The sequence below is a fragment of the Homo sapiens genome, chromosome 13 (genome assembly GCF_000001405.40).
Source record: "Homo sapiens chromosome 13, GRCh38.p14 Primary Assembly".
In the NCBI taxonomy this organism is placed as follows: domain Eukaryota; kingdom Metazoa; phylum Chordata; class Mammalia; order Primates; family Hominidae; genus Homo; species Homo sapiens.
The window spans coordinates 75,487,198-76,063,913 of record NC_000013.11 but is presented as its reverse complement, the minus strand read 5'-3'; the positions used below and the strand labels follow the sequence as shown (position 1 = coordinate 76,063,913).

The window sequence follows — 576,716 nt, the reverse complement described above, 5'->3', positions numbered from 1 at the left end:
TAACTTAAAAAAAAGAGAGACAACCCAAATAAATAAAATCGGAGATGAAGAAGGAGACTTTACAAACACGACCACAGAAATTCAAAGGATCATTAGAGACTAATATGAGCAATTACATGCCAAAGAATTGGAAATTCTAGAAGAAATGAATAAATTTCTACGCACATACAACCTACCAAGATTGAACCACGAAGAAATGCAAAACCTGAACAGATCAATATCAAGTAATGAGATAAAGCCCTTAAAAAATGTATCCCAACAACAACAAAAGTGTGGCACATGTCAGCCTCACTGCTGAATTCAACCGAACATTTAAATAACTGAAACCAATCCTACTCACACTAGTCCACCAAATAGAGGAGGAGTAGATATGTCCAAAAACATTCTATAAAGCCAATGTTACACTGATGTCAAAACCAAACAATAACACAGCAAAACAAGAAAACTAAGGCCAGTATCTCTGATCAATATTGATGCAAAAATCCTAAACAAAATACTAGCAAACTATCTTCAACACAACATTCCAAAAACCATACATGATTACTAAGTTGGATTTATCTCAGGGATGCAAGGATGGTTCAACATATGCAAATCAATCAATGTGATACATCATATTAACATTATAAAAATGTGTCTATTCCTTGTTAGACATAGAAGTCAATATACGCACATTTGATTATACTATAAAAATGGTGTCGATATTCCTATAAGGCTGTATCATTATTTTTGAAATCTGGAGGTCTTCTGCTGGTACTTTGTTTTATATTTTATTTTTATTAAATCTATGATCATTTGTATTATTTTAAACACAGTTTATAATTATCTAATTATATCTAATAATACCCATTATTTGAAGTCCTTGATGTTCTAAATATGCTATCTGCAGTATATAATGACTATGGCTAATGGATCCCTGTTTTTTATTTTTAGACTGTAAATTCATGTTTGATGAAATTTTGTATATAAAACTTGTGGGGCCTGAGTTGAAGTGAGTTCTTCAGATTTCTTTTGCATTTGCTTCTGCTAGGTGTCTCATGAGTATGGCAATTCGAGAACCATTTTTAAATATTAATTTTTATCTTTTGTTAAGATCACAGGGATACAAAAGTTCCAAGTTCAAATTCACATGAAGATTGGACTAGGATGATAAATTGCCACAGATTTTTTTTAAATTTCTCTAAAATACAAGTCAAAACAGGCAAACTTGACTGTCATCTTCCTTAGCCAGTGTCAGAAGATGTTTTGTATAAAAGACGTTGTTTCCTAAGGATCCTAGCATTTTTGAAGATCTCAATTTGAACTCTCATTTTTGTAAGAATTCAAAACCTTATCTCCCTCCCACTCTGATATGGTTTGGCCATGTCCCCACCCAAATCTCATCTTGAATTCCCATGTGTTGTCAGAGGGACCTGGTGGGAGGTAATGGAATCATGGAGGGAGGTGTTTCACATGCTGTTCTCGTGATAGTAAATAAGTCTCTAAAAATCTGGTGGTTTTAAAAAGAGGAGTTCCCCTGCTCAAGTTGTCTCTTTGCCGCTGACATCCGCGTAAGACGTGATTTGTTCCTCCTTGCCTTCATTATTGTGAGGCTTCCCCAGCCATGTGGAACTGTAAGTCCAATTAAACCTCTTTCTTTTGTAAATTGCCCAGTCTCAGGTATGTCTTTATCAGCAGCATGAAAATGGACTAATAGACACTCCCATGTAGCCATTACTACACAAATACCTTGGTTGCTAAAATCTACCAATCCCCAAATCCCACAGAACAGTCTAGATTCAGTTTCTGTGTAGAGTAGCAAGTTGCTCTTTATCATATATACTAATAATCTCCCATATTTCTTCCTAGCCCAGTTATGTATTTAAAGAATACTGATTATATTTCATTCAACATTTCCATTTATTTTGTATCAAGGCTATTTTAGGATATTTAATCAATTTGATATTGCTGGAAACACAACCAAATCTTATTTTCCTGTACTCATTATTAATCTTGTTCACATTTTTTTGCTACCTGGAAGAACCTATAAGAACATCAAACCCTTTGAACCTGTATTGATCAGGACAGGTTGTTCTTACAGAGAACTCCTCTTCTCCTTCTGACTACAAGTACATACCTTCATTTGAGAGGCCAAGCAAATACAATCAGGAACAAAAAGAGAGCAGATGGAAAATAATTCCTTTTGTTTATTTTTGTAATCCTGCTGTCTTGGTGCAATTTATGTTGCTGTAACAGGATACCTCAAACTGGGTAATTTACAATGAACAGAAATTTATTTGCTCATGGTTATAGAGGCTGGGAAGTTCCAGAATATGGTACTGGCATCTGCCAAGGGCCTTTGTGCTGTGTCATCCCATGGTGGAAGGTAGAAGAGCAAAAAAAAGCAAGAATGAATGAAGAAGAGAAGGATAAATTCATTTTTATAAGAAAGCCTCTCTCATGATAACTAACCCAGAACTGCAATAACGACATTAATCCATTCACAAGGGCAGAGGCCTCATGACCTAATCACCTCTTATTGGTTCCCACTTCCCAACACTGTTGCATTAGTGATTAAGTTTCCAACACAGCAATGAGGGCACATTCAAACCATCTGCTATCACCATTTCCCTAATGTTACAAAGAATAAGACATTTCACCAGTTTGAGTCCCCTTAAGGCAAATCCAAAAATCCTCTAGGTTCTCTCTGACCATCTTCAGTTCAACTTCTTGTTCTACAGAGACTTTTTTTTTTTTTTTTTGAGACAGAGTTTCGCTCTTGCTGCCCAGGCTGGAGTGCAATGTCATGATCTCCACTCACCGCAAACTCTGCCCCCCAGTTCAAGTGATTCTCCAGCCTCAGCCTCCCAAGTAGCTGGGATTACAGGTATGTGCCACCACACCTGGCTAATTTTTTGTATTTTTTAGTAGAGAAGGGGTTTCTCCATGTTTGTCAGACTGGTCTTGAACCCCGACCTCAGGTGATTCACCTGCCTCAGCCTCCCAAAGTTCTAGGATTACAGGTGTGAGCCACCATGCCCAGCTGAGACCTCTTTTTTTCAGAAAACATTTTAGAAAAAATATTTGTCTTTGGCTACATTGCCTTACCACCTTTCTGTTTCCTACTGCTATCTCTAGTAGCCCATTTAGAAATTGAGAAAAAAAATACATGGAAGTCATTTTAACACAAGGTACTTTTTTTTGGCAGAAAACTGTTGTAATCTGATATTAGACTATCCCATGAGCATAGCAACAGCATGATATGACTTGATTAACACTTCCCCCATACCACCTGGGACATGCTGTGCACATAGTGAATGTCCAACAATAACTTGTTCATTGATTTATTAATTATTCAACTGGCATAAATTCTCAAACACCTTCCATATGTCAATGTCTTCACCTAACTAAAACACTGTTTTGTATTTTAGAAAAATGAAGTCAAGTATTCACTAAAACTGTACATTTGCAAGGTGGTGATGAACCGAATTTGTCATTTTAGTTTTCCCTTGGTGAATTTCTAGATTATGTTATCCTTTGGCTTTGCAATTTTATAAATTCTATAAACTTCTCTCCTTTGTTGTTGAATTATTCATCATTCCATTTAGGGGAAATGTTCGTGTGCTCTTAATGTTTTTTTAAAAAATGTAATAAGACCTTCCTTTTATGTCCTTTCAAATCAAAAAGAAAGAAAAAAAAACTTTCCAAAAGTCTTCCTTTATTTAATAAGCACTGAGAATGTCTTCTATTTGTACATTGTCCTGAAATACTATTTTTTGACTGATCTGAATAGATTTGCCAACATTATCTGAGTCTTCTAATGACAGTTATAGCTATCTGAAAACAGGTAACAGGATTTTTCATTATTAAAAGTAAAGTGGCCCCTTCATTTATTCAGGGATCATTATCTGTAAGTCTCAATTTACAGAATCAGCAAGTTAGCCAAAAAGACTAAAATGAGTATCAAAAATAGATAGTAGCAAGTTTATGTGATGCCTACAGAATAATGGCAAGAGAGAGAGGGCAAAGAAGAGAGAGAAGAAGGGGGAACTGAGAGATAGCTAAAAGCTAGCATACTGACAGCAGTTAAGAAGTGAAGTTGAGATTTTGAAAAAGAGGAAGAAGGTAGAAAATTATAAAAGTAAACACCTCAAAAACAGACCAGTGTGAAATTTAAAATGGAGATAAACTTATACATCTGAAGAGCAATAGAGATCAACGACCTATTACACAATAACTGATTCAGGTGGTCCCTGACTTATCATTTGACTTATCATTTCTTGACTTTACAACTATGCAAAAGTGATATGCCATTTAGTAAACTCTTCAACTTAGAACAGGTATGTCCAGTTAAACACATTGTAAGTAAAAAAAAAAAAAAATTAAGTCAAAAATATTTTCAATTTATGATGGATTATTGTGATATAGCCCCCATCATAAGTCAAGAGCATTAGTATTTACCATTATGTTCATGGCGAACCAAAACTCATGTATTCAAGTTCAAACTATTCCATATAATAAGGTTATTACGTATAATTAATTTTGGAAATGTATCCTTCAAACTTGGTAAGGAACTTCCCAAATATGTTTTAGTATCCATAGGGAGTTTTTACCTGAGTTCTAAATAAATTAATATGTCATTTCTTTAATTTATAATTTTTGTGGGTACATAGTAGTTATATATACTTATGGGTTACATGAGATATTTTAATGCAGGTATGCAATGTGTAATAATCACCTCAGTGTAACTGGGGTATCCATCACGTCAAGCATTTATCCTTTGTATTACAAACAATCTAATTATACTCTTTCAGTTTTTAAAATGTACAATTAAATTATTTTTAACTATAGTCACTCTGTTGTGCTAGCAAATACTAGGTCTTATTTGTTCTTTCTATTTTTTGTACACATTAACCATTATACTTCCCCCCAACTCCCCAATCCCTCCAACTACCTTTCCAAGCCTCTGGTAATCATCCTCTTACTCTCTATCTCCATGAGTTCAATTGTTTTAATTTTTAGCTCCACAAATAAGTGAGAACATGTGAAGTTTGTCTTTCTGTGCCTGGCTTATTTCACTTTACACTTAATAACCTACATTTCCATCCATGTTGTTGCAAATGGCAGAATCTCATTCTTTATTATGGCTGAATAGTATTCCATTGTGTATACGTACCACATTTTCTTTATCCACGCATCTGTTGATGGACATTTATATTGCTTCCAAATCTTGGCTATCATGAACAGTGTTGCAATAAACACAGGAGTACAGATATCTCTGTGATATACTGATTTCCTTTATTTTGGGTATGTACTTGGCAGTTTCATTGCTGGATAATATAGTAGCTCTATTTTTAGTTTTCTAAGGAAATTCCAAACTGTTCTTCATAGTGGTTTTACTACTATGGATGAGGATTCCCTTTTCTATACATCCTCACCAGCATTTGTTATTGCCTTTTAGATATAAGCCATTTTAACTGCAGTAAAATGATACCTCATTGTAGTTTTGAGGTGCATTTCTCTCATGATCAGTGATGCTGAGCACCTCTTCATATACATGTTTGACATTTACATGTCCTTTTTTGAGAAATGTCTATTCAGGTCTTTTGTCCATTTTTAATTGAATTATTAGATTTTTTCTATAGCGTTAAGATTCATATACATTATGGACATTAATCTCTTGTCAGATGAATAGCCTGCAAATATTTTCTTCCATTGTGTGGGTTGTCTCTTCATTTTGTTGTTTCTTTTGCTGTGCAGAGGTTTTTAACTTGATGTGATTCTATTTGTCCATTTTTACTTTGATTGCCTGTGTTTGTGGCTTTTTTTTTTTTGTCAGAGTCTCCCTCTGTCGCCCAGGCTGGAGTGCAGTGGCACGATCTTTGGCTTACTGCAAGCTCCGCCTCCCAGTTCACGCCATTCTCCTGCTTCAGCCAACCAAGTAGCTGGGACTATAGGCACCCACCACCACGCCCGACTAATTCTTTGTGTTTTTTAGTAGAGACGGGGTTTCACCATGTTAGCCAGGATGGTCTCGATCTCCTGACCTCATGATCCACCCGCCTCGGCCTCCCAAAGTGCTGGGATTACAGGCGTAAGCCACTGCCCCCAGCCACTTGTAGCATATTATTAAAGAAATCTTTGCCCAGATCAATGTCCTGGAAAGTTTTCCCAGCCCTTTCTTTTACTAGTTTTATAGTTTGAGGGCTAAGATTTAAGTCTTTAAGTCCATTTTAATTGATTTTTGTATACGCTGCAGATGGGGGTCTAGTGTCATTCTTCTGCACATGGATATCCAGTTTACCCAGTACCATTTATTGAAGAGACTGTCCTTTCCCCAGTGTATGTTCTTGGTACCTTGTCAAACATGAGTTCACTTGCAGATGTATAGATTTACTTCTGGGTTCTCCACTGTGTTGAGAATAGAGAATATTAATCTCTATTGGTCAGTGTGTCTCTTTGTATGCCAGTACCATACTATTTGGGGGACTGTAGCTCTGTAGTATAATCTGAAGTCAGGAAACGTGATTCCTCCAGTTTTTTTCCTTTTGCTTATGATGGCTTTGGCTATTCTGGGTGTTTTGTTGTTCCACACAAATTTTAGAATTGGATTTTCTATTTCTATGAAGAATATCATTGGTATTTTGATAGGGATTGCATTGAAACTGTGGGTAGTATGAACATTTTAACAATATTGATTCTTCTATTCCAGAATCATGGCATATATTTCCATATTTTTGATCCTCTTCAATTTTTTGCATCAGTATTTTATAGTTTTCAATGTAGAGATCTTCTCTCCTTTGGTTAACTCCTAGCTATTGCATTTTATGTGTAGCTATTGACAGTGGGGTTACTTTCTTGATTTCTTTCTCAGATTGTTTCTTGCTGGCATACAGAAATGCTACTGATTTTTTGTATGTTCATTTTGCATCCTGCAACTTTACTGAATTTATCAGTTCTGATAGGTTTTTTGCAGTGTCTTGGGGTTTTTTCAAATATAATATCATGTAATCTGCAAACAAGAATAATTTCACTTCTTCCTTTTCAATTTGAATGCCCTTTATTTCTTTCTCTTGTCTAATTGCTCTAGGTAGGACATCTGGTACTATTTTGAATAACAGTGGTGAATGTGAGCATCTTTGTCTTGTTCCAGATCTTAGAGAAAAGGCTTTCAGGTTTTCACATCCAGTATGATATAGCTGTGGGTCTATTGTTTACAGCTTTTTATTGTGTTGTGGTATGTTCCAGTTTTTGAGGGTTTTTATCATGAAGGGATGTTGAATTTTATCAAATGATTTTCAGCATCAATTGAAATGATTATACAGTTTTTGTTCTTCTTTCTGTTGATATGATGTATAACATTGATTGATTTGCATATGTTGAACCATCCTTGCATCCCTGGGATAAACATAATTTGATCATCATAAATGACCTTTGGAATGTTGTGTTGAAGTTAGTTGGCTAGTATTTTCTTTAGGATTTTTGCATCAGTATTCATCAGAGATATTGGCCTTAGTTTTCTTGTTTTCTGTGTCCTTGTTTGGTTTTGTTATCAGGGTAATACTGGCCTTGTAGAATGTGTTTCAAAGTATCTCCTCCTCCTCTATTTTTTGAAATAGTTTGAGTAGGATTTGCTATTTGTTATTTAAATGTTTGGTAGAATTCATCAGTGAAGCTATTGGGTCCTGGGCTTTTCTTTACTAGGAGAATTTTTGTTATGGTTTTGGTCTCATTACTTGTTATTGATCTGTTCAGGTTTCAGATTTCTTTATGGTTCAATCTTGGTAGGTTGTATGTTCTAGGAATTTATCCATTTCTTCTAGATTTTTCCAATTTATTGGCATATAGCTGCTCATAGTAGCCACTAATGATCCTTTGAATTTCTGCAGTATCAATTGTAATGTCTCCTTTTTCGCCTCTGATTTTATTTATTTGGGTCTTCTCTCTTTTTTTTTTCTTAACCTAACTAAAGGTTAGGCAATGTTTTTAACTTTTTTAAAAAAACCACTTTTTTTCATTCATCTTTTGTATTGTTTTCTTCCTTTCAATTTCACTTATTTCTATTCACTATCATTTCTTTCTTCTGCTAATTTTGGTTTTGGTTTCCTAGTTACTTGAGATGCATTGTTAGGTTGTTTATTTGAAGTTTTTCTTCTTTTTGATGTAGGTGCTTATAGTTATAAAATTCCCTCTTAGTACTGCTTTTGCTGTATCCTATAGGTTTTGGTCTTGTGTTTTCACTACCATTTGTTTCAAGAAAATTGTAAAATTTTTCCTCAGTTTTTTGTTTGGCTCACAGTTCATTCAGAAGCACATTGTTTAATTTGCACATCTGTACAGTTTCAAAAATTGTTATTATTATTGATCTGTAGTTTATTCCATTGTGGTTAACATAGGTGCTTTATATTATTTCAATTTTTAAAATGTTTTAAGACTCATTTTGTGATCTAACGTAAGTTCTATCCTTGAGAATGATCCATGTGCTGAGGAGAAGAATGCATATTCTGCAGCTATTCAACAAAATGCTTTGTAAATATATATTTGTTCAATTTGGTTTATACTGTAGAATAAGTCTAATATTTCTTTGTTGATTTCCTGTCTGGGAGATCTGTCCAATTCTGAAAGTGGGCTGTTGAAGTCTCCAGCTCTTATTGTATTAGGGGTCTCTCTCTATATATAACATGAATAATATTTGCTTTACATATCTGGGTTCTCCAGTATTGGATGCATATGTAAGTGTTGTATCATCTTGCTGAATTGGTCCCTTTATCATATAATAACTTTGTCTCTTTTTGTAGTTTTTTTCTAAAAATCTATTTTGTGTGATGTAAGTATGGTTACTTCTGCTCTTTTTTGGTTTCCATTTGTATGGAATATCTTCTTCCAACCTTTTATTTCCATCTATGTATGTCTTCATAGGTGAAGCGTGTTTCTTATAAATTATTGGGTCTTGTTTTTTATCCACTGTACCACTCTAAGTCTTCCAATTGGAGAGTTTAGTACATTTACATTCAGTGTTATTATTGATAAGTTAGGACTAACTCCTGCCATTTTATTAGTTTTCTGGTTGTTTTGTGGTCTTCTCTTCTTTCCTTCCTTTCTGTCTTCTTTTAGTGAAGGTGATTTTCTCTGGTGGTATGATTTTTTTTTTTACTTTTTGTGTATCAATTTTTTGATTTGAGGTTACCATAAAGCTTGCAAATATTATCTTGTAACCCATTATCTTAAGCTGATAACAACTAAACACTGCTTGCATAAACAAACAAGCAAAGTGATAGCTAATAAAAACCCTAAACTTTAATTTCATCCTCCTGGTTTTTAACTTTTTTGTTTCAATTTACATTTATTGTATTGTCTATGTCTTGAAATGTTGTCATTATTTTTATTGATTTATCATTTAACTTTCTACTTAAGATGAGAGTAGTTTACATAACACAGTGTTAGAATATTCTGGAGCTTTTTTCTGGGTACTATCACCAGTGAGTTTTTAAACTTCTGTTGATTTCTTATTGCTCAATGTTTTTTCTCTTTCTGATTGAACTACTCCCTTTAGCATTTCTTGTAGTACAGGTCTGGTGTTGATGAAATCCCTCAGCTTTTGTATGTCTGGGACCATCGTTATTTTCCCTTCATGTTTGAGAGATTTTTTTTTTTTTTTTTTTTTTTTTTGGCTGAATATACTATTCTAGAGTAAAAGTTTTTTTGTTTCTTTTTTTCTTCAGCACTTTATGTCACACCACCTTCTCCTAGCCAATAGGGTTTCCACTGAAAAGTCTGCTGCCAGATGTATTGGAACTCCATTGTATGTTCTTTCTTTTCTCTTGCTGCTTGTATGATGTTTACTTTATCCTTGACCTTTGGAAGTTTTATTATTAAATGCCTTGAGGTAGTCTTCTTTGGGCTAAATCTGCTTGGTGTTCTGTACTCTTCTTGTACTTGCATATTGATACCTTCCTCTAGGTTTGGGAAATTCTCTGTTATTATTTCTTTTAATAAACTTTCTATCCCTGTCCCTTTCGCTACCTCCTCATTAAAGCCAATAACTCTTAGATTTACTCTTTTGAGGCTATTTCCTAGATCATGTAGGCATGCTTCATTGTTTCTTAATCTTTTTTCTTATCTCCTCTGAGTACTGTCAATCATTAGCCTGTCTTCAAGCTCATTATTTCTTCTGCTTGATCAATTCTAGTATTAAGAGACTGATGCATTCTTATGTTCAACTGCATTTTTCAATTCCAGAATTTGTTTGATTCTTTTTAATTATTTCAATCTCTTTGTTAAATTTATCAGATAGAATTCTGAATTCCTGCTCTGTGTTATATCAAATTGCATTGAGCTTCTTCAAACAGCTATTTTCAATTCTCTATCTAAAAGATTACTTATCTGTTTCTCCAGGATTGTTCCCTGCTTCCTTAATGTGTTTGGTGTGGTCATGTTTTCTGGATTGTGTTGATGCTTGTGGATGTTCATCAGTGTCTGGGCATTGAAGATTTAGGTATTTATTGCAGTCTGCAGCTTGGGCATGTTTGTACCTGTCTTTCTTGGGAAAGCTTTCCAGATATTTGAAAGGACTTAGGTGTCGTGATTTCAGCCATGTCTGCATTAGGAGGCACTCCAAGCCCAGTTATGCTGTGGTTCTTGCAGACTCAATGGTATCACATTGGTGGTCTGGTTTTTCATTCTTATGAGGGTGATTTTTGTGTAGATAATTGTTAAATTTGGTGTTCCTGCAGGTTGCATGAGGAGGGGAGGATTATCTGTGGAGCCTTCTATTCATCCATCTTACTCCACCTCTAGCATGACATTTCTTGAACTTACCAAATAAATGAATAAATATTCTGTTTCATAGTTTCAGACAGTCGTTTCAGTCAAGATTGCATTTTCAAATGCCATGTATATAAGATCTTCTATGGGATATTAAAACATTCCACCTCAGAAGCAAAGAAAAGATAAGTTATTGAAATATATTAAAGTAGAATTCCAGTATTTCCAAATACTGAGAAAAAGTTCATGTGATGGTAAACTTTTCAACTGTACCAATATTTCTAAAGTAATTCAGCTTCTTTTGTCTTAAATTTTAATATATAATAGTGTACAAATAAGTAAACATTAATGTTTCAAAAATATTTATAATAATCCCTATTATGTGGTTTTTTTCAAATCATAAAACCCTCCTAACATAAAGTAATTCATTGTTTGATACCTAATTCTAAGGCATGCTGAAAGAATGTGTTTCTTAAGGTCCATTTTTATTCTGAATTCTCCATTAAAAGAAACAAGAAAAATAATTTTAAGATTATAGTTGTAAAGAATATACATCATATTTTATAAGCATCATATATTCTAAGTTAGTAGGATCATGATAAAATCCTAAAATCCAACTCTACATGAAGCTGTGTCAGAGCTGCTTCACATTTCATTAGCTTTTTCAATGTTGCACACATTCAAGGAGCCTCTCCATTTTGGGTATTTGCCATCCACTCTTATATTTGGGCTACTAAGTACTCTCTTAGTGCAAGTTACAAAAAGCCAACTAAAACCTGACATGACTAAAGAGTCAAGCCTAGATTCAGAGGTGAAATGACCAAAATGGTCTCTGTCTCTCTCCCTTGTGTCTCTCTCTCCTTGTGTGTGTCTATGTGTTTTAGGTTTTCTTTGTATCTTTATAACCTTTTTTCATAAATTTTTTATAAATTTGAAGTGTATAACATGATGTTTTGATATACACAGTCAATGATTACTACAGCCAAGCAAATTAACATGCCTATCTCCTCATATGGTGTTTGTATATGAGTTTTGGCATTTGTTCTCCATCTGTTGAGTTTTGATCACTTCCATAAGATGAATAGACCATAGACAATTTTACTTATCAGTCCCAGGACAAAGAAAGAGAAACTCACTGTTACCTCTCCCTGTTTCAGTGGGGTGTGTAGGGGGGAGGTGGGGAGGTGGGGAGGTGGGTGTAGAGGAGAAAAGAGGATGGATGGATGTATCTATAAAAGGAGTCTCTGGCTCAATTTTGGCCAGCCCTGAATTAGATGTCTATCCCTTTGACCATAAAGACAAGGTATCTTCATTGACCCCTTCTCTACAGTGGTGAGGGGATAGAAATGAGGGTGGGGCATGGCTAATACTATAATAAAAGAGAAAAGCATGTTAGATAGACAGTAAAAATATGTCAACTACATGTTTTCTCTTACAAAGGTGACTTTGGATATCCCCTTCTAGCCAGTAGATCTCTAAATAATAAGTTATCTCCAGCTTGTGGACATTTTAAATTAGCCTCAGTTACCTATAATTCTTATATAAGTGGGAACAGCATGTTGCTCTCCTTGAGGAGATTATTTCAACCATTCACCAGCAGGTACCATAGGTCCTCAACTAAACCCCCACAGTTCTCACTGGAGATGAGTTCAGAAGAACAGAGAAGGTGTCCTAGGCCATGGCCTGCAGGAGAAGATCACCTGCCTTAATTCCCAGGTGTGTTAAGGGGCTGGAGTTCAGTGTCCAAATAAGACAAGGTTATTACTAAGAAATGTCAAATTGATGAAGGGTCTGAGATCCCCAATTTCCACTTTTGTGTAGTTTTATGTATGACACCTGAATTCTGCAGAAAATGTCCAAGACACTTTCCAACTTAAGTGGCTGAGTTATACATCTTCCTTTAGGTTCCCGCCACTCTTACTTTTAATGGGGGGGAAAGAGGATTATAGGTTCAGAAGGAAGGGTTATTTGAGAGTCCTGGGAAATGAAGAATTGAGCAAGGGAGATAAACTGGCAGTTCATAGAAAGGTATCTTCATGTGTGGTTTACCAAGTTATCAACATGCATACAAAAGGTACTGAGAAGAGCAGTTCAAAAAACAAAGACCACCACCTAAATTAAGCAAGGGAAGTAAACTGATATGGCTTAAAAACATCCAGGCAGGTAACAGGAACTTGTGAAAGTAGCCAAGAAAGCATATATCCATACCATATTAAATGGTGGTGACTGCAGTAACTGGGGCTTACAATTATCTTAAAGTCCTTGTTCATTTTTATGAATGTCTGGATGTCCTGTAGATCTGTGTCTATTTTCCATTTATTTTCCCATAGATTTTATTTATGTAATGTCATTTCCTTCCATTCTTGGTAATTTGAAAGTCAGGATTTTATATGAAATATCATAGAGCTAATTTGAGTCTCTGGATGAGATATCTGGCAGGCTGTTATGGTCAAACATACTTAATCTATTACTGAGCTGCTTCAAAGCAAAGCTTTATGCTTTGTGAAGGTTGCTCTTTGTGAAAGGTGACTACTATGGTCAAAATTTTGTGTTCCCCAAATCTCAAATTTTGAAATCCTAATTGCCAAGGTGATAGCATTAGGAGGTGAGACCTCTGGGAGGTGATTATAGGATGAGGGCAGATCCCTCATGAGGCGAGTTAGTGCCCTTATAAAAGGAACCCCAAAGATATCTACCCCCTTCCACCATATGAGGACACAGCAAAATGGCTATGAACCAGGAAGCATGCCCTCGGGAGACACTGCATCTATCGGCACGCTTGATCCTGCACTTCCCAGCCTCCAGGACATAACAAATAAATTTTTGTTGTTTATAAGCTACCCAATCTATGGTATTTTGTTATAGCAGCCTGAACAGACCAAGACGGTCACTCTTACTCCACGGGTATAGTCCTCCAGGAATACCAATGGAAGCCTTGAGAGTATAATTAGGCCCTCTTTTTGGTAGTCTTTGGAATCTAGTTTCTGACCCTGTGACCTTCTAACAGTTTTGCTCAGCTTCTAATCATCTCAGTAACCTCCTTTAGAATGGGCAGGTGCTTTGATGAGAAAAAGTGGTACCAAATGTCAGTTTAATTTTACCCCTTTCTTCTTTTGAGCTCTTGGCTCCTCAAGCCTTCTTGGTAGCTCTCTAATCCTTTTTGACAGACATTTTTTCTTTAATTTTGTCTAGATTTTCTAGATAGTCTCTTGGAGACAGTTGGTCTATAACAAGCTAGCCCCACCTCTGAAAATTTAAAATTTTAGAGGAAATTTCTTTGATTTTAGAGCCTTTGACTTTTCACTCTTACATTTACAATTTCATAGTCAATGCCACCTAAAAAATACTTATTTTTTATCTAAAGTTTTTTAATGTAAAGTGTTTATCTTCCCCATTTAAATAATATCTTTGAAGGTAAGATTTAAATTGTACACTCCTATATATCCCCTGTAATGTTGGATGATTTCATTGGAATATTGTGGGTATGTTACATAGATATAATGAAGTGAGCATTGAAAAGATTACTTTCTATTTGAAGTTCCAATTTGCTAAGTCCTTCAACATCTCTTCCCCAGCATTTCCACTCTTAGAAGTCTGTGCTACACACATATCTACATGTGCACACACAGATATGTATGAATATATAATCCACTGGCCATGCCCACACAACACTTATTTTATCTCTGAAGAATTTTACTAATACATAATATATAAACACAGGCATATGACATGTGTGTATCACAATCCTTTACAACAAACAATATGTCTGTGTCAACAAACGTGCATTTGTATTTTCTCTGTGCCTTGAGTTCCTAGTCAATGAGAACTTGGCAAAGCACATTCTATTGAAAATCTCAGCCAAAGCTCTAAATGCCTCAGCTAGACTGCTCTACCATTTTATCCAACTTTCAGTATATTCTGCAACAAGTGTTGTTTACTCAGCTGTGGCCTCTCTTTCTGTCATTTACTTTGTGTCTGGCAAACAATATTGACACTAACAGATATGAAAAGCATGGAAGTAATAATGTTGGACCTCTTTCAAAGGGTGAAAAAAAAAGAAAATGCATCATGTTGAACGTTAAAATGCAAGGTTTATCATAGCTTGAGTTGCCTTCTGGGAAATGTTAAAGAATGTTAGAGGGTAAAGACTAACAGATGATTTGGGATTTGTGGAAGTCCTCTGACAAATGAGAAGCATCATAAAAATTACTGCAGCCTGCAGTAATTGACCAAATATTTCATGGAAGGTGTCTGGAAGAAACTAGGGCAGGAGACAGGTTATAATTTAACAGCATATGAAGAGAAAGGAATAACAGTTGCTAAAGTATGAAACGAAAGTGCATCTCTACAGAATCTATGCTTCACAGTCTCTTTAGTGCTCTGTAGCACTGATTCTGCTACAGCTTCCATTTTCATTTATGCTTCTCCACAGGATCTGTCAGAACAAAGAATTCTCCCAAATTCTGATAGGGTCTGTGCGTATGGAGATGTCCACCACAGAAAGGACGGCTTTAATTAACAATGTCAATCTATAAAAAGAAAAACTAGCACTTAAAATATATATGTATATTCTCAATTAAGACAATTTTTAAGTAATAATTTGCAGAAAAACAGTATGATCTTGTGTTTTTTAATGCAAGATCTATATAGCTATTAAACATATTTATATTTACATCTCTATATCTTTATACCATGAAAAAGTTCTAGAAAGGTACATGCTGTTATGGACCGAATATTTGTGTCATCCCCAAATTCATATGTTGCAATCCTAACCCCCAAGAGAATGGTATCATGGAGAAGAGCCTTGGTAGACTATGAGGTCATGAGGATACAGCTGCCATTAACCGGATTAGCGTCCTTATAAAAGAAATCCCACAGAGTTCCCTCACCCTCTTTCCTCCATGTGAGGATACAACAAGAAACCTGGAATAGTGCCTTCACCAGAACTTATCCATGCTGGCACCCTGACCTCAGGCTTTTGGCCTCCAAAACTGTGAGAAATAAATGTTTACTGTTTAAGACATCCAGTCTATTGGTATTCTTTTATAGTAGCCCTGCCAGGAAATGAGCAGATGAGGTGAGGGGGACAAGTAAAATAAAACTATATTTTTAGTTTATATGTATTGTTTGAATTTATTTAACAGTTTATATTTAAATATAGAAGTATATAGAATAAAAAGTTCAGTATCTATTTTGGTTGATGTATCTATTTTGGTCTTATGTGACTATTCAATATTAATTCACATTTTACTTTATTAGTCATCTATCACAATATTAACTTAATTGTAAAATTCAAAAGATACTAACAATAATTATTGTATCATTTTATTTGCTGCCATAGAATTGACAACATATGTCAAGTGGCATATTTATATTCAGAATATCAAGGATGTATTATTGCTAAGCTTGGTGGTAGGGGCTTAAGATCCTATTAACTGAAAACTGCTCTTCTGGCTCAATTTCTGAAGAACAAGCAAATCCTTGTTACCAAGAAAAAAAAAAGAAAGAAAGACGTAAAAAGAAAAATGAGGTTCCATTGAAGATAACTCTTGTTTTTTAAAAATCTAGTTTTATGCTAGAAAAGTAAGTAAAAGCCCCATTGTCAATATATTTCCAAGTCTTTTATAGAATATTGCCCTATGTAATATTAGCTAGCGAAGAAAATCTGTTTACCTCTAATAAGTAAAATTACTTCCCCTAAACTCGACCTTGATACACATTTTATATTTGTCTCTCCTTTTCTTTTTGGTCAAAATGTGGAGATGGGGGTAAATGCAATTTTCCTAAAATATCAGAAGGAGACAGAGAAAAGGATGATGTCTGAAATGCAGATACGAACCTTGGCAATGACCAAATGTCAATCGCTGAAGACATATATTGCCTCTTGAGCATCATTACAAAAACAGAGCATCATTATAAAAGACAGTGCAGCTGTTTCAGGTCCTAATGAAACAGCAATGTAAGATATTTCCTCAATCCCAAACTAAAATAAAAGAGATATTTAAAACACTGAATATCAATAGTTATTGTTTCATTAAACATATTAAAATTTACTTTTTCAGGCTTAATGATGGCCTACCTATTTACTGAGAGAATATTCACCTAGAAATATTGAGATCTCTAAGGTCTCCCACTGGTCATTTCCCCATATCCCACCCCCAAAATCAGTATTCACTAAGAATTACAACCAGAGACATAAAGTTGACTAATTGGAGTTCTTACAAATTTTTATTCAAAACCTATTTTCTCAATATAATTTGTTTCTTCTTTTACTGTTCATGTATTTTAATGGAAGGCTTCAGCTTTTGTTTAATCAAATAACACTGTCAGCTGCATTACCCTGGACAAGTTATGTAACTCTGTAAGCCTCTGTTTCTCATATGTTAGATGGAGATATTAATAGTATCTACTTCATAGAATAGTGATAAATATTAATTTTTATATATATACAGTTTAATTATAAACAGTTTATAACTATATATACATGTATATACCCACACATGCATAGTTAGTTAGAATGGTTCCTGGTACTTAACATTCAATGAATGTTGTTATTTACATAAGGAGTCCAAGAAACCAAACATCTTTGCTCTTAAGTTTCCTCTCTTTTCTTGTTCTTATGCCCAATAGAAAGCATTAGTTGGATCTAACTGAAATCTCAACCTTGACAAGAGGAAAATGTGATAATCCACAGATTCCAGAACTACCTTCTAAAATAGGTCAAATGGGATGAATTGCTTTAGTCAAATGTGCATTGGTTAAATGGTGCATATCTCTAAATTCAGCATTATTTGGGGGAAAATATCATAGGCAAAAAAAATCTCCATGTTATTTCTACCTACCAGTTTTTAAAGCTTTCCTTTATAAACCTTTCAGACTCCATAAAGATGAATAAACAATTAGAAAATTTTCATAGCGCTATTTTTTGTGTCATCTGGAATCACTGAGACACATTTTATTAAAGACAATGAAGAAAACTATTTCCCTATGACAAGAATACTGACCTAATCACCCTCAGGCTTTCTTCTCATTTATAGTTTTTCAATCTTTTGGCTTCAATTGCTTCCTAAAATGTTACTCTTTTCACCTCAAGCTATTCCTAATCAGTGATTTAATTTGACTTTTTCTGCTTTTCAGAGTTCTATGCAAAGAAAAACTATAGCTTGATAGACAATTGCTCCTTCACCTCTATTAAATTCTGAGTTCAAAAAGAAAAAAGCGGTTGCATGAAAATGGTCCAAAATAGCTTATTAATAAACAAAAAATATGTATTTTAAAAACAATATATATTGTGTCATTTTAAAAAAATCCTTGATTGTCATGCTATTTAAGGATGATGTTTTACTGGAAACACCATTTCTGATATACATCTAATCACAGAATAAGTTAAAATAAGGAATTCTTTCGAATCCATAAAGTCATCTCTAGAGCAATTCCTCAAATGTCTGGCTGGATTAACTGGATGCACACATAGTGAAGGCCTTTGCAAATGGCATTGATCAAATATATCACTTACAAAGACAAAAAGAATAAGGCTAAAAGTACACAACTGAGTGTTTTTATATCTGGGAGAAAAGAGACAACAATTAGAAATGATTTACATTAGGAGAATTTTGCTTTATCTCAATAAAAGTAAATATATTGAAGGTTTGTAAATTTAAAGTTACCTAAAAATTAGATTTGTTAATAAACACAGTAAGTAGCAGAAGAATAAACATAGGAAACGACAAAAGCAACCTATGTAGTGCAAACTTACATAGCTCTTTAAGTTACAGGATTGTTTCCTTCTATCTGGCATCAGGTTTCATCAAGATACCCAGAAATATTCACCTTATAGAAAAATGATTAAAGTTGTTCAAGAATTATTTAAAAGTTTTGAGTAAAAAACATAACATGGACTATTCAACAAAAGGTGTTAGGAATGTTAGGAAAATTTACTATTGAAAAAAATCAATATTCTACCCACATCATAAAACACATTAGAATAAATTACATATGTATTAAAGAGATAATCAAATATTAAAATCATGGAAAAGTGATATCTGAAGAGTTCAGAGCTTTCAAGTCACAATATTATTCTACAAAAGCAAACAAATGAAAAAAATAAGTAGATTTAACTACTAAAAAAAATTAATAACACATAAAAAGCTAACATAATATTACACGGCAAACCAAGGAAAAAAATGGTCACCGTAACTACGCTAATAGAATATAAACTCTTATAAATCAAAAAAATTGATTCAAAAAAATTAAGCAAAATTATCAATTAATAAATACTAGTAATAGTTTAATAGCATATAGAATTTTGGCATGGAAATGGTATGGTTGTCATTCTTAACATACTGTGATGATAGCGTTAAGTTTCCACAGCCTTTCCATAAACCCAGCAGTTGTATTAAAAGTTGAAATTTTCAGAACTTTTGACCCATAAATATTTCCTTTAGGAATTTAAAATAGAGAGAAACAAAGAACAATATAAGTACCAAAATTTTATTATTTAATAATTCCAAAAATAAATACAAAGAACCTACATATTTATTATTAGAGAAATGTCTAAATAAAATAAAGAACACACATACTATAAAATACTATGCAACACCAATGGTACTATCACAAAACTATTTAAAAGGCACGAAAATGCTCAGTATATATCGTGAGGCAGAAAAGCAGAAAGACATTAGGAATTTTTTCTTCTTTTAAGCTTCTTACAATAAACATTCATTACATAAAATATTAAAGAAACAATTACTCAATTACCAAGAGAAAAGATATATTTCATAGCCTATTTTAAAAATAGGAGAAATTTGAACAAGCTTTGCTTTCTTTTAAATATATATGAACTTCACATTGTTGATATAGTACAAATTGATTTTTTAAAAATATTTCAGCAGAGTAAGAGAGGTTGCATGTTCCCATTGTGTTTGAGTTGCACAAACAGACAGAATGAGTAGCTTTATGTTATAGTCCTTTATATCACAGCAAACAGAAACCTATTGAATAACTACAGATCCACAAAAGGAAGCAAACTAACAATCACTGGTAGAACAAATAATCCTCAGATGGAATCCAGGGCTGACTTACATCACTGCTGCTCACTCACAAAGAGGAACTTGAGATCTAGTTGAGGTAATCTGGTGTGTCTGAAAAAGAATTCAATCAGAAGGCAAAATTTCATGCCACTCCCTGTTTGAATTTTGCAAGAGGCTCAGCATGTAATCTTGTTTTATTCACTAGCAAACGGGGAAGAGAAAACTTCATTTGCTTAAAGAGAGCCCAAAAGTCTTGAAATATCCTCTAGCTACCTTATGGATTTATTGCAGCACCTGGGTTCCTTCATAAGTTTCTTATTAGGCTAGAACATTCACATCCAATATGCATCAACTGTTCAAAACACATTGTTATTAAAACGACAATGAGGTAAAATGATGTCTTCATAAGGCAATACATATTTCATGGATGGTATTGTGTATAGTTTTTATACTAATATTAATTTAATGAACCTTCTGTTTGTTACAGATTGGCTAATCCATTTTTAATTTCCTATGGTTTGGGTCAGGCCCCTTCGTAATTGGCCTTGAGTCAATTTTGCTGAAATGCAGGGGTTTTTTTGGAGATCTAGAAAATGCGTGTTATTAAACAATCTGCTTATGAAAGGAAATTTCTAATCTGATATCTGTGGCAGATAATGTACCCCTGGAGGGTTGCCATCTGGTTCATGTATTTTTAATAATTTCAAGATTGGGTTACTATAGTTTAGATCTACAGTGTTCTTTGTTTTATTTGGTCTGGAGTTAAAATTAGTCACTGTAAACCCAGAATAAGCAACTCCATACAATTGAAAATGGTATGGGGTGAAGACATCCAGTTGACTTGTAATGGGAGCATGTCGTTAAAGACATCTATGTTTCAAATGCAAGCTCAATTAGAAATCAATACAAAGTAACAAACATTTGCTTTTAAGAATTTAACTAGTTATGACATTTTCCAATATTAGGGTAGTTTTGACTGAAAAGTATTAATACTAAATATTTATATTAGAAATTAAGGGAAAGTCGACAAGCTTAAAGTAATATTTATGTTCCTCCAAAGAAACTATGTGAGAGAATATTAAACCTTCTAAATGATTATGCCAGGCACACTGTATGCTACTTTAACAACTAAAAGACATCCCAATTGACAGTTGAATGTTGCTGGCAAAATGATTCACTCCCAGAGAGAAAACCAGAGTGGAAAATACGAAGAGCATCTTTTTGTGATCTTTTCTCTTTTTTTGCCAGGCAGAAATATAAATTTTTATTTCCTTTTTAAATTTCCTCCCTTCTCTTAATATCTTCCTTAATTCATCACTGGTAGTAACAAACTGCACTTTGTGCTAGTATGGTTTGAAATTAGAAAAACATCTGACAAAATATGTTTACTGAAATTCTTTAGCACGTCATAATTTGATGTATTACCAATTTAAAAATAAAAATTGTACTTAGAAATTATAAATATTAATTTATAAACTATTTATAATATAAATATTATAGTTTTCAGGAGAGAACTTTTAATTCCTTAACAGTGATTGATGTTTATGTGTTGTCTTCCATGTACACATACATGCACATATGCATGCACACACACACACACACACACACACATACTCTTACATAACTGAAATGACGATATGCTTCTGGTAAATACTACATAATTATTTTGTAAGTTAATATTTATTATTCTTTAACAGCTCATGGTAAATGACCATATCATATGGCATTCCATTGATGTGCCATAATCTATTTAACTCTCTGTTGTTTCATCTTTATGTTGCTTCCAGTTTTCCACTTTTACTAATAACACATTTTTACAGAAATATTTATTCAACTTTCTAAATAGATTCTTTGAATAAATCCTAAAAGGGAAAACAATGGGTTCAAGGGGTTCTTGGTACATGTTGCTAAATTATTTTTCATAAAGATTCTAACAATTTTTACCCTGGAAGCAGTAAGTATTACTATCATTTTTAAAAATACATGTTACTTTGGTGTTTATCAATGATATTGGTGATAAATTGGTATTACCTTGATGGCTAGTGAGCTTTGACACAATCCCACATGTATGCTCACATATACTTATTCTTCTATAAATGTTTTGTTCATGTTCATTTCTCAGTTTTTGGAAATTTGCTCTTTCATGTTTGTCTTTTCTCTATTTATTGACATTTATCTTTCCCACGGCTTTAAGGTGGAAAAAGAAACATGACATGTCCGTTATGTTGTATGGAATAAGAAGGAAGGTCAGGGAAAGGCTTCACGTCATCCCTCAATTTCAGGCCTGGGGAGTTTTCTGCACTTCAGAGCTTAGGGACCATCCAAAAGAAAATAGTATAAAAAAAAAAAAGGCAAGAGGAACTCAGAAGTAGAATAACCTATTCTAGATAATAATTTATATAACTTTTATTTTATAGATAATGGAATTGAGGCATGTAAAAGCTTGTTAATGATAAGACCAAGACTAGAGCTGAAGCCCAGGTCATCTGACCACAGATTTACACTGATTCACATTTGGAAAGACAGAATCTCCTAGATCCCTTTGGCACTGTGCCTCAGGTCTGTCCCAGTCAAAGCCAGAGTCCATCCTTGGTTTGAAGTGGGGAAGAAAGAGTGTTGAGTCTATACAGTGGGGAACACCACCAAGTTACTATGTTTTCTTCCCTACTTTTCTTACAGTTTACTATTTTATTGATGTGCAAACTGTAATTAATGTACTGAGAAATTCTGGCTGATATTGTCCTGGGTTGAAGATATGGTCGTATTTAAGGCCAACTCATTGCACCAGAAGGCAGCATGACAAAAGCTGATGTGAATAGGACTCTTCCAAAAATGGCAATGATACAAAGTTGATTAACAAGATTTTTTCCAAAAACCCATTAAACTATCAATTCTAACGTGCTGATATTTAAAGAGGAATACTCGATAGCACAAAGATAAATTACAGTAATTGAATCAAAGTGCAATCAGCAAATGTTTGCACTGAGAACCCTCCGGTTTCCTCAACATTCCTGTCTTTGATGTCTAACTGGAAGTTTCCAAATCTACAGAGTAAAAATAGTCAATATTCCTACAGGTTTCTGTTTCTTCTTGCACAAGAGAGATATAGGTTATACTGTATATTTCAATTACAGTCATTTAGATCACTGTGTAGAGAATTCTGAATCCACAACAGGGACCATCAGAGTCCCAATGAGCATTTGACTATGTCTACCATATGTCCAGCAGAAGGAAGCAGCAGTCAAATATTTTTCACATCTCTGTGCCATCATCAATAGGCAGAAAGTGACATGACAGAGACCGTGATTATGGGCACAAAAAGAATAGAGATCAATTAGTTTCTCTGTATTGTGGGTTCAATAGTCTTAATTAAACCACATTCCTGGTCCTGTTCAGGGATGCCTTCCAGAAAAATAAAAGTCATCTTGAAACCTCCTTCCCATGAACATAGGACCTAATTGTTAATATCATTTAAAGAAGTAAAATTCCTAACTTCACTTTTCAGTTATCTCCCTTTGTGTACTGATATCAAAATTGCCCTCCAACATTTCAAACATATGGTACAGAAAAGACTTTACTGGTTCTCCACAGTTCATAGTGAGTGTAACTTACATGAACAATCAGCATAGATGTAACTACAGCCCTTAATTCATTCCTCTTACCAGAAACACTGATGGTTGCGGTTATAAAGTGTTAACTACTGCTATCTCTTAAATAAAATGAAAATGTAACCCAAAATAAGAATTATATCTTTCAAGGAAAATAGTTTATAAATGTAATACAAATATAACCTTAAAATAACTTTCACATTTCTCAACGAATAGAAATTTATATTTTTTAAAACATGCAATTTACTAAGAGTTCCTATAATCACAGCAATTCTCATATTAGCATAGAGCACATGCTCATAACTTTGTAGTCTGGCAGTTTATCGAACTAGTCTTTTTTGTTGTTGTTGCTATTTAGATCTTGATTTTAACATTCATATATCCTAAAAGAACATGAGTGAATAAATTGAGTTTGATTCTTTAGAGGTAACTTCATATTCAACCCATTATCCCTTTTTGAAGAAAACTGCATCCATATATTAGTATTCACAGCACACATACTACAATTTTCAAGGCACGTGTCAGACCCATGGAAGAAAATAATTCATTACGATGTCTGTGAAAATAGCTCCTGAATCCATTCACCCAGATTTTCTTTTCTGAGTTTCTGATGCACATTTCCAACCTTCTGGTAGGCACCTGCATCAATATCCAATGTCCCTATTTTTATTACAGTATCACTAACCACTTTTAACCAGAAAACTCTTCTGTTTTTTTATTCTTCCTTTTCCCATTTATCCTGTATGTAATAAGTCACCAAGTCTTCTTCATAATATTATACTCATCATTCCTTTCATTCCTGTGGCCCCACCCTAATCACCATAGTAACCACCAAATCAGGAGGTTGAATCCAATCATAAGTTCTATCCTTTCTGGGTTACAGAAAGCTCAAAATAAGTATTAGGTATATAAAATGCAGGCTCACTTAGCACCTCAATTTAAAGACTCCAAGTCTAAGTCGTCTCGTAAAGCAGCTCTCGCCACCTACTGTCACACCTGTGACCATGCTAAATGCTGAGGCCAGTGGTAGAAGCAGCTTGCAGAGAATTCAAGCTTACAGTCCTTCCTTTGTTTTTATTCATAAGCAGCTGTGAGAAATGTTCCATTGGCAAGGGCCCTGTCTCAACAATGATGGTGCCTCCTGAGAAACTCCTTAAAATTTGTGAATGCACACCTTCCTCCCACCACCCCAGGATCCTGAAGAAAGGTGTTGAAAAGACACTGCTCAACAGAAGATCTTAAAAGAGAGTCCACCTTCTTGTAATCTTACATGAAAAATGATATTTGTCACACCTTGCATCCAGAGCTTCTGAAATACAGCCACATTATCCAATGAAAGAAACCATTGATCTTTGTAGAAATGGTCACTTCTAGGATTGGGGCAGTAAATATAAAAGATGAGCCTGGAGCACTGTATAGTGGCAGAGTGAGGAAGTGCCCCCAAAAATGACAATGAAGGAGATTTCCCAATGGGACATAGGGAACATCAGACATGCATATTTAAAAGATAATGTATGATGTACAGATCCAACAGACAATGTTGGGAGTGCAGATCAAAGGCTGCACTGTTAGGTCATGCCATTGATGAAGAGCATCATGATCTTATGAGCTAACCTAATGATTGCCTGTCTGGAATAAGATCAGCATACATGTACCAGCTGCATGAACTATCCTACAAGTTATCTGAGCATCACCATGGTCCAGTTACACTCTGAACTTCAAAAAAACACAGGGAGGAATAAAAAGGACCTCATCCAAATTGACCCAGACTCTTCAGTTGTAATGACAGCAGAGGCAAAATGGGCTTTGTGATTCATTCTGCTGAAGGAGAGATCTTTTTAGGGGTAATTTTTTGTACAAAAGTCCCAATAACAGCTCATGTGGGAATGTAGGTAGAATATATGTGGAGGTGATATAGCTAACTCCATTCTCCCATCCTTCATTGAGCTCCTTTCAGGACTTTGTACCAATACATGCCTTTGAACTGAGCAGGAAACTGTTTCTGCATTATGCAGGATTCACTGAGAAACACAAAGCAAACATAGGCCCCTATGTGCCTTCTCTACTGTGAATAAACAACAGATCCAATAGTAAGAAGAATAATTGTATTATGTTTCTGAAAATTTCATAAGGAAATGAGTCTCTGGTTAGTAATTAGATGAGTTTGCATCTTATGATGATGCTATAATTCTTGCATTATAACTGACCATATTATAATATTTTGGACTTTACAAAGAGAGGGAAGAGGTAGGACCTCAGACCAAAAAAAAAGTTCAAGGTATCATCATCCTTAACCTCCCTCATCCGTCTGGAGGTTGAGAGAGGCAAGTGTCCAAAGGGGCATGCTCAGATGATGGAGTTAGTAAGGGAAGGAACTTGTCATGAATATATTTTGCCTGAGGGAATAGATTAGGTCTGGCAATCTAGAGCAGGGGTGGGCAAACTATTGGCCTGCAAGCCAAATTTGGCTCTGCCTGTCTTTCTAAAGCTTTACTGGAATTCAGCCCCTTATCTGAATATTGTCTATGGCTGCTTTCACACTACCACTACAAAGTTGAGCAGTTGCAAAAGAGACAATATGGTCCACAAGTCTGAAATACTTACTACCTGCCCCTTTATAGAAAAAGTTTGCCAATATGTGATGTGAAGAGCAAGATGCAAATCTTCTGGATTATCCACATTTCTTATATTTCCTATGATTTTTTTCCTTTTTATTCCTGATTTTTTGGAATCAATATAGAAAAGCACTCAACCTCAGTTAAACTACAGTAAAACAAGAATAAAACTTGGACCAGCAGGTTAAAGAACAAGCTGCACACCTGGAACCTGTAATGGGGATAGCAAACAACTCCCAAGGGGGTGGCGAGAGCTTTGTGTGAAGCTCACATCCCTACCACAGGCTTCACCTCTGGGGCCAACCTCAGAAGGCAGCGTTTCTTTACATATTCTGCCTTTACATCATGTAATTAATTATATTTCTCATCTGCTTGTGAAAAAAATAAGAGATGTTTACAATAATAAACAAAATAGAATCATTTTTAAAGAAAATTTTAAAGGAGATCCAAAGTCACAGACTAGCTTTTTACTGAGAATCATATTCCCAGTTGGCCACATGTTTAGAACAAGTTATTTCTCCAAACCACTGTGGCTGAGACCGTATTAACCTAATCAGGATACAGTCTGCCAGATGTTAATGATATTTACAGTCCTGGATTCTGTTATAAAATATGAATGGCCATCGTGTGTATTCAGCAGTGTTAGCTCTCGTTCCCTCATTATTTATTCATTTATTCAGCAAACATTCACTGAACACTTTCTCTGCACAAGCCCCCTGTCCTGGACTTACATTCTCTGTGAAGTTTTCCGTTTGCATCAGGTGGCCTCCTCATGCAGCACTGAAGCAGTTATTTTACTTTGTAGTTCACTTATCTGAAAATGGAGGTTTTCAGATGTATATGAGATAAAACTATCAACAAGGTGCTGGCACCCCTATTTTGTCAACATTGAAGAGCTCAGACAACATTTCACCCATGCTCCCTGCCTCTTAAAAATTAGCTTCCAAGTAGAGAAAACCAGCAATCAGCCAAAAGGAAAACAGTAGATACTTGATATAGGAAATTTCTTTCATTTTTGAGGGGACTGTCAGAAGAAAGAAGCCTCAGAGGAGAAAACAGAAGAAGCACACATTAGCTAAATATTAGACAAGTAAATAGGAAAACAGTAAAGTGTCTATTCACCGTACCTAGAGAAGCATTATACTGTACAGAAAGTTCTTTTATAGTCTCTCCTTGAAAACGAGGATAAAGTCAGTAAGTAAAGACTTGTGTCAGCCAGTATATCACCATTCCTTCAACAACTATTGATAAGAGCATCATTATTGGTATACCTAAGTAAATTGACCCCCAAATGATCATTTTTCTCTAGAGCCTTGCTTGTTCAGCCTGTAAGTAGATTGTCCTCAGATGCCCTATCTACTCACCCTGCAGGGTGAGTAGAACTTCAGATATCCTGGTGAAAGTTAACATGAAAGCCCTTTGCTGTGGAAACAGAGCCCATATGGATGTGCCATGTTGAGTTGGTCAAATGCATTCTACTTTGCCAGGAGTAAGAACGAGAAGGAGTTTATGAAAGTAAGAGTTAGTGTGTTTGCTTGAGTCTCCAAGGTGACCAAGGGAGAGATGAGGGAAAAGTCTGATTTAAGTAAATGCTTTTGAAAGGAAATAAGAAAAAGGAGTGAATGTGACTAAAACCATACAGGCTGATTATATGTTTAAATAAAAGGAAAGAACTCCAACTAGATTTCATTTTTTATTGTTATAACTCATACTTAGCTTTCCATTCAAAGCTTCCTAGACTATACTTAATCTGAAGAACCAAATACACTTCAAGTTAAGTATTTAGCTTTAATACAAAGTTAGTCACTGTGTAATTACTGAAAAGACATGTTTATAACTATAGAGCAAACTACAAAACCCTTTAAAACTCCTTCCATGCTGAGGAAAACATTTATTTCTTCTAGGGTATCATTTTTTCAAACTGCTTTTAGAATCTAACTGCTTGCTAGGTTTTTGTGGAGATTTTCATAAACAAAGCAAGGTTACAAATGGTTTTGTGAAATTCTGTAATTTACCAGAAGATATATTTATGACTCATTTCCTTTTATTTTTCTGCCTCCGAATACATTTTCATCCACATCATGCTACTCTGAAGTTTTCCTCCAAAGCAACTGATGAGTGAACCATTTGTTGAGTAGATATTTATTGAATAGCTTGCAGTGAACACAGTACCTGACAAATAGTCAATGCTCAATAAAAGGTCACTGAATGCATCTTGAGTATGTGTCCATTGCAAGGGCACCTCATATCTCTTTGGGAATACAAAGTATATGAAATATAAATTCTGTCTCTGCAAAGGATCCAGGAAATAGAAGATACTATGAAAGTCGTATAGAAAAATCGTCATGGAAATTCAAAATAGGAAGACTACTCTGTTGGGGATCTCAGAGAAGTATTTCTGATAAAGAAATCCTCTGCACTTGAGCTAGAAGGATGTTTAGCTTTAGGTCTTTGGAGATGTAGGACAAGGTCATCATGGGCTGATATATAAAGGCACAAGCACAGGGTTGTGAAATACATACAGAACCTCAGTTCCCAGAAACAGATACAGCATTATAATGTGTGCCACTGAGACTGAAAGGAAGAATAACATAAAAGACAAGAAAGAAAATTATCAATGCAATAATTTTAATATGTTTTATTATTTTAACTAAATTGTATTAAGCACCTATAAGATCCAAGAACAAGTTATGCAGAGACAAGTAAAACAAAATTTCTGCCCTCGAGTTTCTCACAATTTAATAGTGGAAACCAAATACATAATTCGATGTTTTCCATATAAGCACTATAATAAAAGGCACAAAGTAGGGACATCTAATTCTGATTGAGGTGGGATGTCAAGAAAAGCTTTCCAAGAAGATAAACAAAACTCAACCTTGAAAGATATAAAGCAGTTATGAGGCAAGTAAGGAGGAGTGGATCAGGGAGTTCCTTCAGACAGGCAAGGAGCTACAAGAGCAGGCAGTGATTTGAGATTCCTTCCATTGTATGCATGTATGTATGTATTTTAATTTTTTTTTTTTTGAGACCAAGTTTCGCTCTTGTTGCCCAGGCTAGAGTACAATTGCATGATCTCAGCTCACTGCAACCTCCGCCTCTCGGGTTCAAGTGATTGTCCTGCCTCAGCCTCCCAGTAGCTGTGATTACAGGCACCTACCACCACATCCAGCTAATTTTTTATTTTTAGTAGAGACAGGGTTTTATCATGTTGGCCAGGCTGGTCTTGAACTCCTGACCTCAGGTGATCGCCCGCCTTGGCCTCCTAAAGTGCTGGGATTACAGGAGTGAGCCATTGCTCCTGGCCCTCAATTGTATTTATTACAACACACTCCATCCGATGTTATTAACTACAGGAAGAAGAAACAGAAAGTGTGTGTGAAAGCAAGAGTTAGTATGTTAGCTTGAGTCTCCAAAGTGATCGAGAGAGATGAGGGAAAAGTCTGGTTTAAGTAAATGCCTTTGAAAGGAAAGAAGAAAGAGGAGTGAATGTCACTAAAATCATAGAGGCTGATTACTTGTTTAAGTAAAAGGAAAGAACTCCAAGTAGATTTCATTATTTGCTTACTGTTATAACTCATACTTAGCTTTCTATCCAAAGCTTCTTAGTCTATACTCAATCTGCAGAATCAAATACATTTCAAATGAAGTGTTTAGCTTTAAAATAAAATTAGTCACCATGTAATTACTGAAAAGACATGTTTCTAACCATAAAGCAAACTACCAAATTCCTTAAAACTTCCATGCTGAGGAACATGTTTATTTCTTCTAGGGTATTATTTTTTTCAAACTTCTTTCAGGCTTAACAGTTTAACTACAAATCCATTTAAAATATTTGCCTTATTAACACTTGCTTTATAAATAGTACATTAAAATTTTATTCACTTAACAAATATTTATTGAAGCAAGCTTCTCTACACAGTGTTATCTGTTTTTTTCTTCCTCTCTGGCTTTTCTCGTGTTGTTTTATCTGGCTGGCAAGTCAATCGCCTCCATCTTCACCCATCAAACTTTTATCCACCCATCATGGCCTAGCTGTATTCAAAAGCCATCGCTTTAATGAAATCCTTACCTATATCTCAAATTCTTCCTATATCTGCTGAGTACCCAATATACTTTATTTGTACTCCCTTTTTTATACCTACCACATTTTTTCCTGAATAATTATTTTATACAGAAAATTTTGTAAGGACTAATAATGTGTTTTTTTACTATTTTTATTCTTTACAACACTAAAACAATGCTTTGCACTGCTACCCTTTGCTAAAATGATTCGCAAGATTGTTCTAAAATAAATCAATTAAATGTATGGGTCAATATTGCCCCTATTTCCACATATGTGTGTGTGTATGTGTGTGTGTATAATTACTGAGAAGACGTTTTCATAACTGTAAAGAAAGCTAAAACTCTTTTTAAGACTTCTATGCTGTAAAATTATTGTTTCTTCTAGGGTATCATTTTTTCAAACTGTTTTCAGGCTTGTTAGATTTTTCCGAAATTTTTCATCAAGAATCAAGATTTCAATGTTAGATTGACAGATCTGAAAGCTTCTGTATTTTACCAGAAGAAAGTCAGTAGTAACTCGAAATAGTTCGTTATAGATAAATGTCATGATCCCTAGGGTAATTACTGAAAAATGCAAGAAAATATAGCTAAAAAGACAACAGAACTTTAAAATTATACACTAAAAGTATTTGTCTGAAGCAAAAAGAGGGCAAAAAATAGAAGTAGTAAAACAAAAAAGCAGTATCAGATACACTGGATATTGAATTAAAAAGCAATATCCAGTATATGCTGTCTACAACAAACAGCAGTAAGATATAACAACTTTAAATTCATAAGCATTTAACACATAAAGTAAAAACTGACAAAATTGAAAAAATAAATCAGCAATTATACTTAAAGACTTTAATACTTCTCAGTAAAAAATTTTTAAATATACCAAAGATCAACAGATATAATGTACACCATGGTGACTATAGTTAATAATTACTGTTAATAATCAACTGTATTGTTTATTTGAAATTTGTTAAAAGTGTCGACCTTAAGTATCCTCACCACAACACATACAAAAAAAGATATAAATATTTATGATGAATGTATTAATTTGATTGTGATAATTATTTCACAGTGTACACATGCTTCAAATCATCACATTGTACGCAGCTTGAATATATACAATTTCAATTTGTCAATTATACTTCAATAAAGTTGAGAGAAAAAGAAATATCAGTAAGGATATAGAAGACTTGAACAACACTGTCAACTAATTTGACATAATTGACACCTATAGATTGCTCCTCCTTACATGGGAGAAGACATAAATTATCAGTATCAAGAATGAAAGAGGGATCTTCATAGCAGATCTTACAGACATCAACAGAATGAAAAGGGAAAACTATGAACAAATTATACCAAAAAGTTTATTTTCTTAATTTCTTAAAAGGCACAAAATTACCAAAACTGTCTGGAGAAGAAATTTAAAAATAGACCTCTATAAGCAAGGCCAGTAAATGAAATTAGTTATATCTGTAAATCAATTAATGTAATAGACAATATTAACAAAATAAAATGAAAAACCAGTATGGTAATCTCAATAGACATTGAGAAAGAGACACATATGTAACAATTAAAACTGTGACACTTCTAAAGGCAGACATAAAAGATAGTTTTTATTATCCTGAGACAGGCAAACACATTTTGGATAAAATAAAAAAGCCTGAACAATAAAAGAAAAAAATATATCAAGTGGACTTCATCAAAACTTTTGTTCACCTAAAGGCACTGTTAAGAAAGATACAGATTGGTAGAAAATATTTACAAAACATATCTGACAAAATGTATCCAGAACATAGAAAGAACACTTAATAATAAGGAAGCAATTCAATAAAATGGGCAAATGATTTGAATGGATACCTCACAGACAGAGAGAGAGAGACTCAGAGAGAGAGAGAGAGACTGACTCAGAGAGAGAGAGAGAGAGATTCAGAGAGAGAGAGAGAGACTAAGACAGGGAGAGAGAGAAAAAGAGGGAGACATGAATGGCCAAAAAGCCAGTAAAAAGATGCTCAACATCACTGGTTATAAAGGAAATGCCACTTAAAATCACAATAAGCTACCATTGCACATATAGCTAAATAGCTAAAATTATGTCGACTGACAATATCAAGTGTTGACAAGGTGAAGCAACAGAAACTCTTATAAATTGCTGGTGGGAATGAATAATTTTATGGCCATTTTGGAAATCAGTTTGGCAGTTTCTTCAAAGTTAAATGTAAATCTACTGTATGAACCAGCAATTCCACCCATAGGTATTTGCCCAAGAAAAATTAAAGCATTTATCCACACAAAGACCTTTACACAAATATTTATAGCAGCCTTATTCCTAATAGGTAAAGAATGAAACAATCCAAATGTTCATCAACTGGTGAGTGGATAAACACAATGTGAAAAAGCCGAACAAGGAAATATAAATAAGCAATAAAGAGAAAAGTACTGCTATACACGATTAAGCCTGAAAAGTATTATGCTAACTGAAAGAAGCCAACGGGACACATACTGTATGATCCCAATTATATGATATTTTAGAAAAAAATAAAACTATGGCAAAAAGAGTTGACCAGAGGTTCAGAATATGATGTTTGACTGTGAAGGGATATGAGTCTGCTCTCTGGGGGTGATGAAGATGTTCTAAACTTTGACTATTTTGATAGTTGAATGGCTTTACATATATGCCAAAACTCATTGACTTTATTCTTAACACATGTGTCTTGCAGTATGTAACTTATACATCAATAAAGTTATAAAAAATACATATAATACTAAATAAATAGCCTCAGTTTTAAGCAATTGTCCCTAAAAACCAAGTAATTGTTGCATGTCATGTTGCTTTTGACAAACTGATGGTGAAATTTTAGCTTTGATAAGGATGACATCAGGTAACTTTATATTATATAAAAATAATCCACAGGCTCAGAAGTAAAGTAATAAATATTTAATTAAAGTTGAAAATCTTTTATAGTATTTGTCAATTTTGGTAACAGTTCATATTCTTAAGACATGACAAAAACTTGAGCATGACTTAAGGGAAGATCATAGAAAGAGAAGAAATCACTGCAACAGCTGCATACGGAGAATTAGGTAGAAGATAAAATGAGTGGAGCTGGGAATATTTATCTATGAAGAAAGTATTAGCTACTCCAGAAAACAAAGGGAAGACATAGAGGAAACCGAGAAAGTCTGGAGGTCAGGAAATCAGAAAACTGATCACTGGAATTTAAGCTACCCAGCAATTGACTTTGATTCTGGTTTGCTAAGTGATAATGAAAGAATACACATTTGAGGGAGTATATGGAGAAAACAGCTAAACAGTGGGGGAACTATGAAATACAAAGGAAATAGCTTCAGGATATTAGAAAAGGAAATCTGCACGAGAAAGAAGCTCTGGTGCTCCAAGCCACAAAGGTCAAATATTATGCAGGAATATTCTAATATTAATCCCCAGTTAAAATTCTATTTTTGAATCTCATTACCAAAAACTCCACAGTACGTTCACTTTTTATTTCCATTCAACAAATCCTGGAAATCAAAAGTCTTCCTAGTTTAATAAGGAGTTGATGTGACTTAAGAAATAGGAAGAATCATCAGAATCAGCTATCAACATTTAAGGAGCTATAAGTATGCACCTCACCCTTTTCTTATTCATGAAATCTTTGTGTCTATTTAGTATGTGTGTTGAAAGATTGGATAGGTTTTCCTAAGCAAGTGCTTGGGATAGCAGAAGCCTGGAGTTGGAAATCAATTGTTAGTATTGCTGCTAAAAGGTCCCACTCTTAACCAATTCTTGCATTCCATTCTGCAAGCCTCTCTAGAAGTCTCTAATACCAAAAGTTGAGCATTGTGAAGACCCAGCTCTTCTCTTCATTTGAAGTTGAATTTCTCACATACTAATTTTTGTTAACCAGCTTCCAACATGTGTAAGAAAAAATCAGAGATAAAAGAGAAAAAGGCTTGTTACAGTAGATAAAGCTCTGGACTTGAAACCATAAATTTGGTTCAAGTTCCACTGACTTCCATCAGTTTATAGAAATGTACATCCTATGTGTTTTCAAGGTACTCTGTTTATCCATTAAATATAGTTTTCATTATTGTAGTATAATCACTTTTTTACTTGTCCTTTCTGCCCCCCAAAATTATAAACTCCTTGAAGGCAATGATTTTCTCTGTTATTACTGAATCCTTCCCACCCAGGAGAGTGTCTGGCATGAATGGTGAAATAAATGACAGTAAACACATCACCTCACCTCTCTGAGTTTCATTTTCATATCTGAAACTTAATATGAAACCAGTTTCTTTTCAGATTATTTTGAGGTTTGATATGTAGAAATATAATGAAAAAATTCATCATAGGTGGAAAGTTACACAACTCTTTATCATATATATTCATCCAACAATTTAAGAAAAACTCACTCTATAGCACATAGTTCATGTTGCAGCAAGTACCACTGCAGTGGTATGTCCAAGAAAATAGCTTCAAGCTCTAGTTGACAACCTATCTATCTAAGCAATGAGTTAAGCAGATAAATCCAGAAAAATATGAACTTTGGAAGATCCTTTCAAATTGTAATAGAAATTGCCTGGCAGCCAGATACAAAAGAGGAAGTTAGCATTTATCTGTGGCTCCACACTTCCACAACCTGAGGATAAAAGAAGCCAGATATAAAGTACATGCCCCAAAGAAACTGTCAGGGTTGTTTTTCCCCGCCCTCCCATCCCCCGCCCTAAAGACACACAGTGAAGTGTTAGATATCTTACAGAGGGTTGTATATGAATACAGACATCAATTTATTCACCCATCTTCCTTCTAGTTAATCCATTCAACCAACGACATTAAATATCCATTCAAAAAAGTCTATACATATGTTTTGAGTATCAACCAGGTGCCAAGGTCCCAGTTTAAAAAAAAAAAAAAAGACAAGTAAGGCATACTCTGTACCTCAAAGGCACTCACAAGTAGATAGGGGAAAATTATGAATTTGTATGCACAGGAGCCATGCTATTTGTTTTAGTATTTGGGATGCATCATATACATACATATATGTATATATTATTTTAATATGTTTATATATAATTTATATATTTTATATATAATTTATGTATTTTATATATAATATATATTTACATTTATATATAATATATATTTATATATATTATATATGGCTATAGAGCATTTTGGATGCTGGTTGTAGCATCTTATTTGCAAGTGCAGAATTTTGTTCTGACAAGATTACAAAAATATTCTTAATAGAGACCTTCCATGTCACCTAAAAAGTTGTTTTCTGTTTTCTTGAAAATGATGTCCAGTGGAAAGTATATGCCTTAAAGGGTTTTTATCTGTTCACTAAGCCATTAGCCAATTATATATAAAATAGCAGGTAAATATATCCTGTAAATGGTCCAAGGATGAAAACATGTATACATTTTACTGCCAAATATAAAACATTGCACTCTTATTAGCCATGTTCAAAGGGAAGAATGATTGTCTTATTTACTGTAAATGACCATGTTTTAGTTGACCTTGTAGCCCCATGTCTAGTATAGTGCAGACACTCAGCACTATTCATTCATATGAATGAATGAATGAAAACATTGGAATGTTAACAGCCAAGATTTATAAGTGAGCACTAACTCAAATGGAAAATAAATTACTATCAGCCTAATTAGGGAACCTTTGTTGTAGAGCCCACTGCTTCTCATTCTCATCTATGAAAATACAATAAGATGAAATAAAGGGAAATCTGTAGGTCAAATCCAGACTACTCCAACTGAGAAAGTAACATAATTCTTTGAAATTCCCCTATAAAAGGAGGATAAAAATATATAACATTTGAAAACATCTACCACAAAGAGCTGCTGTTCCATGCATTTTAACTGATATTTTAGAAATAAAATTTTTAGGGATTAAAACCCTGCCACTGCTATTGTGCCACAGAAATAATGCACTGAAACTCAATCCAAAGTCATTTATCCTGAGGTCATTTTTATATCATTAAGAACATTTTCAAGGACATATATGAAAACACTAGTTGTAGAAGAAAATGTTACCTTGTTTCTCTCTCTCAAATCAGCCAAGTACTCTCAAGTGCTCTTGATGAGATTGGAGAGATGCTGTCTACATGCTATAAGAAGACATGTAAGCTTATTTCTGGCTCACAATACATTATCAGCCTACCTTAGGAACTGGAAACATCATCTTTGAAACTAATTGTTTAGATTAAAGCATTGTTGTCAAAGGACATTGCCAAAGGATCATCTTTGACTTTCAATCTAGACAGCTCTGAGTTCCTGACTTCACCCAACTTTTCTAGTTGAAACAAGCAACAAGAACAGATAAAATATAAACAGATAAAAAGAAGGAGACAAAATTGGCCATTTCAGCAGATCAGATACAGAACAAAAATAGTGGACCTCATGTCCAGGTTTCATGGCCTCCTGTCAATAGTAGTCATGGGGATTGCATTCCTAGGGATCAATGAGGACTAAAAGGGTTTTGCATAAGATAGGGGACAAGACTCATGCTCACTCATGCCTCAGGCGACAGGGTAACAAAGACACAGCCTCACAACCAGAAACTGAGACAAGCCAGCTGCTAGCTCTGTGACTGGATTCCCAATGTTTGCAGTATCATCACGTAACAAGAGCACTAAAATACCATTGAAAAACTGGTTATAGATGAGTGCCTTGGTGGCAGATTGAAGGCAACTGAAAACTTGCTAAATATAAAAGACAAAGGAAAAAAAATTAAAATTCAACCTCACACCATGTGCAAAAATAAATTTCAGAAGTATCAAAGACCTAAACTAAATGGAAAAGATGGAAAAAGAACAAAATATATGGGAAATTCCTATAGTTTCTGGTCAATTTTTCTGTTAATCTAAAACTGCTTTAAAAAATAAAATATTTTGGGAAAAAGAACAAATTATAGATAAATACCTGAATGACTTAGGTTAGTGTCATACAATAAATGACTGAAACAGGTTGGAGTCAGGATATATTTTGAAAATGGAGTCAACAGGTCTTGAAAATATTTGGGAAATGAGGAACAGTCAAGATGTCGCCAGTGTTTTTTGCCTGAGCAACAGAAAAATAAAATACTAAATTGTGAGTTGGGAAAGACTATAGGAGAAGCAGTCTGGAGAGGGAATATAAGGTCTTAGTTTCAGGCAAATTAAGATTGATGTTCCTGTTTGACCTCCAAATAGAGGTGAAGAATAGCAAGTCAAATATATAAATCTAAGCTCTGTGGAAAAATCAGATCTGTAAATAAAAATCTGGAAGCCAGAAACATATGGATATTATTTAAAGCCATGGAGTAGGTGAAATTGTCTAGGAAGTGAGAATAGTTTAAAAAAATGGTGAAGGACTAAACTCTGAGGCATTCCATCAATTAGAGATTGGGAATAGTAGAAAGGACCAGCATAGGAGACTGAGAGTGAGGAAAATAAAAGGAATTCAGGAGATCTTATCCTGGGAGAATTCAGGAGATCTTATTCTAGGATAATTCAGGGATCTTATCCTAGAAGCCAGCTGAATAATTTTTCAAGAAGAAAAAAATAATTATGTCAGAATCCTCTGAGAGAGGGTAGAATGGAACTTGCCAGGACCTTGGGGAGAGGGGAAATGGGGAGATATTGGTTGAAGGATACTAAGTTTTAGTTATGCTGGATAAATAAGTTCTGGAGATCTGAGATCTAATATAGAGCAAGGTGACTATACCTGGCAATAATCTATTGCACACTTGAAATTTACCAAAAGGGATGATTTTACGTGTTCTCGGGAAAGAAAGAAGTAAAGAAAGAGAAAAACAAAGGGAGAGAAAGAACATGGTAATTATGTAAGGTAATGGAAATGTTGTTTGCTTGATTTAGATGTCATTTCACTATGTATATGAATATCAAAACATCAAGTAGTACACTTTAAATATATATAATTTATTTATCAATTAGGTCTCAATACAGCTGGGAAAAAAGAATTTACATACTAATTAGGAGAAAGCAAAAAGTTTCTGAGAAATCAATTAAGAACTTGGAATTAACCATGGATGGCAATAACAAATGTGGTTAGAGTGATGAAGACACAAGTCTAAGTGGAATATGATAAAGAGAGACAAGAAAATAAGGGGGTCAAGGTGATAGGTTTACGTAGCTCCTTCAGGGAACTTTTCCACAAAGAACAGAGAAATTAATCAGTAGCTGAAGAGGAAGAACAGGAAGAACTTTCTTCAAAGATAGGAAATACGCCATTTTTAAGCTAATAGAAATGTTCATTAGAGAGGAAGAAGTTGATGATGCAAGACAGAGAAATTAAAATTATAGGAGTCAAGTCAGCAAACAGGGAATAAAATTCGGAGCACGGGAGGGTCATTTGGCTTTACATAGGAGTGGAATAGTTCTTCTGTTGTGGCGTATATGCTTTCGATTGATATTCCAACTTTGTATAAAGTTATTTTACTTTTGAGTGATTTTTAAGATAAGATGCCTAGTTGAATCTTATGTGTATCTACATAAGGTGCCCACATATTTGGAAATTACACAAACACACACACACACACACACACACACACACCAGAAGTCAGTGTCTGGCTCATATTTCTCAATTAAATCAGGTGATCGATCCTTGGGGAATCACTCAACTTTCAGAAAAAACGTCCTTCAAATTGGTTGTTTCTGTGCCTATAAAAAAAATACTCACGTGGAACTCATAGTTTTCTATGCACTGTTATCTGAGCTGAATTAAAATTCGATGCAGTGTTTGGAAGCTTAAGATTTCCCATTTTAAAAAATGGAGGGAAATGTCTTCGAGCATATGAAACTGAGTTTGGGGATCAATATTGACTTGAGAAATGTTTTAGTTTTTTTCTTGAAAATCTTGAATTTTTCAATTATGAATGCAATGTAAAGCTCCTAAAGAAAGTTGATTTAAAGGATATTTCTCAGTTTCCGATTCCATACATCTTTCCATCCATTCTTTATACATATGTAAAATACATTGCTATCATTTTATGTAAATACAACATTTCTAGAATGGCATTCTCCCCTTTCACTTTCAGTTGAAATAACATAAGAGTTTTTTAACAGTCTTAAGTAATTGGAAGTTATCTAATGCCATAAAAAATCTTATACAAAACTCTGAAGAAAAAAATTAAATTTGAAAATTAATTTATGCTACATTGCTTTGAGGTTTTAGACCCACCTCTGATATAGTATATGAAAGTTAAAAGCTTAACAGTTGTCCCCAATCATGTACAATTCAACATCTATCAATTATTTTTCTCTGAATTTTTAAGATTTCATTCAAGCAGCTTTAAAAGCTTACCATTTTCTTTCTTTATATATAACACTCCAATCAAGCCAGAAACTAACAAAGGTGTGGTGATTTTAAACATTTTTATTATATTTTCACTTTGTACTCACTGCAGTAGTCAGACCAGGTTGCCATAATAAATACCATAGACTGAGTGGCTTCAGCAACAGGAATTTGTATCTCACAGTTCTAGAGGTTAGGAAATTCAAGATCAAGGTGCAAGCAGATTCCATTCCTGGTAAGGGTTCTCTTCGTGGCTTGCAGATGGTCACTTTCTAGCTGCATCCTCACATGGCAGGAAGAGAGAAAGCTCTGATCTCTCAGTGTCTTATAAGGGCACTAATCCTATAATGGGGCCCCCACCCTTATGATCTCATCTGTCCCCAGTTACCTCCCAAAGGCCTCACCTCCAAATACCATCACACTGAGGTGCAGGGCTTCAACATATGAACTTGGGTGAAACAAAACATCCAACACTTGACACTCACTTTCTCATGCAATTAAGCAGAAATGAACATTGTATCATTTCTAAGAGATGTGGACTACTAGATACTACCTTGTCAGGAGCTTTCACATTATGTACATTTCTCCACTCTTCCATGGAAGTGCCAAACCAAGCATCTACACATTCCTAAGGAATCTACACATTCCTAAGGAACTACTCGTTCCTAAGCAAGGTATGAGGCTTGCTCATAAAAACCATAGTAATCACTGTGTCTGTAACTAGATTACTTAACCTGAGGCAACATACTTCAGGACACATTTGAGGAATATTTTTGGCCTGAGTGCTATAATTATACAGTGTTTCAAAAAGTCTGCTACCTAGCAATGAGCTATAATGGTTTTCTCTTCGACCCCCAATTTAGCTTTCAGATTGGTAAATGAACCAAGTGACTAAATATTACTTAGCAGTTCAAGTAGCTTCCCTTCCCCACCACTTTTCTCACTGTGCAGAAAGGAGAAGGCTTTTTCAAATGCAAATATGAAATTTGGCTTAAGATCTTAAGAAATAAATTTTCACCCATCAATGGCTGACTTTTCTGGCCACCCTTTAAAAAAGAAATGCTTCCTTATCCTTAGAGATCTAAAACAAAATTTTGTTTTAACCTCATTTTTCCATAGGTCCACTCTCTTCAGATTAAACTGAAGTGAGCAAGAGTAGGTTTTAAATATTAATCACTCCATGCAATGTCCAAGCAGAACAAATAACTTGACAGGCAATTTCCAGTTTTTACACATTGTTCTTGAAAAGGCTCACAAGCAGCAGTTCAACAGGGACTGCCTCTCTGTGATATGTACTGTTTTTTATGCTTACTTTTACACTGCACAACTAAAGAATATCATGCATGCTTTTGCCTTGATCATTAAAATAATCAGATACTGTATAAGCACAAGCACCTTCCCACATATACATAGATAGTAGATAATACTCCCCTCAAAGAAAAAGATGAAAGATGTTAAAATGAATAAGGACAAAGAAGAGAACAAAGCTGGGAGATAAGCTAGACTGCAACCAGTGCATAACTTGAAGCTAAAGTTATTTCCACATATGGTCACACCAAATCACATTTCTATTTGTTTCCCCATCACTCTCTTCATGTTGACAAGTCAGCTTCAACTGACATGATTAACCCTGGAATTGCTAAGCATTATTAAACTAGGAGAAGGAAAGAACCTGAAACTATACAGAGGTGTAAGTGTAGCTGAAAATTAAATGAGTTCAGTCTACCAATGGATTTCCCCAATAGTAGAAATGTAGTGTCCAGAGGACACATTTGTAATGAAACAGGAAAACACAAAATGCATTATGCACTCAGAAAAATTAGAGTAAGGATACCTCCAATGAACAGGCAAAGTTTCTAGAATGGAGTCTGTATCTGAAAGGACATTGAAGAAGCCTCCATATGTCCATGCGTTCTTTCTTTAAAAATGTTATTTCCCAGCTTTCTTTAAATTAAGTGCCACATTTATCAAGGCTGTAGCCTTGGAATAGTTAATCTAAAGTTTAGAAGCACATTCTGGACCTTTGCCCTGCTAGGTACTGAAAACAGGGTGAGGAAACTTTCTTTAAGAGAGTAAGTCACTGGAGCATTGCTACAAATATCTTCAAAGACAAGCCAAATCAACTTGGCCATCTAGACATTGAGAAAGAGCTGGAGCCATCTATCTGACAGTGCAGGGGGCAGGGGAAGGTCGACCATCAGAATGTTCTCTCTTCTTCAAAATGTTGGTTTCTCAATTACATTGGCACTCAAAATTTAGTGCCAATTTAGTATTGAAAGAAATACACGTCACTAAATGAGAATTTCCTTTACCAATAAATAAAACAGGTTTTATCCTCATTTACATAATTTCCTGACCATTAGGGTGGTTCAACACTGGATGGAAAGGGGAAAGAAGAATATGAAAACACCTCCCCTAGAGATTTCTAGGAAGAAAGAAGCCTGTGGCCCGGAAGGCTTGTGACGCTACCACCTAAAGGCAGAAATTTGGATCAGATCATTTCCCAATTTCTTCCTCCTTCTACAGTTTATAAATATATTTAAATTCATGTAAGGAGATCTGTTTCTGAGTAAGATGAAGTAAGCACACTCCATCTTGTCTTTCCCATTGAGTGTGGCTATAGCAACATAATTAGAACAAGGGTTTGAGGATTCTAAAAATAATAATAATAACAGGTGGATCAGGAAGGAAGATCAGAGTTCAAAGTACCATCAAATCTGTAGTGAGTAAGTCATCTTTTCTCTCTGGCATTCAGAACATTGAGGGGCTTCAGGGCAATTAGAAGCCCTAAACTGGGCAAGTAGGGAGCCTTCTGCCATACTCAAGGCTATTTTCAGATGTCGTCCATTAGACACTAGGAATGCACTCACTTTAGTCAGTGGGCTGAGCCCTGGCTTTGGAGATCAGGCAGATTTATTTTCAAATGGTGGCTCTGCCAGTTAGAAGTTCTGTAAGCTTGACAATTATTTAAACTCTCTGAGTCTTTTCCTTATCAGCACAATGATAATAACACCACATTATAAGATCGTATGCACAGCACAACCCCAGATTTGCTAAAAGTTCTCGCGCCAGGAAAACGCAATGATTCTAAATTTGTATATAACATAAAATGCAATCTCTCTTATAATTTCTTAATTTAATGTACCAATTATGCCAGTCCTTTAGTCAAATTTCACGGACTACAATTTTCCAGAAAATGTACAGATATAATTCACACTCATATTACTCTAAGATTAAGTCTCTAGTTTCCTCTCCTGTACACTCAACAAAACAAGGGCAAAGACTCAAGTTCCTCTGATTAAAATCTCTACCTGTACTTGCCATTCAGATTTGTTGCTTCAAAATGGCTCACATAAAATAAATTAATACCCTAGATAACTTGCTAATTTCCTTTTCAAAAAAATTGTAAAATTTTCCTTCATAATGTTTCAAAGAAATTATTGTCCTAATTGGCATTTCAAGGGATAGATTAGAATGATTCATAATGTCCCTTCCTGCTCTGACATTCTATAAGTTCATGATTTGTGAGATTTTTGGAATATGGAAACATAGTTCTTTCTTCCCCAGTGGACACTAACTAAATAATTAATTCCTGTTTCAAGGAACCCTCAAGGGCATGTATGCACAAAGATGAGACAAATTATCTCATGATCAAATCTTGAGATTCTTGAGAACAAGAAGCACACCTCATTTCTTTTCTATCTTCCACAGCATGTTCAGCACAACTGGACTCACATATCGCCACACCCAGTTCTAATTCTCAGCTAGCCAAAGCCTAGACAAGCTACAGGTTCAGTGGGAATAAGGTTAAAATTCAAAAGATACAACTGGGTTTTAGAGTTGTTTTCATAACAACTCTAAAACAAAATAGTGCACCATAAAGGGTACTGCATAAAAGTTCACTTCTTCCCTGAACTTATTCAGGAGGAATATGAGTAAAGTGTTATTCAATATAACAAAAGCCCTTTTGATAAGTAGACAGAGAATAACACTATTCAGAACCACATGTGATTGTCATATTCGTCTGTTTTCCTGTATTTTCCTTCTCACATAACTATTTTGAACTTTTAATTTCAGCCTATTATCGTTTTTATAATTTCCCAAGAAGATTGCGGATTTCCAAGAACATCACTTAAAACCTGGAAATCCCTTTACTAACAGAAGCATTCAGTGAGGAAAAAAATACATCAAGATGGGGTCAATTCTGTTACTGTGCAAAGGAATCTCTTTGAAAAATGAAATGTCTTTCATTTCTCCCTCACCTAGTTTTTATTATCTTTCATAGTATTTTTTAAGTATCATGAAGAAATTTGCATGCTGAATATTCATAGACAATATATAAAGATGTCCCTATGATATGAGAGAGGGCAGGGAAGTGCTGGGTAGAGAAAGGCAGGTCCCTGGCTAGGGATCCACCCCCCAGGCCTGTGCTCAGGGACCTAGGTGAGGACAGGTATTTCTGTTTTCCTGCCCAAAGGTTGCATTTTCCAAGACCACCCTGTCCCGCCACGCCCCCACCCTGTGCCTATAAAAATTCCAAGACCCTAGCAGGCAGAAACACAAGCAGCGGGTCGCCGAGAGGAACACACTGGCAAAAGAGCACACAGGCGGCTGGAGGTGGAGAAGACAGGAAGAACACATCGACAGGCACCAGCAGACGCCGGCAAGCCATTGACCTGTGAACAACAAGGACTGGAGCCTGGCCGAGGCGGTCAGAGGAGTGTCCAGCTACTGAGCGGCCAACTCCAGGGGAAAACCACCTTCCCGCTCCATGCCCCTTCTGGGTCCCCATCATCTGCTGAGAGTTTCCACTGTCAATAAAACTTTGCATTCATTCTCCAAGCCACACAGAGTCAAGAACCCGGGATACAGAAAGCCCTCTGTCCTTGCTATAAGGCAAAAGGTCTAATTGAGCTGACTAACACAAGCCGCGCGCAGACGGCAGAACTCAAAGAGCACACTGTAACACAGGCCCACTGGGGCTTCGGCTGTAAAACATTAGCCACTAGATAGTGCTGTGGAGTCGGAGCCCCGCAACCCTCCATCTGCATGCTCCCTCCAGGAGTATGAGCAGCATGGCACTGAAGAAGCGAGCCACACCCCGTTGCACACCCTGAGAGGGGCATAGGGAACTTTTCCCATTTCACCTAGATGACTAAGTGAAGACTATGCTGGTGCTATTTATACATATTGGCTTATTGCATTCTGCTCAATGAACAAAGAAAGCAAGCCTAACAAAGTCTATTGAAGATTTACATTCAGATTGTGTCATCATATGTGTAAGATGCCTGGACAGAAGTCAGTTACTAAGTATGTACGTATACATATACATACAGTTATCCCTCAGTATCTATTAGGGAGGGGATTGGTTCTAGGACCCACGAGATACCAAAATCCTCAGTGCTCAAGTCCTTGGTATAAAATGGCATGGTATTTGCATATAATTTAGACGCAGCCACTTGTATACTTTAAGTCACCTCTAGATTACTTTTGATACTTAATACAATGCAAATGCTATGTAAATAGTTGTTATACTGCATTTTAAAATTTATATTATTTTTTATTTTTGTATTATTTGTATTGTTTTTTCCCTAATATTTTTCATCGACAGCTGGCAGAATCATGGATGTGGAACCCACAGAAATGGAGGACTAATATTGTGTGTGTGTGTGTGTGTGCGCTCGCGCGTGTGTACACACATATATCCAAACCAATTTAAGGAGCTATAGCATATGAAAAATGATCATTTCGAAAATTTCACATGCATAGAAAAATAGACTAGAAACTTCTGTTTCACTCATAAATACCATTGAAAGAAGTTTTACTCATTTTGTTATGAACTTAACTTTCTTAGGTTTAACAGAACTTAAATCTTAGTAGTCGTATTTATCTTTCATGGTCACATAACTGTTTCTGAACGTGTTCATTTAACTGCTGCTGAAGCTAGTTTCTTTTTAACAGTAAACAATAGTGTCTTCTACTGTTCTTGACATTGTATGTTGTTTTCTTAACAAAGTCTACCCATTCACTTTGAAAGACTTTCAAACAAATCAAGAAACTTACCAGGAGCCTTATAGGAGTCATGGAGTCCATAATTCTGAAGAGACTTTAGCCTCAAATTTCCACTCCATCTATTGTATGCATGCAACCAAGATCAGTCAGCAATAATCTGGGGCATGCTGACAGGATAAATTATAATGTGCCACAAGAACAGAGAGGAAATGTCAAGGTTCAAAGACACCTAATGCCTCTCAGCTCTATGTACCAGGAAAATGAAAAGCAATTTTATGACACATATTTTAGCAAGCGCTTTCTCTACGACTAGGGTACCATTACTCTGGCAAGTGTACAACCTGGTACTTGTAACTACCTTTTAAACTTTTACTATATCTCAGATAACAGTTTTTAGATTTTTTTAAATATACTTTAATGTTTCACATGGGTTACAAAGTGACTGGAAGAGACAGCCCTACTCTTCTCCTTTGCCGCCTCCTACACCCTGCAGGTTGAGTTCTCTCAGTAATTAGCCGGAGGAACACACACTTCTCAGAAGTGAGGTGAGCACACAAAAGACAGTCCAGATCAGTAAGCTCTTCTCTAGCTGTAGATTCTCTAGTGGAGAACAAAGCTGCCGGAAATGCTGCACATATAGCCCAAAATGTAAAATGAGGATAATATTGCCTATGTCAAGGAATTATGAAGAATAAGTGAGAAAACACAGAAACAAGAGTCAGCCTTGATTTAGCACTCTTAGCCTCTCCCATCTCATCCCACAGGAACTCAGCTGTATTCCCTCAAACGTACCCACTTCCCTCCACTTGCAAGGACACGTGGACAGCCCAAGAAATTACCCAATTCTGCTATGCCACAGTCTTTTCTAATCACAGCTCATAACATTCTGGGGCACTCGTGAACCTTGAGCCAAAATCAGAATTAGCAAGACTACATCTCTACCTGAAGAAAAACCATCTGAGTCTGTGCAGCGGTCCCTTATCCACATCTATGCTTCCTGCTCTTCGTTTCCTTGCACATATCTTAGACCAATTCAATTGAACAAGTGTTTATGATGGACATAGTACATGCTTAATGCTGGGCACCAATAATTAGCAACAGAGATACGTCCCTGTTCAGAAGGTTGACAACAAAATAGTGACATAAATAATTATACAGCTATAAAGAGTGAAATGTCACATGAAGGAAAACCAAAAAACTAAGGATGGTGAAAAATCTCTCTAAGGAAATTTGAAAAAGATCAATTTAAGTAAGCCAAAGAAAGGGGAACAGTAAGAATATTCCAGGCAATATTTGGGAAGTCCCCGAAACAGAAAGGGCGGCTATGGAGGAAGTGAAGGGCCAGCGTGGCTGGGGCTATGGGTTCAGGGAGCACAGAGTTGTGCAAGCATGGACACCAGCAATGGCAGGCCAAGTCCATGCTGCTCACAGTTATTTGTCCTGAGGGCACTAAGAAAGGACTGAAGGTTTTTTAGCAGAGGAAGGAGAAGATCTTATTTATAAGATGTCAGTAAAGGGCACTATGGCTGCAATGTGGAAAACAGACTGTAGAGGGCACAAAAGTGGAGCCAAGTTAAGATGCTATTGGTCTAGTCCAGTAGGAGAGGTGGTAACAGCTTGGACTCAGGTGGCCACTGTGCTGATGGGGGGAATGGTGAGGTCTGAGGTATATCATGAAAGTGAAATTGATTACTGATAAGTGATAAGAAGAAAAAAATCAGGTGATTCTCAAATTTCTGGTGTTCTAACTTAATCTTTATAGCCATACGAAATAGCATGAAGCCTCATTTTACAGATTTATTTATCCATTTAACAAATATCTGTGGAACTCCAAGCATAGTGATTTAGAGCATCAATGCCCGAGTTTAAATACTGGTTTGGCCTCTTGGCAACTGTGTCACTTTGAGCCAGGTTCTTAACCATAAATGTGAGGAGGATCCTTAAATCCCTTCCTGGACCGCTACAGAGGTTTCTGAAATTTAGAGGTTGTGGGAAACAGATGGAATATGCATCTCTGAGGCAAACCTTGCTCTTTAGAGATGTGATCTTGCATCATTAACATATGGAGTGGCTGGGTGCTGTGGCTCACATCTGTAATCCTAGCACTTTGGGAGGCTGAGGCAGGTGGATCACTTGAGGTCAGGAGTTCGAGACCAGCCTGGCCGGCCAACATGGTTAAACATCATTTCTACTGAAAATACAATAACTAGTTGGGTGTGGTGGCATGCACCTGTAATCCCAGCTACTGGAGAGGCTAAGGTAGGAGAATCACTTGAACCCAGGAGGCAGAGGTTGCAGTGAGCTGAGATCGTACCATTGCACTCCAGCCTGGGTGACAGAGTGAGACTCCATCTCAAAAAACAAATATTCAGAAAAAAAATCTTTTGCTGAAAAATGACTTTTCTGTTAGTGAAGTTCACCAGGCAATATAGTTTGTATTTTTATCCCTCTGAATCTCAGGTTGAAATGTGATCTCCAATTCTAGAGGTGGGCCTAGTGGGAGGTGTTTTGGTCTTAGGCATGGTACTGTCCTTGCAATAAGAAGTATGTTCTGGCTGTATTAGTTCAGGTGATAATTGGTTGTTTAAAAAGAGGCTGGCACCTCCTCCTCTCTCTCTTGCTCCCTCTCTTACTATGTGGCACACAGGGTCCCCGGCCTCTGCTATGAGTAAAATCTTCTTGAGGCCTAACCAGAGGCCAGGCAGTTGACAGCACCATGCTTCTTGTAGAGTCTGCAGAATCATGAGACAAATAAACCTCTTTTCTTTATAAATTACCCAGCCCCGGGTATCTCTTTATAGCAATGCAAAAGAGACCAATACACCAAATTACTGTGTTACCTGAGAATAAAACAACATTTCAGAGGTTCTTCTTAGGCAAATATATGACAGCACCAATCAACTATTTTTTCACAGAGGTAGAGATTGTTATGGCAGAGTTTGCAGACTTTGATCTCGATAGGGTAACGGGCAGAGTGGAGCGGACCTAGTAGAAGAATTCTAATATTCCAGTGTCAACTTATTCACTTTCCATACTGCAAATAGATGCTTAGTCTCAGAGTCAGAAACAAAATATGGTAGAGACTATGGCCAATTGGAAAGAATGTGTCTGGAATAAAGAGGTCAGCAGATACTCATTTCCAGCTCTGTTACCAGTGTGCACAGTTTTTAAAAAAGAATCTAGAAATCAGGACTTCTATGGAAACTCTCTTAGTATTTAAGTACTGGATCAGAATTTTTAAGCAATGTGATATGTGGGCTAAATAAAACACATTTAAAATTCAGATGAACCCCGTGGCCTCCAGTGTGAAGCCTTTGGTTTCCACTAATTCAATAGGGCCTCTGTGGGATCACGTAACTGGGGGAGGATGAGTGAGCAGGAGAGAACTAGGAAGGTGATCCCAGGGCAATGTGATGCAGACACAGAAACCCTGCCTCACCGACCAGATGAGCTGGCACAGAGCATGAAGGGAGGAGGAGGAAACAAGATGTGAACTGACAGACCACTCAATCAATTTTCCTTGTAATTAATGGCAAGTTTCTGAAGAGAAAACATTTCTGCCTTTCATAAACATTCTGAACTTATCTAGCACAATTTAAGTAAGTCAGATTAAAAATCAATTACTTCCATTCCTTTGATCTGTGGAATAAAACTTTGTTAGAAACGAAAGCAATTTTCTCATATCTTTTTTTTAATGTTCTCAACAATGCCTCTTCTGTTTAGTCTAGGGGAGGAGTAAAGTCTGTTGGCTAAAAATAACTGAAGAGTCATGTAACATCTAAGGGATTGGGGGTTTAACCAGCAACCCTTCTCTGCCAGATTTCCTCAATAATTAATAAAGATCCTGATCTTGCAAGTTTTTGATATGAGGATGAAATTCATAATATTTCTCTGAAAGTCAGTGTTCAAGGAATTGAAATCACCATAATATAATTTCCACATGTGATAGTTAGTGCCAAAAGTTTTGCAGTCTATGGTGAGATAGAGAGATACAGAACATATGATATATACTGGGCAATGAGATCACGCTCTTGTTTCCTAGCCCTGGGAACTTGGAGCAGAAGAAAGGAAAGGGAGACATTAGGAGGGAAGCCCTGAGCCTCACAAGAGCAGAGAAGTAAGAAACTGTGGATGAAAAGGGAGAACATGCTGAGAGGTATGAGGGAGACACCAAGAATAAGCAGCAGAGGTGAGTTTCTCACCTAGGACATCTCCAGGTTTCCAGAGTGGGGTGGAATGTCGGTGACCCACAAAACAGATTAGATGTGGGGTATCTCAGTATTGTGCTCTCTATCCACCCATAGCATAGGCTCTCTGGCACAGGATCAAGAGGCACTGAGACTGGAGGAATATTCTTTTTTTTAATTTTTGTTTATTTATTTATTTATTTTTGAGACAGGGTCTCACTTTCGCCCAGGCTGGGGTGCACTGGCCCAATCTTGGCTCACTACAGCCTCCACCTCCTGGGTTCAAGTGATTCTAGTGCCTCAGCCTCCTGAGTAGCTGGGACTACAGACACACACCACTGCGCCTGGCTAAGTTTTTGTATTTTTAATACAGACAGGGTTTCACCGTGTTGGCCAGGCTGGTCTCGAATTCCTGACCGCAAGTGATCTGCCCGCCTCAGCCTCCCAAAGTGCTGGGATTACCGGCATGGAGGGACATTCACCAGCAGTCAGCACCCACTTGTGGCACAACAAATCGAAATTTAACTTACAATTTGTAGAATTGATTTCACTTTATCTAGTTGCAAAGTCATTTAAAATTGTCCACCTCAACTTTTCTGTTCTTCACTCCAATTCTGAAGGTGGCTAAACCAGATTACTGAGAGACAGGGATTCGATCTCTGAATAATCGTAAATTCAAGTCCACTCAGCAAGTGCTTTTGAGCACCAGCTACATGCAGAGCTCTGAGGCAGAGGGAGAACAAAACCTAAGAAATATCTCCCGCCTTAATGATGTTCACATCCCAAAGGTAGAACCAAGGTTTTGAGAAAGTTGCAAATACAAATGCCCTACAGAAAAAGAAATATATTAACTCTCACTCCTTCACATTAAATTGAAAATAACCGATTAGGAGCACATGTGTAAGGACACCTCTGGGTATTCTTACAGAAGATGAGTGAGCTTCCACAATGCAGAGAATGTTAGTTTTAAGCAAAATCCTCCGAATACATGAAGAGAAGTTTAAGATGCCTTTTTAAAAAATCTTACTTTCTGTGCTCTACAATTTTTGCCCAAGGACTGCCTGCCCTGTTTACCTTCCACTGTGGTGACAAATAGATGGTACTTCCCTGGGTACCAGGGTATTCTATACTGCATATGATTGAGTACAGATACAACTAAGAGAAAGCATTTCTGCTAACTCATTGTTTTCTTCCTATTTTTCAGGTATAATTTCAGAGAACCTGTAAGAAACCTCTTCAAGCTATTGCAAGAAACACTCACTTCTAAAAATAAAGAGAAATCTGTTTTCCCTACTTGTATTTCAAGTTATCTAAAAGTAAAACCAATTACACAGTGATTATCTATTGCTCTTTAAATCTGCTTTATACGAAACCTAATAGGGTACAGGGTTTTTAGAATTTCGCTTTTCCTTTTAGATATTTTACTCTCTATCCTTGAGCCATCATTTTAAGTCTATGAAATTTTATTTTTTCAACTCTCACAGGCAAAATGGCTGCATCTCCACTGAGTTATATTGATCTAGTAGGCATCTGAGGCCTAAAATGATGTAACTAGCAAAGGGTAAGTCTCCTGGAAGTTGATGTTTTGGTTCACACAAATTTCTACCACGGGGAGATGCTTGACTTATCCTAAATTACTTTTTCTTCTCCAAAGTTGGGGAAGCAATCTTTAGCAATCAAAATTTCTCAAGAAATATTCCAGCAAGCCAGGGCAGTGCTGGAGTGCCTTTATTATTTCTGTTTGATGTACTTCAGAAAGAATGAAAGCACAGGAAACATTCCAAACTCAAATACCATTAGGATTTGTGAACTCCAGCAATAATCTAAAGTGGAGAAAAATGTCTCATTTTATGAAGTGCACCTTGTCTCACTTCCTGAAAATCTTACAGCATCTTCAGGTGAAGCTTAAACCATCCATTAAGAGTGTAAGTCAAGTGTGTAATTCTTGGTAAACAATTTTTCTTGGCAAACCCAAGTGAAAGTTAATGGTGCTTGAAGATACTTTTGAATTTCTCCAAAGGGAGGTTATATGAAGGCTGAATAGTTTGGTTTAGAGATATTAAGCGGAAATTCACAAAACAAAATAAGAACAGAGAGCTGATCACTTAGGTCTAACCTGATAGGAGGACCTGGTATCTTGGTCTCTTGAGATTATCCAGACAGCACTAATTTTAGGAATTTGGCCCTGTTTGCTTTAGATCCTTTCTTCTGAGTCACTGGAATGCCCTATGGTGTAGGCAAACGATGTCTTTCCTTCCCTTTTCAGGCATTTTAGGTTTCAGGCATTACCGTAAAGAAATCTGCCAGCTTTTCTTAAAGTTAGATAGAAAAAAATAGCATTTTCCTGATTAAAATCTGTTCTGTAGTTTCCTCCTTCAGTAAGTAAATTAATGAAGACAAGTAGCCCCTGAATAAGTGGACATGATTAGCATTAAGTCAACCAGAAAGCTCTACATGGCACTTAACACCAAAAGTCAATGTTCCCCAAGCCACAGACAAACTTCTTGAGCGTCTTCACAGAAAAAAACAGCCAAAGTTCCTAACACGCCTTGAGGAGGACAGTGCACTCCCAGCTAAGAACCACTGATCTTACCCAAATCCCTTATTTTACAGATGAAAAAATAATGACCAAAGAATTGAACTCTCTGTCACTTAAAGAATGAGTTAAGATCAGAAACCAAACCTCCTGACTTCAAATTCACGCACTCTACTAAGATGAGCAGGTTCTTCCTATTGCTATAAGATACACATATTTTTATCATAAAGAATAAAGATAATCAGACTCTCTGAAATTTGTTTGAAAATCATCTTGAATTATTTTCTAGCTCTTCCTGATATGGACCCTTACTAACAGTCACTAGAATGTGTCTTCCCTATAGGCCTTGGGAATGACTGTGAACACACATTTCTATATCAAGACTCACAAATGCCCAGCCTGGGCAACATAGCAAGACCTGATCTCTACTAAGATTCAAAAAAAAAAAAAATTAGCTGAGCAAGGTGGCACGCACCTGTAGTCTCAGCTACTAGGGGAACTGAGGCAGGAGAATTGCTTGAGCCCAGGAAGTTGAGGCTGCAGTGAGCCACGATCATGCCACTGCACTCCAGCCTGAAAGACAGTGAGACCATGTCTCAGAAAAAACAAACAAACAAACAAAAAAGAATCACACATGCAATATTTAATGAGTTTTGCTTCATCCATCTTAAATTCTCATGTTTCTGTAGAATGATTAATTTGATAAGTAAATGAAATAATATATTAAAAATAAATTAGTAAATTATAAAAACACAAATATTATTCATTTGTATTTGTATTTGTTAGTACTGTACAGTTTTACGATTTAGTATTACCATCATTATCTTCTCTGTGACCTGAGGCCTTTATGGAGTTCAGCATTGAAGACGGCATTCTTCTAACTCTTCTCACTTATTTTCCTTCCAGGAATCTTCTGGATATAATTATCAAATTGGTATTTAAATGAAGAATCGCTCATAGCTTTATAATTATAGCCTGGCTTTTTTACCAAGGATAGATTAAAATATGAGACTTGGTTACATTTCCTTTTATGTTTTGGTTGTTTCATAGGCTTTCTAAGTATATTACTATTCCTTTTCTTATTTGTCAAGATATTTTTATAGTCCACTTTTTAGACATGTGAACTTGGGCAAATTTAGAAGCTTCTCTGAAAATTAGTTTCCTCATCTGTGAAATGGAAATAAAAATACCTACCTAACAAAGTTTCTTTTTGGGTTTTTTGTTTTGTTTTGTTTTGTTGTTTTGGAGACAGAGTCTTGCTCGTATACCCCAAGTTGGAGTTCAGTGGCACGATCTCGGCTCACTGCAACTTCTGCCTCCCGGGTTCAAGTGATTCCCATGCCTCAGCCTCCCGAGTAGTTGGGATTACAAGTACCTGCCACCATGCCCAGATAATTTTTGTACTTTCAGTAGCGACGGGGTTTCATCATGTTGGCCAGGCTGGTCTCGAACTCCTGACCTCAGGTGATCCACCCTGCCTCAGCCTCCCAAAGTGCTGAGATCACAGACGTGAGCCACCGCCCCTGACTCAAAGTTTTTTCAGAATTAAACTATAGTATTTTTCCCCAATCCTCCTTTTTCTATTTTTAGAATTCAAATAAATAATTGGAAAAAAATGGGGGCAAAAAAATGGACAATATGTTAATATTATGCTTATATTTGGATAAATACGACTTAGATTCAGAGACTAAATCTATCAGTAAACCAAAACTCTATTGACTAATTTAATTTCTTTACATACTACTGACAAGAATTGGAGTCCTTTGATCTAGAGTACAAACAGCAGAAGTAATAACTACTCATCTACTCATCTGTTTCAAGAAACTAAGAGGATAAAGAGCATGGAAACCCAAAGCTCATAAAAAGGATAAACCTAGGTTTAAACAAGGGCGACAGCTTATTCTATATTGATAAGTTAAACAATAACTTACATTCAAGGATCACTTTACAGTTTACAGAACACCTTGGCTTACATTATTTTATGAAAACTGAAAGTCAGTAGAACCAACAATATGTGAATATATGGGTATGAGTAATAGAATTCGATGATTATATAAAGCTAAGAATTTGACTAACAGACTCAGACCACAAAGCACAATGAGAATAAACAGGTGGCAGTGGAGGAAGGGCAGGTTAAAGTTCAAGCTTAGTCATATTTTTTAATTATTAATACTAAGTTTCCATTGAATGGACTGAGTATTTTTGTTACTGTGTAAAGCAGAAGTTGTCAGAGTTGTGATAGAGCCAAGGTTGCATTTTCTGGGAATCTGGATTATGTGACCTATATTCCCCCCAACTCTTAGATTCTATGAATTGATGGTGAAAAGTGACCAAAGAGTTTAAAGAGGCACAAAAGAGAAACAATGTTTGACCAAGATAACTTATTAAGCAGAGTATATGACTCTTGGAAAATAAAATCAACATGGCCACATTCTTGGAAGATGAAATCTTCAAGAATTTCAGCGGATGGTATCCAAGTTCAGATAGAGTGAATTTGTACAAGAATTGTACACAATTCTAACCACCTTACAACACATCAACACATCAAGAATTCAATTTTTAAGAATTGCTTAAGAAAATAAGAATTAATAATCATCCCTATTGGTCCAGTAACTTAATTCCAGCAGCAGCTATGTACCTGTCTAGTTACAGGTTTTTCTTCAAAAACTAAACCACATTTAACCATTTTTCCCCACACTGGGCATCATTTTTCTTCTCTTCTAAGAAGTAGTCTAAGAAATTATACTCTTTGTGCAGAAAGCGTGTTCTGAAAACACACAAAATAGGGACTTGGGAGGGGCACTTTGTTAACAGATTGTGTGCTTCGGTGTGTGTATGTGAAAATGAGAGGCAAAAATACAGAAAACTGACAGCAATTGAGTCAATGTTCTTCACAGAAAATTTCAAAGATCTTTCCACTGACACAAAACAAGAAAATAACAAGACTACGAACACCCCAGGAATTTCAAAAATGCTTCACAGGTCCCTAATAATTACACAAACAAAATTCTTTATTTCTGAGATATGATTAAACCTCCACAACTAATATTTCGTTCAGCTCTCAGTTCTCTCTCCACTGACCAAAACTTTTTAATGAGATAACGTAAATTTATGTTAAGAAAGTGTCTCAACATTCTTTTTTTCTGTATTTACTGAATTATTTATTTATACAACCCTGGTTGAATTTTAAAACTTTTTCTACTTCTCCCTAAGAACATTTCTATTCACTCATAGTTCAATTTGAGATTCGTTTTCTATTCATAATCAAAGCTACAGTGACTAAAGATACAAAAGGAGTAAGGTAATGATAGATAATTTTGTTGCTTAAGAAAAATGTCTTAGTGCTAATAAATTCCCTCCTTTTTAATCATAAGCTTTACTTTTGCAGAAAGTTTTTCTAACCAGATATTTCTTTGGCTTTTTATTTTACAAATAGTTATTGCATAACTATTGTATGCCAGGCACTGGATCAAGGAATACAAAGTGTATAAAGATATAAAGATGAATAAAATTTAGTTCATGCCCTCAGAGACTAATTCTTGTACACAATTACTTTAAGAATATACAAGATGTTCAGAAAATCACAATAGAGGAGAAAACAAATTCTGTCCTTTGTTAGATGCCTATCAATACATTATTGAAGCATATTTTTAAATATCAAATCAGAAGTATTATTTTTCATATAGCATTATTACAGAAAATCAGAGTCAAAATAATTATTCCCATTAAAATACTTTTCTAGGAATGTAATTTGCCATGACTAAAAGGTCTTTGTTGTTACCAATGAATAGGAAGTGTTCCTGTTCTGCACTACTAGCCTATGTCTTATAAAAGTAAAATAAAATAAACATTCAGCTTTCTTCTACTTTTAGAAGCTTCACTAACCTCAATGCCTTGATCGACGTTCCTCTGGTAATCACATATTTTCTGCTACCATTACCCAAAAAAATCAATGTGCATGAAGTGGGAAATAAGTAAAATATTTTGAGTTATTGCAGCCAGGAAAAATATCCTTAATAGTATCACAAATGAAATGTAATCATTGCTTTGTGTCTGCATGATCCAAGGCCTGATTGTGATACAGCGTGATGTCCATCGAGATACTAAAGGGCCCCTCCCACTGCACAATAATCATAGCTTTCACTAGGAATAACCCCACCACCACCACCAAAATAAAATAAAATAAAATAAAGTGAGCAAGGGTCTGAACTAAGGCAAAGTGGTGACCCTGTTGGAATTCAGAATCTTGGACAAGCAGAGAGATGAGGAACACAGCCTGGTTCTCACCTACTGAGAAAAAAATCCTCAAAGCAGACAAATGCAGTTACAAGTTGGTAGCCATCTGTAACAGCAGAAGCATATACAATTTAAACCAAAGCTAGCTTGAGTTAGAGCCCCAGAACCAATATGTTCACCAATAAATCTAAGGTCACAGTGCAAGCCACTACAAGTAACAGTTGGTAGGAACAATAGATTTGTAGAAGGGCCGTGTATGAAATATAAATAAATAAAGGTGTTTCCTTTGTTATCACAAAGATGAGCATACAAAAAGAGGCTATGTGAAGTAAGAAGCAGACTGAGAATGAAAAGAAGGACTTCTAGAAATAAGTAAAACAATATATTTTTGTCGAAATCATTTTTCTATTCCTTGTCTCAATTGTCAAGTTCATTTCACTTTACAGAGTGTGTTTGCAGGTATAGCCAATGTTCCTTAGTTTAAAAGCAAAAACCATCACCATTGAGTTATAGAGTGCAACAAAGAAGGAAAATGGTCTTTAGACATAAAGTGGAAGCCATGACTTTGCAAAGCACTCTGGATGTAGCAAAGGAACCCATTAGACTTGATGATTAAAGATGGTGTTTTGAGCAAATGCAGAAGTAAAGGCCATAACTGGGGAATGAAGACCAGGAACCAAGAATCTGACTTTCCAGCACTAACAGCTGAAAGGAAGAGCAGGGCAGGGCGGGGTAGCGGGGGAACTCAATTTAGGAAGTCAAAGACTGCTTCTCAGCTACCAAGATTACAGGTAAACACCAACTACTTAGTGATACAGAATTAGAACTAATACAGATATATACTGCATACCACTTGTAGAAAGTTGTGTGTGATTGCTTATTATGGATCCTGAGCTCAGTCGTATACAACAATGTTTTTATTGTCTTCTTAAAATCCCCTTCAGATATCAGGATATGCTAATACATGAACTTCAAAGGCCATGTAGTAACCAGTCTGTTACTTAAGGCTCCAATGGGTAGAATGAGGACCCTATACAAACTTCTGATCTATAGAACTGTGAGCTATTAAATATGCATTGTTTTACACTGCCAATTACACAGTAACTTACTGCATAGCACTAAAAACCCAATACACTTTCTTTCCAAATATTTCCAAAATTCAGATTTTATTGTTTCCTTGCATTAAGAGTTCACAGGCTCCCCTTACTCCTTACTGCGATACACCAGACACTTTATTAATAATTGGGCTTCTACCTACCTCTCCAGCTTTATCCATAGTGAAACATCCCTAGAGGGCATAGGCTCCAGCCACACTGGATCACTAGCCTGTCCTGAAACATAAGGGTGGAGGCACAACAGATAGGCTCTCTTAACAATTCTTCCAATTTGTGTATCGCAGAGCCTAAGCAACCAAAAACTGCATTTCCCACTGGGGTGAACACACCCCAGTGAGCCATGCCCTTGTATAATCTCCTCTCCTTGTGTTCAGGCAGAGCCTAAGACTTGCATCTAACCAACCCAATCTGTCAAAGGTGACAGGATGTCACTCTCATAATTATGTTATTTTTCTATAAGGCTGTCTTAGCAAACTAGAGGAAGATTCTGCAGCACTTGTCAAAACATAGTAAAGTTGGGGGTTTTCAAGTGTCTCTTTTTTCTACTCTACCAATTCAGCTTAGAGGAAGAAAAATGTGTTTTCTTTTTTTATTTCCATGCCCCTGGTTTCTAGCATATCTAATAACTCTTGTTGGGTGGAACTGCACCCAACTATCCCATGTTCCTCCAACTCTGGGCTAGTAGGTGCTGAGTATCTTCCCAAGGGCCAGCCTAGCTATAGAAATCATTTAATTTGGAAGAACACACATGCACACACACACACACACACACACACACACACACACACACAGTGGCAAAAGGAAATATCTCTGTTCAAGCTTGGCAGAACTATCCTATGAAGCTATTCTTTTCAGCTTTCCAAAAATATCCCTGGGCCTGTTTAGATAAAAATTATCTCTCCAGATTAGGCACTTCTCTGACTCTTTATCTTTTGGCTACTCCTACACTTCAGCATCTTGTTTGACATTAGAATGCTGTCAAAAATAAATTTTAAAATTAGAAAAAAAGTGAAAATAAAATCAGCCATTTTGCTTTTGTTTTAACCAAATCATAAAATTCAAAGCTTGATACTGTGAACTTCTTAGTAATGCAAATATAATCTGCCGTTTCTTTTACTATCAAAAAGCTAAAGTAGATGTTTTTTAATTAGGTAAAATAACTCTGAAAAACATTCAGGCAGGTCCAGAACTAGATGTAAATAAACCATTAATTAGAATTGGTGGTGGAAAGGACTTTAATAAGTAACTTTCAAGACTCTGAAGCCAATATTAAAAGCTTAAATACGTGTAAATCTTATTTAATGTTTTAATTGCAAATATACTTATACCTAGGTAGGCTGTAAACTACTAAGACACAGGGAGCTTGATATATTTATTTGGATTTATTCCTAATAATTCTTGTGTCTTGAACAAAAGGATGTGTCCAAAATACTAAATTCCCAAATCCTAAACCAACAACTATTACAGTTGTAAGGTACCACCTCTATGTTTCAAAAGAAAATTTAGATAAATTGAACTCAATCAAAATAAAAATTTTATGCATTAAAGGACATCATCAAGAAGGTGAAAAGAAAACCTCTAATAGGAAAATATGTTTGCAAACATTTATATGACAAGAAGCTTGTATTCAGAATATACAAAGAACTCTTGTGACTCAAAAATAAAAAGACAAATAGCTGAATTCTAAAATGAGTGAAGGATCTGAATAGACATTGTTCCAAAAACAATATACAAATGTCCAATAAGCATGTAAAAAGATGCCTAACATCATTAGTCATTGGAAAAATGCTAACCTAAAAAACAGTTTGGCAGTTCTCAACAAGTTAAATAATTACCATACGATTTGCAATTCTTCTCTTAGATATATATACATGAGAAATGAAGACATAAGTCCACACAAATACTAGTACATGACAGCACTATTCATAATAGCTAAAACGTAAACAACCCAAATGTCCAGCAACTGATGAGTGGAAAAACAGCACATAGCATAACCATACAATGGAACATTATTCAGTCATAAGATGTGATGAAATACTGATGGGTAAACCTTGTAAGTATTACACAAAATGAAAGAAGCCAGTCTTGAAAGAAGCCATATTGTATTCCATTTAAATGTCCAGAATAATCAAGTTTATATTAGTTGTGGCTTACTGCTGGTAGGGACAGAGTGACTACTAACTAAAATGGATGTAGGGTTCCTTTGGAGGTTGATGAAAATAGTGTAAATGTGATGGTTGCATAATTCCATGAGTATACTAAAAACCATCGTACGTTTTATAGAATGAACTGGATGATACATGAGTTATATCTCAATAGAGCTGTTTAAAATGCATGTTAAAGTTTTTAGAGTATCTATTTAAAGATTGGAAATAAAGTAATATCCATACTAGTTAGTGTTGGTGGAGCAAAGAGAGGAGAATAACAAAATAAATAAAACCACGATATTTGGGGAAAAAAAGTCAAAAGGAGTGCAATAAATAATAATTAATCTGATAATTACAACAATTATAAGTAATCTAAATCAATATAAATGGATTAAAATTTGAAGTTAAAATGTAGAGATTGTCAAGTCCAATATGTTATTTGCATGCCACCAACCTAAAACATAAATATACAGAAAGATTGAAAGCAAACTTAAAAAAAAATGCCTAACCAACACTAGTCATACAAAGGCTGCTAAAGCTGTATTAAGATGAGACAAAATAGACATTTAAAATGTGGATATTGCTAGTGATTAAAAGGATCATTACATATTGATACAAATTTATCTTCCAAAAAGATATAACAATTCTAAACTCATGAGTGTAAAAACCTAGCTTCAAAATGTATTAAGCACAAAGTGAGCAAACTACAAAGAAAACATAACAAATCTACTATAAAAATGGAATAATTTTACTTACCTCATTCAGTCACTAACAGATTAAGCAGGAAAAAAAGCAAAACTTTTACACAATTAAGCTTAATTCAAGGAACAAAGGCAGAATACTATATTGTAAAATTGGAAAAATCAACATACTTTTCATCATACATAGGACATTAGGACTCCATGTGCCATAAACCAATTCTCAAAGACTTTCTAAGAATTACTCATATAAAGAGCATATTTTCTGACCTCAATGTAGTTAAGTTAGAAAACAACAAGAAAAACACAACTTCAAAAAACTCCTACATTAAGGGTGGAAAAAGCACACTTCTTAATAGCTTGTGGCTTAAAAAAGAACTAATATAGGTATTAGAAAATACTTATAAGCAAAAAATACTGCATATATAAGTTTGAAGAATGGCATATAAAGGAAAATTAATAGCCTTGGTTTTTAAAATAGAAAACAAGAAATACTAGAAATTAATGAAATAAATATCAAACTTAAAAAATCAGAAAAAGAATATGAATTGAACCCAAATAGATGAAGGAATGAAATAAAAATTATAAAGGCTAACATTAAAAAAAGCAGAAGACAAAAACTTAAAGACAGGCTCAACAAAGTCATAAACTGGTTTAACTATGGTAAAAGATAAATATAATTTTAAATAAGTAGTATTAGAAATAAGAAAGTAATGAACTATAGATTAAGCAGGTTAAATATAAGAAAATATTAATGACCTTATGACAGTACATTTGAAAGCTTAGATAAAATAGACAAATTTCTAGAAAATATTATGAAAATATCTTTAGAAAAATTAGGTCCACCTGAGAAGGTCTATATTTATTATATCAATTGAAGCAGTAATTAAATATCTTCCACAAATAAAACATGGTTTTGCAGGGGAATTCAATCAAACCTCAATGAAAAGAAAATCCAATTTATACAAACAATTCTAGAGAAGAGAAAAAGTAGAAGCACTCTCTGTCTCCTTTGAAGAGGCCAATATACATCTTTGATTTTGAAAACAGACAAGAAATGTATAAGAAAGAAAATTTGAGTCAATATAAGCCATTAATATTAAAATAAAAATTCTAAACAAAATATGAGCAAATCAAACCCAACAATTCACATATAAGATAATATATCATGCATCAATTGCATTTATGTAAGTATCTGCAAGTTTGGATTAACATTAAAAAATCATTTAATGTAATTCATCAAATTAAGAGTTTAAAAAATTATCTCAACTATTTCAATGATTTCATTTATTTATTTTTAATCTTTTAGTGATAGGGTCTCACTATATTGCCCAGGCTGGTCTTGAACTCCTGGCCTCAAGCAATCCTCAGCCTCCCAAATCAAGAGGATTGCAGATGCAAGCCACCATGCCCAGCTAATGATTAAAAAAAAAATAAAAATTGCTAAAAGTCATTGCATATGGTTATTTTTTAAAAACTTGTATAAACTTACAAAAGTAAGCAGAATGTTGTTTATGGGTATATCAGTATATAGTAAACTATTTTTATAAAGGCACAATAATCATCCACCCAAAAATTAGAACCAAGGTAAGCTTGAAGAATGAGAGACTGAGGAATAATACAGGAAACTTCAGATACATTGTTACTGTTTTATATTTTTTAAGCTCCATGGTAGCTACATAAGTGGGTTTCATGATCATTCTTTATACTCTTGTTGGTAAGAGCCATTTCTCAAAGAATAAACACATAAATTATTAAAAAATGAAAAAGTAGAGCTTCATAATGACTAATATATAAAGAGATCACTTACAAAGATAGCAGCTAAAAATATTCAAATCTTTTTTGATGCTATAAACCAAACATTAAAGAATTTTACACTTACTAGAATGATGCCTATGAACTTGGTTTATGGTGCTTTAGTCCAGATTACTGTCTGAAAGTGTAGATATACTTCATCTAAGTAGAGAAATGACCCTGAGTAGGGAGAATACAATTATAGAATTGGCATCCATGACAAAAATGCAATAGGGAGATCATTCTGCCTCTCACTCAGCTCTGCAGGGCCCCCAAGACACATAGGGTCTGATTAACTTCAAATGATAAATCTAAGAATGGCTACTAAAAATTGGGTACCTATTTTGTGCCAGCTATTTTACATAAATTATCTTGACAGCAATCCTGTAAAGTATGTATTTTAATACCCTTTCTACAGAGATAGAAACTAAAACTATATAATAGTTTTACTATATACTGATATACCCATAAACAACATTCTGCTTACTTTTGTAAGTTTATAAAAGTTTTTAAAGAGTAATCATAAATATGCAATGACTTTTAGCAATTTTTATTTATTTTTTTAAATCATTAGCTGGGCACGGTGGCTTGCACCTGCAATCCTCTTGATTTGGGAGGCTGAGGCGGGAGGATTGTTTGAGGCCAGGAGTTCAAGACCAGCCTGGGCAAAATGGTGAGACTCTATCACTAAAAAATTAAATCATATACCCCAGTTCACACCGATGATGAATTACAGGGTCAAAACTTTAATCCAGATTTGACCCAAGAACCTGTTTCCTACTACCCGTGTTATCAATCATCTTAAAAAATTGCTCATAAAAATTGCAGACATAAAAAATCTTGACAACATTTAATAATTAGCATTTGTATAACAGACAACTAGTAATAAATCAAATGATAATAGGCTCAGACTAATGTTTTTTTAGGAATCATACTACTTGCTTTTACTTTTAATCAAATCTAGGTTAGATTTAAATTGGCTTTCAACAAGACTGACCTAGGTGGGTTTTCACCACTTTAAAGATTTATTTCCTTTTCTATTATCTGTGAAGAACTCAACTTGGGCCTGATATCATTTCAATGAGCTTCTGATCATTTACAGAATAAAATTTAATTTCAGAGATTTGTTAGCCATTCTTATAAACTTCTACTAGGAAAAAATCCACTACACCCCAGAGACACCAGAGCAAAAGAAAGTGGCAACTGGCTGTCACCCTCTGGTTGACACTAAAGGTGCTCCTACTATCTCATCTTTGAGTAAACTATTCAGTGGCATAAAAATATCAATTTGCACAGGGCATCTTCAGAAATTTTCAAGGCAAATCTAAACTTTAGCAGAACCTAGCAGAGCTTCCTTCTTTTCATTCTAAATACCACTGTATAAGCATGATTGGGTAAAACCAAGAGTCTGGAAGTGGAAATAAATTGCCTTCAACCAACAGACAATAACGCTGCATGATATAAAGGAAATGTCAGAGGTTAACTGGTGTCAATGATTGCTACATCTCCCAGCAGTCAGCCACAAAAAGGGCTGTCAGTATTGCTATCAGCTAAAAATCTCTCCAATTGATAGGCAGCTTAAAAGGTCAAGTGTATGCAAGAGCAAAATGTAATCCTTTTTGCATGCATTGCAGTATTTTCACCATATGATAAATATCACTTGTTAGCAGTCTTAATGTAATGGGGCAATACAAGATCAGAAAATTATGTGTCTTTTTAAAATTTATATGAAGGTAAAACAATGTATATACAGTTAATGTCAATTAGGAACAATAAACTTTTTTCTATTGAAACATGTTAAATAGTACAATGCTTTTAATCTTTAGACAAAGTCGAGTTATTCAAAAATCTTAACAGTTTTTCTTTCATTCAGTAAATAAAAGCAACTGTGACAGTTCCAACCATTAATGGTAATGATGGATCCCACTAGCAACCAGCATTTTGCAGCTATTCTTAGGATAAATTTAGCTAAGCTCAGCATGTCAACTTAGAGCAAACAATTTGCTATGTTTTCTTCCTCTCCTCACATAGTCACATTATAGTGACTTCTCCAATGTTTTTTGCCTTGCAGCAACTTCCAACTGTGGAGCCACAAAATATACACCGTGTGTATATATACAATATTATATATCATATTATAGATATGATACAGATATATGATACATATTATATAATATTGTATTGATATATTTATATCATATATCATATATAAGAGCAAATATATACAAATATAAAAATATATACACATAAGATGTATATCATATATGATATATGTGTATATATACATATATGTGTGTGTGTATATATATATACACACACACATATTATAATATATATCTTATCTCCTATTGATTGTATTTCTCTAGAGAGCCCTGACTACAACAAAAGGTGAAAAAGAGAAGAGGGACAAGCCTATACAAAGATGTGTTATTAAATTGCTAACCAATGTGGAAAACTGGTGCTCAATCAACTGTGGAGCCACGAAATGTACCTCAAAATTGTCCTCCAGCAGTTCTGAGTTGCCCATTGTGAGTGTTAGGTGAGTTATCATAGTCATCACATTCCCTAAGTCAGAGATGTTCCAGGGCAGGAAACAAATGACCAGCAATGGACATGTGGTCAACATGAAATTGGTCTAACTCTACGTAGGACCATTGGCTGGAATCAGAAATAAGGCAGAAGGCATATGCAGCAGTACACAGGAGGAATCCAGTACAATCTATACCTTGAGACACTCAGATCAATTTAATCCCTTCATTTAGTCCAACTGGTCACTAAGTCTTTTGGTAGTGTCCAGCTACAATATACACAAAAGATTCAATACAGAGGGGTTAGTGGAACACACAAAAACTAATTTTCTAAACACTTGTAATAATCAAATAGAAAATAACATTTAAAATTGAATACTAACTCTTGCAATAAAATCTACAATGTATTTAGGAATTTTAACAAGAATTTATAAAAATCTCTGCTGTGATCTGAATGTTTGTGTCCCTGCAAAATGCATGCATTAAAATCCTAATCCTCAAGGTAATAGCATTATTAGGTGGGATATTTGGGAGGTGATTAGGTCATGAGGGCAGAGCCCTCATAGATAGAATTCGTGCCCTTATAAAAGAAGTCCCAGAGAGATCCCTAGCTCCTGCTGTCAGTTGAGGTTACAGCACAAAGACACCATCTATAAACCAGAGGTCAGGCACTCCACAAATGCTGTATCTGCCACCATCTTGATCTTGGACTTCCTTGCCTCCAAAATTGTGAGAAATAAACTTCTATTATTTATAAGCTACCCAGCTTTTGGTATTTTGCTACAGCAGCCCAAATGGACTATGGCAATATGGAGAAAATGTTAAAATGCTACCAAAAGATATAGAAGATTAGCTGAATTAATGAAAAGACATCTCACACACTTGAATAGAATGAATGAAACTCACTTACACATTTAAAGCAACCCTAAGCAAAATTCTAATTAAATATTTTGAGAAACTTGATAAACTTACTATGAGATTTATTTGGAACAATAAAGGTACATGAATAATCTTTTTTTTTAAATAAAGCAACATAGTTTTGTTGCAGGAACAGATGGATAGACCAATGGAACAAAATGCAAGTTAGAGATAAGACAATTGATATGGAAGTAATATAGGTAGGACTACAAATAATAGTAAAAGAAAGTATTGTTCAATAGATGATATTGGGAAAACTGGCTCACTATTTGAAGAAAATAAAACTGGATGCCTGAGTAAAACCACATACAGCATTTGAAGGTAGACTGTAGATGAAATAAAGATCTAAATGAGTAATGTCAAACTATAAGGTATCTTTGTAAAATTGTCATAGACTTAGCTTTTGTTTCAGAACAGATGTTGGAGAATCTTTGTGACCTAAGAAAGAGAAAGGGCCTCTTAAAATTTCAAATCCACAATCACTAAGACCAAATGCACTGATTTATTTATTAAAACTTTCTGTGACCAGCCACAAAAATACATACACTATGTGATTTTGCTTATATGAGGCACCAAGATCAAAGACATAGAAAGTAAAATGGTGGTTGCCAGGAGCTAGAGGGAGGGGAGAAGAGAGAATTGCTGTTTCCTGGGTATAAAGTTTCAGTTTTGAAAGATGAAAAAAGTTCTGGAAATTGGTGCACAACAATGTGAATGTGTTTCACACTACTGAACTGTACACACAAAAATGGTTAAGATGGCCACATTTTTCTGTATATTTTACCACAGTTTATTTAAACCACATATTCTGTTGGTCACCGTGTTAATGATGTTATTGAAATAGGAGAAAATATTGGTGATACCTGGTGAGAGGTATGAGGAACTCCTGCAAATTTACTGAGAACTTTAGAAAAACATGCAAAGAAAAATAAACAGACAATACGTACATGACAGAAAATAAACATGTAAAGAGGTGCTCAAAAGTATTATTAATCAGAGAAGTGCAAATAAATCATAGAAATGCAATAGTGAAAAATCATTTTACGCCTATCGTGCTGGCATAATTATATTGGCTTAATGAAGCCAAATTTAGCCAAGGATGTGGGATATGGGAACCTTTATGAGTACATCAAAGCAGTGTAACCTATGGCCCTTCTAGAGAACAAAGTGACACCACTTAATCATATTAAGCATACTTTAACCAGTCTTTTCAGTTCTGAGTACATATATTCTAAAGAAATTATCACACAGCTCCATAAGGCCTCAGGATGTTCATTGTGGTACTATTTGTGGTAGCAAAGAATTGGAAGCAACCTGGTTCAAAAACATCTTAAGGGAGCTGTTAAAAGTAGTGAAGTAGGTTTCCATATGGCATCATAAAATAATCTTTTTTTATAAATAAAAAATACAATGTCAATCAAGTCCATTGAAAATACAATTACTCAAAACAATAGTACATAGTCTGCAAACCTTGATACACTTTCAACATCAAATGTTTATTATGGTGTCGGGGGAACGGGAGTAGACTTTGAGAAAAAAGGAGAGAAAGATACTGCCAATAAGTTCAGGTATTCTGTGAGGCTGCAGGTGTCTGGGAAAAACCCAGTCAGCCTAACAGGCTGCCCAAGTTTCCTAATTTGTGGTCACTGGTGTTAAAATTTGTGAGAAGTTTTGATCACAAGTTATAGTCATTTTTTCAAGGTAGCAGAGTTTCAGATTGTTTGCTTCCCTAAGAAAATGAAATAAATCAATAATAACTTTACTGTTCTATGTTTACTGTATTTGTATCAATGAAGTACTCTCTGGGAAGGAAAAAAAGGACCTTAGGTGAAAATACAGCCCATTACTTGAGTTTTCTGTGCCCTTGGTGACACAAAAAACAGCATTATTCACTGCTTTTAAAAATATCATTAAAAGAAAGAAAAGATTTTTTAAAATTTTTTGCTTAGGTCATTACAGTTTTCTTTGATGTTATTTTCATCCTGTTATTGAAGGCCAGAATTAGTAAAATAAAGAGGGTAATTTTAAATTGAATAAAAATGTAATAACTCTTTAATAAAAAAGTTTGAAATCTTTAAAAATATACATAGAAGACAAGATTTGGCAACTGCTCAGAGGCTCCTGGTTCTCAGCTTGCTTAACTCTTCTTCGCAGCGATGGAAAGGGGTGACTCTATATGGTGTTAACTCAAACCTGTTTGGCTACATGCTCATCCACAAAGTGGACATAATATACAACATGTCTCAAGAGTTGCACCTGCCAACTTGATTGGCAACACATCACTACAGTGCTGTGTAGGAATGGGGAGTGGCATGTTTACCATATTTATAACATACTCAACTCTTGCAGGTAAAAATTCTAAAATGCACTGAAACCTTTTGAAATAAATTCCAACTTCTGGCAAAACAAGACTTTCTAAGAATAAGTTATTGAAAATGCTAATGAATGTCTCAGAACTTTAGGAGTTATATATATAACAAATTTACCCTTTGAGTACATGTAAATTAAATTTAAATGTGTAAAGTTTAAATTTCCTCTCAATATAGCTATTTAAGGATGTAAGAAGAGAACAACTTAATTTTGTGGTTTGGATGTGACCTCAATTGGTAACAGAGTTGTTCCAACATCCCTAAACATCATGGACAGAAAAGAAAAAAGATTTTTTAAAAAGGAGAAGTATTTTCTCTTTTTCACCCAGCTTCATATTCCTGTTTGGCCAGAAGGTACAAAAGGATGAGTGATGGACTAAGTACAACTAGGGCATGGAATGGACTTTTCCTTGCCTGGATGACAGGCAGTTAATACTCCCCTGAGTGGCTCCTTCTGTTTATTTATAAAGAATACCTCATCTGCTTTCCCTATCTTTCCCTTTATTCTCTTTCTTTTCTAGCATTACTCCTTGAAATGAAAAAAAAAAAGAAAAAGATCAATATCGTTCATGAAGATACATTCTCTTAACAAAAGCTTAGTATTCTAAATACAATTATATATAAATGATTGTATGTTATGAACAAGTATGATTTGATTTAATCATTTAAAATCAATTAGTATAATTCACATTAATAAAATCGAGAGAAAAAATATCTTTATAGATGCTGAAAATAACACTGATAAAACTTCTCATTTAATGTAAATACTCAGCAAACTAACATAGATAGTTGTAAAATATTAAGCAAAGTGTGTATTCAATTGAACATTACTCCCCTGAGACTGAGAAAAAAATCTGTTACTACTTCTACTTAACACTGTTCTGGACATCCTAGTTCAGGAGTCCCCAACCCCTGGGCCACAGATTGGTAGCAGCCACTACCAGAACAAGGCCACATAGCAAGAGGTGAGCAGTGAGTGAGCAAGGGAAGTTTCATCTGTATGTATAGCCACTCCCCATTGATCACATTACCACCTGAGCTCTGACTCCTATCAGATCAGTGGTGGCATTAGATTCTCACAGGAGTGCAAAACCTATTGTGCACTATGCATGCGAGGAATCCAGGTTGTGTGCTCCTTATGAGAATCTAATGCCTGATGATCTGAGGTAGAGCTGAAGTGGTGGCAGGCTTTATAGTGGCAAGTGAGTTGACGTACTTCAATGGTACAGCTGCATCTGGTGGGAGGCTAAGTCAGAATCCAACACTTATTTTAGTCTGCATATGGCCCACCCATTATTTTATTTACCACTTCCATTCACACCTCTTTCCCACACTGTACAACACTTGTCTCAGTCACAGTTTTGGTAAGCCCACAAGCTAACCCTAGCCAAAATGAGGACAAAACGCCCTGGAGAGCTTCTTTGAAAAGGAGGAAAGACCCAGTGATGAGCCAGCAGAAGACTCTGAGACTGCCAATCCAAAAAAAGCTGCATTTAATAGAAAATACCAAGAGTCCTACTTGAATTACGTGTTCACTGCAACAAGTGTTCACATTCTCCAAGCTCATCCAACAAAGCCATGAATCTTTCAAAACTGCTTTGCCTCATGGAGACCAATCACCCTGCATTAAAAGACACGACTTTGGAGTTGTTTTTTTGTTTTGTTTTTTTGTTTTTTGTTTTTAAGTAAAGTGAACACAAAGAGCAGAAGCAATTATTGAAGGCCACCACTTCATCAAATGTGTCTACACTGAAACGATCATTTTTAGTGGCTAACCACACTGCTAAGCTAAGAAGCCATTTAGCATTAGTGAAGAGTTGATCCTGCCTGCTGCTAAGAACATTTGTCTTGAACTTCTAGGAGAGGATGCCCTTCAAAAGGTGACACGCCTTCCCCTTTTGGCTAGCACCATAACTAGACGAACTGATGAAGTAGTAGAGGACATTGAGGCACAGTTGGTAAAGAGGATTAATGAGTCACCATGTTACGCAATCCAGGTTGATGAGTCTACCGATGTTGACAAGGCAACAATGCTTGTTTTGCGCAATATATTTTTCAGGAGGATGTGCATGAGGATATGTTATGTGCGCTTTTGTTGCCAACCAACACCGCAACTGAATTATTCAAGTCTTGAATAACGACATTTCAGGAAAACTGAACTGATCAATTTGTGTGAGTATATGCATACATGGAGAGGCTGCCATAACTAGAGGACCTTCTGGTTTCACTACTCAGGCCAAAGAGATGGCTTCTGAATGTGACTCTACACACTGTGTCATCCAGAGAGAAAAGCTGGCTAGCCAAAAACATCACCTGAACTTAACATTTTGCAGGATGTGATTAAGTTATCAACCACATTAAAGTACATGGCCTTAACTCACATCCGTTCACTCATCTCTGTGAGGAGATGGACGCATAGCACATGTTTTCTCTTATACACAGAAGTGAGATTGCTTTCTAAAGGTAAACCACTGGCCAGAGTTTTTTAGTTACAAGAGCAAGTCCAGAGATTTCTTTTAGAAAAGCAGTCACTACTTGGCAGCAGATTTTAGTGGCAAAGAATGAGTCACAAAATTTGCTTACTTGTGTGACATATTCAACCTGCTCAAGAAACTCAATCTGTCACTTCAGGGGAGAATGACAACTGTGTTCAAGTCGGCAGATAAAGTGGCTGCATTCAAAATCAAACTGGGATTATGGGAGTGACAAGTGAATATTTGAATTTCTGACATGTTTCAAACATTAGCAGAGATTTTGAAAGAGATGGACCCAGGGCCTTCTTTCCCCCAGCTGGTGCATGATCACCTGTCTCAGTTTTCAAAAGGGCTTGAGCATTACTTGCCAACCACAAAAGACGCCTGAACTGAGAGGGAAGGGATCCACAATCAATTTGTGAATAATCCAGGTGAATCGACTTTGTCTGTGCTAGAAGAGGATTAACTGCTTGAGATTACAAATGATGGTAACCTTAACAGTATGTTTGAGACAACTTCAGATCTCCATACTTTCTGGATGAAAGTCAAGGCAGAATATTGTGAGACTGTCACAAAAGCACTGAAAACTCTGCTTCCATTTCCAATATCCTGTGTCTTTGATGCAGGGTTTCCTGCAGTGACAGCAACCAAAATGAGATTATGGAGTAGACTGGACATAAACAACACACTTCTGGTGTCACTATCTCCCATCACCCCAGATGGGACTGGCTAGTTACAGGAAAACAAGCTCAGAGCTCTCACTGATTCTACATTATGAGTTGTAAAAATATTTCATCACATATTACAATGTAATAACAGTAGAAATAAAGTGTACAATAAATGCAATGTGCTTGAATCATATCGAGACAATTCACCCGCCACCAGTCAGTGGAAAAATTGTCTTCCATGAAGCTCATCCCTGTTGCCAAGAAGGTTGGGAACCACTGCCCTAGTCAATACAGTAAAGCAGGAGAAAGGAATGAGAAGTACAAAGAATTAGAAAGAAAACATAAAGCTGTCATTGTTTACAGATAGTTTAAATAGAAAATTCAGAGCATCTACAGGTAACCTTCAGAAATAATCATTGAATTAAGCAAGATTAATAGATCCAATGACTGTACAGAATCCATTGCACTTCAGTGTACTATCAACAAAAATGGAAATGCAAATAGCATTTGGGAATTACTGTATATAGTTAAAACTGAAGTTTACATCAAAGTATCCCTGATATTACAGCAATAGGCACACCTCAGATTATCACTATATTATGGTACCTACAATTTACCAGCAGTTTTCTTCATAAGATTAAACAGGTATTCACATTGACTACCTTATTTATCCTTCTAAGATCACTTAAATAACATAGATAGTTGGTAAAATTAAACTTTGTTGATTAATTAAAACTCTAGAAGAGGAGGATAGGCCTGAAACCTTATGAAGAATGGATACTTCAAATCAGCATAGCAATTAACAATGGACATTTGAGGTTTTTGCTTGAATGGTCCAAACTCCCTATATTAATCAGGGATGCCTCATTACCACTGTCATTAGAGCTGAAATTTCTGGTCAATGTAACAAGATTTAAAGCAAACATAAGAGAAATAAGAAAATAAAATTTCAAAAGTATCATAAAGCACAAAGAAAAGTATGAGCATTAAATTAATTGTCAAATGGAATTGAATTTGTATCCCAGCTCTGCCATTTACTGTGTGCCTCTTACCAATTCACCACTGTAAGTTTCAATCTACTCATAATAAAATGTCAACAAAGATAGTATTTATCTCAAAAGATTGAGATATGTCAGATACAATTATAAATATAAATTTGTGTGTGTGTGTGTGTTTGCATACTCAGTTAATTTAGTAAGGATAATGGCCAGATTTGAATCCAGTTAGTTTGATTCCAAAATCTGTGCTCCTAACTACTAAATACACTATTCATTGATTTATTATCTATTCAATAATTTATTTATTCAACAAATATGTGTTGACTACTTACTAAATATGGGGCACTATTTTATGTACTGGGATACATGAGTAAACCAAAATAGACAAATAGTCTCCTACTTTATTGTAGTTATATAGTTAGAATGTAAGGAGTGTACATTCTAGCCAGTAGAAAGAGCCAGCAAATGTAGTACATGACAGCTAAAAGCAACAAATAAATTATATAGTGGTAATTAGATATTTAAAAATTAAACCTTAAAAAATATATTTAAATTTTTTAATTTTTAAATTAAATGTTAAAAACTGTTTACAATGGCATCCACCATGAGATTATCTTGGAATACATGGAAGAAAATAAGGCAAAACATACATTCAGAAAACCACGAAACATTAAAGACATACATAGGAAAAATTAAGACCTACATGAACAGAGGGATATCCCACATCCATAGACCTAGAGACTTGATTTTATAAAGCAGTTATTTCCAAGTTATTTTACAAATTCGATCATTCCGATAAAATTTCCAGAAATTTTGGTGGAAATTGATGAGATTATAAAATTTATGTAGAAATGCAATGAGTCAGGAATAGCCAAGATAATCTTGAAAGAGGAACATGAAGGAAAAAAGGCTAAGAAGAAAAGGAGAAAGGAGAAGGAGAAGGAAGAGAGGAAAAAAATGGGGAGAAGAATGAGAAGAAAATTAAACTTACATCACAAAATAGCAAGGCTTACATAAAACACTAATAACTAAGACAATATGGTATTAATACAAGGATAAACAAATAGGTCATTGGCATATAATAGAGTTCAGGAACAAATCCACATTGTTACCATCACCAGAATTAATTTTTAAAAAATAGTACAAAGAAAAGATGACAGTTTTTATTTATTTATTTAACTTTTATTTTAGGTCGAGGGGTACATGTTCAGGTTCTTATATAGTTAAAATGTGTCACAGGGTTTTGGTGTATAGATTTTATCACCCATGTAATAAGCATAATACCCAATAGGTAGTTTTTCAATCCTCACCCTCCTCCCACCCTCTGCCCTCAAGTAGGCCCAGTGTCTTTTGTTCCCTTCTTTGTGTCCATACATACTCAATGTTTAGCTCTCACTTATAAGTGAGAACATGTAGTATTTGGTTTTCTGTTCCTGTGTTAGTTTGCTTTGCATAATGGCCTCCAGGTCCATCCAAATTGCTGCAAAGGACATAATCTTGTTCTTTTTTATGGCTATGTAGTGTTCCATGATATATATGTACCACATTTTCTTTATCCAGTCTACTATTGATGGGCATCTAGGTTGACTCCATGTCTTTGCTATTGTACCGTGATGAACATATGCATGCATGTCTTTATGGTAGAATGATTTATATTCCTTCAGGTGAATACTCAATAATGGGATTGCTGGGTTGAATGGTAGCTCTAAGTCCTTTGAAAAATCACCAAACTTCTTTCCACAATGACTGAACTAATAATTTATATTCCCAATAGTAATTTATAAGCATTCCCTTTTCTCCACAATATCACCAGTATCTGTTTTTTTTGTTTTTGTTTTTACTTTTTAATAACAGCCATTCTGACTGGTGTGAGATGGTGTCTCATTGTGGTTTCAACTTGCATTTCTCTGATGATTAGTGATGTTGAACATTTTTTCATATGCTTGTTGGCTGTGTGTATGTCTCCTTTGAAAAGTGTCTCTTCATGTCCTTTGCCCACTTTTTAATGGGGTTATTTGTTTTTGGCTTGTTCAATTGTTTAAGTTCCTTATAGATTCCAGATATTAGACCTTTGTTAGATGTGTGATTCGTAACTACTTTGTCCCATTCTGTTGTCTGTTTACTCTGTTGATGGTTTCTTTTGCTGGACAGAAACTCTTTAGTTTAATTAGATCCCCGTTATCAATTTTTGTTTTTGTTGCAATTGTTTTTGGCATCTTTGTCATGAAAACTTTGCTAGGGCCTATGTCCAGAATGGTATTTCCTTGGTTATCTTCCAGAGTTTTTATAGCTTTAGGTTTCACATTTAAGTCTTTCATCTAACCATCTCGAGTTGATTTTTGTATACGGTGTCAGGAAAGGGTCCAGTTTCAATCTTCCACATGTGACCAGCCAGTTATCCCAGCACCATTTATTGAATAGGGAGTCCTTTTCCCATTGCTTGTTTTTGTCAGCTTTATCAAAGATCAGATGGTCATAGGTGTGCATCATTATTTCTGGGCTCTCTAGTCTCTTCCATTGGTCTATGTGTCTATTTTTGTACCAGTACCATGCTGTTTTGGTTACTATAGTCCTATAGTATAGTCTGGATAAAGTGATGCCTCCAGCTTAGCTCTTTTTGCTTAGGATTGCCTTGGCTACTCAGTCTTTTTGGTTCCATATGAATTTTCAGCTAGTTTTTTCTAAGTCTGTGAAGAATGTCATTGGTAGTTTGACAGGAATAGTATTGAATGTGCAAATTGTTTCAGGCAATAATATGGCCATTTTAACAATATTGAATCTTCCTGTCCATGAGAATGGAATGTTTTTCCATTTGTTTGTATAATCTCTGATTTCTTTAAGCAGTATTTTGTAAGTACTGTTGTAGAGATCTTTCACCTCCCTAGTTAGCTGTATTGCTATGTATTTTATTCTTTTTGTGGCTATTGTGAGAGGGATTAAGTTCCTGATTTGGTTTTCAGCTTGGACATTTTTGGTGTATAGAAATGCTACTAGTTTTGTGCGTTGATTTTGTATCCTGAAACTTTGCTGAAGCTGTTTATCAGATCTAGGAGCTTTTGGGCAGAGACTATGGGGTTTTCTGGCTATAGAATCATGTCATCTAGACACAGAAAGAGTTTGACTTTCTCTCTTCCTATTTGGATGCCTTTTTTATTTCTTTCCCTTGCCTGATTGCTCTGGATAGGACTTCCAGTACTATGTTAAATAGGAGTAGTGAGAGAGGGCATCTTTGTCTTGTGTTAGTTCTCAAGGAAGATGCTTTCATCTTTTGCCCATTCAGTATGATGTTGGCAGTGGGTTTGCCATAAATGGCTCCCATATTTTGAAGTGTGTTCCATCAATGCCTAGTTCTTTAAGGGTTTTTAACATGAAGAAATGTTGAATTTTATTGAAAGCCTTTTCTGCATCCATTGAGATGATCATGTGGGTTTTTGTCTTTAGTTCTATGTGATTAATCACATTTATTGATTATATATGTTGAACTAAACTTACATCCCAGTAATAAAGCCTATTTGATCATGATGGATTACCTTTTTAATGTGCTGCTGGATTCAGTTTGCTAGCTTTCTTTGAGGATTTTTGCATGTATGTTCATCAAGGGAATTGGCGTGAAGTTTTCCTTTTTTGTTGTATCTCCACCAGGTTTTGGTATCGGGATGGTGCTGGACTCATGGAATGCATTAGGGAGGAGACTCTTTTTCAGTTTTGTTGGAATAGTTTCAGTAGGAATGGTACCACCTTTTCTTTATACATCTAGTAGAATTCAGCAATGAATCCATTAGGTCCTAGGCTTTTTTGTTGGTAGGCATTTTTTTTTTTTTTTTTTACTGATTCAATTTTGGAACTGATTATTGGTTTGTTGAGGGATTGAATGTCTTCCTAGTTCAATCTTAGGAGATTGTGTTTCCAGGAATTTATCCATTTCTTCTAGGTCTTCTAGTTTACGTGCATAGAGGTGTTCATAGTAGTTTTGGCTTAAATTTCCCATTGTGTGTTAGAGATTTCTTTTTATTTTCATAGGGCTAGTAGAAGTCTAGCTAGCAATCTATCAATCTTATTTATTCTTTCAGAAAAAGACCCCAAACCCTGGATTTGTTGACCTTTTGTGTGGTTTTTTGAATCTCAGCGTTCATTTCAGAGGAACAAAATTTTGAAGTCTGTCAGAGGTGGAAACCAAGAAATGGCTTCCCTACTTCTTATCTCTAAAGTAGAGATGACATTAAGTTATTGTTTTAGAAGAGATAATATACATAAAGCATATTAATACAATTCCCAGCACGTATTAGAGTAACAATAACTTGCATCCAATTTCCCACTGTTAGTTGTTACCACTGTGTGCATGAGTACATTTGTGTTCATCAACATAACCATCTCATCTGAGAGTTAGCATCTCTTCATGCATTAAGATCAGAAATCTCATTCCCAGTAGAAGACTACTTTCTGAAGTGGCTTGGGCATTTACACATTCCATCATTTCTTGTATGCTTACACAACATTATTATTGCCATTTTCTTCAGGCTATGCTCTTACTACCTGAATATCAACGCATAAAAATAAAAAAGTTCTCTCAACAGATTGCTGTTTGCCCATTCTACCTCTAAAACATTTTTTCTTGACATACTATTTTCTCTATATTTTTTAACAAGATTCACAAATATTAACTGAGTGGCTATTTTTAGGCATCCATTGTGTGTGCTGATCAAAGGGTGAACAAGGCTCAGTCTCTCTGCTTTCTAGGAGTTTATTTCTTTGATGAACAACAGATAAGTAAAGAGGCAGTAATGATGATGTGCTAAGTACTGTTAAAGGTAATACAGAGAGTGCAGGAACCTAGGAACCACTTGACTCACCCTTAGAAAGTCAAGACAGATTCCACAGAGGAACAGAAACTTGAAAGCTGATTAGATGATTTGAGATCAAGGGGAAATCAGTCAGGCATATCAGAGACTATAATACTGTGTTGCAGACTCCAGGCAGAACATACGGCTTACTGAAGAAAACAGCAAGGTCAGTGCAGCTGGAGCCCATGAGGCCCAGGGATGAGAAGAGATCAGAGTAAGACACAAGAACCATCAATGCAGAAGAAATGTTCATTTTTCTAAACAACTTTCCCTTAATACTAGAGTCTTATTAACCAGTCATTTTAGCTAAATTTTTCCAATTGATTGCAGCCACTTAGGCATCAACAAATATTTACCTGGAGGCTATTTTGTTCCCCACACTACACTAGTCTCCAAGAACACAATAAAGAATAAACCAAAGAAGTCCCAGCCCTCATCAAGTTTACATTCTAATAGGGGAGATAGGCAATAATAAAGTAAATAAATGTATTTATGAAAATACTTATTATTGCCAGAAAGTAATAAACAAGACACTGTGATAGAGATTAAAAGAGGTCAGAGACTTTTTAGAGAGGGCATTCAGAGAAGGCCTTTGTTAGAAGATAACATTTAAACTAAATCTTATATAATGAGGAGCCAGTCATGTAAAGATCCAGGAAAAGAGCATGGAAAAGGCCCTGTTGTACTAAAGACACAGATATGCTCCTGGAACCAAGTAGAGGCAAGTCATGCAAGACATTGGGAACCAGCTTGGAATTTATTGTAAGGACAAAAGGAAGCATCTGAAGGGTTTTAAACAAAGCAGTGGCATGATCTGCTTTATGTCTTAATAAAATCAGTTTTTCTGTGAAATGATTGAATACCAGGCACAGTGCTGGTGCTAAAAAAAATTTGCTGAATCAATGAATGAAGAGATTATTCCATATCCTTTAAACCAAAACTTTCCATTAACTGTCTCACTTTTTGGAAGTTACAATAGGATGTGCTCCAGCAAAACAAGGACAAAAATCTAAGAAAAAAAAAAGACATAAGATCCAGGAAACAATAAACAGAAATACTAAGGTACTATCTGGGCAGTAGATCAAGAGACAAAGAGATTGGCTACCAAGATTGAGGCAGGAAGCTAGCAGGCTCTAGAGGGATTGTCAAGAAAAAAACACAACTGACAATTATATGTTTGGTTCTATCAAATTTTTTGAGTATTTAGGAAATAGATTAATACCAGAGAACACTGAAACATATACAAATGAAAAATTCAAATATTAACTCTCAGGAAAAGAAAACAAGATCACAGCAAACCAATTGGCTCAATAATAAACTGAACCATCCATAATATAAACACCAGCTACTAATTTAACCAAATATGTTTATGGGATGGGAGGAGAGAAGCTGGATAAAAAACCAAGTTTCTCACCTGCCAAAATAAAAACTATTAGCTATTATCTAAAACTGATAAATCAATAAATAGAAGTGAGTTTACTGTTAATAAGTATTGGCAGTAATGTCAGCAAAAACAGCTAAGCATTAAGAATAATTGCTTCTGGGAAGGAGTGGGAAGAGGTGAGGCAAGGACCTGGTGCTTCTCATTTCCACATGACATTTTGGAATGTGTCTTCTATTACTCTCTTTTGTCTCGCTCCTTTCCTTATCTCTTGTGACCACACTAGCTCCAGGCCTGCCCTCTTAGCTAACTCCTGTGTCTTTTTGTCAGATACTACAGAGAACTTGACAGAGAAATTTACCCATTTATACAACTGCTGATCCAAGCTATCCAAACTGTTTCTGAATTCAGTTTACCTAGTCACCATGACATCTCACATCTATGACATTTCTTGATTATTTATATATCTTATACAGCTATATTACTTTTTATTCATATTTCTCCTCTAAAGACTGAATAAACTATATAAGGATGTTGAAATAACTCTAGAGAATTTCCCCCTTTAACTGATTTGAAAAATTTTTCTTTAAACCTGAAGTTTCTGTAAACAGATAAAGAATATATCCATTATTCCTGCCCCATGTTCACTATTTTGTCCGACTATGCCCCCAGTAATAATTATTTCATATAATGTCTTTATTTCCAATCCATTTTAGACCTATTAAAGAAAACATTTATGTAAAATATTTATTACTTCCTTTTTAATTCGAAGGTTTTACAAGCAAAGTTAATTTGGCATTAATAGCTTGTCAAATAAAGTCAAAAAATTCCAACAGTCACATGTAGTTATAGTCCAGCTCACAAAAGCTATTCATAAATTACAATGGACTTTGGGGACTCAGGGGAAAGTGTGAGAGAGGGGTGAGGGATAAAAGACTACAAATCACTGAAGAACTTACTCATGTAACAAAATACCATTTGTTCCCCAAAAACCTATGGAAAATATAAAATAAAATGCTTCCTGAGCACTTAAAGATAAATACAATTGTAACAAAATGTCTAACTATATACTTATTCATTGAATGTCCATCTCCCATATTAAATGGAAAGCCTTGTAAGGACCATGTCTATTTTGTTGACTGTGAAATTTCTAGGATTCCATGTACCTAAGTCCTGGCATATAGTAGATAATAAATATGTGTTGAATGAAAAATAGATAAAATTATTGGTTGCAATTTTATTTATTTGTAAAATTGAAGTTATAGTATATTCAAGGATATTTCTGGAATTCTAATCAACACAAGCTAATAAATTGAGCACAGGAAACAAGAACACCATTAGAGAAAGCTAATGAAAGACCAGCACAATATAATTATCCTTCTAAACAGGAGCACTTGAAGGGACCAATGCTATTTTAAAGCATGTGACTGTGTGGTGAAGTATATAGAAATGATGACTCCATCCATTTAGAAAAGTGTATCAAATGAAAGGTCCTTTGAGGGCGGAGATTTTTGCTATATTTGTCAGTGCTCTCTCCTGTGCTTGGCATTCAGAATGCACTCACTAAATGTATTTTTGAATTAGTGAATAAAAAATTAATGTTATTGCATTCTATTAATTCACATTTTATACTGAGAGCAAGAGCACTTCTGTTCTATAACACAACCAAAATTGGTTATCATCAGTTTAACTCTGGAGCCTCACAAGACCCTAAAATGCCTTCTGAATCATCAAAGATAGAATGCCATTCACGTTATATCACAATTTTGTTATTAATCACATATCATTGCTTTCCAACCCTTTGATGAGTGGCCAGACCGACATAGACCCAGACAGAGAATATTAGTGAAGTTTCTTCATAGATATTTATTCTTCCAATTGATTAAAAGGGGTCACAAACTTGTGTTTCTCAAATTATATTCAGTTTACAGATACATTTTGTTAGGTCCTCTCAGCATGGGTATGCACAGTCTTTTTTAAAAATGAAATGGTTGTCCAAATTTACAAGCCAGTTCTTTTTATATAAAATTTTAGGTTTGTGGATTCTTTTGCAAAAAAATTATAATATCTGACAACACTGTGCCCATGTTCCCACAAGGAAACAATAAGCAGAAGCTGAAAATCCTGCTGCCTATAAACAGAGCACATGCTTCCTGGGTTACCGCACTTTCCATGACTCTCTTGTGTCCTCCCAGTCAGATGCTATTTATTATGGTGTTTATTATGGTTGTTTGTTCTCAGAGCATAATTAAGAAGAAAATGAAGTACTTTGTACACTTCACTCTTTAATACCATCTATAAGAACTCGAGTTCCTAAGTCCTGGCCTTAAAGACAACGTGCTCACTTTGGGAGGCCGAGGCAGGCAGATCACGAGATCAAGAGATTGAGACTATCCTGGCCGACATGGTGAAACCCATCGCTACTAAAAATACAAAAATTAGAGAGGCATGGTGGCGCACGCCTATAGTCCCAGCTACTCAGGAGTCTGAGGCAGGAGAATCGCTTGAACCCAGGAGGCAGAGGTTGCAGTGAGCCAAGATCGCGCCGCTGCACTCCGGCCTGGCAATAGAGCGAGACTCTGTCTCAAAAAATAAAAAATAAAATAAAAATAAAGTGCTATTGCTTTAGCATGGGAGACCCAGCCCTTCATACTCTGACCCAAATGAATGTTATATTCTTGTCTTCCCCCAACTCTCCAGATAGTTTATTCTAAACTCATTTTCTCATTGGACCATAAGTGTTCATTCCTGCATATCTTTACAAGATCCCTTTCTTCTATAGAATCCCATTTTGCTCCTAGCTAAATCCTGCTAACTTTTTCAAATGCCATCCCCTCTCCTCTCTGTGAAGCAATAAATATTTATTAAGTGTCTATGTGCCAAGCACTTTACTAGTTTCTACAGGATACTGAAATAAACAAGGAACATACACACAAGGTGAGGCATCAAAAGAATAATTGTATAAAATGGGTGAGTTTCATCATCGAGGATCTATAGGATACCACGGAAGATGTAACAGTCTGGGACGCAGGGAAGTCTTTCCAGAAGAAATAACAAGCTGATATATGAAAGATGAGAGAGTTTAACTGAGCAAAGAATAATGAGAAGGGAACTAAGTCTATCCTTTTCCCCTGAGGCAAAATGATGTAACTTCACTGTATTTGTTTCTTAGGGTTCCCACAACAAATTACCATGAACCTAGTGGTTTAAAATGATAGAAATGTATCCCCTCATAATTATGGAGGCCATAAGTCAGAAATCAAGGCGTCAGAAGTGTGGGTTCCTTCTAGAGGCTCCGAGGGAGAATTCATTCCATGCGTCTTGTAGCTTCTGGTGGCTGCTGGCAATCCCTGGAGTTCCTTTTCTTGCAGATGCTTCACTCCAGTTTCTACCTCCATCTTCACATCACCTTCTCCTCTTATGTTTTCTTCCCTCCCTTCCTTTCTCTTATAAGAACACTTCTCATTGGATTTACAGTCCATCCTCACCCAGGATGGTCTCCTCTTAAGATTCTTAATTACATCTGTAAAGACTTTTTTCCAAATAAGGTCAGGTGCACTTATTTTTTATTCTTTTTGGCAGCTGCAGGGCTACAGGGAGTGTCACTATTCAGCCCACTATGGGCACATTCAGGGAACCAAAAAAAAAAGAAAGAAAAACAGGCAATATGCTCGAGTACAGTCTGAGTGAGAAACAACAGGCAAGAGAGTTGCATGGAGAGGTTTATAGGGTGTAGAGATTACAGAGGGTCTTATTCAGTAGGAGGTCATTTTCAAGCTTTAATCAGAAACAGCTAAAATTTAAACAGAGGAGTTACATGAATATTTTGCAATTGTGAACGATCTTCCTCCCTGATTTGTAAAGGAAAATTGATGAGTTGCAAGCCAGGAGCATGCTGCACGGGTCATCTAGATGAAAGATGACCTAGATGAAAGACTCTCTCTGGTAACCCACCGCACCTCATACCTACTTCTATTATGTATTTACTGTATTTTCTGGTAATTACTATTTATACTTGTGTTCCTCCCCAAATGAAGCACACTAAAGAGAAAAGATCCATCTTATAGGCCTAGAACCTACCACAGGACTAGAAATATTTAGTACATATTTGTTGAAGGTTAAAATCATTGGGGAGTCACCCATGCCAATCTTTGAATTTAAAATCTAGTGTTACATCTTGAATATACAAATAGGACTACTTGCATCCAAGTTTTGATTGAATACTTGAATTTTTATAATTTTTACTCATATTCATCGTAGACATTTTAAAATGAAAATATACATAATGAAGAAATTTTGAAATCACCATACTAAGCTTCACTTCCCATTCCAGCAGGCATAACCACTAATATTTGCAATATTTCACTCCAGACTTCATAAAAATATTTTGTAAACCTGGGATCATCCTAGATGCATGCTTAATCTCCTACCTTTTACCTATGCTTGAAAATGACTTTTGTGTTTCCATAATATTAACTGCCAACCACATCTAACTTTATCTCTGCTGTAAATTACCCTATGAGATTATGAATAGCTCCAATTACTTCAAGATAAGGGGCTGGAATTTGAATTATTGACTCATTCGTTTTTAAGATTAGCTTTAAGTTTCCTTGAAATTGAAAAACATGTGCATATAATGCAACTTTTTTAGATCCAACTTTCTTCCCTTTGGAATGCTGTGGACATTCCCACATTATCTTTCACCATTGAGTGTTGCTATGTAGAAATTGAAACCAGTTCAATTCTTGCTCCCATTTTTGGGGATTTTTTTAATCCTAAAAAATTATTGCTTATTCTTGAAGTTCAATAGTTGAAACAAAAGTCTTTAAAGTTTTTCTAAATGAAGGTGTAACTGACATGTAGATCCAATTCTTCCTTCATTTCAGGGAATTTACATGTCTAGGAATGTGTTCTTTTTTCCAATTGTAAAGTTTTCTACTTTAGAAATAAGTCGTTTATTTTTACAATGGATATTTGTGTGTCCTCCATTGCCACCATCTTCTGTAATTAACATAATGGTTTTGGCATTTTTCTCTGCATTCACTGTGATTATCTTCAGACATTCCCTACATCAGCCAGTATCCAATTGTCTATTTATTCAACATATATTGTCATTAGTTCCTTGCTTTTTCTATTTTGTTTATGATACTAGTATCAGTTTGGTTCTCATTTTATTTCCTGGGCTCTTTAACATACATTTTCATCCCATTCAATGAACACTTTCATCCAATTTAATAATTTATTGCTTTGCCTTAATAGTCTCATTTTATTGAACTGATTCATGTTATTTTAATTTGGTTGTTTGTTGTTTGTTTAGAGGACTAAACACCTGTTGATAATTTGTTTGTATTTGTGGCCTACTTTTTTCCAAATTCAGTTATATCCTTGAAAATTCTTAAGATTTTGTCTATTTATTTCTTTTTATTTTCCCCCTCTGAAACTGTGTGCCTATTTGAGGGCAGGGTGTAAGAGTTTCCCCCATCTATGCTACAGTCATTTAGATTCACCTCTTTCAAAGCTTAGTATACAAAGCATTGTTTTATTTTTAAATGACAAATAATGAGTATTTTTGTCTGGAAGCACAAAAAAAGAGATGTTGTTATTCAGCCTTATTCCACTATCTTTAACCAGGATCTTTGAAGTAAATTATTTTAAGGCTCTTGATAAATGCTGATAATGTTCCTGAAAAAAAATTTACAGTTTTCACTAAGCAATCATATATGGAAGTTCTTATCTCACTACATTTGTTCTAGCATTAAGCAGTCTTGTCAATATTTTTCAACTTGAATGGTGAAAATAGTATTAATATTCATTATTTACAAGTGAGTTTCAAATTTTTCATACATGTCTTGTTAATACGTCTTCTCCTGGAAGTTACCTACTTGAGATCCCTGAACATTTTTCTGAAGGGATATTTATCCTTCATAATGATTTTTAAAATTATATAATAAGAAATATATTTACATAAATATGTTGTAAATACATTCTCGATTTTTGTCTTTTAAATTACTGTGTTTTTGTATAATTTTCTATAGTCAGGTTATATATCTGTCTTTTCATTATTTTGCTCAAAGTTTTATGTCTGAATGTTTCTCCTCATTGCAGGATCTATTTAATACTTATTTTCCTTTACATTGATAGTTATATATTTTACATTTAACTCAAATCTCACTGGAATTTACTTAATGCATTATATGACATTAGAATCAAAATGTGTTTATCATGCTCCCAACTCGAAATAACTCTATCCCTTTCTCACTTTAATTTTTAGTTTTATCAAAGTGATACAGGCACTTAACCAAACTTCAAATAATTTTTAACATAAAATCTTTACAGCCATCCCCTGCATGCCATCTACTCATTTTACCTTATCCCCATAGGGAATCACTTTCAACCTTTAACGGTTTCTTCTGATATTTGTCTCCATATTTCAAAAATAATGTGCTTATAACTGCTATTACTTGATGTACTCATTTTATTGGCCTCTTATTATAGTAAATGAGAATTTAGCATTTCTGTACTTCCCCAGCTTTGCCCCACCCACACTTCTGCTATCATATTATATGTGCTGGTTAAGCCAATAGTTAGTATGTACATTATTATGACAATGCAGGTGGAGTAGAAATTACTCATTCTCACTAATGAGCACTTGTTCTGCTCTTCTTTTCCACTCTTGTGCAATGTGGTGAGGGTGTATGACTGGTTGAAATGGAAGTGATACACATTACTTCTGAATAGAAGTGTTCAGGAGCTACAGTGGGACCCTCCTGTTCTTCTCTCCACTCTGTCAGTGACTGGGGATATTTCAGATCATACAGTCACAGATTGGTGGAACCTACATCAGGCTGGGATCCTGAGTGACTGTGTGGAGCAAAGCTCCCTGTTGTCCCTAAGGAAACATAGCTGAGCAAGTAATAAACCTTTTCATCTTAATCCATGGGGTTTCGGGGTTAATGTTAGTACTGCATAAACCAGCCACTGTGAATACAGTCTCCCTTATTTATATGCTATCATTTGTTTAAAGCTATAAAGTTTATTCCATTTATTAATTTTCTAATTCTCATACCAAACCACTATGTTAGAATTGTTATAAATGCAGAAAATGTTGACAGGGGTCAGAAACAAGTTTTTTCCCCCCAATTTTCCTAAGCTATGCTTTCATCATACTCTCTCCCACATGTGTACAATAATCATTTTACAAATTTTGAAACCCTTTTATAATTCTTATTAGAATCAATTACAACCATAAAGTATTTAAAAGAATAACATTTTTTCCTATGCAGAAAATCATGTTTCTCCATTTACTTAAATCTTTTTTATCTTTCCTAATAAAACTTTATAGTTTACTTCAATGGCTCCTGCACATTTCTCATCAGAGTTATTTTTAGCTAATTTAAGATTTTTCATTGCTATTGCCATAGAAATGTTTTCTATTTTACCTTTTAACTGAATATTATTTCTAAATGATGTATTGATATTTTATATTATTTTGTGTCTTTCTATTATCTTGCATTCCTTATTGCTGAGAATTTAGTTTATTCTCTTGAAATTTCCAATTACATAGTCATTTTGATTCAAATTCTAATTTGCTTTTTTATTTATAGTAGTTATAGCTCTTACATAAACTGCTTTGTTTTTAGTGGGGATAGTGATATTATGAATTATATTAATAGATGTCCTGATATAAAACTATCATTGCATTTGGGATAAATCTTTTGTAGTGAATGATTTTTAAATGTGCTGTTAAATTCAGTAAATATTATTTACACTATATTGGTTTAATCAGTTCTTTTGTGGATGTGCTATCTTAATCAAATATTTGTTTTATTTAATGAATCAGTCAAGTTTCTATCTTTTTCAATACTCAGCATTAGCTTGTATTTTTGAGGCTTGGTGTTGTTAAGAAACTTGAGTACTCAATTATTAGCAATTAGTATGAAATAGATTTTTTCAGGACCTCTTGTTCTAGAGACAGATAAGAAAATATAATTACATATCTCACAATCAATGTTATACTCATGGTATTAACAGAGCACTGTGGGAGCCAGCCCACCTGGAAAATGGAGGATATTCACCACAGCATCCACAGGTTAAAGTACCGAAGTTCAGCGAACTTCAGTCACAGAGGTAACATCATCCTGCCTGGTAAGAGGCAGTGCAATGACCCAAACTCCTCTGGGCTCATAGATGGGAAGAGGGCCCTCATTGCTGCTCTCCAAATGATATGTCAGCCACTTATTTCTTGATTTGTGATGTTTCCCACTGCTCCTTTCAACTCACACAATCTGCATATGTGACCCTTTCTCCATCAGGCTGTCAACTATGCACTATCCTCTGGTTTACTTCCTGTATTAGCTCTACCCACCCCAACTCCCTTTGCCACTCATGGAAAACTCAACACTCATACAAACAATCCATTAAACCTCTGTCCTGTCTGCTGCTTTTCCTCTTACTGCCGATGAGCTTTCTGCATAATCCACCAGTCACCTAGCTCCATGATGATAACAATGATGCTGATAGTCATTATTTCAGAATTTTCTTCATGGCATTCATTGTTTTCCATGTTATCTAACTTAATTTCACAGCAATATTATCAGGTAGGAACTACCCAACTAACATTAGCCCTATTTTCCATATAATAAATGTAACAGAGAAATTAAGCAGCCTACCCAAGGTTAAAGCAAGTATGTGATAAATCCAAGATATGATGAGACACACCTGTTCAACTCCCTGGGGGAAAAAACCAACACTAGGAGATGTTGAAAATTGCTTCTAAAATTTGACTGTCTATTCATATATTAATATGCAGATTCTGATTGAGAGCATATACTTCTAACAAGCTTCTAGGTGATATCAATACTCCTGGTCCACACATATACTTAAAATTGTTGGTCTAAACTATTTGACTTCAATACATGATATCTGAAAAGCAGAACATAGCTGGAGGAAAATTTTATTACTTAGTACACAGACTACCTTTTGAAATGGTGATCACAAACAACAAATTTCTCTAGTTAGCTTACTATCCCATTAGTTCAAGAATGTTTTGTGTATTCTTTACTAGCTTCAAATTGCCAGACTCTTCCCTGGGTATAATCTAGTTTTAAATTCTAGGAAATGCTCCTCACCCTATCAAATATCAGTGCCAGTGATCCCAATACTTCTAATCATCTCAAAAACTTCAGACCTTCCTTCTATTTTCTACCTCATCATTTTCACCATCCCCAATGGATTGTTCCTATCAATACACAAACCTGATATAATGCTCCCTACCTGTAACACACACATGCTTCTAATTCTATTCTTTTTCTCCCATTACTGCCAAACACCTAAAAATATTAGTCTGCACATGCTGTCTCCACTTTTTCACTTCCCATAGTATGCTTGACTTACAGCTAAATGAATTCTCTACACATTTCTTTATTCTTGCCAAGATCACCAGTGGCTTCCATTTGGCCAATAACATTTTAAATCTTCTCTTATTCAAATTATTCATAAATTTCAAAACAATTGAACATCTTCTTCTTGGCACACTCTCCTCTTTGGATTCACTAGCTATGTGAATGGCATCCCGTCTCTCTCTCCAATTTTTTTTGGTCTTTTTGCAGTCTCCTCCTCTTCTACTAGACCTCCCGCCAAATATAGGGATCTTCAAAGCCTTGGTTCTCTTTATCTCACCATTCTTCTATTTCAATGTCTTTAGATACCATCACCATTGCCATTGACTCCCTTGCCAACATTCTATTCTGAACTCCAAACTCACATAGCTCAGTGCTTATTTCTCCATTTGACTCTGTCATGGCATCTCATATTTAACATGCACAAAATCAAACTTCAGCTTTTCCACTCCCAGTCTGCCCCATTTCATAAAATGTCTCTATTCTCTACCATTGTTAAATCAGAAATCTTGAAGTTATTTTCTTTCCCCGTCACCAGTTCCCTAAACTGATTAATAAATTTCTCATAGTTCTATCCCCAAAATATATCTTGAATCCACTCAGTTTTCTTCATCTTCATTCCACATTTCTTTCCAAAATAATGCCTTCTATCTCCCAAACAGCTTTCTGCCAGTCTTCCTAGTACTATGTCTCCTCAAATCTATTATGTATAAAATAAAACGTTTCTTAAAATGGCAATTAGATGAGGACATTCCCCTGCTTCATCACCTTTATGTTGCACTTAAAATAAAATCCGAATTCCTTACTGAAGCCTACACAGTCCTTCATGACCTGCCCCTTGCCTCCCTCTGTGGCCTCCCTCAGTAATATTCATGTTTTTTGCTTTCTTGAGCCCACCAAGATCACTTTCTTATAAGATCTCTGCACATCGTCCTTGAACTCTCTTGTATTTGGCTAAATTGTTCAGTCTCCTGCTGAACTTGGCTTACATATCACCTCCTTAGACTTTTCCTGAGCATTCTGTATAAGTAGATTTTTCTCATGATCCCCCATCACTGTAACCTATTTGCCTCTTTTAGTCTAATACAATTAGTAATCATACATTTGTACATATGATTCTAAACGTTTCATTATTTCCTAAAAAAAGGACATTCTCTCAGATAAATCAGTACAACTTAACATCAGAAAATGAAAATTACAATAACATTATCTAATGAATAGTCTTTATTCTAAGGTTATCAACTTGGGCACTCAAATCAGTAGGTGAAAGTTCAATGACAAACAGGATATTTACATAGACAATGTATGCCCTACAAAATGCTGTAAAATTATACAGAGAAAAATAGTAACTTTACAGTGGAGAAACTTGGCAGAAATCATCTTAACAACATTATCATCCAAAGTGAAATGAAGCAATGTCATGTGCCCAATGCCTTGAGAAAGACAACATCACTTCTGTGTTATCCCTGTCCCCCACCCCCGACAAATTAAAATGCATAACCTAAGCCTAATCATGAAGAAATATCAGACAAACTCAGTTTCAGGTATATGCTACAAAGCAGATGTATTTGTTAAAAATGTCACAGTCATAAAAAAAAAAGACAAAGGAATTATTTCAATTGAAGGAGAATAAAGAGACATGATAATGAAATGCAATAACTGATCTTCAGTTAGATTCTGGGTCATGGTTGTTTTTATTTCTTAGGTTTATTCTTTTGCTGTCATCTGCCTTCTTGGTCATGATGGTTTTCTGGGGGAGGGGGTAAGGAGTGCATAAACAACCTAAAAGTTTTTAATCTAAAAGGAATTTCGTACACTGAGTATTTGAGAAGATCTCTCATAAATGCTTTCCCAAAAAATGGTGCACTAAAAACATGGAAACAAATTGAAATTTAGATGAGAGGGTGAATGGCAGGTGAATAAAATAATCTTGAAATAACAGCTTAAGCAGTGACAAAAGAAGATTAGAAGGTGTCACTGAAGCCACCTGCCAAAGTCTCATCATCTCTAGATTAGAATGTGAAAGTAATAAGAAAAAATGGAGGTGAATACTGTAGGATGCAATAAGAAAGAAAATCTCAGCCAGCAGGTTCCATAGAAAACAGCAATGCTTTTCATAATAACTCTGGACAGTCAGGAAAATGAAGGAGGCAGATGTCAAAAATCTAACCTGGCCTTGGCCAGTCATAAAACTTGGGTTTAATACCCTGTACTCCCAGTCCCACTCAGGAAATTCCTCAGTTGTGCCCTTTACTGACAATTCCACCATTTAATGCATTCTCTATCCAAGTTGTTGGAAACCAGGAGAGGAGCATGGATTTATGATCTAAATCTTCTGATGACACCTTCACATCAGTGCCTTATTCCTTTTGAGAGTCTTCTCAGTCCTAAAGTTTTCAACTTGTCATTTATAAGTCAAAAATGTACAGACACAGAATTTAAAATTCTGGAATGGAGAAAGGGAATATCAGCACATTTCCTGGAGCTTCCTAGGGTGTCTTTCTTTACATATATTCACAGATAAAGACACACAGGCTCACTCACCTAAATTACATTTAAAAACGCCAAATCTATGGTACTTTTTTTTTTTTTTTTTTTTTTTTTGAGATGGAGTCTTGCTCTGTCGCCCAGGCTGGAGTGCAGTGGTGCGATCTCGGCTCACTGCAAGCTCCACCTCCTGGGTTCACGCCATTCTCCTGCCTCAGCCTCCCGAGTAGCTAGGACTACAGGCGCCTGCCACCATGCCCGGCTAATTTTTTGTATTTTTAGTGGAGACGGAGTTTCACCATGTTAGCCAGGATGGTCTCGATTTCCTGACCTCGTGATCCGCCCACCTCGGCCTCCCAAAGTGCTGGGATTACAGGCGTGAGCCACCCCACCCGGCCTGGTACTTTGCTTACTAAAGGAAGGACAATAGAACAACATTTGCTGAGGTGAATTGAACTGTACATATTTAACATAGTTTGAAATTAAAGTTATTACAATAGCACTTGTTAAACAAGAAATTATCCATAATCAAATTAAGGCACTGGAAGATTCCACTGCTTAGAACTAGAATTTGAAAATAGAGTGAAAGTAGGGAGGAAACAAGACAAAGAAGTTCGATATTTGGAAGTAAGTAAAATTGTTGGATTATTAAGAAACCAATGAATAATTTTAAATTATGTTGACCATAATGTGCTCTCTTCAGAGTCTCTAATATATATATATGGTTATAAAAAATATATATATAGGGTTATATATATAGGGTTATAAAAAGAATTTCTAGAACACTGTCTTAATAAAGAAAATTCCACAAAAACTGAACATTTGTAAAGAAGAAGAAGGTCAATGGTTGCTTAAGTTAAACATAAATATATTATGAGGACAATTCATAAAATAAGAAACTGACAAAGAACTGAAGACAAATGCTGCTCACTGTAGACCATGGGAAGTTGAACTAAGTTAATCAGAACCACACTATACTCGCTGAATTGAACTGAAGTGATTTGATCTGAACACCACAGCAGTTAAGCCATGCTTTAAACTCTGAAGACATGTGAAAACAGTATGGGGGAAAAAGAAAAAAGTGAGCATGCTTACAACAACCAGTGAAAGAGAATACACATTGTGTTAGACTTCTACTGCAATTTCAGGTCACTGCTCTGGATGGCAATTTTCACAATGGAGTATGATAGATGGACATATGTAAGTGTCCAAAAAAGGGCAAAAGCTTTTGTGATGTTAGAACACACCTTAGAAACCAATTTTTAAATAAAGATCTTATTTCAATGAACCTACTTAAGATATCCATTTTTCTCCTAAATAGATTTTAGAAAATAAAACTGCATTATAATTATCAGTTCATCTATTGTACTTGCCAACTAAATGACAGTTTGGCAAAGGGAGAGTCAATGCCTTATTTATTTTGCATCTACAGTTTCCAACACAGTGCTTAGCACATATCAGGTAGGTAGGTATAAAATACATATTTACTGACTCACTTCTTATAAAATTATTATGTACAACATGCCCATAAGTGGGAGAATCTAAATATTTGAAGTTTTTTCCAGCTAGCTGATTTCTGACTAATGAAAAATTTACTACAGTCACAAACATCCCCAGAGCTATATGCAAGAACCGATAAATTAATGTGGCTTTTATACTATGAAGCATAGAGTTGGCAAATAAAATATGAAACCCTAGTCTATCCTATAAATATGCATTTATGAAATTTTTGAAAGGTAAATTATGCAAATATATGTTTAAAAAATTTAACAATTATGGATCATTGATCTGTTAGGTCTTAACAAATTCCTCAAAATCATTAGCATCTATAATGTAAATTCATATTTACAGAGCTAATAAAATGCATGTTAGTCACCCAATAGGAGAAAACTTACCTGTGGTGGTCTCACACATATATTTCCAGATTTATTTTCTTTTAAGAAAAGAAGCAAAAACATATTAGTTTGAAAGCTGAAGCTTCAATATAAGAAGGGTTTTTTTTGGTATCTTATTTTTAATACTTTAAGACTTTTCAATTTGGCTGAGACAATTCAGAGAAATTGGTAGGTTTTCTTAGAATGTAAACAACCAAAGCCAGAATACCTAATATAGCTGCATTGCTATTGAAAAATGCATGACTTTCCTTTTTTTATATATATGGAACTGATGTCTTTAAGATGAACTGGAAGTTATGCAACAGAGTTTGAAGAAACAAATGAAGTAAAAATGACCTTACTGTTACAAATCAACTATAAATTCAAAGTCAAATTTAATGAATATGATTAATTTTACCTCTAATAGTCTATATATGAATGATTTTACCTCTAGTAGTCTATTATTACAGATTAAATTTAGTGATGGTATAATGTTAAGAGACAATTGTCATTCTGTTATCTTATTGAGTTTTTGATAATTAATAATCAAGTAATTATATTGTTTCTTTTTTAAAATTAGATGATATAAAAAGTTTATAATCCATATCAGAACTGCCAAAGGTAGGAGAAGGTTTTGTTTACAGCTTCTTTAATTTGCAGATTATTGGACTCATAAATATAGCATATGAAGTCACTGTATTAAACAAAATGGGATACTTTGCCACATTTCCTTTGGGATATTAGATTTAGCTGTGTAATCTAAAAACTCCCTCTCTGGTTTTCTGTTATCCTCCTAACAACCATGGCAGAACCCCTACCTCCCTCTTGTTCTCAGATAAAAGTATTTACATCCTCTCATAAGGCATATGATCACTTTAAACACTCTCAAAATTCAACAATTTTCTTGGACCCTTAAGTAATTCCTGAGTACCCTGATGTCTACCACAGTGGCTGGTAAATAATTGGTGTCCAGTACGTATTTGTGAAATTAAACTGATAATGAGAAATAATCTGGTTTTAATAGTGGACTATGATTCTTGGTAAGACAGATATATACAAATACGTATCTGAAGAATTCCTCAATTTTCAAACATAGGCAATAGCTATTCCTAGGCTAGACTCACCTGAAAGGACTAATTTACAAAACTACATAAATGTTTTAGAGCATTGTTTAGTATTATTATTAGAATCTCACTGATACTTGACAAATTTTATATGAATTTCAAGCAAGTTTTGGTGATTAAATACTTCCCTAAGTTTCTGTTGATACTATTTCTAATTTTATCTGCAGTGTCCAGCAGTATTATGTACTTAGTTAATGTTCAAAACTACTTGTTTATACACAAATGTCAAGTTGCTAGAGGACTTTCACTGAAGTGAATAGTCAAAATATTTTTTTCATCAGTCAGAATGATTGAGCCAAGAGGTTGACACAGATTATTTTAGGCTTTTTTCCTTTCTTTTTGGAAGATATAATAATTCACTTTACAATGGAAATTCCAAATTACTAAACAAGTCAATCCAAATTATTAAATAAAAAAGAAATGTTTAGTTTTTATTATGTATTATATTCTAACTGTAACCTGGGTAGTAGATCCAATAGATAGAGATATGCTACTTAAGACTTCCAGAAGCAATGGATGAAATGAAAAGTTGATTTTATACAAATCTGTCAGCAATCCTAATTTGAGAGTGAACACATTGAATGTTGACTTTGTGCTTAGCTTCTAGCCAAGGCACATTGCATATGGTATGCCCCAACAAAAGTTCATTAGGTCAAATTTAATTAAAGATATTTGTGGCAAAGGAAGGAGGATTCTATAAAACTTTTTCTCAGGGTCTAATTAATTGTACTAATTTTTTCTGGGTTCATTCAGATTTTTATCTAGTTAGCATTTAAATTGAAAATAAAGAGAAATCCATTAACTCTTCATTTATGAAAAACCTCTCCCTCTCTCTCGTGCACGCGCACACACACACACACACGCACACACACAGTCACCCACAAATATGCTCCTCTTGGTGCTTTATTACTGAACAAAATGAAACATGTCAATTTTTTAAATATATTAAATTTGTTTGGAAATATCACTTAGCTTATATTGTAGAAGAGAGTTGGATTTACTCTATATGGTCTTCTAAATATGTACACCTATCAAAACATTATCTACATGTTTATGTTAAAATTCTTGTGCACTGGGGATTGTGTAACAAAGGATTAATTACTATTCCTCTGTTCCTTCTTTGGTAACCATCACAGATTTCAGAATTTGCTGTGATAGCAAAACAGCATCTAAGAGAAAAAATATATATAATCTATCTTTAATTGTTGATTATTGGTTAAAAAAAAACTCTCAATACTTTTGAAAAGAAATGGTCAATAAGCATCTTAAACATTGGTGTGAAAATGGAAGCAAGAAAATTCCTGTATCAAAATATAGAGGAAATTTGATCAGAATTTTCAGTGTTGATAACATTTTCAAAAATGTTAAATTTAATAGTCAAAATTGAACATTACCTCACTAGTATTTTCCTTTCTGCCATACCCCTCTTGAAGCTTCAATATAAGAAGGATATTTTCACACTTTTAGCAGAGAGAGAGACAGACAGACAGACAGAGAGAAAAATACAATTTTCTTCAAAACATCACATCTTTCCTTCTTCAGTCTCTTTGTCCTCCTCCTCACATGATCAAGCTCATTTCTCAGCTCTTGTAGATTTGATTTCAAAGTCCCCTTGCCTGGCACACTCTGCGCTTCTTCACTACTAACTACACTTGAGGGGCCAGCCGAGCTATAGTAGCATAAGGGAAAGTCATGGGAGCTAAAACAGGCCAATCCTCTGCTGCACATCCTGTTTTTATCTTTCCCAATCTACTCTTTCTATAAACTAGTGTGCAAAAAGGTGGCAATCCTTCTAAGAGAAATATGTTTTCTTTTATTGTTGATGCAATAAACAGCGAAGCAACCCATGTTGAAGCAAACTCCATAGTGTGTGAAATTTCATGAAAAGACAAAGCCATCCAGAGTTTGCAAGACCATACTCAAAGGAGTGCATTGGAGGAGAACCACAACATGAAGTTTTATGCTACCAGTGGAAGAATCAAAATGGAAACAGGCTGAAACATTATTTTGATGGTAATTGACATATAAACTGTTCAATTGCGGCACTAATTTAGTTCAGCATTTTGTTTTTCTGTCGAACTTGGATGTTCTCCAAAACATGGTAAAACAAAACTTGTTCTAAAATAAATTTTGCTGACGTCTGCATATACCCTAGATAACCCTCCAAACAGATTCATAGTGATGTCTGACTTACTCCTATCCTAAATTTGTCTGGATTCAAATGTATTAAATCCAATAGTGTTTTTTCATGATTTCTGTTAGAAATGAGATTTATGCTACTGCAACCAGTGCCAGACAATGCCTTGATCTTGCCCCCACAAAATCTCTACTCTCTCTCTTCATGCTTCCTAAGAGATGTAGAAACACACCACACACAGGCAGTGACCAATGTGAAAAAAATACCATTTTGTCATAACTTGAGTCACAGTCTAATTCCCTAATACAGGCATGTGTCACCTAACAACAGGGATAAATTTGGAGAAATGTGTTGTTGGGTGATTTCATCATTATGCAAACATCAGAATGCACTTACACAACCCTAGATGGTATAGTCTACCTCACCCCTAGGCTATATGGTATAACTTATTGCTCCTAGGCTACAAACCTATAAAGCACGTAACTGTACTGAATACTGTAGGCAATAACAACTTAATGGTAAGTATTCATGTATCTAAACATATCTAAGCATATTAAAGGTACAGTGAAACTACAGTCTTATAACCTTATGGGACCATCATCATATAAGGTGTCCATCATCGACTATAAGGTCATTTTTTGGTGCATGACTGTACAGAGCTTTCTGGTAAAAGATAGTTTAGTGCCGGCAGCCCAGGCCAGAATCTAATGCAGGACCTTTACTTTTTCCTAAGTCTAAATTCAAATCTTTTGGCCAGTCCCATAATAAATGAATTCATGGCGATGATTGTCTAACTCAGGCAAACATCAAGAGAGGAAATTTAAAGAAATAGCCCATCCCCTAAAGTTTTACCAGGCTCAACGTATCCACCTGGCTCCTAGAAGCAATCAAGTTGAAGAGAAGGGGCATAGGCTCATGGTCCTGATCACAGTAAACACAGTTGAACGAAGTCTTAAGCTAGGATCATTCATTCATTCAACAGGTTTTGAGCATCTATTATAGACCAGACACCAATAATAGAGATATAAATTGTCAATTACCTCTATGGAGAAGTGGAGCCAACCTCGGGAAAGTTGAAGCAATGGCCCTTATATCTACGACACACAAGCTACTTTTTCAGTGATGAAGATAACTCATCCACGAATAAGATTTGGACTTATCGTCAAGGAATATACAATCCAATTGGAAAGAAAATAAAAAATACTAAGTAAACATAAGGATGAAGCTGTCATTCCCTTTAATTCAGTCATCCCACTTTTAGATTCTCTCTTAAAGTAATCCAAAACACCAAAACATTTTTAGTGGAACTATTTATTACAGACTTATTGTAATAGTCTTTTACACTTTGATGTATACATTTCCAGTCTTTTGTCTAAACTATGTTTGTATGTATGCATGTATGTGTATAAAAACTGATATTGTATTGTATATTTCACAACCTAATTCCTTTTTCATTTAATAACATATTTAAAAGGTGTTCTCATGTTACCAGATATTCTGTTAAGTGTCCTTTTAATGGCTGCATAGTATTATATCATATAATAAAATATGTACCCTATCACCCAATGTTCTATGTTTAGATTGTTTTAAAATTTTCCTATGATAAATAGCACTAAAATACCTGTTTCTGAGGACAGTGAAATTATTCTGTATGATACTATCATGATGGATACACGTCATTATACATTTATCAAAGCCCATAAAATGCTCATTACCAAAAATGAACCCTAACATTGTTATAAACATTGTGTGACTTTGTGTGATAATGATGTGTCAATGTTGGTTCATTCATTCTAACAAATGTACCCCTCTGGTGTGCGATGTTAACTGTGAGGGAAGTTGTGCATGTCCGGGGGGAGGTGGTATGTGGGAACGCTCTGTACTTTCTGCTCAAATTTGCAGTAAATCTAAAATTTCTCTAAAATATGAAGTCTATTTTTTAAAAATATATAAATTATATGTAATGATGTGTGTGGAAAAAATTTTAGAGTAGAAATACAATATATATAAATATATATTTACATACATGTATATCTCTAGTATATATACATGGTACATTATGTATACATTATATTATGATTACATATAAATCTTCATACAAACCTCTGATAATGAAAGTTCTGGGTAAATAATCATGTTCATATAAAGGCCAATTGCCTTTTAGGAAACTTTTACTACATGATGCTGTGATCCAAATTGTAGGAAAGTATCTTTTTCCTCCCAATCTCACTCAGAATATGTGATGTGGAGACCTTACTTTTAATGTCCAATTCATGGAATAGCTTCCATGCTGTATTAGGAAAAAAACACTGTACTCTGAGTCCAAATCCTTATATTATGTCCCAGCTCTTGCCCAAGCTGCATGACCTTACATCAAGCATTTGACTGCCCTGAACTTCAGTGTTTCTGATTCCAAATCAAAACAAACAAAAAAAAAGAATTCCTGCTCTTCCTGGAGTTATTGTTGTAAGCTTAAAATAAAACTGGGAAATGAAAATGAGGCACAGATAAAACTTTGATGGCATTTATAGTAATAGTTGAAAGAACTGACACACTCCAGAGAGGTAAGACTTCCTTCACCAACTCCTACCTCACCCCAACCAAGAGTAAATTGCTGTGAATAACCTTGCAACATTAATCCCGGGATGATAAACATCCCTAACATTATTGATCCCTGAGATGTAAGCCCCTCCAGGCATTGATCTCTTTTGCCTATCTCTTCCCCATACTAATGCCTGCTTGCTCTTCCATAATCAATTTTCCAAAGTTCCCACTACCAAAACTTCTCCTATGCCACCTAGAATCTCTGTTCCCAAGTAGACAAACTCTCCTTCTCTCTACCATTTTGCCTCCAGTCTTCTCAACTACAATTTATTTTGCACATCTTACATTTTTCAAGGTCAGAGGGCACTCTCTCATTAATGGCACTCTTTCACTCTCCTGTAAAAATCTTGAATTCTTTGAGACTCATGTCATTGAATTGCAGTGCCTCATATAATGGCCTTCATACTGCCAAATCCTGAAGACATTTCTCAGTCCTATCTTACTGATCCTCTCAGTTGTATTCTACACTGGTTACCATGTTCTCATTGAAACTGTTGATTCTCTTGCCTTTGGTAGCATTGCTTCTTCCCCATGTCCTTCACAAGGCTCTGTCCATCTCTGGTTGTGAGCTACATTGTGCCATCCACGGCTTCAAGGCTGTACTTCCCAGAGCTCTATCTTTATTCCACCATGTCTTCTGCACATACTTATTTTGGATTATCTTGCTTACCATCATTGTCTCATCAATATCTAGATGAGGATTTCTCTATTACTAAATTTACGTCTGAACTTCAGGTTGGTAAAGTCATTGTTTGTAGACTCTGTTCAAGTGGATGACTCACAAGATTATCAAAATCAACTTTAAATACCCAAACCCTTTATGTTCCTTGACAAATCCTGCTTCTCTTACTACATTTTTCATTTTAGGAAATGGCAGCATCATCTATCAAAAAACCCAGAAACCTTGATGTCATTCAAGACTTTTCTCTCATTCCACATAATTTCTGCTAATTTTATTGAAATAAAAAATATTATATAGCACTAATTTCCAGGCACTGTACTACGTATTCTAAAAACATTAATTTAATCTTTATAACAGTAATATTATTGTGTCCTTTTTTTTTTTTTTTTTTTTTTTTGAGATGGAGTCTCCCTCTGTCCCCCAGGCTGGAGTGCAGTGGCACGATCTTGGCTCACTGCAAGCTCCACCTCCCGGGTACACACCATTCTCCTGCCTCAGCCTCCCGGGTGGCTGGGACTACAGGTGCCCGCCACCATGCCCAGCTAATTTTTTTTATTTTTAGTAGAGACGGGGTTTCACCGTGTTAGCCAGGATGGTCTCGATCTCCTGACCTCATGATCCGCCCACCTCGGCCTCCCAAAGTGCTGGGATTACAGGCGTGAGGCACCGCGCCCAGCCTATTGTGTCCTTTTTACAGATTAGTAAACTGAGGTACATTGAGGTCAAGGAATTTACTCAAAAGCACACAGAGCCAGGATCCAAACTCAGGCAAACTGGTTCCAGAACCTATGCTCCTGTTTACTACAGTACGCTCCCCTTAAATCCAAACAGCTAGATTAGGTATACTCAATTCTCCACTAAATGATCAATACCAACATATCAAATATAACCTTCCATTCCTTCCTGGTCTGTACTCAATATTTTGTGACCAGAAAATAACATGCCTCCGTATCTTTGCTTATGATGTTCCTGCTACTTAGAGGGCCTTTCTCATTTCTCCCATATCTGTGCACTGCCAACATTTAATTATTCATTAAGTCTTTGCTCAAGGGTTCTCTCAACCAAAATCATTCCTTAACCTCCATGTTGAGATCCAGGATTCTTTCCCACATTCTCATAGTCCCCATGCATACCTCTCTTGTGTTTATTTTACATATTATAATGATATCATCTAATTACTGATAGATCGTAAGATTTTTAAGGACAAAGAGCAAAGTTTTCAAAAAATTTTTATCTTAAATTGTCCAGCATCTCTTTAAGTGTCTAGTACATAAAAGTTTGTATATAGGTCTGGCACAGTGGTGCATGCCTACAATCCCAGGCCAATGTGAAAAGATTGCTTGAGACCAAGAGTTCAAGACTAGTATGGTCAACACAGTGAAACTCCATCTCTGCAAAACAGAAAAAATCAGCTTTACAAAAAAAGGTTGCCTATAGAGAGATCTTAAAATTTAGCTCTGAAATCTTGCAGATGAGTGAAAATTCATTTCTATCATTTACCTACTACATGACCTTGAGCAAGATATTTACTCTCAATAATGCCAGTATCCTGGGAAACTGTTGTTACATATATTTTCCTATGACCACTGTGTTATTGCCAAAAAGACAGGCAGAATGTGAGTGAGCTTCACTCTACTCAGGAGAAAGCAGCCCAAAAGAAGTTAAAAGCATCACCCCACTGTGAACTTCCAAGGCAGATAAGCAGTCGTGCCCACATTCTGCATCTCACTGTGCTATGCCCGTTCTTCTTCACAGGACAAGTCAAATCAGAGATTCATGAAATGCAAACAAGCCCATCTACAAATCAAGTAGACAATGCTGGAAACTGCTGATTCATCTAGGTTGAAAGGCACCGTCAGGCTTGTCAGATGGAAACAGGCTCTTGTGAAAGAGAGGCACATTTGCCTCAAATGGCCATTTCATCTTCCTAGAGTGCCAGTGACTATTTGCAGCAGCTTGTGTTTCTGGAGAACCTGGCTTATAACCAACTGAATGGTTATAGTGGCTGACGACATTTATCTAGGTGTAAGAAATCACTTCTTGGACTTTGAAAAGACTTATACTCCAGAGGATAAGGCCTTCAATCTAAACCATTAACATAAGAATTATTGAGAAAAAAATCTTCAAAACACCAAAGGATATTGAAGAGATATTGAAAATAACACAATAAATCTGCCTTCCCTGGGGTACTAATTAAGTGTCTTTTGGTTGTTGTTAGACAACAGACACTGACTCTGCCTAGAAGAAGTGTAGTGAGAATCTATTGAAAGAATGCCACCATTTCTCAAGATGTTGCAGAAGAAATTGAACAAAAAAGATTTAGGAAAAAAAGGAATTAAGGTACCTCCGGGAATCTCAGTGCAGGATTTCAAGGACAGGTTTATTGCTAGAAAGTTACCACTAAAGTGATTCAGCTCTAATGAATCAGAATCACAAAGCAAAAGCCTCGCTGTTTTTATATTTTCACCTTTTAAAAGAGAATATGTGGCCCAGTTTGTATCAAATCCCCAGTCCTAGCTCAATTAACTGAGGTCAAAGGTCAGGTCACGTATTATAAAAACCATTCCCAAAGAAAGGAGGAAGTGTCAGGAGCTGAAGATCTGAAGATCATCATCTATGACTAAGTTTTCCAGCATTAAAACAAATCACCTCATTTACAACTAATACAATAGGAGAAAAAAAAAGTTCTTATTGAGTTAGGCAACACAAATAATTTTTTTTAATAGGAAAGGCCAGGCGCTGTGGCTCAAGCCTGTAATCCCAGCACTTTGGGAAGCCAATACTGGCGGATCACGAGGTCAGGAGATGGAGACCATCCTGGCCAACATGACAAAACCCCGTCTCCACTAAAAATACAAAAATTAGCTGGGTGTGGTGGCGCATGCCTGTAATCCCAGCCTACTTGGGAGGCTGAGGCAGGAGAATCCCTTGAACCAGGGAGTCAGAGGTGGCAGTGTAGATAAGAAAACATCTTTCTTGGTGCCAGTAAAGTGTGAAGCCTTTCGAAGATAGAAAGAATTCTGAAACTGAAATTTTTTGATACTAGAACTGAAATCAAATGATAGAAAAATATCTCAATGTGGCAGACAATTTTTCTCTGCTTCTTCTCCATGAATGTGGTAGAGACAGCCAGCCACTTACCAAAAATCTTCCCTGCCCTTCCACATTATGGAGCTGCTACAGACAAGCAGGTGCAAAGTCATTTATCAGGAGCACTCACATCTATCTACATGGGGCCTCATCTCTGGTTCTTACCAACAGAGGGGAAGTGGAAATGTGTGTATTGCTCTCTCACAGACATTTATGAAGCAGACAAGCTTTTTCCACGTGCTCTTCCATGTCTGCTGGCTGACTCCAGAGAACGGGCTGAACCAATGGAAGGAGCCAGGGATTCTTAAACACCTCATGGAGAAAAGTCATCACCAGCCAGGAACACTTTCATAAACGAGAAATGAATTTCTACCTGTGTTAAGCCACTAAAATTTGGAGGTCCATTTATCACAGCAGATAGCTTAACCAGCACAGAATTTGCTTTCTTTTTTATTATTATTATTATTATACTTTAAGTTTTAGGGTACATGTGCACAATGTGCCGGTTAGTTACATATGTATACATGTGCCATGCTGGTGTGCTGCACCCATTAACTCATCATTTAGCATTAGGTATATCTCCTAATGCTATCCCTCCCCCTTCCCCCACCCCACAACAGTCCCCAGAGTGTGTTGTTCCCCTTCCTGTGTCCATGTGTTCTCATTGTTCAATTCCCATCTATGAGTGAGAACATGCGGTGTTTGGTTTTTTCATCATTCTCAGTAAACTATCGCAAGGACAAAAAAAACAGAATTTGCTTTCAAAAGAGGTTTGAAAAGCAGCAACACAGCAGATACTGTGCTGGATGACAATCCCTGGATTTAGCAAGGCGTTGGAAGAAAGAGATGAGTTCAGACAAGAATTAGCTGTTTTGGGAGGCAAGGGGCAGGGAAGTTTATAAAATCTGAGTACTGAGTACTTTCAAACCTCCAGTAGGCAGAAGATAACATTTAAAAGGACTTTGAAAAACAAAAACCTGTTAAGACTTTTCAGTTGAACAGAGTTTAGCCTTATGAAAAACAGTTAATTGAGGGTGTTGTCTTGTAATCCTTGCAAGACATTGTAATCATTGCAGACAGGTTCCAGATAGCCACCATTACAATGGGAAAAAGGCTTAAGTACTAAGAATCAAAGAAATAATGGGTATTACAGAATTATATTGAGGAAAGTATTTTGGGAGGTGGGGAGAATTCCTGGCAATGGAATTGTTTAGAAACAAACAAAAGCAGATGCTTGGTCAAAGAAACCACAAGCATATCATCAAACAGCCTTAGACTGTTAGGGCTTTCAAACAGCTTTTGGGAGTTCCCCACCACCACCATTACCCCCACTGCCCAACGAAACTTGAATGACTGGACACTGGCTGGTGCCTTGAGCAAATACAAAGTATAGTATGCTCATCAATATCAATTTTCAAGAGTGCCCATGGGAGATAATAGACAAGAGGATGGTGCTGGTGGTCATGGAGATGAATAAACAAGAGTTCCCCCCAAACTTAAGGGTGAGTACCTAAATCAGGAACTTCCTCTTTTGGCTGAATCCTACCCAACAGGATCCCACCATTGCTACAGAAATTACTGTGTTCACCAGTTCTCCCTTTTCTAAAGTAGGTGCCTGCACTCAGCCACTGTACATGGTATATGTGAGTGCATAGTGTGGTGTTAAGAGATAAGGTAACATCAGGTCTTGGGGAGCCACCTCTGGATCTGATGAAGGTGATTGATATTGTCAAAGCTACTGAATTTTAAGACAGATAAAGGAAGAAAATTGAGAATTGGGATGATCCTCCTGGAGAAGGGAGTAAATCTGCTATATGTAGAAAAAAGGGTACCAATAAGCGTTTGGTAGCCAGAGGGGAAGGCTCTGAAGCAGATGTTTAACTGGCAGGCAAAACATTGTGGTCCCGTGGCAGCCAACATTTCCCTTTTATGTGGCCATGTGACCAGTTTTTATTGATGGATGGGAAAAGAAACAATGCCTGTGATTGCAGGCTGAGGTTTTGAAGAAGCCAATATAGATTCCCAATGTTTACTTTTACTTCAGCCAGCTTGATACAAAAGACCAGCAGTCCCTAGGAGATAGATGAGCCATAAAGTGGAAGGTGCCTGTGTCCCTGGATTCTCACATAGAGGAAAGATGTACAAAAAGCAGGGACATCCACTTAGGCAATTACATAGAGAAAAATCTGCTTCTATTGAGCTAATTGCTGAGATCTAGGAGGTAGATTGTTTATTTACTTGTTTCATCATCTAGAATTTGTGTGATTTATGCTTCGACATAAAAGGAAAAACACACAGATTTACTCTGTTGCCCCAAAAAGCACTCTACAAAAATGACAGAAAAGAGAAAAATAAACACACAAAAAGAAGATGACAGAAGTGAAGAGATGCCAACAAGATTTGGAAAACACCTTAATTAAGAAAGCTGAAGAATTATCATGAAAATCCATGCCATTAAGCATTAAAACAATTCAGGAATTAGAGATGAAAGATGCTTTTGAAGACAGATATGGAAGAAAGATTGAAGACAGAGTTTATTGAAAATCTGTAGAAAGAGCATCGGACACTGTCCAGCTGCCTCTCTTACTTAGGCAGGGACTGTGGGTCAGTCCCAGGGACTCAGGACATACCAGGTGCAGCTGAGAGAGGGATGTCATTCTTCAAACAGATTTTAAAAATGAGATCCCTTCCTGCCACCCAGCCTCCTTCCCCTGACTCAGCTCCGAGGGCCAGCTGGCCAACAAGTCTGTCCCAGTGTACTCTGTCCCCATGCCCGTCAGAAGTTAGAGAGACCCCTCCTGAGGAAACCGCCAGCTGATCAAGTGAGGGTCCTCACACCAACTGGCCATTTTGAATCCCTCAGGGGAATAAATGGTTCCACACAGTCACAAAACAACCCTTAATAAATTCCACCAAATATACAAACAGCTTCCAGTCAGTTTTGAATGCCTCTATCTTAAATAGGAACAGATATCCAAGGTTCCCTGAACCCTTTAGGAAAGCCTCCAATATGAATGAGGAGGACCATGACAAATGAATAGTTATGAGAAGCTCAAAAGAAAAGAAAAAAAATCCAAAGAAAATATTCAGCATATAAAAATTAAATTAAGGTCTTTAGAGAAATGAAAAGATACAGTGCATTTGTGAAAAAAAATACAGGAGATTCTGAAAGAGAACGTTCAGAGAACAAAAAAGAGTTCTTGGATATGAACAAAGAGATGGCAGAAATAAAGAATTCAATGGCAGACTTAGAAAATAAAGTTGAGGGGAACATCCCAGAAAGTAAAACAAGGAAACAGAGGTGGGAAATGGAAGACAGAAGATCGGAAAATTAAAGAATCACTAGGAGACCTATCACGTAATCTACAGGTGTTCCAGAGAGACCAGAGAGAACCATGGGGAGAAAGTTGTAAGGTACATAATAAGTTTCTAAGAACTGAAGAGAATGAATGACCAGATTGAACAGGTACAATAAAAAAAACTAAATAAATAAACCTTTAAAAAGCACCCTGTAGCACTCTGGGGATAAAGAGATCTTGAAAGCTTTGAGAGAGGAAAAAAACAATGCTTGCAAACAAGAAGCAGATGACAATAGGACAGTGAAAAGACTGCAAAGAAATGCTTTCAAAATTCTGAGACAAATGCATTTCAGCCTAGACTTCTGAAATTAATCAATCAATTCAGAATGAGGGGTGAATACAGTCATTGTCAGATATGCGGAACTCAATGTTTTCCTCCACCCATTTTTTTTTTCCACCAGGGCCCTATTGAGGAATATTTCCTAGCAAAATGAGGGATTAGGCCAAGGAAAAGAAGATGTAGGCTAACGGGCATAAATGATCCAACACAAGAGATAATAAAGAAGAAAGTTAAAATATTAAAAGGCAATAAATAATCCTACAGAACTATCAACTTAACAGCCTCTAATAAAAATACTAGAAGTCAGACCTTCTAAAGTTGGTATATAAAGCTAGATGACAAGAGTGCTAGAAGTAAACAAAAATTTTTTAAGAGTTGGAAAGGATTTCTGATATCTTCTACTTTTTCATTTTATATGTAAGATTCAAAGAAGTCAAGTCACCTACTTTCTTGGCAGATATATTTCGTTTGCTCAGAAACCACTGCAGAGAAACTTAGATGCACATAATTAAGGAAGGAATAAGAGCTGCAGTCTGGAATGGAGAAAAACTTCTTTTTTATTATTATTATTATACTTTAAGTTTTAGGGTACATGTGCACAATATGCAGGTTAGTTACATATGTATACATGTGCCATGCTGGTGTGCTGCACCCATTAACTCGTCATTTAGCATTAGGTATATCTCCTAATGCTATCCCTCCCCCCTCCACCCACCCCACAACAGTCCCCAGAGTGTGATGTTTCCCTTCCTGTGTCCATGTGTTCTCATTGTTCAATTCCCATCTATGAGTGAGAACATGCGGTGTTTGGTTTTTTGTTCTTGTGATGGTTTACTGAGAATGATGATTTCCAATTTCATCCATGTCCCTACAAAGGATGTGAACTTATCATTTTTTATGGCTGCATAGTATTCTATGGTATATATGTGCAACATTTTCTTAATCCAGTCTATCATTGTTGGACATTTGGGTTGGTTCCAAGTCTTTGCTATTGTGAGTAGTGCCGCAATAAACATACGTGTGCATGTGTCTTTATAGCAGCATGATTTATAATCCTTTGGGTATATACCCAGTAATGGGATGGCTGGGTCAAATGGTATTTCTACTTCTAGATCCCTGAGGAATCACCACACTGACTTCCACAATGGTTGAACTAGTTTACAGTCCCACCACCAGTGTAAAAGTGTTCCTATTTCTCCACATCCTCTCCAGCACCTGTTGTTTCCTGACTTTTTAATGATAGCCATTCTAACTGGTGTGAGATGGTATCTCATTGTGGTTTTGATTTGCATTTCTCTGATGGCCAGTGATGATGAGCATTTTTTCATGTGTCTTTTGGCTGCATAAATGTCTTCTTTTGAGAAGTGTCTGTTCATGTCCTTTGCCCAATTTTTGATGGGGTTGTTTGTTTTTTTCTTGTAAATTTGTTTGAGTTCATTGTAGATTCTGGATATTAGCCCTTTGTCAGATGAGTAGGTGGCAAAAATTTTCTCCCATTTTGTAGGTTGCCTGTTCACTGTGATGGTAGTTTCTTTTGCTGTGCAGAAGCTCTTTAGTTTAATTAGATCCCATTTGTCAATTTTGGCTTTTGTTGCCATTGCTTTTGGTGTTTTAGACATGAAGTCCTTGCCCATGCCTATGTCCTGAATGGTAATGCCTAGGTTTTCTTCTAGGGTTTTTATGGTTTTAGGTCTAACGTTTAAGTCTTTAATCCATCTTGAATTAATTTTTGTATAAGGTGTAAGGAAGGGATCCAGTTTCAGCTTTCTACATATGGCTAGCCAGTTTTCCCAGCACCATTTATTAAATAGGCAATCCTTTCCCCATTGCTTGTTTTTGTCAGGTTTGTCAAAGATCAGATAGTTGTAGATATGCGGCATTATTTCTGAGGGCTCTGTTCTGTTCTATTGATCTATATCTCTGTTTTGGTAGCAGTACCATACTGTTTTGGTTACTGTAGCCTTGTAGTATAGTTTGAAGTCAGGTAGTGTGATGCCTCCAGCTTTGTTCTTTTGGCTTAGGATTGACTTGGTGATGCGGGCTCTTTTTTGGTTCCGTATGAACTTTAAAGTAGTTTTTTCCAATTCTGTGAAGAAAGTCATTGGTAGCTTGATGGGGATGGCATTGAATCTGTAAATTACCTTGGGCAGTATGGCCATTTTCACGATATTGATTCTTTCTACCCATGAGCATGGAATTTTCTTCCATTTGTTTGTATCCTCTTTTATTTCATTGAGCAATGGTTTGTATTTCTCCTTGAAGAGTTCCTTCACATCCCTTGTAAGTTGGATTCCTAAGCATTTTATTCTCTTTGAAGCAATTGTGAATGGGAGTTCACTCATGATTTGGCTCTCTGTCTGTTATTGGTGTATAAGAATGCTTGTGATTTTTGTACATTGATTTTGTATCCTGAGACTTTGCTGAAGTTGCTTATCAGCTTAAGGGGATTTTGGGCTGAGACAATGGGGTTTTCTAGATATACAATCATGTCTTCTGCAAACAGGGACAATTTGACTTCCTCTTTTCCTAATTGAATACACTTTATTTCTTTCTCCTGCCTAATTGCCCTGGCCAGAACTTCCAACACTATGTTGAATAGGAGTGGTGAGACAGGGCATCCCTGTCTTGTGCCAGTTTTCAAAGGGAATGCTTCCAGTTTTTGCCCATTCAGTATGATATTGGCTGTGGGTTTGTCATAGATAGCTCTTATTATTTTGATATATGTCCCATCAATACCTAATTTATTGAGAGTTTTTAGCATGAAGGGTTGTTGAATTTTGTCAAAGGCCTTTTCTGCATCTATTGAGATAATCCTGTGGTTTTTGTCTTTGGTTCTGTTTATATGCTGGATTACATTGATTGATTTGCATATATTGAACCAGCCTTGCATCCCAGGGATGAAGTCCACTCGATCATGGTGGATAAGCTTTTTGATGTGCTGCTGGATTCGGTTTGCCAGTATTTTATTGAGGATTTTTGCATCAATGTTCATCAAGGATATTGGTCTAAAATTCTCTTTTTTTGTTGTGTCTCTGCCCGGCTTTGGTATCAGGATGATGCTGGCCTCATAAAATGAGTTAGGGAGGATGCTCTCTTTTTCTATTGATTGGAATAGTTTCAGAAGGAATGGTACCAGTTCCTCCTTGTACCTCTGGTAGAATTCGGCTGTGAATCCATCTGGTCCTGGACTCTTTTTGGTTGGTAAGCTATTGATTATTGCCACAATTTCAGATCCTGTTATTGGTCTATTCAGAGATTCAACTTCTTCCTGGTTTAGTCTTGGGAGGGTGTATGTGTCGAGGAATTTATCCATTTCTTCTACATTTTCTAGTTTATTTGCATAGAGGATTTTGTAGTATTCTCTGATGGTAGTTTGTATTTCTGTGGGATCGGTGTTGATATGCCCTTTATCATTTTTTATTGCTTCTATTTGATTCTTCTCTCTTTTCTTCCTTATTAGTCTCGCTAGTGGTCTATCAATTTTGTTGATCCTTTCAAAAAACCAGCTCCTGGATTCATTAATTTTTTGAAGGGTTTTTTGTGTCTCTATTTCCTTCAGTTATGCTCTGATTTTAGTTATTTCTTGCCTTCTGCTAGCTTTTGAATGTGTTTGCTCTTGCTTTTCTAGTTCTTTTAATTGTGATGTTAGGGTGTCAATTTTGGATCTTTCCTGCTTTCTCTTGTGGGCATTTAGTGCTATAAATTTCCCTCTACACACTGATTTGAATGCAGAAGCCTCAGGACCCAATGCGATCAACTGGAAGAAAGGGTATCATTGATGGAAGATGAAATGAATGAAATGAAGCGAGAAGGGAAGTTTAGAGAAAAAGGAATAAAAAGAAATGAACAAAGCCTCCAAGAAATATGGGACTATGTGAAAAGACCAAATCTGTGTCTGATTGGTATACCTGAAAGTGATGGGGAGGAATGGAACCAAGTTGGGAAACATTCTGCAGGATATTATCCAGGAGAACTTCCCCAATCTAGCAAGGCAGGCCAACTTTCAGATTCAGGAAACACAGAGAACACCACAAAGATACTCCTCGAGAAGAACAACTCCAAGACACATAATTGTCAGATTCACCAAAGTTGAAATGAAGGAAAAAATGTTAAGGGCAGCCAGAGAGAAAGGTCGGGTTACCCACAAAGGGAAGCCCATCAGACTAACAGTGGATCTGTCAGCAGAAACTCTACAAGCCAGAAGAGTGTGGGGGCCAATATTCAACATTCTTAAAGAAAAGAATTTTCAACCCAGAATTTCATATCCAGCCAAACTACTAAGCTAAGTGAAGGAGAAATAAAATACTTTACAGACAAGCAAATGCTGAGAGATTTTGTCACCACCAGGCCTGCCCTAAAAGAGCTCCTGAAGGAAGCGCTAAACATGGAAAGGCACAACCGGTACCAGCCGCTGCAAAATCATGCCAAAATGTAAAGACCATCGAGACTAGGAAGAAACTGCATCAACTAATGAGCAAAATAACCAGCTAACATCATAATGACAGGATCAAATTCACACATAACAAGATTAACTTTAAATGTAAATGGACTAAATGCTCCAATTAAAAGACACAGACTGGCAAATTGGATAAAGTGTCAAGACCCACCAGTGTGCTGTATTCAGGAAACCCATCTCACGTGCAGAGACACACATAGGCTCAAAATAAAAGGATGGAGGAAGATCTACCAAGCAAATGGAAAACAAAAAAAGGCAGGGGTTGTAATCCTAGTCTCTGATAAAACAGACTTTAAACAAACAGAGAAAAACTTCTTAAAGCATGCCTTCCTCCCCTTTTTTCACAGAACAGTTTGGCTCTGGGCCAAATCCAATTCCCATTTGCAGTTTATTCCTGCCCGTTTACTCTGGCATCAGATGATTTGTTTTTAGCTAAACCACTGTATAATCACATTGCTTTTATTGTATAGCTTTTGCAGCAGTAGCTATAAATTTTGGGCAAATTTGTGTTGTCCTTTCAAAAATAGTAATTGGCTTCTCTCAATTTACAATGCATTCTATTTTTATCCTGATGAATTTTATCACCCATAACATAAATGCAGCTTTGGAGAGAATGCAAAGATTTCCTGCAGACCAATAAACCCTTTCATCTGGCTATTGTTTGTGATTGTTGAACATGTGCTGCATAAATCTACTTCTTAGGAGAGTCACAATCCCCACTATTTTAATTTTAAAACTGATATTTTACTCATTTTTTCCATCCTACCTGGATTACTGTTTTCATGAATCTTTCTCCTCACAAAAGTACTGGGGCTTAATGAGAAGATTCTATCCTGGACTCTGACATTATATGTATGGGACACTTTCTTATATACTGCTGGCCAGATGGATTATTTCATCTTTTATTAATAAATTTCATATTTCACCTGCTCAGAAAGACCTATTCAAAAAATAGGCAAGGTGACTCTGAATGTCTTGCTATGTCCTTCTTTGAAGCTCTTAAACTTTCATTTAACACTTTCACTAAATTTATCTTTTCAAGTTAAAAATGTGCTTTGAAAGGATATAAGAAGATTATGCCCCATATTATGATATTTTAGTAATCTTTATGAGACAAGCATATGATTTATTAACATCTTTTAATTTCACACTTATTTTTAAAAGATAGTTTTCTACTATTGCTTAGTTCTTTAAAGATAACTGACTGGTATTTAAAGGGAAGCATCACTTTTGGAATCAGAAGATGATGACAAAGACTTAAGGATATAATCCTCAAGCTGAAGCAGAAATAATGTCAAACTAAATTAACATAATCCCTCACATTTCTGTAGGGATGTATAGTTTTCAAAGCATTTTCAGATATATTATTGTATTTGATATTCACAACCACCTTGTCAAGTAGAAAGAAGTGAGATCAATATCTGCATTTTGCAAATGGAAAAAACAGAGACTTAAGTTACCTGCCTCAACCAAAACTACACAAGGAATAAGTGACAGAGCAGGGCTTTGAAGTCTAATCCCTTGATTTTACATTCATGTATGAGTGTGTTGAGGTGAAACAGAACTCTTAAGTAGAAGTCTGCAGGAGCTTATTTATAAAATGCCATTAAAAATCTTTGTAAATCTACATAAGATCGTTAAACTTTTCACCACTTGACAAAGGTAAAGATGTCTTATAAGAAACATGTCACTAAGGGATACATCTATTGTCTACAATAAAGGTGACACAATTATACTTCAAACAATTTCCTTATAAATATAAAAATCTTTCAAAACATGAGTATTTTTATTCAAAAATAGCTTTTTCATTGGTTTTGCATAATTAATTGGTTTTATTTTTGCAAATTCTGATTGACTTATTCACCTGTAAAATTGTAAACATTTTGCATTTTTCTAATCATAATGAAGATACCGTTACTTTGTTTTTACTTATTATATTGTACATATTTTTCAAGCTATTATTGTACTATTGTAAACATTATAATGACCATATTTGTAAACGAAGTCTTTTCCGTTTTTTGAAAACCATCTAAATAGGACCAGTGGTTAAAAAAGTATGAATATTTAAAGGCTCATGATACAGATTTTCATGATGCTTTTCAAAAATTATAAAATTTAAATATTCATTAGCAGTGTGGGATCCCACCTCTTTCACCACACTCCATGCTTTCAATTGCTCAGGCCAAAAACCTCAAAGGCACTCTTGACTTCTCTCATCCACAAATCCTATTGAACTGCCTTCAAAATATCAAAATGTTTCCAGAATCTGATTCTCACTCAACACCTTTATCTGACCTCTCTTCAGATTTCTCTGCTTCCACCTGTCCACCTCTTAGAGTCTATTCTCATTTCATCTGCTGTCCACTGAGCTGACAGAATGTGTAGGGAAATTGAATCAAAAAGACCAACTCTGAGGCTATGGTAATAATTCAGGTGGGAGATGATGATGGCTACAGATCAAGGCGATGGTACTAGGGGTGGTGATTAGTAGTTAGCAATGAATATGCTGAATATATTCTCAAAGTAGAGCCAAAATAATGTTCTAATGGATGAAGATGAGATGTGAGAGAAAGGTATGTGTTCAAAATGTACATTTGGGAGTCGTTGACATATAGAGAGTACTTAAGGCCATGAAATGGCTGAGATCAAGAAAGTAATTATTAATAAAGAAGAGAATCATGAACTAAGTCTCAGGGGTCTTTATTATTAGGGTGGAGGGAAAGAGAAGGAATCAGCAAAGGAGCCTGAGGAAGAGCCATCAAAAAGATAAGAAAACAACCAGGTGAGTACGGTGTCCTGGAAGTCAAGTGAAGAGGAGTAAATGATCAACTGTTAACAAATCCTGCTGAAAGGCCAAGTAATACGAAGCTGAGAATTCAGCAGTGAATTAAATAATATGACCTTAAGGCCTCGACAAGAGCAACTTTAATAGAGTGATTGAGAAAAATGCAAGGCCTGATTGAGATAAATCCAAGTCAGAAGGGAAGAGAGAATATGGAGTCAACGAGCAGAAACAAAGCTTTTTTGTTGTTTTGCTTTGTTTGTTTTTCAGACAGAGTTTCACTCTTGTTGCCCAGGCTGGAGTGCAATGGTGTGATCTCAGCTCACTGCAACCTCCACCTCCTGCAATCAAGCAATTCTCATGCCTCAGCCTCCGGAGTAGCTGGGATTAGAGGCATCTAATGCCACCATGCCCAGCTAATTTTGTATTTTTAGTAGTGACAGGGTTTCTCTATGTTGGTCAGGCTGGTCTTGAACTCCCGACCTCAGGTGATCCACCCGCCTTGGCCTCCCAAAGTGCTGATATTACAAGCATGAGCCGCCGTGCCTGGCTGGAACAGAGACAAAGTTTTTATAGAATTGTGCTGCAAAGCAGAGAACTAATGGACTGGGGAGGGAAGAGAAGTTGAAGGAAGGTGGTTTTATAAAATTTTTTAATGAAAGAAACACCAGCATATTAATGAGTATGACCCAGTTGTGTGAGTAAAAAGATTGATTTTTGTGGGATGGAAGGAGTGATGAAAAATGGGATCCAGTCAATAATGTAGACAGATTGGCTTTGGATTTAGATTGGAGCATTACAGTTTACCTCTGGTTACAGGCAAGAATGCAAGATGTGGCAGATACTGGTGGTGTATAGTTGGATGCAAAAGTCTATGGAGGGTCTCTTCTGATTTTCGAATCATTTTAGTAAAGTAGAAAGCAAGGAGGGAAAGATAGGGGAAATGTGTTTCAAGTTTAAGGCAAAACAAGAAGACAGTAAATCATCTAGGAGAGAAGGAGGGTGAATGATAACTCCTGGGAGTGTAAAGCCTCTTACAAATGCCTGGTAACACTGAGTGCATTTGAGGTTCATTATCACTGATTTAAAATCAGACTAGCCCAATAAACCCTCTTACAAATGCCTGGTGACATTGAGTGCATTTGAGATTCATTCTTACTAATTTAAAGTCAGACCAGTCCAGGAAGATGCGTTTTTCCCTCCAGCTACATTTAGTTGCACGAGTGCAGGTGTGGAATGCAAAAAGTTGAACTGAATCAAGGTTGTGATTTTGCCAAGCAACCACAGAGGAAAGTAAAAAAGAAGGGCAAGAGACTTTCAGCTGTAGTCAACTAAGTGATTATAATGACTGACCATAGGATTTCACCAAACTAACAAGTAGGGAGAGGGTATCAGGGGATAAGGAACAAGGAAAGATTGAGATCAATGAACTGGAGGTCCTGGCAGGATCAAAGGATCATTGAAGTTGGGGTTCTCGATGAAGTAAATTGGGAAAATAAGAGATCATAATCAGTGAGATGCATGCAATCGAGTTTGTGGGACAGTTGTAGTTATTTGGCAATAACAAGATCTTGATCACATCTAGCATCTGATCAAAACCCTCCAGTGGCTTGCCTTTGCAAATAAAGTAAAAGCTATGGCTGGGCAATGGCTTCAAGACATTCCCGTCATCCTGCTTCTCATTGTTTGCCCCTGCACCTCACCTCACTGCCTTTCCCACTTCATCTCTTAATACTCCCTATAATTCATTCCACTCCAGCCACTCTGACCTCTGTGATGCTCCTTGAGACACATTCCTACCTTGAGATCTTTATGATTGCCCAGATTCCCCATGGCTTCTTCCCTCCCATCTTTCAAATGCCCAAGTGTCACTGTTTCAGTAACTTCCCTGACCACCCTAATTAAGTTTATAACTCAACCCAGGCCCTAAATTTCCCTGTCCACCTTCCCTGCTTTCTTTGCTCTGTATCACTTACTGCCTTCCAATAATACTACACTATATACTTAGTTATTACCCATCTTTCTCCCACTGGAATATGAATTCCATGAAGACAGTTTTTTTGTTTATTTTAATTACAACTCTTTTCTCAGCACCTAGCATAGAGTAGGGACTCAATACATATTGAATAAATGAATTGCTTTTATTCATTCTTATTACCTAATCTTTGCCTTCTTAATAGGTATAAATGTCATTGTGTTCTTATAATTTTCAGCAGATTTTCAAGAATTGCCTGTATATTATTTGGATTTGAAAAAAAATGCCACTTAGGAAAAAACCCGTCTTAGGGCTTATAAATTGTAAAAATAACTCATAGGAAGATACCACATAATATAGATGCAGAGATATAGTATAGATTAATATCAATTATTATGAAACACTCCCAAGGAGATGAGTTCCATTCAAAAGGGTAGTTGCAGTGAATTTTGGAGTCATTTTGATATACTAATCTTATAACTGAAATCTAAAATGTGTGTTGATAGTATGGGCTTCCTGTAAAAATTTAGTATGTTGCTCTGAGACTTCAAAGAAATATTGATTTTTGAGCTGATACTGGACAAAAAAGCACAAAGTTATAACAAAGTATATACTTCCAATTAAGAATAAGCAAACATAGGTGAAACCTTTTTCCTTCATATTACAGATATCTTTGTTATCTGTAGCCAGTGTGCACATTTCTGTGTTCCAGTGATAACCTGTGCCACCAAAAGTCAATTTATGCGATAATTATCTCACTATAGCTGATACTGGAGAAGGTCATCTTGAAAACTAAATTTGAGAGGAAATAAATGTATTATCAAAATAAGTTTAGATCCAAAAGACAAAAATCCTATATACAAATACTGTAATCTAGTTAGTAAATGTGTTTCTCACAGAGGCATAAATCAGCAACTGAAACTACTTTATATGTATACTAGGTTTGAATAAATCAGTAAGTATATTATCAGCACTGCTAGTCAAATTTCTTACAGTGAAGGAAGTTACAAAGAAAAGGAAAAAGGACTCAATTTTGTTGGATTGCAATGAGAGGTAATGGTATAAACATGAATTTCAATACATGCACAGACAGATACAGAACTAAATACAGATGCATGTGTATGTATGACTTAGTATACATATATATATATATATATATATATATATATATATATATATATATTTCCTAGTTTCGCCCACTGAAAGGACAAAGAAGCAATAATATCTTAACAGCAACAAATGTACCTGGCCCTCAGATCTTGGTTTCCAAACTCCATTCTCTAATAAAGGAAATCAGGACCTTTTAGAGAAGTGGTTGATCCCAGGACTGACGCAGAGAAAATACAGTCGATTCTAGACACAGGGAGCAATCTCAAGGGGCTCCTAATAGTCAAAATAGAGAAATTGGAGCAGCAAAATAACGTTGTACTAAGACCCACAGAATAAAATACATATCCATAAATGCATATTTATTAAAAATTGAATACATAAATAAGTAGGAGAGAGTATACGTCTCTTCACTACTTCACATCCAGCCACTGTCACTTTCTCTCTCTTGAGGCAGCAAGCACTACCTTCAGGTACTCTCATCCCCCAGCACTTCCTAAAAGTCTTCCACAGTGTCTGGAGAATGAACAGAAAAATCCAATAGAGCCCTGCCCCCAGTAGGCTGCCTTCTCTCCTTAGGAAGGTTGCTAGCTCTGCATCCCCAGTCATATCAAGCCGTCCAGGGAACTACAGGCAGGTTTTATCAATTTCTTTTTATCCTATCCAAGCAGCATGCATAGCATTTAGGGAGCTCACCCATAATGTGGACTGGACAGATTAAGTTAGAGAAAAGGAAGAGAGGAAACTCACACTCTTACTGCTAACTATTCGCAAGTTACCACTCTCCTTTGTGCAATTATTTTTCTTCCAAGGCCAGAAAATTGCTCTAGCCTCCATTTGATTTTCTCTTATGCTTCCCTGTATTCTCATCTGATCCACTGGTCACTGAAGAATGATACTTTTCCATCGTCACAGTCATCCTATAGCAAAATCAAGGATTGCCCTTATTCAAACCCTCCCTCCATGCCCCTCCCAGCCAAGGACCAAACTTCCACAGCTTCAGATTCACACAGAGGTATTCTCCATCCAGATCTTTTCTGAAGGAGCTGTCATTAGAACAGCATGTACCTCAGAGTGCATAACAGCTGTGGCACATAATTTACCAGAACAGACACAGAAAACAACTGTGGAGTGTCCAATCGGTGGGTTAATGGTACAAAGACAGATGGCTGTGAACTGACTAATGAGCTTCAAGAAGTACAGGGAGTCTGAGCTGCAGGCCCAAAACTCCAAGAAGGCCGAAGGGTTGAAAATGAGGCTTTTTTGCTTGTGCTACAAAGAGTCACAAGCTGATCACTGGAAGCAGAAAATCACCATTCCACAAGAATACAGATTTTAGTGAGCATCTGAATGGCTGGCATTAACCCACCCCCAGAGCAACAGCCAGCAGTAACAGATTGTCCCCATAGCCAGCCAAGATTTCCAGCCAAACGTGAGAATCAGAGAGGCTCATTTCTCATATTTTCTCTAATTGGACAGGATATTAAAACACTTCAGCAATGTCTTTGAAGAACAGTCATTGTTATTTTTAATTTTCATTGCACCCAATGCCCTGTCAAGCATTGTAAAATTATTCTGTCTTGGAGGGAACTGCTTTAGAACACTTTTCCTTTTCCCTATGCGGGTTAAATATATTGCCCAAGGTTACAGAGCACACCATCTCTGGAAGCAGGATTAAAGTGGTTCACTCTTGAACTCTTGGTCCACTGCATTACATTTAACACCAAGTCCATGCTTTTCCAAGAAAAGAAGCATTGAACTTATTCCAAAATTCAATATAGCATTTTTAAAGAGTTAGCCATAGTTAGTGTAACATACCAAACAGCTACATTTTCTGACAGTCACATTTCTCTAAGGTTCTTCATAAAATCATTAGTCTAAAAAGTTTCAGCTTCCTGCTGAATTTGAATAAAATGCTACGCAGAAATTCTAAAATGCAATGGTGCTTTGGATTCTTGGCAGCTGGCTCTTTTGCCTATTACCTAGTGTCTACCCACCGGATGGGAACTGGGATGAATTTACCCCACCCATCAGTCATGTCATAAAGGCATCTGGTCTTCAAGAGTGTAAAGGGATTTGAGTCTTCACTTTATGCTTCTTCAACCATGTTGTACAGAGGTAGGCAGATGGTCTTTTACAGCAAAATGACCACATATCAATATAGTGTCTTCTATTATCAGACATTCTATTCCATGTTGCAGGATGAAAATCATAAAAACTGTCCCAGATGGATGTTCTCATGCCTTTAAAATATGGTCATATCAAAATTGTATTGCTTTTGGACAAAACTCCAAATCAGAAAACAGATGACATGCAAACTGTGAATTAGTATGAAGTTAGATTGTGTTTCCATGCATGAAAATGGCATTCCTCATCTGGTTATGTTTATGGCTTTATCAGATAAGTATAGCTCCACAGCAATGTCCTGTTGGGTGTGAAATGACTTACGTTCCCTACATGTTTCTTCAGAGCAGATGCTGTATCCTGCCGTGCAGTGAAAACCCTAGCCTCACCTCATGCAAATGTTTGTTGGTAAACACATTTTTTGCTCAGTTTTTACAAAATAAGAAACTATTTACATTTACAAATATGGTTGCATCAAGAAAAGAAAATATTCAAGAGCATTAATTCTTAGCACCTTTGGGGAAACCTTATTCTTTCATAATGCATTTTCAGATCATCTGCTTTTACCAGGGGTCATCTATTACATCTACCATTTTTTATTTGAAACAGTGGAATAATTTGGCACATCCCTAGGTGCTTCTTGGTCACCGCCTACATGTTATTTATCTTTATCACCATAATTTTTCTCCAGGATAGTAATTGTCTGTAAGAAGTGAACAGGTTCTTGTTCTGACTCAAAATTCCACCAAAATATTCTGATATTCTATTCCTTATAGATCATGTAATACACATCAACATATTGATCTTATCCAGAATGACTTCCCTCACACAATTTCTTTCTCCTTATTCCTTATCCTGAGATACTTATATAAGGATGATTGACATTTCTCTTTACTTCTTAGAAGATTAACATAAAGACTTCCCTAAAAATTAATCAAAGTAACTATTTGCTATTGTTATTATATAAATCATTCTATGTGGTAGATAAGCACTTTGGATATACTATTTAATAATAACACAAAAGTCCTAATACTATCCCAATGTTGCAAATCAGGGAACTAAGGCTTGCAGAATTGAAATGCTTTGCAATAAGCGTAAGAGTTCATAAGCAGCAGCAGTGGAGTCGTGACCCAGGTAACTCCAGAGCCTTGTGGGACACAACACTACCCCGTCTTTAGCATTTAGCCTGTCAGCTCTCCATACTGCTCTTCCTGGCCCCATGGGTGTTGTGCCCCAGAAGCTACTGGTCATCATCTTGGTGGTTTCACTCCTCAGCTTCACCCCTTAAATCTGTCATGAATATATCATTGTCTGACTTCTGTATCTAGGGCTGAAGCACTGTATGTTTCAGGCATATTCTTTATAATTAAAGAATAAAGTAAGTTAGTGATTTATCAGCACGCACTTTCTGAGGCATAAAAAGGGGAGTTCCAATTTTACCTGCAAAATGTGTGGTGTTCTATATAAATATCTGCTTGTGTCACTGATAATAACAACAAGATTTGAGAAGATCAAGATAGGTTACAGACAGCCAATAGGTAATAGGTTCCTTTCCACATCCCAGAAAGAATACTTCCTGCATAGACCTCAGTCCTTTGACCCTATGGATGAGCCATTCCAGTGGCCTTTGGTCACTTGCTATGACCTCACACCCACTGGAGAAAACAGAACAAACGTACACCCACATGTGCAATTTCTTACCAAAAGGGCTATATAAATTTCTCAACTCACAAAGGTTTACCAATATACATTTTACTCAGAAGAGAGAGCATCTAAGTAGTCAAACAAAAATCTGATCCTTGAGAAAACTCTAAATGTCAATAATCTCCTCCTCTAATGAACAACAGCTCATGGAAATTAAAGAAGCTACTTATAGAAGACAGATTGAAAGTCACAGTGAATTGTCTGTATTCGACACATTTGCAGGAGCTAAAACTGGCTGAAGTATCTTTCAAATTGATTATTTTCATTTTAATATTCTCCTGTACCATAAAGGGTTCGAGCTTCTTTGGCCAATATTCATAGATGTTTTGAATCACCACTTATTTGGTTTGCAAAAAACCCAGACTTCGCCCAGGATTACCCTCCCCTGTATCTGACCGTCCTCAGGGATGTTTACTTGTAACAATAATATTCCCCAGGCTCTGCCCAATATCAGGTCATAATTAAAGGCCTCAAATAATTAAAGCTGAACTAACGAACCTCATGCTTATTTAATTTTATTTTAAGTTATGGGAATATGTGCAGGGCATCCAGGTTTGTTACGTAGGTAAATGTGTGCCATGGTGGTTTGCTGTACCTATCAAACCCATCACCTAGGTATTAAGCCCAGCATGAATTAGTTATTTATCCTAATGCTCTCTCTCCCCCAACCTTCCCCCGGCAGGCCCCAGTGTATGTTGTTTCCCCTCCTTGTGTTTATGTTCTCATTGTTCAGCTCCCGCTTATAAGTGAGAACCTGCAGTGTTTGGTTTTCTGTTCCTGCATTAGTTTGCTGAGGATAATGGCTTTGAACTCCATCCATGTCCCTGCAAAGGACATGATCTTATTATTTTTATGGCTGCATAGTATTCCGTGATGTATATGTATTACATTTTCTTTATCCAGTTTATCATTGATGGGCATTTGGGTTGATTCTGTGTCCTTGCTATTGTGAACAGTGTTGCAATGAACATACACGTGCATATATCTTTATAACAGAATAATTCATATTCAAAAAACTACTAGAGAAAACAACCCAGTTAAAAAGTGGGCAAAGGATATGAACAGACACTTCTCAAAAGAAGACATTTATGTGGTCAACAAACATGAAAAAAGCTCGACATCATTGATCATTAGAGAAATACACATCAAAACCACAATGAGATACCATCTCATGCCAGTCAGGCTGGCAATTATTAAAAAGTCAAGAAACAACAGATGCTGGTGAGGCTATGGAGAAATAGGAATGCTTTCATCCTTTCTTTTTTATGTCAGTCTAAGAATCCCCAGTGGGTAAAGAGGGCTCTGCTTCACACAGAATGCAAGTCCGTGACTGTGGCTCTACCATCCTTCTCTTTTGGCTAAAACTCTGTGTTTCTGCACCATTGTTCAGCCATTGTTCTACTCATATTAAGTCACTGTGCAATGCCTCTCTGTGCCAAAGGGTATGGCCTACCTTGAACCACTAACGTCCCTTGAGAGTGCATTATTTTCTCTTTCTAATGCCAATTCCTTGGACTTTCCATCGTCTGCTGTCAGACCTTCAGTTTTCACATGGTTCTCCATCATAAAGAAACACTTTCTTCTCCAAATATTCAGCCTAGAAGAGGATTCCACAGTAGAGAGTCTTGGACGTCCATCCATCAGGATCTTCTTTATCATTTCTATAAGGAGGTAAGCAATCTGGGGTGCTGCATCAGAGGGTGGTCAAGTGCAGCCATGTACTACAGTTGGAATTATTGTTTATTCTGGCCCACTCTATTGCAATTCTCTGTATGTACATGTGATTTTTCTCTCAAGAATTGTATTGCACCGCCTTGAAACATGGCTTTTTGAGTGGGCCTATCTGAGTCCTTCAGCCATGGCTGGTATCTCTTACTCGGCCATGTTGGCAATGTCTTGTCTGCATATTTCTAAACTCTATATATAGGGCTGTAGCCAATCAGGGACAGTCTAGAGCTTTTCTTCCAAGAACACTTTGTCATTTAAATGGCTTGTCTCCCAGAGTAGAAAGAGGAGTTCTAAGAGAGTATAATAACTAACTTCATGGGTCTATTTAAATTTCAGCCAAATGCTCTCCCTGTACTTCTAATAATTGACGATAACTAATGAAGTCATCTTAATTCACAAATATTACTTTGAGACAGAAATGTCATCAATAAGTAATCAAAAACATTTTTGTAATTAGGACTGGAGATACAGTTTTGTCAAGAAAATCACATATAGCAAGAAAGAGCACCTAAGGGATGGATAAATACAATAATTCATATTCATGTATACACCTTCTCAGAATAATCAAAATTACTAGTAACCCCTCTATAACCCCTCTATTGGTAAATGGTTTGATTAGAAGTAGAGGTGGAAATATTCCAAAAATGTTTCTTAAAGTTTCCTCTTCACCAATAACAAGTTTGTGTTCTCCACTTTTTAGGATTTAATGTAATTTGCACCAATTTAATGTAATTTGTAATTAATTTATAATTAATTTTATTAATGATTAGATTAATCATTTATATATCTACTTCTGGCAATGATAGACTGAGTAGTGTAGACCAACTGTCTCGCTCAACCAGAAATACTGAATCAAAAAATTGCTTAAAAGCATCAAAATGTTAAGTTAGTGAGGGCTATCTGGATAAAGAAATAAACCCAGGTTGTTGAGCCTGGCATTTGAGGCCAGGTATCTACAAGCACATTAGCCAATTCGAGAAGAGGTGCTGAAAGTAAAGTTGCTGGCTGGGCGCAGTGGCTCACACCTGTAATCCCAGCACTTAGGGAGGCCAAGGTGGGCAGATCACCTAAGGTCAGGGGTTCAAGACCAGCCTGGCCAACATGGTGAAACCCCGTCTCTACTAAAAATACAAAAATTAGCCAGGCATGGTGGTGGGCACCTGTAATCCCAGCTGCTTGGTGGGGCTGAGGCAGGAGAATTGCTTGAATCTGAAGGGCGGAGCTTGCAGTGAGCCAAGATTGTGCCACCATACTCCAGCCTGGGCGACAGAGCAAGACTCCATCTCAAAAAAAGAAAAAGAGAAAGAAAGAAAGAAAGAAAGAAAGAAAGAAAGAAAGAAAGAAAGAAAGAAAGAAAGAGAGAGAGAGAGAGAGAGAGAGAAAGAAAGAAAGAAAGAGAAAGAAAAGAAAAAGAAAAGTTGCTAAAGCACTCTAGCATTCTTTTAGAAACAATATAAATGATTTCTGGAGGATGATACCATTATTTAAGATTTTAAAATTGATTACAAATTATAGATACAATAACCAGCATTCAATCAGAAATGGCCAGGTCCATGAGCAAACAAAGCAATGTGACTGCAAACTAAGAGAAACTCACACAAACAATATGAACAGACTCAAAGAAGACCCAAATAATGCAGCTATCAGACATATATTTTAAATATTGTTACCCTAGTCAAAGAATAAAAGACAAGACTGATGTTGCCTGGGCATGGTGGGAGGCACTTGTAATCCCAGCATTTTGAGAGGCCAAGGCTGGAAGATAGCTTGAGCCCAGGAGTTCGAGACCAGTTTAGGCACATTGGGAGATTGCCCCTACAAAAAAAAAAAAAAAAAAAAAAAACAATTAGCCAGGTGTGGTGGCACACACCTGTAGTTCCAGCTACTTGGGAGAGTGAGGTAAAAGGATAGCTAGTGCCCAGTTAAGTCAAGGCTACAGTGAGCCATGATTGCACCACTGCACTCCAGCCTGGGTGACAAAGTGAGACCCTGTTTTACAAAAAAAAAAAAAAAAAAAGACTGGCTGGGCACAGTGGCTCACGCCTGTAATCCCAGCACTTTGAGAGGCCAAGGCAGGTGGATCATGAGGTCAAGAGATCCAGACCATCCTGGCCAACATGGTGAAACCCCATCTCTACCAAAAATACAAAAATTAGCTGGGCATGGTGGTACACACCTGTAGTCCTGGCTACTTGGGAGGCTGAAGCAGGAGAATCGCTTGAACCCAGGAGGTGGAGATTGCAGTGAGCTGAGATCATGCCACTGCACTCCAACCTGGCAACAGAGCGAGACTCTGTCTCAAAAAAAAAAGAAACTGAGATTGGTTGTGGTAAACTAAAAGTAATAAATAAGAGCCAATTAAAAATGCTAGCATTTTTAAATTAATAACAATAGTGAATTGTTTCATAGCACATTAGACAGAGTTGAAAAGAGAACAAGTGAAGTGGAAAATAAGACATAAAAGCACACAGTTTGAAGCATTGAGAGACAAGAACAGAAAAATAATACAATAAATATCAAGCTTACAGGACAACAGTGTAACATGTATGTATTGAAGTCCAAGAAAAAAAGTAGGGGAGGGGAGAGGAAGAACTGGATACAAATGATTTTTAAAAAGTAAGCCACAGTTTCAAGAAACCCTACAAACTACAAACTATATCAATACAAAGAGAAGCATACCTAGGTATGTAACTGTAAAACTGTTGTAAACGAAAGACAAAGATGAATTCTTAAAAGCAGTCACAGGAAAAAAAATATTGACATATTATCTTAAAAGGAGAAGTAATTCATTCCCTAGGACTGATTTCTAAACAAAACAATAGAAAGCACTAGAAAGTGCTAAGAGAAAACTTCCAACATGGAATTCTATACATAAAAAATAAAGATGACATTTAAAAAAAATCAGACTAAAACTAAGATAATTTATCACCAGTGGACTGTTCCACAGAATATAACAAAGGAAGTTTTTCAGGCAGAGAAGTGAGGCTGGAACTAGAAATACATTAATTAGGAGACTATTATAAGATTCTCAGTGGGAGATGAGGAGGACCTATGGGGATTCTTTCAACACAGGAAATCCTGTATTAAAAGAGCTACACACACACACACATGCACACGAATACACCAGGACACCACAACACTAATAGAGGAAAGCAAGAGCTCCCAGGAGGTAAGGTGTCCACCACAGGGCCTTTAGCTATGCCTTCAGTAGAAACTCAGTTGGCCCATGAAAATTTCCTAATGTAATACACAGCTTAGTTCTGCAGGGACATCCAGAACTTGCAGTTTGCAGAACTCATAATTAGCTTGGCTCAAATCCCACTTTCAGGATGCTAATTACACATATTTCCCCTATTCCACAGCAACAAGGGCTTCCACTTCTAGCTCACTGCTGAGCCTCCCTTCCACCTTATTACCTGAAGACGCTGCTGGCCAGCCAAGACACACAGAACACCATCCAAAATCCAAGAAGCAGAGCCAAGAGGCACCATTTGGGAAACAATCCAAATTAGTGACACCATCTGCCTGTCCTTCTAATAATGTCATACCACCCACCTTGCTTTAAAAAAAAAATGGAAAAATATTTTAAAGGCCACTTAAAGATACAAACTGAATCCATCCTATTGTGTTTCTACTTCTCCCATCCAGGCAATTCCACCATTCAGTTTCCACTGATCCCACCAGCCCATAACAGAAAACCATGAACTTTGGCTAGAAATCAGTGATTTCCTAAGACACACCATCAACTTCCTTAGCTTTGCTAGTTTAACTCGCTTAGTCATTAATCCAATAAGACAAACTTTGGGTCAACTCCAACTTCAATTTCTTTCTCTGACTTCTCCAATTTTTTTGTTCATGGCTTTTGCCTCTGTTCAAATCACTGGGTCTTTGCTTTCTGACCTCCTGCTCCACCACTCTCATTATTACCTTAAGAAAAAAAGAAAAAATCACTCAACATAGCAGAGGCCTGGGAAGGGGCCCAGCCTACTCCTGTTCAGTTTTAGCAATTATAAATAAGAATGTTGAGAATTTGGGGGCAAAATATAATAATTTTTAAAAGATTAGCTTTTGGTGTTTTGCCCAAGGAAAATATTATGGAATAGTGAAATATCACTTTTGACTGCAGGTATCAGGTTTAATGGTGTTTGTTGATGCAATTTATCTGGAAGAATAAAGACTATAATAAAGAGACAGCCAAGGAGAAGACAACTGTGTGAGCCAAAGTTTTGAGTAAGAGAATGACTTCACAGCAATGTGCAGGACTTAGGACTTAGGAAGTAAAATGGGAAAAGCAGATAAGTAGAGCACTTGGACTAGAGTAATGGTGAAATCTACTCCAGTTGTTGGGCCACCGATCATTGTAATTGTGAGTTATAGCTGAATTCAAAATAAAAATACTATGAAATTCACCTAAATGTCCATCAACAATTATAAAAAGAAAATTCGGTGTATATATATATATATACACACACACACACACATATATACATATATATACACATATATATACATATATACACACATATATACACATATATATACATATATACACATATACACATATATACATATGTATACACATATATATACATATATACACACATATACACACACACATATGTGTGTGTGTATCAACAATTATAAAAAGAAAATTCGGTGTATATATATATACACACACATATGTGTGTGTGTGTGTGTGTGTGTGTATATATATATACACACACATATATATATATGTGTGTGTGTGTGTATATATATATACACACCATGGAATATAACTCAGCCATAGAAAAGAACTAACTCATGTCTTTTGCAGCAACATAGATGGAATTGGAGGCCATTATCTTAAATAACTCAGACACAGAAAATCAAATACTGCATGTTCTAAGTGGGAACTGAATTATTTGTACACATGGGGACATAGAAAGTAGAATAATAGACATTAGAGACTTGAAAGGTGAGAGACCAGGATGGAGATGAGAGATGAAAGTACCTAATTGGTACAATGTACACTATTCGGGTGATGGTTACACTAAAAGCCTAGACTTTACTACTATGCAATATATCCATGTGACAAAACTGCCCTTGTACCCCATAAATCCACAAAAAGATAACAAAATTTAAGTTAAAATAAAATTATTAAACAAAATTTAAATTTAATTTAAGTTAAATACTTGTAAAGACTTTGCCTATTTGTGAGCTTAGTTACTGCACACAGTTTCTTGCAGAGAGATTTTTGTCAGTGACTTTCACATTTTAAATAATATTTAAAATATAATTGAATATGTTTTAATAAATTACTGTTAAGAATAAGTCTATCGGCTGGGCATGATGGCTCATGCCTGTAATCCCAGCACTTTGGGAGGCCGAAGCAGTTGGATTGCTTGAGCTCAGGAGTTCAAGACCAGCCTGGGCAACATGACGAAAACTATCTCTACGAAAAATAAAAAAAAAAAAAAAAATTAGCCAGTTGAGGTGGCACACACCTGTGGTCCCCACTACACAGGAGGCTGAGGTGGGAGGATTGCTTGAACCCAGAAGATCAAGCTGCAGTGAGCTGAGAAAGCACCACTGCACTCCAGCCTTGGCGACAGAGCAAGACCCTGTATCCAAAAAAAGAAAAAGGATAAGACTGTTCAACAATGTAGCTAGCATATTTGAGCTATGTCATGAACACTATTGGGATAAAGATTTTTTTTTTAATTTTGAAAAGATCTTTGAAAAGAAAAGAGGAAGTGTGAGATCTGATATAAGTGTTGGGCTGAGTATTTTAATCTGGGAATCAGGCTGTTGCTGAAGAACATTCTGTTTCACAGGCTTATGTGTACATGAAAAAAAAGTAGAGAATAAACCTCCAGATTTGGTAAATATTATACAAGCAGAATAAACCTCCAGGTATGGTAAATATTATAGAAGATAATATAAGACTTGGGTACAAGATGCTTCCCTGCCAAAGAAGATGGTATAAAAGATCATCCCAGAAAAAGATTTTGAGAAATATGCCACATCAATAATGTGTACAGCATGGTTACTATGAGTCTATAATTTAGCATGGCCTATAAATTTGGGCACCTTAGTTTAAATGTAAATATAAACATGCCAAATATAAAATTTCAGTATAACTATAAAAATGATTGAGCTGAGAAGAGGGTGAATGGCAGGTTAATATTTACTAAACTATTCAATCAGTATATTGTGTTCAATGGCATTTGTTCTACTATCTCTCCCTTAGGTCAAACTAAACAAGATGATAATATTAAGGGAGCTACCCTTCATACAGCTCTTACCACCAGGCACTATACATATGATTTTTTTCATATGCATTATCTCATTTATTCCTGACAATAAATGTATGAAGTCTCCATTTAACAATGAGGAAACTAAGGCACAGAGAGGTAAAGTTACACATAGAGCAAAGACTGAAAAAAGAAATTACTCCAAAGCCTGTGCTGCTAAGGCTTCATCACATTGTCTGCATTCCATTGCTTTTCAATTTCCTGTGGCATTAATAACAATAGTGAGAATGGCAAGAATGGGAAAAAAGTATAAGGAAAGAGTATTAATTAGGACTAGATTTGATTCATGTAACAGAGAACCTAAAACTGATTTTTAAAGACAAATTTATTTATATCTCATATGAAATAAATGCAGAATTAAGCAGTTCAGGGCTGGTATGTCAGCTTTCCATTGGCCAGCAACCATTCTCCCACCTTGCTGTTCCACTATGCTTATTAGCATGTTGCCTCATGTCTCAAAATGGCTGCTTTTGCTCCAGGCAGGGAGCACATAGTAGAAAGAGACAAAAAAGACAATGACAAATGGCACCCACAATGCCTTCTAAGAAGCTTCCTGGAAGCTTCTGAATAGCATTTCTGCTTACATCTCATTGTTCAGAACTAAAACATATAAGCACATCTAGCTATACGGAAATACCGGGAGATGTAGTCTTTATTTGCAAAGCCATATAGATAATTTAAAACTGGATTTTCTTACTGATAAAATATAAAATAATGTATTTGAGGAAGGCAAATGGCAAGATATGATTTTAATAATGACCAGATAATAGAGGCAAAAGAAAGGGAAGAGCCAAAGGAAAAGGCTTCAAATGTTCAGATTCTTGCTGATTAGAGGGAGAGCAATTAGCAGCAGTAGGCTAGAAAACAGGAGGAGAAACAGACTGGAGGAAGAGTACACAGGGAAGATAAATACAACTGTAGAATTACAGTATGGTGGCTGAATTATGAATGGAAATTAAACAAATCATTATAACAATGGGGTTTTTTCATCACTGTTACTGTAGAAATATGATTAATTCTGAATCTTTTTGCAGCTTGTAAATATTAAGCATTCAAATTAAAAGTAGTTTTTCCATAGGAGCACATTTTGAAAATACAAGTCATTCAACACAACCATAAACACTCCAAACATTATTCTTCAGGCTTATTGATTACTGCACTTAAAATAACGTTTTAGTTCTTTAATAGATATTGAGATTTTGTTTTGAAAAGAAGGAAACTGAGCATTCTTAGAATCTAGACTAGCCAATCCCAGAGTGAGTCACTGAGGTCAGTAAAACAAACAGTCTTTAGCCCAAACCCAAGGAAAAGATCTTTCAAGGAGACCAAGTGGGGTAACATGAGCATGAAGTGATTAACCTGCTTGAATTATTTGTCAACTGAGATTCCATGTGTTTTGCTCATCTCACCAGCATACAGAAATTAGCCTACTAGAGATTGGCCTTTGGCCAGATGTACAGGACATTGTTGTCTGCAGTAGATGCAGAAAATATAAAAATGCTGTCAGCTCTTTCCCTACCTTCAAGTCAAGAAGCTTTTCCAGGACAGGGTCATGTCTTCCTCATCTTTGCTTCCCAGCTGCTTGGCATATCATCTGTCGCAGAGCAACTTCTCAGTATACGTTGAAAAATACTTCTGAAGTGTTCTGCTCCAATCAGAATTTTGCCTTACCTTAAGGATCTGAATAGCATCACATCAGCATTTGTATTCCTGGACCTGAAAGAGAAGAAGATGTAAAGTTCCTCAGATCCTACCTGTTCAGACACAGCCATCCTTCAGTGTCATCTCTGTACCGAAGACCTCTCCAGCTGCATCAACCTTTCCATATCCTAAATGCCTTAATCTTAATGCAACTTTGGACCACGTAAGGCATTCTCTGATTTAGTGGTTCTAACGCAAGGTCAATGACACAGTGGCTGTGAAATAAGTTGTGAGAAGAAAGGGCTTTTCAGCTAGCCCTGGGAGTCAAATGTAGTTCAAAGACTCTGTTACCTCTAATGTAGCCTGATGTCTCCAGGAATGTGGAAAAAAAACATGAAGAGCTACTCCTCTGACAGTTTCATGTTGATTGTTCTCCATTTGTTAGTTTTGTCTCATTGTCTAAATTGTAAACTAGAAAATTTGGATAATTCTCTACATAATGCTCCATTTCATTGATAAATAATTTACAAGTAAATTATTTAAATATGTTTTTAAAATGTATGACTTTTACATATAAGTAATACTTTTTACTTTCATGTACATTGAAGGCAATCTCTATACAGGAACATACAGAGCTGCCATGTTCTTATTAATAGCTGCACACTATTTTGAGGACATATGTACATATACAAGTATAGACACCTATATGCACAAATATATATATGTATACATGCCATAACTTAAACAATTTCCTATTGATACGCATTTATATTATTTTGATTTCACATGAGCTCAAAATGGAACTCAAATAATTCTGCAATTATCCTTTTACAAATATACTTTTGTGTGAAGTGGCATTGTAGGATCAACAAATAAGCACATTTTAAAATTTCTATACTCTTGCCCAATTTCTTACCAAACCTGTGGTACCCATTTCTGTCCCATTCAACAGTGTGGAGGGAGCCTTGTTCCATACTTTCTTCTATTCTTTCTTAATTTAGACAGTACAACAGGTAAAACATTATAGTATCTCAATGTTTTAATTTGCATTTCTTTGACTACAGAAATTGAGCGAACACTCAGGTGTGAAGTGTTTTAGTTCATTTGAGCTGCTATAACAATTTATGATAGACTAGATGGCTTATAAACAATCGAAATCTATTTCTTACAATTCTAGAGATTGGAAGTCTAAGATCACACAGCCAGCATGGTTGGGTTCTGGTGATGGCTGGCTCTGGTTCATACATGGTTCTCTGAAGTGGGATTTTGAGAGCTACAGACACTTAATACCACTAAGTAGTTTTCCACAGCAAGGGAGCCCTATGGTTTCAAAATACTGTAGGGAGAAGTCCATGTATCAAATTGGAAGCCTCCTGGGTGTCAATGCTCAACTTCAAAGAGTTGCTAGAACCTCTGCAGAAACCGAGCCACAATTTCTATGACCTACATTTTTTTTTTCTGCAGTGAACCAGGTCATGCAACCTAAGAGACTTCCCCAACAAAAGATCTTGAACTTCTGGAGTATTACCCCCAAGCATTTTCTACTGTAAGCTAGAATTTTTTCTAATAATTTATTTCTGATATAAGGGAATGCTATTGGTTTTTACACATTAATCTTGTATCTCCACTAAAATCTATTTCTAGTAGCTTTTTCATGTCATCTATAATGTTATTTTATCAACTTATTAAAAATAGTTAATTTTCATGTCATATGTGATAAAAATCTATTTCTTCCTTATACAGCTTATTGCTTTTTCTTCCCTTTTTATGTTGACTGAAAGTACCAGGAAGATACTGAATACTAATCATGGCATGTATATACAAAGAGAAAGGAAGGATTATTTTAAATTATCCAAATAAATAATTTGACATTTCAATCTGTTTGCTATTGTGAATGTACATATACTTTCCTTCTGGGAGCTCCAAAGGACAAACTTGGCCGACTCCATGCATAACAGCGCCAGAATGCAAAGCTCCACCAGCACGGAGTTTCAAATTCACTTCCCACTACTCCTTTGACCAGAGACTCCTGTGGGACTTTTCTAGCGGGACTATGCACAAAATAAACAGAGCTCCAGCCCAAGACTCTTTAGTCTACCACATAAAACCAGGAAGGAATGTTTTTACCTCTTCTATGGAAATTCACTACAGCCATCAGTTGCACCACTGCAATTGCACACTTCCTACTGGATGCAACACATAGTGAGTACTAATACGTGCCAAGCCATGTATGTTGGTTGGCATTGTGGAAAACATGCAGTCTGGTAAGACATGATTCTAACATATAAGTGTTAATCACCCTCTAGAAGTAATAACCCGTGTAATGGCAGGTATACTAACACTTTACATGTTTTTCTCATTTAATTCTCAAAACAATATTTTATGCCCACTTTACAATAAAAAGGGTAAACCTGACTTCATTGTGTTCTACCTGTGAGTGATATTATGCAGATATCCAATGGCTTTCAGTTACATCCTTTGAACACGATTTTTAACATTTTAAAGTGTTTATAATCTTCTCTTTAATCCATGTGCTCTGAAATTTCATGGTAAAGCTCATGTGTATTTTTCCCTTCTTTTCAGGGGGTGACATTCATTCTCTTGAATACTCAGGTAATTTTCTCAGGCTGGAAACTCATGTCTTTGGTTCTAGAAATAAAAGTTAATTATTTTCTTGACAATTTTCTACCTTATTTCCTCCTCAGTCTTTCTGAAATTCTCTTTATCTAGATATTTGACCTCTTCCACTAACCTTTTACATCTTCTCTTATCAATTTTCTACCTGTTTGTCTTATTCTTTTGGGAAAATTGTATCAACTTTATCATCCAAATTTTTTGAATTTTTTGTCATATTTTCAGTCTCCAAAAGCCCTTTTTCTGTTTCTTTTTATTGCACCCAGTTTTTACTCCATGGAGACATTTTTTCCCTATCTCAAGATATTTTTTGAAGTTTTGTTAAGTTTTATGTATTGTCTCTTTTACCTCTAAAATCTTTTTCTTTTGTACTTTTTTGTATTAAAAATTCTCCATAAAGACCTAAAAAGTAGATGCATAGTCCAAGCGTATCAGCCATCATCCTAATTTCAAAATTACTGGGCTGGAGTATTTCCCAGGGACACTGATCAGTACTTGTAAGTCTTCTTGAGCTAGTTTCCCCCAGAAGAAAATCCCAATGTCCTGCCTTAAGTATATAAACTTGGTGGTCTGGTTTCTCGGAGGCAAGTGGAATAACTTGAATGGGATATTTTCCGTGTGTACACTTTCAAAATATCCTTTACTTTTCGTATGAATACCTAAAGTTCAGGTACTCCTGGAGTCCCTAAGTCCCTGAGTTCCTCTTACTCAGCATCTCCAGAGAGCATTCAGTCTTCTTCTTGGGTAAGGCAGAAGCAGTCAGGCAGCTCTGAGAAATGAAATAGGAATCCTGTGGCTCTAAAATGCTTCTTCTGTGGACATTCAACCAATCTTACTGTATACAGCCTCTCTGTGGCCCCCATCACCCCCACTTTCAGTGTTGGCTCATACCTCCAATTCCTGGGAATTTCTGTGGCTCTGCCACAAGAATCTACTTGCATCTTAGTCCCTCGCTGGCAGCTTTCTCTGGTCTGCTGAATCCATTACCACTGCACCATGTGCTTTCTAACTTTCAGAGTCTTAATGCTGTACTTTCCTCTCTCTTTTGTCTTTATATTATTGCCTTTTGTATTCCTTTTTCTTTCATTTTAGTTGGATTTTGGTGCTTCAAGGCTTATATTTGAAAGGACAGCTGGGATACACACTTATCTCTGCTCCTTCCTGAAACTCCAATATATTCTTGGAGGGTAAGTTTCTTCCCTTTTCTGTCTTATTTTCTACCTTGTGTGGAATACAATGGAATAACCATGGAATAAACTTTTTCAAAATTTTACACGTATGTGTTTTAATTTTTTGTTTTGAAATAATTTCAAACTTACAAAAAAGTTCTAAGAGTAGTAAAGAGAATTTCTGTTTATCTCCTATCTATATCTACCAAACTTTAATATTTTGCCACACTTGCTTTATCATTCTTTCTGATAGCTAGACATAGGTATAAATATATATGTGTATAATTTACTTTTTCTAAACCATTTGAAAGTGATCCATACATCATGCCCCTTTTTAACCTCGATACTTAAATATGTATTTCCTAAAAATGAGAAAATTATCTTACATAATCAGATTATGATTATCAAATTCAGGAAATTTTATATTTATACAATACTTTAATATACATTCCTTTTCCAATTTTATTCATTGATCCAATAATGTATTTTGTAACACTTTTTTCCTGCAGCACAGAATCTAGTCTAAGACCACATATCAAATCTGTTGTCACGTCTTTCTAGCGTCTTTCAATCCAGAACATTTCCTTGGCCTTTGTCTTTCACAACATGGACATTATTGAAGAATATAGTATTTTATGGAGAGTTACTCAATTGGGGTTTGACTGTTATTTCCTCCTGAGTAAATTAAGCATCCTTAGTTTGAATACCCCATAGATTATGTTTTGTCCTTCTCAGAACAATGTATCTGGAGGCACAGGATGTCCACCTGCCACTAATTAGTGTTAATTTTGATTACCAAGTCAATTTGTTGTCCAGTTTCAGCACAGTATAGCTGCAACGTGAGCATTCTGTGAGGAGACAACTGAGACTAGGCAAATATCCTACTCTTTATTAAACTTTCCTCCCTAGTTTTAACACTCACTGAAAATTCTTATTTGAATCAGTTTTTAATATAATGTCTGCAAAATAGTTACTTCTTTCAAATTTACCTACCTTTTGACATAAAACTCATATGTGTTATGAGAAATTAATCTAAATTTATTCTTTATCAAGTGGTTATCCATTTGTCTTAACATCAGTTATTTTAAAAGCTCATTTTTGTTCCAGTGATTTGATATACATCTTTTTCAAATAATTTTCACCTGGGGTTGGTTTTATTTCCAGAGTTGTATTCCATTGGTCTATCTATGTGCCAATACCACATACTGATTTAATTATAGATCTTAATTTTCAGTGTCTTCCTATTCTTGCATATTAACTTTCACATGAACTGTATTAGGGTTTCCAAAGAAATAGAATAGGATATATACATATATACGTAAATAAGAGGGGATTTATTATGCACACTGGCTAACAAGATTATGGAGGCCAAGAAGTCCCACAATCTGCTGTCTGCAAGCTGGGGAAGCAGGAAAGCTGGTGGGGTCATTCAGCCTGAGTCCAAAGTCCTGAGAACCAGGGGAGCCAATGGTGTAACTCAGTTTGAGTCTGAAAGCCTGAGAAAGGAGAGCCTTTGGTGTAACTCCTGTAGTCAAAAGACCCAAGAACCATGAGCCCCAGTGTCTGAAAGCAGGAAAAGATGGATGTCCCAGCTCAAGAAGAGAAAGTGAATTCATCTTTCCTCTGCTTTTTTGTTCTATCTGGGTCCTCAACAGATTGGATGATGTTGGCCCACATTGTGGGTGGTGAAGAGGGCTCTTTACTCAGTTCACTGATTCTCTTCTGGAAACACCCACACTGACAAACCCAGAAATGTTTTACCAGCTGTCTGGGTATCCCTTAACCCAGTCAAGTTGGCACAAAATTAATCATCAGGTGAACTTTGGCACAAAATTTTGGCACAAAATTAATCATCAGGTGGTATCAACATGACTAGCTCCAGGAAAGAAAGAAAAACTTATTGGTATTTTTATTGGGATTACAATAAATGTATAAGTAATCTTTTGGAGAGAACTGACATCTTAATAATATTAAGGCATCCTAACCAAGAACATAGGATGTATTTCCATTTATTCAAGCCTACTTTTGAAACATTCAGGAGTATTTCATAGAGGTTATGAACACTTGTTAAATTTATTCTTACATGTATTATTTCTTCCTCACTATCATAAATGGGATTTTCTTTTTATAACTTCTGGTTGTTTGTGTACATGTATGTTATTGATTTTTGCATGTTAATTTTATATCTAGCTACTGTGCTGAGTTCTTTTATTGTTTGTGTTAGATCTATTTTGATTCTCTAGAGTTTTTCAGGTACACTATTTCATCTGCAAATAGAGATAATTTTGGTAGGGTTTTTTTTCCCCCCAATCCTGTTCCTCTAATCAGCAGTCCTCAACCTTTTTAACATGAGGGACCAGTTCTGTAGAAAACAATTTTTCCATAGATGGCTGGGGGGATGATTTCAGGATAAAACTGTTCTACCTCAGATCATCAAGCATTAAATTCTCATAAGGAGCATACAGCCTAGGTCCCTTGTACGTGCAGTTCACAATAGGGTTCACTTCCATAAGAATCTAATACCACTGCTGATCTGACAGGAAGCAGAGCTCAGGTGGTATATTAGTCCATTTTCATGCCGCTAATACATACATGAGACTGGGCAATTTACAAAAGAAAGAGGTTTAATGCACTTATAGTTCCACATGGCTAGGGAGGAGTTACAATCACGGCAGAAGGTTAAAGGCATGTCTTACATGGCAGCAGACAAGAAAAGAGAACTTGTGCAGGGAAACTCCCACTTATGAAACCATCAGATCTTGTGAGATTTATTCACTGTCATGAGAACAGCATGGGAAAGACCTACCCCCATGACTCAATTACCTCCTACCAGCTCCCTCCCAGAACACATGGGAATTCAAAATGAGATTTGGGTGGGGACACAGTCAAACTATATCAGGTGGTAATGCTCGCTTGCCCTCCACTTACCTCCTGCTATGCAGTCCAGTTCCCAACAGGCCATGGAATGGTAGCAGTCCATGGCCTAGGGTTGGGGACTCTTGCTCTAATCGATTTCTTTTGACTGACTGCATTAAGTACAACCTCCAATATGGTAAATAGTAGTGGGGACAGTGGATATTCTTTGCTTTTTGCCTGTTATTACTGGAAATGCCTCTCTTTTCCTGTTTCTAATTAAGATTCTAGCTTTAGGATTATGTATGTATTTCATTACATCAAGGGCTTTTTCAACAGCTATGGGGATAATCATATAATTTTTCTCCTTGGTGCTATTAAAGTAGATCGTGTCAGTGATGGTGGTGATTAAGGAAGAATAAAGGTTGGTGCATCTTTTTCCTTTCCTTCTACAGGATCCTTAATTTCCCCTTTAAGTTTGTTTCTTACCCTCTTCAACATCTTTAAGAGGCCGCCACCCCTTCTCCATTTATCTTTCCTTGTTCTCCAAAAACAGTGACTCTTCCAGGTTGTCACCTATGGTTTCACACTTTCAAGCCCTTTCCTTGTAGCTGGTGCTGTGAACTGCCAAATCCCAAACCTATGAGCTCAGTATTTAGGCATTAATGTTAGACTTTCTCTTCCTGGCAATGAATTTTGTACTTTATGTATGTGCTCTGTTTTTCCAATCAGTTTTATAGTCTCTTCAGACTCTGCTCTCTGCATACACTAGCTGAAGTCACCGCTGAAGCTCTATTGGTATGTCTGTTGGGATTTGATGTTTATTTTTTTACTTACAGGTCATTTAATTTTGTTGTATTTTCTTTCTCCTAGTAATACTGAAAGTGTGGGTTACATAGTTTTATTTGCACTCCCTTGTTGATCTTATGGTTTTTTAAAGAATATTTTGAAAAATTCAGATCCATGTGGCAACATTGTGTTCCATACCCAGAAGACACAGACATATGTGTTTTGGACAATTTGCTACAATTGGGTATTACTTAAAACAGACACAACATGCACACACACACACACTCCTTGGGAAAAAGTAGTTCTGAAAAGAAAGGCAAATGATGGTGTTAAAGGAAAATTTAAATAATAGAAAGTAAAAATGGTTCACAAGCTTAGTATAGGATTCTGAGGCAAAGAAAATGTCTAGTTCAGCACTGTTCATAGCTTCAACCTGAAAAAATCCATAATATATCCTATAAAGAAATAGGAAGAAAGCAATTTATGACAATACTTTGTCTAGCATTCCAGCCAGTGGAAAAATTACCATCACGTTAGAGATGAAACTATAGCAAAGATCATTTGAGTAGCTTCATCAATGCATTTACCACGAAGTTCTTCACAAAAAATGTTTGTATAGTTTTCTTGCTTCCCTTCCCTCAAATTTTATATCTATCCAACTGCTCATCCTCATACCACCAGTTAACCAACCTTCCACTTTCAGAGTTGGCTTCAGTAGAAACTCATTGAGAGTACAAAGAAAATGCATATATAGTTGGATATATTTTCTTGCATTTGATGTGGGAAATGTTATGCTTCATTGATATTTATAATTTTATAAATATTTCTATATATTTTTAATTTGAATTCTATGTATTCTTTAAAAATCTCAGGATAGATTCCTTAAATACCCATCGTTCCTTTTTTCATCTTAAATCTATTGTTTTTTAAGCTTTACTGGATAACAATATTCTTGGTATTTTGGAATGTGGGGGGTAACCTGCTTTATCTTAATTAATATCCACCCTGTGCATATGCTTCACATGTTTTGATTACAATGTTTTTAAGCCTTTATTTCTCTAAACTGAAAATTTCTCCTTTGTGAGTTATTCTCATGAAATAACAAGATGAAACTAGGAGATGGCAAAGCTACAGTTCTTGAAAAATTAAAGGATGTTCTGTCAGAGAAAAATGTAAACAAAGAAAACAAAAATGAGGAAGAGAATTGAAGTAAAAGAAAAAATAGTTTTTAGGGATGGGAAGGTTTTCCCAGTTTCTTAGTCATATTAATGATTTCCTTTATTTCTTCCACATTTTAAGAAATATTGTACATTTTCAGCTATGTGCTTCACTAACTGCCTCCCTGCAATATTGACTGAGACAGAGCGCAATCACTCACAGGTTGCTAAAGAAAATTCTGGAGAATTAGCCTCTAGTAGAAAGGTTTCTTTCCAACATGCCTTACACCATCTTTTCTGAATGTGGTCATATTAGATATTTCTAACCAGCATGCAAAAGGCCATTTTTTGACTATTTGACTATTGTATATGCTGGACTTCCATCACTCCAACCAGAAGTGCATTTGATAGTGTAACCCTCTCCGTTCATTACAACCTGTCACTGAAAATGGATTGCCCTACTGCTGCAAAACTCATGTTCAATGCATTTTCCTGCTGCAAAACTCATGTTCAATGCATTAGCATAAGAGTAACAGCAACAGCTGATATAAAACCATCTTACTAAATGAGAACAACAGAAAGGTGGGATGGATGGCTAAGGAATTACTTAGAATAAAGAAACTAGGCACTTTTATTATTTAAATTGACATAAAATTGCATGTATTTATTATGTACAACATGATGCTTTGAAGTATATATATATACATTATGGAATGACTAAAGCTAGCTAATTAACATATATATTGCCTCACATAGTTATCATTTTGGGTAACAAGCCAAATCCTTTTAGGAAATCTGATGAGTAGTATGTGATGGTTTCACATCTTTCTGAAATAGAAATGGCATCTTACTCTGGTTCAGCACTCACCCCCATGACCAATCTTTATACATTATCACCCATTCCAATCCATTTCTGATATCCAAAAGTGCAAATGGCCAGTCCCTTACCATAACTTAACATCTAACTGCTTTCCTATTTCTTACTACCAGTGTACCAATTCCTTGATGTCATGAAGTGCTATGGTCTCTTAAAACTTCTCCTCTCCCAAGCTATTATCTCTTTGGTATATAAATTGCTTCTAACTATTTTAGTATCTAGCTAAAATATAACAACATTGTTTTTGTTACATAATTTTATAATTACCCTTTGTTTATAATACATGATATTAAATTTATATTTAAAACAATATATAGTTTCTAAACAAATTGATTTAAATGAAAAAGCAATTAAATATAAAGAACAATCTTAAGTAAATAATACCAGGGTATTATATAAATACAGAAAAAAATGCAAGATCATACTCAATACCTGACATTTTGGAAACACCTGTTTAGTGGAAATACTACCTGGAAGATCTCAGAAAAGTTATGTAACTTTCATGTGCATCAGTTTCCTCACCAGTAAAAGAGGAATTTGACCTCAACAATCTTTCAGTTAATGCTAATAGCCACCAATACATGATCAATTTTATGGGTCAGACTTTTCATTAAATGCACTATACAGAAATGCTCCCTTAATCTAACCTCTCAACAACCATGCAAAGAATATACCATCACTCTTATATTACAGATCGGAAAACAGATCCAGAGAGATGAAGTAAAATTTCTAATATGCCACAGTTTGCTACTCATGTATTAAGTGATTGTGGTTTTTGCTTTACTTTTAATGGTAAAAACCACGATTGCTTTTGCACCAACCTAACAGCTTGGGCTCAAGCTCATGTTTGTCTGACTCCTAAACTATGTCCCCAACCTCCTGAAGGTAGCTCACACACCCTATTGCAGTACTAATGGGAACTATTATCCTGTCAAATCTTTCTAAGGGACTCAATTCCCTGAAGTTGTATTAACAGGTAATATAACAATATATTGTTATATATAAGTAATATAACAAAGGACAACATATTTTCACATTAAGAAAACTGTAAAATCGAAAAAACAATTTATGGCATAAAATGTAGAAAGTACAGAATTATATAAAGAAGAAAACTTCCCTGTTCTTGTCCCATGCATGTCTGTTCAACTGCCTAACCCAGTCCCTGGAGCAGTGGGTCCTCAGCAAAAGATGAATATTTTTAATTTATTTTTGATTAACAAATAATAATCATATATATTTATGGGATAAAATGTTTTGATACATGTATACATTGTAGAATGATCAAATTGAGCTAATTACCATATTTATCTCAAATTTTAATCATTTCTTTGTGGTGACATTTAAAATCTTTTTAGCTATTTTGAAATATACAATGCATTATTTTTAACTACAGTCGTCATGGTGTGAAATAGACCAGAACTTATTCATCCTGTCTAACTGAAATGTTGTACCTATTGACCAATGTCTCCCCCTTCATTCTCCCCCATCTTCAGACTTTGACAGCCACCATTCCACTCTACTTCTATGAATCCAACTTTTTCAGATTCCACATGTAATTGAGATTGTATGGTATTTAACTCTCTATACCTGGCTTATTTCATTTAACACAATGTCCTGTAGATTCATTCATGTTGTCACAAAACACAATTTCCTCAGTATTTTAAGGCTGAATGGTATTTCATTGTGTATATATACTACATTTTTAAAGTTTGTCATCAGTTGACAGACACTTAGATTTTTTTCAATATCTTGACTACTGCAAATAATGCTGCAATGAACATGGAAGTGCAGATATACCTTTTAAATATTGACTTCAATTCCTTTGGGTGTATATTGAGAAGTGGAATTGCTGGATCATCTGATAATTTTTAGTTTGATTATCTACATAATGTTTTTCAAAATGGCCATACTAATTTATAATACCACAAATAGTATTTAAGGGTCCCCTTCTCTCCACATCCTAAGACTTATCTTTCATCTTTTTCATAATAGCCAGTGTAACAAGTGTCAGGTGATATCTCATGTGATTTTAATTTTTTAAATAGGGTTATTTGTTTTCTTGTTGTTGAATACTTTGAGTTCCTTGTACGTTTTGGACATTAGTCCCTTATCCGATGTATGATTTGCAAATATTTTCTCTCAATCTGTGAGCTGTCTCCTCCCTATTACTTGTTTCTTTTGCTGTGCAGTTGTTTTTTAGTTTGATGCAATCCCATTTGCCTATTTTTGCTTTCATGGCCTGGGCTTTGAGATTTATATCCAAGAAATCACTGCATATACCAATGTCATGGAGCTTTTCCTCTATGTTTCCTATGAGTAGTTTTATAGGTTCAGGTCTTACTTTTTAGTCTTTAACCTATTTTTAGTATATTCTTCTATAATGGGTGAGATAAGAGTCCATTTTCTTTCTTCTGCATTTGGATATCCAGTTTTCCCAGAACCATTTATTAAAGAAACTGTTCATTCCCCTCGTGTGTTCTTGACAACTTTGTCAAAAACCAATTGACCATAGATGTGTGGGTTTATTTCTGGGCTTTCTGTCCTATTCCATTGGTTGATCAGTCTGTTTTTATGCCAGTACCATGCATTTTGATTACTGTACCTTTGTAATATATTTTAAAATCCAGTTGTATGAACAAAGTCTCCTGCTTTGTTCTTTTTGGTCAAGATTGCTTTGGCTACTCAGGATCTTTTGTGATTGCATACAAATTTCAGATTTGTTTTTTCTATTTCTGTGAAGAATGACATTGGAATTTTAACAGGGATTGCCTTGAATTTGCAGATTGCTTTATGAATTAAATATTTTCTGATAACTTTAACTCTTCCTACAACCCCTGCTGCCCGTTTAGCTGACATAAGAATAACAAGAATACTATTAAGCACCTACTATATCTAAACATGTTGCTTGATCATTTAATTCTCATAACATCTTTATGAGACAAATACTATTTTAATTATTACAATTATTCCCACTTTATAAAGATACTGAGGCTTAAAAGGCTAAGCAATCATCTTGCCCATGGACAAGCCATTAATACACAAACTTAGATTAACACTATGACAAAGCCTGCACCCTAAAATCACTAGTCGGTACTGCTTGAATGGTACTAAATTGGATGAGTTTTCACAGCCTCCAAAAAAGCATCCCAAGTATTGCAATATACCCCATATTAGTGCCCTAACCCAGGTCATCTTGGGCCTTGGCAATAGTTCCAAATTATTTTTCTTTTAAACCTTACCAGTGAATACTAAGGCATCCATATTAATTGAATCCTAAGAATAAACCTGGAAAACCAGAGATTCTCATGTTAGATATGGAGACTAAATGTAACCTTGGATCTGCTTTACTAAGAAAAGCCTGACAAAAATGTATATAACAGAAAGAAAAGTTATATATCAAAAGAGAAGCCCTAGGAAAGAAAATCAGAACATGACTCCAGTTTTGTTTTTCTAAACTAATCACACTTTAAATTTTGGGTTTTTTTTTTCAACTGCAGATTATCACTGATAACAATAAGGAGTTGTCCCTCTTCATTTAAATTGACCCTTCATCTATAACTAGACCCAATCAAAACATGGACACAGAAAACCCATCATTATGCAGTGATGACCAATAAATTCTTCAGTATAGAGAGATGTTATAACACTGCATCCAATTATATCAAAGTCTACTCTCAGGAACAATGAGTTAGACATGTCCAATCAATGCAGCAAATATGGAGAGCAGGTTGCTAGGACAACCAATAGAAATCACCAAATAGCCTAAAAGCTGAAGATTTTACTATAAAATTTTCAAGAAAAAAATTTTATAGATCTGTCTCAACATTAAGCTTTTTAACTACATATTTACATATAGTACAAATTAATGTAATCATTCAATGTTGAATTTAATAAAAGCTGTTTTAATATGTTGAGATTGAGAAGAAAAGATTTTGATCAATAAACCTGGAAAGTCATTTAATGTCTAAATGATTCTACAAATGAATAAATTATTTAAGTTATCTCTGGAAAATTCAAAGTTACCCTGAAAATTCAATCGATAGTACGTATGATAGTAAACACAATTCAAACACATTCAAATTTGGAGAAAACATTTCTCAGTGCATTGGTTGTCTTTCCTCATTCCAAACAAATCCCCTAAGTATTTCTAAGGATTAAATTCACTTTAAAGCCACTTGACAAATGATTTTAATGAAATATTCCAATATGTACTAAGAGTTATACCAAAAAGTCAACAAATTGTTGGTGAGTGTGCAAAGATTTTCTATGTCAAGCATCTCTTTTAAATAAGATGTTTATATTCAATTTTTAAATGAGTCCAAATAAACTTGCTCACTATGAAACATTCAGATAAAGTTTCTAAATCAGCCTTGCTTTCTGAAAATGAAAATGTTTATCTCTAAGATTTAACTGTGGGGAAAAAAAATGTAGTCAGTACAGATAATAATTTGAAAGAAAAAATAATTGGCAGGCTACTTTTTATTCCAAACTTCCCCATTATATTTCATTGTGATTTGAAGGTGATTTTAGCTTCTTAAGAGTCTGATCACTGTTACACCAATTGGATTGTCTGTCAGATCCTGAGAGCTGTCACCTAACAGGACAGAGCTGTCATCACTTAAAGATTTCAACTCTTCCAGGCCCATCAGGGTATCTGAGCAAATGCTGAGAAGGGAAGAAAGCTTATGCAAACAGGTTTTAATAAAAATTTAAGTAAATTCTTTAAGTGCTCAATCAAAATAGAGATTATTTAAAGGATGTGACTTCGGAACCAAAATAATATGAACCCAACTAAAGTTTCAATGTAAAATAAATATAACCCTTTTAATTCAAATAATACCAGTTTTCCACTCACCTGTCTCATTGAAAGTCTGGGTTTGATTCCATGCTAAGATTAACCTTCCTGGTGAATCATCACCGAGTAAACCATTTCAAGGTTTTACCTTCCCATAAGAAATGCTTATTTTGGGGAACATATGCACTAAAATAGCTAAGAGTGTGTGTTCTGTAGTAAATTCAAATGTTCGCCACCATTATCATCCATGGAACCTCAGGCTACCTACTCAACCCTCTTAAACTTTAAGTCTGTCTCTTTCCAGGGGTTTGTGAAACAATAATTTTAGAAATCTATAGTGTGGTTATGAGGATTATGAGATTCAGGGGTACATATGCAGGTTTGTTATATAAACTTGTATCACAGGTGTTTGTTGTACAGATTTTATTGCCCAGTTACTAAGCCTAGTACACAACATTTATTTCTTCTGAACCTCTCCCTCCTCCAATAGGCCCCAGTATGTATTGTCCTCTGTGTCCATGTGTTCTCATCCATGGGTCCATGTGTTAGCTCCAACTTACAAGTGAGAACATGCAGTACTTGGTTTTCTGTTTGAGTTACTTTGCTAAGGATAATGTCCTCCAGCCCCATCCATGTTACTGCAAAAGACATGATCTCCTTTTTTATGGCTGCATAATATTCCATGGTATATATGTACCACATTTTCCTCTATCCAGTGTGTCATTAATGGAAAATTTAGGCCGATTTCGTGTGTTTCCTATCATGAATAGTGCTGCAATGAACATTCACATGCATGTGTCTTTATGTTAGAATGATTTATATTTCTTGAGTATATACCCAGTCATGGGACTGCTGGATCAAATGAAAGTTTGTTTTTACCTATTTGAAGAATTGCCACACTGCTTTCCACAATGATTGTACTAATTTACATTTCCACCAACAGTGTCTAAGCATTCCCTTTTCTCTGCAACCTTGTCAGCATCTGTTATTTTTTGACTTTTTGAAAATAGCCACTCTGACTGGTATTAGATAGTACCTCATTGTGGTTTTGATTTGCATTACTCTAATGATCAGTGGTACTGAGGTTTTTTTCAAATATTTGTTTGGCCACATGTATGTCTTTTGAAAAGTGTTCATGTCCTTTGCACACTTTTTAGTGGAGTTGTTGGTTTTCTCCTGCAAGTTATTTTAGATGCTGATTACTGGACCTTTGTCAGATGCATAGTTTGAAAATGTTTTCTCCCATTGTGTAGGTTGCCTGTTTACTCAGTTGATTTCTTTTGCTGTACAGAAACTCTTGAGTTTAATTAGATCCAATTTGTCAATGTTTGCTTTTGTTGTGATTGCTTTTGGCATCTTCCTTATGAAATTTGCCCATTCTTATATACTGAATAGTATTGCCTAGGTTGTGTTCCAGGGCTTTTATAGTTTTGGGTTTTACATTTAAGTCTTTAATCCATTTTGAGTTAATTTTTGTACATGGTTTAGGGAAGGAATCAAGTTTCAATCTTCTGCATATGGCTAACCAGTTATCCCAGCACAATTTATTGAATAGAAGTCATTTTCTCATCACTTGTTTTTGGTCAGCTTTGTGGAAGTTTAGGTAGTTGTGGGCACATAGGCCTTATTTTGGGGATATCTATTCTGTTTCATCGGTCTATGTGCCTGTTTTTTTGTATCAGTACAGTGCTGTTTTAGTTACTGTAGCCCTGTGGTATAGTTTGAAGTCAGGTAACATGATGCCTCCAGCTTTGTTTTTTTTGCTTAGGATTGCCTTGGCTATTTGTGCTCTTTTTTGAATTCTAAAACAGTTTTTACTAGTTCTGTGAAGAATATCATTGGTGATTTGACAGAAATAGCATTTAATCAGTACATTGCTTTGGGCAATATGGTCATTTTAATGATACTGATTCTTCCTATCCATGAGCATGGGATGTTTTTCATTTGTGTCCTCTGATTTATTTCAGCAGTGTTTTGTAATCCTTATTTTAGAGATCTTTCACCTCCCTAGTTAGCTGTATTCCTAGGTATTTTATCCTTTTTGTGGCAATCATGAATGCGATTGCATTCCTGATTTGGCTCTTGGCTGTTGTTGGTGTATAATAACCCAAGAGATTTTTGTGCATTTTGTATCCTGAAACTTTGCTGAAGTTGTTTATCAGCTGAAAAAGCTTTTGGGCCAAGACTATGCAGTTTTCTACCTATAGAATCATGTCATCTGCAAATAGAGATAGTTTGACTTCCTCTCTATTTCAATGTCCTTTGTGTCTTTTTCTTTTTACTCCCTATTCTCAGCTTCTGCCCTAAAACTCCCCAATGGAATAATCAGTGAAATTGATGTTCCTCACTCTTTCTTTAGGGCATTAAGTACATTCTTTTGAGGAAATTTGAAGAGAGACTCTTCTGTGTTTGGGTCAAGGCTGGGCAAAAATGGGACTTCTAATACTATGTTGAATTGGATAATTTGTATTACTAAGTTGCAACGATTTATAAAATTTAACTGGACAAGTTAGAAACCACAGTATTCCAGTTCTAATCCCACTTATGTTTACTGTCTATGTGATCTTAAGGAAAACATACCTTCTCTTACACAAGTATTTTCTCATCTCTGAAATGAGAAAAATAATATCTGCCCGGCCTAGATATCCAAAGTGTGTGAGAATCCAATGAGACAATATGTATAAAAGTGATTTATAGATTATAAAATAAACTATGAGGTATTTTGTATTTACCTATGACATAAGAATTCGTGTTTCAACTATCAATCAAATAGCCAAAATGAAAGGGAAAGTAGTTCTAGGGCTTCTCCTTTTCCAGATTCAATCATGCCAAAAGGTTTAGGTCACCTTAGAAGCTTTTCAAAACTTTGTCTTACGGCCTGGAGCCAAGAAATTTGATTATTGCTTCTTGTTTCAGCCAAGAATAATTTTTGAACCAAATTATGACTTGAAGGAAAAGCAGACACAGCATATTTATGTCTTGCTAGACTCACCTCTCCCCGAAAAGCTTCAGGTAAGTTGTTCTAACCTGTACTCTTTCTCAAAGACACAAACATATAGTAACAAGATTTCTCCGAATCTGATTTTGTAGCTTTACTAGTGAACAAAATCTATCTAGAAAAGGGAAGTGAGAAGGGATAGTAAAAACAGAGGATGTTACCCATGTTAGAAATGGAATCGAGTATGGGGAAAGAATAATGATAACTTTCATCCTATTAAAAAAGAAGTCAGAATACTAGACAGAAACTATAATCTTCAAAATGTTACATCAGCCAGGAAGGAAAAGCAAGGAAGACAATCATACTCCTTTAGTAACAGGGAATATAGTGTAGTGGTTTGTAGCACTGGTTTTAGAATTTTTTTATCCATTTGGATTCATATCAAGGTCTACTTTTTACTAGGGCAGATTCAACCTCACCAATATTTAGTATCCTGATATGTACATCAGAGAAAATTATGCTAGAAGGTTGGAATGGCTGGTGAGGATTAAATTAGATATGACATTATGCTTATGCTTAGCATGGTGCCAGGAACATACCGGGTACACAGTACATTGATGCTATTACATTTAAGGTGAGGGTGATGATAAATCAGAAAACATCTCAGTCCTTGTATTGGTTTCCAAGAGCTGCCATAACAAATCACTGCAAACTCTGCGGCTTAAAATAACAAAAATGTATTCTCTCACAGTTCTAGGGACTAGGAGTCTAAGATGTTGATAGGGCCTTTCTCTTTCTGAAGGCTCTATGGGGAGATCTGTCTCATGCCTTCCTCTTAGTTGCTACAGTTGCTGGCAGTCCTTGGTGTTCCTTAGCCTATAGACTTTAAATTCTGTCTCCATTGTCACATAACCTCTCCCTATTTGCCTGCCTCTGTGTCTCTTATTCTCCTCTTCATATAAGAGCAGCAGTCATATTAGATTAAGGGCCCAACCTACTCCAGCATGACTTCATCTTAATGTGATTATATCTGCAAAGGCTGTATTGCCAAATATGATCACACCATCGGTATCATGGGTTAGGACTGCAACCTATCTTTTGGGGGAATATAATTCAACCTACAACAGTTCCTGAGGAACAAAATTAGATAGAAATAAGATGCACACTTTGGGCATTTCCCCAAGCCCAATTCTGTACAACACTAGAAAATACTGCATTTGTTTCTAGAACGTTTCTAACCACAACATTGGAAAGTTCCTAACATTGGAAATCATTCAGAATAATGCCCAAAACAACTTAGAAAGTGGAAGGATTGACTAATAAAGAAATCTAACAAGAGTAAAATAAGTGGCTGGGTGTGGTGGCTCACACCTGTAAGCCCACCACTTTGGGAGGCTGAGGTGGGTGGATCACGAGGTCAGGAGTTCAAGACCAGCCTGGCTAATGTGGTAAAACCCTGTCTCTACTAAAAAATACAAAAATTAGCCAGGTGTGGTGGCATGCTCCTGTAATCCCAGCTACTTGGGAGGCTGAGGCAGGAGAATCGCTTGAACCCGGGAGGTGGAGATTGCAGTGAGCTGTGCCAATGCATGCCAGCCTGAGCAACAGAGTTAGACTCCATCTCAAAAAAAAAAAAAAAAAAGTAACGTAAGTACAATTGGCCAAGAAAAATCTACAGGGAAAGAGTGAGAAGTTCATTTCAGCCCAGAAAGCATCAGAGTGAGATATCCATAAAGGATTAAGAGTAACAAAAGAGATGAAATTAAATGAAATGAGTCAAGAGATTGGTCACTCTAACAACAGTTGTAATGAATGATAGAGGAAGTGATCTCCATTTTTTAAGCATTAAAAATGGGGAACATGGTATAGGAATGAATTATGGCTCAGCATGCTGAAGACATTTATTAATTCCTTGAATTTATATAACATTTCTATAAATGAGAATCTAAATACTTCATAAGCTGAATCTTCTGCACACCTGGTGATACAGATATGGGGACCATTGGTACTCTCATCTTTAGGATAGAGAGCTGGACTGACATAGTAAAAAGTAGGGTGATGATCCTTTACCCCTCCTTCAATTCACTCTCTTCTAGGCCTCACCAGAGCATAATCTCCATAACTGATTCCATCACTAGCACTTCCTACTAAAAAGAGAGATGATGATGTCTACTCAACTGGTTGTCCTGAAATGTAAGTCAGTCATTCCACATAAAACCCTTAACACAATGACAGGCACATGGTGAATTCTCCATATGTGACAGCTACCTTCTTAGACTACAATCTTCATTTCCAAACTTTTGTGGTTTTCTTCATTGTGACCAAGTAAGCCAGCTCTCTATCAATGAAGCAACACATGTTTGTTGAGTACATGCTATGTCATCCAATAGAACTACTGTGTATCCAGCACAGAGCTAGGCTGAATAAGATATCTACAAATAAGCACAATGATTTTTTCCAGCTTTATTAAGGTAGATTCAACAACTAATTATATATTTAGGGTGTACAACTTGATAATTTGCAATATATACACCTTGTGATATTAGTCACCACAGTAAGGCTAATTAACAATGAACCTTCCTTGACTCAGAAAAGTTTACACTCTCACCCTATACCTGGCTGCAATTCCAGCCCTAAGAAGCTAACTTTATTATTTTTGCTTATGCTTCAACATAACCTTGAAGTATATTTTCTTTTTGTTGGCATATTAACTTTTCAGTAAACAAAGCAATGTTAGGAATCTTTTATAATCCATCTTTCTCACACAAAACGCTCAGGTAGATATACGCAAATAATCTGAAGTCATCAAGGCAAGGCTAGCTAACTACTATCCAGAATACCTCCAGTGGCTGGTCTCTCTGTGGTACATTGAAAAAACGCACGTGTGTATCGTATGTGGGAACATACACTCTGGAATGAAGTTTGAGGGAGGGCACACTCTCTTGGGAAAAAAAATTAAGTCAGGGATTACTAATCTTATCTTTGCATGTAGCCCTCCATTGAAGTATGGGGTAGAATAAATTTTGGGTTGGACTCTTAGTTTGCCATTATTCACGTTTTACTCTTAGGCAAATTACTCTTTTTTAACCACACTTCCTCATATAAAATTGGACCTAACAATATACTTCACAGTAAGTGTCTAAAAAAAATAGGTACCAGATAATTCATAGAAGAGGGGATTGTTTGCAAGTGAATCTCACCTATTTCTAGAAAGAAACAAATGTAGAGAAATTCGCACTGAAATGTTTTGGAGCTCATTTTCAAATTCTGCCTTCCGAAAAAATGAGAAAAATATGAATAAAGTCAGGAGCACATATCTCACTCGTAACATTTCCCAACAAGAAAACTAAAATTCTTTTTAAGAACTCATTCAAATAGCGTGAATACACTGACTTTACATTTTTTTCCCAAGGCTTTGAAAAATAACAAGAATTTGGTTGTGTAAAGGAACTGTGATAGATTTGAATGAAACTAGAAATAGAACAGTACAGTTAATCCCGTCCTTTGTTTATAATGGAAGTCTGCTAACTTCTGAAAGTTTTGTGCATAATGCCAACTAGAGAAAACTAAATATATTTTGGCAAAGCACACGATAATATTAGCATTTCCTTCAATTTTCTAAATCTTTCTAGATTTTTCTAAATGATTACAGTGGTTTTTCAACTTTTTAAAAATTTCTGCAATTTGAAAGCATAGTATAATATTTGTTAGACAAATGTTTCCTCCTTTTCTCTCCAAGTATTTCACTTCCCTTCCCAATTAATGAAACTATATAGAAAATAATATATATCTTTCCATATTTTTGTCAAAGATCATAAAACACATATATACACATATATACATATGCACCCATAAATATTTATATGCCCTCAATTAAATCATGTACTTTCAAACAATGATGAAACCCTCCTCTATGGAAGTCATGCAAACCTCTTTTTTTAATTTTATCACCCTTATTTATACACATAGTGAAAAAAGATTACATAACACTGAATTTATAATAAAAAATTATCTTTTCTGTCTCATCCTTTCCCAGTCCCCAAGAATGCTGGCTAAAAGTACTTTTTCTGTAAGTTACCTCTACAATTCTAAATATTGTTCTTATATTACTTTTTATATTTACCAGTTTTTGATATCAGTTATTGACTCTGGTTATGATTGATGGGGATTAGTTCTCTTATACCTACCTCTTACCTTCCTTTCCCACCCTACCGAATTGCTATGTAATTATTTTAAATGAATATGACCATTATAACTACATATTTTTCACTGTCAAGCAGTATAGTGTGAATATTTTGTGTATCTTGTAGAAACTTCTGTTTTTTGTTTTTCTGGAGTTTCTAACTGCCTTTTTTTCTAGCCTTTCTTCTTCTCTCTTCCCCTTCTCTTTTTAACATGTTTTTAATTCTGCCCAACCGCAGCAACACATCTGCTGCTATTCTATTGACTATCCCTTTTCCTTGGAAACCCATCTACTGATATTCTCTATCATTACAATCAAGACTTTGGCTCACTAGAGTTGATGCACAGTTGCTATCCTGGAACTTTCTTTTACCATCCTCTTGGGTTTGATCTGATATTTTCTAAATTATTTATCTCCCTTTGTCTTTCTTATTCTTTCAGGAGAACACCCCCAAATCATTTCTTAAGAATAGATAAAACTTAAATTTGAGTATTTGTCCCCTGTAAATATCTCTCACGCCTTATTGTTTGGCTGGTGGGAGAATTCTGAGTGGAATGTTATCTCCTGTGTAGTTGTGAATGCTTTGTTTCCTGTATTGTAGCATGTTGTAGCTGCTGCAGTGTCTGGTGCAAACAAATTTTCAGTCCTTTATAAGCAACCCATTTTAACTCCACGCAAATTTTAGTATTTTCTGTCACTGATGCTTTAGAATTCCAAGCTCTTTGTCAAGCTTGTATTTTAAATTAGTATAAATACTTGTTTAGGCCCTTTTGAGCCCACTCAGGGTTCAACATTTTTCTTTTGTTATTACTCTGAAATGTACATCACAGTCCCCTTTATTTTCTCTACTCTCCCTTTCTGAAGCTCTTTGCCTAGCATGTTCAAACTCTTGGATTCATTCTCATCGATATTTCAATCTTTCTCTCTTTTGTGCTCCACTGTTTAGAAGATTGGGTTAACCTACATTCTAACCCTTCTGAAATTTTCATATTAATTTCTAATATCCCTTTCTTTCAGCCATTCTGTTTATAATAGTCTCACATCTCTATTTGGAGGTTTTGGGGGGCTATTATTCCTGTTTTATTCTGTTCTTACATTTTCTCTTATTGATCTATTTGTTTTCTCTGCTTACTTAGATCTCTCCTCTGTATCTGAAGGATTCCCCAAATACAGCATGATTATAGGTTGTCTGTTCACATGATAGTAATCGGGGCCTGGCATGGTGGCTCACACCTGTAATCTCAGCACTTTGCAAGACCAAGGCAGAAGTTTTTTTTGAGGCTGGGAGTTCAATACCAAAACACCATCCTGGGCAACATGGTGAGAATGCAAAAACATAAACATGAAAGCGATTGAAAGCCTTGAGCATTTGAGCAGGACTTCATTTTAGGATGATTAGGTGGGGGTATTTTAATAACTGGTCCCTCCTAATGACATTTTGCCAAGATTTTGTTTTCTTTACACTCTAGAGCCATGCAGTTGTGGAGAAGAACTCTTCAGTCTTCTATGAGTGTAACGTGGTGTTAACAGTAGGGGGATATCACAGAAAATTGATGGCTGATAATTGTTACCAGCCCAACAAGTACATGTTTGTGATTTAGCAAAAGGCCTACCTTCCTGAAGACACTTTATATCCAACTGTTAGAAAATTGTCATAATGAACTCATTTGGCAAAATAAGGCCTTTTTCTGTCACTTGCCAAAAATTGTCATGAGGATACAACACTATAATGTCAACAGTGGCTTTTAGCATTGAACAGTGCACATCCAGGTCAGTATACGTGGTGGCCTCACTGCTGGTGTTCTGAATTTGGGGCTTCTAGGCAAGGGAGAAGCCAGTAGGTACAGATTGTTAATTTTCCCTATTTTCAGTGCCACATTAAATGTTTTTGTCTGATAAATCTCTAAGTCCTATACCTCCACAGTACAAATTTTCTAGGGAAGAAACTTATGCTCTCATAACTGGAGAGTAGAAACCCAGTGCTGTAGCTCTAATTGCCTACACAGCAGTAGAGGAGTGAGAGAGGACAGTTTTGCTTCCTGATTTTCAAGTGTTCATTCCCAAAATGTCCCTTCTCCTATTCTATTCGTGTCTTTATTCTTGCCAATTTTATTTTTTCCCTTCTTTTATTATCACATTAGTGAGGACAGAGAGAAAAAAGGAGATAAACATCTGTGATCAGTCTATCTTCTTAAACCTAAGGTCACTCATGACTTTTATAAGAGTAATTAATCACAAGATAAAACAGCAGATAATGGAACAAAGAACAGTAACAATCAGCCCGTGATCATTCACTGAGTACATATTGTGTCCAGGCCCATCATACGCCAGATCTCATTTGGTCATACCATGATTAAACAATACACGAGCTGGGTGTGGCAACTCATGCCTGTAATCCCAGCATTTTGGGAGGCTGAGGTGGCCACCTCACTTGAGGCCAGGAGTTCAAGACCAGCCTGCCCAACATGGTGAAATCCTGCCTCTACTAAAAATACAAAACTTAGTCGGGCATGGTTGCACATGCCTGTAAGCCCAGCTACTTGGTAGGCTGATGCACTGGAATTGCTTGAACCTGGGAGGCAGAGTGTTCCCAGACCAAACCCAGGGTCAGGCTGCTTATTCTTGTGTCCCAGTAATGAGAAGCAGATGACCTGAGAGAAAAGGGAGCTTATTTCTGTAACTGGTTACAGGGAGAAGGCCTGGAAATTATCACCAGACCAACTCAAAATTACAAAGTTTTTCAGCGCTTATATACCTTCTGAGCTATATGTCTATGTGTAAGTGTGCATTTGTCTGAAGACATAAGTGATTAATTTCCTTTAATCTACAACTAAGATCTGAGTCTTGAAGACCTTCCTCTGGAGCCTTAGTAAAATTTACTTCATCTAAGTGGATTTAGGTGCTGAGGTGATTACACTTATCTCGTCTCCTGCTAAGTCAGAGGTTTGGGGAGTTCCTTCAGACCCCCGATAAACTTGTTTGTGGAGGTCTGGGGAGTTTCTTCAGACCCCCAATAAAACTTGTTTAATCCTAAACAGGTTCTGTTAAGAATTCCTTCGTTATTTTGTCATGCTTTAAGGCTCAGGAAAGGCCTAGGCAAAACTCTTGGTGGGCTTTTATTACATTCCAGCCTTCGTATAAAGGCACTGGCTCTATCAGCTTTTAATATTTCATTTAACCACTCAGTCAATGCTGAAAGAGTTGTTATGGAGGCCTGCGTTAGTGGGACCTGGCCTGCTGTAAGAGGTTGCAGTGAGATGAGATCGCACCACTGCACTCCAGCCTGGGCAACAGAGCAAGACTCTTTCAAAAAAAAAAAAAAAAAAAAAAAAAAAGAAAGAAAGAAAGAAAGAAAGAAAGAAAGAAAGAATACACAAGGCATATATTCTTATTTATATTTTAGGATGAAGAAACTGAGGCTACTGAGGAACACTAAGTAAATTTCCCAGAAATAGACACATAGTAAATAATGAGCAGAAATGAGGTCTCTCTGGCTCCAAATCATATGTATAATCCACTAAATGGCATTGCCTCTTTTCTTCTCAGGTTTAACTTGAAGTCACTCTAAGTTTAATCCACATGTTGTCTCAATTTTCAGTGCTCTAAAATGGTAACTGAAATTTGAAGTCTCACTATGAGCTATTAAGCCACATTATTAAAAAATATAAAACTACCACAAAAAACCTATTTCAACTACTTTCCCTATAATAGGAAAGAAAAATAAGACTGATTTTCAGCCAAATGATTGAAACATGCATTTTCAGCTTAATCTTTCATAATAACAAGAATACCCAATTAACCAGAACACTTTAGTAACCAAGAGTTCTAGTCCAGGCACGGTGGCTCACGCCTGTAATCCCAGACTTTGGGAGGCTGAGGTGAGTAGATTGCCTGCGGTCAGGAGTTCAAGACCAGCCTGGCCAACATGGTGAAACCCCATCTCTACTGAAAAATATTTTTAAAAATTAGCCAGGCATGGCTGCATGCGCCTGTAGTCCCAGCTACTTGGGAGGCTGAGGCAGGGTGAATTGCTGGAACCCGGGAGGTGAATGTTGCAGTGAGCTGAGATCACTCCACTGCACTCCAGCCTGGGCAACAGAGTGAGACTCCATCTCAAAAAACAAACAAAAAGACTTCTGATAATAAAAGTGTAGCTGTAATTTGGATTCGTACCTCTTTAAAAGTATGACTGAACTATCTGTAGGCATTTAAAAAAAATTAAATGTCAGTTATATGACATAAAGCAGAAACATGTAATTTGAGTTTGTAAATCATCTCAGCAGGCTTTTTTCTTCAATGCAAACACGAAAAGCATCAAAACCATCAATGTGATGATTCCTATTGAGACTAGAAGTATCAAACAGTGATGCAATAATATGCTTCGCTGCTAATACCTTTCTCTATTTACCAGTGAATTATATAGTCTATTGAATTCATTCTTCTTTTTGAGTAGCTCATAAGGCAAAAAGTCTTAGGCTCCCATGCTACCAACTGGTTAGGACAATTTCTGACACATAGTAGGTACTCAATTGTTTTTTGGATGAATAGCTTTCAGAGCATATACTAGCAGAGAATTTATAGATATTTTTCAAAACCCCGTAGATACCCAGAATCTCAAATCAATGATTCTTTAATCTTAGCAGAATTGCTTGGTGGGAATAACAAGATTACAAGCTAATAACAACATTGAGAGAGAAGATTTGGGAGTGATGGGGTACATTTTAGAGCTCTTCAAACTGGGTATCTTCACCTTCTGCCCTTAGGAGATTAAATGTACCACCTATTATCTAAAATGGTACAACTTTCTTAGGGGCTCAGATAAGCTAATCTTAGGAAAGGGAAAGGTGACTACCAATTTGAACCTGTGCTGAATATTAGTATCTTATATATTCTGCTTTTGCAGATGAGGTTCTCAGAGGAATTGAAATAATGAGGCCGGGGAGCTTATAACAAACCTATGATGTAAGTATTATTACTTTCTTCACTTTACAAATGAGGAGGCTGAGCGGCAGAGAGGTTAAGTAGCCCCAGGTCACAGAGCTAATAAGTGGCACAGTCTGGATTCCATCGCAGGAAATCTGACTCCCCTCCCAGGCCTGCCAACTCATGTGGCTGAAGCCCAAGGTGGAGCAGAGCATATGGGAGATGTTGAGTAAAGTGTTTTGGGACCAAACTGAAGCGGCTTTGGCTTCAGGTTTGTGATTAATTCCACATGAAAAGGCTAGCTAAGGAGAAATTTTTGAACATGTGGCAAAGCATAGGACATAGTTATTAATGCATCATTAATAAAATAAATGAGCATATCCCTTTGTTTGGGTAAGATACTGCTTATTCCCGTAAATTTCTGGAACTCTTGCCTTTTTCCCATTTTCTGCCTGGATCATAGAAACATGAAAGATTACAGCACAATGAGGACTTAAGATTTAATCCTGGCTTCTGCTTAAAATTCATTCAGCTGCAAGAGAACAGAGAACATTGCTCTCACCCTAACAACTTGAAAAAAGTCAAATCTTCAAAATTATAACTTCCCTTGAGCCCATCAGAGGCCTCAGGTGAAATATAAAGGGTGACAACCTCCTCCAGGGATAAACAAGATGCATGACTGTTTCACTTTTGGCAGATCCTGGGAGGAAGAAAAACTACAATAAAAGCAAGTAAGACAAAAAAAAAGCTGCAATTGTAATGAGTTCTGAGAGGCTAAATGTGGGCTAGCAGAGGACCAGTTAGGAATCCCTGAGAGCCCCTGACACAGGGGAAACTGTTCTTATTCACAAGGTCTTTTCTGCAGGCCTCCACTGAGCACTAACAGCAAAAACAGAGGGCCTGCAGTGTTTGTTAACAAGAACCCCTCCTTCTTCTCGACAGCCATTATATTAGTCCATTCTCACATTGCTATAAGGAATTACCCAAGACTGGGTACTTTATAAAGAAAAAAGGTTTAATTGACTCACAGTTCCACATGGCTAGGGAAGACCTCAGGAAACTTACAATCATAGCAGAAGACACCTCTTCACAAGGCAGCAGGAACGAGAATGAGAGCCAGCAGGGTGAATGCCAGAGGCTTATAAAACCATTAGATCTCGTGAGAACTCACTCACTATCACGAAAACAGCATGGGGGAAACCACTCCCATAATTCAATTACCTCCCACCCGGTCCCTACTGACAGGTGGGGATTATAGGAATTACAATTCAAGATGAGATTTGGCTGGGGACACAGCCAAACCATATTAGCCATGAAGCCTCATCTACTTCACCAGATGGTTCTCTCAGAAGCAAAAGCTTTATATGGCAGTGGGAGGGAAAGGAAACATCCCCACCCCATCCTCACCCCAGTTCTCGGGCTAAATCCACTCTTTCTCTGAAAGGGGTTGAAGCAAATGTCACCTGTCACTGAGGAGGGGCAGGTCCTTCCTGTTCCCACCATAAGCTTGGCAGTGAGTAACAAGCCATAGGCGTCTCAGAGAAGTTTGGCTGAGGGAGAAGTAAAAGGAGAACAAACCTTTTGCCTTGCGGGGAGAGGAGGATCTCTTGGCTTCAGAATACTGCACTGATACAGAACAGAGATCAGTTACCACTGGGAGGTGAAGGGGGAACAATCTCCCAAACTGTGGGAAAGCAGGGGTCGGGATTGGGGGCTCATGCCAGTAATCCCAACAATTTGGGAGGCTGAGGCGGGCAGATCACTTGAGCCCAGGAGTTCAAGACCAGCCTGGGCAACACGAAGAAAAGAAACCCTGTTTCTACAAAAAATACAAACAATTAACTGGGCATGATGGTGTGCACCTGTGGTCCCAGCTACTCGGGAGGTGAGAGAATCACTTGAACCTGGGAGGCAGAGGTTGCAGTGAGCCAAGATCGCACCACCGCACTCCAGGCAACAGAGGGAGACTCCATCTCAAAAAAAAAAAAAAAAAAGTAGGAGGTGATTCAGAGACAATCTTGGTAAAAAAAAAAAAAAATCAGAACTGTATTAGCCAATGAAATTAAGATATAAGCAACTGTTTTTATAATGGATTCAAGGCTGAAATGTCAGTGGTGCACATTTTGGTTTCCTGACCTCATTTGTATGATTCTGCTAGTATCGTGGTATTTTCACTTCCAAAGAAGAATGTTCTAAATAGAATGCAATCTTCTAGAAATTTTCATAGCCTGTTATTTTCTAATTTTTGTTGTAGACAAAACTTGCTCTTTTAAAAGTTCGTTGTATAACTTGAAATGTTTTACTTAATGAAAATTACTGTTTGAGAACTTTTAGAATTTTTAAACATTCCTGGAACAAATCACTCCCCTCTTGTTCTTTTTCTGGCTGCTGACCTTTCCTCTATCTAGATCACACTGAAAGAGGGTGCGAGTGGAGCTTAAAAACCTCCTTAGAGTAAGGTTTTCCAAGACCTTCAAAGCTCCCTGCTTCAAACACACCTCTCAACAACCCTCAGCTGTGGATGGCTCATGAGCCACTAAACGGAGTCTAGCCCTTCAGTTTCTTGCTCTCTCAACAACAAATTCATAGCCAACACCAAATCTCTTGCCCAGCTCTCACACTCCTGGTACTTTCAAAGAAAGTTTTTGTAGTGCAAATTTCACTCATTTTTGTTCCTTAAAGTTTACTAGTAGCAATGTTTGTTTGTTTGCTTGTTTGCCAAATGAAAGAAATCTGAACGCTTTTGCAAAATATCATCTTAAAATGTGAATTTTAGAAAGACTTAGCAAACAATTAAAACACATAGAATACATTCTACATACAACTCAGCAAAGTATTTTAAATGTGAAATTTTAATAGGTTTGGCAGATACCTATGTAGTACTAAAAATATGCCTGATACTTTTCTAAGCACTGTACAAATACTAACTTAATCCTCTTAATAATTGAATAAATAAATATTGCCCGTTTTACAGATGAATAAACTGAGAGGCAGAGAAGCTAAGTAACTTGCCCAAATTCACACAGCTAGTAAGTTGCAGATTTAGATTTCAAACCCAGGTTGACTGGCTGCAGAGATTGTGCCTAGTTGTATGAAAGAGGGAAATGTGGAGGTTTTACTGGGAGAAATAGTCAGTTTCAAAGGCTTTGTAGGAAAATCAATAAGAATCGTAGTGCTCTTAATATATTCAAGCATCAAAGCCAAAGGAGCATCCATTAATATTTTTAAAATTCAACCCTAAATGTCTATGACTTCTCTCAGACCTCAATTACTTGTGACTATTTGTCAAAGAACAGCACATAGAAATACTAGAGGGAAACTAGCATTTCTTGATATTTAGACATAAACATGCCAAATAAATTGCAGTCTTATATGTATAATTTGTTTTCTGGTTAGACTAAAGATAAACTGAGTTATGATTCATAGAACTACCCAAATAGACAAGGCATTCTCTTGCAGTGAAATGGATATTTAATCCAGATTCCTTTAGAACCATTTGGTACATCCAAGTAAAAACCGATGTTAAAACCTAGAGAGGGAAGGAGACTCCCTTGTGTATTTCTACTGGCTACGGAATGCCAGCATGTTCCCATGTCGAGAGAGGGAGGGTGTTCTGTGACGGCTTTTTCTGTGACAGTTCTAACAACTTAGGTTTTCTTTTCATAGTCTTGTCTCCGTAAATGTGGTTGTAAATATCAAACTAATAAATTTTAAATTAGTATTCCATATAAATTGTGAATTTGTGCAATATTAAGTAGATCTTGGTGTTCATAATTAGAACTCACACATAGTAACTCGCAAGAAAGTAAGTTTTTGAGATGCATAGAATGAGTCATGTTTGTTTCTGATCTCCAGAATTATGCACAGCTCTCAACCTAAATCAACAGTTAATTCACTGAATGACCTGCAGCTAATATCTGATTAATGACCCTTAATTACCAGGAATCACTTTAAAAATATGAAGAGCTGCATAAATGTTAAGGATATTATCTTCAACATTGTCTCTAGTGCTTTCTTACATACAGGGCAAACAGCTCTTTATTCCCATCTATTTTTACGTTTATCCTCTCTTGCAATGAACAATTCTTTCTATCTTGTAATCTTATTTTCTTATTTTTGCAGCTCAGAACTACTTCCATCCAGTGCTGGAAGAGTGTGTAGTATCTCTGCATGCGGAGCTATAGGGGACTGTTTTGACAGCTTGCCAAGCCATGGATCGTGCTTAGAAAAATACATAAAGAATAAAATGCATTAGAGAGAACAGGAAATCACCCATAAATGGCATTATCTACCAACAAGTCATTAACCACCTCACCTCTCCTGGAGGGAACCAGATAAGATACCTCATAAAGAAGATAGGATTACAAGCAAGGGCAAATTAAGTTGAATTTAGCTACTCTGAATATAAAATACAGCATTCTAAATTACAAAGATATGACTGTTGTTAAGATAGGTTATTGTCACTCTTGCCACTCTGTAATGCAGATGTTAGCTGCTCCTATGTATCCCTACTTGCCACCTCTGTTTTGCCCAACCTTGACTCGAACACAGAAAAGCCTCTCCAAATTTCCTCAAAAGAATGCACTAAAATGCCCTAAAGAAAGAATGAGAAATGTCAGTTTCACTGATGATTACTCTGTTGGTTAGTTTTAGGGCAGAAGCTGAGAAAAGGGAGTTAACAGAGCACAGACAATGACCAACTTGATCATTAAGGGAGCACATCTCTTTCCTTAAGTCTTCTAACTGCCAAGCTGCCGTGGAGCTTCCTACTTTCGATCCTCTCTTCCCTTTGCATCCACCTTGTTAATGCCTTCCCTTTCCCTCTGTGACCCATACAAGTTTCCTTTCTTGTATTATACCTTGTGGTTAAGGGACTGTCTTTTACTACCTGGACATGACCATTGGGTCTCACTCTCCATCCCAAGACTTATTGAATTTTTTTCTAAAAAAAAGTGCTCTCCCCAAGAGAAATTCTGGCAAATAAACTTTTATTTATCTTATTAATCTCTTTTGGAGATGGAGTATATGCATTGATTTGTTGTAGCTAAGCTAAAAGAGAAATTTACGGTTTCTAAAAGAGAGTTTGGTTTCTGATTTGAACATCCCCACTAGTCCCCCTCCTTCTGCTTCCCCATCAGTGAAATTTCAGAATGGGATGGAAAAATAACCACTAAGCAAAGCCTGCTCAAGCTTCTTTTCACCAGGGAAGCTGGTGTCTGCTTGAGGATCTCTCCTCTTGAATAGACCAAGAACTCTGGGAAATCTAAGGCTAAGATGTCAGTCCGATTTCTGTACTCAGTTGTGGAGGGCCAGAAAATCAGTGGGCTATGGCCATAGCTTCTCCCGGATACAAAGGTAGTACTGGTCCCCTGATGATGCAGCAATCCATGAGGATTGCATGGATTGTTGAAGGAGAATAATCCATTATTATATATCTTCAGCAGAGAGCAATTCCATGGAGGCATTCCTTCAACACATATTTACTAACTGCCCATAGGTACGAGGGAATATTTGTTTTATCTCCCTTGGTGACTGGGCAGCATTGTCTCTACTCTCCTGGCACTGACTCTCTGATGACAAGCAGAGTGTGCCCAGGGAGTGTGCTTTTTGGGTCTCAGTCACCAAAAAGCAGCAGGGCCAGTGCTTCTAGGATAAAGTCACGTTTGATCTCATGTTGTCTCTCCTAATGTTCCTCTGGCATGTTTCCATTTTTTTTATGTTTGCTAAATTTAATTCATTTTTTTCTGTCTGGTTTTTTTAAAATAACTATTAAAAAACAACACACTTGTCTAGTTTGAGCTTGCAACATATTCAGTGTTATTTGACAAAGAGATATTGCCATCTGCAGAGAAACATTTGGACACTTCCAAGACGTGCAGGTACTCACTAGCCTCATCTTATAAAGGTTTTCAGTTTCACCCACATAGCATTATCCATTAGAGCTTGCTCTAACTTAGACTGCAGAAATAACACCGAGAGACTAACAGCATCTTTCTTGAGGGGCTTGAGGTACAGAGGTGGCAGGGACTATCTACAGTCCCATGACCCAGTTAAAACATCGTTTCATGCTCATGTGCCTTTAAATCCAGAATCTCATTTTATTCCAACTGCCAACTGGCCCTGCTGAACAGTGGTATGGAGGGTAATTACAGTTAAAGGCAGCAGCTCACCATGGGTCCTGGGAGCTCGGGACACTTTGTAACCACTTCTGTCACCTCCTGAAGTACACCAATTGTCCTGGGAAGAACAGGAGAGTAGGGCCAACGAGGGTCTTCAGTGCTAGGAAGCAGCTCTACTCCCGTCTGACCCTGCCATTTGGGAGGCCAGATGGCGAGGACCTAGAGCTTTCCCTCCAGCTGCTCTGGCCTTGTGCAACATCCAGGTTATCTCAGCAGAAGCCAAAGAGCCGCAGAGAGCCTACCTGGAAGAAAGCAGGCATTAAGAATGCACCTGTTCCGCCAGCTCAGCACAGCAGCGTGACTGGAGATAAATATATTTGGTAAATAGCATAACAACTGCTGTTACCACGTAGGGACACAACGGTGCTTGAGAAACATGAATAAATTACTTGGACTATGAAAATGAAGAGTCACAACTACAGAGAGACTGGTGGCTTGACAATGGATGGCAGCAGTGGGTGAGATGAGCTGAACAGCTCATCTTTGAGAGCATGGGATAAAGTTTTTTTCCTTCCTTGGAAGATTTGAAGAAGTGGAACAACAGGAAGGCCATGGTCTCTGTTCTCTGCCCATAGTTACACAAGCTATGCTGCCAGCAGGCGCCTGGGCTGAGGCAGAGTGAAGGGATTAAAGGCCTCTGTCTCCAGATCCAAAAATAGCCATTTGCACTGAATGTGCAATGGATTTAACAATGTTATTTCTTCTGAACATTCACTTTCCATTTCAAGTCAGATCCTGTGATCTCAGTAGAACTTTGCTATCTCTCTTTGAATGGCAGAATTCACACATAGAGTGAAAAGAATTTCAACACGGACAGATTGATAGAGCTTTCACTTAAGACAGAAGTCAATTCAAAAGTTGGTGGATGGATGTATTAGTCTGTTTTCATACTGCTATAAAGAAATACTTAAGACTGGGTAATTTATAAAGGAAAGAGGTTTAATTGACTCACAGTTCCACATGGCTGGGAAGGCCTCAGGAAATTTACAATTATGGTGGAAAGAGAAGCAGACACTTTCTTCACAAGGTGGCAGGAGAGAGAGTGTGTGAAGGAGGAACTGTCCAATACTTATAAAACCATCAGATCTCGTGAGAACTCACTCACTATCACAAGAACAGCATGGGGGAACCACCATCATGATCCAATCATCTCCCTCCCTCAACACATGGGGATTACAGGTCCCTCCCTCAACACGCTAGAATTACAATTCAAGATGAGATTTGAGTGGGGACATGGAGCCAAACCAGATCAGTGGAGGTTGGGACTTACAACCTAATGAATTTGGGGGATGTGTGTGTGTGTAAAAGTGAGAGCGTGTGTGTGTGTATGTATCCCTACTCTTTTTATTGGATCAAAGGAGATTCTTAGCTATTCAGATCACTGATGAAGTAGTAAAATTTCTAGTGGAAACAATGCCAGTTAACTCCATTCATCATACATGAAATTAATTGTGTATCCTTTGGTTTCAGGACAGAAAGTTCTAGAAGCTCTTCAGTCTGTTCACTGCCCACAAAAAGGCTGCACAGCCATTCCCTTATATATTCCAGCTCCCTCCCTGGAAGCCACTTTTTCAAGACTACTTCTCTTCTTTGGGACTGATTTTATTATTTGCCAGGGACATCTGCTCCAAACCCTCTGCTTATTATTTCTAATGCAAAAGGTGAACTACTTTTCTAGAATGTCCATTATCACTTGTTTCTTCGTTCTTTGTGAAATTTTACCTCCTTCTCCTAGTGGTTTGAAAATCATCAGTTTACCTGACCTCTCCATGCCCTGATGTGACACAGCAATGAGGCCAGCTCTCCTCAGGAACAGCTTCATTTCTTCGCACCTACTAGCTGTTGTGAGATGTGACGTGTATTATCTTTAATCCTCTAACTTAGGGAGACAATCTAGCAAAGAGGTTAAGAAAACAGGCCTTAGGATCAGTTTGCCTGGGTTCATAATCCCAGTTTCTACTTTAGCTGGCTGTGTGGCTTTGAATAAGTAACTTCATTTTTCTGTGCCTCTATTTCTTTATTTGGAAAATGGGGATAATAATAATGTACTACCTCATGAAGTGTTTGTGGAAATTCAGAGTTAACACAATGTAGGATACTTAGAAAGAGCCAGGCAGATAGTAAGTGCTCAAGAGATGTTACCTTATTATCCACATGACAACTTTGCAAGGTGTATGTTACTGCAATATTCCTGGAGAGGTTATGAGGCTATATGGAGAGTAAATGGGAAAGGCACATTTTTTTGAGACAAGGTCTGGTACTATTGCCCAGGCTGGAGTGCAGTGGTGCAACCTTGGCTCACTGCAACTTCCGCCTCCTGGGCTCAAGCCTTCCTCCCACCTCAGCCTCCTGAGTAACTGGGACTTCAGGCATGTGCCACCACACCTGGCTAGTTTTCGTATTTTTTGTAGAGATGGAGTTTTGCTATGTTGCCTACGCTGGTCTTGAACTTGTAAGCTTTAGTGATCCGCCCTCCTTAGCTTCTCACAGTGTTGGGATTACAGGCATGAGCCACCTCGCCCAGCAAAAAGGTCCATTTTAAACTTAGAAACATTATCCAGAGCCTGTGCTCTTGCCACACCTCACTGAGATAATTCAGTAACACAGCTAGATATTTGATCTAAGTCTTGATCAACCCCTGGACATAATTAAAAAGCAAGCAATGTAATAGCAACAATTGATGATAGTAGTTATGGGTATAAAATTTTGTGTTTCTCTGCTATAGAGCCAACTTCTCTACCCCAAGTCTTTCAAAAGAGAAATGAGTATTTTTTTTTCATGGCTTTTGCATTCAAGGCATGGAGGGAAAAGGAACAAAGTAAGAAAAGTGAGCCAGGAAGGGATGAGACTGTGACGGCTGTGGAGAAGAGAATTTCTCATTTTTCTTAAGGGAAAAGGTGTCTTAAACTTTAATTATTTTAAAAATAAATCTTTCACTGTGTGCTTTTGTTTCTTTTTCTTTTTGTTTTATATCTGGGTTTTGCTGAAGTCTTTTAAGATTTTTTTCCTAGTGATTACATTCATACCTACAGCTTTGCATAGTATATTTAATCCTTTGTTTCATTTAAGGAATAGAAGTGATTTTAATTGTCATAAGCTATGAATAATTCCTTTAGGGTTTGTGCTGCAGGGATCATTCTTTAATAAGTTTTGCCTATTCAAAGTCACAATGGCATATTTGTTGCAGTAGCAATTAATTCCAGACAATGACCAAAGATGAAATTAGCACATATATTTCACCTTTCCTTTTGCCTCCCTCTACTCTGCTTCCTCATTTAGCTGATAATATTGTCTTTTTAGTGTTTGCTTTGTAATGGTAAATATACCTGTACCTTAGCCAGTGGATTACCAAGGGTGAGGCTGTGGGAGCTGTCCATGCCAGATGCTTTTAATAAGAATGTGCACTGTTCTTTAGAAAATTTTAAAATGATAATAAAACCATATATAAATCAATCTGATGATTATTACTACCATGCACCAATAATACAATATCAGTGATAAAATATTCTTCCTTGTAAGGGCAGTCCACCCCGACTGTCAGCTTCCCCCTGTATATGCCTCGATCAGGCACTTCACTTGCTGTATCTACACTCTTTTCCACCGTACCAGATAAGAAACACAGAAAAATAGCAATAAGCCATTCTTCTCTTCCTTTATCCCTTTTCTGTATTTGTCAGAACTTATAACATTTGTGTTATAGTCTACAGCCATACTCCCCATGTTTGTTTTTGTGAAATTATATGGATTCAGTGCCTCCCACAAATAATTGTTTTTATATATTAACACTTATCTCCATCTCCATTTCAGGTGAAATTTTCCTGGGGATAGCATGCCCTTTCAAGTGATAGATTTTTTAATCCATAAAATATTCTAAATACATATATTTTTATGAGTGATTTTCTCCATTTTTCCTCTTTGGGACATTGATTATGTGTATCACCTTTGCCTACCTAGTATTTTTTTTCTCTAACCTTTTAACTCTCTGCTTCCATTTCAATGTGCTCATTTTTACCATGTCTCTTTCCGTGTTTCCATCAATGTCTAATCTCTGTTGTGCTGCTAATAGTTTTGCCTTTGGTTATGCAATGGCTTTATTTATTTATTTTTTGTTGTTTAGTTTTTGCTTTTACATTTTCCTGATCTCTGCCAACTCACATTTCATCTCCTTGTACTCTCTAACCACCTCTCCATTAGTCCTTATGTTTCTGCTTATACTGTTACTATATTAGAGTGGTTGCCTTGTTAATTTTTTAATGAATAGTGAAATATCTGCTTACAGTTTTCATCTGCAATGTATTTTCAGTATATATTCTTCATCAACAATTTGTTTCTCTTTCCTTTGTTTTTATAGTAATGACTTTATGTATGTCTGTGCTGATTTCTTTTCCTTTAATTTTTCATCTTTGATTATGGTAATTTAATTTTTTTCATAAACCAGTTATACATACGAGGGTCATGTGGGGGAAGGAACCAGGACAGGGTTAATTAAGGATAGAAATTTTCCTAATATCCCCTATTAACATCCATTAGCTCTTTGAGAATTTACTTTTCCCAGACATAAAGTTAGTCACCTGTAGGGATATTTATAATGTAAAGACCCCTGCCGTTCCAACATGATCTCCAGAAACATAGCCTGCTTCGTGCAGTTGTATTACCAACATAACTCTTCAGCTGGCCCCCTTCTCAATTCTCAGAACAAAACCAAGCCAAAGGAAAACGTCCATGACAGCCAGTGAGCCTGTTTCCAATTTCCAAACTGAAGCTTTAGTTTTGCTTTTCTAAGTGAGGCCCCTAACTTTAAAAAGCACATATATTTCTGAGATCTACTGACACAGACATCCTGTCTCTAATTTCCCACATCCCTCTGTTTGACTGCCATCATCATTATACTACTCTGCTTACTCTGTTGTTTAGAATGTATGCTATCTCCCACTTTTATTGGAGGCAGATATTATACTTTCATTCATCATTCTTTTTTGCTCCTTTTGGGTAAGTCAAAAGGAGAGGAGGGAAATGCCACTTTTATAGTACCATCTTCAAAATGGAAGTCACAGGATCTTCTTATGAAAGAACCAATTCTGCAACTAAAAATGACATTTGGAGAGCAATAAAAAGAAAAGGAGAAGAAAGATTCAACTTCCCAGTAGAAAATCTGTTCTTCTTAAAGAAAACCAAGTAGTCACTATACATTCTTGGGTCCTTATTTACTTTTCAAACTGGCTACTATTTCTTTCAGAAAATCCATGACTAAATCATCTTGTTTGGCAAAACGTGTTAATAAATAAAGAGGTCATTTTACTTCAGTCCCAGAGATCTGTCATTGCAACAGGTACCAGAGACCAATAACAAGTGCCATTTTTAAAGCTTTCTCTTAATAGCAATGAGACTATGACTTATCCCATCATAGTATTAAATATATTGTTTTTTATTTAAAAAGAAAGTTATAAAGTGGGAACACATTATTCACCAGAGAGAAAGAACCAGCTTACACACATTCACAGTCAGCTTTTTTTATTTGTGGGTGGCAGAAAGACGGTGAGACGAGAATTTTCACTGCTGAAAGCATCACGAAATCAGCTGTCACACTTGACATTAAAGTTAATTGTCGATAAACGAAATCTTCTGACAGATTTTCTGTAGCCAATAATTTAGTAAAAGTGCTCTGCTTTGAGAAGCCAAGAATGTCAGCTAAAGGTCAACAACCAGGGCATTAAAATGCCCCCTTTCTGTAAGAGAGTGTTAAAATTGGACTATTCCTGCCTCAGTCTAAAACTGAAAAAAGCAAACAATAGTTACTAAGTGCTCCTGCATTCCAAAGTAAAGGGCAAGACCACTTCTACAGAACTTGCAAAGTAAATAATAAGAAGTCAGTTTTGCCGTGATTCACTCATCAACCATCTTGAGGGTATAAAAGGATTAACGTTAAAAAGTGGAGAATTACTGCCAAAAGTTATGGGGTGCTATAATACTTTCTCTTTCCATCACAGAAGAGGGGAAGAGGGTAAGTAAAAGAAGCTTCTAGTGACCTGCTAAGGGAGTTTGATCTTGACCACCTGGTATATGTAGTGTCCAAGACTAATGTCAGACCATGCCTGACATTAGTGAGAAGCTGAAACCTATAGCCACGGAGCAGAAAACTTCACTAGGAACAAAGTACCCTTCTTTGTGAGACAAGGGCAGGTGACTGTTTTCTGTGTGAGATTTGGGTCACATGGAGAAAAAAACCTACCTGGAGCAATCTTAAAGAGGACTGATGGGAAGATTGTCTGCGACACACTGCTGGATATCCCAGAGGCTGAGGCTCAATTCATGAGAATTACAAATAGAGAGCTCCAGTGGGAGTACTTATATGGAAGCTACAATCATAGCACCTGAAATAAAGGTAATCACCCTTGGAGCCCTGCCATAGACAAAAGGTACCAGATTTCATTCCCTATTCAGAGGCAACTACTGTTTAACATTACCATAGATTCATTTTACCTGTTCTATAACTTCATGTAAATGAATTTATACAGTATGTACTCTTTGGTGTCTGCCATATTTTGCTAAGAATAATGTTTTCGAGATAACATCCATAATGTTGCATGTATCCGTAGGTTATTTTTTCTTATTATTACTGAATATATTCCATTGCATAAATATAGTTCAGTATGTTTATCTGGAAGTTCTACAGATTTTGTTTCTACATTTAAGTCTAATTTCCAATTTGAATGGTTTTATGTGTGGCACAAAGTATGGATTAAAGTTCATTATTTTTCATGCAGTTATCCAGTTGTTCCTGAAAAATTTCTTGGAAGGACTCTCATTTGCCCAGTGAATTATCCAACAACTTTTGTTGCACAACTAATTACCACAAAAATTAGTGGCTTAAAATAACTTTTATTTTGCTGACTATTTTGTGTGTTAGGAATTCAAAAAAAAGCTCTGCTGGGCAGTTCTTTTTGGGGTTTCTCATCTGGCTGCAGTTAGATGTTTCGTGGGACTGCAATAATCTGAAGCCTCAATTGGGCTGGATGTCAAACGTGCCTTCCTCTCGTGCCTGACATGCTGGCTGGTTGCTGGGAGCTCAGGTGAGGGTATCAACCAAAGTATCCATGGGTGACTTCTCCAGCATGGCAATCAGAGAGTAGTCAAACTTCTGACATAATCATTGGCTTTCCCCAAAAAAGACTGACCTAAGAGAATCTGGCAGAAGCTGTGTGGCCATTCATGACCTACTCTCTGAAATTACATCTTGTCACTTCCATATTCTTTTGGTCAGATAAATCACAACCCTATTTAGATTCGAGAGAACCCTACATACTGAGAGAAAGTATATCTAAGAATTTGTGGTCATCTTTAAAACCACAATACCATATATGTGTAGACCTATTTCTGGACTGTATTCTGTTTTATTGATCTACAGTATTTGTCTGCCCTAATGTCACTAGCAGTATCTTAATTACAGCAATTTAAAGTTTAAGTCTTGAAATCAGATAGTATAAGCTCCTCATTGGTAAAATTGTTTTGGCTATCCTAAGTTCTTTTCATTTCCATATAAATCAGCTTGTCAGTTTCTATTAAATGTTTAAAAACCTGCTTAGATTTCAACTGGCATTGTATTGAATCTATAGAACAATATGGAAATAATTGATTTCTTAACAATATTAAATGTTTCAATCCATAAATAGTATATTTCTCCATGCATTTAGGCCTTCTTTTATTCATTGCAGCAATGTTTTGTGGTGTTTTTTTTTCATGTAGAGGTTTATATGTCTTTCATTAAACTTATTCCTATGTATTTTATATTTTTGATGCTACTGATTGTTAGAATTGACTTTTAATTTCATTTTCCTATTTTTCCTTGTTTGTATATAGAAAAGCAATTGTCTTTGTATATTGACCTTGAACCCTGCAACCTGGCTAAATTCGCTAATTAATTCTAATACCTCCAGCATAATGTTGAAAAAAAGTCTTAAGAGTAAATATCTTTGCTTTGTTCCCACACTTAGGGATCAAACTTGAAATTTTGGTTAATTATTTCTCCATTGTTTTTCTGCTTCAATCCCACCCTTCATTCTTTCAGGGACTCTAGTCTCACATAAATTAGGCTGATTGTTGTTGCCTCACAAATCTCTTAAGCTGTTCCTTTTTTCAGGTTTTTTTCCTCTAATTCAATTTGGATACATCACTTTCTTCTACAGTTCTCAGTCTGCTGTTAAGCTCATCCAATGAATTTTTCTTCTTCTCAAGGATTACAGTCCATTGCTGCCTGGTGCCCATCATTTGAAAACAGTTGCTTCATATATATTTGTCTAGATTTACAGTTGATTAGGTTGGGAGAACTAGTCAAGTGCCAGTTACCTTCATGGCTGGAAGGCCCATTGACATTTCATTATCTAAGAGTGCCTGGAGACATATTAGAAGCTAGCTGAGATTTCATCCCAGTTGCAGAAATTAAATAACCACAAAGTTTGAAAGGAAAATAATGAGAAAAAATAATTTTTTCTACTTACACCCTATAGAGTTCAACTCATTCAATATACCAGTCACATTACCATTTCAGAAATGTGTGTGTGTGTGTTTTTATGTGTGTGTACATAGTATAATAAAGAGGGGCTGGGAGCTGAGACTCACACCTGTAATCCCAGCAATTTGGGAGGCCAAGGTGGGTAGATCACTTGAGGTCAGGAGTTCAAGGACTGCCTGGCCAATATGGCACTTGACAGAGCAAGCCTCTGTCTCAAAAAAAAAGAAAGAGGGTAAGTTTGGGGAGCAATAACAATGCCCATTAATTAAGAAATGGAGGAAATGGTGACCTGTGAAATCTTTGATTGTAAGGAATGAAGTTAGAGTGTGTTGGTGCTGGAGGAGCCCTGGGTTTTGGTTCGGTCCCCGCTTTGTTTCTCATTAGCATTATTGAGCAAATCATTTAACCTCTCAACGTCATTGTCTCCTACAAATACAGCTAGATTATAACACTGGCCCCTCCTTTTTGTCGTGAGTAGCAGATGTGAAAGTGCTCTCATTCTCATTTATAGAGGGTTTATTATAAAACTTGATTTAGGAAGTATATGATGTAGAAGAATAAAAACTGTATATCCTACAGCATGGATATTGCCAGCTCTGTCTTCTCTAAGTATATATAATAATAATAGCAGCTCCCATTTGCTCAGTGACTGCTACATGCCTGATACTGTTTTGGAGATTTTAGCTTATTTACTCTCTACAGCAAACTTGAGTGACAGGTATTAACATCTCAATTTTGCAAATCAGGGAACCAAGTCTAAAGAAAATTAAGAAACTAGCTCAATGTCAAATGGCAAATCAAAAAAATCAAACCTAGACTCTTGTGTCTATAAAACCTAGGTTTTTCCTATTAGACCACATTGACCATGGACAGTCATCATTTCTCTAGGCCTCAGAGCTCTCTTCCATGAAATGAGGATTTTAAACCACATGATAAGTATTATTATCCCTTCTCTTTCAACGTGCACAATCACTGCATGTTTTTCTAATCTTATTAAACCCGAGGCGTGAAGAAGCCCAATCTATTTCCAAGTCTATATAACTTGAAAATGTTGAATTTTAGGAGTATATTTGGAATGGTTTTCATATTCAGCTTCTAATCTGTTATCAATAAATATTTCAATCTGAACCATGATTTTTTTTTAACTTATTGGAATCAATTACACAGGCCTTGATGCTCAACATTTTTTCTCCTCTGTGCTGGTCATATACGCAGTGCATTGCTAGCTGTATCATCTGTCCTTACTTGTCATGGAGGTTGAGGAAATGTACCCTAGGTGTGAATATTTTAAGAAGAGACCCCCTGTTTATTCTAATAAGCTGCCTTTTCACTGAGATGGTCTGAAAAACCATATTGTGCATCTGTTTGTGCACAGTTCAGCTCACATTGCAGACGTATATTATTTTACCCTATGCTCACTAGTACTAATCATCACTTTTATCTCTTTACTTTTAATTCCATACAATCCAGGCCAGAAGCATTATCAGTTTCTGACCGTAACCGGGGAGTGGGCCTGAGAAGTGAAAAAAATGAAACCCTTCACCTCTACATTGTCATGGACAAGATGTAAAATGGGGGCGTGGTGGGAGGAAGAACACACTCTGCCTTCTAAGTAGAAGCAAGAGACCAGGCTTGGAAATAGAGATCACTCCACAAGCATTAGTGGAAAGAGGACATACTCAAACAAGCACATCAAATATACCAATCAAGGGACATTCCCTCCACCTCCCTGGCAATCACCACACTCAGATACTAATGGTATGGCTGGAATTGCACTGTGCATATGAAAGGCATAGAAGAAAAGAAAGCATTGAGCTCTAAGGCTAGTGAGGTTTGTGTATGGTGGGTTTGGAGAGAGGAGGGAGCTGCTCCTCCTACAAATGTTTCTATTTGTAGGGAAATGATGAAGTACTAACTGGCTCTTCAGGGCAGACATTCTCCTGGCACAACCTGGAGACCCAGTGGGGACCTACACCTCAGGCTTTTTTGGTCCAAAAAGTCTTTGATATTCTCTAACTTCAGGTCTCCAAGGGTGATGAGAAATTGATGAGTAGTAATGTGATAACTTGGCTGTCAACTCCAAATCATTAATTTCATTCCCTGATTATCAGCCACATGGTCTTAACAAACTTACCAAATTAATGTGTCACTACTGGTCAGTTACTCGTCACCCTTGGAGACCTAAAGTTAGAAAATATCAAGGGCATTTTGGACCAGAAAATCATCTGGCTAAAATGCAATCTTTTAAGACACTCTGCCTTCTACAGAAACTCACTCAATCTCTACCTCCCAGTTGACCTCTTTTTTAATCTCTTGAATTTAAAATTTATGCAGCATCACTTTTCACTGCATGATTGAAGATTCCAAACTCTGAAATGTAATCATATGCAAAATGTTACTAGGGCAAAAGATCAAGGACCTGTATAAGACAATTTGACACATACAGAGGCCAAGTCAGAAAGGCCAAGGCAGAAAATAAATTGCAGCTAGCAAGGGCATGCAGGAGCAGCTGGGCCATGCTTTATAAATACATTAGCAGTGTGAGCAAAGTGTAGACTCCTTAATTGTTGTGGTGGGAAGGGAAATAAAACAAGAGATAACAGCAAAATGGTGGAGATATTAAATATCTCCACCTTCATAAGATACATATTAAATGCCTAGATAGTTTTACTTAATTTTTGACAAAAACAAAAAAGACTTCAATAACTAGAGGCCTAATTCTTACTGTACTTGAATTAAAAAGGAAAGTTAGACTGATGAGAAAATACCTTATCAACAGCCCACTGGGCATTTCTGAATGCTTCAAAATCACTGCAAACTCAATCCATTCAAAACAAAATTCATCATATTTTCATTGAAAATTATCCCACTCCCAAAATACTTGCCATCACTGCCAATGGCACTACCATTCATTTTCCCAAATTGTCAAGTCTTAAAACTTTTGAGTTATCTTTGACTCATTTCCCTCCCATATTTAATGTTCATTGTCACCAGCTTCAGGTTTTTTTTTTTTTTTTTACTTCAAAACATCTCTTGATTGATTTCTTTCTCTGCATCAATTGCTTCCTTTAAATGTTTCATCACACAATTTAACTGTTAAACCATTTCTCGTTGCCTCTTGGGATCCACTCATTTTATACATCACATTTCTTGTTGCGGTTCTTTTTCCAAAACCAAGAAAGTTCTCTGTTTTCTGTGTCATCAACTCTTTGCCCACCAGCATAGTTCTACACAAGATATAAAATCTTATGAGATGTGATTGGCCACCTCAATCCTCTCATCTCTAGTCTAGTCACCAAACCTCTCAGAATTTCCAATTCTTGCCCCCATGAAAGGCACACTGTTTTTCTCAAACACCCAAAACAGACACAAACACTGAATATAAGCTCTGTTTAGACCCAGACTCAGGGGGCCTCAAGTGTCCGAGTTCTGATTCTCATTAGCCACATGGACACCTTTGAGTTTTGGGATTGAAAATAAAAGGCAAGAACATAGGAGAAAAGTAGCAGCACTGACACTTTAAGCAGAATTTAGCTTGGGCCATTGTGCATCCTTTTCTTACAAGATAAGTAACATTGGCTTATGTAGCCAAGAACCTGTGTTCTTGACAGCTTAATACAACAAAGGTTTGTTTCTCTCTCATGCCACAGTCCAATGTTAGTCTATGGTGGAGGGTGGGACAGTAAGAAGTGGTGAGCAGTGGATAACAGGAGAACTCAGGCATCCAGACACCTTGAATCTGGAAGTGCTGCTACTTTCAATGTGACTTTCAAGGCTGCTGAAAAACAAGAAGAGAGAAGAAATGAGGGTCATGCCCAGGAGCTTTACATGGGCCAGGCCTAGAAGTGGCTTATATCACTTTCACCCGTATTCTATCAGACAGATAGTCAAATGGCCCCAAACTAACTACCAGGGATCTGGAAAATATTGTTCAGCTATGCACCCAGGAAAAAGAATAACACAGATATTTTTGAGAACCAAAATTTTCTGCTCATCATCCAAGTTTCAACTCCTTTCTGGCTACTTAGAAACTGTGAAAGGAAAATAAAAATCCTAGGACCCCAAACTCACTATGCCAAAGGGAAAAGTTAAGCTTAAAAGCTGAGTCATGCAAAAAAAACTGCCTTTTCTTTTGTTCCTAAGTAAAATAGCTACAGATAGAAAGCCACAGATCTCCACAGTTAGCCTCCCTCACCCTGACAATGTAAATTAACAGCTTATCTTCATGGTAAAGGATAAGAGGAGACTAGAAATCATCCCCTCCCCCAGCCCATCCTGTAAAGTGCAGATTTACTGAGCACCAGATGAATACCTAATTGACTGTTCCCTTTAACCCCTCCTTTTCATGCAACATGTCAATTCAGTGAGCTCTAATCAAAGCCTCACAAGAATGTGACCATACCTTCTGTATTAGTTCGTTCTCACACTGCTATAAAGAAATACCTGAGACTGGGTAATTTATAAAGGAAAGAGGTTTAATCAGCTCACAGTTCCACATTGCTGGGGAGGCCTCAGGAAACTTACAATCATGCCAGGAGGGGAAGCAAGCAGCTCTTACATGGCAGCAGGTGAGAGAAAGAGACCATGTGCAAGCTCAAGAAAAACTACCATTTATAAAACCATCAGATCTCATGAGAATTCACTCACTATCATGAGAACAGCATAGGAGAAATTGCCCCCATAATCCAATCATCTCCCACCAGGTCACTCCCTCAACACCTGGGGATTACGATTCAAGATGAGATTTGGGTGGGAACACGAAGCCTAACCACATCACCCACCCTCTTTTTTCTTTCCCCTTTTCCCTCCTGTCTGTTTTTTTTCTTTAAATGTTGAAGCCCTCCAAATCCTCTTTAGAAAAACTTGTGGGCCACAGATCCTGCTGTGGCTCATGTCTCTTTTTCTTCGGCACATCCTCAACCTTGGCAAAATAAACCTCTAAATTGATTGAGACTCACCTCAGTCATTTTCTCTGGTTTTACAAATCTATTCTTAGATTTGCCCTCCAATCCATATTTATTTACCCCCAGTTTAAGTCACTAATTCCCACTAAGGAACCAAACCCTTGAGCAGTTTTTACTCATTTTTTTAAATCACATGTGTTACAGTAGTTCCTCTTCTGGATTTTGCCTCTTCTGTTTGGTTTTGACTAGTTTAGCTATGGATAAACCACTGCACCATGACTGGCAGGTTCTACCCTGTTCTCACGCAGCCTAACATTACAGGAGAGTAGACCCTAGACACTGGTGGCTGATTCCTGCGTTTCAAAGGAATAACAATTATCTCAATTATTCCAACATTCATACTCTAATTATCCACATATAGAGTTTAATAGAACAAACTCTGGAATCAGAGAGACCAGGGTTCAAATTCTATAGGGCCCTGTTATCTGGTATGCAACCCCACTGTGGTATCAACCTCCCTAAGCCTCAATTTCCATATCTGTAAAATGCAAATAATAACATTACTTTCAGAGTTGTGAGGGCAGAATAAAAGCTTTGTTAAAAGCTTAACACGAAAGCAGTCCCATTCATCAATTGAATGAAGAGGTCATTTGGCATTGTTAAATTAGCGACAAATTCTTAATACCAAGGAAAGATTCCATAAGGTTAGCATTTTACGCAACAGCAACAAGCTGATGGAGAAGGTGTTTGGAAATCAGGTAATGACCTAGGAAGGTTCTGCTGCAATATCTGAAACCAAAGTTAATCTCCCCCTCTTTATAATAGGCTAGTAAAATGGGATGCTTCTGACTCTGCATCTTTGCAGAGCTTCCATGAAAAATAAAGTAAGTGGCAAGTACCTGCACGTCCTGAGGCAGAGTGGTAAGATCGCACAGGAAGGCCAAAGGACGGGTGAAGGGATTTTCAAACCAATCAGACCAGCATTAATCCACCAGTCACCACCAGGCCATATGCAAACAAACAAACAAACAATTCATTAATGGAGGGGAGAAGAGGCCAGAAAAGAGGGCTTTTCTGGAGAGAGACGTGTGAGGGCTGTGTGCACAACTCTCCCTGCAAAGTTAAAGAGGGGGTTGCTTCCCCTCAACTTTCAGTCATAGAAGCACTCCACCTGGAGGGCCTGGCATGTCCTCTGGGGTGTGAGGGCTGTAGAGGTTTGGATCCGACTCACTTCCACAGTCTGAAGGCTAAGGAACTGATGGAACTGCAAAGGTGAGCAAAGAACATGTAACAGCAGGCAGAGTGTATATTCCCCAAAGCCACCAGCAAGAGAAGGCATTATTATCATAATTTTGCTTGGCAGTTCTATGCAGGAAAGACAGTCAGAAAACACTCAAAAGCTCTAATGAAAGAAAGAACCAGAAAATACATCACAGTCTTGCATCCAGAGGGCAAGAACTTCAGTTTACACTCACACCCGCTCAGAAGTCTACAGCCTTCTTCCCTAATCCCTTGTCCTGCATGACCCAGCACTGGAGGGACAAAGCCAGCCTCCAGTAAAAGGTGAGTGAGAGAGGAAAGGCTGAGAAGAGAAGCTGGCAATGCCCTCCTCCCTCACCACAGACTTCCATGCTCAAAGCAGGACCAACCTGGGGTGAATGGAAGCTTTATCCTGGTTAAAAGTTTAAAGACTTAATGTAGTCTCTCTTGAATGAGACTGCTCTTATGGCTGAAGAATATTAGAAATGCTATGAGACTTGCCTAAAGTTTTGTCTAGTGATGGGAAGATCTGGCCCCTGACAGTATGTTTGAAGGGGCAGCAGGAGAAAGAGGAAGTTGCTTCCTGCTCAGTCTCTAAATGGGGTCCAGCTCATTCCATAAACCAGCATTGCCAGTTGACTTAGCCTGCTCTCCCAACCTCTTGATTTGATCATGGCTCTTGTCCTCAGACCAGACATCTTTAGATATCATATTCATTCAATAAATATTTCTTGAATAGCAACTAAGTGCCAAGTACTATTCTGTTGCACACTAGTAAAAATATCTGTTTTCATGAAACAAATAAATATCCTCTTTGCAAAGCCAAAGGCAACAACAACACATGTTTCAGTCCATCCTCATGAGTTTCAGCTCATGCTTGTGGGTTCCAGTTAGCCCCTGATCACTCTACCATATACCCATTATTACATTCATTTTTCTCTCCTGACTGCTGCCCTGTGGACATTAAGCTCCAGCAACAGCTAGAGAGAGAGAGGGAAAAACAGTACAAATCAACAGACTTACCAAAAGACATACAGACAGACGACAGATCAAGTTTTTCTGCTTAAACCCTGACCATGAAAAAACGGTCCGGTGGAGGTGATAGGGAAGTTGTTTTAAAGAGTCAGGTAAAGCTAAGAAGGTAACATCTGAGTAGAGAGAGACCCAAATGAGGTAGAAAATGAAGCATGAGAGTATCTGGAGGAAAATGATTCTGGCAGAGAGAAGAGGAAGAACAAAGGCCCTGGGTTGGGAATAAGAGTGGGCATGTTGGAGAAACAAAAAATCCTACATGACTGGATCAGAGAGGGAAACGTTGAGGCTACTGGGTGGAGAATTGACTGGGGAGCATCAAAAAGAAACAAAGTCTTGGCAGAGGCTTAGGCTGTAGGGCAGTGGTAGAAGTGTGCAGACTCCATACAGTCATGCGCCACGTAACATTTCATTCAACAACAGATCACATAGACAATGGTGGTCTCATAATATTATTATGAAGCTGAAAAATTCCTATCACCTAGTGACATTGTAGCCATCATGACCTAGCCATGGTAATATCATAGTGCAACACATTGAGCACACATTTGTGATGAGGCTGATGTAAACAAACTTACCGAGCTGCCAGTTGTAGAAAGATCTAGCACATGCAATGATGTAAAGTACATAATACTTGAAAATGACAATAAATGGCTGTTACTGGTTTATGTATTTACTATGCTTTTTATCATTATAGAGTGTATTCCCTCTACTTATTATTTTTAAAAAAGGTTAACTGTAAAACCGTCTCAGGCAGGTCTTTCAGGAGGCATTCCAGAGGGCATTGTTTTCGTAGAGATGACGGCTTCATGTGTGTTATTGCCCCTGAAGACCTTCCAGTGGAATAAGGTATAGAAGTGGAAGATAGTGATATTGACGATCCTGATTTTGACCCTGTGTAGGCCTAGGCTAGCATGTGTGTTTGCGTCTTCGTTTTTAACAAAAAAGTTTAAAAAGTAAAAAAAAAATAAATGTAAAAAGAAAAAAGCTTATAGAATAAGGACATAGGCTGGGCACAGTGGCTCACATCTGTAATCCTATCACTTTCAGAGGCCAAGGAGGGTGGACGGCTTGAGCTCAGGAGTTCAAGACCAGCCTGGGCAACATAGTGAAACCCTGTCTCTACAAAAAGCATACAAAATTAGCCAGGTGTGGTGGTATGCACCTGTAGTCCCAGCTACTCAGGAGGCTGAAGTAGGAGGATCACCTGAGCTCGGGAAGTTGAGGCAGTGAGCAGAGATTGTGCTACCGCATTCCAACCTGGGCAATGGGAGTGAAACCTTGTCTCAAAAAAAAAAAAAAGAAGAAGAAGAAGAAGAAGGACATAAAGAAAGAAAATATTTTGTAAGACTGTACAATGTATTTGTGTTTTAAGCTAAATTTTATTACAAAAGAGTCAATAAATTTAAAATTTTAAGTTTATGAAGTAAAAAAAAGCTACAGTAAGCTAAGGTTAATTTATTATTAAAGAAAGAAAAACATTTTAAATAAATTTAGTATATCCTAATTGTACAGTGTTTAGAACGTCTACAGTAATGCAATGTCTGAGGTCTTCACATTCACTCACCACTCATTCACTGACTCACCCAGAGCAACTTCCAGTCCTGCAAGTTCCATTCATGGAAAGCACCCCATATCATTTTGTATCTTTTATACGGTATTTTTACTGTACCTTTCTTATGTTTAGATACACAGATACTTACCATTGTGTTACAATTGCCCATGGTATTCAGTACAGTAACATGCTGCATAGGTTTGTGACCTAGGAGCAACAGGCTGCACCATATAGCCTAGGTGCGTAGTAGACTACACCATCTAGGTTTGTGTTAAGTCCTCTCTGTAATGGGCACACAGCGACAGAATTGCCTAACCATGAATTTCTCAGAATTTATCCCCTTCATTAAGCGATACCTGACTGTATATACTTTGAAAGTAGAGGTGACAGGAATTATTGATGGAATGAATATTGTTGTGAGGGAAAAGAGAAAAATCAAGAAAAAACCTACAAGAATCCCTGTCCGCAAGGAAACAATCTGTTGCTTGATATTTCTAGAGTAAAACTTAAACCAGGCCCTACAAAGCGAAGGAGCATGGCTCTGTTTTAGAGCATTGGTGAGGACTAGTTCTATACACGCTCATACTCATACATTCTTGCAAACTCCCTTAATCATTCGAATAACTGTGTCTTCCATCCTCCTCACTCAGCCGTGAGCTCCGGAAGGGTGGGGATTATTCTTATTCATCATTTCTTGCCCCACTCCACTTAGTGCAGTGATTTGTGGAGAATAGGGTTTAATGAAATTTTTTGTGTTGATTTTGCTTCAAAAAAGATTTGAGGCCGGGCATGGTGGCTCACGTCTGTAATCCCAGCACTTTGCGAGGCCGAGGTGGGCGGATCACGAGGTCAGGAGATCGAGACCATCCTGGCTAACATGGTGAAACCCCGTCTCTACTAAAAATACAAAAAATTAGCCGGGCGTGGTGGCGGGCGCCTGTGGTCCCAGCTATTCAGGAGGCTGAGGCAGAAGAATGGCGTGAACCCGGGAGGCGGAGCTTGCAGTGAGCCGAGATAGCACCACTGCACTCCAGCTTGGGCGACGGTGTAAGACTCCATCGCAAAAAAAAAAAAAAAAAGTTGAAACATACAAACTGTTGTAAACTTCCCTAATTCCTTCAAATCACATTACAAAGTGGCTTATGGTTTTCTTTTTTAGAATGCTAATATACGCATTTGTTTATATATGCAAATTTTTTATCTTTGGTAAATTTCAAGGACTTGAGGGTACACCATGAATTAAAGATTATAAAGGAGATCCTTTTATTCTTGCCATTTACTTCACAAAAGAATTAGAATTTATTTTAACACAGTATATTCATATGTTAAACAGATTTTAGGCAACTAAATGCTAAGAGAGACAACCAAAGCCAATTCAATATCTTACACATATTGGATATTAATTAATACAGTTAATTAAAGCAATTTGAAATCTCCTTTTCCTGATTCCATTAGCATTGGCTTTTTCAACTAATAAAGAATTTTTCTTAAGTATTATGAATTGTTATGAAAATCAGAAATTGCAGGGGCATTTATGGAGGAGAAATAATTTATTCATTAATTACTAAAATTCACTGACCATAAATTTGTCACCGAAATAAAACTGTGGCACTTATGCCCAGATGCACTCATAAATAACTAAATAATTAAACTCACAGCCAAAGAACAAAAGCCGCTCAATGGGCACAATGAAATCCAAATTAGTATCTCACAGGACTAAAATAGAAAATGTAATAAAATTATGCTAATCTGCATGTGACCCTGTCAAAGCTTTTATGCTAGCAGTTTCCAGAAATTCCACTTTGTTTTCCAAAACTGAGTTCCTGTTCAGTGTCCCTTAATTGTGGCAAAGTATTTGAAACATTCCAAGGCATATGTTGTCCCTATCAACACTGTATCGGTTGTGACAATGAGGACTGTGATCTTCCAGCTCTCTGAGGACATCCTCCCCTAACTTCTCATTTTACCAGCTTCGGCCCAAGCCTCCTCCACCAGATACAAAGCTAGGGGAAAGAAAGATGAAGAGATGAGAACCAGCATTATTGAATACCTATGATTCACTAATAGTAATAACTGCACTCAACACCTGGCTTAACTATATTCACTTATTTAACCCCTATGATATATTTTTCTCCATTTTCAAACAACAAAATTGACATCAAAGGTTTAATCAGATTCCTCAAAGTCACCCAGGACCAGAGGTTTTGTATCTAGCTTTTCTTAATTCCAAAGTCCATATTTTTGTTTGGCCTAAAGATAAGACCTCAAGTCCCACACTCATTCTGGACATCCTGCTCAGAAATCCCTAGAAATCTATAGCTCTGTGTTGAGTCCACTCTGGATAGACCAGCCTGCTCAGAGGGTAGCTGCTCCCTTTTTTTCATGAAGCTGTTTTACTCAGCAACCTCATCCTGTCTTTGGAAAACAAATCAGTGAATATATTGGTTGTAACCTAGAGACCCCTGACATATTAGAAGCATGTTGATTATGAAGGGATCACCCGCATTTACTGTGTTCTTTAATGTTATATGAAAATATGGGGAAACTGGCAAGGTAAATTCACTGGAGGAGCCCTTGAATAATGAGTCAGATATCAGAAGAGTGAGTAAATGCAAAATAATTAGTTACCATTTCTGGCTTCTTCCTGCCTCTGCTAGTTTTTTAAAAAAAATATCCAGGCTTGGGTCCATAGAATTTCAACTTCTTATCTTTGCCCTCCTACTTAACTAAGTCACCTTGGCCAAGACCTTGACCTTGTAGAGCCTCTACCTTATTTGCAAAATTGTGTCAATTAAGTCAACTTTACATAGCTGCTAGACACTCGAACAAGAGTATGTGCACCCAAAAAGAGTCCAACAGAGTTAATGTAGCCCCCATGTATGTTTTTCCTTGACCAGCAGAGCAGTGTTTTTAAATATGAATTTGAACTTAAGAGGTTAATGAATGTCCCAGTCGGGCACAGTCCCCACCACTCCCTATTGTCATATAGCGGCAGCTCCACACATTGACACTCTCTGCCTGGACCCCTAGGCATTTAAGCTTGCATCTTATATGTTTGATAGTCTTCTGTAATCATATGGCTATTGTAAATATTGTGTATTGTTTTGAGGATAAGAATCATATCTTAATATCTTCAGATCACAAACATATATACAACAGAATGTCATGAAGATAGTGAGCTCTAAATGGAAGTTTCTAGAAATGAAATAATATGGATGGTGTCTTGATAGAAGTTGTGGCACTCTCTATAGAGAAATCATTCTTGCAAACCTGATCAAACTGCAAAACACTGATTTCCAGGGCCCAAGACACTAACTAGTCTTCCTTTGGCTTACCAGAGAACACTCAGATTCTTTTTAAAGAAATAATCTTAATGCCTGACTTGGATTGAAAACCTGCATTTGTATTCTACAGCAATGGTTCAGGTCATGAACGTTTCACAAGGAAATCAAATAAGTAAATCAATAGTACAGAAACTGTTTACCCCAGGGCCCATCTGCTACCCTGTGGTTCATTATAGTACTTCATATTGCCATGATTAGAGTTCCTCTCTTGTGAGTTAAATAAATGGTATTTTGAATTATGAAAAGTTATTATATATTCATCTAAGCAACTTCCAAAGAATTTTTACACACCACTGAGTACTGGGTATTACATGGCACTGGGGGAGGTTCAGCCGGAGTCTAAAGCATGATTTACAGGTCAGGCTAACCACAGGAGAGGGTAAACAACAAGCAGAGGTATTTCAGACCCGCTATTCAAAACTTTCTCCTGCAGGCTGGGTGCCTTTATTTACATCTGCTTGTGAAAGAATAACATATGTGCAAGAAAATTGCACACTCCAGACCCCTTGTCATTGATTTACATAAACAGAAAAACCCACAAGTTTATATCGGTTCCTCTTCTTTCTTCATAATAGGACAAGTTTTCTCCAGTGGTTTAAATCATTCTTTTCAGCCAAAGCTTTCTGATTGCTCCTTCCTATCAACTTTATTCCTCTCAGTATCCTACAATAGGATAATAACAAAAGCATTGGAGTCTTAATTTCGCAAATAAAAAGGGAGACAAAATGATCAGCCCCAAATCCTCATTCAGCACTAGCAACTGGCTCCCCTTCTCTGGCTCTCTTCCATATCATACTGTTCAGACACATGTGGCCAGGGATCCAGGTCAGCAAGATGGGCTCCATCAGATGTAAGTGGTGCTCAGTGCAGACCTCAGTGGGAGAGAATACATTTCAGCCTAAAGGCCTTTGACGACATATCTCTGGGAGAGGTTAACAAATCATTCATTATTCTTGCTTTTACTCTATAATTATCCCAAATATGTGGGCCATGAGTCCCCTGGAGATTTGGAGAATTAATACAAGAAGGGAGAGAAGAATCCATATTTTCAGAGCATATATACTCAAACAATGTCTGTAGATTGCATAAATATCTTGCACATATAGCTGCTACTGTTTTAAAATTTATACGATTCATATGCACTGCTCTGATTTATGAAATAGCAATTATTTGAAGTGCTATTAAATCATTATGATTTTCTAATTATGCATTGCCACAATCATTACATGATAACCAAGTACACATACTATTATGTAGGGGTTACTGGAAAATAAATGAAGTTTTGTGCCTTCAGAAAGTTGAGACCCACTATTCTAAATGATATGATAAAGTTTATGTTACAAAATAAAATTGGATACAAGGAATCCAGTTTCTTTTTGTGTAATGAACATCTTGAAGCACAGTTTTCAACACTTTTATTCTTTCAAAATTTTATTATTTCCATTTATACCTTTTTGTGTCTATTTTTTTAAAGTTTTGTTTCCCAAAAAATGCCTGTTAAAAAATTTCTTACTTAGGCTTTTCATAGTAAACATATACTTTTTAATAGGAGTTTTTATTTTTTTAATTAAAATCTCCTTTCCATTCCAATACTTACTTTAAAGACACCTAATTGGGAATTGCAGCTTTTATGTTTTTTCAATTTATTTTGAGTTTATTTTTAAAGCAATCACAGAATCTCCAACACTGGTTCCTCTGTATCAGAGCCTCTGATGCACACGTGGATATCTAGTCATTATACCTATTTTTTATCTCTTTCTGGCAATTAAGAACATTCTATATTACTTAGTTCAGAAATAGTGCTATAACTAGTGACATAGTCCTTTGTCTTACAACTGGCTCCATGCCAGAAAAATATGACTGATTTTTCTGAAGAAAGAAGTGTATGTCCCAGAGTTTATTGAGATGATCCCCAAGCAAACTTACAGGCACAATGCTGATTTCAGTGTAGACTTCCTACTGGCCCATCTATGGACTCAAAAATCACTGCCTTACGATAGAAAACCTGGGGAAATGGCAATCGTCATTATGCGAATTGTACTGGTCTTTTTCAATACTTGAAAAGTACAAGATACTACATTTAGAAGACAATAAATTGCAATTATCTTAACCTAGAAGGAAAGAAAGAAACTGAAGTGACCTACAATAGCCATGCACTTGGCAATGATGCATAATTGACACTGTTGAGATGGGTTCTGAGTATGATCATTTTTATTATATCATAATCATTATCATTTCACACATGAAATGTATCATAAAACGAAACCCTAAGATACTACATTTTCACTGGGCTTAATTATACACCTTAAGTCATATTTTAAATACATTACACACACACACACACACACACACACACACACACACACACACGGTATAAATCCTTCTGAGTGCTTGGTCCACTTATTCCTTTGCTTAACTAATTGACCTTTGTAACCAAGAAAATAGTCCTGGATCTCCACCAAGAAATGAACAGCGAAAGTTTCAAAAATAATAAGTAAAGACCAATTATGAAATGTGTCCTCAAATAAATTGTTCCTCAAAATGATTATCAAAATCACATGGGGAATTTTTACTTTTTAATGCAACTTCTCATCTCCCATGACTAAAGTTTCAATAGGTCATAGACAGAGCCTAGGATCTGTATTTATTTAACCCATGAGGTAATTCCAATAATCAGAGAGGTTTGGGTACCACTTACTTGACCTTCTGTTTTTGGAATGTCCCATATGCTCTAATCACCCTCTGATATTTTTCTGAAAACCTACCAGATTTGCCAATGTCAGCAGCCAACCCTAGTCTTCCATGCCACCTAAAGTCTAGCCCACAGCCCACCTCTTCTTTGTTTGCTAGCAATCAGAGAAATAGCACAGCACATGTTTGGACTAATCAAATCTAATAATGAATTGGCACTTACTGTCTACATGGGTTGTTTGTAATGATCATTTGTTCTGATTTCTGGCCATTGTGAGTGATAGGCTTGCTATTCTGCAGCAACTATAACAGATGCAAAGAAACAAGGGACAGGATAAAGAAGAGTACCAGCCTTTGTGCACTCTCAAGGCCACAAGCAGTTCTCACAGTGACCATGTAGCAGTGGACTTGGGAAGACCACAGAAGCCTAGTGATCCTCAGCTGGGAACTTACCTTTGTTTGACATCAACACGTTCTCTCACTGAGTCATTTTAGTTCAAAGTGATACATGTTTTCTGTTGTTTGTTGTTTGTTTTGGTTTGGTTTAGTTTTAGAGACTGGTGACCAAACTAGTAACTTTTGCTCACAGTAGCTGAGGCACGCAGTTCTTTAAGAAATCTAGATAAAATCAGAATTTCCACTAAGACTTTTGCACCTTCTTGAGCTACTTTGCATTTTCCTAGAGTTTCTGTAAGGACTTGACTCTGAAGCATTTCATGAAATTTAGTAGAATTTACTTCTTCAAGATGTTTGTGGTTACAGGGAGATTCACACTGTGGAACAAGAAGACTTCCACCCAGCCACCCAGTTCCACTCTCATGACTTTCCCCATTATTATTCCTGTACTTTCTCCTAGCCCCCAGTTCTGCAACCTCAAGGCAAAGCAGTGCCAAAGTCTGGATATAAGGTGGGATACAGGAGTGATTAAAGGCATGAGCTTTAGCTGGGGTCACACTGCCTGGATTTAAATCCCACCTTGATCAGCACTGTGACTTTGAATAAGACTCTTGGCCATTAGCTATCTCATTTGTCAATTGGGAATGATAATAATGGTGTTTTCTCCACTGAGTTTTTGGGAGAATTATATGAGACCATGTATTAAAGCACAAAGCATAGAATTTGGAACATTATAGGTTCCCACAATATCCCCCAGGAGGCACTTAATATTTGATGATTGACTGAGCTGTGAAATGATGCACCTGATCGGCTTCCTGCCTCATTAATTAGGATTAGAAATGGAATCCAGCTCAGTATTTTATTATTAATACCCAACTAAATACTTGGAGAAATCAAATACCAGTGATTTCAAGAAATTCACATCTAGTTAGGAATATACTGTAAACACATGAAACAAGAGATCTGAGAGGCAAAATACAAGGTGATTAAATTAATAAAATAGAAAATAAAAGTTAAGCAAAGTCATGTTCAGAGTTTGGTAGTGATATTCAATGAAAGTATTTTGAAGGATACATTTTGAATTTGATGTTAAAAATGCTAAGCAACTGAACGTGGCAAGTATGACAGAATAGTTCAAATGGTGGCTACTGTTAAGAAACATACATTGACTGACGTGATTGGAAATAGCAGGTCAATGCAAAACCTTAGCTAAGGTGAGATGGGGAGGGGCAAATGGCAAACAGTAGAGGCCGGATGGGAGAGTTTGTGTTGATTCCTACGGTCATTGGTAGCTGTAAGCTGCAGAGAGAGAAAATAGGAGAGGTACTGGTGGAGAACAGCCTCCTGGAAGAACAAAGGAGTGTGGAATGTGGGCCCCAGAGCTCTGTGGGATGAATGGAGACAGTACAAGTTAATCAAATACTATTCCAGAAATAATGTTCTGACAATATTTAACATAGTTATAATTTCTATCATTTCATGAAATCAGAATCACTCAAACACAGAGCAAAATGTTTTCATGGCATTATCCTTCATGACTGTAGTGATGGAGTGGACCATATGCACACATCCAGTGGGCTGTGAGAGAGGGGAACTATGGGAATCAGCAAAAAATAAAAGCAGAGTCTGGCTTAGAAGCAATCAGATCTGCATTACCTCCTAGCTTTGCCAGTTGCTAGCTGGGTAACCTTAGGCAGGCTACATAACCTCTGTGAGCTTCAGGATCCTTCTGGGTAAAACGTGGATAATGCCCGCCTTGCACAGTTTTCCTGGGGATTAAAGGTAACATGTTCCATACAGTGTCTTCCACACAGTAAACACTCAAAAAATGCTAGACATTCTTGTGGCATGCAATGCATGTAATTGAACCTAAACAACAAGAAGGGCTAGAGTTGAGAGTACTCAAAGGCCCTATCAGAAACCCCAAGTTTTATTTTACTTATTTTTGTTTTTTAATTTTTAAGTTTATATTAAAACTTTTCGTTATTTACCCTCGTGTGAGCTACAGAAGCACCCAAGAGTTGTATTTGCCTTCCCCCTAGTGGTGAGACAAGCCCACTTCAGGCATGCGTCCGAACATCGCATTTTATTGACCAGAAACCCAAGGGCTGAAGAGGTAAAGTGACTTCCCCAAGATAACGGTGTTTTAAAAGGCGGTACTGGAATCCAGGTCTTAGCACTCCTCTTCATGTTATTTTCTAACCACAGCAGGGCTTCAGAGATCCGAGGTAAGTTTAGGCTGGGTGTTTAATGGATACAAAGTACTGATCTCCCTCCCATCACCTCTCTTATGCAATAAGGCTCTTTTTCCTTTTGTAATGAAAGAGTTTAAACAGCCAGCCCTCCTGCCACCTGGAGCCAGGCATAAATGAAATGGTTGTTGAAAAATAAAGGGAAGCTTGCGGTGCTTATGATCAGAGAGGGCTGGGCTCCCATGGAGCAAAAGAAGCCAAGTTGATGCATATTTTTAAAATCCTGATTTAGGGGTCACCAAGCACACACTTTACCAGGAAAGTGGCTGAGGTTGGATACAAGAGGTAAAGGTTCTCACCCTGGGGTGTGGTGGGCTGGGAATGGTTTGCAGCCAGATGAACTGGTTTGAATCCCGGGTACGTCTCTTAAGTGGTCTTTGGTTTTTGACTGATTTTCACAGACTAGATTTTGTCATCTTTAGTTTGAGAACCAATAATTAGCTTTTTAAAAAAAAAAAAGGAAAAAAAAGAACTATATCTGAGTTCCAAATGGCAAGATTTTCAAAAGGAAAGGTTGTTTTATACATAACAGAGCTTTATATAAATGCAAGATGTTACCATTTTCACATTGCAATATACAGTGGATATAAAAATCTACAACTTTGGGTAAAAAAATGTCTGTAACTCATTTCAGTTCTGTTATGAACAAGGCTTTTAATGTCTGTGAGCCTCACTTTAGTCATCTTAAAATATAAATACTCACTTTACAGGTTAATAATGAGAGTTCATGGCATGGCGTCTAGATGTTCAATAAATGTTAGTTGAATCTAAAATGAAAGCAACCAACCCTCAATTTCCTTCCTTTATTGTCTTCCCCAAAACCATACAAATAAGCAAGGCAGAAACTAGAGATGAAACTCAAGTCAATCAATTTGAAATTTTGGTCAGAGGTTTGGTTGGTAGACAAGATTAAAGACAACCTCAAACACAGCTCTACAGATTTATAGGTGGGTAAATTGCCCTTAGTAAACCTAGCCTCATTAACATGACAGGATGGCCTGGCTATATTTAGACGAATACCTGCCTTTTCTTTTGAAATTTAGGAAAGAGAATTTGCCAAGTTTTAGGGTTTTTTGAACTGTGTTCTATGAAACAATAAGGTGTCGGAGGGTTCTCAGGACTCTGCAAGAGAGGGTTGGTGATACTAGGGTGGGCTTCTGGGGGCCCCTGATTCTCTGGTTCAACCTAAGCATCCACACTTTTTATGTTTTTATTTGGGGAAAAAAATTCTGCTTTAAGACAATTTTTAAAACTATGACCATGGCCCTTATGAGGTCTGGTGACACATCCCATCCTGATTAGTTGGGCCTTTTTACATGTTCCAGAAGTGGCACCACGAATTCCAGCTAATTCTCTTACCAGCACAGACTGAGGATCGCAGAGGGGAAAGGCTGAGAAGAAACACAGCGAGATCATTAAAGTAACTGACTGGTGGGTCCAGGGAGGCTGGGGGAGGGATAATGGGGAAAGGAAACATGTTGATCAAAGAGTACAAAGTTTCAGTTGGACAGGAGTAATAAGCTTTAGTGATCTATTGCACAGCATGGCGACTATAGTAAATAATAATGCATTGTATATTTCAAAACTGCCAAAACACTAGATTTTAAATGTTTTCCCCACAGACACAAAAAAGTAAATATGTGAGGCCATGGATTTTTTAATTAGCTTGATCTCATCATTCTACGAGGTAAACATACATCAAAACATCACATGGTATCCCATAAATATAATTACTACTTGTCAATTAAAAACTTAAAAAATAAAGTAGCTGCCAAAGACTGTATACTGACTTTGTGCCAAGTCACTGTCCTACATCCAAAATTACTTTAGTGAATGCTCATAACAACTGCATGATCTGTGTAGTACTATTATGATCCCCATTTTACAGGTGAAGAAAACTGAGACACAGAGAGATTACTTGCCCAGAGAGTGAGCAGTGGAGTCCGGTACAGGAAATTTGGTTCTAGAACCTGCACTTTTAGCCTCTCTCCTAGATTGTTTCTCATCCCACAAATAAATCATGCAAATAACTGTAACTAGGAAGAAAAATAGTCAGCTCCAGTGTTGTCAGGAGTGTCACCTTGCTAGACAAGGGGTCATAGGCTATTATAGGATGCAACTTCGCTACATTTTCTACTGAAGAAACCCTAACTGAAGAAGAGGTGATGTCCCTAAAGCAGGCCATTGCAAGGGACAAATTATCCTGGAAGTTTGTTTTAGCTTAAAAATAAGTCATATGCGGCTGTGCACAGTGGCTCACACCTGTAATCCCAGCACTTTGGGAGGCCAAGGTGGGAGGATTGCTTGAGTCAGGGGTTCAAGAACAGCCTGAGCAACATAGTAAGACCCCAGTCTGTAATAAAAGAAAAAAAAATTGCCAGGTTTGGTCATGCATACCTGTGGTCCCAACTACTTGGGAGACTGAGGCGGGAGGATAGCTTGAGCCCCCTGGGAGGCCGAGGATGCAGTGAGCTGAGAATGTTCCACTGCACTCCAGCCTAGGTGACAGAGCGTGACCCTATCTCGAAAAAAAAAAAAAAAAAAAAAAAAAAAAAGTCACATGCAATCTGCATACTTTACAAATGGGAATTATATTTTTAAAAATATTTCCATGTTGCGATGACTAGTAACTTACCAGTGAAATTACGTAACCCTGCTTCCCCTTTATCCACCACCGCACTTCCAGCGAAATCATCATTCCCGAAACTGCGGTCTTTTTATCCCGTGGTTTCATGACATACGTGTTGTTGAAGCACAAATGTAAAAGACAGGAAATCTGTTAGCTATGGTCTGTTCAGTATGTTTTGAACACTGGGTTATATTAAGTTAATCTCCCAAACAAATCCTATGCTCCAGACCTCCTTTTCCCTCAATGACCTAACAGTAGGGCAGGAGTATCTTCCTGTTCCCCCAGAGGTGGATTGCCATGGAGCTCATGAAGCTTAAGGTGTAGGCCCCTTACTTGGACAGTAATGCATTGACAAAGTCATAAGAGTTTGTAAAGTTTGCAAAAGAAAAATATCTTAACCACAATCAGTTGACATCCCTGTCTCTTTTCATTTCTACTTTCCCTCTGTTACATCTTTCTTCTTGTCAGAAGGCAATGGGGTGGCCGTGGGCATTTTTAAGACCTGGAGAAGGGGAAGTTAATTTAAAGATATGTCATTTGTGTGAGTGAGATACAGTCACGTGGCTTGCAGTCGCTTCCATGTATTACTAGCTGTCTAGGAACAGAAATGGTTTCAAGGAAATGCCTGTCTTCCTCTGTGATGACCCACCCCACAATATTGTGATATGAAGATGTAAGGCATAAGTCAAATGAGTTATGAACATGGCAGCCAGCTTTAGGAGTGTTCAGCAGCAGGAAAAAACAAGGTTTGAAATGAACAAAATCAGAAGCTAATCTATAAAAATTCTTCCAAATATTACAGCTCATATGCAAAGAAAATTTCTAAGATGGTTTTCCCAATGTTGAGAATCTTAGAAATGTACATGGCATAACCAAATAGAAGGGTAAAGCTGAAAGAAATGCGTAAACTGTCAATATCTGGCTCAACTATGCTAAGAGAAAGACTAAATTACCTATTATCCATCAGAAACCTATGAAGAAGCAGAGTGTGTAGACAAAACTGTAGGAAAAAGTGACACAGATGCGTCAGGCAGTTAATGAATAAAAATGCCTTACTGGACTATGCATACACAGTTTATCAACTTTTTTAATTTTGTAATTTCATGGGATTTTCTTATTCTAAATACTCACATTTGCCCCTAAGTTTGTATTCTCTCTTAAAGAGGGTGACAAATTTGCATAAGTTTCAGATTCCATCAATCTGCCTGCCCCCGAGCATTACCCACCAATGTCCTCAGAGCACCTATGTGCTCTTCCTTCTGGCTGGAATATTCTTCCCCTAGAAAGGTGCACATCTCACTCCTTCGCTTCATTCAGGTTTCTGCTAAGACATCAGCATACTCAATTTCCCAAGCAAATTCCTATCTAAAATAGAATCCCCTAGGACCCTCGTATGCTGTTGGAGGGAATGTAAATTAGCATAGCCACTATGGAGAACGGTATGCAGGTTACTCAAAAAACTAAAAACAGAACTACCATATGATCCAGCAATCTCACTGCTGGGTATATACCCAAAAGAAAGGAAATCAGTGTATCGAAGAGAGATGTGCACTCCCATGCTTACTGCAGCACTATTCGCAATAGCCAAGACGGGGAATCAGCCTAGTGTTTATTAATGGATGACTGGATAAAGAAAACGTGGCACATATACACAGTGGAATATTTTTCACCCATACAAGAGAATGAAATATTGTCATTTGCAACAGTTTGGATGGAACTAGATGACAATATGTTAAGTGAAATAAGCCAGGCAGAGAAAGACAAATTTTGCATATCCTCACTCATATTTGGGAGCTAAAAATTAAAACAATTGAACTCATGGAGATAGAGAGGAGAATAATGGTTACCAGAGGCTGGGAAGGGCTGTGGGGAAGATAAAATGGGGATGGTTAATGGGTACAAAATACAGTTAGATAGAAATACACAACAGGGTGAGTATAGTTAACAATAGCTTGTTGCCCATTTAAAAATAACTAAGAGAGTAGAATTGGAATTTTCCTAACACAAAGAAATAATAAATGCTTGAGGTGGTAGATACCCCAATTGCCCTGATTTGACATTACACATTGTATGCTCGTATCAAAACATCCCATGTACCCCATAAACATGTACAACTATTATGTATCCATACTAAATAAAAACAAAATAAATAGAATCCCCTGTATTCCTCACCACTCTCTATCCTTTTATATCACTTTACTTCACAGTATTTACCACCTGATGTGTCCCCCCACTATAATATAATATAAGCTCCGTAAGAGGAGCAACGTCATCTGTTTTGTTCACTGCTTCATCTGTGTTGTTGAGATCAGTAACTGGCACACAGCAGGCACTCAAATATTTATGGGTTGAATAAACAAAAATGTGTGTGTGTGTATATGCACATGTGTGCATGCAGATTTATGGAGGCATGATAGATTGATAGATCGATAGATATAAATATATAGAGAGAGAGAAAGAGAGAGAGAGAGAGAGAAAGAGAGAGAGAGAGAGATACCCAAATCGATGGAATGGAAGGGTTGATCTGGTCTCTACAGCCAGGAAAATCCGATTCAGAGAAGGAGCAGGAGTTCTCGTCTTCCTGAGTCCATACGCCTTTGTCCAGCCAGGTCATCCTCTTTCATTTTAACCCATGGTAATTCCAGCAATCTACTCCTACTTTTCTCAGAGGAGCCCCGGGATAATCATCTAAAAAGAATAAAACTTTTAGTTTAAAAACTGCCCGTTTTTAAAGTCAAGACCCCAGTGACCTGGCAAATACTTGCCTCGCCCACAGAGTCACAAAGAAATGACTTCAGCAAAATCCCACCCGCCAAAGGCCGTTGGCTTATTGTCTGGGGGACCATTGAGATTCCTAAAACGTGACAGCCTCTATCAAACCTGCCAGCTCTCTCCAGGAAAATCAAGGACTCTTCAGGCCTCTGCATAGTGAGCTAAAGCGTTCCTAAGTCAGCTTTTGTGCAGAAAAACAGCCTTGTGCAAGCCCCTGATAGAGAAATTAGGACGTAGTTTCCTCGCATCGCACCGGACCACATTTGCTCCTACGAGGCAACGATCATTGAAATGTCCTGTTAATCCGTCAGCCAGTGTCCTGTAGGACTCGGCACTGGGGTGTCCCCAGACTACTAATATGGACTGATCGGTGGTTCAAAAGCTGACTAAAAAGTTATAAAACTGGAAAGGGAAATGGGGGGAATGGGGAAACCCGCAGTGTTTTTTTTCCCCGTCTGTGCTAACACTGCCACCTAGTGTTATGAATACGAAGAACCTGCAAAATCAAAATTCTCACAAAGAAATGCAGATTTAGGAACATAGTCTCATTAAGTGCCATTTATTGTTGATTTTTCTAAAATGGTGTCAATCCTGTTTCATCTGGAAAGCTGAAATAAAGTTTTGTAGAAAACAGCACAGGCATTACTTCTTGCAAAAAGCTAAGAGTTAACATCTATTGTTTCTATTCACCAGCCACCTTTCCAAGAGCTTCACGTGAATTTACTCAGTTCTTGGTCACAAGAAGCTCATGAGAGGTGCTACTAGTGATTCCTGTTTCACTTTTGTTTTACACGTGAAAAAATTGAGGCACGGGGAGGAAAAGTAAGGTCATCAAGGTTACATGCGCAGGAAGCCACTAAGCCTCAGATAGTGTCAGTCTTAAACTGCTGTCTTCACATTTTATACCATCCTGTCCCTCTTTCTAAGTGCTAATTGCCAGAAAGACAATGCACAATAATTAGAAAACTTGAATTGAACCCTCAAGGAGTTGCGAGACAAACAGCTTTTTGTGGCAAAAAAAATTAAGAGGAGACAGTGTTTTATCTGATCACCAACAGCTTTTCAAATGGAGATTCGTGTATAAGGGTTTAAGATTCTCCTACAGGTATAACAAAACAAGTAAAAGAGTGCATCCTACGGCTAACACTCCAATTCTCCAAAGATGCAAATGTGTTTTAATGCAATCTCCTTCACATGGAGTCATAAAGATACATTACAAGGTTGTAAGATGGGAAGACCCGACAGGGAATTAAAAGGCATCTTCATCAGTTTACTTCATTCTCTTGGCTTTCCATTGCCAGGGCTTTAAACCTTTTAATCTCATCTTTTTAAGTAAGGCACTTCGGTTTAAAACAAATACAGATGCATATAGCCCCCAATATGCATATTTATGTATAAATCTCATACATAAATCTCATACATAAAGCACTACATTTTGTGTATATCATTAAACTATGCTAAAAAGGTAAAAAAGAGATAAAAGCAGTATTTTCACTATTTATAAGCTTTATAAAAAAACAAACATGCCTCCTTCAAAATTTTTTTTTTCAAATGTAGTATGATTAAATAGTCTCTATTTTTACAAAGTATCTTGGTTGACCAAGATTGGAGACTTGGTTGTGAGCTAGTGTGTGGGCATCCTTGGTCTGCATGGTTATCACAAACGGATGCAGATACAAAAATTAGGTGAAAGCAGTTGGTCTATGGCTGGTTTACTAAATCATGGAGCTCATTACTCAATGGTATGTACCAGTTAAGTGGAGGCTTTGTTAAAAATGAGCTAGTAAATTTCCATTCCACTGCAGTCACTGACTCTTCCTTTTGTGTATATTCGCATAAATTTGTTCAAACCCTGATAAAATATATCATCTGAAAATAGTTTTAAACATATTAATTTCTGATGAGAATTTTTATGCATGAAATATTTAGTTTGTTTGCAAAAAAATGTATAACAATGGGAACTTGTTTGTTTGTTTTTGAGATGGAATCTCGCTCTGTCACCAGGCTGGAGTGCAGTGGCGCGATCTTGGCTCACTGCAACCTCCGGCTCCCGGGTTCAAACGATTCTCCTGCCTCAGCCTCTCGAGTAGCTGGGACTACAGGCGCCCGCCACCATGCCTGGCTAATTTTTGTATTTTTAGTAGAGACGAGGTTCCACCATGTTGGCCAGGATGGTCTTGCTCTCCTGACCTCGTGATCTGCCCGCCTCCGCCTCCCACAGTGTTGGAATCACAGGCGTGAGCCATGGTGACCGGCCACAATGGGAACTTTTAAAATATTAATTTTGAAAACAGTCTATCACATTTCTTTCAAAATGTTTTCTTATTTATTTTTAAATGGTGACATTTATCTGACAAGAAAATATAATTCAGTTTGTATTTGTATTTTAAATATCTGTTAGGGAAACTATGACAACCATTTATCAAGGAAAAGTTCAACACATTTGGAAAGCTTTTTTTTGAAAAATAAAAAATGTAGAACATCTTTAACTATGGCCAAAGTAATGAAAACAAAGCCACCCAACAATTTTGTAACAAAACAAAATGTTCAAGGTCATTCTTCATCTCATTACAAAGTGTTATTCTACTCTAGTAAAGACCTTGTTTTTATAAAATTAACCACATTTATAAATTTCTGGCTTCCATTTCTTTGAGGCTAAAACTTGTAACAAATTATGCAGTAAAAATAGTATATTAATAATGATAAAATCTGAGGCTCTCTAAAACTTTGTTCTGGAATCCTTGTATTCCAAAATAGCTATTCCATCAATGTTACAGTCAGTAAGCTTACAATTTTATCATAAATTGTTTTTAATAAAGTAATTTATTGTTTAGTGTTTGTCTTCTGGAATGTTTTTCTTTGGATGGCTCATTAGTAGTAGCAGTTCTTGTATTTTGTCAACAGAATTTTGCAAATACCATAAGCTGAGATATGATGGGGACAAACACACTATGTAGCAAACCTCTCACACTGAATTATTTGTTCTCATACTCATTTCTTCTGGACTTCAATGTCTTCTGTGCATCTTCCAGCAAAATTTGCTGACAAAGGCATCTCCATGTTATTTTCAATATGTTATTTCCGTGATTTTAACCTCAGGAAGGTTAAAGGAAGGAAGAGCAAGAGTATTCACCTCTGTCATCTGCTACTACGTAATAAAATATCGGAAGCTTCTAAACATCTATGATTACAGATAGTACATTATATCCTATCAGGATAGGTTGAAATCTTGACGTTAAACATCGCTGAAAAAAACTGTAGGAGTTTTTCTTCATGTTTTTCTTGCTTAGTTTTTAAAAATCTTGCTTGCAAGGTGATGCCACAATACATCACAACATGCTGAAAGCAAATGATCAAGAGAGGGCACCCGTATTAACCTCTGCACGGTGTGGAACTCCCATTCGACTTCAGAATATGTCATGTTCTCTATACCACGTGTGACAAACTCAGCCAAAAAGACAGGCATATGTGTGTCAATCCTTCCATGAGTGATTAGAAAAACTTAAAATTTTTACTTTCAAACATATAAATACACATAAGTGTTCTAATACTTTCTTCTTACAAATACAAATAAATCATCTTGCACTTCATTTTGGACAGCACTAACCATAAGAAATGAGTTATGTGCTGACCAAATGAGCATTGTAGAGGTCATTGAAATAATCACTACTCCACTGAAAATTAGGTCTGACAGAGATTACAAGTGCCATTTCGTCACATCTTTGTGATGAGCACACATTTATAATAAAGACAATTTAAGAAAAACATTAATATTTGTAGTCAAAATCATATTAATGTACTCCCCTTAAAGAAGCAGATCCGCGAGGGGAAGATACTCATGTTTTTAGTTGGTAAATATCAAAGTGACTGTGGTATGCTGAATAATGTCTCTCCAAAGATGTTCTCCTCCTAGTCTCTGCTACCTATGAATATGTTACATCATATGGCAAAGGGACTTTGTAGGTGTGGTAAAGGATCTAAGGGTAGAGATGACCTTTTGCTGACAGAGCATGCCTGTTGACCCAAAGAAGTCACACACGGGGGGTGAAGGGATGGGTGTTGACACTGCATACTGGGTAGGCTGTGCTGCAGACACCTTCTAGCCATGGGCCAGATGGGAAAGTGGACACCCCAGAGGAGGGTGTCATGAAAGGCTAACTCATTAGAAAGACCACACAGATCAACAGGCACTGCAGTGAACATCGCTATAAAAAACAGGGAGAGGCCGGGCGCGGTGGCTCATTCCTCTAATCCCAGAACTTTGGGATGCCGAGGTAGGCGGATCACGAGGTCAGGAGATCAAGACCATCCTGGCTACGGTGAAACCCCGTCTCTACTAAAAATACAGAAAATTAGCCGGGCATGGTGGCCGGCGCCTGTAGTCTCAGCTGCTCGGGAGGCTGAGGCAGGAGAATGGCGTGAACCCAGGAGGCGGAGCTTGCAGTAAGCCGAGATCATGCCACTGCACTCCAGCCTGGGCGAGAGAGTGAGACTCCATCTCAAAAAAAAAAAAAAAAAAACAGGGAGAGCAAAGGGCTTCCACAGGCCCATGACACTGTCCATGCAAACATACCAGTGCTTAGATGCCACCGATGGGGGAAGGAGAGAGGGAGGCAAAATTCTGATTTGACCGGATTAAATCAGAAGCAGCTGTAGAAAAGAAATAGATAAAACTAGATTTTTGTGTCCTGCCTTCAGATGGAATGGAACTCCAAACAGATACTAAGTCCAAGTATAGAAAAATCAATGTTAATTTTCATAACTTTGTTAATGTTGATTTTCATAATTTTGGCAAGGTAGTATGAAAATATTGTATCCCTAAGCACTCAATAAACACAGAAAGCACTCAATAAACACTATTAAGGAGAACTCAGGAGGGCAGAGGGTCTTTCCTGTCTCCTCTGTAGCTGTGAGCTGTATTCCTGAGAGGAAAACTTTCACATATGCAGAATGAAGGCATCGTGGACATTCTAAACCTGATCATATATTTAAACTTGAGACGGCTTCAAAAGTAGCGTTCTATGGCTAAAAGATCCTAGATAGCTAGTCTGATTTGGATGTAGAACTGGATTCAAGCGCATACATGACTGGAGGGCTTGACCCAGGAGTTCTTCTGGCCGTCTTTGATGGATGTTCTCCTGCTGCTGTGAAACAGGTTGAAAGGGTAAATGAGCTTCTGACAAATGCAGGGGGAACTCTCTATTTTAGCCTGAAATGGCAACAGGCAGATCAATCCTTTGCATGCAGGTCTATGACACAGAATTCATTATAGATCTAAGAAAGCACTTTGGGGAGGAGGGGAAAAAGGTACAACAAATAGAACACAAAAATATCTTATGTTAAAATCCTGGATATAACATAGAAAAAAACTGCTGCATTGTTTTCCTGATTCTAATGGGCCTCTCCTAGGGAATTTTGAGTAAGTCCTATTTCTTCTCCAATCGAATTTTAATGGCAAAGAGTCACGATAATCTTCCACAGAAATAGTGTTGTGAAAAATACTTCTCTATAAAGAGGTTTGAGGATCTTTACAGTGAAAGTAGCAAAGAGCTTCACACAGAGTTGTCAAACAACATTCAAGTCACTTAATAGGTCACCTAAAACTGTGTTAAACAATACCATGGGATATTGGCATGTAAAATCCATAAAGTGTTTAAAATTTAATCACAAAAGGTTGACTATTAGTTTCACGATTTGCTTTCATGAACTTTTATATAAGAAATTTGAACAAGTATATTCCTCATGCTTTACAAGTATTCACTAATTACCAGGTTCCCAATGCTTCACCTGTTACCATAAGCTGATCTTTTATATTTTCTAGAACACATCAAATTTTCAATCAAGTAACTACTTGCACACATGATCCTTGTTGGGTACAATTGAAGGAAAGATCCTTGTCCGCTCTCCTGTTCTCCCTATATTGTTTAAGAAACTCACTGAAAATAAGACAAGGTCTTGCATAAAGCAAATACTCAGTACATATTTTTGAGGTAATTCATAAAGTCTAACAACGGTAAACATTGTGGTTGACTCCAACATTCATTTCATCACACTCCCTTCGGTTAGCAATAACATGACTGTAAGCTGGTCTTCACTGAAGGAGGTCATGTTTGCCATGAGAATGGGATTACCCTTTGTTCAGAAATGGACGAATAACTCAAGTCTGGCCGATGAGAACAAAAATATTTTGCTGAAAGCTTCTGGGAAGTTTTCCTACACACTTGAGAGCACTAAGCAGTCAGTCTCTCTTCCAGGAGATAATAACAAGGAAGCATGAAGCCCTTCACTTGTCTTGCAGCCATGGTCGTAACTAGCCTCAGGATCAGGACAACATTGAGAATGGCCAAAGAGCCTGAGATAAATAGGCTTTTTTTTTTTTTTTTTTTTTTTTTTGAGATGGAGTCTCACTCTGTCGCCCAGGCTGGAGTGCAGTGGCGCGGTCTCGGCTGACTGCAACCTCTGCCTCCCGAGTTCAAGCGATTCTCTTGCCTCAGACTTCCAAGTAGCTGTGACTACAGGCACAAGCCACCACGCCTGGCTAATTTTTTGTATTTTTAGTAGAGACAGGTTTCACTGTTAGCCAGGCTGGTCTTGAACTCCTGACCTCATGATCCGCCCACCTCGGCCTCCCAAAGTGCTGGGATTACAGGCATGAGCCACCGTGCCCAGCATGAATATGCTTCTTTAATTACGTTATTGAACTGCTGGATGAATCAGCCTTCTCAACTTCCTTTTAGGTAAAGAAATAAACTTCTTTATATTTAAGTCAATTTGAGCATGCAAATGAATACAATGGATATTTCTTTTACTGTTTAAACCCAATACCCTATTTCCAGCTACCTTTAGACATTTTTAAATGTATGTCCACCCTGCTGTATGCTCTATCCAAAACAGGAAATATCTCCACCTTCAACGAATATCTAAACCACCCAGGCTTCAGGTCCCAAAGTTATTCATTCGTTTGTCTTTTGGTCCAGTTCGCGGATACATTATCACCCAGAACAGCAGTCCCAGCCTTTTTGGGACCACAGACAGGTTCATGGAAGACAATTTTTCCACAGACGGGGTGGTCAGGATGGTTTCGGGATGAAACTGTTCCACCTCAGATCATCAGGCATTAGATTCTTATGAGACTGCAAGCTAGAACCTTTGGATGTGCAGTTCACAATAGGGTTCACACACCTATGAGAATTTAATGCCGCCACTGATCTTACAGGTGGCGGAGCTCAGGCAGCAACGCTGGCTTGCCCACCGCTCACCTCCTGCCATGCTGCCAGGTTCTTAATAGGCCACGGACCAGTACCAGTGCACAGCCCAGCCATTGGAGATCCCAACCCAGAGTATCTCGAGTGACCTGCTCATTCCTCTGCAAAACAGGCCAACTCTGTAAGGTTCAGCAGGAATACAAAACAAGGGAAGAATCACTGGGATGTTTATCTTAACTGAGAAATAATATTTTGTTCCTTCCACATGATTTGTTAAGATTGTATCTGCCCTTAAATGTGTGGTTTAAACAGCAATTCTGCTGTCAGGTCACTTCCTCCCTCCTCACACACTCTCTCATAGTCCTTGTCTCTTCTACCATGTACTAGGATACTTTGGGTATGTGCCTCTCTTCTCCCTGTGAGAATAACGATTGTTTTATATTCATCACATAAACTCCTAGTATCTACACGTTTCATGAAAAAGAATCTGGAAGTTGTTTTCCTGCCTCCTATGCATGGACTTTAAGCACAAATTAGTTTTGTTTTTTTTTTTAAATGTCATTTTTACTGACATGAACTGGGACTTGCATTAGCATGCCTTCTAATCCCTCCTCCAGATTGTGAGGATGGATGTTAAAGTGCAAAATAAAACAAGTAAAATCTCAACCCTGAGGCACCCCATTAGGCATGTCTCTCAACTCTAGCAATCAGGCAGTAGTTACCATTCTGTGCCTATGCATTGAAATTCAGAGAGTTTCACCCTTTTTTGGCTAGTTTTCACTCTTACATAAACATTTCAAGTAAAATGCTAAGATTAAATTCTTAAGCAGAACAAATTCAATTTTTCCGCTTTCCTTCCTAAATTGGGCACTGAAGATGTTCCATGCCTTCACACAGACAGTAAAATCACCTTCTCTCCTCCTCTACATTCATGCCAACCCAGAAACATTTGTTTTCTCAGGACTATTGGAAGAAGAAATCATTCTTCTCTCTACTCTGCTCCCTTGTTTCTCCCCATAGAGGGAGGAGTGACAAACACCACCCCCTTTGGGAAAGACTGAATGTTAGAAGTGGCCACTCATGTGGCCTGAACCCTGAACTATTCTTTGACCTTGTCTTTGAAGCTGCCTGTCCACAGGCCACATGCAGTCCTCTGTCCTCCATGTGGTTAGCCCATAAGTACAGAAGACAAAGGGCCCTTCTCTTCGATGCTTCGTCATTAAGCTCAATCCAAGTGGGAAGTTGTCCAGCAGAAAAGAAGCTGATATTTTCCATCCTTACCTCCTAAAAGGTTCCCTATTGGCTCAGCACTGAGGAAAGATGGGTTTAATTACCTAACCACGTGTAATTCTCAAATATATCAACTGAAGAAATGAATGCCTAAAGAATACACCTGTATCTACTGCCTGTAAGGCAAGGATATGAAGATGTAGATTTCAGGAACAGTTATGACATCCCAAAACAAAGAACTTGGCCAGATCCAGTAACTTATGTCTATAATCCCAGTGCTTTGGGAGGACGAGGCAGGAGAACTGCTTGAGCCCAGGAGATTGAGGCTGTGGTAAACTATGATCACCTGGGTGACAGAGCAAAATGCAATCTCTAAATCAATCACAAAACTAGCTTATGCCTTAATATGGCATGTAGACAGCAATTTTTTTATTCAGCTTCTCCCTGCTTCCCACAAAGCATAAACACATTGAAAATAAAAAATTCTTAATGTTAAGATTTAAAACTGGCAAACTAATGCTGGAATCTAGAGGGGATTTCCATCAACTACCACATAGCTGAACTATGTGTCAAAACTTAAGGACCAAAGCTTGTTTGTAGCTTGAAATCAGACAGACTGGCCTGCATCTTGGTTAAAAGACCTAGGGTTTGTATCAGAACATTGCAGAGCAGAAATGCCCCCCAGCTGACCAGCTCTGCACCTCTGAGGCAGATAGGGTAGCCTCAACCCCAAAACCTTTATTTCCACAATATTCTGTGATCCTCAGAAATTACAGGGCAGAGGGAGGAGGAGAAGGATCTCATGTGTGTTGAGGTGACATACAACACACTGGGAAGTGCAGCTCCAGTTGCTAGTACATTATAGGGAAGGGTGCAGACAGTAAGTAGCCTAGAAATGGCTTTCTATGTTACCCTTCAACTTATCTCCCTGGGAAAACTGGGCAAGAGCATCAGGTCCATTTAAATACAGCCAGGCACTGAAAACTGGGCCAGCTACCCTATACATGAGGAGCCCCCAACTGAACCTTTGAGAAGGACAATATCAAACACAAACATGTGTATGATCAGGGAAAAGGCACGTTGCAAACTGATTTCCAATGTCAACCCTCAGGCCTAATTTTATTGGATCTCTGGGAAGCATTTGACACAACAGGCCTCTCTCCTTAAAATATGGTCTTGACTTGGTTTCCAGGGCACCAGGGTCTTGGTTCTCTCTCGCTCACTTTTCTGTATCTCTGATCTCTAGTGCTGGAGGGCCTCAGGATTCAGTCCTTGTACATCACCTCCACTCTAGTTACAGTCAGATTCCAGGTGATGTCCCCGCAATTCTCAGCTGAAATTCCTTCTACATACTGATGACTCTGTATTTCCAGCCTGGGCCTCTCCCTTGCATAGCCAGCTGCCTACTCAACACTGCTATTGAGGTATCTGATAGATTGCTCAACCTCACTATGCTTAAAAACCAAATCTCTGATCACCCTACCCAAATGTGCTTTACTCGTAACCGTCTCCATTTCAGAAAAAGGCAATTCCATTTTTCCAGCTCCTCAGGCCAACATTTCAGATTCATTTTTTACTCCGCCCTCTTTTGCGTCATCCAATCTTGATCAAATTCTACCAGCTTCACCTTCAGAACACACACACACTACAATCTTCCCTCTCCTCACTACCTCCCCTACACCCATCCTGTTGAAGCATATGTCATCTTTTGCCTGGATAATTTCAATAGGCTCCAAACTGGTCTCCCTGCTTTTGCCTGTCCTTCTGCAGTCTTGTTCATACAGTAGTCTGTAGCAGTCCTTTTAACACAACAGTCAGTTTGTTTCATTCCTCTTCTCAGAACTCTCCGGAGTCTTTCTCTTCCATTCAGAATATAAGACCCCATGTCCTGCAACCACTGCTGCTCTGTGCCCTCCACTTCCCCATGGCTCCTAAACCCTCCACACTCACTCCACTCAACCACACTTGCTTCCTGGACACACCAAATACTCTCCTGCGCCAAGCCTTGTCACTTGCTGCTCCCTGTGTCTGGAATGCTTTTCCATCAAGTCTCTGTTCCTTCATTTCTTCAAGCTTTGGCCCAAATATCAAAAGGCTGTCCCTGACCACCTGTATAAAAAGCACTGTCAAACTTCCATTTCCAGCACTTGCATCTTTCTTACCCAGTATTTGTTCTTTGTTGCTCTCATCGCCACCTGCATGTTATTTTTTCATGTATTGTTTTATCACCTCCCTCAACCAGAAAAATAAGACCAATCAGAGCCAAGACTGTATTTCTTCACTGTTCTACCCATGGTGCCAAAAGCAGTGCCTGGAGCATAAAGTATGAATTAAAAAATTTGTTGAAGGGCTGGACTCTTCCCTTGTTCCTAGGTGAAGTAACAAATACCCAAGGGCTTATACAAATGTAGAGCCGGTATCCTAGAAGAAAATAGCTCTGAAAACTGTACTTATAATTTGTACTAACAGAAATGTTATCACTAAGTAAGATAATGTGAGAAATGGGGGAAAAAATCATAAGAAAACAAGAGCAGATGAAAAGACAAAAGGCTTAGATGAAAAGGAGCAATGGTCAGAAAGGATTTTGGATAAGGAAACGAAAATGATGGCAGAATTAAGGCATCCTCTGGGGACAGTGGAAAACAGAATTAACAAGGCAGAAATTGATAGTGGTTTCTTCATTCATTTATTCAACCACTGCATATTGAGGGCTGCCTCTGCATACACATCAGGCAGAGAACAAGGCAAAAGAACTGTATCTTCATAAACATGCAGTGAGATGAACAAGCCCACGTGCTGCTTATAGGAGTCGAAGCCAGCAGTGCCTTTCTGGAAACCACTTTGGCAATATATACTATGAGTGTCTTAAAATGCATAATCTCTGAGCAACTATTTCATGTCTATGAAAATAATATAAAGAAAGAGATGATCATAGAGTATCACAGAATTTACATATTTATATATAACATGCACATATTAAAATGTTTGATCTTAGAAACAAGTGAAAAATACACAGTAATGGAATTATCAACTAAATATTACCAAGGCCAAACAATGGAGCACTATGCAACCATGAAAAAAGATAAAAATAATTTTAAGAACATGGAAAAATTCACAATCTATACTTATAAATAATTATATGCAGAATGAATTCAAACACAGAGTTCTTGTCTTTGGAATTTGGGATTCAGAATTATATTCTTTATGCTTTGGGGCATTTGACAAGTTATCCTCAAGGAACACATTATTACTTTAATAATAATCAGAATAAGTACTAAATAAAATTTTTATCTCCCACATTAGCATTTCTTACATATTTTGAACCTATTCCAATACAGTTCTCAGTTCCTAGAATCCTCCATTCCACTTACATTATTATAAAAGATTCCAGTAAGTTTAAATTTTTGCTCAAAGCATGCTAAAGTTTTGTATCCTTGCATTCCCGCTCCAGATTTTTTAAACAAGAGACTACATTTTTTGCTTTATAGATATTCTAAGCTCACTGTTGTCTTCTCCTTTTATCATGGGGTTAGTAAAAGATTTTATTCAAATGATCCAACAATTCATCACTCTCACCATACAAATATATTGTATCCAAAAACATAACTTTATCAAAAATAAACTTCCTTATTAAAATGTTTCAGTAAACACATCCAGACTGTGGCATAGTTTCGAAGGTATACACCATGTCAAAATTTGTCAAAGTATACACTTTAAATATATGCAGTTTATTACATCAATTATACCTTAGTAAAGCTACTGGATAAAACATAACATCAAAAAAGGCCACATACTGAAATATGGCTAAAAGGCCTGAGGTCAGACACATACACCTAAGAAAAAGACGACCCACTCGTTAAATGCATCAGCAAGTTTATTTACAAATGCAATTGAACAGAAAGGCTCACCAGTTTCTGAAGAAGACTTCTAGTATACAAACCATGGTTATTTTTCATTAATGAAAATAAGCAGCTTTCTATTGGGAATTACTTAGCAACATTTCTGGTAAAGAAAATAGAGCTCCCTTCATCAAGCAAATAAATGGTACATTAACTGCATTTTTAAAAATCAGAATAATAGGTAGAAGGAAGGATACAGAAAGCACATTTGGGGATAGATTTTAATGAAATTTTCCATATGGTTCTGCATTAATTTAGAATACATTACAATAAACAGAGCAAATGCAATTATGTATTTATATTAACTATTTCAAATAATGTTTAAGAACCTTTTTTTAAAAAACAATAAAATACCCTCTTCAAAACACCACTAACTAGAAAGTCAAACTAGATCATTATCTGCCTCAAAAATATTCGTAGGTTCTTATTTTTTCCCTTGTGCTCTCAAGATGCTGAATTCAACAGGTAAATACTGCACTTTTCCCCACACACAATTACCTTATAAATAAACAACAAAAATACTGGTTCTACCAAGACTACAATGCTTCTATGTAATCTAAAGAGGCAAAAAAAGTTATTCTTTTTTTTAAAAAAAAAGCAAAAAAGACATACAACACATATTTATAGATCTACATGAGCAGCAACCACCTCTTCTTCTATCTGCAACAGTGCTTTCGTATGGAGGCTTACATCACATGGCGGTTGGCCGTCCAGCTGATCGGGCAAGGAGAAAAGAAAGAAAAGTGCTTAGATTCAGAAACGTGAATATTGCCATCTGGGATACATAGCAGTCATCACTCAGAAAGTGGCCCAATGAGGTAGAAAGAGTAACCTGTCACTCACTCTTAGGATAAAGCTAGGCAAGTCTCAGTGTCTCGTCTCTGGAATTCTTTATTTGTAAAAATGGAGTAAAAATGAACTGCTCACAATAGAAATAAATTACACTCAACTCTCTATTATTTGTTTTGGAGGAGAGAAAAGGCATGGGCAATTTTACAATGGTGATTCCAGAAATCATTTCTATTTGGCTTTGGAATTTGATGAGAGAGAGAAAAACACACACACATACACACACCCCCCACCAGTACATGCCCAGCCTTGACTTTCTCCAACCTCAGTGTCAGCATCCAGGAAAGGACTGGACAGCTGCAGCAGGAAGGCTCAGAACCCACCGACAGATAAAAGAGAGTTGACTGGGCTTAAACCATTTCCAAAGCACTCTTCACATAGGGGCCATATAAATACCTCAGAGTTCAAAAGCAAATGATTTTGCTGATACCACTTGTAACACCCTTTCACAATAAGGAAGAAACACATGTTACCAGCATCAAGGTTTAAAATATAAAACAGCAGTAATACTTGTCTTGCTGTAGCTATACACAACACACAACCTAGTTATGCTAGCCTACCTTTTATAACACACAAACACATGCTTAGATGCAAAGTAGCATTTGAAGTTTTTTGAAAAACTCATTTTTTCCAAAAATGACACTGAAACACCATAGTTAATACTTTCCTTTTAAAATTATATATTGACATATATTAACATAAAGCATAAACTGACTTATTTTGTATTACATGGAACAATATTTTTTAAAGTTGGTCATATTCTAAATCACATAATCAAAGCCCATTGTTAAATAATAGAAGTTGATGAGGGACCAATCTTTAGTCAAGAAACAAATCCTACATAGAAGATTCATTTAAGTGTTTTGGTTTGTTTGTATTCTTGAGTCATTAAAGGTCTCTGCGGACTCTGGGCAGATAACACAAGACACCATCCTGACTTTTGGACACTGTTCCTCTCCATTCCTTGGCCCCACAACCCACTCCTGTGTAGCTGGAACCCTGAGCAGTGACCCATTCACTATACACACTCTTTGAAGGGAACACACTACAATTCTTGAAACCTGGAATCCTATGGCAGTGAACTTGGAGGGGAGCTCGCTGCAGGTTCAGGGAAATGCATGGGAACCCGTGGCCTCCTTAAAAGGCAAGAAATTTTCTCTCTGATTTGCTCTCTTACATTTGAATCTGAGATAGCAGTCGTTGCAGTACAGTTGGTGGTTTCTGATCCTGACTTCAGCTCCTGAGGAAGAGCCTCCGAGGTCACACTCACAGGCAACACACTGGGGAACAAAAAAAAAAGAACATCTACAATCAGTCAGCTCAAGAAAGCTTGGGGCACTCCTGGGGGTGGGGGGGAAATGAGCAGAATGCTACTTCTAAGCTCTTAGATACATTTCAGCAAAGAAAAAAAAAGGCCGAAAGATGATTAGTAGATTCAAATCAAGACCGCCAGATAAGATGTTAAAGAATTCATAAAGCCAATATTAAGAGCCAAGATGACCAGTCTAAATATACTCCCCAAAAATAGAAATAATTTGCTGATTGACTTTAAGAAATTTAGTTTTTATCCCCCCAGAGGAATGGCAGGTAAGGCCCCCCATGAAAGAAGTGGCCAGAGTGAATGAAGGCTGGGCCCTGGCACTCCACCCTGGGGTGGGCCGCTCCCAGTGTCCCTGCTGCACTAGCTTAGCAAGTGTTCCCACACAGCGCCTCACTTCAAGGCTGGATATTTCGATTCCATGTGCCCAAACTCTAATTATCTTGACTCATTCTGCTGTGCCTAGGAACAGCCCAAGCCAGCAATGGACAGGCTTAAACAAGCTGTGGTCTGCGGGCCTCCAGGATCAACAACCAGAATCTTTCTCTGGCCCAATGCAAGTTCAAGAATCAAACAGATATGTCTTTAGAGACAGAGATTACAAAACCAAACAATTACAGCCTTAGTTCCTTCTTATGTGTGAAAACCTATCAGGTATAAACAGGCTGTGCAATTATAAAAATAGCTACAATGGTAATGGTTTTCCTTACATATTCTTCCTACTCAAAGCTAGGCTTTCAGACACTGTGATAACTGCATGTGTCCCTGCCCTTAACAACACTAGTAGGTTATTTGTAAATTATATTTCAAGTATGCCTCTGACAGCATCTTAGAGAAAGCAACTTATGTACTGTAAATGTATAGAATTCTAACAGATTAGAAATAGAAAATGCAAAATTTTTCCAGATTTAAGTTTTAAAACAAGGTTCAAGATTTGAGAACTAGGGAGGAGCAAGCAATTTGTGACTCAAATGCAGCACAGATGGACGAATACAGCACCTAGCTTGTTAGTGGCACATCTACACCCAGCGGCTCAAAGCAGCCATGCGCTCTCCAAGCAAAGCTTTGCAGGCCTGCAAGCTGTTTGTCTCAGTCTCACCTTAAAACAATGCAAATGATAACAAAGACCCAGGGACTCGATGATCATGGCGGCTCCTTTGCCCAGAATGTTATTGCAGTAGGAGCATATGCGCTTCCCACTGACTGACCTAGATGCAGAACAAGAATGGAATGGAGGCTTTCACCTGGGCAGCTCAAGATTCTTCTTTAAAAGTCACACTCTGCTATTAACACTGATAATAATTTAAGAAAAGCTCTATACATATATCTGTGGGAGAATAACTTTTACCAGCCAACTAAAGAGTGCCTTGATTATACTCTAACTTTGAACCATCTCCATGGCAGCTCTGAGACCCTTGACACCTATTCACATAAATGAGCAATTTCAGTGTAATTAGTCCATCCTGCAGTTTCTGATACTATCTTCCTTTGATCACATCTGTACTCAGCAATAGTCGCCCCTCATCTCATCCACCTACATCTTCTTGCCAGTTAAACCAAAGCACACAATGCTGATCATGTCCTCCTACCCCCTCAGAGCACCAAAAGGGTGGCCCCAGCTTTCTTCAAGAGGCTTTGCAAGTCCTCTACGACCTATTTTTCTCAGACTTATTTTTCGCCCTCTTTCTTGATCACCCAGTTTTCTAGTTACAGAGAAATGTCAGTGCTTTTCCTGACTGTGCCTCTGACTTACAGGATTGTCTCTGCAGGGAAGGAAATGAAAAGTACCTAACAGCTGCCATGGAGAGAGGGGAGGAGGATTTCTACTCTACTTTTGTATACAGGTCTTTTCTCCTCTCCCAGTTGGTAAGGCGGCACCCGTTCTTCCACATCTCTGCACCCCCACAGCATGAGCACGGCGCTTAAGAGGACCACCTCCTAGATCAGGACCTTCTTAGGTCAGAAAAGCCCTCAGCCCCTCCCTCTGCTCTCCCAGAGTGGGTCTCTCCGTCAGTAAATGGGTCCCCCCTCCTCTGTCTTCCTGTCATCCCATAGACTGCACCTCCCTACCGTACCCAAATTTACCCTAAATCTTCACCTCTGTTCTCTCAATTCAAACTCATTGATACACACTTTATATACTAGTACCTGTAAAATTATTTTGGATTTATATAAAACATGTTTTCTTATGAAAGTCTCTTATCTGATGGCTTTAAAAAGTCTTAATATTAATCAATGTGTTTCTACTTTGAAGTATTCCATTTGTGATGGAAAGGAGTACATGCCAACAGCACTTTCTTGGGGTGAGGAGAGCAGCACTGCCCCATATACTTACATGAGGCATGAAAGATCTGTGGAGAAGCCACCCAGACCTAAAAACCCAAGCAGGGCTGATATCTGAGCTTCACTCCACATAAAAACATAACACCCTATCATAACATATACACTTCCCACACCATATTCCCCACCGAATCCAGCTGATGTAGCCTCAACAAAATGTGGGCAAACAGAACGCCCAAGCAATTATTTTCGCAATCAAAAACCCCCAAAGCAAGATCTATCCGACTTTGCATTTCTTTAATCCAGCTAGTCAGAAGTCCCCCAGACGATGGAGCATGCCCGGAAAAGCATTGTAACGCTCTTCTTTTACACTCAGTTCCTGTGAGTTTGTATGACACTGTCATGAAAATAGTCAGCTATTTGACAATACTGATTTCACTCAGAAATTTGAGAAGCATTCGTGAGCTGCTATATGTTTTCATGATTCCACACTGAGAAGTATTCTGGTATGTCTTACATCCAAGACACTGACCACAAACACAGGCAAATGAGACGATGGCAACAAGTAGACACCTTCAAAGTCTCCAGTGGCTTCACAAGACATCTAGAAATGCTATTAGAGTTGCATGGAATGGTATTAAGCAAGCCTTCATTGATTTCATACTAGAATACCAAATTTGACACATTCAAAAGGGCTTCTTTTTCTTCTTCATTGGAAAACTTGGACAGGATTTGGGGGATATTTTAATGAAAAAATACCCAAGACTAAGAGAAGAAAGAGAAACAGCAAGGGCCTCACCTGTTACGCAGCTGAGAGCCTGACTGTGAAGCTGAAGGGGAATGGCTTCTCGGGGTGGGGGACTGTGTGGTGGCCACACCTGTGGTGGAGGTCTTCACGGAGCCAGCTGAAGGTGGGGGCACGCTGGAGGAGGGGTTCCGCATGTAGGCACGGTTTGATGTGGACACCAGCTGAGGTGGTGGGCGACTAAAGTCTTGCACAGAGGAAGAAGCATAGAATCCTGTGGGCTGATTGAGCCAAGGAGGCTGTCTCCAAGAATTGGATCGGGGGGAGTCCAGGTTATCTAAAGATTCGCCTCTGAAACACAAAAAAGACTCATCAAAATAATGTGACATGTTCAACTAGAAATCTATTTAATTCATCATTCCATTCATTAAAAATCCATTTTTATATTTTATATGTGGATATTAATCTAAGTATTCTAGTTACATATACAGATGTTCCTTGATGTATGATGATGGGGTTATGTCTCAATAAACCCATCATAAGTTGAAAATACTGTAAGTCAAAAATACTTTTACTTCACCTAAACTACCATACATTGTAACTAAGCCTAATCCACCTCAATCATGCTCAGAACACTTACCTTAGCCTACAGTTGGGCAAAATCAAGCAACACAAAGCCTATTTTACAACAAAGTGTCAAGTATACAATTTACTGAATACCGTACTGGAAGTCAACAACAGACTGGTCATACAGGTACTCAAAGTACAGTTTCCACAAAGGCTTATCACTTTCACATCACTGTAAAGTCAAAAATCTTAAGTCGAACCACTGAAAGTTGAGAACCACCTGTAAAATTACCTTTAACAAGTAAAGTTGATCTTCATCATCAGTGGCATCATGTTTCATAGTCAATCAACCTTCTTTTTTTTAATCTGTTTTCTTTCCAACTTTTATTTTAGGTTTAGGGGATACACGTGCAGGTTTGTTACATGGGTCAAGTGAATGTCATGGTGGTTTGGTGTACAGATTATTTCATCACCCAGGTAATATGTGGACTGCCAGAGAGGTAGTTTTTCGATCCTCAACCTCCCACACTCCACCCTCAAGTTGGCCATGGGTGTCTACTGTTTCCTTCGTTGTATCCATATGTACTCAATGTTTAGCTCCCGCTTACAAGTGAGAACACCTTTGTTTATTTTTATTTTTATTTACTCAGTGCTTAGGTAAAACAATAAATACCAACCACAGAAGAAATACACTAAGAAAAATATTTTTAAAATAAGAGCTAATACTCTACTAAGTCTAAGAAGATTGATACTTATCCTTTAAATCTTCAACAGTTTAGACATAGCAAATATAAAGCCTTTTAAAAATTCAAAGAAATACATTTTAAGAGCTTAAATATCACAAGCATTAGGTTAGATACCTTCACAAAAATATTAAACTTATTGAATCTTCATAACACTAAGATTTTTTTTTTAATCTTACAGAAGTGAGTTTGTCATAGGAAAAGCCAGTCAATGGTGGCACTGGCTTTCAAACCCAAGTCCTCTAAAACAACCCAGACCATGCCTCCTGTGAAGGTCTCATTTATGTAGCACCTGAATCCCTAAATTTAGCAACTGTTTAATGTCCACATTATAAAAGCATTTATCAGCCACTTCCCTTAAAGTACATATTCTTTTAAAATCAGATTTAGCTCCCAAATAGATTTAAATACAACTTTTGCAAAATCTCTCTTAAAATTCATGTACTAACATTAGTACTACCTACAAAAATGAACTCAAAATTATGAGAATTCATCTACCTAGTCACATTTATTTTTATTGCTTTCAAAACTTTATCTTATCCCAAGCTTGAAATTTTTCTTTTAAATTTTAACATTATAAAAGTGATACATTATCATAAGGAGAAAGACTGAAGCTGCAGAGAAAGGCATCTGAGGGAGAAGAAAAGTCCTTCCTGTCTCACGACTCACCTGCCCTAACCCGCAGAGGTATCCACCATTACTTGTGTGTCCTTCCAGACCTTTTCTCACATATGCAAGCACATATTTACACATACATACAAATTTACATATGTAAGTATAGATGTGTCTATATACATATGCAATGTGCTTGTGTTTAACAGTCTTAAACAAATGGATTATTCCACAACACAGTTTTCAATAACTTCTTTTCCATTTAATATGTATTATCTTAGAACTATCGTCATTCTGCTCATATGATAAGACTGTACTTCAGTGGCCTCCAGTGAACCATGCCTTTTGGTATCCACGCCCTTGTGTAGTCCCCTCCCACTGACTCTGGGGTGAGTCACATGACTAATTTGGCCAATGGGGCATCAGCAAACATGATGCACATGGCAGCTTGATAAGCACTTGCTTATTAGGCATTGCCATGGTGCGAGATTTTCCTCTTTGAACCCAGGTCCCATGCCATGGGGTAGCCCAAAAAACTATGTGGAGAGGCCCATATGCAGAACACAGGCCCCTCAACTAGTAGCTCTGGCCAAGCTCTCAGTGAAGCCTCTACAGCTACAGGGGACAGCAAATTACAGCCTACTGCCAAGATAGACACAGCTCACGAGCTGAGACTTTTTTCACATTTTCAAAGAGTCTTAAAAAAAAAAAAGAATGTGTGGCAGAAACCTATGTGGCCTGTAAACCCTAAATTATTTACTCTCTAGTCCTTATACATAAAAGCTTACCAATCCCTACTGTAAATGATTACAGCTGCTCAAGTGTCCCAGCCAACATCATGCAAATAACTGCCCAGTCAATCTTCAGGACTGTGAGAGATTGTGAGTTACTGTCTTAACTCACTAAATTTGGAGGTGGCATATTATGTAGCAACACTTTTCTTTCATTCTTCAATAGTCATATAGTGTTCTGTCTGATCAGTATGCCACTGTTTATTGAATAACTACTGAGTATCTCCTTACTAGCAGACATTGTGATTTTCTTTTCTTTTGCCATTAATGAATAATGTGTAAGTGTACATCCTTGAATGTACCTTTGCATATTTATCCAAATATATCCAGAAGATAGAGTGCTAGAAACTACATTGCTCAGAGGGTCAGATATATAAACTTTTGCTTAATACATACTGAAAAACTGTCCAACCAAGTGGAAAGAAGAACTCCTATTTCCATATACAATTGTCAATATTAAATTTAATCAATTTTAACTCTTTACAAATCCAGTGAGCAAAAGAGATACATTATTGTTTTAGGACTAGTATTGATGTTTTGTGTTTATTGGCTTTGTGTTTCTTTTTCCTACGAACTATCTGTTCATATCCCTTTGTCTTTTTTCTTTTTTTATACAGAGTCTCTTGCTCCGTCATCCAGGCTGGAGTGCAGTGGCAAGATCTCAGCTCACTGCAACCTCTGCCTCACGGGTTCCAGTGATTCTCCTGCCTCAGCCTCCTGGGTAGCTGGGATTACAGGCACACATCTATTTTTTATAGAGTTGGTAGGGATAATTTTCTGATTTTTACAAAGTTATTAATATATTGACATAATTAGCTCTTTCTCTGTGATATGTTACAAATAAATTCCCCAGTCTGTCAGATAAGAAAATACTGAATCAGAGTAGCTGCATTCATTTACCCAAGATACATCTTTTAAAATGTTCCTGCACTCATTTCCAATTAATATCTATACCTTTATCTCCTTAAAGTTATAAAAATTAGGTTTATCACTTTGTGAATCCAATTATCAAGATTCCAATCTAATCATTATCTCATTAGAAATATAAAAATATGAAACTTCTATTTGTTGAAGTTCAGCAGCCAAGAAAGTTCTAAGAGCACTGTGCATTATTTAAGCATCTGAACCTCACTTCAGAATGCCCCATCCAGATTTGCAATCTATTAACCATGTGATTTTGTCAGCGTCTTGCCTGCTTGAGTCAAAGTTCCCTCATAGTAAAAAAAAAAGAAAAAAAAAAAACAGCCAGAATTATTATCCCTACCTCAATATGTTTTCCTCAGATTAGATGTGGTCATGTAAACTGACACATAATAGTGCCCAGAGCGTTCGCTCTATGTTCCTTTCATCTCTTCTGTCCAAAGCACCAGGATGTCTACAAATTAAATATCTGCCTCACAGTAAAGACAAGAAACCAATTCCTAAGATGTCTCGCACCTTCTCATGATCCCAGGAAGACTAACAGGCTCTTTGTTGACACTGGCACTGCGCTGTCGGATCCAGCTGTTGTCATTGTGAAGGGGTGTTCTCTTCCTCATTTCCTGAAGGATTTGTTGCCTCTCCAATTCTGCTCCTGATGGTACTTGTTCTTTCTTGGATCTCCTCTGTGAAGAGGTCATGTTCCCAATTTGGTCTAAATATTTATTGTTTCCTAAATTAAAAACAAATCAAAAGCTTTGGGATTAGTACCTTTTAAAAGTGACAGTGATGATTGACATCACTAGTGATCAGGGAAATGCAAATCAAAACCATAATGTGATACCACCTTACTCCTGCAAGAATGGCCATAATCAACAACTCAAAAAATAATAGACGTTGGTGTGAATGCAGGGAAAAGGGAGCACTCCTACGCTGCTGGTGGGAATGTAAACTAGTACAACCACTATGGAAATCAGTGTGTAGCTTCCTGAAAGAACTATAAGTAGGTCTACCATTTGATCCAGCAATCCCACCACTGGGTATCCACCCAGGAGGAAAAGATGTCATTATATGAAAAAGATACTTGCTCACCCATGTTTATAGCAGCACAATTTGCAAGGCAAAAATGTGGAACCAACCCAAATGCCCATCAATCAATGAATGGATAGAGAACATGATATATATATATATACTGGGTATCCACCCAGGAGGAAAAGATGCCATTATATGAAAAAGATATTTGCTCACTCATGTTTATAGCAGCACAATTCGCAATGCAAAAATGTGGAACCAACCCAAATGCCCATCAATCAATGAGTGGATAAAGAGAATGTGAGATAGTTAGATAGATAGATAGATAGATAGATAGATAGATAGATAATCGCATGGAATACTACTCAGCCATAAAAAGGAATGAATTAATGGCATTTGCAGCAACCTGGATGAGATTGGAGACAATTATTCTAAGTGAAGTAACTCAGGAATGGAAAACCAAACATCGTATGTTCTCACTTGTAAGTGGGAACTAGGCTATGAGGATGCAAAAGCATAAAAATGACACAATGGACTTTGTGGACTCAGCAGGAAAGGGTGGGAAGGGGGTGAGGGACAAAAGACTACAAATTCAGCTCAGTGTATACTTCTCGAGAGATGGGTGCACCAAAATCTCACAAATCACCACTAAAGAACTTACTCATGTAACCAAATACCACCTGTTCCCCAAAAACCTATGGAAATAAAAAAATTTAAAAATAAAAAATACAAATACAAAATGACAGAGGAGAGATGGAGTTGATGTAACAAATAAATAAAGTGTATTTGAAATTGCAGCCTCAATAAATAAATAAATAGTGACTGGATAAATCGCCCATGGCAGTGCAGCTTAAAATGTGGCATTGTGCACGTGTGCTAACATTATCAATTCTCAGTGAGGGTGCTGCATGAGAACATAAAGTAACTGTCTCCTACTCCAGAAAGTCCAGTTCCACAGCCAGAGCCACACCACAGAACACACTTGGGAAAATGAAAAAGGCTGCCCAAAAAGGCAACAATCAGTACTGGTTTCAGTATTACTCAGTTACAAAGTGCTCATCTAGACATAGTTTTTCTTCCACTCTTCCTTTCCTAAATTAAATCAATCAAGAACATGCTCAAATGCTTGCTGTAACAACTCTAAAAGGAAACAGGGAGTTTTCTTCTCTCAAAAAATATATACTCTCCCTGGGGAGAGAGGACATAAACGCACATATCTCTGGCTGACATGACCCAAGTGTGCATGGTATAAGTGACAACCAAAATTGTAAGAGTAAGAGCACACTCAATCATGGAAATGGCTTTTGTGAACAGGAAAAATATTCAAGCAATCCAAATAATCATCCATAAATGTTACTAGACTTGCTTCTACTCTAAGAAGCTGACAGAACTATAATTTGAATGTTGAATTTATTCATGACAATTAAGTCAGGTTTTATCGTGAGGACTCTGTCTCTTGGATTTGGCGATTAGTTTCTGATTGGGGTAAAACACCCACAACTTTGACGTATCATTCCCACCTTAATCTGGATTAGGAAATTGCATCTAAGGATTTATTTTCTTTCTCTACATTTATTGCTACTGCCATTCTTTCAAAATTTATTGTTTGTCTATGCCTTGGTTCATCTTCCACTAAGCAATGAGCAAGACCAAAGGTTTCTTATACAACTATACTTACATTTGTGTACATACAAAGCTTATCAATTTGGTCAGACTTTAAAGAAATGTTGCCTTTTTTTTTTTTTTTTTTGAGACAGAGTCTGCTCCGTCACCCAGGCTGGAGTGCAGTGGAGCGATCTCGGCTCACTGCAACCTCTGCCTCCCGGGTTCAAGCAATTCTCCTGCCTCATCCTCCTGAGTAGCTGGGATTACAGGCACATGCCACCACGCCTGGCTAATTTTTGTATTTTTGGTAGAGATGGGGTTTCACTATGTTGGTCAGGCTGGTTGGATTACAGGCGTGAGCCACCGTGCCTGGCCTCTTTTTAAAGTGTCATTTTGGTATAACCAAGTTTTTAAATCAAATATTTAATAACTTCCACTGCCTGCTATCCAAGAGCTTGCAATGAGTTAATAAAGGGGGGAAAACATATATACAAAATAATCCGATTAATGACACAAGCCACAAATATTAACAAGATTATTCCGGAGATTCACAGTTGCAGTTACTGACAGGTCTTGTGTTTATGTTCAGGAGAGATAATATAATCGCTGCAGGTTAAAAATATTTCATGGAATACTGAAGTACTTAAAACTATAATTTTAATGGTGGCTAAAGGCAAGTTCAGGGGAGAAGAAATGGAAAATACAAATAGGGAAAGGTAAGACCAGAGGAACCAGATCAGAAAAGTACGTGATAAATTGGGAACTGAGAAAGATAATAATGTGGTTATAGTTACGGACCCATTAACAGAAAAATAGCAAGATCAGCTGGAAAGTTAAACTAGAACCAGATAACAAAGGTCCTAACTGCTCAAAGAAAGGGATAATCATAGAACTGTGAATCCCAATAAAAACTGTAAGTTCTATAAGCTTTAATGAGAGGTTAAACTAGCTGCCACCAGACTATCTGGCCTGTAGATAGGTTGTTTTGCTCACAGGGCATTTTAGTTTTTTAAAAAAATCTCTTGTCAGCACATGAAAGATAACACATGAAAACAGATTTTTTTTTTTTTTAACTTTTCTGTTACAACAGGAAGAGTAGGCAGAGGGTTGCCTTCTCCAGCATGGCAATGATAGGCTGGAGCTGGGCAGTGGCTATCCAACATGATGGGCATGTTGACCTCAGCCCTACCTGGACCTTCATTCATTCATGTAAATGACCAGCCGCCTGCTTATGCAAATCCTGATATGCAAACCCTGCTTAAAATGGTAATTACCGCTTAGGGTTTTTTTTCATAGTTACATAATTTCTGCTATATGCATTCTTCAGAAACATATTTTATACTGACAATGTCAAGTCCAAATTGTTTCTGCACAATTACTGAAGTCATAATTTTTGATTTTTTGACATTTTGGCATTTACATGTATAATTCGAATTAGTATGCAATTTTTAAGTCCTCCAGTATTTCGTAGACATCTTTTCTGTACTATTTCTTCAGCTGCAAGATAAAATCTACTATACATAGCTGCATCAGCATCGCTTTGCAAAATTCCCACATATTTCATTAGCAATTTAAAACCATTTTAATCTCCCAGTATTTTTCAATATAAAATAAAGCCAAAAGTAAACACAAGATAGTTGTTTTGCTGTTTTTATATACAGAGGTTAAAATACTAAGTATTTTAATTAAGTAATCTTAATGAATCTGAAATATCTTGACCTTAAAAATACTTCTCATAACATGATACCACAAATAAGCAACTCTGAAGGAGTTTGGGGGAAAATATCGCATTTACCATTTTTATTTGTGGAGTAATCATCCAGTTCAGTAGTAGATCTGGATTTATTCCTAAAACACAGAACACAATATATTAAATATGTCTCATTAAATAACCTCCTTTATATTTATGAAGTAAAAACACCGAAGAGATTGCTTTTTAAAGCAGTTGATTTATTTTCTGTGTCTGCTGAGAGCAATTATGTTTAAACCAAGAAATTTTTCATCTTTCACAAACTCACAGAAAACCTTGACATCCTTAAAAAAGAGAAGAGTGAAATGCTGGAAATAGATACAAACACGTGACAGTACTTCTCCAGTTTGTATGATGATGAAGACTATAAGTTATTGATCAATTGTTGTCGATGTTCACCCTGGTCCAGATCTCAGTCCTACCAGGCTTACAAACCATCTGCCATCAGATCACCTACAGTCAGACTGTCCCACTTCCCCCACACTCCCCAGGGTTATCATGTCAACTTCTTGGGCATTAGAGTGCCACTGACTACTGTGGAACATTAATTTACCAAATGCCATCTTAGTGTTCCAAAGAGGTACTAAAGCATACAGCACAGTCAACTTCTGGAAACGCCTTAAGTTTGTACCAATAAAATGTAGGTGTATAAATCAACACATGCTAATCTCATTCCCATTCTGCTAGACACACTGAACTTTGAAAATAATAGTGGTGGCTGGGCTTGGTGGCTCACTCCTGTAATCCCAGCACTTTGGGAGGCTGAGGCGGGAGGATCACTTGAGGTCAGGAGTTTGAAGCCACCCTGGCTAACATGGTGAAACCCCGTCTCTACAAAAATACAAAAACAAGCTAGATGTGGTGGCATGCGCCCGTAGTCTCAGTTACTTGGGAGACTGAAGTGGGAGAATCACTTGAACCCAGGAGGTGGAGGTTGCAGTGAGCTGAGATCACCCCACTGCACTCCAGCCTGGGCGACAGAGCGAGACTACGTCTCAAAAAAAAAAAAGAAAAAAACAAAAGAAAAAGAAAATAATAGTAGTAATGACAATATATAATATACATTATAATATGTAATATTATACTTATGTACATATATGTATATATTACATATGTGTAAATCCAATAATTTATAATACATAATGTATCATAAGTGGTAGACAGCTGCACTTGTGAATAATTTCACTTGTATCAACATAGAAGAAAACACTTATTACCAGATGTCTAGCCACACTCCTTGATGCCTCTAGGGCATGCTTTATCTGGACTGCCTGCAGGTATTCATATTTTCCAGGCTTCCTTAAGTTTCCTTTCTCTGCATTTTAATTATTTTCCCCAAGGTCATGAGCTATATAAATAAAGTTTTTGTAAATATGTAAGTAAATCCATAACTTTTAAAAGGAGATAAACATTTTAATGATTTACAGTTACCCAGAAAGATTATAAACAAGGTCATCTATCACTAGATTTTTCTTTAGCTTATTGTCAGCCCATTACTACCTGCTTGTCCCTTTCCTTTTCCCCTTTTATTCTGAGCCCTATTCAGTCATCCCGGCTGCTTGTAGATACAAGTCTTTCCTTATATCTAATAAGTAAGACAAAAGGAGAAATTTCAGCTCTGAAAACACAAGGTAATGGCCCTACCCTCAATATTTGTTTGACAGACTGTTTAGAAGTCCTTAGTGATTTCAAAACTGCAAAGCATTTTAAAAATTGCTTTAAAACATTAAAACAATGTTTTAGGAAATTTTAAGATACATGTAACTTTCCAGATATCTGAAATTTTATCTTTATTCCCCAAAACTGACCAGTAGTTCTAACCAAACTGCCTCAGAGAAATGTCACCATTCCCATTTCAGATGTCCATACATAACCCTTTGGGGAGTAATGTGAAGCCATTATTCATAACCTTTTTAAAATGAAGATTATGTTGGATTACAGAAAATTGACACAGTTCTTTCCCGGCCGTGTCCATTCCCCTTGCAATGTGATTCCTACCATAAAGAGGCAGTGTTCTTCTCTTCTCCACGACCTGTGACTGTGACTTTAGACAACTTAAACCTCAAGATGCCTTGCAGATTTCCTCTCTTTAATTCTCTTTCCCCTGCCTCACCACCACGTATACATAAGACCTTCCTGGCTCAGCGGATATCAAAAGGCACATGACCCAGTTGTTCTCACAGCCCCAGCTGACAGCCAGCCAACCCCCAAAAGCAGAGCTGCCTAGTTAATAGGTAGCAGATATATGAGCAAGCCCAGTCAACTAAAAGGCTGCCCAAGGGAGATCAGCCTAACATGCTGACCATAAAATCATAAGCTAATTCATTAAGTTCACGAATAGTTGTTACACAGCAAAAGCTAACTGATACAAAGATCAACCAGCAATTCCTCTTTATACCCCACAAATGACAAAGGGCTAAAGTAGTTCTACAAATCATCGATGCAAGCTCTGGAATATTGTCTGAAGCCATTATCATCAATTAAATTACAATAACATGCTCTACATACCTGTCACCAGGAAGAAAACCTGAAGATGCTTCTTCTGTCTTTGGTATATCATAGGAATCAACAGGCCTAAAAGATAGAAAAAGATTTTGTTGTCAAAATATTAGACTTTAAGCCCTTCCCTGAGTTTAAGAAAAGGGTATCAAAATAATGTCATTCTAGCCTCTTTATGCAAATGGTCTTTGGGTTAAAAACTAAACATACAAAGGTATTTCAATGAATAACCACAGAAAATAGACCCACTATTGCCAACAGACATTTGCAAGCCATTCATTCTACAAATACATACTGAGTCCCCACCATATTCCAGTACCACTCTAAGAATGGGCTATAGGAGTACACAAAACAAACTTACTGACTTTATAGCACTTACATCTTACTGCAGCAGGCAGGCTAACAGATAAACAAATAAATGCACAATATAAAATAAGAGTATACAGAGAGAAAGAGTGAGAAGGGGCCTGTATTTTAAATCAGGTATTCTAGAAAAGTCTAAGGAGGTGATGTTTGAGCAGAAACTAGAAGAAAATGAGAACACAAGACACACAAACATTTGATGACTTCTCCAAGCAGATGAACTAGAAAATACAAAAGTCCTTGGGTATTTTCAAGGAAGAAACAGGAGGCCAATGGGGCTGGAACAGAGTGAGTAAGGGGAAGAGTAGAGGTACTACAAGGTAATGTAGCTCATGGCAGCCTTCTAGGCCTTGGCAAGGATGCTGGATGGGGTTCTGATGTGACAGGAAGTGACTTGGAGTGTTATGGGTGGTGAAGCAAGATGACATGGCAGGGTTTATGATTTAAAGGTTCTCTTTGGTGGCTTGTATTCACTTGTGTGGAGAATGGGTGGTAGGAAACAGGAAGAGCAAGCGGGTGCCTTTGAAGTGGGGAATGGATACAGCTAAGCCTTTGTACCCTCTGGCTGTGGGGACATACCTCCTGTACTGGTATATTCTGACTGATGTTTCCCGCTCTATCTCTGCCTGGCGCTTCTGCTCCTCCGCAGGACGCTTCTGCTCCTCAGCCTCAGCCTGAAGCCGCTTTTGCTCTTGCTCTTCCTGAAGCTGTTGCTCCCATTTCCTCTCTCTCTCAATAACAAGCTGATCCTGCGGCTTCTTTCCTTGGTCCTCATGAACAACTTCCTCTTGTGGCTGTCTCCTCTCCTCTTCTCCTGCTCGGGTTCCTTCTCTGTCTGAAGACTTGGACCCTTCACTCCAGGTAGCTTCCCAGGTGGCAAGAGAGGGCTCCCGTGTGGTCAGAGACATGCTGTTTGAGCTTAGGACCATCAGTTCCTAGGTGACCAGTGAAAAAAGAAATCCATCTAAATCTGTTTATTTCCGTAATTTCATATAGACACATATATATTCAGTTTTAGATGCTACTAACTATAGTTGGCCCAGGACTCCACTCAAAAAACATGTTAAGAGTTTTTACCACTAAAGAAGCTACACATGAGTGACTGAGATGTAACTCAGAAGAGGAAGATGCACTGAAGTTCTATTAACATAATTTGTTAATGATGTACTATAAAAACTAGGAGAAAGGCTGCAACATCCAAGCAAAATTCTAACAAATCAGAGCTCATTGTATTTTTCAAAGAGCTACACAGGTGAACATATGGTCAAAGGTGGAGAAAAATGAAGTGTCTCCTGATTCTCAGCTAATCTCACCAACAAGGTAAAGAGAAGAAAAACTAAACAGGCATGTTCTAACACTACCTCATCCAAGTACTTGGAATTCTCTCTCTCTGCCTCCTGTTTGGCCCTTTGCCACTCTTCCCTCAGTTTCTCCTGCTCACGTTGATATTTTTCCTATAAGAAAATATGACATATATTAATCCAATAGATTAACTCTTCACATTAGGAATCTTCTTTATTAACACTTTTATGATCTCTAAACCTTCAACCTCAAACCTTTAAAGACCATGATTTATTTTCATAAGCCAATCAGATTTTAGTCCCTATAGTAGAAAAGAGCATATATTGAATTAAAACTGCAGGCACTGGGGTAAAAAGGTAGACACTGAGAATTAAACCCCCATCCACCCTTTACCATGGCTCTAATTCATTAAGGCCTCTAGCAAACTGTAAGCGGGGGCTGAATTACTCTGCAATGGACCCAGCAAACAGTTTATGGGAACCAAGTCATCACAAAGTCTGTGCACTTCACACCCCCTAAGTGAGTGCCCTTCATACTCTACAAAAACACACATGGGGGTTAATAAATAATGATTTTTAAAGGATGACTCTGGAAATCTTCAAAATGGAAAAGTAATTGTTTTATGGAAAATGTACTGTGTGCAAAAATATTTGTTAGTTGTGAGATTGTTGCGTTTAAAATTAGTTTCTCAATACTGGTTGACAGACTGGAGAAAAGCCGTGAAATCCAACCTAGTTTCTACCCGTCCACGTGAGCCAGAGCTACCTGCAGTAGGCGGTCCTGCTCCTTCTGCCACCTCTCCTGCCGCTTCCGCTCCTCCTCTTGATCCCACACCCAGCGACTCGGGGCACTGATGGTTGGAACTGGAAGCTAACCAGTTATCAGAGAAGAGATGCAAATAGAGAACAACATAACTTCATTAAGTCATCTACTGAACCACTTTTGCACACATAAATTATTCATATCACAGTTTGCTTAAACTGTACCAAGGGAGAGCTGGCTTTGAATTTTAAAATAAGTTTTTCAACTTGGAAGGATAACTCTCTGATAAATTCTTATGCAACCTAAAATCATGGTAAGCATGCTACGGTGTACTAATTCAGTCCCACCAAGTTCACCTTATTCCAAATGACAAATGAATGCTACTTACATCAGGAACCACCGAATCAGAGCTTCCTGTGTTGCAGCACATGGGCAAGGAAGAAAAATATACAATATAAGTCTTCATTTCTATGAAATAATTCCTTTCAGAAACTTCTATCATTAGCTGTCTCTATGCCAGTATACTAAGTGACAATGTTTTTTTAAACAATAGTCAGTAAATCCTTTTTTCTCCAGGTGTAACAGTTCCATCTGTTACTCATCTTTCAAATTCAAAGTTAGTAAAAGGAAGATACAGATGCCAAAATAAACCCTAGCTCTAGGTATTAGAGTAGGATCAATGGATATTTCTGAAGAAGCTTCAGGGTTCTTTTATTAATAAACTGGGCAGCATCTCATAGTTTGGCCTAACAGGAAAAAAAAAAAAAAAAAGAATTTCAAATGTTACAACATCTACCAAATCCCAATTTTTTACTTGCCACTACTCACAACATGACAGCTGCAAGTCACATTTTTCAAGCCTTCTTACTAATGAGCCACTTTCGTAAGCAAGTCACCACAACAAACATGTTCAAGAAACAATTTCCTTTTTCTACTCCTATTGCTTGAAACACACGTATTCAAACTTCATATGTAAACTTATGGGTACAGTCTTATTCTTTTTATTCTTAGGGGACCTATGTAAGTATACCTTTACATAGAACAATGATTATTTAAAAAGTAAAACTTCAGAAAATACACTATCATACAGTACTTTTAAATGTTCTTGAAACCTCAGCTGTCAAATAAATTCTTCACATACAATTTTTTAAATAAAATTGCTTTGAGACCTAGAAAAATACTCTTCCCTAGAATAGCCTGTTGAAGAAAAATGGGAGAAAATTAGAACAGAGAAGGAAGAGAAATTGCTTTATTTTAGCCAGTGTTAGGAAGGAGTATCATACTGTTTCAATTAAATAGCCATAGAAAAACAGGAATTTTATTTTAAAATATAAATCAAAAACACTAAGGATACTGACACAAATAGACTTGCATAGCTGGTAAGATACTTCTGTTTATGGTCCAAAAGAGACCTTAATCCAAAGGAATGATATTAGGTGATTAACACAAAATACACAAACCCAATAAGTACTGTGTTATAAGGCACGTTTGTAAACGTGTTAATAGTCTTAAAAGTAAGAAACAGTAACATTTTAGATGGCAACAGCACAATATCCTCTGACCATTGCATCTCAAATGTTGACTATTACTTTTAAGTTCTTAGTAGCAAAACAGAGCTTGAACGGCATTCATGTGACAGAGCATTAGGCAAACGTGACACGGGAGCAAATGTCACATGCACAGCACATTGTGAGGCAGCCCTGCCCAACTACACCAACACGGAGAATCTCAAAACGCACCTGTTCTCAGATGCAACCAAAATGTATTTACTTTGAATTTACTTCAAAGTCAACAGAGCAGTCAAATCAACACTCCAAAGCCACCATCCCATAGCAAAAATAACTCTTCTTTATTAACAGTGTTTTCCACAACCAAAAACAAGTCAGGTTTTTAAAAACTTGGCCAATTGCATGTTGGTGTAATCTAATATTATGCAATTTGTAGGAAGCAGTAAGGCTTAAATGAAATTCCTCATTTCTTACTGTTACCCAGTGGAAACAAGTGTGTGTTTAAGAGCATCTCCCTTTTTTTTTTTTTTTTTTTTTACAAAGTTAAAAAAAAAAAAGTAAAATGTTTAGAGGTATACAAAGGACACACAAAGACCCATTACCACAGAGGTAGACCCATGAACTGTAAGAAAAGCCTGATGACCCTAGGGAAAGAATGGAAATGGGTTATGTCGCTTGGTCATAATGACAGACAAATTGAAGAGGCTCAGTGCCCAGCACCACAGACCATGAGGAAGAGTGGAGAGGGAGAACAATTCCATGAAAGTGCATGAATTGTTAGCTTTGTGGTTTACCTTGTTCAAAAAATTGTGATCGCCTTTTTAAGTTTTTCAAAGAAATGGATTCAGATGCTAGTTGAAAAAAAAATAAACACTATGTCATTCATTTTTATTTCTCACCATTGGTAAATTAAACGATACTTGATATACCTTTCCAATCTGTAGCAATATTATTTTAAAAGATCACAAAACTGATAGCCATAGAAGATATAGATTATTTCAAGGCACAGGGACACACAATTTTAGTAGCCTACATTACATTCAAATTAGTAGAAGGAATGAATATTTTTATTAATAAACTTTAGCATATAGCATGATAGTTTCACAGCTATGAAAAGCCAAAGTATCATCTTCCATGCTAGATCACGCCGTTTTAGGGAAAAGGAAATCAATATTTTTTGCTTAGGTTAAACAATCCATAATCTTGTCTACTACCTGGAAAACTGTCTATAACAAACAGTTTTCACAACATTTATGAATAAGAAGTGAAAAGTAATGGGGAAGAAAACAAAACAAAATGATACCCAAAGAAAGATCAAAGAAAACAAAATACTAAAGTTACGACCACCTTCTAACTAGAATTTTTTGACCTAGTTTTCAAGATCTGGTAGCTACTACTATTAAGTAAAGCAAATGGAGTTCCACCAAGAAAACAAAAGAAAAACATTCTGACTTCTCCCATAGATCTGTCACAAGACTATGGCATAAAATGTACCTATGATTATTACTTGATACTAGTTAGTGCTTACTTATCTAAACAAAACCTTCCAATGACAGGGCCCACGTATAGTCCCCTAGTCGTCATAGAGCTAGATGTCTGATCACCTATCTCACCTGAGTCACTGCGGAATAGGACCCGGTGCTTTACATGTAACATCACAGAGAAAACTAAGCAAAGTTTGCTTTAAAAACTCCTTTGATAAAGAATGCAACTGAAAACAAAATATAGTCACTTCTGTCTATCAGAAATGAAATACAAAATTAAATAATCGATGAGGAAAGGGAAATTTATATATTTAGGTTGGCTTTAAGAAAATGTATTATAAACTATCGAATGTAGATTTAAAGCCACCAAAGCACTGTGAAAACCCAGTCCCATTCTTGGCAGTCTAGGTTCATGGCAGAAGAGGTCTCGTCTTCTTTGGGTTTCTTCCCCTGCCTACATGACCGGATCTATTCTTATTTTTCTGTGCCCAAGGAATAGCACACGATGTATGCTAGCTAAATTATTTCTGGATGGGCAGAAGAAGAAAGATGGAGATAACTCCAAAATTTCCCTAGATATTTTGCCTTCTTTGTCATTACAAATGGGTACATCTGCTAATGACTTTATTGCCACTGGCATTTCCCTCTTACAGCTAACTGCCTCCAAGCTTGTCCCTTTCACAATAAAGAAGAAAGGAAACTTCATTCATAGTTTCATGCTTAACTAAGATTCCCATTGCCAGCATACCCTAGCAAGAAAGCTGACGGCCTCAGGAAGAACCAGTCTTTCTTATTTGACTTAGGCACTCAGGCACTCAAAGCTCCGGAACATGCTGCCAAAGCTTTGTTTGCAGTGCCTGAACTATTCAGCACTGGAACTGAACGCCCTTCCACCTGGCTGCAATTGGATCTGCGTGTTAACCTTTTAGTTTCAACTTGCAGTGGATCACTTTTTCTTTCACTCACAGATATTAATTTTTATAACAGCAGAACTTGAGTGCTATGTCTTTTCCTGTATTATAAATGTAAGTTATAAAGGTGATATTTACCTTTTGATTCAAAAGCATTGCTTTCATCATGAATTCCATTGATTTCTTTGGATTCAATATTCTGGAAAGGGTAAAAATGCTAGTTAATATTCTCTCCAGTTGGACTTTGGCCTTAAATAATGCATTTCGCATTAGTGAAATATATATTTTAACAAGATGAGTTTCTCGGGATATTGATGCATTCCTTACAGCCTTTTACATGTAGTAGAAACTTAAGTTTTTTCATTATACTTCAATATTTGTGGCAGAATTAATGACCAGCTGCAGGCATGGATGAGTTTAAGTTTAATCGATCATTAATTTTCCAAGAAATAAAATCAGCTAGATAATCATTAGTCCATTTGGCTTATATTTATGAGTACACAAAACAGTCATATAGGATTCTCAAACACTTAAACATTTCTTATACAATATAGTAAGAGCTCCTTATTAAATAAAAGAGTTATACCTTGAGATGATAACACAATCTAAGGAGTGAGTATAAGTGCATAATATTTAGTTGAAATTTAAATTTAATTATTAATTTAAATGAACAATTTGTATCATAAATAGAAACCACATGACTTCAAAGTCTACAGGAAAAAGTATTGCTTTGATACTTAGAAAAATTTCTACATTATATTTTTGATCAAATTAATGAAACTGATTATCTCTTAACCACATATGTAAGTCTACCCATCAAATTCACCTACACAAAAACTAAAAATGCTTCATGAAGTTTTACATTACACCCAACTATTAACTTTATTTGCCAGTAAAGACTAAGGAACGCATAAAGAAGTTATAGTTTATAATTTTATGTAATTGCTACTTCATGCTCACAAAGATCTGAGAGGTGGGTCTAATGATGAAAGATTGGTGGAAAACACCTGCAAAACAACATTATGGGGTCTTTGGATTTTACCATTATATAACTCACAACTACTCTATGAGGAATGCCTATGATTTTCAAAAATATATTTTACTGTATCTCTTTACTATAATTTACATTATTCAATCATTTACATTTTAAAGTTAGCATCAAAATTGTACAAACAAAAGAAATTATTTTCTTCCATACACAATTCTAACAGCTGCTTTACTCCACACCAGTACTTCCTACTTCTCCAAATACTCACAGAACTCTGAAGGCTTTCGGAGAAATCAGTTGTTACAGATAGATTTGAAGATTTTTCTGAGTTGTAAATTCCAGAAGTTGCATCAATCCACTTTGTTTCAGGTGAACCTATAATTTTGGTAGCCATACTGGTGAGATTGAGGGTTTTATGCCGTATAAATGGCAGGGAAGGTTGGTCTTTGCCCCAGTCTGATTGGCACATGAAGATCAAATGAGTACACATAGATGTTGAAGTGGAAAGAATAAAGTCATTGAATGCACATATATATAAAAAAAAATCTACATATACAAGACAAACAAATCAGGCAGCGTGTGAAATAAATCAAGAGTTTAGGGCTTTTTACCAACAGACCACCTTCCCAAAACACAAGGGTTAAATCATGTTAGTAATGAAAAAACTAGCAAATTTGCTGAATCTTTCCCATAAACCAGGATAGATATTTTATTTTGATATCATAAGTTGGTAGGTCTGCAGAGGCTTAATGCCTTTTCCCATCTAGCCTCTATAATTAAGAAACACATTAATGGAATGCACATTGAAAGTTCTTTGAGAATAAATAGAAATATGACCTACCAAGCTCTCTCTCTTATACCAATATGGTTATGATGCTGCAGATAAAGTTAAATCATAGCATAATTCTTAATACTCAATATTATTATAAATAACTCCTGGATGCAGATACATTTGTCTTCAGTTGGTATTTGCATTCAGTCAAACCAGTACATGAATCAGTCAATAAATAATGTAGAATTCAGTAAATTTGCTAGTGAAAAATCCAGACAGAGTATTCAAAGGGGTAGGGTTCAAGATTTGTCATGACGTAACTACAAAAACCTTTAATGCCAAAACATAAGTGAAAAAATAAAAAGTTATTGAAGCAAATTGTTAGAACCACTTGCCAACGGCCAGGTCCCAGTTTCAAATGCCAGACATGGTGGTAACACAAACTCACCAGCCTTTCCATAGCGCCTCACATCCATCACTAGGTGTCCAGTTTCTTGAGCCTTAGCCATGGCTTCCTCCCACTCTTTTGAATCGTTATATGAAAACTTGGTGTTGTTAATAGCAATAATTTCATCATCTACTTGTAGCTGAGAAAATTCTGCTGGGCTACCTAAAAATGCAAAATAAATTAACCAATTGGGGAAAAAAATCCCACATGTTCTATTAGTTGCTGCTTTGAACTTAAGAAAAATGACTCTGAATTTCAATTAACCATTTCTCTCTTTTTCAGGTGGAGGTCACTATTTTTTTTAATACCAAATATCTGAGTACAACATACAAAGCATTAGAGGTGTTTTTTGAAGTTCTATAGAATGCATCTTCATTAAAGGAAAAATGATAAACTCATCTATTCAATAAGACTTCTTTATTAACCTCCCAAGGACAAAAAAATTTAAGTTACTCTTAAATTTGAAATATGAAACATACTGCATTTTAATTGAGCTTCCAATTCAGATACATTCTGGAATGAAGCAGAAGAAAACACAGCTATTTAAAACTGCTTAAAATTACTCCATAACTAAAATACCATTATCTAATTAAGGCAATCTTAAGATGTAAAAGAACTAACTGGTGTTAACATGCAATTTTATATAGCTAAAATATGTAAAAAAAACTAAAAAATAAAAGTAAAAATAAAGGAACTCCTGTTTTTAATTTTAGGCCTTGTAATGTTTTGCAAAGAGTTCCTGGGCTTGACATGGTATAGACCTGGACAGGGGAGGGGTAATCCTTTTGCAGAAGTCCTGAAGCACCCTGAAAACTTCATGGGCAATAGGTATATTAGAACACTCAAAAAAAATCAACTTATTAAATAGCACATATATATCTACTACAAAGCATGGCTGATCATGGAAAGCTCTTTCTGAATCTTTACTTAAGCGCCGTTTGTTAGCATTTCCAAATATAAAGTCCAAAATGGATAAAATCTGTAAAATCACAAAATTAAGACTCTTCAAAACTAAAAGTAATTAGTCAAGGAGAATAAACAATATGGAATTTGTAACCCCAACTAATAATCTCAGGAAAGAGGATGTATTTTCTGGCCTTATGGTTGCATTTTTCACGTTTTCTCCTCCTATATCAAATACACTAATTTCTGTGGTCCCCAACCCCACAATGAAGGATAGAAAAGGAGAAGAAAATTCAGTAGAGCTAAACACATAATTTACCTGCTTCAACTGATGCTACGAAGATCCCAGGAATATCCCATTTTATTGTAAACCCAAAGTCAAGACTCTTCCCAGGCGTCTGGTTTATGCTGATTCTCATATCACTGAACTGATCCTGAAAACAAAACATGAAACGCTGGTATCCGGTGTCCCTGGCACCCACATGGAGGAAAGTCTATCCATGAAAGGAGGGAGACTGCACGCTAGGTAGACTTGAATCATTTCATGATAAACTAGAAGCTTCATTCTTTCTTCCTTAGGTTGGTAAAACTTTCATTTATATAAATAGCACCAAGTTTATTATTTTTCTGCTAAACTAAGGGAAATCTTATTGTCATTACATGTTTTTCTTCATATTAATACTTTAATTCAGTTGGCCGTGGATAAGCTTAGGTTTCTGCCCACTGTACAATTGGGTCTAACTTATAGGCCAGGCCATTTATTCACTGCCCAGGAATAAAGTACAGTGATTTAAATCATTTATTTAAAAAGGACCACCATACTTTTAAACACCTACTCCCAATACTTGGCATATTGATCTGAATAACTTCAAGTGGTTCACAGACACATAATTTAGCCTCCAGTGGCATCCATCTAGGACTGGTACCACTCCCTAGTGGGCATGTGAAGTTTGGCAAGGCATTTTTGCTTGCCCAAATGCCACATGAAGATTTAGCGTTAAAGGCATAGCTGCTCTACATGCTGCAAAATGCAGAACTATGTCACCTGTAAGGAATTACTCCTTAAGATACCAAGAGGGTCCCTATTGACACATCCTGACCTACAGTCCATGACTTCTTCAAAATGACATCAGCTCATAAGCCCCAAAACAATAGCCTCTTGGACAAAAGGTATAATTATTCTCATAGCTATCACTGTACTACACAACAAATTCCAAATTTCATGGAACTTAAGTTATTTTCTAAACCAAATGTTTCGAGTTTTACAGTATACTACGTCTGTGCAAACCTTAATTTCTTTTGTAATTTACATATTTTGTTTTGAGTAAGCAACAGATAGATTTTAATATGAATTTATGAGACCAGTGTTTCAGCTCTGTTTCCTAATCACAAAAAACTTAGACTTACCTGTTAAAATTCTTCCTAAACCTGTTTTACTTTCCAGAAAAAGACCTACCAAATCTCCATTTTAACTTGGCAGTTAAACCTAACCCAGGAACTAATTGGGCACTTCATAAAGCTTTCTGCCTAAGTTTTTCTACCCATAAAACAGGTTTAAAACAAGTAGCAATATTCTGAGAAAAACTAGGATAGTACTTGCTATGGTGTGGATGTGATTTGTCGCCACCAAAACTCATGTTAAAATTTAATTGCCAATGTGGTAGTGCTGGGAAGTGTTACCTTTAACAGGTGTTTGGGTCATGAGGATCTGCCCTCATGAAGGGATTAATGCAGTCTCATGGGAGTAAGTTCTCACTCTAGCAGGACTGAATTAGTTACCACAAGAGCAGGTTGTTATAAAGTGAGGTTGCCTTGTTTTGGGTCTCTGCACACAACATTTGCCTATCTGCTTTTCCACCATGTTGTGACACAGCACATGGTGCTCACCTGAAGCCAAGCAGATGTTGGTGCCATGCTCTTGGACTTTCCAGCCACCAGAACCATGAGCCAAATAAACCTCCTCTTTTCTTTATAAATTATTCAGTTTCAGGTATTCTGTTATAGCAACATTAAATGGACTGAGTACACAAGAATTTGAAGGAAGGCACTAAATAAAGGATCAAGAATTTACTACTCTATATGGACAGGCAGAAGTATTATGACTTTCACTCATTCAATTGTTTGACATACATTTATTGTTTACTCTGTATAAAATAATACAATACTTAGCACTTTGGGAAACAAAGGTAAATTAGGGATGATTCTCGCTCTCAAAAAATAATTGTTTATATCTCAGTGGGTATGGGATTTTTAGCTTTCAGCAGAAAGCCCTTTGTAAAGCAGTTTAAATGTGGAAATGCAGATGTAGTCATAACACTCGTTAATAATCACCTGATGAATGCCAATCTGAAGAATATAATAAAACTCTGCTAAGAATAGCAAAAACTACTGGTAGGTTCTACTCCTTAGCCAAAACCACCATACACTTAAGTTAGAGATGACTCAGTGAAAATAAGTGGTCATCTTCACCACTCTTACAAAAAAAAAAAATCTGACTTAGAGCCAATTAAAGTGCAGAATCTATTTGCTATATAAGGAAGAGAGACAAACAGACAAATCATGGGTTACATATTCAAAACATTGTGTTTTATAGCTTGAAGAATAAAAGACAGGATGGAGTCTTAATAAATACTCTCAAACTACATAAAGCATATTTTGTGGGAGATGGCAAGTGAACATTATCCTTTTCTACCAAATATAGGATCAAAGAGAATGAGCTTAAGCCCTAGAGGGAAATGTCTCACTGTTCTATTAGATTGGACATACTATCTCATGAAGGACTGTACTTACCTCAGAAATAAAGAAATCACTATTTAAACATCTTAAATATTAATAAAAGGGCAGATAACCTCCTCCTCTTTGAAAGGCTTAACAGAAGGACAGTGTCCCTGTGGCTACAGCCAGGCAGAGTGTTGTGTTAGTCCTTGGGACAGAACACAGGCAAAGAGGAGAGGACCACATGGGCAATTACAGGTGTATATCTGTCATTAACCAGGTGACCACAGGCATGTCACTGGGCCTGGTAAAGCCTTCTCTTTCATAAAAATACTGATTTTTAATTTTGGTTTTAAGTAGCCTAGTTTCAAATCAAAGTCTTATGCAGACCACCTCTTTCCAAACCACTACACAGAAGGATTAAAGTGGGTGGTTGTGGTTTCAAAGTAAGAGTTCCAGAGCCCCACTTGTGGGGCCTTCCCCTTATGGCAGTCTTGAGGCATCTCTGTCCAATCCCAGGTTCTTACAGTAAATTATTCCTGAAACTTCTTGCAAGTGAACATATCTATAATTACATTCAAGTATAAATTGTTCATCAATGATTTCAGGAAGGATTTCAACTTCCTTATTTTTCTCTGCAAGACATATGCCAAGTGAGTATCCTACAAAGAATCCAAGCTTCAGAAGATAATAATGACAGAATCATCTTTGAACTGGATGGAACAGGAATATAAATTGTTGGGGGAAACCTAGATTCCTGAAGACTGATAATGAACTATCCAAGTGGTTTCAGTTGTTCATGCCAGAAAAAGACAAGGCAGTTGTCTATCATCATCTCAGCGTATAAGATAAAAAATTTCCCTCAAATTAGGTATAACTTGAGCAGACACATCCACTGAAAGTTCAGATTGCCCCAACAACTGTCAGACTGATGAAACAGAAGTACAAGACTCTACATTTTTAAGCAAAAACATGAGGAGGTTTGGAGTCCCAACAGTAACACTTATTTCTGCTAAATCTGTTGAATTAAGATTTTCATGTCAACATAGATAGAATTTAAAAAAAAAAACAGGGCCAATATTAAACACGAAATCGAAAAGCTACACTCCTCGAATTTTTTCTATTAGACAAATGTGTTAAGGAAAGCCTACTTAGTTGTTAAAGTTAACCCTAAAAGTAAATCTAGACTGTAAAATCAGGAATATCAGAGGAAATCTATAATCTTTGAATTTGTGTACATATAGTTCTTTAGTGTCTTTCTTTCTGGGTCTTACTGGAATGAGAAAATGAAGTGAGTAGCCCTCAAATCTTGGTCTTTCTCTCTAAATCCTGATCCATCTCTCCTTCCTTCATCCCACTGTGGCAGGTAGTGTTTCTATAATACACCCACCACTGTCCTCATCCCATTCCAAGATTATCTTCTACCTACCAAATACATCTTGAGTCTTCATCCCTCCAGGCACTGCCCACTATTCTTGCTTTCTGGGAAACAATCTTCTAAAGTCACCTATTATCTCACTTTCTCCAGCCTTTTTTCCCATGTCTCTTGCCACTTCTCAGTTTCATTAGCATGTTCCTCTTTTTTCTCTTCTCTTTTCATTGTGTTGTTTGTTCCTTAGTCTCCAGCCTCTCTGACTACATGCTTTTGTGAGCAACCTCATTCATTGCCATGTCTCCGATGCCTAAGTCCAACAATTCGAAAACTGAATTCATTATCTTCCGCCCAAACCTGTTCTTCCACCTCTTGTTTTTCATATTTTGGTTAATTGCATCAATAGTTCATCAGGTGCCCACGTTAGAAACACTGGATTCCTTCGAGGCCTCTTTCTCCTTCTTTCCCCTAACTGTTCCCCACTCGAATGCCACACAACAATCCCTGTACCCCTACTCTCCACCCTACACACTTGCATTTTACAAAGTTCTATCAAGTCCATAATCCATCTTGAATCACCCCATCTTTGCCACCCTCCCTTGGGTTATCATCTTGGTTCAGGCCATGATCTCCCCTAAACTCCTGTGGTTACCCCTCCTAAGTTACTCTCTTGCCTCCAGCCCTTATTTTGTTCATTGTCCACACAGTTGCCAGAACTTTAGTTATAGAACATGCTATTATATCACACTCCATTTTTAAATTGCTGGTAGCTCCTTACTGCCCTACTTGGAAGATTTCAAACTCTACATTTCAGTTCTGGTAAGTTTCAATAAACATATAATACCACCTTTCCTCAAAATGGTTTCAAGGATGATTTTATCTTTATGGACCAAAAGACATTTCTGTCCCCAGTGGCTCTAAAATTCTAAAGACACAGCAAAGTCCAAATAAGTCAACATGTGGTCTCTTAACTATACATAAGGCAGTCCTCAAACGTGAGCCTGTCATATTTCAAAAAACTTTAACATCAGATAAATTGCAGTTGTGGCGCAGGCATTTCACCAGCCTGGGGCAAGTTACATAACTTTCAAATCTCAAGTACTTCATTGGTAAAAACGGGGATAATACACCTACTTTGCAGAGTTATTGAGATAATTAAATGAAACATTTAAAAGGTGTCAAGGCACACATGACTGATGCCCAGTAATTGCCTTCTTTTTCCAATGGAAGCAAATGTTAAACATAATACAAGTGCCGGCTAAGCAGTTTCTGGATCAATTAAAGAAAATCCCATTTAATTCTCACATACTTAGCTCTAAAGTCAAGAAAATTTGGTCAGCATTCAGTGAACATGTACAGATGCAGACACTGCGCTGACAGTGAGAAATGTAGGATTGTGTTCCACCCTTACAGAGAGCAGGTCCTAGTGAAGGTGAGAAGCAAGCAAAATGCACAGTATGAAGCTATGATAAGGGAAGCTCTGACTACTATATCCCAAGGGGCAGTAATCATGGGGATGAGATCAGGAAATGGACATGCAGAAAGCTTCCTTCCTTCCTTCCACACGTGTCATCCCGTTTGGGGGTTACTGCTTTAAAAAATCTGGAGCAGAGGTTCTGGAAAGTGGATTTGTAGAGGGTTTAAAAACATAGAGCTCTGAAAGGGCAGAAAAAACAGAAACCTGTAGGCAAGACCAATTTTGGGGAAAATCATGAAAACCACATCTGCATGGCAGACGGAGGGGGGATGAAGGACTCCAGGAGTCACACTCCCTCTTCCTTGCCTTGGGTCACCTCTAGAATGAGCTTGGCAGCCTAGATTGTCCAGAAAGGTAGAGAAAAAAGCAAAACCACAAAAGAAAGGGTGCAAAAAGAATAGCAAGAGACAAAACCCCCAGCTCAGCTATGAGGATGAAAAGGAAATTCCTATCGGCAGATTTTAAATAAGACCATATTAAGTTCTTCCCTTCATTATGATTGTTCTACTTTATGGCACACACCACCTTATTAGTGCAATGCTGTGATAGGCTCCTAACCAGTCTCTGCTTCCAGACTTAGCTTTCGTAAAATAACTCTAGGGAACACCATAGTGCTTACATTCCTAAAACAGCCCTTAATCTTAAAATTCCCACACACTAAAGCACCAATAAGGACTTTAAATTACCTGCCAGATCAAGTTCATACTTCAGCCTAGTAATTAAGGCCTTGAATGCAGTTCAAGTCCGTAAAACTTAAGTGTCAATTATGTGTAAGAATGTACAAAGAATATCAGTGAAAGAGGAACACGTAACACTATGGGACAAGGAAGAGTTCAGTGAGTGAAACTTTTCAAGGGTAAGAAGTTTGATTCCAATGGGGGAGGGGTGACATCATGATTCATGAACGAAGGGGTCCTCCTGGGCTTTTGAGAAATAATTGGACCTCAAAAGGCAGAGATGTGGGAAATAAGCATCTTCAAATGGGGGAGCAGTGATGTGCTCCAAAAAGTACGTGATGTGTCCAAGAAAAAGCAAGCAGTGGTATGCAGGTGAATCGTGTCTCTTTCCCAGGACATAGCATGATAGCATAACATGATACTAAATCTTGAGTCAGACTGCCTGGGTTCAAATCCTGACTCCACTTGGTACCCTGCACGGCCTTGGACAAGTAACATGCCCATGCCATGCCTCAATTTTTATGTTTCTAAAACAGGTATAATCATGATAGTCCACATTCGGATTGTTGATTACCTCACAGGGCTGCTGTGAGGATTAACTAAGATACTGCCCTGAGAAGCCTGGTTGGCACATAGTAAGCACACTAACTTCAGCTGTGACTGCGCTACAAAGGGAGTGAGAGATATCACTGCTTCCCTGAGCGCCACGAACTCCATTCAGCAAACCACACAGTGCCACTAGAGGCTTTAGAGCAGAGAAATTATTGAGTCCAACCTGGCATCAGGCAAGTTAATCTGATGCCAGTCTTGTGTAGCATGCACTAACACCTGTGACTATTTGCACTGATAGGAAAAGGGCCTGAATTAGCATAGTGGAAGCCAGGATAGAAAAGAGTAACATCAGCTGGGTGTGGTGGCTCACACCTGTAATCCCAGCACTTTTGGAGGCCAAGATGGATGGATCGTTTGAGCCCAGGAGTTTGAGAGCAGTATGGGTAATGTGGCAAAAGCCCGTCTCTACAAAAAAATACGAAAATTAGCCAGGCGTGGTGGCATGTGCTTGCAGTCCCAGCTACTCAAGAGGCTAAGGTGGGAGGATTGCTTCAGTCCAGGAGGTTGAGGCTGCAATGAGCCATGATCATGCCACTGCACTACAGCCTGGGCAACAGAGCAAGACCCTATCTAAAAAAATCAATTAATTAATTAATTTTTAAAAAAAGAAAGAAAAAGAAAAGAATAACATCAAGGGGGAGTCTGGAGGAAGAGATGAAAGGACAGTGCCAGCAAAAGTCCAAGGTATGAAAGAGAAAAATGACCTGAAGAACATTCTTTCACAAAGCTACCGAAACATTTAGATGATCAGCCACATGCTACTCTTGATTTTGCTGTCCTCTGAACACCTAGAGTTATAACATCTGAATAGAGTTTCAGGGAGTGTTGCACAGGCCCTTTACATATTGCTCAGCAGCTGTCACACACATTCACATCCTTCTCTCAAGTCAGTAAGCTCCTTCTGAGACAAAGGCAAGGGGATGCTATAGAAGCTACTGCCCTAGTGGCACAGAAAAGGACACACCAAGCATCAGAGATACGTAAGTCACCACATGAATTATATCCACATTAAAGAATTCCAATGGCTTCACTTGTCAAATCAAGCCTAATTTTTCTTGGTGGAATACCCTCTCAAGTTTGGGAACAAAGAAGTATAAATCCATTAATGAGGAAATCTGAAACAGTGCCACATTAATTGAAGCTCCTCTGAGTTGCGATAACCTGAGACACAACCACGCACCACACTTAGCCTCTTTTCCTTAATCCACAGTTGCAGTTAGTCAGCTGCCACCCTGAGGGAGGTACCAACACCCAGCGTGCAGCACATGATTCAGGCTGCTTTGTTGAATTTGCTATTTGAAAAAGGTAAAGGCAAACATGCAAATCTGTGAAACAAAAGGCACTTCGCTTCTGCTTTTATTATTCATCTACTGGTACCTTATGTTGCCCAAGTATAACACAGGCTATTGTTCTTCTCCACTGAGACTTAGCATGTTAATTATATATTTCCAATTCCTTAAAAATGTAATGATAATTTACAACTAATTATTTCAGCAAGCTGAAGAAACTGTTTTTAGATATATGTAAATATGCATGGGAAAAAAAAACAAAAGAAATATACCTAGATGTTAACAGTGATTATCTCTAAATGATGGAATTATCAGCAATTTAAATTATTTATACTTTCCTGCATTTCCAAATTTTCTCAAGCACATAGTACCTTACAACCAGAAAAGAAAGTTTAAATTTTTTAAGTTTTCCCATACAAATAAAAACTCAATAATAATAAATATGCAATGCCAAATTATTTCACATATTTTATTAATATAACTTAGGACAAGTCATATATATAAATATATATACACACACACACTCTAATACTAATATAACTTAGGACAAGTCATATATATACACATACTTAATGTATATAATACACACTTAATGTTTTGCAGGGCAACAGGGAATACTAAACCAAGCCAAAGGACCACAAAAGCTCTTCCATGCTAAGGGGTTCATACAACTATCAAAATGCTTAGAAAGAATCTTTCTAAGAGAGAGACACTTTCTGTTCCCCAAATGCTTTCAGTATGTTTTACAGGTAGGCTACAAAAAACATTTATTACCTAATCATTCTCTTAGAAGTCATCTATTAGAAATTTAAGTAGGAAAAACTACACATGCCCCCAGTCATTCTTCATCTGATGGTATATTTTGTTTGGACTCCAAATGTTGTGGAATACAATTGTCATATTATAACCAAGCCTCAATAGTCCCATTTAGAGACAAGGGACCATCGAAAATTATAGACGTTCTAAAGTACAAAATAGTATTAAAAGTCACTAGAAGGTTAAAATTATCGAAAAAGAAATGCCATGTCCCTAGACTCCAGCACCTATCATGTTTTTCCTTGCGGCCAGTTGAGTTCCCTGGGAAAGGGCTTCTGTCACCCAAATATACACTAGATCTGCATGTAAAACCTTTAAAGTGACTGCTGTACCTGAAACCTGGGACTATAGCACTAGCAGTATAAGGCAACCACTACTGAAACATGGAATATAGAGAAAACACCAGCCAAATCCCAAGGAGACTGGTGCACAAAGTCTCCATACACTCATATCACAAGTGTTATCTGGATCTATGCACTCAGAGTGGAAAGAGACCTACTTCCTCCAAGATCTGTTCAAAGTAAACCAGAATATCATTTTGCACATTTTCAGCCCAGATTAACACCTAGAGGTTTGACATTTGAGACATGGTTTCCAGATTTAAATGTGTAAGTGTCTGAGCCACAGATGATAAAGAACTTTTCCAAACTCACCTGGGATCTTGAGACTTCTCTTTGTGGGGAGATTTCCCCTTCTCCAGATTCAGACATTAAATCAAGACCAGATGTGGAAGACAATGTGGCTTTAGAAGTGGCAGCCTGGTCTTGGGAAAGAGATGAGAAGGGGGATGTAGGAGAGGGCAGCCTTGTCACATCTTCTTCTGTTGCTGCTACCTCTTTCTGGCTAGATAAGCTTGAAGCCAGTTGGCTTGCGTCCGGGCTTGGTGCAGGGGTGCTGACCACATTGTTTGGAGTTCTCTTAATGTCTTCAACATCTCCATTATACTTCCAAGCATCATCCATCTAAATAAGAAAACATCATTTTAAACTTGATATTCTGTTACCTTTATTTCTGTTTTTAAAAGTTGTTTATTAAATTAATATTTTAAAACTAAAATAACATACCTCCCACAGTAACATAACTATTGCTAAAAGCTTGGGCTGAGTTCTTTCACACCAACAGATAAACACGTAGTGAGGGAAAATTGTTTTAGCAAAAGCATTCATATCACATACAAACTTCCGAAATTTGCTTTGCTTGTTTACTCCAAGCAAACATCTTAAGCATTAAATTTCCACTGAATCTAAACTGGCGTAAAATGAAATTGCCATATATACATGTGTTATGTACAGTTTACATATCAAGATGGTGTAACTCTAACCTCTAAACAAGTTCACCAACATTTTGCTTTTCAGAACAGACTAAATGAACTGAGAACATGTTTTACCATGTAAGATCTGGGGAGTGATGAGATTCCCCTTAACTGAGAGCCAAAAGGTCTTGGTGTTCTATCTATTGATCACTCCAGGTCAACAGATAGAACTCTAAACCAGTCCCTTTACTTGCTGAATGTTCCATAGTATGGACATCAACAATTTATTCATTTGATGTGCATTTAAAGTTGTTTGAAATGTTCTGTCACTTCCAAAACTACTGCAACAAATATCTATAACTCTTTATAATTGGAACTTTTATTTTTATAGCACAGATTTCCAAAAGTAGGCTTGCTGGAGCAAAAGTTTTATATATATATATATATATTTTATTATATATATATAATTTTTAGAAACTATATATATATATATATATATATATATATATATAGTTTCTAAAAATAATTGTAGCAACACACTGCCGAAGTAATGTATGAGGAACATCTGTTTCTCAGCATCCTTGCCAACACTAGATATTTTCGATGTTTTTAAGTCTATTTCACTCTGATGGGTAAAAAGTTATATGCCTCATTCTTGCTCCAGGGAAGCTGAACATACTTCTTTGTGCTTTGTTACCAGACATTTGAATCCCCTCTCCCTTGAATTGGCCACTACTTTTCTATATTCATTTTGCTAGTGTATTTGCTTACCAATTTGTAGAAACATTTTCTGTCTTAGAGATATTAACCCTAAAATGCATTTTGATAATATTTTTCTGAGTCTATATATTGTCTTTTGACTACATTAAGGGGGTCTGCCATGAAATTCTTATAATGTCAAATATGTCTACATTTTCCTTTATATAATGATCAGGAGTTTCCCAATTAGCTTAGGTAAGCTTCTCTCACCCCAAATATCCAATTTTTTATACCCTTTTAGAGTTTAGGATTGTACATTAGCAGAGCTAAAAAGAATTTGAACATTAATCTTAGGACTGTGTTGCTTCCTTTCACATAATTCAGATTAACACACTCATTGTCGGATATGGTACCACTTCATTCTCAGAAAAAATGCTGCAATATTCTAACCCCTTCAAAATCCTGACACTAGTAGAAACACATATATATAAACGTAAGATATATTCTAATAATTACATTCAAACTGATAAAGTGAGAAATCTGAAAAAAGCAGAAATGTGTACATAAGCACCTGAAAATCTCTAGGCTAAACCATATGAATTGCTGTTTTATAGGTCAAGAAGAACAATCATACTGACAACTTCATATTTTTCAACCTAAAACTTTACAAAAGGTACATCTAAAAAAAAGACATTATAAAATAATACTCTGCCTTAGAATATATCTTATTCATTCTTTAAAATGTATCAGCCCTACTTTCACAGAATTTAAAGTTTAATAAATTCTGTATCATTGATATATCTTAAGCATTAAGTTTCCATTGCATCTAAACTGGCATAAAATAAAATGTCCTTATATATGTTATGTACAGTTTACACATCAAGTTGATGTAACCCCAACCTCTGCACAAGTTCACCAACATTTTGCTCTTCAGAACAGACTAAATGAACCGAGAACATTTTTTACCGTGTAAGATCTGGGGAGTGATGAGATTCCCCTTGTCTGAGAGCCAAAGGGTCTTGGTGTGACCACAGATGTTAACCTGACTGTATCAGTTTTCCGGTAACTTCTGGGGAGAGAAGCTGAAACACGAGTTGATTCCATTTGTGTGCTCCGTGAACGCAGAGAAGACAAAGAGGCTGGGCTTTGTTCTTCCACAGGACTTTGAGAAGGAAGCTGAATTTCAGTTGTTACACGGTCCTCTCTTTTTGCAAAAGTGGTAGAATCTTCTTTGGGAATTTCTGAAGGATAAGTTGCTCCCTTCTCTTCTACTCTCTCACTCTGGTAACTTGCTTCTGACACAGTCATTGTAGGGGGTCGCTTTCCTTCCTCCAGCACATCATCAAAAGAATACATTCTCCTTCTTGACGGAACTGTAGACTTTTGATTTTGGGATTCCCTTAGCGGAGAGAAATGCACCATCACCACAAAGACACACATTTGACACACAGAGGTGGTGAGAGAGTAATCAACGCATGAAACGGACTGGGAATAAAATGATGCTAACTTCACACAAGAATCAATACAACACTTACAGAGCATAAAGATGTATACAATTATCTTTTTTTTTTTTTTTTTGAGACCGAATCTCGCTCTGTCGTCCAGGCTGGAGTGCAGTGGCACGATCTCAGCTCACCTGCAACCTCCGCCTCCCGCATTCAAGCAATTCTCCTGACTCAGCCTCCCGAGTAGCTGGGATTACGGGCATGCGCCACCACACCCAGCTAATTTTTCTTTTAATTTTTAGTAGAGATGAGGTTTCAACATATTGGCCAAGCTGATCTCGAACTCCTGACCTTGTGATCTGCCCACCTTGGCCTCCCAAAGTGCTGGGATTACAGGCATGAGCCACCATGCCCAGCAAGATGTATAAAATTATCTTTAATGTCCCAACTAAGAAAGAATAATAACTTGACTTCTTTAATTAAAATGGTTCTCAAATACTTCACTGGGATATTATTAATTGTAAAGAGATTTTAATGAAACAAGGAAATTTTAATAAAGGATTATTCACAAAATTTTATCCACAAGCTTATAACTTTTAAAATTAAAACACTATAAATATCATGATTGACAACCAATTTGAACCTTCCAAAGTCGTGGATTAATTGACAGTCTTGTGAGGATTTTCTTCCTGCAAAAATTTACAGTAATTTAGTAAAAATAAAAGATTACAAAAGACTCAGGCTTTTGTGGAGATCAAACTGGTGTATGATTTCACATAGCTTGACAGAACTTGCATGAACATTTATCAGGGATTAAAAGTCACCATTCATATTTATAGAAAGGTTCATAAAACACCCTCATCTCTCACATCTAGAAAGGAATACCTACCTCCCAAAATAACTGAATTGCATTTAAGTGAATGAAACTGCTTATCTTTGGCTTTTAGGGCAGAAAGTGGCTTTGTTTCATTTCACCTGACAGCATATTTCCTTTTGGACATTATTCTAAAAGCGTATTTTCCTTCTCCTTGATCTGTAAATATCCTGATGTTTCACACAGTAATGAATGCTTTACATTAAAGTTTAAATTTGACCTTTATACTGTTAAGATGCAATGCAAAGAGTAAGTAAAACACACACATTTATGTTCATAAAAACTTTCTTTAAAATATAATGAATTGCACCATTAAACATGAAAAAGAACTTCGTTATATTTTACACAATTTAGTTAAAAGAGTGAGCTGATTTTATTGGACCATCTCATTCCTTAATTCACTTAAGAGTAAAAAGCAGTGTATTTCCTGCATCAGACACAGCCAACACCATCCAATTCTGCATGTGAATGCACAATGTAAGAAGAAATAATGAACACCTATTTTAAGTCCTCATTTATTTTGTTACTATTACTCTAAGTCACTATTTCAACAATGCTTTGTTTTTTCACCGCAGACCAAAATCTTAAACGTTTCTTTGCATATTTGACTAAAGTTGAATATTGGTGGACACCTATGTCACACTACACTTACATAAAATATCTATTTATAACACTGGCATCTCCAACCCTGTTACAACCGAGGTGCATTCAGCATTATTACCTGTCCTGCAGCATTTCCTTAAACGTCTTAGAGCTTCTCTTAGACTTCTCAAGTGCCTGCTTTTCAATTTCTTCTCTCTCTTCTTTTTTCTTCTGCAGATCTGAAGTGTAACTTTTTCGACGATCTTTCCATTTTGCAAGGTCCTGACAGAAAAATCACATCAGCAGGGGCACACCTGAATTTCTATACACCCTTTCTAGCAGACAGAATGTGCCAGAGTATCTTATTACATCACTGAAACTATTCACTCCAACTGGATGCCAAGGTGCCCTAATTTTGCTTTTTATAGCCAGCGTTTCTGTACCAAGCCTTTATCTCATGTGTCTGTCTCAAAAACCTGACCTAATAAGATAGACCCCATTTTTGTTTTCCCAGAAAGTATCTGCCTCATTGCACACTTCATAAAGAATGCTAAATGCTTGTAATTAGGTGACAGTTAGATAGATCAGGAACTGTTTCCAGTTCGTTTTCATCTCACTCCAAAAACCTGGCTGTTCTGCGAAACATGTTTCACTGGTAAGGCCAAAACAGAAACACGATTGTGATGGTTACGCGCAGATGCATAGTCTCTTTCATTTCACAAACAGAGTTCAATCCCTACTTTGAGGCAGGCCCAAGTGTAGGAACTATTAATACACACATGCATAGGGCACTGTTCCCCTCAAGAAACTCTCAGTCTACAGGGGAGAGACAGACATATAAACAAAAGTTCAGTAACAAGTGTGACAGGATTGCATGAGACAGTGGGGTCCTAAGAAGACCATGGGTCCGGTTCCACCTCCGGAAGGGAAGGCTTTGGAAAGGCTTTAACTGGGAAGGTGAGACTTGAGTATGCAATTTCAGAAGGGTTAAGTCCACCTAGGTCAGCGCAATAAGGAACACGTGGCAGGAACAAACCAACACCTGTCCCCCATATCCCCAGGAACGTTAAGCCTAACCTTGCTGGGTGACCCCAGGGACAATCAACCTAATTCAGCTTTTCAATCCCCCCCAGAAACCTAGGCTGGTTCTGACACCCAGGGGGTTAAGACATTTTACAAGGTATAAAGTTTTCCATGTCTCCAAAATAGAGAACTGCTAAGAACTGTTAGTGGCATTCCAGTCCAAACAGAAGCACATTCAAGGTCTCAGACAAAACCGAATTTCACCCCCAGGGCATGCAAAGTACGTTTGATTTATACCCCTTGCAAGCCCACAGAGCCACTCCTGCTTTAAAACAGCCTGAGACCAATATGAACTCCTTGCAGAAAGAACAAAAGCAATGCGCATTTAGTCCTATAGCATAACTGGCATGAATTTTTATCTGATTTAACCTAATAGATAAGCCCGTAATACTTACTTTCACACCAGAAAATTAACCATGTATTTTGGCAAAGTGATATTGAATTACTGTTTCTTGACAATTAAATTGAGTTCCCAATTAAAAGAGGCACTGGAATTTAGAAGGGTAGCCAGAGCAGGGGTTTCTTCATTTCAGAGACTATTAATTCCTTTGAAAATTAAGATTTACTCTGACTCCTTTGCTCATGCTTTTGCTCAACTCTTACCATAAAGTTGTCCTCAAATTCCTTTGGGTTTGCTCTGATAGTTTGTCTACTGTATTTCTTTGCATTTCTTCAGTTTATGACAATTACTCTATTAAAAAAAATGGTCAAGCTTTTTTCTTCAGGATCAAAACTAAAGAGTAAGTCTATATCTATGTAAACACCTGGATATATGTCAACTCTGCAAAAACATTTCATTTTGGTTCATATTATTGACTTCTTCAGCCAAAATATTGCTCTGAGTTATATTACTTATTTCTCCCCAATTCTCCTTAATTAACTCTTAATTACTAACCCTTTTCATCTTTCCTTACTGATGCCAAGGTCTCTGCCAGAACCCTGTTCCTCTTCTCTCCCTAAATTTTGGCCAGGTCTTTCCCATTAGAGTATAGTTAATGTGCATATCCCAAATTCAACCACCAAAACAAGTAAGTAAGTTCACTATACTGCAAGGAAGCAACTCACATTTTTGAGAACTCAGAGAATGTTAGAAAATAAACATCCAGGTATATTTTTCACAATGGCCTTTAAAATATGCAATAATAATAGAAAAAAAAAGGTTTAAAAATCTTTGTAAAGAAAGTTGGTCACATTTTATACAGAACTGAATTCTGTAATAGCAAGGAAAATGGTCTTGAGTATATTGACTTTAAGAGAAGCAAAGAAAAGTTAGACAAATACACTCTCTCCCCTCCAATCCCCAAAATACTCACATCCTGCCATTTCTGATCTTGTTCTTTTAATTGTGATTTTATTTTCTGCATCTCCTCGTAACGCAGCTGACGCAAGTTTTGAACATCTTCTGCGCTGACATCACTCATGGACTTACTCCTACAACAAAAAGACTCATGGTTACTACGGAAGTTCACATGACCAGACTTAGGGGTTAAACTGAGGTTGGAGTTAAATTTGGAAATTCCACCTAAATTTCTACCTAGACGCTTCAGTGATAGTGTCACAGAAGTAGCACTACAGAGATAAATGGTGTTTTTCCAAAACTCAGAAACAAGAGCACTCGAGTGTGAATTTTTTCACAAAATGGCTAGATTAGCCCTATACAAGTCTCAAAAAAAACAAACAAACAAAAAAACAAAAAACAAGCAAACAAACAAAAACCCAAGGTTCATATTTAAAGAGGTCAATGCATGAAAGGATTACTTTAGGAAAAAATAGTCACTAGAATTATCTCTCTTTATTTTCTATCTCCTTCAAAGATAATCTGTTGAGGTTTGGCTGCCTTTTCTGGGCACTGATTAATAATTTAATGTTTACCTGATATTTTTCTCAAGTTCAATACCATGAATAAATGTGCTGTTGATTCTAAAAGATCCTATAAGATCCGCCCTACCACTGCACTAGACTTGTTCTCAACGCACCACAGGTAGTTTCTAATAGTCCTTTATACTACCTCTATAACCCTCTTCTTTTATTAGGGCAGCTTGCATGCTTTCAACTTGTAACACAAGGATGGACTGAGGTTAAGCTTTGGAAGAGCTCAATCCACAACAGAAACCAATGAACAGAGTGGGGTGTTGGGCACAGGCACATGTGTGCTCTCTACATGCACATAAAAGAGCCAGGTAAACTATACCAGAGGGGAAAGAGAGATTAAGGGTGGTCTCAAGGAAAGGGAGAGGTCAGATCTAAACACTGAGGAGAAGTAGGAATGAGAGCAAGAGCCTTTGAAGCTCTTTCCTACTGACCTTTTATACTGCTCTCCTGACTTTAAGTAACTGTACACCTCTTGCCTGGGCATCTAAATTTTGCCTTCCAAGATGTTGCCATCATTATTTCTTTTAAAGCATGTTTGCTCTTAGCTAGTTCAGGAATTCCTAGCTTAGCTAGCTCATGGAATTGTAATTTCTAAACTATTCCCAGTGCCATAATTAAGGAACCAGTCCGTCCTTTGACTCATTTCCACTTGCTTCTTGAATAAATCTTTCTGCATGGATATCCCCTAGGCACTTCAATTGCCAAAGGACAGATTAAAATAATATCTAGAAGGGATTTTGTAAACTGTAACTCACTAAATGCATGGTTATTGTTGATGTGACCAAACTCAATCTTGTCCCCAAACCTGCTTTTCCTCTTGTGGTTACTAATGTTGCTACCTGCCCTCCAATCATCCACATCTGAAACCTAACAACCACTTTTCACCTTTGTTTCTCCCTTCTCCCCACTTTCCATTAGTTATCAAGCCCTTTCATTCAGTGTCTCTTTCTTTCCATCTCTATTGCCAACACCCTAGATCAGAGTACAGTCAACTCACCTAGACTTCCAAAATGGCTTCTTAAATTAATACCCAACCTCCAGTTTCAACAAACATCTTTCCTAAACTATTTCCTCTGATTCAAAAGCCCTTTACCAGTATACATAACTTCTTAAATGCCATTCATACCTCAGGACCCCTGGACAGGTATTTCCAACTTCCTGTTCATTCTCCACTTGGAAGTCTAATAGGCGTCTCAAGTTTGTCATAGATAAAAAACTGATTGTCCTCTTCACAACCTGCTCAGCTCTCACTCTCCTTATATCAGTAAAGGTCACCTCTATCCTTCACAACATTGGGTCACACATCTTGGAGCCATCCCAGATTCTTCTCTTTCTCTCATATACCATAACTGGTCCCGTCAGTAAATCCTGTCCCTCTGCCTTCTAAATATATCTAGAACATAACCACTTCTTACCACCTGCACCATTACACCCTGATCCAAGTGACTCCTACCTGGATGATCACAATTATCACAGTAATCACATCTGCTACCTGGATTATAACAATTATCACATCATCTCCTACCCAGATTATTACAATTATTATAATAATCACATCACATCACCCACCTAGATTACAACAGTCTCCCTGCTTCCACCCCTTCCTACCCAACAGCAGCCAGAGAGTTCCTTTCAGACTGCACTCAGATCATGGTATACCTCTACTCAGCACCCACTACTTTCTTCCCATTTCATTAGAGTTAAAGACAGGTTCTTCCAAAATCTAAGAGGTCCGCCATCCCTGGTTCCTACCTCCTTCTCTGTGCTCATCAGTACCATGCCCCCACTCCCTCTGCTCCAGCCAACTGGCTTCCCTGCCCTGCTCACACCTCCTGCTTTTCCCCCTACTATTCAATCTGCCTGGAATGCTCTTCACCCAGATATCCACATAGCTTCTCTCTCACTTCCAGGCATCTGCTTAAATGTGCCCTCTGTGTTTCCTTCTCTGACCACCTTACCAGAAATAATAAATGCCCCTCTCCCCTGACCCACCCTAGTCCTTTCTCCTTCAAAGCATTTCTCACCATCATGTACATTTATTTACCTATCACTTGCCTTGCCCTGTAAGATTATAAAGCAGGAATTTTCTGATTTGTTTGCTGGTACATCACCTGTACCTGAAGGGGAGCCCAGCCTGCAGTAGGTGCCCGATAAATGTGTTAAATTAATGATCTAGATAATATTCAGCACTTTGATGAAGTCTTCCCAGCTCATCCATATCAAAGCTGCTCTGTCCCTCCTCTCAATCCCTCTACTGCTTCAGCTATACCTTTTTCATAGTACTGAACCCTCAGCCTTATGTCTGTTACAGTGCATGTGTGTCTGTGTGTGCATGTGCATGTTTGGATTCTCTTCCTCACAAGTCACGTGTTGCTTAGGAGGAAAACATATTAGCAGCACAAGGCAGGCAGGATATACTCATTCAATGTCTACGGTAAGAATGAGGTAGGTTTTCTCACATTTAATCCAGCAAAATTTGCTATACTTAAAATGTTTCTAATTCTTTTTGTAAGATTATTATGGCTATCCACAGTTCTATGAAGAAAGTTTTATAGGATTTATTAAGGACTATTAAGGAATAAATTATATTGAGAGAATATATGAGGACATATATGAATATAGATGGATCTATTAATGTAATATATCTAACTAGGTATGACTACTTATAAAGCTGATTTGTGTGAATTTGAGAATATAGATTCACGTAAGTCATACTATGAAGAATGAGGCTATTTGAACTAATACTATGACAGACTCACTAAGAAGAGGCAGGAAAAATTTTTCAAGAACCAGGTATGAGGGGTATCTAGACACTCAACACATGAGATTACATAAACTCCAGAACAAAAACAAAAAAGGATGCTAATATTTTAATAATCTTTTGATGGGAGGAAGGCTAGAAAGCCCAGCATCTCCCAGGGGTGCTCTCCTTTGGCCCTAATCCTCCTACACCATGCAATGCTAAGGTGTCTTCCCATGAAATGTGCTTCTCAAGACAGAGGCTGCATCCTCCTCCTGGGTGCCCCCAACACGGAGCACAGCCTGGCACACAGGTGGTCCTTAATGTGAACAAAGTGAACCAAATACACTCTGGAGTAGACAAGTCCCTGTGTAAGGCAGGAACATGAGCACAGTTCACTCCCTAGGGTACAAAAAGTTACCCACATCAAGCCTGCACACACTGTACAGCAGCTGGAGCCAGGCACTGCAACAAGCCAGGAAGGGAGGGCTGCAGGCCCAGCCATGGTGCCAGTTTTCACCCCACCCTAACACACATCAGATCACTTCCGAGCCCCCATTTCTCACCTGCTAAGTGAGGAAGGGATTGTTATGAGAACTGGATTTGGCTGTGTGGGTAGCATTTTTAAAACCGTCTGGGCCATATACTAATTCTCATTAAAGCAAACATGATTGTTTGGGATCTCCCAAAAGCTAACTCTCCAAGCTGCTTCAAATCAGAGAGGTCACCCCGGACCACAGTGATAAAATCCAGAACTTTTGTAGTAGAGGAAGGAGTCTCTCAGCCAGATCACAAAGAATTCTTCCCTCCCTTATCAGCATTAATGGCATAATATTCAGCTTCTGAGTGCTTACTGTGTGCCAGCAACCTCGCCAAGCAGTCTACGTGAATTATCTCAGAGGCGAAGCCCTAGTCTGGTTCTACCACTCACAAGCCACATGTCCTTGGGAAAGCGGCAATATTTGTTTCTCTATCTCCACATCCCTATCTGTCGGCCTCACAGATTTGAGATAAGTACCAAAGATAGCATCAGGAAAATTGTTTGGGAAAACTATGAAGGATTGCACAGCTCTAGTATGTTGTGTTGAATGAAGGATGATTAGCTGGCAAATCACATCGTATGTCTCTTACAAGTCCTGCTTCATTTGTATTTCCTTATTTGGAAAGGCTCCAATTTAGAACTGCAACTGGATTTTTTCCAAAAAATACAGATCTAGCATCTTGCCTTTCTGTTGAATAGAATTTTTTAAAAATAACATTTAGAAGGAAAAAGAGGAACTTTAAGGAAGAAGGTGTCAATCATAAAACAAGGTTGCTAAAGTCTTACTCTCTTCTCCCACTATGCAGATTGCCTACTATGCTCCTGTCACTTTTTGGCTAGTTTTAAGGCATTTCCTTTTAGAACTCACTTTCAGGAACTTTATAGGTGACTATCTAAGGAGTAAGGATCGAAAAGAACCAGCATGTGGCAAATTTTCTCAAATATAAAATCATGGATAGCCTTATACGGCAAACAGAAATTCCATGATACTAGGGTTAAGGCTCCCCAACTTTCAGAGGGAGATAGGAACATACTGATTTATGTACCTCTAAGTATATTTCCATCAGGTACTATAGGAATTCTCTGAAGAGCAATCAATGCTAAAACTTGGGCAAGAGGCTTTGGAATTACCATACACTATAATAAAAAGGCAATGTGATGTAGATTTTTCATTTATAGATTTATAGTCTCAATGAGGGTTCCTCAGTAGCACCACTGCTGACATTTTGGGGCCAGAAAACTATTTGTTGTAGGGCACTCCTGTGTACTGTAGGACATTTAGCAGTATCTCTGGCTATGAAGGCACTAGTTGCCAGTAGCACACACACCCCCACCCACCCAATGAGACAATAAAAAATGCCTCCAGACATTGCCAAATGTCTCCTGGGGGTGGAGGGAAATCCCTAGAAATAACCGAAATTGGCTTTTTTTCCCTTTCTTTTTTGCTGTCATAAGCCTTTATAATTCTACAGAATCTTTTGGCCAAACCCATAAGTGAAATGTGGGTGACTTAATTGTCTTTTATTACAACTTCATGTGAAATCAGTGTTCATTTCCTATTAATACTGGCAACAGATTCAACAGCTTAATCACATACAAGATTATTTCTATATATTCTTACAAAAAAATTTGTCATAAATTGCTTCTGCCAAAACACATGACCAAATTTTCAAGTTTCATGAAACCATACAGACATAAATCCATGCAAGACGAAAGCACATAGAAGAAACGACTACCACATACAAAGCGTCTTAAAAATAAACAGACAAACTGACAGGTGTTAAACGCCAAACAAAGAGCAAGCCAGAAATTAACAGTCTCAGACTTCAAAAGATACTGCACATTTCTCTTTAACCCAGTCCTTACAAAAAAGAAAGCATTCATGTTATAGGCAGTTATTTTTCAATGACAGCATGTTGAGCAATAATGCTTTTCCAGGTAAGTATGCCAAGCTTGACAACGTACATTATGTTCAGAGAAATATCACCCAGCATAAATATGAAACAAGTTCTAGATTAAAAGCCTACACTTAATCCAATTTAAATTTCTATTTTCTTTTCACTGCAGCAGATCTACTTAAGAAAAGCACCGGTAGGCAGGGCATGATGGCTCACATCTGTAATCCTAACACTTTGGGAGGCCAAGGCAGGAGGAATGCTTCGGCCCAGGAGCTCAAGACCAGCCTGGGCAACATAGCAAGACTCCATCTCTTAAAAAAAAAAAAAAAAAAGAGAAAGAAAAAAAGAAAGAAAAAGAAAAAGTAGTGGTAACTGACAGACTAGAGAGAAATCCTTTGTTATAAATTTGACTTATTTGACTTCAAGTGGTCCAAAACACACTTGAATTTTCTGAGGACACATTCATATTATAATACTTCCCACTGTTTGACATGTCATATATTATTCAGTCTCAATTTACAGACAATCTTGCTTTATTTGTGTAGTTACCTTGGCATTGAACTGCATGCACAACAGCCTTTAAAACAAATATTGTACTATCCGAAACAACTATCTTGGGATAGAAAACATTTGCTGCTGTTAGCTCTAATCCAGAAAAATCTTTAGCTTTTCAAGCTTTGGTTTTAGGTTTCTGTCTTCTTCTCTAACTCAGTCATATAATTTACCCCTCACTACAGGGAACACATCCAGCCACTGAAATGGTTGTACATGTTGACATTTCCACCACATACTTGTACTCTGGGTACTTTTATTTCCTTTAAGAAAAGCAACTATTTCTGAGAGCTGCTTACATTATAAAGTTATATTTAATTTACAAATGAAAATTTTTCTGAAAGTTACAATTCAACATGCTTAAAGCTGCAAAGAGATTTTTAATCAAGTTAAAACAGCTTTCCTATGACTTGAGAGTAGCAAATGTTTAAGCATCATGCAGATGAGCTGGAAAGCGGATAATGTGCCTTTGCATGGCACACGGAAAGCATGCAGGGACCCTGGTTTTTAAAATCAGTGGCTAACAAGTACTTGCAATTTGTTGCCTGTGGCTCAGTTACACCTTTGGCATCTAGAATGGTTATACTGCTTTACATTTAGTAGCTTCCAACATTTCTGAATTATCAAAGTTATAAAAAGCTATCAAAACTAGAGATTCTTATAGATGAAGTAAATCCTCATAAGGGAAGATACTTAGCTACTGAGGCTTGAGCAGATTAAAACATCTGTCATCCTTTAACTCTCTTCCTCTTGCTCAAACACTATTAGCCCTTAGATTCACAAAGTTACAGAAAGTTTGGTGGAAAATATTAAGATATAGCCACCTTGTGATTTTGTACTAAGAATGAATAAATGATTTACTGTAAATGTAGTTTTTGCCTGTAATCCCAGCACTTTGGGAGGCTGAGGTGGATGGACCACCTGAGGTCAGGAGTTTGAGACCAGCCGGACCAATCTGGTGAAACCCCGTCTCTACTAAAAATACAAAAATTAGCAGAGTGTGGTGGCATGCAACTGTAGTCCCAGCTACTCAGGAGGCTGAGACAGGAGAATTGCTTGAACCTGGGAGGTGGAAGTTGCTGTGAGCCAAGATTGCGCCACTTCACTCCAGCCTGGGCGACAGAGCGAGACTCCATCTCAAAAAAAAAAAAAAAAAAAAATGTAGTTTTTGCAACAGTGATATTAGAAATTAAAAATATTTTTGCAGTTTTTGAAGGTCTATTTTGCACTATAAATATAGCCATGTTATAACTTTTTTTTCCTAATCAGGAATCTTGAAAATATAATACTTCCAAATACCACCTAGGGAAGTTTAATGCATCCCTACTAACGAAGCTCCCAGTTGGCCGATTATAGGATAATGTCAACTGGGTGTATTCTAAACTTGAAGTAAATGCTAATATTCTTTTTCCATCACAGATTTTCTAAAATGTAGTAATTTGGGCTTTAGCATCCATAAATCAGAATTTTAGTCTATGTAGCAACCAAATACCAAAATACATATACCTAATCTTAGGCAAGTGCTTTTGTGACTTTTAATCAACTCATTAAATTTTTAAAAAGGAAAAAAGAAGGGATGAAGCTGAAGTTTAAATTTTTAATAAAACAAATAATTTTATCTTGCACTGGGCACCAAGACACAGAAATATTACCATTAGGTTGCAAGATAAACATTTCCCACTTAAAAAATATCATGCACAGCACACAACAACCCCATTTAGTGACATGCCATGCCAGAAATACAGTAAGTTATACAAAGAACAAACAACACGCACAGATTTTTTACTGTGAACCACACAACTTACCCATTCTCACCATAAATCTTTTGAAAGAGTCTAAGAAACCAGAAAACCAAAAATTAAAAAGTCATTTTTCCCAGTCATATTAGTTTCTAAACGTTCAATGTCTTCCACTTAAGAATCTAACTGGAGACGGACAAATCTCAAAAGGTCACTTCTTCCATCACATTCTTGATCATGTCTCAAGTTCTCATCAATTTCCTATCTCAGGAAATTCAGATTAAGCAAAATGAAGAATTTCCTCAATTTACTCTGAGCTAACAAATCCATATGAAAAGGCTTCCCATTGTCAGGAACTGTTAAGTTAGATTTGGATCCTCTAATTTTATTCAACCTAATCAGATTTGTCCATCTCTAAGTTCCACAAACTGAACATTCATCAAAAAGGCAAGTTGCATAATACAAACTATCAAAATGGCCATGATTACATACACATAAAATTCAGCAGACAACAAATACCATTCATGCATTTTAACATCAACGTTTACTCTGAACTTCATAAATAAAAATAAGTTACAAATGATAGTCCAAGAAACCTAGGCCAAAACCAAAAATTAAGTTAAATGAAATTTGCAATGCCATATTTTAAGGGAAAATTTCACCCCCCCAAAAAAATCAGACACTCTAAAATGTGAGCAACACATAAAACCAAACTATAACCAGACTGTTACAAAAATGCCTGAACATGAGAAGTCCAGAAACTTCATATTGGTGGATAGTACCACAGTACTGCTTAAGTCAAAGGCAAGGTTTATGTATATACAGTCTTAAACAGGCCTAAATAAGTTATTTAGAGATATGCAAATATGGAATTGCACTTTTTGTACAAAACGACTGAGGGTTTTTCAAAGCAAATTAAATTTTACGGGATGCTTCAAAATGGCACGCGACATGCAGAGTTGAGCAACACGATGAGCTGCTTTCTCGCATGAGAAAAGTTACACAAGACCATCCATTACAAGCAAAATCCTTGCAGAAACACACTCTGACCTCTCCACCATCAGCCTTTTCTTGTGCCTAAGTCTGCTGGCCTCCCGGATGGCCTCCCATCTCTTCAAGTCAGCCTCACTGCAGGGGCCAGGGGTGAAACTGATGGGAGGCACGGTAGTTCCCAGTTTCCAGGACTGAATCTTACGTGTCAGCATGTCATCTTTCTTCTGCCGATATGAAGGAACTAATATTCTACAGCTATTACTTTTTTCTTTGGATGGGCATGTCCTTTCAAGTACACAGAGAAATTTTGCTTGAATTTCTGGAGGAAGAGTCCAGGGTTCGGGAAAAGGGACTGGGTGGTATCTATCTGGGGCCCCAGACAGCGGCACTTCTTTCTTCTGTGCTGGAATTCGGCGAACAATCATATCATCTTTTTCCAAATCCGGAAGTACAAGTTCACCTTCTCTACACTGTAAAATTATATCTCGCTCTACAGAATCATCTTGCTCAGAGAACTTTCTAAAGTCTTCAAAAGCTCGGAGAACATATGGATTTGCATGGAAAGCCCCAGTCTTTCTGACAAAGAAATCATCATTCTCTAAGTCAGGATCCAGGGCTGCCATCTCGAGGTCATCTCTTCTATAGCCTGGTGCATAAGAGAGATTCTTCCTGCGGGTTATGAGCCTTGGGCCAGAAGTGGGATCAATTTTGGTATGTGTTTCAGAAGACAAGATGTCATCAGAGTATGTTTGGAGGGCCTGAAGCAGTAAAAACTGACTGATGCACAGAGAGGAAAAAGGAAAGAGAATCTTATTAAGCTTAGGGAGAAAAGGTAATTAGCAGATCGACTAGCCAAAGGTGATTAGCAGACCAACTAGCCAGTTACTGAGGGTAAATCATTTTAGAGGACCATTGTGGGGACTCTTGCTAGGAAAACAGACTAGCATTTAATCCAACACCCATGACTTTCCTGGATAATCCCTAAAGAAATAAGAGCAGAGCATACTTCTCAGGAAAGTTGGGCACCATGGAGGCCACGGATGGGGCTGGAGCATGGACTAGGTACCCCTCCCAGGCACACACAAAAGCCACTCCCTGGTACCCTGTTTTTTGTTTGTTTGTTTGTTTGTTTGTTCTGAGACAGAGTCTCACTCTGTCGCCCAGGCTGAGTGCAGTGGCGCCATCTCTGCTCACTGCAACCTCCGCCTCCTGGGTTCAAGCAATTCATCTCCCTCAGCCTTCCGAGTAGCTGGGATTACAGGGGCCCCCTATCATGCCTGGCTAATTTTTGTATATTTAGTAGAGATAAGGTTTCACCATTTTAGCCAAGCTGGTCTCAAACTCCTGACCTCAAGTGATCCACCTGCCCTGGCCTCCCAAAGTGCTGGGATTACAGGCGTGAGCCACCCCGCCTGGCCCCTGGTATCCCTTTCTCATTCCATTTGCCACAGTGGCCTAAGTGTCCCCTGAAGAAGAAGGAATAATCTTTGAAAGTTTCACAAGTTGTGCATCATGCACTTTATGCAATAGGTATATGTAATCAGCAGGAAAAAGGGAAAATAAATTGCTCTGAAGTTTTATAAAAGAGCTCAAGGAATCTTCCCTTTGCATTTTCCCTAGACTTGCCCTTCCCAGTCTCCACCTGAAAGTTATTTCCTTTTTCCACATCTCCACACACAACAAAACCGTGAAATTAGGTAAACTTTCTAACAAGCCTTTTTGAACCGGCTTTTCAAAAGAACTGCCACATGTAAATATATCCTGTCTCACACATTATTGTGCTAAAGAAGAATGTTGAATCCTACAGACTTCCAAGCTGATGTAGTTGCACAGAAAGCAGCGTGTTATACATTACGCTTTTGTACTAAGTCCACTAAGTGAGTCAGGTTTCCTGATTCAGTGCAATCAGGTCCCAGGCTAATGGAGCAGCAGAAGCAGGCAGAGGGTTGTCTGAGGCCAGACCCGCAGCAGGCAGGCTCATGCAGACAGGGGCACCTGGGCTCATCCGAAGCACTACTGCTTCTCCTGGCTGCATGGGAGTCCGGTGATTTTACAGCCCGTTTGGTAGCTAATTCCAGCAAGAGTGAAGGTCTTTGGCAGTTGCCGTCTAGCCTATGCTCTGCTTTTTGTGCTCTACTAAAAACGGTGGCGCTTCTGTCAGAACCTGAGTCCTCATCCTCAGAGTCTGAATTCCTTCTACTGTGAGTGACATGAAGAAAAGAAGGGAAGAGGGAATGAGACAAAGAATTGGAGAAAAACAGAACTACTAAAAATAATGCCGTGCTATGACTATGTATAGAACAGGGCTTTTTAAGATCTAGATCCTCAGGTTTAAATTTAAACAGAAATTCATTTCCATTATATAGGTTCCGCAGATACTAGAGAACTAATTAGACTTTCTCTGTCTCTCTTATTATTATAAAAAACATGCACATAGAACCCCAGCTGGGGTACTGAATGAACACTGGTGTGACAGAAACATGCACAACGACAAACCTGAATCCCTGAAATTCTTTATACCATGGCTTATAAGTTTCCCTTTTTATTCTTTTCCAGTTCACATCTTCTGGGGTCCAACATTTGGGAAGAAACTGATCAAAAGCATTCCCTGGGTTTGGCATGACTGGACTGAGCTTGCGCACATAAAGATCATCCTTTACAATGTTGGGTATGCTTCTTGTCTTTGCTTTTTCCTCTTCCAAATAACAAGAGGACTTTGAAGTTCCTTGTACAGTTGGCCAGTTCTCCACATTGGTGCCCCAAATCCTCCTCTGATTACTGTTCAAAACATCCAACCGGTTAAGACACTGTATGAGCATTTGTGACACAGAACACAAATGGCATGCTTTCTGGTTCACAAAGTTTACACCACTGTGAACAAAGCAAATTAGTTTCCATTCTCATCACCACCACAGCTCCTAGGACAAAGTTATTATAACAGCATCTCATTTTAACTCAAGGATAGCTAGATACACACGGGCCAAAGATACTTCATTAGAAGCTGTGTTAAAAGGAAGAGGCACATAACAAACAATTTGGGGTGTTACTTTCTGAATTAAAATCAGCAGCATAATAGACAGCCAGATCCAGGACAAGTATTTCTGACCTCGTCAGTCCATATAGCCCCATGGCAAACATATCAGCAGGAGAAAATATTTGCGGACAAGAATTAGGATAGGTGATTTTCGAGATGAAATTCTGGGGCCTCTTTTTCACTTGGAATCTACGGTTGGCTAAGTCATCCAAAACTATGTCAGGAAACCTTCGTTCATCCTCAGAGTCCGAACCACTTTCAAAACCGTACGCCTCCCCATGAGAGGAAGCTGGATTTGCAAAACCACACTCTGTTCTGCTAATTTGCTGAGAAATTAAAGGATTCTTTTCATGTCCACTAAGATCAATCAAAAAAGGAAAAACATTACATGGCATGGCTCATCATGAACAATACAAATTATCTGGTAAGCTGAAAAATACCAATAAACTGAAGTCATGCATCTAAAAAAAGACCTAGCAAATCATATGCTGACATTCTAAAACAGAAGAAATGGCTTCAAGATATGTATAACTAAAAATAGAGGGATGAAAAATATTCTCACTAGTCAAGCTTAATATATGATCTATGAAACACATTTAAGAGCCATTCTTTTTACCACATTTAACATCCTACCATATTCGAAAAGCATACGAAACTCAATAATCACACCCATCTCAGTACCTTGAAAATGTTCCATCTGCTTCTGTATAAACCGGGCTTGCCCAACTTCTTCTGTTATCCTCATGTTTGTCTGGCTTTTTCTTTCTCAGAGGTGCTGGTACATAGGATGGCTGTCTACTTTTGTTGGGTAAAAAACGATTGAAGGGTAACGCAGTCTTTGGCTCAACAGCCGAAATCCTTCGATACGACATATCATCTTTATTATAATCCTGCATCTTAAATGTAAATTCCGAATCTGTGTCACTTTCAAAACCTATAAAGAAGGCACAAGAATTTGCTTTACTCTCCAGATTATTCGCCTAACTGAAACCCACACAGCGCGCCTGCTTTGTCTTTCCCTTAGAAACCCAGTGCTGCCACTGCTAACTGCAGGGAATATTTTTAGAAATTTGTCACGAAGTTGTGATAAGATCCATTAGGAGGAACTTGCTTTGCATACTGGAGGCACATGCAGTACATTCTTTTGCTGCTGTAGGCTCTAAGAAGAATAAGTCCTATTTTACTAGTGAGCCCCTTTTTTCTCAATCTCTTCCTCCATGATTTTCCATAAGATTTGTTGATGTAATACATAGAAATAAAATCTAGCAATGGAGTCACAGATACTTAAAACAACATGCAAAAATAATTCTGGGAGAACTCAGTAATTTAAAATAAGGCATGCAGCTATCTATAATATATGTGAGGAGAGAGATCAGGAAGGATGTAGAAAGAGAAGAAAAAAAAAAACAAGCTTGTAAAGGGTCTGGATAGATTCTATAAACCAGAATCACACATTAGATATGAGGCTGGACTGGATGACTTCTAAAGTTCCAAAGGAATCTGAAGTCTTATGCCCAAATGAGAGCACAGAACTCACAGTTTCTTCAGAGTGGCCATGGAAATTATATTGGGAACGCTGTATTATGATTCAAAATCATTTAAACACAAATTCAAAAGAACACCCTTTGATACTCCTCAAGGTCAGATAGATACAAATAGTAATCTGCTTTCTTAAAAGAAGAAGAATGAATCTACTCTTTTAAAGACAAAGGAAGAAAAGGGGGGAGAACAACACTACAGATCCAAGCCAAGCTGTCCCTCTTTCACACCCTTCTCTTCCTGCCTCCTGTGCACTTGTAAAGGTTTGGAAATGTTACTTGCTTCTCACCAGGGTTCTCTCCAGGCCTGGCTGTGCACAGTGCCTGACAGCTACAAGCTCTCAGCAGGTAGAGCACCTGCAGGGTTAACCTGAGTTAAATGCAGTCTCTTCCCCTCCCTCCTGCCTGGCAGGAAGCTACAGTAAATAACACTGAGAACAGTCTACAGGAAGTCGCTTAACATACAGCTATGAGACAGGGACAGAGTAAAAGGAGAGTAGAGTCTTGGCAAAAGAGGGAAAGTAAACGCAGCTGTGACCATGAGGAGTAGTAGTCAATAAACTGGTGCTTTCTTTTTACCACCTTCTAAAAAATCAGACATTTATTTCTCATTTCCAATAAGTATATCAATTACTCCTGCCGAAATCCATACATGTGGAATTTTAAAGTCATAAAGAGACTATTTTACTTTCTAACTTTTAAGAAAAAGTATTTTTTAGCCCAGTACGGTGTCCTGCAGAGAATTTTTTCCCCCAAAGTATCATTCTTGATATGAGTTTTCACGTAAAACTAGAGAATGTGACATTGCAATTCTGTTATCCTAAAAATATTACCCTACATTATAGTGCTCATCAATTTAGGACTACAATCTAGAGAGTAGCAGTAGAATTTTAACACACTGATCACAAAAGAGCTTTATCGGCCTGGTGCCTCCATCCCAGGCTTTTTTTCCCCGCTTAGTTGTAATTTCCAAGACTTCACTTACGCACTCTTTAAACAAGGTCTGCAGCCCCATTTCCAAGATCAGAAAGGGATGTGACAGTGGCCTTCTGCTTTTGGTTACATGGACAGGTGCCCATTCCAACAAGGATCTGAGAAGACGACTTAGATTCCACACCGCTGGGTGGGCCACTGCATCTGAACTGACTGAAGCCTGCATATTCCCACATGCCCTCTATCCCTTCCCCTTTTATTCCTTGACTAGATATAAATTCTGTCATTACATGGAGTAGGTTCTTCAGTAAGGGAAAAGAAATACAGCGGGTTCAGAATTTCAGCCTCTGCTTTTACAGCTTTAACCACTCAGATGAATCACATACTCAGATTCATTTCCTTAAACGTATTGGAATCGTCATCTGGGCTATGAAAATGTCACACCTTGACAGCAAACAGCCAATACGTGTGGCAGTAATTATAAAGGTTAATGCTGAAATAGCGTTTCACATTTTTTATTTTTAAAAACTACTACTCTAAAAGATAAAGCCTTCAGGTTTTTTGTTACCATGCTTAATAAATTGTTGATTGGTTTTTTGGAAAACAAATTCATAGCATGTTGTATTTATATAAGTTTCACATCAGAAGTAAAACAAAGAATAAATTCTAGTTAATGATGTTCATACTGAAGTATTTAGGACAAGTGTGATATATTCTGAAATGCCTCAAAAAATAAGATGACTAAATTATAATAGAGAAAGGAGGGAGGGAGAAAGAGAAAGAGAGAGAGAGGAGAGAGAGATGAGTATAAGATAAAGCATGCATAGTAAAACATCATGGTGGAATTAGGCAGCGAATACATGTGTGTTCGCTGTACAATTATTTTAAGTTTGCTGATTTTTGACATTTTTGTCATAGATATGCTAGGAAAAATATCTAGAAATAGAAAAGTAATATTCCAAATACACAAGCAATGTAAAATCCCTAACAATTAAGCACAAATCACAGCCAGAACTCAATGTTTTCACATTGATGTCGATAGAAGCACAGAAATATTTCAAAAAAAAAACTTCACTTGTGGTTTCAATCTAGTCAAATCTGAATAGCTGGAGATGTACACTCAGAAATTGCTGACGCTATACCCAGTAGCCACAGGAATAAGATGTGCATTGAAATAACTGAACTGACCATAAGCTTGGGATTTTGAAAGAAGGTTCCTTCCCGCAACAGAATGTCTCTAACATGTTCCTTTCACACTTGCTCTGTCCTGGGTTAGCTCTGACTCTGAAAGGACCAAAAGAGGATTTCTACCTGCATGTTAGGTGGTGGTATATTACTCAATCTACAAAGTTTAACATAATATTCTATCATGATAGATAGCAATCATTTCTTCTCATCTATAGAAATAATTGTAAAAATATTTTTCTTTTTTTGCTTAAGAGAGTTTTTTTAATCTTTTGAAAAAAGCCAAGGATGAAAGTTACTCAGAAACTAGAAGATTTTTTTTTTTTTTTGCAGAATCTTATATTCCTTTCTATGTTTAGATATATCAGTTTATAGAACTCTTGAACACAAATTAAGCCTGAATCTGGAGAGAGAAGAGCCAGGATAGATTATCACTGATAAAACAGGCCACAATTAACTGTCACCTCTCAGTCCTTTCCAGAAATGAAATTTTTCAAAAATGAAACTATCACCATCATGAAGGAGAAAAAAATAACAAAACCCCCAATTATACTCCAGTCTCTATGAAAATCCACTTCTAAGTGAAATTTTTGCCTAGTTTTTGCTCCATTTTTCTATTCTCTCCTGTTCCCAGTTCTCCCTTAATATGTGAACAAATAAACTGACAGCCAAAACACAACACACCTTCACGCCCCCCTCTCAACGTGATATCAGAGGAGCAGCTTGTCAATGACCTCGAGCCCAAAGAGTCCAAGCTTTCAAAGGAATCTTCTCTCTTATGGTGCCTTGGAGGAGCAAGAAATTCTCCACGTTCAGGACACCAGATGTCACCGTAGCCACTGTCCCTGCCACTTCTTTTCAGGAAGCTGGAGTCTTCGAGTGCCTAAAGAAAACGTTTTTTAAAGAATAGTAAGTTAAATAAACTTCCAAAAAATATAATCAATCGGTTATTACTTGCTTGTTTGCCTAATTTAAGTTGGGTTTTATTTGACATGTAAGGCATGAGGTTTCTCTGTCGGACACAGCAAAAAGCTGATGAAAAACAGAAAATAAATTTGTAATTGTTTGCCCACAACTGATACAATAAGGGGGTATTCAATATTCAAAGTAATAATAAGGAGATATTCAATATTATTTAATAAACTAGTACATATGTTCTATTTAAAAATAAGGAAAATTACTAGTTTAATGAAAGTTCATAGAGTAACATTGAAATGCTAAACTCAGTTATTACAGTTCTCTAGCAATAAATGTGAAAAGAGTCAAAAAGAAAAACTAACCTTAACTTAGTCATCCAAAAGGAGATAAATCAGCAAGATTATATTCACTCTATCTCCAGGAAATATTTGTGATGGCTTATATAACATAAAACCTTAACAACTGAAGTTAGTTAACTCTCCCCCCAGAAAAATAAAAAGGAGCAAGTGGGCACAAATTTCACAGAATTCATTCACTTTTACTAATTACACAACCTAGTTCTAAGGTCCTGGCAGCTGGCTTATCCTTCTTGTTGAATCAAGGGAAGCATACTTGTTTGCTGACATATATAACTTATTTTCTATGGACCTAAATAAAATATTTGTTTGGCTCATATAAAGGACACACAGGAACATCACAAATGATGTTAACTGTAGGTTTGTGAATTATATAGAACTTACTCAAGATAAGCACTTTTAACTAACATTCTTCTGTGAATGTTAGTGACAAAATATAACCTGGCTTTTTAAACATTAGGATGTGAGTAAAATTTACAAAGCCCATGGTGTAGTCCTGACTTACAGTAATCATGAATATCTCGTAACTATAATTTTTTAATATGGTGAAGATAATTTTGTCATAGTAAAAACCAGAAATGTTACTTTCAGATGAGCTTACTAATACAGAGACAATTTAAAGAACCTAGTAATTACTAACAATCAAACATATGTGAACCTTGATTAAGTCATGATTCAAAATAAAAAGTGCTGTGAAAAGTAGCTGGAGACAAGCATGAAAGTTTTAATGTCAACTGAATATTAGATAATGGGGAATATCTGAATTTTCTTAAGTATAATAAACACTGTAGCTACATAGAAGAATATTCATATTCTTAGGAGATGCATACTGAGTATTTGGGGGAGAAATACATCTGCAGTTTATATTAAAATGGTTAAGTAAAAACATAGATGGATGGATAAACACATATGTAGATAAAGCCAGTATGGAAAATTGTAATAATTGAACCAGACGGTGCATATCTGGGTATTTGTTGTACTCTTCTTTCAACTTTTAATTATAAATATTTTCAACTTATGAAAAAGCTGAAGAGTTTGCAGTGAATAATTAGCAGCTGTCTCAGGCATACTTTTGATCTAATACCGTCAATTCATGATTCAATTGTTTGACAAGTGTCTGGAGCACCAATAAAGTCTAGTAGATTTCAAGGAGATTTCATGTGCTTTAGATGCCGACACCCTGGCATTAGAGTTGACATCCTGTCATGAAAATGCAAGTGCCTACCTTACATCCTGCTACTTCCAAGCAGATGGGGAAGCCAGGCCTAGCGCTGGTGCTGCCAAAATGCTTCTCAAAATACAGAAAGATTTTTTTAAATTTAAGCGTTTAGATCTGTCAGGTTTCTCAAACACGTATTTGTTAAGGCCTTAGAGTTCAACACTCAAGATGGATTTTTGACCTCATAAATGTTAAAGTTATTGATGACAGCCACTTCAGTTATAAAATAACCTTTGGCCCTGGTGCCTGGCTTTTAAGGAGGCACGCTGACAAGTCAATTAAAATGAGTCACCTCCAACTTCCAAGATGACTGACTGAGGTGCTACAACTTCCACCAACGATTGTTTAATTGGTATTTTATGTTAGCTTTTAAGCATTATCTGGTTAAATGGGAAATGCCTGATGAACACATTGGTTTTGATTTTAATAGAACTGATACAAAACATGTGATATAGTCACATACCTCTAACAGCTACCCCCAGTTTATTATAATGGAATGGAACCACAACCTTAGTTTTATACACCATAAGGTCTTCAACTACCTCCTCTGGTTTTGAAACTGGTAACAGGAAACAGCCTTTGATAAAGCATTCCTGGCATAGACACTGTACTAGGATTATTCAACCTGAGTCAGACTGTCATTAAAAGGACCAAAGGCTACAAAGACAGCCCTAGTACATAAGCCAAAGTCCCACATGGTTTTTTGTTTGTTTGTTTGTTTTTGAGACGGAGTTTTGCTCTTGTTGCCCAGGCTTGGCTCACCACAACCTCTGCCTCCCAGGTTCAAGCGACTCTCCTGCCTCGGCCTCCCGAGTAGCTGGGATTACAGGCATGTATCACCACACACAGCTAATTTTGTATTTTTAGTAGAGATGAGGTTTCTCCATGTTGGTCAGGCTGGTCTCGAACTCACAACTTCAGGTGATCCGCCTGTCTCAGCCTCCCAAAGTGCTGGGATTACAGGCATGAGCCACTGTGCCCAGCCCCCCACATAGGTTTTAATCAAAAGTTTTGTTAGCTGAAATAACTGTAAATCAAGGCTCTCCCTGTGCTCAAAGCCCCCTGAAATTCCTCCACTAAAGCCTCACCATTCTTCATTGCAGTGACCAATATGCTCACCTATCTTAGACAATTGTGCTTTATGAGGTTACGTAGTCTCTCATGAGTGTTTTCCTAACACTTAGTACTATGTGTATGCATGTTAATATCTCAGCTATTTCCTGAATTAACTTATTCAAGGAATTTGAATACAGCGTTATTGACTCCTTACATTTTGGGGGTGAACAGGAATACCTGTATCTTCTAGGCTCTATAATCCCACCTCTTGCTATAATACATGTGGCTGGGCTCAGGCAAAATTATTTAAAGATCAGGGTAGGTGCAAGCCAAGGTTATCATGTTCATCCTGGCCTAAAATTTCTTCCAATCACAGCAACTAATATTTATTGCAACCTTACAATGTGCTAGAGGCTAATGCTAAATGCCTTACTGGTGTGGTATCATTTAACCATTAGAGAAACCCATGAAACAATGACTACTAATTAGATGATGAAACACCATTGTGACTACACAAAAGGGCTCTTCTGAGTCCTACAAATTTCCCTGAATAAATATCCCTACCCAGAGAAATTCGTTTTTCCCATGTGGATCTTATAAATGAAGATTTGGCAGAACTACGGTCAGTCCTGGCACTTGGCTCTCTGCAAATGATCCTCAAGCATTCAAAAGGCTGTCACATTGATTGCAAAATATGAATGACTAGAAATGTGTATAAAACAAAAGATTCTAAATTAAAAACCTTACATCAAGTTCCAGTTAACACCATGTCCTACTCTTTAGGAAACAGAGGCGGCATGGTAGAATTGTGGGGATATGAAAGTGTGGGCATTAAAGACTATCATCTATGACAAGAACATATTACTACAAAGAAATTGAGTAAATTCCATGCGCGTGAACAGTCCAGGAAGCACCTCTCTACTACAGGTTGAGTTTACGATGAGTATAGCAATACTTAAGCTACATAAAGTGTGTAAGGAAGGAAGCCAATGCATGTGTCATCAAATTATGTAGAATTAAAAGGTAAGCAAGTTTCTCTACCTTGGAAATTGCTCTGGAATAGACCCAACTGACTCCTTGGTGGTGGCATATAAAGCCAGTAAATGAGTAACATTCCTCTTTACTCAGCCCAATTGATAGTAGGACAAAGAGAGTCGGAGTTGCCATATTTGTTATAGAGGAGAAGGAGAAGAAAAAGAAGAGAGGAGGAAGGGAAAGCAGTGATACTGTATTACAGCAGTAATCTCACACAGATGTAGTTTACTTACCTTCGTCAGTGCTTGTCCTAAAAGATTCTCAAACGCTTTCAAATTAAGATGGGGACCATTATAGTACGGGTTGCTTTGTGCTTTTCTTCCCAGCCAGTACAATGTTATCAAAACCTTAAAAAAAAAAAAATCCATGAACAACAAGATCAGTCGATTAGCAACCAATTGCAAGCTCAAATATAGGTGAGTACTGTAGATAAATGATAGCACATATTACTCTGTAAGTGAAAAGTAGACTTTCTTTTAAGTTTATGGGAAAGGTAAAAGTCATTAAAAATCTTAACTTTTCTTGCTAAATTTTCCTGTCTCTGAGCAAGTTCTCAGACCAAAAGTCCAGACTCCAAAAGGTAGTCATTCATATACTCTACTAGTATATACGAAGAGGGAAAAAAATAAGAGAAAACACAAATGAAACTTTTAAAGCAATCAATGTTTTTTCATCGAACTTACAGAATGATCACCTAAACATCAATAATTCTCAGCTTCCTTAATAAGGATGTTAAACTTTTTAATAAAGCTGCAACATTTTTAGATATTCTTGCAATTTCCATAAAATATTGTAAGACATATGAGTCTACATTGATGAATTACCCAGAGTCCTTAAACAGTCAGTGCTTTTCCTTAAAGTCTAAATTGGTAGTTTCCTATTTACTCCTATAAAAATCTTAAAATGTGTTTACTTGCCTTTAGCGTATTGCTAACACATAACAAACAGCTTCCTAAATCTAACCTATCCTCTTATACCACTCTAACAATATGTTTTTAAATTTAATTTTATTTTAAGTTCTGGGATATATGTGCAGGATGTGCAGGTTTGTTATGTAGGTAAACGTGTGCCATTGTGGTTTGCTGCCCCTATCAAGGCATCACCTGGCTATTAAGTCCCACATGCATTAGCTATTTAACCTAAGACTCTCCTTCCCTCCATCACCTGACAGGCCCCAATGTGTGTTGTTCCCCTCCCTGTGTCCATGCGTTCTCATTGTTCATCTCTAGAATACTATGCAGCCATTAAAAGAAACAAGATCATGTCCTTTGCAGGGACATGGTCAGAGTTGGAAGCCATTATCCTCAGCAAACTAATGCAGGAACAGAAAACCAAATACCACACGTTCTCCCTTATAAGTGGGAGCTGAACAGCCTAACCATATATTGTAATGCATATATTTAAACATATTTACTGTTTGTAACTGATTGGTTTGTAGCAAAAAATTAATTAGAAAAGAGATGTAGAGTATACTTTTAGATTCACTGCCTTCTTACAGAACATGAAAGTGAAAGCCACTTATAATGCTCCATTAAGGTAAATGTATCTTACATTTTTCACTCTCCTGTCAGTCTCTTCTTGCCTGTAAAGAAAGAAAATATCTATTAGGTAATATCCGTGAACCTTAAATTATTAATTATAGCTAGAAAAAAACTCATTTTTATTCTAAAATTCTATGAATATTAATATCACATGGAAGTCCAAATCTCTTAGAGCTCATATTATCTCCATCAGAAGAATTTTTCCATATTCATTGATTTGACAAAAGTATAATGCATTGATTTTCTGTATTCATTGATATGCATTAATATAATTGTCAGTTTTCTATAAAAAGCAGTGCTGTTTTTTCATTTTATTCATTTCAGTCTAATTTTTAAATACATTATGTGCATTTTTTGTATTTCCTTCTTAAACAAGGTTTAAACCCAATGAGGGGGGATCAGTGTGTTCATGAAAAAAGAACTGGGAAATGGGGGGAAAAAAACCTTAAAAACACAATGAAAAATAAAAGCGAGGGGTTTTTTGCACTGATGGGGTTTTTTTTTCATCATCCATAAGGTTTTTCATCCAAGTTCCCCAGAGCAAACTGCTCAGAGACTTTGACCCTGCAAATGTTGAAAAGTGGCAGTTTAAAAAACAGCCATGAACCTCTGCCTGAAGAAACTTCACTGTATTATAAGAATCATGGGTTTTTTGCTCACATATGAAAGGGCATGATACTTATGGGAGAAGTTAAAAAGAGGCAGATGGCACCACAGTGTTGAAGAAGCAACAATATGCTACTTCACAAAGGGATGGGTCATCCTAAAAAGAAAGCACTTCCCCTCATTAGAGACACTTAAGCAGGATCGGTGTGAATTCAGAGACTTGTAGAAGCCTGATTAAGAAAGCTTCTAATTGGCCTGTCCAGTCTAACAGCACAGTAGTATACTTTAAGATAAAATATACACACATCTATATATGCATGTAGAAGACATCAACATAAAACACATATATATTCATATATACAGAGAAAAAGTAAAAAGAGAATGTGAGTACACAGAGACTAATTTTTAACTTAGCTTTCAAAGAATCAACAAGGCAACTAAGACCATTCCTTTCCAGAAAACAAACTTGTACTGAAATGAACCTAAGAAGAGCATGCACCTCTTACCCACCTCCCAAAAAAACATCTCAACAATGAAATTCATGAACTCTCACACTACTGATGGAAATGTAAATTGGTACAACTACTTAAACTCTTAAGTCACTTGGTAATATCTATTCAAGCTAAATACATTGATATTCTATGACCTAATAATTCCATTCCTAGGTATACATCCAACATAAACGCTTATATATGTTAACAAAAAGTTATATACAAGAATGTTTATCACAGCACTATTCATCGCAACAAAAACTAGAAGCAGCGTAGATGTCCTTAACATTATAATGGATAAATTATGGCATATCCACGTAATGAAATATCATATGGCAATGAAAATAACCTTCAACTATATTCAACCACAAGTTCAACCTCTCAAATAATGGAAAGAAAAAGAAGCCAAAAGCAAAAGAGTACAGGCTGTATTATTCCATTCATATAAAGTACAAAGACAGGCTGAATAAAAAAATGCTGTTAGAAGTCAGGGTAGTGGTTACCCTTGTGGGAAGAGAATGACAGAAGAGATTAGAAGAGGATGGGGCACTAGGATGACAATTGTTTGTGCTTCGATCTGGAAGCTGGCTACTCAGGTGTGCTCAGTTTCCAAAAAGTATTTAAGTTGTACATTTGTAATATGTATACTTTTCTGTATATTATCCTTCAAAAAAGTAAACAAGTAGAATAAATTCCACAGCCCATGTGCTCAAACCATAGCTTAACTCTTGAGTAAAAAGAAAATTATCTTATAAAAATCCACAGCAATGGCCGGGTGCAATGGCTCATGCCTGTAATCCCAGCACTTTGGGAGGCTGAGGAGGGTGCATCCCCTAAGGTCAGGAGTTCAAGACCAGCCTGGCCAACACGGGGAAACCCCGTCTCTACTGAAAGGACAAAAATTAGCCAGGCGTGGTGGTGGGCGCCTGTAATCCCAGCTACTCAGGAGGCTGAGGCAGGAGAACAGCTTGAACCCGGGAGGCGGAGGTTGCAGTGAGCTGAGATTGCGCCACTGCATTCCAGTCTGGGCGACAAGAGCAAGACTCCGTCTCAAAAAACAAACAAACAAACAAAAACCCAGCACTTTAACTTAGAAGTGGTAAGTGGGAAAAGTCACTAGAAACTGACAACAAAAAACAGCAGAGTTGCAAACATATAGCCCCTTTTTTGGACTAATAACCAACATACACATGTCAAACATTAAATTAGCCAAAGCACAAAAGAATCATCAATGCACAGGACAAAGAATGCACTGGGCTGAACATCCTCCCACTTTGATCATAAGCACACTCAAGGCAGAAGGAAAAACAGAGCTCTCTTGAACCCCTGACCTCATTTCCACAGTCCTCAAAAAGGTTTCTAATCCAACATACTCATTTGTTTTCACTTTTTATCATGATAAAACAATCATTGGAAATACAAGGGATGTCCTATTCTGTGATAAACACCATAAGCAGTGACCTTCGCATTATTACCTTTTACTCACTTTACATTCCCTTCTAAATATGAGCATTTATAACATGCTCTTGGACATGATACATAGGCCAGCCAAATTAGTGTCCTATCTCTGAAATGCAATGCCAGGAATTCAAGTAGTCAATGATTTGCTGGAGTAAACAGAGTTCACTCTCTCACATACAAATGCATTCCACTGCATGGAAGTCGGTAACCAAGCAGCTCCTTTGCCTGTCATGTGGCCACAGGGCATAACCCAAAGTCCTTTAAAATAGAACTACTGCAATGGTGAAGGGGAAGCTCACAGTAACACAGGTAACACACACACACTCCATGAACCAGCCTACTTACTGCACGACACCTCAGAATGAAATATAAGACAGCCTTAGCTCCAAAGTTGGATAATTTTTCCACAACAAATATGTCCAAAGTTGACATGGTCTGATACCATGTTTAAGTGCCTGCGCTTTGGAGTCAGATCTGGGTCTCACTGTGTTCATTTGGTAATTTACTTGACTCTCAAAGCTTTGATTTCCTTCTGGACAAAGTAGGGATAATGCCCTCTGTTTCAGTAGATTAGAAGGAAATTTCCTTCTAATGGTGAAGTGTTCATCAAGAAACAGACCAGGCACAGTGGCTCATTCCTGTAATCCCAGCACTTTGGAACACCAAGATGGGAGGATCGCTTGAGTCCAGAAGCTTAAAATAAGCCTGGAAAACATAGCAAGACCCTGCCTCTTAAACAATGTAAAAATTAGCTAGGCACAGTAGCACATGCTTATAGTTCCAGCTACTTGGGAGGCTGAGGGCAGAAGGATCTCTTGAATGCCGGAATTCAAGGCTGCAGTGACCTATGACCACACCACTGCACTCCAGGCTGGGTGACAAAGCGAGACCCTCTCTCAAGAAAAGGAAGAGAAGAGGGGAGAGGGGAGAGAGAAGAGAACAAAGAACCCATACCTGCATTGAAACCCAAGTCTGCAATAAAAATGGGTACAGATAAAATGTTAATAGTTTAAAAAAATACCTATCTTGGGTATGATGATAGCCCTTACTCTACACTATGATCAAAGAACAACAACTCTGTGAACAAAGAATTATTACAAGGCTGTAAGCCATGTGATGGCAAGGCCCATCAGTGGACCCCAATATTTAGAACTGCAACTAGCCCACCTGACACACCCAATCTCTCATCCGTGCTTTATTTTTGTATTTATAACCATCTACTATAGGCATTTTTTTCTCTCCTCTACCTGAATCCAAAAGGACTTTTGTGATTTTGTTCACTGCTATATTCCAACTGCCTTAAGACAGGGTCTACCACTTGGCAAGCACATAAAAATATTTGATTAAAAATGCCTCGCACAGTACATGGCAAACAGATGCTCTCAAATTCTGGTTAAATACATTTATTTAACCTATAGAAATGTAAATTAGCAATAAAAAGCCTGAAATGATAAAAGCTCAGGAGACAATACTCATACAATGTCAGAGAACAATTAAATTGCATTAACCTACTTCAAATATGTCCAATTTCAACTCAAATTGTATTGATACTCATAATTATACTTCTTACTAACCTGTTATCTTTAAATTGCAATAAAATAGAATTCTTTAGAATCAAATCAATAATCCCTCCAAAAAACAGATACAGAAACAAAGACCAAAGTGCTTTGTACAAACTTCAAAGGACTGAATACAAAGCTTACATGGTGGCCTATGTGATGAAAAAGCTTCCTAACAGAGCTCTGAAAGACAGAGCCCAAAGAATCCATACTTGCACTGAAATCCAAATCTGCATTAAAAATGGGTAGATATGCAGGAGGCAGAGTTTGCAGTGAGCCGAGATCATGCCACTGCACTCCAGCCTGGGCGACAGAGCAAGACTCCATCCAAAAAAAAAAAAGGGGTAGATATGAAATATTAATAGTTGCAAAAAAAAATACCTATCTTGGGTATGTTGATAGCCCTTACTCTATACTTGGATCATACATTAACTTTTACATGTTTAATATTCAAGAAATAGCAAATACAGCATAGACACAATCTTCCACTCTATTAATGGAATAGCTCTGATAATTCCTTTGCTTTCTGGCAAAGGGCCAGAAACTATATGCCCATCATGGACATCTGAGCTTTCTGCCAGAGAGTAAGAACAAGGGAGCCCCAAGCTCTCAAGTGGACTCATGCAGCTCTAATCATCTTATCCTAACTGCTACTATGTTAACTTAGAACCAGGAAGCTCTAGGTCTGATCCTCTTTTCTTTACTCAAAGGTTTTAAAATACTAGTACCAAGTCAATCAAGAAATATCATTTCTAACCAAAGGACCAGTGGGTAAAAAAGTCTACATAGATGCTGTGGGTCTTCAGGGATCCCAGGCCGGGTCGTTCCCTGAGGAGGAAGCTTGGTTGAGTGCGGGACTTTGGGGTTCAGACCTCCAGTGTGTAAATTCTGGCTCCACTTTCACTAGCTGTGAGAACTTGATTGCATCACTTCACTGTCTCCAAAGCCTCACCTGTAAAATGGGAACAACAGTACCAGCCTCACTGGGCTTTAGTGAGAGATTTAAAAAATGCTTAATCAAAGCAGGACAAGTAAGTGAGACAATTCAAGGCTATTCCTTAATTATCCATCTCAGCCAAACTACTAGGGGACAGGGCAGTGGCTGGAGGACAGTCAACTCCGCCCCCTCCACCCCCAACACAGTTTTCTTCCTCAGAAGAGACATTTCTGTGAAGAATAATTCAAGGCACTCTTCGATGTTATACTTTCCTTGCCCTTTTGCCATGGAAGGCTTTAAAGAAGGATAAGAAATAATTTCTAGAAGGTCAAACCAAGGGCAAAGCACACTGGCGTGGTATTATTAGCATTGTCCAAACTTCCATGTTGGCCCCAAGCCAGCCCTCCCCACACATCCTTGGTTTACCAGGGCCTGCCTTGGCCAAATACCCTTAAATTTTCCAAAATCTGAGGGAAAATGTGCCTACACAGCCAAAATCTATCTTCATTTATGATCGGGTTTGGAATAAGGTGCTAATGGATGAGATTATAGTTTTACCGCAGTGCACCAGCCAATTATGTTCTAGGGCTAGGGCTGCATCAAAAATATTTCTAAATGCCTTCTGTTTATCCAAGGAGCTAACTCTGGGCCCATGCACATGCACCCAGCACCGCCTTCCCCAGGGTATGTTTAGAGCATACTATGCTCTAAGGAGTCTGCGTGTGGGCCCAGACAGCAGGGAGCTGGAGCCACACTGGCCACATGGTTGCATACCAGAGTCCATCAAAGGCCTAGCTAAGAACAGCCAAGCATTTAAATGTTCATATATGAGCTATCAAAGCCACTCACAGAACCAGCTCCGCAGATCGGGGCCAAGACAGACAGGAAATTTTTCCCCACGTGGGAGTAAAGCTTCATAGAATTTGCCACAGAATCCCACTTCTCTGTGTTCCTCTCACATGTCTTAGTACCTCTCTTTCTCAAGGTACCAGCATTCTCATTTGCAACGCTGGAAGGCCTGATCTCCCCATGCTTTGCCTAAATAACATAACCTCCTAGGAGTTGAATTCTTTATGCTCCAAAATCATCTCTTCTCCCCAAATCCCAGCCCCTATCCTGTCCAAGCCAATCTTGTTTAAGATCAAATACAGTTATCTGACTGAATCATTATACAGGGAAACATGTATGATAAAAACCTCACACTGGAATTTTTGACAGAATGGGAATGCTTTTGTCCAAAGAATCCCCGGGGGAAGATTTATCCATATCCTAATAGAAAAGGTAAGAAGTTTGAACTCACCTGCCCCCACACCCAGCTTCCAGCCCATGCCTCCATGGTTAACAGGGAATCTGAAATTCTTCAAGGGGCTTGAGCAGAGGTAACTGCCCAGTTCAAACTCCACCCTGCTACCAGAATAAGTATCCGCCTTGCTTTGTTGCCCAGAACAACTGCAACTCATGAGTGATTCTGTCCCCAGCCCTCTACTTCCTGAGGCCACTTCCCAGAGCAATGCATGGATTCTTCCTACAGACCCCACCCTTCAAAAGTCAGTTCCAGCCCTGCCCTGCCCTGGGTGGCACCAGCTGACCTGGGAGTTGCCTCTTGGGAAACTGGACTGATATTAGAAGAGCTGGGCTCACAAGATACTTGGTCCCTCTCCAAGCCACTAAGTAATCTCTGCTCTCCAGTTGTTGCTTATGCAGCTTGGCCACCTGTTCACAACTTTAAAAAAAAATCAAGAAATGAGGCCGTGAATCATGATTTCATGAGCAGTCACAGGAAGAAAAAGTATATGGACTGCATCTGGTTTAAATATGTAAGATATGTCTGGGGCAAGAGCGGAGGCATGTGTGGCAGTGGGAGACAGTAGGGAAAATTCAAAGCAGAAGTTCTTCTGAGGACAGAGCAGTGGCTTTTTTTTTTTTTTTTTTTTTGAGGCAGAGTTTTGCTCTTTTTGCCCAGGCTGGTACAATGGCACAATCTCGGCTCATTGCAACCTCCACCTCCCAGGTTCAAGTGATTCTCCTGCCTCAGCCTCCCAAGTAGCTGGGATTAGCCCGCCAACACGCTCGGCTAATTTTTTGTATTTTTAGTAGAGATGGGGTTTCACCATGTTGGCCAGGCTGGTCTCAAACTCCTGACCTCATTTTTATATATGCAACAAGCCAGTCTATCTGCAAACAGGAGAAAAGTGTAGGTGTCATAAGAAACCCTAAATGTACTAAGTGAAATTTTAAGAGAATAATGAGAAAATCATTTTTAATACCACTGTCTCTAAGGGAAGGGGCTATTGCTCTTCAAAACCTAGGAATCAAAATAGGAATTTAGGAATATATCAGGTACTGGCTTCTTGTTCCACTAAATGAAGTTCTATTGTTCTATGAATGGAAGCTCATCCATCGCACTATTTAAAATAGAGAAAAGTGCAATCACCATTCTCTCATCACTATGTCAAACAAGAGATATGTGAATAAAACAAGTTGAAGATGAATTCTTAGAATACTTCACTTCTTTCCTTCTCTCAAAAAAAGTAAGCTGCATTAAAAAGAAAACTAAGAAACAGAATCTACCTCCTTCCCTCCCACCTTCATTCCTAAAAATGAAGCTGCATTCCATTTGACAACCTCCCAGTGACGTTAGAGGCGTGTGACTCATTGGTTTTAATCTGCCATTGCTACAAACATGCCATAATCATTGTGGAAACTATTAAAGTGACACTTGAGAAAATAAGATCATCCCTGGAGACAATTAGTGAACCCAAATATATGAACCTGACGATTTCTGTACTTACTTAATTGAGAAAAAAACTTAGAAATTCAACACTTTGCCCTAGCAACATAATGCTTATTCCAATCTTGATAAGTGAATAAGTACCCTCTTGTTAAAAATAATTTGTTATTAAATTTCACAGCTCTCCCACACACTACTAAGAATAGCATAGTTTCACTTAAAGAGAAACAAACCACACACACACGCATTCAAAGACACCGGCACACATTCCCACTTAAGTAACACAGCAGAGGAGTGCTGCTGCAGGAGCCGAAAGGTGGGTTTAATCCCTAACCCTCTCAACCAGAGACTTATAATGCTTCTTTTCTACTTTTTGTAAAATGCTTGTTATTACGTAAAGCTAACTTCACAACTGAGACGTGTGTCTCCCCATTAGACGGTAAACCACAAACAGAGTGCATATTAAGGTGACTACTGAATACAGAATTTAGTATCCACTATGTATGATCTGTTTATTAAATGGAGTTATGACATTCGGTTATATAAAATGTGTTGAGGGAGAGAGTAGATGTCAAGCAAATAAACTCACACATGATTTTTCTCCTGTGATTAACAAAGGCAATTATTATATTACATAATTAAGTATAAAGTAGGACTTAAACAGATCCCAACCAGAAAACACTTCACTGATACTATGTCCTTAAGATTTTTAAACTGATCTTCCAAACAGTTTAAAAGGTGATAATGCTAGGTAACTGCAGCAATGAAAATAGTAGGCTTTGGTTTTAGACATGTTAAGTGTCAAACACTTAACGTAAAAATGTTGAGTAGGTAAATTGGTAATTAGACATTCGAATAAGATGATCAAGGTAGAAACTTAGACTAGAGATGTAATTAGTGGAGTTGTCAGCACAGAGATGAAATAGAACCTCATAAGACTGAATGGAATCACCTAGAAAATAAGTAGAGAGAGGCCGGGCGCGGTGGCTCACGCCTGTAATCCAAGCACTTTGGGAGGCCGAGGCGGGCAGATCATGAGGTCAGGAGATCAAGACCATCCTGGCTAACACGGTGAAACCCCATCTCTACTAAAAATACAAACAAACAAAAAAAAATTAGCCAGGCGTGGTGGCTGGTGCCTGTAGTCCCAGCTACTCGGGAGGCTGAGGCAGGAGAGTGGCGTGAACTTGGGAGGTGGAGCTTGCAATGAGCCGAGATTGCGCCACTGCACTCCAGCCTGAGCAACAGAGCGAGACTCCATCTCAAAAAAAAAAAAAAAGAAGAAAATAAGTAGAGAGAGAAGTGGTCCAGGGATTGAACCCTCACAAACCCAACACTTAAGGGTTAAGAAGTAGAGGAGAAACCAGCAAGACCAACAGAAGGGACACCCAGTGTGGCAGGAGTGGCCACTGCAGTGCAGGCAAGCAAGACACAGACACTTTATATCAATCATTATGTGGACTATTCTACATTGTGTCCTTTAACCCATATGACAATGTAATGATGTTGAGATTAGGCAGAGCCAACAGTACTATCGAGAGGTGGAGCAGATGAGGGGTGAGGATGAACTAGTGGGTCATCTTCTTACCCATCTCTACATCTCACACACATTCACGCCACACACACAATTACTAAATTACTAGTGACTTCTCTTCAAAGGAGGACAAAGAGTAGAGATGAGTATTAACATCAACAAAAATTTTCTCCAAACCACTGATATTCCTGAAGACACAACTTAAAAGAATACTAAACTAGACATTTCAGGTGTCCTTCCAGACTTGATCCCATGCTCAAAACCAATATAAAACTTGATAATATAAATCTTTTAGTCTTTAGGATCATGATATTGGAATAAAAATAAAGTTGCCTGATTATATGTTTTCATCCAAGTGTTTTGCAAACTGTACCATGAAACAGGAGAAACTGGCAACATTTTAATAGGTCTGAAGGTCAAAACATTTTTAAAAGTACTAATTCTATGCTGTCCTCTTGAATACACATACTAGCAAATTGAAATTATGAGAAGTCCTATAACAAAGACCTATTTTACTTAAACTTTGAAAAATTTATTTTTTTGGCAGAACAGTTTAAAAATCTTAAGGACACTAGTATTAATGAAGTGTTTTCTAGTTGTGATCTGTTTAAGTCCTCCTTTATACTTAATTATGTAATATAATAATTGTAATAATTGCCTTTATTAATCACTTTCTATCAATCATTATGTTGAGTATTGTACATTATCTCCTTTAATCCACACAACAATGCAATGATTTTGACATTAGGAAACTGCAACTCCAAAAGCTTAAGAAACTTTGCCAAGGTTACAAAACTATTAAGGTTTGATGTGATTCATAGGCTTTCCCAAGACCCTGTTTTATTAATAGTATGAGGGTAATCACAAATATTTTCTACCTTACTATATTTTTAAAATAAATTACTTCTTTCTTAATCCCAAAAAGTTATCTTCATCATATCCTGAACTATAACTCATTTTTTTCTCAAAGTATTGATTCAAACCCTGTTGCCAATAATTTCTTTCCTAAATCTGTCACCCAAAGACAATGGTAGAAGTTCCCCACTGCCATTTTTTCTGACAAAATTTAGATATTTTCCACTATCCTGTATATACAACACACTACAGAATTTCACAAATGAAATATTGCCAAAGCACTTTTTAAAAGACTTATAAGTAAATGAAATACCATCAATTCTCATACTGAGAGATCAACAGTATTCATTTCCTGTATTTTACCACTGCTGGGTCCTTATAAGTAAGATTTCTGTAAAACAAATATCTATCAACTGAAAATAAACAAGATTACAAAGCAAGCATGTACAAGATTAAATAGAAAAATCTGTCAATTTCCTGAAGTTACATTTTATTATCTTAAAAAATAAAGATAATATCCATCTTTAGGTTTTGTGGAAATTAAACACATTTAAAATGCCTAGCACATAAATACTTGTTTCCTTTCTGATGTACATGGAAGTTCTCTGTAAAGCATAAGCTGATGTAAATTGTTGTTTATAAGTTATCACTGCACCTATTCCTTAGCTGTGATTTAATATATATTAAATGTGCTGTGTGATATGAACCCTGGTCAAAATAATGCATGCCAAACTATGTATGCATGCAACACATTCAGAAGTCTACATATTACTTAAAAATAAATTATTCTACCCTGCCTATAAGTGGGAGGTTTCAAAATTTTAATTTTCAACCATGAGGAAAATTAGTACCCTCCCCAAATGAGATTCCAAACCCTCAAGTTTTATGTCATAAATCACTCTAGTCCTAAATATTGCCTGCTCCACAAAAGCCTCTTTATCTCATGTTTACTGGCACAATCCCAAGATACAACACACTAAATTTTTCACAATTTGATTTATGCCAAAGGTTAATCGAGATAATATAATTTTAGACCAAGGTTTCTCAACCTCGGCAATATTAACATTTTGAACCTCATAATTCTCTGCTTCGGGGGGAAACTGTACTATGCATTGTGGATGTTAAGTGGCATGCCTGACCTCTACCCACTAGATACCACTGCCACTCCCTGGCCCCAGGCATGAAAATCAGAAATGTCTCCAGATATTGTCAAATGTCATGGGGCCAAGGGAAGGGGGGTACAAAATTTCCCATGGTTGAGAACCACTGTTTCGGTGGATCTCAGAATTTAGCTAACTCCACTAATCAGATAAAGCAGACTTGAGGTTCCCAGGGGTCTAAAATTAGCTGAAAGGCTCATTTAAAGACTGTAACCTAGAAAAGGTATTAAATATATAAGCAAAGCAAACAGACAAGCAAGGAATACACACCTAAGAAGTTAATGAAAAACATACCATCAGACCAAAGGGCAAGACCTACCTCAGTGCCTAAACCATTAATAGATACTCAGTAAACATATATAGTAAATGCAGGAAGAATTACAATTTAGTAGAGCCAAGAGCTCAACATTCTTGCCACCTTGGAAGAAAAACTCATTCAAGCTCTCTTGTCTTTCAGATACAAAGTGGCAGGAAATGATGTATCTGGCCCGGTAGGTTGGCTCATGCCAGTATTCCTAGTACTTTGAGAGGATGAGGTGGGGTAATCACTTGAGGTCAGGAGTTCCAGACCAGCCTGGCCAACATGATGAAACCCCTTCTCTTCCAAAAATACAAAAATTAGCTGGGCATGGTGGTGAGGCCTGTAGTCCTAGCTACTCAGGAGGCTGAGGTGGGAGGATCAATTGAACCCAGGAGGCAGGAGTTTGCAGTGAGCCAAAATCGCACCACTGCATGCTTCAGCCTAGGCAACAGAGCGAGACTCTGTGTCAAAAAAAAGGAACATATCAGATCTTCATTTTATCCATTACAATGATATTGCAAAATATTTCTAGCAAGTGTAACCAACTTAGATGACCCTGCTCCCTCAGCTGGGCCTTATTTAAGCAATTACCTAATATTACACATTTTAGATGCCATTTTTATGCATTCCAAAATGGTTATGTATATGCTGTAAAATACATCTGTGCATAAAATATACTGTATGTGAATAATCCATGTTATGCCATCACAAATGGTTTTCTTAGCTACAGAAAAAGATTCCATTTTGAATTCTTTGTTCCTACTCCACACTTTAAAATACTGAAAATTTATTGAGTTCAGTGGGAGGTTGAATAATGACCCCACTCCCCACCAAGGTCTACTTCCTAATCCCTAGAACCTGTGAATGTTACCCTACATGGCAAAAAGGACTTTACAAATGTGATTAAAGATCTTCAGATGGGGAGACATCCTGGATTATCCCAGTGGGTCCTAAACATAATCACAAGTGTCCTTATGAGAGGGAGGAAGAGGGAGACTCGACTGTTGTAGAGGAGAAGGGATTGTGACCACAGAGGCAGAGATTGGAGCAGTGATGCAGCCAGGAGCCAAGGAATGCTTGGCTATCCCTAGAAGAGACAGAAAGAAGTGGATTCTCCCCTGGAGCTGCAAGAAGAAACCAACCCTGCTGATGCCTTGTTTTTAGCCCCTTAAGACTCATTTTAGACATGACATCTAGAGACATGTAGGAGAGTAAGTTTGTGTTGTTTTAAGTCACTACATTTGTGGTCATTTGTTATAGCGGCAACAGAAAATAAACACAAGTACTATACAGCATTGCCCTACACATTTCATATGCAGCTTAATTTTATCACCAATGCAGTTCTATATTCAGTGTTATTCACATTTTACAGAGGTGAGACTGAAGCTTAATGAGATTAAGCAATTTTCCAGAAGTCACCTTTATTATATTGTTATAATTCAAGCCCCAGTTGATCTGACCTAAAAGTCTATTCACAGCATATGAGGATCATTTGGCTGAAGAAAATGAAACACCTACTCCTAATTCTCCCTTTTAATCCTCATCTACAGCTAATCAATGCCAACAGTTTATGACAGTGAAGCTCATAGTTCACAGCTGAATTTTGTTACCAAATTTTCACATGAAACTTTTTAATTCTAATTAGTTTAAGACAAAGTTGACAAATGGGATCTAATTAAACTAAAGAGCTTCTGTACAGCAAAAGAAACTACCATCAGAGTAAACAGGCAACTTGCAAAATGGGAGAAAATTTTTGCAACCTACTCATCTGACAAAGGGCTAATATCCAGAATCTACAATGAACTCAAACAAATTTACAAGAAAAAAACAAACAACCCCATCAAAAAGTGGGCAAAGGATATGAACAGACACTTCTCAAAAGAAGATATTTATGCAGCCAAAAAACACATGAAAAAATGCTCATCATCACTGGCCATCAGAGAAATGCAAATCAAAACCACAATGAGATACCATCTCACACCAGTTAGAATGGCAATCATAAAAAGTCAGGAAACTACAGGTGCTGGAGAGGATGTGGAGAAATAGGAACACTTTTACACTGTTGATGGGACTGTAAACTAGTTCAACCATTGTGGAAGTCAGTGTGGCGATTCCTCAGGGATCTAGAACTAGAAATACCATTTGACCCAACCATCCCATTACTGGGTATATACCCAAAGGATTATAAATCATGCTGCTATAAAGACACATGCACATGTATGTTTATTGCGGCACTATTCACAATAGCAAAGACTTGGAACCAACCCAAATGTCCAACAATGATGGACTGGATTAAGAAAATGTGTCACATATACACCATGGAATACTATGCAGCCATAAAAAATGATGAGTTCATGTCCTTTGTAGGGACATGGATGAAATTGGAAATCATCATTCTCAGTAAACTATCGCAAGAACAAAAAACCAAACACCACATATTCTCACTCATAGGTGGGAATTGAACAATGAGATCACATGGACACAGGAAGGGGAACATCACACTCTGGGGACTGTTGTGGGGTGGGGGGAGGGGGGAGGGATAGCATTGGGAGATATACCTAATGCTAGATGACGAGTTAGTGGGTGCAGCACACCAGCCTGGCACATGTATACATATGTAGCTAACCTGCACAATGTGCACATGTACCCTAAAACTTAAAGTATAATAATAAAAGAAAAAAAAAAGCAAAAAAAAAAAAAAAAAAAAAAAGGAAAATAGAGTAAGGTTAAAAAAATACTCCCAAGACATCATCTTTTCCATTAGATAATTATAAATGTATTTTTTAAAGTACAGGTGCCATTAGAAAAAGGAATGAGAAATTTCTTCTGTGCAAATACATTTTCAAACTTCCCAAGACTAATAAAAGCAAATCCAACCTATTTCATGAATAAAGTTGGAGGAATTGAGCAATAGTAATTGTCCAAAAAATTGTTGCAGGAAGTCAGGGAACCCAAACGAAGGGACCAGCTGAAGCCACGGCAGAAGAACATAAATTGTGAAGATTCATAGACATTTATTAGTTCCCCAAATGAATACTTTTATAATTTCTTACACCTGTCTTTACTGCAATCTCTGAACATAAATTGTGAAGATTTCATGGACATTTATCACTTCCCCAGTCAATAATCTTATAATTTCCTATGACTGTCTTTAATCTCTTAATCCCGTCATCTTCTTAAGCTGAGGATGTATGTCGCCTCTTGATCCTGTGATGATTGTGTTATCTGCACAAATTGTAGAGCATGTGTGTTTGAACAACATAAAATCTGGGCACCTAGAAAAGGAATAGGATAACAGCGATGTTCAGGGAACAAGGGAGATAACCATAAAGTCTGACTGCCTGCAGGGCCGGGCGGAACAGAGTCATATTTCTCTTCTTCCAAAACGAATAAGAGAAATATTGCTGAATTCTTTTTCTCAGCAAGGAACAGCCCTGGGAAAAGAATGCACTCCCAGGGGGAGGCCTCTAAAATAGCCACTCTGGGAGTGTCTGTCTTATGCAGTTGGGATGAAATACGCCCTGGTCTCCTGCAGCACCCCCAGGCTTGTTAGGATTGGGAAATTCCAGCCTGGCGAAATTCTAGTCAGACCAGTTCTCTGCTCTTGAACCCTGTTTCCTGTTAAGATGTTTATCAATGACAATGCATGCACAGTGGGACAGGGAACCTCATCAGTAATTCTAATTTCACCCTGGCCTTGTGACCTTGCCCTGCCCATTTGCCTTGTGATATTTTATTGCCCTTGAAGCATGTGATCTCTGTGACCCATACCCTATTTGTATACTCCTCCCCTTTTGAAATCCATAACAAAAACTTGCTGGTTTTGCGGCTCAGGGGGCATCACGGAACCTGCCAACATGTGATGTCTCCCCCGGACATCCAGCTTTAAAATTTATCTCTTTTGTACTCTTTCCCTTTATTTCTTAGACTGGCTGACACTTAGGGAAAATAGAAAAGAACCTACATTGAAATATTGGGGGCTGGTTCCCCCAATAAAAACATAAATCATAATGTCTGTTTTTAACTAAATATTTTGTTTCTGATAACTTGTATAAAGCTACTTGTCTTCAGAAAGTCAATGGGATGCGTTATGTCAATTTTTCCATTTACATAGCTATCCTTGATTTGATATATATACACAAATGCATGCACATGCACGCACATGCACTTCCTATTTAGCCTTCCATATAACACTTGGAATTTCAGAATATTAGAGTATCACCAATCATCCTGTATAAATCATTGAGAAAGAAGTGACAGGCTTCAAATGAATAATATAACTAGCTTTCAAATTCAGGTTAATATAATCCTGACATTCAGTTAACTTTCAAGTTCAATATACATTCAATCAGATGTCTTTCAGATTAGTTTACATTGATTGCAATCAATTTCAACGTTCCCATTTTATGTTTGAATATCTTGCAAAACCTTCCCAAAACTAATGAATTGAATGAGTTCTCCCCCCATCCCCATCTCCTGTTCACCATATTTAGTTCCAACCCAATTATGCTAATACTTCCCAGGAAACTTCTCAGCTGTGTCCTTTAGAATGCCACTGTCATTATCTCTGCCCAGAATTTAAAGTTTGATAAGTTCTTAAGTGCATGCATCACCTAATCCTCAAGCCTGCACACCTTTCCACATGCTCTGTCCTGGTTGTACAGGCTTGAGGATTAATGATGCATGCACTTGGGTGAGGAGCCTCCAACTTTCAGCATCAGAAGCTGAGGCCTAAGCCAAACAACTCCCTTTCCTGAAAACTCTCATCACCAAATCCCATCAATTCGAGCTCCTAAATATCTCTTGAATTCATTCTTCTTCCTCAGATGACATTCACTTCCTGCCAGCCTCCAGTCTTGCCTTATACCCTTCTCCTCCTCCACAGAGATGCCTCCAGGACCTTCCTAAAATATTGGGAGAGTTGGGGGTATAGTAATACATGTTTTAATGAGCCCTGCAGGTAATTCTGATGCATGCTAATGATTGAAAGCCCTTGCCCTAGCAATATACCAAAGTTAAAATTACGTCTGAACTGAAACTACAGCTTCAACGAGTTTAGCTACTACCCTGAAAAAAAGTTCAGTTGAAACATAAGTCCTCTAGCCTTACCCAACTAGAATTAAAAACAAACAATAAAAAGCACAAAGAAACTCGAAGTTAAGTGAAACGCCTGGAACGACTGCCAATGATTTTCAAGTGTTGACTTCAAAAAAACTCAATATGCCTTACGGTGCTTACATCTGCTTAAGGGCGCATTGTTAAAAGGCACTCGATTGGCCGGGCGCAGTGGCTCACGCCTGTAATCCCAGCATTTTGGGAGGCCGAGGCGGGTGGATCACGAGGTCAGGACATCGAGACCATCCTGGCTAACATGGTGAAACCCCATCTCTACTAAAAATACAAAAAATTAGCCAGGCATGGTGGCAGGCGCCTGTAGTCCCAGCTACTCGGGAGGCTGAGGCGAGAGAATGGCTTGAACCTGGGAGGCGGAGGTTGCAGTGAGCTGAGATCGCACCACTGCACTCCAGCCTGGGAGACAGAGCAAGACTCCATCTCAAAAAAATATAAATAAATAAATAAATAAAAACCACAGATCTTGAGTCCACAGAACAAAATGTTTCAAGTAGCACCGAAGAAATTACTTTCATAAGATGTCTGAAAAGTCAACCACAGACAGCTTTAAAGGAATCCTATTTAGAAGGTTAAAATAAGTTACCTTGCATTGGTTTTAAAATGTCCTCATAATACCATGCATTCTTGTCGTAGTCTCTGAAGAAGGGTAATCAGTGAGAAACCAGGCTAGAGATATTTTTGTATTGCCTAATCTCTAATTTGTTTTTCCCAGTTAAGAAAATCAGAAGTGGCCAGGCACGGTGGCTTACGCCTGTAATCCCAGCACTTTGGGAGGCCGAGGCGGGCGGATCACGAGGTCAGGAGATCGAGACCATCCTGGCTAACACGGTGAAACCCCGTCTCTACTAAAAACACAAAAAATTAGGCGGGCGTCGTGGCAGGCGCCTGTAGTCCCAGCTACTCGGGAGGCTGAGGCAGGGAAATGGCATGAACCCGGGAGGCGGAGCTTGCAGTGAGCCGGGATCGCCCCACTGCACTCCAGCCTGGGTGACAGAGCGAGACTCTGTCTCAAAAAAAAAAAAAAAACAAGAAAAGAAAATCAGAAGTAAATAACATTCAAATAATTTATCTGAATGTGATGAAACATTAAATGAACATGAATTTAAGGCCACCTTCCAAATCCTACAGAGAATTATAATACCAAAGTATTTTCCACAAAAGTAGTGATGTGTAAATAGAGTTAAGGCACCAGATTTAAAACAGGAAAACAGACCAACACTCTGAAAATAGGTATGCAACATGAATGAAGAAAAATATACCGTGGCTGGGAAGAAAAATTTAATTGCCATTGGTAAACTTTCTTCTTTATATTCTTAAATGTGGAATAGCATGAACATATTCTGGTTTGCTGGTTAAAGCAGGTAAGTTGTCTTTAAAATTTAAGGCTAGCCTTATTTTATACAGATTCCTAAATCCGAACTATAATAATAAAGCAAAATGTAAACAAAGTACCATTCATATAGACAGTTTCACTGAAATGAGTGAACACTGGGGGAGGAAGAAAAAAAAGAAATAAAACAGTGTCCTCATTCAAGTCCATTGCCAGCTGAGCTGGCGATGAGATGCAGTGAAAATAACTACACCTGGACAGCGGATGTGGCACTTCCATCCACATCTCCATCTTAGCTCACTGGCTGACATTGCAAACGCCACCTCACCTCATCTGGGACACTTTTCTCACATGCAAAAGGACTGCCCTGAATGAGATTATGTCCTTAGTACCTTCCAGCTCTGGTATTCTGATTTTTACCTCTTAACAAAGGAACATTTCTTAAAAGTGCACATTTCTCAAATTAACAATTCACACTACAATTTTTAAATTGATAGGAAAATCAACCTAGAGCTTTACTAGTGTCCCTAGAGAGGCTCTCTCTCAGAGGCTTTCTGGTAAGTTCAAATAAAACAGTGAACACTCACATCAACTGTATGACATGCATGATGAAGCACTCTGAACTAATATTAGATGTTCCCATGTATTACCTCGATTAGAATTGTGGGATAACGTGCTCCAGAGCTGTTGAAGGCTAATAACTTTTTTACACTATATTTATCTCCTCCTAACCTATGTCAATTTTTTAAAGTCTTCAGAAATTAAAATTCTTTTGAAATCACAATCGAAGTTATTGGTAGCAAAAAATGGGTATGTTATCAAAGTCATTCATAAAAGCTATTCCAAGAAGTTTTTTAAAAAGCTTTCAAATCATATAATTCCAACTTTCTTCTTACAGTTTCAATAGAGTATAAAAAGGGATCAAACACGAGATTGTCAAATTATTGACTTAGGAGTGGGAGACAAGGAAGAGAACAATGAACAATGCACCTGGAGGCAAGGGAAATGACTATACAGAAGTTCAAATGTTGATCGAGATAAGTCCTTCCTGGTTCTGTAATTCCCACGATTTTATGAATGAACTAACTTCAAAAAGACTTGTGGCCCTTAGACACAATCACTTACTACGACTTAACGTTATATATATATATATATATATATATATATATATATATATATATCCGATATATATACATGGCATATATATATATATATATGTATGTATGTATGTATATATATATATATATATCCACAACATTTCTTTATCCAATCATCCATTGATGGACACTTACGTTAATTCTGTATCTTTGCTCTTACAAATAGTGTTGCAATAAACATGACTGCAGGTATCTTTTTGATATTCTTTCCCTTTAGGTAGATACTGGATAGATGACTGCTGGCTCAAATGGTAGTTCTATTTTTAGTTCTCTGAAAAATCTCCACACTGTTTTCCATAGAGGTTGTACTAATTTACATTCCCACCAACAGCATCGTGTCAGCATTCCCTTCTATCTGCATCTTCACCAACATCCAACATCTTTTTGGGTTTTTTGACTTTTTAATAATAGCCATTCTGACTGGTATAAGGTATCTCATTGTGGTTTTAATTTGCATTCTCTGATGATCAGTGATGTTGAGCATGTTTTTCATGTGTTTGTTAGCCACTTACATATCTTCTCTTGAAAAATGTCTGTTCAAGTCCTTTGCCCACTTTTTGACAAGGTTGTTTTTTCTTGTTGAGTTCCTTGTAGATTCTGGATATTAGCCCTGTGTCAAATAGTTTGAAAATATTTTCTCCCATTTTTTAGATTATACATTTACTCTATTATTTTTATTTATTTATTTTTGCTTTGCAGAAGCTTTTTAGTTTAATCCATTTAAGTCTCATTTGTCTATTTTTTGTTTTGTTGAGTTTACTTTTAAGGACTTCGTCATAAATTCTTTGCCTGGACCAATGTCCAGAAGAGTTTTTCCAGGTTTTCTTCTAGGATTTTTATAGTTTCAGGCCTTACATTTAAGTCTTTAATCCACCTTGAGTTAATTTTTGTATACGGTGAGAAGTGTGGTTCTGTTTCATTCTTCTGCATATGGCTATCCAGTTTTCCCAGCAACATTTATTGAATAGGGTGCCCTTTCCCTGCCGAGAACTTTAAAAGATACTAAAGGCTCAACTCAATGAGTTTTTGCAGATAAAGTTTATCAAAACTCTTAATGATATTGTTAGCATACAACATTAATTCCAACAGCTAGTTTTATTTGCTTTTAAGTCTACTGAAGAGGTTTTTCTAAAAACATACTTAAAATATTATACCCAAAAGAACCTTCCTGACATTCTCTCTTCCTCGCCCTGCTTTATTTTTCTTCATAGTCCTTATCACCTCGCATTATTTTTTATTAGATAATCTCTTTGCAACATTGGGTTAGGCAAAGATTTCTTAAGCAGAACACAAAAAAGTATGGATCATAAAAGAAAAAATAACCAAATGGTAATTTCATCAAATCTTCTGCTCTTCAAAAGACAAACTGTGAAACAAGACAGCAAGTAACAGACTGGGAGAAGATAACTGATATATCTAACAAAGGGCTTCTAACCACAATATATAAGGAAGTTTTATAATTCAATGAGATAAAGACAACTCAGTTGTAAGAAGTTGGCAAATGATTTTAAAACATTCAGATAATAATGTATATTAAAACAGCCATTAAGTACATGGAAAGATGCTCAAAAATCACTAGTCATGAGGAAAATGTGAGCTAAAATCATAATAAAATACCACTATGCACTAAGTAGAATGACTAAATTCAATAGACTGATAATATTAAATGTCGAGGAGAATGTGGGACAACTTATATTTGTAACAGTATTATCCACAATAGCCAAAACTTGGATACACAAATGTCCATCAACTGGTGAACAGATAAACAAACTGTGGCAAATCTACATTTGGAAATACTGCTTAGTAATAAGGAATTACTCAACATGAATCAATTTCAAAAAAGTAGGCAAATTGAAAGGGATAAAACACAACAGACTACATACTGTATGCTCCTCTTATATGATATTCTAGAAAAAGCAACACTATAATGAACTATACTGTGGCTAGAGTTCAGGTAAGAGGTTGATCTTAGGGACATGAGAAAACTTCTAGGGTTCTATAGCTTGATTATGGTGATGGTTACTCAACTGTTCATTACAAAAACTCAAGCTGTAAACAAAATAGAATAAATTTTGTTATAGGTAAATGATACCACAATAAAGCTGGAAAAAAAAGTAAAACAAAAGGCAAAGATGGGTAAGAAGTGTCTCCTAGAGAAGAAAACAGCATAGAAAAAGTATGGCTTGGTTTTGGAGTCAGCAGTGATCATTTTACACCAGCAAGAAAGCATAGGCAAAAAACAAAACAAAACAAAAAAAAAGCAACACCAGGAAGTGCTCATTTTTAAAAACGGAATGAGGAATACTTCTCTTTCCACCTTCACTTCCTCAGAGCTGGACTTTGTTTTCCTACAAATGACTATTATTGCTTCATAGATGCCTCCCAAATCTACAAAGCCAGTGTTTATTTCTACTTAAATATATTGACAATGCCTATATTTCCATTTGAATGTTCTACTGTCACATCCAACACAATGTGTCAAAAAATTAATTTCCATCTCTTGCCTCCAAATCAGCTACCTTTTCTGTTTCTTTTAATGGTTGCACAGCTCAAACGCTAACTCTTCTTTCTCCTTCACTTGGCTCAATCCTCATCACGTCTTACTCCAAACATCTTTAGCATCTGTTTCTTCATCTACCTGTTCACTGCTTTCAGCAGTTGGCTTCCCTATCACCACACTCATTGACTGCCGTAATTACCTTACCTCTCTCTCAGCCTCCATACTTGTTCTCCTTCAATTCATTGTGTAGGCTACTTCATTACTCTATCTTTCTAAGTCTCTGATTTTAGCATTTTAATTATCTGCTCAAAAGTTTTTGGTGATAATCCCATTACCTGTGAGATAAAGTTTAAATCCCCTAGCCAGGATACTACAGGCCTCACTCAAGCTTGTCCCAACCTACCTCTCATCCTGCCTCCAATCTGCCCACCTCCATTAAAGACTCATGCCTTAAGCTTCCCCCATCAGAATGTAGGCCCGAAGAGCTAAGACCCTACTTAACTCATCTTTACTCAATGCTGTACCTCCAGAAGACTCTGTGAAATGTTTGATTTGGACTTCTTGCCTCTGTGCCCTTGGACATGCAGTGGTCTTTAACTTCTCATTTAAATCCTACCCATCCTTTAGATCCACACTCAAGACTTACATCCCCACCACTTTCATTAAACTCTCACTCCATCATGTGATCACTTTTTTTTATTATCTAAACCCTTGTTACTCAGTGTGGTCCTCACTGGCAAGACCTGAAGGCTCATTAAAAATACAGAATCCCAGCCCTGCCCCAGACCTAATGAATCAGTCTGCATTTGAACAAGATCCCTGGTTGTTTTCCATGCACATTGAAGTTTGAGAAGCACTTGTTTAAAGCACTCTAACTCTCTGTAAAGTCTGAGTACATTCTTACCCATAGCTTCTAAAAATTACAAACTCCCCCATATCTCCAGAACTTCCTTATTACCATGTCTGACAGATACACATTAACATGTTTTTCTTTTGTTAAAAAAAAGAATTCCTTCATTTAGTCTTCATATCCTTCATTTGGACATAGAGACAATTTTATAAGAGAAACAGAACTGGGTTTGGAGTCATATGAGGGTTTCCATTTGCACCATTTACTAAGCCTATGACCTTGAGCAGGTCACTAAGCCTGCATCTCAGTTTCCATACCTGTAAACTCAGTCAACCACCCTATCTTATAAAGTGGTTGTAAGATTAGAAAAGGCATGAAAGCAAAACGTTCAAACAATTTCTTTCTATTCTCCACTCACTCAAAGGCAGTATTTTTCCTTCACTTATACATTTAATAGCTTTAAAACTCAAGTGTTTATCACATCTAACCCATCTACTAGTTATTTAAAGGAGAATTATCCCTGCTTGTCTTCTTTTGGTATATTCATATCTTGGGCTACTATTAGTTTCACGTGTCTTTGGCAATCTAAAGCATCTTATTCATGAAATGAAAGATTAATGAATATTTCTTCCTCCTAATAAATGGCAATCATTTGGAAAGTTAGAAATAATTATTTCTAAAGGCTTGGTAAGAAATGATAAGTTCATTTATTATAAATCTTGGTAAAGAAATTCTTAAAGTGTTTCTGTGCTTGAGTCATTTCTTGGGATTTGCTTTTCTGAGTCACTATTTGATCACCCACTCTCTTTTCTGCAACCAGAGAAGAGTTTCATCTTACTGGAATTAGACTGCACTATTTATTGTTACCCTTGATGTGCTATGCTTATCACCTGTTTTTAACCCTCCAATAGCTACACTGATAGCAGGATTGCTACTGAAGTAATTTTTCTTCTTTAATCCAATAGAATAGATACTTTTACTGTAATTTATGTTTCTGCTTACAATTTGGTCTCTGGAATAGAACTTCACATTATTAATCTTTAATTATTTGTATAAAATTTAATATGTAATCATCTAAATTACAACAAAATAATATCCCATGTTATGTTTTCTTTTTTAAAGACCACTTATTCCCAGCCAAGGACGTTTGGAGGAGAGAGACACAGTTTAGTTTGTTTTTAACAAGATTAAGTAAAATAGAGCATCAAAAATTGGTAAACAAGAGATTATTATAAATAAAATATACTTACTAATTCTGTTTTTAAAGTCTTTAAAAATTCTGTTTTTAAAGACTAATTCTATTTTTAAAGGTTTCAGGCCAGTGCTATAAAGGTCAAAGTGTGATAGTATGATCCCGAGCAATTTAGATTAGTAAGGTTTTACAATCCTCAGCACTTAACAAGAATGTTCCATTATCACAGCAAATACAGTGGAACATTCATAAATATCTGCATGAAAGTCATAAAACCTATAAAGGCATCTACATACACTTATCAAAATCCAAATACTCCATTATTTCTCAACTAGCCAGTTAGAGGACCACATTTGTACTACATCTCTTCTATTCTAAGGTACATATGTTCTTATTTAACATTCCTAAAATTAGGAGATCTTAAAAAAATCAAATAAATGATCTGAGACTTGATGGCACATTGTAATACATCCACTCAAAGTAACTTAGTTCACAAACTCAGAAAAAAAATTTTAGATCATAATGTGAAGATATTTGCCACATATCAAATAAGGCATTCTCAATCATGTACACAAATCCATTCTGGGTATAGCTGGCCTGGTTAAAAAGCAACTCATGATAATTTCTGTCACATAGCCCTAGAAAGAACGTCAGCAAATTTTTAAAGTCTGTATAAGTTTGTTTAGACAACATACTGGGAGAAGCACAAGCATGCAGGCAAAGATACCCCAGGAATGAAAAACCTAGCTTCATTACTGCCCAAGGTCATCTAACTAAGCAACTTACTCTTCTCTGCCTCATTGCAATTCAGGCATGTGAAGCAAAAGAGAAATACCTGGCTGGGCTGTTATTAGTTTAGAAATAATTTATGTAAATCACTTGACAGTGTTCGAAAGCTCTTATCTTCCAGTTTGTCTAAACTTAATTGCATCATAGTGACAGGAATATTTCTGAGATACTCTGGAGGCTATAATACAGAGATTTCCTAACCTCGTTGCTATTCATCACTCCAAATCCAGCATTCCCTTAGAGTTGCACACTCAATCACTTCTGTTCCTTAAGACCCAAAAGCAAAAATTAAGACTTAAGCATGTTTTTCTGCTTCTCTACTTTTGGCTTTAAGATCAAGGTAGGAAAGGAGTAGGTTTTATTTCTCTTATGTACACACAAGATTTGGGATCTGTCCATAGTGAATATGAAATATTCAGTGGATGCTATTGACAAGGCACAAGACAAAAGGTCCACAACTGAGAGGACTCAATAGCAAGGCTAGAGTATGTGAGGCTCTAGCCAAACTCCCCACACCACCCACCCACATCCCCATCAACATTGGGCTGCTTCTCTCTACCCTGGACAAAAAGCTCTATTTCTTAATAACTTGGCATAAACACCTATATCTAATGATACTACTCCTATTTCTCCTCCAGGACATGGACCAGGCCCCTTCGGTGGGGAAAAAAAAAAAATTCATCACCAAAACAAACAAGGATTCAGGTACCTTCAGGATCTGGCATGTCATTCTGTGAGGCCTTGGAAATCTATGTTCTTATTTAATAATGTGTGCGTGTGCTCTACTCTTGGGCATTTTATAAGTGAATATACCCCTATTATACACAAAATTGAGCATGAGATAAACAATAACTATGGGTTAGAGATTTTTATTTCTCAGTATGAAGCCAAAAGAAGTCTAGTGATTGGTCAGCCAAATTGTTGACCCAGATACACTAATTCCTTCGACGATTTTCTCCATATCTCAGTAAATTAAATAGAATACAGAAAAAAGCATTTCAAAACAATTGACAGCCATCAGTATTACTATAATGTAATGAAACAGTGAACTATAGTAATGACAGTAATACTTGATAAGCATCTAGGGACTTCTCCCTCAAATTGCTCAAAGCACACAGAGCAAACCCTTGTTAAATTGACAGTGGTTAATACAAACACAGCTTAATTCAAAGCAGGTGCTTCTCCCAAGCCCACAAGAACCCCACTTTTTCCTTTAACAGCTTAGGAAAAATTGGCTTATCTACAGTGTGGAGATTCAACATGTGTTTTTAATCTAATGAGATTTTATTACACTATAAAAATATCAATCATTTACATTTAAGAATAATGTTAGTATGAGTTACTGAGTGTACAAGTATACCACGTTTTTTTTTAATTAAAAGTTTTACAGTAATTCTTTGGGAACATGTTTTCTTAGGTTTACTGTGCATATTTGGTCAATGGTGTCTGAAGCACTAGTACCAAAGTCTTCAAAATATAAAGTGACACAGAATCCTGCCTCCCAGGTTAGTAGGGGCACTCTGAAAGGCATGTCTCTGAAAAACAAAGGATAAATCCACCAACAACCAATGCCACCCAGGACTGCTGCTCAGCATGACAGAAACCATACCAGGGCAATTACCCCTAAAACATAACTGCTCCATTAACCTAAACTCTAAAAAAGGAACACTAAACAGCCAATAAACAACATTCATGCCTACTCTATTTAACATTTGATAGTCAGGTTCTACTTTTTTAAAGAAAAAAAATAAAGTTTTATCTTAATGCATTTTGACATAATATTATACTTCCCAGTTTCTTGACATTTCATTGTACACAAGTGACACTGGAACTAAATAATAAGCATGGCTTTCATCTCAAACAGTACCTATTGCTATTTATAATTTTTTAATGCCTAAGGTAAAAAAACAAATATTTCAAATAACATAATCAAGATTTTTCATGTTGTTAGTGTAATAGCATTTAATGAATAAAGCAAATGAGAGAAGTCCAAAAGGAGCAGCTAAGTTTTCTCTAAGAGGAAAATGTGACTGCGATGTACATTTGAATTCAGTAAAGACAAGATTTTGAACACCTATTCCAAAAAGAAAAATATTCCTAAGCTCTACAAAAACCTTTCAGATAATAGCTTCTTATCTAAAGGATAACCTCTTTATGACCAAAATGACACTTTTCACAGAAATGAAGGGAAAAAAATGGAACGACAATAAAAATAAACTCACAAACAATGTGAAGCTTTGGGTTAGATTTGGTGTCACTGACTAGTTTAGATTTTAAAAAGTGAGGGAAATAAAACTTTCTAAGGAAACATTCAAATCAGATTTAAAAATTTCAAAGATTTTAGAAAATACAGAAAGAAGTTTGGTCTTGAAAAAGTTAATTCAATTGTGTTGGCCCCACATACACAGAGGCAAGAGCAAATAACTTAGCTGTCTGTTCTCTGTTCTCCAGCTTTGCTATTCTAATAAAATGGATAAATTGTTGATTTTATCAACAATTTGATTAACCATAAATGTCAGAAAAACACATTTGTTTTAATATCTGCTCCCAATGGAGAAAAGGGATAAGTTTTAAATGGCCTAAATTCTCAAAAATAAAGAGCTTGTAGTTTGTAAGCAAAATTTAAGCAGCCAGAGGCCAGATTTTTTCCTCTGTGTTTTCCTACAGGAGACATGTATCTTCTTAAAGTCAAAACAAGGGAAGCCAAATTATGAAAATGATCAGAATGATAATTCAATACCATTTATGGAGCACTTACTATATACAGGCACTATATACTTTATATACCTGACTTCATTTAATCATTACAACATCTTTGTGAGGTAGGGGTATCACCCAAATGATATGATTTGCCAAGTTCCAAGCAAAGAGCAATTACAACTGTCTAATTTACTATTACCAGGGTTTAGCACACAGTTTGACACAGAGCAAGCAATAAATAATTATTTGCCATAAAATTAAACTCATGGAGAAGCAAATCCATTACAGGGAGGAAAAGTAATCTGTCTAAGGTCATTCAGCTATTAACTGATATGATAAGATTAAACCCAAGTCAGGGAATACCAAAATCTCTGCTCTCTTCAAAGATGATTCTGTTCACAACCACGGATACACATCTGCTCAATGTGCTTGTTCCTTCCTGGAAAGTGACAAACTCAGCCTGGGATTTAGTAGAAACATCTCAAATAAACTGTGAAGAAATCTTCAAGTTTCTCTGTGTTCAGATCCTTCCAGTGTTTTTCTAGTTATGCCAAAGTCAAAGTTAATGTGACTTTTTTTTTGAGGAGGGCAGGCTTTGATGTTTAATACTAGACAAAGGTAAAAAGTGTACTAAGGCAGGTAACTTGACTTTAGAAGGAGTGAGGCTTACTGTAAACTTGTTCGTAAAATTTCTTAAAGTAATATTGATGACTTCTCATAAAAAATTACTTTCCAATGGGTTCCTGCTTTTAAAATGTTCTATTCTTTGCCCTTGAGCTTCTACCAAGATATTACAACTACCTATATAACCACCATGTTTTTCTACCGGAAAGTCTCAAGTATACACTTTAGATTTGTTTCACAAGATAAAAAGTGATCAGTGATTATGATATGAAGACACTGAAATGTTTCTAACACTTTATATAAAAAAATTATTTAAATGTCAGTTAAGCATTCTTAACATTTATTATTGGCACATCCGCACAAGGATTTATTAAAACTTTGAACTACCTTGAAAGGCACATAGTCCAAAGCTCCCATTTTAGTTTATTACATACAGAAATGAAACACACGCTCCTCTTAAACTGCATAAGTTTTAGATTATCTTGTAATATGCCATGTCATTATCATTATTCTGGTATAAGTAAAAGGCAACTGAAACCAAAAGTTCAGTGCCTGCTTTGCCAGATTTGCTTTGCATTTTTATAATGAGAATAAAAAGAGGATGAGTTGGCAAAGATTAAGACAGGTTTTTCCCCATCTTCAAAGCCTGGTTTTAAGATATCCAGGAAGTCTTTGTAATTGAAATCCAGTTTTCAAATAAACACGCAAAGATGTATGGTAACAGGAACCAAGGAGATAAAGGGAATAATACATACTTCCTGTCCTCAAATAGTTTCAAGTCTCTAGAAAAGCTAGACGTAGAGGAAATAAAAAGTCCTTTGAAAGCCCAGATGAGAAACCTATGTCATCTCCAATTAGATGAGTTTCCTGATTAAAAAGATGAAATGACTGCACATCTCTATATTTCCAGAGAAATCTGTGCATTTATCTTTACATAATGTATTAAATTTACAGGGCCATCTCCCCAGTCATAATGTGAACCCCACTGAGGGCAGGTCTCCATCTTATCTATGTCTGTGTAAGTATATGCCACATAGAAGATGCTGAATCAATGCTCATTATATAACAAACAAGTCATGACTTCCCTAAAACCAAAATTTCCTCTTACTGGATGAAGTGCCATTTTCTACTCTGTAGCTCCAGAAATAGATTTAAGCATACATACCCCCAATGCCTATACCCTCACACAAATAATCACTTAAATCAGGCCAGAATAGGACATGAAAGTCAGAAAAACAATGCTTAATACTTCTGGTTACTGGTAAAGCTCACATAAAAAAAAAAAAAAAAAAAAGACTGAGGGAACTACAGGTATTTCAGTATTAGCAATTTTAAAAGTTGGATTAAGTCAACATAGGCGGCCCTACAGACAATCATTTGAAAGAAGAATCTCTTCAACAAAAATATCTCTTTGGTTTAACCCTTCAAATGTCCTTGTTGTAAAACAAATGCTAACTGATCAGAGGAGACAAAACAACTTTCATTCTCCCATGAAGGGACTCATGTCAACTGCTATTTAGATTGGCCACCAAGTGAGGCCCTTTGCAGTAATGAACATAAGATAGGATCGTTTTAAAGATACAGACCCTGGCCAGGGAAGTCCACAGCATGAAGGCTTATCCAGCAGGCCAAGACAGAATCAGACCCCAGGGCTTTTTTGGATTTGAGGGAGTAGAGAGCAAAGGAAGAAGCACTGGCATTCAGAAACGTGGCTATCTGAGAAATAGATTAAGAACTAGAAATGGAGAAAAACAGATATAGACAAAACTTGAATTATTCAATGGCTTGTCCCAGCATCAGACCTGCCTCATATCCCACAACCGTTCCCTGCAGCTAGGACTCTTAGATATTCAAACTTTGTCATTAAAGAGCATTTCCAAATTTGACCATACATTTTTGCCAATGGTCTTAAACAGAGCCTCAGCCACCCAGAATTAATGTTCCATCCCTTCCAGTAAGCACTTCACAACAGAGAATGGTTGAATGGGATAGAGACATATACAATGCAATAAACTTCCTTTTCATTTTATGCTCTTCTAATAGTTGGCAGAAAGGGTACATTTTAAAATAGTCACATGAGTTGACAGGTGGAAGTCACCATGCTCAAGTTGCAGATCCAAGTTTGGATATCGTTAAGCTTGCTTAAAAAAAAAAAAAAAAGATGAAGATGTTGAGAAACTCATTTGAAAGACATGTACTTGCAAAAAAAAAAAAAGTAAAACTAGGTTTAAATTATTTTAAAAAGCAGAAATTAAATAATTCAAACTAGGTATATTTTACTTATATGAATAAACCTTAAATACACATATACACTTACATACCTCAAGCCCAATTTGGCAGACTGTTAAAACAGAGTGCCATCTGGGAACCTGATTCCTAAGAAATGACTTCAGAGCACTACCACAAAATCAAGCACTCTTGTGAAGCTTTAGCGAACAGTTACATCCTTAAAATATCATTTTGAGACTCTTTTATTTTCCTGATGGGAATATGTTAACACTAATTTTCATTCCAACTACTGTTCCTTTGGCAACTAGCATGTGTAAAGAGAATAGATTTTTAATATCTGTACTTTCATTTTAATCGACTTAAAAAAACAAACTCCGTTAATATCAATGTTTACTTAAAGTTATACTTTATACTTAAAATATCAATACTCTAGATAATAGAGTAAGTCTACACTAGAAAAGAATTTCTTTGCATGACAAGCAGTGTTCAAAGTCATTGCCACTCTGTAATGATATTATCAACAGAATGTATCTGAAGACTTGCCAAAAACTGGATTGGAATGGTAAGGGGGTGGAAAGAAGAAACATGTTTACAATCTGTTCAATTTCTCAGCTTAAAATTTTTGATATATAGAGCAATGGTTTAAATACAAGACTTAGTTTCTGAGTCAAATTGCCCAAGTTAAAACCTTTAATGGTTAAACCCTACCTTTCTGCCAACTTCAAGTTCTCCAATACAGGACCTCTAGGCTACTCTGTCAAGTTGCTTTCTACTACAAGCCATTGATCTGTACCTCTCCTAATGACCAGATGCCACCACAAAGACCATGACGCTTGCCAGAGGAGCTCTCCAGTGTGCTGTGGCAGGCTGGTGGGGCCATTATGCTTGATCTCCTACAGCCCTTTTATGGAAGGCCTGCACAGATGGCTCTGTGGGAACTTCACCACGTTTTCTTTGTGGAGAGTATGTGCTCAGTATGGATGTTTAGTAAATGGTTAAGAATGATGATCCAGTTTTTCATCCACACAAAAGATTGATTTCATGGCCTCAGATCGGGGTAGATCTCAATCTACCATTCATGGAGACTAAATCATAAATTTGCTTATTAGCATTTTGAGAAGAAAAGAGGTTGGATCCTACCCATTAAGTCAGGAATATCAAAATTAAAGGTGTCACCTGATGCTTGAATACATGTAGTCCCTAAATAAATAGAATAATTCAAACACACTTGAAAAAATTAAAACTACTGCTTCCTACAAAGTAAAATAATTATTAGAAAATTAGAACACATAAGAGGATAATTTACAGAAATATAAAGAATACTCTAGCTCTGTCTGATTGGTGAAAAGTTATTACTGTGAATTAAATTGTAAACTTCAGATAGCTAGAAAACTGAAAAACAGTTGGAGTCCTGGATTATTGAAACTATTCATTAACAACAGCTCTTTACTTGCTTCTGCTATTGCCACTCATTTTCAACATACACAACTCTGCTTGGGCTCCATACAGCAACTATCACCACTGCCCACTAACAAAAAAGTTCCCCTCATTTGCCAGCACAGAGGATATCGACTGTCCTTTCCTATTTGCTCTCAGTATGCGTCATGATTAGATTGAGTTTGCAGCAAGGCCAACAACAAGTCTATGCACCGGTAGATTCAGTCTGGGCAGTTATAATACAGCATTTTAAATAATCAAATCATTTGCTACACCTTGTTAAATTTAATGCATACAGATATGCAAAATAATTTCAAAGTACTCACACATATTACCACACTCTCAGACAAGTTACAATGCACCTTCCCATTTAAACAGACAATAAACATACTAACACAGAAATGCATAAATTATGTCTGTATATAAAAGTTATATTTTAGTAGAGTGTCAAAGGTGTCATAGTCAGTATCCTTCATTTCCACATGACTATTTTGCTGGCAGGGAGGGAATAAACAAGAAATTCTAAATCTAAAGCTAGAGTTTCTCAACTCCAGTACTATTAATATTTGGAGTAGGAAAATTCTTTGTTGTGGAGGCTATCCCGTGCATTAAAGTGTATTCAGCAGCATCCCTGACCCATTAGATGCCTGTAGCACACTCACCCAGCTATGACAACTGGAAGTATCTCCGGAAGTGGCCAAACATCCCCTGGTTGGCAAAACTGCCCCCAGTTGAGAACCACTGATCTAACCAACACTAAGTCCTTTGATCTACAATAATGACAGGACAAGAATTTTGACCCAAAGGAGTCTCCACATTATATATTTTTAAAAAGCTAAAATGCATTACTATTTAGTGAGCAATTATTTGCTTTTCTTTAAATCTGCTTCCTTTACTAAAAGTGCTATCTCAGGGCATAAGAACTTGGACAACATTTTTTAAAAAGTTGCTTGCCACTTTCCTGTGTCTCATCTGGGAGGCTCCAGTGCTTCCACTGCAGCATACCCAGGGTCAACCCCTTTGCTTTTTGGTCCAATGAGATAGAATTATCAGGAGAAATGTTCTTAAGTGAAGTCAAGGTTCCCACTCAGGCATTCTCACAGGTACTACTTAGGCACACCTTGCTTTGACGAACTTGTGGTTTCCACTGAAACAAGTTGTTCTGCATGCTTCTCACTACAGCTATAACTACGTGACCTCGCAGTTTCAGTTTGTCAGTAATTTCACTGAAGGCAGAGCCCAGATACTAATTTGTCTGAAACATTTTAGGCCCAACATCTCATGAAACAGGCTCCAGGCAAGAACTCTTGGACTTGGGAGCCAACAAACATGTTTCACCTAGTCTTTAGCCTACTCAAATATAGGCTACAGACTTTCAAAACAGAGTATATTATTTTAGGGGGAAGCACGTTAACGCTTAACAAGCATCAACAACTTAAGGAAAAGACTTTCAAAGTCTAAAGTTTCTTTGCCCATCAGATAGGCCTTATGAAGAAATATGTTGATAAGGAAAAATAAAACAAATACACCCAAATATTTAATTTTTATGGAAAGTAAACATGACCCCTACATACTACAGAAGCAAACATTTCACTTTGGTGATGAAATTTAGAATCTCTAAACTATCTTTCGATTAGTCAGAAATGCAGGCAGATTTATCCCTCCCACGTACATTTAATTACCATGGAGTTTAGAAAAGCTTATTCAACAGAACTAGAAGCAGGTTCAAAACAGTGTTCATTTAAAAACATATATTGTTAGACTTTGGAAGACTAAGTCTACCTGGATTTGGGGCTGTTCTGTGTACTGCTGGAAGACAATGTGTACTATCAAAGATACTTACATAGCTGGTTATTTTTCTTCAGAAAAAATAATTGGTCATCCAATTTTAAAAATAACTATTAAAGGTTTTACACAGGGATATTAACCACATAAGTTAAATCTTTGAACTGGTAGAAACAGATTTTTCCATTTTCATTATTTCTATAGATAGAATAAGGTGTTTATTTTCTCCCTTGCAAAAATGTTAATTAGGTTTAAGAGGCAGGATGACAAAGAGATAGTTATTATAAAATTAAATAATTTTCCTGTCACCTTTATCTAGTAACATGATTATTGATTGCCTGGAAGCAAATTAGATTTATAGGAAATATAAATAAATATCATAAGAGCTTAAAACCAGATTTCCTGAAACTGTATACTCCCACACAAACACCATTTTTCACCAAAAATCTAACAGATACTGGCATACGTGTTCTCACCCCCACTTTCACTTTCTCATCCACACTATTAAAATCGTGAAAAACAGCTCATTTTTAAAAGTCAGCCACAACTGACAAGGTCCTTGGCATTACATGTTGGTCCCAGGCGCTGCTGCCTTCACAATATTAAGAGATTCTTTTTTACTACTGTCCTATCTAATTTTTATGCTAATAATTATGTCTTAATTCCAAATATATAAAAAAATTTAAAGATTGTTGTTACTCTGCAAGCTATAATATAACCCCTAAATTCACTTTATGAGTATCCTCAACATTAGCAACCAAACACTACCATGTTGGACACACATTAAAATATTAACACTACCATTTTTGTCGGTATAGAGATTTATAGTAAGACTATGCTATGTTATGAGTTACAAACAGCTTCACCTTCACAGTCCCTAAGCCATTTTTAAAACAGTCTCTTTTAGAATGAGAACAGAGGAAAACAGAGAGAACAGAAGAATTTTTCTGTAATCATGAACTCTCAGCAATTCTTTTCACTTAAGCTACAAGCCCTAAGTTTAAATATATATATATATATCTAACAAACTGTTGAAACTTACTTGACAGTGACTCGATTTGATAAATCCTGTAGATCTCCAGGATGGAAAAGCTGGGCTTCTTTCAATCCAATCTGTTCACAAGCTTTCAAGAAAACGTTTATATTATCCTGTGAAAAGAAGTGGAAAGTGATTGCTTAGCTGAGCTCTCTCTCAGACAAAGGTTACAAATTTTTATGATATAACTTCGAAGCTTCAAAGTCCAATTACAGTCAGCAAAAGAGGCAGCAGCAAGACCCATGCATATGTATATTTGAAAAAAAATACATAGGGCTTGTACAGCCTTTCAGTCCTCCAGAGCATACACAGTCGTGCTATCTTATGCCCGGGCATACACTGTTTCTGTGATCTTTGTGACTGGCACGTTAAACATTACCTGTTACAGGACAAGTGCCTAGCCACTGAGCAGTAATCTACACTTTGATGTCAGCTCTGCTCTGCAAACAAACGCCCTCTTTCCAGCTTTGCACGGCAAGCCTCACCTCTCCTCTTTAAAAATAACTCCAGCTACTGACATTCACCCACCCAGAAACTGTTGGCAGGGAAGAAATAAGAGGAGGAACATTCTGTTTCTATGATTACAAATTACAGAACGACTGTGGAATACCACACCTGGAATCTGGGTTTGGTTGTTGAGCTGGCTCTTGACAGGCAGGGAAACCATACTATAGGACTGAGGAGAAACCTAGTGTTCATTGGCTAAATTGCATAGTTTGTGTGGCACATTACTCACTCCCTGCACCTGCCTCAAGAGCTGCCTCCAAAAATATGAAAGCCTATCCCCTCCCTCCAAGGTTGCCCTCATATCTAATTTCAAAACCCAAATCCTCCATTCACAAACCAGTGCTCTTCGTTAATGTAAACTGCTGTGCAAACACAGATTACAGTATATGCTATTTTAAAGCCAGCCACATTTCAGAGACATACATTTGGTTACCAGAATTAACTTAGGCTTCATCTCTACTACTCTAAAAAAAAAAAAGAAGAAGAAAAGAAAACACTTTATGGGGTTGAACTTGTGACAATCCCAGGCGGGTTCTCCATATTAACTGTTACAGTTCGCTGGTAAAGGGGTGGCCTCCCAGCATGCCAACACACATCTGTCCACTGAGGCAGCTGGTAATGCTGCCTCTATGGCGTGAGCCTCCTTGAAACCTCACCTCCCTCCCTAAGAGGCGACTTTCACAGACCAGAAGATAGTCTGCCACTTGGAGAAAGGCAATTACTCTTTTCCTAAGATAAAGTGGCTAAATTCTACAGCTTGGGTTCTTGGAGAGTAAGGGGATTCCGGGAAAGCACAAGGAAAGGTGTGGCAAGAGAAAAGCGCCACTGATTACTAAGGAAAGAGACATTCTAAAAAGTCACTATTTGTACAGGCAGGATCCTGGTCATTCCAATCTACTGTGAGTAAAAGGCAGTGCGAACTACCTAGCTGAAAGATGAAATCCACGAATCGTTTTAAATAAGATGAAGTCAAAGAGTAAAGAAACTTGCAAGTCAAAAGTTGAACAGCTCAATGAAAGGTGTTTATTTTGTTTTTCATTTGACTTATTATGGAAAAAGGAGACACAATTTATTGGCAAAATTCCAAGAGGAGCAAAATGTGATAATTTTGTTAGGCCCATAGTTTCTAAAAAGTATACTATCTGTAATTATCAAATGATACAAATTAATGGTTTTAAAATTGGCCCTCTGAGAAGCAGGCAAGAAAAGATGGTTGGATGTACCAATACCCCAAGTTCCATAATGATATGGTTTGGCTGTGTGTCCCCACCCAATTCTCATCTGAAATTGTAATCCTCACTTGTCAATGAAGGACCTGTAATCCCTGCATGCCAAGGGAGAGAGGCGATTGGATCATGGGGGCAGTTTCCCCCATGCTGTTCTCGTGATAGTGAGTGAGTTCTCAAGAGATCTGGTGGTTTTATAAGGAGCTCTTCCCCCTTCGCTCTCTCTCACCTGTCACCATGTAAGACATGTCTGCCTCCCCTTCCCCCATGACTGTAAGCTCTCTGAGGCCTTCCCAGCCATGCAGATCTGTGAGTCATTTAAATCTCTTTGCTTTGTAAATTACCCAGTCTCAGGCAGTTCTTTACAGCAGTGTGAAAATGAACTAATACACACAGGATGCAAGTCTCATATCAATAAAGGAAAAACAAACCATTAGAAGTCTTCACACCAATTCAACCAATTTGATTTGGTTCTGAATGTTTAAAGTATTACAAAAATATTAAAATAAGGTTAAACTAAAAGTAAACTTACTCAAATGAGAGCCAAAATGATTCTTCACATATTTCATACAAACATAATAGCATTCATCTAGTTGACAAATAGGTACAGATTGATAAGGATAGATAAATAAAGCCAAACTCTCCTCAAAAACCACCAAAGTAGAGAGAAAGAACTTGACATCTAAAGTGACTATACTTAGTTGAAGACAAAGTTCAAGAGAAGATACAAATTAATATGGCTAAATTCTAGCCTTAAATAAAGACTTTATTTTAACCAAAACAGCAGAATATCTTTTAAATCATTCAACGATGCTCAAGTTTAACACAGTACAACTTTGTAAACAAAGTCACACATGGCCTATGCAGCAGGACGAGGTTGTACTAAGATTGGTAATGTAGTCTCAGTCATTCCTACTGGATTTGAGCTCACTGGTAATTTATTCCTTGCAATTTCAAAGGATGCAGGCAAAGAGGTCCCTAAGGGTATATATAAAATTATAAAATAAAATTTTCATGACAGTTAAAACTTCAAGAAGCCACACCCAGCTCAACACATTAAAAGGGAAGTATTTAGTTGTTTAATGAAATAATTTTCACTTGAAATTAGCAAAAATAAAAGGGAAAATAAAGGACAAATTAAAACTAATCTTATCTAATTGGACTAGTCACCAGGACTCCAAGTTAACTTTGTCCCTAAACAACTGTGTGGCTTTGGAAAGAGAGTTAACATTTCTGGCCCCATTTTCCTCATCCCTGAAATGAGCAGTTTGTGAATCTGTAACCCATTATCAAGGGCAATCATTTTTCTCTGCAAAAGAAGAGGAGCCCAACCCTCCCTGGCCCAACCCATCACACAAATATTTCATTACCCAACTTCCATAAAATACTTCATGTCAAAATCCTGCTCTAAACATCTGTAAACCCTGTACTTTCAGGACCAAAAGTGGCTTCTCAAAGACAAACCAACATACACACACACACACACACACACACACACACACACACACACACACACACACAGAAACAATGAGCCCTAAATGTATCTAATAGCTCCTTTAAGCTTTAAATTTTTCTATGACTATGAATAAAGGGAGACACTACAAATTAAAGGTTCTAAAATTGGCCCTTTGAGAGGCAGGCAAGAACAGACACATGGCTTTAAGATTTTCATATTGTCTCCAATCTCCCTTCCACCCCTTATCCTTGAATCAATTATAAAGCAGCCATAACAGGTGTGGGGTGGAGTGGGCTAGGGTAACTTAGAGAGCTTAATGATCAGGAACAGCAGTTCTTACCACTGAGGTAGGATGGGGAAGCCACAAAGATCTACCAAGATAATCAAGGTTTGTATTTGTTCACTGTAGTACCCTATTAGTTATCTATTGGTGCATAATACATTATCCCCAAATTAAGCAGCTTAAGGGAATAGGTGTTTATGATTTCATTTAGTTTCTGAAGGTAATTCAGGAGTGGCCTTAGCTGAATAGTTCTGAATTGGGGGACCCTTCATTAGGTTGTAATTGAGATGTCAGCCATGACTACAGTCATCCCAAGGCTTTCCTGGAGCTTGGAGGAGCTGTTTCCAAGGCGGCTCACTCATGTGGCTGACAAATCAGGGCTGATTGTTAACAGGAAGCCTTGGTTCTTTACCAAATGGACATCTCCAAAGGGCTGCTTGATAGAGCCCGTGATCCAAGGAGCAAGATGGAAGTTGCAATGTCTTATGACATAGCTTTTGAAGTCACATTCCATCATTTCCTCAACATCCTGTTGGTTACACAGATCAGCCCTATTCCATGTAGGTACAAAAGAACATAAACACCAGGAGGTGAGAATCATGGAGGGCTTTCTGGGGGACTGTCTACTACATTTCACTCTCTGGACCCACCTCAGTGATTCATGTCCCAACCATGTGCAAAATACACTTACTCCCTAATAAGGCCCCAAAATATTCATCCCTTTACAAGGTGAACTCAAAGTCCAAAATCTCATCATCTAAGTCAGATCCAGGAGTGTCTGAGGCTCTTCAGGTGTAATTCCTTAAGTATGGCCCTTAAGTAAAGTTCCTCTCAACTTGAATGTCAGTGAACTAAGACAAGTTACCTGCTCCCACACTCCCAACATGCAATAGAGTGACAGGTGTTAAGATAATCACTATAGACACTCTAGGTCAGAGAGTAGAGAAATGAAAGGCAACACAGGAGTCACTGGTCCACAGAAATTCTGAAATCCTTCAAGACACAGGTTGGCAGTTCCTTCATGAAGACTCAAGGCCAGGTAATACTTCATGGTTTTTGGCTACACCCTCTGGATTCTTGGTGCCACCCTAAAAGTCATCTTTGCTTTTCACTGAAAAGTAGCCTATCTTTGTGGCTATGTAGGTTTTTCAATCTACTTCTTTACCCTACCCATAGCAATTGAGAGAATTAAGGGTCTCTTAATTTCATGATTCTCTATTCCTTTCAGTCTCAGCTGGCAGTGTTTCTGCAAATACAATTATCTCAAAGATACTACAGATCTTCTGTGAATCTTATTGGGGTTCATTCCATTAGACAAAAGATGCACCCATCAATCTCTTCAAGAGTAGCTCTTCTCTACCTTGGTCTCTTGCTGAGATGACTGGAGGACAATATCCTTAAGGTGCTTAGAAGCCCTATTGCTTGACTCGACAGATCTGCAAGGTACCGTCTTGAATCTAAGAACTTAAAGAATTTTACAACCACATCCTCAACTCCTTTTTAGGCCTTATTTTCCTGCAAATGCTCTGAATTTAATCTATGCCTGAAAACCACATCTCAGTTCTAGCATCATTTACTTACTAAAGAGACTGACAATTTTCAAAAGCAGCAATTCCTGTTTCTCTCATGTTTGTCACTCTATTCTTCACTTTCTCCTCTCACATTTTACTATAATCCACAAGAAGAATCGAGGCATCACTTCAACACTCTGTAGGTCACCTCACTAGAAGAATGGAATCTCCCCAGTAGATCACTTAGTTAATTGGGTAGAATTCCTAGGTACAAGGAAGAGAATATCACAAAGTGAGAATCACTGGGACCATTTTGGAAGCTGGCTACCACAAGATTTTAATAATAAAGAATACAGACCAGTCAAAAATTTAGAATAGAAAAATAAACGTTTAGAAATGTTGAGTTTCAGATGCCCAGCTAGTAGTAAGTTAGGTTTGCAGCCCATGAGAAACATTTGATTTTAAAATATGGTTTGGGAGTCTAGCACACATTGGTAGTCATTGAAATTAGGGATGTCAATGTGCCCTCCTTGCCCTGATAGCAAAGAGAAAGAAGGATTCACAGTCAACCACCAGCATTTAAAGGACAGTTAAAGAAAGAGGAGTCAAGAGAGAAAAATACCTGGCATCCAGATAAATCAGAAGAAAAGCAGAAGAGAATAGCATACGGAAAACAAGGGAAGAGAATACCATTATGGAAAACAAGGGAGAGAAAACAACAAGAGATTTCTTTCAGGAATAGAGAGGCAGATGACGCCATAAGAAAAACTACCCAAAGAATTTGAAAATCAAATAAAGTGGACATTTCATGGGCAAAAACTCCAGAAGACTCATGAGTAAATAATAAGCGGCAGTGAAGACCAGCCGCTGGCAACAGGTGAGGGACCACCCAGAATCTGAAAGACCTCCTTGGTCTTTCACTCTGCAAGTCTGTCTCCTACTCAAGCCTCCTATCAGTCCTGCCAAAGCTACCACTCCCCTGACCCTTCAGTGTTGGAATGCCTCATCCCTTGAGGGAAAAGGTGGGGAGAGAAGCAGTGCTCATTCTTATTCTCTTGACCCCAAATGTAGGGTTACATTCCACCTCCACCCAATATTTTGAGTTTGCAACAAACACAATTATACACTTCAATGGAATCTTAACTCTTCTCTATTTCCATTATAAATCCTGAAAAGAGTGTTAATGAGAATAGCATAAGGCCAATATGAATATTCTCACACTGGTGTCAAGGGTAAGACAGGACTTTGTTAACACCTCACCTTTCAGAGCCTTTCAACCCATTTTCCTTCCAAAAGCATTTATCAAGTAACATATTTTCATATCATTATAGCACATGTCCTTGCTCTTTCATCAGTAATGTAAGTGCTTGGGAAGAAATGTCAGGACCCAAAGTTGAATTCATCATTCCTATTTAAGCAAGCTCTTATCAGTCAGTATAAGGGCTCTCTCATTTTATTTTGTTATTTTAATTATTTTCCTCCTCATCCCACATTCCCACTCACTCCCATTCCTTTCTATTAAAAAGATGCCTTCCCCCAGGTATATATCCTATATATATCCCAAAGAATTAAAAAGATTCCCAAATAAGTACATTACATGTACATGCATGTGCATGTACATATCAAAAGGTACAAACCGTTCTGATGTCTGCTAAGAGGTAAATGGATAAACATGTTGTGGTCTATCCATACAATGGAATAGCACTCAGCCATAAAAAGGAATGAAGTACTGATATGTGCTACAAAACATTACAGTAAGTGAAAGAAGCCAGAAAACAAAAGTCACGTATTCCATTTGTATAAAATATCCAGAATGGATAAATCCAGAGACGAAATGCAGGTTGGTAGTTGCCAGAAGCTGAATGGAGGAGGAGGAAATGGGGAGAAACCACTTGATGTTAAGAGGTTTTACTTTGAAATATTAGAAATGTTTAATGGTTGCACAACATTGTGAATGTAATAGATGCTACTAAATTGTGTACTTTAAAATGGTTTTTAATGGTTTTAATACTTTATGTTATGTGAATTTCACCTCAAATTATTTTTTAATTTTTTAATGTCAATAGCTTTAGGGATACAAGTGGTTTTTGGTTACACAGGTGAACTATATAGTGCTGAAGCCTGGGATTTTAGTGTACCTGTCTCAAATTATTTTTTAAAGATGCCTTCTTTAATGTGTTTAAAAATATAAATGTCTAGTTGTATTAGTTCATTCTCATGCTGCTATAAAGAACTGCTCAAGACTGGGTAATTTATAAGAAAAGAGGTTTAATTGACTCACAGTTCCACAGGACTGGAGAGGCCTCAGGAAACTTAAAATCATTGTGGAGAGGGAAGCAAACACCTCCTTCTTCACATGGCAGAAGGAAGGAGAAGTGCTGAGCAAAAGGGGAAGAGCCCCTTATAAAACCATCAGATCTTGTGAGAACTCACTCACTAGCACAAGAATAGCATGGGGGAAACAACCCCCATGATTCAATTACCTCCCACCAGGTCCTTCCCACGACACCTGGGGATTATGGGAACTACAATTCAAGATGAGATTTGGGTGAGGACACAGCCAAACCATATCACTAGTCTAGGCAAAGAATGTATGACTGAGACCTCAAAAGCACGGGCAACAAAAACAAGAATAGACAAACGGGATTTAAACTAAAAGGCTTCTGCACAGCAAAAGAAATAATCAACAAAGTGAAAAGGTCACCTGTGGAATGGGAGAAAATATTTGCAAACTATATACATCCAACAGCAGACTGATATCCAGAATTTATAAGGAACAACAAAAGTCCAACTAAACCCATTAAAAAGTGGGCCAAGGATATGAATAAACCTTTTTCAATGGAAGACAAATGGCCAACAAAAATATGAAAAAATGTTCAACATTACTAGTCAGAGAAATGCAAATTAAAACCACTATATCATTTTACTCCAATCAGAATGACTATTATTAAAAAGACAGAAAATGACAGATGTTGGAGAAAATGCAGAGAAACAGGAATGCTTATACACTGCTGGTGGGAATGTAAATTAGTGCAGTCTCTATGGAAAACAGTGTGGAGATCTGTCAAAGAACTAAAAATAGAACTACCATATGATCCAGCAATCCCACTACTTGACATCTACCCAAGGAAAAAGAAATCATTACATCAAAGAGATGCCTGCACTTGTATGTTTTCTGCAGCACTATTCACAATAGCAAAGATATGGAATCAACCTAAGTGTCCATCAATGAAGGACTGGATAAATAAAATGTGGTATACATCCACAATGGAATACTATTCAGCCATTAAAAAATGAAATCATGTCTTTTGCACTAATACAAATGGAACTGGAGGCCATTATCTTAAGCGAAACAACTCAGATGCAGAAAGACAAATACTACATGTTCTCATAAGTGGGAGCCAAATAATGTATACAAATGGAAGTAGAGTGTGAATGATGGACAATGGGGACTCACAGCATTGTGGGGATGGGAAGGGGGTGGATGATGGGAGGCCGCTTGGTGGATACAATGTGCAATGTTCCAGTGATGAATGCACTGAAGGCCCCTACTTCACCACAGTGTAATATATTAAGGTAGGAAAATTGTACTTGTGCCCCATGAATATAAATTTTTTTAAATGTTCTTTGGCCGGGTGCAGTGGCTCATGCCTGTAATCCCAGCACTGTGGGAGGCTGAGGTGGGTGGATCACCTGAGGTCAGGAGTTCGAGACCAGCCTGAATAACTCATGGTGAAACCCCGTCTCTACTAAAAATACAAAAATTAGCTGGGCATAGTGGCGGGCGCCTGTAATTCCAGCTACTTGGGAGGCTGAGGCAGGATAATTGCTGAACTTGGGAGGCAGAGGTTGCAGTGAGCCAAGATCACGCCATTGCACTCCAGCCTGGGTGACAGAGGGAGACTCTGTCAAAAATAATAATAATAAAATAAAATAAAATGTTCTTTAACAAGTGCTGTTGCATATATAGAGAGAGAGTCTAATTTACATAAATGTCATTATGCTCCAGATTTCTCTTATACATTGAATCATTTCATTATGCAAAAGTCTAAATCCTCATGAAAATGTACTACAACACCCTAGGCTCTTACCCTACCCAAAGTCACTTTCACTTTTACTTGAAGGATCAAAAAATATATATTTGATAAAATTTCAAGCATGACAACCTCCCAAATATAAAGGGAATACTCTGCATCAGGGAACCTTAATGTAGCAATACAGAAATGTCTACTCATAAGATCAAGCCAGTTAGACCCACTACTGCAAAAACTTCCTGAGTGTACAGGGTCAAGAGCTGTCATTATAAGCAAAAGTGAAAAGACACTTTTATAAACAGTGTAAAAATAGAGACAAGGTTAATAAAAGGATTTATTACAAAAGTCCTAAATAAGATCAAAATCCTAATTCTGAAAATGAGTGAAGTTGTTCTCAGGGCTGTGACCTAAAGGCCTTACAAAGCTTAAACCAAGGCTCCCAGAACGACACCACCTGGAAGTGTTCCCTGTCAATTAACCAAATACTCTTGTCATGATTACTTTGGCCTGGTATTCCCAGAAAGGGTTCTTGCCTACTTTAAACAAGTTTTCAATTTAAAAAAGAGCTGGTCAGGTGCGGTGGCTCATGCCTGTAATCCCTGCACTTTGGGAGGCTGAGCGGGACAGATCACAAGGTCAGGAGATCGAAACCATCCTAACTAACATGGTGAAACCCTGTCTCTACTAAAAATACAAATAATTAGCCAGGCCTGGTGGCAGGCACCTGTAGTCCCAGCTATTCGGGAGGCTGAGGCAGGAGAATGGTGTGAACCTGGGAGGTGGAGCTTGCAGTGAGCCGAGATCACGCCGCTGAACTCCAGCCTGGGCGACAGAGCGAGGCTCTGTCTCAAAAAAAAAAAAAAAAAAAAAAAAAAAAAGAGCTGAAAAAAGAGCTGAGTACATGATGATGCTGATCAATTTATCCTAAAGACAAGATACTAGGTGACCTCGACTCCTTTCTATTTATAATCTGGCAAAGTCCCTGCCTCCTCTAACCCTGCAATTGACAGTGCCAAAAATGTTAGCAAGTATGTGCCAGCAATCAAGAGATAACTATTACTTGAAGCAGAGAAATTCAGCTAAGTCCATATCTTAGCATTATGATTTATAGACATGGGACCCCAGTCAAACTCATGAGAGGGAGTCACACAGCCATCCCTCAGATGCAACTGATGCACAGTCAAAATGGAGGACCACTGACCCAGTCACTTGCTACACAAAGCGTGGCCACAGACCATCAGCATCAGGGTCACCTGGGAGCCTGCCAAAAATTCAGAATCTCTAGCTACACCCCAGACCTACTGAACCACACTCTGCATTTTAAGAAAATCCCCGGCCAGTGGTGGTTCATGCCTCTAATCCCAGCACTTTGGGAGGCCAAGGCAGGGCTCAACTCCTTGAGACCAGGAGTTAGAGACCAGCCTGGGCAACATAGTCAGACCCTGTCTCTCTACCAAAAAAAATAAAATTATTATCCAGGTGCGGTGGCATGCACCTGTAGTCCTAGCTACTTGGGAGGCTGAAGTGGGAGTACAGCTTGAGCTCAGGAGTTTGAGGCTGCAGTGAGCCATGACTGCACCACTGCATTCCAGCCTGGGCAATAAAGCAAGACCCTGTCTCCAAAAAGGAAAAAAAAAAAAAAAAAAAAAAGGATCCCCCAGGTGAACTGAATTTTTGTGGACAAAAGTTTTTTGGCAATTAAAGTGAGGAAAAGGTTTTCATCAAATATAACTTAAGACAGTGTTTCTCTTTAGTATGCACATAAGTCACCCAGAGATTATGGAGTTTACTATTAGATCACCAAAAGTACTTGAATCTTATTCTTATGCTATATTGTGACCAGTTATTTTAAAGCAACTTCTAAGTAGCAGGGTGACTAAAATATATCCAAATTTGCATTTTAATTATACCGTTTCTATTAAGAAAGCAGTTGTGTGTGCTTTGATGTGCCAGCACTGGTTTTTTTTTTAATCTATTATTTTGGATAATCATCGCTTGTTATGGTATAACTAATAATGGCATAGCTAATAATAAACTTATTCTGCCAAGTAACACCTACATTTTATGACTATAATATATAGGCAAACACTCAGAGATCCAACGTCAATAGTTATTTGTGAAGAAAATAAGCAGTCAGTCTCAGCCATTTTTTAAAATTTTTCCTTGGGGAACCAATTTCTCTCCAAAAAAAAAAAGGTGGGGGTGAGGGCTCAGCCATTTGCTGATAACAAAGGAACTAAGGACAAGGAAAGCCGTAAAGTTTCATAACATATGAAAGTAAAAATAGGAACCAACTAGGAGAGCTTAAAGGAATTGCCAAGAGACACTGTGGGCCCAAGGGATTACATAGGATAACAATGCCAGCACCATTTGGCAGAGCTGGAGCAACAGCCAAACCAACGAGGCAGAGCTGAGCTGGCAAGTTAGGGCAGCAGCAGGTCAGGGAGGGAGGGCTGAGCGTTCTGGTAAAGGCTAGTTGAAATGCTTCATCCACTCGGGTTACAATTAACTACATAAAGCAGTAACAGGCTGTGGCAAACTGCAGTATGAATTAAGTGACAGTCTTGTATATGATTCATCAAATTAAACTTTACATCAAAAATGAGATAATTCTAAAACTCACCTACTCTTTTTTTCCAAAGTGCTGAAATAGATGCTTAAGTTCCATTCTCAAGTTAACCATGTTCCAAAGCAAAACAAATAATTACTTTAAGAAAAAATGTCACTGTGATGCTAAAATGCATATTTTATGAAGCACTAACACGTATTTAACAAGGAACACTATGTGGTAAAACTTTAAAGCCGGCTAGAAATTGGGGCACCTTTAGTGCAACCTGTCCCAACGATCTTTAGCATCACTTATATAGATAATGAGTCTGGATCATCACCTTTTGTTTAAAAATTTCCAGCCCCAGGGACTCACTGTTTTATGAGGCTGATTCACTTTTAATCCAGCACTTTGGGAGGCCTAGGCAGGAGTATTGCTTGAGCCCAGGAGTTCCAGACCAGCCTGGGCAACACAGTGAGACCTCATCTCTACAAAAACCTTAAAAAATTAGCAGGGGGCCAGTGCCTGTAGTCCCAGCTACTCCAGAGGCTGAGATGGGAGGATCACTGGGAGCCCAGGAGGAGGAGGTTGCAATGAGCCAAGATCAGGCCACTGCACTCCAGCCTGAGTGAAAGAACCAGACCCTGTCTCAAAAAAAAAAAAAGAAAGAAAGAAAGAAAGAAAAAAGACAGTCTAAAGACTCCCTCACTGTAACTGTAAAACACTGATCCTAAATCTTCCTACCTAGTAATGCAAACTAAATCTCATCTTCCTCCTATGAGAGCCCCTTCCCTACTTAGACAATTCTCTTGCCTCATACTCCAACCTCACATCTTCTCTTTAGATGCCCTTTGTTTCCTCAACATCCATTGTCCCTCATGTGACATTTTCCAGTTATTCCCAACTGACCCTCCCCTTAATAGCTAATTTTCCTAAGCTAATATTTACTGAGTTCTTACGATATGCCAGGTAACATACTGAACCACTTTATGCTAATTATCTTATTCAAATTCTTACCAAAAAATGTTGTGAAGTCTTATTATCGTTCCCACTTCACACATGAGGAAACTGAGGTGTAAGGGGTTACGTGACTTGCCCAAGGTCATACATTAAGTTGTGGAGCTGAGATTCAAATCCAGCAGTTAGATTCTTGAATCTGTGCTCTTAACCTCTGTATTAGTCTCCTATTATTTCCATAACAAATTGCCACTATTAAGTTGCTTAAAACAACACAATTTTATTATCTTACAGTTCTGGAGGTCAGAAGTCCAAAATCAGTCTCATTGATTTAAAATCAAGGTGCCCTTGGGACTATGTTCCTTCTGCTACACCTTTTAGGAGAGAATCCAGTTCCTCACCTTTTCCAGCTTCCAGAAGCCACCTGCATTCCTTGGCTCATAACCCTGTTCCTCCGTCTTCAAAGTCAGCAGCCTCATGTAATCTGCCAAGTAACACCTACATTTGATGACTACAAGATATAGGTAAATACTCAGAGATGCAACTCAAGGTGCCCAACTAGCTCTCCTAGTTGGTCCCTATACATGAGGATCCCTCACTCAGCCATCTATCTGGTTCTCCCTCTCCTCGTTCCATCTTCCTCTTACAGGGATGCTTGGGATTACACAGAGCCCACCTGGATCATGCAGGATATGCTCCCCATCTCAGGATCAACTGATTAGCAACCGCAATCCCATCTGCAACCTAATTCTTCCTTGCCTTGTAACATATTCACTATTTCCATGGATCACAATGTGAACATCCTTGGGGGCCATTATTCCACCTACCACAACTGCCATGCCACCTTAAAGACAAGTCCCTGTGGGTTATGTCCTCCTCCCTGGAATGAAGCATCTGTATCTCAAATACTGGACTCCAGGTGTGGCTAAACATCACTCGAAGGCTCACTGATAATGCTCGTCTCATGAGAGTAACAGTGTAATTGTGAGAGTTTAGTGAGAAAAAAAGATAAAATGTGATTGGCAGTTTCTAGCATACAGTGAGTGGATAGAATTCACCTAACTTCTCGTGTTACAGGCTATGGGTGCTTTTCATTGTAGCATCCGTATTAGGCCATCAGCTGAGATCATGTGTGGCAGCAATAGCCTAGTGACACCAACACCACTGTTCACAGGAAGATGACCTGTGAGCTGTAATGAACCATGGGCTAGTCAAATTTAGAAGAAAAGTAAGCTGGATATAGAGAAGAATCTGAATTGTAAACCCTATGATGGTATCAGTGAGGTGCCATGGATAAAGGTTTAAAATGCATGATTAAGTTTGTAGACAATATAAAACCACCCTCAACTCACGTAACTGATTTTTTTTTCCAACTAAAATATCATTGAAATTTATCCCTGATAAATATTCTTTTGGAGACTTAGGCCCATCCAGATCATTTTTTAGTCCAGATTTTTATATTTAGGACATTAGCTACACTTTATTGCTTCAACATGTACAAACCGGACTAAGTATGTTTGCCAGGTTTTCACCCCATCTTTTTTTTTAATGTAAACAAGGCAAGCACAAAGTCCTAAGGCCAACTACCAGAAACTTCACTTGAAGTTTACATGGATTTAAATATTTTGGCTTCTTGAAATTGAGCATGTTTACTCAACTATTTAAGATTTCACCTACAGAAGGTGTTATCTGGTCCACTTTTTCCCATCTTGACAATACTGAGGCCATGACAACAGGTACCTTGCAGGAATTAAAAAAAGATGCCTGAAGGGAGAAAACTGGTAATAAAAATGAATAAAATATAAATAAATAAAATGAACATAATGTCAAGGAGATGACAAGAGACCAAGGAAGCCAGAAACTCCCGTCTACAGGACATCCCATATAATGGTCGCTTTAGGGGAATGCAGGCCCATTGTTGGCAGATCCATCAATACAAGCCAGACACAGGGATTGCATCAGAAATCTCAGTATAAATAAATGTTGGCTCAAATTTTAAAAACAAAAACTGTACAAGATGAACAAAACCCACCCGCAGGCCATTCCACCACCTCTAGAGGGTTTCCCACACTCTCCATGGGGACACGCCCGTTGATCTGTTGCTTTAGAGCATTTTGTTTCTGGTGAACAAGGCTGGCTTCCAGTGATCACCCCATTTCTTAATAATCACAAACTATCCCTTTTACCATCTTTTCCATGATGCTGCCAGGGAACAACATTTAAAATCTACATCACTCTTTTATATATATATATTTACCAATTTGTGATCTTCTGCAACTTGCTTCATCCTCCACAGATTCTCTCTTGATTTTCCCCTACCCCCACCAACCTTCTGTCTCATATTTATTAACTCAATAAACTACTGGTGCAAAAGCCCCTCAATTCCCTCTCAATTCATTAGCAACTCCTATACACTCTTCCATCAAAACGTGGAAAATTTGACTACGTCTCAACAATACACACAGAGACCCTTGTTGCCACCATTCCCTCTTGCCTGGACTACTGCTTTTGTCTGGTTCTCAGGAGAAAGAGGATCAACCGGATATATATTGAAAGAGATTTATTATAAGGAATCACAGAACCAGAGAAGTCCCAAAATCTGCAGTCAGCTGATGAGCTGATGGTATAGTTCACTCTCTAAGGCAGCAAGCCTCCTCTAAGAACCAGGAGAGCTAATGGAATGATGTGAGTTCCTGTCTGGAAAGCAGCAGGCTCTATACTTAAGAAAAGCCAATGTTTCAGTTCAAACTCCAGCAGTCAGGCAGAAGAGTTCCCTCTTGCTAGCAGGAGGGCTGGCCTTTTTTTCTAGTCAGGCCTTCCATGACTGGATGAGGCCCATTCACAGTAGGGAGAGCAATCTGCTTTACTCAGTCTACAGATTCAAATGTTAATCTCATACAATAACAGCCCCACAAACACACCCGGAATAATGACTGAACAAATATATCTGGGCACCCTATGGCCCAGTCAAGTTGACACATACGATTAACCATCATAACCACTGAAATTGTTCAACTGGCTTTCCCTCATCTTCTTGATTTCTTTAAGTTTATTTTTCACATAGCAACCACTGATTTTGTATTATTCTTAACAGTTTTATTGAGATAAAACTCACATACCATATAATTCACCCATTTGTGTACAATTCAACATTTTTAGTATAGTCACAAATATGTGCATCCTTCATCACAGGCAACCAATGACCTAACAACAGATTGTTCTCAAAAGCCCCCAATACTTTAAGTAAAATGTAGCCTACCCAACAAAGCCCATGATGCCTTAACAGCCTCACTTGACTACTTCTTCTCATTCTGTTCAGACCCTCAGGACTCTCCTTGCTGATTCCCTCTCTGTTCCTCTGTCTGGAAACCTCCCACTCACCCCACCAGGGCCCACTCCAGGCTCCTGATCAAATGTCAACTCAGAAAGATGTCCCTGAGCCTGTTTCTAAAATGCTTCTCATACACACACTCAATCATTCTTTATTCACATTGTTTTTTCAGTGTAACTATTGGTAACTGATAAGGTATTATATATTTTTTCACTGTAATTCTTGGCATCTGGAGCTGATATGCCATTTCATCACCTCTAGCATTTCTCCTGCACTCTCCACGGGAACTGACACATGGATCTGTTGCTTTAGAGCACTGTGTTTCTGGTCGACAAGGCTGTACTCCCTGCAACCCCCCACTCCATGGCATGTCAGCCCCATAAGGGAGAAATGTTCTCTGTCTCTTTTACAGCTATGACTCTGCCTTGTTTATAGCTGTGTCCCAAGTTCCTGAAACAGTGCCCGACACATAGTAGATGTTCAATAAATATTTTCAGGATGGGAAGCACAGTCATGGGCCTAAGATAAATTGGGTGACCAGTGCCTTCACACCAGTTTTACACCTTGGATTCTATTTCCTGTCAACTTCATTTGCTCTTCCCTTTTCAATTTCTACGTAACAAAAGGTACCTAAGGGGAGACATTCCAAGTTTATCTGAACGAAACTGTCATGTATGATATAATCCTACTCAAATACTGAAACAATTATTTTTACCTCTACAAGTTAATTACAGTGTTGCTTTAGTAATTCTAACTCATTAACGTTCAAAAAAAAAGTTGCCCTAAGGCTGAAACTTGGCAAGTAAATGTTCATCTTAGATTTAAAAACAGGCAGGTTTTGGAACTCTAGGAAGTGTTCTTAAACTTGTGCCAATGTTATGACTAAGAGATTATGCTAGAAATAAAATAGCAGTTTCTTCATTTGCAGTGCCACGTCATGAGGGTATTGGAAACAACTACAATGTTGACCCCAAATTGTTAAGTTTTCTTTCTGGGTGACACTGACCTTTAATTGGGAATGGAAGAGATAGAGGCAGACAAGGAGACTCAAGGAAATTTCCTAAGAATACATTATAAATAACTCTACCATAATGAACTTATTTATATGCCATTTACATGACGGGTTAAGGCATTCAGATATTTACTGTCAAGTATTTGTTATCTTGAAGACAGCAATGCACAATCTTCAGTTTATTCATACTGGATAACCTCAAACTATGTCAAATTACAAGTGGTGATCCATAGAAGTTCCAGTAAAATAGACATTACAAAAAAATTACTTAAATTAATATACAACCTTGAAAAATGTCATTTTTTTAGTGTGTTTTCGTGGGGTTTTTGTTCTTTTTTTAACCTGTGCACATGCAGGTATGTTATACAGGTAAATTCATGTCATGGGGGTTTGTTGTACAGATTATTTCATCACCCAGGTACTAAGCCTAGCACTCATTTGTTATTTTTCCTGATCTTCTCCCTCCTCCCATCCTCCACTCTCATGTAGGCCTCAGTGCCTGTTGTTCTCCTCTGTGTCCACGTGTTCTCATCATTTAGCTCCCACTTATATGTGAGAACATATGGTATTTGGTTTTCTTTTCTTGCATTAGTTTGCTAAGGATAATGGCCTCCAGCTCCACTCATGTCCCTGCAAAGGACATGATCTCTTTCTTTTTTATGACTGCATAGTATTCTATGCTATATATGTACCATATTTTCTTTTTCCAGTCTACCATTGATGGTCATTTAGGTTGATTCCATGTCTTTGCTATTGTGAATTGTGCTGCAATGAACATAAACATGCATGTGTCTTTATGATAGAATGATTTGGGTATATACCCAGTAATGGGATTTCTGAGTCAAATGGTAGATCTATTTTTAGCTCTTTGAGTAAACACTACACAGCTTCCCACACTGGTTGAACTAATTTACACTCCCACCAACAGTTTATTTTTCTCCACAACCTCACCAGCACCTGTTATTTTTTGACTTTTTAGTAATAGCCATTCTGACTGGTGTGCAATGATATCTCATTGTGGTTTTGATTTGCATTTCTCTAATGATTAGTGATGTCGAGCTTTTTTTTCATATGCCTATTGGCTGCATATATGTCTTCTTTTGAAAAGTGTCTGCCCATGTCCTTTGCCCACTTTTTTGTGGGGTTGTTTTTTCTTGTACATTTGTTTAAGTTGCTGTGGATGCTGAATATTAGATCTTTGTCAGATGCATAGTTTGCAAAAATTTTCTCCCATTCTGTAGGTTGTCTGTTTACTCTGTTGATAGTTCCTTTTGCTGTGCAGAAGTTCTTTAGGTTAATTACATCCCATTTGTCAATTTTTGCTTTTGTTGCAATTGCTTTTGGCATCTTTGTCATGAAGTTTTTGCCCATGCCTATGTCCAGAATGTTATTGCCTAGGTTGTCTTCCACAATTTTTATAGTTTGTGGTTTTACATTCAAGTCTTTAATCCATCTTGAGTTAATTTTTGTATATGGTACAAGGAAAAGTTCCAGTTTCAATCTTCTGCATATGGCTAGCCAGTTATACCAGCACTATTTATTGAATAGGGAGTCCTTTCCTCATTGTTTGTTTTTGTCAGCTTTGTCAAAGATCAGATGGTTGTAAGTGTGCAGCCTTATTTCTGAGCCCTCTATTCTGTTCCATTGGTCTATGTGTCTGTTTTTGTACCATAACATGCTGTTTTGGCTACCATAGCCCTGTAGTATAGTTTGAGGTCAGGTAGTATGATGCCTCCAGCTTTATTCTTCTTGCTTAGAATTACCCTGGCTATTGGGGCTTTTTTGGTTTCATATTAAAAATTTTTTTTCCAGTTCTGTGAAGAATGTCATTGGTAGTTTGATAATAGCATTAAATCTATAATTTGCTTTGGGCAGTATGGCTATATTAATGATTTTGATTCTTCTAATTCATGAACATGAAATGTTTTTCCATTTATTTGTGTCATCTCTGATTTCTCTGATTTATCTAAGCAGTGTTTGGTAGTTCTCATTGTAGAGATCTTTCACGTCCCTGGTTAGCTGTATTCCTACGTATTTTATTCTTTTTGTGGCAACTGTGAATGGGACTGTGTTCCTAATTTGGCTCTAGGTAGGACTGTAGTTAACGTATAGGAATGCTAGATTTTTGTACATTGATTTTGTATCTTGAATCTTACCTGAAGTTGTTTAACAGCTTAAGGAGCTTTGGGGCCGAGACTATGCAGTTTTCTAGTTATAGAATCAAGTCATCTGCAAACAGGAATAGTTTGACTTCCTCTCTTTCTATTTGGATGCCACTTATTTCTCTTGATTGATTGCTCTGGCCAGGACTTCCAGTACTATGTTGAGTAGGAGTAGTAAGAGAGGGTATCCTTGTCTTGTATCAATTTTCAAGGGCAATGCTTCCAGCTTTTGCCCATTCAGTATGATGTCATCTCTGGGTTTGTCAAAGATGGCTCTTATTATTTTGAGGTATATTCCTTCTCTACCTAGTTTATTGAGAGTTTTAACATGAAGCAGTGTTGAATTTTATCAAAAGGCTTTTCTGTATCTATTGAGATAATCATGTGGTTTCTGCCTTTAGTTCTGTTTATGTGATGAATTACATTTATTGATTTGCCTATGTTGAACCAACCTTGCATCCTAGCAATAAAGCCTGCTTGATCATGGTAGATAAGCTATTTGATGTGCTGCTGGATTCAGTTTGCCGGTGTTTTGTTGAGGATTTTTGCATCGATGTTCATCAAGGACAATGGCCAGGAGTTTCCTTTTGAAAACATCAGTGTAAACTGACCTTATTTTTAGTAAATGGCTAAGTTTTATGCTATAAATTCTTACACAAGTAGAATAATACATTGATAATGGTAATACTATAGTACTCTCCTATGTCTTTATTTGGAAGAAAAAAATACTCCGTTTTTGTTATTGGTGTTTTGTTTTTAAGGAAATTGATGAGATTGACAAACTAGTAAAATAAGAACGTTTAAATGTTAGTGTTTGAAGCATTATGTCACAAATTGTGAGAGTGGCTCACCCTCCCTTTGAAATAAAAATATTTATTCAATGTAGTTTTAATAAAGAACCACAATTTAGCAGTTTTAATCAAATTTATTGATATCCTTTAACATTCACTGTCTCTATTAGGAAATGAAAGAAAAAGTTAAAAATCAAATATCTTTTAACTCAACGAAACACCAAGGTCTGATGCAACAGATATGAAATTGCTCCAATACACTGATAGGTGAAAAATAAATAAAAGTTAAAGACCATGATAATTTACAGAAATATACAGACTTCAATATTTATCTAATGTACCAAAAAACAAAAGCAGACTTGAGGCAGAAGTTGTGCCAGATCGTTGCTACAGGAGGGGACTTCAGTGTTGCCCCTCCACACCCTCCTTAAGTTGCAGAGGCTGTTTACATCCATCTGATGATGGAGGTCATGACAGCCAGAATCAGCCCAGTACCAATGCTGCTGTTAGTGACTAGGCATGTAATCAGGCAAGGATGAGGGAGTCACACAGAATTCACCCAGCAGAAACCTTTCTTAAATTTTCTAGGTAGATATTCTCCTCAAACAAATCTACAAAATCAGCAATAAAATTCCAGAAGAGAAAACAGACACTAATGATCTTACCTTTAAGTGGTTATTTTAAACTAGCTCTACAATACCACCTTCCCATCTCTTCCCATGTTGTTGCTTATATCAGTATTTTGCTTCTTTAATTTACGTTATTTATTGAAAGAGATGGAGTCTCACTCTGTCACCCAGGCTGGAGTGCAGTGATGCAATCATAGCTCATTGTAGCCTCAAACTCTTGAGCTCAAGCAATCCTCCCGCCTTGACCTCCCAGAGGGCTGGGATTACAGGCGTGAGTGACCAAACCCAGCCCCAGTGTTTTGTATACTTCAACATCCAAACATACTCACAAATGTCTGTCTTGCTTATTACCACTAGAGAGATACTCCCTCTGAGACACACATGCGGCTTGACCCAGCACAGAGCAACCCTCTGTATCACCACTCTTTCAAGCAAGGCACATATTGTCTGCTTATTCCTGTAACTCATCCAAGCCACATTCTAATATTCCTTAAGTATTTTCTCTTCAACCATACAAAATTCATTCCGGCCTCCTACTCAGAAAAGTGCTACCCTTGAATGAAAACAGTAATTATATTTGTACTTTTTATGTTATTTCAACTTAGATGAGAAAGAAGAGAAAAGAGAAGTGGGCTTTTTCCCCAAAAAAGTACTCTGTCTTGAGGTCTCATCTCTTGGTTTCAATTTTGGAAAGGGCCCACAAGCTCCAGGGTCCCACAAACCTCCCCTCTCCTCCTGAAGAGAGAATAAGTGGGGATAGGACAAACAGAGTCATGGCACAAGAATGATTTTTAGAAAAGTACAGGACAAAACTTGGGTAGAAATATTTAAATTATACAGCAGATTCCCCAGGTGAATTTTCTATTGCTGCTGGAAAGGAACAACCCGATGTGTCAGCAGTGATCACCACATAGAGCAGGTCACACTATTTTGCCGTGGGAGAGTGAGGGGAAGTGTGTAGGAGAGTAAAGATGAAAGAGTCAGAAGTAATTTCACACAGGTACAAGAACATTAGCCAATAAAAACTTTCCAGAAAATAGCAGTAAGAAGGGATGCATAGACTTGCCTTTTATTTATTTCCCTTGCCATTATGAAGGCAAGGGAAACTGACACATCCAACATCTTAAGCTAGCTGGCATCACTGCCCATTTCCTGCTTTCTACAGCATTCCTGAATGAGGAGACAATCTTCCCAGCCTCTATGGTCATGCCTTACACATTCTACTCCTGAAAGTAATCTGAAAGATGCTCAATTCAGCCCATATTTTTTACACAAATGTGAATATACTGAGGATTTTCCCACTGAGCCCACTGACACAGACATTCAGAGGAATTTGATTCAATCCAAATTTTCTAGAATATCTTTGCTTTTCAAAGGGAAATTAAAATGGAAAGCATGAGTAGGTAATCAAATCTACAGTCAGCCAGCCAAAGAGCCTGTGTAAAGGGCAGTGTTTAATTTCTTAATTCTTTAGCTCAGTAGTTCTCAATCAGGGATGATTTTATCCCATGGGAGTCACTGGCAATTTCAAGAGATATTTTTAACTGTCACAAATGGGGGAATGGCATCTAGTGAGTAGAGGCCAGGGATACTGCTCAAGATTCCACAATGCACACGACAGACCTCCACAACAAAGAATTATCTGGCCAAAGTGTCAACAGTGCCAAGGCTGAGAAACCTTGCTTTAGCTAAATGCAAATAAATCATGAGGGGTCCAGGCTGACTATAGGTTTTGGGGTTAATGACTTCCCTGATGTTTCTACACATTTTATATTTTGTGCACACTAACATATCAGATGGTAAACATTATTCTGGTTCAATAGCTCTTCTTACCATCAGGATATCTCACCTGTTTTTCAAGGTTTTGTTTTGAGATTGGGTTTTTTAAAAAAAATCCCAAATAAAGTTTTGGTTTTGAGTTTCAGTGATTTGAACATACCCACATTTAACAACAGCTATTCTTCTGGAAGACTCAAACTCTTGGGTTAGATTTTTTTAAAAAACATGGCTTTGTGAAGAACAGAAAGAAGAGATAGAGAACATGTATTTCTTTATAAAATTAAACTCAGCCAAGTGAGAAAAGCCCTATCTCTATAAGAAAAAAAAATCTAGGAAAACATGGTTACTGTCCTCCCAAAGAAAAAATAATTGCATGAATGTTTCAAGCAAAGCATTCAATATATTTCCAAACCATCTTAACATCTCTCTCTGTATTGCCATTGCTCAAGGGATATCTTCTATGGTTTTCCCACAGGTCCATATGCAAAAGGTAAATCCATTGCCCTGACACCGAAGCTAAATACACATGGTAGCTGAGGTTACTTGGATGAAAAGCATAACTATAGCAAAGGATGTAAGAAAGGAGTAATGGAAGATGGGGTGTGGAACACCGTAACAACTCAGCTTAAACCCTTACACAGAAATTTTTACTATATTTGAATCGCCTTGGTGAATCTACCTTACACAAACCTCCTTCACAGTACCCACGTCAACCTGAACTGAATGAGCCAAAAAAAAAACAACACTCCTGACCACAGCTCATTTGGCCAAGACGACTGTCTTCTTATGGAACTCATCCACAGGCTGGCCAGTGACCTGGGATATCTGTAGCCTTCAAAGAAAAGGAATCCATTCAGATTCCTCTTTGGGAACCTCAACTAAGAGACACCAAAAAAATTCTGCTGGAAATGGGGAAAACTGGGTGAAGAGTACAGAGGACATTTTTGTACTGTGTTTTTTTTTTTTTTTTTTTTTTGGCAGCTTCCTGTGAATCTATATTTATTTCAAAGTAAAAAGTTTTTTTTTTTTTTTTTTTATTTTATTTTATTTTATTTTTTTTTTTTTTGAGACGGAGTCTCGCTCTGTCGCCCAGGCTGGAGTGCAGTGGCGCGATCTCGGCTCACTGCAAGCTCCGCCTCCCAGGTTCACGCCATCCTCCTGCCTCAGCCTCCCGAGTAGCTGGGACTACAGGCGCCCGCTACCACGCCCGGCTAATTTTTTGTATTTTTAGTAGAGACGGGGTTTCACCGTGTTAGCCAGGATGGTCTCGATCTCCTGACCTCGTGATCCGCCCGCCTCGGCCTCCCAGAGTGCTGGGATTACAGGCGTGAGCCACCGCGCCCGGCCAAGTTTTTTTTTTTTTAAAAAAGGTATTAACTAAAACATGTACCTATCTGTATTAATTTCCTAGAGCTATATTTGGTACTTTGTTCCTTTTGGAACAAACCAGGTGGCTTAAGGCAACAAAGATTTTTTGTCTTACAATTCTGGATGCTACAAGTCCAAAATCAAGGTGTTAGCAAAGCCACACTCCCTATGAAATCTATGATTTGCCAGCAATCGCAGGTGTTCTCTGGCTTGTAGATGCATCACTCCAATCCTATCTTTATATGGCATTCTTCCTGTGTGTCTGTGTTTTCACAGGCCATCTTTTTAGAAGGACACCAGTCATATTAAGATTAGGGGCCCTCCTTACCCCAGTATGAGCTCATTATAACTAGTTATATCATCTCCAACAACTCTATTCCCAAATAAGATCACACTCTAAGGTACTGGGGCTTAGGACTTCAATATATTTAATTTTGGGGTTGGGGGGAACAATTCAACCTATAGCACTATCCCATCAAAGACCCAATTCTAGAATCTATTATTTTTCACAATGGAAATCTTGTTCATTCATTTCTTTAAAAAACCTTTGATCTCCTATATGTATCAGTCACTATGCTAGATGCTGTGAACACAAAAATGGCTAGTATGACAAGTCTGGCTCAGATTATTCATTCTTCTTCTGGAAGTGTCAACTAAGGCTTCTAACATCCTCCTCCTCAAGGAATCCTTAGAGGTCAGTCTTCACAGTTCCCCTACAACTGCTCATGGACATGCAGCAAATGTCACAGTCCACTGTAATGCTCTGTGGCACATTTATTACGTGATGCTTTCTTGCTTGTTTGCTAATTTATTTGCCTTGTCGTCCCTCCTTCACTAGAATGTAAACTCTTTGAGATCATGGTTTGTGACTTCTTTGTTCCTCTGATACGCAGCTGTAAACTAGAAAAATCTTCAACCTAGTAGGCATTCAATTATTTATTTAAAAAACAAACATTCTTTGACTATCTGCATGTCAGACCATCTGTATATTATCCTTTTAGTCCTCATAACAACCCTTCCAGGCATCTGCTGGAGCCCTAATTCATACTTGGAATTAAGGCTTTGAAAAGTTTTAATATAACCATCCTGACAAACAGGCATCAGAAGGAGTCAAGTGAGGCATGATGACAACTTTAAACCAATTGGGCTTAGCCCAGTTCTGCAGCTGTGGTCACTCTTATGCTCCTATAGCCAATTGAAAATGCTCAGTGTCCTGTATTCGAAAAATATTCCTATTTAATATACCGGAAACACAGTTCACTTTAATTTCTAAAGATAAAATCTAAACTAGATAGAATTTCTGAAGCTTGAAATAGAAATACTTGGAGAGATCTTTGAATTTAAAAATAAAATACATTTGTGCTTTCATATAATCATACGATCAGAAAATTGAATAAAACCTCCACTGGCCAACAACAACAAACCACTACAATTCGAGCATTCCAAATATGCAGGGTGTTTGAGATCAAAGTCTAATTTGCTTTAAAATGCATGTAATTGATCCAAGAAATGACAATTTTAAATTAAAGCAATAAGCTATTTAATTCAAGCCATTTGAAAAAATATTTTCAATACTATTGAAACTTACTATTAAAAGTATATTATATAATAATAAGTTATTTTATAAGTCATTTTTATATAAAGCTTATTTGTTTTATTAAACTGAATATTTCCTCCAAGAAAGCGCAGTGGCTCACGCTTGTAATTCCAGCACTTTGGGAGGCCGAGGCGGGCAAATCCCAAGGTCAGGAGATCAAGACTACCCGGGCCAACGTGGTGAAACCCTGTCTCTACTAAAAAAAAATACAAAAAAAAAAAAAAATTAGCTGCGTGTGGTGCCGCGCGCCTGTAGTCCCAGCTACTCAGGAAGCTGAGGCAGGGGAATCGCTTCAACCCAGAAGGCGGAGTTTGCAGGGAGCCAAGATCACCCCACTGCTCTCCAGCCCAGCGACAGAGTGAGACTCCATCTCAAAAAAATTTTAAAACAGACTTCAAAAACTAAATTTTTTTCATTTTATTCCTTAAATAACAAACCTCTTCTGACTCACTGTATTACTAGTAGAAAGTTGTGTGTGTGTGTGTGTGTATACAAATACACACAGAACCCACCAATCTTAGGTGTTCTCCCATTTTTGGAAAGGGCTCACAAGCTCCAGGGTCCTACAAACCTCCCCTCTCCTCCTGAAGAGGGGGTGAGTGGGGGTGGGACAAGTAGAGTCACAGCATGAGAATGATTTTTAGAGAAGTACAGGATAAAACTTGGGTAGAAATATTTAAATTGTAAAGCTCCATGTGTATGTACATACATACACACACACACACACACACACACACGTAATTTTTTTTTTTTTTTGAGACGGAGTCTCGCTCTGTCGCACAGGCTGGAGTTCAGTGGCGTGATCTCGGCTAACTGCAAGCTCCACCTCCTGGGTTCACACCATTCTCCTGCCTCAGCCTCCCCAGCAACTGGGACTACAGGCACACAGAGCCATACCTGGCTAATTTTTGTATTTTTAGTAGAGACAGGGTTTCACCGTGTTAGCCAGGATGGTCGTCATCTCCTGACCTTGTGATCCGCCCGCCTTGGCCTCCCAAAGTGCTGGGATTAAAGGCGTGAGCCACCACACCCGGCCTATATAATTTGAAACCACTAAAATTATTAGGTCAGCTGTCTATTAATGATAGATATAGAATGGAGGCAACTTGGTAGGAAGGAAGGAATTAATATTTGAGCCCAGCTGCTCTGGGAACTTTATGTATATTTTATTTTGAAATAAAATTATTAAAAATTTTTCATTCCTTCTCTCCTAGACAGATATTTTCTGAGAAACACTCTGCAACCAACACCCTTATCAAGAATTTAATGACATTTTCATAACTTGTGCAAATCCAGAAATTTTGGTATTGCTAACTTTAATTACCCATGCCTTTAACATCTGTAAACACATGAATGGTCAAACAGAAGCTTCCTGAATGCACTATAAACAGCATGAATAGTGTAAAAATAGTAAGGTTTCTGTTTACATTCTAATTATTAGCTATCTTAAACTTCAGAGTTTTCTGAAGTTGACTTAACAGACTCCTATCATTGCAATGATTTTTAAGGATTTCTAACATTTTAAAAATTATCCATCATTTGTATTTGATTGTAAATTATTTCCACAGACAACGCCCCGCATTATTATTGTCCTCTGAAATGTCTTACCCCGTCTGAGTAGCTACCTTGGGACAGTGTGGGGTATATTTTATACACAAAATCCTGATTTGAAAGCTAGAAAGAACCTACAGAACCATCACATTCATTTTATGGGTAATATTATTGTGGCAAAGAGAAAGACAGAGACTTGTGCAACCTCACACAGGACTTTGGTGGGAAACCTATTACATAAAGTAACAGAGTTAGCAGGCCTTGACTATTTTGGAAATGCACTTAGGATCTGTGTGCTGGCTGAGGGTAATGCACAAGCATCATGTGGCAGAAACATAACAACTGGTGCACATCTCGCAGTCTGGGCCACCATTGTGGTAGCCAGCAAACAGCGCACACAGGGCTGAGCTTCAGAAGGTGACCCTGAACAAATGCAATTTGTGGAAGAAATAAGCCAGGAAAGGAAACATATGAAGTTTGAGGGCACAAACATCAAAACAAACAAGCAATTAAAAATTAAAATAAGGGAGGAGCCAAGATGGCCGAATAGGAACAGCTCAAGTCTACAGCTCCCAGCATGAGCGACGCAGAAGACGGGTGATGTCTGCATTTCCATCTGCAGTACCGTGTTCATCTCACTAGGGAGTGCCAGACAGTGGGCGCAGGACAGTGGGTGCAGTGCACGATGCATGAGCCAAAGCAGGGCGAGGCATTGCCTCACTCGGGAAGCGCAAGGGGTCAGGGAGTTCCCTTTCCTAGTCAAAGAAAGGGGTGACAGATGGTACCTGGAAAATCGGGTCACTCCCACCTCAATACTGTGCTTTTCCGACGGGCTTAAAAAACGGCGCACCAGGAGATTATATCCCACACCTGGCTCGGAGGGTCCTACGCCCACGGAGTCTTGCTGATTGCTAGCACAGCAGTCTGAGATCAAACTGCAAGGCAGCAGTGAGGCTGGGGGAGGGGCGCCCGCCATTGCCCAGGCTTGCTTAGGTAAACAAAGCAGTTGGGAAGCTCAAACTGGGTGGAGCCCACCACAGCTCAAGAAGGCCTGCCTGCCTCTGTAGGCTCCACCTCTGGGGGCAGGGCACAGACAAACAAAAAGACAGCAGTAACCTCTGCAAACTTAAATGTCCCTGTCTGACAGCTTTGAAAAGAGCAGTGGTTCTCCCAGCACGCAGCTGGAGATCTGAGAACGGGGAGACTGCCTCCTCAAGTGGGTCCCTGACCCCTGACCCCCGAGCAGTCTAACTGGGAGGCACCCCCCAGTAGGGGCAGACTGACACCTCACATGGCTGGGAACTCCTCTGAGACAAAACTTCCAGAGGAACGATCAGACAGCAGCATTCGCGGTTCACGAAAATCAGCTGTTCTGCAGACACCGCTGCTGATACCCAGGCAAACAGGGTCTGGAGTGGACCTCTAGCAAACTCCAACAGACCTGCAGCTGAGGGTCCTGTCTGTTAGAAGGAAAACTAACAAACAGAAAGGACATCCACACCAAAAACCCATCTGTACATCACCATCATCAAAGACCAAAAGCCGACAAAACCACAAAGATGGGGAAAAAACAGCAGAAAAACTGGAAACTCTAAAAAGCAGAGCGCCTCTCCTCCTCCAAAGAAACGCAGTTCCTCACCAGCAATGGAACAAAGCTGGACAGAGAATGACTTTGACGAGTTGAGAGAAGAAGGCTTCAGACAATCAAACTACTCCGAGCTACAGGAGGAAAGTCAAACCAAAGGCAAAGAAGTTGAAAACTTTGAAAAAAATTTAGACGAATGTATAACTAGAATAACCAATACAGAGAAGAGCTTAAAGGAGCTGATGGAGCTGAAAGCCAAGGCTCGAGAACTACGTGACGAACGCAGAAGCCTCAGGAGCTGATGCGATCAACTGGAAGAAAGGGTATCAGTGATGGAAGATGAAATGAATGAAATGAAGCAAGAAGGGAAGTTTAGAGAAAAAAGAATAAAAAGAAACAAACAAAGCGTCCAAGAAATATGGGACTATGTGAAAAGACCAAATCTATGTCTGACTGGTGTACCTGAAAGTGACGGGGAGAATGGAACCAAGTTGGAAAACACTCTGCAGGATATTATCCAGGAGAACTTCCCCAATCTAGCAAGGCAGGCCAACATTCAGATTCAGGAAATACAGAGGACGCCACAGAGATACTCCTCGAGAAGAGCAACTCTAAGACACATAATTGTCAGATTCACTAAAGTTGAAATGAAGGAAAAAATGTTAAGGGCAGCCAGAGAGAAAGGACGGGTTACCCACAAAGGGAAACCCATCAGACTAACAGCGGATCTGTCAGCAGAAACTCTACAAGCCAGAAGAGAGTGGGGGCCAATATTCAACACTCTTAAAGAATTTTCAACCCAGAATTTCATATCCAGCCAAACTAAGCTTCATAAGCGAAGGAGAAATAAAATACTTTACAGACAAGCAAATGCTGAGAGATTTTGTCACCACCAGGCCTGCCCTAAAAGAGCTCCTGAAGGAAGCGCTAAACATGGAAAGGAACAACTGATACCAGCCGCCACAAAATCATGCCAAAATGTAAAGACCATCGAGACTAGGAAGAAACTACATCAACTAACGAGCAAAATAACCAGCTAACATCATAATGACAGGTTCAAATTCACACATAACAATATTAACTTTAAATGTAAATGGACTAAATGCTCCAATTAAAAGACACAGACTGGCAAATTGGATAAAGAGTCAAGACCCATCAGTGTGCTGTATTCAGGAAACCCATCTCACATGCAGAGACACACATAGGCTCAAAATAAAAGAATGGAGGAAGATCTACCAAGCAAATGGAAAACAAAAAAAGGCAGGGGTTGAAATCTCAGTCTCTGATGAAACAGACTTTAAACCAACACAGATCAAAAGAGACAAAGAAGGCCATTACATAATGGTAAAGGGATCAATTCAACAAGAAGAGCTAACTATCCTAAATATATATGCACCCAATACAGGAGCACCCAGACTCATAAAGCAAGTCCTGAGTGACCAACAAAGAGACTTAGACTCCCACACAATAGTAATGGGAGACTTTAACACCCCACTGTCAACATTAGGCAGATCAACGAGACAGAAAGTCAACAAGGATACCCAGGAATTGAACTCGGCTCTGCACCAGGCGGACCTAATAGACATCTACGGAACTCTCCACCCCAAATCAACAGAATATACATTTTTTTCAGCACCACACCACACCTATTCCAAAATTGACCACATAGTTGGAAGTAAAGCTCTCCTCAGCAAATGTAAAAGAACAGAAATTATAACAAACTGTCTCTCAGACCACAGGGCAATCAAACTAGAACTCAGGATTAAGAAACTCACTCAAAACCGCTCAACTACATGGAAACTGAACAACCTGCTCCTGAATGACTACTGGGTACATAACGAAATGAAGGCAGAAATAAAGATGTTCTTTGAAACCAACGAGAACAAAGACACAACATACCAGAATCTCTGAGACACATTCAAAGCAGTGTGTAGAGGGAAATTTATAGCACTAAATGCCCACAAGAGAAAGCAGGAAAGATCCAAAATTGACACCCTAACATCACAATTAAAAGAACTAGAAAAGCAAGAGCAAACACATTCAAAAGCTAGCAGAAGGCAAGAAATAACTAAAATCAGAGCAGAACTGAAGGAAATAGAGACACAAAAAACCCTTCAAAAAATTAATGAATCCAGGAGCTGGTTTTTTGAAAGGATCAACAAAATTGATAGACCGCTAGCAAGACTAATAAAGGAAAAAAGAGAGAAGAATCAAATAGACGCAACAAAAAATGATAAAGGGGATATCACCACTGATCCCACAGAAATACAAACTACCATCAGAGAATACTACAAAACCCTCTACGCAAATAAACTAGAAAATCTAGAAGAAATGGATAAATTCCTGGACACATACACTCTCCCAAGACTAAACCAGGAAGAAGTTGAATCTCTGAACAGACCAATAACAGGATCTGAAGTTGTGGCAATAATTAATAGCTTACCAACCAAAAAGAGTCCAGGACCAGATGGATTCACAGCCAAATACTACCAGAGGTACAAGGAGGAACTGGTACCATTCCTTCTGAAACTATTCCAATCAACAGAAAAAGAGGGAATCCTCCCTAACTCATTTGATGAGGCCAGCATCATCCTGATACCAAAGCCTGGCAGAGACACAACCAAAAAAGAGAATTTTAGACCAATATCCTTGATGAACGTTGATGCAAAAATCCTCAATAAAATACTGGCAAACCGAATCCAGCAGCACATCAAAAAGCTTATCCACCATGATCAAGTGGGCTTCATCCCTGGGATGCAAGGCTGGTTCAATATATGCAAATCAATCAATGTAATCCAGCATATAAACAGAACCAAAGACAAAAACCACATGATTATCTCAATAGATGCAGAAAAGGCCTTTGACAAAATTCAACAACCCTTCATGCTAAAAACTCTCAATAAATTAGGTATTGATGGGACATATCTCAAAATAATAAGAGCTATCTATGACAAACCCACAGACAATATCATAATGAATGGGCAAAAACTGGAAGCATTCCCTTTGAAAACTGGCAGAAGACAGGGATGACCTCTCTCACCACTCCTATTCAACATAGTGTTGGAAGTTCTGGCCAGGGCAATTAGGCAGGAGAAGGAAATAAAGGGTATTCAATTAGGAAAAGAGGAAGTCAAATTGTCCCTGTTTGCAGATGACATGATTGTATATTTAGAAAACCCCATCATCTCAGCCCAAAATCTCCTTAAGCTGATAAGCAACTTCAGCAAAGTCTCAGGATACAAAATCAATGTGCAAAAATCACAAGCATTCTTATACACCAATAACAGACAAACAGAGAGCCAAATCATGAGTGAACTCCCATTCACAATTGCTTCAAAGAGAATAAAATACCTAGGAATCCAACTTACAAGGGATGTGAAGGACCTCTTCAAGGAGAACTACAAACCACTGCTCAATGAAATAAAAGAGGATACAAACAAATGGAAGAACATTCCATGCTCATGGATAGGAAGAATCAATATCGTGAAAATGGCCATACTGCCCAAGGTAATTTATAGATTCAATGCCATCCCCATCAAGCTACCAATGACTTTCTTCACAGAATTGGAAAAAACTACTTTAAAGTTCATATGGAACCAAAAAAGAGCCCGCATCACCAAGTCAATCCTAAGCCAAAAGAACAAAGCTGGAGGCATCACGCTACCTGACCTCAAACTATACTACAAGGCTATAGTAACTCAAAACAGCATGGTACTGCTACCAAAACAGAGATATAGACCAATGGAACAGAACAGAGCCCTGAGAAATAATGCTGCATATCTACAACTATCTGATCTTTGACAAACCTGAGAAAAACAAGCAATGGGGAAAGGATTCCCTATTTAATAAATGGTGCTGGGAAAACTGGCTAGCCATATGTAGAAAGCTGAAACTGGATCCCTTCCTTACACCTTATACAAAAATTAATTCAAGATGGATTAAAGACTTAAACGTTAGACCTAAAACCATAAAAACCCTAGAAGAAAACCTAGGCATTACCATTCAGGATATAGGCATGGGCAAGGACTTCATGTCTAAAACACAAAAAGCAATGGCAACAAAAGCCAAAATTGACAAATGGGATCTAATTAAACTAAAGAGCTTCTGCACAGCAAAAGAAACTACCATCAGAGTGAACAGGCAACCTACAAAATGGGAGAAAATTTTCACAACCTACTCATCTGACAAAGGGCTAATATCCAGAATCTACAATGAACTCAAACAAATTTACAAGAAAAAAAACAAACAACCCCATCAAAAAGTGGGCGAAGGACATGGACAGACACTTCTCAAAAGAAGACATTTATGCAGCCAAAAGACACATGAAAAAATACTCATCATCACTGGCCATCACAGAAATGCAAATCAAAACCACAATGAGATACCACCTCACACCAGTTAGAATGGCAATCATTAAAAAGTCAGGAAACAACAGGTGCTGGAGAAGATGTGGAGAAATAGGAACACTTTTACACTGTTGGTGGGACTGTAAACTAGTTCATCCATTGTGGAAGTCAGTGTGGCGATTCCTCAGGGATCTAGAACGAGAAATACCATTTGACCCAGCAATCCCATTACTGGGTATATACCCAAAGGATTATAAATCATGCTGCTATAAAGACACATGCACATGTGTTTATTGCGGCACTATTCACAACAGCAAAGACTTGGAACCAACCCAAATGTCCAACAATGATAGACTGGATTAAGAAAATGTGGCACATATACACCAGGGAATACTATGCAGCCATAAAAAATGATGCGTTCATGTCCTTTGTAGGGACATGGATGAAACTGGAAACCATCATTCTCAGTAAACTATCGCAAGGACAAAAAACCAAACACCGCATGTTCTCACTCAAAGGTGGGAATTGAACAATGAGAACACATGGACACAGGAAGGGGAACATCACACTCTGGGGACTGTTGTGGGGTTGGGGGAGGGGGGAGGGATAGCATTAGGAGATATACCTAATGCTAAATGACGAGTTAATGGGTGCAGCACACCAGCATGGCACATGTATACATATGTAACTAACCTGCACGTTGTGCACATGTACCCTAAAACTTAAAGTATAATAATAATAAAAAAAGAGAAAAAAGCAAAGTATAGGCAATACATGTGCTACCATTTATCTAAAATTATATATACATAAGTACATATTATATGTTTATTTGTAAATTAAATTTTTCTGAAATGATACAGGAGAAAATAGGAAACATGGATCTGAGGTAGAAGGTATTCGTACTTTGTATATATTTTGATGTTGAAATTTTCTACTATATACATGCATTTTTCATTTTTAAAATTAGCAATTTAGTTTAGAAATTAGTAACCACTAAAACACAAGTATGTCATCTATATCATTTGTGCCATTTAAATATACATCTAGTTTTTCTTATTAAATAAATAAATAAATAAATAAAAGCCTCCAGGCAAAAGGGAAACAGAGAAAGGAACTGCAGATAAAAGGAGGACATCACCAAACACACTTTGCTTCAGCAAAAAAACCATAACCTAATTTCAGTGGTAATTGCAGATACAAAAATCTGCCTATGCCCACCTCTTTACATTTCAAAGACAAATAAATTTAGTTGTGAAGATAATTTACTACTTACCAATCCTGCTATTGGTGTAGACAGTCTATTGATCTTCTTAATGACGCCAGGTTTAAGCTTATTAATCAAACTGAAAGTAAATAAATAACAGATGCAATTACAAGATGCCAATATCAGGTTTTTTGTTAGCATTCTCAAAAATCACATATATCACTATTCCCTCCCCTCAATGTGTTATACAGAGAGCCAACAGCCCATCAAAAAGCAAATAACCAAGATATCAAGTCTAGAGACAAAGAAGAGCACCACACACAATGGTGAGTTGTTCTCCATAGTCTATATCCTTTATGTGGAGACACAGACCCACTTCTATATCCAAAGCCATCCTTCAAAGAGTTAGTTTCACATTAAAGAAAAGTAATATTTCGTTCTGCTTCAACTGCCAGTTTAAGAATCTCTTCATCATAATTTATCTCACTTCACCCAAAGAATACTATTTTCTACTAATAGTTTTCATTGATTGTTTTTCTCAAACTGATCATTTTTAAAGGTAGCTTCAAAATCATATTATTTTGCCACATTTAAAAGGTGAGCTGGACTCATACAAATAGTGAACTAGTTTTTATTGGTAACTCATTCAAGTCCATAATTGATTGCTTTATTACCGCAGCAGAACGACTGGGCAAACATTAAATTCAATGTACCAGAACTCCCCCAAATTAACTAAGTTACCTCAGAATCTAGTATTTTAGATTAAACAGAACCAGTTTAAGTTAATATGGAAGACACTGCAAAGATATCTATGTCTGCCAACTCTATAAAAAAGAAACTCAGCTTTGACAACTGAAACTTGAGTACGATTTTGCTTCTAAATCTAGATTATTATGAATTCTTTTTTCTTGATTTGTTCACTGACACTGTGCCAGGTTGCGTAGAAATTTAATACTATAAAAATGCTTTTCTATTAATGTTAGCTTGGTTAATTAATCATTAATCACTGTCAGAGAACAATATCTTGAAACTAATTTTCCTATTCAAAAACCCATCCACAAGAACTAATTTTTTAGGCTGTAACAGAGCTCCAAAAAGAAAGCAAATAAAGGAGAAATCATTAAACATTCTTAATTTACTGGTCTCCTTAGCACAATGGGCAGCAAAAAAAAAAAAAAATCTGAAGCCTGTGGAATGTCACTCCTTCAACATTCCAAAGACTTATATATACACACTTGAGTTTGCTGGAAATAAAAAAAGACAAAAGTCTTGATTTAATAACCTACAGAATGTTGTTCAACAGGATTCAAAATTATAAAACAGTGGCTTATGAAGATCTAGTTTGGTGAACAAAGATGTTTTCCTGTTTTCATGGTTTCTACACACAAAGATCATTAGACAAGTTAGTTAATATAGTTAATAATACCATTCTCTCAACGCAATTTCCTAGAACAATTATTCCATGATACCTAATTTCTGATTTGTACACAGAAAGCCAAGTAGAAAGCAAAGCTTTCTCCCTTCATGTCCACATGATTTTTTTCTTAATCACTAGCTGAGGAGTCAGAAAAGAATTGAGTAAGTTTATAAGAAATAACAATTGCAAATTAATTCTTCTAGTTGTTCCCTATTAACAAGGTATTTCTATATTTCTGTTACTGGTGGCATTCTTGCAATGCATAGAAGAACTAGTAACTGTAGCATTACTGAATAGGAACATAATTCTGGAAAGTATAAATCAAGAAATTATTTGCAGTTTGTGAGCACTAGCTCAGCACTGACTTATAGTAACGTGTATTTTGAAATTTGATCTTTAAATGACATAAATTAGAGGCCATTATGAGCTGAGGCAACATATAAAATGTCAGGAAAGTCTGGCAGGAGGAAGAGTATCATAAATTTCTGCTCCACCTATTTGAGTCACTGGTGACTTTGGCCAGGTCATTCAGTTAACCTGTTTATATCACATACCATTTTTATATTACAGGTTTCATAAGAGAAAGTACATTTAAAAAAAATACAGTTTCTGGAATTAATAATAGCACAACCTACTCTCAATTTGGTCAGCCAAGGGAAGTAAGAGATACAGGTAAAGGAAATAGAAAAGATAAATGATGTCTCCCAATAATGAGTTAATTAACACTTCCCTCATCAGAAGGTTCAAAGCTATTACTTAGAAGTGACAGACACACAATGGATTAGCATTCCTTTTCCACCCTAAACCTTCAAGTACATGTGCAAACACGGAAATGAGCTGAGGAAAAAACAATAATCTGAATAACACACAAAGTAGCCTCTAAAAAATTGAGTCACTAAAGGAAAACTCTGTTTTATTTTGTTAGTAGTCACAATTCTAAGGACTACAAGACGGAGAAAAGACACATATAGTCTTGGCAAATACTGAACACCCATTAAATTTTGAATCATCAAAAATTATTTTCATATAAAATTAAAGGAAACCCTTTTAGAATAGTTCTTCTAAGGAGAAAAACAATGGGTCTTATAAAATCTAAACTTCTGTGAAATTTAAGTCTGCCTAGAGGATTAGGGGCATAGCCTTATGTCAAATCAAAAACAAGTATCATCTATGGAAATACTCTTCTACAAATAGAACTTCTTTGCATAATAAGCAATCTTCAATCACACATATGGAATTCCTAAGGTAACACTGGCTTCAGGTAACTGATTCTATTCAAGATTCAGATAACATAATAACCTTCCAGATACCTCTATGTACTAGGATCTAGAATCAGTCAAGGAGCCATTTTTTCAGCCTGTATTCCCTTGTTCCATCCCTCTAGCCCTAGGTAGAATTCTCTCTCTCTTCCCCCAAGACTTTCCCTAGGCCAGAGCCTAAACCTGGTTATGTGCTTGGTTAGTACAGCAGAGGCTTGCTCTTTTGGTAGGATTAAAACCAGAAGGAAGCACCTAGTAATCTGACAGTTCCCAAGTCAGAGCATTCACAGTTTTGGCCTGCAATTTCTCTCCTTCTCCTTCAGCTCATCCCTTGCTAGGATCTGAATGTTGGAATTCCTCCCAAACCTCATACTTTGAAATCCTAACCCTGAAAGTAACAGTACTAGGAGGTGGAGCCCCTGGAAGGTGATTAGGTCATGAGAGTAGAACCCTCATGAATGGGATTAGGTCCCTCATAAAAGAGGCTCCTGAAAGCTGCCTTGCCCCTTCCACAACAAGAGGTTGCAGTGAGAAGTCTGTCTATGAAGGAAGCAGGTCCTCACTATATGCCAAATATGCCAGTGCCATGATCTTGAACTTCCCAGCCTCCAGAACTGTGATAAATCAATTTCTATTGTTTATAAACTACCTAATTTATGGTATCTTGATATAGCAGCAGCCCAAACAGACTAAGACATCTCTCAAGTTGCCTCCTTCCTTTTCTTCTCACTCCCCTCCCTTACTTTCAAATTGTCCGCTCCCTTCAAAGGAGTTGCACAATGACAGATACTAGAGAGCTGGCTCTGTTCAAAAGCCTTGTCAGTGAATATAACCCACTTTAAATATAACTCAATTCAGAAAACTGTATATAAAGCTCAATATAATGTCTGGCTCAGTTATAAAAGCTTTAGTGAGAACAGAATTTGATGCTCTATTTCTAATAGTGTCCAGAAGCTAGTTCTAAATGCCAAATCTCATTTTTCCCTTTATCAGAAAGCTTTTCAGCTGAGGTACAAAATTTATGGACACCTTTTGAGCTCCTATTTCCAAAGATTTTCACAATGAACAAGGAAGATGACATTGAACAACATATCAATACACTGAATGAACTTTTTAACCTGTGATTTATTAGTCATTCACACATGAATATTTCTAATATCTTTCTGTCACATACATTTTCTAAATATACATCCTCACATTATCAAACTTCTATTAGTAACTAAAGTTTTAAAGATATAATAAAGGCATTATATTTTGTTCACAAATTAAAGAGCAATGATGATTTTGGGTTTTTTTTTAATCTTTTATTTTTTTATTTCAGTGGATTTCTGGGGAACAGGTGGTGTTTGGTTAGTTTGGTTACATGAATGAGTTCTTTAGTAGTGATTTCTAAGATTTTGGTGCACTCATCACTTGAGGAGTATCCACTGCACGCAATATGTAGTCTTTTATCCCTCAACACTCCCCACTCTTTCCCCCGAGTCCCCAAAGTCCAATGTATCATTCTTACGCCTTTGCATCCTCATAGCTTAGCTCCCACTTATGAGTGAGAACATATAATATTTGGTTTTTCATTCCTGAGTTACTTCACTTAGAATAATGATCTCCCATTCTGTCCAGGTTGCTGCAAATGCCATTTCGTTCCTTTTTATGGCTGAGTAGTATTCCATGGTATATGCATATATACACCACATTTTCTTTATCCACTCATTGATTGATGGGCATTTGGGCTGGTTCCATATTCTTGCAAGTGCAAATTGCGCTGCTATAAACATGGGTGTGCAAGTATCTTTTTCATATAATGACTTATTTTCCTCTGGTAGATACCTAGTAATGGCAGATCTTTAAGGAATCTCCACACTGTTTTCCACAGTGGCTGTACTAGTTTACATTCCCACCAGCAGTGTAAAACTGTTCCCTTTTCACTGCATCCACACCAACAACTATTTTTTTTTTAATTTTTTGATTATGGTCACTCTTGCAGGAGTGAGGTGGTATTACACTGTGGTTTTGATTTGCATTTCCCTGATTATTAGCGATGCTGTACATTTTTCCATATGCTTTTTGGCCATTTGTATATCTTCTTTTGAGAATTGTCTATTTATGTCCTTAGCCCACTTTTGATGGGATTGTTTTTTTCTTGATTTGTTTGAGTTCCCTGTAGATTACAGATATCAGTCCTTTGTCAGATGTATAGATTGCAAAGATTTTCTCCCACTCTGTGGGTTGTCTGTTTACTCTGCTGATTATTTCTTTTGCTGTGCAGAAGTTTTTTAATTTAATTAAGTCCCATCTATTTATCTTTGTTGGATTTGCTTTTGGGTTCTTGGTCATGAAGTCTTTGCCTAAGCCAATGTCTAGAAGGGCTTTTTCAATGTTATCTTCCAGAATCTTTATGGTCTCAGGTCTTAGATTTAAGTCTTTGATCCATCTTTAGTTGACTTTTGTATAAGGTGAGAGATGAGGATCCAGTTTCATTCTTCTACATGTGGCTTGCCAATTATCCCAACACCATTTGTTGAATAGGGTGTCCTTTCCCCACTTTATGTTTTTGTTTGCTTTGTGGAAGAGCAGTTGGCTGTAAATACTTGGCTTTATTTCTGGGTTCTTTATTCTGTTCTATTGGTCTATGTGCCTATTTTAAACAATGATTTTTGTTTAAACAATGACTTATCAAAATAAGTCATTATATGAAAAAGATACTTGCACACCCATGTTTATAGCAGTGCAATTTGCACTTGCAAGAATGTGGAACCAGCCCAAATGCCCATCAATCAATGAGTGGATAAAGAAAATGTGGTGTATATATGCATATACCATGGAATACTACTCAGCCATAAAAAGGAATGAAATGGCATTTGCAGCAACCTGGACAGAATGGGAGATCATTAATTCTAAGTGAAGTAACTCAGGAATGAAAAACCAATTTTGTTAAACAAAACAATGTTTTGTTTAAAACAAAATTTGCTTACTTTTCCTCTAAACACAAATTCTGCTCATTAAGCATTTTAATGTGTACTAAATATGGCAATGTGCTGGGATCAGCAGCAGAGCAATCAGACGGTCCAGCTACCAGAGGCACAGACAACCCTCTCCCTCTCCAAACAGCATCGCCTAGCACTTAGCAAAAAAAACCTGGCATTTCATAGGTGCTTTACAGATATTTATTAAAATCCACTGCCCAGTTTTTAATGCAGAAATATTTCTGTGAAATATCAAACAAATTCTTCAAAATCTCTATCTTCTTTATAAAGAAATTTTTAAACATTTTACCTCTGCTTTCAAATGCTAGAAATTGCTTTTTGCTCTTACCAACAACACTCCTCCCTAGTATTTTTTTGTTGCCAGAAAAGTCAAACCTTGATATTCTCTACTTATTGTCAATGTTGATCAAAAGAGTAAACTATCAGATACATTAACTTGGACTGGTTATCTTAATTAAGTAAATGCCTTACTAAAATTTTAAATTAATAACTTTTATTTAAATTCATAAGCTGCAATATTTTAAAATAAGTAATCACATGTCCATGAGTAAAATAACCAGTATATATAATTTAAAAGTCTAAAAGCATTCAATATAAATATTTATGATAACTTTAATATTTTCAAAGATTGCTAGTAAAATTGATGTTAATTTCTAGAATTTCTATGGTAGTAATTTTGAATACTGCTGAATTACCTACAACACACAGTAAAAGTTAACAGTAAATGCTAAGATGGGAAAGTGTGTGCAACAGCAACGTCAGTACCAATGTAATTTATAGTCATCACTTTCTTATGATGGAACTTTATTATATAGCCTCACTGTTGTGCTTGAAGCATCCTGAAGTAAGTCTAGCAAAGCTTGAATAGTCTCAGGGCAGATACCTCTTATTCTGAGACCCTCAATAATTATAGCACTAATGGATTTCACTGAGTAGTAGAAAATTTCCCAATGTCACATCAAAGGCAAACGGCATTTAGACACAGACCTTACACCCTTCTCAACAATGAACTCAAAGTGGATCACAGACCTAAATATAAAACCAAAAACTATTAAAACTCCTAGAAGAAAACACAGGGGGAAGTCTAGAGACTTTAGGTTTGACAATGACTTTTTAGACAAGACACAAAAAGCACAATTCGTAAAAGAAATAATTGACACACTGGACTTCATTAAAATTAAAAATATCTGCTTTGTGAAAGACACTGTCAAGGGAATAAAAAGACAAGCCACAGACTGAGAGAAAATATTTGTAAAAGACATATCTGAAAAAGGACTCTTATCTAAAATATACAAGGAACTCTTAAAAAGTCAACAAAAAGAAAATCTGATTAAAAAATGGGCCAAAGACCTTAACAGACACCTCACTAAGGAAGACACACAGATGACAAATAAGGACATGAAAAGATGCTCCACATCATATGTTATCAGGGACATGTAAATTAAAATAATGAGATACCACTACACATTTATTAGAATGGTCAAAATTCAGAACACGGACGACACCAAATGCTGACAACAACGTGGAACAACAAAAACTCTCATTCTCTGCTGGTAGAAATGCAAAATGGTACAGACATTTTGAAAGAGTTTGGCAGTTTCTTACAAAACTAAATATACTCTTACCATATGATCCAGCAATCATGTTCCTTGGTATTTACCAAAAGGAGCTAAAAATTTACATTTACACAAAAAACTGCACATGGATTGTATTAGTCCATTCTCACACTGCTATTAAGAACTACCTGAGACTAGGTAATTTATGAAGAAAAGAGGTTTAATTAACTCAAAATTCCACAGGCTTAACAGGAGGCATGACTGGGAGGCCTCAGGAAATTTACAATCGTGGCAGAAGGTGAAGGGGAAGCAAGCGGGTCCTACCGTGGCAGAGAAGGACAGACAGCAAGTGAAGGGGGAAGTGCCACACACTTTTAAAACATCAGGTCTCGTGAGAACTCACTCACTATCATGAGAACAGCATGGGGGAAATCCACCCCCATGATCTAATCACCTCCCATCAGGTCCCTCCCCCAACACTGGGAATTACAATTTGACATGAGATTTGGATGGGACACAGGGCCAAACCATATCATGGATGTTCATAGCAGTTTTATTCATAATTGCCATAACTGAGAAGCAACCGAGATGGCCTTCATTTGATGAATGAATAAACAAACTGTGGAACCTCCAGACAGTAGAACGTTATTCAGCACTAAAGAGACACGAACTGGTTGGGTGCAGTGGCTCACGCCTATAATCCCAGCACTTTTGGAGGCCAAGGCGGACAGATCACTTGAGGTCAGGAGTTCGAGACCAGCCTGGCCAACATGGTGAAACCCTGTCTCTACTAAAAATACAAAAATTAGCCAGGCGTGGTGGTGCGTGCCTGTAGTCCCAGCTACTCGAGAGGCTGAGGCAGGAGAATCGCTTGAACCCAGGAGACGGAGGTTGCAGTAAGCCGAGATCGCGCCATTGCACTCCAGCCTGGGGGACAAGAGTGAGACTCCATCTCAAAAAAAAAAAAAAAAGAGAGAGACATGAGCTATCAAACCATAAAAAGACATGGAAGTAAGTGCATATTACTCAGTGAAAGAAGCCAATCTGAAAAGGCTATGCACTGTATGAGTCCAACTATGTGACATTCTGGAAAAGCCAAAATCATAAAGACAGTAAAGATTGGTGGTTTCCAGGGATTAGAGGTAAGGGAGGGATGAATAGGAGGAGCACAGAGGATTTCTACAGCAGTGAAACAATTCTGGATGATACTATAATGATGGGTACATGTCATTACACATTTATCCAAAACCATACAACGTACAACACCAAGAATGAACCCTAATGTAAACCATGGACTCTGGGTGATGATGATGTGTCAATGTAGGTCCATCATTTGTAACCAATGTACCCCTCTGGTGGGGGACGTTGATAATGGGGGAGGCTGTGCATATGTGGGGGCATGGAAAATATGGGATCTTTCTGTACCTTCCCCTCAGTTTTTCTGTGAACCCAAAACTGTTCTTTTAAAAAGTCTTCAAAACAAAAACAACAGAAAGCAAAAGGAATCTAACGGAGGGACCTGGCTTCCTGTACTATTTAACTACGAAGTAATGTTACTAAATTCCTCTCGATCCCTCAGGTAAATAAGAGTGATATATCAGTCTCTCTCCAGGATTTCAACCCTCAACTTTAAGGCCACAATATTAAAAACCTTCTGCAAAACTTGAAATGAGTCTTTAGAGTGTCTCTACCATAACTGAAGTGAATTTTTAAGTTCATGTTTGCCAAGCTGACTTTCAACTTGACATACTCTTTCTTTGAAACAAAAAATCATGTTTTTGCTAGACACAGATATTACATCACAGGTGAAACGAACCATGATGCTTAAAAAGGCATGCAAATGCCAACCATAAAATACTGCCATTAAGTGAAAACAGATTAAAATTTTTACATTCATTTTTATGAACTTGAACCCTTACACCATTGTTTGCCTATTGCTGGGCTATCACATAACATGGAAACTGCAAAGCTTATATTACTTGAAAGTGAAGAAAAACAGTTTTCACTAAATTTCAAAAGGCTGTAAAAACAGATCAGGGTTAATAGTGTTGGCATGCTGGAGCACTGTATGTAAGCAACTGTCCTCCTCAGGAAATTCAAAACCAGAAACACCTCTAAGAAAAAAAGCCTTTCCCACTACATGAAAGCCTCTGGGCTTCCCATGGAGCACTGCATGGAAGCCCCAGGGGGCCTACCCATGTCACCGGCACTCCATGTGTGGGTGGAGATCTCCAACTCCAACAAAAAGATAGAGCTCTCTTGGCAGGAATGACAAGTGACAAAGTTCTCTATCTTACCCCGTGCCTTAAAATGATCATCTGAGTGTCCCAGAGTAAACAGTAGTATTTGTAAAAATAAAAAAATATATATTTTTCTATTGAATATGTATATATATAATCTTTAATAAATTATTACAGTATTTTTAGGCAGATACTGTTGTGGTCACATGGCTGATACAAATAGGAACACCGATAGGGGTGAATATCTTGCTCCTGTCTTTCCAAGATACAAGAAAGGAAAAAGAAGACCTGGTGACAGTGAGAGAAGAGTTGTGTTTTTTTGTTTGTGTGTTTTTTTTTTTTTTTTTTTGAGACGGAGTCTCACTCTGTTGCCCAGGCTGGAGTGCAGTGGTACCATCTCCACTCACTGCAAGCTCCGCCTCCCAGGTTCACGCCATTCTCCTGCCTCAGCCTCCCGAGTAGCTGGGACTACAGGCGCCCGCCACCACACCCGGCTAATTTTTTGTATTTTTAATAGAGACGGGGTTTCGCCATGTTAGCCAGGATGGTCTCGATCTCCTGACCTCATGATCCGCCCGCCTCGGACTCCCAAAGTGCAGGGATTACAGGCGTGAGCCACCGCGCCCGGCCGAGAAGAGTGTTCTTACTGTGAGTCATGTGTTCAAAAAGGCATAAACTTCTGATGCATAGCTGACTGTGGCAGAGACTTGGGATCATTCCAGGGATGGGAGGTACAGACTGACTAACCACTGACACACCCAATCAGACTATCGTCAAGCAAATCTTCTTTCTTCATCAGAGAAAAAAAAAAAAAAAAGAGTGTTTTCATTTGAATATTTCCAAGATTGTCATCATAAGATGAGTAACTGGGAAATTACTGATATCATTAGCTGTTTATGTCTCAACCAAATATGTTTGGAAAGGAGGAATAATTCTGCTAGAACCCAGAGCAAAATAAGATCATGGACACTGATGAAGTGATACATCTTTTATATTTTTTAAATATATATAATAAGGCAGTCCACATGAACACTAAGAAATACTGAAGAAAGAAGACAGATTAATGAACACTATTAATAAAATTCATAGCACATTATAACAAGGAACTAAAATCACCTTATAAAAACTTGTCAATCCTTTTATTAATTAGAAAAGCAAAAATATCAGACAGTGTTCCCATCTCACTGTTTAGTAAAACCAAGAGAGACTACAATCATAGACTTTCATCAAGGGAGTATTCCTTGATGAAATCCCAACTCACTAGATGCCACAGTCAAACTAAACAACACTAAAATGACTAACATGAAGATACTAATTTCAATAGTCAATCAGATTAAAAGGCAATGAACGCATATAACTATCCTCATTACTCAAATGTGTATCTTGTCTGAAACCTCAGTGCATGGTTTATCCCCACTTTAGACTATCTGAAATGTCAGTACACTTCCAATTGGGTGAAAGCTATAAGCTATTCGAACTTTTGACTTTGATATTTCAGAACACCAGTTCAAAAGGAAAGAGTACTACTAATGGATTTTTTTAAAATTGCTGAAATTACTGGATGAAATATTAAGAAAATCTTTAATGGTGGTAATGAATGAGAATGCCTAGAGGTTTCTAATAGGCAACAAGCAGAACCTGTATTTCACAAGAAATATGATTCTGGCAGTGAGCCAGATAGAAGTCAGCCTTTTCCTGTACGAAAATGAATTCAGGTTTTAAAAATATCCTAATCATATTTCACCTAAAACTTGGGATCTCTAGTGGGTAAAATATCCTCAAAGACAGATAGCTTACTATATTTACCACTAATTAAAAAGTCAGGGCTTGTAATACCAGATCTCTGAACAGCTGACTTTGTTTTCCTCTCAGGCATTATATATAACACAGGTGGATGTGGCCACAAACAGCAGTGCCTGCTTAATCATTTCAGAGTGCAACCAGCCAGGCTTTCCTCAGTTACAGGTTTCATACTAAATATGGTTATCTGGGCTTTTTATTCGTTAACACCACAGCTTTTAGATGAATGTGTCGTCATCAAACAGTGACTATGAACAACGTGATTCACAATTTAGAGAAAGATTTTTTAATAAAAATATTATGCAGGACTTTGGTGTCCCACAGTAAATTACAATTGCTGATTACCATGGCTTCAGATTTACTTAAGCTACTTTTGGGAAACATTAATTTAAAGAATACTGGGTACTAAGAGACTGATTAGACTTATGTGGCAATGCACAAAATCCAAATTAGAAAAATTCCAATTAGAAAACAATATTAGAATTAGCTTTGGAAGTCTGAGAATTAAAGTGACTTTTTAAAAAGCCAATATATCTCTAAACATTCATCCAAATGTTTGCTGTTGCCATTAAGGTAGAAATTACATATTTATTCTAACCTGTACTGCTTGTGCTCACAATAGTTTTTCATCAACTCTGAATATCCTCCTTGGTCACACTATGCAGATCTTTTCAGGCTGGGTATAGCTTTTGGAAATCACTTCTCATCATTCAGAGCCCAGGCTGGTGCATAAGTTGCATTTTAAATCAAAACCTGGTAGTCATTCTCAAACATGTTTAATGATCTATTTATGGGGTCAATGCCCCAAAAGTGGGACCCCTAAAATATTATGGGCAATAGTTCATTACTGGAAATATATAACCTACAAAATTACTTCTTTGAAAGATCATATATTCGAGATATATGCTTTTGTAAATCTAAAAAGAAACTCCGTGCTTCATAGGCACACTTCCTTGAAGGCACAAACCTACCCAATTCCTATTTAGACTTGTGGGGTGTATGGTTGATGGCTTTTTTTTTTTACTGCAAACATTTAAATAATAGCTAAAGTAGTTTGCAGGTCACATGCCTCTTTCTAATAGGCAATGTTTCCCCTCCATCTTCTAAACATTACTAGAGTACATTTAAATCATACTGTTTTCAAATTAAGATAAAGTAACTTCCCATTAGTGACCAGTTGGGCTATGTGGTCTACTTAAATTAGCTTAAACACTATTTGACTCATTGTCAAACTAATTGAAACACTATTCACATTCCAATGAATGTGACATTGGAAGACGACAAGAAACACACTTTGAACTTTATTCCTGGCCCTTATTCACATGTGTGTCCTATACATGTCACCTATACGTTAGGTGAAACCACACGAAATTGACACTTCTTTAGGTCACAAATGGTTAAATATCAGCAACTTCATATGGAACAAAATTAATAATATCACCTTAAGACAAAGAACTTTGAACACTTGCCAACAGAGCTGACAAGATAGACTGTTATTTACATGCCCATCATCTAGCAACAACTTGTATATATACAAAGTTTGATCGTTTATAAAAACCTTAAAATATATATTGTTGAACTCAGCAACTCTGTGAATTAGGCACATCAGATACCTTGATCTCTACTTTACCGATGAGAAAATAAGGCTCAAATGTTAAATCACTTGGTCAAATGTTCAAAGATGTGAGGTCACTTATTCAAAGGTCCAAAAATAATGGAGCAAGAAATCTAACCTAGGCCCTTTGACTCCAGACCTTTTGCTGCAAACAACTCCTTCAAAAGGATAATCAAAATCTCTAAGTACTAGTGTATACACTCTCACTGCTTACATGTGGACAGATAGCATAAATACCTGTGCGATAAGTGTCTAGATTGAAATAATTAAGTGCTTTCAAAAATGTGGGTGAGTACTCAAGTACATTCTTAGAATTTATTTGCTCGCTTCTGCAACCTCTACCTTCACCCAGGATTTCATCCTTATGCCTCACAGGCCTGCCTCTCCCTTATTCCCAAAGTTCATATACTTGACTAACTGTACTATGCATCCATTGGGGAACAAAATATTACACTACACATACAATGTAGGCCTTATACTATCAATCATGGTACTAGCCTATCTTACTTCTTTGTAAGCAAAGTCTGGGGTGTGGTTCTCAATGGTGTCTATTAATTGAATGAATGGTCCACAACTCAAATTGATTTTGGTAATGTAATGACTCCACTTAAAGCTTAAAGGAAAAATCTACCACTCCAATCATCATGATTTATTGATGAAGCAAAGATTTTGTGTATTAACTTCCAAACCAGGCAATTCTACCCATTAGAATATTCAGACTAAGAGATCAATGGTAACATGTCATAAGGCTTCCTTCTCAATCACCCACCCCCCACTGGCCCACCATGCAATAGAATCTTTCTTGTTTACTAATTAAAAATAATATATATTTTACCAGTGCTATCTTTAGATACAGAGACTGATAACCCCTTCTTCCTACTGTCTCGTATTGTGAGGTATCAATTTGCAGGGATCAAATCTCACCTGTGACCAAGAACACATATCTGTGACTACGGTGGCCATGGGAGGAGCCAAACACCTCATCACTCACACACACACATATCTTTGCTTTTGAATTATTTTTTAAATACTTTAAATACTTACTCACACAGCAGAACACCATTTTCTAGAGAGGCTCGAAAATCTTTTGTTTCAAAATTCTTCTCTGTTACTGCCTGAAAGATAGGTTTGGTTGTTAATTTTCTCTTAAGCAGGGATAGCACACAAGTCCAATTCAGTATTAGATTAATTAATATGCATTTAATGTTATACTTGAAGGATTTGCATATATAGACTGTTATATCCTATAATCTGTTCCTTATAGGAATATGTACTGTCTGTTTTATATTACAAAGAGATAGTTTAGCCATTTTAGTATGACAAATATATGCAGGAAAAAATTACAATGAGTGTTTTCAGTAATATAATCATTTTATTGGATGATACACAAAAGAGCTAAACTAAATTTTCAACATATTTTATATATTTTTTAAAAACCTATGGGTGATCTATTCTACTAAGAATGAATAAAAACAGTATAAGATAGAAACTCAAGATACCAACGACACTGAATACACTATCATTAATTTCAATTCCATCTTTATATTCCTCAAATTTCATTACAAAGCTAAACAGCAGAGGGCATGACACTTCTTAAACTTATTTATGAAATCGTCCTAATTGATGTAAAGAGCCATTTATTGAAACATCCTGGGGAGAAGACTATTAAATCCTGGCGCAGAGAGACAAAAGAAAGAGAGGTGAGATGGTGAATATTTTAAACAGACAATTCCCAACTTAAGGAATTACAAAGGAACAGGCACATGCAGTTACCACCACCAATAATGTTGGTGAAACCTCTAGAAAAATCTCTAGATTCTCTCTCTGAAGGGGGAGGTGGCTGGGATAGAAAAGGGGATTCCACAGGGGAAATAGTAGCAGAGAAAATGAAGGTCACAGTGGGAAAAAAGCTGCCCTAAGAACAACCCCTGGGACTGAGTCCCAGCTCAAGGGGAGGGCAGGGACCAACAGCAGTGACACCAGCTGTCCTGGAGATGCAGCCACCACGTAAAAACAGGAGTAGTCCCTGCTCCACCTGCCACTTCAGAAAGAAATACATTTCTGATATCCTGAACTGGAAAGTCACCAATCTTAAATCCCAGGTTGGCTCCAGGGCTCAACGAAGGGACCTTTACCACCATCCCCCAGCTATCCTCACTACTGCCAGCTTCACGGTCCCCCTAGAATCCCTATGTATCTTCATTCTGCATCTCTCCACAGTGCCCAACATCGCTGCAGCTAGACATGATATCTGTTAACTGACAAAATAATGGTTGTGTTTCTCAGAGGTTGGTCTATACATTTGGACAGGAGCCTGGGCCAGGAGGCAACATGCTCAAACTCAGGAAGAGGTAGATCCTTCCTATACTTGCCATTAATCTACAGAAGGGCTGCACTGCTGCTTTACTTAAACAAAGGCTGAGTGTCTGTTACAGGCATTACCTGAATGCTGGGTAGGAATTTACCGAAAGAAAAAACACGTTTTGAAGGCAGGCAGCTCTTCCATCAGGGAGCCCACAGCCTCATAAGAAAAATGTAGGGGGTGGAGCCAAGATGGCCAAATAGGAACAGCTCCAGTCTACAGCTCCCAGCGTGAGCGACGCAGAAGACGGGTGATTTCTGCATTTCCGACTGAGGTACTGGCTTCCTCTCACTGGGGAGTGGGTGCAGGACAGGGGGGGTGCAGCGCACCGAGCGTGAGCCGAAGCAGGGCGAGGCATCGTCTCGCCCAGGAAGCACAAGGGGTCCGGGAAATCCCTTTCCTAGTCAAAGACAGGGGTGACAGACGGCATTGAGTCTCTGAATAGACCAATAACAGGCTCTGAAATTGAGGCAATAATTAATAGCTTACCAACCAAAAAAAGTCCAGGACCAGATGGATTCACAGCCAAATACTACCAGAGGTACAAGGAGGAGCTGGTACCATTCCTTCTGAAACTATTCTAATCAATAGAAAAAGAGGGAGTCCTCCCTAACTCATTTTATGAGGCCAGCATCATCCTGATACCAAAGCCTGGCAGAGACACAACCAAAAAAGAGAATTTTAGACCAATATCCCTGATGAACATCAATGCAAAAATCCTCAATAAAATACTGGCAAACCGAATCCAGCAGCACATCAAGAAGCTTATCCACCATGATCAACTGGGCTTCATCCCTGGGATGCAAGGCTGGTTCAACATATGCAAATCAATAAACGTAATACAGCATATAAACAGAACCAATGACAAAAACCATATGATTATCTCAATAGATGCAGAAAAGGCCTTTGACAAAATTCAACAACGCTTCATGCTAAAAACTCTCAATAAATTAGGTATTGATGGGACGTATCTCAAAATAATAAGAGCTATCTATGACAAACCCACAGACAATATCATAATGAATGGGCAAAAACTGGAAGCATTCCCTTTAAAAACTGGCACAAGACTGGGATGCCCTCTCTCACCACTCCTATTCAACATAGTGTTGGAAGTTCTGGCCAGGGCAATCAGGCAGGAAAAGGAAATAAAGGGCATTCAATTAGGAAAAGAGGAAGTCAAATTGTCCCTGTTTGCAGATGACATGATTGTATATCTAGAAAACCCCATCATCTCAGCCCAAAATCTCCTTAAGCTGATAGGCAACTTCAGCAAAGTCTCAGGATACAAAATCAATGTGCAAAAATCACAAGCATTCCTATACACCAATAACAGACAAACAGAGAGCCAAATCATGAGTGAACTCCCATTCACAATTGCTTCAAAGAGAATAAAATACCTAGGAATCCAACTTACAAGGGATGTGAAGGACCTCTTCAAGGAGAACTACAAACCACTGCTCAATGAAATAAAAGAGGATACAAACAAATGGAAGAACATTCCATGCTCATGGATAGAAGAATCAATATCATGAAAATGGCCATACTGCCCAAGGTAATTTATAGATTCAATGCCATCCCCATCAAGCTACCAATGCCTTTCTTCACAGAATTAGAAAAAACTACTTTAAAGTTCATATGGAACCAAAAAAGGGCCTGCATTGCCAAGTCAATCCTAAGCCAAAAGAAAAAAGCTGGAGGTATCACGCTACCTGACCTCAAACTATACTACAAGGCTATAGTAACCAAAACAGCATGGTACTGCTACCAAAACAGAGATATAGACCAATGGAACAGAACAGAGCCCTCAGAAATAATGCCGCATATCTACAACTATCTGATCTTTGACAAACCTGACAAAAACAAGAAATGAGGAAAGGATTCCCTATTTAATAAATGGTGCTGGGAAAACTGGCTAGCCATATGTAGAAAGCTGAAACTGGATCCCTTCCTTACACCTTATACAAAAATTAATTCAAGAAGGATTAAAGACTTAAATGTTAGACCTAAAACCATAAAAACCCTAGAAGAAAACCTAGGCAATACCATTCAGGACATAGGCATCAGCAAGGACTTCATGTCTAAAACACCAAAAGCAATGGCAACAAAAGCCAAAATTAACAAATGGGATCTAATTAAACTAAAGAGCTTCTGCACAGCAAAAGAAACTACCATCAGAGTGAACAGGCAACCTACAGAATGGGAGAAAATTTTGCAACTTACTCATCTGACAAAGGGCTAATATCCAGAATCTACAATGAACTCAAACAAATCTACAAGAAAAAAAACAAACAGCCCCATCAAAAAGTGGGCAAAGGATATGAACAGACACTTCTCAAAAGAAGACATTTATGCAGCCAAAAGACATATGAAAAAATGCTCATCATCACTGGCCATCAGAGAAATGCAAATCAAAACCACAATGAGATACCATCTCACACCAGTTAGAATGGCAATCATTAAAAAGTCAGGAAACAACAGGTGCTGGAGAGGATATGGAGAAATAGGAACACTTTTACACTGGTGGTGGGACTGTAAACTAGTTCAACCATTGTGGAAGTCAGTGTGGTGATTCCTCAGGGATCTTGAAGTAGAAATACCATTTGACCCAGCAATCCCATTACTGGGTATATACCCAAAGGATTATAAATCATGCTGCTATAAAGACACATGCACACGTATGTTTATTGCGGCACTTTTCACAATAACAAAGACTAGGAACCAAGCCAAATGTCCAACAATCATAGACTGGATTAAGAAAGTGTGGCACATATACACCATGGAATACTATGCTGCCATAAAAAATGATGAGTTCATGTCCTTTTTAGGGACATGGATGAAGCTGGAAACCATCATTCTCAGCAAACTATCGCAAGGACAAAAAACCAAACACCGCATGTTCTCACTCATAGGTGGGAACTGAACAATGAGAACACATGGACACAGGAAGGGGAACATCACACACCGGGGCCTGTTGTGGGGTGGGGGGAGCGGGGAGGGATAGCATTAGGAGATATACCTAATGTTAAATGACGAGCTGATGGCTGCAGCACACCAACATTGCACATGTATACATATGTAACTAACCTGCACGTTGTGCACATGTACCCTAAAACTTAAAGTATAATAAATAAATAAATAAAAAAGAAAAATGTAATGTTTAAAGCACAGTTAAACATACCCAAAGAGAATGGCATATTCTTCTGAAAATAACTGAAAGGACCCTGGATTATCCCACCAACCTGTGCAAGAGAAACTCTTTTGAATTTTCCCCAAATTGTTCCAAAACAAACTCAAGGGGAGTGCAGATCTCAACTATAGAAAACGTTGTAACATGTCCTTCATCTGGAAACTCCTACGCATAGCCAAAAAGCATGAAATAGGCCCAGAAACATCCAACGCAGATGCTAAAGCCCATTCTCTCTAGTCATAGCAAAGCCCCTCAGAGCCACTGACACTTATAATCTGGCAATTCCATTCCCAAATCAATATAGATTCAAAGCAGTGATTTACAAGAAAGAAGGGCTGTGTCCTGCAGACACCGGATAGCAGTGAAGAATGACAGTCAACAGCAATGAAAGGGCCAATCAAGAGGGCAGCATGTAGCAAGTGGCAAAATGGAAAGAAAAAGAACTGAAGTCTGACCAAAGCAAGTTCAAATTCCACATTCACTACCTAATAACTGTGTGATCTTAAGCAAGTTACATAACCTCTCTGCACCCCAGTGTGCTCACCTGAAGCAGGGAAAATATCACCTGCTTATTAGTTTGTAGTGGCTGAAATGTGCAATCAAGTTCTTGAGGGTGGTTAAACAGTACATGCCAAACCTCCTTATATGCATCAACCCTGAAGTTACCACTCTGACAATACTCCAACAATTAATCCTCAGAAACACACCTCCGCATCATATAGACATGGCTGAGTTAGTTATATTTAGAATATCCTTTAATAAAGTGGGCAAAATGGAATATTCAAAGCTATTCAGAAAACCCAACTATCCATAATGGTTCATCTCCCCCAAAAAGATGATAGAAAGGCAAGATCATGTGTAGATATATGAGGGGGTCTGAAGACCCCCTCATATATCTAAATATTGATGTACTCTTGTACTTACGTACTTTCCAAAATCTAAATAATGATGATAAAAGACCAAATTCCATTTGTACAGTATTTATATATTTTTTTAAAAAAAGACAATATAAAAACTAAACAAAGGTTTTAAATAATAGCTTATATTTTGAAGACGTGGCAATCTGGCATGCCCTGTACACCACTGAAGGTAATATAAAATGTTACCACAATTCTAGAAGGTAATTTGTGGTATGTATCAGAAGTCTTAAATATGCATATTCTCCTAGGTGCAGGATCTAGGAATTTATACTAGGACAACAGGACAGGCACACAGAACAGAATTGTTTCATGGCGTTCTGTAGAATAAATAGCAACAATTACAAATAACCTGAATGCCCAGCAATAAGAACTTGATTATATTATGATATAGCCATAAAACAGAAAATGACATGAAATTGAAATTCATGTCATAAAAGTGGATTTATTACTTGTAAAGAATATTATTTAAAAAGCAATTTATGAAAAATTGGGAAAGTTTATGAAAAATTGGGAGTATAATCCCAATTTCTATAACTCTATAAGAATGTATCATAAGTAAACATGGAATAAATATACTAACAGTAATTATTCCTAAGTTGTAGAATTACACTTATTTTTAATGTTATCTTTTGTTTATATTCTTTAAAGACTACAGGTGTTTATATATAAATTTATAAATAAATTTATTAATATAAAAGAACAACATTCAGAAGAAGCCAAAACCAATCAGATTTAGGTCAATTTACTAAATCTCCCATACCTAAAGGAACAAAGAATAGAAGAGGCTGACACCAGTTTTTGTCCTAGGTAATTTTTCTTATTATCTATGCAATCCACACAATCTTAAATTTAATAATCCTTATTATTATCTCCATTTCACTAGTATGAAATTCGAGGCTCAGAACGTTTAACTTTCTAGAAAGTTACAAAACCTCCCACATGAAACAGACACCAAAAACCAACAGCATTTTATAAGTACTCAGTAAAAGAGTAACTCAACTACATTAGACTCTAAAGTATTTTTAGGCTACAAAAATTAAATTATCTTCAATCTATTTAGATATTTTAAAATTAGGGTATTTTACAACATAATACAGCTTCAAAAATAATCCTCCTCTGTTAAGGGTATAGAAGGTAGATCAGTAAATAAAAATGTTCAGTTAATCTTTTCATCCAATTTTCCTGGATAAAAAGATGTGTTAACACATAATGACTGTGTGTGTGCATGGGTGTAGGTGTGAGAGACAGAGGAAGATAATAAAAATATAATACTCTAAATTTCAGTATAAGATAAGTTCTCTTTAAATGTTTTAACAGTTCTGTGGGCATTTTCACAAGCATTATAAAACATTTGTACTGCACATACTAGCTACTCCAACCTCAATAACTCGAAAAATCTGATTTTTTAATTAGCAACTCTTATACCATATAATTGTAAACTCACCTAAGACTCCCCCTAAAATAAAACAAAAATTTTTTATGAGTTTAAAACCAAAAAAAGAAAGCACAATTTTATAGCAGGACTATTAGGTCTACAGAGGCTGCCTCAGCTACTTACCTTAAGGTCACAACATGATGTCAATGGTGGCCTGTTGAGGCCAAGTAGGGGCACTGGAATTAGGATGCCTGGGTTTAAAGCCCTGCTCTGCCACTTTCTACCTGCAATTCTGAACAAGCTACATAACATCTTAGTTATCCCATTTGTGAAATGGAGATTAAATGTACCCATCTCAAAGGGTTATGGTGAGAATTAAATGAGATAATATGCATGAAACACTTAGCACTTGCCTGACCCAAGACAAGCACTCACAAATGCTAGCTGTTATTATTACCTGTTACTATCCATCTGTAGAATGAAAGTAAGAAGCTGCATCTTAGCAGATAAATGTCTGTTTTGCCAGATGCAACATCCTTTATTTAAAGGAAGAAACTGAGTTATTAAATTACTTTCTGTCTTCTGACAACATTGCAAAAGTTATAAATCTACAAACCATCTCAAAACATAGTGAAAGTAGGTTGTTTAAAAATAAGAATAAATCACACTTTAAATGTGAACTCATTCTTATGTTGAGAATTCAGTATTCTGAAAGAAATTACAGTATTTTAAAAGAACTGTTTAGTAGTTCTAATCTAACAATTACTCATTCAGTTTTTCTATAATTTTGAACCTTACTCATTAGCAAGTTATTTAAGGTGTGACACATTTCACGTAATGCTGTTGTGATTCATAGGAACCACATAAATAGAGACCACATGTTTCCCACTTAAGTTATCAAAAGTCAACACAAACAGGAGTGATGACTATGTAGTCAAACAGCCACACCCTGCCTTGTATACAATTTTTTCTTCTCTTTCTTGTTTGCCCCTTTCCTTATTTTCCTAAGGCAGTTAAATAAAATCATCCCCACCTAAAATAATCTGAAGAGATACACATCAGGAGAGAATACCTCAGGTTTAATCCTGGACCTATCTCACATGATACACTTTTAAATCACCACTCAGTCCCTTAATTTTAAAAGGGAAATTAATATTTGCCCTATCTACTTCATAGTACACAAGTGACTTGTGAAGGCATTTCGACTCCTCTGGGAAAAAAGCCTACATATCCCAGTGTAGGCTCGTGCTTCCAGCCATCCTGTGGCAAAGAAGCTAGGAAGCGACTGCGCCAAGTGTGAGGCCCTTGGGGCTTCCTCTGAGGTTGTAATTAGCCTACCCGAGCATATGAAGGGCGGAGCGGCCTCCCGAGGGCATATTCCGCACCAACACCTCTGCCAAACCTGTCTTACCACCTGTGGCCTCCGAAGAAGCCCTTGATAGGAAGTTATTAAAAAACAGGTTCTGTAGAAGAAAATATCTATCAGATAAATATTAAGGCAATAATTGCCAAGTATATAAATTTCAAAAAACCCCATTTCTTTAGCTATGAGGTGTATTCATTTCATAAGCAAATGGGAATTATCTTCACACCCTTTACTGTTTTGGTCATGGTTTTATTTTAATCCTCTTGCTGGATAAGATTTCTTGCCAATGTAAACAACAAGTTTCTCTGAAGCTCTATCGCTCAGTTCCAGTTCTGATCGCATAATCCACATGACTTAAATCCCAAACATTCTGGGAGCTTCTTGAAGACCACTTCATACCAGACTGGTTATCAGCAAAATGCCCACTAATGCGAGTCAGCAGGCACTTCTCTCGTTTAACTTTTTCAATTTCTTTTAAGCAGCCATTTAAAAGGTGCCTAGAATCCCAAAAGCACTCTCCACCATATTTGTGTGCAAACCCCTGTGCAAAAAGAAAAACATTGTTTGAGCTTGTATTCAAAGCTGGGGAGAGGGGTTTGCTGACAAACATTAGGCTGTGAGCTTCAACTGGGCTCACAGTTGATTCCAAATTAAGTTACTTACTAATTGACAGATCAGCTACTAGGTCATGATACTTAAGATACAAACCATCATCACACCAATCATTTCAACATTAGTAATGAGAAACAAAAATATCCCAACAAACATTTACGTTAGAAACCACTGTGGTACAGACGAACCACATCATGAAACAATTCCCAAGAGCCATGTTTGCCATAATTTTTCATTCAGGGAGATAACTAAGTGTTCACGTATCATGACCTTATAATGAGATAGTACAGGGCATTTTTCCGCAGGGAGAAGCCCCAGGCTGGTATACAGGAGGAGCTGGATGCCTTCTCTAAAGCTGTCAATCAATTAAAAACACCCTTCTTTACTCCGTTCATTAAACTTCATTGTCGAAACAACCATTATATGATCTCCATGACTCCACAAAACACATCAAATTTTTATAATAAATTCCATAAGATGTCCACATCATTATTTATGATGCAACATCTTTGACAGATCTCATTGGTTACAAATACCAAAAACTTACAAATGCAAGGATTATGGCTTACCATAAACACATTAGGTAAAAACAGAACATAATTTAAATGGAATAAATATCTCCTACCTCTTTCCTGTCCCTGAATAGAATGATTGAAAAAGTCATTCATGATGTCAGAGAAGCCAGTTCTTCACAAAAGGATGGGTTTTGCACTTTTTAAACTGTCCTCACAGTGCACACACACACACACACACACACACAAAGAACCTGAAGTCAGAGAAGCTGAGATGGAAGTACCAGACTCCTTGGATAATGAAGACTGTCTCCTAACTTCTCAAGGCCTCAGCTATAAAACAGGAACCCGAGTTATGTCAGCCAACACTCACTTACACTGTCTGCTTTGGGCCTGAATCTTTGTAGCAACCCTATGTGGTAGCATCTCTTACCCCTGGTTTACACATGAGGAAATTGAGCTACAACAAGGTTACTGGACTTGAGACCTAGACCAGTAGGTAGTTCTCTATATATCAGCGCATTGAGCATCAAATGAGAGTGTCTGTGAAAGCACTCAGGGAACTCTAAACTGTAATTAGTGACTTACCTCCTATTCCCCCAGTCATTCCAGTCTACACTGCATACTCCCAAGAGCAGGAGGCTCTTACCCAACTTCTCACTGGCTGAAATACAGCTTACACACCCTCATCACTTTTAAATCAAATTATTCTTCCTATAAATAGTTGCTATTTACTAATTTATAGGAATAAAAAACAAACAAACAAAAAGACCAAACAGATGATTAAATTTCAGGTGTGTGTTGGGGGGGATGAGGGAGTTGGTTGTGTTTTGGAGGAAGAGCCTTCCTCAGTTCTTGACATCACTTTATTAAAGTAGCCTTCTACTGCACAGGAGAAAACCCATCCTAGTTTTGTCAGTAGCTCAAGAATAAAAACATACAAGAGTACATGAAAGTATATCACTCTAGTGATACTTTTTGAAAGACTATATGGTTGGATGAAACCTTCAAAGTTGAAAGCTTGTCACCACTATTAATTTGCTACATGAAAATCTTTCCAGGTTAAAGAATATGTTAGAGTTTAACTTTTCATTTAAATAATCTGTCTTAATTTTAACTAAGATACAAAGAAAGCATTCATTTATTCATTCATTCAAAAATTATTTAATGACAACCTGCTATATACATACCTGACATGGTGCACAGCACTAGGAATATAAAAAGTAAAATGAAGCAATTCTTGGAACTTCCTCTTTAAAATTCTAACCCTGTTTTGAAATTGTAGTCAAAATGGCATATGTGGTTAACCCACTGAATTACACCATGTTCTTGGTAAACTTATATTGTATATTCAGCAAATAACATTCCTTTAAGGGGTAATTCTCAAGTCACTCATTTCTATTAAGATTTGGCATTGTACTACATAATATTGGGGAGTATACTAGGACTATTTTTGCCAATACTAATATCATTTGATAGCAAAACCAAAGCCAACTCGCAGTCTTCCAAGATAGTGGTAATCAGAACTGCACAGATCCCTGAATTCTAGATGGAACCCAAAAGTCTCACAGTGGTCAAAAGTCTAAACATTTCTCCTACCCTTCTGCCTGCTACCCCAACTTTCATCTCAGAGTGGCTGGGGTCAGTTACACTTCCAACTTCACCTTCTCTTGGGGAAGGCCAACAAGTCTTCACAGAGCCAGAAGGAAGGAGCAGGGAAACAGCCAGCAAAATGCAATGCTCCGGGTTGTGTGCCCAGATAATTAAAAGCTAACTGTCTTTATAAACACTCAAAATTCTCACTCAATCATCGTTAAACCAGATGTCAGTTGCACTCATATTTTGAGGGAAAAAAAAAAGAATAAGTTTAAACATTTCTAGTCCACGAGAAGAAGCCCACTTCCCTAGACCATAGCCAACTTTTAGCTTACAGTCTCAAGTTATTTTTACTAAACCACAATTATTAACAAGCCAAAAATGAAATACAACTGGAAGAAAAACTAAATAAAACAGGGAAGAAATGAAGGAAGATTGGTTCCAGGACTGGCAATTTATGTACAAGGTTTCATCAATCCATCAAAATCCAAGACAACCTGAGTCCTATTAGGGGCCAGGTAAGTTCACCGAAAACACATACAAAATGTGCTAGTTTTACAGCCTATGCTTCATTATGTTAACAATCACAAAAATCACTTCTAATGAGGACATTGCATTTTGTCTATAAACACAGGTTTATACTCCAAATTATATTGTTGCAGACAATAAGGAAAATATCCTAAGGGAAAAAAGTCTAGCCTTAAATTATTTTTTTCTAGATTAAGGAGTTTTTAAATAACTACCACACAAGGCACAAGTAGATGTGAACAATCATTATCAGGATATTTTAAGTATAGTTCAAATGCTTAATATAATCATGGGTTCTCAACAGCAAAAAGATGGCGTCATTTTTTGCAGAAATGTTTCACACACACATTAGCAAGTCTCAACAATTACCTACTTACCTCCCTGTGAATTACTAGGAAAGGCATCGCTGTGGGATCACATTCATTTTGGGAAATGGTACATCTCTATCACATGTAAGAGTCACTGCTTATTTCACATAAACTTCAAACTGACAGTTACGCCCTTGCTACCTATGATATACTTTACTATCCAGTTTAAGTTTGGTATTATTAAGTAATGCGGCTGAGACGCCCAGTTACACAAGAATTCCTGCAATAATTCTTGATGGATTCCCACTGCAAGCCAACAACAACGAAGTCCATCTGTCAACCTTCCAGAAGCAAAAAGGTCACTACATGTCAACCTTCCAGAAGCAAAAAGGTCACTACAATCTATTCCTAGTGCATACCCAAATGAGATGAAAGCATACCTCCACACAAAAACTTGTATATGAATGTTCATAACAGCCAAAAAGTGGAAACTACCCAAATGTCCATGAACTGATGAATGAACAAATAGAACATGGTGTAAATACACAATGGAATATGATTCAGCAATCACTGGAATGAAGTACAGTGGTCTGCTTCCATGGTTCCACTTTCTGTAGTTGCAGTTACCCACAGTCAACCACAGTCCAGAAATATTAAAAGGAAGATTTCAGAAATAAACAATTCTTAAGTTTTAAATTGCGCATTGTTTTGCATAGTGTGATGAAATCTCAAGCCATTCTGCTGTGTCCCCCTCTGTGAACTGTCCCTTTGTCCAGCATATTCACACTGCATGTGCTCCCTGCCCATGAGTCTCTTAGCAGTCTTCTTGGTTTGCAGATCGGCTGTTGACCACAGTGTTTGTGTTCAAGTCACCCATGGTTGACCTAATAATGGTGCCAAAGCACAAAGAGTAGTGATGCTGGCAATTCCAAAATGCCAAAGAGAAGCTATCAAGTACTCCCTTTAAGTGAAAAGGTGAAAGTTCTTGACTTAATAAGGAAAACAATCATATGCTGAGGTTGCTAAGATCTACAGTATTGCAGGAAGTCAGGGAACCTGAACAGAGGGACCAGCTGAAGCCACGGCAGAAGAACATAAATTGTGAAGATTTCATGTACATTTATTAGTTCTCCAAATGAATACTTTTATAATTTCTTAGGCCTGTCTTTACTGCAATCTCTGAACATAAATTGTGAAGATTTCATGGACATTTATCACTTCCCCAGTCAATACTCTTATAATTTCCTATGCCTGTCTTTACTTTAATCTCTTAATCCCATCATCTTCATAAGCTGAGGATGTATGTCGCCTCAGGACCCTGTGATGATTGTGTTATCTGTACAAATTGTTTGTAAAACATGTGTGTTTGAACAATATGAAATCTGGGCATCCTAAAAGAACAGGATAACAGCGATGTTCAGGAAACAAGGGAGATAACCATAAGGCCTGACTGCCTGCAGGGCCGGGCAGAACAGAGTCATATTTCTCTTCTTGTAAAAGCGAATAGGAGAAATATCACTGAATTCTTTTTCTCAGCAAGGAACAGCCCTGGGAAAAGAATGCATTCCTGGGGGAAGCCGCTAAAATGGCCGCTCTGGGAGTGTCTGTCTTATGCAGTTGAAGATAAGGGATAAAATACGCCCTGGTCTCCTGCAGCGCCCCCAGGCTTGCTAGGATTAAGAAATTCCAGCCTGGCGAATTCTAGTCAGACCAGTTCTCTGCTCTTGAACCCTGTTTCCTGTTAAGATGTTTATCAATGACAATGGGTGCACAGTGGGACATGAAACCTCATCAGCAATTCTAATTTCACCCTGGCCTTGTGATCTTGCTCTGCCCCCATTTGCCTTGTGATATTTTATTGCCTTCTGAAGCATGCGATCTCTGTGACCCACGCCCTATTCGTACACTCCCTCCCCTTTTGAAACCCCTAATAAAGACGTGTTGGTTTTGCAGCTTGGGGGCATCACAGAACCTGTCAACATGTGATGTCACCCCCGGAGACCCAGCTGTAAAATTTCTTATTTATTTCTCAGACCGGCCGACACTTAGGGAAAATAGAAAATAACCTACATTGAAATATTGGGGGCTGGTTCCCTTGATACTACAGTAAAAAAAAAAAAAAAAAATCTTCTATCTTGGAAATTGTAAAGAAAGAGAAAGAAATTCATGCTAGTTTTGGTTGTCACACCTCAAACTGCAAAACTTATGACCACAGTGCATGACAGGTGCTAAGATGGAAAAGACATTAAATCTGTGAGTGGAAGACAGGAACAGAAATATGTTCTGATTGACAGCAGTCAAGTTTGGTACTTTCCTCAGTTTCAGGCACCTACTGGGGGAGTCTTAGAACACATTCCTTGTATCAGGAAACGTACTTCCTGATAAGGGAACACTACTGTACTAATACATGCCATCACATAAATAAATCTTGAAAACATTAGGGTTAAGGTAAAAAAAGACCAAATATGGTATTATTCTATTTACGTGAAATGTCCAGAATAAGGTAATCCTAGGAACAAAAAGCAGATTAATGGTTGTCAGGGGCTAGGGGAGAGAGAGAATGGAGAGTGACTGCTAATGAATACATGTTTTCTTTGGTGAAAATGTTTTGAAATTAGATGTGGTGATGGCTCGGCAATTCTGTGAATATATTAAAAGCCACTGAATTATATACTTTAAAAGAGTGAATTGTATAGTATGTGAATTATATCTCAATAAATGTTTTTTTAAAAAATTTATTTGAACTGTACACTGAGACATTTGTGCATTTTGTTCAAACTCAATAAAGGTAACTTTTTAAAAGATAGTTACAAAGACCTTTCGCACCATCTCATGCCCCATATACAAAAGAAGTTCAACAGAAGTTAAGCTATTTAAATGATTCCTGTACTCTAAATGCCTACCCCTCCCCGAAAAAAAAAAAAAAAACTTAAATATATTTTGGCCAGATGAAATGTCTCACATCTGTAATTCCAGCACTTTGGGAGGCCAAGTAGAAGGATCACTTGAAGCCAGGAGTTCCAGATCAGCCTGAGCAACATAGTGAGAAGCCATCTCTACAAAAAATTAAAAAATTAACCAGGTGAGGGGGCACATGTCTGTAGTCCCAACTACTCAGGAGGATTCCTTGAATCCAGGAGGTTCAAGACTGCAGTAAGCTATGATCCTGCCACTGCACTCTAGCCTGAGCAACACAGCTAGACCCTATCTCTTAAAAATATATAAGTATATTATATTACATATATGTATTTATATTTTTTTCACAAGAATAGGTCTTAATTTGCAAAGTGGAATTTCTACCCCAGCTACTTTATATCCAGAAATATTTTAATATGAAATTCTGATATTTCCTCCTTTCATATATTTGCATCTATCTTAAGTGTTTCATCTTTGCATTATATATAAATAATTCCACAGGACAAGGTTTTCTCAGGTACATTTATTGTCTTTTTCCATAATTCACTTTAATTGTATGGTCTCAAAGCTGAAAACACACGAAAGATATCACAAAGAGGGCCACATTAAATGGGTTTGTAGAATTCTCCAACTCCCTGTTGAGAGTTAATTACATTCCCAATGGCAGAATTGTGGAGAAATCAGCTTTCCTCAAACAACTTGCAGAAACAGTTTTTCCTAGATTCTTTCTAGGGCCTTAAGCGATCTCAACAAAGTTTCCAGCTTATTTATCTCAAAAGTAGATACACTGACAGCTCTACAATGCATCTAATTATTAGTTTCCCGTTGATCAAGTAGTAATTTTATTTCCACTTATTGGAATCATTTGATTAAAGGTTATAAAAGTTGAAGCATGAAGAATAGTATCTTAAAATACTTTCTGGTATATTGAGAAATATAAAAGATCAATACACATGTTCCCTTTCAAGATAACAAAGAAAAGGAAGACACTGCCTGATATGGTTTGGCTGTGTCCCCACCCAAATCTCATTGTGAATTGTAGCTCCCATAATTCCCACTTGTTGTGGGAGGGACCCAGTGGGAGATAATTGAATCATGGGGGCAGTTTCCCCTATACTGTTCTTGTGATAGTGAATAAGTCTCATGAGATCTGATGGTTTTATAAGGGGTTTCCTCTTTTGTTTGGCTCTCATTCTCTCTTGCCTGCCATCATGTAAGACATCCCTTTGCTCATCCTTCATCTTCCACCATGATTGTGAGGCCTCCCCAGCCATGTAGAACTGAGTCCATTAAACCTCTTTCCTTTATAAATTACCCAGTCTCAGATGTGTGTTTATTAGCAGCATGAGAATGGACTAATACACCACCCGTACAAATACATGAGTTTGTTTTTCAAAAAAAATTTTCTTGGCCTTGAGAACGTGCCTTCAGGAAGTCACCCGACCTCCTTCCAGAGTGTGGCTAGCTCTCTCTGCTTCCACCTTCTCCTCATGCCAATCTGAATGTGTATTGGCATTCATGGCTCCCTTACTGATCTAAGCTCCTAAAGAAGATATCACAGCCCACAGGCTAGTTCCAACCCGTGCACATGTGTTGTTTGGCCCATAAGGTATGTCGACGTTGGGAAAGATCAAAAATGTGGATCACCAGCTTCCTTTAAAAAAGAAACAGTCTGGCAACGTTCGACGTGCGTTACCTCATAGCCACAACTGGCTGCTCTGGAGAAAACCCACTCTCAGGAGAGTGGCAGTCCCCACACCTCCCCTCGGCTCAGTCCACCCCAAGTCTACCTGTCTGGCCCCTGCAGGCATGGGAGCTTGGGAATACATGGGCTTTTTTGTTTGTATCCTCAAGACCCAGCATAACGCCTGCCCTGTGGACAGGACTCACCTGTTAACTCAGGGTTCAGTGTGTAGAAGAACCACTTGGGAAGCTTGGGGCAAATAATGGTCCCAAGCCTTCCTCTAAGGAATCCTGATTCAAATGGCCTGGATTGACACCTGGAAGTCTGCCTCTCCCAGAAGGCCCTTAACTGGGTTTTACTAAGAATGGTCTCTGAAAAACTTTGAGTGGAAAGAACCTGAGAGACCTACTACTAAGTCCCAATTCTATAAACAGGTGCTTGATTTTTGAATGGGTATCTAAGGTTCTTATGAGACTTGATTTCCTTATATGAAACAATTTGTACTAAATCATCATCTCATCTCACAGCTTTAAATGCTTCGGGTTTTTGTTTGTTTGTTTGTTTGTTTGTTTTTTTGAGATGGAGTCTCACTCTGTCGCCCAGGCTGGAGTGCAATGGCACAATCTCGGATCACTGCAACCTGCGCCTCCCAGGTTCAAGCCATTCTCCTGCCTCAGCTTCCCAAGTAGCTGGAACTACAGCCACACACCACCATGCCCGGCTCATTTTTGTATTTTTAGTAGAGACAGGGTTTCACCACATTGGCCAGGCTGGTCTCAATCTCCTGACCTCGTGATCCACCCGCCTTGACCTCCCAAAGTGCTGGGATTACAGGCATGAGCCACAGCGCCCGGCCAGCTTCGGTTCTTTACTGGAAATGTAAGGAAATCAGGCATGAAATCAGTTTCTGTTCTCTGCTGCCACCTGCTGGCACATTCTGAGTACTGCAGCAGTCTAAACAGCCTTGGGACCAGTTTTCCCCTATTTTTAATGGCTAGATCTAGGTACATAAAACATACAACAAAAACAGCTCATTTCAAAGTTTAAAACACATCATCAAGTAATAGTTGGTGAAAATGAAGAAGATTTTTATATAACACCACTAGTCTGTCAGCTTTATTAAATACACGAGAGCTTCTGATGTGTTTCTACAAAACTGGTTTTGAAGCATTAAAATAGATTGAGACTTTTCATGGCAAAATTTGCACATTAAAGTACACAATCTGGTTAGTTGTAGCTTTGGGGCCCACAACATGAAACAACTTTCTAGGGTTAAAAACATTCCAGGCCAGGCGTGGTAGCTCACGCCTGTAATCCCAACACTTTGAGAGGCCAAGGCGGGCAGATCACGAGGTCAAGAAATCAAGACCATCTGAGCCAACACGGTGAAACCCCGTCTCTATTAAAAATACAAAAATTAGCTGGGTGTGGTGGCATGTGCCAGTAGTCCCAGCTACTCAGGAGGCTGAGACAGGAGAATCGCTTGAACCCGGGAGGCGGAGGTTGCAGTGAGTGCACTCCAGCCTGGGCGACAGAGCGAGACTCCGTCTCAAAATAAAAATAAATTCCAAAATGGAATGGTGTGCATTTTGGGAGAAAAAATCCTGACACAGAAAATGTTCAGAAGCCAAACATATATAAATCACCTTGATTCAGTGAGACATCTAAGATTCCTCTCAACACCCTCAAGTCTTTCTCTTCTCCAAGAAGGTACAACCAAGAAGCTCATGAAGCTGGGTTCTCTGAGGCTTATGAGTATAGGTTATACATGGATTCTGCCTTCTAGCCTACAAGTACAGCTCAGAAGGGAGTTAATATGGGTGGACAAATGAACATAACAAATTGAAGATCCTTGCCTGAATGTTGAGGCAAAACTGAGAAAGATTCACACAGGAGCCATGGGGTGTGTCGGAGTGTGTGGGAGGCAGGAGGGCCCGGGTTAATCCGGAGGCTCCTCAAGGATGATTGCTTCACCCTCGAAACTGTGAAGGTTGACTTGCCAGCCACTCCCTCCTTCGATTCTCCCTGAGCTCACCGGCTAGGTGCTCTTCCTCTAACGTTTCAAACTTTGTTCGTTCAAGGACAAACTCCAAGCCCTAGTCCTCAAGTTAGTCCTCTGGTTCTCCACTCCTCACATTTCCTGCTCCCAGGTGAGCATTTGCCCTGGAGTGCCCTTATCTTAACTCATTCCCAGCATGTAAACAGACCTCCCCTCTCACCCAAGACTCAGCTACCACATCTCACTTCTCTGTTGAAACCATGATACCGACATTCTCCCAACGTCCCAGACTCAACATCAGAATGAACCTTCTCTGTCCCTCCAAATCCATGTAATTCTCTCCACTCTGGTTCTAGGCTTCTCTGGCAGATGTGACACTCAACATTCTCCTATGGATTGTTCTGCCTTAATCTCCTCTACTACCCTAACACTTCAATGCCTGCCTGTATTCTTCCTTAAAAATCAAAACAGTCTTCCTCACAAAAACAAACACTGCTCAAAACCTTCCAGAGATCCATTCTGCCTGCAGAGTGAGGCCTTCCTACCTACCTTCGAGCCCCTTCGCCCCTTCATTCTCACACCTGAATCCTTGGTTTTACCTAGACAAAAGAACCCAGAGCCTTCATTTCTCCATCTTAACAATTCCAATTACGTCTTTCCCCTGTCAGCCCCAAACATGACTGTCCCAAAGGGAGTCTTTCTCCCCCATAACTTCTGTGACACGGATTTTCTAAGACTAAGTCAGTAGTTACACCATTCTGCCTTATGGCATCATCATCTGCTCATCTTCTCTTCCGTCCTAGATTGAAACTTTATTGAGGTCAGGAAACTCCATAAAGATTTTACACATCTTTTTCTGTATTCTCCCACTGTATGACATGCATGACAGTAAGTATTCGTAAATAGTTTTTTTTTTTATTTTAAGGTCCCCTAAAAGCAAAATGATTAAAAGAAAAGACAGACTACTGCTCAAGGCATACAGAGAAGTTTTAACTAAGGTTCAGAGACTAAAGAGCACAAATCAGGAAAAAGATGTTGACTTTAGGTACAATGAGAGACAGCAAGATGGGGGAGCTGCCCAACAACCACAGAAGGCAGTCACAAAGAGGAGGAGAGGGTGAGAAAGAAAACCAGCCTCACTGCCTCTCAGCCAGGCCACCCATGCTCCTCGGCCACATGCAGAAACAAGAGTCCCTGAGCAGACAGATGGCACCTACGCTGGGGGAAAACACTCTGAGCCTTTGGCAGGAAAGGAAAGACCTAACAAATGCCTTGACAGGAGAGGAGAAGTCTGAAACCCAGCATTAACTAATATTTTCCTCCACAACAGAGAATAATGATAATTACCCTATGTCCTGGAACAGAGCATGGAGTCAGAAGACAGAAAAGCCGGAGGAAAAGGAGAACAGATTCAGTGACGGTAGGGAGGAGGGCTCCCAGTGCCACATGAAATAATTATCACCCCAGCCTGAAGCAGAGCCAGGTGGCAGCCACAGACAGGGGAGATCCACACAGCTGATATGAAATTTTGATGAATTCCTTAATGGCTGCACAATGAAGCCCATATTCCAGAAACAGGCTAATAATAGAACAAATGTCAGTGCTACACAAAAAGACTTAAAATTGCCTTTGTTATTTACTCATCTGTATTTATACATTTATCAAAATGTGGTTGTTTAATAAGCACTTTCATGAATAAGAAGGATGATGGATTATATCATGCATACTAGTCTTGCTTCTTTGAACTCTAAGCTGATATTCCAGGCCATTGTATTAACTGTATTACCAAAAAAAGGCCAGATAATACAGCTACCCATACACTTGACCCAAAATTATAGCTTCAGTGATTAAGTGAGATCTGTATATGCCACTTCCTGACACTGAGGAACTGAGCAAAGTTACAGCTTCTGTAATATAGTCTTAATCTCAAAATAGCAGACTCCTTTTCACAGGAGTATGCAGAGTGCCCTGTAAACTCTAGCTTGTCTAAGCCAAACAGGATGCTTCCGCACTGCTTCACATTTGCCTAAAAGCCTTCTTTTACCCTCCAAAGTCAAAAGAAGAAGACTGAAGGGCACCAGTATTATCTCCTTCTATAAAAAGCCTTGAGGAAATAAGTTAAATCTCCTAGAGAAAGGTTACACTTCAGGAAGACATTGACTGAGAAGGCACAGCCATTCGATAACTGGTATGAAGTGAAGCTCCAAACTAAAAGAGCTAAAACTTGACTAGACAATCCCAAAGGAATATGAGTAGTAGCAAGCATGCATGCAGGATCCTAAAGTAATTAGGAAAAAAATGGCCGAGTGCAGTGGCTCATACTTGTAAGTCCAGGCTGGGCAACACAGAAAGACCCTACGTACAAAAAAATTAAAAAGATGAGCCAGGCATGGTGGTGTGCGCCTGTGGTGCCAGATACTCGGGAGGCTGAGATGGGAGGATCCCTTGAGTCCAGAAGTTCAAGGCTGCAGTAAGTTATGATCATGCCACTGCACTCCAGAGCAAGACTCTGTCTCTGGAAAGAAAAAAAAAAAAAGGAAAAGAAACATATTTAAGGAATCGTAGCACTCCTATGGGTTATGTGTAAAAATCTCTTAAATAATAGACACTGAATGAACTAACGACCCTGAAACTAGCTGGTGTCTGTTGGCTTGTGACCCAATCTGCAGAACTAGGGCCTGGGTAGTCTGGAGCTAGTACAGATCAAGAATACTTGAGCAAAATGGTAACAGTTAGGTTTTCCTGGGTAGATGTAATAAGAGGACAATAGAGCAAGTTTGAAAATACTGTCACAAAAGTGGCTTAGTATCAGCTTGTGCAGACTACATAATGCAGGAGGAGGCAGAAAGTCAAGAGGTTTTGATAAAACAGGTATAGTTGAAGCTGCAAGGTAAGATATTGGGATTTAATAATGCAAAGGTGAAGCCTCCCCAGGAAATTACTAAATCCAGTACTAAGACATCAAAGAAAGTGGTTGGAGTAGAAATGGAGGTCATGGAATTGGGAAGTTAGAGAACTCAGCAGGCCCTCCAGGTCTGCACTGTGTTCACCCAGCAGGATGGCAGGGTTAGGGTGGGGAGGAGGCAGCTGGGCGCAGTCTTCACTGAGTAAAGAGGGGTGAATGGGGGGTCAGTATCCTAATGAGGAGGAGGGATGTTGGATAGTTTAACCAAAGGAGATTAAGCATAGATATTTCCATGTGAACACTTCAGGCTAATTGTCTGGAAGTAGCCCCTTTTCTCAGCCCTGTAGTATGTAGGGTACAGAGGAAACATCAGACTCCACTGGGGAAGGCTATAGGAGAAAGAGAGGACTGGGTTTCAAAGCCCGAAGAAAGAGATCAACACTGGAGTGTTCATCATAGAACAACTGCTCCAGAGGCCAGAGTGAAAAGGCCCAGGAGGAAGCATGGGAACTGGACAGGGAGCCTGAGTGTTCAGGCTGATGATGAAAACTCCCCCATCCCAGGCAATGACTGAGGCTGACGTGAGTTGGCCAAGTTGTTTACTGTGACACCAGGTTGTTTACTGTTAAGTCAGGCCAAGACCATACAAATCCTGCATCTTTTCTTATGATAAAGCAGTCTGCATTTTTTAAACTAAACTGAACAAACATCCTCTACTCAACACACCCAAAAGATTGATGGCATGAATAATACTGCAAATATTAGGTCATTGGTCTATAAACAGTGAGATGGTTTCATTATATTCACCTTACCTGAAGCAAAACTAATTTTTTTAAAGCTTTGTGAAAAACACTTTTCTCAGTCAGTTTGGCTTACAGAAATCTTCTAGTTTTGTTTAAAGAGTACACTCCAATTGGACTTAACAAAACTTCTCATTTACTAAAATTAAATCTCCAGTTTTAACTGCATGTAAAATATGTATGAATAAAATATGTATGAATACATATACATATCTACATATATATTATAAATATGTATAAAAATTTTATGTGTAAAGACAATTTATAGGTAATCCCTTACACATTCTCTGAAAATTTCCTTGCAACATTATCAGAAAAAGTAGTGGCAATTATTATTCAGGCAGTGGAAACTATTGTTCATCCTTTCAGCAAGTATCTGTGCACATTTCCTCAGTACTATGCTAAAAGTAATGTGGAAGACAAACGAACTGACAAACCCATTTCCAATTTTATTGAAAACCACACCTTAAACTAAGGGTGACCAAACTAGAGCCTGTGGGCCAAACTTGGCCTATCACTTGTTTTTATAAGTAAAGTTTTACTGGAATATAAGCTTTCAATCACTTACAAGGGGAGTTCTTACTACAGTAGAGAGAGAGAGTTGAGTAGTCTTACCAGAGACCCATTGGCCATAATGCCTAACAGATATACTATCTTGTCCCTTGCAGGAAAAATTTGCCAAATGCTGTAATTAACATTTGTCAATCAAGTACTTTATTTATTCAAATACATTGGTGCCAAACCTAGTACTCAGACAGATACAAATATATATATTTATCACAGCATGCCCTGGAGGAGCTCTCAAATATAGGACAAAACACCAAATAAGAGCGTGGGGTCCTGGTGACATTTTGGGCAGGCCTCCCGGAAAGCCTAGTGTAGGCAGATCAAAGCAGAGAAGACCCCCCAGCCTGGACCACCTTTGAGGAAAAAGATCACTGTGATCATCCAGAGATCACTCTGGTTTGGTCTTTTCTGAGGAGAAGGTGGCTCAGGCTATGTGGAGGCCACAGCCTGTAATCCCAGCTACTAAGGAGGCTAAGATGAAAAGATCGCTTGAGGCCAGGAGGTGGAGACTGGTCTGGACAACATAGTAAGACCCCCATCTCTAAAAGTAAAATAAAAATAAAAATAAGTAGAACTGTTTAAGAAAAAAAAAAAAAGGAGGGCTCAGCACCTTCCTGGCTCTTTAGTCGGAAAGGGTTCTCTTCGGTTCTCTTTCCACAGCCAAAGTGAGAGGAATAAGTGTATTAGTCAGGGTTCTCTAGAGGAACAGAACTCACAGGAGACATGTATATATGGTTTAATAAGGAGTATTGACTCACAGGATCACAAGGTCAAGTCCCACAATAAGCCCTCTAAAAGCTGAGAAGCAAGGAAGCCAGTCCGTGTCCCAAAACCTCAAAAGTTAGAGAAGCTGACAGTGCAATCTCCAGTCTGTGGCTGAAGGCCCGAGAGCCATGGCAAACCGCTGGTGTAGGTCCAAGAGTCCAAAACCTGAAGAACCTGGAGTGTGATGTTTGAGGGCAGGAAGCATCTGGCACAGGAGAAAGATGAAGGCCAGAAGGCTTAGCAAGTCTGCTCTTTCCACCGTCTTTTGCCTGCTTTATTCTAGCTGTGCCAGCAGCTTATTAGATGGTGCCCACCCAGATTGAGGGTGGGTCTGTCTCTCCCAGCCCACTGACTCAAATGTTAATCTCCTTTGGCACCACCCTCACAGACACGCCCAACACAATACTTTGCATCCTTCAATCCATCAAGTTGACACTCAATATTAACCATCACAGTATGCTCTACACTGGAAAAATTGAGTATGTTCATGAAATGCTGTATCTTGGAAAATAGCTATAGTTCCTGGAAATCCTACCCAGGACATGAGCATTTAATCCTATGTCCAGTGGGGAATTCAACCCACAATGGGATTGGAGTTAAAACTCAGTCCCAGAGCCTACTGACTTCTGGTTGTGTGGCCAGGCAGAAGAGCACTTTTCTAAAGCCATCCTCTTAGAGACGTGAAATTAAATAAATGATGTGGAGTGAGCTGCTTATTCCTGACCTAAATGAAGTGATGTAATGAATTCTGAAGATGAACTCTTAGAGGAAGATAAAGATCAGATAATTAGAAAAACAAACCTCAGGTTTCTTTCCAAATGGGCCAGAAAAATGAAAGAGAGGTAAATGTCAATGCATATACAGAGTACACTTCTGAAATTTCCTTAAATATGTAGAATAAATTTCAAGAATTGCATTAAAAACATTCCAAACATAAAACCTCAAGACTGAGCGGGGAGAAGAAAATACTCAAAAAGATAAATTAAAGAATAAAGAGGCAGCTCATAGGGAATGATCATTAAATAAAGCCCAATGGAAGGAGCTTATTCAATTTTGGCATCAGTGATGGGTTTGAAGAAATAGAAAAAAGAAAAAAAAATGAGTAAGTCAGGCCTTTGAGAGAAAAGCACAGAACAGTGTGTGGAGAGACGGAATATGAAGAATATTGAAGACTTTAGCAAGTAGCTTGGTGTCAAAAATGTCAAAGCTGCTGCCTGCTACAACTTTGCGAAAGCCAAAAAGGAGGCTGCAAATTCATGAGTTACTCAGAAAAAGAAGAAACTTCCATGGGGGGTTAATGCAAAGAATAGATGGGAAACCAAAAACAACATGGGATATATATATCTTGGCCAGCCTTCTTCAATACATTGATAGGCTCCAAGGGCTTAGGAAAAGATGTTCCTGCTTGTGTTAAATGTGTCAGAAAACCGACAGAAGTTGAAAGAATAAGCATAGATACGGGAGCTAATTATCAAATCTTTTCAACCTTTTTCTAAGGAGTTTATCCCAGTGAAGTGAATGAAATGGAGCTTTCTGTTATTCGCACAAGAATTCTAAGCATACATATGGGGGAAATGGCAGGATTTTTAACAATTATATAGACCTACAGTATGAAATCCATTTTCATTTTTATCATGTGGGTTCAGCATAGCCATTGAGCTTCTTACACCTTGACTTGGTTTAAAGGTACTGTGTTACTCTGCTCTCATGCTGCTAATAAAAACATACCCAAGACTGGGTAATGTATAAAGAAAAACAGGCTTAATGGACTCACAGTTCCACATGGCTGCGGAGGCCTCACAATCATGGTGGAAGGCAAAGGAGGAGAAGGGCACATCTTACGTGGCGGCAGGCAAGAGAACATATGCAGGGGAACTCCCCTTTATAAAACCATCAGATCTCGTGAGACTTATTCACTATCACAAGAATGGCATGGGAAAGAACCACCCCCATGATTCAATTACCTCCCACCAGGTCCCTCCTACAACACGTGGGGATTATGGGAGCTACAATTCAAGATGAGATTTGGGTAGGGACACAGCAAAACAATATCAGGTACTTATTCTTGCATTTTATTTTTAAGATTGCTGTTCATAATGGATTAATCATAAGTACCAAGAGAGTCTATCTCAGCTGATGGTGTCTTTACAAACACTTTAATTACTTTGTTATAAAAGTAATTCTTAAATCTTTAGTGGGAGACAGTAGAATTAATATTTCAGTCACATTGTAAAAGCCATTAATTTTCTGTTCCTTTGAATAAAATATTTCAATAAAAAAGCAAATAAAATACATAACAAGTGCTATATACAGGTACACATTCAATGCTATAGAGTAACTCTGCTTGGAAAAAAAAAGTTTGAGTGAAAAAAAATGTATTTTATTGGAGTTAACCAAGTAGAGAAAAATGGAGAGGAAGACAAGTATAAAGTCAGTACAAAGCTCCCTTCAGTCTGTCCTTTTTCCCCAAGAATCTCAGTGGTAAAGTATGAAGTTCAAGAAATCCTTGTTGAATAAATACTACCCTCTGGTGGCCACATTGTACTTTGTGCTCCAGAACTGTCCTGTTTTTTCCTTCAAAACTTACCCATCCTGTATTCCAGTCACCCAAGACTCTGATCTGACATGACAGCCTAATATTTCTGACAAAACTGACACTAATACAGTCAAGTTTTAGACTCCTCACACAATCAGTGGTCACTTTATAGAAACAAATCCTGGAAACAGTCACAAAAAATAAATCCAGGACAGGGATAATACCCTTCATGCAGGGAGAATCCATAGTGTATCCCCTCACTTCCTGACAGGATGGATGCAATGCACTGAATGTATCTCCCCAACATTCATATGCCAAAATCCTAACCCTCAATGTGACAGTATTAGGAGGTAGGGCCTTTGGAGGTAATTTAGATCATGAGAATGGAGACCTCATCTATGAAATTTGTGCCCTTAGAAGAGACCCTAGACAGCTCTCTAGCCCTTTTCTGCTATGTGAGGACGCATGGAGAGTGCCAGCTATGAACCAGGAAGTGGTCCCTCACTTCCAGATCTTCTGGTGCCTTAATCTTGGGCTTCCCAGCTTCCAGAACTATGAGAAATAAGTGTCTGTTGCTGAAGCCATGCACCCTATATACTCTGTTATAGCAGCCCTGACTGACAATGACTAACCACACATTTGCACATCTTCTCCTCAATGTTTCTCCAGCTTTCTTACTGCAAGGATTCACTTTTGGATACTGTTGCCACAAACTTTCCCTAGACCCTTCTGTACACATTCCACTAGTCTGTCAAATCTAAAATCCTCTCCCATAAAGCCAACTCCAATATATTTTATCCCTTACAGAGAGTTTAAAAAAAAAAAAAAAAAAGGTAAGATAGGGCCAGGCATGGCAGCTTACCCCTTGATATGGTGTGGCTGTATCCCCACCCAAATACCATCTTGAAACCCTATGTGTTGTGGGAGGGACCAGGTGGGAGATAATTGAATCATGTGGGGAAGTCTTTCCCATGCTGTTCTCGTGATGATGATTAAGTCTCACGAGATCTGATCATTTTATAAAGAGGAGTTCCCCTGCATGAGTTCTCTCTCTTCTCTTGTCTGCCACCAGGTAAACATGCCTTTCACCTTCCACCATGATTGTGAGCCACGTGGAACTGTGAGTCCAATAATCTTCTTTTGGAAATTGCCAAGTCTTGGGTATGTCCTTATCAGTAGCGTGAAAATGGACTAATACACCCCTGTAATCCCAGCACTTTAGGAGGCTGAAGTGGGAGGACTGCTTGAGCCCAGGAGTTCAAAACCACCCTGGACAACATGGTGAGACCACGTCTCTACTGAAAAATTTTCAAAAAATTAGCCAGGAGTGGTCATGCACACCTGTAGTCCCAGCTATGCAGGAGGATCACTTGAGTCCTGGAGATCAAGGCTGCAGTAGGCTATGATTGGGCCACTGCCTGGGTGACAGAGTGAGACCCTGTCTCAAAAAAAAAAAAAAAAAAAAAAAGAGAAAGAAAAGGTAGGATGAAAAACCCTTGGTTTGATTGGTCTTCATTTCCCAGTGAATTGATGTAAGAGTAGCCATTTTCTCCCTATTTATCATCCCTCATTTCATGTACATAATTATGGCCCGTGGATATATCTCATATGTCCAGGCTTTTCCCACCTTCTCTTACTCTTCAAATTTTTTGTCTATCAGCCACCATTCCAGGCCTCAGAGAGCTATGCATTCAAAGGTAAGCCTGAAACTCTGGTTTCATTTCAACACGTTCTTTGGCAGCCATTTTGGTATAAACAATGAGCAGCTGAGTAACCAGTTAGTTCCACAGGACAAATCCAAGCAAATATTCCACAGGCTCAAGTGCTTCCCCCTGTTGACAAGGCCTGGAGGCTGCTTAGGATGGGCAGATGAGAAGATTAAAATGCATTGCCAGGCTTTCATCTTTTAATTGGTCTCTCTCTTTGGCATTCTTTTGGAAGACAAAAGCGTGGGATGAGGCTTTAGTTTCCTTCCACTTCACACAAACATGAGTCAACTCTAGCCAGAAGGGGTAAAGAACACTCAAATATGTGGCATAGCAGCCTCATTCCCAGAGGCCAGCACAGTTCACAGAAACTGCAAACCCAGCTTACTCCAAGTCCATGTCTGAGTCTTACAGGATGTTTACTGAGTATCTGCTATGCAAAATGAAATCAAAGCAAATTCCATGGAAAATCTAAACCGAAAGATACTCAGGTGAAATCTTTTCATGTTATCTAACAAATTCTGGGAAAATCACCTAGATGATAAACAACTGGAAAGTTATGGAAAACATTATTTCCAGTTTCCAGTATTGCTGCTTTCACAAAATAATTTACTGAATAGCTAAAGATAGGCGGAATTCACCAGAGTTAACCCAACAAATCGCAATGCCATAGAAGATCAAACCTTAAAGGGGCCGCTACAATTATCTAACAGCTGGCATAAGTGTAAATCACTATAAGTGAGAAAATTAGGGCTCTTGCCTTAAAGAGACAAAGTAACATTGGTAGGGCTGAGCAAACTGTGTGTGTGTGTATGTGCGTGTGTGTATATATGTATATACATATACACACACACACATATATACACATACGTATATACACACACGTATATATGTATACAGCAACAAGCACAAGGTTTGGGTTAGACACAACTGTTTCAATTCCAGCCCTGCCACTCTCTAGCTATGTTACAGGATTTCGAAGCCTCCCCCTATTTTTCCTTCTATTTAACCCTATTTACCTAAGAAGGTTGGCCAACTCCTATGTCCTTCCCAAAGGCTTTCTGCCTTTCATGGTAAAACTTGTTTAAAAAAAAAAAAAAAAAAAGCCGGCCGGGCGCAGTGGCTCACGCCTGTAATCCCAGCACTTTGGGAGGCCAAGGAGGGCGGATCACCTGAGGTCAGGAGTTCAGGACAAGCCTGACCAACGTGGAGAAACCGCGTCTCTACTGAAAAAAAATACAAAATTAGCCAGACATGGTGGCACATGCCTGTAATCCCAGCTACTCAGGAGGCTGAGGCAGGGAATCGCTTGAACCTGGGAGGCGGAGGTTGCAGTGAGCAGAGATTGCAGAGATTGCACCATTGCACTCTAGCCTGGGAGACAAGAGCGAAACTGCATCTCAAGAAAAAAAATTTCAAGGTGACAAAGTTGGGATACAAAGCACTTTTCCAGTACTTCTGTACACCAAAAATAAAATTCTAAGGCCGCCCCCAACCATCTAAATGGACCCCTTCCCTCAGCCAAGGGCATTGCAAAGTTAACCTGAAAAACGAGTTCAGGATAAGATGGGAAGTGGAGGTGGGGGTCAGATGCCTCATTCTGTCCCCCCTCCCTTTTGGAATTCAGGAAAAGCTGACCAACATTAACATCAACCCAGACCTTAACTCTGATAAGACATATTCACAATTTATTCTCTCTGAAGCCTGCTACCTGGAGGCTTCATCTGCATAAAACCTTGGTCTCCCCAATCCCTTATCATCATTCAGGCATTCCTTTTTATTGATAATAATTCTATCAACAAATTGCCAATCAGAAAAATTTTTAATCAACCTATAAGCTGGAAGCCCCCTTGCACTGAGTTGTCACACTTCCAGATGGAACCAATGTAAATCTTACATGTATTGATGTATATCTCCCTAAAACATATAAAAGCAAGCTGTACCCTGACCACCTTGGGCACATGTCAGGACCTCCTGAGGCTGTGTCCTTAACCTTGGCAAAATAAACTTCCTAAATTGATTGAGACCTGTCTCAGATACTATTGGGTTCACACTTCATATTGCCAAGGTATATACTTAAGATATTGCCCTTGGGTTTAAAAGTACTGGAGAACAACGGCATAGCTGACTAGAAATCTGCTAAGGAAAATATAAGGATGAGACTGTATTAAATAAGAATGATAATCATTGGTGCTGGAACACAACTGGACTTCTATATGCAAACCAACGTAAACCTCAATTCAAACTGTCCACCATATGCAAATATAAATCAAAAAGTATCTTAGACCTAATTGCAATATCCAAATCTATAAAACTTTTAGAAGTTTTATAATATTGGAAATAAATTTGTGATATTTGGCTAGGCAAAAATGTCTTAGATATGAACCACAAGCACAATCAATAGAAGGGGAAAAGAGATGAACTGGATTTCATCCAAATTAAAACTTTTACTCTTTGAAAGGCACTGTTAAGAGGCTGAGGCAGGAGAATCACTTAAACCCAGGAGGTGGAGGTTGCAATGACCTGAAATCACCACTGCACTCCAGCCTGGGCAACAGAGCAGAACTCCATCTCAAAAAAAAAAAAAAGAAAAAAAAAGTCAAACCACTGGAAGTAAATGTTTGCAAAACATATCTGATAAAAGACTTGTATCTAGAAAATAGAACTCTCAAGCAATCCAATTTAAAAGATGGGCAAACAAATAATCTGGACACTTCATCGAAGATACATAGATGGCAAATAAGCACATGAGAATATGCTCAATGTCAATAGTATAATAAAAAGACTCAATTTTTAGTATAAGCCTTGTGGATTAATTCAATGGACATTTATTAGGCTCTTATTGTAGTAAACATTGGATTTGCAAAATCATATGACATGCGTTGCTTTTAAGGAGTCAAGATGTGTGGGGAACAAAGGTAAATGAACAATGAAATGGACTAGAAGTACAGTAATACATCCCATAATGACTGGATATTTCTGAGAAGTGTATTCTCAGGCGATTTTGTAAACATAAATAAATAAATAAAGACTGTTTTTGATGTTGACCTCTGACAGCTTTCAAGGCCACCACCCTCCCCTTTCCTCTTTACCCCACATCTGGGCAACCTGATAAGAAAGCCCATGTATACCATCTGTCCCTTGGCACTCATGGAAATTTCAAACTACCCATCCTGGGTGGCAAAAAAGAGGCACCCCATCCAGGCTCCACCCCTTAACCACAATAAAAATTTCAAACCACCAACCCTCTCCCCATCTCCTAACTTCAGACAAAATCCAAGCCCTTCTCCTGGGAATCTTTGGCTATTTACTTTGTGTGCCATTTGTCCTGACATCCAGAAATTCATGAAGAAGTAGCTAAGGCCTAATGTCTAACAGAGGATGCTAGGTGCTCCAACTTAACAATTAAGTCATTAGGTAAATGCAGATTAAAACCACTACTGCATACCTACAAACATATTAGTACTACCTTTAAGAATGGCTAAAATTTTAAGAACTCAAAATAGCAAGTGCTGACAAGGGTGTAGAAGAATAGAACTCTCATACATTGTTGGTAGGAATGCAGAACATTGTGGCCAATGTGGAAAGCAGTTCATCTATTTCTTGTAAACTTTAGCATATACTTTCCATATGCCCCATCAATCCCACTCTTCAGTATTTACTCAGATAAATAAAAACCGTAGGATGAATGCTCATAACAGCTTCAAAATTCCAAAAAACTGGAAACAACCCAAATCTCCTTCAAATGGATTAACAAACTGTGGTACATCCATGCAAGGAATACTACTCAGCTATAAAAAGATATGATTTACTGATGATAGAAACAACAGTACGGATATGTCTCAAATACATTATGCTAAGTGAAAGAAGCCAGACTCAAAAGGCTACAAATAATAAGATTCCATATATATATATATATATATATATATATATACATATATATATACACATACATACATACATACATGACATTCCCCAAAAGACAAAACTACAGTTACCTATAAGGACTAAAAGCAGATCAGGGGTTGCCAGGGCAGAGGGAAGACGACAGAGTGAGAAGAGTTGACTACAAAAGGGTGCACAAAGAAACTTGGTGGGGGAGGGTAATGGGACAGTGCTGTATTCTGTTGGACTGACAGTTACATAATTGTATGCATTTGTCAGAACTCAGTATACTAAAAAGGATAAATTTTACTGTAAATCATATTTCAATTTAAAAGGATGAGTTGATAGTATGAAATGGCTACCAGAAATGTTGCTATTATCTGAACTGATATTACCAGAAGTTTAGGATAGTAGCTCATAAACTTTGCTGAGCATTAATAACTCAAGATGGATTAAAGACTTAAATGTAAAACACAAAACTATAAAAATCCTAGAAGAAAATCTAGGCAATACCATTCAGGACATAGACATGGGCAAAGATTTCATGGCAAAAACATCGAAAGCAATTGCAACAAAAGTAAGAATTGGCAAATGGGATCTAATTAAACTAAAGCGCTTCTGCACAGCAAAAGAAGCTATCATCAGAGTGAACAGACAACCTACAGAATGGGAGAAAAGTTCTGCAATTATCCATCTGACAAAGGTCTAATATTCAGAATCTATAAGGAATTTAAACAAATTTACAACAAAAAAAAAACCTCATTAAAAAGTGGGCAAAGGACATGAACAGACACTTCTCGAAAAAAGACATTTATGCAGCCAATGAACATAGGAAAAAAGCTCAACTCACTGATGATTAGCGAAATGCGAATCAAAACCACAATGAGATACCAGTCAAAATGGCAATTATTAAAAAGTAAAGACTATGACGAGAACAGAAAACCTAACACCGTATGTTCTCACTCATAAGTGGGAGTTGAACAATGAGATCACATGGACACAGGGAGGGGAACATCACACACTGGGGCCTGTCAAGGGGTTGGGGGATAGGGGAGGGATAGCATTAGGAGAAATACCTAATACAGGTGACGGGTTGATGGGTGCAGCAAACCACCACAGCACGTGTATCCTATGTAATAAAACTGCACGTTCTGCACATGGACCCCAGAACTTAAAGTAAAATTAAAAAAAAAAAAGTCAAGAAACAACAGATGCTGTCAAGGCTGTGGAGAAATAGGAATGCTTTTACACTGTTGGAAGGAATGTAAATTAGTTCAACCACTGTGGAAGACAGTGTGGCAATTACTCAAAGACTTAGAACCAGAAATATGATTTCACCAGCAATCCCATTACTGGGTCTACAGCCTAAGGAGGATAAATCATTCTATTATAAGGATACATGCACACATATGTTCACTGCAGCACTGTTTACAATAGCAAAGACATGGAATCAACCCAAATGCCCATCAATGATAGACTGGATAAAGAAAATGTGGTACATATACACCATGGAATACTGTGCAACCACAAAAGGGAACGAGATCATGCCCTTTGCAGGGACATGGATAGAGCTGGAAGCCATTATCCTCAGCAAACTAACACAGGAATAGAAAACTGAACACCGCATGTTCTCACTTACAAGTGGGAGCTGAACAATGAGAACACATGGACACAGGGAGGGGAACAACACATACTGGGGCCTGTGGGAGGGAGATCGTCAGGAAAAATAGTTAACGCATGCTGGGCTTAATACTTAGGTGATAAGTTGATAGGTGCAGCAAACTACCATGGCACACGTTTACCTATGTAACAAACCTGCACATTCTGCACATGTATCCTGGAACTTAAAATAAAATAAAAATTTTTTTAAAAAAGAATCACCAGGACTGCAGGGTGTGGTAGCTCACACCTGTAATCCCAGCACTTTGAGAGGCCAAGGCAGGCGGATCACTTGGGTCCAGGAATTCAAGATCAGCCTGGAAAACATGGCAAACTGCATTTCTACAAAAAATACAAAAATTAACTGAATGTGGTGGCACATGCCTACAGTCCCAGCAACTGGTGGGGGTTGAGGCAGGAGGATCACTTAAGTCCAGGAGGTCAAGGCTGCAGTGAGCTGTGATCACACCACTGCACCCTAGCCTGGGTGACAGGTCATCAGGACTATTTGTTAATACTTTAGATTCCCACCTCTGCCTCCATTCTTAGGTCAGTGTGTCCAGGGTAGGAGCCAGGAATCTGCAGTTTAATAAGCATTTTAGATGATTCTGATGCAGGTGGTCCAAAAATGTTATGCAGCATTATCATGGCAAAAGCTAAAACACCCTTCCGCCATTTTTTCATCTGAGTCTTACTCGTTTCCAAGTTTCAGCAACTCTGGCTATGAAGACAGAAGTATAGGCACCTTCTGGAACTGCCGCTCTCAGCCTATTGCCTCTGGATGAGTGAGACACATGAAACATGGCAGTTTTGGGGTCATCATTATAGGTGCAACCTTGCAAAGCACTGTGATATAGAAGACAGTAAATATTTGTAACATGGAAGCATCTATAAAACTGAGCAACACATGCAGCTAGTCTATTTTAATCTGTCACTAAAGTACAATGTTTCTTATATACAAGGTGCTCTATATATGTGTTCTGAATGAAATATTCTGTGTCATGAAAAGAAAGGGGGGAAAAAACAATGAATTCTGGACTCTGGAAGACTGAACCTAGTATGTGATAAAGACAGAAGTAGCTGTGAACAAAGGAAAAGAAGGCTTTATCACTGGAGACGCTGAGCACAACAAACATGATCAAATAACCAGATACTAAGGTCTTTTCCAAACTTCCAATTCTAAGAGAGCTATGGATTTCAGATAATCATCTGCTTCCTGTCATGAACAGTTTCACCTAGCTGGAAAGACAAGAAAGAAATTAAATTCAGAGGAACACAGATCACTCTTAAAACAAACGTTAATCATGGAACATCTAAAACGCTTGTATTTATGGCAAATTTCAAACAGAAAAAAAATTATTTATCATTTTCTGACATTTATCACTCCATTTGGAACCTAGACTAGAACATTATTTTTAAAGAAACACTGTGCTGGATTCCTATGTGTACACTGAGAGGAGGAGAGCTGGTCTCACCGAAGAGGTGTGAGGGAGAAGCAGGCAGAAATTCTGAGCATCCCAGAAAAGGCACCTGCTCTGTAAATCCTGTCCCCATCTCTCAAGGGCCACCATCACCATCTGAGAGCTTTGCTCACAGAGCCCCATTTGGAAACTTTCCCCCAAAATAAAGCTATAGGACAGGGCGAAGGATATGAACAGACACTTCTCAAAAGAAGATATTTGTGCAGCCAAAAGACACATGAAAAAATGCTCATCACTGGCCATCACAGAAATGCAAATCAAAACCACAATGAGATACCGTCTCACACCAGTTAGAATGGTGATCATTAAAAAGTCAGGAAACAACAGGTGCTGGAGAGGATATGGAGAAATAGAACACTTTCACACTGGTGGTGGGACTGTAAACTAGTTCAACCATTGTGGAAGTCAGTGTGACGATTCCTCAGGGATCTAGAACTAGAAATATCATTTGACCCAGCAATCCCATTACTGGGTATATACCCAAAGGATTATAAATCATGCTGCTATAAAGACACATGCACACATATGTTTATTGTGGCACTATTCACAATAGCAAAGACTTGGAACCAAGCCAAATGTCCAACAATGATAGACTGGATTAAGAAAATGTGGCACATATACACCATGGAATACTATACAGGCATAAAAAATGATGAGTTCATGTCATTTGTAGGGACATGGATGAAGCTGGAAACCATCATTCTCAGCAAACTATCGCAAGGACAAAAAACCAAACACTGCATGTTCTCACTCATAGGTGGGAATTGAACAATGAGAACACATGGACACAAGAAGGGGAACATCACACACCGGGGACTGTTGTGGGGTGGGGGGAGGGGGGAGGGATAGCATTAGGAGATATACCTAATGTTAAATGACGAGTTAATGGGTGCAGCACACCAACATGGCACATGTATACATATGTAACAAACCTGCACATTGTGCACATGTACCCTAGAACTTAAAGTATAATAAAAAAAAAAAAGCTACAGGACAAATACAAAGACTTCTATTGGGACGCACAAGAAATCTAGCTTATTTCCTAAATTTCACTCATTTCCAATTTAGGAAATTTGGCTGGATTATGTATTTGGCTGGATTATGTAACTTCACATGTATTAGTCATTCCATATATTTGTCTGATATTTTCGCTAAAATATCCCAAACACGTAGAAAAGTCACTGGCTTTTTTAGCCAGTAGGTACTCAAATATCTGTTGAAGAAATTAATTTCTAAATATGATATAGCTTATAAACAGCAATATATGACAGATCTTCAGTTTACTCAAATTCTACTTATAGATATCAGTAAGAATTAAATGTCAAAGGTTAGCTCTTCCAGACAATAATTGCAATTTTAGAAACCATAAAGTAAATAAAACTCCACTTAGTCAAAAGTATTAGAGTAGATTTTTGTAGAGGATGGTCCATGGTCCTTTCCTCTGTCCAGCATCCAGGCCATCACCCCAAATATGCCATTCATTACTAATGCTAATGTATACACAGCCAGCTCTGTCTCTCTGAGTTAAACAAAATTGTGAAGAATAAATCCTAGGGGAAAAAATACTTGGGTTCATTCCATATCATAAATAAGGTCTTAAAAGCCTTTTTTTAAAAAAGAAAAGTTGTTCAAAATAAATTTGTACTACTAGGATCTGATCCAAAAGTAAAACTTCATAGCTTTTATATTAAAAGCTTTCAATTACAGACTTAAATCTGTAAAGCTGTAATTCCAAGTTACAATTTGGAACATTCGATAGGTAAAAAGCCCACTAGGAATGCCTTATGTGCAATCATCAAAGAACTGCCACCGTATACTACCCCTGAATCACTGTTTTTGTTTAAAAAATAGTTGGGAGGGGGTTATCCTCAACTTATTTACGTAGCACTCCTCTTAGTGGCTAAAAGCTTTGTTAATAATGCAATGCCTTCTCATCTTTGTTAGCTAGTGAAACGAGGTTTGAATTTCACATTCAATTGGTAGTGGCTATGGAATGCATTAAATAATGAACGTCTTATTCAGAGGAGAACAAACTAATCTTCAGGTGTGGATTGATACAAAGAGAGAGACATTCACAGAATTCAAAACAGAATCAACACCTAACAAATTCTTGCTCTCCACCCCGGTGTTACATTACCTACCACATTGCTTAGAAGGTTCATTCCTCCCTGCAAAGACACTTACAAGTTATTCAGATTAATGTAAAGGAGCCGGCTTGGAGTGCTCGTATATAACTTAGATATAGAAGGGCGAGCTTTGAAAAATCTTTTTTTGTTATCTATAGTTATATTAACAATCATAGAGATTAATGAGTAGAACAGTTACTGTTAATTGATTAAGTCAGACAAATACTGAATCCGGAGAGAGGCACATACTTAAATAATTAATATGTTATACTTGACAGCATAATTTCTTTTTCCACTGGCAAGTGGAAAAAGAGCAGTAACTCTTATGTAGAGCAATAACAGCATAATTTTATTCATCTACTCAACCAACATTTAGTGAACATCTACTACGCTCCAGGCAGGATGCTAAGGATACTTTCAACAGCAATGTGACTACATCTAACATCCTAAATACACATATATACATATTCATTAGTAACACATAGAGTCTTTTACAAACGTGCAGTTTTAGGGAACAATTACAAAATTTCCCCACATATTTTAATTATGACTTTGCTTCATCTAAGATGCATCGTGTATATGACGTGTGTGTGTGTGTGTGTGTGTGTGTGTGCACGCTCGTGCACGCGTTTTACAAGGAGGAGACATTTTCCATCCAGGGGGCAATTTATAAAATGTTCTTCAATTTTATGTTTTACAAGCATCATGTCTCACTGGCCAACTCCTTCAACTAAATAAGTAACTCTCATTCTTTGTTCAAAAAAAGCATTTTACAATGAATGACTGGGTAACATTTAGATACAGAGCTCTGTCTCAGAAAGTTCACCCACATGCCTGCAATAAAGAAGTCTTAGGATTTGTCTTGTTGGTTCAGAATTCCACCAATACCACAGGAGAGAGAGCAGCTTCCTAAAGAGTGCTTAGTTTCTTCTTGGAACAAAACAAAACAAACAAAATGCTAAGAGGAGGAGAAAAAAATGTGCATCAAAAAATGAAGCCCAATTTTCTACAAGTTTATGTAAATATTATTTCATAAAAATATTTTATAATCATGAGACCTAGCTTAAACTTTGTTTACAAAAGATTTTATAACTGAAAGGAAATACAGGGTAGAAATATGTTGTAACAGGCCGGGCACGGTGGCTCATGCCTGTAATCCCAAAACTTTGGGAGGTCGAGGTGGGTGGATCATTTGAGGTCAGGAGTTTGAGACCAGCCTGGCCAACATGGTGAAACCCCGTCTCTACTAAAAATACAAAAATTAGACAGGCATGGTGGCAGGCGCCTGTAATGCCTACTCGGGAGGCTGAGGTAGAAGAACTGCTTGAAGCCGGGAGGCAGAGGTTGCAATGAGTGAAGATCATGCCACTGCACTCCAGCCTGGGCGACACAGCAAAATTTCATCTCAAAAAAAAAAAGAAAAAAGAAAAGAAAAAGAAATATATTGTGACATTCTTCTGTTATAATTTAACCTGAAGCTAAAATTACAAATAACAGGACTAGGAAACTGAAACTGACTCCGAAACAATATGCTCACTACAAGCTATTTGCTGGCAGATTTAATCCAGTAATTTCAACAAGATATCACTTGTATTTTCTTTACAATTAAGTCTCTATTTTTTAAAGATTGGATACCACTATTCCATTACTATAACCAGAATATTGTTCAAATAATACTTTTTCATTTCCTTTGAGCAGGATTTCTCTTTCAAAAACTAGGCTAATACCCAAGTGATAACATAAATGATTTGAGACACCATTGTATTCCACTGTAATTTTGTGTATTCCCAAACTCTCAAGTCCTATTTGGAAAAGGTCAAAATATTAAGAATAAAAACTACAAATTCAGTCCTTCCATTTAGTTGCATTCTTCCATTTTATGTCCCCTTCTGCTTTGAGTTTCCCAACACACGGGAGCATTCTGACCTCTACTGCCAGAAGTTGGAACTTTTTTCACAAGTGTTTTTACTTCAATTATATTTTTCTATAAAATTCACAACATCCATAGAAATGTTTCTGAAAGCACAATCCACAGCAATTTTCTTGACAGCTCACAAACGCTAGGAATTTTTTTTAACATGGTATTTTCATTTGATGATAATCCTACTAAACTTTTTACAAGTTATCAAGCCAAAAGCAATTCTTTTGCAATGTTAATTCAAACTGGAAGATATTTTTAAGGATGAATAAATGTTTCCTAAACTGGAGTCAGTCAATATACTTTTGGAAGCTAGAAACACTGATCCACAATATTGTTCATTTCAGATGTGTTTAAGCATTGTTTTCTTTAAGAGTACAAATGTAAGTTTTGTTAAAGTCACTGTCTTCTATTGTTCTCTATTTAAATTTGCAAACAAATATTCCAAGGAATAAATGGACATTAAGTCATGTATTCAAATTTATGAAATTGTGACTTGATAATGAATACACCACTTTGAGAGAAAGTTTTTATTTCTGAAAAAATTCAGTTGAAAGTTTAAAATGACTAAAAGCCAAAGAAGAAACTAGAACTATGATTTAAATTCCTCAGTTAGTTTGATTTACCAGTGAGTCCTTCAGTATATTTAAGAAACAGCTAACTATAATAGCAAATAAACTGAGATCACAGAAAAAGATGTCAAAGCTTTAAAACATACATACAAAACTGGTTGTAACAGTTACAAGATTATGAGTGGCTATTATTTTTCTGTATGCTTTTCAGCCAATTCTGGATTTTTCTCAATAAGCATTATTTCCTTCATAATCAGAAAAAAATACTTTTTAAATTACAGTATAAACAGTATATAATAAAGATGGTACATCCTTTATGGACACATAAGGTGAGAAAATAATTGAAAACCTAGTTAAAAGTGGCTTGAAGATGATTTTGTTCTAAGCAGCAAGAAATCCACAGCTAAAGACCAGTCCCAAAATGTCCTCAGGGTCCCAGGTCCATCCTCAGTATAATGGCCTTTATCTGCATGCTTTGTTGCCTCAGGGTTGCAAGGTAGCTGTTGGACATCTGCTCCTCACACCCTCATCCAAATAGGAAAAGAGAGAAAGGGTAAGATTAAAGGGTTATGCCAGCAGCCTGTCCCTCTTTACCGGCAAGGCAATAGCTCTCCTGGAAGATACACTCAGTGGTCCTCTGGGACACATGGCCACCCCAAGCAGCAAGGGTGTCTGGGAAGACACATATTTTCATCTGGATTTACTAACATTCTCATAAATGTCAAGGTTCAGATGGAAAGCAATGAGAGTATCAAGTAGATGATTTGTAGTATCTGCCCAGTAGATCATGAAAAAAAAGGTGAATTCACCTGGGTGGTTGTCTATCAAGACAAATCCTAAGACTTCTCAACAGTTAAAATAGACCCGTTGCTCATGCCTCACACTTAAATTATTCCAGATAGATGGATGATTTTAAAGCATGTGAATCCACAAAATAACCTAAAGAAACTAGGATAATTTTTGTACTCTAGGAATGAGAAAAATTTTTGTAATACAAAACCCAGAAATCATAAAAGAAAAAATAAACTCAACTAGATAAAAAGTTTTTAAGTTTTTCATAGAAAACAAAACACAAACTGACACACACACACATATCAAGTCACCTATTAGGCAAAGAGCCAATTTCTATAAGGAAAGAGCTCCTACAAAAGAAGGGAAGAGAACATAGTTAACAGAAAAGACACAAATTATATTTAGACATATTAACCACTTATCAGATAAATATAAAATCAAAAGTATGAGATATCATTTTCATCTTTGGTGGACAGAACAAGAATGGGGTAACAGAACTTTTCATGTGAGGCTGATGGGAGTAGAAACTGGCCAAGCATCTAGAGTGGCAAAGCAACAACTGAGCAGCTGGGAGTTACCCTACTGTTGGAACCGCACACATGCAAAACAACCTGTGCCCAGTGTTACAAACCAAAGCATTGCTTATAATTACAAATATTAGGGAAAAGGGCAAATAGCAAAAGAGGACAAGTTAAATGAATTCTAATTCATCCATACAATGTAATACAATGCAATTGTATCACCTGAGGTAGGGAGTTCGAGACCAGCCTGGCCAACATGAAGAAACCCCGTCTCTACTAAAAATACAAATTTAGCCAGGCATGGTGGCACATGCCTGTAATCCCAGCTACTCAGGAGGCTGAGGCAGAAGAATTGCTTGAACCCGGGAGGCAGAGGTTGTGGTGAGTGGAGATTGTGCCATTGCACTCCAGCCTGGGCAACAAGAGCAAAACTCCATCTCAAAAAAAAAAAAAAAAAATCTTTTTTTAACAAAGCACTTTATGGGCCAATATATAAGGGCAGTCAAGCTATACTGTCAAGTAACAAAACCAAGGGACACAAGAGTGTGCATACAGCCGGCTCTCTGTATCTGCAGGTTTAACAATCTTATATAAGGAACTTGAACATCCAGGGATGTTGGTATCTGCAGGGAGTCCTGATGCCAATCCTCCAGGCATGCTGAGGGTCGACTGTATTGTGTTTCTATTTGTATTTTTAAAAATTAAGCAATGTATGAAATATGAAGAATATCCAAAGCATTCAAAACTTCAGAAGCCCTCTGAAGATTTTTTTTATTTACCATGCACAGTTGACCTGTACTTTCTCACCAAGCAGTGACAACTCGGGATGATGCAGAGCCTTTAGAGAAGGGGAGACAGGCAACAGGCTGGCTATGGAACTTGAGCTCCAGAGATGACCTGAGATATTTTACTCCTTGGCAAAGCACCTGAGAAGGGCAGGATCCAAAATGTCTTTAATATAAATTCAACCAACTATGGATTCATTTTTTTAAACAAATTTCTATTGTAAGACGTGAATGTTGTTGGAGAATTAGCTCTCATTTCATCTTTAATCAAGGATTTTTACCATTACCTGATATGAGTAGCAGAGTGACAAATGGCAGCTTCATGAGGGCTAGAAGGAACAGGAAGGTTTGTTAACTGGCTTGGGAGAGAAGGGGACACTGGGAGACAGAAAAGTAATCACACGCCGGATAAAGATGTTCTGGTCAAAACCACTGACTGCAAATATGATGGTGGACTCATGAGACTACAAGGGAGCTGAAAATTTCCCATCTTCTATCTAGTGATATCGCAGCAATCACACTATCATAGTGCAATGCATTATGTGTTTGTGGTGATTCTGGTGTAAATGAACCTACTATGCTGCCAGTAGTATAAATGTATAGCATGAACAGTTATGTACAGGATACAATATTTGATAATGATAATAGTTATGTTACTATACTGTTTATCATAGTTTTAGAATGTACTTATTAAAAAAAAAAAAGGTTAACTGTAAAACAGTGTCAGGCCAGTCCCTCAGGAGGTATTCCAGAAGAAGGCATTGGTGTCATAGGAGACGACAGCTTCATGTGTGCTATTGCCCCTGAGGGCCTTCCAGTGGGACAAGACGTGGAGGTAGAAGACAGTGATATCGATGATCCTAACCCTGGGTAGACCTAGGCTAATCCTGGTGTTTGTGTCTTGGTTTTTAACAAGAAAGTTTAAATAGTAAAAAAAAAAAAAAAAAGTTTTAAACATTAAAAAAAAAAGGTATAGAATAAGAATATAGAGAAAGAAAATATTTTTGTACAGCTGGCCAATGTGTTTTTAAGTGTCATTACAAGAGTCAAAAAGTTTAAAAAATTGGATATTAAAATAAAAAAGTTACAGTGAGCCAAGTTTATTGAAGCAACAAAAATCATTTTTTATAAATTTAGTATAGTGTAAGTATACAGTGTTTATAAACTCTGCAGCAGTGTACAGTAATGTCCTAGGCCTTTACATTTAGTCACCACTGACTTATTGATTCACCCAGAGCAACTTCCGGTCCTGCAAGCTCCATTCATGGTGAGTGCCCTATACAAATGTAGCATTTCTTATCTTTTATACCATATTTCTACTGTACCTTTTCTATGTTTAGATATGTTTAAATACACAAATACCATTGTGTTACAATTATCTACAGTATTCAACACAATAACATGCAGCACAGGTTTGTAGCCTAGGAGCAATAAGCTACACTATATAGCCTATGTGTTTGATAGGCTACACCATCTATGTTTGTGTAAGTACACTCTACGATGTTACACAATGACAAAATAGCCTATATGACACATTTCGCAGAAGGGTATCCCCATCATTTAGTTACACATGCCTGTACACTCCTTCTCAGTGGCAGAAAATAAAAGAAGCAATAGGAATGAGCCACAATAGATGTTCTGCAACTTTAAGGACATGAGGATGTGTTCAGGAACTATAAAATCTGAACTTCCCCTACTTCAGCATACTTTTCTGATTCCCATACTAATTCATCCTAGCATCTTCCCAACAATCGAAGTTCTCTCCTATTAAGCAAAGAGGCCAAAAGGCAGGGAGGAGGAGAGAGGTGTATGTATTTCATAGTTCCCTGCAACTCCTGCACAAAGTTTAGGGCCTTTCTCTGTTATAAGGGCCTATAAAAGGCAAGTGTTGGGAAGGTTATAGCAACTTGCAAACCCTCCAGGGACCTCAGAATAAGCAGGCATAGCTGTAAGGGAAACCTTGGACCAGAGATGTTCTCTACACCCTTGGCACTGGGACCACAGTTTCCACCAGATCATGTCCCTATCCCATATCCTGAAACCTCTGCCAGTGAGCCACATTAAGTCTTTACAATGTGCAGAGTAACAATAAAAGCTGCTATAGGGAAATAAAACCAAAAATAAAGGGAAAAATAAGTCCCTATTCTCATGGAGCTCATAACCTCTTGCAATCAAAAGCTATGAATGCATGCATGCCAGCCCACAGAGCCTCTAGAATTTACAACAGAGCAGCTTTCACCAACTAAAACAACTCAGTACATAAGCACAAAGGGTATAGTATATCAAGTGGCCTGCAACAGATGAGGCTAGGCGGGCATTGCTATGCTATTCACTTCATTTTATTCCCCTCTATCATGCAATCTCTCCTTGCCTTATCACCCAGACTTCCTGAAAGAGAATTCTATACTCTCATACCTTCGCATCTCCGATTTACTTCTCAGTGAACTCCAGCTTGTCTTCCACCTTCACTCTGAGATTGCTCTAGGCCACTAGGGAATCCTAATTTGCGGATAACATACAGATTTGGCGGGGCGGCGGGGGGGTCACTTTTCTGAACTGTTAGTTTGATACTATTTTAATATTTAACTATTTGTAGGTCACAACGTTTTCTGGAAGTACGATGAATGCTATGAGACTTCTCCCCAGAAATCTCTCTTACACACACACTCACAATGCAGAGGGTTCAGAAACTCTCTGAAACATAATCCTGGAAAAATCAGGTCAATAGATTCCAGCTTAAGAACCACTGACCACTTACTTTGGTTTTGGTAACAATTTTTTCTTACTGGTTACTGCACTTACTTTGGAATCTTTTTCCTGGGTTTCCCTTGCTGTGCTGACCTCTTAGACATGACTGTTCCTCAGGGTTATAAATTCAGGCCAATCCTCTCAGTCAAAATATTCCTCCTTGCTCATCTACTCTCATGATCTCAGGCATCATCTGCCCGCTTAGCAGTCTGAAACCTCTAACGTCAGCACAAACCTCACCTCTACAATTCTTACTTCAAAATCTACCACTTGGTGGTATCCCCACCTTAGCTAACAAAATATTCAACATGACCGAAATCAAATTCATCCCCCTTAGCTCCCTGTCCCTGATATAGCCAAGTTGTTTTTCTATGATCTCTCTTTGTCACTTCATAATGTCAAGTCAATATCACAATTCTACTTCTGGGATGGTCAAGTAGCTCCCATTAGACCAACCTTCTACAGATAAAAACTACAAACTTGGGACTAATGTATAAAAAAAAAATTTCTGAGGGTACTGGAGAGTAGCTGAAAGCAGGCATTTACTGGAAGTGAGTTGACATGTGGAAGAAGGAACTGCACTAAATGAGCATCTAGTTTGTATTGCCTGAAGACAGGCCCTGGTCTGTGCATGTTAAGTGGCTAAAATTCTCATGGAAAACTCACTGTCTCACCTGCCTTCAGAAATAAGAGGACAGAGTTCAGGACAGCCACAGTCACTGGAAAGTAAGGCAGAAATTTCAGGCAAGCCAGAACTAAAGAGAGAAAATATAAAAACTCCCAAATTTCTAGATGGCCCCTGAACCACAGGTGCAGGCTTACTCCAAGCATACCAGTGAAGGCAAAAAGACCTGACCTGAGATTTAAACTGCCACCACTACAGAGAAAACAGAATTTGCAGTTTGAGTCCAGGTAAATTAACTGCCTGGTTTTGTTTTTTGTTTTTTGGTTCTTTTTCGAGACAGAGTCTCACTCTATCACCCAGGCTGGGGTGTAGTGGCGCAATCTTGGCTCACTGCAGCCTGCACCTCCAGTGTTCAAGCAATTCTTGTGCCTCAGCCTCCCAAGTAGCTAGAATTACAGGCGTGCACCACCACGCCCAGCTCATTTTTGTATTTTTAGTAGAGACAGGGTTTCACCATGTTGGCCAGGCTGGTCTCGAACTCCTGGCCTCAAGTAATCTGCCCACCTTGCCTCCCAACATGATGGGATTACAGGCATGAGCCACTGCGCCCAGCCTAAATGCCTGTTTTAACAAAACAAACAAAAAACACTTTTTGACAAAACATAACAATTGTGAGTTTCCACAACTTATCATTTATAATGTCCAGGATATAATCCAAATTGCTTGACATAAAAGAACCAGGAGAAAGTGGCCACTTCCCAGGAGAAAAGACAATCAAGAGAGACTCCAAGATGTTCCAGTGATCCTAATTAACAAGCAAGCATTTCAAAGCAGCTATCATTCCAATATCTAGGTATGGAAAGGAAAATATGCTCATGATAATAATGAAAGAAAATCTCAGCAGAGAAATACAAACCATAAAAAATGAACAAAAAATAAGAACCAAACCCAAGAACTGAAAAATAAAGTGGCTAAAATGAAAAATTTCACCAGATAAGACTAACAGCTGAAGAGACGACCAGAAGCAAGTCATTGACCCTGAAGACAGATCAATAGAAATTATTCAATCTAATGAACAGAAAGATAAGAGATTGACAAAAGTGAACCTTAGGGACCTACGGGAAAACATTAAAATAGCTAACATTACTGGATAACAATTGGTGACCCAGAAAAAGAGTAGGACAGAAAATAATATTTGATAAAATAATAGCCAAAATTTCCTCCACAATGGAGGAAAACACATTCAGAGATTCAAGAAGACCAGCAAATACCAAGCAGAATAAATGCAAAGAAAATGGTATGTTGGAAATCAGTCATACCACTGAAAACTAAGTATAACCAGAAAATCTTGAAAAGCAATGAGAGAAAAATGACACATTACATACCAGAGTACATTGATTTGAATTACAAGTTACTTCTCATCAGAGACAATGGAATTGGAAAACAGTGGCACATAACCACTGCTCAAAGAAAAAAAAATGTCCACTCCATTTATAATATCACTGGCTACTGGCCTCAGACATCAAAAACCTAAGAGTAAGCTAGACTTTTTTTCTTACACTCAAACCCTCCCAGGACTACTGATTCTACCTCCTTTAGATCTATTTGAGCCACCACATCTCTCCCAACAAGTAGCAACTTGAGCCCTCGTTTCTCTCCTGAATTCCAGCAATAGCTGTTTGGCTGGCTTCTGGGCAACTCACATTTCAGAGGATGACCTGGGCTCTCTAAGAATACTGATTAGCTCATGCTCTTGCAAAAGTCACTCAATGACTTCCTACTGCATTCAAGATAAAATCCAAACTTTTTACAAGAGAATTCTCAAACTTTTGAATCTCAGGGTCTTTTCATATTTTTAAAAAATGTTGAAGGCCCCCAAGAGCTTTTGTTTATGTGGAATTATCTATAGGTATTTGCTGATAATACAGTCTAGGACAGTGAACAAATATGACAAGGGGAGAATCATTTCAGGGGAAGCCTGGAATGGCCTTAGGAATACAGTAAGTTCTCAATGCAGCACCAAAAACCCTCACTACACCACCATAGGTCACCAAATACACTAAATATCTCATTCTAGAACAGAGCAGAAATGAGAACACTTTAGGAAGATTTCTACTATTTCTAGATCCTGAAACAAAGAATTAGGACATTGGGGAACTTCACTTTCAAGAAAAAGACTAGTTACAGAATAGTCAAAGTAACATACAACTTCCAAATTAATCCATTTATGCCAGAGGTTGCAAAATACTTTTGTGAAAAATCACAACTGATGCGTTGAACAGTAGGCTGTAAATAATTCCCACAAGCTTAACGTTCCAATAATGGAACACTAGGCATAAATGGGTTAAACCAATTTATTGCTAACTTTTAAAAAGTATTTTGCTGTTACATGCATGGTCTATATCAATACAAATAACAAAACCAAAAACATAAGGTTAAAAAAAATTTAAAAGTTTCCTCTGACTCCAAGTGCAGTCAGAAAACATTAGAATATTCTATGACAAATGTTACTTGGAGGAGTATCCTAATACTTTATGTTTATCATTTTTCTTCTGAATATCTTCTAACATTTCTTTTCATAACCTAGAAAATAGGATCTTAAATAGAAAATACACTTAGCTGAGTAACTAGCAACACTTGTAATATTTATTCACTTCTGGTTTCTGGCCCCCAACATTGAACATCCATAGAACATATAAAATGTAGACCAGGGAGGCCAGGCGTGGTGGCTCACACTTGTAATCCCAGCACTTTGGGAGGCCAAGGCGGCCAGATCACCTGAGGTCAGGAGTTTGAGACTGGCCTGGCCAACATGGTGAAACCCTGTCTCTACTAAAAGTACAAAAATTAGCCGGGCATGGTGGCAGATGCCTGTAATCCCAGCTACTTGGGAGGCTGAGGCAGGAGAGTCGCTTGAACCCAGGAGGCGGAGGTTGCCGTGAGCTGAGATCGCGCCATTGCACTCCAGCCTGGGGTACAAGAACGAGACTTTGACTCAAAAAAAAAAAATGTAGACTAGGGAGACATAAATTTCCTCTGAATTAGAATATAATCAAGTCAATTAATCCATTCAGATTAAAACTTCAATAATTTACAAGAATACAAAAGTAAATCTATTCTTTTCCCATATAAAAATTTTTAAAAATATCTAAATTACTACTGTACTTCAATACATCCATAATATATTTAAAAAATAAGTATACTATAGAAAGAAAATAACCCTTTTTTAAAAAAAGAAGAGGAAAGCATAAACTATTAGAGCAGATTTGTTCTGAACTTAATTGGTTCTAAATTTACACCAAAAACTTCAAAATTTTTCTGAAAGATTTAAATATTTAAGAAAATTACTAACAAAATTTAATAGGATATTCTACCCAAGGGTAACATCAAGAGAACAAATTTAAAACTAACTATAAAACAGTCAGTATAATTTTCTCAAAAATAAACAGTACTAAAAACATTTTATTCTATATACATATACACACACCTGACCCTCAATATTGCTATTCTAATTTTAACTAGGTAATAGAAAGCACATTTTTACCACCTTTAAGGCTCCTTAGGAATAATTATATAAATGAGGCATACCAAGTGTGCTACAGAAACATTATGTCATACTAATTTCATACTATTGAGAATGTATAAAGGATGGGGATTATGAAATCAATAAATATAAAAATCTACATAACATCTCTAGAAGTTCAAGCATATTAAGGTGCAACTGAAGAACTAGAAAACTTTTCTTGGTAGTTCTAGTAAGTAAGAAGCCAAACTCGCAAGACAAAACTACAAGGAGAGATCATCTCACACCAGTTAAAAGAGCTTTTATCCAAAAGACAGGCAATAACAAATGCTGGCCAGGATGTGAAGAAAAGGGAACCCTCATACACTGTTGGTGGAAATGTAAATCAGTACAACCAATATGGAGAACAGTTTGGTGGTTCCTCAAAAAACTAAAAACAGAGCTAGCTACCTTAAGATCCAGTAATCCCACTCTTAGGTATATACACAAAAGAAAGGAAATCAGGATATCGAAAAGAGATCTGCACTCCCATATTTAGCACAGCACTATTCACAATAGCCAAGATTTGGAAGCAACCTAAGTGTCCATCAGCAGATGAACAGATAAAAAAAATTGGTACTTACAATGGAGTACTATTCAGCCATAAAAAAGAACAAGACACTGTCATTTGAAACAACATGGATGGAACTGGAGATCATTATGTTAAGTGAAATAAGCCAGGCACAGAAAGACAAATACTGCATGTTCTCATGGAGCTAAAAGTTTATTTTTATAAATTAATATTTATTTTTTATAAATATTTGTGGGAGGTAAAAATTAAAACAATTGAACTCATTGAGATAGAGATTAGAAGGATGGTTACCAGAGGCTGGGAAGAGTAGTGGAGTGGTGACGGGGAAGTGGGGACGGTTAATGGTTACAAAAAAATCAAAAGAAGGAATAAGTCCTAGTATTTGCTAGGATAACAGGGTGATTGTGGTAAAAAATAATTTAACCATACATTTTAAAATAACTGAAAGAGTATAATTGGATTGTTCGTAACACAAAGGATAAATGCTTGAAGTGATGGATACCTCATTTACCCTGATGTGATTATTACACATTACATGTCTGTATAAAAATCTTGTGTTACCCATAAATACATATATACCTATTATGTAACCAAAAAATTAAAAATTAAAAAAAAGAAGCCCAACTTTAGAAGTGGCCATATTCCTATATTCTCTTAATGAACTTGATTAAAAGGAAGCATTTTAGATTTAAAAACAATACTTAAGAATTCACTGACGGCCAGGCGCAGTGGCTCACGCCTGTAATCCCAGCACTTTGGGAGGCCGAGGCGGGTGGATCACAAGGTCATGAGATCGAGACCATCCTGGCTAACATTGTGAAACCCCGTCTCTACTGAAAATACAAAAAACTAGCCGGGTGTAGTGGCGGGAGCCTGTACTCCCAGCTACTCAGGAGGCTGATGCAGGAGAATGGTGTGAACCCGGGAGGCAGAGCTTGCAGTGAGCCGACATCGCACCACTGCACTCCAGCCTGGGCGACAGAGCGAGGCTCCGTCTCAAAAAAAAAAAAAAAAGAAAGAAAGAAAGAAAGAAAGAAAAAAGAATTCACTGACATACTTCTTACATTCACCTTTCTCTATTCCAAAGCCCTATTTACAGAATATAAAAATTTTTAAAAAAATCTGAGGCACCTCTAGAAAGCAGAGAAAAAATATCACAGGAGCATTAGAAAAAAATCCTCACACAGGGAAAAGAATGGAATGAATTTCAAGAAAAAAAGACTAGATAAAAATAAGTCTAAAAAACAGTCAACCCAAAAGAATATATACATAAGTTTTATATAGAGTTTTATAGAGAGAGAGATTTATAGTAAAAAAAAAAACTTATACATTTAATTAGCAACTACAATGACCCATGGGAAAATATACTCAATCCATAAGTAATATTGGGATTAAAAATTAGAGGCCCTCACCTCAACCCCACCATTTGAAAGCTGTATATAAGTCCCTTAAGTGGGCTTTCGTTTCCTCATATGTAAAATGACAATTTCATCTGCCATTCCTAACAGAGAGGGTTTCTGAAAGAATCAGATGAAAACACACAGGAAAGTACTTTATAAGACCTAAACCACCAACATGAGTTATGTAATCCCAGGCCAGTTACATTAACATTTTTGCTCACACAGTCCTCCTTCACAGTTAATCATTATCTCCTCACTGACCTTCACAGGGTAATTGTAAAAACAATCTAATACTTCAAGAATGTAAAGGTAAATGAGGATGCAAAAAAGTGGCTGAAAATTATAATCCTGGTTAAATAATCAGCTTCTAAAAATTCCATAAGTTGGACCACACAGAAAAACTTTTGGCACATTAAAAAACTTAGTTTTGCCAGGTGCAGTGGCTCACGCCTGTAATCCCAACACTTTGGGAGGCCTAAGCAGGCAGATTGCTTGAGCTCAGGCATTCAAGACCAGCCTAGGAAACAGAGTGAGACCCCGTCTCTGCAAAAAATACAAAAATTAGCCAGGTGTGGGGGCACACGCCTGTAGCCACAGCTACTCTGGAGGCTGAGGTGGGAGGATCGCTTGACTCTGGGAAGTCACAACTGCAGTCAGCCAAAATCATGCCACTGCACTCCAGCCTGGGTGACAGAGTGAGATTCTGTCTCAGAAACAAAAACAAACTTTGTTTCAAGGTATAAAAGATATGACATTCGCCCTAGCCAGAGGTGTTTGCTCCATTGAACAAGACTCATGGGATTCATGAAACCACTGAAATTATGTGCAAAATGTGTGCTTATATTCATTTTTTAATAAAAGAATCCATAGCTTTCATTAAGAATTTTGAGTATCACATAATGAACAAAATTAGAAGCTCTATTGTCAGAAAATAAGTCTTGATCCATAAAGTTTAACATATGACTGAAGGTGAGTCATGAGTTAAGGGTGAGTAGCTTCTCAGTTAAACTGTCACTTTTTTACCTAACAGTACAAAAGACTTTTATAAACAAAATTAAAAATGGCAAATAAATAAGAATCTGGTTATAAATTCCACATACAAAACACTTATAATTTATCATTGCTAGCAACAGAAAAGCAGACCATTTAAGAAAGTATCAGTCCACTGTAAAAAAGTAACCCTAAATAATCATGATAATGTGGGAGAATGGTTAAGAATCTTTAATAAAGAAGGAAAGATTTTACAGCATGCAAACTAGCTCAAAAAAGTTGTCAAAATACAAATAACATAAAAATAAAGCACGGGAGGGGCAAGAACACCTGCTTCCAGTGCAGATGCACTCCAAATGTCACAGTACTGGCGCAGGGGACATTTTCCACGCCTCCTGTGTGCTCAGCCTAAGACATGAGGAACGGGAACTGGAAACAGGTGGCAGTGGCTGGAACTCATGCCTGGTGACTTATCTACTTTTTCTGGAATCTGGCCCTTTTCCTTACTTCTGGTGTCCACATCTGACCATATTCCCTCATTGCTCCAATTGAAACAGCTTCTTACTTTCCTCCTTTCATCCTCTGAACCCCCTGAAGCAGGTTTTACTGCCACTTTGCAAAAAGAAAGCTAAAGCACAGAGAAGTTCTGTAACTTGCTCATGGTCACATAAAGCAGTCTACAAAGCATTTTCATAGATGTGAATTTTATTCTTGGCTTTCTAATATCAAGAAACTACTCTCTCTGTCTAAAAGTAGGGCTTGACAATATTTCATTTAATACATCTCAACTTTCCTTTGGCATCTACTATATATACACAGTACGATGGAAAACACAAAGATGAAAACCCAGTCTCAGCCCTTTCAGTGTTCTCATTAGGATGGGAGACAAAGTTATGCAAACATCACTATTTTAAAGGAGATAAATATATACAACAGAGGTCCAAAGAAAGTAGTAAGATAATATGTAGAAGGAAGAATTACTGCTGGAGATAATTATTAAAACTTCTTAGCATAAGTAATCTAAAATGAACAGTGAGAAGATTAAATGTGAAAATACACATTTGCCAAAATGTCTGTGGTCTTGCATCATTTAACCAAGTCTATACTCTCCTACCTACGTTCTAAATTCTGTTGCCAAAGTATCTGTTATCAGTCAACCCTACCCCCTACCTGAAACTCATGACAAGGAATGAGGCACCTCTTCTCCTACTGCTCAGGAAGGGGCTCAGAAACAAAACCTCAAAGACTCAAGGGACCGGGTTTCTAAAAACGGAAAACATGACAAACTCATGGAGTAATATTTAGGAACCAAGGTCCTTCTACTCATAGACAGCACAGTAGATGGCCTACTCTACAACCTCCTGAGACCATGAAGCCCCAAGCCTCTGGTAAGCAGAAGAATCTGAAAGAAAGCAGAAATAACAAAGACCCCGTGAAGAGAGAAAAGCAAGATGCAGTGAGCTCTCCTGGTATAGTAACACTGTACACTGAAGAAGAAGCACTGCACCCCATCAGCCAGCCAATCAAGAAGTTGGAAAATGCAAGTGTGAAAACCAAGAAACAAGAAGGAGGATTTAAAGAGAAGGGCATAAATGATGGAATGGAGATGCCATTCCCTGCAAACATATCAAAAAAAGGCAAATTAATCCAAAATTGGTTCTTTGAAATGATCACTTAGATAAATATACCCCTGGATAGGAATTTTGTGAAAATTTTAAATTTTTTTAAAGGATAAGCTACAGTAAGATAAATACAGAGTAAAATGGGGCAATAAACAAAGATCTAATACAATGTCAGCTAAGGTGTACTTTTTTAATCCCTCTTGCTAAAATGCAAGTAAGTCTCACAAGGCCACAGACTTTTCTCTATTTGATTGCTGCTATTTCCCTAGCCCCTACATCGTCTAGAACATAGGAAGTGTTCAATAAACATCTTCTAAATGAATACTCCGAGTTGTTTTACAAGAACATTATGAACTATTAACTAAAATTTGAGAATCTAACTAGAATGGACTTTTAGAATCATATGAAATGCCAACATAAATGCAGAAAGGAATGGAGTTTTGATCTGTACTCCCCTGAAATATGTCCCAGACTAAAATATTTTTACACATGACAGAATAAGAGAGAAGGCAACACAGTTCATTTAATGAGGATAATAAAATCTTGATTCCAGATCTAACCAAGGCCCAAGGACAAAATGCAGGGACAATTCACTTAAGAATATAAAAGAGAAAAAGTCTTAGATAAAATACCAAATAACAGAAGTTAATAAAGTATTTTTAAAATTCATAATCACAGAAATTGCTTTTTTTATTCCAAGAAAGCAGGTGATATGGTTTGCCTGTGTCCCCATCAAATCTCAACTTGAATTGTTATCTCCCAGAATTCCCATGTGTTGTGGGAGGGACCCAGGGGGAGGTAATTGAATCATGTGGGCCGGTCTTTCCCGTGCTATTCTTGTCATAGTGAATAAGTCTCACGAGATATGATGGATTTATCAGGGGTTTCCACTTTTGCTTCTTCCTCATTTTCTCTTGCCACTGCCATCCACGTAAGAAGTGCCTTTCACCTCCCGCCATGATTCTGAGGCCTCTCCAGCCATGTGGAACTGTAAGTCCAATTAAACCTCTTTTTCTTCCCAGTCTCGGGTATGTTTTTATCAGCAGCATGAAAATAGACTAATACACAAGAGTAGCTTAATATGATAACATCTGCCACTGTATTTCACCACATTAATGGATTGGGGTGAAAACTCACACACTTTTAGTAAATGCCAAAAATTCATGTGATATAGTTCAATATTCGATTGTAATGAATATTCTCAAAACATGGAATAAAAGAAAGTGCCTATAAATTGATTTGTTAAAGACATATATCAAAGTTATAGCATAGAGTAGAAAAGTAGAAAAGAGAAATTTTTGACCCATTACTATTAAGATAGAAAAAAGTCAAAGATACCACATAATGCTAAAGATGCTGACCAAGGTAATAAGAGAAAAATAATGAGTGGAAGGAAAGAGATAAAACTCTGATTATTTAGAGATGATTTGATCATCTAGAGAGAAGAAAAATCAACTCTTTAAGAATTAATAAGAGTTGAGTTCCTGAATAGAAAAACTTCTCAATAGCATTTTTCTACACTAACCAATTAGAAGATATAGCTGAAAGCTGGGTGTGGTGGCTCACACCTGTAGTCCCAGCACTTTGGGAGGCTGAGGCAGGAGGATCATGAGGTCAGGAGATTAAAACCATCCTGGCTAACACAGTGAAACCCCGTCTCTACTAAAAATACAAAAAAAAAAAATTAGCTGGGCGTGGTGGTGGGCGCCTGTAGTCCCAGCTACTCGGGAGGCTGAGGCAGGAGAATGGTGTGAGGTCAGGAGGCGCAGCTTGCAGTGAGCCGAGATCGCGCCACTGCACTCCAGCCTGGGCGACAGAGCGAGATTCCATCTCAAAAATAAAAATAAAAATAAGATATAGTTGAATAAGATACCATTCAGAGCTGTAGCAAAAACTATGAAGTTCCTAGATTTAATATGATAAATAAGAACTTTAGTCATAATTTTTTAAAATATATTAAAGGAATATTAAAGAAGAATTGGAAAATAAAGAAATATGCTCTATTCACAGATGGGCTAAAACATTGTAAAGATGTTGATTCTCCCCAAACTGATCTAAAATTTCAACAAATTTTAATCAAATACTAGCTGGATTATTTGAAAAAAAATTAATTCTAAAGCTTGTATGGAAAAATACAAATTTATAATAGCTAAATCAATTTTGAAAAACTGAAGATACACTACCTATCTGACACACCTCAAAGCCAATAAAAAATAGTGATACTGGTACAGCAGGAGAAAAACGAGTTAGAGAGAACTCAAAAAGAGATGAGTGTGTATAAGGACCTTGACATATTTTTAAGGAAGCAGCAAGGACGGAAGGAATAGATTATTCAATATATGGTGCTAGGAAAACTGAAGGGGAAAAAAAAAAAGCCAAAACGGTGCTGGGAAAGGTTGGCCACTTTCTCATACCTCACACAAACATAAAATCCAAATTAACTGGCTACCCAAATGTGAATATAAAATTACAAAGGCATCAGAAGGATATATAGAAGAATATCTTTGTTTTAAGGATCCACAAAATTCTTAACCATAAAACAAGAATGCCTGACTGTGACATCAAAGCAAAGAATCTGTTCAAGAAAGAATCCTATAGAACAAAAGTAATAAATAGGTGAGGGCCTTAGAGAAGATATTTGGAACATCTAAATATAACAAGGAATTATATATAAAATATACACAAAAACCTTCTACATGTTAATAAGAAATCTAGTAACCAATGGCAAAAGGATATGAGAAGGACATTCACTGAAAGGAAAACCCAGCAGTATTAAATGCAAATTTAAAAACCATAAGTTGGTCCTTGAGGAATACTGTGTCACTCAAAGAGCATCTGATTCACTGGGTGGGTTCATATTCATTCTCTCTTCTACTTGGCAGGGATCTGGATCATATTATCTGAGAGTTCTCGTTTTGTTCAAAGTAGTTCAGGAGTTTCATAACTATGCTTCAGGTGTTCCTTTGCTGGCTCATTAAATTGACTGCTGGTGTCACCAAAACACACATGTATACACACACACATATGCATGAGATACTTTGCACCCATGGAATTGGCAAAACTTCCCAAAAAGGATATCAGTGATGATGAGTGTTTGCTGGTATGTCCTAGGGCTGCTGTAATAAAGTACCACAACTCAGTGACTTCGAACAACAGAAATTTATTATTTCACAGTTCTGAAGTCTAGAAGTCTGAAATCAAGGTGTCAGCATGGCCATGCTATCTTTGAAACCCACAGGGAACAGATCCTTGCCTCTCTGTTCCCACAGGCTGGTGGTTTGCTGGCAGTCTTTGGCATCCTTGCCTTGTAGAAGCATCACTCCAATTCTCCATCTTCCCACGGCCTTCATCCCTCTGTGCATGTCTGCCTCTGTATCCAAATCTACCCTTTTTATAAAGATACCAATCACACTGGATTTGGCCGACCCTAACAATCTCGTTTAACTTGATTACCACTGTAAGGACTCTATTTCCAAATAAGAAACATTCTGCGGTACCGGGGGCTAGGGTTTCAACATATCTTTTTGTGGGGACACAGAGCAGTGTAATATTAAAGAGTAAGCCTGGCTCACCCTAGGCCTGATGACTCAACAAGGGAAGGGAAAAGGAGGCTCCAGAAGTCTAATCTTCTTCACAGGGTGGGGTCCTCAGGGAGAATGACTGTATGCCAGTCCTGAGCTGAGCTTTTACATAGCCAACTGAATTGATGTAACCTTTCCAAGAGCCACACACTCCACATCCACATGAAACTTGTTGGCTAGGATCTCTCTCCACTGGCACTAACTATAAACCTTCTGTAGTCTACTAACCGCAAGCTAAACATGGCACCCCAGAAACCATAACTATGACAACCCTTTAGCATACTAAATAGGCACACATTTATTCCCAAGTCATAACTTAAGAGAAAATGTTACAGTCAAGGTTTTTAAATGTAGAAACAATTTTAAATGATGGAAAATTTTGAATTCAAATTTTAAAAAACATATTTCAAAAGTGAATTACCAATCTGAATTGCTGGGTAGAAGGGCAAAAATACGATAATATTAATAGTGCATCTACAGAAAGCCTAAAGCATTTTTAAGCATAATAATAAGTGGTAGCATATTAAATGCAATCTTCTTTCCTCTCCCAACTTCAAATCCAAACCAAACACCTCCCCTGGACCCACAGTTCCAGGCAAAGTATTTGGCCCCCAGAGAGTGGGCAAGAGAGCTGCTGCAGGACTATCTTAGCTTCAGCATGGGAGAACTGGAAGACGAAGAGTGGAAGAGCCCCACAGTAAGGCTTTGCCCGCAGTTTACAGGACAAAGTGATCCACAGATAGACCTGGATCCCAAAGGGAATAACCACAACAGTTGCCATGGCTTCCAGGATGAGAGGAGGTAGAGATGTTTTCCTGAAGGCAGAAAAACAAAGGAACCTAGGAGCAGAGACATCTCCTGCTGGTGTCTCAAGATGGGACAAGGACTTGCTGCAGATTCACTGCCTGCCACATGGATAGAAACCACTGTGCTGCCATTACACAAGGCAGCCCAGAAATGGGACCTGAGCTGCAATGACAACACAGGGATAGATTAACCACACACCTCAGGGGGCCCAGCAGCCAAAGAAAGAACAAACAAGAAAAATCTTCCCAAATCCTAATGAATTTGAGCTCCTGGAAGACACAGGTGACAACTTGAAGAAACAACAAGCACTTCAGGAAATTCAAGTAAATATTTTTTTAAAGACCTTTTTAAAACAAATATATATATATATATATATATATATATATATATATATATATATATATATATAAAATCCATGAACAAAAATATTCAGCAGATAAATTGAAGCATCAGCACTACCAACATTAGAGACCTCAAAGAAATATCAACTACAGAGCAATACTTTTACAAAGAGATAGAAATCATGGAAAGACTCTGCAAAGATCTGTAGAAAATCTAAATGCAAACAAAAGAAGTTGCAAAAATATCTGAGATGACAATCAAATAGAATAAATATCACTGAGTCAGATAAAACCTGACATTTTGTGTTGAAGAAAAATATTTTTAAAATATACAACAAGCTTCCAAATAAGCTTGTAACAGTTTACAACAGGCTTTTCATCTACAATGCTGGAAATGAGAAGACTGTGGAAAAACTCTACACGCTTCAGAGGGACAAGCTCCGCAATCTGAAACTTCTATAGCTAGATAAGAAACTACTCACCTCTCAGATGATAGAAACTTGCAGATATGCAAGGATGCAGAAGATGTATTATTGGCCAGGCACAGTGGCTCACGCCTGTAATCCCAGCACTTTGGGAGGCCAAAGCAGGCGGATCACCTAAGGTCAGGAGTTCGAGACCAGCCTGGCCAACATGGTGAAACCCCGTCTCTACTAAAAATACAAAAATTAGCCGGGCGTGGTGACAGGTGCCTGTAATCCCAGATATTCAGGAGGCTGAGGCAGGAGAATCGAGGAACCCGGGAGGCAGAGGTTGCAGTGAGCCGAGATCGTACCACTGCACTCCAGCCTGGGCAACAAGAGCGAAGATTTTGTCAAAAAAAAAAAAAGAGAGAAGAGAAAAGAAAAAGTAGTTGTATTGTGTAAAAAGGGATGGAAGGAAAATATTTGAAAAATAAGTATAAGTAAACATGTATTGGAGATTTTGAGATAGAAGATGAAGAGGAGAAAAAACGATAGACCAAGATCCTAGGTAATGAGACTTGAATATGTAATAATGTTAAGTAAGGAAAATCACAAAGAAAATCCTGCTAGGAAAATTCTCAGTCCAGACCTAATGACAGGCCACAGGGAAAGAGAGATGCAGAGGAAAATGTATTCTATGCTGGTTGTTTTGTTTGCCCCATCTCTAACCCCCCACACGCCACAGCCCCATCTATTATCTGGCTTCTACCAGATCCAATAACCTCCCTTCCTGTGCCAAGGGAGGCTGCAACCTAGAGGCTCTATCGTCTTGGCTATTTGGCCAGTGGCTTCCAATTGGATTTGACCAGTGGGACGTGTCAGCTGAAAACGAGAAAAAGGAACGAGAGATCAGGCTAATTCTTCCCCTTTCTCTCTCACTGTCTCTCAAGAAATCTCATAAACTAAAATTCCATCTGATTATCCTCCTCCTTAGCCCCAGATTTGTTTTTCTGGCTTCAGCAACAGTATTTCTTTCTCAAACCTTTTTGGCCATTCAGGAAGATGTCTTCCTACTGTTGCTACCTTCTGTGCCTTGAATTCTTTGTAGAGTCTCCTACAGATTTGTAAGCTCTCCCCTTCTTTAAAGTCTCTTCATGTCATTTGTGAGCTGTTTCCTGCTAGAAATTTTAATATACATTCCAAATTTCTTATTTGGGGAAAGGGTAGAAGATAGTGTAGTCATGATGAGAGTGAGAAAGGTACTTTTTTATATGAAATAAAACCTAGATTTAGTGTTACCTTGTGATTTAATTACACTCTTTATCAAGAGATCCACTATGGTTGCAAAAACAAAGAAAAGCACACAATGAAATTATACATTTGCTAACTTATTTGCTAGCTTTCAGGTACAAACTTACCTAAGTTTATATTTGAGAAATATAAAAACATCTCTAATATTCATGATGGCAAGTTGTGAATTATCTGTTGACTTATGGTACCAGAATTGCAAGTGTAAGTTCACTAGGATAACAGAAAACAATTTACTGGACTCTGTCATTATAGACCTGTAATGTATTCCTTTTAACTGCAAAATACCTGAGCCACTACAGACTGCTACCAGTTGTACTGATGGCTTTCCATCTCTTACTCAGCATTTCTTCCCTCCAGAAGCTACAGGTCCAAGTCACTGTCTCAGATCTCAATAAATAATAATTTATAATACCAGTATTATGCACAAAGCACTGAATTCATTCAACATTTTTTCCTTTTAGAAATTTCTACTGGGCTATCATCAAGGCTCCAGGCACTGTCTTGGTGCTGTATGGTTTGGCACCTCCCTTCAAAAGCTTGTAGCAAAGACAGACAACTAATTACAAGTGAAGTGGCACAAAACTGTTATTCTCCTTTAGTAACATTCACAGAATGGACATCATTGGAAGCAATTATCATGTCACAGAAAGCACACCAGGACTGAATCTAGGGTTTGGGTTTCAGGCTTCCTCTGCCTTGAGCAATTTACCTCAGCCATTTCATCTTCAGTTTTCTTATTTGCAGGACACAGTTGCTTGAAGTGACTGGAACTTAGATATTCAATGTATGCAAGTATGTTAACTTTCTTTTTTTTCCTTGAAGGGGCAAGTTTTCTTCAGAAGTTTAAGAAAAATAATTTTACTGAATATCTATTACATACTGGGCATTGATCATTTCCTTCTATACTCTGTCCCGAGGTGAATGAAAGAGTGTAGGGAAAAGCTGGGCTGTAAAGGGCATGGATGAGGCCATGATTCTGTCCCCGAGTTGACTTCTAGAAAGACTAAGTTTATCATGACTACTTGTACAGATACTGGAACATATGGCAGGAATTTGAATCCATCTGTGGTTTAGTTTATCTTTCTTATGTTCATGTTCTGCTTGTCCTACATTCCCTATCCCTTCAATTCATGATTTCAGTTTTGACTCATTACACTCTGTGGATTTATGATTTATATAAGCCCTCTCAATTCAATTTTATAATAAAGTGAGGTTTTTTTAAGTTTAATAAAGCAGCATTTTACTTGTGTGAAATTCTGCATTGGCAATAATTGTAACCTTCAATCAATCCATGGCTTTCTACTCTTCTATGATGTGCACCTAAAAATAAATACACACACACACACACACACACACACACACACACACACACACACTGAACTTGTGGTTAAACACAATGAACTGGCTATGCATTTCTGTCTTTACTGCCTCCCAAAGTGGCAGCATGAATTTAAGTCAATAACCCACAAGAGCAAAGAGACTCAGAAAAGAGAAAACAGTAGAAGAAAACATTGCACAAACTTTTGGAAGATGGAAAGTAGATGGAGGACTGGTACCTGACTGCAGAGAATGAAGGAAGTTTAAACTTCAAGACCTGCAAAGGGACACTAAGTAGCAAAGCATGCAAGTTTCCTTGGAAAATTCTCAGCATCTAGGGGCAACAGGTCCTATGGGTAGGGAAAGGTAGTAAGGAACATGGCTAGATATAGAGATTGGTTGAGAATCCAGAAAGCAGTTGGACAAGGATCTACCAGAAGTTTAAAAGAAGTTTCCAACTTAAAAGAGACCGAAGCCAAAAGGGAAAATTAAAGGAACTTGGAAGAAACAGAGACAATTCAGGAAGAAAAAAAAAACTATAATATTATAATATCCTCAGGGAGCTAAAACAATATATTGCAATCATAAAAAAGCAAAATACTATGAAAAGGGAACAGTCAGAAAGTAAATGTGGCAGATACAATTGAACATTATCAATCTCTTCTTCCTTCGTAATAGATGACCCATATTGTTGGAGGCAGTGACACACTCTGCTAAAAACTTTTTTTAGACTCCCTTACAGATAGGGTAACCAATGACAAGTAAGTAGAAATATTTAGGTGGGCTTTCAAGAAAGTTATCCTTTATGGCACTGCCAGAACTTCCATAAGGGTCTTGAACTTGATCTCCTTTAAGACCTGGACTAGCCACAAGCAGAGGATGCTTGACATCTTTTAGTCCCAGACAAGGTCAAATGTGGAGGCACTGGCCACATCATAAGCTTGTACCGCAAAATGACCCACCAAAAAAGCCATTTTCCCCAAAAGTGTTTCAGTTCTACGAAGTACAAGTACAGATATGGTTGCTGTAACTAAACTGAATAACGAGGCTGGGAGTGATGGCTCACGCCTGTAATCCCAGCACTTTGGGAGGCTGAGACAGGTGGATCGGCTGAGGCAGGTGGATCACCTGAGGTCAGGAGTTCAAGACCAGGCTGGTCAACAAAGTGAAACCCCGTCTCTACTAAAAATACAAAAATTAGCCAGGCATGGTGGCACGTGCCTGTAGTCCCAGCCACTCGGGAGGCTGAGGCAGGAGAATCACTTGAATCCTGGAGGCGGAAGTCACAGTGAGCTGAGATCATGGCACTGCACTCCAGTCTGGGTGACAAAGTGAGACTCTGTCTCAGAAAAAAAAAAAAAAAAGGAAACCACACTAAACTGAATAACGAAACATGAATTTTAAATAACTTGGTAATAATCAAGGAGCAAGAAACTCATCTGGAATTTATTAAGCCAAGTACATTAATTTCCTTACATAAAAAGCATTACTGTAAATTGTAGTGTGGCTGTCAACCACATTCTTTTACCAGAACTAAGGCCAAACTTCAAAAGTATCAGCTATTTGGCAAGTTATACCTTTCAAGACTTACAAGCATTTTCCAAGTCTAAAAATGTTTGCAAATTGGCTTTAAAACAGGCAGTTTTATAAATTTTATCCTTCGAATAAAACAAAATGCATTTCTTTTCTTCATGGAAACTATAAAAGCTTTTCTTTTCTAAAATAGCTCATTGGGCTCATTTTTAATAAGACATCAGAAAATGTTCTTCTTGGAAAGATCTTAAAGTTGACTCCTCCAAACTAAATACAGCAGAAGACCTAAATTAGTAAGATGACCCAAAGACATACAGGAAAAATACAAAAAGTAATTTAAAGAAAGAAAAGTACATAAAGAACAATTAATAGCTGAGACAAAGCCATAAACATTACTGTATAGAGACAAAAAAATCAATTTATTTGAAAAGAAGAAACTTAATACATGCAATCTATAAACCAATTCTAATCTGAAAATTCACATAGATAGTAGCTAAAAGTAAGGGAATTGAGTCCAAGAACATATGACCATGTTTTCGACAGTGCAATACACAGGAAATTTTTTTCCTTCAATATAAAACATTTCAGTCAAGTCAACTAGCCTTAGATTTTATTAGAAATCCACTGACAAGAAAGAATAGCAAAGAAGTGCAAACATGAGCACAAGGATCTCTGGGGAGAGCAGGATGAAGTATCATTAAGAAAAAAAAACGGGCCAGGTACAATGACTCACGCCTGTAATCCCAGCACTTTGGGAGGCTGAGGCGGGCAGATCTTGAGGTCAAGAGATCAAGACCATCCTGGCCAACATGGTGAAACCCTGTCTCTACTAAAAATACAAAAATTAGCTAGGCATGGTAGCGTGCACCTGTAGTCCCAGCTACTCAGGAGGCTGAGGCAGGAGAATCGCTTGAACCCAAGAGGTGGAGGTTGCAGTGAGCCTAGCTCACGCCACTGCACTCCAACCTGGCGACAGAGCGAGACTCCATCTCAAAAAAAAAGAAAAAGAAAAAAATGTGGCCAGGCACAGTAGTTCATGCCTGTAACCCCAGCACTTTGGGAGGCCAAAGTGGGAGGACTACTTGAGACCAGCCTGGGCAACATGGTAAAACCCCATCTCTACAAAAAACATAAAATTTTAAAAACAAAATATCTCCACTAAAGTATTGTGAACTAAAACCCTGGGGACATAAGAGATATTTTCCCCTATTTTGAAAGGAGAAATAATCTCAGAAGAATACTGAAGTGACCTCCCCAAACAATCTTCAGTGGATCAAGTGTTTCTAAAACAGAGCAGTGTACATCAACTTTAGTATTTTATATAGCAGATGATAATGAGTCTTTCAGATTGGTTGTCTCAGAATATAATTTCCTTAGATATTAAGGGCTTCTACCTCTAATATGTATCCAAGAAGGTAGGTAAGCTGACAGTAGGGAATGATTTTGTAAATACAAATAAATAGCATCTTTGAGAGAATGTTGATTTCTTGGATAGCTCTTCTGACCTCTTCCTTCATGGAGTACCTGCCCCTCTACACTAAAACTTTACCAAGCTTGGTTTGGCTCCCACACCAACACTCCAAATCTATACTTTCAACAAATCTATACTTTCAACACGTGATAGATTACTCTGTTGCCAAGTTTAATGGTCTTACTCCCATTTTCTTTTCCCTTGATCACTTCTAGTCCGGAACACTATTCATAATCCTACTCTCTCTACTTATCTTTCATAAAATCAGTGCTTCCCTTAAGATCTCTAACACATTCCTAGTTTTCTACTAGCTTTTTGACCATCACCGCCCCTTTCTCTTCCTGTCCTCCTAACAGAAGACATTTTCCAAAGTTCAATCCTTAATCCTCTGATATGCAATATGGTCATTCCCCTCCACTGACCCATTCTGTAAAACAGATTCTAACATCATCTGATGGGACATTTTTAAAAAATCAAAATCGATATCCAGTATTTGGTCTTAGGTCTTGTAATTCTTACTACCTTCAGATCAGCACCTTCCATACTAAGTAGACTACTAGCTTCACTGTCCTGCCCACAGAACAATTCAACGAATCCTTGCTCATGCCCACACCACCCCTACCCAACTTGAAAGACTTCCATGTTACCTCCCACGCATCAACTTTCTGATTCAGGTCAAGAAGGACCTTCTCTAATAGTTCCCAAATGCTTTTCCCATTCTCAAGCTTCCTGTAGCTTTGCTGTCCACCATGTCTGCACTTATTCCTATGCTGCCCCATAGCTGTTTCCTCCCTGACAGGACAAGTACCCAGAAGGTACTTCACACCAAGTAAAACAGGAGAAAAACCCAGAGGGCAATGAAGGAAATGTTTTGAGAGGGAAGTTATCACCATCTCTTTCTGATGCTTTTGATAGATTGACAAGTGCTCTATTGTTCCCTTCCTCACCACACACACTGTCTCTAAGGCCCTGTCCCATCCCAACACAAGAAAGTTATTTAATAGTATCTACTTACACTTCCGTGTGAATTTACACTACATGCCATATTAAGTCCAATCACTTTTCTATGCTTTTTAACATTGTGAAACAAGAAAATGAGTAAGACGGAGGCAGATATATGGAACAGCCAATAGCACAACAGGATGTGTACATGCCAAACAACAGGCAGGGCTATGTAAGGGAGGGTGAGAAACAGAGGAAGATGAATGAAGGGGTTGAGAGCTTGATTTTTCTATGAGACAGATCTAAGTTCAAATACTGGGCCTGCCGGCTTCAGCTGCATGGTGTTGGGAAGAAACTTAACTTCTCTGAACCTCTCTTTTCTCATCTGCAAAAATACATATATTATATAAAATGATTTTTAAAAATAATAATACCTTTTAATTCAAGTAACAGCTAGAAACAATCATAAAAAACAAGTTAGGCTGGGAGCAGTGGCCCACGCCTGCAATCCCAACACTTTCAGACACCAAAGTGGGAGGATCGCTGAAGGCCAGGAGTTCAAGACCATCCTAGGCAACATGGCAAGACCCTGTCTCTACAAAAAAATTTTAAAAATTAACAAAGTGTGGTGGTGCACCGATAGCCCCAGCTACTCAGGAGGCTCAGACAGGAGGATCAGTTGAGCCCAGGAATTCAAGCCTGTAGTCAGCTATGATTGCTGCACCACTATACTCCAGCCTGGGTGGAGACCCTGTCTCAAAAAAAAAAAAAAAAAAGAAAGAAAAGAAAACAAGAGAAAATCAGTTTGGACAAAATCAGATCAGGAGCTTCAGCTTCCCTTTTCCCTTCACTTCTGAACAAAATCCTTTTGAAAGCCTCCACCCTCAGTTTTGTGTGCCATTTCAGAATAATTCCATTAAAAAACTGGTATAAAGTGCAACCCTTTCAAAGCATGAGATGGGCCTCTGATGTTTAAGTTGAAGCAGATGATAGAAACTTTCCTGTTCTCAATAAAGTTTCTATTTTTTTTTATTTCTAAACAGGGTAAAGCTATTTTCTGCTTCTCTGTCTCCAATTATGAATACAGACCATGCTCAAACTGCAGGACACAACTCAATCAGTGAGTTGTGAAATCTTTTTCATGAATAACACCCCAAAGTTTCATGATGATGTATTATCCCCTGGCACAGGGTATTCAGCTGAAAAGGCTCATCTTCAAATTTGCTTGGACTTTCTTTTATGATACTTGCTTACTTTCAGGCTTCTTTAGAATTGGTTAAATAAAGTAAATTTGGCATGGTTTAAAGTTGCTTTTTTCAAAAAAACATGTTCAAAACTTGCTCAGTCTAGAACAGAACTTGAAAAAGCAGGGGAAAACCCAACTAATACAACAAAACCAACATCTCTTGTTGAGTGAAGCATAACCAAGAAGTTAGTCATGTCACAGGGCTAAAAAGATTTCAAGTATAAAGAATTAAAAGGTATTTGTTCATTCATCCACTTACTTTTCCCAGGAATATTTATTGAGTGTCTAGTAAATACTTGGCACTATTCACGACTTGAAAACAAAATAAGTCCTTGTACATAAGGCACTTATATTCTAGCGGAAATAGCGGAATAAACAAAAACAAATACACATAGACACACACACACACACACACCTATGTATATAATGCAGAGGCAAGTGATAATAAATGCAATGAAATCTGAGTATGGAGTGACAAGGGAAGATAATGGCAGTAGGAAAGAAGAGGAGGTATCATTTAAGCTAAGACGTAAGTAAATGAAGAAAATGTATTCATGCAGATGGAACAGCAACACAAAGACCTTAAGATAAAACCCAGGCCAGGCATGGTGGCTCACACCTGTAATCCCAGCACTTTGGGAGGCTGAGGCACACATATCACCTGAGGTCGAGAGTTAGAGACCAGCCTGATCAACATGAAAAAACCCTGTCTCTACTAAAAATACAAAAAATCAGCCGGGTGTGGTGGCACATGCCTGTAATCCCAGCTACTTGGGAGGCTGAGGCAGGAGAATCGCTTGAACCTGGGAGGTGGAGGTTGCCATGAGCCGAGATCGTGCCATTGCACTCCACCTTGGGCAACAAGAGTGAAACTCCATCTCAAAAATTAAAAAAAAAAAAAAAAAAGTTCTCTCTACATCTGAGTAACAGCTGGAAGCCAGTATGAGCACAGTAAGCAAGTCGAAGAGTGGGGGTGGAGATGAGATAGGCAAGCCGGGAACAGATCATATGGGGCCCTAGAGACTGCCTTAAAAATTCAGACTTTATTCTTAATGTAATGGAAAGCCATTGTCAGGGGAGGAGGGCGCAGAGTCGGATGTATAATCTCTGACTTACACTTTTAAAGAGGAATCTTGCTGCTATTTTGGAAGCAAGGAGTCCAGGCTACTGCAACAGCATAGGTGAAAGGTGATGGTGGATGTGGCAAGAGGTGGTCAGATTCTGGATCCATTTGAAGATATAGCCTGTTGGATTTCTTCACAGATTGGATGTGTGGTATGATGTTAAAAAAGAACAAGAGTCAATAATGACTTCAAATTTGGAAGCCTGAGCAACTGGCTGAACAATGATGCCATTTGCTAAGATAGAAACATTGGAGAGATGAGGAGATGATTAGGAAGGGGTGGGAAAGGGGTAGTACTAAGAGTTTTGCTTAGAACCCACTGAGCGTGACATGCTTATCAGACCTACAGTGGGAAATCTCAAGTAGTTACTAAAATTTAGGGACAAGGTCAGGGTCAGGAATGTAAATATGGAAGCAATCAGCGTGGAGAAGATATATGAACTTGATAACATCTGCTAGAAAGATACTGTAGGCAAAGAAAAGAAGACATGGAAGATGAGTCCTTGGATGTTCTAACATTCACTGATGAACAATAATTAGGAGGACTGAGCACAGAAAAATTAGAAACACCAAGTGAAATGGAAGAAAAACCTAGAGGGCAATGAAGGGTTTGAGAAGGAAGTCATCACCAACTCTATCTGATGCTTTTGATAGACTGACAATATTTTCTTCATAACACAGGGTAAATTCCAAATGCATTTGATACTGGTCCAGAGGCAATACGTTTGCTTATTGTCCCCTTCTTCATGTAAAATGAAAAACATTAAAACATTAAATCTCATGAGAAAAACTAATTCCACAATGAACTTCCTTTATTTATTTAATTTTATTTATTTATTTATTTTTGAGATAGGGTCTCGCTCTGTCATACAGGCTAGAGTGCAGTGGTACAATCATAGCTCACCGCAGCCTCAAACTTCTGGGTCAAGCCAGAATGAAAGTTTATAATGAGACTGGCAATGACCTCCCTTCCTTTGAATGTTATGAAATGGTGGTATAACAAAATAACTCAGATATTTCTTTCCCTGTTCACACATCTAGATCAAATTTCAATCTAGTCAAGGAGGCAAAAAAATTTTATCAGGGTCCCAGCTTTGGTACTAACAAGCCTAAAACACTAACTAAAAAGTATCCTAATCAAAAACATGACATGTATTTTTGAAGCACTATACAATAACCATCTGTACAATTTCTGGTATGCACGAACTACAGAAATGTAGGTCACATGAGAGAAGATGATACTTTTATAAATTATAGAAGAAACTACTTAGATATCTATTTCCTATTCTAGCTCAAAGTATAACTCAATGTTATATTAAAATGTTTCCTTTTTTAACACTTTAAATGGTTTATTGAACATTAACAATCACTAACATACATTCAAATATATAAACCTAAAGTCGGCAATTGCTCAACAGTGTCCATCTGGCTGGGCATGGTGGCTCACACCTGTAATCCCAACAGGTTGGGAGGCCAAGGTGGGAGGATCGCTTGAAGCCAGGAGTTCAAGGCCAGCTTAGGAAACAAAGCGAGACCTTGTCCCTACAACAAAATTTTTAAATTATCTGGGTGTGGTGGTGTGTGCCTATAGTCTCCCAGCTGTTCCAGAGGCTGAGGCAGGAAGACAGCTTGAGCACGGGAGTTCAAGGCTGCAGTGAGCTATGATCATACCACTGCACTCCAGCCTGGGCAACAGAGCAAGACCCTGTCTCTAAAAAAGAAAAAAATATATCTGTTGGCAATTCTGTAACTTACATATATTTGATGATCATGTACTAATACGGCACTAACATCACAAGAAATAACTTGTGCTGGTGAGCGGAAGTTGTATAGGATTTGTCATGTACAAAAAATAGCTAATCTTACAGCTTTAGGTGGAACAAGGACGGAGAGCCCATTCTTTTCTGATTCTTAATTCCTTAACAATGATGAACTACCTGGCCAGCGCCACTCCCAGGCAGCAGAGTATAATGACTAAGATGGCAGGCTGTGGGCATTCGGATCCTCAGCCAGCATTTACTACTTCTAGTGTTTCCTTGAGTAAATTATTTTACCTCTCACCCCTCTTTTCCCTCATTGGAAAAGAACATCCTCAGTAAGAATAGTCCATTATAAGATATGTGGGTATAATGCACTTGCCACATGTCATGCATGTGGTAGAAATTCAAGAATACTAGCTGCTTTTATTGTCATTTTTTCAGCTTCTCTTAAAAAAAAAACACTTCACTAGCAGGTAACTCGCTATTCAAGTCAGCTCATGTAGTGTAGGGCACTGCTATATTCATAGAAAGATCTTCAGAATACTGAGTCAAAAGTCTCACTGTGACCAGTTATTACCAGTTCTGCCCTCTGAATCCATACAAAAATTTCCTAATCTCTCCTACATGACAATCCCCATTATGCTTGAAGACAGACAGAGGGTCAGGTGCTGTATACCAACATAAAAATGCACTCAAGCACCAAACTGAGCATTCTGTACCCAGTAATGAGAACCAGTCTTTGAGCATACTACTGGGGTATTTCATAATCTTTGGAAAGGCTGTTCATGGGACTGTGCTGTAATTCACCAGAGTAGAACTTGCTATTGTCCATCTCTTTAAGCAAAGCCACAGATTGAATGTGTTAAACCTCTGTTTCAAAGTTGTGCATATATGACAGCTATTATCCCTATTAAGAGCTTTGACTACATCAAACATGTTTTCAAAGATATACAACCAATAATTATTTAATACCTTCTGAAACTAAAGAGTTAAGTACAGGTATGCATAATTCCTCATTTCCTCAGGCTCTAACACATTTTTGATAGTTAACAGGCTTAAGGAGATCTGGAAACATCAATTAAATAGGCCAACCTTTTTATTGGACACAAAACATTCATTCATTCAACAAGTATTTGGGAACATTCTGTCAGGAACTCTGGGGAACAGGAACAACATAAACAACTCAATCAGCAGATGCTAACTAGAAGAACGAGTTCACCTGCAAGGTGTATTTCTTCCAAACTAAAAGGATTGGGCAAATATGTTGATGTCACTTTGCTTTTCTTAACTAGCATTCACAAAGCTAGTGTGTTTCTATAACTCAAATGCTGGTATGTTGAGAACCAGTCTTAACAGGAAGAGGGAAGGTGAAGGAGTGTTTAGTCTCAACAGCAGTCCCTCACTACCCAAAGCACTCTCGGCATCCAGAGAGAAAGAGAGCTAGAGCAATGCACCGAAAGACAAGAACCAACACAGATTGAATAAATCGGCATACTCCCTGGGGTCCAATCCAGGACACCATTCCTCTTTCTCTAAGCCTAGGAGAAGTTTTAAGGATTTGTGCTTTACAAATGGCTTAAGAAACACCAAGGTTTCAAGGCTTCTTCGCAAGGGCCAATTGTGACTTCATTGAACCTTTTGTGGCTTAAGAGGAAATAGAACCCTCCTTTTCTCAGCTTCATCCTTCCTCACTGGAGGAAACCCAATGGGTCATTTGTTACATAAATGTTTAATATCACTAATAATCTGAGAAAAAATAGGACAACATGTCTTTCATCTGTTCATTTAGAGGGAAAATACAAATAACAATTTCTAATTTGGGCCAGAATGTGGAGAAAATGGTGCCCTCAACCCCTGCTCATTCTGCAAACTGCCACAAAGGTTTTAGAGGGTATCTTTATAATGTGTATCAAGAACCGTTTTTTTCACCCAGTGGGTCCACTTCTCTAACTGGTTCAAGAATACTCTATTTATTTATTTATTTATTTACTTTTTAAAGATAGAGTCTTACTCTGTCACCCAGGCTGGAGTGCAGTGGCACAGTTACGGCTCACCACAACCTCAACTGCCCAGACTCAGGCGATCCTCCCACCTCAGCCTCCCAAGCAGCCAAGAATGCAGGTGTGTGCCACCTTTTTTTTTTTTTTTTTTTTTTTGGTAGAGATGGGGTCTTGCTATGTTGACTAGGCTGGTCTTAAATTCCTGGCCTCAAGCCATCCTCCCTCCTTAGCCTCCCAAAGTGCTGGGATTACAGGCATGAGCCACCATGTCTGGCTGACACCCTGTTTTACTAAAGGTACAAGTTCTTTGTATTTTTCCTCACTTTATGAAAGAAGTCCATTTCTAGCTTTCAGTGCATCAGTACGTTGGAAGAATCCAGAATGATTGACACTGCACTGGAACCCTCCCAGTTCCTCAGGAAATACTTTGACATATCTGTTTACACTTCCTGGAGTCAGGCTATTCTAACGGCATTCCTGCCCTGGTTCCTATTTGTGTAAATCAGTTCCTTCCCAAGAGGACTTCATTAATTCCCTCATCTCTTGCCACCCCTCTCTTTTCTAGGATCCTTTCTTATTTCCCATATAAAGATGCTGTGTTCAAGAAATTATAAAACACTGCATAAAGAAAAAAATGGGGCCGGGTGTGGTGGCTCACGCCCTGTAATCCCAGCACTTTAGGAGGCCAAGGCTGGCAGATCACTTGAGGCCAGGAGTTTGAGACCAGCCTGAGCAATACAGTGAAACCCTGTCTCTACCAAAAAAAAAAAAAAGAAATACAAAAGTTAGCCAGGCATGGTGGTACACTCCCAGCTACTCGGGAGGCTGAGACAGGAGAATCACTTAAATCCAGGAGGCGAAGGTTGCAGTGAGCCAAGATCACAGCACTGCACTCCAGCCTGGGCAACAGAGTGAGTTCCTGTCTCAGAAAACAAAAGTAAAAGAAAAAGTGAGAGGAAAAAAGAAACAAATAGGCATTAAGACATTTCTTGGCCATTCAAACCTACCTTGAGAAATCCATAGTACTAGAAATCAAAGAGTGGATGCTTACCAAAGAAATGGAGATTAATGTGCTCTCTGGAAGGAACTCTCTTGAGTGATAAAAAGCATTCTGTATCTTGATTGGGTTCTGGTGACTTGGGCATATAGGTCTGACAAAACTCCTACAATGGTATACTTAAAATCAGTGCATTTCACTGCAGGTAAAACGTTACCTCAGTAAGGTACTTCAGTAAGAATAAATTACTCTGAGCAACTTCTGGAAGCTATGCTGTCTGCAACTTCAAGATTTCACACACGACAAGTTAAAAAAGGCCAAAATGTTCCAGCCTAGTGGGCAGATGGGTTAACCCCACTGCAGCCTCGGCTCAAATGCTGCCTTCTCTGTGTGCTTGCCCTGACTGACCAGGTGGACTCAGGCTGCCTCCTCAATGCCATCACGATGCACCGGATGAACTTCAGTACCTGATGGCACTGCTGGGTTTGTCTGCACATCTGCTTTTCATGGAGGCTGCCTCTCTTTGAAGGTCCAGGTAAGGGCTAAGAATTTGGTGACTGAATCTATAAACCCGTCAAGTTTCTGGCACACAGTAGGCACATAGTAGGTATTTTTGAGATGACTAAATGTAAGTCCCCATGAGGGAAATCATCAAGTGGACGGCAGTAGAGTAAGGTGACTCGGGAAGAGGGTTGAGGCAGAAGAGGAAATGCTAAGTAAATAAACAAGTACACACTGGCATGCAGATGAAGACACATCCTGTAGCAGGTTCCAACCAAACAACTGCAACCAATAAAGCTTAAGACACTGAAGCAAGTTTCTGCTGGAAGAAGAAATGAGTTCTGGTCCTTAAAATCCTATTTTTTAATGTTGTTAAAGCTATAACTTTATTTGTACTTTTATTCAACAAGCATTTAGCAGGCACCATGCCAAACACTCAAGCAATAAATAAGATACGATTCCTGCCCTCAGTTAGCTCATAGACTAATATAGAAAAACGAATAGAACCACACAATGCAAAAAGAGAGATTTATGTAAGACAGGAGAGAAAGGAATGGGTGGGGCTGGAGGTTTGGCGATTTTGGGAAGGCTTCACATAAAGGTTGATTTTAGCTCAAGTATGGAAGAATGAAGAGGTGTTCACTAGGTTACAAGGAATAACAAGTATTCCATTCATACGAAAACATGGAGGTGACAAAACTGCATTCTGTGCAAGGAGAAACACAAGCAATGGATTAGGGAGCATTTGTTGCTCTACCATCAGCATCCATTTAACTGGTACAACTACCAGGGGAGATTAAGAGGAAAAAACTGAGACCTACAGGATTTAAATAGCAGAGCCCAGGCCAGGTGCGGTGGCTCACACCTGTAATCACTATGGTAAATCTTTGTTAAAAATTGTATTACAAAGCAATTCTTATGCTAGCTGCTGCAGCTAGCATAAGAATTGCTTTGTAACACTACAATTTTTAACAAATATTTACCATAGTGTCTTAATATCTGTTGATTGAAATTATATATAATTACTAAAAATACTTCCATTAGCACCAAAGGCAAAAAAGTTAAAAGGTGGTGAACAGCACATCCCCGAAGGATAAAACTTGGGGCAGGTGGAGAAACAGACCAATTAGAAGTGAGGAAGGACTCATATTCTAGTGCCAGACTTGGCAATGAGCTCAGGTTGGCATCCCTTACAGGGTGACAGCAATACTGAAAAAATCCAATCCAGAGATAACAGGAAGGGCAGGTGAGCAGAAAGGTGGTGAATTAAGTTAGCCTGTTCTGCTCCAGCCATAAAAATTACTATTGTATTTGAACCTCAATCTAGAGAGCAACATTAACTTACAGACTAAAAAACTGACCAACCAATGCAAAGTGCTACATACCCCAGTTTCAATCTCATTAGTATTTTGTCTGTTTACCACATGGCTTTCGGATGACCCACAACAGAGAGACAAAGGCAACTATTAGGCATAGAAAATTAAAAGGTACTGCAGAAGAGGCCTAAAATTAGAGTCCAGGCTGTATTTTCCACCACTTCATCAGCCACTGCGTAGCCTTGCTAGAATCAAGCTTCTCCTCTGCCTTTGCCTTGAAACCATTACTTGGTTTTAAACCAGTGTTTAATCATAAACCAGCCCTGCTACATTATTAATGTATCAAACAGCCTTTCCAACTATGTAATAATCCAATATCATTATGTTGAGCGATCTTAAAGGGTAGCTTTCCTACATTTGCTTTGAATTGCAAAATTAGCATGAGTAGACACACCAATTTTTATATATACTCAAGTATATAAGTACAATTTGAAATAAGTAAAAACAAGATTCATAAAGTGATCATAATTGGCAGAATAATAACCACTAGCTCTTACCTCACTCTTCCTCCTCCACTCTAAAAAATAAACTTTGGTTGTGAGAATAACACATTAGCTACTAAAAATCACAGATAGAAAATGGAAATGACAAGGAGATGCTGACATGGAGTCCAGTCATCATTCAAAACTTTACAAGGTTATTGGAGTTGACTTTGGGGTATTCAAAGCTGCAGTTGCGAATATATATGTAATACAGATAGAACATATATTATAATACATATGTATATATGTACATACATATACAATATATACACTTAAAAACCCTCCTATATTTCAGTAATGTGTAAAGGAATAGGGCAAAATGTAGCAAGACTATCAGCAAGCAGGGGAAAGAATACTTTACAAATACACATTGGAATCAACCTTTTATCTTCAGATTAGGGGTTCTTAAAGAGGTTGTGATGATGACAGAGTCATTCATCCTGCTTCTTTTGGCAAGAACAATATTTTAAAATATGTGCTTTGGTGGCAAAGGCAAAGCTGACAAGAGAGATAGATGTGGACACTGGAGAAACAAAATAGCCCTAACAGTGAGCACACTGTGGTCATTTCAAATGCCCAGAGTATACTAAAAGTATCTGAACATGTAAATTACTCATATATACACAATGAAGGCAAACATACTGCCTTGTTCCAAGTGGGATGAAAAAAAATTTTAATTTCATTAACTATATTAAAAGGATATGACAGTACCTTTAGGAAGATCCAGCTCTCTGCTAACGATGAACAAAATACATTATAGAGGTGCCAAATCATTGCTGATAAACACCTTTACATAGACTGCGATGAGAGTGAAAACAGACCACATGTAATATGCGCAATGATATCTTTTATCACAATACACTTTCCCCCCATTCATTACATACAAATTTCTTGGAGAAAACCTACATAATTATGAGCAAGCAGGGACAAAAAAGGAATTCATCGTTTTCCAAAATGTGCATACTAAAAAAAAAGGGAAGGGTGTGGAATCATTCCTATTCATGTTTCCTGAAGCAAATACAAAGCACGCAGATGCAAACTCCACACAGAAGCCATGTATGACCAAAACATGTCCCCACGTCTCCCCTTCTCCCTCCTTCAATCCCCAACACTCAAACACAAAATGGCAAGTTTGTTTTCTAAAATTATGCAGAACACACACTGCTAATGGAAAATTACAGTTGGAAGTCTTGGCTTTTCAAAGTTTATGAATGAGGGAAGTTATTTCTCTTAACTATATTGCTGGAATTTTTCCACTCTCATTTCAATTCAAAATACAGCGTTTATTCTTCTCTCAACTTCCCATGCCCCTCCCTTCACATCTTTCTAAGTCACCTTCAGACCAGCTCAAAGTTTCAATCTAAAAAGACACTAAAAGCTCATTCCTTAGACCTCCCTACTGTCCCGTGGTTAATGCTACTCACATTTCACATTCCTTTATTTAGCGTAAGAAATGTAATTTATTCTTTCTTTCCACACACATACATGTATTTCTTTAAGGAAAAATACATTATTTTCAAGTATCGTTCGCTTTGGAATTCTTAAACATGTAGTTTTTTCCGTGGAATAATCTTTAAGCCTAATTCGAAGTTTTAAATATGTTAACTAAACCAGCACGTGGCATCAATAACTCCTAAATGACTGCAGGGCTTGTGCACGCCTCAATTTTCAGCAGTTGTTCCTGATTCACATCTGCTTGGAAGACTTTTGCCTCGTTTTAAAAGTCATCTTTTGCGTCCAGTGGAATAACGGCTAGAAGTCCTGATGTTAACCTTCTACAGATAAATGTAGCCCCAAGGCGTTAATGAAGAGACCCGCTCTTTTTCAGGGTGAAAGAAGGGAATGGAAGATCTTGTCTGTGAGGCACAGCTGGGAGGGTAACAGCTCTTCAGCGAATGATCCTAGGATCTCAGTCTCATCAAAGCCGAAAATGAAAAAGCACATGCCCCGGCCCCTACCCCCTGGGCTTGGATGCGGCCCCAGAGAAATCATCCTTCCAGGTGGGCCTTCGGTGTGTTACCTCCTCCACCTGCCCTCCCACCCACCCTTCTTTTCCGCTCCCCCCCTCCACACTGAATACACTGGCTTCTCAGGTATAAGGTGAGCATCCCCACTTCTAGGCACCCCGAGGGAATGCACCCGAGAGCCCTGGCCCAGCTCTGCACCGCGCGCTCTGGGCTGTGCCCCGCAGAGACGCCCCGGGCGAGCCAGGGCGGACTGCGCTGCTCCTCCGGGACGCGCGATGCCGGCAGGCGAACGCCCACCTCTGCCCTAGGAAGCCAGTGACACCGTCGGGGGGCGGGGGTTAGGGCAGCGCCAATCTAAGCGGGACATAAGATGCAGGAGCGGCAGAACCCGCAGAGTCCCCAAAAGTGCACAAGCAAACCAGCTTGTTCACGTCGGCTGGGTCGCCGAAGGAGGCTAAAGTGCAGAGTGACTGGGGCTGCAGTCACCTCGCGACGACCGCCCCGAGGCAGTCAACACCTGCGGAAGGGAAAGCAGTGAAAGGCACTCACCTCCACCCATCTCTGAGCCTCAGCGAACGCCACGGAGCAGTTGGCCTCTGCCTCCTCCAGCCCTTCCATGGCTAGGACAAGGGAGGGAGAGAGAGACTCGGGATGCGTGGAGGGGAGGGGTTGTCCCCGCGCGTCTGGGCCCCACGGGCGGGGAGGGCACGCGGGCCTCCCACAACTCCGGCTTCCGCTCCGGCTGCGAAGGCGCCGGGGCTCTAGTTCCCTTTGTTGCGCTCTGCAGTTCGTTAAGGTCTCGAACCTACACGAACGTGAAGACCTGGCTTTCTCTAAACTCCTGAAAGCGACCCAAGGCCCGCGGGGACCCGGGCAGTCAGGCAGGACGCGGGAAGCGAAGCGGGTGCCCAGCGGCAGCGCGCGGCACCAGCCCCGACGACAGTTTGGACTTCAAAAGTCGCAGCGCCGCCGCCGTCCTCCCCGCGGTGGCCCCGCCCCGGCCCACCCCACCGCCCTCCCGGGGCCCGCCGAGTCGCCGCTTCCGTCTGCCCCTCCCTTGGCTCCCCGGGCTCCCGGCCGCGGCCGCCTCTGTGGTCAGACTGTCTGGCCCGGGAGATGCCACAGTCCGCCAGGGGCCGCGGCCCGGGCCCCGCTGGGGTTCCCGCACAGCCCGCGGCTCCGCCCCGAGAGGATGCGCCCCCGCGCCCGCATCCTTCCCGCACCCGCCCGCCTGGCCCCTGCCCTCTCCCGGGCCCCTGAGAGCGGCGCCCCTCCCGGCTCGCGGCCGCCCGGCCCGCTTGACATACCAGAAATAGCTGCACACAATTGTACCTTTCCCGGCCAAGAAACCTCCCCCGCTGGGGAGCGCGGCCCGCCGCCCTCACCTGAGCCCCGGCCAGCTGAGCCCGCTACCCGCTCTCCCGCCGCGATCCGGCCCAGCCGCCAGGTGAGCGCCGTCCCCTCCCACGCTCCCCGCCCCCTGCGGCGGCCGGGCCCTCCCGGCGGCAGAGGAGGGTCGTGGCCTTGGCACGTGCTGCCGCTTCCCCCCGGCGGAGTTCGGCCCCGCTCCGCCCGGCTTCCAGGTGGGTGCGGTGGAAGGAGGGTCCCTGCCCCTCCACCCCGGCTCGCGGCTGAGGGTTCGAGCAAGCTGGAGGGTTCCTTGCATTCCCCACTTCCCGCCCGCTCAGCCCAGTTTAGGCCGTTTGATGATCGCCCTCGCGGTGAGCGTCAAAATTCCCACCCTTCGTGGTTTGAGGACACTCAGGGGACAGCGAGGTGGCAGGTTATGCGGTATCCGCCGCGGCCCTGGGTAGGTGTGCAGGGCCGGGGGGTTGGGGGCGGGGCGGGAGGCACACGGGTCGGCTTGCGCGGGTCTTTTTCACACCAGTGCTCAAATCAGGTCTCCACAAAGGAGCCTACTCATCTGTCTGAGCTCCCTGGTCCCTCACTCCACGCTCCTGAGGCACTATCCAGGCCACAGGTTGATGGCTTCATCTTTGGCGGAAGACAAAGACCGGTTCTTACTCTGCTGAAACGAAAGCAAACTCTTGTTCTTATTTTTCTGGTTGTTTTTATGAAGAAAAACGTCAGATACAGAGCAGAGACTAGTAGAATACTATCTAAAACCTAGCGTCTGTATTTAACAACTGTTTGCCTTTTGCCTTATGTATCACCTTTTCTGCTGGAGGGTTTTATTTTTTAATTTTTTAAATTGTATTTACTTTCTGTTTGTTTTTGTTTTGTTTTGTTTTGTTTTGTTTTGTTTTGTTTTGAGATGGAGTCTCACTGTTGCCGAGGCTGGAGTGCAGTAGCACCGTGTCGGCTCACTGCAACCTCCGTCTCCTGGGTTCAAGCAATTCTCTTGCCTTAGCCTCTCGAGCAGCTGGGATTACAGGCGCCCACCACCATGCCCAGCTAGTTTTTATATTTTTAGTAGAGACGGGGTTTCACCATATTGGCCAGGCTGGTCTCGAACTGACCTCAGGTGATCCACCCACCTCGGCCTCCCAAAGTTCTTGTTTGTTTGTTTGTTTTTGAGGAGTCTCGCTCTGTCGCCCAGGCTGGAGTGCAGTGGTGCAATCTCGGCTCACTGCAAGCTCCGCCTCCCGGGTCCACGCCATTCTCCTGCCTCAGCCTCTCGAGTAGCTGGGACTACAGGCGCCCGTCACCACGCCTGGCTAATTTTTTTGTATTTTTTTAGTAGAGACGAGGTTTCACCGTGTTAGCCAGGATGGTCTCGATGTCCTGACCTCGTGATCCGCCTGCCTCGTCCTCCCAAAGTGCTTTGATTACAGGCGTGAGCCACCGCCCCCAGCCGTTCTTGTTTGTTTTTTAAGTTTTTTAAGAGACAGCTCTGTTGCCTAGGCTGGAGTGCAGTTGCGCCATCATAGCTCCCCGTGACCTTGAACTCCTGGGCTCAAGCGATCCTCTTGCCTCAGACTCCCAAGTAGCTGCGACTACAGGCAAGTGACACCACACCCAGCTAATTTCTGTATTTTTTGTAGAGAGAGGGGTCTCACTATGTTGTCCAGGATGGTCTCAAACTCTGACCTCAAGCAGTCCTCCTGCCTTGGCCTCCCAAAGTGCTGAGCCTGGTGGAGAGTTTTAAAGATAGGAGATTTCACCCCTAAATGGTACAATATACATATCATTTTTAAAAGGACACTCTCCCACTTTGGGAGGCAGAGGCGGGTGGATCACAAGGTCAGGAGTTTGAGATCATCCTGGACAACATGGTGAAACCCTGTCTCTACTAAAAATCCAAAAAAAAAAAAAAATTAGCTGGACGTGGTGGCACTATTTGGGAGCCTGAGGCAGGAGAATCGCTTGAACCAGGGAGTCAGAGGGTGCAGTAAGCCAGGATCACACCACTGCACTCCAGCCTGGGGACAGAGCGAGACTCCGTCTCAAAAAAAAAAAAAAAAAAAAAAAAAGGAAAAGACACGTTCCTACATAAACATAAATAAACATAATGCTATTTTCACACCTAACTAAAACTAACAATAATTATCAACTCATATCAAATTCTTCCAACTGACCCAAAAATGTCTTTTACAGCTGACTTACTCAGACCAGGATCCAATCCATGACCACCCATTGCATTTTAGCACATCTTTTTTTAACCCAAAAGAGACTCCTCCTCCTCCACACTCCCCCTTTTTTTGGAATGACATTGCCTTATTGAAAAAACCAGGCTGTCTTCTGGATTTATCTTAGGCTTCTTTGTGGTGTCTTCAACATATTTCTCTTCTTTCTGTACTTCCTGTGCTCTGGAAGTTAGCTCTAAAAGCTAGATTGGAACCTATCTCTTCTGAGTAAACAGTTCACCACCCACATTCTTCCGTACTGGGGTGATGGTTTTTGTTTGTTAGGCTCATTTTTGTTCAACTACTTTTTATTGGCACTATCTCTAGTCTGTGGGTCCGTTTAGAAAAGCTGATGAGCAAGCTTCAGGAATACAACTGTTCCTGCTGAAAGGGAGGCCACTGACTGAACCATCTCTTTGCCTCTTGGCTGCACTCTGATCAGGCCAAACCCCAAAAGAAAATGGAATGATGAAAGAAAATGGAAAGATATTTCTCTCTTGTCGGCTATTCAAAAACTTTTAAGTGCGGCGAGGCACAGTGGCTCACACCTGTAATCCCAGCGCTTTGGGAGGCCGAGGCGGGCGGGTCACTAAGCCAGGAGTTCAAGACCAGCCTGGCCGACATGGTGAAACCCGGTCTCTACTAAAAATACAAAAAAAGTTAGCTAGGTGTGGTGGCAGCCACCTGTAATTCTAGCTACTTGGGAGGCTGAGGCAGGAGAATCACTTGAACCCAGGAGGGCAGAGGTTGAAGTGAGCCGAGACCACGGCACTGCACTCCAGCCTGGGCAACAGAACGAGACTCCATCACAAAAAAAAAAAAAAAACTTTTAAGTAATTAGTGAATACCTCATATGTGCTAGATGTTATAAGTGACACAAAATTTTAAAATTCTAGATGCTGAATCCTATGCACTATTCAGTCCAGTAGGACATTCTGCAAGCTTCACAAGAATTATTATTATTAGAGTTAATATATACATACATTACACTATTTAAAGCTGCTGCTGTGTAACTAGCTTTGGGGGCGGCAGCCCAGAATGTTAAGAAGTGCACAGCCTTGGGGATCTGAATGCCTTACAATATTAGCAAGCTACCAGAATCACTAAGCTTCAATTTCTTCATCTGAATAATGGATAATACTTCAAAGGATTGTTGTGAGAATTAAATATGATGGTGGATATAAAAGCCCAAGGCATTGCTTAGCATAGAGTAGGCACTCAATAAATGAAGGTTGAAGGTTATTTCCCTTTGGTCTCTCTTTCTAACAGTGTGTCAGATTTTTCCTAAAAAATGGAGATTTCATGTATTTGTTCAAATAGTTATATGGAAAGGCTGGAGGGTTTTGCAAATCCTGTTTCAAGTCAGCTCAGGCACCAATCACTGCTTGGCCTCTTTAATGTTGAAAGTTTGCAACTCAGAAGACCCAAATATAATTCTTTGCCTCCTAATATCAGTCATTAGAATGTTTTACCCTTCTGGAAAGATTTCTACAGCTCTATAGAGAAAGGTACAGCACCTGCCTTAGGAGTTTGAGATGAAATTCACAACAATAAAACATCAAAATTTGTATTTATTTTTCAAAGGAATTTGAGATACCTTTCAATATTTAAAAATGTAAAACAGTACAATTGTCATGTATTGATGCATTACTGATGAACTCTTGATGGGAGAAAGGGGTACAATCTTTCTGGGAGGTCACTGGGCAATAAATATAAAAAGTTTTTCAAATGCCCACACTCTGTCCCAGCAATTCCACTTCTTGGAATTTATACCAAGGACCTAAGCAAACATATATGCACAGAATGAGTAACGGCGGTAGACACAGAGATGCCCCATAGGAGTGTCATATGAGGACTTGCTTCACAGGAGGACTTGCTACTTGCTGCCCAGCCTTGGAGAGTGTGGTCAACAGATACCCCCAGCTATCAGCTCCTTCAAAGTTGGCCTCAGCTGCAGAGTGCAGCCTCACGTGAGGTCCTTCCCCTCCCAGGACAGCCCTCATCTGGTCAGTGAATGACTTAAGATTATAAAAGCCCAGCCATTTCCACCCAATGGGACAACACTGATAGGCCTTTACAGTAGACCCTGGGGTCTGCTGAGGCTGCAGGACTGTACCACAGTTCACCTCCCTCACCCACCCCTGCTTCTTCCCTCTTCCTTTCACAGGGATCCAGCCCTAGTTAATATCTTATACCTCCAATGCCATTTCTGTCAGCTTCTAAAGACTCAACCTGTGATGGCATCAAGCATGACATGTTAAGAATGAGAATCCCAAAGCTACCAAAACCCCCAACAATAGAGATGATGGAGTAAATTATGGTTCCTCCATAGTGAGATATTGTGCAGTCATTAAGAATGTAAAAGGAGGCCAGTTGCGGTGGCTCACACCTGTAATCCCAGCACTTTGGGAGGCCAAGGCGGGTAGATTGCTCAAGCTCGGCAGTTCAAGACCAGCCTGGGTAACATGGTGAAACCCCTACTAAAAATACAAAAATTAGCTGGGCATGGTGGCACGTGCCTGTAATCCCAGCCACTTGGCAGGCTGAGGCCTAAGAATTGCTTGAACCCGGAAAGCAGAGGTTGCAGTGAGCCAAGATTGCACGACTGCACTCCAGCCTGGGCAACAGAGAGAGATTCTGTCTCAAAAAATAATAATAATAATAATAAAAAGTAAAAGGACATTCAGTGGCACAGGGAAAGAGTTAAAATATATTGCAAAGTGAAAAAAGGCAGGCCAGGCACGGTGGCTCACGCCTGTAATCCCAGCACTTTGGGAGGCCAAGGCAGGTGGATCACCTGAGGTCAGGAGTTCGAAACCAGCTGGGCCAACATGGCGAAACTCCATCTCTACTAAAAATACAAAAAGAAAAAAAGAAAAAAGAAAACAGGCAGTGTATAAAGCACCTTATCTGGGTTTGTATTTTTTAAATGTTTAATTTTGGCCACATAGAACAATTTGGGAAAAACATCACTGAACTTTTAACAGTGGCTATTTCTTTTTTGTTTGTTTTGTTTTGTTTTTTGAGACAGGGTCTCACTCTGTCACCCAGGCTGGAATGCAGTGGCACTCATTTCAACCTCAGCCTCCCGAGCTCAAGTGATCCTCCCACCTCAGCCTCCCGAGTACCTGGGACTACAGATGCATGCCACCATGCCTGGTGTAATTTTTGTATTTTTTGTAGAGACGGTGTTTCATCATGTTACCCAGGCTGATTGCAAACTCCTGAACTCAAGCAATCCACCCGCCTCAGCCTACCAAAGTGTTGGGATTACAGGCGTGAGCCACTGTGCCCAGCTGCCAACAGTGGCTATTTCCAAGTGGAGATTTTGTACTTCTCTCTTTTTTCCAAGTGTTTTTACAAAAGACATGTATATTACTTTTATAAATGAGAAAATCTGTATGATACAAAAATAAAACTGGGTTTCCATATCTACAGGTTCTATATCTGCAGATTCAACCAACTATGGATCTGGGTGTAGGGAGTAAGGGAAACAATGAAAAATTACAACAATTAAAAATAACACAAATGTTAAAAAACACAGTATAACTACATAGTATTTACATTGTATTAGGTAATATGAGTAATCTAAAGATGATTTAAAGTATATGGGAAGACTGTGTAGGTTTTATGCAAATACTATATCATTTTATATGAGGGACTTGAGAATCTGTAGGTTTTCGTATGAACAGGGGTCCTAGAACAAATTCCCCCAAATCCTGAGGGATGACAGTATGTCCAAATCTGACTTCTACCTCATCCCACAACCTTCAATCCCCTCCTGCCTTTCCTGATTTGGTAAATGGTACCATGCCTAAAATTTGAGGGTCATGCACGACTTTTTGGTCTCTCATGCCAACCCCATTCCCTGTCTTGTCAATTTTATTTCTACTACCTTAGTTAAGTCTCTCATTAGCGCTCAGCTAGATTTCAGAAACAGTGATGACCTTCTTGAAATCTAACTCTTAAACCACCAACACACTCCCCACTCCTGCCCCAATTAACCCCTCTTTAAAGGACTCCCAGTGGCCTTTAAAAACCATCTGACAATTGCCAGCACATTAAGTGGTGTCCTTCAGGATCTGCTCCTTCCTGCTTCTCTAACCACGACTTGACCTGTGCTTCTCCCTTTTCCAGAAATGTGTTTCTCTCCCTTCCTTTGCCTTGCTTTCTCTTACCTATTCTTCCAGGCTCAATTCAGGCCTCTTCCTTCTCAGAAATCAAAAAGCTTAGCAGATCCTCCTGAGCGAGGTGAGGCATATCTTCTTTATGCAATCATAGCCCCTTTCACAAGGTATTATATTGCCTCTTTTCCTCACTGAACCATAAGCAATTTAAGAGTGCCTGGCTTGGTGCCTGACACATATCTAGTATTCAACAACTGTTTATTAACTGGAGTGTGTATATGTAAAACCTATAACTTAATGTACAGAATTAATAAAGCATTGATAACAGCAGAGTAGAAAATATGATTGCTTAGTGCCACTGATACAAGAATTTCCTTACAGGAGGGTCTCTCAACAGAAAGGCAATTGACAATCTGGGTCGGATAATTCTTTGTTAGGAGGATTGTCCTGTGCATCATAGGATGTTTAGCAGGATCCCTGGCCCCTACCCACTAGAAGCCAGCAGTTTCCCTGTAGTAGAAGTAATAACCAAAAACGTTTCCAGACACCGCCAGACGTCCCCTGGGGGCAAATCAGCCCCTGTGGAGGACAACTGTTCTACACAAAGAAACTGGCTTTGTTAGAAAATGCTTTTGTACAGTAAAAGTGAACCTTAGGCCCAAGTTTCTTGCAGCAAGTGGTGGGGTAGGGTGGAGAGGAGTTAGGATGAATTGGGCAGAAAAAGGCTACTCTGTGTTGTAAAGGAAGAAGGGATGGGGCTGAATGGTGTGTGGACAAAGATTATAAGAGAAGAGGTCCTGTTGGCTGGAAATAATTGAAAGAAGAAACAGATATACTGGGAGTTCTTCTAATAAAAGAACTGAATTTTGTACTTTGATTGGTTATGATTCAAAAAAGCGTCTGCCCTTATAAGTTCAGAAATAACCAATATATGGATTATGTGTGTATTTCTCATGCTTATATGACAGCTTAGTTAACACAAAGAAGGACTAGAAGGTAGATTAAAAATAAGTTTAATAAGAATTATACCTATCCCATCTCTACCCCATTTCTACCCACAAAAAATACATCCTTCAGTGTCAGTAATAAAAAGATGTGATGTTGTCAGTACTTACATAATGGTATTCAGACAAGAAGGTTCAATTCCATACTTGGAAATCAAAGCCAGAGGAAAAGGAAGCCAAAATGTTACAGATAATGATTAAGAAATGAACATAAGAGGGAAAACATGTATGCACCAGAAAGCAAAAGGAGAAAAACAAAGTGAATCCCATATCAGAACATTCCTCCAAAAAGAAGACAAACCTCCAGGAAGTTTCCAGTGCAGCTTTAGGATGATGAATGCTTCACCCAGTGGACAAAGGCAAGGGTCCTAAATTTGTCTTCTGAAGCTACTGGATTGTTAACTGAGAAGGGATAGATGAGAAGCCCTCAAGTTCTTATCGACCTTTGTCTCATGTACACAGACATCTCATTAAGAGATCAACTGAGATGGTAACTTTCAAAACATGGGACCAACCCCATAATTTGAAAAGCAGTTGGTTGTTTTCTTCCTACTATAAAGATCTTAAGAGCTTTTTTTGAGGTTTTTGTGTTTTTTTTTTTTAACAAGTAGAGGGGTTTCCTATCATTGAACTAAAATCATTTAACATAAATCCAAGACCTTTTTTAAAGGTCCCCCATTCTAGCTAGAATTGCAAAACCACATTATAATTCTCTAAGTGATAGCAGTGAGATCAAAAGGACCTACCCTAGAATTAGCTTTAAAATAAACTATTGCAGCTTCTGGGAAAGAGGAAGGAGAGAATGTATGTTTACTAAGCTTCTCTTCCTGAAGCCCATGAAACGAAAAAAAAATAAAGTCTGTGTTTCCCGTAGGATATCTTTAGTAAGGATAATCAAAGATAAAAATAGTCAAGTCCAGTTTTCCCTAAAATACATTTATTTGTGTGTGTGTGTGTGTTTGTTTATGTTTTGGTAAAGAATTTCCACCTGATCTCTCATTAACTTTATTTGGTAAGAGAAATAACCTTACTATCAATTCAAATTGTTTTGCTAAAAAGGCAGGGAAAAATATTTAAGCACAGTATGCACTATATTATTAATACAGATACTCCTCAACTTATGATGGGGTTACTTTTGATAAACCCATTATAAGTTGAAAATATTGTTAAGTATTTAACCTACCAAACATTATAGCTTAGTCTAGCCTCCTTAAACATCCTCACAACACATACATTAGCCTACAGTTGGGCAAAATCATCTAATGCAAAGCCTATTTTATAATAAGTTGTTGAATATCTTATGTAATTTATTGACTACTGTACTGAAAGTGAAAGAATGGTTGTATGGATACTCTTAAGTACGGTTTTGGCTAAATGTGCATCTCTTTTGCATCATCGTAGTCAAAAAATCGTAAGTTGGAGGACCATCTGTACTTTAGAATTGTAATTGCAATTCTTGTTTACATTCTGAAATTGGACTCAGAGAGGAAACAACCCATACATTAGAGGAAATTTATACTTCCTATAGAAGTTTAAACTACAATTTTTATAATAACCCCTTCATTCCCCTATTCTATGACTACAAGGTGGATAGCAGTAATATTTTAGCTTCAAAAAGGAAAGAATAATACCTATGGTCAACAATAATGTATCGTACACTTAAAAATATATTGGCTGAGTGCGGTGGCTCATGCCTGTAATCCCAGCACTTTGAGAGGCTGGGGTGGGCGGATTGCTTGAGCTTGGGAGTCCGAGACCAGCCTGGGCAACATGGCGAAACTTCGTCTCTACAAAAAAATACAAAAATTAGCCAGGTGTGGTGACGTGCAACTCTGGTCCAAGCTACCTGGAAGGCTGAGGTGAGAGGATGGCTTGAACCTGGGAGGTAGATGTCACAGTGAGCTGAGATTGTGCCATTGCACTCCAGCCTGGGTGACAGAGTGAGACCCTGTCTCAAAAAAATTTATATATATATATATAATATATATGTTAAGAGGGTAGACAATATGGTTTGGCTGTGTCCCCACCCAAATCTCAATTTCAATTGTATCTCCCAGAATTCCCATGTGTTCTGGGAGGGACCCAGGGGGAGGTAATTGAATCATGTGGGCCGGTTTTTCCCCTGCTTTTCTCGTCATAGTGAATAAGTCTCACGAGATCTGATGGGTTTATCAGGGGTTTCTGCTTTTGCTTCTTCCTCATTTTCTCTTGCTGCCACCATGTAAGGAGTGCCTTTCACCTCCCACCATGATTCTGAGACCTCCCCAGCCATGTGGAACTATAAGTCCCATTAAACGTCTTTTTCTTCCCAGTCTCGGGTATGTCTTTATCAGCAGTGTGAAAACGGACTAATACAGTAGATCTCATGTTTACCACAATAAAATTTTCAAAAACATTTTTTAAAGGAAAGGATTAAAGAGTACAGGACTGACTGGCCTGGAGATAAGAGACCAAGTTGTATTCCTAGATTTACCATTATTGTTAATCTGGGCCTCCATTGTAAGAGCCCAGTGATCTTAAGCGAACCTCACCCTCACCTCTACACAATGTGAAGAAACCTTACAAACAGCTATGAAATGAAGTTCTTGGCTGGTCTTCACAGCTTCAGCATGGCCTTGAAATCTTCGTGTGTACCAAGACAGGTCTGGTACTTCCTCAAGAGCTGAAAATAATTATAGGAGAAAAGGGAAGCCTTGGAGCCAGCTCCATCAGAAGATTCCCTATGAAACAAGGTAATGGAGTTTCCCTGAACATGAAGATCGGTTCAGAATGCTCATAAGGATCATGAACAACACCAGATGATCTCTAAAGTAAACCATCAAAGTCTCTCCCAAGCTCTTGGACTAGGAATGTTCTATCCATGACTCTACTATAAATCTCTTTGGTCTTCGTGGACAGAAATAGACCAGTGAAGCCAAACTACTCCAAACTCACGTAACTGAAATTCCAAAAAAGCAAATCTGTGACCCTAAGGCTTTGTCTGGACAGAGGGAGAAGACATCTATCTACAGCTTCATTTATGCTTACTGAGAAAATCAACTGGAGAGGAAGCCCTGCCTAAGACTTTAATATGAATCAAAACCACACACACACATGCACATGCACACACACACACACACACACACACACATGCACACACACTTGCATCTTCTGCTGGACCTTTACATACTCAAAGGGCTATCAGCCTCTATTATTTAAAGAAGTGCTGTCATAGTCTCTATTTGACTTCTGCGGAGATAGGTCTCTGGGCATGGTCTAGATAATCAGAAGAATATGAGAAGAAAGGCCAGAAATAATACTGCATAAATATAAAAGGCTATTTACTGTGGAAAAGAGAAATTCTTTGCTAGACATATTTGCCTTAGAGAAATGTCTCTGTCCTTTATTATGTGTTTAGACTGTCCAATCCTTGAGAATAACTGTTTGACCTTGGGAGATCTTGTGTGAATGTGTTTTATTCAAAAGGTACTCAGAGAAGACCAAAAGAAATCAGGAAGAATAAAAAAGGCCATGATTACTTCCTACTGGCTGAGAAACCTCAACACAGGCAGCATTTCTCATGCCGACCACCATCCTATATTGTGCTATAGATATTCACCACTGTTCCCATCACTTCTACTACAACTCAGACTCTAGAATATGTAATCCTGTGTGGATCCTTGTGTCTAAGAGTGTTGATATGGTTTTGCTGTGTCTCCACCCAAATCTCATCTTGAATGGTAACTCCCACAATTCCCATGTGTCATGGGAGGAACCTGGTGGGAGGTAATTGAATCATGGGAGTGGGTCTTTCTTGTGCTGTTCCCGTGATAGTAAGTCTCACAAGATATGATGGTTTTAAAAACGGGAGTTTCCTGCACAAGCTCTCTTCTCTTGTCTGATGCCATGTGAGACACATCTTTCACCTTCCACCATGATTGTGAGGCCTCCCCAGCCACGTGGCACTGTAAGTCCATTAAACCTCTTTCTTTTATAAATTGCCCAGTCTCAGGTATGTCTTTATCAGCAGCTTGAAAACAGACTAATACAGGTGGGGTTTCTCTGAACATGAAGTTCTAATAAGTTCCATAGTAAAAACAAGTCCTTCAGGTAGTGAGTAAAATATTCTTAAAGTAAGGGGGAAATTGGCCCTATGAAACTTTTATGAAAGGTGCTCTCTCCTACAAATGAGAGAAGGTGGACCTTGACATACAGCAGAGAGGCTAGGAAGCTGGATAAAGCTGCAAAGCATCTAATGTTTTTGCCTTAGATTTTGGAAATAGTCATATTCAAAATATAGGTTTACAGTAGTGCTGAGCATTGCTGTATTCTAATTTTCTCCTGAAGTGTGGAAACCTTCAGTAAAGGTGGATACATAGCTCTACTTTATGGCACCTAGAGGGTATGCCAACACCCAACCAGAGGCAAAGTGCTACCTGGGAAGGATCACTGTCTGTCATAGATGAGGAGACTGAAATAGAAATTGAGAATTCAGCAGAAGCAAACCATTGAAGCAGAGATGGCTGGAGGTACACTCTTGATAATCCATGGAGATACTGGAGGAAGACTGGGATCGTCATTCAAAGCATTCTATTTGAAAATTATAGGAGGTGTAACTCCAAAAGGTTGAATATTTAGGAATACCCAAAAGACACCTGGTTATTATGCATTATAAACTGATTGTATTCTCCCACTAGTAGAACAGGCTGGGAAAAAGAGCATTACCCATCACATCACCTTCCTAGTTACACCACAGTCAGATTTCAGTAATTTTTATCTCCCCGTAACATTTCTGAAAACAAATCTAAATTGGTAAATTTCATCAGCCAAAGTTTTCATTGTTTTGAAAGAAAAATTTTACTTGATGATACCTAAAATAAATTACCAATTTAATTATTTTTTTTTTTTTAATGCTTGGTCAGGCACAGTGGCTCATGCCTGTAATCCCAGCACTTTGGGAGGCTGAAGTGGGTGGATAACTTGAGGTCATGAGTTCCAAACCAGCCTAGCCAATATGGAGAAACCCTGTCTCTACAAAAGTACAAAAACTTGCCTGGTATGGTGGCATACACCTGTAATCCCAGCTACTCGGGAGGCTGAGACACGAGAATCACTTGAACCCGGGAGGCAGAGGTTGCAGTGACCCTAGATGGCACCACTGCACTCCACCCTGGGCAACAGAGCAAGACTCCGTATCAAAAAGAAAAAAATGCTTTGGCCTTTCTGATTCTGCCTTAGAAAATACAGAAAAATATTACCTTAATGAGAATAGTCCTTCCTGAATTTTGTTCAGTCCTCAAAATTATATCTGTGTAAAAAGTCATGATTAGGAAAGTTAAAAAACCAATACAGAAAAAAAATGAAAAGTAATCAACAAATATTTATTGAGCAACAACAAATATTTTACTGAAATTCCAAAGCATGATACTATTTAGTAGAGATGCCAAAATAAATAAATGCTGGTCCCCAAAAGAGTCAAACACAATTATATGCCCAATAAAATAGTAACAATATTTTAAGTTTAAATTTTAGAGGCACTTAGAATTATTTTTGCTTTTCTAGTGGTTTGCAGGAATTTCATATCATTTTTTAAATAACTGCAATATCAAATTAGTCTTTCATTTTAGTTTCTTCAACAAAATAATTTTATAGTAACATTTTGTGCCTGCAAAATTCTTTGCCAAAGAGGTATTTTGTTCATTAAGCCCTAGTGGCCTAAGAGAAGTTTATCGAATACTAAACCAAAAAAAGCTGGAGTTATTAACTTTAAGATCTGCTTTCAGTTGGTATCCTGATATATTCAGCCAACGCAATAAAACACAATAAAATCTTCTTATGCATAAAATTGTTGAAAATCAAGACCCATTAGTATGCACTACACTTACTGCCAGATCTATTGAATATATCTAATGTCAGGTTAGGAGAGTGATCGTAAATCAGTGTGACACCTGCCCTAAGCATCCATTTCTGGTTTGATCCCCTGAAAGAGCTCTAGACTTATAGTTCTTAAAGTACTTAAAGGCATTATCAGAGTAGAAACATTTTAATTATGAAGGTAGTACTTACAGACAATTACAAGATTTAGAAAAAGAATGAGAAAAGACTTTTCAAAGTAAATTCCAGCAGGACTTAATAATAGTGGACACAGAAACCTAAAGTGGCTTTGAGTACCTCAGTTGATGTTTCTGCATGCACTTACCACCTTGTATGTCTTATGCTGTTATAATATTTACTACAACATGTCTTATACTGTTTTAATATTTTCTCCTACCAAGGCATATTCTACCAGTGCAAGAGATCAACAATGATTACAAAATTGGTAAGAAGGAGTTAAAAATTTCCAGTCTTGTGGTTACTGACAACAAAAGTTCAGGTTGAAAATGCCTGGGAGGGGGATGAATACCCCATTTTCCATGATGTGATTACTATGTATTCCGTGCCTGTATCATAGTATCTCATGTACCCCATACATATATGCACCTACAAAGTACCCACAAAAATTTTAAAAGAAAAAAGAGAAAAAACAAGAAAATGCCCGGGGATAGTCTACAAAGTTGACTTAATTTTATCTCAGTTGCAGTATTTACTTCTTGCCTTCCTACTGACCTCTTTTCCACCTACATGTGTTCCTAAAGAAAAGCCAAATGGAGATGCTCTGCCTTAGTTCTTTCAAAGTAATAATATAAAAGTATTCAAGGAACTATTATTACCTTTTTTGCTGCAGACTCTGTCCCTGAGATACAGCCAACCCACACAGATGCAGACATGAGCACATATCAGTTGCCTCCAAATTTCCAGAGCTCCGAGCTCTGTTCTCTGGAAGAGAACATCATAGGACATCCAACTGTAAAACGTGAAAATATGGCATATCCTAATTTTCTTCATAGCAGTTGTAATAAAAAAATTAAAATAGCTTTAGACCGTACCCATATATTGAACTTATTTGCACTTGCCCTATCACTGTAGCACCATATTGAAATTCATCAAAATTCAAATAGCTATAAATGAAACATGAATGGTAATAATAACTTTAGATGTTGAAATAATTGCTCAGGGTGATTTAGATTCTATAAACATAGTTATCAAAAAGAAAAACAGCATTCTTTGCCCCCAAGAGTAAAAGATTCACATAAAAATGTTTTCCTCATGAGCAGTGTGCTTGGGTATAGTATTATTACAGGAAAGATAAAAATTCCAATCATCCTTGGTAAATTGCATGTCTGCTAACTTCAGCTATTTTGGGATTTTTAAAAGTTAAACCATTTCCGAGTCACAGAAGAAATATGCACAGTTCCCCTGTGCATGGAAACAAAATGCAATCTATTCATTCCATCTCCTTATTTAAATTCTTTAGAAAATTAGGTGAATCTGATGATTTATGAAACAATCTTTGAGACTACTTTCACTATAGCTGATTGCAGTCTTAGGACGATGGTAATAATAGATAACATTTGTGACTGCTGGACTTTATGTACTTCATTTATAATTCTCATGTAAAATGTACATGAGAATATTTTTGCTTAAGGTATTAATTTGCCTAAGACAACTCAGAGTAAGTGCCAAGAATAAAACCAGGTCTCACACCAAAGTTTGAGCTCTACCCATGAAGCAATGACTTTTACATAATTGTTAGAGATCCTAATAATGTATTTTTTTTTGTACAGCCACTATATTTTATGCCATAATCTCAATATCATATTCTCAATCAAGCACTGTGAGAACACAGAAATTCTATATTACCAAGACCAGAAGTTTCAAAGTGAAGCAATTTTCATAACGCAGCCACTTAGTGGGAAAGCCACTTAGTGGGAAAGCTTATCAATTGGATATTTGGAAAATTATTTTTCTTTCTTAAAAAGTTATATCAGATGAGATCTCCAAACTCAATGCAAGAGGTGTGTATTTCTCCTGCCCAAGATTCACTTCCCCAACTGGGTTCTAGAAAATCACTATAAGTGTGACCCTGGGGCCAACAGCCTTAAGATTATCTGAGTGCTTGTTAGAAATGCACAATCTCAGACCTCACCTACCAGCTGAATCAGAATTTGCATTTTAACAAGACCTGGAATCTCATATGCTCATTAATGTTTGAAATGTCCTGCTACCCTACCCCACCCTAGGTTCCTAATTATTCCACTTCTTTCCTGTTTTCTTAATTTCTATTTGTTTTTATTTTTTTCCTCATATGAAAACATTATTTTTAAAAGTCCTCTGCTGATTCTGCACCCTCATTCCCCTCATTTCTCTTCTTTTCTCAACCAAGTGTCATGAAGGAGGTTTCTATACTTCCTGAATCCATATCTTCTGTTCACTTCTCAACACACTGCAGTATAGTTTAGTCACCTACCAAATATCTGGCCGTTTCTATGTGCCAAGAACTGTATTAGACTCTGAGGATAAAATGGTATACAAAAGACATGGTCCTTGTCCTCAAATTACTATCCTCAAAATCATTTTGATATAGATCACCACTGATGTCTTGAATTGTCAATTCTGGGAAGCACTCTTTATTCATTATCAATAAGAGAGCACAGCTGTCCTCCTTAAGCCAGATATTGAAGAGATTTTGCAAAAATATAACAGTGCCACTTTTCTCACTAACTTTATTAAGAAAATATTTTTGGGGCCGGGCGCGGTGGCTCATGCCTGTAATCCCAGCACTTTGGGAGGCTGAGGCGGGCGGATCACGAGGTCGGGAGATCGAGACCATCCTGGCTAACACGGTGAAACCCTGTCTCTGCTAAAAATACAAAAAATTAGCCAGGCGTGGTGGAGGGCGCCTGTAGTCCCAGCTACTCAGGAGGTTAGGCAGGAGAATGGCGTGAACCCGGGAGGCGGAGCTTGCAGTGAGCCGATATCACACCACTGCACTCCAGCCCGGGCAACAGAGCGAAACTCCGTCTCAAAAAAAAAAAAAGAAAATATTTTTATAAAAATGTTATTTATGTCAACATATGATAAGCTTGTTTTTCATTTTAAATGAACAAATATTCCTAAAAGTTATTTTAATTTCTAATAGATAGAGATCCACAACTCTCTAAGCTGCTCAATAATTTTTAGAGTATAAGGGGCTCCTGATGTTAAAAAGTTTGAGAACAACTATGTTTCATATTAAAACCAGGTTGGTTGCTCAATGATATAGTTTGGATATTTGTCTCTGCCCAAATCTCATGTTAAAATGTAATTCCCAATGTTGGAGGTGGGGCCTGGTGGGAAATGTTTGGATCATGGGGACAGATCCCTCGTAAATGGCATAGCACCATCCTCTTGGTGCTGTCCTTGCACCAAAAGTGTGAGCTGTTGCAAGATCTGGTTGTTTAAAATTGTGTGGTACCACCCCCTCACCCTCTCTCTTGCTCCTGCTTTCACCATGTGATGTGCCTGCTCCCTCTTCACCTTTTGCCATGATTGTAAGCTTCCTGAGGCCTCCCTAGAAGCCTCTAAGCATTGCTATAGAGCCTGCAGAAGCTGTAGAATCTGCAGAACCATTAGCCAGTTAAACCTCTTTCCCTTACAAATCACCCAGTCTCAGGTGTTTCTTTATAGCAATGCAAGAATGGCCTAATACACTCAATAAATCCCCAGTATCTACATAGGCATCAACTCTAAAATGTATAATACATATGAATAAGTTGCTCTAAACATTTTCTCTCTGATGTTTGATTAATTTAGCTAAAGAAGTCACTTTCAAGAGATCTGGAGAAGTAAGATGGCCAAATAAAAGCCTCTACCAATCATCCTCCCCACAGGAACACCAAATTTAAGAACTATCTACACAAAAAAGCACCTTCATAAGAACCAAAAATCAGGTGAGCAATTACAGTATATTGTTTTAACTTAAAATCACTGCAAGAGGCACTGAAGAGGGTAGAAAAAACAGTCTTGAATTGCTGACACCATCCTTCCCCTATTCCCCAGCAGCAGTGAATCTGTATGCTTGGGGGAGGGAGAGTAGAGTGATTATGGGACTTTGCATTGAAACTCAGTGCTGCCCTGTCACAGTGGAAAGCAACACTTGACAGAACTCAGCCAATGCCCACAGAGGGAGCATTTAGACCAGCCCTAGCCAGAGTGAATTCATCCATCTCAGTGGCTGGAACTTGAGTTCTGGCAAGCTTTGCCAGTGCAGGCTCAACTGCTCTGGAATCCTAAATAAACTTGAAAGGAGATCCAGGCATCAAAGCCTGGACTTCGGGGGCACATGACCTAGTGGGGGACATCAACCAGAGCAGCCAAAGGAGGGTTTGCAGCACCCCTCCTCCAAGCCCAGGGAGCATAGCTCACAGCTCTGAAAAACTCCTTCCTTCCACTTGAGGAAAGGGAAGAGTAGAGGACTTTGTCTTACAACTTGGAAACCAGCTCAGCCACAGTAGGATAGTGCACAAGGCGGAGTCATGAGACCCCCATGCAAGAAGCTAGCTCCCAGATGACATTTCTAGACACGTGCTGGGCCAGAAAGGATACTGTTGCCTTGAAGGGAAGACTTAAAAGCCCTTGGGCCCTGAATAATCAGCAGCAGTAGACAGGTAGTACATGCCATGGGCTTTGAGTGAGACTCTGAGATGTGCTGGCTTCAGGTGTGACCCAGCACACTCCCAGCTATGGTGGTATGAGGAGAGACTCCTGCTTCAGAAAAACAGAGGGAAGAGTAAAAGGGGTAGTTTAGGTACCGCTCAACCATAGTGGGATGGAGCACCAAGAGGGCTCTTGTGGTCCCTGATTCTAGGCCTTAGCTCTTGGACAGCATTTCTGGACCTGACCTGGGCCAGAGAGGAGCTCACTGCCCTGAAGGATAAGTCCCAGGCCTGGCAGCAATCAACCACAAGCTGACTGAAGAGACCCTAGGGCTTCAGTGAACATCAGTGGTAGCCAGGCAGTACTCACTATAGGCTTGGGGTGGTGGTGGCCACAGAGAGAGACTCCCCTGCCTATAAAAAGGGGAGGAAAGTGTGGGAAGAACTTTGTCTTGTGTTTTTTGTGCCAGCTAAGCCACAGAAGAATAAAGCACCAGGTGGATTTTAAGATTTCCAACTCCATGCCCTGGTCCCCAGATGGCATCTCTGGATCCACCCAGTGCCCAGGGGCACTCACTAACATGAACGGAAGGACACAACCTGGATGGCTTTGCCACCTGTTGATTGTAGAGCCCTAGGGCCTTAAGCAAACATAGGTGGTAGCCAGGTAGCAGTTACACCAGGCCTGGGGCAAGACCCAGTGCTGTATTGGTTTCAGGTCTGACCCAGCACAGTCCCAGTGGTGGTAGCCACAGGTGTTCTTGTGTTACCCATCTCCCAGCTCCAGGCAGCTCAAAACAGAGAGGCAGGGGAAGGCCATTTGTTTGGGAGAGAGTAAGGAAAGAGAACAAGAGTCTCTGCCCAGTAATCCAGAGAAGTCTTCCAGATCTTATCCAAAACCACCAAGGTGGTACCTCTATGAGTGTGCAAGAACCACAGTGTTACTAGGCTAATGCAGATATGGTTGCAGTGACCACTTAGATCACAACACCCAAGTCCCTTCAAATACCTGGAAAGCCTTTCCAAGAAAGGTGGGCAAAAACAAGCACAGACTCTGAACACTACAACGAATACCTAACTCTTCAATGCTCAGACACCAATGAACATCCACAAGCATCAAGAGAATCCAGGAAAACATGACTTCACTAAACCAAATGAGGCACCAGGGACCAAGCCTGGAAGGACTGAGATATGTGACCTTTCAGATAGAGAATTCAAAATAGCCGTTTTAAGGAAACTCAAAGAAATTCAAGATAACACACAGAAGGAATTCAGAATCCTATCAGATAAATTTAACAAGGAAATTGAAATAATTAAAAAGAATCAAGCAGAAATTCTGGAGTGGGGCCAGGTGCGGTGGCTCACACCTGTAATCCCAGCACTTTGAGAGGCTGAGGCAGGCAGATCGCTTGAGGTCAGGAGTTTGAGACCAGCCTGGCCAACATGGTGAAACCCTGTGTCTACTAAAAATACAGAAATTAGCCAGGCGTGGTGGTGCATGCCTATAATACCAGCTACTCGGGAGGCTGAGGCAGAAGAATCGCTTGAACCCAGGAGGCAGAGGTTGCAGTGAGCCGAGATCACCCCACTGCACTCCAGCTTGGGTGACAAAGTGAGATTCCATCTGGGGAAAAAAAAAAAAACAGGCTGGGCACAGTGGCTCATGCCTGTAATCCCAGCACTTTGGGAGGGTGAGGTGGGCGGATCACCAGGTCAGGAGTACGAGACCAGCCTGGCCAACATGGTGAAACCCCGTCTCTACTAAAAATATAAAAATTAGCTGGGCATGGTGGTGGGTGCCTGTAATCCCAGCTACTCAGGAGGCTGAGGCAGGAGAATCACTTGAAACCAAAAGGCGGAAGTTACAGTGAGCTGAGATCGTGACACTGTACTCCAGCCTGGGTGAAAAAGCAAAATTCCATCTAAAAAAAAAAAAAAAAAGAAAGAAGTTCTGTAGTGGGAAAATGCAACTAACATACTGAAGAATACATTCTCATAATAGCAGAATTGATCAAGCAGAAAAAAGTGTAGAATTTTTATTAGTTTTCTCTTTGCTTATTTGCTAGCTTGTTTACGCAATGAGTGTTAAGTTGTTATCTGTTTAAAATAATGAGTTATAAGATAGTATTTGCAAGCCTCATGGCTTGTAATCTCAAACCAAAAAACATACAATGGATACAGAAAAACATAAAAAGCAAGAAACTAAAACATACCACCAGAGAAAATAATTTTCACTAAAAAGAAGGAAGGAGGGAAAGAAGGAACACAAGACCACAAAACAACCAGAAAACAAATAATAAAATGGGAGGTGTGAGTCCTTACTTATCAATAACAATATTGAGTGTAAATGGACTACACTCTCCAATCAAAAGACACAGAGTGGGTGAATGGATAAAAAATAAGACCCAACAATCTGTTGCCTAAAAGAAACACACTTCACATATAAAGACACACACAGACTAAATATAAAGGGATGGAAAAAGATATTCCAGGCAAATAGAAACCAAGAAAGATCAGGAGTACCTACACTTATATTAGACAAAATAGCTTTCAAGACAGAAATGATAAAAAGAAACAAGGAGGTCATTATTTAACAGCAAAGGAGTCAATTTAGCAAGAGGATATAACAATTGTAAATATTTATGCATGCAACACTGGAGCACCCAGATTTACAAAGCAAATATTTAGACCCTAACACAATAATAGCCGGAGACCACAATACCCCTCTTTTAGCACTGAACAGATCATCCAGACAGAAAATCAACAAAGAAACATCAGATTTAATGGGCTCTGCAGACCAAATGAACTTAACAGATATTTACAGAATATTTCATCCAACAGCTATAGTATACACATTCTTCTCCTCAGCACATAGATCATTCTCAAGGATAGACCGTTTGTCTTAAAACATTTTAAAAAATGAAATAATATCAAGTATCTTCTCTGACCACCATAAAATAAAACTAGAAATCAGTAACAAGAGGAATTTTGGAAATTATACAAACACATGGAAATTAAAGTGTGTTCTTGAATGACTAGTGGGTCAATGAAGAAATTAAGAAGGAAATTGAAAAACTGAAACCAATGATAATGGAAACACAACATACCAAAAGCAGTACTAAGAGGAAAGCGTATAGCTCTAAGTGCCTACATCAGAAAAGCAGAAGAACTTCAAATAAACAATCTAACAACTATTCTTAAAGAACTAGAAAAGCAAGGGCAAACTGAACCCAAAATTAGAAGAAATAATAAAGTTTGGAGCAGAAATAAATGTATCTGAAACAAATAAAAAAAGATCAATGATACACAAAATCGGTTTTTTGAAAAGATAAAATTGACAAACCTTTAGCCAGACTTGCATAAAAAAAGAGAAGACTCAAATAAAGACAGATATGAAAAAGGAGATATTACAACCAATACCCCAGAAATTCAAAGGACCATTAGAGGTTACTATCAGCAACTATATGCCAATAAATTGGAAAACATAGAAGAAATTGGTAAATTCCTAGACACATACAACGTAATAAGATTGAATCATGAAGTAATCCAAAATCCAAACAGACCAATTACAAGTAATGAGATTAAAGCTGTAATGAAATGTCTCCCACCAAAGAAATGCCCAGTACCTGGTGGCTTCATTGCTGAATTTTCCCAAATATTTAGAGAAAAACTAGTATCAATCCTATTCAATCTATTCCAACAATAAGGGGAGGTGGGAATAATTCCAAACTCTTTCTACCAGGCCAGTAATACCCTGATACCAAAACCAGACAAAAAAAAAAAAAAAAAGAAAGAAAGAAAACTACAGGCCAATATCCCTGATGAACATTCATGTAAAAATCTTGAACAAAATACTAGCAAATCACATTTGACAACCCATTAAAAAGTTCTTTCATCATCACCAGGTGGGATTTATCCCAAAGATGCAAGGATGGTTCCACATATACAAATCAATCAATGTGATAAATCATATCAAAAGAATGAAGAAGAAAACATATGATTATTTCAATTGATGCTATAAAAGTATTTGATAAAATTCAACATCCTTTCATGATTAAAAAAATCTTTAAAAACTGAGTATAGAAGGAATGCACCTCAACATAATAAAAACCATATACAACAGACTCACAGCTAGTATCATACTGGATGGAGAAAAACTGAAAGCCTTTCCTCTAAGAACTGGAACATGACAAGGATGTCCACTTTCACCACTGTTATTCAATATAGTACTGAAAGTCCTAGCTACAGCAATCAGGTAAGATATAAATGGCATCCAAACTGGAAAGGAAGAAATCAAATTTTCCTTATTTGTAGATGATACAATCTTATATTTGGAAAAATCTAAAGATTCCATAACAATACTATTAGAACTGATAAATTCAGTAAAGTTGCAGGATACAAAATCAACACACAAAAGTCAGTAGCATTTCTATATGCCAACAGTGAACAATATAAAAAAGAAATAAAAAAGTAATCCCATTTACAATAGCTCCTAATAAAATTAAATACCTAGGAATTAACTTAAGCAAATAAAGATCTCTACAATGAAAATTAAACACTGATGAAAGGAATTGAAGAGGACACCAAACTATGGAAAAATATTCCATGTTCATGGATTGGATGCATCAATATTGTTAAAATGTTCATACTACCCAAAGCAGCCTGCAGGTTCAATGTAATCTCTATCAAGATAGGAATTACATTCTTCACAGAAATAGAAAAAAAAAATCCTAAAATGTATATGGAACCACAAAGGACCCAGAATAGCTATCCTGAGCAAAAAGAACAAAACTGGAGGAATCACAGTACCTGACTTCAAATTATACTACAGAGCTATAGAATCAAAAGAGCAGAGTACTGTCATAAAAACAGATACGTAGACCAATGGAACAGAATAGAGAACCCAGAAACAAATCCGCACATCTTCAGTGAACTCATTTTTGACAAAAGTGCCAAGAACATACATTGAGGAAAGGACAGTATCTTAAGTAAATGGTGCTGGGAAAACTGGATATCCAAAGCAGAAGAATGAAACTAGACCCCTATTTCTCACTATATAGAAAATTCAAACAAAATGAATTAATGACTTAAATCTGGCTGGGTGTGGTGGCTCACATCTGTAATCCCAGCACCCTGGGAGGCCGAAGAGGGCAGATCACTTGAGGCCAGGAGTTCAAGACCAGCCTGGCCAACATGGCAAAAAACCTGTCTCTACTAAACATACAAAAATTAGCCGGGCATGGCGGCGTGGACCTGTAATCCCAGCTACTCAGGAGGCTGAGGTGGGAGGATCGCTTGAACCTGGGAGGCAGAGGTTTCAGTGAGCCAAGATAGCACCATTGCACTACAGCCTGGGCAGATCAAGACTCTGTCTCAAAAATAAAAAAGAGAGAGACAAATCTAAGACCCTAAACTATGAAACTACTACAAGAAAACACTGGGGAAACTCCAGGACATTAGACAGGGCAAAGATTTATTGAGTAATAAATACCTCACAACCGCAGGCAACCAAAGCAAAAATGACCAAATGGAATCACATCAAGTTAAAAAGCTTCTGCATAGCAAAGGAACCATCAACAAAGTGAAGAGACAACACAGAGAATGGGGAAATATCTGCAAACTGGCCATCTGACCAGGGATTAATCACCAGAATATATAAAGAGCTCAAACAATCGGAAAAAATATTTAACAATCTGGTTTTAAATTGGGCAAAAGATCTAAACAGACATTTCTCAAAAGAAGACACACAAATGGCAAATATGAAAAGGTGCGCAACATCACTGATCATTAGAGAAATGGAGATCAAAACTACGATGAGACATTATCTCACCCCAGTTAAAATGGCTTTTATCCAAAAGACAGGCAATAAAAATGAGGATGTAGAGAAAAAGGAACACTCATACACTGTTGGTGGGAAAGTAAATTAGTACAAACACTATGGAGAAGAGTTTGGAGATTCATCAAAAAACTAAAAATAGGACTACCCTATAATTTAGCAATCCCATTGCTAAGTATACATACAAAAGAAAGAAAATCAGTATATTGAAGAGATTATCTGTACTCGCCTGTTTAGCGCAGCACTATCCATAACAGCCAAGATTTCAAAGCAACCTAAGTGTCCATCAATAGATGAAAGGATAAAGAAAACATGGTACTATACAGAAAGGAGTGTTATTCAGCCATAAAAAGAATGAGATCCTGTCATTTGCAACAACATGGATAGAACTGGCAGTCATTCTGTCAAGTGAAATAAGCCAGACACAAAGACAAAATTCTATGTTCCCACTTATTTGTGGGAGCTAAAAAATTAATTGAAACAATTAAACTCATGGAGATAGAGAACAGAATGGTGGTTACCTGAAGGTGGGAAGGGTAGTGAGGGAGTGGGGATGGTTAATGGGCACAAAAAAAAGTTAGAAAGTAGGAATTAGTATTTGATACCACAACAGTGTGACTATAGTCAATCATTTAATTGTACATAACTAAGAGTATATGTGGACTGTTGTAACACAAAGGATAAATGCTTCAGGTGACAGATACCCCATTTACCCTGATGTGATGATTCCAAATTGGATGCCTGTATCAAAATATCTCATGTACCCCATAAATATATACACCTACTATGTACCCGTAAAAACAAAAAGTTAAAGATTTAAAAAAAAAAAGAAGTCACTTTCACTTGGCATTTCATGCACCATTTAAAAACAAACAAAAAAAAAAAAAACAGGAGATGCCTACTAGTCCTTCAAAAACTAAAAGCCTTCACTGGAATACTTGTAACAACTGACGTACATGCTTTAGTCTTCCAAAATGGGAAAAACAAGGTAAAAACTAAAACCATGAAGTAAATAGTTTGCTTTAAACATTCTTCAAGTTTATATTGCCCATAAGCCATGTTTTCTAAAGTTCTTAAAATCAGTACTTTTGTGCTCTTATCTTGAATACTTCAATGTACCTGATTATAGTACCAGAATGTGGCTATAAGAACTAATGTCTCTATCATATTAATATAAAAAATATTTAAGGTATTTGCATTTTGTTTTAAAGTCAACTCTTCAGAAGAATACATCTTTTAAGTTATACCCTGACCATGAAATATCATGTTTTGGTCTTGATGGCAAAAAATATGCACAGAGAACATTCCCTGTCATACATTCCCTGCACACTAGGATAAAATGTATATTATTTCTGTAGTGGTGGAAGATGGGAGGAACTTCTGGTTTCAAATACTTAGTATTCAGGGAGAATAAAGAAAATAACCCTGTGGAAAAATACTTTCTTGGCTTAGCCACACAGGAAAATTCAGATGCAATTTTTTTTTTTTTTGTCATCTTCTCCCACAGGTGAACTCTCAGTAAGCAATGCAATTTTTCATCAGACAGGTTTTACTACATTTTTTAAAGAACAGTCTAATTTACAACCTTTGCATGTGCTTCAAGTTTTTCATGTTTAAGATACAAATATAACCTCAAGCAATTTGTTTTCATCTTGTAGTCATAAAACATGTGCAGGACACAGAAATCCTTTAGCTCTTAAAGGACACACTATTAAACATAACTTATTTATCTGAATATCAACTATGTTTACATGTTGATAAAGAGTATAGTTCTGAACCAAATAATTAAATTGTGCCATTCATATCACTTAGCTGATTCTTATTTTAAATAATTCAAGTTATATTCATATCTACCTTGTAGATTATAAGAGCTACATTATATATTTCTAAGCAATTTTAAATTAATTTTGCAAAGTAGTTTTCAGTATAGGTCATATACATTTAGTGTCCCTAAACCAGGGGTTTCCTGATCAATTAGACAATAAGGAATTGCTCGTAATATCCAGCCTTTGTCTTTATAACCTCCTATATAATATCTAGTTGTGGCCTCTGGAAAAATGTTGTACTGAGGACCCTCACCTATCAAGTAGGTAGAAGCAACAGACAGGTTCAGAACCACTACCCTAAACAAAGAAGTCAAGAGAAAGATTTAGAATAACTTTTATTCAGAAGGAAAACAAGTGAGAATATGCATGAAACTGAGGCATGTTAGGTTGGTCTGATCAACTGGCACCAGTGGCACAAGAAAATTAATGCCCTTCATCATGTGGAATCTTCTACAACACAATAGTTTATGTATTTTAAGGAGGTAAACTTTTGAAAATCAACAGAAGCAAAGGAAATGACAAAACATTTGCTGCTATCTGAAGAGTATATTCCACACTTCGTTTTTAGTAGCAATGTTGTTGAGAACACAAGGAAGCTCATTTTAAGATCTTACCAGGGAATCTGGTAACATTAACTATTAAACTTTATGTGTATATAAATCCCTCTAAATTAGTTCTAAATACCTTATATAATGATTACAGTTTTTTTTTGTTTGTTTGTTTTGTTTTGTTTTTTGAGACAGGGTCTTACTGTCACTGGGGCTGAAGTGCAGTGGTGTGATCTTGGATCACTGCAGCCTCCACCTCCCAGGCTCAAACAATCCTTCCACCTCAACCTCCCAAGTAGCTGGGACCACAGATGCACACCACCACACCCAGCTAATTTTTGTATTTTTAGTAGAGATGAGGTCTCACCATGTTGCCCAGACTGGTCTTAAACTGCTGGGCTCAAGCAATCCGCCCACCTCTGCCTCTCAAAGTGCTGGGACTACAGGTGTGCTGGGACTACAGGCATGAGCCACCATGCCCAGCTGATTACACACTTTTCTAAGTGGTTTTACTTAACTTCAGTCATGGATTTAAATAAGATAGAGGATTTAAACCAAGGTTATTTGCCTTTTCAAGGTATGCATGTGTGAATGTGTGTACATATATATACATACACACATATATATACATATATATACCTACATAAGATTTACCTAAAAGAAATAAATTTCTATGAATAGGAAAGTTCTAAAAAAGTGATGGAAATATGCCTCTTTCCAATTCTTACCAGCACCAACAGAGGAATCATAAGCCCTATAATGCTTCTTTTGAAAGATACAGTAGTAGACAAACATTAATGTCTAAAAATACCTTTTAAGCTCTACTATTTTCATTAAATAAGCAGGTTGTATGTTATACACAGCCCAGTGATAAAGCTTATCAAATAAGGCTTGCACACAAATCAAAGATGGAATAAAATAAATTTAAATCAGATTCGTTCAAATATTTTTATAAGGAATCAAAGATAGTTTTCATTTAAGATAGCTTAAACTTCGACTTGCCATAGAATACAGGTAATTTCTGCTTTACTCACAAATGAACATTGAAAATATTCAGGTTAAGTATTATGGGGCTTATAAAAGCTCATCTGTTTCAGTAATTTAAAGCAAACCATTATACCCAGTGAAAGATGATGTTCTCAAAAGTCCACCAAGCAAAAACATTTAGTTCTAGTTCTCATTTTAGTTCTATTTTCCCCGCTATCACGGTCATTAACAGCAGTATACAGAAATAACCCACAACTTATCAAACTTAGTGTCTCCACGAGTTTTCACACAAAGTAAACTATTAATCTTTTCTACAAGTGCCAAGTTTTAAGAAAGTGACTAAACAAAGTATTGTAGGGAATAGAGTTGAGAACTAGAAGTTTACACATAAACCTAAGAGAGAAGCAAGAAAAGTTTTCAAGCTGTCTGTTCCACAAGGGACTACCACCTTAAACTGTGTGCCAAAGAAGGCTAGCTCTAAGTGCTGCTCCCTAAAATGTTTAGAAAATGTTGTTCATAATACATGGAATATTTTTTGAAAAAACTGAGGCATTCTATAATTGCCCCCCCTCCAAATATACCTGTAACTTTCAAAAAAATTGTTTAACCCAATATTTTCAAGATACTTGACTTCAAATCTTTCTTACCCATTAAGAGTCCTGCAAAGTTAGTGTTTCTCACAGCATATTTTGAGAAACTATGTAAATTCTAGGTAATGTGCCACTGATTTAGGATCTATTAAGAAATCATATAATTAAGAGAAATCCAGCAAGGCAACAGGCAGAAAACTGCTTAGGAATGTTTAAAATATTTAAGATAACACAGAAAAGATAATGTAACAAGAATAGAATATGTGGGTCGTTATTATTGGTATGGTAAGCATCATCTGCATATACAGTCTATCAAATTGTTTCAGATTATTTTTTCATCCCTATTGCCAACATTTCACCCATGCCCTTTTCACTGTAGAATAATGGTAAGCTTAAATATCTTCCGAAGTTATTTTCCTCGTTATAGTCTATTTTTCTAATCTAGTGCTTCCCAAACTTAATTTATTGCTTATGAATAAGAAGGGATCTTGTTAAAAATGCTTAACTAATCTAATCTAGTGCTTCCAGCTTAATTTATTGCTTATGAATAAGCAGGGATCTTGTTAAAAGGTTTTGGGGGTGGGGTCTGAAATTTCCCATTTCTAAGAAGCTCCCAGGTACTATGATGCAACCACACTTGAGTAACAAAGATCTAATTCATTCTAAAAGCCACGCCTTACTACTCTTAACTCAGTGAATTGTGCGTAAACATCTATATTCAATTACTGGTCAAAAACTTCATTCTAGACCAATCTGGTTTTTCTCCTATTATACTCATTTCAACCCAACCCTGGTTTTTTTTCTTAAGATAAAATGTATGTAAAGTACAGATTTTAAATGTACAATTCAGAGTTATGATAAATGCATATTCCAAGTAACCAACTACTACCTCCCCCTACTTTAGGTAAAATGCATATACAGTGAAGTACAGATTTTTAATGTACAAGTCAATGAGTTTTTATAAATGTATATACCCGAGTAATGGCTATTCCTCTCCCAAAAAGATATAGAACACTGTCATCACATCAACTCTGTGTTTTGGCCCAACTCTATAAATGCCCTTTCACTTTTCTACTGCCTTTCCACATATCCTTAAAGACTCAATTGAAGCCCTTCCTTCTTCAAAGCACAACCAAAATTCACTCATGTACCACCATCTAAATTTATTTATTATTTTTGAGACAGGGTCTCCCTCCATCACCCAGTCTAGAGAGCAGTGATACAATCATGGCTCACTGCAGCCTCAAACTCCTGGGCTCAAGCAATCCTTCCCGCCTCAGCCTCCTGAGTAGCTAGGACTTACAGGCATATGCCACCATGTCCGGCATTTTTTTTTTTTTTCTTGTAGAGATGGGGTCTCACTTTGTTACCCAGGTTGGTCTCAAATTCCTGGCTGCATGCCTCAACATGTTGGCATTACAGGCATGAGCCACTGCACCTGGCCTCTATCTAATCTACCATTTTTAAGGCCCAGCCATCATCATCCCACTGAACAACTACAGTGGGCACCTCACAGGTTTTTCTACCTCTATTCTTGCTCCCATCCTCAATATATTATCCATGGAGTTGTCAGAGGGACCTTTTAAAATTACAAATCAAAGCAAGTTCCTGTCCTGCTTAAAATTCTCCAATGGCTTACCATCACATTTGCAATGAATCCAAATGCCTTTTCCTGTATCAAAAAGCCCCTACTTTTCTGACCTCATCTCTTGCTACTTTCCCTATTACTTTCTATGTTCTGGCCACTTGAACCTCCTTCCTGGTCCTACAATACAGCAAGATGTTCCTACTTTAGGGACTCCACATTCATTACTTCTTCTGCTCTTCCCCACCACCTTTATGACAGGCTTAGTCATTCAGATCTCAACTTTAAAGTCACCTCCTCACAGAAGCCTCCCTGACAACAAAATCTAAAGTAGCTGCTCGGTCATTCCCTAACACAAATCCTATTTTAATTCTCCACACAGCATCTATCATTGGTATTTATCTTGATGTGTTTGTTACTTATCTCTTCTCACAATAACATAAGCTCCATGACTATCACATTTTTCAACAGCGTTCTATGCTTTAACTTCTGAACCCAGAATGGCATCCATCTCGTTACAAGTAGACGCTTCACAAATGTTTTCTAAATAAACATGTTAACATAGATAATATATATTCATGTTATGCAGATGGAAATTGTGCCTAGTATCCCAATACAAAATTTCCTGTAAAATCTAAAAAGAATAAGAAAGCTATTGCTAGTTTTCAAACAAGATAAATCCTTCACAAGAAAAGAGGAGGAAAGCATTGCACCTTTAACCTGGAGCAAAAATAACATAAAACACAGGTTAAGGCAAAGTTTAACTCACATAAAGTTTAATCATCAAGTTAATGAAAATATCAAAATTTTTGAGTTAGTGTATGGCAGAGAAAATTTAGTTGCAAATAATACAGTTTTTGGTGTTTCCATTATTGACAAGCTATGCTGCAGAAAGAGCAATCGCATTAAATCTTAGTTCATCAGGGTCGCGCTCCATAAACTTCTTGCAAACTTCTATGGCATCCTATGGAGGAAAAAAAAAAGTATGATTTTTCAGTGTAAAAGTGTTTTACTTACAAATGATAAACATTTCATATTTTTCTAATTCATACTAATTTTACACTGCAAACTTCCTTTTCCAAATGAGAAATAAAGAACACCAGAAAAGTGAACATGGGTGCCCTAATTTGCTTTGTACAAAAGTATAAGATACAGTAAGTTTTTGTTTGTTTGTTTGTTTTTTGAGACAGAGTCTTGCCCTCTGTCACCCAGGCTGGAGTGCAGTGGTGCAATCTCGGCCCACTGCAACCTCTGCCTTCCGGGTTCAAGCAAATCTCCTATCTCAGCCTCCCTAGTAGCTGGGACTACAGTCACATACCACCACACCCAGCTAATTTCTATATTTTTAGTAGAGATGGGGTTTCACCATATTGGTCAGGCTGGTCTCGAACTCCTGACCTCAGGTGATCCACCCGCCTCGGCCTCCCAAAGTGCTGGGATTATAGCCGTGAGCCACTACGCCTGGCCGTAAGTGTTCTTAAAATGCTATTAAGAAACTTTTCAACTAAAAATCACGTTTCATTGATTCTAAGCCACACAATTTATTCATGTTTTAAAATCTCTAAAATCAGGATCAAGATACAATTAATGGTATCCTGGATTTGATGAAATCTCGGATATAATGAGCAAGTCTTTCAATACTATTCTTGCCTTTTCAATTTTTACATTTGTTCATAGAGCTGTGAAAACCTCTTTATTTGTTGTAGATTTTTAACACTAATATAAATTTTCTTTTTGGATTTTCTAGAGAGAACAAGGATAAAGAAGTATCCAAATACAAAGAAAATGTTATGCAAGTGACCTTTAGAGATGTTTTAAAGATGACAAAATATTGATGAAGATGGGCCAACAAGTGTTACTGTTACCTCTAATAAAGTTTCATCACTAGTTTCACCATGGTTAATTGGAAATGGCTTCCGCCCATCTGTGGAAAACAGACAAACAATTGAATGCTTAGCTGTTTTTACAGGATAATGTGCTTTCAACTTCCATTTTCCTCTTCCCCCAGTGAGGCAAGAAAAGTTAAAAGCCATTTTCAATAATATATCCTAAAACAAATGTTTTAATGTGCTACCATGAATATTTTTTATTAAAGGTTATTAGTTAGAACTTTGCTTCCATATTTGAAAGCCTAAATTATCTTCATGAACGGAATTTATTACAATGCTGGCTTTCGTTTCCTGAAAATAATACGCAAAATTATTGTCAGTTTTTTAAAAATTATCACCCCAGCTTTTATCCTTGGAAATTAAAAAAATTTCTTTTTTCACTTTAAATAGGAAGATCTCAAGTAAGACAGACATGTTTAAAACAATGAAAGGGAGCTACACTGTCATGGCTTATACAATACTACTATTAACTGTGTACTATCAATGCAGTAATATAGAGGAATAATCCAAATAACCCAGGGTTATTTTACTGACCACCAAAATAAGCAAATTCACAATCAACTTAAATAAACTAGTACTTTTTCAATATTATTTTTTAAGAAGTCCAGAATTATTTAAACTCATGCTAACCCAAAGTCAACTGACAATTATATATCCAAATCCATAATCTCAGATGTCTTGTAAGTGGCTCTTCATTAAGTTCAATCCATAAAACACAGCCCCTTCTACGATTCCATGGTTTCTAACCATAATAAAAATTTCTGAATATGCATCTAGTAATAGACTTGGTTGTTAGATTTTTTTTAAAAAAATGAATGAAAATCAACACATAAATTCATCTCCATAAAAAGTAATATTAATTTCTATAAATTATATCATCAGAATTTGTGATTCCTATTTTTGGACTAACATTGAGATAAATATTCAAAATCCTAAAGAAACTTATCCCTAAATTACAATGCCTGGGACATAATTCCTAAAGTTTCTAAGAACCTTTAGGAAATATTTTCCTGTAACTATATTACACATGAACACTTAATTATCCATATTTCTATGAACTTATACTATCTTTCTAAATTATAATGTATATTTCTCAATAATATATCATAAAATGTCTTCTTAAAATATCCTTTTGTGGTAAATGCTTATTCTTCAATAGACTATTCTATGTTTATATGACTATCACATTCATTATGTGCCACCCCATTTTGTATTATTTTTTAATGTTTACATAAAGGCAAAAGTATAAGTAAACAATGTAGGCTGTTCCCTCCCTAACCAAATTATAAATTAATATATATTTTTTCCTTTTGTATTTTTCTTTCTTCTATTTAATTTAGAGACAGGGCCTCACTTATATTCCCCAGGCTGAACTTAACCTCCTGCGTTCAAGCAATCCTCCTGCCTCAGCTTCCCAAGTAGCTGGGACTGCAGGCACATGCAACAGCACCTGGCTTAATATATGTATTTTCCTGGTTTCCATCATTTCTGTGTGTGTGTCATTCATGAGACTAAAGAGCTAATAAACTCAGTTATGGCTGGGTGTGGTGGCTCACACCTGTAATTTAAGAAGATTGCTTGAGGCCAGGAGTTCAACACCAGCCTGGGCAATACAGTGAGACCCCACCTTTACAAAGAATTAATAAATTAGCCAGGTATAGTGGCACAAGTCTGTAGTCCCAGCTGTTTGGGAGGCTGAGGCAGGAGGATCACTTGAGCCCAGGAGTTCAAGGACGCAGCAAGCTATGATCATGCCACTGCACTCCAGCCTGGGTGACAAAGTGAGATTCTGTCTCTAAAAAAATAAAATAATAACATAATAAAATAAAAACAAAAAATGGCAGTGAGCAATTTTCCTTTGAATGCAGCTGTTTAAAGTAACATATAATTAATTTCAATTATTATAGACTAAGATTGTTAAACAACTGATCCTGAAATGTCAAAACCGTACAGTCTATTTTTATAATAGCAGTATAGAACAAAGATTAATTATGATTTTTACTGTTATTCTAATCCATGGGCCAAATCCAGCCCTCAGTGTATTTTTAATGCCTCCTTTAAGCTAAGACTGGTTTTTATGTTTTTAAAAGACAGTATGTAGCCCACAAAACCTAAAATATTTACTACTTGGTCCTTCACAGAAAAATTTTGCCAAAACAATAAAATGTAAAATTTGCTGTTGTTCCAAACACTACTACCACAAAACTGTCACTTGCCAACAACTTTGCGTGTAATTTCAGTAAATGCATACGCTGCAGATGAATCCATGAGGCTCAGAGACTGTCACACTTACAGGCCCCTTCTAAAAGAGGCAGGAAAAAGCTGCACCTTGTACATGGGTCATGTAACCTAAAAACCCCAGTCCAAACGGGCTGTGCCACTTCCAGGCTGGACGGGGAAGAAAATAGTGGCCTGACTTTTTGGTAGTAACTAACCAATTCATTCAGAACTTGTTTTTTGCATAGTGTGATCACAAGCCCCCAGAGAAAGGTGACAACAGAGTTGTACAAGAGACAAGCGACATGACAAACATCACGAGATGCTTTTTGGTGCAGATAACTGAGTATCAGCTACTGTCAAATACCCAACAATGGCCAACGACGTGAATGATGGAGCTTAAAAAACAGAGACTATACAGAAATAAAAACTGTTTTACTGGTTTTGTTTTTGTTTTGTTTTTGTTTTTGTTTTTTTTGAGACAGAGTCTCGCTCTGTCGCCCAGGCTAGAGTACAGTGGCACAATCTCAGCTCACTGCAAGCTCTGCCTCCCGGGTTCACGCCATTCTCCTGCCTCAGCCTCCCGAGCAGCTGGGACTACAGGCACCCACCACCACACCCAGCTAATTTTTTGTATTTTTAGTAGAGATGGGGTTTCACCATGTTAGCCAGGATGGTCTCGATCTCCTGACCTTGTGATCCACCCACCTCGGCCTCCCAAAGTGCTGGGATTACAGGCGTGAGCTACCACACCCAGCCACAGAAATAAAAACTTTTTAAAAATGTACAGGCTTAAAAAAGAGAGACTATACAGAAATTAAAACTTCTAAAAAATGTACAGGCATGCCTGAGAGATACTGTGGGTTAGCTTCCAGAATACCACAATGAAGCAAGTATCACAATAAAATGAGTCACAAATTTTTTTGTTTCCTAGTGCATATAAAAGTTATGTTTATATTACTCTGTAGTCTATTAGGTATACATTAGCATTATGTCTAAGAAAACAATATACATACCTTAATTAAAAAACACTTTATTCCTAAAAATGCTAATGATCATCTCAGCCTTCAGCAAGTTGCCATCTTTTTGCTGATGGAGGGGCTTGCTTTGATGTTGATATCTCCTGACTGATCAGGACGGCGGTTGCTGAAGATTGGGGTGGCTGTGGAAATTTCCTAAAATAAGACAATAATGAAGTTTGCCACATTTGACTCTTTCTTTTATGAAAGATTTCTCTGTAGCATGTGATGCTGTTTGACAGCACTTTACCCACAGGAGAACTTCTTCCAAAAATGTTGTCAATCCTCTCAAATTCTGCTGCTGCTTTATCAACTACATTTATGTAATCTTCTAAATCCTTTATGGTTTGTGGTCATTTTAACACTGTTCATGACCTCTTTATTAGGAGTAGATTCCATCTCAAGAAATCAGTTTATTTGCTCATCTTTAAGAAGCAACTCCTTACTTGTTCAAGTTTTATCATGAGATTGCAGCAGTTCAGTCACATCTTCAGGCTCCCCTTCTAATTCTAGTTTTCTTGCTATTTTCATGATATCTGCAGTTACTTCCTCCAATGAAGTCTTAAACCCCTCAAAGTCATCCATGAGGATTGGAACCAACTTATTCCAAACTCATGTTAATGTTGATACTTTGAGCTCTTCCCATAAATCATGAATGTTCTTAAGGGCATCTAAAATGGTGAATCCTTTCCAGGAAGTTTCCAATTTACTATTCTCAGATCCATCAAAGCAATCACTGTGGCAGCTATAGTCTCACAAACTGTATTTCTTAAATAACAAGAAATGAAAGTCTAAATGATTCCTTGATCCATGGGCTGCAGAATGGATGCTGTGTTAGCAGAAATGAAAATATTAATCTCTTTGTAAATATATCTATATCGGACTTCTTGGATTACAAGGTGCATTGTCAATTAGCAGTAATATTTTCAAAGGAATCTTTTTCTGAGCAGTACGTCTCAACAGAGGGCTTAAGAGATTCAGTAATCCAGGCTATAAATAGATATACTATCATCCCGGCTCTGTTGTTCCATTTATAGAACATAGGCAGAGAAGATTTAGCATCATTCTTAAGGACCCTAAAATTTTCTGAATATCAAATGATCATTGGCTTCAACTGAAAGTCACCGTCTGCATTAACAAGACAATCAGCCTGTCCTTTGAAGCTTTGAAGGCAGGTGTTGACATCTCCTCTCTAGCTACAGAAGTCCTAGATGGCATCTTCTTCCCAAGAGAAGGCTAGTCATCTACATGGAAAATCTGTTGTTTACGTAGCCACCTTCACGGAAGATCTGAGCTTGATCTTCTGGATAACTTGCAGCTTCTCCATCAGCATATGCTGCTTCACCATGCACTTTTATGTTATGGAGATGACTTCTTTCCTTAAACCTCATGAACCAACTGCTAGCTTCAGACCTTTCTTCTGTAGCTTCCTCACCTCTCTCAGCCTTAACAGAACTGAAAAGAGGTATGGCCTTGCTCCAGATTAGGCTTAAGAAAATGTTGTAGCTAGTTTGATCTTCTATCCAGACCACTCAAACTTTCTCCATATCAGCAATAATACTGTTTTGCTTTCTCGTCATTCATGTGTTCACTGGAGCAGCACTTTTAATTTCCTTCAAGAACTTTTCCTTTGCATTCACAACTTGGCTTATTGTTTTGCACAAGAGGCCTAGCTATCAGACCATCCTGGCTTTCAATATGCCTTCCTCACTAAGCTTAATCATTTCTAGTTTTTGACTTAAAGTGAGAGACGTGTGACTTGAATGCTTACAGGCCTTTGTAGGGTTATTATCTGGCCTCATTTCAATATTATTGTGTCTCAGGGAATAGAGAAGTTCAAAGAGAGGAAAAGAGATGGGGAAATGGCTGGTTAATGGAGCAGTCAGAACACATACATGAAATCAATTAAGTTTGCCAGCATATATGGGTATAGTTTGTGGCATCCCAAAACAATTACGGTAGTAATATCAAAGATCACTGATCACAGATACCATAACAGATATAATAATAAAACGTTTGAAATGTTGGGAGAATTACCAAAGCGTGACACAGAAACACAAAGTGAGCACATGCTGTTGGAAAAAATGGTGCCAATAAGCTTGCTCAAAGCAAGATTGCCATAAACCTTCAATTTGTAAAAAATGAAATATATGTAAAGTACAGTCAAATGAGGTATTCCTGTATTATTACTATCCTTAAAATGAGGAAATTCTACATACATAAAAGAACAGAATGCCATATTTTCAAATGCTATGCAAACTCAGAGAACAGAAGAACTCTTAAAAATTAAAACTATGGCCTGTGTGCAGTGCCTCATGCCTGTAATCCCAGCACTTTGGAAGGCTAAAGCAGGAGGATCAATTGAGCCCAGGAGTTCAAGACCAGCCTGGGCAACATAGCTAGACCCCAATTTACAAAAAAAAAAAAAAAAAATAGCCAGGCATGGTGGCACAGGCCTACAGTCCCAGCTACTCAGGAGGCTGTGACAAGGGGATTGCTGGAGCCCAGGACATCAAGGCTGCAGTTTGAAGGGGTTCCTTTCAAAGGCCAAGTCTGCAGTAATTTGAGCATAAAAATACATGATATCATGGATTATAATCATTCAAGTAAAGTAGGAATCCATGAGTCCATTCTGATTATAAATGAATAAATGAGAGGAAAAGGAAAGCTTCTAATGTTGGGGGAATTTTTTTTTAATTGCCATTTGGCAATAGTCATAATGATAATCCAGTCAAGAATAATCAATGGATGCAAAATCTGGAGGATAAAAGCTTGATGAGCAACTGCATGACATACTTCTTAACTTTATTGTGAAGAAACTACCTAAAAGTCACTAAACATCACCAGTAATGGGGCAAATTGACATCATGTGCCTCTCGATATGATGCACTGAGAAGAACGCAGCATTATTTCTGCAGTTATTCCTGCCAAAAATGCATAAATCATGAGGATAAATCAGATGGCCTAAATTGGAGGATAATCTCAAAGTAACTGGCCCTATACTCTTAAAATAAATGTTACAGTCATGAAAGACAAGAAAGCATTCTGAGGTACTGTTCCAGATTAAAGAAGACAAAGAAACATGACAAATTCAACACATAATCCTGGATTGGCTCCTGAATAGAGGACATTATTGTGATAATCAGGAAAACTGTAATGGGGTCTGTGGATCAGATAATACTGGATCAATGTTATAATAATTTCCTGATTTTGATATTCATACTATAGTTATGTAGGAGAGTATCCACTTGTTTTGAGAAAATACACACCGAAGTTTTAAAGATAATGGGGCATCATGTCTTCAACTTATTTTCAAATGGCTCAGAAATATGAATTGAATCTGGGTAATCTGTGGGAGGATGTATGGGAGCTCTGTATACTATTTCTGTAACTTCTACAAACATCTTAAGTTACTTCAAAATAAAATTTCTAAAACTGCTTCAAAGTATTCCTGTTACTTCAGGTAGACAATAATTTATTAGTTAATGGTTTTTTAATCTGATTGTTCAATCAGTTCCAAATCCACCTCTAAATCCCAATGCTCTACTCTATATCCACAAGGAGTCATTTTATCTATTTTAAAATATGTACTTCTTCCCCTTTACATATGCCAGAAACTATATGAGGCCCCAAGGAAAAGGGAGGGTGATAACAAAAGAGAAATAACTCAGTCCTTTTCATTGGTTAACCTTACAATTTATTAGAGTAGGGAATTAATACATTAAAGACTACCACCATTCTCTGTTAAATATAGATATCCTATAGAAATTAACTTGCACAATGTCTACAATCATACAGCCTTATTTTTAAAAATAAAGTTACAGTCATCTCTCCATATCTGTGGGGGACTGGTTCCAGGACACCGGCCCCATCTCATACCAAAATTTTGAGATGTTCAAGCCCCTTGACATACTCTACCTAAATGGTATAGTATTTGCATATAACCTACACAATTCCAAATACTTTAAATCATCTCTAGATTACTTATCATACATAATACAATATAAATGCTATGTAAATAGTTGTTATGTTGTTTTCAAAATTTGTTTTTTATTGTTGTATTGGTATTTATTTTCTAATACTTTCAATCCACAGTTGGTTGAATCTACCAATGCAAGAACCCACAGAGAGCAAATTGAACTTTGAAATGACTTCTTTCTTAAAAGTTATATAGTGTCTTCTTTTCTTTTTTTTTTAAGAGATGACGTCTTGCCATGTCACCCAGGCAGAAGTGTAGTGGCTGTTCACAGGTGCAATCATAGCACACTGTAGCCTCAAACTCCTGGGCTCAGGCAATCGTGCTTCAGCTTCCCACTACAGAAAGTGGGACTACAGGAACACACCACTGTGCCCAGTGCTAATCTCTTAATCATTATTTTCTACTCACTAACTCAATACTCTTCTTGCTCAATATTCCTTTTGAATTTATTAGATCTGCATCAGAGTTACTGCCAGTTTCCTTTGCAATGAATCAGCAACTGTCCATCTTTGTAATGTACCTATTATTGCTCTGACATCTCAAAGATTATGGCTATTCTTTACCACTCTGAAATTATTTAAACTCATTTAAAAAATCTAATTTCCAGTAGGCTTCTAATTTTCCATCAGATCATTCTTCTTGATAAAGAATATCTAAACCAAACAAGACCTCAGTAGTTCTGCCTTTGTTTTATGAAGTTCTTACTTCAAACCAATTTTAAAATCCTTTTGTGTTGATCTTGGCATGCTCCAAAAGAGCATCATTCTTCATATGTAGCTTACCCTTGATATATGTCCTTCCTTCTAACTGCCCTTTTAGCCTCTGAGCCAAGACAGCTCTCTAACTAGTAAAACCGAGTTTTTTTTTAAGATAACTCTTTCCTTCCCATTGAGATCATTAGAGAGGTTTTCTTTTGGTTTAAATATATTTTAGATGTTATTGTTTGCTCTGTAAGTCTCTCATTCTGAAAGTCACAATCAGATTTATAGTCTCTGGTTATGAATCCTACATATGTTTGCTCTGGCCAAATCTACTTTCTTGAAGTTAACAGAATGTGTCTGTTAAGTCCCAGCACTCTTTATTTCCTCTTCCACTAGTTATTATTTACTATTCACAATTCAGAGTAGAAAATCTGCTTCCAGCAACCACCCAGACATCTGAAGTCCCCAATCACTGTTATACTTTATCTCTGCAGATTTTGTAGACTCAATTAGCAAGGCACATCTTCAAAACTGTCCTGGAGGTCCATTATATACTACCAAAATAATGACTTCTTCTCATTTAAGTTTTATTACTCCTCAAATCACTCTAGTATTGTAGACAACGCTCAGGGTTGCACATTTTTATAAATACTATGTTCTTTCTTTTCCTTGTCCCCTTTGATAGGGCCATTTCTTTTTAATAAAGTATGCGATCTGTTGCTAATATTCCAAACACAAAATCCACCTAAATTTTATGGATCACATTTACAGTCACAATCTGTGTTCTTTCAAAATCTTCTATCTTTATACAACTTAAAATTAATGTGACAAGGTAATATATAGACAGCAAATGAGAGGTAATAGAACCAAAACTCACGGTATCTAGAATTACTGAAAAGAACTTCTCTTTTTTGTTGTTTATTTGGCTTTTTTAAAACTCGAGAAGGTCTTATGGAAAAGAATAAGAAGAAGTCATAATAAGTATTGTATACCAATTATGAAAAAATTACAAGAAGTTTATTCTGTCTGAGTAAATTATGTGATCTCCTCCAACATGCCATGAAATAGTCCACTGAAAGGTAAACTTAAAAAAAAAAAAAGTACAGGTATAAGCCAAAATACCAAGTAACTAATCATGGGTACTCTGACATATGCCTGAAGAAAACAAAGGCTCCTGTAAAGTCTTTAAAAAATCACAGGAACATTACAAAACCCTGAAAACTAGTGACACTCAGCCCAATCATTACAACTATTACGCTCTTTTTTTTTTTTTTTTTTTTTTTTTTTTTTGAGATGGAGTATCACTCCTGTTGCCCCGGCTGGAGTACCATGGCACGATCTCGGCTCACTGAAACCTCCACCTCCTGTGTTCAAGCGATTCTCCTGCCTCAGCCTCCCAAGTAGCTGGGATTACAGGCATGTGCCACCACGCCGGGCTAATTTTGCATTTTTAGTAGAGATGGGGTTTCTCCATGTTGGTCAGGCTGATCTTGAACTCCTGAGCTCAGGTTATCCGCCTGCCTCAGCCTCCCAAATATTACACTATCTTTTAAAACTAAAGGTTGTTCAGCCAGATATTGATGATAACCCACTCAATAATTTTGTAATGATTGCCAGAGAGATTTGAAGCAGTTCCCTGTAATGGTTTTTACTTTCTTGCTTTGCTAAAATGCGAAGATGGTATGCAAACATTTTTGAATTATAAGTTGCTTAAACATAAAATAACATTTTTCTAGTAAACTGTCTTAAAAGGAAAACTGTCGCTATGTCAAATCAATTTTATAGGCAACCAGTTAATTTAAGTAAACACAATAAATATCAATAGTCCTGTTTATCATAAGTAGAGACTTTCCCATTTACCATTTCTCTCCCCAGGACAAATTAAAATAGTTCTTACCTAATTCATAGAGATGCCCATCTACATGAACTAATGCAATAAAATGAAGATCTACTTTCTCATCTATACTTGGTGCCTGGAATAGGAGGGAAAAATAGGTATTATATACATTAGTAGTCAAACAAATCAGTCATGTATACATAAACACATACAAATAACATCAAATTATATAAGAGAACATTTATCCAATATAATTCAAGGCTTAATGTTTGGTATAATGGACAAAGAGTGACCATGCCTGTGTTTGTGACAATGTGCTCAGTTATCGGCAAAGAAAACAGTGACTAAAAGCACAACTTTCTTAATCTCAACTATCTAAAGACCAAAAATTGTGTTCACCTTAGAAGCCTCAGCACTTAGCACAATGCCTGGTATACAGTATATGCACATTGCATACTTACTGAATGAAATGAATACATGAACTGATATGTATGAGTTTTTAAAATTTGAAATAAGAAAGTTAAAATATTTTTACACCTAACAGCTTAAAGAAACTCTTTTCGAGTTAAATTTTAAGATGTCAAAAGAGATGTTCCCTTAAAGACTTGAACTTGATAATCTGATGTTTCAACAGTGCAGTGTAAACAGTCTTTGAGTAAAATAAGCATTTTAACCCACTCTGGATTTTAAAAGTTTAAAAATGAATAATGCAGGAAAATAGCCTAGGCGATTAAAAGGAAGGGAAAAAAGATAAGAACAAATTAAAGTACAATTCACAGTAGCCTGTGATTTTTCTCTTGCTTTGATGCTTAACAAACAATTTGAAATTAAGACTAGATCTACATTTCTTTAGCTTACCAATCAATTTGCATGAGCAATATCTACATTTCTAAGGCATTCAAATAACATATGCAAAGTCGATACATTGATTAACTGGCACTTCCTATGATATGTAGTAACTATACAGCTAATATTAATATGAGTTAGCTATACATCAAATCTAAATGGTTTGAAATGAAATACAATCACTGTTAAAAATGCAAATAGAGCACAAATTTTAAAGGAAAAGTTTTCAAATGGCATAAATCAAATTATATCTCAGATTACTTAATATCCTTTCAGTAACAGATAGTATCTTAAATAAAAAATTATATTCTTTTCATCCTCAAGTAAGTATATATTTTCAAGTAGTTGTAATATGAAGTTTTCTGATGCAGATATTGAAAGGTACAGAATAAACATTACTATCTTGGATATACAGAATGTTTCTAAAACATTTATATATAGTGTTTCACCTAATCTCACATTATTCTTCAGAGGTTATTTCCCTCAAATTATGAACGGAAGAAATTCAACATAAACTGATGTGGCAAGCCAGCTCTTCTAGCTTCACTCTAGAACTACAGAATTCCACAGGTGTTAGCAATCAGAGTTATCTAGTTTTATTGTTGCTCCAGTACTGCACTTCTCCATCCTGTGGTAGCCCCTCTAATGCCAGAGGCTCCTCCGCTAGGTTTTGAGGCAGTCCATTCCATTGTTAGACAGTTTTGTTAGAATTTTCCCTCATACTGAGGCTAAATATGTCTCCTTGTATTTTCCATCATCTTAGAAAAAAGTCTAATCCCTCCTGAACATATTTCTTTAAATATGTGAAGACAGTGATAATGAGTTCCCTTACTTTCCTGGTCAGAGAATCAAAAAATATTACTGGCCACCTCAGTCTAATATCTCCATTTATCAATAATCAGAAGAGAGTCCAATTTTTTAAGGCTAAACCTAGGCAATTATATAAACTGTAACTTTAATTCTATAATAAAAAAGGCTATAATGAATTATTCATTCACCTAGGAAAGAGTCTTCCTTTTACTCATTTTAAGACAATTTTCCAACAGGATATGAAATACTCTAAATCTTTTAAACTTTATGCTTTCATAAATTATTAGTTACCTTAACACCATCTCTTCTTAAGAATTACACATCTTATAGCTTCTATTTTTTATATTGTGCCAGTAAATACAACCATGCTAGAGGTAAAAGTAGTACAACTGGAGTCAGAGAACTGAATATGGACCCAATCCCTGTAAGCCTTGGGTTTCTTATCCACCTCGAGGTTTAAATGAGCTGCATGAAAGTACTTTGTAAACTGTTAAGTGTTATATAAACCTTATGTATTACTCCAATAACAATACTACATTATTGCAAATGTAAGCAATTACCAAATGTAGTGACTCAAAATTGTGCATCGTTGCACCTTTAATCTAAAAGTGCATACTAAAAATACAAAATTCTAAAAAGGGTATGAAAAGCCTTCAAACTATTATAAAAGATAAGCAAAGCTCAAAACTTCTAAGCCTTCCACAAAACCTCAGAACCTGTGATAAGCCCTTTCCTTCAGTCAGCTTCAATTAGTCTCAGAGTCTAAAAATCTGTAATTATTTAATTGCTTAAAAGTTATTCCACTAAAAACAAGAAAAATAAATAAAAAGCAAATTTCAGCAAGTCTTGTTTCAAAAAATGACCAAGAAATAACTACACAAAGGGCAAAAAAAAAAAAAAGGCTATAGATGGGATCTTTTTTCCTTCATATATATATATATATATATATATATATATATATATATATATATATATATATGAAGGAAAAATTAAAATTCCACTTTACATCCAAACACCATTTTGGCTTTGAAGCTGCTGCCTGATATTGACACTTCATAGATGTAGTATGACTATTCTTGTATGTCTCTATCTACTGATAAGGATCCTACTCTTTTAGTATAAATAGTACCATTGACTTCCAATCAATTAGTTTTGATATATATATCCCTAATTTAGAATGCAACACTTCTTAGTTAACTCAAAGAATTAAAAAGTGATAACAAATCAATTAGATATAAATTAAATACTAAATATAAATGTCACATTAAAATATACACTAAATTTAATGTATAATTGTATAGCACTTAATACATACCACCAGGCACTGTTCTAAATGTTTTATATGTATCAAATAATTAATCATCATACTGGTTGAGCATCCCAAATCCAAAAATCTGAAATCTCAAATGCTCCAAAACCTCAAACTTTTTGAGCACCAACAGGATGTTCAAAGGAAATGCTAACTGCAGCATTGTGGATTTTAAATGTTCTGGCTTGAGATACTCAACCAGGTAAGTCTAATATAAATAATCCAACCAAAATCCAAAACACTTCTCATCCCAAGCATTTTGGATAAGAGATACTCAACCTGTATAAACCCAATAAGGTACGTAATATAATTATACCCATCTTACTCTTGAGAAAACTGAGGCACAGAAGCATTAAGTAACACGCTGTAGGTCATATAGCTAGTAAGTGGTAGAATCTGGATTCAAACCCGAGCAGTGTGCTTCTAGAATCCATGTTCTTTACTACTAAGCTACAAAAACATTTAAAGCTATAAGGCAATGGAACTAATATGGAGCCAAGATCAACATTATATAAAAGCATATAAAACAGGAAATGCCAAATTTTATATGTTCATTTATATTTGGAACATTTTTAAGTAGAAAAGAAATAATTCACATTAGAATTGGATCAATTGTGCTCATGTCAGAATTTACACCTTTAGGATTCTACCCTGGTCATTTAGTTCACCTTGTATCTCTCACTGTGTCAAATGGCATATGGCACAGTAGAGAAGCAACAAATATCAAATGGATGAACGAATAAAAATGAAGAATGTCGTGACCCAATGAGGATAATGAAATAGAAAGAGATGTGAGTTTGTTGATACTCAGCAGAAATGGAAAAGTATTTGATGACCATACTGATATTTGGTGGAAGCAAATATTTAAGGAAAGATACCACTTCACAGTTTGAGTATAACACTAGAAGGGTAAATAAGGGGAAGGAAAGAATGCTTGCCATTGACTTTTAATTGTTCTTAAGCATTAAATGTACGTGTAATCAGACTTCCTCCTCTGGCTTCAAAAGCCATCATAATTTATAGAAATGTCAAATTTCTTATAAATGTATGGCACACACCAAAGCTTTAAGATATTCCATTTCTAGGGAGGCTCTGCCAAACCACAGTCATTGCCTTTAATAGTCCAAAACATCAGAAAGACAAGAGCTGTAGTTGCTTAATTCTGTAGTGTATCTCAATTATGATAATTACTAGAATTGCATCATCAGTCTCAACATTTAAGATAATTAGCAAGATTATAAGAAAAATGTATTTTTAATAGTTTGCAGATATCATTAGCCTATGAAAGAGAAATCATAAATTTGTGGGAAGCCTACATCAATACACAAGGAGAAAATCTTCATTTCCTACTTGGAAAAGATCTTTAGAAACTGAATAGGCAGGAAAGATCAGATCAAGATTAAACCAAGTACCTGAGCCACCTCAGGGAATAAAATAATAGCTTAGATGAAACACCCTACACCATGAAGGATTTAGATTGAGAATAGAGTAAGTAAAGTAACCCCAGAGCATGGCAAGAGACTAAAGTCATGCTCAGAAACATAAAAAAATAATAATAATAAAGTAATAGATGGCAAAGAACTCAGAAGGTACACAGCATTTGTTGACCTGAGTCAACTAAATGAATTCAGAAAGCTGAAGGGTAACAGAACACATATTCACTTTAACAATTAACCAGACTTAAACATTATCATGAATGTGGATCAGTGCTCATCAAAAGGCAGGTGCCGTTATGTTGGCAGGATATGGAGTGGAAAGATGGATGTTCTGAGGCACTGGCAAAAGTCAAGCTAGAATGCAAAGCATAGAGATATGCTTGCAATCTTATTGGGGGAGAAAAAGCTAATGGTTGAGTGAACCAAGAGAAAAGCACTCTGAAGACCGAAGTTAAGAAAAAAAAAAAAAAAAGACAGCCCTTGTCACTGGAAGAAGAGACGGAAGATTGACTAAACTTACAACAGAATGGAGACCCAAAGATGGTAGACGTAAGAAGGGTCGCCAGCGACGAAGACGGAGAGATGGACTGGTAGCCTTTGCAGGGCCTACATGGTTACGTTTGACCCAGGGCAGGGATGCATGGTGACACAATGATGAGGCCTTCGTTCTGCAGTGGCTAGAATGAGGCTGTGATGAGGATGGCGAGGAGGACTACATAATTAAAAAAGAGAATATTTTACTTAGACCACGTTACTGGGTGATCATTTATTCTTAAAAGCAACGTATGGTCATGCTTGTAATTCATATGGTCTACTATTTTTAATAACCATAATCTATCTAGCAAAGGATCATGTATGAATATTGGTTAAAAGCAGGTAAAGTGGAAATATATAACCAAGTATCAGGTTATATGCCATAGTTCTATATGTGTACATTGATAATATTCACATATCCTCATTTGCATAGCACAGACTCATGGAAATTAATATGTAAAAGCCACTAAAATTATTACATCAAAATGTTTTTAAAAAGTAACACACACACAAAAACCATGTAACGCATATAAAATGCACAAAGAATAACGGGTAGAAGAAAACTGTGTGGTGATAGGCATTGGTAAAAAAGAATTCCTTAAAAGGAATAAGCTCCAAGAAGAAAAAAAAAGCCAACTTTAAAATATAAACAAGAGTGAAATTAATTCCTCCAAAGCTGACGATCTGAATAAACTATCCTCCTACTTAGGCTGACAGGTTACATGGAAAATATCATGGCCTCTTAGCTATCTTTTAGGAAACAATATCATTAAATATAATACGCATCTTTTTTTATGCCAGGTGCTTTTTAAGGACTTGACATATATAGGTTCATTTAACCTTCCAGTAACCCACAGGCACAACTATTCCTGTTATGCAAATGAGGAATCAGAGCACAAATGGGTTAAGTAACATAACCAAGGTCACATTGCCAGTAGGTAACAGAACCGGGATTCAGACCCAGGAAATCAAGTTCTAGAGTCCAATGATCTTAATCACTGTGGTGTAAACCCAAAGTGACCAAGAAAAATATGTTAATGCTAACATGGGACACATACTGTTAAGGAGAGAAATAATTCTGATAAGGTTAGGTATTTTGGGAACACCTTTTCAAACACTATTGTACCACAAAAGGAAAATCTAGCCAAGAGTTTTCTACAAAGTATACAAGGGTATGATAACATAATAGTAGTAATCCAAATGACTTCATAATTGTCACATTGGATTAATAACACCAGTATATAAAATAAAAAATTTGAGGGAGTATGACAAAATTACAATCACTACAATCATAGTGAGAAGAAATAAAAAGAATGGTAATATAAATCCTTGCTTGGTGATAATAGATTTTGCTAACCGTAACAACCATAATAGATTTCTCTTAAGGAACATGAGTTTTACTTTCCGAATGATTTTTAAAACTCTTGTCAACTGTGAAAATTCTCTAATCCTACTTAGTACCTTCAATCTAAATATACAATATACTAACCTTTAAAAAAAGCTATCATTTTGATGCGGGGTTAAAAAATATGTTTGAACATTTTAGCGGCTCATAATAAGAATCAGTCAATCAAAAATACATAAATGAATCCTATACTTGATTCTATATGGGAACAAAAGTGTATATGATAATGTCTTCTCTCACAGATATAGTTTAATAAGAAATTTGTCACATTCAATCTGGTTATGTTCAAATAACAGGAAAGAGAGAAGGAAAGAATAGGGGAAGAAGAAAGAGGCAATGAATAAAAAGGGGAAATAAATGATGTAAAGGAAGAGATAGAAGGAGAGGTGACTAATAAATAGTGGAGAAAAAAATTTCTAAGAATCTAGAGAGGGAAATATTACTAAACCAGCATTGTATACTGAAAGAATATATAAAGTTGGGATGGGTGAAATGGGAAAATATTCTTGGCAAAGAATTCAGTGTGAGAAAAGAACAGAAATAGAAATAAGGAAGACATGTTTAGAAGAGTAATCTGTCAGATCTGAAATTTGAGTTTATTCTTTCAATTTAATCAGTTAGCCTCTTACTTTTTCATGGGTATTGGCAAAAGGCATGAGATGCCTGGGTCAGAGAAAAAAAAAAATTATTACTTATAGCACAGCAAGGAGCATGATCATCAATACGTTTGTGGCAATTCACATGAGAGCAACAGACAGAGCTAGGGTGGATGGTTGCAAAAGAATAGGCTGTGTTACAAGAGAGGAATACTGAGCTGGGGGAAACCACTGGTTTACAGCAAGCAGTAAGCAAACAGGCTCTTTGTTCCAGAGGCAAAGACATTACCTCATCCCTTAAGGTTGCTTACTCCAAACACACCTGTGAGAAATGTGATTTCCAACTTCAGGTATGATGGCCCTCTTCTTTTGTCATTTTTGAAGAACCTTTTTGAAAACTTCTTTTTAAAAAAATAATTTCAAATTTACAGAGTTACAAAAACAAGCATAATACAGGAAACACCCAGATTTGACTATGACATTTTACTTCCATTTGCTTTATCATCTGCACTTATACTCTTTTCCTTTTTCTACATAACTTTTTTTCCTGAATCATTTGAAGATAAGTTACATATATCATGGCCCTTTAATCCTAAATTCTTCAGTATTTCCTAGGACTAAGGGAATTAACTTACATTAATATCAGTGCAGTTATCACCCTCAAAATTTTATATTGATATAATACTTTCTCCTAATCTCCCATATTTTAATTTTGCCAGTTATCTAGTTGTGTAATTTATAGCATTTCCCCCAGGATCTAATCTAAGCACAGATATTAAATTTATTCATCATGTCTCCTTAGTATCTTTTAACCTGGAACATTTCTAACAGTCTTTATCTTTTATATTTTAAACATCAAGCCCTTCTCCATTTTTTAATAAATCATTTTCTATTTAAAAAGTCATGATCTCTGTGATTAGAGACTGCTTTACTTCTTCCTTTTTAAACAATATTCCCTTTATTTCCCTTACTTGCCCTACTATATTGGCTAGGACCTCTACTACAGTAATGAATTTCATTGACTTCTGCTTTTACCTTTGTTATTTCTACCTTTTATGCATTTTGGATTTAATTTGCTCTTTTTTTTTTTTTTTTTTGCTACCTTAAGGTAAAAACTTAGATCTCTGACTTGAAGCCATTTCCCTTTTCTACTATAAGCATGTAATACTATAGTTTCCCTCTAACCTCTGTTTGTTTGTTTTTTTCTACTATAAGCATTTCATGCTATAGATTTCTCTCCAACCCCTGCATTAGCTGTATCCTGTCAATTTTGGTATATTTCTTTTCAATCAATTCAAAATGTTTTCTAATTTCTCTTGTGATTCCTCTTTGATCCATGAATTATTTAGAAGTGTACTATTGAATATCTAAATATTTGGGGGATTTTCCAGATATTTTTCTATTGTTGATTTGTAGTTTAACTCCACTATGAATAGAAAACATTCTTTGTATAAATTAAATTTTTTAAAAAAATTTAAGGTTGATTTTTTAATCCAGAATATGGTCTATCCTGGTAACTAACCCATGTGCACTTGAGAAGACTGTATATTCAACTGTTGTATTCCAAATTTCTGAAGTGTTCCACAAATATCAAAAGGGTCAAGTTGTTTGACAATGTTGTTCAAATCTTCAATTTTTTAGTAATGTTCTGTATCTTTTTATTGATTCTGAGTGTTGACATCTCCAACTATAATTGTGAATTTGTCTATTTCTCTTTTCAGTTCTAACAGTGTTTGCCTCATACATTTAGAGGCTCTAATTGTTAGCTGCATACACATACTTTCTGTTACGTGTATGCTATGTCTTCTTGGTGAGATAACCTCTTTATCCTTATGTAATGTCCTTCTTCAACACTGGGAATATTTCTTGTTCTGAAGTCTACTTAACTTCATGTCAATATAACTACTCTAGCTTTCTTTTGGTTAGTGTTTGTATAGTTCATCTTTTCCCATCCTTTTGATTGTTATCTTCTTACGTTTTTTAAAATGACTTTCTTGTAAACAGCATATAATTGTGTCTTGCTTTTTTACTAAACTGATCTTTCTTTCAATTTGAGGGTTTATAGACATTTGAGTCTTTATACTGACATTTCATTAACTTCATGTGATGTTTTATATGGCTGGATTTAAATCTACATTGTCAGTTCTTTATTTTTTCCATCTGCTCTGTTACTTTTCTGCTTTTTGCATTATTTTTATTATTCTATTTTATCTGTACTGTGGGCTTCTTGTTTATACTTTTTAAGCTTTTCAGTAATTGCCTGAGGATTTACAAGATATATCTTTAGTTACGGAGTACCTTCAAACAGTATTACACCACTACATATGTAGTATAAGAACCTCACAACAGTATTATCCCAATTTCTCCCTCCCTCCCTTTGTGCTATTGTCTTATTTTATTTTTATATGTGCTATAAATTTATAGTACATAGTTGCTATCTTTGATTTAGTAATCCTAATCATCTTTTACTGAAATGTAAAACAAGAATAAAATTTATTTTATATTTACCTTCATTTGTTCCATTTTCAATGCTTCCTAAATCTTTGTATAGCTCCAAGTTTCTGTCTGGCATTGTACTGTTTCAGCATAATGAAATTCCTTTACATTTCTTGTAGTGTAAGTAAGCTGGTATGAGCTCTCTCAGTTTTTGTCTGTCTCAAAGTTTTTATTTTTAAAAGATATTTTGTTCCACTGAACTCAGCTTTCTAAAAATATCATTCTATGTGTTCTGGCTTGCATAACCTCTAGTAAGGAGTCTGCTGTAATTCTTATGAATTCTTAGTATCTACTCTGTCTTTTTCATGTGGCTGCCTTGAACATTTTCCATTTATCTTTGTTCTTCAGCAACATTTTCCATTTATCTTTGAATTTTAATGTATCTCAGTAGGTATATATGTGTGTTTGTTTTTTGGAGGATAAGGGTATTCATCCTACCTAGTGTCTCTGAGATTCCTGAAGCTGTGGTTTGATGTCTGTAATTATTTTTGGAAAATAGTTGGCCATTACCCTTCAAATACTTTTTGTCTCAAGACCCCACCCCTCACCCACTCCCACCCCCATCATATCTTTCCATCTCTCTTCTCCTTCTGGGATTCCATTTTCACATATTACATCACTTGAAATTGTCCCACAGCTGTTGGATGCACTGTTTGTTTTGTGTGGTTTTTCCCCCTCTTTTCCACTATTTTTTTCCCCTTTGTGAGTAAGTTTGGGTAATTTCCAGTGATTTATCTTCACATTCACCGATTCTTTTCTCAACTTTGTTGAGTCTACTGGTGAATCTGTTAATGGCATTCTTCATCTCTAGTACCGTATTTTTCATTACTGGCATTTCCATTTGATTCTTTCTTATGTTAATAGTTTCCAATTCTGCTGATATTACCCATGTGATAGAACATGTTTTCCATCTTTTCCACTTGAGCATTTAATTATTTTAAATTCCCTGTCTGATAGTTTGACATCTAGATCATATATGAGTCTAGCTCTGCTGAATGCTTTTGGTTAAAAGCCAGACACCTTCTCTAGGAGTATAGAGACTGTGATAAATAATATGTATGCCTAAAAATGGGCGTGTCTCATCTTCTGCTACAACTTAGTGTATGGGGATAAGCCAACCTAGTCAAGAGTTTACTGTTTGGGTTTTATTGTTGCTATGATTACCTTGAGAATACCATTGGTTTAAAATTTATCTGGCATAACCTTGTGCTTAGAGTGGAAGTTGGGTTGTAGGATGTTTTCTTTTTCAATGCTCTTGTTCCACTCTCAGCTTTAGGCTTTTGCTCAGAGGCTATGCCTCAGAGAAGGTCTCTCTCCATATTATTGACCCATCCCCACACATTTGAGACCTGTTTCTTGGTGCTTGCTAGTCTAATGGTGGGCTTGTGGAGGCATTCTTTGTTGTTGTAGATCAGCCTCTGTCCCTGGATATCAAGGACAAGACTTTCTCAGGGGTCTTTTCCTCCAGTGGTAGAAGAACCTGCCCCTCCCGCAAAAGGGGTGGTTTTATCTCTTCCCTTCCCCAGGAAAGGTTTTCTGTCTCAAGGTCTTTAGGCTTTGTTCTACAGGAGAGAAGAATCCAGGCTTCACGCCTTTCCCACAGCAGCAACTGCTCTCCTCCCCTAGGCCTGCACTTAAAGATTCTCTCCCATCTTGTCCCCACTTAATCTCATGAGCACCCATTGAGGTCTGCAGAGAGTGGATATGAGCTCTCCCTTCAGGGCTGTTTACAGGAATTTTATAGTCTTATGGTAGCCTACTTTTGACCTTAAGCAATTTGTTAAAATTTTTAGCTATTTTGTTTCATTACCCATAAATTTTGGGCTTCTATTCATCTCAGTAAGTATATCTCTACATCATTTTTCATGGCAACATATTATTCCTTAAATAGACATACCATAAATGTAATACTGCACCTTTAGTTTGTTTCTGGTTTTCTACAATTACGCTTTAGTGAAAATGTGCACACAAGTATCTATATATGCATCAGTCAACAGTAATAATATTGGTATCCAAAATGATGTTATAAAACAACAACCATAATAGCTAATATCAAGTGCTTACTATCTTTTACCAGATGTTCTAAACTATAGATGCTACAGATCTTCACAATAATCCTATAAGGTACATATTATAATTATTTCTATTTTAAAGACAAAGAATAATTTTCCCCAAATGTTATCACACTAGTAATTTTAGCCTTCTTTTTGAGCATCATGTTTTCTAATAAAAACTTATATAACAGAGGAAGGAATAAGAAAAGGATAATGAGTCTAAAAGTACACTCTGTTAAATGAGTCCCATATGTCAAAGCTTGTGGGTGTGTGTGTTTGTATGTGACTAATGTTTTACAACATTCAAAATAGGATAGCATATCAATATATTGTAATTGTTTATTTTTAAACTACTTTGTAAGGCCTGGGGGCAGGCAAAGCTTTTGTCTACTACCTTACTGCTCCTATGATAGCATACTAAAGATTGTTTCTAACAAGTATGTCAAAATGTTAAAACATTAGAATCAATAATTCTAAATTTTTACTCTAGTCAGACTTATTTTTACCTCCTCATGCTAAATGAACGCACTATACAAATATCTCCAACTGTATAATTTCCAGAGATAATGCATAATATAGACATAACAGTGTACATCATATATATTTTCAATTTCAAAGAGTTGATCTAATTCAGAAAAAGACTTTCAAGCAATAACATTTCAAGAGATGGAAGGACTTTGAAATAAAGTGTGCTATTATGGAAACGTAAAATTCACAGGCTTTCCTCTTAGAATTACAAAGATTAAAGATACATACACCAACTTTTAAATCCTTATAATATTAACTGTTAATGCAATTGTTAAAGCAACCTAATTTTTAGCTCTGCTTTCAAATATGAAAATTTAAACTGTGAGCTGAATCTTGAGCTAGATGGCTAATTTTTCACATTGTCTTCCATACTAATTGGAAAAGATTAAATGTCTACAGTTTATTTTTGAATCTTTCATAAAAGTCTTAAAGAGAGTTCACTTTTTAGATAGTCTGAATAAAGAACTCACTTCCTCAGTTTTTTCATTCTGGTGAAGAGTCCAAAATCACTAACAATTATTTATTTCATCAAAACTATTAACGACACCAATGTTTGCCAGGACATTAACAGTGAACCTGTGCCCTCACTGCTGACTATGTGGGCACTGCAACAGTATAATGTGACTGTAGATACACCACTTTACATGAAATATAAACTCATCTCTTCATTATAGTTCAAAAAAACCTAGACTAGGCTTTTCAGAAACCTGAGGAATTTTAAAATGCAGATTAAATGTTTTACTCTTCAGGAAGAATGCCAAGATATTTAATAAGTAATTGTTGCATGAGATTTTTAAGCATTAATTCTGATTTAAATCCTCTGAGTTTAAACACACACACACATTCACTTACACACACAGAGAAAGTGAGCTATGAGAATACAGACCATAAGCATGACAGTTTTGGTTTTTTCAGAAGCACAAGGACCTACTTGACTTGCCCAAAGCCACATAACTAGTGAGTGTGAAAGCCAGAGGCAGACTCATGACTCCCAGCTCCAATTTCAGTGTTTTCCATTGCAAGGTCACTCGCCCATCAACTGTCAACTAATTTGACTGATTCATAAGGGCACATCTATTACTATTTCTATCTGAATTCCTGAATATAATCCAAATCTATCTTCTGGTTGTCAAACTTAAAACCAGTTCAAAAAACAACAACAATCACCACCTACGTCCTCAAAGGCCAAATTACTTTTCCTTCACAGTTAGTGTGCATGCACTTTTTTATACAGCAAAAAATGAATAAATTACTCTTTAAACTTTTAAATAAAATAACCAACGTATTTGAAATGCTGTAAAGGCTAAAAAGAAATGATCCAGACTTAAAAAAAAAAAAAAAATCAAACAAAGCAGAGGGTCTGCCTAAGAAGAAGTCAAGTGTTTTGTTAGTGGCTCACACCTGTAATCCCAATACTTTGGGAGGCCAGGGCAGAAAGATCACTTGAGCCCAGGAGTTCAAGACCAGCCTGGGTAACATAGGGAGACCCCACCCTACTAAAAAAAAAAAAAAAAAAAAAATTAGCCAGGTGTGATGGTACATGCCTGTGGTCTCAGCTACTTGGGAGGCTGAGGTGGAAGGATGGTTTGAGCCCAGGAGATCAAGGCTACAGGGAGCCAAGATCGACCCACTGCACTGCCGCCTGAGCAACAGAATGGGACCCTGTCTCAAGGAAAAAAAAAAAAAAAAGAAATCAAGTGTTTAGTTTGGTGGGTACTCCAAGTGCTTAAATCTAAATTATGTTAAAATTCTAAAATAAAGTAAGTGGGTTTTGGTTTACAGCCAAAGCATTTTCTCATTTAAATGGACATACTATTATTATGAAAAATATCCTTATAACCATGTAATTTCTTGAACATGAAGGGATCATTAGTGGGTAGATAGTTAAAATAATTACTGTTTTCTAAAATATACCTAACATGATTACCAAAAGACTGTGGCTGGTTTATGGGTAAGATTTCCGGTTAATAGGAAAAAAAAATCTAGTGTACTGAATAAGAACTGACTTAGATGTTAACGGCAAAAAAGAACAAAGTATTCGGCACAACTCTGAATGACTATTTGTAACTTATTACATATTTGCCTTAAATTACTAGCTGTGAATAGCCTTGCTTTTAAGGCAAAAACAGAAATTCAAATTTTAAAAACCTCATTTTATTTAGTTTCAGCAATTTGTATTACCTACACGTTTTGTTGCCTTAAGAGCACAGGAGTACCTACTAGCTGTGTGACCTTGAATATATTAGCAGCTTCTTAGATTTCCCATCTGCAAAATGGGGTAACAGCTATCTTACGGAGTTGAGAGGATCAAACTAGGGTAGATACAGCACTTAGTTAGCCTGCCCCATAACATGAATTCAGAAAATGGTAACCATCATTATAATAATATGGTAGACATACTTTCAAAAGGAGTAAGAATTAAGAAGGTGAGAATACTTGAAAGCTGGTGAGCACCTCGAACAATTTTGAGGAGAGGGAGAGGGAGAGGACAAGACCGCTGAGTCTAAAATATGGCACATGGAAAAGAAAATAATTGGGAACATCTCTAGAGCTACCAAATGCTTTGAAAATTAGATTATAAATGTGTGTACACATATGTGTAAGGACATGTGTGTGCGCATGCATGAGAACACATACATGTATAACTTTATGAGTTTAAAATCAAAATTATAAATTAATTCTAAATGGATTTCTGTAGATTTTTTAGTAAATTTCAGTGTAATACATTGGATTACAGTAAATTTAAGGTTCAAATTTTAAAAAGGAAATTAAAGCCAGATCCATACAAAAGATGCAAAGTTTCCTACAGAGTATCCATGTTCGGTTGGCAAAGAAGTCACAAGTTAAATATGGGATAGATATCAAAATACACAAAATACCACTACATATTCCATGGAAAATCTGGATAATGGTAAGTTTCTTCATTTTGCTCACCTAATAAATCAAGATGCCCACAGACATCAAGATATTCTAAAAAGACTTTTTTCCCTGACTGGTTTAACAATTATGTTTTCTCTCCCTTCAGTTTATAATTCTCCATGTTAGAAATATCTATTAATATAATACCTGTACATCTAAATGTTACATTAAACCTAAGCTTACCATTGTTAAACTTCTCAAACTAATTCCCAGAAATTATTTTCTTTACAGTTTGAGAGTAGCCCCAAATAAAGTTCTCCTTTATTACAAATCAAAAAAATCTTATATCCTAACATTACCCTCTACTCTGGAAAGTTGTGATATAAAACAAAACTAACAGAAAACTTTCACCATCACCAAACACAACATCAGTTCTATTTTTATTGCTGAAAGCATTCTTAGACGAGTTTCATCTAGTCAGATCTGGAAGTGTGAACTGGTAAGTTCGGTCTAAGAATTTTCCTTTAAAATAAGTAATAATTTAATATCTCCATTTCTAAAATTCTGAGATCAGAAAAGAAGAAAGAAGGGGGGAGGAAAGGAGAGAAATGGAGAGGAAAAAAAGAAGGGAAGACAGACGGAGGGAGAGAAAAGGGGAAAGGGAAGGCCTCTATTCAAGCAATGTTCAGAAGAAACAAAAAAAGATAGAAGAGAGACAGAGACAAGCTAGGGAGTCCCAGAGCATTTTTGGTTTTAAAAATAAAATAAAATAAAATCGCCTCCAAAAGATTAAGTCATGTTGAAATAAAGAAAATGAGGTATGAAAAGTAAAGAAAAACAAAGATCAGAAAGTTGCAGTTTCAGACTTTTGACAAAACTGGACTCTACATCTTGAACCGCATGATACATGTATTGTTTCCGCCTGATTCTTACAAGATAATCGGCAACTTAAATTTTATATTATTTAAGAACTAAGCTTCTTCCTAATATCCTCAGATTCTTTCAAAATGAAGGAAGAGGAAATAAATTCCAAAAGGAGGGAAATAAATATGTGAGCACCTCAATTTGTGCGTAAATCATTTTTGGCTTATTGGAATGATTTCTGTTATCTCTTTGTAATCCCAAAATAATAAAAATAACTAAAAACTATACTTCAGAGTAAAATGAAGCCATGCAACTATACATATACATCTAATGAAGATGAAACTTTATACTATTTACTGCCACTGACAGTCTGTACTGGCTGGGCCAAAAAAGCCCAGTAGATTCTAAACAGAGGATTTTCTTAAATTAAAAATATACACACCCACACAAACACACACATGTATCTTTAATTATGTATATATATTTATGATGACATACTTGAAATCAGAAATTATGCACTGTTTACCCCAGTGGTCAAATAATCCCTCTTTTATAGGTCAACACTAACCAAAATAGATTACATATTAATATTTCATTGTAAATTAATTACATATTTTATGATTTAAATTAACTTCAAAAACTTTTACTAAAGATCTTTTAAGTATCATTAGCAATCAAACATGTTATTTCCCCCTATTAAACAAGCAAAAATTTAGAAATGGAATTCAATACTGGCAAGCGATTTTCAAAGCTGCAGTCACCACTGAAGTAAAAGATCTTTGAAGACACAAATTATGTCTCACTTATCTTTGTATGTACAATTATAAGCACAGTGCCTAGTACAGTAGGTGCTCAAACAGGTTATCTGATTGAACAAATGAAAGAAAGACAACTTCACATTATTTAACAAGAATCATAAAAATATTTATCCCTTTGAATCAGTAATCCCACCTACAAGAAGCTACCCAAAAGAATACTTAGATAACAGGGATATTCAATTAAGTTATATTTTTAACTTGAGAAACTAAAAATAATCTAAACATCAAAAGTTAAGGAAATGAAAAATAAATTGTGGTTTACTCACATGATAGTATACAGTAGCAAAGGTTTTTTTAATGAGGAAATTTTGATGAAACAAAAAAAATGTTCATGGTAATATGTTAAGAAAAAAGTCAAATAAAATCGCTTGATCTCAACTGTTCTTAAAATGTACTAAAAAAAGAATGGTAGCAAATATACATAGATGCAAAAAGTGTCTTTTGCTATTTTTTCCATACTGGTATGTTTATTTAAAAACAGAAAACAATACTGCTGTTATTTTTCATTATTATTATTAATTTACATGGGGGGGTTCTGGGCAGTACAACAAACTTAAAAAGTTAAACAATAAATCATAAGGTGATCTCTACCCATATCTGGGCTGGCTCCTCAATTAATATGGACAAATCACAAATTTTAGGAATTACTTTTTAGTTAAGTGGCAATGAAGTAAAAGTAGGGTCTGAAGGCAAATAAAATACCCTTTTGGATTTTTCTTTCTTGGCTTCACATTTGACTTGCAGACTGTTTCCACTATTACATCACTGATATTTCTTCACAATTTTAAAAACACTTATTAGAATCTTTTGTGAATAGAAAAGCCTTAAAATAAGGAGATCTTCTAATCTACTAGACACTTTAGTGGAAGCCCAAACCATATGAAATTGGAACTTCCTGCCAATCTTACTATTCTACAGTTATTCAGAAAGGTCTCAGTTGGAGTGAATACACAGTCATCCCTCGATATCCACGGACTATTGGTTTCAGGACCCCCCTGAAGACACCAAAATCCACAGATGCTCACAAGCCTTATATAAAATAGTGTTGTATTTGCATATAACCTATGTACCTCCTCCTGTATACTTTAAATCATCTCTAGATTACTTGTAATACCTAATACAATGTAAATGTTATAAAAATTGTTGTTATACTATATTGTTTAGAGAATAATGACAAGAAAAAAGTCTGTATATATTCAGTACAGACACAACCATCTTTTTTTTCCAAATATTTTTTCTCTTTTTTGTCTGAGACAAGGTCTCTGTCACCCAGGCTGGAGTGCAGCAGCATGATCACAGCTCACTGCAGTCTTGACCTCCTGAGCTGAAGCCATCCTCCTATCTCAGCCTCCCAACTACAGAGTAGCTGGAACTACAGGTGCATGCCACCACATCTGGCTAATTTTTTTGTACATACAGGGTCTCACTATGTTGCCCAGGCTGGTCTCAAACTCCTGGCCTCAAGCGATCCTCCCTTCTTGGCCTCCCAAAGTGCTGGCATTACTGGCATGAGCTACCATGCCCAGCCTCAAATATTTTCATTAAGTGGTTGGTTGAATCCACAAGTAAGGAACCCACCATTACAGCGGGCCAACTGTATACATTCATTTTTAAATTTCTTAACTGGGCACGTATATATCAGGTTATATTAATTTTAAAATCAGTAACTATTTTTCTAGTAGAACATTCAACCGTATTTCATTTAGGGCTACACATTACAATAACACACACAACCAACACATTAGTCAATTGAAAGCTTAGCTTTATATGTCTATTATTAATTTTTGTAACACAGTGCTTCAAAACTCAATCATGAACCCACTTTAAAGAAATAAAATTCAGGGCCAGGAGCGGTGGCTCATGACTGTAATCTCAACACTTTGGGAGGCTGAGGCGGGTGGATCACGAGGTCAGGAGATCGAGACCATCCTTGCTAACACTGTGAAACCCTGTCTCTACTAAAAACACAAAAAATTAGCTGGGTGTGGTGGCACGCGCCTGTAGTCCCAGCTACTTGGGAGGCTGAGGCACGAGGTCAGGAGATTGAGACCATCCTGGCTAACACTGTGAAACCCTGTCTCTACTAAAAATACAAAAAATTAGCCGGGTGTGGTGGCACGTGCCTGTAGTCCCAGCTACTTGAGAGGCTGAGGCAGGAGAATTGCTTGAACCTGGGAGGCAGACGTTGCAGTGAGCAGAGATTGCGCCACTACACTCCAGCCTGGGAGACAGAGCGAGACTTCACATCAGAAAAATAATAATAATGAAAAAGAAAAAAGAAATAAAATTCAGGAGTAACTGAAAAGCTATCAATTTACTATTTCTCACACAATCTGTTTCCTATCCCAAGCTAGGATATAAATAGTCACATTAAGCCTAATATAAAACACTGGTCTTAACAGAACTGCTACAAAATTAGCTGTCAAACTTTTATTGAAAGTGTTTGGCTGGGGCGGTGGCTCACACCTGTAATGCCAGCACTTTGGGAGGCCGAGGTAGTCAGATCACCTGAAGCCAGGAACTCAAAATCAGCCTAGCCAACATGGCAAAACCCCGTCTCTACTAAAAATATAAAAATTAGCTGGGTGTGGTGGCACACACCTGTAGTCCCAGCTACTTGGGAGGCTGAGGCAGGGGAATCGCTTGAACCAGGGAGGCAGAGGTTGCAGTGAGCCGAGATCATGCCACTGCACTCCAGCCTGGGTGACAGAGCAAGACTACGTCTCAAAAAACAAAAAAGAAAGAAAGTGTTTGTTTGAAGGTGGGGGTGACAGGAGGAGGACAGAGGAACTAGGACTAGATTCTGCAGCCAGACGGTTTCAGCTCAAATTCCAGCTCTACACTTAGCAGATATGTGACCTTGGGGCAAGTAACTAAAACCTTCTGTGCCTCAATTGCCTCATCTATAGAAGGGGGATGAGGACAATGGTAATACCTCATAGGGCTGGTACTGGAATTAAATGACACATATCAAACTTCTGTAGCAACTCTAATAACACTATTTTATTCTATCTAGAATAAAGTACAAAATGGTGGTTGTAGCAAGTGGAAAATCAATGGAAAAAAAGAAAACACTCTCTGCCACTAATAATTTAATTTCCTCATTGTTTCCTCATATCCCATTCTTCTTTTATGTTTTTAATCTTAAGCGAAAGATGAAAGCAATACCTTTCAGTGTAAGTTAATGAAGCATAAGTGAGGTGGGGCTACTGTTCAGATTTCTGTATTAGCTGATCTACCAGACAATCACGGTGGGATGGAGAAAAGTAGGTAAACAATTACTCTAGAGCAGTATGCTATGGCCAATCTTCTGAAAAAGACTACTGTATTTTGGTGACTCAACTTACAGATTTTTCATTTAGTCTACAAATCTCAGCATGCAATAAGGCTCCTGCCTCCTCCATTCCCATGAAAACGTTCTGATAGAGAGTACCAGTGATGCCAGTGATGAAGCTACTTGTTATTACACTATATTATTATTGGCTCCTCTTCCTCTACCCACTCTTTCAACACCTACATGCCCCAAGGATTTATTGTTGGTCTACCACTATTCTCCCTCTGTAGAATTCTCAGGGTTCTAACTACTACCCAAATACCAAAGACTCCAGATATCTCGCCTGAGCTCTAGACTCCTACACATATGACCCAAAAAAACTCACCTTAAACTCAGTAGGCTGAAAAGTAAATGTACCATCTTTGGTGGTTCTCCATCTATAAAATCCAAGCCCCCCAGATATGGCTTCACCCTATTACTTCAGCCTCATCTTCTGCCATTCAGATTCATTTTACTGGATGCCTAGTAAAATAAAATTACCGCCTAATATTTATTGAATGCCCATTAAATGCCAGGTACTATTCTAAGCAGTTTATATAATTAACTCATTAGTCTTCACAACAATCCCATAAGGTAAATGCCATTATTTCTATTTTGTGCTGAAGAAAGTATCCTGCCTAAGCTAATAAGCAGTGGAGTCAGTATACAAACCTATATCCTGTGCTCTTACCTTCAAACTATGTAATTCTTATACATGCCTATATATGTCCAGTTTGTCTTGGGGATTCAAAGCGAACAAGACAAACAAGGCCTATTTCCTCATGGGACCTACATTCTAGTTAGCAGAATAAACAAATATACACAAGGAAGAAAAAACTTATTATTGACTATTTTAAAGTGCCAGGAAGAAAATAAACAGGATTTTATCATAAAAAAAAATACAGAAGGACCTACTTAACAGTGATGAAAGAAGGCTTCTCTGAAAAGTGACATTTTTTTTTTTTGAGATGGAGTCTCCTTCTGTTGCCCAGGCTGGAGTACAGTGGCACAATCTCGGCTCACTGCAAGCTCCGCCTCCCAGGTTCACGCCATTCTCCTGCCTCAGCCTCCCGAGTAGCTGGGACTACAGGCACCCGCCACCACACCTGGCTAGTTTTTTTGTATTTTTAGTAGATACGGGGTTTCACTGTGTTAGCCAGGATGGCCTCGATCTCCTGACCTTGTGATCTGCCCGCCTCGGCCTCCCAAAGTACTGGGATTACAGGCGTGAGCCACCGCGCCCAGCCTGAAAAGTGACTTTTAAGGTGAGACCTGAAAGATGAGAAGTCTCCAACTCTGCAAAGAGCAGCGGTATACCCGGAAGTGTACTGGGTTGTTAGAAAGCACAAAGACGGTGTTATGGACTGAATTGTGTCCCCCCTGCCAAATTCATACGTTGAAGCCCTAACCTTCAACGTGACTATATTTGAAAACTTGGCATTGAAGGAAGTAGTTAATGTTAACTAAGGTTATAAGAATGGGGCACTAATCCAACAGGACTGGTATCCTTATAAGAACAGGAAGAGACATCAGATCAATTGATCTCTCTCTCCCCGTCTCTCTCCACACCCCCTCCATATGAATACACAGGACAGGCCAGGTAAGGCTACAGTGAGAAGGTGGTAGTCTACAAGCCAGGAAGGGACATCTCAGTAGAAGCCAACCCTGCTGACACTTTGCTGTTGGATTTCCAGCCCCAAGAACTGTGTAATAATAAATTTCTGTTGTTAAAGGCACCTGGTAACAATTTGTGATGAATGCCCAAGCAAACTAATACAGACAGCAAAGACCTATGTATTTTGTAGGAACTGACAAAAAAATCAGTAGGCTGGAATACAAACAGCAATGGAGATAATAATACACCGAACACTCTTAAGCCCATAGATGAGAGATGAATCTTTTTTTTTTTTTTTTTTCTGAGACAGAGTCTCGCTCTTGTTGCCCAGCCTGAAGTGCAGTGGTGGGATATCGGCTCACTGCAACCTCCGCCTCCCGAGTTCAAGCGATTCTCCCGCCTCAGCCTCCCAAATAGCTGGGATTACAGGCACATGCCACCACGCCCAGCTGATTTTTGTATTTTTAGTAGAGACGGGGTTCACCATGTTGGCCAGGCTAGTCTTGAGCTCCTGAACTCAGGTGATCCGCCTGCCTTGGCCTCCCAAAGTGCTGGGATTACAGGCGTGAGCCCCCATGCCCGGCAGGGAGATGAATCTTAAATGAGATGATCAGAAAAATATTAAAAGTCCCTGAAGCAGGGATTTAAAGCCAGATGGCAACTGGATTTTGAAACATACAGATTTTTGTTCTCTCAGCAACTGGGAGACACTAACATATGGCAACTAGAGGTCAGTATATTCCACCCTGGAGTGCACAAAACAGTCCCGCACAAAAAAGAATTGAACCCTTTCCAAAATGTTAATGCTGTCCTATTTGGAAACAATGGCTAATGGATATGTTTTGTTTACTCGGGGGACTACAGAAAACTAAGATTTGCCACCCCTAACCCCCTACTTTTTTTTATTTCTTACACTACCAAGGACAGTTCTGAGCTAATTCTGGTTAATTAATACACATATGTTGTACTTATGTGTAAGGAACAGTATTGGATAATTTGGAACATGCACAAATGAATCAGATGCCAATGCTAGGCCTAAGAGCCACAGAAAGGGAGATAAGATACCATACTTCATCACACTAAGGCGCCATTGGTTCCATGACACACCATTTTGTGAACCACTAAGATGGGAATAACGCCAAGTAAACTATGACATCAACTGTAAGATACATCCTAATTTTAGAGTTTTTAAAATGTGAAAAAAAGTACATCTTAAAAAATGAAAGAGAATATGAAATAGCTAAAATGCAAATAGTTGGAGTAGTCATATAAAGAGTTCATATAAATGATAAAATATAACCAGTTCTGATAATCAGGAACTGCTTCATTCTGAAGATCGTACTAAGCTGAGTCTTGAAGAATGGATAGAAGAAGTGCAAGAGATTGAGGGAAAGAATATTTTCAGAAAGAGAGTACTGCAAGAAGAATAGAAATAATAAAATAAGGAAATAAGGGATGGCTAAAAAGAAATAATTAAAGTTAGAAAGACAAGTTAAAGAAAAGGAAGGAAAGAAAGGAAGGAAGGAAGGAAGGAAAAGTAAAGACAAGACAAGACAAGACAAGACAAGACAAGACAAGACAAGACAAGACAGGGTTAGGAAAACTTTGAATACAGCTGGGTTAAAGAGCCTGAAACTGACTGCACAGGCTTGAGGAATCATTCTCAAACATTTTTTTTTTCACTCCAACACATTTTAGGGTTATAATATACATAAAAAATATTGCTCACTCCAGTAGTGTTTCTAAACTGTGGGAGATGGGAAAGGAGCAGAAAAGATTAATTCTTATGGGAGTACACAGCAGTGTAAAAAAGCCCTCCAGAAAATCCTAACTTCTATCTGCACTCCATCTTGAGAATCACTGCTCTACACACTAGGAAACCCCTAGAAAAATTTTAGCAGCCAACTGATTCAGGTACATTTCAGGAAAGGGAATCCAGCAGAAGTGTGTGAAAATGAATGAGAACTGGAATAAAAACTGAGAATCTGCATAAAAAGCAGATCTTCTAAACCAGAAGTTAATGAATTTGTCCTAGATAGTTACAGTGGGAAAAAGTATGGTGGAACTATTGTAAGAAACAGAAACAATAAAGGGAAGAAAAAGTTTAAGACATAGATAATAAGCTCAAACAAATAAAAATGCATTCTAAAATACAGTGAGGTCATTCAGATGATGTCTAACAGGCATCCAAGACTGGAAAGAATGAAGGCGGTTAGGTCTGAAAAAAGAGACATGAAGATCATTTAAAAAGAAGTTTAAATGTAAATCCATAATTTGGATGAAACTCCAAAAATGGGGCAAGAGAAGTATGGCAAAAATAAATATTTTTTGTAGTGAATATGTATTAAAGCATTTAATTGCTTTATTACAAGTAACTGTCTTCATATCTTAACAATAAACTTACGCTGATCCTCATCATCACCAATTTTAACACTATAAATTTGCAAACAAAAAATCAAAGCATAGTGAAGATTATGAATATGTTCAGGATCATATAAAGCAATACAAAACAGCATTTCATTAATTTCCAATCTGGTGTTAAAAACTTTTAGACGGGCCTCTTATGTGTCTGTGTATGGATAAACTTAGTCAAAAACAATAATCCACACCTTTGAAAGCAGCGCCTAGAGCAACCAATATATATATATATTTTATAGAGACAGGGTCCTGCTCTGTCCCCCATGCTGGAGTGTAATGGTGCAATCATAGGTCACTATAACCTCGAAGTCCTGAGCTCAAGTAATCCTCCCACCTCAGCCTCCCTAGTAGCTAGTGCTACAGGTGCATGCACCACCACACCTGGCTAATTTTTATTACTCTTTGTAGAGACAGAGTCTTGCTATGTTGCCCAGGATGGTCTCAAACTCCTGGCCTCAAGCGATCCTTCTGCTTTAACTTTCCAAAGCACTGGGACTGCACAGGTGTGAGTCAGCATGCTCAGCCAAAATCAATGATTTTTAAATCAAGTATTCTTTTCAAGTTTTTTTAAGTATAAAGGCAATGTCATCTTTTACATGAAAAAGTGTGGTTTCGGCTGGGCGAGGTGGCTCACGCCTGTAATCCCAGCACTATGGGAGGCTGAGACAGGTGGATCACAAGGTCAGGAGATCGAGACCATCCTGGCTAACACGGGGAAACCCCGTCTCTACTAAAAATACAAAAAAATTAGCCAGGCATGGTGGCGGGCGCCTGTAGTTCCAGCGACTCGGGAGGCTGAGGCAGGAGAATGGAGTGACCCGGGAGGCGGAGCTTGCAGTAAGCCAAGATCAGCCACTGCACTCCAGCCTGGGCAACTGAGCAAGACTCTGTCTCAAAAAAAACAAAAAAAAGTGTGGTTTCAAGTCACATATGGGATAAGAAAGAAGAAAACCTCTAATTCTCTGGTATTAACCCTTAAATGTGATATAAACATACCAAACAGCTTTAGTTAAATTCTTTTTGACTAAAATACCTTCTGACAAACTTCCTCTTAGAGTGATACAGTCAGGGCTGGGGGGAAGGAAAGAAAGAAAGAAAAGATGGAAGGAAAAATGAAGAAACCAAAAAATGAAAAAAGAGGCAAGAGAAGGAAAGGAAAAGCAACCCAGCTGAACTAGCTAACAGGGTAAAGATGGTAAAGATCATTACATTACCCTGAAACAAATTTATTGAGCAAAGAAAATGATGTGGTTTTCTGCTGGAAGCAGGACACAATAAAGACACAGGCTATTTAACTGTACAACAGTGCAGGTATTTTTCTCAAAATAGTTGGACCTCACAGGAATCTGATAGGGAAGACACAGGCCACCAAGCCGCACAAACAGCACACAATCTGCATTATCTCTAAATGATTAGATGAACTGAAACAGCAGACAGCAGCATCTTAACAGCTTGTCAAAACATGTCCTTTTGCTACTTTATGACTGCTTTTGCTTAAGCAAATTCTCTCAAAGGAAAAAACAAAAAGCCAAGTAACTTTCTAAAACTTTATGTCCTACAATAATACTATGGTTAAATTTACAGCAAGAAATTTATATGGTTAAATTTATAGCAAGAAAAATTTAGAAAAAATGTGAAATACCTCAGTCTGACCTTCATGGGCACTGGTCTCATGAGTAACTCGGATGGCCTGTAATAAGAATAAAGGTATTCATTGGAAAAAATGCCTATACTCAACTTTTTAAATGAAGACAACAAAGCTAAATTTTAACACCTAAAGTCTTCTAAAGAAACAACAAATTGAAGGAAATTTAAGAAAAGCTTAGTACTAGATATTTAAGAATGATATCTGGGTAATCAAATGAATTGCTGTACTGTGTAACCCGTAAATCTCTGAAAACTTAGGAAATTGAATATCTGATTATTTGTAATTTCCAGGCTCTAAGTAGGGGCCATTTAACTTATTCAGTTGTTAGAACTAACACTTAACACTTTATTCAATTGAGACTAGAATAAAGTAAGCATTTCACAGATAGAGACTAAAGAAGCTTATCTCATCTGTTTCTCCAGGTTCCATGCTCCTCTGCAGCTCTGGCTGTATTTATGTTTAATCATGCAGTTTCAGTCAGCAATTGAGAAATGTGGAGCACAACTCATGCATTTATCAGAAGCTACAGAATTTAGTTTCCTGAACTAAAAAAAAACCACTCTTATAGTACCCACTATTTGCAAACATCCAGAGAAATGGGCACAATAGTAAATTACAGGTGAAAGTACAATCTTTATAAATAGCAATTTGGCAATAAATAAATATCCAAGCCTTAAAAACATGCAAACTATTTTATCCAGCAACTTCTCTTCTAGGAGTTTATATATTTACATATAATTGTACATAATTATATATAATTAAGGATATTTACAAAGATTTAGCTACAATGATGTACCTTGCAGTATTTATTAAAATAGTGAAAAAGAAGAAAAACTATTAAATTTCTAACAATAATTTATTGGTGAAATACAATACTACATAATGGAAAGCTATGCAGCCATTAAATAATATCAAATATATACTTACTGGTATGTAATACGTTTCTGATAAGTGAAAAAAGCAAGTTATAAAACAGTATTACAGTATGATCAAATTCTTGTTTAAAAAATTGTGTATATATATATACACTCCCTAAAAAATATTAATGTTTATCTACCTCTCATTAGTAAGAGTACTGATTTTCATGTTTATTTTTATGTATAATAAAGATGTTTTATGAAGTCTCCAGTTTTTTTTTAAAGAAAAAAACAATTTAAAATTCTCAAAGTATATTGGAATGCATAACAACATAATCAAACCAATTAATTTATCAGGCACAAATTCTACATAAGGCATTGTTCTAACCAAATAATTTGTAGATTATACGCCTAATTTCAAAGAACTTACAATCTATTTAATAATGTTATTAAAAGGTCAAAAGATTTCAAAAGAAAAATTGATTCCAAAAGCAATAAATTTTAAAAACCATTTCAGAACAGTTATATGAAGTGGTAAAATCACTATCATCTGAATTAAATATAACCTATATTATATATATAGCCTAGTTTATGTGGCCTTTATTACACTGATGAAATAGCTACAGTATGGTCTAATGTCTACCTTTAAACCTTTGCTTTCTCCTTTCATCTTCAGCCTGGTTCCAAATTCCCAATAAAAGATACACAGGGTACTGGCAGGTATATATTTATTTATTTTAGGGAGGGAATAGTAAGGAATAGTCAATCATAAGATATTTTATTAATTTGTAAATCAGGGCCAGGCACGGTGGCTCATGTTTGTAATCCCAGCACTTTGGGAGGCCGAGGTGGAGGGACTGCTTGAGGCCAGGAGTTCGAGACCAGCCTGACCAACATGGCAAAACCCTGTCTCTACTAAAAATACAAAAATTAGCCAGGTGTGGTGCCACGCACCTGAAATCCTAGCTACTTGGGAGGCTGAGGCACAAGAATTGCTTGAACCCAGGAGGCAGAGGTTGCAGTGAGCAGAGATGGCATCACTGCACTCCAGCCTGGGCGGCAGAGCGAGACTGCATATCAAAAAAAAAAAAAATTTGTAAATCAAACTGATTTTATCCATTCAGTCAGCTCTGAACATAGAAAAGAAATGGCAACTTATCAGCATTTGTGGATATTTCAAAGTTATCTGAAAAGTACAAAAGGCTTTTCTTAATGGATACAATAAAATCCATAATTGCTCAAAACTATGGTTTCAAGACAAAACCCCCAAACACATCTACAATCCCACAAACTTTTGCCCACATGAGATCAAAACGGAAAGAAGGTACCGACATCATAGTTCTCCAGGTATCTGGCTCGTTCTTCAGGGCTCATTGACACAGATTCCTCCAGGAATTTTTTCAAGGTTGATCCAGATTCTGAGAATATGAAAGAAGATAAAATTAAAAAGGCTTGATACAGCAGAGAGACCAATATATGAAAATACTAGAAGTATGCTACTATTTTTCAGGTTAAATTCTTTCATTGGTAGGTTAGAAATGTAAGGATCATGTTATAAATGATAAGCCTTACATTATTAATATTTGTCCATTTGTTTAACCCCTATTAGTCAACAATATAAAAGAATGAGAAGGATTAATATTTCTTCTAACAGTATATACATTCCCATCATCAAGGAAGCAGGGAATGCTTTATTTTATAGTTTGAAGAAAGAATTAGAGCACCACCTACTGCTCAATGCAATTAACTTGTATCTTAAGGGGGAAAAAATGCAGTAATGAAAAATCATTTACCAAAGTGCATCTTGTCTTTATTGTTTGCAATAGCATGAATCAGTCCAATTGTTCCACAGGCATTGCTGATTGTTTGCTTCATGAAATATACTGATGATGTAACATCTTGTCCCTGAGATTTTATTTTTTCTTCCTCTTCTGTTCTGAATACTTCATACTATTAAAAAAAAAAAGTCAACAGTGTATTTGTGGAAAATAACATATTAAAAAACTCAGTCTGTAAAAGAAAAAATGCAAATGATAAAAAATATTATTATGAAAGAAAGGGTTTAAAATAAAAGAATTAATTTATCACCTACCAGACTGACAAAAGATTGAAAAATGAATAGCAGTAGCCAGTGAAGGTGAAGGTATGGGGAAAAAGGCATTCTCCTATGCTGTTATTAAAAGTATGTATTTGTACGATCACGTTACAGGGCATATGGCAATATGTATTAACATTTTAAATTCTCATACACTCCAATAAGCAATTTCCTTTGTAGGAGATTGGTCTAAGACATCAATGGAGATTTGGTTAAAATATATTATGGCATATCGTAATAGAATACTATAAAGCATAATAGATTTACATATTCTGATTTAGAACTTTGTCCACAACTAAGTGTGGTTATAGGTCAGTTTATATTAATAACAATTCCCATTTATGTTTTTAAAATATGTATATACACATTGGAAAGTCTGAAAGGGTGTGCAAAAACTTAATAGAGGTTATCTTTGGGCCAAGAGATTACTGGAGAACTTTTACTTGCTAATTGTTACGTTTCTATATTGTTTATCATTGGCAAAAATATTTTTCCTTTTGGAAAATCATAGCATATTTATAAAATTCACATTATATAATCTGTAACTGACACTAACCATTATCTATAATAACTGGTTGTAAAAGCAATAGGGTATAATAATAAGCATCAAAAATGTGGGCTCTATAGCTGACTGCCTGGGCCCACGTCCTGGCTCAGCTGTTATTAGCTGTGTGACTTTAGCAAATTATTTAATGTCTCTGTATCTCAGTTTCCTAATAGTAAGAAAGAGTAAAAAATAGCAAAAAGGTTAAAAAATCGGTGAGGTGGGGAGGAGAAAGATGATTTTATTGTTTTGTTTATAGTTTTTCCATAACTTTCTGCTTCCAATAGAGCGGGGTCAGCAAATGACAGCCTACAGGCCAAATCTGGCCCACTGCCTCTTTTCATAAGTAAAATTTCATTATGTATTGTCTATGGCTGTTTACAAGGCAAAGTCAAATAGTTGCAACAGACACTTAAAGGCCTGCAAAGCTGAAAATATTTACTATCTAGTCCTTTACAGAAACATTTTCCTGATCCCCTGCAATAAAAGAAACAAACGATGTCTATAGAAAACCTACAAGTAGTTAAGAAACTGCTTCTTTTATCTCTTGCCTATGGAAGAAAAAAATAATAGACTGCTTCTAACAACAAATGTATCTGTGCTCAAAATATGAATTTTATTATTGTGCTTCTAAATTACATTTTAAGTAACACTATCAGAATAAATGGACATTATTCATGTAAGTTCGATTGATAAAAAACTGGAAAGGTTCAGTATGTTAAGGTCTTATGCTGAAAAGTTTACAGTTCTACAGCTTAGTCTGTTGTTAATGTTCCTGATGACAAAGCAAAATAAGATTTGATAATTTCAAGATGTAATGTGTAGGAAAAATTCCTAAAATGATACAAAGCAACTAAAGGAAAAAAAGAAATTATGGTAGATCAAAAAATTAAAAAAAATAAGGCCAAGAGACATAAATATCAGAGAGAAATAAAATTTATAGCCTCTTTGCCTATGATTTACTGGCTGGACCGCACTATCACAAAGAACACATTCAAAACACTATCACTGGCCGGGCGCAGTAGCTCACACCTGTAATCCCAGCACTTTGGGAGGCTGAAGGGGGTGGATCATCTGAGGTCAGGAGTTCAAGACCAGCCAGGCTAACATGGTGAAACCCCGTCTCTACTGAAGATACAAAAATTAGCCAGGTGTGGTGGCACATGCCTGTAATCCCAGCTACTCCAGAGACTGAGCCATGAGAATCGCTTGAACCCAGGAGGCAAAGGTTGCAGTGAGCTGAGATGGCACCACTGCACTACAGCCTGGGCAACAGAGCAAGACTCTGTCTCAAAACAAATGATAACAACACAACACTATCATTGATGGTAATTATCAAAAAGAGATAATAAATAATGGTGAGGGTGTGGAGAAAAGGGAACCCAAGTGCACTGTTGGTGGGAATGCAGATTGGTACAGCCATTATGAAAAACAGTATGGAGATTTCTAAAGAAATTAACAATAGACTACCATATGACCCAGCAATTCATATCCAAAGGAGACAATCACCTTGTAAAGGAGATGAATCTCTACCTTGTAAAGATATCTGCACTTTAGGCCAGGCGTAGTGGCTCACACCTGTAATCCCAGCACTTTGGGAGGCCAAGGCGGGTGGATCACGAGGTCAGGAGATCGAGACCATCCCAGCTAACATGGTGAAACCCCGTCTCTACTAAAAATACAAAAAATAAGCCGGGCGTGGTGGCAGGCACCTGTAGTCCCAGCTACTCGGGAGGCTGAGGTGGGAGAATGGCGCGAACCCAGGAGGCGGAGCTTGCAGTGAGCCGAGATCGCACCACTGCACTCCAGCCTGGGCAACAGAGCGAGACTCCATCTCAAAAAAAAAAAAAGATATCTGCACTTCCATGTTCACTGCAGCATTACTCAGGATAGCCAAGATATGGAAACAAACCAAATGTCCATAGATGGCTAAATGGATAAAAACATGGTATAGTCTATGACCATAGTACCCTGAATGTACCCAATCCTATCTGATCTCAGAAGTTAAGCAGGGTTGGACCTTGTTAGTACTTGGTTGGGAGAAAAGGTGGCATAGATATAGACACACACACACACACACACACAGAAATATTATTCGGCTTTAAAAAAGGGAGATCCTAACATTTGCTACATGGATGAACCTGAAGGACATTATACTAAGTGAAATAAGCCAGACACAGAAAGAAAAATATTGTATAATATCACTGATACATGGAAAAGCTCAAATACACAGAGAACGAAACAGAGGTTAGCAGGGATGTGATGTGATGTAGGTCAAAGGACACAAAATAGCAGATGTATAGGAAAAACAAGTAGAAGACTAAAGTTAATAAAATCATATTGCATTAGAAATTTTTGTTAAATAAGATTTTAGCTGCTCTTGTAACAAAAAAAGTAACTATGTGATGATAGATATATTAATCTGCTTCACTATTGTAACTATTTTACTATGTATATGAACCCAATATCATGTTGTAAACTTCAAATATACACAATAAAATTTATTTTTAAAAACCCACCATGATTGACTTTAAAGGGTAATGAGTCACACCTATAATCCCAGCACTCTGGGAGACCAAAGTGGGCAGATCATTCAAAATCAGGAGTTCAAGACCAGCCTGACCAACATGGTGAAACCCTGTCTCTACTAAAAATACAAAAAATTAGCCAGGTATAGTGGCACACGCCTGAAATCCCAGCTACTCCAGAGACTGAGGCAGAAGAATCACTTGTACCTGGGAGGCATGGGTTGCAATGAACTGAGATCGCACCACTGCACTCCAGATTGGGCGACAGAGTGAGATGCTGTCTCAAAAAATAAGTAAACATAAACATATATATACATACATACATACATACATACATACATACATACATAAAGGATAATGAGGTACCCATGACAGTTCCTTTGCTATTAGTATGCTTAAGTCATTCACAACTACATATTCAATTTCTAAATTGGAACTTCAAAGACAAACACTTTGCAGCTCCTAAAGAATGCACTAGATATCCTCTTAATAACTTTGCAATATATCACCTATAAGCTGAAATAGGGATCTACAAAACTGTAAGACATCTAAAAGTAGTACATGCTATTTATATTCTCTACTTACATGTTATTATAGTTATATAAGTAAAGTATTTATGCTTACTTATATATTTACTTACATCATTTTCTACTTATGTAAGTACAAATTTACTTACGCAAATACTTTAGAACTGTGTTCTTCCTTTCAACAGGGACAAGTTTTTAGCTCTGATAATCTACTAAATTAAATCCTATTGATAAGGATAATATGCCTTTTTAATGCTGATGACTCACTAAATGAAAGAGATCAAATCTAATTTATTTTTTACAAAAAAAGTCATAAAAAATCAATGGTTTGGAAATTTCCAATTCAGACAAAAAAACTCCTATTTGTATCACCTCAGCTAAGAAACCCTAAGCTTTAGGCAACTGATTTTTTTTTCAATTATTTACTGTTCATTACAACTGGGGTCCTGGAATAGTTATCTGTTGGCTTATTTTTGTAATCAAAAAAGGTAAAAGTAACATTGTATTAAAAGAGAGTAAACTTAAGTTTTTGTCTCAACTCTTCTACAAATGTCAGTAATCATAACCTTACCATTGTGTAGGGGTTTGGTCTAATACTAGACAATCAGTAAGAAATTCCTAACTCCAAATTTCTCTATTATGAATAGTAAATGCAAAGAAATATCATTTCTTTTATTGAATAATTTGTTTTGTAGAACCCTTAAGTAGAAGAGAAAAAATTTTCAATGTTATTTAATTTATCTTGAATTGAGGCTAATTTGTTATAGCATAAAGAAAATGATCCAGGAATTTCCAGGACTAAGCAAAGTCTTAAATCCTGTGGGATTTGGCTCCATTTAGTCCTGAAGAATAGGATGACCTGAGCACAAATATGACAAATCATCAACATATTTCTCTCACATCTTCCCATTTACTTCTTCATTTTTCATAACTACTGCAATCATCCTACTGTTTCTAATTTTAAAAATAAAAATCAGAAGGATATAGCCTCAAAATCTATTATAAAATGCACTTAAAAGTTCTGGCTCCACTATACATATATATGTGCATGTGTGTGTATATATGTATACGTATATACGTATGTATATATGTATACGTATGTATACGTATACGTATATACGTACGTATATACGTATACGTATGTATACGTATACATATATACACACACACAGAAACATACACATATATCATTCTAGAAAAAAAGACTAAAATATGTAGACTTGAATTTAAATACAGAGCTCAAAGAACAGCTATTTATAATCCCCAACACACCCTAAAGCTGCCAATTAAAATATATTTAAGCTTAGTGATTCCCATTCAAGTTTATTTTGAAAATAATGTAACCTACATTATCAGTTTCCCCTACCAACTTAAAATAAGCAAAGAAGATTCCTTATATATATATATATTGAAAAAACTGTATTTAAGTTTATTCTAGTACTTAAAATTTCTAAAACAGATAAATCAAAATGTGACATCAAAACACAGCTGAGGCAAACTAACCAAATTTTTATTAAAGAAGAAAATTTACCAAAGCTTAAAGCACTAACCTAGGACTTTACTGTCATCAAAATAGAAATATCATCTCTTTAATAAAAAGTTTTAAGATTTCTTTACTGACTAGATTGCCTAATTTTATGCAAGAAGGGGATCATTTGTTCTTAAAGATTGTATTTATCAAAAACTTTGTAAATTAAAAAAAGAAGAAAAAGAAATTGGGCTGGGAACAGTGGCTCATGCCTATAAGCCCAGCACTTTGGGAGACCGATGCGGGAGGATCACTTGAGCCCGAGTTGGAGACCAGACCAGGCAACACGGTGAGGCCCTGTCTCTACAAAAATAAAACACAAGCATCAGCTAGGTGTGGTGGAACATGCCTGTGGTCCCAGCTACTCGAAAGGCTAAGGTGGGAGGATCGCTTGAGCCTGGGAGGTTGAGACTGCAGTAAGCCATGATTACACCTCTGCACTCCAGCCTAGGCAACAGAGCGAGATACTGCCTCAAAAAATAAGACAGAATAAAACAAAAATTGTATTTACCAGAAACTTTCTATTTTACATAACAATTACCTTTTCTGTAATAGGAAAGAGAAGTAAGACTGCACAGACTGGTCTTGGTACCATGCTAAGGAGTTCAGGATCCATTCCATATACATCAACGAATTGCCAGTTAGGATGTAGACCTAATTGTTTAAGAAACTGGTAAAAGAAAGAAAGAAAAAAAAAACAATGGAACATTAGTTGGTAAAAGAAAACTAGTATACTATACATAGTGTTAAAAGGGAAATGATCAACAAATATGTACTCTGTATCTAATACCTATAAAGGGATAAAATACAAATGTAACTGACATTCAGTAGGAATGCAGTAAAGCAGCACATATCAAAACATCACAATGCACACTCTAAATATGTTCAATTTTTGTCAATTATACTTCAGTAAAACTAGGGGGGCAGAATGGTAGTAAAGCAGATTTTCTATGAATAGGGTGAGAAGAGATAGCAATTTATTTATAGCACATAACAAACATTTAACATTCATAACATGTGAAATAAAACCTCTTTTTTCAAACTCCATTTCTTTGGAATTGAATTTAATAAGCCTGGACTTCATCAAATACATATAAGTTGGCTTGGTTGATATGTTAAACTCATTTCCAGCACTTGGTTTTTAAGGAGAGGCATTTAAGTTATAGTAAATAAATATTTTATCAGAAAATCAACATAGTTTATCCTATTTACCAAAAATGATGTCTGAGGTTTAAAGATAGATTGATAGCCATGAATTGTATCAATGAGCAAAGAGTAATATAAGCCAAAAATGTATCTAATGCATTGTATGAACAACAGAAAATGCTGGATATAGGAAGTAAACTACTGGCTTCCTGGCCTCTACTACACAATGAAACCTACTTAACTTCATTGCCTCTCTTATATCTGGCAAAATAACTGTAACAAAAAATTAGTGTTTTTTTTACAATTCTTAAGATGTCACAGGAAAATAAAATGTCAGACCTTAATCTATCACATAGAGAAAAAATGAGAATGTCATTTTCACAATTAATAACTTTATATCGAAAGAAGCTGATAACTTTTTAAGTACATCATTACAAAATAAGTTTTAGATGATAGAAAAAAGGAATAGAGGAAACAAAAATCATATTAAAAATGCATCACTATATCTTACCTCAAGAACACATTATAGTATTTGCTGGTCTAACATCTGAAATTTTGAAATTAAAAACAAACAAAAAAGGTGCCATAGGCATTTCTCCCTGAAGAATGATCACATGTACTTAGATCATCAAATGAGGTCTTGCAAAACCAGTGGAAGCCATGACACGTATATAAACAGTGCTATTCATCTCACATGCATTTGAGTTTTGTAAGACAAGACCTTCCTGTTTAAAGGGCAACTATCCTTATCCCTTCATTTCTCTGCTTGTAGAAGATAATCTACTTGCTAATGATATCATTGGTCAAAAATAAGGTTCTAGGTATGTTTAATAAGAAACGTAGTGATTTATAAAAACTTTCTTAGAAGAATGTGTTCAGCAAAGATTAGGTTCATTCTTGGAACAAGTCACATGCCCTATAAGAGTCCGGGGCTGAGGGCCGGGCGCGGTGGCTCACGCCTGTAATCCCAGCACTCTGGGAGGCCGAGGCGGGTGGATCACGAGGTCAGGAGATCGAGACCATCCTGGCTAATACGGTGAAACCCCGTCTCTACTAAAAATACAAAAAAATTAGCTGGGCGTGGTGGCTGGCGCCTGTATTCCCAGCTACTCGGGAGGCTAAGGCAGGAGAATGGCATGAACCCGGGAGGCGGAGCTTGCAGTGAGCAGAGATTGCGCCACTGCACTCCAGCCTGGGCTACAGAGCCAGACTCCGTCTCAAAAAAAAAAAAAAAAAAAAAAAAAAAGAGTCCGGGGCTGAGGAGATCAATGGGCTCCTCTACATTATATCCATTCTTACTTGGTTCTATTTATAGTTCACTAAAGCACTTCGAACTACTTCCTGCTCCTTTCTCCACTTCCTGCAAGCTTCCTAGTCTATGCTTTTTCAGTATTCAATTCTATCTAAAAACCAAAAAGGATAAAAATTAACTGCCAAGTCAAGGGAAAAAACTGTGTCTTATTCAATGTTTTTAATCTCATTGCCTAGCACTGTACATGGCTGAATCACAGACACCCAAGGTATATTTCTAGAACTGACTAAAGATTACATCTCTACTTTAGTAGATAACCTAGCCATCTGTATGTCTATATACATCAGTGAAGCCTCTGTATAATGAGGAAAAGAAGTAGAAAAGATACCTTTGGCTCCTAATCTAAAACCCTAGCATTCATTAATCAAATCAGAAGACTACCTAAATTGCCTTTTAAGGAAAAGTATCATGAACCCTGATAAGAGAATTTAAATTTATTTGTTAATTTTATGTACCCACAAAGTCATCCTGTTATAAAGTTATAAAACACGATGGTACATACAACAGAGCAATTTTACATCTGTGCTGCAAACTAAAAGTCACAGTTAGAATATTTTAGTGAAAGGTCTGGACAAAATCAGCAAGTACTGTAAATCAGTTCACTGCAAATCTACTCTATGTCAGCCAAAGCTAACAAGTACAAAAAGTACTAGGAACCAAACGCAGCCACTGTAGTGATACCAATTAGTATCAAACTGAGGACATAATGAATGATCCAATAGTAGATAAAATCATAACTTGATTAAATTTTAACCAGAATCATGCTTTTTAACTTCTTACTCATATCAACAATTAAATGAGATAGATATAAAGAAATTCAATGCAACTAATATCTACTGAATATATTGTTAGATCCTGACTCCAGATTGCCATGAGTCAGGCTCACCAGAAGCTATCTGAATACAAAGAATAAAAGCAGCTATAAAGACTACCTCTGGGAAATGGAGAAAGGGTAGAGAAGAGGGTCAACTTTTACCACTCACGTCTTCAAAAAAAAAAAAAATCATTAAAATGTCCTACTTTTACAATTAAAAAAAAAAAACCCTGTGTTTGAAATGATCATATGCAAATACAGAAAGATAGGAAGGAAATTTTCTAAAATGTTAGCAGTTAGCTTGGGTGGTGTGAATCCACCTTTCTATTTTCTAGTATTTTATAAAAGCATTAGTTTTACAATAATTATATGTAGCTGTAAGTTACAAATCTATAGAACTGATACACATATGTATTCTATTTAAATTTACAAAACTGGGAGAAAACACAAAATGATGGTCTTAAAACTATACCAAAAATATTTTTCCAGACTGCTCACAAAGATAATTATCTATACATGCATTTGCAAAGCCATCTCTACACAGTTAATTAGAAGCATCCCATTTACATCAAGCAGGATAAAAGGTTTCATAACCTCTATCACCAGTCTTCTGGCTTTTCAAACTTAAATATTGAGTAATAAAATAACCAAAAAAACCTCTGACTAACTCAACAAATTTTCACAATGCCTCTAAAATTTTGGCCAATTGAGAAAAATAATTAATAAATTATAGTATTTGGCTGTTAAAAAATCTTCAGTCAACTTATTCTTTTTATTCTATGGTCCAATGACAAATTTTTCACTAGATAAAGAATATTTAAAATTATTTGTAAATATGTTTTGAGACCCTTGTATGTGAGGAGCTAGGAGCAGTACCCACTTCACCTCTACTGCCATGGCAAGGCAGGTTTCATTTTATCTTCCTTTTTTTTTTTCAGACAGGGTCTTGCTCCATTGCCCAGGCTGGAGTGCAGTGACAACAATCACAGCTCACTGCAACCTCTAATTCCTGAGCTGAAGGAATCCTCCTGCCTCAGCCTCCCAGATAGCTGAGACTACAGGCATACATCATCACAGCCAGCTAAATTTTTTTATTTTTTAGTAGAGACGTCTCACTATGTTGCCCAAGCTGGTCTGAAATCCTACACTCAAGCAATCCTCTGGCCCCGGCCTCCCAAAGTGCTCACTAGCTGTGAACCACTGCACTCAACCCAGTGTATCCTTTTACCAGCCAATAAGAAAACTACGTCTGGGAGGTTAAGTGCTTTTTCGAGGCCACCTGCCAGAACTCACATGCAAGGATCTGAACACTATGGCACCTATTTACTTTTCCAGCTTCATTTCTCTCTGCCCAGAGTATCTTTTTGGTACTTTATTCTCTAACTTGGCCACAATGAACTCCTGAGAGTTTTCAAACTGTCTATAACCATCTCTTCCCTCCAGGTTTTTGCATACAAACTAGACTTAAAAACCTAGACACACAAACGAGTCTTAAAAACCTGTTCGTTCCTGTCCCTAAATTATAACAAATTCTTCCTCATTCTTTAGGTGACAGTCAAATAACAAAAACTCTGATTTTATAAATTAAAAAAATAGATAAAATTCACTTTCCTTTCAAATTTGTTCTTAAAGCCACTTCCTCTGGTCTTTAATGGTCTGTTCAGGGCAGCCAGAGATTCTGCCCTGTTACTAATTTATTAATGATTTGAATTATGATGTAAAATTATACTTACCTAGCAATTACTTGATATTACTGCCAGTAAACTAGTATTAACTGCTAAATGTAGAAGTAGAATAACTATTAGTTAAATGAGAAAATGGCAGTGTAGAAACTAGCAAAAATAAATTTTAATGAGACAGAATAATTATTAAAGTACATAATGAGGAAACACTGAAAACACTTTATGTGTGGATTAAGAAAAAATGAAGTTTACTTCACTGCAGGCTCAATATGGACTAACTACAAAATTGCCAACAAAGGTGATACAATGTTAGTTTGCTTTAAAAGAAGGATCATTTAAGATAATGTAATAGCCCACTGTACTCGACATAGATTACTCAGCAGAAAATATGCCTATAGGAGGCATATTTTATGAAAGTCAATGACCAAGAAAAGAAAGCCCAAAGGCAGGTGACCAGTATGATAAGGTTCTGGAAGACATCACAGCTAAAGTTTCTAAGCATGTTCAGAGAGGACTTAAATTACTATGATCCCTGTCCCTGGATATTTTTAGTAATATCATAAAATAGCAATTGGGAGCCAGGTACAGTGGCACATGCCTGTAGTCCCAGCTACTCAGGAGGCTGAGGTGGCAGAATTGTTTGACCCCAGGAGCTGGAGGCCAGCCTGGGCAACATAGTGTGACCTCCATCTCAAAAAGAAATAAATTTTTTTAATTTAAAGAGTTTTTTAAAGAGCAATTAGATTTACTCTATGGTTTCAATGAGAATGATAGACAACTGGAGAAAGTTACGGGAAAGCAGATTTTGTTTCAATAAAAGAAATATAATTCTTCTACTTATATATTATTATAATAAAAAATTAAACCACTTTAAGAGATAGAATGCTGCTCATTGAACTAGGCAAAGGATTCATGACCGCATTAAAGATAATGTTGGGAGATCTTCTGGAGCAGGAAAGCAGCTTTATAAGATCTATTCATTCTTCCATCTGACAACTACATATTTGTTGATGGCCCCGTGAGCCTGGCACCGTTCTCATACTTCAGACGCATCCCTGCTCTCACAGAACTTATATTCTAGTGGTAAGATACACATGATAAACAAGTATACACATAAACAAGATAATTTCACAAAGTGGGAAGTACTGTGAAGAAAATAAAACAAGTGAGGATGACAGTACAGATTTGGGGGGCTAATTTAGCTGTGTACTCAAAGACTCACTGATGAGATGACTTGAACTTGAGCCACAGATGACAAGAACCTACCATGAAACAAACAGGAGTGGATGACTCAAGCAAAGGATGAGCAAGTGCAAAGACTCTGAAGCAGGAACAGACTCCACATTCGAAGACTGCAGCACAGCATGAGCGGGTCAGAGATGGGCAGTACCTCCTCATTCAGCCATGATAAAAGCTTGAAATGGAGCTGGATGCCATTATCCTTAGCAAACTAATGCAAGAACAGAAAACCAAATACCGCATGTTCTCACTTGTGAGAGCTAAATGATGAGAACACATGGATACAAAGACAGGAACAGACATTGGAGCCTACCTGAAGGTGAAGGCTGAGGAGAGGATCAGAAACAATAACTATTAGGTACTAGGTTTAGTACCTGGGTGATGAAATAATCTGTACAACAAATCCCTGTGACATGAGTTTACCTATATAACAAATCTACACATGTACCCCTGAAGCTAAAAGTTTAAAAAAACAAAAAAGTTTCAAGTATCTTCTAAGGACAAGCATTGGAAGACCAGTAGAGTATGATAAGCAGGAAGTCATAAGATGTGATTCTCATTTATTTAAGGCCACTTTGGGTGCATATGGAAATTAGATTTTAGGGAAGCAAAAGGAGAAGCAGAAGAACTAGTTAGGAGCCTACTATAGTTGTCCAAGCTAAGGATGGTGGCTTGCACTGTGGCAGCTGAAATGGAATAGCCATATTTGGAATAGCCGTATTTGGAATAGCCTTTGCAAGAAGAGTCCATAAGAGTTGCAGATCAATTAGATCTGAGGAATGAGAAATAGAATATTAAAAATAGCCGACATTCATGGAGAGCATGCTTTGTTCAAGACATTGTTCTACATATTTTATATGTAGTAATTTGATCCTTATAGTGATCTTACAAGATTAGAAGAGATTATAAGAAATGAAGGAACTAGTTGTTTGAGGCCAGGCATTTGAGACCAGCCTGGGAAACAGAGTAAAACCATCTTGTCTCTACAAAAAATACAAAAATTAGCCGGGTGTGATGGTGCAAGCTTGTATCCTACCTACTTGGAAGGCTGAGGTGTGAGGAGTGCTTGAGCCCAGGAATTCCAAGGTTACAGTGAGCTATGATTGTGCCACTGTAATCCAGCCTGCCTGGGAGATAGAACAAGACCCTGTCTTTAAAAAAGGAAAAAAGAAAGAAAGAAATTAAGGAACTAAGACACAAAGAGGTTAGATAACTGTCCATGGTCTCAGAGCTGGTAGATAGCAAAGCAGAGATTACAATCCAAGAATCAAATCAAGATACTACGGCCTCTCTGGAATGGCAATCTGAAAGAAGAATCAACGGCATCAACTCATCACCTCAAACACTGCATGGATGGCTATGCCCTTGGAAGATGGGGAAGAAAAGGGTTTAGAGCAGAGATGGGAAGATGAAAACCCATATTTCTTTTTTGGCCATATTAACTTTAAGGTATCTATAAGACATCCAGATGGAGATACCAAAGAGTTAGCTGAATATACAGGTTTCCAATTTGGTGGCAATGTTAGGGTTTCAAGGAACATGGGGTCATCTATGTGACAATTGATGGTATTAGAACTATACAACAGAAAACATTACTAGGGCAAGAAAACACATAAAAAAGATGAGCAGTCTAGGATGAAGTGGCTGAGGCGCTCCTTAGAAGTTGGAAGGGAGATGATCTAGCAACAGAGACTCTTCGAAGCAATTAGGAAAATAGAGGACCATCAGAATTCTCACAGAAGCCAAGAAAAGATAATGTTTCAATAAAGATGGAGTGAGCTATTCTACCAAATGCTGCTGAAAGGTCAAGAAATATGGTGACAGAAAAGTGATCACTGGATCTGGCAAAGTGGCAATCATTAGTGAACTTGACAAAAAAAGTTACTACGAAATGGTACACACAGAAGCAAGCTACACAGGAATGAATAAGGAAAAGAATGTGAGATGAGGTAGCAGTTGCAGCAGCTATGAACAATTCTTTGTGGAAAGTTTACAAAGAAGGAAAACAGGTAAGGCAGCAGCTCAAGGAGGACAGGATAACAAAGATTTTTTTCCTAAAATGGTATCTACTAATTAGAGAATTCTTATGAGAATTTATATGATTTATTTATTGTGATTATTTAAGGCAATAAGCCAGCAGATGACCTCTAATTCTTTTTCTAACTCTAAGCATACAGGCTAAATAGAATAGTTATGCTAAAGTAAATTTATTTCCCTTTCGGTATTACGCTAGAAAATATTTTGCCTCCTCAATAAAATCACGAGTAGGAATAATAATCCTTGGGGTGGAGAGGGGTCCATATAAACAAAAATCATTAGTTCTGAAGCACAACAATATGTAAAATATACATAATGTGGTTGTACTGTACTCAAATCACAAAAAATAATCACAATGAAGATTTAGTACGGTCATAAATAATAATAATTGCCTATATCACACTCTATAAATGTTGTAATTCTTGATGTTTAATTATCTGTAACTTTCAGCTGCAAGCTGCATTTACCCCTTTAAATGCATAGGTAAATAAAGTAGAGTTTAAAATGTTTAAATAATTTTTTTGATCACTTAACTCATTTTATTCTGATTAAGTCCTACCTGTAGCATAACACAGTATCCTTAAAAGGGCTGACAGCATACTAACCAACAAGAGAAATCACTGTCTACCACATCTGCTGAGACACATGGTTACTAGCTAATGTCTAACAATTAATACTCATCTGCATATAGTAGACATGTGATGGCCATTCTTATACAACACTAGGCATCATCAGAGCCTAAAGCAGTATTTGCTCACATTGATTATAATAACAACACATGCAATTACCAGATGGTAACAGAGTGAGTTCAAGATCCTACCATTCCATTAGGTTGAGGAAATAAAAGAGAGTGGGATGGATATTGCTGTTAGGGTTTATTCATTCTCCAAATTCTAAGTCAGTTAACTAAATTTCTATCCATCTTCTATTCTTGGTTCTGCCACTAAAACATAGAGAATAAAGAAACAACCACAAAATTTTTAGTTATAACCGTTTCTTACATACTTGCCCATTCTCCCACTAAAAGCACATTATTTCTTTAAAAAATCAATTTAAAACAAACTAAATCATGCCAAAGCATGCCAGATATAATGTACAATCATATACTAAATAACATTGTTTGTCTGTTTATATCATCTCAGAAAGGTCTCCTGTCACTATTCCATGTATTACATTTTCCCTGATGGTCTCTATCAAAGCACTATGTTCTTTTTCTTATTGTACTTATAATAAATGCTAATGACTTGTTTGCTTGTTTACTGTCTTTCAACTGGATTGAAAAGCAGAAAACCATGAATATTTTAATCACCAAAGAATCACCAGCTCCTGTTCAGATTACTGGTATTAAAAAAGGTGCCCCTAAAATATTAATGTGTTTGATAGTTTTTCAAGACACCCTAGAAACAAGGTCCACTAGCAGCTGAATCACAGGACGTAAGTTCCTACTTACACAAACTTAGTTTGTTAAAACAATCAACATCATCTAAAAAGTTTTGTTTTTTAGTCTATTGATATGGTTAATTACATTGATTTTTGAATGGTGAACCAGCTTTGCAACACCAGGATAAACTGCTCTTGGTCATATGTTACTTTTTATATATTTATTGCTGCATTCTATTTGCTAATATTTTGTAGAGGATTTCTTACATCCATGTTCATAAGGGATACTGATTTGCAGTTTTCTTAATATGAATTGTCTAGTTTGGCGTCAGGATAATGCTAGCATAAAATGAGTTAGGAAGTGTCTTTTTTTTTTTTTTTTGAGACAGAGTCTTGCTCTGTCATCCAGGCTGGAGTGCAGTGGCACAATCTCGGCTCAATGCAACCTCCGCCTCCCGGGTTCAAGCGATTCTCCTGCCTCAGCCTCCCAAGTACCCGGGATTACAGGAGTGTATCACCACGCCCGTCTAATTTTTGTATTTTTAGCAGAGACGGGGTTTCACCAGCCAGACTGGTCTCGAACTCCTGACCTCAGGTGATCCGCCCACCTCAGCCTCCCAGAGCGCCAGTGCTAGGATTACAGGCGTGAGCCACCGCGCCTGGCCGTCTCCCCTCTTTTATGTTTATGTAGAATTGGTATTATTTCTTCCTTAAATGATCATCTCAAGAGATGCAGAAAAATCATTTGCGAAAAGTCAACATAGATTCATAAGAAAAACTCTCAGCAAACTAGGGGGAAAAGAGGAACTTCCTTAGCCTGATTTAAAAAACATTTACCAAAAACCTAAAGCTAACATATTTAATGGTGAAAGATCAAATGTTTCCTCCCTAAGATAGAGAGCAAGACAGAGGATGTCTCTTTGTCCAGGGAATTTGCTACAAGCTTTGAAAACCAAAAACCAATATTTTTAAGAACACGGTGAATTGTTCCTTGGTGATGAGAAGGAAGATAGTGGAGGTAAAGGGAGTATGATAAACTAGGAGAGCAGTAAAAAAGAAATGAGCTGTTGAGAATGAAAAAAAAAAAAAAAACAGGGTAAAATAAGGCACACCTGAGCAGATCAAAAGTTTATACCTGGTAGCACTTACTCTTCTGAGTGGCTGGGAGATGTTCCCTCCTCCCTCCCCAACCCCCAACCTCCAACACCCAGAAGGAACTTAAATTGCTATAGATTGCAAAGAATGGCGTGGGAACTATTAAACTGAGCTTTCTTTGATACAACAGCAACTAAATGTCCAGCTTTAAAAGACTGGAAGATAAAGGGGGCGTGGCGGGGAAGAAAAGTGACTTCATGGGGCAAGAGATGATTGGAAGATGATTTCATAGTGCAGGCGGTGGATGAAATTACAAGGACTGGGTGGGCGAGTTTACAAAGCTTGGAGTCAGGAAGTGTGGGCAAATTAGTCATCCAAAAGGTACACCGGTAGGAAAATTATGGAATCGGCACTAACAGGAGGCAAAACGAAGAAGGAAGGGGAATAGGAATACAGGGTAAAAGTCCCTCCAAACCTCAGACCCGGAGTCCCCAAGATACGTGGTGACTGCAGAATGGGACCAGAGGAGTGGTGGGAGAATCTTCAGGAGCCAGGTGGCAGCGAGATGGCCCTTTCTGAAAGGGGCGGACCCGCGTAAAGCCGAACAAGAGGGGCCCTCAAGAAATTAAATCCCAGAATCCCTGGAAGCGTGGAGGTGGAGTCCAGCAGGGAAGCGGACCGAGCAGACAGAAAAGACTCCGAGGTCCCGAGCGACAGACACCTCACTCACCTGGTTGGTGACCTGAAAACGAAACAGAGAACACGCTTTAGAGACAAACCACCGTGGACTCGCGGCAGCAAGCCGGCTCCCTCTGCACCTGCCCACGGCCCAGGGCTGCCCCGAAGCGCGCCCACCTCGGGATTGGCCTCCAGCGGCAGCCAGCGTTGACCCTCCATGGCCGCGGTGCCCGGCCCTCCAGCTCTGACAGCCGCCGCCTTCGCCGCCGCCGCCGCTTCCGCCCACGCGCGCCTTGACCTGGGCCCTCCCAACACACCGCCCGGAGGAGGAGCGCCTAAACACCAAAAAGAGTTTGACGGGCCTCTCACCCTCTTAACCGCTCCGTGCAGGGCCGTAGGTCAAGTGTCATATTTTAAATTAAGATGCTGCCGAGGAGAAAAAAATAAGCCAATTTCCTATTTCGGGAGAAAAACAGTATCTGAATCCACAGCCCTCTCCCCTCACGCTTGGACTCTTCCGAGCCGAGCCTTGCCGAGCGCTCGCGTTCTACGCATGCGCCTTGCGCCGGTCTGGGACCGCGTGGTCACCCGCACCTTCCCATTCTTGCAGTGTCAACCGACTGCGCTAGGAGGCGTGCCGCGGAGTCCTATTCTGAGACAGACGCCAGGTGGCTACCCATTGCCAGGCAGCAAGGCCGGAGGACGCCGTGCAGCACGGTGCTGTTGTTCGTTTGTCGGGGTGCAGGAGTGATGGGTTGGCCTTGTCTGCTCTTGCGGGAGGCAGCGGGTGTTTCTATATATCCGATTCCATTTGACAAAAAATGTCGAGTACTAGAAATCACTGTACTAAGTATTGACACAAAGTTGAGTTCACTGTAGAGTAGAGGCAGTGGACAAGACAACGGAGAATCAGGATAAAAAGCGTGGTACCTATATGATAGTGATGGCATGAAGTGTGCTGGAATTACGGAGGAAGGGGGAAGAGAGTGTCCAGAAGTCTTCCTGAAAAAGTGGATTCCTGGACTGAACCCTTAAAAGATGGTAGACTTTACCTAGGCAGAGAGGAAGGTGCTGTGAAGAAGGGAAAACGCACTGTGGCTGCAGAGTAAAGGGTGCTGATTAGAGGTGATGCTGTAGAGGTAAACAGAGGCAACCCGGTCAAGACATCTGGGCTTCCTGAAAACAGCAAGGAACCACTGAAGGATCTTAAGCAGGATTTGTCATGTATCTTTTTCACCAAACTGCAAATTCCAGGAGCCCAGTAGCAGTGTCTCTTTTTTCTTCTTCACATTATTTATCCAGGGCCTAACCCAGTGCATGATACATAGAAAATGCTCGGTAAACATCTGAAGAATAAATGGGATGATCAGATATGCAGAAACATCACTTGTCAATAATGTGAAAAACGTGTGAGAAATAAATGCTGAAAAAATTAAAACAGTAGCCACGGAGAAAGGCACAGATTAAAGAGATTCTGTTTTAAGGGATGATGCCTTTGATGAGCAGAAGTTATCAATGATAACTCCATAAATTTGACCTGGGGAAGAGTGCATATTACTATTCTGCACCTAATAGAGGAAATTCAGGTAGAGAGCAGTTAGGGAGTCAGAAAAAGATAATATTATGCTGAGCTTATATTTCTTGGGAAACTTCCAACTCTCCCACCCACGTTCTTCTGGCCACTGTTCTTTGACTTCAGAGGTATTTCATTACCTTAACTCCTCTTCATCGTTATCTAATGGATTGCTGCTATACTCACCTAACACTTTGGCTTGGTAAAACTGGCAGTGTCCAGCTCGTGATGGGCTTAGTTGCATTATCACTAGAGTTACATTGCCAGACTCTTAGTCTCTGCTGGACTCAGTGCATGCCAGGGGCTGCTTTTCAAATTACTTACTGTCAAAGGAATTGCCTTGTTCCAGATCCCTGAGGTTCTGCACTGTGATTCACCTGTTAGGGTTGCTTAAGACTTCACACAGCATCTTTATCTTCCAGGGACACTAGCAGCATTGGATCTGCTGAGACACAAGGCCGGACAGCAAGACAGTTTGCATCCCAGCAGGGACTTGCTGCAGAGCACTGTCTTGCTAGGGATACACTCAAATTGGTAGCTTTCCATACCACCCAATAAATGTGTTGAAGCTGTATTCCCAAGTGTATATTCTATCTCCAAAAGCCAAAGAGGCCCAGTAGGTTCTCTGCCATTTTGCTGTGAATAGGAATTGCAAGATGCAATAACTTGTCTTTCACCTTACAGAGGTTGTCCTAGCACACCCCAGACCTTTAGACCCATAAAACCCTTACAAATGTAGGACTCTAATTTGTAGAGTTAAACTGTACATTTTAACTTCCACCGTCTGGTTTATATGGTTTATACAGTTTAACCTACACCGTCTGGTATGGATGTACCTATCATGGTATTGAGGGCAGCATGTCTCAGAGGTGCATAAAAACACCTGGGGAATATGAAATGCAGATTTTGATTCAATAAGTCTGAGACAGAGCCCAAGATTGGGCATCACTGGTTCTAATTTTTTAATCTTCCCTTTACCCACATCCTTTGCCATATGACTTTGAAGTTTTACAAAGTTCTGTCCATCCTCATTATTTATGGGTTTTGCATTTTGAACCTGCCTACTTGCTAAAATTTATTGGTAATTCCCAAATCTATACTCACAAAGTTGTCGTGGTCACTCACAAATATTCACAGGATGACAAAAAATTGTAGTTCCCAGCCAAGGTTGAGCAAGGTGATACTCTGCCTTCTTCTTGCAGCTCTTATACTGGAAACGAGAGTCCTCTTGATGGTCTATTTAATGCTCATTTTCCCATTTTTGAGATTTTTGTCAGTGAATTCAATGTTTAAAATGGCCCCCAAGCATCGTGCTCAACTGCTATTTAGTAATCCCAAGCCCAAGGAGGCTTTCATGTGCCTTACAGAGAAAATACACATATTAGATAAGGTTTGTTCAGGTTTTCACTTACAGTGCTGTTGGCTGTAGTTCAATGCTAATGAATCAACAATATATATTACATAAGGTGTTTTTAAACAGAAATACACATAAAACAAGGTTATGTATTGATTAGCTAATGAAAATATTGTGACCACAGGCTCACAGGAACCTAACCTGTATTTCCCCTAGAAGCAACGATTTAGTATTTGCTAATTCAGTGTTCACGGCAACTTTATAGATCATCAACTAAAACATTGTACATCCCCTTCTTGTGAGTATGCACAATATCATCACAGGAGAAGATTTTCTTAAATATTTTACAGTTTTCAATTAAATATAGTGGCATGCCTATGCACAGTGTCATAGTGTCATGCCACTTATTTACATAAATCCATGCACTTTTAGTATCTTTAGCATTGACAGTATAATTTTGATGGTTGTCAAAGGATATAAAGGTTTATCGCTATTTCCTACTTGACTAAGCATATAGTTACATTTTGCAGCAACTGCTGAATCATACATCTTTGGAAATTTAATAGCTTCTATTCAAAGACAAGCAGGAAGTTTTTGACAAATTAATGTTTGATGCCTTAACAAGAGTACTTGTGACTCAAAAAACTGTTCTCTCATCCTAATACATTTTTTTCTTATATTCTGAGGGATTTGGTGATTTCTCCAACCTTAAACTGAAATAAGCAACTTGAGTAACTTATCTACTCAAAGCTATCCACCTTTTTTAGGAATTGTAAATTATTTGGTTACTTTGCAAGAATACATGGAATTGTGGCTATTCCTCCAATAGTCCATATTTGCCTCACCAGTGCAAGTTTGCAACCTGTTGTTCTGTTCATGCTTATTTCCATACCCAGTAACTTTTTGTTTTGCCAAATTACAGCATAGCCTTTTAAAAGACATTTTAAATGTCAATGTTTTAAAATTTTATTTTTCAATTTTTGGGGATACTTGGTAGGTATATATATTGAAATGGGTACATGAAATGCTTTGGTATAGGCATACAGAGTGAAATAAGTACATCATGGAGAATGGGGTATCCATCCCCTCAAGCATTTATCCTTTGAGTTACAAACACTCCAATTATACTCCTTAAGTTATTTTTAAAATGTACAATTATTATTGACTATAGTCACCCTATTGTGCTATAAATGGCAATTAACCATAGTAAATATAGAGCAAACAATATTCATAACTCTATAGAAGTGTAGAAGAGCTATGAAGAAGTTCATGCATGCACCTGCAAAAACAACTGAGTCACGACTACTACCCTGATTAACTATCACTTTAAGAAGCCATCTGAGGCTGGGCTCGGTGGCTGACACCTGTAATCCCAACATTCAGGGAGGCCGAGGCGGGCAGATCATGAGGTCAGGAGATCTAGACCATCCTGGCTAACATGGTGAAACCCGGTCTCTACTAAAAATACAGAAAATTAACCAGGCGTGGTGGCGGGCGTCTGTAGTCCCATTACTCGGGAGCCTGAGGCAGGAGAATGGTGTGAACCGAGGAGGCGGAGCTCGCAGTGAGCAGAGATAGCGCCACCGCCACGGCACTCCAGCCTGGGTGACAGAGCAAGACTCCATCTCAAAAAAAAAAAGAGAAAAAGAAAAAGAAACCATCTGATGTAATGGTCACTATAATTCCTGATGTAAATGTGAAAAAATACATGTCTAAGAATTGATGAAATTTGCTATTTGTACAACACCTGACTTAAGTTTGTCATCACAGTTGTAACCAGCCCAGGGAATCTTTCACGTTCAGGCCCCACCTAACTGCCCCTAGGGCTGTGGGGTTGGGCGGGGTCAGTCTCTCTGTATACCTGTAACTCATTCATGGCACTTCACTTTGACTACTCACCATCTTATATTACTTATCTTAATAGCAGTATGTCCAGCTTCCTTCCTGCTGCATGGGTTTGTACCCATCATCTGCCTTGAATGTATGTTGTATTGCCAAACTATCATTCCTAAACGTGGCCTTTTGGCAGTGCTTGAAAACATACCAATGCCTTACGTAATTAGGCCTTGTCCTCAGAATGAACTCATTCTCCACACTTGATCAGAAATCATGACTATCTAGCTGTGTTTCTCTAAACCAGGCACTTTACCTACTTAAGTCTTGTTTTTTGTTTTTTTTTTTTTTTTGGAGACAGAGTCTTGCTTGGTCGCCCAGGCTGGAGTGCAATGGAGCGATCTTGGCTCATGGCAACCTCCGCCTCCCAGGTTCAAGCAATTCTAGTGCCTCAGCCTCCCAAACAGACGTGCACCACCAAATTTTTTGTATTTTATTTTATTTTATTTTATTTTATTTCTGAGACAAAGTCTCATTCTGTTGCCTAGGAGTGCAGTAGCGCGATCTCTGCTCACTGCAACCTCTGCCTCCTGAGTTCAAGTGATTCTCCTGTCTCAGCCTCCAGATTAGCTGGGATCACAGGTGTGTGCCACCACACCCGGCTAATTTTTGTATTGTTAGTAAAGACAGGGTTTCACCATGTTGGCCAGGTTGGTCTCGAACTCCTGACCTCAAGTGATGCACCCACCTCAGCCTCCCAAAGTGCTGGGATTACACCATGTGAGCCACCATGCCTGGCTGGTCTCACTTTTTTTAACACTAGACTCTTCAACCTTTAAGCCGAAGGTTGAAAACTATGTCTTGAAGTTTTCAAATGTGTGAAGTAGACAGGAGAAATGAAAGAGTGATGTAAGGACTGTGACAACTGGAAGGCATAAAACTTTTCTAAGTGCATTCTCATTCGGAGTTTCTGATATAGATTGTTTTTTGTTTTGTTTTGTTTTTCAATCATGTGAGTAGGCCAAATTTGGCCTAAAGGCTAAAAATTTTAAGTCCCACTTTAAACTCTAAAACTTCCATGATTATAGGATTAGTGATCATGCTTATTCCCGGTTCTGCATCTTACTGATGCTGCTTGATGATTACCCCACCTCCCCCCCACCCACCACCACCACAACACACACAGAATCACTCATCTTCTTGAATAACCTGGAGTACAAATAAAACAGTCAATTAGCAGAAAGTAGCTGAGGAGCATTTCAGCAGATACACTGGGAGTCAGGAATCTCTCCAGAGCTCTCTGAAATTAGATTGCAAATTGTAAATTAATACCAGACTGCTTTAAGTTTTACTTATTAGCTAGGTGCTGTTGCTTACCATTCCTGAACTTCAGTTTTCTCACCTTTAAAATAGAGATAATGTATGATCTACATAACCTATAGGCTTCTTTGGAGTATTGAATATCGTGCTGATGACAATAGCATCTAGGATTTATCAGCACTTACTATGTTCAGAACCTTTGTTACATGCTTTACATACAAGATCTCATTTATCCCTTAATAAAAACCTTGTGGGACAAATATTGATAGCTCTATTTTTACAGCTAAGAAAGCTGATGCTCAGAAAAGCCAACTTGAATGATATCACACAGCTGAGTGGTAGAAGAGGGCTTTAGATTCAGGCCTAGGTGACTGTCAAGATCGCAGCACTCATTGTTATGCTCTACTCTGTCAAATTCCTACTGCTGCTATAACAAATTACCATACATTTAGTGGCTTAAAACAACACAAATTTGTATCTTATGGTCTGAAGTTCAAAAGTCTGAAATGGGGCTCACTGGGCTAAAATCACAATGTTGACAGGGCTGTGTTCCTTCTGGAAACTATTTGGGAGATATAAGGGAGAGTCCATTTTCTTTCCTATTCCAGCTGTTTTTTTTCTTTCCAACTTATATTAGGTTAAGGGGATACATGTATAGGTTTGTTACATGGGTAAATTGTGTGTCAGGGGGGCTCAGCATACAGATTATTTCAACACCCAGGTAATGAGCATAGTACCAGATAGGTCATTTTTCAATCCTCGCCTTCCTCCCACTCTCTACCCTCAAGTAGGCCCCAGTGTGTGTTCCTTTCTTTATGTTCATGTATACTCAGTGTTTAGCTCCCACTTATAAGTGAGAACATGTATTTGTTTTTCTGTTTCTGCATTAATGTGCTTAGGATAATGGCCTTCAGCCCCATCCATGTTGCTGCAAAGGACATGATTTTGTTCTCTTTTATGGCTGTGTAGTATACCATGGTGTATATGTACATTTTCTTTATCCAGGTACACCACTGATGGGCATCTAGGTTGATTCCATGTCTTTGCTAATGTGCCCATTCTAGCTTCTAGAAGCAGCCTTCCTTCTTTGGCTCTTGGCCTCCATCTGTCTTCAAAATCAGCAAAGGCTGGCTGAGTCTCTCACATGGAATCTATCACTCTAACACTCCCTCTCTGTCTCTGACTCTAACTCCTCTGCCTCTACCTTTCATCTTTAAGGACCCTGTGAATACACTGGACTCATCTGAGGAATCCAAGAAACTGTCCTCCTTTTAAAGTCAGCTAATTAGCAACCTTAATTCCCCCTTTTTATGTAATTGTGAAAATTGTAAGAATCATAATGGAGTCACTTGTGTTAAAAAGAAAAAAAAGGGCTGGGTGCAGTCACTCACGCCTGTAATCCCAGTACTTTGGGAGGCTAAGGTAGGTGGATCACCTGAGGTCAGGAGTTCGAGACCAGACTGACCAACATGGTGAAACCCTGTCTCTACTAAAAATACAAAATTAGCTGGGCATGGTGGCGCATGCCTGTAATCCCAGCTACTTGAGAGGCTAAGGCAGGAGAATCACTTAAGCTCAGGAGGCAGAAGTTGCAGTAAGCTGAGAACGCACCATTGCACTCCAGCCTGGGCAACAAGAGTGAAACTCTGTATCAAAAAAAAAAAAAAAAGGAAAGAAAGAAAAAGAAACCTTGACAAATAGAGCTGGGGAAGGCCATGAGACAGCTTTCATGCATAAATGCCAGATAACAAAAACCATCACAAAAGACTCTGCCAATACCACAACCTTGCACAAAGGCCATTGCACCCTTACACAAAAAATACTTTTGCAAGGTCATCTGCCCAGCAACTGCCTGTCCAGCTAATGACTGGCATCACCCTTGTTATTAATACTTGTAGGCAAGGAAAATTATCACAAAACAATTATGTAATCATCCTCATTTTTCCATTAAAAACCTTTGTCTTCCTTTACCTCCTTGAATATGCACATAGTTTACTATGGCATATGTATTTCTGCTGCAATGCCCTATGCGCAAATAAATATTTTCTTTTAGAGAGCCTCTGTCTGTTATTTAAACATGCACCATAACATATTCATAAATTCTGGGGATTAGAAAGTAACATATTTGGGGGGCCATTATTCTGCATACCATATCCATTGACTACACAGGATAGTGTATTGTAATACAGTATAGTAAATATGTTGAGTGCACATTTATTTTGTTTCCCTAGTATATTTGCACCCAAGCTTTGTTGCCTCATTCTCACCTCCATCTTCTCTAGAGCATGGCTTTTCACCCCTTTTACTTCCAGTGACTCTACCAATCACACAACTCTACGCCTTATGAACACAGCAGGCAACATGGGCAAAAATAGTAACACATCACTCCAGACCCGTATTGGTCCAAGCAGATCAACTAGAGTCCTTCTCTGAGAATTGAGATGAACGGGCAGCTTCCTCTTTCTCCTTGGATCATGAGTCATAAGGCTGTGAACCCAGAGATGTTGGTGGTCATATGTCTATATATACACACTACTCTCCAACAATGTATGGAGAAGCTGAAGAGACCGAAGCCAGCAGTCAAGCAGAAGGCCATACCACAACTGAGAAGTGGAGATGGGGCACTTTTGCTATTCACATCTCACAATTCTGTTGACCCTGAAGCTGCTACCACTACATTTCAAAGGCTGCCTCTGTGAGACAATAATTTCTGCTACTTTGCTTAGGCTAGCTCAAGTTAGAATTTCAGTTGACCCTTGAACAACATGGGTTTGAACTGTGCTGGTGAGATTTTTTTTAAAACCAACCACAGATCAAAGCTGCTATACTCCCAGGATGCTAAACCGACAAATAGGGAGGCAGAATTTTCCTATACTCAAGTTCAGCAGGACAGACTGTATGTAGGACTTGAGTATATGCAGATTTTGGTACATTGTCATCTCCCTTAATTGGTCCTGGAACCAATCTCCTAAGTACACTGAGGGACAACTGCATATCTCTTGGCACAAAAAAGTCTTAAAATAAATACTTAAATTGAAGCATTGCCTGCTTCATGAGTACCAATTTCGTTTTTTACATTACACCATAATGCTCATGAGATCAGAGTTTATGCCATAGTTCTATGGATTTCTTCCTATGCATGTGATAGTACTAGGCTTACTGTAAGAGCTCCAAAAATATTTTCTGACATATGTTCTACTTATATGTCATTATGTAAAAATAAAACAAAATTATACTCATGCATTTTTAATATTAGCATTTTTTGACTCTATTGATAACATCTGTATTTTCCAACTGCGAAGTTTGTGTAAGTGATCTCTTGTAAGATGGAGGTCTGAAACATAAACAGTTTATCACGTGTTGCTGGAGTAACAATTGGCAGAGATTGCCCTAAACTCTAATGACATTTTACTCTCCCCAAATCAGATCGATAGGTTTTTGAAGTGCACTCATGTTGAATTAGAACAATAATAAACAGTTTTTAAAGAAATGCATGAAAAATACAAAGAAATAACAAAAAATACCTTTTAAAATACACATCTTTTCACCTTTTTGAAGCATTTTTACAAAGTTAAGGGGTGTGTGTCTGTGTGTGTGTGTGTGTGTGTGTGTGTGGGTGTGTGTGTGTGTGTGTATTTACCACCCCCTCACCATGATGACAACAAGAACTGAAGAAAAAGATTTCCTGGGGCTGGGCATGGTGACTCACACCTGTAATCCCAGCACTTTGGGAGGCTGAGGCGGGCAGATTGCCTGAGCTCAGGAGTTCGAGACCAGCCTGGGCAACACGTTGAAACCCCATCTCTACTAAAATACAAAAAAATAGCTGGGCATGGTGGCATGCGCCTGTAATCCCAGCTACTTGGGAGGCTGAGTCAGTAGAAGCGCTTGAACCCGGGAGTTGGAGGTTGCAGTGAGGTGAGATCACGCCACTGCACTCCAGCCTGGGCAACAGAGTGAGACTCTGTCTCAAAAAAAAAAAAAAAAAAAGATTTCCTTGCAAAAAGAACCGACACACTGACCAGCTGGATGCACAGCAGTGTTCTGTGTTTTCATCTGACTTCCTTAGAGAAGAAATCGTCTGATTCATTCAGGGACTATCCTCCCAAGCTAATTAGTACATTTAATCACGTCCAATAACCTTGAGTCAGTGGGGGGTTTTTTTGTTTGTTTTTTGGTTTTTTGGCCTAGTTTCCGAGTGCTACATGCCAGGGACATTTTTAGGTGCTTAACATGCATTAACTAATGTAATTCTCCAACAACCCTATGAGGGTATTTAAGGTAAGCATTATTCTAAAAATGCCCTCCTCCAAAGATTTCCATCCTGATTACTCATTGAAACACTAATTTAGGTACTGATCTGAAGGGACTTTATAAATATAATTAAAATTTATGTACCTTAAGATAGAAAGAGGCCAGGCACAGTGGCTCACGTCTGTAATCCCAGCACTTTGGGAGGCCAAGGCCCGAGGTGGGTGGATTACGTGAGGACAGGAGTTCCAGATCAACCTGCCCAATATGGAGAGACCCCATCTCTACTAAAAATATGAAAATTAGCCAGGCATGGTGATGCATGTCTGCAATCTCAGCTACTCAAAAAGGCTGAGGCAGGAGAATTGTTTGAACCTGGGAGGCAGAGGTTGCAATGAGCTTAGATTGCACCACTGCACTCCAGTCTGGGTGACAGAGTGAGTGTCTTTTTTTGAGACTCTGTCTCAAAAAAAAAAAAAGTTAATTGTTTGGTTATATTTGATCTAATAATTTTTTAGGCCCCTAGAAACAGAGAATTTTTTCAGGCTAGAGTCAGAGAGATGTGGCAAAAGAAGGAACAGGAACAGGAGAGATCATACAGAAAGGGAGATCAGAGAGATTTAAAGTGTGAGGAGGACTTGACCTGCCCTTCCTGGCTTTGAAGGTGGAGGAAGGAGCCACAAGCCAAGGAATGCAGATGGCCTCTAGGAGCTGGGAGTCCCCATCTAAAAGCCAGCAAGGAAACTGCACAGAACTGAGCTCTGCCAACAACCTGAATTGAGGCTGAAAGCAGATCCCACCCCTGTCCCCCACCCAAACCCCACCACCCCGGAACCTTCATTGAGGAACACAGTCCTGCTGACCGTTTACCGGTGCAGTTCTAGATTAGAGGAGACTAAAGAGACATGATCACCAAATTCAAGGCGGCCCTTGATTAGATTCTAGTTGTGGATGGGGTAGGGAATAACTTTAAAGAATATTGTTTAAACAAGTGGGGAAATTTTAATTTGACTTATTTATTAGAGAATAGTATTTTATCAATATTAAATTTCCTGAATGTGATAGTTGAATTGTGGTTATTTAGAAGAATGCCCTAGTTCTTAGGAGACAACATGCTCAAGCATTTAGGAGTGAAGTATCATCCTTAATACAAGCCGAGATAAAGCAAATATGTACAATGCGAACAGTTGGTGAATCTAGATGAAGGGTATACAGGTGTTCATTGAATTATTTTTTGCAATTTTTCTGAAAAAAATAAATTTTTCAAAATACAAAGTTGGCGGGGAAAAAACATCACTGTGGATACTTCCTGTAGGATGGATTTGAGGTCAATAGGAAAGAGGTGGGAAGACAAGATGGGAAGGTATTCCGCAGCCAGACTGAGGGCTGGGATTCAAGAGGAACAGCAGGGATAATGGAAAGCATGCCCCGCCCACAGCTAGGCCAGCGAAGCAGCTCATCCTATAACTGTGGTTCCCACAGCCTTCCCTTGCAGGACAAACTCCCATGTGCCGGGGGTGCGGTCGCCCAGCGCCTTCCGAATTTGGTTGGGATTGAGGAGCCGCGCAGCGGGATGCTGTGCCCCGCCCCGCTCCAGTCTGGAAGAGCCCACGTGTCACTGTTAGATGGGGGAAGCGGCATCCTAAATTTAATTAGCGCTTCTCTTCTCAAAGTATCTCCCAAATCTTTGGCCTTTTTCCATAAAATAATTTTCTTTTAGCTCAATGTCTCCTAAGATATATGTTGAATTAAGAAAAAATATGAGTCACATAAAGATGCTTTTTTCAGCTTCCCCTGCTACGTCCGCCCCATGCGCCAGGCCGCTAGGGGCAGGACGTGGAAGCGGAAGCGCTGGTCTGGGGGCGTTCTCTCGAGTCCGGGCCGCAAGTCCCAGACGCTGCCCATGGAGGCGTCCAGCGAGCCGCCGCTGGATGCTAAGTCCGATGTGAGTTCCAACCTGGAAGGAGAGTGGGCAGCGAGGCTCTGGAGCAAGAAAGATGTTTCTCTAAATTGTGTTTCTGCTTCCGTTTCAGGTCACCAACCAGGTGGGTGAGCGGCCGCCCCGCCCTGTCCTCCGCCAGCCTGCCTCCCACGGCCGCGAGGCCGTGCCACCCTGAGCCTTCCCCAGGTCTCCCCTAGTCCTGTGTCCGCGAGCCGGTGACCTTCAGCCGTCCCTCTTGCATTGCTCCTTCTCTTTTGCACCTGAGCCGGTAGCCGTTGCCATTGTAATGAAAGCTCCTCTTCCCCACCCTGCACTAGCCCGAAGAATGCAGATCAAGGATTGTTGGGCTTTGATTAGGCGACAGTTATTCGAAGCCAGGAACACGGTATTTTAAAGTGTTGGATAAAGAAGTTAGGAAAATTTGCAGAGATAGCACCGCAAACATTTTCTTAGTCTCTAAGTTATTTTTGAAGATGGAGTATAGCATTTTAGCCTTTTAGAGTATGCATTTATAATGCTAGGAATATGAATTTGACTTTTAAAGTATATCTTAGCCCCATTTCTGTTTCAAGTGCTGCTGTGCTGTTGTAGCCAATAAACTATTTGTAGGCAAATAATTTATAACACACTTCCCAGAATAGGAGTACTAAAACTAGAGTATTTTTAGGCCAGGAGTTACCCAAGTCCATACAAAATGTAAGAAAGGGATGAGGTAAGAAATAATTAGAATACAGGGGCTGAAAGAGGTGTCCATTGACTGCTGTCTGTCATTTTTCTCTAACTGATCTTGCTTTCGAGGATTCCTGGGAAGTAGGGGAAGTCAGAGAGCTGTCAACCGTCTACCTGGCTTTGCTTAGTTATATGATTTAGTGCATTTCGAGTCAATCTTTCATAAGTCATTTTATCCATTCTCTTACGTTAAGTTTTGTATTTAAGATATTCTGAAACAGAATTATACTAATTATGGGGTTTTTAAAGTTGAACTCTTTTTGGCTTAAACACAAATTTATTATCTTATAGTTCTGGAGGTCAGAAGTCCTAAACTAGTCTTACGGTGCTAAAAGCAAGGTGTCTGCAGGGCTTTGTTCCTTCTGAGGCGGTAGGGGAGAATGTTTCCTCCTTAGCTTGTGGCCTCTGCTTCCATCTTCAAAGCACATCATTCCAGCCTCTGCTTCCGTTGTCACATTGCCTTCTCTGACTCTGACCCTTTTTCCTCCCTCTTATAAGGACCCTTTCAATTACATTAGGCCCACCTGGATAATCCAGGAAAATCTCCACATCTCCAAGTCCTTAATTTTGTCACATCTACCAATACTGTTTTGTTGCCTAAGGTAACATATTCATAGATTTTGAGGATTAGCATGTGGACATATTTGGGAGGGCCATTATTCAGCCTACTGCACATCCTTCTATGCAGTCATTCACAGATTATATGATTGTTTGCATAGGAAAAGCCAAGATCATTTACAAACATTATTAGAATTAATGTGAGAGTCAGCAAGGTGATTCCATTGTTGAACGTTCTTTAGTTCAGACATAAAGAGTTGGAAAATATAATTTTAAAGATGTCATTTATAACATGAAGAAATTACAGGCCAGCCATGGTGGCTCATGACTGTAAGCTCAGGGCTTTGGGAGGATTGCTTAAGGCCAGCAGTTTGAGACCAGCATGGGCAACATAGCAAGACCTTATCTCTATAAAAATAAAAAAATTAATCAGGTGTGGAGGCACAGACCTGTAGTACTAGCTACTCAGGAGGCTGAGAAGAGAAGATCTCTTGAGCCCAGGAGTTTGAGGCAGCAGTGAGCTGTGATTACACCACAGCAGTCCAGCCTGAGTGACAGAGTGAGACTCCATCTCTTAAAAAAAAAAAATTACGGAGTATCTTGCAAGAAATCTAATAAAAGATATTTAAAAGTTTTATGAAGAAAATTACAAAAAGCGGTAGACTTTTACTTTGTGATCCAGCGCATGAGGAGCTTGGAAGTCACCACCTGTCCTAGCAACAAGGAAAAACTGAACAAACTGAAAAATCAACAACTCCTCTTGGATCTGTCAGAGAAGCGAGGTCACAGGGCAAATTGCTGTCCCCCAAATTGGTGAGACAGACTGCGAATACAGAGAACCACAGCTTAGAGCAGAAGCTCCACAGAAACCAGTGCCTAAACTGAAATCGACAAATTACTGGAGGCTCCCAACTCTCCCTCACACCTGACATACAATCAGATCAGCATATTGTTTTCTCTCACTCTAAATTCACCTCCTCTTGCTGCCACCTGGGTCCAAGCCGCCATTCTCTTTCCTGGAATACCGCAGTAGCCTTGTAACAGGGTCTTCCAACTTCCTTAAACTTTGTGCCTCACCTGGCGGTCTGGATGAGCCTTTTGCAATGTAAGTTAGACCAGGTATCTCCGCTACTCAGAGCTTTTTAAGAGATTCTTGTCACACTGGAAAAAAGTCGTAGGTATTTACTGTGGCCTACAGGGCCCTTCGAAGATGGATTCCTCATCTCTTACCACTCTTCCTAGCTCATGCCCCTCCAGCCACCTGGGCCTCATTGTTCCCTGAACACGCCAAGCATGCTTCTCCCTCAGTCCAGAATGCTCTTTTCTCCAGGTCCTGTGGCTTTTTCTTCATTTTATTCGAGTCTCTTTCTGTTCAAAAGCCGCATGAAAGAGGTCGTCCCAGGTTATATCTAAATAGCCTTTCTTGTCACTCTGTCACCTTACCCTGCATTTCGTCACGCTATAATACTACCATTACATTATATTTTTGTTTATTGTCTGCCTTCCCCACTAGAATTCTGAAGGTCAGGAACTATTTTTTACATCCCTAATTCCTAGAATATAGTATTGCTTAGTATATACTGAATAGTGAGGCCTCCCTCTCTTACTCAAAACACATAGGAATTACCAGTTTTATCTATATAGACAGTTTTTATAGTCATGTTTTTATATTACTAGTAACTTCAGCCTCCACATCAATTTTTAGTGTGACTACAGCTAATTTGTGTGTTTACCTTTTTATATATTTACTTTCTGATTATTCTTTATATTCATTTTACTTCTGGATGTTTTTATATTTCCTTTTTTACTACTAGCTTTTTGTTTCTTTGTATGTTTTCCTTTTTTAATACTTCATCATACAATGATTTTGGGGCTACCGCACATTGTTTCATTCTTAACATTCTGCATAGTGGTAAGTGCTCTCTGTTCTGATTTTTTCTTTTATATTCTTTTATTTTTAAAATCTGTGCAGTTCACTCCTACTTAAGGTGAAACCACACTTATTAGAAGGTTTGCTTTCAGTTTGCATTTAACTGTTGAGGTTAGAATTTTGGAAACTCTCATCTCATAAACCTAGTCTTAGCTTTCTTTCAATTGTGAAGACTGACTTTGCACAGTGTCTTGATGGCAGCTCTCCGTTTCCTCACCTGACAATTTCACTGTTTTAATAGTGAGTGGAACTTAGCATTGCACGCCTTCATTGCTTTTCTGCTTGAAATCTTCTAGTTTTATTTCAGATTCTGAGAAACAAATAGGCAACCCTTTACTCTGCCACTTTAATGTTGATGGTAAAAGTGGAACTTCTTCCATCAAGGAGTTGTACAGGCTAAATACTGTTAAGAATAAGAAATTGCTTACTTATTTCATACTCAAACATTTAGGGGAGGGAAGCCCAGGTAGAAGAATCGCTTGAGCCCAGGAGGTCTAGGCTGCAGTGAGTCACATTCATGCCACTGCACTCCAGCCTGAGCAACAGACTGAGATCCTGTCTGGAAAAAAAAAAGAAGGAAAATGAATTCTTGGTTTAGTTTTTGGACATCACTATTGAACTGGAATTAAAACTCTCTCTACTCATGAACTCTCCTGAATTCTGTTCTTGGATTTTTAGCCACTTTCTGAACATTCCTATAGAGATAACCCTAGTATCATCTCTTAATGATACTTTTGGACTGGATACCTCAGCATTCTCCCAGTTATCCAAGCTCAATTTTTTATAATTTTCTATAAACAACTATAGTTGTATCTTGTAGGCAATCATCAAGACCTAGCAATGCATCCTTCATATGATCAGTTTAGTCCTGCTTGTCACCAACTTAGTTCAGGCACTTACATAACTTCAGACTTGGATTATTGTGTTCTGCTGCCACCAGAAGAATATCTCTCTCTCTCTCTTTTTTTTTTTTTTTTTTCAGATTTGGGGTCTCGCTCTGTTGCCCAGGCTGGAGTGCAGTGGCATGCTCACAGCTCACTGCATCCTTGACCTCCTGGGCTTAGGTGATCCTCCCACTTCATCCTCCCAAGTAGCTGGGACTTAAAGGCATGCCCTACCACACCTGGCTACTTTTTGTACTTTTGTATTTTTTGTAGAGACAGGGCTGTTGCCCAGGCTGGTCTGGAACCCCTGCACTCAAGTGATCCACCTGCCTTGGCCTCCCAAAGTGCTGGGATTACAGGTGTGAGCCACCGTGCCCAGCCTGAATATCCATTAATCAATATTTTGATATCATTCTCTCTATTGAAAAACTTTCGGCCGGGTGCGATGGCTCCCGCCTGTAATCCCAGCACTTTGGGAGGCTGAGGCAGGGCGGATCACGAGGTCAGGAGATTGAGACCACCCTGGCTAACATGGTGAAACCCTGTCTCTACTAAAAATACAAAAAAATTAGCCCGTCATGGTGGCGGGCGCCTGTAGTCCCAGCTACTCGGGTGGCTGAGGCAGGAGAATGGCGTGAACCCGGGAGGCAGAGCTTGCAGTAAGCCAAGATCGTGCCACTGCACTCCAGCCTGAGCAACAGAGCGAGACTCCATCTCAAAAAAAAAAAAAAACAAAACAAAAACTTTCAGTGAGTTGAGTCCCCAATGCCTACAGGGAAAGTTTAAGTGAGTTAATGTGGTAAGTTCTCCATAGTAAGATAAAGGATATAAAAGTACTGTGAAAACCTCTGAAAGCTCAATTTGCAAGGAATTACTGGCTTTTTGATCACTTGTCAACTTTATTTTTCATATTTGCTTACAAAAGCCATCTACTTTAAGACAGATAAATTAAGACTACAGGCGTGTGCCACCACACCCGGCTAATTTTTTGTATTTTTGGTAGAGATGGGGTTTCACTGTGTTAGCCAGGATGATTCTGATCTCCTGACCTCGTGATCCGCCCACCTCGGCCTCCCAAAGTGCTGGGATTACAGGCGTGAGCCACCGCACCCAGCAAGACAGATAAAATGTTCTATCCCTAAACCAAATTTCGACTCTTTTCATCTGTAATTGGTTCCGCCCAATATTTATTAAGCATTTATTCTTTGCTAGGTGTGCATTTATGGTATGTATAAATAAAACACATTTTCCTCAATTCCTGTTCTGTTTATTCTTCAAAATGGAGCTTAAAGCCTTCTGTAAAGCTTTCCCTTAACTCCCTAGGCTACAATAAACTCTTCCTTTCAACCAGAAATGTAGTCACTGACTTACATTGCTCTCTCTGGACTATATATGCAAAAAGTGCACAAAATATGGACAGTTAATGAATTATCTAAAAGCGAACACTCGTGTAACCACAAGCAAAAGTCAATAAATGGAGTGTTACCAGTCCCCCAGAAGCCCACCAGATGCTCCTCTTCAATCAATGCCCACTTCTCTCCACCCCAAAAGGATAGGCATATTCTCTTTATAGTTTTACCACCTGTTTCTCAAGTTTAAGTGAACTGAATCATAACTTTTGGACTTGTTTTAAATATTTTTGGTTTTACGTGTAATTGAAGTTCATTTTCATTGCTGTATAGCATTTCATTTATCCATTTTATTTCTGTTGAACATTTGGGTTTTCAGTTTAGGGCTATTATGAATAAAGCTGCTGGGGACATTTTCATATATGTATCCTGTGTACATATTCAAAAAGTTTTTCTAAGTTCTATCCCTAGTAGAATTTGGATCACAGTATGCAGAGCTTCAGTTTTACTAGCTAAAGTCAGCTCTTTGATAGATTGGCCCAGTTTACACTTTCACCAACAGCATGTGACACTTCCCATTGCCTCACATCCTTCCTTGCCAATACTTGGAATTTTCAGACTTAAATTTTTGCCATTTTGGTAGCTGTGTAGTGGTATCTAATTGTGGCTTTTAATTCCTTGTTTCTTAAGGTGAGCACATTTTCATATGTTTATTAGAAATTTGTAGTTATTTTGTGATTTGCCTTTCTATTTTTATATGGAGAACTTTTCTTTAAAATGAATTTATTCAATCTTCTTATAAAAGATGTTAACCTTTTGTCAGCACTAGCTTGGACTTAATGCTGTAGGAGATTGGTGCAAAGAAAGTCTGAGATAGGAGGAATTTTTGGTCCCCCTTTTATAAAAATGGGAGATTTACAAATGCCTTCCCCTATTCCATACCCCAAAAGTCCTAAAATAGAAAATGGGTTATATAACTTTTATGGTTGATTGAGGCACACTTGGGAACCATTCTATTTCTTTACCTCACCATAGTCCTCAAGCTCAAATATTTCATTAGTGTAAATAGTGATAAGGTGGTTTGGATTTCATCATTGTTCATGATGGATATGTGGTAGGATACGTGGTGGGATTTACAAAAATCCTAACTTTTCCAAGAAGAAATGTATTAACAAGTGAAGTTTTTTGCCCAGTGAGCATTAGTTTTGTAGAAAAAGGTATCAGTCAGTGAGCAAGTACTTTTTGAGTGGCTGCTATGTACCAGGCTATGCTTTGGAAACAAGACAGACAGTATTTACCCCTGTGTTTTATGTTTTAGAGTTATGTGCCTTAATATGAGGCAGTATTAACAGCTGCATGTTTTATGCCATGGCATCATTTAACAATCATTGACAGGAATTAGATTAAAAGTATTAAGACAACCAGTAGTCACTAAGCATGTAATCTTTGGAGTCAAACAGACTTTGGCTTCAGTTCTGATTCCAGAAATGTGTGACTTTATGCACATTACCTAAGCTCTCTGAAGTTGGCTTTTGTCATCTGCAAAGTGGAAACAATAACCTATAGTGTTATGTTGATTCAGTGAGGTATGTAATACATGTAAACTGCATAGCACATCACCCAGGGTATGTATCTGTCATGAACAATGATGAAATCCAAAACCACCTTATCACTATACATGCTAATGTAAGTCTTGAGCATGGAACAGCAAAGTGAACTAAAAGATACTCCAAGCCTGTTAAAGGAAACCAATACTGCCACATCTTCCTTCCACTTCCGTTATACATTGGAGGGGAGATTTTTTTTTTTCACTTTTTGTTTTTTCCATTTTAAACTATGATGGTGTTTTTTAACTGTTTATATCCCTTATAACCTCTCCATTTTTTCATTTGATTATTGTTCCTCTAGCAGTATTAAAATGAAGATACTTTATGTAAATATGACCAGCGTTGAAACTAAAAGTTGAGTGTAACTGCAGTAAAATTGAATAAATATCTGCATTCCAGGTAATGTTACTACTAATGTATTATTTTGTCCTGTCTTATTAAAGCTTGTAGATTTTCAGTGGAAACTGGGTATGGCTGTGAGCTCAGACACTTGCAGATCTCTTAAGTATCCTTACGTTGCAGTGATGCTAAAAGTGGCAGATCATTCAGGCCAAGTAAAGACCAAGTGCTTTGAAATGACGATTCCACAGTTTCAGGTTTGTGATTTAACTCATCCAGTTTTAGCTCAGCTTTTCTGTAATCATTGCATAAAAAGATGTATAAAATCTTTCTACGGGAAAACTTTAATGGTTTTTATTTGTAGATTGATATGCTTTACGTTTACTAGTAGTATATGCAAGAGACATTAATTTGTCTTCTTTGGGAATTTGATAAATTATTTTCAATATAATGTGCTGAAGTTGTGTACTGCGCCATTTGATCGCTTGAACAGTACTCCTCTCTGAGTATATTTAGGAAAGTTTTATCTTCAATGGCAGGATATTTACTTTGCATTTAAATGTTTTATTCTTATTCCTTTGGGCTTAATATTCAAGAATGTTAAGCTAAATGAATCTTTGAATAGTGTTGACCCTGAATTTTCTGACTGATAATGTTTACAAAAGACAGGTCAGAGCAAGTGTACCTCTTGGCTGGCTTTATCAGCTAGGGACTTAAGTAACTCAGTAGTTTAGAGTGATGTTACCATATTATCATTCTACCTCTTTTCTGTAACCAAGGAGGAATAAAAGGTGGGGGGGAGGTGGGAATAAATCAGGTTTTCTTTTTTTTTTTTTTTTTTTTTTTTTTTGAGACGGAGTCTCGCTCTGTTGCCCAGGCTGGAGTGCAGTGGCACGATCTTGGCTCACTGCAAGCTCTGCCTCCTGGGTTCACGCCATTCTCCTGCCTCAGCCTCCCGAGTAGCTGGGACTACAGGCGCCCACCACCATGCCTGGCTAATTTATTTGTATTTTTAGTAGAGATGGGGTTTCACCATGTTAGCCAGGATGGTCTCGATCTCCTGACCTTGTGATCCACCCACCTTGGCCTCCCAAAGTGCCAGGATTACAGGCGTGAGCCACCGGGCCCGGCCAGGTTTTCTTTTAAATGTACATACTGGAGATGTTTTGTCATTAATTTAACTGTCCTGTACAGTTTTGTTTTTGTTTGGTTTGTTCCTTTTGGTATGAATAGGTAGGAATCTATTCTTAGCACTTACACTAGTACGAAGTTAGTACTTACACTTAGTACTTAAACAGCAGTTAGTACTCTAAAAGTCAGAGAAAGCAACCATCGTGAATGAAATGGAAATAAAAAGTGATTCTTTGTAAAACTAACTAAAATTATATTGGTCCTAGGCTTCCTTTTAAAGAAAACCCTTTCATATACCACTTTATGATACTTTTGATTTCTGCTTTTATAAACTACATTTTAAATAATTTGTTTCCCTTTCATTTCTTTTTTTTTTTCTTTTTTTTTGGGACACAGTTTCACTCTTTTTGGCCAGGCTGGATGCAATTGCAGTGCAATGGTATGATCTAGGCTCACTGCAACCTCTGCCTCCTGGGTTCAAGCGATGCTCCTGCCTCAGCTTCCTGAGTAGCTGGGATTACAGGCACGCAGCACCACGCCCAGCTAATTTTTGTATTTTTAGTAGAGATGAGGTTTCACCATGTTGGCCAGGCTGGTCTGAAACTCCTGACCTCAGTTGATCCATCCACTTCTGAAACTCCTGACCTCAGTTGATCCGTCCACTTTAGCCTCCCAAAGTGCTGGAATTACAGGCGTGAGCCACCATGCTCAGCCTGATTTCTTTATTTAAAATAGATATCCGTGCTTTGAAACAAAAATAATGTTCACAAATTTAACATTATTAATATTGATTAGTGTCTTGGAACTGAGACTTAGTGAAAAGGAAATAAATGTATATTGTGATATGGGAATAACATTCAACTAAATATGAGGACTCAGTCAATTTCGAAAGAGAATACACGTTTTGGTCTTTTTTGTAATTCACAGTGCTGGCCTAATTGTTATTATTCTGTGCAGCATTTGTGCTGTCCTGATTCCACCTCTAGAAATTTTTTCCTATAGGAAAAAAAAAATCACAATTGGATTAACTTTTTTTCCCCAGCTTTATTGAGGTACAGTTGACAAAATTGTGTATTTTGAAGGTTTCACAATGTGATGATATGATAAAAGATATACATTGTGTAAAGATTACCACAGTCACTCTAATTAACACATCCACCCCCACACAGTTACCTTTTTTTTTTTTGGAGAGAGTGTGTGCATGTATGTGTGTGTGTGTGTGTGTGTGTGTGTGTGTGCTGAGGGCATGTAAAATGTTTTTTAGCAAATTTCAAGTAAACAATAACAATATTACTGTAGTCACCATATTGTACATTAGATCTCAGACTTACTCATTTTGTAACCAAAAGTTTGTACCTTTTTACTAACATTTCCCCATTGACCCCCAGCCTCAGCTCCTGGCAACCTCCAGTCTCCTTTCTGCTTCTGTGAGTTTGACTTTTTTAGATTCCACATATAAGTGAGATCACGCAGTATTAGCCTTTCTGTGTCTGGCTTATTTCACTTTGCACAATGTCCTCCAGGTTCATCCATGTTGTTGCAAATGGCAGGATTTCCTTCTTTTTTATGGCTGTGTGATATTCCATTGTGTGTGTATGTATACACATACATAGTATATACATATAGACATACATTATAATCATATTAAATATAAATATACACAAAAACATTTTCATTAGAGGCAACTCTTTTAAAGAGAGTTTTTACATGGCTTAAAACTAACCACGAGATAGCCTGTTAATCACATTACATGACTGAGAGCTAAGGAACATTCTTTGAGCTTTTAATTTATATCTTTTTGATAACTAAAATTTTGAACATCAGTACATATTTTTAAAGAAATAGTTACACTTTGCTTCATTCTGTGACAAATTTGCATATAAATTAAAACAATACAAATCCTCTTAAGTAGCAAAATAGAAAATTAAGACCAAATAAGAAGGAAAATGCAGATGTGTAAATCATTAGAAGGTACCCTGATTGCCAAGGTTAAGTTTCAAATTTGTCTCCTAGCTTCCTGGGGTAGGTACAGGAGAAGACAGAAGAACAATTTGCTTGATTCCTTTCTTACCTGAGATTTAAAAGAAGATGACTTCTATAGGAGAACCGTTATACCAGCTTAATTTTTAAATGACAGAGAAATAAACTTCTACCATATAAACCATAGTTAATGTTGGATCTCTCTTCTAGTAATTGAACCCATAATCTTAAATGAGATAGCCCTTACCACACTGAAATGCGGTCCTTTACTAGATTGAAAGTGTTTTGAGGCCTGGAACCAACTTGTTATTTTTGCTTTTATTTTCAGTGTCTAGGACAGTGCTGAGTATTTAATAAATCTGGTGTGATCTTAAAAGGACTTTCTCATGTGCTTTTTGAAAAGTTTAGTCATAAGATAATTATCCAACCCCACAGTAGTATTTTTGCTTGCAGTACCAAATTGCACCTATTTCTTACAGCAACCTTCAGTAATTGAGAATGTAACACTAAAATGCAAACTTAATATGTTATATAGTCTCCGGTAGTCAGATATAATTAAAATAACTACTTAAATATCTTCTAAAAGCAAAATTAATATTATTTTCCCCCTTTCTCTCCAGAATTTCTACAGACAGTTCAAGGAAATTGCTGCAGTTATTGAAACGGTGTGAAGACGGATTCTTTGGTTGATAAATTGCTATCATTCTAAAGTCATGGACTTCACTTTCGGCAACAAAACTAAATAAGGATGGAACATTTATTGAATGAAAAATGCACTTTTGTTTTTCCATTTTTTTAAATAATAAAAATCAGACAAACAGGAACTGGGTAGTGGTGATGAATGCAAAACTTTGTGAATGTGCTTTATAAAAGTGATAATTAGACACTTTAGAGGATATACTTGGTGATAATGTGAATGATGTAATCAGACTAACAGTTGAATCATTGCTGTTGGAGGCAGCACAAATTTATGTGTTACAACAGTAGTTTAAAAACTTGTACTGGATGGAACCCATTTTATAAACAGTCTTATTTGGAGTCATGTATATAAAAATATATATAAATTAGAAAAGTAGTATTTGATTAGGATAACTTTACAAATTCAATAGTATAGCCATCACTTATTATAATGGCAATCAGAAGAGTGAGGCTTCTTTTTTCAAACTTTTGTAATCAGATTAAGATTGACCATTGCTCCTTTACACAGTATTAGTCTAGCATTCAATTATTTCTGTTATTAATGGTTGTAGAAAGTTCAAATACATACGCAGAGTTGGAAAGACGAGTTTTAGTCTGAGTTCTGTACGACGGAGTTAACCCGTTAGCACAAGTTATTGCATTAGATGATCTCTGTTGAATTTAAATACATAAACCTGTTGTTAAACGCTTTTATACTATAAAGCCACCACATTGTATGGCATTTGTTTAGAAGTAAGCAAATAGACCACCGGAATAGAATAGATGGCCTAGAAATAGATCAAGACATTCTGGTCCGCCATATTAGAAATTTAAACCCTCTTCACACCCTGTCTGCATTTCTGCAGGTCTGTGTGAGTCCACTTTCTTTTTTGTTCCCTGCTAGGTAGCACACAGCTGTGAGGAGCCCAGGACTGCTGCCTGCCGCAGCCCACCTGTGCGCTCAGATTCCTACCAGCTTGATGAGTTAGCTGATGGGCCATTTGTGCATACCAACTACCCACAGACATTTCTATTACCCACCCTCTGGATGCCAGTGCATTAATGATTCTAGAATTAGGAGAAACCAAAGATCCCTTCTCTCTCCCTCCCACAACCAGTGTCGTCGTGTTCCTAGAAATAAGAGTAGAAACCCCTCTATCTGGGTTAAAACAGCAAACCTGCCTTCTGTAACTGTGCATGAGGTTCCTCTGTCTCCCACTTACTTCGGATTAACACCTTCCTCTTTCCCCTTCCCTGTTTGCAGGGTAGCATTTCTAGGTTTAAGGCAATATGCAAAAAGACCCAAAGTTAGGCCCTGGCTCAAACACTGTGGGTAGCAGATTTGAAATAAATTTAAATTGCATGTTTGTCTTTTGAATTTAAAAAGCAAGTTTTAACCTTGCACAGTGGCTCCCTTCTGTAATCCCAGCATTTTGGGAGGCTGAGGTGGGCAGATCACTTGAGGCCAGGAATTCAAGACCAGCTTGGCCAACATGGCAAAACCCCATCTTTACAAAAAATACAAAAATTAGCCAGGTATGATGGCACATACCTATAATCCCAGCTACTCGGGAGGCTGAGGCAAGAGAATTGTTTGAACCCGGGAGGCAGAGGTCACAGTAAGCCAAGATCGCATCATTGCACTCCAGCCTGGGTGACAGAGTGACACTCTCCCCCCCCAAAAAAAAATAAAAATAAAAAGCAAGATTTTTTCATACTGTAGTTTTACACGATTTTTATTACAAATGTCTAGTTTTGCTTTATTAAGCACTTAATCAGCTTTACTGGGCTGGCCTGGGAATTAACCATTGTTAACATTTCTGTGGAAAAGGGTGTTTCAAGTTTCAAACAGTTGACTTAAATGTAAACTTTTAGAAAACAACTCATTCTCAAATTGGAAACTATTAATACGCTTTTAAGTTTTCAAAAGGAAATAGATTGCCCCCACCCTGAATTCATCAAGCAAAACCCAAGTCTTTTCATGTATTCCACTACCAAGACATGTTGACATAAGTATCAGTTTTATATAGAAAGAAGGCAAAATTCACAAGGTACTTAAGCAGAATTGTCTTTTCAAACAATTTCTTTTTTTTTTTTTTTTTTTTTTTTTTTTTTTTTTTTTTTTGAGACGGAGTCTCCCTCTGTCTCCCGGTCTGGAGTGCAGTGGTGTGATCTCAGCTCACTGCAACCTCTGCCTCCCGGGTTCAAGCTATGCTCCAGCCTCAGCCTCCGGAGTAGCTGGGATTACAGTGTGCGCCACTGCGTTTGGCTAATTTTTGTATTTTTAGTAGAGACAGGGTTTCACCATATTGGCCAGGCTGATCTCAAACTCCTGACCTCAGGTGATCCGCCCATCTTGGCCTCCCAAAGTGCTGGGATTACAGGCATGAGCCACTGCACCGGGCCTTTCCAAACAAATTTTTAAAAATCTTTTGTACCTTATGTTTTTTACAACTTCATAAAAGTTTTAAATTTATAGAAAAATTGTGGAAATAGTAGAGCTCCCATATTCTCCATGTCCAGTTTCCCCTATTAACATATTAGTATGGTACATTTGTTATAATTAACAAGCCAATATTGATATATTAGGTTTCTTTAGTTTTTGCCTAATGTCCTTTTTCTGATCTAGGATCCCATCCAGGATACCTCATTACATTTAGTTGTTATGTCTCCTTAAGCTCATCTTGGTTATGACAGTTTCTCAGACTTTCCTTGTTTTTGATGACCTCGAGAGTTTTGAGGAGTACTAGTCAGGTATAATTTAGGGTGCTCCTCAATTGGGTATTGTCTGATGTGTTTCTGGAATTGAATTGTGGGTTTTTGGGAGGAAGATCACAGAGGTAAAATGCCATTTTCTACATGTCATACCAAGAGTACATATAGCAAAGTGATTTATAGTGGTTTATGTTGACCTTGATAATTGACTGAAGTAGTGTTTGTCAAGTTACTCTTTTTCCCCCTTCTTTCCATACTTTACTCTTTGAAAGGAAGGCACTATCTGCTGCCCATACTGAAGGAGTGGGAAGTTATACCCCTCTCTTTTACGGTGGAGCACCTACGTATTTTATTTGAAATTCTTCTGTGAGCAAGGTTTGTCTCTTCTCCCCCATTTATTAATTTATTCAATCATTGATATCAGTATGTACCCATGGATATTTATTTTATACTTGGGGTTATAACTGAATTTTTTTGTTGCTCAAATTATTCCACCTTTTCCATTGGTAGCTCTTTGGGTTGGCTCCTGCGCCCCTTTGACACACTTTTATCAATGTGTGTGTGAGAACACTTTCTTACTTTCTGACACTACAAGACACTTCGTCTTGTATGTTTCCTGCCACAGTCCTAGAATCCCATTACTTTCAGGAGCTCTGGTTGTTTTAATTGAACTATGGTTTTAGAAACCAAGATATGGATGCTAGGTTTGCTCTATATTTTATATTTTGAGAGCATTAAAACGTAGAAGTCACCCGGGTGCAGTAGCTCATGCCTGTAATCTCAATTCTTTGGGAGGCTGAGGTAGGAGGATCGCTAAGCATTTGAGGTTACAGTGAGCTATGATTGTCCAGCCTGGGTGACAGGACAAGACCAAGATACGTTAGACCACAAAGCCAAGCCCTTGTTTGAGGATTGGTAAGAATGATGACCTGGACTCAGTAAATGCTCTCACTTTAGTTTACGATGGAATCACCTAACCAACAGGACAATATTTTGTATATGCCCTGTTTGTATGTATAAGATCAAAGATGCAAGAAAGTGGATATATCTATTTGGTAAGGTAGGCCAGAAGGTTGACAGTTTTACTAACTCATGAGGAGGCAGATATCATCTAAGTTTGAGGAGCCCAGAATTTTGGGCTTGCTGTCTTTCATACTGTTTTGAGCTGGGTGGGACGGATGGGGAGAGGACCCACTCTTACCAGGATATTTTTGAAAATAAAAGTGGACATCATTAATATGCTACAATACAGATACAAATTGGGACTGCCCTGAACAAACCAGGACATATGGTCACCCAATTCTCATCATACTAAGAAATTATTACTTAGCCACAACATCTATGCTCTATTTCCCTTTGCATCGTCAAGCCTGTTGAAGCATTCAATGTAGTGCCCTTAAAGTAGACCAAGTGTTGGCTAGTCACAGCTCATATTAGACTTACTGGTCATGTTCTAAGGAAAAAAAAAATCTTACATTTGAAAGACACCTATATGCATATAAAGCATTCATCATTTAATGTTGTATTGGTCCATTCTTGCACTGCTATAAAGAAATACCTGAGACTGTGTAATTTATGAAGAAAAGAGGTTTAAGTGGCTCACAGTTCTGCAGGCTATGTAGGAAGCATGGCAGCTTCTCCTCGGCTTCTGGGGAGGCCTCAGGAAACTTACAATTATAGTGAGAGGCAAAGAGGAAGCGAGCACTTCACATGGCCGAGAGCAGGAAGAGGAGAGAGAGGTGGTGGAAGGTGCCACACACTTTTAAACAGCCAGATTTCATGAAAACTCACCATCATGAGAACAGCACCAAGAAGGGAAATCTGCCTCCTTGATCCAATCACCTCCCACCAGGCCCCATCTCCAACACTGGGGATTACAATTCAAGATTTGGGTGGGGATACAGATCCAAACCATATCATTCTGCTACAATCCCTCCCAAATCTCAAGTCCTTCTCATATTCCAAAATCCAATCATGTCTTCCTGATAGTTCCTCAAAATCTTAATAACTCATTCCAGCATTAACTCAAAAGTACAGAGTCCAGTGTCTCAGCTGAGACAAGGATAGTCCCTTTCCCCTATCAGCCTGTAAAATCAAAAACAAGTTGGTTACTTCCAAGATGCAATGGAGATATGGGCATTGGGTAAACATTCCTATTCCCACATGGAAAAATTGGCCAAAAGAAAGAGGCTACAGGCCCCATGCAAGTCCAAAACCCATCAGGACAGTCATTAAATCTTAGAGCTCCAAAATAATCTCTTTTGACTCTATGTCTCACATCTAGGGCACACTGATGCAAGAGGTGGGCTCCCAAATCCTTGCACAGCTCCACCCTGTGACTTTGCAGGGTTTAGCCCCTGTGGCTGCTCTCACGGCCTGACATTGAGTGTCTGCATCTTTTCCAGGTGCAGGGTGCAAGCTGCTGGTGGATCTACCATTCTGGGGTCTGGAGGATGGTGGCCTTCATCTCACTCCACTAGGCAGTGCCCCAGTGAGAATTCTGTGTGGTAGCTCCAGCCCCACATTTCCCCTCCACACTACCCTAGTGGAGGTTCTCCATGAGGGCTCTGCCCCTGCAGTAGACTTCTGCCTGTACATCCAGGCTATTCCATACATTCTCTGAAATCTAGGCAGAGGCTCCCAAGCCTCAGCTCTCATAATCTGGGCACCCACAGGCTTAACATGACATGGAAGCTGCCTAGGCTTATGGCTTACACCTTCTGAAGCAGTGGCCTGAACTGTACCTGGGCCCCTTCAACCCACAGCTGGAGCTGAAGACTGGAATGCAAAAAGCAGTGTTTTAAGGCCACACACTACTGGGCTCTGGGCCTGGCCCGGGAAACCATTTTTCCCTCCTAGGTCTTTAGGCCTGTGATGGGAGAGGCTGCCACAAAGTTCTCTGAAATGCCTTCAAAGTGTTTTCCCCCTTGTCTTGGCCATCAGCATTTGTGTTCCTTTTAGTTATGCAAATTTCTGCAGGCTGATTGAATTCCTCCCCTGAATATGGGATTTTCTTTTCCATCACATGGCTTGGCTGCAAATTTTCCAAACTTTTATGCTCTGCTTCCCTTTAAATATAAGTTCCAGTTTCATATCATTTCTTTGCTCACACATATGAACATAGGTACCAGAAGGAGCCAGGCTACTTCTTGAACACTTTGCTGCTTAGAAATTTATTCTGCCAGGTAGGCTAAATCATTCTCAAGTTCAAATTTTCACAGATCCCTAGGGCAGGGGCACAATGCAGCCAGGTGCTTTGCTAATGCATAACAAAACTGACCTTTGCTCCAGTTTCCAGTAAGTTCCTCATCTCATCCAAGACCTCCTCAACCTGGACTTCATTGTCCATATTACTATCACCATTTTGGTTACAACATTTTAACAAATCTCTAGGAAGTTCCAAATTTTCCCTCATCTTCCTGTCTTCTTCTGAGCCTAGCACACTCTTCCAGCTTCTGTCCAGTTCCAAAGCCACTTCCACGTTTTCAGGTATCTTTATAGCAATGCCTCCCTTCTACCAATTTTTTGTATTAGTCCATTCTCACACTACTATAAAGAACTACCTGAGACTTGGTAATTTATAAAGAAGAGGTTTGATTGGTTCATTGTTCCACAGGCTGTACAGAAAGGGTCGCATCATCTCCTCAGTTTCTGGGGAGGCCTCAGGAAACTTACAATCATGGTGGAAGGCAAAAGGGAAGCTGGCACTTCACATAGCCAGGTGCAAGAGGAAGAGAGAGAGGTGGGAAATGCCACACATAAACAACCTGATCTTGTGAGAATCCTATCAGGAGAAAAGCACCAAAGGAGAAAATCCACTCTCAGGATCCAGTCACCTCCCACCAGGCCCCATCTCCAACCCTGAGGATTATAATTTGATATGAGATTTGGGCAGGGACACAGATCCAAACCATATCAAATGTCATGGTACAAATTCATGTAATCAGTAATTTATATCTGAGGATTAACTTTTTTAAAAAAATTGTAATAGACTATTTTTTTAGAGCAGTTTTAGGTTCACCACAAAATTGAGTATAAAGTTCCCATATATTTGCCCTCCTACATCATACACACATGCACAACCCCCCATTACCAATATCCCCTACTGTGTCCAGAATTGGTGGGTTCTTGGTCTGGCTGACTTCAAGAATGAAGCCGTGGACCCCCACTCCGAGTGTTAGTTCTTAAAGGCAGCACATCTGGAGTTGTTTGTTCCTTCCCGTGGGTTCGTTGTCTCGCTGGCTTCAGGAGTGAAGCTACAGACCTTCGTGGTGAGTGTTACAGCTCATAAAGGCCACATGGACTCAAAGAGTGAGCAGCAGCAACATTTATGGCAAAGGGCAAAAGAACAAAGCTTCCACAGCATGGAAGAAAACTCGAGCAGGTTGGCATCGCTAGCTCAGGCAGCCTGCTTTTTTTATTCCTTTATCTGGCCCTACCCACATCCTGCTGATTGGTCCATTTTACAGAAAGCTGATTGGTCTGTTTTACAGAGAGCTGATTGGTCCGTTTTGACAGAGTGCTGATTGGTGCGTTTACAATCCCTGAGCTAGACACAGAGTGTTAATTGGTGCATTTACAATCCTCTAGCTAGACATAAAAGTTCTCCAAGTCCCCACCAGATTAGCTAGATATAGAGTTCTGATTGGTGCAGCCACAAACCCTGAGCTAGACACAGAGTGCTGATTGGTGCATTTACAACCCTCCAGCTAGACATAAAAGTTCTCCAAGTCCCCACCAGATTAGCTAGATACAGAGTGCTAATTGGTGCATCCACAAACCCTGAGCTAGACACAGAGTGCTGATTGGTATGTATACAATCCTCCAGCTAGACATAAAATTCTCCGGTCCCCACCCTACTCAGGATCCCAGCTGGCTTCTCCTAGTGGCTCCCTCCCCGGGCCGTGCCCCCTGAGTCCCGCACCGCGTGCCTGCACTCTTCAGCCCTTGGGTAGTCAGTGGGACCAGGTGCCAGGAGCAGGGGGTGGTGCCCGTTGGGGAGGCTGGGGCTGTCGGGGAGCCCACCGGGGATGGGGGGGCTTGGGAATGGTGGGCTGCAGGTCAGGAGCCCTGCCCTGCGGGGAGGTGGCTGAGGCCTGGCAAGAATTCTAGCATGGCGCGGGCGGGCCAGCAGTGCTGGGGGACCCAGCGCACCCTCCGCAGCTGCTGGCCCGGGTGCTAAACCCCTCACTGCCTGGGGCTGGTGGTGTCGCCCAGCCGCTCCGAGTGTGGGTCCGCGGAGCCCGGGCCCACCTGGAACTTGCACTAGCCCGCAAGCACCACGTGCAGCCCCGGTTCCCGCCCGCATCTCTCACTCCACACCTGCTGGCAAGCAGAGGGAGCTGGCTCCGGCCTTGGCCAGCCCAGACAGGGGCTCCCACAGTGCAGCGGCGGGCTAAAGTGCTCCTCAAATGGGGCCAGAGCAGACATGGAGGCCAAGCAGGCGCAGAGAGTGAGCGAGGGTTGCTAGCACGTTGTCACCTCTCACTACCAAAGTGGTACATTCGTTACAACTGGTGAACCTACATTGACAAATTATTGTCATGCAGAGTCCATAGCTCACATTAGGATTCACTCTTTGTGTTGTATATTCTATGGTTTGAAAAAGTATGTAATGACATGTATCCACCATTAAAGCACACAGAGTAGACTCACTGTCCTAAGAATTTTCTGTGTTCTGCCTAGTCATCACTGGGAGGGCCATAAGCCCCTGGCAACCACTGATCTTTTTCCGGTCTCCATAGTTTCTCATTTTCCAGAATATCATATAGTTGGAATTATACAGCATGCAGCCTTTCCAGATTGGCTTCTTTCACTTAGTAGTTTGTATTTAAGTTTCCTCCATGTCTTTTCATGGCTTGATAGCTTATTTCTTTTTACTGTTGAATAATATTCCACTGTCTGGCTCAGAATTTATTTTTGCTTTCTCAGATCAAGAAAGATGTTTAAAATACCCAACACTGTCCTAGATATTGAAAATAAAAACAAAAATGGCAGGTCTCCAGGCCTCAAACCACTTTAAATCTACTCAAAGATTATAAATCAGGGTGGTAAGTATTCTATTATTTAGCATATGGGTTCAATTTATATAAGAGAGATCTGACATTGATAAGGCTTATACAGTAAGTTTATTTCTCTCTCTTTTGAGACAGGATCTTGCTCTGTTGCCCAGGCTTGAGTGCAGTGATGTGATCTCGGCTCACTGCAACCTCTGCCTCCCAGACTCAAGTGATTTCCCCATTTCAGCCTCCTAAGAAGTTGGGACTACAGGCCTGAACTACCACACCTGGCTTGTTATTATTATTATTATCTGTAGAGATGGGGTTTTGCCATGTTGCCTAGGCTGGTCTCAAACTCCTGAGTTCAAGTGATCCACCCGCCTCGGCCTCCCAACGTCCTGGGATTACAGGCATGAGCCACTGTGCCTGGCTAGTTTATTTCTCTTTCACTGAAGTATCTAAGCTGACATGGTGGCTCTCCTTTGCAAGTCATTGAGGGCTCCCATCCAGTTTCTACATCCAGCCAACCTAATTTTCCAAGCTGTATTCTGTCCACCTCTATAAAATTAGCCTGGGTGTCTTAGTCCATTTTGTGTTGCTATTACAGATTATTTGAGATGAGGTAATTACAGATTATTTGAGATGAGGTAATTGACAAAGAGCAAAGATGTATTTCTTTTTTCTTTTTTTTTTTCTGATGGAGTCTTGCTCTGTCACCCAGGCTGGAGTGCAGTGGCGCGATCGCAGGTCAGCTAATTTTTTTTTGGTATTTTTAGTAGAGATAGAGTTTCGTAGTCTTGATCTCCTGACCTTGTGATATGCCTGCCTCGGCCTCTGAAAGTGCTGGGATTACAGGCATGAGCCACCGCGCCTGGCCGCAAAGGTGTATTTCTTACAGTTCTGGAAGCTGGAAAGTCCAAGGTTGAGGGGCCTGTATTTGGTGAGGGTCTTCTTGATGCATTATCCCATAGTGGCAGAAGGTGGAAGGGTAACAAAACATATGCAAAATTGTGCAGGGTGGGGGAGGGGGAGAGAGAGAGATTGAACTCATCCTTCATCTGATTCCCACTCTCACAATAACTAACCCACTCCCACAATAACAGTATTAGTTCATTCATGAAAGCAGAGCCCTTGGGTCCTAATCACCTTTTATAGGTCCTGCCTCTAGACACTATTGCATTGGGGATTAAGTTTCCAACACATGAACTTTGGGGGACACATTCAAACCATAGCACTGAGTTTCTCTTTCTTGTAGGACCTTGGCAGAAGTGGGAAGAAGCACACCGATGTTCTGACATTTTTTTCTAGCTACTTTTTCTAATGCAGTAATTCTTACCTAGGGTCAGCTCTTAAAAGGGACATTAGGAAGAACATGGGGATGTTTTTGGTTGTTATATTGACTGAGGATTACTACTAGCATTTCATGGGTTACGAGCAAAAATGCTGAACATCCTAAAATGCCCGGGGCATTCTTGAACCACAGAAAATTGTTTTACCCAAAATGCCAATATGACACATATTTAGAAACACTGCCATAGAGCTATAGGCTCTACATACATGTGGTCTAAATTTTAAGGCATCATATGGTGACGGTTTCACCAAATGTTGGGCCAAGCATAAGAGTCGCCAGTGTTAGCTTACGATATGCTCATCACCTGTTGCCTGAGTGCCAATGCCTCTTGTTATAGGTTTTATTACAGTATCATCTTACTTTTAGGTACAAATTATGTATTAGGATATCAGTCCTGCTGCTGTAGTAGTAAACCCAAAATGGTTTAAATAAGACAAATTTATTTCTATATGTCCAGGCTGGCTGCTCTACTTGAAGACATCAGGGGCCTAGTCTTCTGTCTTGTAACTCTACTATTCTCAATGTACAGCTTCCTTAATAGATTCAGGATGATTGCTCCAACTCCTGGATTCATATTCAACTTCTAGTAGAAGTGATGTTCTAGGGCCATTAACCCAGAAGTTTCCCCCATCACTTCTGCTCACATACCATTGTCCAGACCTAGTAACATGGCCATAGCTACCTGCAAGGAAAGCTGGCAGTTTTACCTTAGCAACTCTGTGCCTAAATAAAACTTCCATAATCATAAGAAGGAAAGAACAGATATTGGAGGTGATATGATTTGGCTGTGTCCCCACCCAAATCCCATCTTGAATTCCATAATTCCCATGTGTTGTGGAAGGACCTGGTGGGGATAATTGAATCACGGGGATGGTTTCCCGCATGCTGTTCTCATAGTAGCAAATAAGTCTCATGAGATCTGTTGGTTTTATAAGGGGTTTCCCTTTTCTCATTTTCTCTCTTTCCTGCCATGTAAGATGTGCCTTTCACCTTCTGCCATAATTGTGAGGCCTCCCCAGCCATGTGGAACTGAGTCCATTAAACCTCTTTTTCTTTATAAATTACCCAGTCTAAGGTATGTCTTTGTCAGCAGTGTGAAAATGGACTAACACAGGAGGGCAAATAGTTTCTGCTGTAAGTGTTAAGACAAAGGTATGTAGAGTATTGTATGAGTGTGGAAGAGACTAGTGGGTTGCTAAAGGCTCCCTAGAGGTTCTAGTCCACCCTAAGAGAGAAAAAAAATTAGAAAAAGAAGAAATTATATAATAATAAGATTCTTCTAACTGTATCAATGTTAATCATTTTTAAATGATGTTACATATATTCAGATAGGAATGTAAAATTCATTATTACAAGCCCAAAATAAAAATTGTTTGGCATTACAGTCTTCTTTTTTTCTTTTCTTTTTTTTTTTTGGTCATTCTAAAATTATGTGATAAATATATTCAAAAAGATATTTTGGCATTTCCATAGAGAATTGGCATTGTCAGGCAAATCAAAATATAATTTAAAGGAAAACAAGAAGTTAGATAATACCAATGGTATCTTGTATATTGCTGCAGGGAGTATATATTGGTATAACCACTTGGGAAAATTATTTGGTTTATTTTATAAAGTTGAATTATCTATGTCCTATGACTCACCAATTCCACTGCTTGAAGCTCTTCCCATTTATCTTCAAGAATGTTCATAGCTTCCTGTTCACAACTGCAAAAAACTGACAACAGCCCAAAAGACCATACACAGGAAAACTAAGAAATCGTGGTTTTCACAGTGGAGCACTGTACTGAAGGGAAAATCAGTGAGATAAAAATACACACAACACCATGAGTGAATCTTAGTAATACAATGTATGCAATATATGTGTATGTGAAAACTTACTGAAAAATAAATTAAGGAACTGAAAAACAAAATGGAGAATAGTGGTTACCTCCAAGCTACAAGATGGGAAGAAGTTAGGGGCAGGACAGAAGAGGAGCCCATAGTAGATGTCAATTCCTGGTAATGTGCAAGCCGTCAGGTTGGGTCATAAATTTGTGGTGTTATTAATATCATTAAATAAATCCATAAAATAAAAAGGGGCATAGACCAATGATGTTTAGATGAAAGATGAAAGTGTGCAGCAAGCCAAGGAACATGATTAGATGATTAATCCAGGGTGCAATTCTGTGCTTCTGAAGTTAAAACAAGCAAATAAACATACAACAAAACCTATGAATGTATGCATTTTGCTGATGTAGGTATTATTGAAAAGAACACAGGGCATCAACTAGTCCAATATCTAGAGCTTAACTTTGTAAGTCAAAAAACTCAGTCAGGCTAGCGATCCTTCCTCCAGAGAAATGATTCATCCTGAGCAAATTCAGTGAAGACTGATATATCACTCAAAATTCCTGTTTTCTAATTTACACTGAAAAATTTAATGGCCAAGTGGACTATAATGGTTATGTTATTCATTCATTCAACAAATATTTATTGAACATATCCTATGTGCCAGACACTTTGCTAATCACTTGGGATGCAGCACTGAATAAGAAAATTTTCACAAGGCTTGTAATCTATTTAGAAAGCCAGACATTTAATAACATAATAATAAAAGTCAGCTCATCAGCCTACTAACTTGCTTTACATAATGTAGAGGAGTGGAAAGTGTATCCATTTTGAAGACTGAACAAATTGACTTAGCTATGTGACCTTGGACAGAAGGTCTTCGCCATGCCTGCTTTGCAGCATTTCAACACTGCTGTGGACCAGGACTGCTGAGCTCCCCATTAGTCTCTTTCCAAATGGGACTCTTACTTGTGTTATCTTTACTTTGTCCCTGATCCATCAGTGTGTATTGGTGTGTTAAAATAAAAACTTTAGACAAATTTAACAGTATTTAATGGAGCAAAGAACCATTTGCAAATCGGGCAGTTCGCCTAAACCAGAATAGATACAGAGCGACCCTGGCACTGCCATGTGGTTGGAGAGGATTCATGGACAGAAAAAGGAAAATGACTTACAGAAAACAGAAGTGAGGTACAGAAAACAGAAGTGAGGTACAGAAACAGCTGGACTGCTTACAGCTTGGCGTTTGCCTCATTGGAACATGGTTTGAACAGTTGGTTGCCTTTGATTGGCCAAAACATGGTGATTGGTATAAGAGTGGCTTACAGTCTGTTTACACATCCAGTTTGGTTACCATTCACTATATACGGAGAAACCTTTAGGCTGAACTTAAAATATGTTAAGGAGGTAGCTCTAGGCTACACTTAAATTACAGGTGTGTAATGGGTGGCTAGATAAGTTGACTTTTGGTTCCTAGGTTGCTGTAGTATGTGGATCTACATTTGAATATGATGGTGGCAATGAGCATCAAATGGAGATCCTTCACTTAGATAAAGATGTGGTGTTTTCTATGTGTGGGAAGAGAAGGGTTGTGGATATTTGGAGGCCAGAGTGGCAGCTCCTGGCAGAAATGGCTAGCTATGGCCAGGTGCGGTGGCTCATACCTGTAATCCCAGCACTTCGGGATGCTGAGATGGGAATACTGCTTGAGCCCCAGAGTTTGAGACCATCCTGGGTAACATAGTGAAACTCTGTCTCTACAGAAATTTTTAAAAAATTATCTGGGCATGGTGGTAGGTGCCTGTAGTCCCCAGCTACTTAGGAGGCTGAGGTGAGAGGATCGTTTGAGTCTGGGAAGTCAAAGCTCCAGTAAGCCCTGATCATGCCACTGTACTTGGGTGACAGAGTGAGACCTTGTCTCAAAAAAAAAAAAAAAAAAAGGACATGGCTAGCTATTTTTTCTCAGCTGTAAAAATAGGGAAAACAACTCGTAGGATTGCTGTAAAATTAAATACCATATGTAACATAGTAAACACTGAAAACATGTTAATATTCTTTGAGGAATGCGAATCTGAAGGATGCTCAATGAAGATGAAATCAGAGAATAGGGAATGATGCAAGCCAGATGCAGCCGTCTTCACCAGAAAAATGTATCTGTCCAGCAGGCCCAAGTACATCTGACAGCTGGTCAGTCTAGTCTCTTCCCTTGTAGTGCTTAGTGACACATTGACTAATTCTCAGTCTTTGGCTTTCACTTTTCAATACTAAATACTTGAATCCCCTCTTTCCCCACACAGTCTTTTTTTAGACTTGTTACAGTTTCGATGCCCTGATTTTCTTCCTCTTTGTCTTCCTATGTGGCTCATCTGAGAAGTTTTGATGTGTCTGAGAAAATACACACAGTAGAAAGAGTTAGAAAAGCATTGTAGAAATCAGAACACTTTAAAAATATTAGGAGGAAATAGTAATCCAGGGTAAGTTCAGTGCAGAGAATATGTGTGTATAGGACACTATCATGTACAGTGGTTTAGGTTGGATTGCAAATTGGACTATGAATTTTCTAACGTTAACAACAACAAAACAACAACCTCTGCCACCCATTAGAGACACTGTAAGGTAAAATCACACATTTAGTTCAAGATGAAGCCTAATTTATTCAAGGAAAGAGATCTAAATTTTACCCACGTGTCCTGCCTAACAGAGAAGGTACTATACCATGGGACAGATGTCATCGTGGACAACATCCTGACATCAGTTAAAAGAGAGTTTCTTATCAATGGCTCATAACATGGGTTACAATGTTGTGTCCAAAATAATAACAAATTGTAGTTACAATCAATTATTATAGACTCTTGAATTATAGCCAGGCATGCTGGCCCATGCCTTTCACAGCTACTTAAGTGGCTGAGACAGGAGGATCACTAAAACTCTAAAAATGCCACCCAGAGAGGGAAAAAACTTGCTTTCTAGCACAGACATTCAATCATTTATCAATCATATGCTTAGTGCCTATGCTGTACTACATATTAAGTTGGTGCAAAAGTTATTGCTGTTTTTGCCATTACTTTTAATTAAAAGTAATTTGCCATTATTTGCACCAACCTAATATATGTCAAGAGACAAGGTTAATGAAATGAAGACCATGCCCCTGAGGATCTACCATTTTGTGGTAGTGGCTTTCAAAACTTAGGGCGAGGACAAGTCATCTGGGGAGCAGTATTCCTTATCAGTGAGTACTGGATAAGTGTTTGTAGGTAGGAGTGTGCCAAGCACTGCTTAAGTGCTTTATAAATATTCATTCATTCATTTTATCCTTATAACAATCCTATGAGGTAGGTACTGTTATCTTCATTTTTACAAGTGTGAAAACCAAGGTGCAAAAATGCTAAGTAATGCACCTATGGTCAGAGTTGGATGCTTACCCAGACAGTCTGACTTCAGAAACAGAGATCTTATCTACTAAACTATGTTTATACAAAAGTATATTTCTTAACAACTGAGGAAATATAAAATGCAATCACATGATAAACCTCAGTAGGTGCCAGAGACATCTGTGAGCATACGGAGAAATTAATGTATCTATTACTTAAATCCATGAATTTGAGATCCATGACCCGCCAAACCAACCCTCTTTTAAATCTTAAAGCCCATGACCCAGCAACTATTAAATAGCATTTAAAAAATAGGGTTCATTCAATCCAGTAGGGGGCTTGAAAACAAACAGTGTCCACGCCGAAAACATTTGTAATTAATTGGGGCAGAAATTGTTTTTCATACTGAGTTGGCAAGCACAGTTACGTGAGATAGTAACAATCTTCCTCAGGTGGATATACATTTTTCCACTCCAGAGGGTTTTGAGGTAAGTATAGAAATAGTTAAGAGAATTGAAACCATAGTACTAATACTTTTATGTTAAAAGGAATATGTACATATTTGATATTTAAAGTAGTTTTATAAAATAATTTGTCCTAGTAGAGGGACAGCCTTCTAACTTCAATCTAGGATATGGAATTGAGTAATTGATTTAGACTTGAGAGTCTAAGGTGATAACTTCCTCAACTTATGTATGGTGATGGAACATTTAAGAAAATTTTAGTTTCAGCTTATTTGTATACTTACCCTCTTATGTATATTGAAGTTATTTAAACCCATGGAAGATCTTGTTTGTTAATTCAGATTAAACAGATGAAGTACAGAAAAATAAAATTAGAAAAATTAATTTTAGAAAATTTTAAAATTGTTGAAGCTACTTAACTTTGAAAAAGGAGCTGAATATCATTCAAAGGCTTCTTAGAAATGTCTGACTTACAAATATTTGTAAACTGACCTTAAAAGCTGACAGAGTGGGGTTTTGAAGTAACTTTTATATGTTAAGTACCAATTATTAAAACAAAAATAAACGTTGTAATATCTGTGTACAAAAATTAGCTTCAAGAGAACAAAAAAGCTCATATCAAAATGATACTAGAACTGCAAAGGAAACAACAGAGTGGAAAGGCAACCTGTGAAATGGGAGAAAATAGTTGTAAATCATATATCTGATAAGTGGTTAATATTCAAAATACGTAAGGAGCTTCTTCAAACCAAATTAAAAATGGGGATCAGGCACGGTGGTGCATGCCTGTAGTCTCAGCTACTCGGGAGGCTGAGGCAGGAGGGTCCCTTGAGCCCAGGTGTTTGAGGCTGCAGTGAGCTGTGATCACACCACTGCACTTCAGCCTGAGTCACAGAGTGAGACTCCATCTCTTAAAAAAAAAAAAAAGGCAAAGAAGTTCAACAGACACTTCTCCAAAGAAGACATACAAATGGCCAACAGCTCTCAGAAATGATGCTCAACATCACTAATCATCAGAGAAATGCAAATCAGAACCACAATGAGATATCACCTCTCACCTGTTAGGATGGCTAATGTCAAAATAACAAAAGGTAACAAGTATTGGAGAGGATGTGAAAAAATTGGAAGCCTTGTACACTGTGAGTAGGAATGCAAAATAGTGCAGTTGCTTTGAAAAAACAGTAAGGATGCTCCTCAAAAACTAAAAATAGAAATACCATCTGATTCAGCAATCCCACTTCTGGATATTTAACTAAAATAATTTAAAGTATTAAATGATTATCTCAAAGAGATATTTGCACTATCATGCTTATTGTAGCATTATTCACAATAGCCAAGATGTAGAAACAACCTATATGTCCATTGATGGATGATTGGATTAAAAAAACATGGTCTATATATACAATAAAATATAATCCAGCCTTTAAAAAAGAAGGAAACCCTGCCATGTGTGACAACATGAATGAATTTTGAGGACATTATGCCAACTGAAATAAGCTAGTCTCAGAGGGACAAATACTTCATGATTCTGCTTATATGAAATATCTAAAATGGTCAAATGCACAGAAGCAGAAAGCACAATGGTGGTTGTCAGGGGCTGGAGGGAGATACAAATGGGGAGTTACTATTAATTAATTGTTATTATTATTAATGGGTATAATATTTCAATTGTGCAAAATGATTAAGTTCTAGAGATCTTCTGTACAACATTGTGCCTACAGTTCACAATATTGTATTGTACACTTAAAATTTTAACAGCAGAAATCTCATGTTAAGTGTTCTTACCACAATTTTTTTTTTTTGAGACAGGGTCCCACTCTGTCACCCAGGTTAGAGTGCAGTGGTGCGATCTTGGCTCACTGCAGCCTCGACCTCCCAGGCTCAAGGGATCCTTCTGTCCCAGCATGCTGAGGCTAGGACTATGGGCACGTGCCATCATGCCTGGCTAATTTTTTTATTTTTTTATAGAGACAGGGTCTCTTTGTGTTGCCCAGGCTGGGAGGATTGCATGAACCCAGGAAGCAGAAGTTACAGTAAGCAGAGATCAGGCCATTGCACTCTAGCCTGTGCAACAGAGTGAGACTCTTTCTAAACTAAATAAATAAATAAATAAATAAATAAATAAATAAATAAAAAATAAAGTATTCTTGTACCCTCTTCACACTTTCATTTTCCCCCTTAAATACTGCAGTGTATATTTTCTAAGAACAAGGAACACCTCAACTAACCACAGAATCAATATTGAAATCAGAAAATTAACACTGATGTCACCTAATCTTCAATTCTTATTCAGTTTTTGCCAGTGTCCCAATGATGGCAGCAGCAGCTGTCTGGAGTGGCCGCTGCGAAGATGCTGGCTGCAGCGTGGGAGGTGCAGCTGGGGTTGCACCTCTGTAGGGGGCAGGAGCCCTACCCCTACCAAGTTGGCAAGACTGGAGGCCTGTGCTCCTGGATACAGCTGTAGCCGCCTGGCCACGGCTCTGGACCCAGGCATTCCTGTGCTCTCAGGGGCCTGGGAAGCCCCTGCCCCTGCAGGCTTGGAAGTGCCTGCTCCCACTGTTTGGCCTCTCCCTGCTCCCGGCACCCACTCTGGTGCAGAGCAAAGTTGTGGCCAAGCCTGGGTGCTGTTGCTACCTGGCTGGGTGTGCATGCACTCAGGGCTATGCTAACATGCCAGCCCCCTGCCACCTCCAGACTTTGGATGCCAATGAGTGCAAGAGGGAAGCCAGAAGGGGAGCTGAGGGCAGCTCAGCACAGGCTTGCAGGCACCCTTTGGCATGAACAGCTTGGGCACCTTGGATGGCATGTTGATGGCAGGAGGCAGACAGGTTATTGGTGGGTCCCCAGTGAAACTCCACTTTCAAGCCAGGGATGGCCTGAAGCCTGGGGGACCAGGCTACTAGTTCAGGGTGGAGTTTGCAGCCCAGAGTGACAACTTATGGTGCTTTTCCCAGCCTGCCCGTGGCCGCCCATGAGCCAATCAGTATGCACTTCCTCTCTTCGGAACCCATAAAAACCCCAGAGACTCAGCCAGACTCACACAGACATCAGGACTACCAACTGCCAGAAGGAACTACCCACTTTAGGTCTCCTGGGAGCTGTTCTGTTGCTCAATGAAGCTCCTCTCCACCTTGCTCACCCTACAGCTGTCCCCATACCTCATTCTTCCTGGACTTGGGAAAAGAACTTGAGACTCACTGAATAGTGGGACTGAAAGAGTTATAACATAAACAGGGCTGAAACACACCCCCCAGCCCCCACCGCTTGCCACATTGTGGGTGATGAGAAGGAGACAAGGAGAGAAGAGCTGTGGCCCTTCCGGGATCCCAGACCTAGGGGCTCACCAAGCCAGAGCTGTGACACCCTCTTTGGGTCTCTGCAGTCCCTGCTGTCTCCAAGCTTCTGGATGCCACCACATCCCCCTTGTCCAGATGCGGGTGCCCACAGCAGAAACTGTGTGCAGTGTATCTGGCCCAACTGCAGCCTTGCTTGGAGCCAGCACCTGTGCCAGCATCTGGAGCTGCCTGCCCCAACACAGCAGCTGGCATGCCTGGCTGTGTGCAGTGGCTGGACCCTGCATTTGCTCACCCACACACCCCTTGCTGCTCCACGCCTGGCTCACCCTGGGCAGGTGTGGGATCCAAGCCAGAAGTGTGAGCCGATCATAGCCTGCTGGGCTGAGTGGGTGGAACGGGCCCAGCGGGTGCAAGTAATACTCAGGCAAGAGGCACTGCCAGCCAAAGAAGTTTCCAGCTGGTGAAGTGACACCCCAAGGATTTTGTGACACCAATAATGTGCTTTATTGTAAAAGAAAATCTAAGATGATATGTTACATTCAGGGGGCATGTGTCTTTAACCTTGTTTAATCTGGAACAGTTCCTCCATCTTTCTTTGTCTCTTATAGTACTGGTATTTTTAAAAGAGTTCAGGTCAGTTATTATGTAGAACATATCTCAGTTTAGGTTTGTCTGATATTTCCTCATGGTTAGGTACAGTTATATGTCTTTGGCAGGAATACCACAGAGGTGAGATTGTGTGTTTCTTAGGGCTTTGTATCAGAGAGCCCATAAGGACTTATTTTTTAAAAAGGCATTATTTATTTATTTTGAAAGGAGGACCAGAAATATGAATCTTTCTGTTGCTCTAGGTAACTATGCATTCAAAAAATATTTGCTTTTTGTTTTAAAAAAGTGTTTACAGGGCCTCTTCATCTTTATTTCATCGCAGGTAACTGTTACAGAGTTACTTGAATTACTTGGAGAGTTGTCATGCTAATATTCCATTTGCTCAGAAAGTCTTTGAACTAGAGTGAGAATTATTTTTGCAGTATGGCCACAAATCCACTCAAAAGGATTTTCTTTTTTAAGAAGAAAAGAGACTTCATTCCAGGAAACAGTTTGTAAATGGGGAGACACAGCCTTCTGTACAAAACCAAGGTTTCTTCTGAGGGAACAAAGAGAGGAGTTGCCTTTTATAGAAAAAAGAGAAAGTTCCCACCCAGGTTCCCAGTCTGATCTGCTATGCAAATAAGGGATGCAAACTTGTTCAGTTCTGATTGGTTGATGCTTATTTAGTTCTGATTGGTCAGCACAACTTACAGCCTATTGGTTAATTTCAGAAGACAACATAGGATTTTTCCAGCAGCTGTTGATTCAGTTGAAGTAAAGAGGAACAGATAGCTATGAAAGTCTCAAAGTTACGTGAGCATGTGAGTTTTCTGAGAAAGCAGAGTGTGAATGTGACCTCTAGTCAGCAAATGGCCACTTTGCTCTATTTTGAATTTAGGCCCAGTTACCTATTCAGGATCCATATCAAAGGATTGCCTCTTTCAGGGTTCACAAATAGAAACATTATGAATCATGATTTTCTTACTCTTCTCAAATATTACAGTGGTTTAGAAGACTATTTTCAAGACAAGTCACTTTTGCTTCCATTTAAAAACGTAAAATAGCATATAACTTTTGAGTGGAAAAATATTTTGTTCAAAATATTTCATCATAAATTGAATAATTAAGGCACTGATCCTGACCTCAAGACACAAATCATTCATATTTCAAATATTTTTAAGGATATGGAAATATCAGCATTTTAAGGATATCTCTTGGGCTGGTTGCTCTGTCAGCTGTGAGCCGTGTGCATTTATTCAGCTGTCCTCTATTAGCCAGTTCACACAGGTTACGTTGCAGTTACCAACAACCTCTTTGTTGTTGTGGCTTACAACAACAAAACCTTCAAATTCCAGTTAAATGTCTCTTGCAGGTTAACTCGGGTTCTGCTCCAGCTGTCTTCATTTCAGGACCAGCTGCTATCATGGAATTGTAAGTCTTGTGGCATATGGAAAGGAGAAGTGGTAAATCCACTCAGTGGCTCTTAAAATTTTTGGGGAAGTGAAGACATCACTTCCACTCACATTCCATCAGACAGGAAGTTATATTGCTAAGCTGAACAATAATGGGACAGGAAAATATACAACTCCTGCAGAGAGAAGAAAATATTTTTTAACAATAATACAGTTTACTCCAAATTGCCTCTACCCACAGCAACTTCCGAGTTTCAGTATATTGGGCATCGTTGCTAGTTCTGTAACTTCCAAGTCTCATTCTTGGTGTTTCAGAACTTGTGAGCTACCCAATAACTATAAATTTCTTTTTTGCCTAAATTGGTCAGAGTTTGTTTCTGTTGCTTGCAACTCAGAACCCTGTCTGATACAGAAAGTGAGGCCTGGGCCAGGCGCAGTGACTCATACCTGTAAACCCAGCCTTTCTCAGGCCAAGGAAGAAGGAGGATCACTTGAGCACAGGATTTCAAGATCAGCCTGGGCAACACAGAGAGATTCTTGTCTCTAAAAAAAAGAAAAAAAAAGAGAGAAAGAGGCCGGGCACGGTGGCTCACACCTGTAATCCCAGCACTTTGGGAGGCCGAGGCGGGCAGATCACGAGGTCAGGAGATAGAGACCATCCTGGCTAACACCGTGAAACCCGTCTCTACTAAAAATACCAAAAACAAAATTAGCCAGGTGTGGTGGCGGGCGCCTATAGTCCCAGCTACTCATGAGGCTGAGGTGGGAGAATGGCGTGAACCCGGGAGGTGGAGCTTGCAGAGAGCCTAGATAGAGCCATTGCACTCCAGCCTGGGCAACAGAGCGAGACTCCGTCTCAAAAAAAAAAAAAAAAAAAAAGAAAGAAAGAAAAAAGTGAATTGAGGCCTGTTGTCTCTTGTTCGTAATTAATGGAACATGAACAATATTCTGAGAATGAGAGGAGGAGCGAGGTTGAATTGAGAGCTTGTAGAAAGTGGTAAATGTTTTGAATAGCTGCTTAGGAGAAATGGGAAAGGTAATTAACAGGTGGGTGCAAAAGGAAGGACAGCATTATTAAGGGCCCTGCTGAAGCTAACAACCATAGATTTGATGAGGAAAGTGGCTAATTATGCATCCCCTAGAAAACTGTGATGTTATTTATTTTGACAAAGAGAGTCAGTTGTTTAAAAGGAAATTCCAGAAGTTAAAAACTTGGATGTATCAGCAGAGTGAAATCAGCATCTATAAAATCAATGACTTTGGCAATAGTCATAAGAGTGAATGAGATAGGAGAATTATTTAATGCCTCAGGTTGCTTTTCTGGGGTGGATATGATGAAAGCTAGGTTTTAATGCAATTGTTCCAAACTTAACTTTTTTTTTTTTTTTTGAGATGGAGTCTCGCTCTGTCACCCAGGCTGGGGTGCAGCGGCACAATCTCATCTCACTGCAAACTCCGCCTCCCGGGTCCAAGTGATTCTCCTGCCTCAGCCTCCCCAGTAGCTGGGATTACAGGTGCACGCCATTATGCCCAGCTAATTTTTGTATTTTTAGTAGAGACAGGGTTTCTCCATGTTGGCCAGGCTGGTCTTGAACTCCTGACTTCGCGATCCACCTGCCTCGGGCTCCCAAAGTTCTGGTATTACAGGCGTGAGCCACCGCGCCTGGCCTAAACTTAACCTCTTAAATATGAAAAGCTTGTCAGCCCAACAGAACTTGCAAGTTGCATTGCCATCTTACATTGAAACAACTTTATTTCAGAGGTGATCTGATGGTGTGATTATGCAAGGGAAAATTTATAGATCTGCAGGCATGGTTCAGTATTTGGTGATCACTGAGAACATTGACACATTAGTAGAAATTACTTTAACATTTTCCCCAATATTTCTCAGTTAACTCTTTCTGGATAGATATCTGAAATCAGCAGTAATTCTGTATTACTCAGATTTTATATTGTGGGCAAGAGATGGCACTATATACCTTGAAGTGGAGGTACAGCATCTATTAATTTCCATAGATGCAGATATTTCAGACAGAGCAAAATTAAAATCTCTTTGAGACTTCTAATTTCTCCATATGATCAGAATAATGAGCTTTCACAATGGGACATGGTGCCAATGGGTCAGCACAGAATTACTGGGATATAATACACTAGAATGCTATTAGGATTCATCACATAAATTTGAACATATCCTAACTAAAATCGTAGCCCCTCTCATATAACTTTATATCCTAAAACCCTATTGTAAGTTATTTGGAGAAATGGTTGATTCTAGGACTAGGGCAGGCAAAATACAAGATGAACCTAGAACATCTCATAATGCCAAAAAGCAAGGAAATGCTAAAAAGAAGAGAAAGAAAGTGGGGCATGTGAAAGGACACAGGAGTCAACTCGAAGGACCTCTTGATTGCCAAAGCTGAAACAATTTGAACAACAAAATAAGTAACACGGTATTGGGTTACAACCCAAGTATGAAATAAATATTTATTAACCCACATGATATAAATAAATGATTGAATAAAGTAATCATTTGGGGAGAAGGGGCAAATCTTCCTTACAGAATATTTCCAAATATTACATATGTATATACTCTTCCTCCACCTGGAGGTAGGGAGAGCTTATTCCCCATCCTCCACCTCTGAGTGTGGGCTAGACTTAGTGATTCAATTCCAAGGAATAAGGCATAAAAAAGGAAAAAAAAATAGTCACTTTAGAGCAGAGAAACCTAGCAAACACTATTTTAACCAGGTGGTCAAGTTTGGTATCATAGGTGATAAATCATGTTAGTATCATAAATCCCCTGATATGATGTGATGAAAAGAAACCAGGACTCTGGAGAAATGATGGATTCAGAGTCTAGGGCAGGAAACGTAAAGAAGAATATACTGTGAAATCCATTATCATGGAAGAAATCAAACTGCCCAAAGGTGGGATAATTTGAACACCAGTGATATGGTTTGGCTGTGTCCCCACCCAAATCTCACCTTGAACTGTAGCTCCCATGATCCCCTTGTGTCATGCAGGGACCTGGTGGGAGGTAACAAATCATGGGGGTGGTTCTTTCCCATGCTGTTCTCAAAATAGTGAATAAGTCTCAGGAGATCTGATGGTTTTATAAAGGGTACTTCCCCTACACAAGCTCTCCTCCCTGCTGCCATGTAAGACATCCCTTTGCACTTCCTTCATCTTCTGCCATGATTGTGAGGCCTCTCCAGCCATGTGGAACTCTGAGTTCATTAAACTTGTTTCCTTTATAAGTTATCCAGTCTTGGGTATGTCCTTATTAGCAGCACGAGAATGGACTAATATAGCCAGTAAGGATAACAACTTCAATAAATTGAAATATATCAAATATATTTAAATCTGGAATTTGTAACAACCAACTATAACATTTGCTATTAAGGAAGTATTATTAACATTTTTAGGTATGAGAATGATGATTATGAGAATAATGAATGAGAATAATGACTCTTTAAAAAGAGTCACTAGCTTCCATATTCAGGAATTTTGAAATATTTATGAATAAAATATGATATCTGGAATTTAATTTACAATGATACAGGAGAGAAGGGAAGTCAGTAGAGGGTAACTTACGTCACTGGCCATAAGTTGGTTGATGAATTCATAAAGTTGATTATATGAGTCTGTCTAATTATATGTATGTTTAAATTTTCCATAATGATAATAAAATTTTGCAAGTCCTAATGAATTAATGGATCAAGGAAATGATTTTCGATGTTGAGAGACAGAGAGACAGTATGTTTCTTCTGTAAAGTACACAACATTGCCTATTAAGTGATTTTGTTGTAATAACCAAAACAAAATCAAACAAAAAACAAATACAAATGAAAACCAAAAAAAATTCTACCTTCAATCCTATCAGGATTCTAGCTCTTTGCTTTCTAATGCTATAGCCACTAGTTATCTGTGGCTATTTAAATGTATATAAATGAATTACAATGGAATAAAATTAAAAATTCAGTTCCTCAGCTTCACAGGTAACATTTCCATGGCCACATAGACAGTGTATTGGATAGTGTATAAAACAAGTCCATCATGGCAGAACATTCTATTGGACAGGGCTTAGGCACTTTCCAGGACATATAAGGACAGAAGGATGTATTAAATGACACCACCAAGAGGTAATTACCAAAATCTTGACCATAAGAAACACTATATGATAAACAAGCCAGTTTCTAAAATTCTTTTTAATGCAAAACAAAAGATATGACGGGGGAATCAATAGATTAAAAGAGAATTAAGAGGGGCTGGGCATGGTGGCTCATGCTTGTAATCCCAGCACTTTGGGAGGCAGGGGCTGGTGGATCACATAAGGTCAGGAGTTCAAGATCAGCCTGGCTTATATGGCGAAACCCCATCTCTACTAAAAATACAGAAATTTGCTGGGCTTGGTGGCGCATGTCTGTAATCCCAACTACTCGGTGGGCTGAGTCACAAGAATCGCTTGAACGTGGGAGGCGGTGGTTGCAGTGAGCCGAGATCATGCCACTGCACTTCAGCCTGGGCAACAGAGTAGAGACACTGTCTCAAAAAGAAATAAAAATAAAATAAAGTGGAAAGTCAGCAATTTAAAAAAAAAGAATTAAGAGATATATCCACCTATTGCAATGCATGGAATTTAAATTCTGACTCAAGTATACTGTAAAAGAAATTGTACAGCAATTAGAGAAATGTGAACACTAGCTGGAAATTTATGATATTAAGTTGTATTTTTAGGAAAAACAATATTAAATTGTATTTTTAGGAATGACAATTATAGTTTTAAAATCATTACAGCTGAAATGAAGGATATGAGGAATACAGTTTGCTTAAAAATAATTGGGGAGAGGTGAACGTGGTTGGAGGTGTAGGTGAAAGATTAGCCATTTATTAATAATCGTTAGAGCTGGGTAATGAGCTCGTCATACTATTCTTTTGTGTGTGTGTGTGAAAAATTTCCATAATAAATATTTTAAAATCCTAATAATTTAGCATGTATTATGAAAAATTAAAACACATTAACCTCTGTAGTTTACAAATGTATTTGTTCATATTCCAATATGGGAAATGAAGATCTATCATAGAGCAATTTTTATCATGCAGCTGGGCTAAATCATACACATTGCCATAATTAAAGTGTATTTTGAGCCAGACGATGTACTTTTTCTATTTTGAATAGTGATACATAAACTGGTTAGCAGCTTGCTCCATAATTACGCTGGCAGTGAAAGATGCTTATTTGATTCTACCAAATTTCCAAAAGTAGCTTTGCAGTCAGCTCATTGGGAAATACTAATTTGGCTAAAATCTTACATTTTTTTTTAAATTGAGTGAAAGGTGGGACAGAGGAATGTGTTAAGATGAACATAATACATAATCTATACATGAAAAAAAAAGCCCCGTAGCCATGGTGTACAGTTGAAGGCAGGAATTCTTGCTCGACTATGTGTGAAACATAAATAAAGCTGCAAAATAATAAAATAAAGTGGTCATCTTTTAAAAATATCTTCTTACACATTTTATGCGCATTGTTAAAAGGTCAAACAATATCACTTAATAAATAAATAAGTGATTTCCTTCAACCTCAGTTTAAGTGGTCCCACAGCTAGTGGTCAGCAAAAAAATATTTTGCTAGGTCTCCACAATTTTGTGATTATTACTTTGAGATTCCCTCAAAAAAAATTGAAAGACCCGGAAATACTGGGCCTACATGCTCCAGTTCCAACAATTGGCTGCAGCTGAATAGTAACTGCTCCTTTAAGATGGGGTTTGAATTCCATCCACATGCATGCGTGTGTGCACACACAGACATACATACAATAAATGCCTTCCCACTTAGAGCAGCCAGCTTCTTTCAGTGTCTTTTTCCAATAGGCATTTGAATTTGGGACCCCTCTTCTACTCAATATAATGAGTGAAGTACTTTGTTCATATCTTTATAAGTCTCATCTATTAGGAAATCTCAGTCATTTCAAACTTGATTACTGTTAAGTGTACCTTAATAATATAAAGAATCATGTCCATGGTCTATATACTTCACCTTAATTCTGCCATATGTTAATGTTATAATTAATACATACGATTTTGATAGAAATAATCTTTGTCTATTTCATTTGTTCTCTTTCTTTTCTTTTATTGGTAAAGTTTGTATTTCTGCTTGAATGGCTCCTTATATACTAATACCTTCATATAATACCCTTAGTAATTCTCTGTTTGTTCTCTACTATGAGAAATATTGATGTTTGCTAATAACCTCTTCTTGCTTCCTGTTCTTCTACTCCCCAAGCATCTGATTTGAAGTAATATCCTTGTATTTCCAGGTAATAACTGTAAGGCAGTCAGCTAGCTTATTTTCCTCTTGTTTTATTTTTTATTTTAATTTAATTTTTTTTTTTTGAGACAGAGTCTCGCTCTGTCACCCAGGCTGGAGTGCAGTGACGTGATCTCGGCTCACTGCAACCTCTGCTTCCTGGGTTCAAGTGATTCTCCTGCCTCAACCTCCTGAGTAGCTGGGGTTACAGGCGCCTGCCACCACGCCCGCTAATTTTTTGTATTTTCAGTAGAGAAAACTCTATTTTTGGTCTCGAACCCCTGACCTCAGATGATCCACCCTTCTCGGACTCCCAAAGTGTTGGGATTACAGACGTGAGCCACCGCGACTGACATCTACTTTTTATATGTCCTTGATATGTCCTTCCCATTTCCCCATTTCCCACTCCTTCTTATTTTTGTCTTTTTCTTTGTTTTTTAGAGACATAGTCCCATAGTATCTATTCACAGGTGCCATCCTGGCACACTACAGCGTGAAACTCCAGGGCTCAACTGATCCTCCTGCACCAGCCTCCCTTGCAGCTGGGACTACAGACACATGCCACTGTGCCCCAGCTCCTAATTTTGGAAGTTGGACTCCCTTCATTATCAGAGCATATGGCAAATTACATATTATACTCTCCTTTATATCTATTGTTTAGAGTCCGAGTTCCACAGGTCAATAGATATTTTGGCTCACTATCATCCCAATATTGATGTTTCTCTACTCATTTTGGTTGCTAGAAGCTCATTCTCCAGAAGATACTGCGGAAAGGGACATGGAAACTATTCCTTAAGTTCATGAATGCTCATAACTGTCTATGATCCTTGACGGTTTGCATGGACATAAAACCCTTTGGTCAGATTTTCTTTCCTTAAGTGTCCTAAATATGTTGCTCTATTATCTTCAAGCATAAAAGGTTACTGTAAAAAGATCTGATAACAATTTATCATTTCCCTTATATGTCATTTGGGCTTTGTCTGGATATAAATAGAATCTTTTAAAATCTTTCTTTCATGGGAACAATTGACACTGGGGATTCCAAAAGGAGGGAGAGAAGGAGGGAGGGGAGTAAGCGAGGGCTGAAAAGCTTCCTATTGGGTACTGTACCCCCTGCATGTAAAATAAGCATATAAATTAAAAAATCTAATCTTTCTTTAAAATTCAATGGTTTTACTAGACTATATCTTAGTGTTGGCCATTTTGAGTCAATTTCTCTAGGTACATGATGTGCTTTGCAATATGTATTTTCTTTTCTTTTTTCTTTTTTTAGTGAGACAGGGTCTTGTTCTATTGCCCAGGCTGGAGTGCAGTGGTGTGATCATAGCTCACTGTAACCTCAAAGCCCAGGGCTCAAAGGATCTTCCTGCCTCAGCCTCCAGAGTAGCTAGTACTACAGATGGGCACCACCACACCCAGCTAATTTTTTTTTTTTTGGTAGAGAGGGGGTTCTCGCAGTGCTGCCCAGGCTGGTCTTGCACTCCTATCCTCAAGTGATCCTCCTGCCTCAGACTACCAAAGTGCTGGGATTATAGGATAAGCCACTGTGCCCAGCCACAAAATTTATTTTTCAAGTATCTTTTTATTTTAGGAAGATTTTCTTGAATGATAGGTTCCTAACATTTCTTCTGTTCCATTGCTTTGGTTTTCTTCCTTGGGTACACTTCTAGTATAAATATGTAGGTTCTTTGATTATCCTCTGTATCTGACACTTTCTCTCAAATCCTTTTCATTTCTTCATTTCTTTTCATTAATATTCTCCTCCTTCTTTTGATCTTCTATTTCTTTGTTTTTTGTTTTTGTTTTTGTTTTTGTTTTGAGATGGAGTTTCGCTCTTGTTGCCCAGGCTGGAGTACAATGGCGTGATCTCTGGCTCACCACAGCCTCCACCTCCCGGGTTCAAGTGATTCTCCTGCCTCAGACTCCCGAGTAGCTGGGATTACAGGCATGTGCCACCACACCTGGCTAATTCTGCATTTTTTTAGTAGAGACGGGGTTCCTCCATGTTGGTCAGGGTGGTCTCGAACTCCCAACTCAGGTGATCCACCAGCCTCGGCCTCCCAAAGTGCTGGGATTAGACGTGAGCCACTGCACCGGGCCCTTTTGTTTGCTTTTTAAGAGATGAGGCCTCACTGTTAATTTTCTGTTTTTATTGAGACCTTTTTTGTTTGTTTGTTTGTTTGAGACAGGGTCTCACTCTGTCACCCAGGCTGGAGTGCAGTGGTGCCATCATGGCTCACCGCAGCCTCGACCTTCTGGGCTCAGGTGATCCTTCCATCTCAGCCTCCCAAGTAGTTGGGACTACAGGCGTCCACCACCACACCTGGCTACTTCTTGTATCTTTTGTGGAGACGAAGTTTGGCCATGTTGCCCAGACTGGTCTTGAACACCTGGGCTCCAGCGATCCTCTCGCCTCACCCTCCCAAAGTGCTAGGATTACAGGTGTGAGCCACTGTGCCTGGCCTATTTGTTGTTTTTATTTGCTCTTGTGTGCCTAGTTTATGCTTCCTTAAAATTTTTTAACCTTATGTCCTTTCTCAGTTTTCCCTACACAAACTTTGTGTTTTAATAAATAAAGTACGTATACATATAAGGAAAACTTCTAGGTTCAAATAGGTAATAGTGAAGTTACTAATGCTAAAATGAATGCTTGCCATGCATATTAAATCAAAAGAGCAGAGACTTCGAGGCACCTAAAACTCTCTAAACTTGGTACCTGGAGGTGGAAAACCATTTTCTATTTTCTTTTACCTTGTGCTGCAAAACCAAGTGAGAACTGTGTTACTCCTTGAATTGGAGGCATGTTCCTGGTTGTTTAATTGAATCTTTCTAAGTTAGTATTTAAAACAGAGACAATAGCTATGGAAGAGTTATTTCATTTACAAATATAGAACAATATCAGAACATTAAAGAGGAGGTTACATGGAAAATCTTGTTACTTTCAAATATCAGATGCTTTCATATTATAGTAGTACAGCAGTGGAATGAACTCCGCCTCCCAAAGGCTTCATTCAAAAACTTTCTGTTTGTGTTTACATCAAACCTCACTGTACTTCTGGCTTCATTCCTGAGCTATGAAATCCACTTGGCATTTTAGGTTATCGGAAACATTTATTTCGTGGTTTCCATCAATTTCAACATTGCCGGCTATTTACTCAGAAAGACATTCCTTTCCTCTGTCAGCCACTCGGGAAAGTGGAGGGATTTAAGTCCTTGGGAGGCTAGAGCAGGAAGTTAAGGGCAGACTTCCATTGCCTTTGCTTCTCTCCCCAAAGATGACTGGAGTGCTACAAGGGGCTGAGTGGAAAATAAAGTAGGCCTACTCCATACCTTAGTTAGCCTGGGCTGCTATAACAAAAATACCATGCACTGGATGACTTAAACAATAATTTATTTCTCACAATTCTGGTGGCTGGAAATCCAAGATCAAAGTGCCAAGAGATCTAGTGTCTGGTGTGGGTTTGCTTCCTGGCTTGAAGACAGCTGTCTTCTCCCGGCATCCTCAAATGGCCAAGAAAGAGAGAGGAAGCAAGCTCTACCGTGTCTCTTCTTGTAAGGGCACTAATCCCACCACAAGGTCCCCCCCATCATGATTTAGTTACCTCCTCAAGACCTGCCTCCAAATATACTCACACTGGGGATTAGGACTTTAACTCATGAATTTGGGAGAGACACTAACATTGAATCCACAGCGCCTCACCTCTTACAACTTATTTTCAGTTTGCTCCTTTAAAGGTTGGTGAGTGCCTTGATGGTAGGGTATGTACATAGTAAGGAAGATCTCAGAATTGTAATGAGTTACAAGAAATGTTTTCAAGGTGGAGTGATGAAACATTGTCCAGGTAAGGAGGCAGAATTGTCCGAGGTCATGGACTCCCAGGGAGCTATCAGTATATACCCCATCTTGTGGAGCAATGTGAAGAAAACAAAGGAGAGAACAAGTATTGAAGTTTGTGCCCTACAGGGACAGGAAAAGATGCTAGGTGATCATGAGTTAATCTGATTCAGCTCTGAGGCCCAGCATAGGAACCATCCCTGGGCAACCCCTTTACCTGCCACTGTACATTCTGTGGAGGCTGGCAGCTGCTTCAAAGAGCTCTTCTCTGAAGCATCCTTTAAGGACACGAGATTATTTCGTAAGCCTTTTTCATTCTTCTCAGTCCTCTCAATCTACCATCCCTCCTTTATTTCCCTCAGATGGCTTCATTTTTCATTTCACAAGGAAAACAGAAGGCATCCCATGAAACTTTCTCAAGTTCTGGGCACCACACTTAACCAAATTACCTGTATCCTTACTGATTTCCTCCTTTTTGACTTTCTGATGGAAGAGATACCCTGCCTCTGGTCCATAGATAATTCCTTTACCTGGTTTCTGGAGTGAATGCCGTCTTGCCTTCTCAAGAAATCCACTCATTTATTTAATATTACTTATTAAGCATCTCCTTTTCATAGGGACCATGCTCCACTGAGTGACTAATCCCTTTCTCTTTTGTAGATTCAGCTCATCTCCCTTCACTGGTTCCTTAGCACTTAATCATGCCTGATGCTATCTCTCAGTTAAAAACCAACAAAACCAAAACACAAAAAAAATTCCACCTTCCACCCTTAACCCTTCTTCAGCTGTTGGCTTATCTTTCTTCTTTTCTTTAAAGCCAAGCATCTCTAAAACTTTATGTATGCTTAGTATTTTCATGTCACCATCTCTCAGTCATTTTACAGCCCACAGTAGTCTATCTTTTGCTCCCATTGTTCTCACTGAATTTGCTTTCACTGCGGTCACCAACAACCTACGTGTGACTAAATTGAATGGAACCATTTTGGTCTTCATCTTACTTGATCTTGATCTGGATGCAGCATTTTAAAATGTGGACCACTTCTTTTTTTCACTTGGTTTTTATGATGTCACATTACTCCTATGTTTCTGGTTCATCTAGCTCAGTTGTTTTGGCAAGCTGCATTTTTGTCTGTGTTTCTCTAAGTATTGGTGTTCCTTGGGGTTTCCTACACACTCTTTCCTTCGTTGTTAGCACTCTTTCTGGTTGATGCCATCAGTTCCTAACACTGTAATTATCATATAAGGGACATGCTTGGTATTGTATTTAGAAATGAAGTTGTTGGAATTGCAAAGATTGTCTTGTTTAAATAGGTCTACAGGGACAAAGCCAAAGCAAAATATACTATGAACTCTGATTAATAATCTATTTCATACCAATTAAATATTAGTGGAGTGAAGGAACAAAGTTACTAAGTTTATAGTTAGTGTCTTTGTCATCACAATGCTGGATATACATTACAATTTAGATGGGTAAAGTCCATTCCTACAGCAAAGATTCTAACAGATACAATTTTTTGTAACATTGACATCCTGCATAAATACATAATCATAACAAACATGAAAAACAAACTTTACATTATCTCTCGATTCTCGTGCCTCAGCCTCCCGAGTAGCTGGGATTACAGGTGCCCACCACCACACCTGGCTAATTTTTGTATTTTTAGAAGAGATGGGGTTTAGCCATGTTGGCCAGGCTGGTCTCGAACTCCTGACCTCAAGTGATCCACCCGCCTCGGCCTCCCAAAGTGATGGGATTACAGGGATGAGCCACTGCACCTTGCCCAGTATTTCATATTTAAATTAATAAGACACAGAACTGGTATATATAAATTGAACATAGCCTTCTCCCCATCTAGTTAGTACTAAGTATTATTTATGCATTTATGGTATCTGATTTGCAAATACTACTAAATCCCCTTTACCTTAAAACCTATACTAATTATTCTCCATTTGCTCATCCAGATAGCTTCTCTGCCCTTTTCTCCCTTGCCTTATGCCCTGGGACAGTGTCCTCTGAGGACTGTATGCTGGAGGGATACCAGGAGGAGATGGAAAACAAGAGCATAGGTCAGGGCATGCCTCCTCTGTCCCCTTCCTGTTCAGTGCTGTATCACTGGCATTAGCTGTGACCTTTCCCAACTACAGGTTCTGTGGGGCAGTGACTCCCACTGGGTTCCAACAAGGTTTCCTACTCTTGGCTTTTTAGTCCTAGGGCCAGTGGTTTCCCACTGTTGTAAGTCTCCCAGCACCTCAATATTCCCTGTTTGTCTCATCAGTTCTGCCCATACCTTTGTTAAGAGTTATTTCATTAAAGTTTTAATTTTAACTCACTTAGGGTAAATTTTTTCCTTCTGAGAACCTGACTGATATAACAATTTTGAAAACTAGCCCAGTGCTTTGCATTCTCAAAAGCACTTGTGCCAACAATTTTCTGCTTCTATTAAGGATTCTCATTAAATAACACCATGATATGGGAGAGGGGGGGTCCCAAGATTTCACCTACATTTCAACCAAGGCTGAAAGTTTGGAATTTTAATTTTGTATTTTTACTATATGTTAATAGCTCTCAATTTGTATCTCTAGCCCAGATCTATCTTCTAAATTTCAGAACTATATGTTCAACTCCTCTGATTTCTTTGCTCTGATTTTCCACAGATACTAAAAATTCCAATGCAATGCCTAATTCTTCTATGCCTTTTAAGCAACTTTCTCAGACTGCTCCCTGTCTGTATAAAGTTAGGAGCTCAGAAATGTCTTTTGTAAAAAAGTTTTCAGAGACAGCATCTTGCTCTGTTGCGCAAGCTGAGTGCAGTCACATGATCGTGACTCACCACAGCCTCAAACTTCTGGGCTCCAGCAGTCCTCTTGTCTCAGCCTCCAAAGTAGGTAGTACTGCAGGCGGGTGCCACTACACCTGAATGTTTATTTTTGTACAGATAGCAGTCTCGCTATGTTGCTCAGGCTGGTCTCATACTCCTGGCCTCAAGCGATCCTCCCACCTTGGCCTCCCAAAGTGCTAGAATTACAAGTGTGAGTCACCTTCTCTGGCCCAGAAATCTCTTTACAATCTGAATATTCATGGTCTTTGTTAGTCCCGGGTGGCCATACTTTTGCTGACTCAATTCCTTTAAGAATCTGGGGGGCTTTCTGTATATCAGACTAGAGTTCACTCCATGCTCCAGAAGCCAAACCCACCATTAGTTTCAAGACAGGCTTTTCTTCTTTAGGTTTACTTACTGCAAGTTTGAGATTAGGCTTCCATGCGACTACATCTTTAAGCTTTCAGGAAGTCATTTGGTTCAGCAATGGAAGCACCAACTTAATTCTCTAGAAACTTTAAAATGTGTCTTACAGCCATACTTTGATTTGATCTTTATCCTTAAGCTATTTTTTAAATTTTGAGTATCTTTTATTTGCTTGAGAAGTTGAGAATAAGAGATAGTTTATTTTCCAGACGGACAAATTTTAAACCTTTATAATTCTCTAAATTCAGCTAGCAAATTGGCCAGGTGTTTAACGAGTCCATCTCTTTCTTAAAGTGCCTTACTATACACAGCCAGTATAAACCAGCTGACACTCTCAATCTTCTGCTTGGAAACACTCTCACTCAAATCCAAAAGTCCATCAAGTTATTGAGTGAACTATTTTTCCAGTTCCTGCAGGTGATTCTTATACCACTCCATGACATGGGGTTTTTCTGCTTCTATAGCAGTGTCTTCATGACTTTTTCCAGTTTCCTGCAATAGTTTTCTTGCTCTTTTTTCCAGCCTCCACTAACAGTTTCCTTTCCATCTGCCACATAATCTTGGAATCAATGTCACATATTGTAGAATGTTGTTATGGCGCCATCCCAGTTCTATACACTGTATAATGTTGTAGCTGCCTTTCACTTGTCTGTGTCTCTTACTGGACAAGTTCCATGAGAATGGCAAGGATGTTTCCAGTCCCTGGACCATAGTAGGTATTCAATAAATATTACTTAATAAGTAAATAAATAAATAAATAAATACGGTGATTCTTCATTCCTAGAGACCTTTTAAAGGTGTCATTGCTTAGTTTTATCTAATCTGTATTACCTTAGTAATGAGTACTCTAGTTCAGCTAGTCTCTTCTTAACTATCCTCTTTAGTATTGTACCTATTAGAGTACAACCTGTATACACACGAATAGTGGCTCTTATTTGAAGCAAAATCGACCCGTCTACGAAATGTAATTCCTAAAAAAGATTCTTAATGTCTGTATGACTCAGTCTTCTCATCTGTAAAATAAGGATAATAGTAGTACTTACACGATTATTGTCAGAATGTTTGGTACAGAGTAAAAAAAACTTAAATGGTGATTATTACTATTTTTTCATGCTTGCATCCAAACAGAACAAACTTGTAACATAAACTGCTTCTAAAAAAATGGGTAGCTGGGGAAAGAAGTGGAAAGGAGACTTACATTTTTTGCTATACATATTTTTTGTAACTTCTGAATAGTATACAATCTGCATATATTACCTACTGAAAACAATGACTGAGCTGGGTATGGTGGCTCATGCCTGTAACCCCAGCGCTTTGGGAGGTTGAGGTGGGTGGATCACTTGAGGTCAGGAGTTTGAGACCAGCCTGGCCGACATGGCGAAACCCCATCTCTACTAAAAGTACAACAATTAGCGGGGTGTGGTGGTGGGTGCCTGTAATCCCAGCGACTCGGGAGCCTGAGGCAGGAGAATCCTTTGAACCTGGGAGGCAGAGATTGCACTGAGCCAAGATCGTGCCACTGCGCTCCAGCCTGGGCAACAGAGGGAGACCCTGTCTCAGAGAAAAAAGAAAGAAAGAAAGAAAAAGAAACAATGCCTGATTAAAAAAGTACTACATCTATGCATGTTCATTTTAATTTCTATTATTAATAGCTTGAATGACATATTTTAAAAACAGCAATAAAGACTTGGAATAATTCATCCATGACAAATTTAAGATAGATTTATTTTTATGTTTTTTTTTAGAGCCCATTAGAAATAGCAATTAAACAAGAAGTATTCTTATGGGGGGAAGATTTTACTGTGGCATTAATCCTGCTTTTAGTTATAAAGGTTTTTATTAGGCTAAAGAGAAAACAGTCAATAATATCAATATAAGTCCACATAATTCTGAACAGCATAAATGTGAGGTTTCACTCAATGGTAAAGTGTATAGTGAGGGAAATGTTTAGTCACTCCACATTAGTACCCTCATACAAATAAACAGTATTTCACAACTTGTGGTTTATCTCACAGGCTTGGCTGGCGTGGAACTCTAGCCTGAAAGCATGCAATAAATAAATGTTTGTTTTAACTTTCTGTTTCCCTTTACACCTCAAATAGGTTTTGTGACAATAGAGTTTTCAGACTGCTCAAGAACTTAAATGTTAACCACACAGACTTCTGAATTATGCAGTAAGATAAAAATGGGTATTGGTAAAATCACACCAGCCTATAGTGGGAAAAAATAATCACTTCCTCTGTAGAAATGTTTAACTTCTGAAACTAACTGATCTGTTATTTGACGTTCAAGAGAGCTCTAAATGAATTCATTGACCAGGCACTTATTAATCACTGTCTCTGTGCCAAGCATTGTATATTTGATTAGCAATCAGTCCTGTATTCCATTCATTCTCTGCAATGTTCCTTTTTTTTTTTTCTCTTTTGAGATGATCTGGCTCTGTCACCCAGTCTGGAGTGCGGTGGCATGATCTCGGCTCACTGCAACCTCCGCCTCCTGGACTCAAGCCATCCTCCCACCTCAGTCTCTCAAGTAGCTGGGACTGCAGGCACACGCCACCACGCCCAGCTAATTTGTGTATTTTTTAGTAGAGACAGGGTTTCGCCACGTTGCCCAGGCTGGTCTGTAACTCCTGAGCTCAAGCCAGCTACCCATCTCGGCCTCCCAACGTGCTGGGAATACAGGCGTGAGCCCCTACCCCTGACCAATGTTACTTTCTTTATCCACTTATTTTGTACTTCAATTTCCTCATGTAAAAACAATGGCATTTTCAGATTTCTTGCCATTCATTTGTCTGTCAGGAACATTAGTAAGTAGTACCCATTTGGGGGTGTAGGCTGAATTAAATGAATAATTACCTAACTTTTTTGTCAAGACATCTTTGTGTTTTTTTTTTTTTGAGACAGAGTCTTGCCCTGTTGCCCAGGCTGGAGTGCAGTGGCGCAATCTTGGCTCACTGCAACCTCTGCCTCCCAGGTTCAAGCGATTCTCCTGCCTCAGCCTCCCAAGTAGCTGGGACTACAGGTGCACGCCACCACGCCCAGCTAATTTTTTGTATGTTTTGTATTTTTTTTTTTTCAGTAGAGATGGGGTTTCACCATGTTAGCTAGGATGGTCTCGATCTTCTGACCTCGTGATCCACCTGCCTTGGCCTCCCAAAGTGCTGGGATTACATGCATGAGCCACCACGCCTGGCCTTAAGACATCTTAAACATGTCAAAAGACAAGATGTGGTTAATTTTTCTGAATATTTCATGAGTGCTTGGAGAAAAAAAATCTGTATTCTTTCTTTTTTGTGTCCACAAAAAATAATGATAAACTCAGAAAAATATATGAAACATATGTTGGATAAAATGCTGCTATCCCTAATATAGGGAGATTCTATCATTTGACCCCAGTTTTAAAAGCAGGCAAAAGATAGGAGCATCAAATCCTTCAAGAAGAAATCTAGATGATCAATAAACATGAAAAGATATTGATGATTTGCTGTTTTTTCCTACTGTTTTCCCAATTCTCGATTTTCCTGATTTTTGGAGTTCTCTTTATTATTTCCTTTCTTTTCTTCTTCTTTTATGTAGCAAGCACAAGCAGTCTTTCTTCTTTTTTTAAAAAAATGACAGATAAAACTGTAATATATTTATCATGTTGAACATGGCGTTTCGAAATATATATACATTGTGGAATGGCTAAATTGAGCTAATTCATATACACATTACCTCATACAGTTACTATTTTGTGGTGAGAACACTTAAAATCTACTCTTAGCATTTTTCAAGACTACAATATATCATTATAACTATAATCAATATATTGTACAATAGATTTCTTGAATTTATTTCTCCTATCTCACTAAAACTTTGTTACTTTTGACCAGTATCACCCCCAAACCCCGCTTCTCCAGCCCCTGGTAACCACCTTTCTACTCTGTACATTTTTTTTTTTTGAGATGGAGTCTTACTATTTTGCCCAGGCTGGAGTACAGTGGTGTGATCTCAGCTCACTGCAACCTCCACCTCCCAGGCTCAAGCAATTCTCCTGCTTCAGCCTCCTGAGCAGCAGGGATTACAGGTGCATGCCACCATGCCAGGCTAATTTTTGCATTTTTAGTAGAGACAGGGTTTTGCCACATTGGCCAGGCTGGTCTCGAACTCCTGACCTCAAGTGATCTGCCCGCTTTGGCCTCCCAAAGTGCTAGGATAACAGGCGTGAGCCACCATGCCTGGCCTCTACTCTCTACTTCTACAGAATCAGCATGTTTTGCTCTACTGAATAATATAAAACACATAAGGAATTTTCTTTTTATTGAACATAGTTAGAACTTACCCTGAAGCTATCTCCATAGGTGGCCATAAGACCCAGGCTTGGCCAACCAGAATAGTGAATATTCTTGGTACCATGATTTCTCCAGGAAAGGACATTTAATTAAGCTGAGCCAACCAAACCCATTCAAAACTAAAGTGAAACTTTTTCCTGGGCAATCAGGATGGAAGTGTTCACTTTTCTGCTGTGAGTGGAGCTGTAAGAACATTAATTTGGAGCTTGTATAAGCTTTTGCAACCTCAAGGAGAGAGGAAAGAGCCTGATTGTGGTAGGTTTATGGCCAATCCTGATGGATACCTTTTAAGACACACATAAAAATTAGAATGTGCTTGTCTCTAATTGTGGAGCAGTAAGAATTTCTTCTAATGGTAATAGAATGGTCCCTTAAGATTCCGAGAATCTCTGACCTGTCTGATTCCTCACTACAGACAGGCTACTAAGAACATCCAATTTGAGAGACACTGATGTGTGTAATACTGACCTTGCAGGGTTTCTTTGCTGGCTTAGTGGTCAAAGGGAAAACAATGTCAATAAATTCCCAGTTAACATCCTTGCCAATATTTGAACCGAGATCAACCTTTCTAGTCCAGCCTATTTTATTAACTAAAAATGGGGCCAACAGAGAGGAACACATAACTCAGATAT

The 576,716-nt window shown here is 37.9% G+C and overlaps 3 protein-coding genes, 4 long non-coding RNA genes and 1 pseudogene across 77 annotated transcripts, besides 23 other annotated features; 4 read left to right on the top strand and 4 right to left on the bottom strand.

Moving 5' to 3' along the window:
• Window positions 46,912-46,961: a silencer, noted in NCBI's record as "silent region_5408". NCBI's record gives its function as "represses an Ori minimal core promoter by ATAC-STARR-seq in GM12878 lymphoblastoid cells {active_cell/tissue: GM12878}" and the evidence as "EXISTENCE:reporter gene assay evidence [ECO:0000049][PMID:35858748]".
• Window positions 76,860-76,929: a silencer, noted in NCBI's record as "silent region_5407". NCBI's record gives its function as "represses an Ori minimal core promoter by ATAC-STARR-seq in GM12878 lymphoblastoid cells {active_cell/tissue: GM12878}" and the evidence as "EXISTENCE:reporter gene assay evidence [ECO:0000049][PMID:35858748]".
• Window positions 128,782-131,516, top strand: LINC00561 (long intergenic non-protein coding RNA 561). Its single transcript, NR_047491.1, has one exon. It is a non-coding gene; the product is annotated as a long intergenic non-protein coding RNA 561 (long non-coding RNA).
• Window positions 174,088-174,646: an enhancer, noted in NCBI's record as "OCT4-NANOG hESC enhancer chr13:76463404-76463962 (GRCh37/hg19 assembly coordinates)". NCBI's record gives its function as "activates a minimal SCP1, AML or CMV promoter by ChIP-STARR-seq in naive H9 embryonic stem cells {active_cell/tissue: H9 hESC(naive)}" and the evidence as "EXISTENCE:reporter gene assay evidence [ECO:0000049][PMID:30033119]".
• LMO7DN (LMO7 downstream neighbor) lies at window positions 180,101-192,876 on the bottom strand. Its single transcript, NR_164111.1, has 4 exons — window positions 192,671-192,876; window positions 190,180-190,257; window positions 189,942-190,062; window positions 180,101-180,864 (listed from the first exon to the last, which is right to left on the bottom strand). It is a non-coding gene; the product is annotated as an LMO7 downstream neighbor (long non-coding RNA).
• Window positions 182,787-187,028, bottom strand: LMO7DN-IT1 (LMO7DN intronic transcript 1). The gene is made up of 4 exons (NR_126373.1): window positions 186,949-187,028; window positions 185,120-185,199; window positions 184,132-184,210; window positions 182,787-182,868 (listed from the first exon to the last, which is right to left on the bottom strand). It is a non-coding gene; the product is annotated as an LMO7DN intronic transcript 1 (long non-coding RNA).
• Window positions 187,258-187,347: a silencer, noted in NCBI's record as "silent region_5406". NCBI's record gives its function as "represses an Ori minimal core promoter by ATAC-STARR-seq in GM12878 lymphoblastoid cells {active_cell/tissue: GM12878}" and the evidence as "EXISTENCE:reporter gene assay evidence [ECO:0000049][PMID:35858748]".
• Window positions 192,877-204,043: 11,167 nt separating the features above from the next.
• On the bottom strand, window positions 204,044-443,480 carry LMO7 (LIM domain 7). Of its 56 annotated transcripts, XM_047430323.1 has the most exons (34): window positions 442,046-442,150; window positions 440,594-440,643; window positions 350,662-350,732; window positions 336,816-336,885; window positions 302,876-302,982; window positions 268,483-268,513; window positions 267,165-267,278; window positions 263,032-263,230; window positions 259,373-259,625; window positions 258,154-258,435; window positions 257,653-257,856; window positions 255,715-256,434; window positions 254,731-254,760; window positions 246,636-246,753; window positions 244,379-244,521; window positions 242,305-242,737; window positions 240,041-240,349; window positions 230,749-230,863; window positions 229,527-229,688; window positions 228,575-228,762; window positions 227,457-227,517; window positions 225,718-225,774; window positions 225,526-225,567; window positions 223,804-223,829; window positions 223,419-223,523; window positions 222,713-222,805; window positions 221,931-222,286; window positions 220,998-221,063; window positions 218,535-218,587; window positions 214,622-214,835; window positions 210,526-210,822; window positions 208,546-208,654; window positions 207,306-207,408; window positions 204,044-205,993 (listed from the first exon to the last, which is right to left on the bottom strand). In XM_047430323.1, exons 9-34 carry the CDS (start codon window positions 259,585-259,587, stop codon window positions 205,971-205,973), a joined length of 4,524 nt encoding a protein of 1,507 aa, XP_047286279.1. In that variant the 5' UTR covers window positions 259,588-259,625; window positions 263,032-263,230; window positions 267,165-267,278; window positions 268,483-268,513; window positions 302,876-302,982; window positions 336,816-336,885; window positions 350,662-350,732; window positions 440,594-440,643; window positions 442,046-442,150; the 3' UTR covers window positions 204,044-205,970. The 56 variants fall into 56 exon arrangements, with proteins under 56 accessions (XP_047286279.1, XP_047286285.1, XP_047286265.1 ...); XM_047430329.1 differs by lacking the exon at window positions 257,653-257,856; XM_047430309.1 differs by lacking the exons at window positions 440,594-440,643; window positions 442,046-442,150 and having other exon boundaries at window positions 228,575-228,681.
• Window positions 238,321-238,822: an enhancer, noted in NCBI's record as "NANOG hESC enhancer chr13:76399228-76399729 (GRCh37/hg19 assembly coordinates)". NCBI's record gives its function as "activates a minimal SCP1, AML or CMV promoter by ChIP-STARR-seq in primed H9 embryonic stem cells {active_cell/tissue: H9 hESC(primed)}" and the evidence as "EXISTENCE:reporter gene assay evidence [ECO:0000049][PMID:30033119]".
• Window positions 260,197-260,871: an enhancer, noted in NCBI's record as "NANOG hESC enhancer chr13:76377179-76377853 (GRCh37/hg19 assembly coordinates)". NCBI's record gives its function as "activates a minimal SCP1, AML or CMV promoter by ChIP-STARR-seq in naive and primed H9 embryonic stem cells {active_cell/tissue: H9 hESC(naive and primed)}" and the evidence as "EXISTENCE:reporter gene assay evidence [ECO:0000049][PMID:30033119]".
• Window positions 275,187-275,406: an enhancer, noted in NCBI's record as "active region_7835". NCBI's record gives its function as "activates an Ori minimal core promoter by ATAC-STARR-seq in GM12878 lymphoblastoid cells {active_cell/tissue: GM12878}" and the evidence as "EXISTENCE:reporter gene assay evidence [ECO:0000049][PMID:35858748]".
• Window positions 357,670-358,869: an enhancer, noted in NCBI's record as "MED14-independent group 3 enhancer chr13:76279181-76280380 (GRCh37/hg19 assembly coordinates)". NCBI's record gives its function as "activates an origin of replication core promoter dependent on BRD2, BRD4, P300/CBP and CDK7 cofactors, and independent of MED14, by STARR-seq in HCT116 cells {active_cell/tissue: HCT116}" and the evidence as "EXISTENCE:reporter gene assay evidence [ECO:0000049][PMID:35650434]".
• FAM204CP (family with sequence similarity 204 member C, pseudogene) lies at window positions 374,717-375,360 on the top strand (annotated as a pseudogene).
• Window positions 377,923-378,423: an enhancer, noted in NCBI's record as "OCT4-NANOG-H3K27ac hESC enhancer chr13:76259627-76260127 (GRCh37/hg19 assembly coordinates)". NCBI's record gives its function as "activates a minimal SCP1, AML or CMV promoter by ChIP-STARR-seq in naive H9 embryonic stem cells {active_cell/tissue: H9 hESC(naive)}" and the evidence as "EXISTENCE:reporter gene assay evidence [ECO:0000049][PMID:30033119]".
• Window positions 378,424-378,924: an enhancer, noted in NCBI's record as "OCT4-NANOG-H3K27ac hESC enhancer chr13:76259126-76259626 (GRCh37/hg19 assembly coordinates)". NCBI's record gives its function as "activates a minimal SCP1, AML or CMV promoter by ChIP-STARR-seq in naive H9 embryonic stem cells {active_cell/tissue: H9 hESC(naive)}" and the evidence as "EXISTENCE:reporter gene assay evidence [ECO:0000049][PMID:30033119]".
• Window positions 417,218-417,267: an enhancer, noted in NCBI's record as "active region_7834". NCBI's record gives its function as "activates an Ori minimal core promoter by ATAC-STARR-seq in GM12878 lymphoblastoid cells {active_cell/tissue: GM12878}" and the evidence as "EXISTENCE:reporter gene assay evidence [ECO:0000049][PMID:35858748]".
• Window positions 427,212-427,351: a silencer, noted in NCBI's record as "silent region_5405". NCBI's record gives its function as "represses an Ori minimal core promoter by ATAC-STARR-seq in GM12878 lymphoblastoid cells {active_cell/tissue: GM12878}" and the evidence as "EXISTENCE:reporter gene assay evidence [ECO:0000049][PMID:35858748]".
• Window positions 427,422-427,471: a silencer, noted in NCBI's record as "silent region_5404". NCBI's record gives its function as "represses an Ori minimal core promoter by ATAC-STARR-seq in GM12878 lymphoblastoid cells {active_cell/tissue: GM12878}" and the evidence as "EXISTENCE:reporter gene assay evidence [ECO:0000049][PMID:35858748]".
• Window positions 427,502-428,191: a silencer, noted in NCBI's record as "silent region_5403". NCBI's record gives its function as "represses an Ori minimal core promoter by ATAC-STARR-seq in GM12878 lymphoblastoid cells {active_cell/tissue: GM12878}" and the evidence as "EXISTENCE:reporter gene assay evidence [ECO:0000049][PMID:35858748]".
• LMO7-AS1 (LMO7 antisense RNA 1) lies at window positions 427,920-459,214 on the top strand. 3 transcript variants are annotated; one of them, NR_120410.1, is made up of 4 exons: window positions 427,920-428,085; window positions 441,611-441,654; window positions 445,008-445,144; window positions 458,969-459,214. It is a non-coding gene; the product is annotated as an LMO7 antisense RNA 1 (long non-coding RNA). The 3 variants fall into 3 exon arrangements; NR_120411.1 differs by lacking the exon at window positions 441,611-441,654; NR_120412.1 differs by lacking the exons at window positions 441,611-441,654; window positions 445,008-445,144.
• Window positions 437,173-437,311: a silencer, noted in NCBI's record as "fragment chr13:76200739-76200877 (GRCh37/hg19 assembly coordinates)". NCBI's record gives its function as "represses an EF-1alpha promoter that drives an FKBP-Casp9 reporter gene in an ReSE screen in HepG2 liver carcinoma cells {active_cell/tissue: HepG2}" and the evidence as "EXISTENCE:reporter gene assay evidence [ECO:0000049][PMID:32094911]".
• Window positions 457,894-514,412, bottom strand: UCHL3 (ubiquitin C-terminal hydrolase L3). 10 transcript variants are annotated; one of them, XM_011535214.3, is made up of 10 exons: window positions 514,244-514,412; window positions 513,927-513,938; window positions 503,033-503,161; window positions 497,063-497,219; window positions 496,602-496,687; window positions 494,407-494,454; window positions 473,785-473,976; window positions 468,924-468,999; window positions 459,087-459,145; window positions 457,894-458,185 (listed from the first exon to the last, which is right to left on the bottom strand). In XM_011535214.3, exons 3-10 carry the CDS (start codon window positions 503,105-503,107, stop codon window positions 458,102-458,104), a joined length of 777 nt encoding a protein of 258 aa, XP_011533516.1. In that variant the 5' UTR covers window positions 503,108-503,161; window positions 513,927-513,938; window positions 514,244-514,412; the 3' UTR covers window positions 457,894-458,101. The 10 variants fall into 10 exon arrangements, with proteins under 10 accessions (XP_011533516.1, XP_011533514.1, NP_001257881.1 ...); XM_011535212.2 differs by lacking the exon at window positions 514,244-514,412 and adding an exon at window positions 514,052-514,123; NM_001270952.2 differs by lacking the exon at window positions 473,785-473,976.
• Window positions 513,659-513,738: an enhancer, noted in NCBI's record as "active region_7833". NCBI's record gives its function as "activates an Ori minimal core promoter by ATAC-STARR-seq in GM12878 lymphoblastoid cells {active_cell/tissue: GM12878}" and the evidence as "EXISTENCE:reporter gene assay evidence [ECO:0000049][PMID:35858748]".
• Window positions 513,659-514,225: a biological region, named in NCBI's record as "H3K27ac hESC enhancer GRCh37_chr13:76123825-76124385".
• Window positions 513,665-514,225: an enhancer, noted in NCBI's record as "H3K27ac hESC enhancer chr13:76123825-76124385 (GRCh37/hg19 assembly coordinates)". NCBI's record gives its function as "activates a minimal SCP1, AML or CMV promoter by ChIP-STARR-seq in primed H9 embryonic stem cells {active_cell/tissue: H9 hESC(primed)}" and the evidence as "EXISTENCE:reporter gene assay evidence [ECO:0000049][PMID:30033119]".
• Window positions 513,799-513,848: an enhancer, noted in NCBI's record as "active region_7832". NCBI's record gives its function as "activates an Ori minimal core promoter by ATAC-STARR-seq in GM12878 lymphoblastoid cells {active_cell/tissue: GM12878}" and the evidence as "EXISTENCE:reporter gene assay evidence [ECO:0000049][PMID:35858748]".
• Window positions 514,229-514,348: an enhancer, noted in NCBI's record as "active region_7831". NCBI's record gives its function as "activates an Ori minimal core promoter by ATAC-STARR-seq in GM12878 lymphoblastoid cells {active_cell/tissue: GM12878}" and the evidence as "EXISTENCE:reporter gene assay evidence [ECO:0000049][PMID:35858748]".
• COMMD6 (COMM domain containing 6) lies at window positions 514,475-538,700 on the top strand. 5 transcript variants are annotated; one of them, NM_203497.4, is made up of 5 exons: window positions 526,073-526,150; window positions 526,239-526,250; window positions 533,648-533,800; window positions 536,063-536,101; window positions 537,275-538,700. In NM_203497.4, the coding sequence occupies exons 1-5, from the start codon at window positions 526,109-526,111 to the stop codon at window positions 537,323-537,325; spliced, it is 297 nt and encodes a 98-aa protein (NP_987093.1). In that variant the 5' UTR covers window positions 526,073-526,108; the 3' UTR covers window positions 537,326-538,700. The 5 variants fall into 5 exon arrangements, with proteins under 5 accessions (NP_001274323.1, NP_987093.1, NP_987091.1 ...); NM_203495.4 differs by lacking the exon at window positions 536,063-536,101; NM_001287393.2 differs by lacking the exon at window positions 536,063-536,101 and having other exon boundaries at window positions 526,239-526,415.
• Window positions 514,609-514,678: an enhancer, noted in NCBI's record as "active region_7830". NCBI's record gives its function as "activates an Ori minimal core promoter by ATAC-STARR-seq in GM12878 lymphoblastoid cells {active_cell/tissue: GM12878}" and the evidence as "EXISTENCE:reporter gene assay evidence [ECO:0000049][PMID:35858748]".
• Window positions 525,952-526,031: an enhancer, noted in NCBI's record as "active region_7829". NCBI's record gives its function as "activates an Ori minimal core promoter by ATAC-STARR-seq in GM12878 lymphoblastoid cells {active_cell/tissue: GM12878}" and the evidence as "EXISTENCE:reporter gene assay evidence [ECO:0000049][PMID:35858748]".
• Window positions 550,347-550,396: an enhancer, noted in NCBI's record as "active region_7828". NCBI's record gives its function as "activates an Ori minimal core promoter by ATAC-STARR-seq in GM12878 lymphoblastoid cells {active_cell/tissue: GM12878}" and the evidence as "EXISTENCE:reporter gene assay evidence [ECO:0000049][PMID:35858748]".

Excerpts from the sequence above, each read along its gene's own strand:
- LMO7 (XM_047430314.1), bottom strand. The coding sequence starts at position 303,205 with ATGCCCGGGCATAAGATAGCACGACTGTGTATGCTCTGGAGGACTGAA. Across the intron at positions 242,738-244,378 it reads AAGGAAATGCTGCAGGACAG|GGAATCCCAAAATCAAAAGT; the intron begins GTAATAATGCTG and ends CTCTCCGCTAAG. Across the intron at positions 225,568-225,717 it reads ATCACAATTTTTTGAACAAG|GGTCATCAGGCTTTTCTTAC; the intron begins GTAAACCACAAA and ends TTCTTTCCCTAG.
- UCHL3 (XM_011535212.2), bottom strand. The coding sequence starts at position 514,093 with ATGGAGGGTCAACGCTGGCTGCCGCTGGAGGCCAATCCCGAG. Across the intron at positions 473,977-494,406 it reads CCCATGAAGGTCAGACTGAG|TCCTCCTCGCCATCCTCATC; the intron begins GTATTTCACATT and ends TTAATTATGTAG. Across the intron at positions 458,186-459,086 it reads GTGATGAAACTTTATTAGAG|GATGCCATAGAAGTTTGCAA; the intron begins GTAACAGTAACA and ends TTTCCTCCATAG.
- COMMD6 (NM_203497.4), top strand. The coding sequence starts at position 526,109 with ATGGAGGCGTCCAGCGAGCCGCCGCTGGATGCTAAGTCCGAT. Across the intron at positions 533,801-536,062 it reads TGACGATTCCACAGTTTCAG|CCTCAGCTCCTGGCAACCTC; the intron begins GTTTGTGATTTA and ends ATTGACCCCCAG. Across the intron at positions 536,102-537,274 it reads CCAGTCTCCTTTCTGCTTCT|AATTTCTACAGACAGTTCAA; the intron begins GTGAGTTTGACT and ends CTTTCTCTCCAG.